Source organism: Crocodylus siamensis, chromosome 4 (assembly GCF_052110815.1).
Source record: "Crocodylus siamensis isolate JL-2025a chromosome 4, ASM5211081v1, whole genome shotgun sequence".
Taxonomy (NCBI): Eukaryota; Metazoa; Chordata; order Crocodylia; family Crocodylidae; genus Crocodylus; species Crocodylus siamensis.
This window is the reverse complement of record NC_143398.1, coordinates 8,953,885-9,530,600: the sequence shown is the minus strand read 5'-3', so window position 1 is coordinate 9,530,600 and position 576,716 is coordinate 8,953,885. Positions and strand designations below refer to the sequence as shown.

At 45.3% G+C, this 576,716-nt stretch overlaps 7 protein-coding genes across 17 annotated transcripts; 2 read left to right on the top strand and 5 right to left on the bottom strand.

The window, feature by feature from the left end:
* Positions 1 to 151,969: 151,969 nt before the first annotated feature.
* On the bottom strand, positions 151,970 to 179,628 carry GATA3 (GATA binding protein 3). Of its 7 annotated transcripts, none has more exons than XM_090041727.1 (6): positions 179,474 to 179,628; positions 172,358 to 172,722; positions 169,633 to 170,169; positions 165,492 to 165,637; positions 159,122 to 159,247; positions 151,970 to 153,225 (listed from the first exon to the last, which is right to left on the bottom strand). In XM_090041727.1, the coding sequence occupies exons 2-6, from the start codon at positions 172,596 to 172,598 to the stop codon at positions 152,941 to 152,943; spliced, it is 1,335 nt and encodes a 444-aa protein (XP_089897853.1). In that variant the 5' UTR covers positions 172,599 to 172,722; positions 179,474 to 179,628; the 3' UTR covers positions 151,970 to 152,940. The 7 variants fall into 7 exon arrangements, with proteins under 7 accessions (XP_089897853.1, XP_089897852.1, XP_089897850.1 ...); XM_090041726.1 differs by lacking the exon at positions 179,474 to 179,628 and adding an exon at positions 173,465 to 173,900; XM_090041724.1 differs by lacking the exon at positions 179,474 to 179,628 and adding an exon at positions 173,152 to 173,286 and having other exon boundaries at positions 165,492 to 165,634.
* A 30,214-nt stretch (positions 179,629 to 209,842) lies between these two features.
* Positions 209,843 to 362,632, bottom strand: TAF3 (TATA-box binding protein associated factor 3). The gene is made up of 7 exons (XM_090041707.1): positions 362,316 to 362,632; positions 348,474 to 348,716; positions 241,404 to 243,211; positions 235,085 to 235,167; positions 216,772 to 217,030; positions 212,643 to 212,749; positions 209,843 to 211,927 (listed from the first exon to the last, which is right to left on the bottom strand). Exons 1-7 carry the CDS (start codon positions 362,479 to 362,481, stop codon positions 211,813 to 211,815), a joined length of 2,781 nt encoding a protein of 926 aa, XP_089897833.1. The 5' UTR covers positions 362,482 to 362,632; the 3' UTR covers positions 209,843 to 211,812.
* An 8,917-nt stretch (positions 362,633 to 371,549) lies between these two features.
* Positions 371,550 to 382,002, bottom strand: ATP5F1C (ATP synthase F1 subunit gamma). Of its 3 annotated transcripts, XM_090041689.1 has the most exons (10): positions 381,879 to 382,002; positions 380,263 to 380,297; positions 378,394 to 378,525; positions 377,742 to 377,946; positions 377,139 to 377,282; positions 376,512 to 376,576; positions 375,150 to 375,305; positions 373,254 to 373,350; positions 372,424 to 372,458; positions 371,550 to 371,698 (listed from the first exon to the last, which is right to left on the bottom strand). In XM_090041689.1, exons 1-9 carry the CDS (start codon positions 381,986 to 381,988, stop codon positions 372,452 to 372,454), a joined length of 951 nt encoding a protein of 316 aa, XP_089897815.1. In that variant the 5' UTR covers positions 381,989 to 382,002; the 3' UTR covers positions 371,550 to 371,698; positions 372,424 to 372,451. The 3 variants fall into 3 exon arrangements, with proteins under 3 accessions (XP_089897815.1, XP_089897816.1, XP_089897817.1); XM_090041690.1 differs by lacking the exon at positions 372,424 to 372,458; XM_090041691.1 differs by lacking the exons at positions 371,550 to 371,698; positions 372,424 to 372,458 and having other exon boundaries at positions 373,250 to 373,350.
* Positions 382,003 to 382,048: 46 nt separating this feature from the next.
* On the top strand, positions 382,049 to 404,415 carry KIN (Kin17 DNA and RNA binding protein). Of its 2 annotated transcripts, XR_016441702.1 has the most exons (14): positions 382,049 to 382,210; positions 385,222 to 385,316; positions 387,370 to 387,413; positions 387,527 to 387,649; positions 388,480 to 388,661; positions 389,850 to 389,898; positions 390,220 to 390,277; positions 391,803 to 391,929; positions 392,676 to 392,726; positions 393,444 to 393,512; positions 394,369 to 394,468; positions 397,918 to 398,018; positions 401,234 to 401,388; positions 403,254 to 404,415. XR_016441702.1 is itself a non-coding variant. In XM_090041684.1 (13 exons), the coding sequence occupies exons 1-13, from the start codon at positions 382,097 to 382,099 to the stop codon at positions 401,294 to 401,296; spliced, it is 1,176 nt and encodes a 391-aa protein (XP_089897810.1). In that variant the 5' UTR covers positions 382,049 to 382,096; the 3' UTR covers positions 401,297 to 404,415. The 2 variants fall into 2 exon arrangements, 1 of the variants encoding a protein (XP_089897810.1); XM_090041684.1 differs by having other exon boundaries at positions 401,234 to 404,415.
* Positions 404,416 to 405,060: 645 nt separating this feature from the next.
* Positions 405,061 to 450,109, bottom strand: ITIH2 (inter-alpha-trypsin inhibitor heavy chain 2). The gene is made up of 21 exons (XM_090041683.1): positions 449,952 to 450,109; positions 447,702 to 447,776; positions 444,521 to 444,553; positions 443,145 to 443,317; positions 442,775 to 442,879; positions 440,441 to 440,603; positions 439,037 to 439,144; positions 437,783 to 437,911; positions 434,680 to 434,796; positions 427,510 to 427,678; positions 425,186 to 425,311; positions 423,866 to 424,047; positions 422,613 to 422,798; positions 421,622 to 421,761; positions 420,854 to 421,026; positions 419,607 to 419,735; positions 415,795 to 415,908; positions 413,612 to 413,810; positions 411,265 to 411,437; positions 407,655 to 407,766; positions 405,061 to 405,483 (listed from the first exon to the last, which is right to left on the bottom strand). Exons 1-21 carry the CDS (start codon positions 450,033 to 450,035, stop codon positions 405,336 to 405,338), a joined length of 2,838 nt encoding a protein of 945 aa, XP_089897809.1. The 5' UTR covers positions 450,036 to 450,109; the 3' UTR covers positions 405,061 to 405,335.
* Positions 450,110 to 461,851: 11,742 nt separating this feature from the next.
* On the top strand, positions 461,852 to 510,850 carry ITIH5 (inter-alpha-trypsin inhibitor heavy chain 5). Its single transcript, XM_090041673.1, has 14 exons — positions 461,852 to 462,080; positions 467,095 to 467,139; positions 471,623 to 471,786; positions 473,963 to 474,070; positions 475,487 to 475,737; positions 480,378 to 480,547; positions 483,080 to 483,196; positions 498,276 to 498,447; positions 501,026 to 501,335; positions 501,996 to 502,549; positions 502,840 to 502,896; positions 504,430 to 504,546; positions 506,316 to 506,693; positions 508,225 to 510,850. Exons 1-14 carry the CDS (start codon positions 461,961 to 461,963, stop codon positions 508,521 to 508,523), a joined length of 2,862 nt encoding a protein of 953 aa, XP_089897799.1. The 5' UTR covers positions 461,852 to 461,960; the 3' UTR covers positions 508,524 to 510,850.
* A 235-nt stretch (positions 510,851 to 511,085) lies between these two features.
* LOC149865463 (store-operated calcium entry regulator STIMATE-like) lies at positions 511,086 to 566,065 on the bottom strand. Of its 2 annotated transcripts, none has more exons than XM_090041674.1 (8): positions 565,753 to 566,065; positions 540,554 to 540,602; positions 539,392 to 539,487; positions 537,802 to 537,923; positions 526,427 to 526,539; positions 524,790 to 524,873; positions 522,938 to 523,054; positions 511,086 to 513,833 (listed from the first exon to the last, which is right to left on the bottom strand). In XM_090041674.1, the coding sequence occupies exons 1-8, from the start codon at positions 566,012 to 566,014 to the stop codon at positions 513,720 to 513,722; spliced, it is 957 nt and encodes a 318-aa protein (XP_089897800.1). In that variant the 5' UTR covers positions 566,015 to 566,065; the 3' UTR covers positions 511,086 to 513,719. The 2 variants fall into 2 exon arrangements, with proteins under 2 accessions (XP_089897800.1, XP_089897801.1); XM_090041675.1 differs by having other exon boundaries at positions 513,042 to 513,833; positions 565,831 to 566,065.
* Positions 566,066 to 576,716: the final 10,651 nt, after the last annotated feature.

Here is a 576,716-nt window from a genome sequence, read left to right as displayed (position 1 = left end):
CTCCAAGGTGTGAGAGAGCAGCAGAAGCCGAATGAGGAAAGTCACTGGCAGTCATGGGTCCCTGAGGTCTGGACGTGAAGCCATGGGTGTAAAGCTTGGGAGAGCAGCAGTTGGTCAGTGTAGGATAGTCTGGGTTGAAGCAGCGGGTTTCAGAAATATGGAAAAGAAGTGGCAGTAAAAAGCAGTCAGTACAGACAAGAGTCTGTTTTCAAGAACGTGAAAGAAAAGTAGCCATGGAAGTAAATGGTTCGGTCTTGGTCTTCCCCGTATCTGGTTCCAACCAGGACATTGGGGTGCTGAAATACTGTGAGCAAAGAAGCTCTTTTTTCAAAATCACCAGCTCAGCTGAAAATGGGACACCCTAGAAACTTCACTAGGAAACTTCACATCCTTACTGGCAAACTCAGGCAGCTCAGACATTTTGGATAAGCCTCTAGATAATTCTAAGAAGACAGTCAGACATTTTCAACTTTGTAACCCAGAAGCTGATAACCATGGAAGAAGCTAGAGAACCACTGGATGAATGATCAAGATATCTCCACCTTTGTCTGTCTTCACTTGACTATCATTTAGGAATGGGATCATTAAAACAGGAACATTTCTATGCTATACCTTGAAACGTGTTTTTATTGTCATCATTATTCTCATTAATAATTTTAGATCCTCATATGGAAGGCACCTAGATGGGCAAAGGACAATTGTTAGTTAATTAGGTGACTGACTGATTGACTAATGTGATGTGGTGGTAAAAAAAAATAATTATCCATTTCTATATGCCATAAATGTGAGCAGTGCATGAACAGCACATTCATTTGGCGTTCCCAAGGGATTTTCAGGCTACCCTATGCAAACTCATTACAAATAATAATCAGATACTAAACTGGGTGAAGAAACCAGTTAAAAAAAGTTCTGCTCCAAATGCACAACTTCCCATTGACCTCAATAGGCCTTGGATCAGACCCCTAGGGCAAGAAGAAAGAAGCCAGTTCGAATACTGGAGAATGGGCTAGATTCATAAGGACAGAAGGGATCTCAAGGGTCATCAAGCCCAACCCCTGCACAAATGCTGGACATGAAATAAAAGCTGAATGGGATGGGTTTCAGGGAGCGCTAGGCATGGCAGAAGGTAAAACGAGGGAAGAGATCGTCACTACAGACAAGGCTGATAGAAGCCTTCATGGTAAGGCCCAGCTTGAAATATGTGTCCAAGGGAAGAAAGCCTGGAAAAAGATGCAAAGAAGGGGAGATTTTGGTCACAAGTGGAGAAGAAAACCCCATAGCAAAGTGGGGGCAGAGGGTGTTGCAGGGAAGCCAGAGAAGAGAAGGTTTTAGCAGTCAAGGGCAGCGGTGATAACACATGGCCCCATTCCAGTACAGCGGGAAGTGTCTTCTGCCCTGCTCCGTTCTTCCACAACACACCAATAGGCATAAACAATTTCAATGAACATGGGATGACAAATGGGTCTAAATGAAGGAACATCCTGACTGCTTGTCAAAAGTTCAAATTAAACCCAAACTTTTTTTCTCTTGGTGTCATTCATGCATCTCTGAGCTTCCATTTCTAGTCCAGGCCAGAACCAGGAAATACCAAACAGACGACATGAAAAAGTGAACTTTGTGGTATTTTGGCCTTGCCTTAACACAGGAAGTGATGATAATCTCATAAGGTTCCCAGCATTATTTCCAGATCAAACATGTTCACACACTAAAGGCTCTCTCCTACAAGACAGGAAGGAGCAACAGGCCTGAAACTTCGCATCTATCCATGCCGCTTTACCCTTTCAAAGCAAACAAATCTCTGTTCTTCTATGGGGTCAGATGCTCTCTCTCTCTAGCCCTGATATAAATAAATCAAAGACAACTCCACCACCATCAAGAGTTACAAGTAGGTACCAAAATAGAGACTCAGGCCCAGTGACACAGTGCTTTTACATGCGTTGTCACACGACTGCAAAACAAAAGACATGTAAACTGGAATGCTATCTAAAAAGATACCTGGGTTGGGGGATTGGTAACTTCTGTATTACTGATCTTGAGTCATAGGGTTTTCTTCTGTATAACACTGGTTGAAGGTCTAAAGTTCCCTTCTAGCTCCCCCAACCCCTCCATAAATTAAATATTGCAGAAAGTTACTCAGAGGGTCTTCTTACATATCACCTTCATGTGTGTCCTCTTCACAGGATGAAGGATGGTTCTGTAATTCCTGAAGTCACCAGTAATCAGGGACAGAAGTGATTACCCTTGTGTTTCTGTCATATTGAAAGTCTAGGTCTACCTATTCATTTACCTAAACCACGTAGCTGTTAGCGGCTGTCATGTCTTACCATTTATATTAAAATCCGGCCACGTATCAGCCTGTGTTCCAAGCTTGTAACATGTTTCTGGTCTGTGTCTATTTTTTTTTTAAAATCAGTAATTAGCAATTCAGCAGGAAAGGAACAGCAGAACCAATTAACAAAGGATTCTTATGAGCCTGCAATAGCACAAGGCTGAAATAAAATAATAGTTTATACCCATTATCTGAGGATCCCCACGTGCTCTGCAGAAGTAGTTAATTCTTACAAATGTGGTAATTAAAAATCGATGAGAGACAGGGAAATTGAGGCACAGATTTTTACATTTGAGTGATTAACCGAATGGCCTGTATCTTTTGGGTCTCCCATGATGCCTTACCTACAAGACCATCTTTTCTCTTGGGTTACATTTACATTGTGCAATGCAGTGCCATGCAGAGATGTCCATACTCTCCACGGGGCTATCATAGCTAGCCAAGGTACTGGAAGCAACATAGCCATGGTATTAAAGTGCTCTTCCTGAGATAATTATCATTGCTGAAATATGTTTACTAGCCTGAGCAGAAAGACCCCCAAATGAACTTGATCTGTGTTTTATCGTATGCCTCTTCTTCTATCACTCATTTCTAAAGCGATGCATTGTCACGGCAAGTAGTGATTGTAGAGACTATGATAACTCTCCGCAAAAGCATCAGAAACATCTCCACAGACAGATCGCATTAAAACAAGCCTAACCTTCATCCCCCTACTAATGCAAGATCACATTCCCCAGTGTAGAGGTTGTCTTTTTATCAGATCACCATGTTTTTCCCTGCACAGTACACATCACATCAGTATATTTGCTCAGCACTTCCCTACAGCCTTTCTACACGATGCCAACTCAAACTCAAGGTCTTGGTCCCTATCTTCAAGACACTTAATGACCTGGCCCCAGCATTTCTGGACGATAACTGCAAGCTCCAGGACCAAGAGTATGGTTGAAAATGTACTCTCCCATGCAGGAGAACCTTCTACCGCGGGGTAACACAATGGACGGGACACAGCTCTTTCTCCAGGAATCAGTCTGAGGCTGTGAAACGAATTTCAACAGGGATTCAATACCACTGCAAATCTCGCCACCTTCTTTGTTAAGTGCAAAACGTACTTTTTTGACCCACCTTTTCTGATATAGACACCGAGAAGATAAAGGCACAACCCCCAAATGCTATGAAGATAAAACACCCTACTGAATGCACAACTCCCATCCTCCTACACGGAAGATGAAAAAGAAAGACCCACATGATAGATGTTAGTGAAATTACTCCATGGCAAGGATTATTAGATACCATGATGATAAGGGCAAGATAAAAACCTTGTCAATGTGGCAATGATCCTTTATAGAATTGTCTATGCCCATGTTTTCCTATCCGTGGGTCAGGCATGACCCCTTATCAAAGTAAAGCCACATCCTTTCCTTTTTTTTTTTCTTTTTTTTTGTTTTTTTTTAAAGCAACATACTGTGCCGCTAACACATTCAACCCTTTCAGAGTAGACAGAGGAAAGGAAGGGTATAGAGGGAAGTTTGTAAAATGGTGTTTAATGAGGGAGCATAACACTTGACTCAAAACTGAAGCATCCATTAGCACGTTACATTTTTACTGTAGCAGTGCAATGCATTTCATGCCCTTTTCCAAATCCCATTTAACACAAACCATTTATTTTTTCTACTTTTCCCACAAGTGCTTTAATGCAGAATTTGGACACCTTTCAGAAGGGTCGTGTGATGTAATGCATTGGAGAGACATAACAATATATACGGAGTTTGGAAAATCTTTTGGAACGTGAATTAAAATTACTGCTTCTTTCAAGAGGCAAAATTTCACGTCGCAACAGGAGGGGGAGATCTCTCTCTTACATGGTGTTTCTTGGGGTTTCATACAGAGCCAATGCTCACAAAAAGGGTACGTCTACATGGTACAATGCAGTACCATATAGAGATGCCTGAGCTAGTTATGAGCAAACCAGTTGGATCCTGGAGACAAGATTAGCTACATTACCATGGCACTCTGCCCAGACTAATGTACTCAAGCTTTCAACTGGCCTAATTAGCCCAAGAAGAGCACCATGTCATGTTAACATGTCCATACTCCATTAGTACCTGGGTTAGCTATGAAACAATTGTGTAGAGCAGGCTGTCCAACTGGTAGCCCACAGGCTGCATTTGACCTTCAAGCAGTTACACTGAGGTGCACAAGTCTTGTCACTTCTGCTGTTGGAGCCACTGCATTGGCACAGCTCCAGGACCCAGGGTCAACGTTATCACGGCTCATCACCATTCCCCCTTTTCGCCACTGAATTTGGGGTCTTCATTCACCACTGGTGACTCAGATCAGAGGCAGGAGGAAGGGGGAGAGGGGAAGGGAAGGATGAGTGGTGGCAGTGCCCACCCCCTGCATACTGGGCCATCAGGCCCGTGAGAAACCATGGGACACAAATCTAGACCACTGGGGCCAAATCAATTGGACAGCTGTGGTATAAATTATATGTATCAATTCACAGTACTGCCTTGTCCCAATGTAGATCAACCCTAAGAGAAAAGATGGTCTTGCGGGGAAGCCAGGGCTCTGGGACTCAGAGATCTGGCTAGACTTCTCAAACTGCCAATCAAACCTCCATGTTTCATTTCCCTGCCTGCAAAATGGGACTAAGTTTCCATTTCATTTCTTCCCTATTTAGAGACAAAGTTCCATGAAATCAGAAACTGCCCATTGTCATGCAAATAACAAAATACCAAGAGGATCTGAACGATGCCAGCAAGACCTAGGGGCATCACAAAGCTGAAAGAAAGACTTCCTTTGTAAAACCCAAAAGTTTCTATTGGGTATTTGCCCATCTGCCCTGAGGGCACGCATGATACAACAGGGTTTCTATTCTGTCATTCCTCATGTATAACATGTGTGTGAGCCTGCTGGAGATTTGGCTGACTACAGCACCAGCCCAGCCTGTTGCAATATTGTTACAAATAATTTACACAATGCATATTGACCTTTTTTCTCACTTTGCTAATTGTTCCCAGACCAACCCTGATTTTAACCATTGTAACTCATATTTGTAAGTATTTACCAATATTTTTTCTACCTGTGAGCTTGTTTGAAAAAGATTTGCCTTTACTATTTGCTGGGTGCTCTTTGCAACCTGTGACGGTCACTTATGTCGTGTGATGCAGTTTCCAATCTAGAGCTAGGTCAACAACTCTTATTTAAATAACATGCCACACGGCAAATAAAACCAAATGCATTTCCTGGATATGTTTTCCAGTGAGTAGCCAGTTAGGATTTGCAAACATCTGCAATACCCTGGGACATACCTGCAAATGTCCTTCTTATCCATGGCAGACAAGGTTCTTTGAGTGAATCTGATATCTTTTATTAGACCTGGGGTTGGTCCATGAGTGTCCCACTTATAGATCAAGTTACATATTACACCTAGACTATACTAATAGCACCTTAAATGTGACCATCAACAAATTAAAGCTTGTTAAATCATGTGAAGTGCCCTCTGAGCATCTCAGAGTTACTCCACTTCAGGTGAGGGTTAGTTCTGGGCTGTTATCTAGCTCAAGTGTAGGTAACGTCAGTCTGGTCCACGAAGGCAAAATGAGCAATTTGCAGTCCTCCAACATCCCGGGATGCACATTTCCAACCCTCCCTTTCCCCAAAGGTAGGGATAGAGCCCAGGCTCCTAGCCACAGCCCTGCTTACCAGCCGTCTAATGGCAAGTCAGAGTTGTGCAGGCAAAAAATAGTATTAACCTTAACTTGCGACTGAGCCCAGCACATTCAAACTTTAATGCTCTAGTCTGGTCTAAGTATAATATGTAACTTCACCCTATGCAACAGGCCGCTTGCAGGGTAAAACATTGCTCAGCATGAATGAAGATATCAGAATCTGGCCAAATGTAGCACCATGAATAACAAAGGGGTAAACCTACCAGGATCTTTTGCAAAACTGTTCGTGAACCTCTTTCGTGCCCTTCTCTCATGTTTAAGGATATAAAGACATCGGGATTTGATCTGCTGTAAATGAATGTGTTATCATTGTCCAGCTATGCAGAAAAGGAAGATGTCATATTGATAGAAACATTGGGAAAACAATTACATTGGCTTTCCTAGAAAGAAAAGAATTGGAACTTCAAGAGGGAAAAAAAAATGAATAAACCATGTGTGTATCAGAAACTGATACACTTGGCTGTAGAAGGACAAATATTTTAATAATTAGAACAGTTTTCAAGCACCTTGTGTTTTCTTTGACAGCTTAATGCTATGATCATAATTACACAGGTGTAGAAGGCAAATGAATGGCTGGGACTGAACGAAATAATCCTCATACTATACTGTAAAGCCCCAAAAAGAGGGTGAGAATCAGCTTTCATCAGACTGTCTGATAGCCTTTAAATTATGAAAGCCATCCAACTCAAGAAATAAAGACCACTATCTACCATTTGTTTGCTTAGACTTGTATAGCTGATACTAGCCCTGTATAAGACACTGCAGAGTCTAACCCTCAAGAAGTAGAAGAACTGGTCAAGATGAGCCATACCTAAGGCCGGTACTACCTCTAGAGAGAGTAGATGTTGGGTTAAGCAGAGGAGAATAGCAGCCCTTTCTATCCATCTGTTTTTCTAACTTCATCTAACCTCATTCACGGTTATTTATTCTTTGACCCAAGTCACATATTGCTGTTTTTCCTCCCTCAATGGATGGCTGTGAATAGGTTGGGGTGCAAATCAACATATGCTCACCAATACATGCACTGGGGAAATGCAAACAGGTGTATTAAAACATTTCCACACCCATGACATGAGCAGAATTCAGTTTGGGCTGACGAGCACCATCCTTCCATCAACCCTTAGCAGACTAAGCAAGGGTATATGAGTCCAAATCCAGGCATGCCCTTCCTTGCAGAACCACAGAATTATCAGAGAAACATAAAAAAATAGGGCTCGAAGGGCCCTCAAGCAGCCCAACCCCCTGCTCAAGGCAGGATCATTGCTTTCTAAACCATCCCAGCCAGATGTCTGTCGAACCTGCTCTTAGAAAGCTCCAACTTCCGAAACTTGCATACCCTCTCCATATAACCTGCTCCCATGCTTAACCGTCCTCACAGTCAGAAAGTTCTTCCTAACCTTCAACCTCAGTTTCCTTTATTGCAATTTCAGTGGGGTGCTTCTTGTCCTGTTTCCCATGCGCACGTAGGACAAGTGATCGCCCTCCTCTTTGCAACACCCCTTTTTCTGTTAGAGGACCATTATCAAATTCCCCCTCAACATTCTCGTCTCCAAACGAAATGATCCCAGTTCTTCCAAGCTCTCCTTACTTGTCATGCTTTCTAGATCTCTGTTCATTTTTTTGGTTGCTTTCCAATTTGTCCTCATCTTTCTGGAAGTGCTGTGTCCAAATCTGAACACAGTACTCTAGGGGAGGCCTCGCCTACTGAAGAGTGGAAGTCATGCCCTGTGACTAGCCTGCAATGGTCCTGTTAGCACACCCCTGAATACTATTAGCTTTTATTTAACAATAAGAATGGACTCCCGTTTGGCTTGCGATCCTTTTCTGTAGGAGTGAAATATCCTAATCCACAGCCTTCTGCTTTCAAAGCAAGTGTTGCAAACCTGAGCACAAATACAGATATGTACTGCCCTCCCCACCAGAACCAGAGGTCCTTGCTAATGGGGTGGAGGAAAAATAAAAAAAGGCTCTTAAGGAGGTTGAATTTAAAACATACAGGCTGTTCTCCTCTCTCTTTGAAGAGATGGTGTGGGATAATTTGAAGTCTCCATCTTACACAAACATTGCAAAAATTTCCTGCTAGTAACTATAAAAGGACGGGCTAGCTAAGTAAACAGTCCTCCTCAAAGTTGTGTCTAAGCAGGAAGGTCCTTTCTTCTTCACTGATAGTTCCATTGATGCCTGCAATTGTTCTGATCACTGTTTGTATTAATAATGACACTGATTATACCAAAAAATGAAAACAGGAACTTCCTGAAAAAAATTATTCAGCATCTCCAGCGGGTGAGGGGATGTTGCTGGGACAGAATGGAGGGGGTGGGGGTGGAAGCTGACATAGGAAACAATAGGCCAGCCCATCAGCTGACACAAAACATCGAAGCATAATGGTGGCTCCACCACCATTGGCTCCACCGAAGTATAATCAAATTTTGCTGATTGACATTTCATGAGGAGCTGGCCTTGTAATGGCGCTTAGTTCATAGCGCTCCAGTTGCTTTACAGGCTATTCATCAAGCCTTGCACCACCCCCCGGTGTCAATTTGGCCCGTGAATAAATAGAAGGACTGAAGTTTGGGGAGCTTAAATAATGACACCGTGTTCACACAATGAGTTAGCCCAGAATAGGAACCATTTGTTATGTAAGTACGAGGCAGCGTTTCCTCCGAGACACTGACTTTGCTACTGAGCCGTTCAGAGCTCTTTCCCTTCAAATGTCACAGTTTCTCTTTACTTTCCACACCCTTGCCCTGGAGGCCTTGTGTCACCACCCTGAAGAAAAGTGCGCAGATCCCTCAGTCTTCTCCAACAGCAGCTTAATCAACCCCAGAGCAATCCACGCAGACCCCCAAAACTTTGCCCAGAGCCAGATTCACTGACTGCAGCACTCCCACCCTCTATTACACTGAGAAGCTGGGCAGCCCATCTGAGGTAGTCAGGCTACAACACTACCAAATCAGCCAACTGACTTCTTTTCCTTTCCAAAAAAAAAATTCAACTGCTACTGGTTAGTGACATCCTACTTGTTCTCAAGCCAGTTCCCATTCAGACATATTTCTCATTCAAAAATATATGGTCATGCACAGCTGGGGGGAATGCATGCATGCGCGCACACACACACACCCCCCCCAACAGAGTGAATTTTTACAAATCTATACACATTATCATGTATTATAAACTATCAGACCAAGTACATGTTATATGGACACACATACACACAGAGGATTATATTTTCTCCGAGTCCCATTTCCTGGAGCCCTCAGCTCCAGAGCTATACAACGTTAAGGTCAATTCAGAGACACTTCCAAGATGCTGCAATAGGGGATATTGCTCATGACCTAATAAGCTGCACTTTTTTTTCTCTGTTAGTGTTAAACAAACGGTACAAAGTTGGGAGGCATTCACAAAATAGAGAAGCATCAAAATACCATAATGGGATGACATTTAAAGAAGAAAATGTGAAGCCATAAAGTTAGGCGCTAATAACCAGGATTTCTGCTATAAGCTGGGAGAGACCTCTTCCAATATAAGACAGTAGAGCATGGTACTGGATCACCACACCATAAAAAAGGCACATGCAAATCTAAGATGCATCCGGTAAGGTATTTCCACAGGACTGTTAATGCTGCTATCCAAGACCTGGGTAAGGCTTCACGTGAAAGGATGTTTTCTTTAAGTTCCTTAATCCTGCTGGTTTTATTTGACTTCATATAAAATATTTAAATAGATACTGAGCCAGAGAATTGCTTCATACCAGGGACCCCAGTCCTTACTCCAATGTGTATTTAAGCACTATACAGAGAGCTGAACAGGAGATATTGAGAACAAACCTAGAAGAAAACCCTACTGAAAAGCTGCTTTTCTGGGAGTTGGGAAATGTAGGCCTAAATAACCCAGGTCAAGGACAGAGCTGAGCCTCAGTTACCCAAGTCCTGGGCAAGTATCCTACTTCTAGCTCCAAAGCCGGGGACTTCTGCTCCTATTTTGCTTTCCATGAGTGGTGTCTATGCCTAACCCTTCATTTCCACTTCTTTGCTTTTGGTGCCTGGAACAGAGGGAAGGCAAAGAGCTATTTAAACTAAAGGACAGTGTTGGCCCATGAACGAATGGTCATAAATTGAAGTTTATGCTGAAAATTAGAAAGTTTCTAACTGCAAGGAGAGTGAGGTTCTGGAACAACCTTCCAGGAGGGGTAGTGAGGGTGAAAGGGCTAATTCATGTTAAGGTGAAGCTTGATGAGTTTGCATGTAATCATCTGCCACTGCTGCCCATGTTAGCAGGGGTCTGGATGTGATAACTCGGATGCTCCCTTCTAGTCCTATGGCCAGTATGTTGACTGGAGGAGCCCTGGCAGTAGAAGCACTATCACACAGATTAAATGCAAAACCAGGATCATGGCCACCTGAGGTCATAAGGGAGTCTGGTTTGGTTTCATACCTTCTTGGTTTTCTTCTAAACATCTGCCATGCTCAGCTCCAGAACTGGCTGCATTTCAGCACCGGTCATTTATATTTACCATTTATATAAATGAAGAAAAAAAAAATCCATTGCTTAAAAGCTTCTTAAATGATTTGAAATGTTTCCACCCAGAGCTGGCTGCATCTCAGCACTGAGCAGAATCACACATACAGCTTGTAAACTTCCACTGTTTACACTTGTAAAGAGATCCAAGATGTCTCTGGGTAAAAGGAACTATAAAAATGGGAGATAATTTTCTTTTGTGCCCTCAGAGTTAATTAATGGTATTGCATTTATGATGCGAGATTAGCATTAAGATGGCCTACGCTCTACCCCTGGCTATGCGAGCGACTTCTAATGTATGACTTCAAGCACTTTGCCCTCTTTTTCTATATCTCAGCACTCCATCTTTTTTTTCCCTCTTTAGCTTGTAAACTATTTGAAACTGGAACTCTCTTACTATACATTTGCATAGCACCTGGCATAGTGTGGGCCTACAATAGCGTTTGGAGGCCTTTACCCATTACCGTAATATACCTAATAACCGGGCGCGAAAAGCAAGCGCTGTACTAAGCAACCCCAACATGATTTGACACCGTTTATACAAAAAGGGCAGCGACATGTGTCCCAAGCATATGTACGATGAGCTTCCCTTCCATGCATCCCGCAGCAAGATCATGAGTCGGCTGGCCAACCTTAAACACTGTAGGTCCCAGCTGATAGCTCTGTTATGCTGTTTAATAAACAAGCCAGGGTAAGACCATGGAACTCAAGAGCAGAGCCAAAAAAACCCTTGTGCTTCTCTTTCTCCTAACTGGGATTTGCTCCCAGGCGGAGTACAAGCCATCTCAGCCCGTTAAGTGGCTTGCTGGTGCTGTTTGGTCCCAAATGACATCACCATTTGGCTTTCTGAACATACCTCTTTGGCTCAAACCCTTCTGGCTTCTTTCCATGTAAACAGGGCCTGATTAATGTTGCAGAAGAAGGGCTGTGAATCACATATTCCATTCTCTTATGGGAAGTTAGAATGTCAATTTTTCCTAGGTTTGAGTGCAGAGAATTGGGATATTTAATGCAGAATCCCTAGCAACGACACAGAAACTGCAGCCGGAGCCCACAGCTGCAGGCTTCCCTACATACTTTCTTTAACAGCAACTGATGAATCACTCGGTAAAAAGACATGCACTTAAAAAAATGAAACTGCATTCACCGATCCTGTCTGTTATTACTCAGGCACAGACACATTACAAGGACATTCTTTGATAAGGACAGACACCTCCCCCCTCCCTCGCATGCACACACACAAATCGACTCTGTGCCATTTGCAGGCTGAATGAAAATGTTCTGTACAGCACAGATGTTCAACTTATCCATCCTGGGTGGCAGTGTTTTACTGCCCACAGTGCCCATTGCTACTGACATTTCCAGTTGGTCGCCAAGTTGAATCACTGACTGATCTTTAGTCCCGTAAAGGCAACAAGGTTGAAAAGAAGCCCCTTCTTGCAGTTTGCAATGGCCAGCTCTTAAGTGACAATCTGCTCAGCCTTTTGATAGGAAAATCCACAATTTGCAAGAGTCTTTGAAACTAAGAATTCGCGACTAGGATGAACCGGGGCACTAGGAGAACTGACTGTCCCAGAAAAGACTCATTAAAATAGATGCCATGCAACAGGTAGTTTTCTTAAAAAGAGCTCACTTGAGTGTGAATGTTAGTGACAAGTGGCAACCAACACTTTTGACACATTCTGGTTCCTGCTAATGGTATGACTAACTGTGCAACTTCCAAACCAGAAACCCAGCAAGCGGTTAACAGAAATACTGAAATAGTGGTGTGGTTGTTTGCAGAAAAGCAAGACTCATCCTTAAAAGTAGTCCTTACCTGGTTGGGGTGACCAGGTACACATCATGCTGCCTAAATAGGCTACTACCTATGAAAACTCATGCCCCTTTAAACCAGTTAGTGTACCTCACCGCCTATATGTGCAATTGGTGCAATTTTACAAACTATCCAAACTTTAAGATCAAAAGGCCCCCTTAATTCAATGGCCTCATGCTCCTAAATCACTCTGGCACTTAAGAAACCCTCGCCAGAAGTGAAAATTTCACAAGCTGAATTTTTTTTCACATAAATTCCAAATATTTACAACAAATGGATACATCTAGCTACACACATCTGAATCTATTGCAAAAATAGGCAAAGTTATACTGTCTTATTATATTTTAACTTGGATAATTGGGGCAAGTTCCAGTGTTATTATGAAGGTCTCCGTGGGTGATTAATGCAATTAATGTGAAGCAATAAACTCTGGCACTTATTGCACTGGAGTTCATTGCTCCTAGACACGACATTTGAATGTGTGCCTGGGACCACAGGGCATTGAGCTACAGAGCAGCCCCAGCTGACAGGAGGTCCAGGGGTCAGCCTGCCAGCCCAGGGCTGCTCCCCCCAAGCTCAGGGTGCTGCGGACAGGCTGGCTGGGGTAGGAGAGTGCGCCAGTGTGGGACTAGTCGGCAGGCAGCCCCTCCACTGAAGCACCCTCATGCCCGAGTCAGCCAGCCAGTGTCTACACATGCACTACTGCAGAGTAAAAAACTCCACCATCAGATAGTATTTACTGCAAAGTAAAAAACTCCACCATCAGATAGTATTTACAAGTCCTACCCTGCTGTGGAGTTATTTAGTTTACTTCAGCCTAGTAGGAGTGCACATATAGGCCGCAATATTTACTGCAGAGCTAATTAGTCTACTCCACAGTAAATGTCTTGCATAGATGCGCCCACTATCTAGTTGCAATACAAGTGCTCAAGAAGGTTGTCCATCCCAGGTGTCAACACCTTTATTTTATATGTTAAGAGCTTGCTTCCACAAATACTTACTTTCACATGGGATTGAGGGCACACATGTCATCCCAATGAAGCCAAATGTCACTGCTAGTGTGAATTTCAAGCAGTCCCCTGTGAATTTGCAGGGCCGGGACTTACCTGATTCATGTAAGGAATAAAGGGGCCTCTCCATGTTCCATGACTCCATAAAATAACTGAAATCCAGGAACTGACTTTTGGAAATTTCCCAGTGCTCCAAGTCATTGAGTAATTTCAACTTGGTTGTGATATTTGCACTTCCCAGCAACCTAGGAGATGCCTGATGATTCTTCTGTGCTGTGCGGGTGACTGGCCCAACTCCAAGCCATGACTGAAAACTGAGGAAGTTAGGAAGGGCATAACTTTTACCCCTCATTATAAACCATATTAATTTCAGATTAAAGGTTGCACATGTATTAGGGCTTCGGAAACATCAGGGAAGATCTTTATATGATGTGCCCGTGTCACACAAGGGTAGTGTGCGAGGAACCCTTTGCAACAAGGGCAAACCAGCTGTGATGAAAGTTGATGCAGTCATTCAATGGACGAAGGCAGGAGCTATTTGGCTGTTTCAAGGCAACACAGCGCACAGAAGATCAGGAGGTAAAACTGCAGATATCCCAAATGAAGTTACATCATAGCTGCCAGTTTTTAATGCTTGAGGGGTTTGTTCTGAAAAGGTTTGAGCAACTGGTAAATGCTTGGCCTCTTAATCCAGGTTAAATAATACATTTATATTAATTAATTTGTGTAATTAGTATTTGCGTAACAGTATTGGCTTAAAGGCCTCAACCAAGATGGTGGGCCCATTGTTCCAGTGACAAAAGATGGGCCCTACCCCTAAGCATTTATAGTCTAGATAGGCAGAAAGACAAAGAGCAGGAGGAAACTTGACTCACAGCAAAGTCAAGGGACTTGCCCAAGATCATTTAGTGGGTCGGTGATGGAGCTGGGAATAGAAAGTAGATCCCTTAAAGCAGCAGCTCCCAATCTGTGGTACGGACACCACCAGCGGTGCGCAGACAACCTGTCAGCGGTACACGTTAACAGATTTATTACAATGACTTTGTATGGCAAAAAATGGCTGGTGGTACTTAAGGTTGAACTGAAAAATTTGCTGGGGGAACTTAAGGTTGTATCATTTTAAACTGGCAGTGCGCCATCTGTCAGAGTTTGGGAGCTGCTGCCTTAAGGACTAGCCAGTGCTTCATCCACTAGACCACCTTGCCTCCCACAGAATAAACCATATTACTTTATTGATTATGTATTATTGATTATGAGGAGAATAAGGAGTGAAATGGAATAAGTGATCATCCTTGGAGATGGGCCTCAGTTGGCATCCTATACATTCAAATCCCTCTGCATACAGCAATGGTTGGCTCAGATCTGCCCATACCAGCTTGTAAGGAAATGAGACAGCTGTGAGAATTACCCTCCAGCAAAATGAAAGCCCGTAACCTAAGTTTCAATGGATTCCTTTACTTACAAGGCTCACGAGCACTTTGCTCATTCTGGGATCTGTTGTTACGTTAGGGAAGTGCTATTGCTATCATCTTACACATGGAGAATGAAGGCACAGAGAGACAAGGGAAATCAAGAGGCACCCAGGTAGATTTGAAACCTGACTTCCCCAAGGTCATGCAGAAAAATCTGTGGCAGAGCTGGGCACCGCTATTCTAAGCCCCAAATCTAGTGCTTTAACCATAAGGCCTCCTATTTAACATTAAGTGAAAGCATTCACCAACACGTGAACCTGTCCTCCAGAGTGATGGGTGCATTGCACCCTTACATCTGTGTTGGCACAGCTTTAGAAGGCTCCCATTTTTTAGGAATTAAGCGCCTAAATCCCTTAAAGGATCTGGGACCACGTGAATCGCCCAAGTCCACAGGGAAGGTCTGCAGTGGAGCATGGATCAAAGGCAAGTTTCCAGAGTACCATGCCAATGTCCTAACCCACATTTCCTGCACCAAGTCTTTGAGACACGTCCATTGTAAAGTCTCTCTGCACTTCACAAAGCCATGAGTTTTTCCTGGTAAGGCAAGCAAATGCAACAATCGCTATGTTCTCACCCGTAGCTTCAGGCATTAGAACCTGTTTTGCTGGGTAAAGGAATGTGGAAATGGACACCTGGGATTCTCCCTTAAGTTTTACTTATACTGGAGGCTTTTCCTGATTCCAGCTGTTGGTGGCCAGAGACCAGGGCAAGTCTGGAAGGTAGACAGCGTAAATGGACATAAGCTGCTATTTGCAGCTTATATCCGGCTAACGCTGGATTCAAGCCACCCAACTGTTAATTACAGTGTTGCTCTTCCACAACCAGGGGTTTGGAAAGTCCTCCGCATTTGCAGGTCACCCAGTACCCCAGAGGTGACCATTGAAATAGAGATGCCTCCAGGGTGCATGAAAGAATCGAGTCAACACAGGAATTGCACAAGATCTGGGAGGAAGCAGATAGCAGCGGACGAGGGTTAAGCAATGATAACCGCTCAGTGGCTCCTGAGTTCCAGCGGGTTCTCCAGCTTATCTACGCAGGCCTGGGAAAACTAGGAGTTGGTCCAGATCTGGGTTGGAGTGGTTTTTTGCCCCGTATGATTGGGTGTGTTTTTCCAGCAATCATGACTAATGTAACACATGCACCATAAACTTCTATCTTTGTTAAATAATGCACTGTAGATTTGCCTTTGGAACCGGAGCACGCTTGCCACAGTTCACCTAGGGGCAGGCACATTGTTTTCTGATGTTAGGTTCCAGTTAGGGCCCATTTAGGACAGAAAACGGACTGGGGGAAACCTGTCTGCGTGGCAGTGAGGTTCGCTTTGCTCTGCCGTCTTTTAAGCAAAATATAGTTACCTGGATTCCTTAAGACACTCAGGGCTCTGCAGGATGCTTTCAAGATGGAAAAGGCAAAAGCGTGCATGACATTATGCTCTTACTTGATTTAAGGATTCCCATAAAGGTTTTATTATCATCTACATGCATTTCTGTCGTTCCGTACAACACTTGGAGACAGACTTGTATGGAAGAGACTCCATAAAAGGAAAAGGATGATTCTGTTACCCTGTTTATGTTCTGCATGACGATTGGCTATGGTTATGTTTTATAATGGCAACTCTGTTTATTTTTTTTCTCTGCACACCCTCAGTAGTACACTTATTCAGGGAATTGGGGGCTACTCAAGCCTGTTTTCCTCTTTGCGGGCCTTGGTTTTACTGTTTGGGGTTAACTGTAAGAGCAGGTGGGTGAGATGTTGGGTCCACAGGCCCTCCCTTCCAAAACTGAAATGTGTAGGCACACATAAGTTGCTAACGCAAAGTGACTCAAAGCCCAGCACGCATTCAGAGCTGTGCTACGATCTGCGAGGAGGGTGGCCCTCCATCTTCATGCAAAAATAGTATGAAAAAGCAGGAGAGACGGCAGGAAGTTGCTATTCCTTGGATGGCTTTGTGGCTCGTCATCTTATCAAAAGAGAAGCACTTAGGAACACAAGTCCTTATGGTAGGTTCAGATGCATGCTCACTACAGCAGATAGAGCTGAAAATCCTCGAACCTACCATTGAAATAGGGCAGGGTTGAAAAGGCAACACAAAAAACTATTGTTAGAGGAGTGGCAGGAACCCCTGGCAGCAATTGCCAATGGAGCACCCGAGCCACACTTCCTGGCAGCAGAGTGGTGATAACTCCAGTGCGGGCATCTCTACCCAGCACTTGCAACTTTGCTGGTGTAAAGGGTGCTCCAGAGTCCCTGGAACAAAGCTGCAACCGCTGGCAGCAAGATGTATCAGGATGCTCCAGGGTGAGCCTCCCAACCCAGCGTGTGCCATTGTTGACCGGGGTAGGTGCCCGAATGGCAGCCCTGGATGAGTCTCCCTTCCCAACCAAGTGGGCTAGGTGGTAGCTCCCCTAGGCAGGCTTCTCGGTGACTGTGAACTGTTTGGGAGTTTCAATTAACATGCAATAGTTCAGGTCTTTAAGGTTATGTGCCTGCTCCCTCTTCCCACTTATAATGTGCCCAGTTTCCATTTAATGCTGCTTGCACGTGGGGAAGGTTGTTCATTTCAGAACACCTGTTGACAATTTATTTTCCTGGGTTTCTGGGTGGGGGCTCAAGCCAGGCTTAAAAACCTGTTAGTTGTTAAACCCCTAACTGTGAGCCTGGCCCTTGCTACCATCATCTGGTACCTGGCAGGAAGGCTATATTTTGGGGGAGCCATTTTGCTTATGTTGCAGAGATTTGTTGCTCAGGTCCCAGATAGTGATGGTGCCATCACAAAATCCAGCCGCCAGGCAGTGGTGGGATGTGGCTAGCATCCAGGACAGGCTGAAGCACTAGCCACACTGGGACATGCTCCCTGCATGTATGGAGCCCATCTCCATGGGTGCAAGGTGGCAAGGCACCGTACCTTGCAGATCCCACGCGACAGTAAAGGCATGTCTTTTACCTGGGTTCTTGCAAACACCTGCAGCGCCTCAGGGTTCAGCACCTACAGCACCAGCTTGCCATCTGAGAAGGTCACAGTCAGCAGGTCATTCAGCTCAGCTGCAGGAGCTTCTTGCCACTAGTAGGAGGTCTTAGGCCCAACCTGGGCAGAGCTACATGTGCCACATGTAGTCATGGCCAGTGGTGATGTCACTTCAATAGATAGATAGATAGATACCGATATATTGATATAGATAGAGAGAGATTTGTAGAGCGTGTCTATATATATAGACTCATATGTGTATATATCTATGTCTCTAGATATAGTTTCATAGTTTCTAGGGTCGGAAGGGACCTGAGCAGATCATCGAGTCCGACCCCCTGCCATGGCAGGAAAGAGTACTGGGGTCAAACGACCCCAGCAAGATGAGCATCTAACCTCCTCTTAAACACCCCCAGGGTAGAAGCCAGCACCACTTCTCTTGGAAGCTGGTTCCAGACCCTAGCCGCCCTGACCGTGAAGTCGCGCCTCCTGATATCTAGCCTAAACCTACCCTCTGCCAGCTTGTGACCGTTATTCCTGGTCACTCCTGGCAGTGCTCAGGGGAACAGGGACTCCCCCAATGCCTGCTGATCCCCCCTGACTAGTTTATAACAGGCCACAAGATCCCCCCTCAGCCTTCTCTTGTGGAGGCTGAACAGGTTCAGGTCCCATAGCCTCTCCTCACAGGAGAGTGCTGCCCCCTGATCATGCGAGTGGCCTCCTCTGGACCCTCTCCATGCTGTCCACATCCCTCCTGAAGTGCAGCGCCCAGAACTGGACGCAGTACTCCAGCTGCGGCCTGACCAGTGCCACATAGAGGGGGAGGATCACCTCCTTGGACCTGCTCGAGATGCATCTGTGGATGCATGACAAGGTGCGGTTGGCCTTCCTGACTGCATCCCCACACTGCCAGCCCATGTTCATCTTGGAGTCAATGATGACCCCAGATCCCTTTCCGCCTCCGTGCTGATAAGAGGGGAGTTCCCCAACCTGTAGGCATGGTGCCGGTTGTTCCTCCCGAGGTGCATCACCTTGCACTTGTCAGTGTTGAAACCCATCCTATTCTCGTCCGCCCACCCTTGTAACCCGTCTAGGTCTGATTGTAGCCTGTTGCATCCTTCCAGTGTGCCCACGTCCCCCCACATCTTAGTGTCATCAGCAAATTTGAACAGGTGCTTTTTACCCCCTCGTCCAAATCGCTGATGAAGATGTTGAACAGTGCGGGCCCGGGGACCGAGCCCTGCGGGACCCCACTGCCCACGTCCTTCCAGGTTGAGAAGGACCCATCCACACTACCACCCTCTGGGTGCGGCCCTCCAGCCAGTTGGTGACCCATTTGACTGTGTGGGTGTCTACACCACAGCCCCCCAGTTTCTTAATGAGAACGGGGTGAGAGACAGTGTCAAAAGACTTTCGGAAGTCCAGGAAGACTATATCTACTGCTAAATATATAGACACACACACTACAAAGAGATAGATAGACAGATAGATAGATAGATAGAGTCCCATGGTGTACTGTGCCCTAAAATAATAAAAGATGGCTGCCTGGTCTATAGTCACTGAATTCTAATGGAGCCTCCCTATTCAGAGCTGGTTCCTTGAAAGTACTAGGATGACTCCGAACAACTTCAATGGACTTTGGAGGATGCAGCAACATAACTTGGGCAGAGCAACTGGGACAACCAGGTGCTGACTGGGAGGTTTGGGGAGGTAGGGGGAGGCAGGAAATTGCTGTTACCAGTAGCACAACAGCAACCAGAAGTCACCACTACCCCTGTACCCCAAGTGCCTCGCTGCATCATTATACCACTGAGAGGATGCTATTGAATATGTGGAAGTATAGGCCAGGACGTAGGTTAGCAGGCAATGGGGAGGAACTCAGGTGTACTACTGGTTTTGCTTCTGACCTACTGTTTGAGTTGGGGTAGGTCACATTCCTTGTCCGCCCTCCCCAACCCACCCACCGCCCCAACTCTTCATCCACCTTGCCATTTCAGATATAAGCTCTTTTGGGACAGGGACAACCACCACCTAGAACATGGGGCCCAATCACAAAAGTTGCTACAAGGCACCATGATGCTTATAAGTAATACGATTAACCAATGTGTTTCTGGAAGTCACAATGAAAAAGTGCTGCTTTGTATGCCCCTCTATTGCCATGTACAAGTGACCACTATCTTTTAGGAATGAAGATGAGATAGAAAAGCAATACGCACAACTATGTGCCTGGCTAAATGTTTCATTTTACATCATATTGTCTCTGCTAGACTATCCAGCAGAGATGGGTCATTGCAAAAGAAATGCTCCTAGATCTCTGCAAGGAAAAAAGTATGACTGTGCAGTATTATGTAAATATTACATCATTTACTGTCAACAAACACAGTCTTATTTTCAGTCTTGACAAACCGTGATAAACCTGTTTGGAGGCGTGCAGTATCAAGGGAGGGAGAAAAACTACATGGACCTCTCATTTTGTAGCCAATTGTTGAAAGACAAAAGGCCAAATTTAGGCCTAAACTAACACTACTGGGAATTATGGGATAGCGTCAATCCAAATTGCTCTATGGATGCCAGCAGCAGAAGATGGATCCTCTACACTTATTCCAGGCCCGGAAAGATTGAACAAAAAAGAGAGGGGTCCAAATTTAGCTCTGGCGTAAACAAGCGTTGCCCCATTTATTTCTGCAGTATCACAGCTCGTGTGAGGCTCAGGTAGCTCGCTTAGTAAATCAGTCACAAGAGACTTGCAATTCTTTTTCCTAATGCCAGTTGAAGACAGAGCTGAGAGTTAGCGGACCAATTTGTGGCGGTTACAGCTCCCCGGTTCTCTTTCTGGCTGTACGCACTAGTTCACGTTAGAGCAGCCCTCAAGTAACTAATATGACTTGGGATCTCCCACTGGGGATTGCCAGAATGCCTCCCATGCCAGCTATGAGCAAGCTCCCCACATTGCTCACTCCCAAACAACCCCACTCCTATTGTTAAGGCCTGCAGGGAAGATTTATTTGACTCAGGAGAGACCCGAGCTCTGCTGGGGAAACCCAGTTAAATATTTGCAGCCAGCACTTGCGTTATGATTCAGAAGGAGCAGAAAAGAGCATCTCATAACTAAACTGCCTATAACATCACAAGCTAAACAATAGTTTTCCAGTTGCTAGTTTAAGGGTCAACTACCTTAAAGTCAAGGGTTCCCTTTTATGAAACAAACTTTAGCACCTTTGATAAGGTGCCACGTGAGTAACTTTGGCCAGCCCCTTACCAGCAAGAAATTGCTATGTGATTTTCTTTTTTTTTTTTTTTTTGGACAAACATGGTACAAATCTAGGAATGTCAACACATGCTTATCAAAAATGCCTCGTAATAAGAATCAATAAAACAATAAACAGCCAAAGTACATTATAAAAAAAAAATTACACGTACTATTCAAAAGGTACTTTCAATTTCTCGCTGAAACTGCTTTCCTGGATATGAGAGATGATAATAGAATGAGAGAGTTAATTCTTTTACTCGTCCACATAAGACTAGTTGATCGTTGCAATAAGACATGACAGGGCATGCATCACGCCAGGATCGCATGCTGACATGGTCAAGTGGTTCAAAGCACGGGAATGGGAATCAGCAGATGTGGGTACAGAAAGCAGAGGGCTGTCTTGGGCTCATCAGTGGGATAGCAGGCTTTGGTTCTGTGGATGTCATCCAACAAGGGATTGGCCTGGTGTGATGATCTGAGGATTATGCCTATGAATTCTGCTTGGGATTGCAGTCTTTCTATAGTATCTATGGCAAACTTCACACTCCCAGTTTGAATGCATCTCTTTCCCCTTCTCTGCTGGCTTTTGCATCAATACTGAGCTGAAATGCATAGGCGATAACAGAAGAAAATCTTGCACCTGCCACAGGGCCGACAATAGGGGGTTGTTAAACTTGAATGGTTGGCCATTCAAATGAAGCGCACTTGCACAGTGAAGTGGCTACCAGCCAGGGCGAACCAGCTGTTCAAAGCTGAACTCCCATTGACATTGGTAACTAAGCAAGAGGTCATCTGGCGACAGGATTTTTGATCATCTGATGAATTAGAGAGGGAGTCACCAGATAGAGGGTGCTAGAGGTTTTGGAAGGAGCAAGAAAGGGAGCTTGGGCAGGAGAGCAGAAGGATGCTCACTGCAGGGAACAGAGGCTGGCTGACTGAGAGATCAACTCCTTGTTCCAGAGGAGAGGTCACAGGTAGGAGGGCAAGAGCAGAGGAAGGATCCTGAACTCCACAGAAGTGGTCTAGGCCCAAGCAACATACAAGCATAGTGAGGAAAATGAGGTGGAGCAATGCATGTAGGGACATCTTGACTATTTCTTTTGGTAGCTTGAGTCAAGCAGGGTTGGTTTTTTGGGACCCACACAAAGCCTTTATGTCTGCCTGCTCTCCCTATCACACTTCCCTGAAGAGGTGAACCGTCACCCACTCCAAGGGCTCTCAAAGTTGCAGTGATGCAAAAGGAGTATCCGAGAGGTCAGCACCAGCTCTTCCTAAGGTCAGATGGGCTGCTAGGCTCCATTTCTGCAATGACCACATGACAAAACAGAGAAAACCTGTGCCCTGGATTGTGCCAGAAATGCTAAGGGAAAGAAACAGTGCTGGAACCTCCTTAAACCAAGCACAGATAGATCCAATGTGATAGCACCCAAATTGCTGTCTGGTCACTAAATTCATGTACTACTATAGGTACCATGCTGGGGTGGAAAATACATTCCCAGCAAACAACAGCAATTTAGGATGGGCACATGAAAAACAACACTGTCCCCAGCTGAAAGGTCAGTAGGAATGAAGGCAGATAGAAGGTACATACCCAAGATTTAAATCATAGGAAGGTTGCCAGGGTTCACATTTATATAAAATGGACCAGATTGTTATCATCTGAATGTATTGTAACTCATACACAGAAATCATAGGCTTGACCTATGCAAATTCCAGACATTTATGGATATGTTCTGCACAGATTGAAAGACCTGAGTCGTATTGACTAAAACAAAAAACAAAAAACAAAAAAACAAACAAAAACAAACAAACAAACAAACAGAGAGGATTTCACTGCTACATTTTTTGCCATTTCCAATAGAACAGCATCCTCAACATTATCCTGGAATATTGGTTCAACAGGAATATAAGCCATGTTGGCAAGGGAAAATGCGACCAGTTTTGCCAGTATAATTGCACAAGTATAACCCTCCCATGTGGACACTGTTACTCCAGAATAAAAATTCTGGAATAAACTTTAGCTCAAATCCCTGCCCAGGCAACACAAACTAAGCTGAAAACATTACTTTATCCTATACCAGTGTCCACACAGGGAGTTTGACAAAGGGGTTTATTGAGTAGCCTAAGATCACCCCCTCCATCATACAAAAAAAAAAAAGCCTTTTAAAGTGGATAGGCCTCAGGGGAGCATAAGGTCACCTGTTGAATTGGCAACTAGTATCTTCCTTGCAACACACAGCGGGTGCACTTCCCTGGCAGTCTCTCATACAACCAGCAACAGCTCTGTTTGCTGAGAATAAACTGGGATGCCTGCTAGTCACCAGTCACCTTGCTGAGAGAGATGCCTCTTGCCTGGCTAGAAAATAGCAGCATCAACAGGAAGCAGCAGGCAGCCGACCCTGGACAAACAGGTATCTGATGAATCTCCCTTCTCCCTTAAACAGATAGAATAAAATCAAACACTTCTCATGGCTGTCTCCATTGTGGGGCTTATTCTTTCTGTTTTAAGACCGAGTGCCTCACTCAGTTTTAGCGTCCCCTTCCAAAATACCTCTCCGTCTTTGCTGCCCATTGATGTGGGGCAGCTAAAGCATTTCTTCCGGCTTCCCTCCTTAGGTTAAGCCTTGTCAGCGATAAACACTGCTCTGTGCTTCTGCCACTTCCGTTGGATTAAATACTTCAAGGCTGTACTGAAATCCTGCTTCTGCACATCCCTTTCCCTCAAATGGGTAATAATAAACCTTCCCCAGCTCCCACGTCCCTGTGTGCTTTGGTTGTTCGGTGAGATTTCAAAACTTGCTACCGTTGGAATAATCTGTTCCTAACCCTGACTGCAAAAGGGAACTACGATTCCAGTGTAGCAATGCCAGGTTTGTGCTAACCATAAATGTAGGTCAGGTACTTTTATAGGTAAAACTCATGTATGCTTATATCTTTCATATATATAAGCATACATATATATCAAATAGACCTGCTATTTTATATGTATGCAAGATTAATATATGTAACATCATATGCTATCAATTATACTTACTATTGTTATCTATAATATAAATGTGTGTTATATGTTGCGTGTATCAAATGTAATAAGGTGAATTTTAATATGGCAGAGGTATGTGTACATAATATATCTGTACACACCTGTGCATTTACACTTTTAACTGTGCATGTGACTCTACACACGCACAGAGTTAACAAAAAAAAATGACTACTATTTGCACCACACAAAGTACAAAAAAGAAAGGAATTCATTCCAATTCCTCTAAAAGTCTGAACAAGTAGTTTTTATCCTCATGTTTTGCATTTCTAAAGCCCTTGGATCCAAGGACTACAAACAGCTCTACAAACATTAGTTACTTCATTGCCAAAGTAGCTCTAGCATTATTATTATAATCCATATTTTATAGAAAGGGAAACTGAGGCACAGGGCAATTAAGGACTAGAGTCTCATAACCACACCAAGCCATAGGACTTTTTGGCAGAACCCAGCTCTCCTGAACTGCTAGCCTGGGAGTTCAGCTGCAAGAACAGATTCTTTTCTTTATAAGCAAGTACAATGGACCTGATCCTGGTAACCGCTGAATTTAGCTGAGAACATCAGGCATTACTGAAAAAGTCTATGTGGTTATATATAATGCAGTGTAATGTCATGGTTACAAAGGAAAGCTTGAAAAAGTGAAGCAAGTGAATCCTAAAGGCTATGAAGTCAGAAGTCAAGGAAAAAGAGCCCCTACCTGTATTACTTTTTTTTTTTTTTTTAATTAGCATGCATTTTAAAGCAATCTCATGATTTGGGGGGTGGGATTCCAATTCCTGGTTTTTGAACAACTGAGCTTGAAAAGTAAAAAGAGCACTCACATTTCTTGTCATTTCACCATTGTGAAACTTATAAAAATGGCATCTGAAAGGGAAAATAGGGTAGATTTATACCTTATAGATAGGCTTGGCAGAATTAGATTTTTATTTCTTGATAATTTTGGCACATCGTGTCAATGTTTATTTTTAAGCGTGTTATTTCAATTATGATCAATTTAAATTTTCAGGACCGTGCAGCTTAACCACCCGCGACAACAAATGTAATGACTGTAGGACTGCCATCAGCTGAGCAGCAGAGCTGCCATCAGTCCTGGTTCCACTTGCCTGTAGCTCCCCGTTCTACTCTGTCACTTCCTCTTCCTCTGTTCCCAGTCCCCTGGGGTTCCTGGGAGTTGTAGTCCAAACTGTAGTCAGCACGGCTCTAGAGGGCTCTCATCACACACTCCATCAGCTATCATCTTTCTTGCATACCCTTTCTATAAATATTGATTATTAATGATAGAAATATTTTTGTCGGTCTGTGCGTATGAGGAGAAATCGAAGTTTATCTGCATCTACCGATTAAAAAAAAATTGAATCCTGCCACGCCTACTTTATAGTTTAATGAAATCAGAGATATATAGCAACAGACTAACATGTCTAACTACCTCTATCTGAAGGGCAAAAAGAGAGAGCAATTTTAAAACTTCTAGACGTTAGTAAAAATTATTTCATGGTTTTTGTCCTTTTTCCTCTCTCCCTTGCACCTTTCTGCCAGTCTTCTATGAGGCAGCATTTTTTTTTTAGATGCATCTCAAAGCAGATGTCCCCAGGAAAGGTAGCAATGGGAACAAACAGCACTGATCTGAGATCCACTATTGAAAAGCAGGTCTCTGAAAAGCTGAACAGATGGCCTGGAACCCCTAACACCATGGTGAGGGTGCCTGGCAGCAAAAAGAACGCCAAGAAAAAAAAAAAAAAGGAAGCTGATTGCATCGCTTGCTGCGTCTGACTCAAATCAAGTTGGTTTATACATGTAGCATTGTCTTGGTCTTTTGCTTTCTACCAATTGTGTTCCCTGAAAAGCAGGGCTGCTCTTTAAACACACAACAGAAATGCTTTCATGGCCTTATACTAATTAATCAGGGGGCTTATTATATATATTTCTTTTGTAGAAATGCACAATTTTACCTATTCAGAATGACTTCAAAGCCTCTCTTCTAAAGTGTGGTATTCACTGTGTTCTGTGTTACTGTATTTACTTTTTTAAACTACCCTGTATGTTTGTGGGCTAGTAGAGGGAGAGAAAATACCCAGTTAAGTCATTAAGGACCAAGGGTAAGATATTCACTACTTCTCCAAGCCCTGTATATGTTGTAAAAAAGGTATCTTAGAGGTGCACTGCACCCCTCATCTCAGATTCAAATCCCCTTACTCACACTCTACGAGTAGGCCTTCTTGAATCAATGGATATAGAGAGACAAACAGTTTTCCATGGGGTAAAAAGGGGTAGGGCTTTACCACACATCAGATATTGCATGTGCACACTCTTATCCTAGGGTAAGCAAAACTGCAGCTTTTTACTCTTCTTTTATTGAAGGCTAAGCCACCACCCATTATGCCCTGCAGTAAGTTATTCATATGTCTATACCCACTAAATGAAGTGCTACTAAACTAGCGTAAGGAGATTAGAATCTGGGCTGTAATCAACTCTCTCTGAGCCTAAACTCAAATACAGAAACCAAATAACCCTCCTTCCCCTCCAGCCTTAAAGCGTAGGAAATTCACATCTGGATTCAGACTGAAATACAAAGCAGATTCTATTTTCCATGCTGGCTCCTTATAAAAACCAATCTGTAAAACACTGGATTTCAAGGGTCTGCATCCAAAAGAAGTTCTTCAGGTCTATATTAAGGACAGAGCTGTATGCTATTGCAACATTTGTTTTTGTATACCAGGGGTGGCCAACATGGGGCCCACAGGGCTACCTGAGCTTGGCACCACTGTTGTCAATTGGTGCAGGGCACTGGAACAATATATTTGGCATCGTGTCTACTCCAGAGGAGCTCAGAAGGCATGTTCCCCCAGGTCTTGATCTTTCATGGTGTACAATACCCTTCCCCTTGTGGCAAAGACTTTAAGCTAGGTCCAACTCCCAGCTCAGCCACAACTTTTGCATGTGATTTTGAGCAAGTTACTCAGCCAAGTCCAACGTCTGGCCCAAGGCTAAGCAGCGTGTTGGATGAGCATAGTTAAAGCACAGTGGGGTCTGTAACCAATGGTAAAGACAGGAACAATGTGGCCAGCACCACATCTGCCTGCCTTTGAATCCCCAGCCTGGTCACTCGCTGGGGGAAGCAGCCTTCAGGACAAGTCCAGAGTGAGCCTTGAACTCACACTCATGCATCAGTAGCAAAACACCCCAACTGTGCTGCCCCTACGGCCTTTACCTAGGCCCAGGTCCTCAAAAGATATCCAAGTGTTTCCTATATACCCTTTCATGCCTCAGTTCCCCCTCTCTAATACTGAAATACCAGCACTTGCCCACTTTGCTGGGGTGTTATTTAGAGAAACATATTCTAAAACATTGTGAGGTCCTCCAAGAGTATAGAAATGGCAGTGCCACAGATGCAAAACGACTATATGCAAGAGATCCTGGATGATTTCTCATACCATGCCAGCTCATGCACTATCTACCCAAACAGGGTTAACAATGGAAATTTTGCCTTGGGATCAGGTCCTCAACATGTGAAATAAGAGTCATATAAAGCATACCTGATGTAGTGCAGGCTATGGCTCAGAAACTCTGCATGCTATTCCCAGCCCTGCTACCAGCCTGCTGCTGACCTTATGTCTCTCCCCATCTCATTTTCCTCACCTGTAAATCCCTGTGGTATAGGGTCACTACCAGATACACTTTCAGAGCAATTCTCTTTCCAAGCCTTAAACCACATCCTCAAGGCAGGGTTTAATCTCTGTCGCCAAAACAAAAACGTGCACATTTGGAGGAGGTGCGGGGGAGGTTGCCCCTTGTAGCTGTCAAGATTAATACGGTTTAAATGATGTCAAATATCGCCTGGTTGGGTAGCAATATATTTACTCAATGTGACGTTTCAATGAAACTTTCATATTTTACTGTATGAAGAAAAAAAAAACATAACTCAGAAGAAAAGACAAGAGCAATAAATCCCAGAATTGCTATCCCTAAACTGGTATTTTTAATCACAAAAGCACAAAGAACACCGAGTCTCTGATAATGAACATAAAATATGGCTGCCATTAAAAAAAAAAAGTTCACTGTCCCTTCAATTTCAATTTACTCCACTATAAATCAATGAGCTACTTAATCAAATATTCTTCCACTTTAATTGTTTTATCTTGCTTTTATGTTAAATTTCACTGAGTTACGGCTGGCACTAGTCTTCACATTATAGAAAAAATGTCAGTGGATTGGCCTTAATTAGTATAAAATTCAAACATTGGTTTGGAGCATTAGCCATATTGAAGTAAGCTCTTGCAATTTAACTGGTTCAGTGAAACCAATCCAAGTAAAAGGAGGAAAGAGGGAGAGGCAGGAAAAAGCACCAGGTTGGATTAGTAAAGTTAGCCATCCATCTATTGTCAAATTCTGGAATGAGTTCTCCTAGCCTTCAAAATAACAGTAATTTTTTAACAAGTCTTTTGAAAACTGTCACTTTGTATTATCTTGTGCAGCATTAAAACTTTATTCCTGTGTCCTTTTATATTCCCCAGACTTAAATTGGTCCACTTAAAAATGCTTGCCTGAACTAGTCCAATTTTTCCCATGAGAAAAATAGATCAGCACAATGTAGTGCACAGGTCTGCAGTTAAATGCCAGTGTTTGCAACGAAGGGCATTACCCTTGCATTGTAGGAGAAAAGAAATTGTCCCTGGTGAGTCATTAAGTTCTGTAAACAGGAGGGGTGGGAAATTTGAATTCCCTGTTATTGATTGATAAACACCTTCTTATAAAGGCCTCTTGGGACCCTTTATTCCCAGCACTGCTGATAAATCATTTCACAGTATAAATTTTAGGGAGGTTTTGATAAACCTAGGGCATCCAGCATTTCATATGAATAAATCCATCTCAGCAGCTGAATGATAAAAAAAATCCCATTCTGGAATCTGACTACTCCCAAATTCAGCAGTTTTCAGGTCCAGAGGTTTGGGCATCAGTCTTTTCCAAAAGATGCAGGCATCTGGACAATTTCAGAGCCAAATCAAAGCTAAAACTTTAGACACACTGAGCACATCTGCATGTGACATTTTAATGTACATTAGCCTAAGTTAATGCACGTTAAGGGTGCACACCTACACATGTGTGACCTTAATGCACATTTAAAAAATGGTGAATTTAGATGCAAATGCAGGTATCAGATTTAGGTGTGACTAGTTAAAGCACATTAATGTATGTGTAGACACATTAAAGTTCATTAACACTGTGTGTGTGCACTAACTTTAGTCCCAAATCAGTCCATACACAGTGTTAATGCGCTTTAATGCCTGCATATGTAGACACCTGCCTAAACCCACTTAATGCACATTAAATTTAGGTGTGCTTAAATGCACATGTAAACACACCCACTCAGAACTGCATTACAGGCATGTTCAAATCCATGGCATATATATGTAGCCTAGGATTAAAAGCCATTGGCATATTTCAGATTCAAACCCATGTATGGATTTTAAACAGTACTTTTTGGAGATTCAGGTCTAGAATTTAGTTTTAATACATACAAGTTCAATCATACACATTATATATACACATATACACACACACATATATATATATATATAAAAAAAATAAAACCCTGACCAACATTTACATGGAAGCTTTTGAATTTCAAAGATCTTTTTAATAAGCCAAGAAAAGGAAGTTGAAAATGTGCATATCTGCTTTACAGTTGTTAGCCTAATAAATGCAAATATTTCCAACAGCAAAAGGTTTTACCCTGCAGTTTTACCTGGTAACATTTCCTTGTTTGGAATTATGTAGATCAGAAATGGAGGGAGAAACACAACACCAGTTCTAAGGGTATGGAGCTGTCATCCAATTTTAGCTAAATGTTCTCAGAAGCAGAAAGATTTATAACTGTGGGGTAAATTGTAGATTTTTTTTTTCCAGGAACTGTTTACAGCTTTGCTAATCGAGCTAGAAAAACAGTATTTTGAAATATTTTAGCAAAAATCACTAATACAAAATAGTGCGACTGAACTTTAAAAACTTGGTCTTAAAAATATAGGTCACAATCCCACCCAAAAGAGTAAAGCATACAACACACACACGCACAGGTACAAATCCTATGGTTAGGGTGTGTTAGGTATATAGGGCCCTTAGCCAAGATGTTCAAAAGTAGTCAGTGATTATGGGGTGCCTGTTTTGGGGTTCCTTATTTAAGGCATCTTAAAAAGGGGCTTGCTTCAGCAGCTGAGTGTTTACCACTTGACCCTGAAGGCGGGGGATCCATCACTTATAACCACCCCATTTTATCTAATCACGGACATGTCACCTTTCATCAAAAAGCTGTAGACACAAACACTTCTTGGTGTCAAGGAGCCAAAAGAGCAGAGACCGTTTCTTTTTTGCTCTCATGTATCCCACTCTCCGTTTGAAGTAGTCCATGGAAGTCAATAAAACTGCAGTCGGCTAAGCAAGATCAGAACCAGACTGGTGAGCATACCTGATAAGGAAGCGGAGCAATGAAAATCTGTCCTGGAGCACAGCCTGTGTTTCTCTACCACGAGCCTCTCACTAGGGGTTGTACATTGGCAGGAACATTGTTACTCATCGCTCAGCTCCATAGGCAGAATTGGGAATGGGGACATTTATTGTAGCTCCCCAAAGAAACCCCACAGACAGACTGCGCTGTAAGACACACAGAAAAGCAAAACTAGCCATGGCTGACAGATTAGGTGGCTACTGAGTCATAAATAGAAAAAAAAAAGATCTTTTTTTGGGGAGGGGGGGCAGGAATCTTACACTTTATCATTTCTTTCTTCATGATCCTATCAGCATTGCTTAGATGTTAGTGCCCTGTGCCGCCACGCCACATCTGGCTACAGACATCTTGCATGGGCCTCTGTCCAGATGGCTGCTAGTAAGAGTAGTCATGCCGGGGAGGGTCATGTCTGGGTCTGAAAAGAAGCAAGGTCTGGATACCAAGACCTTCTTATCCCAAATGCCACTAACATCAACTCCCAGTGCAAATTCTGTTGGCAACACCCCATGCAGCATCAGTGAAATGCAGAATCAGGCCCTATATTCTTCTGTAGGTTACAGTAGCATTTGAAGGCCGCAAGCAAGATCAAGTCCCTATTGCTCTCAGACCTGTACACAAACATGACGAGAAACGGTCTCTTCCCTGGAGAGCGCACAGTCTAAATCGGCAGGACACAGTATTGGGTGCATCTTGTGGGTAGGGTTGCCAGTTAGAGGGATATCAGAAGTATTAAGGACTTGCCCGGGGCAGAGCTATAGCTGGGAAGAAAAGGCCTCAGCATCCAATGCTGTAGAGCAGGTGTCAAACATAGCGCTCACAGGCTGGATCCAGCCCACAAAGGCCTGCCATCTGGCCTCCCGGTGCTGCCCCTGGGTCTGAGCAGACCCACACAGGGCATGACACACCCAATCCAGCAGCCACGCCAGCCGGCCTTGGATCCGGACTGACTGCAGCACAGATCTCAGAATGGCCAAAATGGGTACTATGTGTGACAAAGTCTGGTGTGGGGCATATAGGGCAGATCCCAGACTGGCCCTGTTGTGTGTGGTGTCCAGCCTGTGTCCACACAGCACTCACTCTGGGAGCCACCCTGCACACAGTGACTGGTCCAGCTGGCCCAGGACCCACTCAACATGGGTCACATACTAGCTGGAACAGGCTCCACTTATGTTGATGTCTGGGGCACCACCAATAACTTCTCCAGTATAGTTTTATATTATTATAACCCTGCCCGCTGAGTTAGAGGTAGTTTGGTACGTCTACCCCTGCTATAATCACCTTTCCTTGGCTACGTAGACAAACTGAGATCCCATACAGACTTGTCCCCTGGCAACCAAACAGTCTCAGTCTACTGCCTTAATAACTCATTTATCCATTTTTCTCAAGCTCTGTGGCTCAGCCTGTTCAGGTTATATGTTTTGTGTCCATCTGGCAGAAGGAAAGGAGCATATAATCAGCGAAAGAGAACCAACTACATATGCTCCTGGTAAAGTTTGTTAACATCTTTTGGGAACCTTGGAGACAAATGCAAGATATGAATTATTACTATTATTCTTACCATGTCAGACAAGAGCAGTAAATAATATAAGGCCACAATTACCACATTGGTGTGCATCTAGCAAAAGAGGCATAGATCTCATTAAAAACATTATTATCCTGGTGGGCCATTATTAATATTTTTGCTAATAGAATTTCCCGATTAACAACTATATATTATAATATTTGAATAACTTTCAGAAAGATTCATTCCTCTGCTGACAATATTCTTCTTCTCCCCTCCTCTTGCCAAAATTAGGCTTTAAAGCAAGGCACTCAGCAGAAAAGAAAAACTCACCTTTCAAGTTACAGGATTTGGAAACTTTGTGTCGGTGCAGTTAAAGATGATTTAAGAAATACGAAATAATTATTTCACAAATGTATATGTTAAGACTGTAAACTGATATATCAAAACCCCAACCTGAATGTGGCAATTTGTCTTCCTTTTTTTTTTTCCCTTCCCATTCCCTGTTGTAGTATATACAGCTGCCTGCTAGATAATATAGTGATTGCAACTTTCTTAATTCACAGAGCCTTTAAGTCTAATCTCATGAGCCAGCCTAAAGGGCTTCTTCATCCATTGAAATGCCAGAATAATTGAAATTGTCTTCAGCCCACAGTCAGGCAATAATGAATATTTTACTTTGCTGATTGCATGTCAAGGTTACCTATAGCACTGCAAACAGAACTAATCCCCACGCATCTCACAGCCAAACCTTCCCAGTTTGGGCAGGCAGTAACCTTTGGCATGTGGTTCAGTATGCCTGCTTCCCCTTTTCATGAGATACTTCTAGCGAAGGGACGCCCATTAAGCTGGCATGTGTTCGAGGGTGACTGAGCTACTGAACAATGCCGCTGCTGGTTTTCTAAGACTCTCCAGAGGCAAATGAAAGTCTGGGAAAGGTTTTATTGAAAGTTTTCCCTAAAAGGAAAAAAAAATAAACAGGAAATGCACAAGCAGTCAATAAAATAGGGGGGCGAGGGCGGGCGTGAAAAATCAATGATCTATCACGAAAGAGACTTCTATCTGAGGCTGTCCTGAATAAAGTCCTCAGACTTTTGTTTCAATTACAGGAGGAGTTTGGTTTGTTTTTTTTATCTAAATGTAGTGATTGTTCAATGGCACATTCATGACACCAAGAATCATAAGGAAGCAAAAAGCTCATAAATTTGTTACCCGGCCTAGAGCCAGGGAGTGAAGGAAATGTAAAGCATTCAAAGAATCACAGCAAATTAAGGTTGGAAGTGACTCCAGATAAGCATCTGTGTGCAGGATACATTTGCCAGAGTCACTGGGTAAAAGACATGGAGAACGTAGGGAGCTGAAGCCAGAACCCAGGGTTGTCCCCCTCAGCCTCCAGGACAGGACCCTCTAACCATGGCCACAGAGTTGAGGTCCATCTAGCTTGTTTGTCTTTTGGCTTCATGAAAGGTGAAGTAGAATGAACTTCTAGGGGCGGAAGAGCTGCTTATTAGGGTGAAGTTATACCTGTTAAATTTAGTCTATACTAAATCTGGGGAAGGTTCTGTGGTGTTAAAGTTAAAGTGTGACTGCTCACAGCACGTTGTAAGATTTAATATTATTTCTTGCCTGCACTGCTCTGACTTGCCACTACAGACCTGGCGAGGAGGGGCATGGCTAGGACACAGGACACCTGGGCTCTATCCCTGCTCTGGGTCGGCGGTAGGCTGGGAGCAGCGCATCCTGATATACTGGCAGACTGTAAATTTCTCCTTTTATCTCCTCGGAGGAGACTGAAGTTGCCACCCTAGTGCAAGCGAGGTAACATAGCACAGAGTTAACCCTTGCCTGAAGTGGCATGACTTTGAGATGCTTAGAGGGCACTTAGCATGAGTTAACAAGCTTTAACATGCAGATACTCACATTTTAAATGCCCTTAGTATGGTCTAAGTGTACCATGTAATTTCATCCTTAGCTCCCACTGGATACAGGAGAACTACAGGTCTACGCAAGCAAAGTACAATGCCTCCCCAGTTCTGGTTGCTTATCTCAGAACCTGGCCAACAGCTATACATTAGACATCCAGTGGGTGAAAAAATGTAGGTCTCTGCAGATAGATGCAGTTTTCCCTGGAGATCCAATGCATAGTCCCCAAGAGAGCCTTACTGCAATTCCCTTCTTTCTTTATCCTTTCTGAAAGACACAGGCATTGGGTCTTCCACTTTTATTCCATCCTAACCCAGGTAAATTGCAAGAAATTTGAGTAGAAGCAGAGTAAGAATCACCTGGGCTGAGTAAGGAATGACATAAGTAACATAACAGCTGCTCCTAGATTGTTCCTTTAGCCCAAAAAGTTTTCTTCTCAAGCAACGAAGCTTTGAGCATTGGGTACAGCGCACCTTTGCAATACACCAGCATACATACATGCTCCAAAGCTCAGTGGAGTAGGTTCATTAGCAGCACTGCTTTGGACTGAATTACACCAGGGATGAGTCTGGCCAAAACAATTTGGCATCATTGTGTATTAAGTGCAATCCTGCAAATAACTTCCTGGCCTGAGCTGACTACAGAAACAATACTGGCTTTATGAGTGCAAAAAGAAGCAACGTATTTTAGCCCCTGATGGTGAGATCCTGCTTTGGATACAGAAGACAGATGGCACAAGCAGTGCATTGTGTTGGGGCCACACCAGAACAGGAGCTAAACAGACCTCACTACCTGTTCTGTTGAGCAAGCTCTTCTCATTGGTACATGGGGGAACTATTTTCTTATCCTCATGCCATTTTCCCAGTCCGATTTCAGAAAATGAAGACCAAACATAGCTCTACCTAAACTCCAGTGAAGCCCACAGAGGTGCTGATCTAAGCAAACTCAGACCTGTTTGCCTCGCTCTACCAAGGGCAGCTGGATCCAGTATGGCAATGCCTCACACTTGCAGAACCTTGCATAAGTCAGGCACCCAAACTCACTGTACAGATCATAGGGAGAACAGGGTTTGCACCTGCCAGCTATCCAAGACACCCCAAGGACAAAGCCAGAGCCCATACCTAGCTCGAAGCTGGTGGGAAGCGACTGCAGCCATGAGCATCTTCCTGGAAGTGAGCACCAAAACCAGGTCAGCCTTTTCTTGCCGGAACAGCCCAGTGGTTGGGGAACCAATGTAAGATTTGGAAGAAAAACCCTTCTCCAGTCTAGCTCAGACCAGGTTTTCTCCTTCTGAGATAAATGCTCCCTCTTGAGCCCAGTGGCATCTCTTTTGGGCTCTGCTGTTGAAGTAAGATGGCTGGATGGGTTGGAGAGAGAATCAAAATCAACTCCAACTAGTTAATCCAACCAACTGGGAGGCCAAGGGTCTGACCCTACTCTAGACGAGGCACATAAGGGAATTAAACCTGCACTACCTTCATGGGAGGATTTTAAGCACATAGGGTCATAAGCACCAGAGGGAGGGAAGAAGGGACCCCTACTCTCCTCCTGGTAGTGTACTTCCAGTTACTTTATACCAGGGCTTAAAATTAGGAGCTTAAAATAACCAGGTCAGGAAAACAGAGCTGTGAAAAGACTCAGGGGTCTTGATCATTACTGAATGCATTATAGTGGTACCTTGATCATTATTGAATGTGCTACAGGGCACCTTCAGAACCTAGAAAATATAATATATGCTGAGCATTGTATGCTCACATAGCAAGTCCCTCTACTACAAAGATTATCATCTAAACAGACAGGACAGAAAAAGCATGGGAGGAAAAGAGATACTCTGCCAGAGTCAGGAATACAACGTGAGACTATAGGTCTCTGTCCAGTGCACTACTCACTGCACCACTGCTTCTGGGGCATCATCTCCCTGCTTTAGCATCTGAAGAAGTAGGCCGTTGCCTATGAAAGCTTGTGCCTTTCTGAACAAGGTGAATCTAGTCTTCTGCCTGCCTGACTTCCTGTTTTAAAATCAGTGAAATGAAGGGGAGCTCATCCTGGCGGCCCTGTGTTACATTTCTTGCTTTGCAAGTTTAAGCATGTAATAGATGCATCAACACTTAAAATGAAAGGTGAAAACAAAGCAATTCAGATTCCTCCATGACACAGGCCAATAGTCTGTTAATCTGCCACAAGACAGCTTTTTAGCATGAATGAAAATATTGTTTCAAATGGTCATAAAAGCTTTAATAAGATCCCTAAACACTAACCATCAGACTAAAAATGAGCAGCTGGCCACCCAGCCTTCAGCTTTTCATCTTAATTCAACCTGGCCTGTTAGCAACTTTTTAATGGTCCTGTAATGGGAACTCAAAACCTAATCAAGGCCATGACTCACATTGCTGAACAGCAATTATTTGCAAATCAAAATGGGATTCATGCCTAACCTATATGGTAGAGATCCTGAAAGCTCCATGCAAACACCGTAGGAAGTCCTAGGTGTGCTTGACATACCTTTAAAAAACCTGGCTTATCAGCTGATGGAGATCAAGGCTACTCTAGCGGCAATATTCAGCAGCCCAGGATCTGCCCCAAAAACAATAGGAGTTAACAAGAATAAATTAATTAACAGACTGGCACTTATCTTTCCCTCAAACCCAAATGCACTTCAGCTCCTTTTATATTGCAATGCATATTATTGCATGGATCCTACGCTCCTCTGTGCAATGTATAATGGCTGTAGAGAGCTATAGGGATGCAGATGTACATATGCATATACATATACAGAGCTATAGCCTCATCTCTAGGCCAGTGTAAGTCCACTGACTTTATAGCAGTTAGGCATCTGCTTCAGCCTTTAAAAAAAGATAAGCCTCTATTTATTATTTCTGATTTAAATAATCACTAAAAGATGCTCATCCAACTCTCCAGGGCACCCTACCACACAATGTATAATACAATTAAGAATATTCACTATTGTAAAATAATACTATAATAACAAAACAATGTATATAGAAAGAACTTACTTTAATCCAGCAAGTACAGAGCTAAGGCTGGAATTAATTTATTATCCAAGTCCATTGTGGATAGGTATTACAGGGCAATACTTCAGCACTACGGGGTAGCTGACAAGCTGAAATCAGGCTTATATTTTATTTTCCATAGCTCTTCAATGTTGAACAATAAGCACACATGAAACGTTGGGGAATCTGTTGATGTACCACACACGACTTCTTCCTGAAGTGATGAAGCTGTTGTCTCATTGAATACTGCAGCGTAGGTGGAGTCAGCCATATTTTGTCAGTCTCCCAAACCAATGGATAATGGAGGGTGTTAAAACCTTTACGGCTCCCATCCAAATTAGAGCATCTGCAAACATGTTCATGGCTACGCTGTGGGCAAAGCCAGTTTTCACAAACCTCTCTGGGGTGACTGGTGGTTGGAGCATGGAAAAGCACCAAATGGGATTGGGTCTTCATAGTGGATCCTCAAAAAACACAGAGCCTGAAAGACTCAGAAAGCTTGAGCAATAGAGAAAAATACAGGAATCTGCTTTCATGACAGAGGGGTCTGGTTGGACTCCAGGAAGAAGAAAAATAGAGGAAACATAAAGAAGCCATGTTCAGGAGCAGGAGAACCTAGAGTCCTTCGATGACGCCAACTTAAGCCCAAAAGTTAGGGAAACAGGTAAAGGTGACTTCTTTTTCTGTTGATGATTTCATATTATTGTGCTACCTAAAGTAAAAAGTAATTAGCTTATAGGACCCTCCCAAAATCTTTGGGCGCTCTCAGCCATGGGGAGAGGCATTGCATCAGTTTGGTCATGGTGGCCTAAGACAGCTGGGCTGTGAGGTGCCATTTCCACTGGGGTTTAACAAAGAGAGACCCCAGAAGTTTTGCCAGAGAGACCAGGGACCAAAGCCTACTGAGGCTAACGGGAGGACATGGCTCTAGTAAGGTAGGACTTCAACACAACCCCCTGATGAATGCCGAGCTGGGAGGACATTACCAGAACAGGGATATCCCCCAGTAGACAAAATCTTTTGGGCTGTATAGGTCGGATCACAGCCTGGATATGAACTTTTCCAGTGTTTGCTGTGTAACATTTAGCCTTTATCTCCCATAGAGGGCCTGGGAGGGTCGTATTTAAATTCATATATTGTTCTAGGGGATTTTTTTCCCCCCACTGATTTTAAATGCAAAAACAAAGTAGGAATCTAAAAGCCAAATTCCACTCCCAAAGCAGCAGAAATCCAGAGGAACTCCCTGGAGCAAATGGGTTTCACGTTTTGGCTTTATCCCGCTGAGCTCAGTGGCTTTACTTGAGATTTACACTAACTGAACTGAGCACTGAATCTGGCCCCCAATCTATCACTGGAGCATGTAACAATCCTCACGACAGGCTGCAGTGACTTGCAAACTCATGCAGAGTGAATTTTTAAAATGCAAATCAGATTCCCATAAGCCACTGCCATGGGTCTTTGGGGTAGACACGTATTTAGGTGATTTATAAAGCGATCATTATTTACCCAGTAAACTGTGGCAACTCCTTCAGCAGCGGCCATGCTTGACTGACTTAATACATATTTAGAGTATGCAAAGTAAAAGTGGGCAGCCCCAGGCAAAGCCAAGACATCTCAGCATTCGATATCTTGGGGCGGTGTTTCTCCATATGCCAAATTAGACAAGATTGTGGATTAGTCACTTGCCAAATTCCTTTTCTTTTCTTCTGTGTTTTTAATCAAAGCAAGTTGACTCAAACAGGAGCTAAAAAAGCATCTCCATCCAGTCCACATCTTTGCATTAATAACTGCATATAGTTTTAAAACGAAGGCATTGATTATTAGCTGCATTTGAAAGGGAGAAATGAAGACAACTCTATTCTGTTGCTGCTTTAGTGTATCAAATTTGAGCCTGGCATAAATCTCAGAGCACACATTTTATAGCTTCTGGGGGCAAAAAGAAAAATCCCCCACTGACCCAATGTTAAATTTCAGCAACGCTCCTGGCAGTGACAGTCGCCGTATAATTGTGCCTCGGGTTTAGTGAGAGGGCTCTGAACCTCGTTTCTGTCTGATTGTTCCTAAGGTAGGGTGAATCCAGATTAAAAGCTAATTTCTTTCAGACTTTGCTTGGTTTGGAGTCTGTCTCTTATACTGGCTTTGTTGTGCAGTGAGGTAGAGTGTAATTTTCTGACTCTTTCCCACTCCTTAGTTTGAGACAATAATCCACTCTGTCTCCTCTTAATTAAAGTAAATAACCCAGGCTCACAATAGCAGTTCAGAAAGGCCTTTAGTCTCCTCATTCCCTCAATGCAAGGAGCTAATTGATTTTTAAATGATAATGGTGTTTACATTAGAAAGCCCACATCTCTCCCCTCCCCAGCTCCCTCCTTTTCTCCTCTTAAACCTTCCTTGACTCATGAATACCAGGATACTTCCATTGTGGCTGGTGGCTTCTAATGTGTACGGTGTCACTTCAAAATGCTTAACAAGCTAATGGAGTGATTTCTGATTTACATGCCTGTGCCTCACACGCCCTTGCAGACCCACACGCAGGGACCCAGGGGAATGCTCCTTTTTCTTTCCAGCTCCATTGTCTTGGGATACAGGGTTCGCAGCCACAGGCCCGATGGCAGGACTAAGGCGGGGTTGGCTGAGTGGTATTTTAGAAGGCGAATGGAAAAGGTCCTTTAAGTGGCAGCGTAAGAAAAATGAAAATACAGTGTATGGAAACGTGGAGAAGGGCCAGTGCAGGAAATGCAGGGGTAAAGTCCACACTAATATCTAAAATATCATGTGTGTTTCATATGCCCAACTAGGCAGGTTGCCATGTATATGTGTTACATGTGTCTGTTAGCTATGATATACATAAAACTTATCTTTTATATAGCTTGTGTGTGTGTGTATTAGGATGTTTTACAGTCATTTATACATGTCAGAATATCATCTCCTAAACTTAATATTTGAATCGTATGTTCTTTATATATGATTACATATATGCATTTGTACAAATATGCTATATAAGCAGCATTTGTTGGAAATACGCAGTATACGTGTGTGTGTGTTTGGCTATACGCACACACAACTACGTATATATACTGTTGTATATAGTTGTATATATGTGTATATGTATATAGTAAAAGCACCCCCTTGGAAGACAAGGACCAATCAGCACAAGCTAGTCGGAGAAAAGTTTAGGCTAGATATGCAGAAAAACTTCTTTTCCGTACCTGTAACCAAAATCTGGAACATACTCCCAGCGGAGGTGGGGCAGTCGCCATCCCTGGCAGCATTCAAGAAGAAGGTGGACAAGCACCTCGTTGAGCTCGTTTGAGCTCATTACCTCCTGCCCATGGCAGGGGACCCGACTTGATGATCTTACAGGTCCCTTCCGGTCCTTCTATTTTATGATTCAATGTCTATAGACAAATGTATATATGCATATGATGTGTATGCATATGTATAAATGTGTATCTATGCCTATAAAACAGACTAAAAAGCTATATGAAAAGGTTATGAAGGATGGAAAGTGAAGCATGCAAAATATAGGAACCTCCAGAATTATGGTTGCCCATGAAACCTTAATTCAGTCCCCATTATGACATAGTCCTGAATTATGAAATCACACTTTTTTTGCATGACCTCTGTCTTGACAGGTTGCATGGTTAGTTTCGTGATGGTCTTGCTTAGTGAGCAGCTCTTCATTACTTTGCTTTCTCCACCCTAGTGCATGGTCCCATACCATTTTTCCTGTACCTTATTCAAATCCTGCTCTGAAGACAGTATTATTAATTGCTCCATGGATTTTTCTATGGTACTCATCACTCCAGTATTATCTGAGTGCTTCACCTAGACAAATTCATTTATTTTCATAATGCCCTTGAACTGGGAGTTCAGCATTATCCTCAAGGTACATATGGGGAACTGAGGCAGAGAATGAGTGAACTAAAAAAAGTATACTAATAAGAATTTAAATGTTCAGGGTACTTAGCATTATTTACCAATTTATATCCAACTGCGTATCAGGTGCACAATGCGCTTTGACTTGTGCAGCAATACAAATCACGACCTAAGGTCTCAAGTCAGAACAGGGACCACCCGTGAAATGTAGGGTTTAAGTGATTTGCCCATCCATCATACAGGAAATCAGTGGCAGAGGCAGAGATGAAAGCCAATTCTACAGGGCAGCATCTAACTCTCTTGCTCATAAGACCTTCCCTTATCTTCCCATCACCCTCTGCCTCATTTGCTATGCACCTTTCAGCTTCCAAGACAAATGAATCAGGTGCCACAGCCCAAAGATCTCTTTCATTCTGCAACCCGCATTCAACCACAGAAAAAGTTTCCCATCCCATGCCCTAAATAAGACACTGTTTCTGTGGTGGGAGCAAAGAGGAGAATAAATGACTGCACAATTAAGGACAATCGTTAACACGTATGCATAAGGGGGCTGCACTGTGGTGACACAAGAAATATTAATTACTGTGTTTCCTTACTAGACATGGGCAGGAACTGGATTTTCTATTTTATGAGATAATCCAAGATTTTGTTTTTGTTTCCATTCTGAAATGGAGCACAAAATAATAAAACTCAAACACAACTGTTTTGATGAACCTGCAACATTTTGTTTGACATTGACCTCTTAAAAATGCTTGCATACAAATAATTTCATTTACAAAAAAATATTTGAAAAGCAAACAAATCCAATTTTTTTCCGATAAGGCCAGAACAGGATGTCTTTCCTCTAGAGAAAAGTTTTGTTGAGGGATTTTTTCCATTTTGTTTGTCTTTACTAAATGCATTTTCATGTTAAAAACACTTATTTTTAAACAATATTTTTTTATACTGTAAAAGCAAGGGTTTTCATAAAATTTCCCACTCTGCCACAGACATCGTCAGTGGCATTGGGCAGGGTTCTTAATATTTCTGTATGACAGTTTTTCAGTTTATAAAGTGCAGACCATAGGATTTCGTTTCTCTTACTACTTATTCCATCTACTTTGACAACCAGCTTGACAGGGCAGAGCAATACTGCCTCTTAGCAAATGTTTTCACAGCACCTAGTAAAAGGAAGTCCTGATTTTAATTGAGACTGATAAGATATACAATACAATACTATTACCATGACTAGTATTTATTAAGTGTTAATATTGCTTTCAGTATTGTATAGGCTGCTCATAAAAACATAGTTCTTGTCTTGAGGAGTTTTGCAATCCTAAAGACTCATAAACTGCAAAGTATGTTCACAGCATGTGTAACTGAGGAAGGTTTTTATTTGATTTTCTGTAACATGGGAGAGGTATTGTTTATTATCTGCCAAAAACAGATATGTTTTCAAGAAGGGCGGTACATTGGGCGCTAGGAAATCTTTGGGACTCTCTGCTGCCATCTCCCATAGCAGGATCCTACTCTGAGAGGGATCAAAGACAAGACGGGGGATGGAAATGAACACAAGATACAACTGATCCCCATATGGGGAATCACCTGCAATAAATGACTAGGTATATCCATCAAGGTGAGTCACGCTGTACTTACAAGCTGCTGTTATTCATAGCTGGGGTTCTCACTTTTATCTAGTATTTGTGTCTTCTCTGATGCCAGGGCAGTAGTTTGAGTGAGGATCTCTTGGTATCTCTTCCCAATCTGACGGTGATTCACTCTGGGACTTCGCCAAATCGCTATACATACCACATCAGAAAAATGAAGATGCTATTATTTATAATAGCAATTAACACATCTGAATACAATTCAGACAAACCTGCAGTACCAATAAATGTCATTCTATGTGCACAGGCTATGCACTGTATACCGGATAAGATATAGTGCACATTCACATAAAAGTAGCATGTAGGGAGAAACTATACCTACACATATGCCTACATATTTGTATATAATGATATTTAATTCCACAAATAATTTAGTTTTCATCTTGAGGGACATGAATGCTTCCTGGCTTCCTCTTCCCCCAAAGCTTTTGCTTTTACACCCAGAGAAAACTCTGAAGTAAGATAAGGAGTTAGTTCCTTACATACAATGCAGTGGCACAGCTCCGATGGAGTCACTGAAATTTCTCTGGGACTGAAGTCAGAAGAGCTATGCTGATTCACCTGGCCCCTTTCATTATGGTTTTAGCAGGAAATAAGCAAAACCAGAGTAACTGTGGCCAAGTCTAGACTAGGAAAGCAGAACATGCCGAAAAGCATTTTTGCTAATATGATTTAGTTATGACACAAACTAAATACTACTAAGGACAGGGCTTAACTCCTTTAGCTGATCATTGTCAACCATAACAATCCCTCAGGCTATGGAGAGACATTACACATAAACCGGTTTAAATGATCAGGAGCTGGCTTAAACCCATAACAGAACAGATGTTTAGTGCGCGTAAACCAGTTTGAAAATGGCTGAAACAGGTTGAATGTAGTATCAGACTTAACTGATTTGGCTCAAACTGGTTTACGCAGTGTCTGTCTGAGACTCGAGCTGAGCTCAACCAGCTACCTGGTTCCCTTAAGTGACCAACCCTGTCTACACCTTCAAACAGGAACTTTTTTCCTGAGCCCATGTGTCCCACGTTAGTTTTTAAAAGAAGAAAAACATGGACATAGCTCTAAGTCTAGAGTAGCTCACCGGCGATCCATAAGGGGTGCACGCGGGTGCACATGCACCTGAGTGTGGCGGTGCACCCCCTACGAAAAGGTGCCGCCAACACCTGCGAGCAGTCACCACTCGCCACCCCCGCCACTGACACCACCGTCGGCATCTGGGGACGGTCAGCAATCACCCTTGGCCACCTCTGACTCTGCCGGTGGTGTCTGCGGGTGGTCACCAACGCCTGGTCAGTGCTCACCACCCCCCAGTGCCGACAGCGCCGGCGGCGTCTGCAGGAGCTCCCAGCTTGCCACCACCGCCGCCACACTCCCACCACCACCGTGTCCCCCCAGCCACCGGGGGCATGTGTCGTTCATGGAGCAGCCCCTGTATAAACCCCAATGTGGGCCTTCTCTGTTATAAAGGGAACCGCTCAATTCCCTTTGCCAGCAACCCAGTGAAAGTGGAGGATGGGCAAAATATTTGTAGGGGAAGGACGAAGAGGACTAGAAAGCAGCAAAAAGTATCAGGGATGGAGCAGGGGGGTGGATCGCTGTGAGAAATAAATCCTGGCCTCTACAATTTTGAGGCAGAGGAACTAAAAAGTAATTTTCATAAACTTTTAAATGTAGCTTTAAATATTACTAAAGCTTAAGCCGTTGCTCACAAAGGCAAGTTCCCTTTGAAAGAGTTCCAAAAAACCATGAAATGCTGTCGATAAGACTGTGCCAATTTGTGAAGCTTTCCACAATCTCTGGCTCACGTTCTCCCTCTCCCCCACCCCCTTCTCTCTCTCTCGCTCTTCCCTCTCCTATTCTTTCGTTCCTTCTTTCTTTCTTCCCGCACACTGAGCTTTGTGAGTCAGTGACGACCACAACCACGACGACCCGTCTTTCTCTCCGAAGATGGGCCATCTTCTTGGCAGCACTCAGGCTAGGTGTTGCCGCCGTGTTCGATTTACTGGGTAAAAAGAACGTCAAAGGGAAAGGCGGGTAAAAGATTTTGATGGAGGTAGTGTAAACTCAACCCAAGTTTCTCCGCTTCTACTGGCAATTGTATTCAGCCTTAATTACAGGTTTGCCTGGGTCTAACACTTGTCAGTGTATTTGCATGGAAAGATTGAAAGACTGATTAGGACCTTTTTCTACCTGACAGAAACATAAAGTGAAATTCCTGGAGCTGAAGAGGGTTAAATGTTTCGTGGGCTTATTTGTAATGTTGTTTTAGTTGGGTTTGAGATTATTTAATATTATTTTTTGTCTATTATAATAAGATGGGAAGAACCGAGCTGAAATAGGGACGACCTCGCATGAGGCACTGAGCCCAGACAGGAGATTAGGAGGGTGCAGTGGAAATGGCCAGCCAGACGAAGAGTTGGGAAACAGAGGCTCAAAGGAGGGAAGTGATTTGCCCAAGGTCATACAATTAGTGAGTGGCAGAGGCAGAAATCAAATCCGGGTCTCCTGGCTAGGAAGTCATTCAGACAAACCCGCACTCCTTCAAAACCCCGCTCAAGATTCATCTCCTTTTTTTAGGTTGCCAGCACTGACTTTCTGTCTCGATGTTATTTGGATCCCTGTTCGGAGAATGCAGACCAGTTTGATTTTTTTGTAATGTTACAAACCAGTCTCAAACAAAGGGAACTAAGGAGTGAAGTGGTGATTAAAATAACATCTGAGTCAGGATCGTCTAGTAACACACCTGCCCACTCTCGCGTTACAGCTTGCTGGGTGTGGTAGATGGGAGAAGGGAGACGATGAATTCAGGAGCATTGGCTGGGACTTTTTCACAACATTTTTCCCCCCAGAAAATTCCAGTTCTGTGAACCGAGGAAAGCATCCCTTGCAAGTTTTAATTATAGGAGAAAAGTTTCAAAATGGTGCAACAAAAACGTCATTCTATTCATTCTTTTTCAAATGGACAAAATCAAATCAATGCATTCTGATTGCCTAGTTTCAACCTTTTTTTGCCCAGATTTTTCCATCATGAAAATGTTTGCATTTATTCAGGTAAGGTTCTTTGGGTAGACATGATGGCTTTTATTAGACCCACTGAGTAGTTGGGGAAAAAGTTCTTAGCGAGCTTTCGGGCACAGTCATCCTTCGTCTGCTGGTCTCTGTATTTATTCAGTGAATATGCCCTCCTCTCCAACAAAAGCCCAGGGCTGCTTACAATAAGAGAACAGAGTAACTTATAAAATGGGAGAACAAACAAGAGAACAGCACAACTTAAAAAGCAACTAGAGTATCAATGTAAAATAGATATCCCCTAAACAGTATCCCAGCCTAGCTTCGTTTGCTAAATGCCTGCCCAAATAGGAAGCTCTCATAGCACTTTCGAAAGATGTCCAGGCTTGGACTCTAGCAGGCCTCAAGAGCAAAGGAGCTCCAGACCCCAGTAACAGCTCCTGAGACTCTGACTTATTCCTAATCAACATGGTAAACAACTGAAATCTATATAGGGCACAAGATGTATAAGGAAAGGTTGGAAATTTATAAGGAAAACTGGAATTATTTAGGCCAAAGAAGAGAAGACTGAAGGGCAATTTGATAATGGTCTTCAAATACAAAAAGGGTTTTTATAAAGAGGATTGTGATACACTCTTTTCTGTGGCTGTTGGGGAAGGAGAAGGAATGACAGCCTTGAATTCAGCAGGGGAAATTTTAGATTGAATTCAGCAGGGGAAGTTTTAGATTGAATTCAGCAGGGGCAACATCCTGAGGGATGTTAAGCATTGCAATAAATTCCCAAGAGAGGCTGTAAAATCTCCATCCTTACAAGTTTTTCAGAGCAGGTTACACAAATGCTGGGGTGGGATGCTTTATGCTGCTGCTTTTGAAAGCTTGTGTGTCTTTAATTTAGTTAGTCTATAAGGGGCAAATCTACTCTACTTTCTGCCTGGAACAGTATAGACAAGAATGATCCTTCCTTGAGCTGGGGGTTGGGCTAGATGACCTGAGATCCCTCCAGCCCTACTTTTCTACGTTTCTAGCATCCCGTGAAATCTTTCTCGTTATTTTTATTTTTTGTTTCAGGACAAGAAAATAGTTTCTTCTCCTCAAACTCTACAATTCAGCCTAGAATTATAGGCCACTTCACAGCAGTGACAACTTCAAAAGTAGTCGATGCCAAGTCTCTGCAGAGCACTGCATTCCCTTTCTTCTCCACATTCGATCCTGGGACAGGCTTCATAGCCACCTTCATAGGGTGAGGATCAATCTAAGTCAGTAGGAAGAGACACGGTCCGGGCTTCCTAAGCCCTAGCAATCCTCTGTAATGCCAATGAGGTTGACCACTAAACTACCTTGCTTTAGAGCCTGAATGACATCCCAAGGTTGAACGACCTTACTTTAGAGCCTGAATGAGATCCCAGCAGTGCAGTGTTGCCAACTCTCATGATTGTGGGTGTTGCTCTTAAAGTCTACGCTTTGGGAATGTGCAGAACGTAGCTCTTCCTTTTATCTATATAACTAAATACAAATATTGACAAAAGAAAGAGCTACGGTTTTCGGCTTCCCGAAGCGTGGACTTTAAGAACGATGCCCAAAATCATGAGAGTCAGCAATAGTGGCAGTGCACATAGGGAAGGAGTCACCCAAGAGGAAGCAGCTACTGGTGCAGGAGCAGATCTGTCTTTCTCCTCCGCAACCACAAAGGTCCCTCAGGCAACATGTAGGCAAGGGGCAGGCAAAATGTAGCCCGTGGGCCTAAAAAGTCCCTAAAAAGTTTAGAAAACTAATATTGATCTTCCCCTAGCTGCCTGTCATGTGGCCCTCGATGGCTGCCCAAAACTCAGTAAGCGGCCCTCCACCCAAAATAATTGCCCACCCCTGATTTAGGGGATAGAAAGGGGCAGAACACGGGTAACAACATGCTGCCCCTTGCCCAGCGCCTTCAGTTCCAACATGCAGGCTGATTATAAGGATTGTTTCACCCAGCGTGGAAATGTGGCCACCCTTCCCACTGTTGGGGTGACAGGCACTAGGTTTTTAGCAGCCAAGAGCAACACTCCCACAGCATATTGGGCTATTACGGGAAGGATGTTCTGTGCTCTGTGCAAAGCAGCAAGGAGAATTGTGTCTGCCAGAGCAGGACAAGGGCAGGGACAAGCTGTGCTCTATTCAACAGGAAATGGAAGATCCCTTCATTTTAATCCACAGAAAAAAATCATTGTGTGCTCTCCCAGAGTTAGGTGCTGACCTTGCTACCTTCTTCATACTGAAATTTCTCCCAGCTCAGCTTAGAAATGCCATCTATCATGACCACCCCCACTGACATCAACCACCACCTGCTCAGTGAAGAGGCTTTTGTCTCTTTTACTGCTGCTTAAAAACCCCGACCTGCAGGCAGACAGGTCCTTGTGTGCATAGATCCACTGGTGTCACAGGAGCTCTGCTGGTTTACACCAGTGAGAGGTATAGGCCAAGTCTGGAGAGCTTTCTTCAAGTTACAGAAGATCCTAAACTCTGTTCTCTTCTAGAGTGCAGCAGCTTATGGGCAGTATGGGAGATACAAGTCCTGAACCTACAAGGTATATGATGGCAAAACATGTCTCCGATGTCCACCCCCACTTCCCCTTCACTATAATGGGTATTATGCGTCATCTTATAAGCACTGACCTTGCAATGGGGATGTTGAACAGCACCGTGCCTTGCTATAAGTAGAAATGTCTGAGGCTCTGATATCCAATCCACTGGGTTTCCAGACACCAAAGTGCTGTTTGAATCTCTCTACTTCCATTACATTTTCCCTGTAATAAATGCAATAAAACAAGGCGGATGACATTGTTGTGTAAGGCCAGTATACTCATACCTATCCCTCAGGTGAGGCCTAATAAGTAATATTTGCAAAGGACTTGAAAACCCTACCTTGAAATGCACCATATGAGAGCAGAGGGTATTCATTATCCCTGAGCCACCACAGCAGTAGTAAGCCTTTGCCAGGGTTGTCTTTGCTACACTCGCTGAAGGAAGTGCTGAGTTTTTATTGAATAGCTAAATGAACAATAGCCTGTCCCCAAATGCTAGCAGTTCTAAGAACTCCCTCCCCTCCCCCGCTTCAAAGAAGCATATATTGCGAGTATTTGGGATGGTATCAGCTACATTCTGCTCAACTTTGGCACGCGTGAACCTTGTATATCACTCAGACAAGGGACCAAACCAGAAGGGGAAAGGTTGACAAGTTTCAATGAACTTTATCTACTTCTCCGAAGAGAACTGGTTACCACATGCTATGCTTCTGCTTTGCTTATTTGCCTATTTTAAATAGGAAGTTTAATCGGAAAACCTTCCTAATGGCACCATCAAACCCTGGATGTCTGGACTCCAGAACTGACATCCCAAAAGTAGACAGGATGCTAGCTTCCTGTCCTTGGTCACTGCCCGTTGCTTACCTATGACAAACAGCCACTGGGACCTTGCCAGGTTCAAAATTTGGTGTGTCCACTAGAGAGGCCTTCAAACGTTACTGCCACAATGAATGAAAGGAGTATCCTTACATGCAAGGAGTGTGTCTACATGTTCAATTAATGTGACTGAATATACTCCAGCTCATTACTCTAGTTCAATTTGAGCCAGAGTAAACTCATCCCAATATCACCATCTACATGTGCATTTAAGTGCAGTAATTTACTGCAGCACAGGATAGTACCTGTCTGATGGGACAATCCTACACCAGAGTAAATTAATCTACTGCTCACTAGTTGCCGCACATCTCTAGACAGTGACACTTTACTGCATATTAAATTAGACTAATGCACAGTAAAGCACCATGTAGACACATCCAAGGTGTATGTATGATGCCCACATAGAAGAAAAGGAGGGTGAATAAGAAGGGAAGAGGAATAAGACCTACTGGGACCAAGAAGTAAGAAGGAAAGAAGAAAAGATGAGGGAGGGAGAGGAATGGAAGAAAACCAAAAGAAAGAGTCATCAAAAAGAAAAAAGGAGAGGAGACCAGTGTCCTGGCTGGACCACGAAGCAGAATACTGGCCATCACCATCCGGGTGACAGCTTCTAACAAATAAGTGATGGTTCTGGTCCAACCACCCACTTCATTTTCTTTCTTCTCCCCTCTCCCCAGTCGTCCCTTAGACGGGTGAAGAATCAAGATGCCTCATTCCAAGCATTCATTTCTGCAAGTTCAAAAAGTAAGACTCTCCTGACAGTCTGGCACCTCCACTTGTGGAACATGTTTCTTCACATGTTTCCATGAAATACAGGTTCTGAACCAGAAATTCCTTTCTGAAATGTGAAACATGCAGGCCTCGCAGGAAGGTATGCACTTAACTGCATGGCAAAAAACAGCGTGGCAGGAAAATCATTGAGCCAGAGCATCCAGAGGTCACTGGCACTTAGCAATGAACTTTCCCATAAACTTCAACAAGCAGAAGATGGAGGCTCTGAAATGCATGTGGGCATAGGTAATACATACCATACAGCACTCAGCAATGCTAAGGAATGCTTGAGTCTCAGCTGGGAGCTCCAAGTACTGCTATAAACATAATACTTTGCTGTATTATCATCCTGTATAAGGCAATCTAGTCTTAGACAGACATCTGTTATCATGGGCGACTGGTGCCTCCAGAGTCTGGGGGGGGGCACCAGATTGCCAATAGGGGCGTTCCCTAATGGCTGATCACCAAATGCCAGAAATGCACTTCCGATTTTGCGGATGGTGCTTCCAGGGGGTGCACACTGATCTCAGGGTGTGCACCCCCTACACATTGCCAATGTCTGTAATAGTTTAATTCACAGAAGTTTAGGGTTGGAAGGGACCTTGTGAATTCTACCTAAATAGATCGATCTACTGTTACTACTAGTAATACTCCGCTACCCAGTATACGATCTCTGTTATTCCATATTCCAGTTTGATTTCTGCAAATATGTCCACCAGTCAGAAGCATTTGCTCAACTGTTTTTGTAAATTGGCTTCAACCTCTTGAATCTTTGTGACCTGTTCACTTGTATTGTGTGTGTGTGTGTGTGTGTGTGTGTGCACGCGTGCATGCGCAACTGAATCAGCTGGTATTGTCTGTGTCCTCTGATTGGAAAACTGTTGATTTGTAAAAGAAGAATGATGAATAACAACACAGTGAGAAAGGAATGCAAAAAAAATGGAAAATGCTGCTGTCTATGCATACATTTGCTCATTGGGTGTGTGCGTGTGCATGTGTGTGCGCACGTGTGTTGAAGAGCCATTCCACAAATATTTGTGTTAACGATTTCTTCAGGCATGCACTGTATAATTAGCACTGTGCAGTTGAATCAAATGGCTTGGCAAAATTGTACTGAAGGCTTCTGAGGGATGATTTGCAGCATTCAACCAGATCTAGAAATAAACATCACACATCTCTCCAGATTCGTCTTCATATTATGATAATGTGTTATTAATACAAGGTTTTCTCTTAAAGGACAATTCAGTCAGACTGACATTGTCCTAATGGCAGCCCCTGGAATAAAGGAGAAAGTGGTTTGGATTAGCCAAGGTGAAATGATAAAGAATAATAGGTTATCTACAATTGTTAACCAATCCAGAGCAATAACTGCAGTTTACAGATAATGACCTTACAGCTCACTTATGGTTGTAGATGAAGGCACCCAGATTTTTTTGATCCATGAGAAGATCCATTGATCCCTTGCCAAAACTCTGAGAGAGATAATCTGATTAAAATGTAACCTGAATGGTGGCCCAATAGTTGCCACCCCTGCCCAGTATCAGGGATGGTGTGGTGAGAGTGGGGCAGGGCTTCCAGCCAGCACCAATTTACTTCCCAGCCAGCCCCTGCTCCCCACAGAGCAGCCCATGGTCCCAAGAAGGTCTAACACTGAACTGATTTAACTATTTACACTTCATTTACAAAACAAGAATAATAGGAAAAGCTACTTACAAGTGAACCGCAACGGCATGACCAGAATCACAAAACAAACCCGAATGCATTAGTTGACCATGGACTCAAGAACCACAGGTCGGGTAACTGGCAGCTGGCAGCCACTGCTGAGATGCTACCACAAGGAAGCAGGGTGCTCACTCCCAGCAGCTCCAAAGGCTTCCCAATAAGAGACAGACTGCAGCAGGTTAAGCTCTTCTGGTCTGCAGCAATCAAACCCCAACCCTCCAAAGAGGCTGAAGGGTGAGCCTTTGTGGCAACCTAAAAGGCAAGCAACAAGCAACAGAGTAGGCTCCTGCAGCAATCAGCATGACCCAAGCACAAAGCTCAGGGACTCCACCCAACGACACTCAGCTGCAGAATAAGGGACAGGACTGAGTCCCCTCTGGGGCAGTCAGTGGCAGAGGGTCAGCAGCACAGGCAGCTCCCAGGGGTGATTGTTCTAAACCCCTGCTCCAGATGACTGGTCGGGCACCCCACACGGCTCACCAGTCCCGCTCCGAGCGCCGGCCTGCGCCCCGAGCTCCCAGGGACCCTTGTCCTGGCACTCTGCTGCTCCTCAGGATCCCAGTGCCTTGCCTGCTGCCGTCCCGCTTCCCCAGGGAAGATGAGGGGTTTCCTCAGCCCACCGGCCCAGCTCCCTGCTCCAGATAAGGATGCCGCCTGCGCTCCTGGCCGCAGTGGAGTGGGGGGCCGACTGCCAGCCCTAGCCTCCGGGTTGCCCAACGCGTCCGGCGCGCTGCAATGGGGCCTTGGGGCACCGACTCTCTGCCCCAAGCCCTGGCCGTGGCTCCCTCTCTGCTGCAGGGCTGGGGGCACGGCCGACTGCCACTGCTGCCTTCTCCTAGGGCCTTCGAGGCTCTTCAGAGGGGTCTCTCTGCTCCCTCCGCTGGGTCAGCTCTCCCCAGCTCTTCTTAGGCCTCCCGCATTGTTCCCTGGAGTCACTGTCAGCAGCCCCCAAGCCAGTTCAGCTGCTGCTTTTATCCCCTTCGGCCGCCCCTCTCTGGCTTGCAAACCAGCTGACCAGGGCTCAGGGTGGCTGGCCCCCAACCCCGGCCATCCCCCTTCCATGCAAGTGAGGGGATTGAAAACCCCTTCTTTCAATCGGTTTCTCCTTTTCCACAGGGCAGGGCTCCCCTGCTCCACCCTTGGGGTCGCTCCGACTTCACCGACACTGTTTCTAGCCCACGGTAAGTATTTCAAGCCAATCTGGTGAGCCCACATTGGCAGTCTGTTACAAGAAGAAAATGGGGCCAATTACAGCTGCCCTTTGCTTCAAGGCCACCGCGAAACTCTGTCTCAGCACAGGAGCTCAGATCAAGGTGGAGCCAGTGCTGAGGTCTCCATTCTTCATGAAGTGTGTCACCATTTGCATGATGCCAATCTGAGCTACAGAAGTCGAATAGCCCTATATCCCCATTATAGCCCACAGGCTATACACTGACTACATCTGGTCGAGAATAATCAGTAGAGGTCAAAGTCTGGTTCAGAAAATCATCATTCTTTAGTAGCTGAACTTAAATATCTGCTTAAGTACTTTCCTGAATTGCCCCCCCCCCAAATTCTGAAATCCTTGCTCCTTTTCAAGTCCATCCAACCACCTCAGTGGTTTGCCTGAGTAACATCTTCTGACCCCTGTAATCAGGGGAAATCCCTGATTATTTTGGTGCAGAACAGAAGTGAATGCCAAATTTTGGCCTCTCTCTCCTCCTTGGTCTTCAGATCAGAGACAGCACAAGGCTTGGGGGAAAGGAATGTATTTGTATGCTGATGCCTCGCCGCTGCTTGCACAAGTCTTTCTACATTTGGTTACAGAGCACACACACACAAAATTGGGAAGCAGAAGAGATGAAGAAAAGCTGCGAAATGGAAAGATCAATCGTTAATCCCCAGAAAGTGCTGTTTGTGGGCAGCACGTCTAAGTTTAGAAATCAAAACCTATCCTTCATAAAATAATCGTCACTAGAACAAAAAAGCCTGTCGCATAAATTATTTCCTTTGGACCCCAAAATGCAAAATGTTGTTTTCTTCGTCTAACATATCATTTGTGTTTTCAAACTGTGTCAAAGTCCTTCATATCAACATAGTATTAGATAGAGGTTATTCCTCTCACTGTAGAGCCAGCTGCAGATGCAGTATCTACATTGGCATCACGGTTTCTACCTAGCAAATTAATTCAGAGCATGTCGGCAGAGCGTAATTTTTTCCTCCTTTCTTCTCACATATTTTCTTTGTGTTTATTTCTGATTCAGTTATCACTAAAATACACATTTTAATTGTATTGTATAAGATTCAAACTTCCCCGGCTTTGAACGTTCACATAAACATTTCACTCAACTTACCTTCACCAGTGCCTGAAATCCTTGCAGAATGTCTGACTGTGTGGCTTAAATATACGACATACAAGATATTTCCAAGCCTATACATGAGTTCCTAGCATACAGATGTATCTGTATGAGTCTAAGAAGGCATAAAGACAACAAAATGAATTACTCTAGAAGCCAGACTTTTAATGATGTGTGCCCCTTAGACATCAATCTGGTACCTCTGCATGAGTAAATAGGCACAAAGTATAATGAAAATCTGGGAGTAATTATTGGTAATACCATTGATGTCCTACCACAGGTATGCATGCCATTTTGCAAACCAAAGTTCACCCTTGTCACCAGGACACATTCTGTTAATTTCCAGGGCCTTCCTCTCCAACTCAAAGACCTTCTTTCTGCAAGACCAACTGAGTAGTTGGAAAAAAAATTCTTGGCAAGCTTTTGGGCGTAGTCACCCTTCCTTCGGCATGGGGAGTCACTGCTGTTCTGAGACTCCAAGAAATGAAAGAAGCTAAAAAGTGTGGCAGGATGTCAGTGAAAATGTAAATTGGTAGAATTAGAAAGACAAAAGGTGTGGCAGAGAGGTGAAGCAGAGCCGGGAGGGGGAGGGGGAGGAGGAAGAGAGCGGGGGCGGAGGGAAAAAAAGGCTGAAGGGAGACAGTGCAGTGATAGAGTACAAGACTATCGGGCAAGTACCTGGTGAATCAGATGTCAGGCAGGTTGTAATGGGTCATAAAACCAATGTCTATATTGAGTCCATGATTTTTTATATCCAGTAGCTTTATGACGTGAAGTTCATAGGCTCATCTGCAGAAGGTGTTTTGTAAGTTCCCTTTGAGCACTAGCTGCGCCCATAGTGGAGGAAGTGTTGATTGTTGAAACTGAAGTTGTTGTGTGACGATGAAGTACATGAGTTCAGTGATGCCTGCGGTCTGTACTCTGAGTTGTAATCTCGTTCTTGTAGATATTTGAGGCAGGGTTGTATGCCATCCTGGTGTGGGATGTTGGCTAGTGACATCCAGGGTGGCTAGGAGGGTAGTAGTGGGAAAGTGGTCTATGTTTTTAAGTTTTTGCAGAAAATCAGTTGTGTCTTGGATGAAACTTGGTCTTTGGGTGACTACCAGTTTTAAGATAGATTCAATGAAACCTTGTATTTTTTCAGTTAGGGTTCCATGGTTTGAAATGACAGGGCTGCCAGGGTTTCCTTGTTTGTGGATTTTAGGGAGACTGTAAAAAGTGTCCTGGATTGGGAACAGGAGGGATCGTGGTCTGAAGTTTTTCTTCCATTTCCAATGGAAAAGATGTGATGGTGGATCCAGACCATGCCAGGACAAGAAATGCAAAACCTGCTAAGATATCTCCATGACCCCCACTATAACTGCACCCCACCACAGAGCCATCGGCATTCACAGATCTTACAGCTGCACCTCCAGAAATGTTATATATGTCACCCAGTACACCAAATGCCCTGATGGAAAATATGTTGGAGAAACCAAACAACAACTGCACACCAGAATGAATGCACACCGAAAAACGATCAAAGACAAGAATTCCCAACTACCTGTGGGGACATACTTCTCACAGGACAATAGCTCCCGCTCCGATCTCTCATTTCTAATCTTCAAAGGGAACTTACAAAACACCTTCTGTAGACAAGCCTATGAACTTCATGTCATAAATCTACTGGATACAAAAAATCATCGACTTAATATAGATATTGGTTTTATGACCCATTACAACCTGCCTGGCATCTGACTCACCAGGTACTTGCCTGTCAGCCTCTTTTCTACCTTGCACTCTGTCACTGCACTGTCTGCCTTCAGCCTTTTTTTCCCTGCTCTCTTCCCCCTCCCCTTCCCCCCTCTGCTTCACCTCTCTGCCTCACCTTTTGTCTTTCTACCTGTTTACATTTTCGCTGACATCCTGCCACACTTTTTAGCTTCTTTCATTTCTTGGAGTTTCAGAACAGCAGAAACTCCCCATACCTGAAGACAGGTGCCCAAAAGCTTGCCAAGAATTGTTTTTACAACTACTCAGTCTAATAAAAGATATCACGTCTACCCAAACAACCTGGCCTGCCGTCATTCTGCAAAGAATAGCGCACAGGCTTAACTTCAGGATCACAAGTAGCCCTGCTGAAATCAGTGGGATGACTTCTGCTCTTAAAAGGATACAAGATGCGATTCTCACCCTGAAGGCAGGTCTGTCTATTGGTCTAATACATATACGTGTAATTGTCTATAAATATGTTGACCTCCTATAATAGTATCTAGGTGGATGACAAGGGAGATGATAGATTAGCTGGGAGAGAGGTGGAGCAGGGTTTAAGTTTTAAATGGTGTAAGGCAAATACAGAAGAGCTGGCTTAAACCAAATTTGGCTGCTCTGTTCCACCTGCCCTTGCTGCCTTCTGAGCTACCATTCACCTCCCGGGACCAAGCGTCCCACAGCCTTCCCTTGCCTGGACCTAAGAAGCACTTTTCCAATAACTCTGCTGTCAGTCATCCCTCTGCTGTTCCCCACAGCTTTGTTCAGCAGCTAGTTCCTGTGAGGGGCAGGAAAGGAGCCCCAGCACAGGGCACATGTATACAGAGGGAGGGAGCAACTTCAAAAATACCACTAGCATTCACAGTGCTTAGCCTAACACAAGTGCGTGAGTATCTGATCAGCAGGGGAAAAGACTTGATGAGATGCATTTGGTAGTCTCTGCATACTTTTTCGTGGACAGGTGTCTGCATTGTAAAGATCACCCCCAATACCACAAGCAGTGGGCTGATTCTGCATATCTATTCCAAAGCCTGAAAGCCATGCGTAGAAAATGAGTCCCCCTCCGACTCATCTGTGATGCAGATTGATAGTGTTGTATAGGAATGAGTGTGGTGCTGTATTTGTTACATTGCCACGCACCGTTTAGACCCTGACCCAATCTTCACCAAAGGCTATGCAAGTCCTTCCATTGAACAACACAGGCTTGGTGTCAGGGTTGAAGTGAATCTGGCTGATTTGCTGACAAAATCCTTGCATCTGACACCCTTTTCCTGATCTCCCTCTGCCTGTCCAGCACCTGGGTATTCAGCAATCATTCTAATTTATGTCTGAAAAGTGTTTAACCTGTTGTGGGTACTGCCACAAACAACAAAGGGTAATAATCAGCTTCGCTTTAATGATGTGATGGAAAATCCCTCACTGGTCTTGCAAGGCCCAACCGAGAACAACCTGTCTTTCTAGTCGTTAAAAGGCAGCATTTAGCTCGCAGCGAGTCAGCTGGTTCACAAGACATTTCGGGGCTTGTTGCATGCTGTTCCTTTTACTTTGGAGCTTTTAGTGAAAGACGCAACCTCTCATCCCGCCCACCCAGGAGGAAGGCTTGAAAAAGGTGCGTGCTTTCGCACACAGACACAACCCTCAGCCAACTGCACAGTCTCTCAAGTTGCAGTTACCCTCTTGTTTGCTTGGTGCTGCCACAGTGTAAGCCCATTGACATGGGGACCACACTGGGGCAAGGAAGGAAGGGACGTGGAATACATTTCCAGATGAACCACAAATTCCCTATGTGACCATGGTTAGCGCTCTTAATTTCTCTGCCCCTCCATTCCTTATCTGTAAAATGAGGATAATATAATAAATGGGAAACTACTCAGAGAATATGGCGATGAAAGGCACAGATACTTAGAGGGTCAAGGAGTTTTGGGGGTATCTTTTTTTGGACCAACTGTATAGCTGGCAGAGAAGTTACACAAGCTTTCAGGCACAGAGTGCCCTTCCTTAGGTCTAGGAAAGAAGTACCTGAAGAAGGCACTTTTGTGCCCAAGAGTTTATATAGCGTCTTTCCCTGCTAAACAGTTGAACCTATAAAAGTTATCACCAAAATCCCTTGCTTCTCATGTATTTCCTGGACTACCCTGGCTACCACACTCCAAGGCTACTATAAATACGTAAATAAGTAGACACGAGGGAAGAATGAAGTTGTAGTCAACACACGGGAGTGTGTAGGATGCAGGACTGTCCCCCAGCCCTGCCAAACTTCTAATCCTCTGAGGAAGAGCCAAAGAAAGAAGAAAGAAAGGTAAGGGGAGAAGAGAAAATAAAGGAAATATGTTGAACATACAAGAAATTGTCTTTTCAACCCAACATCTCCAAAGGTTTTTTCCATGAATGCTTGAAATTCGAAAGTCATCTTGCCGCTTATGAGTTCCATGTTGAGAACATATCAGTTGAGGTTTGACACCTCTGTGATATGCACTCATTTTAGGTCAACGTTGGTAAACCTCAGTAATTATATTAGTAATAATTGAAGGAAAGTCGCATGTGATTTCTGTCTTATTAACTATTATGTTATATGATGAAGTATATACATCTTAGCAGGGCTGCTCATCTAAACAGCTAGACAACTACATGGACAGCAGGATAAAAGCTGTTGCTCCTCCTCCTCCCTAAATAGTTTAATGGCTACTGCACTTTCCCAGGACATAGGGGACTTCAGCTGTGGAGATCTCCCCACCTTTAGCCTCAGGAGGTTTGAACTCACACCTCCTATGTCCCAACAGAGGGACAAGCTCACAAGTTATAAGCCCGCTATGGCTGTAAGCACCTTCCAACTTTCTCCTGAAGTTGGCCCGCTGGAAAGAGGCATGGGGTCAGAAGGACAGCTAGTAAAAGGGAGCCTAATTCTGTGATCCAGGGGGGAAGGGACTCAGCTGGGCATGCCAAGACCAATGAGGGATTTTCCATCACTTCATTAAAGTGAAGCTGATTATTACCCTCTGTTGTTTGTGGCAGTACCCACCACACGTTAAACATTTTGCAGACATAAATTAGAATGATTGCTGAACACGCAGGTGCTGGATGGGCAGACAGACATAGGGAAATCAGGAAAAGGGAGTCAGATGAAGGGATTTTGTCAGTGAATCAACCAGATTCACTTCAACCCTGATACCAAGCCTGGAAAAGAGGTTGGGCAATGATTTGGTCCTGCGGACCACATAGGGAGCTTTGCTGAGCTGTTGCAGGCCAGGTCAGATCCCCCACCATAGCCCTGCCCCCACGCAACAACTCACCAAACCTCCCTATGCAGTGTGGGGCTGCAGGCAGGGGGAGAGCGGTGTTTGGGAGCAGGACAGGCGGGCAAGGCTGGGATCAAGGGGCAGGGTCATGGGATGGTAACTCCACAGGTTTGAGAACCAGGCCCAGGGCACAGCCATGATCTGCTGCCTGTACATCCCTGCAACAGGCACCAGTTGCACAGGCTGGGGCGTGCAGGGAGCACATTGCAGCTCTCTCCTGGCCCCAGTCCCAGTCCAAAACTGTCGATGACCCAAGATCCCAGGGTCTCCCTGGCCCCACCTGCCTGTCTCACTGCTGCATGCTGCTCCCCACCCACCTGTGGCCCCATCCCAGCTGCCCAGCTGAGCACCCTGCCCATGCACATCCCAGCCAGTCTCCATGCAGACCCCAAGATCATGGGGTGGTGACAGCACAGGGCCAGGGCCAGGCCCAGAGCAGAGCCAGGATGTGCTCCCCACATGCTCCTGCCCACCAAACTGGAGCTTGGCTGCCAGGCAAATAGGTTGGGGCCCCAGGCAGGCAGGGAGCTGTGTCCAGGGCCAGGGCCAGGATCTTGTGTTGGTAATAGTGTAGGGCTGAACCCAAGGCAGCATCACGATCTCCCTGCATGCCCCTGCCTGTGGAAACCATGCCCGTCATAGAGGGATCAGGCTCTGCCCCGGGTCTATGCTGTCACTGTCTCAAGATAGCGGGGTGTCCCCAGCTTCACCTTCCCATCTTGTTCCCAGACTCCACTCCCCACCAGCCTACAGCCCCATCCCAACCATCCGCCTACGTGGCCTGTCCACATAGGTCCTGCCCCCGGAGGAGGTGTGGGGCAGATGCAGCAATGCCAGGTCTGAAATATGAAATGATTGTATTGGCAGCTCAAAATTATACTATTTACTGAAAAACCACTGTACACTGAAAAATATGCAAATAAGTATGCAAATAAGTCTTCTTATTTACTTTATATTGTTCACTGTAATTCCTGAGTGAGTAAGAATTGGGTCAAAGTTGAAATAGTCCTTTATTTTGAAGCAAGTAGTCATAATAAAGTGCTGAAGGAAACCCAGAGGTCAGTTAAGACTACCTGAGAATGAGTTGGGTTTTGCATATGCTGCATCTATGACCTGCCTCAAAAAGTATTGCATTTTTGAACACTTTTACTATTATTGATTGTACATCATACAAGGGTTGAAATTATCAGATGAATACAATAATTATTGTACAGCTGACAACACTGGACAGATGGACCAGGGTGCCCAGATAGTGAGGCTGGGCCTGGCACCTGCAGCCAGAAGGAGCTGCCACCACCAGGTCTGCCGGGAAATGGAGGGTGGCCACTGTGCCATCCTAGCCCTTCTGAAGTCCACGGGACATGAAAGTCTGAAAACTGAAAACCAAGGCCAGGCTGGAAACATTTTGTAAGTTAGGCAAAGAATGTAGTTTTGATAGGCTGAAACAAATTTGCCATATATAGCTATTGCATCATATTTTAAATGAAAATATTGGAGTATTCATTTTTGAAAGACATTTTCATTTCAAGATTGACCTACTTTTTATTTTTAGGGGGGATAAAGGAGGATAAAATGCCCAAAAATAAAACACTGTGTGTTATTTCTGGGTGAATGAAATAATTTGGGTTGACCCACCATGCTTTTGGCCCATCTTTTTTCTTTTTTACTCAGAAAAAAAAAAATTTACTTTTCAGATCAGCTAGATGCAAAATGCATTTTGTGTGTGTGTGTCTATGTGCACGCACACATGCATCCACATGTGTACGTGTGTTGGCAGCTACTGATCATAAAAATCCTTTCTGTGCACCACTTTACTAAGAATGGCTATGGAAATTTCATAGATTTCATAGACATCAGGGCTGCAAGAGACCTCAGGAGATCATCGGGTCCAGCCCCCTGCCCAAAGGGCAGGAAGTCAGCTGGGGTCATAGGATCCCAGCAAGATAAGCATCCAATTTGCTCTTGAAGGTGTTCAATGTAGGTGCTTGAACCACCTCCGCTGGCAGACTGTTCCAGACCTTGGGGGCTCGGACAGTAAAGAAATTCTTCCTTATGTCCAGCCTGAAACGGTCTTGCCGGAGTTTGTGACCGTTCGACCTCGTCATCCCTTGGGGCGCTCTGGTGAACAGACGTTCCCCCAGATCCTGGTGGTCACCCCTGATAAACTTATAGGTGGCCATCACATCACCCCTGAGCCTGCGCTTTTCCAGGCTAAAGAGTCCCATGGCTCTCAGCCTGTCATCATAAGATCTGTTTTCCTGACCTCTGATCATGCGCGTGGCTCTCCTCTGGACTCTCTCAAGCTTCTCCACATCCTTTTTGAATTGTGGAGCCCAGAACTGGACGCAGTACTCCAGCTGCGGCCTCACCAAGGCCGAGTACAAGGGGAGAATGACGTCCCGGGATTTGCTCGAGAAGCATCTATGGATGCACGCCAGCATTTTGGTCGCTTTACTAGCCGCAGCATCGCATTGCGGGCTCATGTTCATCTTGTGGTTAATGATGACCCCCAAGTCTCTTTCTTCTGTAGTGCTAGCCAACGTAGCACTGCCGAGCCTATAAGGATGCTGCAGGTTTTTCCTCCCAAGGTGGAGAACCTTGCATTTTTCGGTGTTAAACACCATGAGGTTCTCATCCGCCCATTTGCTGAGCTTGTCCAGGTCAGCCTGGATCACCCGCCTATCTTCTGGTGTGGATGCTTTGCGCCAAAGTTTGGTGTCATCGGCGAACTTGGCCAGTCCACTCCTAACTCCAATGTCCACATCATTAATGAAGATGTTGAACAGTATGGGTCCCAGGACAGAGCCTTGAGGGACCCCACTGGTCACAGGGCACCACGATGAGTGACTGCCATCAATCACAACCCTCTGGGTCCGACCACGGAGCCAATTTCCCAGCCAGCAAATCGTGGTGGAGCCAAGGCCACAACTGGGCAGTTTGGCCAAGAGGTGATCATGGGATACCAGATCAAAAGCTTTTTTGAAGTCAAGATATATGACATCAATCTCTTCTCCCTCGTCCAGGTGATAGGTCACCTGGTCATAGAAGGAAATAAGATTGATCAAACAAGACCTACCCGCAACAAACCCATGCTGGCTATCCCTTAGGATGTTAGCCTGGGCCAGTCCCTCAAGGATGGCCTCCTTAATAAACTTTTCTAAGATCTTCCCCAGGATAGAAGTCAGGCTAATGGGCCTGTAGTTAGCCGGATCCACTCTCCTCCCTTTCTTGAAGATCGGCACCACGTTGGCCTTCTTCCAGTCTTTGGGCACTACACCAGAGCGCCAGGAGTTTTCAAAGACCCGTGCCAGAGGCTGGGCTATGACACTCGCCAGCTCCTTGAGTACCCTGGGGTGCAGGTTGTCAGGGCCGGCTGACTTGAAGGTATCCAGCTTCTCAAGGTGTTCCTTCACGAGGTCAGCATTGATGGAGGGTAGGGGACCCCCATCACTCGGATCTCCCTGACACATAGCAGGCATGGGCATCCCATGGGACTGATGAAAGACTGATGCAAAGTACCTATTTAATAGGTTGGCTTTTTCCTGGGCGTCAGTTGTCAGTTGCCCCATCTGGTTTAGCAGGGGTCCAGCGTTGCCCTTGCTTTTCCTCCGGCTCCCCACATATCTGAAAAAGGACTTTTTGTTGTCCTCGATGCTTGAAGCTAGTTGAAGTTCAGTTGCAGCCTTGGCTTTCCTGGTTTGCTCCCTGCAGGACCGGACCAGTGCAGAATAATCCTCCTTGGAGGTGAAACCCGTCCTCCATCCTTTGGAGGCTTTCCTTTTTAGCCACAGGAGGTCCGCTAGGTCCCTAGAGAGCCAGGGGGGCTGCTGTGCCTTTTTGCTGCCTTTCCTCCGTGTTGGAATAGATTTAGCTTGTGCACTGAGGATCGCTTCCTTGAGAAGCCACCACTCTTCTTGAACTCCCATCTTCCTGGGGTCACGGTCCCTGAGGGCCTGACCGACTAGCCTCTTGAGCTTGTCAAAGTCGGCTTTTCTGAAGTCAAGGACTTCTGCGTTGCTGACTGACTTGCCAGCTTTACGGCAGATGGTGAAGGTGATCAGCTCGTGGTCGCTGTCACCCAGCTTCCCATCGATCACTAGGTCGCCAATTAGGTCGTCCCCCGTAGCCAGTACCAGGTCGAGCAGCGCTTTGCCTCTCGTTGGCCCATAGACTTCTTGAGTCAGGTAGAGGTCATCCGTGCACGAGAGAAAGCTTTGCGCCCGCTCAGATCTAGCTGAGTGATCTTCCCACGAGATGTCCGGGTAATTGAAGTCACCCATGACAACCAAGGTCCTGGAGCAAGCGGCCTCAGTCAGTTCCCGGGCGAACTCCTGGTCAAGCTCAAGACTTTGAGTGGGAGGTCTGTAGTAGACTCCCACCATTGTGTCCCCTGTGCCGTATTCCCCACGAATTTTTACCCAGAGGGTCTCTAGCTGTCCATGCCGGTCGCCAACATCAGCTGGCAGGGACATGTAGCTTTCCTTCACGTAGAGAGCTACACCCCCGCCCCTTTTGTCAACACGATCCCTCCTGTACAGGGTATAGCCCTCTATACCCGTGGTGCAGTCATGGGTGGAGTCCCACCAGGTCTCCGTTACCCCAATGACGTCATAATTCTTTGTGCTGAGCAGGAGGACGAGCTCATCCTGCTTGTTGCCCAGGCTCCTGGCATTAGTGTACAGGCAGGCAAGTGTGCCCTTAGGGGCTCTTGCCTTGCCCACAGATTGTGCCAGGGCTGGGGCAGGGGTGGGCTCCCTTAAGTGCCTTGGTCTCCTGGCTTTGCAAGGGTCACTCAGCGGGCCAGCAGTGGCAGTAGTCCCCCCATCCCCCAGCGGGCTTAGTTTAAAGCCCGGTGGAGCAGGTCAGCCAGTCTGGCTGAGAAGAGCCTCCTCCCCAGGGGAGAGAGGTGGAGGCCATCTCTTCCCAGCAGCTCACTGCCTCTCTCGCCAAAGAGCGGGCTGTGGTTGAGGAAGCCAAAGCCTTCCCGATGACACCAGCGCCGCAGTCTTTGGTTGACTGCGTGGATCCTCCTCTCCCTCCTCAGCCCATATCCCGAGACTGGGAGGATCAACGAAAACACCACCTGAGCTCCCAGACCCCTAAGCCCGGCTCCCAAATCCCTGTAGCGCCTCATGACCTGGCTGGGGGTGCTCCAAGCCGTGTCATTGGTGCCCATGTGAATAAGGAGCATGGGATAGTGGTCTGTGGGCCAGAGGAGCTTTGGGATCCTCTCCGCAATGTCTCGGATGCGGGCCCCCGGGAAGCAGCAGACTTCCTGGGCTAAGGGGTCGGAGCGGCAGATTGCCCCCTCTGTCCCCCGCAGGATGGAGTCTCTCACAACAAACACCTTTCGTTTTGTCTTGGGGAGAGCGGGGGCGGTAGCTGTGGTTGAGCCTGGGTTGCCTGCAGGAGCTGGCAACTGAGCAGGCTCTGCTGGGGCTGCAAGAGGTGCGAACCTGTTGCTAAGCTCTGGCGAGGGAGGGGCCTTGGTGCGGCGGGCCTTAGGTTGGGTTTGTAGCCAATAATCTGAGTAATTATGCCTCATTGTATTAGGCTGCAATTGCACTAGTTGAGAATCAAATGCTATGCTTTGTATTTGCTGTTTCTTTATATTTCTTAAGCAACAATGTTTTATTTCTCTCAGATTTGACCGATGCTAAAAGTGGTATGCAAGGGCTGATTGAACAGAATAAAATGCAAAAGAATTTCTACCCGTAGAGGAGAAAGAGCAAGCACGGGCAGATAATGCAGTCAGAGGTGAGTAGGTTAATAAAGTGTACCTCTGCACTGGCTCAATACTAGGAGGACCACCCTCGAGAGCATGCCCACCAGCAGTTCTCCAGCCTTATCCCAGAAACTCTGCTGAAGGTCAGGTACCGAATCTGCATCCTAGCCTAATCCTGGCTGCAGGATGCCTGGAACTCACCTGGGTGCCACAGGCCATAAGGGCAGGAAGTCTCCCAGTCACAGTCTCCTGACTTCCTTATTTCCAGCCTGTCTGCTCCCACCTCCTGCCTCTATTGCCCACAATTACAGGCAAGCATAGAAGAAGAGATAGATAGTCTACTAACTCATTCCTAGATGGGCTCCACAGTAAAAGGAAGCATTATGTGGATGGCTTTGGAGTAGACCGTGAAGTGAGATGGGACTTTGGATGGCTGAGGGTGGCCTTCATGGTTGACCCTAAGTATCAGTGTCAATGAACCCCAGAAGAGGCTCAAGAAAATAAAGACTCAAGACTATATTGAAACCAAGGCATTGCCCAGCCCAACTGGTTGCACCACTGTATCATCCTGACGCTTGGTATGATGAGAAGCATCAAAGATAAGTGCAAGGAGACTCAAAATGGTTGACTAAAATGCCCACAGGGGAAAATATAGATTATGTTATACTAAGGAGAGGGTTTTTTAATCACTTCCAATCTTTTCTATTGTTCTAATTTCGCTGTGGCTGCTCAGCACAAATAAGTATCTCACTTTTTTCTTTAAGAACTGTTCAGCCCTGGATCTTAATGGAAAATCATTCTGTGGAAACAGCCATAATGTCTTAAATATTGTGCTGCTGGCTTGTGGCAACCAATTCTGCCAACTTAATATACACTGTTTAAAAAGTATTTCATTCAACCTGTTTTAAGCTTTTTGCCTTTCTAATTGGCTAAAAGTCACCTTGTCCTTGTATTGTCAGAGAAAACCTTCATTCTGTAAACCAGGGGTTTTACAGAGCTAAACTTTAATTATGGTGGTGGACCTGCTGACTGGGCGACGCACAGTGAGAAATGTCTTTGCTATCTGTTGATGTTGGTGTCTGCTTTCTTCCTGGAGAATGAAAATGCAGAGGCCTGTCTGGTGCAGGGAGCATAAGCAGCAATATTTTGCAGGTAAAAGGGTACGTCACCCAAAAAGTTTGAAAACCATTGCTCTGTACCATTCCTAATGTCCATCATGGTCTTCCTTTCTTAAGTTCCCTCTTTACTAAACAGTTCTTACCTTTGTAAGCCTTCTTCAAATTATTTTGGAGGATTTATGGAGAATGGGTGCAGTCCCTAAGAATTAGAGAAGGTAAAATATTTTTACAAGAAGGAAAAAAGGCAGACTGAGGGAATTATAGACCAGTCAGTCTAAAGTCAGTCCCTAGAAAAACATAGAAACAAATGATTAAACAATTAATTTAATAAGCCTACAGTATAAGATGGTGATAAATACCCCAAGTTATCAGAAATAAATCATGTCAAAACAGTTTGATTTTCTTCTTTGATAGGGCAACTGGCCTAATGGATAGTGTGGATACACATTATAGATACTGGCTTTAAAGGCCTTCAACATCATTTTTGAGACTAACTAAGATAGTCTTGCCCAAACTACCATGAAGTGGTACACAAGTGACTAACAACAAACTCCTCTTTGAGAACATTTTTCTTCAACTGGGGAAGACATATCAAGCAGGATATCACAGAGGTATGTCCTGGCTCAATGTTATTCAGTATTTTCATTATAAAATATATATGTGCTTACAAATTTTACAGAGAACACCAAGCTGGGAGGCACTATAAGCACTTTAGAGGACAGAAGTAGAATCAAAATGATCTAGATACGATGGAGAAAATCAGTAAGAAGAGGTTCAATAAACAAGTGTAACACTCTGCACCTGGGAAAGAGAAATTCAATGAGCAAATACAAAATAAGAAAGGACTGACTAGGCAGCAAGAAAGGATGTGGGGATTATAGTCAAGCAGAAACTGAGTATGAATCAATAATGTGATGCTGTTTCCAAAAAAAAAAAAAAAAAGCAAATGTCACTCTGAGAAGTATGAACAGAATTGTTATCTCTAAGACAAGGGTAATTATTATTTAAGAAATAAAGTAATTATTTAATTTTCTCAACACTGGTGAGACACCAGCTGGAGCCTTGGGTCAAGTCTGGGGCATCACATTTTAAGAATAATGTAAAGAAACTGAAGACCGCCTAGAGGAGAGCAACAGGAAGATCAGAGGTTGGGAAACCTTGGTCTATGAGGAAATGTTGAAGTCAGGTCATTTAGAAAAGGAAAGACTGAGAGGAGACATGAAAACACTCTTCACAAATGCAAAAAGCTGTTATAGAAAGGATGCCGATTAATTCTTTGCAACATCTAGTGAGGGTAAAGCAAGAAACAGCTAAGTCAATTTGCAGTGAGGCAGCTTTAGGGGAGGTATTAGGGTGGGAAACTTCCTAGCGCTAAAGAGAGTTTCATCCAGAAAGACGTTGCATAGGGAGAGTGTGGAACCGCTGCCCCCTCCCCGCCTCACTGCGGTTGTAAGCGCAGGTTGGACAAACAGGTCAAGGGTGGTCTGGGTACACCTCATCTTACCGGAGGAGAAAAGGGGATGGCTTCATGACTATGTGAGGTCCCTTACAGTGCTGCGATTCTCTGGGGAATCGCCATTCTCACTCTCTGAACCCCTTGTCTTTCTCTGTCGCTTTTGAGGCCGATTGCATCCATCCAGCTGAAGACTTAACATTGCTTTATATCATGTCATCATAGCCTCTGTGTAATTTTCCATCTGATTTCTCCATGACGCCTAACATTTTGTTTTTGGAGTGGGACTGCTACTAGCAGTAGTGCACACATGTGGAGCAGGGGCTTGTTCTGGCAAAGCTTCACAGATTTTAAGGCCAAAAGGGACTGCTATGTCATGAATCCAGCCATTACCCCATGACCGTTTATGTCATGTTATGATGACACAGGCACAGGATCTCTCTCAGTTCCCCTGCGTTGAGTTCAGTGTTGGACTGAAAGCATAATTTCTGCAAAAGCATCCAGCCTTGATAGGGAGAGGGCAAAAGGCAGAGTATCCACCACGTCCCTTGGCAATCTGTCCCACAAGTCAGTCGCACTCACTGCTAAAAATCAATGCCTCATTTCTCATTCAAATTTGTCTGCCTTTAACTTCCAGTCCCCGATTCTTGTTCTGCCTTTGCTAAATCATAGAGCTCTTAGCATCCCCTCTTTTCTCCCGATGAAGATACTTCTGCACCACAATCAAGTCAGGTCTTGGAAGAAGAATAACTCCTCCAACCTCGGGCACTCGGGAGCAAAGCTGTCTGCTGCCGCGACGCGCATTTCCATTAATGTCTCGTTCTCTGCCAGGTCTTCTCAAGTTACAGTGGATGGAGACATGTTCTTTTCTCTCCATATAGTCCCTGAAAAGAAACGGTAGGAAGTCTGATTTCTAGTTGTTCCCCCCAGCATATGACTACTCTTTTACTATGCGGCGCTGTGAGGTCTCTCATTCCCATTTTCCTTGTGACAGGGTTCACAGTCTCTCCATTGAGGAGTTGTGCATTTACTGGCACAGGCTAATGTGATATGAATAAAGCCTTTATGCTTTCCCGCACCCTTGCCATGTAAGAAGCATCCCGTCGGCTCGGTGTGGTGCTCGTAATTCCCTCCTTTCTCATACTTGCTCACTAGGAGCTCTCCATGAAGTGCCAAAAAGTTAGTCAGGGTGAAACAACACCAGAAGGCAGAGTCAAATACTGCACTCAGGGACTCACAGGCCATTAAAAAATCAATGATGCAAAGAGGGAGAAAACAGACGTGTCCATAGGCCAGAGAGAAAAATGATATATTATCTACCCACCTAAGATCTGAAATGAATAGCAAAGGCAATGACCCAGAGACACAAAGGAGCTACAAAGAGGATTTGAATGCCAACACCAACAAGATTGTGTGAAGGGAAAGGAAGAAGGGTAATACTAGATGTGTGGAAGAGACAGGGAAGTCCACAGACTTTGTGAAGTAGACTGAAAGAAAGCCATTATTTAAAAAAAAAAACCCAAAAAGCCCCTCGAGCTTCTCGATACACAACTGTGCACAGAGCTCCTCCTTGCCCTTCATTCTTCTTGTCCTACATGAGACATGCCACGTGGCAAGATACAGGCATGGCCAATATATTACTTGAAGCAAAGGTTGAAGTTGGCCCCAGGGTATAAACAAGGACAGAGATGCAGGTTTGAATACAAGAGATGCGGATTTACTGCTCTGGTTGTACATATTAGCACAATATAATCAAGTGAAATTTAGATCCAGGTCTGGACCTGCAACGTTCACATCTAGGACTGTGGGTCACTATTAGATTCATTAGGACACCAAGCTGTGCACCTTGGGGCGGGTGCCTTTTTCTCTAATCATCACAAGTTATGGGCTTAATCGGGAGCCACCAGGTGAAATTATCTGGCTTGTACCAAATAAAATAGCCTACCTCATTATCCCTTCTGGCCTTGAAGTTGGTGAACACGTGAAGCATCACTGAAAAAATTCAAAGAGGGTTCAGAAAATGCTTTGAAAAAAACTGATGACCTGATGAAGAATATCTTGCAAGTGAAAGCTTGTCTGACTCTATCCCAACTACACAATTGGTTCAATAAAAGATACTGCCCTAAGAAATCCTTGCCTCTCTCATAATTTCTGGACCATCATGCCTACAACAACACTCTTACAGTAATAGAAAAGAACAGGAAGACAAACTGAGGCAGTAACCAAATGCAAAGAAAAGGTAAGAGCCAGATTCATTACTATTTTATTCTAGTTTTTTCTCCTGTAACTATATCAAGTGCAGTGGATTTATAGTGGCATCAAATTTAATAAAAGGTCTTGTCAGAATTAGGCCCACAGATGAAAACAAAAATGTCTGATTAGACAGAATGAGGATTCAGAATATATTGTATATGAAAAACACGTCACAAAATAAAAGTGTGGTGTTTCGTATCAATGGCACATTGTAAAGTCCCTTAATTGAGGCAAGTTGTGCCATTAACAAGTCACAGGCTCTGAATTGCCTATTGAAAAGGTGATCTTCTTGTGCTCTCTGAATGTGTTATACATGTTCCTGTGACACAGATCCATATCTCATTTTAATCCACCTTGAGAGTACCACAAGGAAAGCACAAGAAGGAATAGTGTTGATAGTCTCCAGCAGGACTTGCCACCCAGCCCTGTCTGTCCAGGTCACCTCACTACAATTCAGAGACTTGAAGGTGGAAGGCTGTGTCCCAGTTTTATTCCTGTGCCATTCCTGGAGTATAAAGCTGGCAGCATAACACTATGAGCTGAGGGACTGGAGTTATCAGAAACTGGATAAAAGCAGGCTGAAAACTGCCCAAGGCATGGATCTCATTCACTTAGTGTTTGCTTATTGAAAATTGGGGGGGAGGGGGAAATCTCCAGATCATCTATGCAACCTCATGGCAGCTGAGAGCAGAACAACATATTTCACACCTCTGAAGTCTCTTTGTGAGTTTTGAAGCTTAACTCAAAGTTGAGCAGTGTGGCAGCATTGCACTTAGAAGAGGCTGCAGTAATAAATGGGGAAGGGAAAGGGAAAAATCCACTAGGCATTAAAGCCATTAGGGAAGTCTTTGTGGAGCATCCCAAAAGGCTCAGCCTATGTTAAGAGGAAGTCTTGTGGGTAACCTCAGAGGTCTAGCACCCAGGGGGGCTGGGCCCAGCTTCCTGGATTACTGTGCTGCTGACTACCTGTGCTATCTTGGGTAAGACACTTATGGCTAGTTCCAATAACGGATATGGGTGCCGAAAGCAAGGAGCTGAGGTGCCCAAGTCCAAAATTGCCCAACTAGCGCTTAAGCCCACTAGGTTTGAATTCAAAGGAGTTGTGCTTCTGGGCATGCCCAGAGACAGCCCAGTCTGAGAAGTCAGCACCCATCTCCTAACTCTGACCTGGGGATGTGAATGGTTAAATGACTAATCATTTAACTGACAAACCCAGTGACAACCAGTTATGGCTTACCAGTTAGCATTTAGCACCAGGAGGGGTGCAGGCCGGCAGGGAAGCCACGCGGTACCCCAGCAGGACCTGGAAGGCAGCAGGGAAGGTGCGATGGAGGGAGGAGTGAAGGTGGGAGGACTAGTACCTATAGCTGGGCTCAGTGGACCCCAGTGCAGCCACTTGCAGCTTCTCCACCACCTGCCACGAGCAGCCCAGGCTCTGGGCAGGCCCCTGCCACCCACCGCAAAGCCCAGGCTGCTCACAGCAGGCGATGGAGAAGCTGCAAGCAGCTGCACCAGGGTCCGCAGAGCCTATTAGGTACTAGTCCTCCCTCCCCTGCCTCCTTCCCCCTACTTTGCTGTCCACAAGGAAAGCAGCTCAGCTCCCTCTCTGGGGAGCATGCAAGTCAGAGGATACTAGTGTGGGTCACAAGGGGCCCGAACCTGATAATAAAAATTGAAAAAGATGCTTAAGGTGATATAAAAGTGATGGGGAAGCAGTGTGAGGAGACAAGTCCAGCTGGACCAGAATTTCCTGCAGGTCCTGGCAGGGGCAAAGTGGAGGTAAGGGGGTGAAACAGGAGAAGACATCCTCTTTGCTTTATATATTTCCATTTATAAGATGTAAGTGGAGGTAAGGGGGCATAGGGCAGGGCCCCGTCTTCTGCTGCTAGTAGGACAGTGCAAAGAACTGCAGACTCATGCAACCAGAGAGCACAAAATGAGTATTACTCTGTACCCTAGTGGCTTCTCTGGTTCTGGTCTCTGTATTTTATCTTATAAAGAGGAAAATGTAGCCCAACCTCTATATCTCTGCATTAAAGCTCTAGAAAAACTATGAGGTATAGCCTATTCTGCTTATTTTTTCCTAGCATAAGTGGGGAACAAGACATTTTCCTTTCTTTTTCCACTCTGGGTAAACAACATGTTAACTGCTAAACTTTAACAACAACAACAAAACAAAGAAAACAGGAAACATCGACATTTACACCTTTAGAAGAGAAATCCCAGGACAAATAACTATTTCCTGCCTCACAAATTAATCTTTCTACCTTGCCTTAACAAGATTTTACTATGAACTCAGAAGCCCTTAAGGTGGAAGGACTCAGAAAAGCCCCTTCACCAAAATAGCCAAATAAATGAGGTTGTTTTAATCTCCAGGCCCAATTTCCCGTGCCATTCATCCTGCTGAACAAGAGGTATGATATACTAATTAACTGCACAAATGCCACAATAACTCGTTGGTTAATGTGCTACAAAAAGACTTACAGACAAAAAAACCCAACCAGCTACTGCATCTATAAATAGAGAAGTTATTGAGTTATGTCCCTCTTTTTACTCAAGAGAGCTGTTCCATGGTTACTTGAGTCATATCACAGTGCTGCGCTGATAAAAAACAGTGTTTGCTCTGCTTAGCTCAACTACAAGAGACTAAGGGCGCATGCACACAGTTGCAGGACCCAGTCTATGATCACACCACTTACTTTAAGCCATATGATCGTAGATCGGGTGCCTGCTTGCACACGCATCTGCCAGTGCCACTCTAGGAACAGATCTAAGTCCATCGGAGTGGAGGGGGGAAGGGCTAGCAGGGGTTTGGTGGGATTGGTGGGTTTGGTGGGATTGACCCCCATTGATGGGGGTCAATGGGAGGGGTGTCTGCCTGAGGGTGTGGGGGTCAGAGGGCTACAAAAATAGCCTGGCCAGAAGGGAGGGTTAGGAAAAGCTCAGCCCCAGGGTTGGAGCTAGTAGCTGGACTTTCCCAGCCCCAGGACTGTGCTCTGGAAATGTCCACATTTGGTTAAATCAGGCACAGGCTAACCCACTTTACATAGTGCACCTCCTTAGGTGAATTAAGTTAGGTCAAGCTGGCCATTTTTTGCCTGATCTGAACTCTAACCCTAGTTAGGTCAGTCTAAGTAACATCTGCACGTCACCCCAAGTTGAATTCTATTCTGCCTCGGCAAATAAATTCCAGTCATAGAAAATGTATTACAGCAGATGACAGCTGATGGGACCAAGCCGCTCATTGCAAAGTTGCAGGTATCCAAACTTTGAAAAACAGTTTCAATCCAGAGTTTTGGTCTGATGTTTAATTAAAAAAATGGCTGAGCTATAAAGTTCAGATCTGGTTCTAGCTGGGTGTTCAGATACTGCTGTGGATGAACACTTGATTGAGAGGGCAAGAGAGAGGGGGGGAAAAAACTTTGGGTTTTTGCTTGGTTTTAATGACCCTGTGTTTGGTTCTGGCTCATCCAGTGATGAACAAAGAATGCAGTTTCCCTTTCAGATCCTGGATGCAGTCCGCAGCATGGAAAAAGCCTGCTGAGCTGACTTGATGTGGAAGCCACTGAAGAGCAAATGTGCTGCTCTTGCTGCCTCACTCTTCATTATATCATAGAACATGAACACAATTATCTCTCTCAAACGTATAATGAAACATTTATTTAACCCTAAACCGAGTGTGAAAAGGAGCCGCCAGAAAGAAGTAGTTCAACTGGCACGTGGCAATTCTTAGGCCACTTGGATATGGAATTAATCTCAAAATTAATGCAATCTCTACATGTGAGAAGAGCAAAGTACCTGGCACCTGTGTTCTTGCATCCTGGCTGGTGAAAAAAATAAATGTTGGCTAATGAGTCAAGCTACTGGGCAACGGGACTTTTCCCATCCTAACATCCATACTTCTTTAAGTAACTAGTGCTGAAACAAGCATTGCAAACATTTTAGCTAAAGTACTATAAGCCTCAAAAGAGTTTATCGCACGCCAATATAAAAGTTCCAGCTGGACCAGAATTTCCTGCAGGTCCTGGCAGGGGCAAAGTGGAGGTAAGGGGATGAAACAGGAGAAGATGTCCCCTTTGCTTTATAAATTTCCGTTTATAAGATCAGAAAAATCCTTAGACCCCTATCAGGCAGATACTTACTTCCAACAGGATGAGAGGCACAAAAGGCACAAAAGGCATCACATTGTCTAGCTTTACCCTTCCATTATTCCATCATAGTCAGATACAGGCATATATAATATTAGCTCATTCAACTTTTTTAGGTCATGTGGGAAACTAGGATCATATCAACATGTCACTGAGCTGGAACCAGTGGCTTGAAGGTAGGGCCCCAAATTACCATGAGAATCCCCAGTCCCAATGGGAGAGCTCCGGTGAAAGGTCCAAAGACAAAGTCCCTGCACCAAAGCATGTACTGATCTTCACCAATCCAGAGAGAAGCCTGAACTAAACTCATCTTGTTCCTTGAGGTTGCTTCAAAGTGCTCACCTCACTTTCTCCAAGGATATCATTGTTCCTTCGGCAGGATGTCTTCCCCTTTGGCACCTCTCGGTCCCTTGCCAGGCTGGCTGCATTATGGAACCAGAATACAGCCCATCAACTTGGGATGGGAAAATCTGGATTCTCAGTTAGGCTCCATCTTCTTTGTGGCACAACTCAGGAAGGACCATGCAGACGGACTCTCACTCCAGGACAGCCCCAGGAAAGCTCACTGACCGAAAATGACTCTCCGCTGGGACAGCCTGTCCTTGCACCGGTGCCGATCCCTGAGACAGCTTGTGGCGGGGTGGGAAGGAGTTACAGTACAGCGTTGCTATGCAGATCCTCTTAGGGATCATGGTCCCCAAGGGCATCCATTAGCATTGCCTCAAGTTTCATCTGGGGCTAGCACAGTCCCATCATCCCGCAGGATCAAGGAGTAATAACTAAAGCAGAGCTTAGATGCAAGAGACGATCTCATACCCCCCTTCTTAAAGCGCTGACTCTCTCTCTTCCCCTCCTCCCATCATGCCAAAGACATCCACATCAAAAGACCCTCAGCCTGACGGCCCCCATTTCAAAGAGAGGGAGGGGGGAAAAAAAAACCTGGCTTGAAAAAGTTTTGACAGTTGGCATGGTAATGAGCCTACTCCGACTGTAATGACCTCATTGCTGTTCGTTTTTCCTGGCTACCAATCGATTTATGAACCACTTTTAACATTGAGAAAAGTGTTAATGAATCAAGCGTTTAAAAATAATATACACCAGGAGCTTGTAAATTATAGGCCCAGCATCCTTTGGGTGAATTCCCGTCCCACATTTCAAACACCCACCTGGTATCCGTCTGCCTCGAGATGGGTGTTCGCTCGGGATCCGAATTTATTGTCCACAAATATGTAGCTGGGGTCACACCGAGTCTTGACTCACCAGCACTGAGCACCACTGTCAGTTTTGATATAACAGAGGAGGAGGAGCGCACAGCCACTGAAAGCAGAAGAAACAACAGGCAAACCAAGGAAAGATCCATCAGTCTAGAAGGATAAAGATCAAGGTGATGTTCATCTTGCCAGCCGGCCTCCTGCTACTGTGGAAGAGCATATTACAAGGGGGTTGGATACGATGACTTTTGAGATCCCTTCCAGCACTATGACTCTACACGGCTTGATCCTGCATGGCCTGTGACCAAGTAGCTCCTTATTCATCTGGGTAGCATGACTGATTGAAAAAACATCTGCACAAGAATGACTTGCATGAAAAAAGGCATGGATTCAGGGATTCATAGATTTTCATAGATTTCATAGACATCAGGGCTGCAAGAGACCTCAGGAGATCATCGAGTCCAGCCCCCCGCCCAAAGGGCAGGAAGTCAGCTGGGGTCATAGGATCCCAGCAAGATAAGCATCCAATTTACTCTTGAAGGTGTTCAATGTAGGTGCTTGAACCACCTCCGCTGGCAGACTGTTCCAGACCTTGGGGGCTCGGACAGTAAAGAAATTCTTCCTTATGTCCAGCCTGAAACGGTCTCACAGGAGTTTGTGACCGTTCGACCTCGTCATCCCTTGGGGCGCTCTGGTGAACAAATGTTCCCCCAGATCCTGGTGGTCACCCCCGATAAACTTATAGGTGGCCACCAGATCACCCCTGAGCCTGCACTTTTCCAAGCTAAGGAGCCCCTGGCTCTCAGCCTGTCATCGTAATATCTGTTTTCCTGACCTCTGATCATGCGCGTGGCTCTCCTCTGGACTCTCTCAAGCTTCTCCACATCCTTTTTGAATTGTGGAGCCCAAAACTGGACTCAGTACTCCAGCTGCGGCCTCACCAAGGCTGAGTACAAGGGGAGAATGACGTCCCGGGATTTGCTTGAGAAGCATCTATGGATGCAAGCCAGCGTTTTGGTCGCTTTACTAGCCGCAGCATTGCATTGAAGGCTCCTGTTCATCTTCTGGTCATTGATGACCCCCAAGTCCCTAGCGCTAGCCAGCGTAGCACTGCTGAGCCTATAAGGATGCTGCAGGTTTTTCTTCCCAAGATGGAGAAGCTTGCATTTTTCAGTGTTGGACACCATCAGGTCCTCGTCCACCCATTTGCTGAGCCTGTCCAGGTCAGCCTGGATCACTCGCCTGTCTTCTGGTGTGGACACTTTGCCCCAAAGTTTGGTGTCATCGGCGAACTTGGCCAGTCCGCTTCTGACTCCAATGTCCACATCATTAATGAAGATGTTGAACAGTATGGGTCCAAGGACAGAGCCTTGGGGGATTCCACTGGTCACAGGACACCATGATGAGTGACTTCCATCTATTACTACCCTCTGGGTCTGACCATGGAGCCAATTTCCCAGACAGCAGATCATGGTGGACCCAAGACCACAAGTAAGTGGTTAGGATCTGGAACCAACTTCCAAGAGAAGTGGTGCTCACTCCTATGTTGGGGGTCTTCAGAAGGAGGCTGGATAATCACCTAGCTGGGGTCATTTGATCCCAGCATTCATTCCTGCCCATGGCAGGAGGTCAGACTTGATGATCTGCTCACTGACCCTAATAACTATGAAACTATGATTCCTGTATCTTTCCATCATACTGGCCTCAGTCATATGTATCTACTAACTTACAACCAGAGATAGTGAGACACGTACATGAAGTAGGAGCTCACTCCATAAGCAGCTTTTTGCAATGAATTGCAATGAGTAGAGGGGCAGATCTTGCAGTCTCGAGCCAGCCTTCATGACTCACATGGGTTGCCTTGAAAATCCAATAAATGCCCTTTCATCTGAATCCCCAGCATCAGGGCTTAGGATCATAGGGCAGTAAGGTTGGAAGGGACATCACAAGGTCACCTAGTCTAGTCCCCTGCTCAAAGCAGGATTATCCCTGATTAAACCAAGCTGCATTGGGTAATGAGATGTCCCCTTTGCTTCCACACTTGCATGAGGAGTTCCTTTGATTCACGCTCCTGGCTTTGGTGACCAACCTGCCCATCTTTCTTTGCCAGGGCTCTCAACCATGTCTCAGTAGCCAAATTGCAAGAGCAGGCTCCTAGCTAGCCCGTTTCTACAAGTTTTGAGATACAGAGTGGGGAAAAATGAAAGAAGACAATGAAATGAATGTGAAGGAATGGGATAGGAGGCACCAGAGAGAAGAGATGAAGATGAAAAGAGTGGGATGGGGAGAGGAAGAGGGAAAGGCCACTTCCTGGTAGTGTCTGTCGTCCTTTCAAAGCTTCCAAATGCATTTCTCTGCCAAGACAATGCCTTCCAGAAAACATCAGCAGCGCAACCTATTCATCTTCATATAGAAATCCAATAGTATCTGCAGTGTTTGCAGACTTCAGCACGACCAATTATGAGTCAGCAATGTGATGCTGCTGCAAAAGAGGCAACTGTCAGGGTGAGCCTGTATTAGCATCATGTATAGGGCAAGAGGGCAAGAGAGGTGAACTCTTCCACCCTGCTGAGACCTCAACTGCAGTGCAGGGCATTGCACTGCAAGAAAGATGGGGACCAACTGCAGAGGAGAGTGCCAAGAGTAATAAGAGGCATATAAAACATGGCCTAAATTCCAGCAGAGCAGACAAATCAGGAACAAAACGCAACAGACAGGCCACGTGAAAACAAAAAGTTTGATGGCAAAGCCCCTGCTGAGCAATGTGGCAGAGGCTCAGGCCTTAAATGCCCTAAATTAGAATTCAGAAGGGATTTTTTTTTTTTGTTAATGCATTGCCAAGCGATTTCTATACAAGTATCTGTTTCTCTATGCAAACGCTGATGGCTGGCTCCACGCTAGAGCCCTGACATTCAGGAAAGCAGGCTAGTCAAATTTACCCTACCCCAGAAACCAAGGAAAAAAGAATGGAAAGAGTTATTATTTTCAATAACAGCAACTAATCTTTTCATCGCTTGGTCCGACTACTTCCCTCCCTTCCTCCAGGCGCCAAGGCTACCCATTGAACTGGACCCTTTGTTTTCATCATAAAAATTGAGTGGCAGCTGACAGGTTGGAGGAGAAGCCCGTCTCTCACCTGAGGCACTTTGCTGTCTCTCTGCATGGCTGTAGCGGGGACCTCTCAAATTGAAGTATTCTGTGAGTCGCGGTGTCTAGGATTACCAGTGAATAAGACAGGGCATGCTGCCTTCGTGTAACACTGAGCTCTTAAAACATTAAAAGGTATCATTTAACAATTATACCTGTAATTTGCATGGTTTCAGTTGGTAGCAAGACAGGAAAATGAAACCATTTATAGGCAAAAAGACGTTAATACTGTGAAATCCAAAGGAGGCTGACTTTGGGAGGATGCATATTGCAATAGATCTTACAAAGCCAACGAGAACAACCTTCGCACCAATGCAAATGCCGAAGAACGTTTGACTGCCACAGTTGTGCTCCAAATTTGCACTGATGGATCTGAGGGCAGAACGGACCTCGTTATGCTATTAATTTCTAATCCAAACTACCTCTTAGTAAAATAAATTTGCTGAAAGGCTCACTGCAAAAACCCAGAGCACCTGTCAAGTAAACACGTCCTCCCCCCCCCGCAAAAAAAAGTTAGTTACAGTTTTAACTGAAGTCGACAAAATGTAAGTCTTTGGTTAAAATGCCAAAATATCTTCGATAACACATTTACACACCTATAAAAACAAAAGTTCACTCAGAAATTCCAATAAATGGTCCTGTGCTTGTATTAGAGCCATACAGCTGCAAAAACATAAAATAGATCTCTGATAGCTCTTTAAAGCAACAGCCTGAGAAAAATCTAGTACACAAACTTTGACTTTTTTTTCCCCCTCTAGGCTTTATTTTAAAAACACAACACAACAGATTTCTGGACTATCAAGCAAAACAAATGCTATTTTTCAGTCCGAAGACATGTAGAAAGACATGTGCAAAGATCCTTCCTCCAGTTTGTCAGGTAAGAGGCAGGAGGAAAAAAAACCAAGAAATAAAGGAAAGGAAAGGAAAAAAAGGAGGTGTGAGTTTAGACCAAGATCAGACCCTGATCAGAGGCAAATCAGCAGAGTGGTAGTCAAGTGAATGGAGTTATACATATTTATATCTGCTGAGGGATTTGTCCAAGTCTCACGCTGAGACCACAGAACGAAAGCTGAGAAGGACGAAATGCCATCGTGATATGAACACACTGAGAAAATCAAAAAGGTAAACTGAAATAATTAGGGAAACGGGCTCTCAACATTAAACAAGGTCCCGTCATACAACCGGTGAAATCCAAGTCAAATAATGGATTCCAGAGGAACTTGTTAGGAGTACAAAGATTTTCCTAACATTTATGTTCGTTTTTTACTGGACAATGTACAGTCTGAGTTTCTATTAAGCCATTATTACATTTTGCAGACGTCATTTTGACACATTTTTGAACGGGCTAAAAGCCCTTGTTTATTCAGCTTTCCCCTTGGGCACATCCAGAAGTTGTTCTCTTGTAATTCCAGTTCTACTTCAGCTTGGTACACCTCTAACAGTCCTTGTTTTGTTATTAATTCAATGACTGACTGACAGAGGTGACTGGATTTTGAAACGCTGCCACAAACGCTGCCCTGTCAATGCAGCGGTGACATGAGAGTCACGATAAGGAAAGTTCAAAGGAAACAAAAGACTTTTCACATGTAAAAATGGAACTGCTGGGACTCCCAAAGCTAACATGGCGCAAAAAAAAAAAAAGGTTGTAAAAGTACTATGAAAAGAAGAAGCCGCCTTCCTAACTCCCTAATCTGTACCTGGCCTTCTATCACCACCTAAGTCTCTGCTCTAGCACTCTTCATCACTGCAACTCTTCAGGAGTTGATTTTTGGTAACCATTGATCCGGATCATGGGGTATGCATGAGATGTCACCCGAACCTTCAATGCATATGCCGAAGCAGTTTTTGGAGGAGTGGAGGCTGCCCAGAGCTCCCACCCCCCATTCAAGCCATTGAGATAGAATCCAAAGGCCAGGCTGAATCCAGATGTTTGGTGCCTCCACAGCTGTACACATACAAATGTCCAGGAATCAAACCCAGGTCTCCTGTATGGCAGATAAGGAGTCAACCACTAAACCACAGAGGACTCCCAGTGGAGTTGGGCCCAGTACTAGGAGGAATAGGATTTTTTTTTCTTATTATTATTTATGGTAGACAAGGCCTCGCAGATGAGTCTCCAGGAAAATCCTGTCAGATCAAGGGAGGTACAGGATCCAAACCTAGACCTGAATTTCACAGCAAACCCCTCTTCCTAAAACACTGCAACCCAAAGCCCCTGAAGTTTGGGTTGCCTGAGATCCAGACCTGAGTTTGGAGGCCCTAATGGCAATATTTAAGGAAGGAATGTGTAATAGTTAGCATTACTATTTACCTGGTGTCAGCCAACATACAGTATTAATGTTCACCTGACCTCTGCCAAAATATACATTTCCTCCAGACAATACATAAGAGGAAACAGTGCATGCCCTTCAACTCATACAATTAAGCTTTTACTGTCGGCATGATCTTCTGTTACAGACAGCTTGGGGAGGAGCTGTTCAGTCAACACCCACATATCTAAAAGGTAAGACTCTACCCCCACCTCTCCTACAATACTGGTGCCTGGCTTTCATTTATATTTAGCACCCTTTGCACTTTCTTGCAGTGCAAAAAGGCCCTAAAATGGGTGCAACAATAATGAGTTCTTCCCCTCCAGTTCTAGCCAGTGGCGTAAAATAGACTTTACCAGCAGCTAAACTAGGATATTTAATGTCCTTCCATTATTACTGAGTGATACTGGTCCCCAGAAGAAGATACTAGGGGCTAAAATACACATTTATTCTTTCTGTGTCATGCCATGTAGTGTCATGAAATATTGATCACTCTGCAATCAACAGGGGAACGCAACAAAGGCAAAAGAAAGTTGACCATCATTTTTACACATAGATCCTGTTTCTTTTTGCATTTGAAGACAAGTGAACCAGGAGGCACACCCTAGAACACACCAAAATTAAGCCAGCATTATATCGATGAAAGCAAGACAATAATGAAGCCCTTTAGGAGAAAATCTTGACTGCTCTGTAGAAGTTCTGCTGTTGTCTTCATTGAGCCCTGAATTTCTGGCATTTTAAGTTTAATCTTTCTTTTCCTTAGGATGGTTTAAAAATATACATTATGGTAATGTTCATCTGTTGTTAGGTAATCGTGTAGCATTTGAGTATGGATAGGGAGAGCAGCTGCCTTCATCTATTTGGTCAGACCAGAGCAACAACCTTTGCGATTGCTAATGTAAACCATTCTTCCCAATGGGCTTTGAATGCTGTCAGCAAAGATGCTCTCCATCTTGCATTCTCTTTTTATGATCTTTCAAACCCTTGGCTGTAAATAACTTCCCAATGTACCACCCGGGCTAGTATGCTTGATTAGACATGTACTCTTCATACAAATCACTCCCCCCAGCTCTTGCATGTCAAGAACACATTTACAGAGTTCTGGGCTTGGGAAACAAAGAAAGAAATCGGACAAAGTTACAGGAAACAGCTTTTTTTCCCATTTGTTCATTTGTTTAGTCACGAGACTGAACCTAGAGAATATTTATGCATCCTGCTTTCTTCCAACAGAAAACATATATTCAAATATCTTTTCTTCCCTACATTCTGTGTCTCTATCTTAGGGGTGAGCGAGGTAGGTAGCTATCTGTGTTACGTGCCCCTCTGTGTTGCTGTCAGCCTATTTTAGGGTTACAGACTTTCAAACAAGTAAATTATCAAAGTGACTTCAACCAAGGCCACAACACTGAATTCCCTAGTGGATTTCTCTGGCCTTTCTCCCACTTGAGGGGTAAAATCTCATCTTGGGGTGTTGGTTTGCATTTTATTCATTTATTCTCCTGAAAAAGTTGATTTGCTTCAACATGATTTTGGGACAGTGCTCAGAGAGGTTTGGAAGCAGGTGTCAATGTCTGAGCATCATTTTCATGAAGGAAAGGCCTTTTAAAGGAGAAAGGCTGCATCATCTTTTAAAAACAGTAACCCTGGGTGCAGAATATATCATTACGGTTAGGCCTATCAGGAGCTCTGTAGCCCCAGGCTTCAATCTCAGTGCTAACCTAGATTTCCCAACTGGGCCGGTTATTTTGCTTCCCTGTGCCTTATACCCATTTTACAGATGGAGAAGTAATCACACATCTCTACCTTGAAAGGGTGTTCTTGGGATACATGCATCAAAAGGGGGCAATCTACTCAAGTCATAGAATGACTAGACCATTTCAATATCTTAGAGTATCACTAGTCACAATTTTTCCATCAGAACAATTGGTTGATGGAAAAGGCAGTTTTTGCACAACTGAAAATGTTCCATAGGAAGTCTTAGTTTGGACGATTTTTTTTTTTAATTTCCTCTTAGGAAATTGAAATTAATTTCAATTCTTTCTTTTTTTTTAGCTTACTGAAAATATTTCAGTTCAGTAAGACATCACTCTTTACTTTCTTATTGTAGCACACTGCTTAAATAGAACTGCAACTCCCATCCCATTCTTTCCTTTGGGTGGGGGTCTTTTTGGGTAGGGCTCCATTTACCTTAAGACAGTCCATTGAGATGCATAGGATACATATGGATGAAATGTTTTCTGGCCAGGTACCCCAAATCAGGTAGGCAAGAGGAGAATGGGGGCAACAGGCTTCCAAATGATGGGTCACACGATGCAATGCGACATAAAAGAAATGCAATTTAATGCTAAAGTGATACAAAACAAAACCTTTTAGCAAACCAAAACAAGACTTTTTGATTTCAGGAATCTTGAAACGTTGTATTTAAATCAAAAATACAAAAAACAAAATATTTCTGCATTTCCAAATGTAAATGTTGGGGTACTCCTCCTCTGTGGAATATTTGGCATACCAACTCTGTGTCCCAGTTCAGGATGAAAAACCTTGATGTGTCAGAACTGTGCATAGGACAAATAGCCCAAATTTTGCTCAGTTTTCTCTTAGGTAATGGATATCTTACATTTCAGTCATCCGAATTTTTTTTCCCCCCAGTGGCTAGACATACTCAATAGCTCCTCATGCCTAAGCAGTCATCCAATTTTTCCCACCCAAGGACAATCAACATATGAAAGGTTTGAATACTTATCACGGAACAAGCTCGGAGTCAAAAGAAGTTCATTATTAGAGTTAATCTGTTCACTCTGTCTGGTTTTCCTAACATTCAGAAATTGCCATTCATGTGATATTCCTGTGGGTTAGACCTCGGAGGATACACACACCGTCTTCAACATCCAATGACCAACAACAACATCAAAATCCTCCCATTTAATACTGAACAAATTCAGCTTGTCGCACCTTCCCAGAACTGGAATTACATGCAACTGTAACACTTCATCTAGGCAGGAAGCAGCAAAAATAATTGAAGTGTCTGCCTCAGGGTGATCCCACATGACTTTCATATAACATAAGCTACCACTCCTTAGGCCTTCTCAGGTGCGAAAACACTACTGAGCCATTTCAGTGAGGCTATATCGGTAGGGGAAGCCCCAGTTGCCATAGACTGGAAGCATATGGTACAACCTGTCCATTGGGGTAACTTCATTATAGTCGGTGGAATTATTCCAGGAGATAATCTGGTCTGAGGACCTAGGCAGGGGTGAGCAAAATGCAGCCTGGGGGCTGGATGTACCCTGCCAGGCCCTTCTATCTGGCCCACGGGGCACCTAAAAAATTTAGAAAATTAATATTGATCTGCCCCTGGCTGCCTGTCATGTGCCCCCCGATGGCTTGCCAAAACTCAGTTAAGCGGCCCTCCGCCCAAAATAATTGCCCGCCCCTAGAGTGTATTCATTGTTCTGTTACACTAGTGCACATCACTTTATATTGCACTGAAAATATTAGACCCTTTCTAAACTGTTTAAGGAGAGGTTGTCTCAGTACAGGACCCCTTTGAGGCAGGGGGCAATTTCACTCTCTGTGTACTGAGAACCCACTTCATTCCTGGAGGTGGTAGGAAGGTGACCTAGGCAATGTGTGTAAACTTTGGATCTGGAAAGCATTCAGTGGTCTCAGAATAATTACCAGTCACATACAACATGCGCCAGAATAGGATACACAGCTTGTTTTCTGAAAGGCAGAATGAAAGTGTGTGTGTGTGTGTGTGTGTGTGTATATATATATATATATATATATATATATATTTAATAAGTAGTTATGTAGTTTAGTAGTTACGTAGTGGAGGTGAGCCTGCTCATTGTTCTGCTCCCTGTGCTTTACTTTTGCTTTTTCCCAGCCATAGCTTAAGCAGCAGAAACTGATGCTACCGAATTTCTTTATATATAATACAGCTGGTTTTGGGGGGTGGGGAGAAGGCACGGGAATGCATGTTGTATGCAAGAAAATAATAGTATATGGCATGCACATGGGTGACAAGACTTCACCAAATTCCAGGCCATGAAGGATGAGTAGTTAATGCAGTCTGACCTCCTGCATATCACAGGTTACTCAGTTCCAGCCAGTAAGCCCTATATGAAGCCCAAAAACTAACTATAATAAAACATTTCAGTCCCAAGAAGACTGAACTGTGCCACAGGTTGAAAACAAGAGACACCATGGAGGGACCTATGCCAGCGATTCCTGCTGTGGAAGAAAGTTGATTGGAACTAATTGGGAGATGATAAGCCTGGATGATCCAGACAGGTGAGCCAGGCATATGCTCCAGAGGAAGACAAAAGGAAGTCTTTATCTAAGATGCAACAATGAAGTGTTTTGGAAGCAGATCTTGTACCATGTAGGAGCACAACTATCTCCATTCAGGATCCTTTCCCCCATGGTTGTGGATAAGCATTTTTTTTTAAAGGAAGACAATAAATACATAACACATCTAACAAATTCTGTATTGTGGGAAAAGTCGCTCCTGATCCCTCCATGAAACCCATTAAAGCATGAGACTATGGTAGCTATTAATGTAATGAGGAGCTTGCAATCGGAGAGCAATGCAGGGAATCTCATTCCCCCGTTCCCATGAAGGAAGGGGATAAATCACGGAGTGGGCCAAAGGGCATTTATAGATGTGCTCTGGGAGGCAGGGGATGCTTTAATTAGCATGGCTCCAAGAGCCGCAGTAATGAAAGCACTCAGAGCATCACGTGTATCAGCATCCCCTCACTGGAAAAGGGTGGTGGGGGTACTTTAATCAAAGCTCGTCCAGCAAGCTTTAGTTTAAAGTGCCCCCACCACCATTTTTCAGTGCAGGGACACTGGTGTACATGATGCTGAAGTCTGCGGGAGCATGGTAATTACTACTACCATTAATTGAGTCTGCTCCAATGCACTGTAATTACAGTGTGTTGGAGCAACCTCCCTGCATGTGTATAGGAGCCCATTATGGCCATCCACCTGATTCTGCACACACCGGCCACAGAATTGCTCCCAGAAACTGAACCAAATTATATCTTTAGAAAGGTACTTAATTTCAAAGACAGCTGGTAAGGCTGTGTCCATCACCTCCCCTAGCAGACTCTTCCCATGCTCAAGTACCTTACACCTTTAAAAAAAAGATCTTATTTTGATGTTAAGTTTAGCAAACTTCATCTTCCCAGCAATGGATCTTGCTTTTTTCAACAAAATTCATAGGATCCTGCCCTCCAATCTCTTTTCTACATGTAAGTATCTAGATTAGCGATCAAAGTAAAAAAAAAAAAAAATTAACATCCATGGTTCAAAAAGTTCCTCAGCTATTTGACTCCTGGGTATAAACTTCACAGGCCTGTTGATTTGAAAATGCTGTTTTCAGTAAATGCTGCATCTAAAGATCCTTTGCTGGAAAGCTTTCTATTCCACGTCCTGAATCTCATGGGATGGCTGCATACTACTGCTTCCTTCCAAATACAGAATAGGACAGTCTATTGAACGGTTCTGCCTTTTCTTTACCACTGCTTACTAATTTATCATCTGCATCCAATGATGAAAATAAACCTGATTTAGGGTTTTCCGCTCGTTGTTCCTAATAGACTTGAAAATTATTTCATATTATGTTTAACCCTATTGACCGTGGAGGCCATACTGAACGCTTGGTTAAACTAACGTTCAGGGACTCAAGCATGGTTCGAGGCAACTTAGGCATCAAATACGTGGACCGGGAACTGACCCATTGTGTCTATGGGGCACAGGTTCATTTTAATCATAAGGGAAGATTTGGTTTGCTTGGGTGCAGTGCAAGAGAGGACAACCCCTGGCCACCTAATAAACTGTCACTGCAGGCCTTCACTGCGCACCCTGCTCCACTCTTTACCATGCAGTCGCACTGCCGTGAAGGGTGAACTGCCTGAGAAACTGCCCTCCTCATCCCACATGCTTCTGCACAGCTTCTGGTCAAGCAAGCAGCCGCTGATTTGCTTTCTGCTGCTTCCTGTGTGCCTAAGGGACTCTTCGAAGCAGCGAACACAGGAACCCTAAACAGTTTTATGGCAGAGGAGTCTTTCTCCTGCATTTGTTTTATAGTTCCTGGATGACCTCCTTCCCTCTCAGCTACCGCACACCCAGCGTGAACAGAGCCTCCTGTATCTCTTTCGGCTCATGTGTCTGCAACAGTCAAGCTACTGCTGTGCCTTCGGAGAGCTCAGAAAGCTGACGGGCCTCCGCTCTACTGGCCTGCACAGGGCAACAGCGCCGCGTTGACCTTTCCCCAGCTAATCTCCGTGATTTACAAACAGGTCCGTTCTCGGCTATGCCGTTTCCTAATTCTCACTCCTCAGTCGCTCTGCACTCAGACAATTCCCCTGGAAGTCGATGAGACTTTTTGCTGGAGTAAAGCATACAGGCCGTGATTGATAGTTTGTTAATTGCTGTGGGACTCTTTGGAAGAAAAGCCAAGGACAGACCAGGTGGAGATTGCTAACAGGGTGAGCATCCTCATCCACCATGAGGACTTCATAAGAAGGCTCCCAGGTCCCAAATGCCGGTCTTTCTCTCCAGCAACGAGTTGCGTGCGTTCTCTTCACTGCCTAAATTCCCTCAAGTAGAAATACGATTTCCAACAGTGGAGGAACTCCCCCCCCAGGCTTCTGTTGTACCAGGTTAATCAGCCATACATGCCAGCAGAATTAGAGGTGCTGGTATTTTATGTTCTGCATCTAAAGTCTGTTTCTTCGTGTGTACTTAACAAGCTTTAATTTTATAAAACATTGCGCAACAAGGTACCTTGGGGAAAAGCAATTAACTCAGATTATGTTTTCGTTTCAGTGAATACCAAATGAGAAACCAAAATGCTGATCTATATAGCCACAAAAAGTCACATCATGCCGTTGAATACTTACTGATTTCTGAATGTAGTCTTCTTGAGTCACAATCAGCCCTCTCCTCTGCCACCCATGCAATTAAGAAGTGGCTCTTACTGAACTTTCCCTGAAAAACGTGTTGGGCGATTTAACAATCCAGCTGCAGACAACCAGCCACCCCATCTGAAGTTAATGGCAAAACTAGTGAGAGCAGGAATGGGCCCACTAAGTACAGCTGGTATTGTAAGCACCTGTAAGCGCCTAATACATAGCTTGCTTAATATAGAACAGGATGGGCATTTCAAAGCAGATCCAAGGTATTTGCTTAGGGCCTTATTTACCTTTCATTAAAAGGCAATGGAAAGGCTGTCTTTGATTCTAACTGGAGGACAGATCAGGGCCCTAAGGACAAGATCATATACACCTTTTGGTCTAATTTCCCACCAAAGCAAAGAAATGCTGCTGCAGCACCTGGCCTATTCAACTCATGCAAAGGCCTTGATTCTCTCACCTTTGCTCAACACTCAGCAGGACCCTAATACATGTGCAGCCCCCAGGATCAATGGGTCTGTGTCTCTGCAGCATCCAGAAGCTTATGAAGAACTTTCTGTCTGCACAATACAAAGGCCTTTTTTGGGGGCAAAAATCAAAGTTTGTCCATGCAACACTTTCGATTTTGCCAAAATAAATTGTGAAATAATGGCTCCCTCACTGCAAAGCTCTTGTCAGCAGCGTTTCCTGCTTCCTGAAGTGGAGCAGCATTCCAGGTGTGCTACTAGAGGCTCAATGACACGTATTTCCACCTTCTCTGTCTCCCCACTTCTTTCCCGGCTGTGCTGCTGAGCATCCTTGGCCAAGTTCTCCTAGACACTATACACCTCACCTCCCTGACCTTTGGGATGCCTTTCAAGCTTTTCTTCCCAGTCTTCCCTGCAATGCAACCTGGCTACCTCTCTCACCTTCTGCCTCCTTACTTTTCAGTGACCTCCAAAAACTGGGCTGAGATGAGAGGGTTCATGACAGCAGAAGACGCAAAGAATCTGCCTGGAAGGCTTCTGTCCGTTTGTCAAGAGACAGGCAGCTTGTAAGCCAAAAAAAAAAAAATCCATCTTGGTTCAAGTTGGATCCTAGGACCAGAAAAAAAAGTGAATGTTATTTAGGAAGGGATTTCCATTCTCCAGTCACTTCTTGTAGTAAGATACTATACGATATGGAATATGAATGGCCATATTAAGTAAGATCCATATTCCATATCATAGTAAAATATGGAATATGGATGGCCAGTTATGTCTTCTGCTAAAAACACCAATATTTTCATTCTTTGAAAAATTTCATCAGAAACAGAATTAGAGTCACCTGATAAAACTGGGAGATGTTCTTTCATGACACCTGCCACACATACCTTGCTCTTATGCATTTTCAGATGTGACTGTAGTCAAGGGAGGAAAACAAGGAAGTGCATTATAATGGCACCTTATTACTCACCTGCTCCTTGGGTGTGGCTGTTGCCTTTTTATTTTTTGCCTGCTTCACTGAGTAAGATGCATTTTATTACTTTTGACTCCTTTGATCCCCTCTGAGCCAATGCGGCATGGGAAAAAAAATCAGCTGGGCTTTGTCTGGTATCGTCAAAAGAATTATTAACTAAATTTGAATTGCAGAATGCTACCACAAGTGAAATGCAAATCAGAGGGAATCCGGTTGAGCATTCAGATTCCAGCCACAAGGCCTTTTCACCACCCTTTGAAGAGCTGGCATCTTGTCCAAAGCTAAGGTTGGGCATTTAAAATGTGTGCTGTTGCACGCCTCCCTGTACTTGGAAGACCCAAAAGATCCTCACCAGAGATCTTGCTCTTCCACTCAGGGCCATACTGATCACCATCTTCGGGATCAAGAAGGAATTTTTGTCCTAGGATGACAAAAGGAGGAAGCCTTGACTAATTGGGGACTTTTGCCTTCCTCTAATGTGGGGTGCGATCCTTTTCCTAACACCTTTTGATAGTACTAATGACAGTAGTGACCTTAGGGGAGGGCAGACTGGGCGACCACCCAGGGCCCCACACTTTATAAAAATAAAAATGATACACTGAAAATGTGTATTATCAATATTGTGAAAATGAAATTGAAAATGTCTGACTTGCTTATAGGTCATCCAAATTAAGCCTCTAAGGGGTCCCAAATGACTCTCTTGCCCAGGGCCCCGACAACCCTAAGGCCACCACTGCTAATGACTTCCCTGTCATTGCAGTACCAAGGCATTGGCAGTGTTATCCTCTCCCCTATGGCAAGGGATTAACATTTATAAAATGGGCATTTATCTAAATAACAACCTTGTTAATATTCGAGACAATTAAAAATCAAATTCTTCAGGACCTAAAGTCTTAAACAGCCTCTAACAGGGACGGAGGAATCCCATGAACCGGTATAGGCTGGGGGCTGACTGGCTGGGCAGCAGCTCTGCAGAAAAGGACCTGGGGGTCACAGTGGACAATGAGCTGAATATGAGCCAGCAGTGTGCCCTTGGTGCCAAGAAGGCTAATGGCATCCTGGGCTGCATTGGTAGAAGCGTTGCCAGCAGATCAAGGGAAGTGATTCTTCTCCTCTATTCAGCACTGGTGAGGCCACATCTGGAGTCCTGTGTTCACTTTTGGGCCCCCTATTACAGAAAAAATGTGGACAAATTGGGAAAAGTCCAGCATAGGCAACAAAAATGGTGAGGGGCTGAGGAAAGACTGGGGGAACTGGGCTTATTTAGTCTAGAGAAGAGGAGACTGAGGGGGGATTTAATAGCAGCCTTCAACTACCTGAAGTGGGGTTCGAAAGAGGATGAAGTTATATTGTCCCCAGTGGTGGCAGATGACAGAACAAGGAGCAACGGGCTCAAGTTGCAGCAAGGGAAGTTTAGGTTAGATATGAGGAAAACTGTTCTTACTAAGAGGGTAATAAAGCATTGGAGCAGGTTACCCAGAGAGGTGGTGGAAGCTCCATCCTTGGACGTTTTCAAGACCCAGCTAGACAAAGCTTTGGCTGGGATGATCTAATTGGGGATGGTCCTGTTCTGAGCCGGCGGTTGGACTAGATGTGACCTCCAGAAGTCCCTTCCAACCCTCACTTTCAATGACTCTGTCCACACACACACACCCACACATACACACATGTGTATACACATACATATATATATTTAAGCACTTCTCGGAGGTGTTATTCTAATATTCATATGCCTATTTTAATTCCATATACGAGCTATATCTCATCTAAAATTAGCCTTGTCTGGCATCAAACCCCTAAATGTATTTTGTTCCATTCCATCTTTCTTGTATTTTCTTAAATGGTTCACACCTTATGACATCCATTTCCTATGCTCTTAAATCAAAAGCCATCACCTGGATCTTAAGCCAAATCCATCTGGAGTCAGTGAAAGACAGCAGGGGGAACCCGTTTCAGAGTAGACCTACACTTTAAAACAGCGTCGCCTGCTGATCTCAAGTTTGTAATGCTCTCCTTTTGCAAGGAAAGATGAAGAGTTTGTTGGGTCTTCCCACACACAGCAGCCAGCTGTAAGACTCGTTTGCCCTGAGCACCCGGTGCAGCATATCAGAATATTAATAGTCAATGAACTAGCCCAAGGAAGCTGGACCTGCTAGTTCTCGCCTGGGAGTCAAGATTCCTCGAGCCTTTAGTCACCAATGCTACCGAGTCAGTTAAGAAATACCTTCCCCACTTGCCAAGACAGTAGCAGTGCTGTTAAGCTTGTCTCTGATGGCAGTTAGTTATTATGCATCTTACACTTATCAGTCCAGGAACTAAAAGATAAAAAGCACTTTCCTGCATAAATAAACTGCAATTTGGCTTTGAAAATAAAGCCCAGCCTTCAGCAGCCAGCTGGCAAGGGTGGCATTTTTGCTTACTCAAGCAAAAGGAGTAAGACCTTTTACTCAAGCAAAAGGAGTAAGACCTTTGCTTACTCAACCAGAAGGAGTAAGACCTTTTACTCTGCTACTCACCCTGTGCTACTCTAGTCAAAGTGAGAAGGGCAGAGCTACTGATTCGCATCTCCTCCTGATGAGCAAGTGGGCAGAGATAAGGCAGAACGTGGAAAGAGCCCTAGCTCCCCACCAGCTATTTACTGGCCAGAGAGTCATGAAGAGGAGTCTACGGCCCCATGAAGAGCAGCGTGAGGGCAGTGCAACTATTCATTACAGCTAAGGAAATGATGTCTACACCAAAGCCTGCAGGCATGGCTGCAGCTTGGGCAAACTTACCTGGGACCCAATCAACATGCAGGTGGCAAGCCCACCTAGATGTTCCTTGCTATCAGAGTTACACTGCTATCGGTACCCAGACTTGAACCTTGTATCCTCCCCCACTTGGAATTTATGCCTTCCTGGTGGTCCGGACCTACACAAATCGATTGCATTCACTGGAGTTTTCCCCACTGGTTGCTATTAGAGCAGATCTGAGCTGCCTTTTCCTCTTTGGACTGCGGTGTAGGTATAACCTTACTCAGAAAGGCTAGGAATAATGATCATAAACTAATACAAGATCGCTTCAGCTTAGACATAAGGAAAAACTTCTTTACGGTTTGTGTGTCCAGAGTCTGGAACATACTTCCCCCCAGAGGTAGCACACTCACCTTCTCCGGGGATCATCAAAAGACAGCTGGATGCACACCTCGCTGGGGTCATCTGACCTCAGCAGTTTTTCCTGCCTTAGAGCAGGGGGCTTGACCCGATGATCTCGCTGAGTCCCTTCCAGCCCCTAATTTCTATGAATCTATGTTTGCAACTCCTCCATTTTTGTCTTTAACAAACTTGATCAAGAAGCTCTCCTGTCCCACACCCAAGACACTCAAAAATACAATGCCAAACCTAAAACAGACCCCTATGGACCTCCCCTGAAATGTATAATATCAATCAATTCATAGCTGCTCTTTGCTTGTGGTTCTTCACCCAGTTACATATCTCCCTACCAGTAAATCCTACTTCAACCACATTTCTCCAGTTTACTTATGAAACCATAATAGGGATTATATTGAAAGTCTTACTAAAGTCTAAGTGTATTGCATCTGCTGCATCCCCTTCATCCACCAAGCTATTTACAAAGAAGAAAATAAAGTTGATCTCGTACAATTTGTTGTTAAATCCATGTTCACTGTTTCCAATCACCCATTCTTCCTCCACCGGGTGTTCACAAATTGATTGCTTTATAAATTCACTCAAGTACCTTCCCAAGTATTGAAGATATACTGACCAGCCTATAATTTTATCTCCTTTTCAAAGAGTTAGCCCTCTCCAGTCCTCTGGGACCTCATCCAAGACTTTGCAAATATTATTGTTGGAAGTTTGGCAATTTCTTCAGCTAGTTCTTTCATACCCTTGGGGTGAATTTTGTCAGCCTCTCCCCTCCCCCCCCCCGCCACTTAAATTCACTCAGATTTGTAAAGAGGCCTTTGTCATGGTCTCTACTTTGGACCCTTTCCTCTTCTTGGTTTATAGTAAAATGTTGTTAGCTGTCTGGTTACAAGAAACTAGTCATTGAGTAGTAGCTCAGCCTTTGCATCTTCTGTTATTAGCTCTCTCCCCCACTATTGAGCAATGGAGCCAGTTTCCTTCATCTTTCTAGTCAATCAATTCTGGAACACCTTCTTGGTGTCTTAAACAGACCTTATTTTTCACCTACACTTTCCTCATTTTTGTCCCTGCACATCGTTGTGATTCTTGGTACGCTTCTGGAGCCATTCATGCTTCTTGTCTTTAGCTCCCTGTGTAATCTCATCAGTCTCCTCTGGCAGTTCTTTTCATCTTGTTGAAGTAATTTCTTATTAAGGCTCCAACACTATTTCCTTTAGTAAATGCCAACCCTTCTGGCCCCTGTTATCCTTCAAGCCATCCACTAATGGGACCTTAGCTACTATTTCCAAGTCAGTTAACATCTTCATGAAGACACGTGTCATTGGTTTGATAATTATCACCCCTTCCATCCTATCATATCATTATCATTTCCTCCCAGATTTCCTATTATCTTCACATTTGCAAACAACTCTTCCTTATAGATAAGAGTAAGACCCTTGATTAAAGGGCCCCGAGTTGTATCCTCAATTTCTGGAAACAAAAAGTTGTCCTCTGGTCATGTTAATAACCCACTGCATATTTTTACTGTATTATTCTTCCATAATGTACCAGAGAACTTAAAATCCCCACATCATACATCATTAGTTTTTAATATTGTTACCTCATTGAAGAGCACCTCATTCACCTCTTCCTGATTTGTGGACAGAAAGTAGACCTCCTGCCCTCCCATTATAACACTACATACAATTCTTTTTTCACTTTTAGCTTCACCTAGATATACTCAACAGATCTGTTTCTGTTTGGGTTTTTTTTAACTCCTCCTGGACTTAGGAACAACAATATATATTTTTGGCATATAGAAAAGTACTCATCCCCCCCCACCTTATCTTTCTGCTCATAGCACCATAATGTCCTTTCCTCTGTTCAGAGTCATTCCTAGCTGCCCATGTGGGCAGGGAAGGATGGTGGCCTCAGGGACAGATGAGTTCCAGCAATCTCTCCACCATTTTCTGTGCAGGTAGCACACCCCATGAGCATATCTAGCCCATGGGAGATATACTCATGAGTATATCTCATGAGTCCCTGGCCATCATCACTCCAATCTTCTTCCTCAGTCTGGTCGAACCACCTGTGTTGATGGCTCCTCCGTGGGTGAGTATCTGGCATGCATCGTGGACATTCCCAACACCTGCTCCTTCTGCCAGAAAAGGGAGCCCCTGGCATGTACCTGCTTCAAGTATGCCAGGCTGTAGCCCCTTCACAGTCCATTCCCCTGCAGATCACAACAGCTGATCCATCTGTCTTCGTCTATGTTTTCATGTCTCCTTGAAACCTTTCAGATAGGCAAGAAACCCTCCCTTTTGGATGACTCCTCAGCTATCCCCCAGGCAAAGCCATGGTGTGCATAAAAGGCTGCCTTTAATATGGCTGCTCATCCTAAGCCACCCCTTTGGAACGAAACCTGCATGGTTCACACCTGGTCCTTGGTTATACTCCAATCCACCACATAGGGTCCACCTGGAAGCAAACCCAATTGCAAACCCAAAGGCAGTCACACTGTCAACTAATCACACAGCAACCTAGAAATTCAGCCCCATAATTTTTAGTAAAGCCTTCTTCAGTGCAATCTTGGACCTGTGCCATTCCTCCTCTTGGAAGCTCCCAGGCAAAGTCCAGATCTGCGGCCAGTAGATTAACTTAGTTCTACTGCAGGTTAATCCATAGGAAGCCGCACTGTGGTGGTGGACTGATCGGCTACGCTCTGGGTCTGGTGCATCGGCCATAGAGGGATGAGAGAATATAGCCAAGGAAGTTCTCTTATTAGATGAACATAAGGAAACCATGTGTGGTTATTCTCATATTCAGTGTCATCATGCTTACCCAAAGGCCAGAGCAGCTCTGGTTGAGTTGCACTCTATGGGAATTTTGATTAGTCAGAGTTCTCAGAAATAGTTTCATAGTTGGTTGGGTTGGAAGAGACGTGAGCAGATCATCAAGTCTGATGCCCTGCCATGGCAGGAAAGAGTACTGGGGTCAAACGACCCCAGCAAGGTGATTGTCCAGCCTTGTCTTAAGACCCCCAGGGTAGGAGCCAGCACCACTTACCTTAGAAGTTGGTTCCAGATCCTAGCCGCCCTGACCGTGAAGTCGCGCCTCCTGATGTCTAGTCTGAATTTACCCTCTGCCAGCTTGTGACCGTTATTCCTGGTCACTCCTGGTAGCGCTCAGGGGAACAGGGACTCCCCCAATGCCTGCTGGTCTCCCCTGACTAGTTTGTAACAGGCCACAAGATCCCCCCTCAGCCTTGTCTTGTGGAGGCTGAACAGGTTCATGTCCTGTCGCCTCTCCTCGTAGGGCCTGCCCTGCTGCCCCCGTATCATGAGAGTGGCCTCCTCTGGACCGTCTCCATGCTGTCCACATCCCTCCTGAAGTGCGGTGCCCAGAACTGGACACAGTACTCCAGCTGCGGCCTGACCAGTGCCGCATAGAGGGGGAGGATCACCTCCTTGGACCCGCTTGAGATGCATCTGTGGATGCATGACCAGGTGCGGTTGGCCTTCCTGACTGCATCCCCATACTGCCGGCCCATGTTCATCTTGGCATCAATGATGACTCCAAGATCTTTTTCTGCATCTGCTCTGACAAGAAGGGAGTTCCCCAGCCTGTAGGTATGCTGCTGGTTCTTCCTCCCCAGGTGCAGCACCTTGCACTTGTCAGTGTTGAATCCCATCCTGTTCTCATCCACCCACCCCTGTAACCTGTCTAGGTCCAATTCCAGCCTATTCCTCCCTTCTAGCACGCCCACATCCCCCCACATCTTAGTGTCATCAGCAAATTTGAACAGGTGCTTTTTACCCCCTTGTCCAAGTCACTGATGAAGATGTTGAACAGCGCGGGCCCGAGGACCGAGCCCTGGGGGACCCCACTGCCCACATCCCTCCAGGTCAAACATGACCCGTCCACCACCGCTCTCTGGGTGCGGCCCTCCGGCCAGTTGGCAACACATCTGACGGTGTGGGTGTCGACACCACAGTCCCAAACACTCTGAACTGCTGTGCATAGTAGTAAGGGTCCAAGATTTATATTTTTTTTCCAAGCTCTCAGAAAAAAAAAAGTTAAACTTTGCTTTGTCATCTCAGTCAATGGAAAATTTTGACTTATCAGGAGGCGGCTGGGGACTGCACTCATCTGTTCATACATCAAGTCATCACTAAATGCAGAAACGTGCCTGACACTTGGTCCACTTGCATGATCTCCGAGCCAATGAATGCTTCCTGGGGATCAGGAAGGGACAAGCCATGACTGAAGCTGGCATTCAGGGCCTCTGTACTGTATTTTCAGCCCTCTGATGCTGATTTATTGAGTGAGCAAGGTCAAATCACATAACTTTTCTGCTGGCACCTACTCAAGGTCTAAGTAGCCTGGCTAAGGATTTTAAAGGGGTTGTTTCTCCAATCAACTGATTGAGGGGGTGTCTATACTGTCGTCACTGCTAGATGAGCAGGTGAGATAACACAGAAAAACCTACCTGCAAAGCTTCACATTGCCATGGGGACACCGCTAACAATACCTAAATTGCTCATTAAGCAAAGTCTATTGTGTCCACAGTGTCGATAAGATTTGGCCCTGGTTTCATTGCTAAAGCACTGACCCAGCTCAGCCCTCACTTGCAATCACCATACAACTCCTGTTGGCTTCTGTGGGAGCTGAGTTAAAGCACTGATGAACATTGTTGAAAACCTGTCCTTTAGAGTTTGTGAAGAACTTTGAAATCCTCAGATGAACTAGTACCAACAAAAAAGAAAGGTATTAATCATCCCTGGTGACTGCTTATAACCCTAAATGCCCCCAAAGTCCCTCGTGTCTGGCCCTTGCAGTCTTACCCCACTGGCCCTGAGTATTAAAAGACACACCCCTGCTAAGTACAGACGTGATCCTAACGTCCTTTCAGGCTGACGGCAGTGCAGAGTACCACCTGGGAGCAACCCAGAGGGGCTGCTTTCTCTTTAGGACCCCAGCTCCCTGAAGGTCCATTCATAACATCTGACAAAATGAGCTACTGCTTACAAAGCTGTATGCCTCTCCGAAAAAGTCTATAACAGAGGTGCCCAACCTTTCCTCCTTATCTGTTGGGTCCCAGGTCCGTCCATGGGCCAGATCCTATCTGAAGCCTGATCGGGTGTATGATGCCAACCCAGCTAGGGCCATTCCCATGCAGCTGCATCAGGGCCTGGCTCAATCCAGTCATGTGGAAAAGGGGCCCAGCCCCTCTGTTCGGCGCCAGCCCAGTTCGATCAAGCCTCATAAGGCTTGGAAATATAGCAGCAGGGGGACCAGTATCAGTGTTCATTGCCACTGCTCCCGTACCAACAAATTTCTGGATCCATGGGGAGACCTGCAGGCTGGATTACATGGCTCTGCAGCCTGGATCTTGCCCATAAGTCAGAATGGACCTCCCCTCCACCCCAGCACTGGTCTATAAGGTGCCTCTTGGCCTTGCCTTCTACCTGACTTCAGACTAACACAGAAAACTACCTAATTTTATTTTTAGATTGATACAGTAGGACATCACACTTAGTGTGTGTGTGTGGCCAGAACTTTACTTCTCACACAGGCAACTTTTTCTTAACAAATGGCCATTTAATGCAGTGGGGGGAAAGCCTACCACTGACATCAACAGGCATTGGATCATCAAGGACAGACAATTATTTTTAAATCTATCCTAGAGTCCATTTCATACTCAAGTGCAGGATTAACTCCCACCTGCATTTAGATGGAGGCCCTGATTCTCACTTACAATGCTTCTGGTGTGCTATAAAACAGCCTTGTTGCAAGTGTGCCCAATTTGAGGCGTCTTTACATCACAGGTGGATAGTGTAATGGAGGCCCAATACAAATAAAGAAGCAGACCCTGAAACTTCACTGTTAAACTCTATAGCCAATAGGAGAGTAATTCCTGAAAATAGTCCCAGGCAATCCAACACTGAACACAAAGGGGGAAAGAAGTGAGTAGCCAAGTTCCCCTTATATTTTTGCATCATCTCCTATGCACCATGTATATATATATGCAGTTAAGCTTGTGCTGTGACGCCGTGTGTCATACATCTATTTTGGCCTCTCAGGTGCTAAATGAAAGCAAAATGGGACTTCCCTGGCTGCCGCTGCCATTACTCTATATTAGCTCATTTATATTTTTCATGTAAGAAACAAACCAAGGGAGATGTATGCGTGCAACATGCCTGTGTCTGCTTATACCATATTTTCTCACATATAGCACACCCCCAAACTAAAATCTGCCCATTGTTTTTGAAAGGTAGAAACTCTGCCAGGGGTGAGGAAAGAAAGCATCCACAGCCAACAGGTAGGGAGCTCTGCATGTGGCACACGCCGCTTTACTTTCACTTTCTCCTAACACAGCCTTAAGCCGCAGAAACTGTGGGTACCACATTTCCTTCCTATAGTGTCCACCTCAATAGCCAGCAGCTGAATTTTGGAGGGGGAACTTGCTATATGTGAGAAAATATGGTACCTTGTTAGAGTAAACTAAGCGGTTCACTTTTGATCTCACAGACGCTGGCATAGCTCCTTTCATTTTAGGGCTTGTCTGTCTTGCTGTCCAGTGGAAATCAAGCCCAGCATCTTCTGAGGGAGTGGCAATACTTGTTTCATCATTAATTTAGAAACTAGCTTCATATTAGTATTTCATACATGCTCTTCCCTCCGCGCATATATAATTCTCCAGTGTTATTTCGGTAGCTTAACAGTGAATAGCAAAGGATTAGGAAGTGGTTTGTTTGCCTGAACAAAGTTGTTTCTCATGTGTTTGCATGACACCTGGAATAGGAGAGACCAGACCTGGTCTCTATTTCAGCAATGCCAGAGTTAAATAACATGCAGAGCTGATGTGTGGGAGGGCATAGGGTATTATAAATGCCATTTAATGTGATTCTGCATAGATGCAGAAATTCATCCCCAGACATGACATTGCAGAATGACTACAGAGTCTAATCCTGCTGCTGCTAGTGTTAATGGGAGTTTTGCCATTGTCTTCAGAAAGAGAAGCCCTGCAAAGATGTATTTGTTCATCTGTTTCCCTGGAAAGTAGCGTTTTTTGGACAAAAGTGCTTGATGTTTCTCCCACCCCCTGTTCCATACCCAGGGCAATAACAAGAACCGAGTCTTAGTTAGGCAAACTCTCGGTGACTTACCTGGGCACAAAGCTTGCAAGGGGTATTAGTGCTTAATCAGCCCCTTGGAAGAAGAAAAGAGTGCAGGTTATGCAGGGAAATGTTAATGAATAGAGAGATATAACCAAGGTCACATTTCAGAGTCCTTTAGTCCCCCAGCCCATGACCCCCAGAAAACAGGGGGCATGTCTCATTGAGGTGACCTATTATATATCTCCACTCACTGGAATCACAGTAGCCAGGTGCTTGGGCTGTCAGACAATCCCATCTTTCATTGCACCAGCTTCTGTCGCATCCCCTTCCCCCACAGCAACCTGAAAACTGACTACAAAAATGCAAGGAGGAAACGTCTGAAAGCCTTCATGCCCATGCAGCGGAGAACAGCAAGGCAAAGCCATTGTCTGGCTGCAAAGGATGGAAACTGAATGGCGGGGCGGCGGGGAGATTTGGGATCCTTCTGAAAAAGGACGGAAACGAAAGTGAAAATTGAATGCACCTTAGAGAGGGTTGTAGTCTCTCATTAATATTTAAAGAGAAGTCATCAGCAGGAAATAAACTAGGAAAAAACCAGCAGCTGCTTACTCAACATGTAACCAATTTGTACTGCAACCATGCCAAAGGGTATGTCTACACTGCATCTCCAGCTTCCCATCACCTGGTGCCCCTGTTGCCTGCCCCTATTTATGTGACTGTGCCATGGGCCAAATGAAATTTCTTGACAGGCTGGATCCAGCTCATGAATTATAGGTTGCCAACCATTGACCCAGGGAATAAATCCAAAGCACACTGAAGTTCAGGAAAGATTCCCATTGACCTCAGCAGACTTTGACTCACACTTTATGCGCCCACTTCTCCTATCCCTAATCACTTTCAGTTGTACCTTACACCCTGAACGGACTTGTCCATGCTGGTAGTCCCATAGCATTACATCTGCTTAGGACTGACTTCCTTGCTTCCTCTCCTGCATCAACACAGCCATGAAAGAAAGGTTTTACTGAAGTTTAGCGGTAATGGTGCTTTGCAAGTATAAGGGAATGATGGTACCTGTTAACTTTTGAATGCCTGGTGAGATGAGATCTATTTTTCTTATTCTCCTCTTTGGTTAAATAAAAAAAGGTCCCAGTCCAGAGCATCTGGCCAGTAGCTTGGAGAGAGACATGTTGCCTTTAGAAAGGCCAACATCCCGTCCTACCTGTCCAGCAGCTCCTGGGTTTCCTCTTCAAGACTCCTATTCAAGAGTTAGCCAGGGGTGGTCTGGATCCAAAGGCAGAAGAAACACTTGATGGAGCGGAGCTGTACATTTTTGCACAGAGTGGTTTTGACTGAACGCGCTGTCCAGCAAACCACTCAACAGACCAGACCCCAGCTCTAAAATTTGGACTCATTGCACAACTAGTGGTTCAACAGTGGCTCAACCTTAGCTGTGCATCAGAGCACCCCAGGAGAAGTGAGGAATCCCTTGCTGGTGGAAAGCCAGTTGAACCAGCTGCAAGATCCCTCCCTCATTGGCATAGGGGGATGCAGGGAAATTGCCAGAACATGCTGTACTCCAGCTATTTCCAGCCAGCCTAATAGTCCCTGAGCAGCTATTACAATTAGTGCAAGTTAGAGCAGCCCTGGGGTTAGTCTAGTTTGTGCTAGGTGGGTTGTATTTGCCCTTGGCGTCCCCCCAGGTTGGGAGGGAAGGGTAGCTTGGACGCATTTCGGCCCCAAGTGAGCCACGGAGAGATGTGGCACAGCTCTGCATGTATTTGCGTGCACCAATATGAATCAGTGTGAGTACGTGTGTGTGTGTGGGCACATGTGTGAGCTGAAGACTAACATCGTTACTCACGTAATTTCATACAGCAGCTTTTCCTTGAGTCAAAGTTTTCTTTATTTCAAATGTAGCATGGTTACAAACTCATCCCCTTGTATAATTTTTCTTTCCAAGTTAATTACAAGATGTTCTAATTCATTATAGTTAATGATTAAGGCACAAACATATAAGGAATGAACATAGCTTAGAGAACATTTGCTCTCAAAAGATATGTTTAGACTAGTTTTGCTTGTCAGGGAAAAGGTGAGAAATTAAAAAGAGAGCGAAAGATAGACTGGTGGGTGGGGGAAAGCCTGTTGGGCTGTGTGTGTCAAGAAAACAGTAATGTCCAAACAAGAGTGTATTTTCCTTTGGTTTTCAACCACCGCCACCTACCACTTCCCCGCCCAAGATTTGATTACTTTTAATGGGACTCTGCTTGTGATTTAAGTTGTTGTTCATTTGTACAGTAATTAAGTTGAATTGGTGCATCTTACAACAGAACTTATATTATGAATTCAAGCTGCAATTATGTGTGCATGAAAAAGAACGAGAGCAGGAAGATGTCTTTGCATTACATTTGGGATGGGTACTTGGGAGACCCAAGTTCAGCTTTGCCCTTGCTTTGTTATAACCTCAGTAAAGTCACTTAAGCTCTCCATAACATGGGGGTCGTCGTGGTTCCTTCTCCCCACCTGAGGGTATGTTCATGCTGTAATCAAAGATATGACTTGTAGACACACCCAAGATAGCTTTAGAGTAGCCCAGGTCAAGGTACCAGTGGTAACAGCTGGGGCTAGACACCATGTCAGACCAGCCAACTTGTATGAAAAGCACCGCAATGCTCATATTAGCATTTTCTACATATGGACAGGACTTGAATTTAAAGGAAACTGTCACATTAACACAAAAAGTAATTCTTCAGTAAAAATAACTCCTGAGGTGGTCTTCAGTTCAGAGTTAACTGGGAAAACCTGCCTACGTGTTAATCCTAACACAGGAATGGTGCCGCTCAGCTGGTAGGCTGACTGGCTAGAGACAAAAAGGACCTGGATTTGATCTCAGGTGAGGGTGGTGGGTTTCCACTCATTATCTGGCCCCAAGGCCACCCATTCTCCCATCTACTGGGTATTGGGTGCTACCTGGGAGTACAGGTGGCCAGAGGGTGGTGCAGACCATGTCGCCACCTCTTTGTGCAGAGGTTAAAGAAAGAGTGGAGGCCTGTCTCCAGTGGGTCTCAATGACCTGTAAATGGGACCCCTTTACCTTTATTGCTCCCATCTACACATGAAAAACCCTCACCCATGTGAAGTTGTATTTTCATTGCAGAATAGCTGGCTAAGTTTGGTTAGAATCTAGTTCTGCTTTGAAGTAGTCTACTAACCCAACCCCTCTGCAATGAGGACATGGGCTCAAGTGTAAATGTAGTCAGAAGCAATCAGGATTCATGGTAGAGGTGATATCTTTTATTAGACCAACTAGATTTTTGCAAAAAAAAATCTTTAATTGAAAGCTTTTGGGCACAAACATCCTCCGATGCCTGATGAAGGGTGTTTGTGCCCGAAAGCTTGCAATTAAAAAAAATGTTTTACAAAAATCTAGTTGGTCTAATAAAAGATATCCCCTCTACCATGTGTCCAGATTGCTTTTTTGCTGTAGACTAATACGACTACAACCTGGGCAATCTAGTCAGAAAATATTCACTGAAGAAAAGTGTTTTGACATGACCAAACATTTTTCTGAAATCATTAATTTGGATACAAATTCTATGGAGAAAAATATTTCAGAAATTTTTTTGTTCCCAGATTTTTTTTGTGGGTTTTTTTTTGTTCCTTTTATGCATTTCTCATGCATTTATTATTTTCTCTATGCCCAATTGTTTCATTACAGCACATACAAAAGATGTTGGACCTAGAAAAATAGGTAAGATATTTCAATCAGTACTAAGAAATTATTATCCTTAGAGATTCTGAACAGCAAAGCAAGCAAAAAAACAAAAAGGAAAGGAAAGAACCATACAAATATTATTTCATGTCACAGTAGCTTTAACTAGATGGGGCCTAGTGGAGCACCAACCCTGGGCAAAGATTTTGGGGGGAAAGGGTACAATACTTGAAGCCAGCCCCACTAGGTCATGCACTGTGCTGTCCAGGGTGCAGAACTGGCTAGCTATGCCTCTGTCACGCTATGCTGTTACACACAAATAGCAGCTATGCACTGTGACTACATTACTATATAACGTTACCACATACTATACAATTACTCCCCATAGATGCCATGACATAAAGCAATAAGTCATACGAACATGAAAAAACCATAGAATAAAATCTGAAGGGACATTTTGGCATTTAAAACAACGTTCAAACCATTCAAGACATACTTCAAAATTATGAAATAAAAAAATTTCCAATACAGAAATGGCTTGTTATTCTTTGCCATGGAAGAGTTCAAAGGTACTTGGTTTTGTTCCATTTTGACACAAAAAGGAATTTCATGCCGTTGAATTTCTGAGAACTTCTCAGCTTTGAACAGCTCTATTCAAACAGTCTTCCAATTCCTTCCTACCATCCCGTATTCCCAGAAAGATAAATTCTCCCAAACACCATTAGAAAGAATGATTGAGTATCTTGCATTACTGCAGCAGAGGGAATCCTGCAGTATGTCTCCAGGAGTCTAGTAAGACACCTGGGTTAATCCATAGCAATAACTTAAATTTGAGTATTGCTCATATTCAATAGCGATGTTGCCAGTTCATCTATATCTGAGTGACAGGAAACAGCCCAAAACATTACTGTCAAAAAATTCAAGCAACGTTTTTTTAAATATCCATGGCTCTAAATTTGAAGTGCATTTGTGTTGTGAATAATATACTCAAAAGAACATTCCAATTTTTTTTTTTTTTAAATCTCTGTTTTCATTATTCATGCGATGAACATAGCCCCTAGGACTTGTCAGCCAAGAACGGGACTCCACCGTCACGGAGTCAGACTGAAAGAATCTGAGATCTCAGGGACATCTAGTCCATCCCCCTCTACGGAGGCAAGACAAGGTATTTCTAAACCATACTAGACAGATGTTTCATCCAGCTTCTTGAAAACCTTCAGTGAAGGAGACTCCAAACTCCTCTGGGCAGACCCTTTCATTGTCCTGCTGTCCTGGCAGTTAGGAAGCTTGTCCTCGGATCTCATCCCAGTCTGCTTGGCTGAAATTTAAACCCATTGTTTCATGCCTATCCTCTGCAGTAAGGGAGAACAGCTTTTCAAATATTTGAAAACTATTAGTGACACTCCCTTTACCTCCTTTTGTACAAGCTAAACAGACTCTCTCAACCTTCCCTCATACATCCTGCAGTCTAACCCATTATCCTCTTTGACCTCTTTAACTGGGCTTGCATGGATATCTCTGGAGTAAACGGGAGCCTTAGCTTGACCTGGAGGAAGCTCATGGGTTCACGTGGCTTTGGGGAGACTTAGCACCTTGGGGCCCATGTTAAGGGCTGTAAAAAAGGTCGTCCATGATTTGATCCATAAATGAGAAGGGCTCCAAGGTGATGAGGGAGATCCATAAATGAGAAGGGCTCCAAGGTGATGAGGGAGAGAAATTTGTCAGTGGATGATTATACCATTTTGTGTCAAGAGAATATGCCAGGATCATGTGTTAACACTTATATGCCTGAGTGCAAGTTTATTCACACCGGCAGAAACATGACCATCTTCCACCCAGCACTTCCGAGGACAGCAGTAGAGAGGAATGGAAACGATTTTTTTGTAAAGTCAGGAGAGAGCCCTCAAGCACATCTTAAGGCCACGTTAAGACAGACCATCAAAATGCATTGTTTCCATTAAAAACGTTTATTCCACTCTAACATTTAATAACCTTCACTGATAGCAGCTTAATGGTTTCCCCCTCCTGAGACCTTTTCACCATTTAAGGATCCAAGTAAGTAACCACAAATGTACTATGAAAAGCTCAGAAGACTGGGAAAGGAGGGGATGAGCAACACAAAGTTCAAGCCTGCCTTATGGTCCAAAAATCAAGCTAAACCAAGCACAGTTGCTGTGGCTTAGCAAAGAACAAAAACAAGCCAAAGCAAAAATAAATTAAACATGAGTTTCAATGCTACTCCCTTTCAAAAATAGGAGTGTAAACTAAGCTTTAAATATAGGCCCTTAGGAACAAAATATCAGGTATGTAGGCACATAACTCCTACTGTTTAAGCATCTGAACTGCCACTGGTTTCTCTATACCAGTGATTCCTAACCAGGGTGCCATGGCACCCAGGGGTGCCTCAATTTAGCACGTGCCAGAGCAGACTCAATTAATGTTTGCTGTGAGTCTGCTGGAGTGTGCTAATTGGAGCGCTCCATCTGCCTCCACATCCCGTGTACTCAGCGTCCTCATGTTTCAAAATGGCAGCAGGGGCATTTTAACTACAGCTCATCGAATGAGCTGTAGTTAAAGTGCTTTAATTAAAACCCCCACCAACATTTTGAAGCACAGGCCACTGAATACCCATGATGCTAAGGGTGCTTTAATTAGAGCAGCTCTAATTAAAGCATCACCCCTCACCCCCCGCCCCAGAGCACGTGTATAGACACCCTTTAATTTTAACAGAGTTAGCTACTAAAAGCTTTCATTCCCAAACCTAATAGGATTCACTGTTTTCTAGAAGGGGAGGGCAGTGCTGGAAATTGGTTGAAGTGGGGCTGGAAGGACCTCTGAAGGTCATCTCGTCCAACCCCCCGCTCAAAGCAAGATCATCCCTATCCAAACCCTCCCCTGCAAGTCCTTGTCTAACCTATTCTGAAAACTATGCAATCCCTGCTGCTGCACAACTATAAGGCCTATTACCCAAAGTCACCCCAGCACCCTAACCTGCCACAGGTAAAGCAGGGGGACAAAGGCAATCATCCCAAATGTCTTATTCCCTCCTCTTCCCGACAGGACTGAACCCCCACTTTCCACCTCCCGGGAAATGGCATGCGAGAAAGCAGGACTGAAAAGTCGACATTCCTAGAGGAAAGAAGAGGGTGAATCGGAAGCTTTTCATAAGGGAAGCTGCATTTTTTTTAATTATTATTATTAAGGACTCCAAAAACTGGGAGGGGGAGAGGAAAATAAGGCAAAAAAGCTTGGCCAACCATCTAAATCTATATATATTAAAAATAAAACTAATCCCACTGAAGCCTGTAAACTGGTGTTGTCTCAGCAAAAACATTCTACAAAGAACTTTGAAAGTCATTTCAGCACCTCTGAAGTGCTTTGTCTTTCATTGGCTCATCCGGTATTAAGTCATCTGGCAACCAAAAAAAGCATTTAAAGTTAACTTGTATGGAGAACAAATTCCTCTGGAAAACTCTTGTCAGGCAGCGTGGTATGCCCACGTCTGTTCTCACTGATTAGACTCAGAATGGTTTTGTAATTTTTGCAGTTAAAACGCAAACTGGGGCTTCTAGCCTCCTCAGAAGCCAGATGTTTGAGTCAGTAAGGAGAGAAGAGGCTTTAGTCTGGCAAAAGAACAGTAAATCCATCACATACAAGATGAGATTTCTTCTACTGGATGTTGAAGATTAAGAGCTCCGTGCAGAGGAACTTGAAAATCAGAGGAGGCCACGAGAAGCTACCCGTGGGTTAGGACTTGGGAACTGGCGTGGACCAAGCGGTGGAAACAGTGCTGTATCCAAGCTTGGCAATGGATAAGATAGGCAAACGGGTCTCCTCTCTCTGGGGTCTCTACCTCTGGAAGTGTTGTGTCTCCAATTTACCTCTCTGGCAGCATGTCAGGTCTGCTCTGATTTCATCGCGACAGAGCGCTGCAAACCCTTCGCCGTTCGGACAAACGGCGGGTTGCCGTGATCCAACCACCTCAGTGTACACCCAGCTCTACCTGCCACGCTGCTGCTAGGTGCCAGTGGCACAGCCAGGCGGCAGCTCCTTTGCAGGCAGACTGGCAGCTGCTGCACCTTCTCATGCTGAGCCAACAATAGCTCCTTTTTAGGTCTGCCTTGTCCCGGCTGATCCCGTAGCCTTCCTGGCCACCATCTAGATTCCTCCCCACCCTTCCAAAACCCCACCATTTGTTTCATGCATCCTGGCTGGCTGCCCCAGCACTCTGTCAGTGTTTCTTCTAATGCCCCCCCGCCACTCGTCAACTCCTAAATCTCCATATCTGTCTCATTTGTGCCCTTCCCCTCTCTCTTTCCTGGCTCACTTCATTTGGTTTCTTCCCCCTCTGACCACCCTGCTAGCCCTGTTCTTCTCTTTCTAGGTGCAGGCTTGGGAAGAAAAAGCACCCAGGATCTGTGCCACACCTAGTTAACTGTGCAATCCTGCATCTCTGGGACAATTCCATCCCATCCCCTGCTGGGAATCTGATTGCACCCTAAACTATGATATTTGAATTCAGTTATCTTACCAGGCATTAGCAACAGGTGTCAGTAATGAGAATGTTACTCAGTTCCTATATTAAACTAGCAGCAGCATTTGATACAATAGCCTCCCGCTGCAGCTTTTTAATGCTTTGTGATTTAATTTCTATTTGTTCTTTTTTTTTTTTTAATTGAGAGAGAAACTAGGCTAATACAGCAAGGGAAATGGCAATGTTTGAGCGCATTGGAAATGCAGGCCACTACATGTTCTGCAAAGAAAATGAGTTCCTGCAGCTCAGGAACTTCTGCATACGTGTCAAGGCGTTCAAACTTCAGCGTGGACTAATTATCCAAAAGGATCCCAAAATATTGATAGGCCTAACTATCAGGCGATACCACTAAAATGGACATCTACAGGAAAGGCGATCAGAGTTCTCTAACTAGCTAGCTAAAGATGTTTGCCATACCCCATCGTCAGCCTCATCCTCATCCTCATCATGACACAGCACTTAGTGGACTTGAACCCCACTGGGCTGGGCACAGAACAAGATGATGGTCCCTGCCCTTGGGACATTTAAGCACACAACTAGAGAGAGCTGCTAGATACAGATAGCAAGATTAGGGAACACAAGGATACGCTGGAGTATCTGAATCCAGTGATGGAGCCTTCAAATACAAGACTTCAAATTTCTATGCAAAAACTGATACCAATGAGAATCCTCCATATTGATAGACACAGGATCCCAAATCCAGGCCAGATTCAAGCCTAGGTATTTTATAGTCTGACCTACCTGAACTCTTGTAAGAATTTCGGCTGGAAACCCATTGCAGTCTGTTCTTTCTGGAGACCACTCTGCCTGGTTGTGACACGACATGACCTCTCCTTTCCAATCCAGATGTATTTGCATTGCAGGAATCCTATCTCCCATCCATTTAAGTCGTACCGCCTGACAGGCATTTCACGATTTTGGGATCCTTTTGGATAATTAGTCCACACTGAAGTTTTAACTGCTTGACCTGAATGCAGATGAGGTTAAAACAAGTGTATAAGAAACTCATTAGCAGCAACTGATTCATGGCAGCAGAGTGGCATGTTGCCACATGAAACTTTGCCATGTTAGAGACTTTGATTTGGGGAATTCAGGATTTGCTGCCTAGGCCATGGGAGATGACACAGATTAAGCAGGGGGAACTGGTATTAAAGTGATTCTTTCAGGTCCTCTTGACCTTTCGCTCCAGGAAGGAGCAGTCGATGATCTGCTGATATTCATGCTATAGTTAGCCTGGCTTGGTCCTGGAAACTCCTATCTGTCTATCTGCAGTGCAACCAGTCAGGACAGCGTCTAGACCTCTACTGCCTAACGTGACATGGGTGATGCGCTGCTGCCACCCATGCTACATCCCAAAAGAAGAGAATCCTTGAGCAGCACTTTCAACTTCATTTTTGAAAATGAACCGATCATGTCCAACTTCACTATGGACAACCCTGCCAGCACTTCCCTTCCTGAGTCCACCAAGGGCCCTATGAAGACAGTTGGGTTTGAATCGATGTCATGTGCTGTACCTATCTTCCTCAGCAAACTGCACCTCTGTGCTGGATTTTGCTAGTATCTGTTTATCTGTCATCTGTAGTTAATGCAAGCTGCAAGCTGAAGTCAAACATGCCACGTTCAAGCGACGCCCCGTCACTGTGTAGGTGACAGCTGTCCGCTGCACTCTTACTGCTTTGGCCAATGGTGTGAACATGACTTCTGGAGCAGAGCCCCTTTGTTCCCACAGAGAGAGCCCAGGCTGCTCTCTTTCTGCATGGACTAAGGTTGGAGTTTCTGTCTCAGGGCACAGGGTCCTGCACAGAGCTTCGGGGGTGGCATCTCTCCAACATCAGTCCCCATGCCTCAGAAAACCAGTGCAGCTCCTGGGTTGCGATAGCTTCCAACTACCTCCTTATGAACAGAAAATTAGACTGGCCGGTGACTGCTCAGCTACCTCACAACATTTAACTCTAAAAGCTTCTTTTTTTTTTTTTTTCACTATTGCAGATTTTTTAGGGTATTTGCAAAAAAGCATGCATAACAGCCAGATGTCAAACTCCCCTTTGAAAAACTTCCTCCTTTCTCTTACAAGAATATTCAAACTTCTTTCTCCAGCACTCAAGCACCAAGCTGCCTTTACATCAGATTTCGTCAGCATGGGCAGGCGGCTGGAAATGGGGCTGTGTGTCATCTGATGGCCTACCTGGCAATTTTTCTGCTGCACAGTTAATTATTCTCCTTTGATTTTTTTCTGATACTTTTTGGATAAATCCGTGAGTCGCAACCATGTTTTATAACAAGATGATCAGGATGCGTTTTGGAGCATGCTGCAGTTTGCTTTGCAGGGCATAGGTTGAAGGCGTTGTTTGTTCATTGTAATGTTGCTCGGTTTGGGGTTTACTCACATGGGATGGAGAACATCGATTGGGATTCCAAAAAACCCCCCTAATGAACCTAAATCAATTAAGTACTGTTGAAAAGTTTTCAATAATGCACTAGCCTACAAGCTAAGGTCACCTCGGGTAGGTCTAAGTCACACTCTGGCATTTAATGAAAATGTTAATGATTTCTACTTTGGAATATATTTCCACTTCTAGTTTGAACAGGATGCATTTCTCCTGCAAACAACTCCACTCTATTTTTTTTCTTTGTTTCTTTCTTTCGCTTTGGACGCACCGGACCAGGCTCGCTTGGAGCTGCGTGGGGCGATCCCGAGCGTAAGACTCCCCGGCTTCCTGTCTCTTTCCTTTTTTCACTCCCACCTGTCTAAAGGTCTCTAGCCTCTGTTTATTTCGCTTTCTCTCTCTTTTCTTGCTGTTTTGCAGCTTTTTTTCCCCCTTTTCTCTCCTCTTTGTCCCATCCCCCCGTACTTCCGGTCTCTTGTCTTCGCAGCCTTCCTTCTTACTGTCTCTTTCTCGCTCTCTCTCTCTTTCTTTCTTTTCTGCTTGCTTGTAGCGGGGAGTTATTTTCCATTAGCTTGCCTTCCGCGGGGTGCTCTAAATTACCCCTTTTCCCCCCTCCCTTTTGTTTTTGTCTTTTTTTTTTTTTCCCCTCTCGCTTTTTCAAGCCCCAGCCACTTTTTTTTTTCCACCCCCTCCCCCCCTCCCATCTGGAGTTTTTGTGGCCGCTTTCCCGGACACTTATCTTTTTTAGTTACTATAAACTTTTTTTGTTGTTGCTTTGCTTAGTTAGAGTTGGGAATTAACCCAGTCCTATCAGGAATGGCTGCTCCTACAGCCAGCAGCTGGCACGAGGATGCCTCCCAGAACCTCCCCATTACCTGTGGGTTGAGGGTGCACACCCCTCCCTTCGTTGGGGTTGAGGCCTGCGTGGAGGCTCTGGCTAGTCTCTTGGGACAGCAGACCATCCGTTACGCAGGTCGTGTCAACACGGTCCCGATGATCTACCTGAGCGACCCCACCCTAGTCCATAGGGTGTGCGTAGAGGGCCTGGACATTGCGGGCGCGCGTTATTTAGTCACCCTTCTAGATACCCTAGCGGTGAGGGTGGTGATCTCCAATGTGCCCCCGCACGTGACCGATCGAGACCTGGCCAGGGTACTCGAGCCCTATGGGGTGCTTACGAGTCCCTTTCGCCGGTTGACCATAGGGAGCAAAAACCCCAAACTGAGGCATGTCCTGTCTTTTCGAAGGCAGGTGTTCATGCTCTTTAGGGAGGGCTCACGGTCTCTGCCTCAGTCCTTGAGCCTCTTGTCCAACGGGCGGAGGTATGTGATTTATTTTTCTTGTGGGGAGACCACATGCTTTCAGTGTGGGAGCTCGTCCCACCTCGCGGCTCAGTGCCCACGGCGGGGACCGGCCAAAACGTCGGCGACTACAGCGACGCCGAGGGACGGCCCACCCACTTCCGGGATGCAGGCCCCACCCAGTGAGGCCGGGAGTCTTTCCCGACCTCCTCCTGCCCCTGTCCCATCTGAGGGGGCTCAAGTCTCTGGCGTGGGAGTGTCGTCCGGCGGCGGGGCTGGGGCTAGGCCCCAGCCCTCCCCCCCATTCCACCTACGGTGCCCACTCCCACCCGTGCAGAGACGGCACCGGGGGGAGAGGTGGATGCTTCCACTTCCGCCCTGCCTGCTCTGACCTCCCCGATCGAGGCCGGGGTGGTCAGCGATTGTGGCACCGAGGCCCCATCGGACGACGGGGCTCAGACCTCCTGCAAGTTGCTCTCCACCACAGCTTTGGCTGAGGTGGCTGGCTCTGGGGAGACAGGCCAGGCACAGTCTGGCCCATCCTCTGTGAAGGATGGGTCATCTGCCACAAAGCAGAAGAAGAAGAAGGGCAACAAGGAGAAGAAAGTGAAAGGGACCCCTCAGGACGCCCCATCCCTACTGAGGCCTTCCTCAGCTGGTGCTGGGGAGGCGCCTGCTGGAGAGCCCGGCCCTGCCCCGGCTGTCACGTCAGCGACCCTGCTGACTGGGGAAGAGGGCGGTTTGGAGGTGGGGGAGACAGGGGTCATTAACGCCTCACCCGTCTCCCAGCTCTCGGAGACGGGGGGCAAGAAGACATATGCACAATGTGTCGCCTCTGGAGGTCTGACCCAGGGAGCAACAGAAGAGTCTGCTGACCTCTTGGTCACGTCCCAGGCCACTGAATTGGATGAGGAAGCTTGTGAGATGGAGATCCAGCTTTCTGCGTGTCGCAAGCGACCTCGAGAGCGAGATGACCTCTCCCCCTCAAGAAGGTGGGGCTTGCTCTTCAAGAGCCAGACCTCGACCTGGACGATCAGAGGAGGTTGATGGGCTTGGATATTGAGGGTGTGGATGCAGCGCTCCCAGCCAGTGTGCGCCCTCACCGCTCCTCTGTGGGAAATGTGCAGCCCATGTTGGCAGACCCCCCCGGGTCGGTCCTGACTATGGGGGGCTCTTGACCTTTCTAAAGCAAACGAAAGGACAAAAGAACATAGCAGCGCGCATCACCCAGTGGTGCGCGGACCCTAAAGTGTTCATCAAGGCTGCCAGGGCGGGAGCCAAGCTCATGCAGCAGGATCTGAGCACTAGGCAGATGACCTATCGTCTGGAGAAGCTCACCCACTAGGTGAGAGATGAGTGGGGCCTGGCGGGGTCTCTGGACTAGAGTAGGGCACGATAGGCCTTTTCTTTTCAACCTGTCTCTGCCTTTGCTCAGCTCTTGGGGGCTTGCTTTTTATCTACGCCTTACCTCGCTCTTCTTCTCCCAAACTCCCACCCATGGCAGCCACAACCATTGGCACTTTTAACATCAATGGCTGTCGAGACCCGGTGAAGCGAGAAGCCGTGCTGGAGCTCCTGCGCCAGAAGCGGCTGGCTGTCGCCTTCCTCCAGGAGACGCACTCCGACAGGCACAACCAGTTGGCCTGGCGCACTGCCTGGCAAGGCCAGGTGTTCTTGAGTCACGAACCTTAGTGCCGGGGTTGCGACTCTCCTATCATCACAACTGCAGCATGACACGGCGGTGGCACGAGAGGTTGTCCCCGGCCGCCTGTTGACGGTTCGCGTCACCCTAGCACAACACCATCTGCTGCTCGTCAACATCTATGCACCTTCTGATGGCCAGGAGAGGGTCACTTTCTTTGAGACCTTGGCCGGCCTTTTGCGCCAGGTCAGCGAGGACGATGACCTGGTTCTTGTAGGCGGGGACTTTAATTGTACCACCGATACCCTGCTCGACCGTACGGGGCCCGAGCCTCACCTGCCCTCAGCCCGCAAGCTGCAGTCTGTCTTGGAGACTGCAGGCCTCGTCGACGTCTGGCGAGCCCTGCACCCCGACGGGCGCCAGTACACCTGGGCCAGGATGAGTGCCGGGGGTCTCACTATGGCCCGCCTCGACCGCATTTATGTCACCAGGCACCACCTGACACTCCTACGCAGCGGCCGCATTGTTCCCTCGGGCCTGTCAGACCACAGCCTAGCTTTTTGTGAACTGAGCCTGCCAGGGAAAACCTGTGCACGAGCGCCTTATTGGTGCTTCAGCGTCAGCCTGCTTCAAGACTCTTACTTCCGGGACTGCTTTGCCAATTTTTGGCGGGGCTGGGAGGCCACAAGACCGAATTATTCCTCCTGGAAGCTGTGGTGGGATGTGGGCAAGGTACAGATTCGGGCCTTTTGCCAGCAGTACACGCAGCTGGCCACCAATGAACTGCGCCACCGTATCAGAGAGCTGGAGGAGGACGTGGTGAAGCTCGAGGCTGCCCTGCTGGCAGCCGGCAGTGATGCGGTGCTGCACGAGAGCCTCCGGTTCTGGAAGAAGTGCCTGTATGACTTGGCGGAGAGTGCGGCCCGTGGAGCGAGGATCCACTCCCACTGCCAAGAGCTGGCCGAAACGGATGCCCCGACCCGCTTCTTTTTCAACCTGGAGCGATGGCGGGCAGCGAGCAAAGTCTTAGATCACCTCAAGACCTCTGAGGGCCAGGTCATCACTGACCCAGGTGAAGTACGTGAGCATGGTGTGGCTTTCTATCGTGACCTGTTTGTGGCTGAGCCGTCCTGCCCTGATGCCACGCGGGAACTCCATGCGGGCCTGCCGCGCCTTGGTGCCCTGGAGGCTGGCGAGCTTGAGCAGGAGTTGTCTCTGGCAGAGCTGGCGGTGGCCGCCACTGGCCTCACCTCCGGCAAAGCCCCAGGCCTCGACGGGCTACCTACGGAGTTCTACAAGGCTTTCTGGCCTCTTCTCGGCCCCTGCCTCCTGCGCGTTTTCCAGGAGAGTCTTGCCGACAAGGTCTTGCCGATCAATTGCCGCCGTGCAGTGCTCACGCTGCTGCCCAAGAAAGGAGACCTTGGCTGCATTAAGAACTGGCGGCCGGTCTCCCTGCTGTGTGCGGATTACAAGATCCTGGCCAAGGCGCTGGCCACCCGCCTCCTTACTGTCATGGCCTCTGTCACTGGGCCTGAGCAGAGCTACTGCGTGCCGGGCAGAACCATCCAAGACAACCTGTTTCTGCTGCGCGACCTACTTACAGCCAGCGACCTCTTTGGCCTGGACATTGGCCTTCTCTCCCTGGACCAGGAGAAAGCCTTTGACCGGGTGGACCACACCTACCTCTTTCGGAACCTGGAGGCCTTTGGCTTTGGGCCCCTTTTCGTCGATGCCCTCCAGGTCTTGTATCGAGACACTTCCAGCCTGCTCAAGGTGAACGGTGTGCTCTGTGCCCCGTTTCCCGCGCGCAGAGGCATCCATCAGGACTGCCCCCTGTCGGGCATGCTCTATGCCCTGGCCATTGAGCCACTGTTGCATGCGCCACGGCGCCGCCTGAGCAGTGTGGCCTTGCCACCAGCCGTGGGCCCATCCCTTGCCCCTCCGCTGCGGCTCTCAGCATACGCAGACAACGTGACCGTCTTCCTTAACACCCAGGAGGACGTGGAGGCCCTGACAGCCTGCCAGTGAGCCTATGAATGCGCCTCTTCGGCCCGTATCAACTGGGCCAAGAGCAATACCCTGCTGCTTGGAGAGTGGATCGCCACGACCCCCCTGGCCTTGCCCGGGGGCCTCAGCTGGTGCCGCGAGGGCCATAAGATCCTGGGCGTGTTCCTGGGGCCACCGGCCTTCATGGCGCGCAACTGGGACGGCCTCGAGGATGGAGTGAAGGCCCGCCTACAAAGGTGGCACTGGCGCCTGCCCAGCCTCTCCTACCGTGGACGCGTCCTCATCGTGAACAACCTAGTGGCAGCGAGCCTGTGGCATCGGTGCGCCATACTCGATCCATCGGAGGACCTGCTCGAGAGACTCCAGCACCTCCTGGTTGATTTCTTCTGGGACGGGCGCCGCTGGCTCCCACGACCTGTCCTTTACCTACCTGTGACTGAGGTGGGCCAGAGTTTGGTTGACTTGGCGAGCAGGGTGGTCTCCTTCCGCCTCCAGGCCCTCCAGCGACTCCTGTACGGCGAGGAGTGCCCACCTTGGCAACACTTGGCATGCCGGTTTCTGCAGAGGGTGGGGGCCCTCGGCTTTGACCGGGAGCTCTTCCTGCTGGACCTCACGCTTTTGAACTGGGCCGTGCTTCCAGCCTTTTACCGTAGCGTGGTACGAGCCTGGCAAACCATGTTCCACCTCCAGTCCCAGGCCCGTCACCTTCAGTTCCCGCAGTTGCTGGGGGAACCCCTGGTGCACAACCCGGCCCTGAGGCGCCCCGTGCCGAGCCTGGCCTCTGCCAGTCTCACGGCCACTGTCATTCAGGCGCGTGTTCTTCATGCACCTGGGCCACCTCCTTTACCCCGCTCGGTCAGCCTGGCTCTCGCCCGAGGCCTTGAGCAGCCGGCTGGGCATGTGCTCCGTTCGCAGTGTGGGCCGTCTCCTGTGCGACATCCGGGCTGCCCTCCCATTGGAGGCGGCAGCCACCCTGGAGGACCATCTCCGGGCGGGCCAGGTCCCCTGCACTGAGGATGCCCCGAGAGAGGCTTTCCCTGCGTTACCAGTCACCCCAGCCGTGGCTGACGATCTGGCCAGCGGCCCTGGCACCCTGCTGACGCTCCCTGTGCCTCCTGACAGTGACACGGGTTGTCCTTTTGCTTCTCTGTCGCGTAGAGGTTTATACACCTGGGTGACCCACATCCGCCACACCCAAGTGTTGGCGGGCTGCCCCGACACACCGTGGCGACAGCACCTGGGGCCGCCAAGTTCCCCACCGGCCCACCCGGTGTGGCGCACATTGTATAAGCCGCCAATCGTCAAGAAGACTGGCAACCTGCAGTGGCGGTTGCTGCACAGCATCCTAGCCACTGGCACGTTTGCGTCCCACTTGGACCCAGCCACCTCGACAGCCTGCCCTTTCTGCCTGGGGGGTGTTGAGGAGACCCTTTTTCATGCTTTCCTTGACTGCCCCCGCCTGCAGCCACTCTTTGTCACCCTCAGCCTGCTGCTGCGGGCTCTGGGCAGGAGCTTTTCGGAGACCACCTACGTGTGCTCCTGCCCGTACCGGGCGGCTGAGAGGGGCCCCGTCTGCCTGGCCAACTTCGTGCTGGGTCAGGCCAAGTTGGCTGTCCTCAAGAGCCGCCAGAACTGGCTTGCTGGGACCGGCTCAGATGATGCCCTGCGGCTTTTCCGCCTCCTGGTGCAGGCGCGCCTCTCGGTGGAGTTTGAGCACGCTATGCTCTGGCGGGCGGTGCCTGCCTTTGAGGGGCGCTGGGCCCTTGAGGGCGCGCTGTGCCGGGTGGAGGACGGCCGTCTCAAATACGCGCTCTGATGTCATGACCGGTCTGGGTGACCGGGCTAGCTCGGTGTCGAACTGCGACTTCCAGCTCTGCCACGTCCTGGGCCCTCGCCAGGCTGCTTTTTTTGCTCTCTGTTGTGTGGAAGTTGAAGGTTGTGTGACGTGTATGATGGGATGGAGCAGGGTCTGAATTGTTTAGGACTGTGTGGCCGGCACGCCGACCGCGTAGCATGTGAGACACGACGGGAAATGCAGCAAAGGGGTGTGTCACGGTGTGATGTGCTGGTGGTTTGGTTGTTCCGGGGCTTCTTTTGGCCCGGGATTTGGTGTGCATGGGACGCACTTTTGCAGACGGTCTGTGGCTCGGATCTTTCGGTTCTCTGGTATTTGGTGTGCGTTGGACGCACTTTTGTGGGCAGTAAAATGGGTGCGGGTGGCTCCCGTGTGGAAAATGAACTCCCTTGCCCAATTTGGTTTCTGGATCCGAGGACCCGATCTCGTTTTTGGGTTGGTAGTAAGTTGTTTGTGCTTTCGCTTTGCAAGCGGCCACCATTGTTGTATCCCTGAACCCCTGAATAAAGTAATTAAAAAGTCAAAGTCTTTGTTTCTTTCTTTTTTCTCTGTTTCTTTCTTTATTTTTATTCTCTCAGTTTTTGTTCACACCTCTCCTGGGTAAAATTAAGACACGATTGTCTCTATCCAAAAAGGAAAGGTGAGCAGAAGGCATAGCGTTCTCCTGTGTGTTGGGAGGTTGAAGGACTGAAAAAAAGAGAGAGGTTCTGCATGGTAGCAACGAACGTATTGAGGTCTGGCATGCCTAGGAGAAGAGGCTTTAGCATGTTCTCAGGGAACACTGTTCACAGCACAGTGATCCTCAGCTGGCATAAAGTGATGCAAAATCAACAAAACTGTGTTAATTAATGAGCAACATGTGTTTCACCTAATGAGGCAGATCATCTCTGCTAGGACACATCAAGCCACAACTGATCTGCTTCATCTAGCAGTGCCTGTTGATCCCCTTAGGAACGAACAAGAAGAAATTCTGTGGGACCTCAGCCCTTGGAAGAGAAGGAGCTGGGGATAGCAGCCCATCACGGGGTGACTTCGAGCCATCACCGTGATTCAGGCAGGGAAAATGCACAGGCAATCTGAGGAGGTAGCAAGTGACCTCTCCACTTGATTGATACCATCATACAGGTCTGATCCTCCAAAGGAAGATCAAATTAGGCACAGAGAAGGGCTTGTAAGAGGATCGGGAGAGTGGAGGGCCTGCCTTGTAAGAGCTTGACTGGTGCCCTGGGCACCGCTCCTTCATTATGCTATTGAGGGAGTTAGACTGGTATGATTGGTTTCTATAAATACATCAGGAAAGTAAGTATCAGGGCGGGTGGAAAAAAGACTTATTGAGGCTCTAGGACAATGCTGGCACAAGGATGAAGGTGTATAAACTGTTCATGAATAAATTTAGGCTGGAAATGAGAACAAAGCTTCCAGCCATCAGATGAGTGAGGTCTACAGACAACATACCAGTCCAAGTAGAAGCAGCAAGAAACCTAGCTAGTTTTAAATTGGAGCTTAACCAGTTGATGAAAAGGATTATATCTTGTGGTTGTCTAGGATAACAGGGGACTGGTCTCTGACCCAGAAAGTCTCTTCCAGTCCTATGGGGAAGGGACAGAGAAAGAGAGAGAGAACGTAAACACCTCCAGGATGGACCAACCTGTCTGCCGGGCCTTGCCAAAAGCTTAATGCTGTCATTTTAGCACCTGGTACTTCCTCCTTCACACTGGATGCACTGTGCTGGTGTTTCACTTGTAACAATAAGTGAATTGAATAGCACGTTGACAGATTTGCATACCGCAGCTCCCCAGCTTCTGACTCCTTTGTTGTATTTGTATATGCCCACGCCTGGAACAACAGCCAAGCATTTAAAAAAAAAAAAAAAAAGACTTCCAAACTGGTTTGGAGAGCAAACAAGCACAGTTAAAACCAGTGTGCTCAGCACTGCCAGACAATAAGGTGGAGGATGCGGGCACGTGAAAGAGGATTTAGAAGACAAATAAAATCTTCACCTGAAATGAGAGCTTTTTCAAAGAGGGGGAAATGTGTGCTTATCATTTCCGTGGGGCTCCAAATGTGTCCCGTAGACTCAGTTTTAATGTACTAGTGTCATTTTGAGCCACGTGGCACATTCTGGATCTGTTTCATTACAGGAGTTGCTGAACTTTTCGGCTAAAACTGCTTCTAAAAATGAAGCCTTATCTATTAGAGGCTTGATCCTCAACTGGCATAAATCAGCATGAGTCCACTGAGTCTGCAGAGAAGCTCCACTGCTGCAGAACAGCTAAGGATGGAGACTGTGTGAGATCCAGGTACATCCCAACTGCTTTCCCTTTCATAGGATTAAATGAAGGTGGGTTCTTAAACCTATAGGAAGAGAGTCCTTAATTTTTATTTCTTCATATGGAGTCACGCTATGGGAAAAGTTGAGAATAACTGATGTATCCCAGTGAGTTTGCTCTCTTCTCCAGGATATGTAAACAGGAAGACTATGGCACAGAGAGGTCATATCGTGGACCAGTCATGAAGCTGAGGATTGCAGCCAGGAGTTTTTATCTCAGGCCCCTATGGTATGGTGTTTCATGCTGGACCCACTCTCTTTCTGGGTCAATTTTTGGAGCTGAGATACATTGTGCCTTTGTAATAATCAACCGATGTTGGTCAAAACCACCCAAGAATGAGGTCCAAAGTCACACTGTACTCCCCAGCCCTTTTTCAGGCCCCTGTACATGAGTTGCTCCACCATAATAGGACCCTATGGATAGCACTGGGTTTGATCAGAGCATGAGGTGGCTATGAAACCAAAGGTAGGAAAACCCCCTGAAAAATAGTTTGTCTCTGCTCATACGTTCACGGGGGTTCGCGCTTATTATGCGCATTGCAGCACTATACAAATAACCATTTCCTGGTTCAAGAACACAATGATTGCCAGCTTCATTCCTATCCTTGAGCCTTAGAAGATGCATCTACCTTGCCAAACAGTAAAAAAGTGGATGAATTATCTTCTCCATTCTTACATGCCATGCTTTATCACTTCCAGTCAGGGATTTTTTTCTTGTGAGGAGACAAAGCTTCCTTTGCTTTTGATCCACATGGAAGAACATTACATACTATTAATGCTTCTTCTAATAGTTATTTCTCTGCATTTGCTTGCTCGCTGGGTGGACCGATGCCATGTGAGCTAGCACATGATTGATCTTGTCTCCAGTGTCACTGTAGACCCCAAGCTGCTTTCTCATGCTGTATCAATGCTTGTGTCCTACTTTGATCCTAAAAGCTTGCAGAAAAGGACAATTTTCTTGTGATTTCCCAGTTGGTCTAATAAAAGGTATCATTTTGGAACCCAGAGTTCTAGTTTTTTGTATGTCGCCTGCATCCTACATAGACTCATATATTCACAGACGTTTAGGTAGGAAGGGACCTTAGCAGGTCATCGAGTCTGACCCCCTGCCCTGGGCAAGAAAGAGCACTGGGGTTGGATGAGCCCAGCCAGCCTCCTCTTGAAAACCACCAGGGTAGGAGAGAGCACCACCTCCCTTGGAAGCCCATTCCAGGTTTTGGCAAACCTTACCATGAAGCAGTTCTTCCTGATGTCTAACCTAAATCTGCTCTCTGCCAGTTCATGGCCACGTTCCTAGTTACTCTAAGGGGTGCCCTGGTAAACAGAGACTCTCCGATCCCTTGCTGCCCCCTCCCCCACTTCGATGAATTTATAGGCAGCCGCAAGATCCCCTCTCCTCCTTCTCTTGCAGAGGCTGAAGAGATCCAGGGCCCTCAATCTCTCCTTGTGGGGCTTGGCCTGCAGGCCCCTAACCATACGAGTGGCCCTCCTCTGTGGTTGTCCACATCCCTCTTGAAGTGCAGCACCCAAAACTGGATGCAGTGCTCCAACTGTGGACCGACTAATGCCGCATAGAGGGAAAGTATCACCTCCCTGTATCACCTCCATATAATTTGAGTCTCATGTCTCAAATGACAGTTTCCCCAGAACTAGAAGTGGGATTTAACCAAAACCTAGTATTTACATAAGTTGAGTGATGATGAGGGAGTTCAGGCCAGGATCAGAATTGTATTATGTCAGTCAGCTTCTACCCAGACCCCAAAGCAATGTATACGGTGACCTGCCCTGGGATCTCCATGACACTGCCTGTTTAGGAAGGTAGATATTGGCCACTTTCTTGTTTGGCCACTTCAGCATCAGCAGCATGTATGAAGCTCCGCTATGGAGTCCCTCTCTCAAAGAAGTACATCTTGAGGGCCAGCAGGTCCTTGAATTATTATGCAGCCTACTCATTTCAGGCTCAGGGGAAAAGATCCCCATAGCCCGTGACCATTATTGACTGAAGGTCATTACCTTGGAGGGTCTTAGCCATGTTGATTAAACAGCTGATACTCCAGGAAGGTATCTGCAAGGGACCAAGACCAGAGTTCTCTACTCAACCATCACTTAGTCCTTAATGAAGCAAGCACCTATTGACTTTGGGAGGAATTTTTTCCACATCAATCAAACCTCCTGAAGTCACAGGACCCTTTCATATAATTTCTTCTGTCATGCAACCCCTACCTCTATCCTGTGAGCTGACATGGAGCCAGGCAACCTGGTCCAGCAATGGCAGCATGCCACCACCCAGCCCAACCTGCAATTACCCCCAATCTCTTTGAGGAACCCCTGATGATGAATCATGGATGCAGTTTGAAAACCGCTAGCCTAAAGACTGAGCAACCTGTCTTAGTTGCACTGAACTCTCCCCATGAGTGCTCCCATTGACTTGGATTATATCTGCTTATAAATTGATCTTTATGATTATCAGTATTGAGCTCTTTACCAAGTAAAAGGAATCAATGGGATTATTCACAGAGGACAGAGCTACTCACAGGATCAAGTTGGCAGTGATTGTTTCTAAATAAGGATTCTGGGATGTGGCTTAACATGCCTACCTAGCACTAAACACACCTCATGATCCTTCACTTGTATAAACCTCTTCTTCCAGTTCTTTGTTGTCATGGGTTGTTTATTGCTGGGTTAGTTTACTTGGTTTCCAACTTCTTCAGGCTAGGAACCTGACATTTAATGAGTATGAAAAGGGCCTGCCACACCTACAGGTCTGTGTTAATGATGAGAAACAAGATGAACCAATCTATGACCAGATGCAACCCACTATAAGATAGAGAGGGTATGCATGTGAACACTGGGAGCATCCGTGCATAAAACCAAAGGATTTCTACTGTGTTTGTCTTGTGTGGGAGGCTGTCCCAAGGGTTTTCTATCTTGTGGCTATAGGAAATGTTATTGCTAATTCACCTGTGGGTTGGATTAACTTCTAATAATAAACTAATAAGGTCCCAGTGCCTCTCTTTCTGGTCTCTGGAGCTGCTTTCCTAAGAAACTGGAAAGATAAAAAAAAGAGAAAGTTGGAGAACAGAAGACGTATTGGACTGCCTTACACCTTGCAAGGCATCTGAGAGCTACTGCCATTCTGATTTGCACACACTTTACCAGAGGTACAAATGATGGGCCAAGGAGCAAGACACCATACATTTAACTTGTCTGGCTTTCTCTGCCAAAAAATATAATGACCATGCTACTAAACCAAGATTATTTGAGGCCTTCTCAGATCAGAATGAATGGTCCACTTCCCTTCTCTCTCCCAAGGAAGCAAGTGCAATGAAGCAGGAAGCAGAACAGCACTCCTCACCCTACCTGATAACTAGGTCAGGGTGTGAAACTAAATGCTGACACTTTTTCCATAACACGAGTCCTATAAAAATGTCTTTCCGCTGTCCCCACCTCCTGCCTGAGTTGGAAAATGCCCAGAAAAAAGCCCAACTAAAAACCCTCTTCTCAGTGACTCCCCTGAGAACATGTCAACCTCTCAGCGTCCCAACTGTGGCAAAAGGAGAGCCTTAAGGAGACAAAAGATAATCATAATAAAAATAAGAATGATCTGCTGGGAACAGAATTGAAATCTATTTAAACGGAAAAAAGCCAACTAATGATAAAATATTCCATATGTTCCTATGGTGGGTTGCCCTCAGCACACGGAAAAAGCTCATAACTCGGCACCATCTGATAAGGCAGAATGAGAACTACTAGTTACCAAGCAACCAAAAAAAGGACAGAATCAGCAAAAAAAATAAAAAATATACAAGCAAAGGGAGGTGAATCTGAGTTTCAGAGCATTTAATATTTGCATTCACCGAGGAGCCGATTTGAACAAGGTTTTCTCTGCACGTGTGGCACTCATGCTGTAGTCATGAGGCCATGGCAGGTCTCATGCACTCTCTAGCTGGGCAGGTTTCTAATCCCGGCCTCTTTTATTTCCTCACTTAGTCTATGGAGACAAGTGCACGAGCCACAAAAGCACCAGGTCATGTTGTCACCGCCTTCTCCCATCCCTTCCCTGTTTCACCCACTTCTTGCTCCCTGTCATGAATTCAAGCCTTGATCCTGCAATCTGATGCATGCAACTGGACTCAGATTCCCCCTCAGATATTCCCAGATCAAGGGGTCTGTACACTAGGCACAAACCAAGGAGGGTCAGATTGCAGGGCTTTGGGTATAAAGGGCAAGGACTGTTTCCTTGAACTGGGACTCTGCTTCCTAATTGGAAGCTCTGCACACTACTGCAATAGGCACCAAGAGCATACTACTAACATACTAGTAGTATAATATTTGTGATCTACTAACATAGAGACCTTTTCAGGTCTTAGGTAAACTTCCTGTTGGCCTGAACAATAACCTGCAGCCTACTCAGAAGGAGCAGCTGCATAAAAAGATGTAGTGGGCACAAAGTGGGAGTCTAATACCACCACCAAGTGCTTCTACCTCACAGCAGTTTCTCTGATTTCACTGAAGCTCCTTGTGGAAGGACCAGTCTACATTGAAAATAGGATGAAAGAATCAAAATAAGGCATTTCAGGGCTGGCCTGTTTTGGAGAGCATTGTAGGGAGATGTATGTAGATCACCATTTCCCATACATGCTTAGCATGAGCACGAGTAAAACTGCTTATTTATACCAGTCTGTAAAATGTTACCCCTGATTTGCACTAACGTAGTGCATGGATGAGTGACCAACCAACGAGCGATGCAGTAGAGAAAAAGTTGCAACATGCTTAGCCAAAACCCTAACGCCTTCCACTTCTGCTTTCACCTAGTCATCATGGGTATTGTGATAGTGCCGAGGAGCCGTAACTGGGGACCAAGACCATGCAGTGTTAAGGACTGTACAAACACAGAACAGCAGGAGTTTATGGGCTTTCCTTCAGTAGCAAAGGTTGGCACATGTGCTTTAAGCAAGGCTTCTGGGTCTTTTGTTGAAGCTGTACTACACCTAGCTGCCATTTGACTTCAGGCAAGTGACTTGTCTCTACCTCCAGTTTTGTATCAGTCCAGAAAATTGGGTTTCAACATATTTTCCTCATGGGGCTGTTGGGAGGCTAAATTAATAGATGCTTGCCAAGCATTTTGAAATGCTCACATGCATCTCACTATCCAGATATTTATACCACAGCCACCACTGTGGTATCTGAGCCTCTATAATTAAAAAGTACCATAGAACAGAAAAGTGCAAAGCTCTGTTCCTTTCTCAGCACATAACAACGTTTTGGAGGTGGGTGGCCTGAAAGTAAGAGTTACAACGGGCGTGACATGGCGGGGGCTTTTTAGCTTCTGGGGCATACATTAGAGGGGGATGACTCCTTGCATTTCATCGAATTGGAACTGGATAGAGCATCTAGATTTTCACCAAGCATTAATTACACCTTCTCTGGGCATCCAACTCTTCCCTCCAGCTCCTACTTGCTTTCCACACACAAACCTTCTGCAAGCCTACACAAGCTCCTATCATTTTTCATTATAATTTATGTGCAAAATCTGCTCTCTCACTTTCATGTTCAAAAAAAATATATATATGAAAACCAGCAGGCAAGCCAGTGAAACAGTGCTTTGCCTACAAATTGGGCTTGGGATGCCTGGAATTAGACCTCACACATTACAGATCTTGATTAAGCAAAAGTAAATCTTCTGCTTCGGCCTGCAGTGGAATTTCAGCTCGTACCAGGACAACCCAAGCCAGAACCTGGCCCTGTGTGTTCAACTCCCTGGTTGTATACACTGCTCCACTCAGATTGAAAAGGCAGAGAAAACAATCAGGAAACAGCAGCCTTGTTATTTGCTTTTGCTGTCAGTGGTGCAGCCTGGACATAGTGATAGACTCGTATGCCGGAGGAAGGCAGAATTAGATGGATCCATGGTCCCTGGGAATATGGCCATGGGGAAAGATACATTAGATCAACCAGTCCCTCACTACTAATGTAGGACTGATTAATACAGTACATTTCCTACTGCTTCACCCAGTTCAGCTAAACTACACCAAGTGGTTGAGTTTCCAAAACTTCCTACAAAGATGGGTTCACAACCCAATATGTTTTATTGTTCGAAAGCTTTTTTGTTTTTCCTGATACAGTTTAAGCGTAGCTTCAGTTTTGCCTGCTCTAGCTGAGGCTGCCCTCATCACCTCAGTAGGTAAGTGCAGTATCATCGTAATCCATGGCTTCCTCCTTTACAACTTGTACCTCCCAAATGAATCCCTGATCCTTGCTATTTACCTAGTCAAATCTCTGTAGATGGTTATTGCCTCACTCTCAGCCTTCATCTATCTCTTGGCCAAAAGCTATATATATTTAGCTTTTTTTTTTTTTAATCATGCTTAGTAAGCTATTCCCTCCAGCCCCTTCTTATAGTCCAGAAATTACGCTGCCTTCCCCAAGCCTAATCTTCATAGTTTAGTACAACCCTCAATAGGGAGTGCCAGCTTTAGCAATTTGTGCTTTAAAGGCTGCTGGTCCTTGATTCACTTCCCTCTAGGCCAACCAAGATGGTAACCGTCATGGGTGCTCTTCTCCAAATTCCCTCTAGCTGTGCACCAACCTTCAGGCAGCTGTGGGAGGCCTAGACAACTGGAGTCAACACTGCAAATTCCATGGAAGCAAGTCCCGGAAATTTAGGGCTTTCCCTCCTGATTCAAGCTCACAGGTGCCAAGCCCCGGGAGTCGGGACCACACCCTCTGTTACTGGCATACCCAAAGCAAACATTTTGGATGAACTGCGCCTTCAAAATTAGATCTGTGCAATTCCATCTATAAAATAGTTCACAGGTCTCTGCCAACTTGTAGGACTGTTTCCGACAACCTCAGCAACAACACGGAGAACATATGTGTTTTGAGGGAGTTGTCAAGAGCAGGGAGCAGTCATGTCCACATCCCCCTGGCATTCTGCATGCTGGGATCTCAAGGTGGGTCCAGCCAGGAAAGCGTGTGGTTAAGGAGCTGTATATTCAGGGGCATTTTCATGAGCTCCCACTGTCCCCTGTGTGCTCATGCAGGTGCCTTAGCCATGCTGGAGGCCTAACTGAGCCAGGAAGTGACTGAGGAAATGGTTGAACCAGCCACACACCCAGGAAACCCACTCTTAACACCCAGGTGTACAAGGCTGCATAGTGTACATAGCCAGACAGTGAGGGCTGGAAAGACCCAGCAGTAACTATGGAATCTGAGGGGGGACGCAGCGAGATGGACATTTTGATCGAATAATGAGGAGGGAGACAGAGTACAGTAGAGGGTGATCTGAACAGAATATATTCAGTTATGGAGCACCCCAGTCATACAGGAGTGATACATGTGGAGGTAAATAAGAGGCTGAAGAGAGCAAAATCAACCCTGGATCAGTATTAAGGAATCATGTAAACTACTTCAAACAGGGTTTCTAAGCTGACCAGGACCTTCTGTGATCTTAGTGAAGTACAGAGGTAAGGGCTTACACCAGAAGTCATCCAAGATGTCTCTGGTGACCAGATAAGAGGTCAGGGAGAAGCACCACAAAAGGTCCCTCTCAGGGTGTCCAACACATGGGAATATTTTGCTGCCACTACGTCATTTCAAAGGACCATATGGGACACCACTAGTATAATACACTGGCCGTGAGTCCGTCTGCTGTCACATACTTAAGAATTCAGGGATCAGCCTAGCAAATAGGACTTTTATAACCCTGAGAAGCACAATGTTGTTGCCACAAATAGAACTGTGCATTATGCGCTATGAACACGATGTGTTTGTAAGAGCCATGAAATGTTTGTGCATTGATTTGCATAAATTAATAGTCATTTACATGTGTTTATGAGTGGATGTGGGGATAAGCCCAAAGAGTACAATACATAAGACTCATTTGTATTTTTGCCCTCCTGCAAAGTCTTTAGACACCAGCACAGCCCACACCTGTAATGGGGGCTGAAATATTTATTAGTCCTCATTGTGAATCTCAAATGGTGTTTAGACAACAGGCAGCCAAGCAACTACCAATAGTTAAGCAGAATGTATAACAGAATAATACTTTATTTTATTCATGTATTTCTTCATTCATTCTTTAGATTTATATCCTGCCCTATCCAAAAGGCTCAATAGCTATATATTTTTACTGTGTAATAATGCAAATACCTGAAGGGCGATTACAAAGAAGATGGAGATAGACACTCTCTGTAACCTTAGGGGACAGGACTAGGAGTAGTGACTCCAAGATGCAGCAGAGGAAATTTAAATTGTGAAAAATAAGAATATTCTGGCTATGAGAGTGCTCAAGCACTGAAACAGGCCGCTTAGCAAAGTTGTGGGATCTCCATCCCTGGACTTTTTCAAAAGCAAGTTGAACACTTGGCTGGAATATGTTAGTTAGGGATGATCCTGTCTTGAGCAGGGGTCTGGTTAGAATCATACAATCACAGAAAATGAGGGGGGGAAGGGACCTCAGGAGGTCACATCTAGTCCAACCCCCTGCTCAAAGCAGGACCAGCCCCAACTAGATCCTCCCAGCCAAAGCTTTGTCAAGCTGGGCCTTAAAAACCTCCAAGGATGGAGATTCCACCACCTCTCTGGGTAACCCATCCCAGTGCTTCACCACCCTCCTAGTGAGAGAGTTTTTCCTAATATCCAACCTGAACTTCCCTTGCTGCAACTTGAGACCGTTGCTCCTCATTCTCTCATCTGCCACCACTGAGAACAGAGAACAGATTAAATAACCTCCCTTCCAGCCCTACTTTCCTATGAGCCTATGTGAATTTTTGGCAGAGCAGATACATTCTATCCTGTAGGAAAGTCTTTCTTTACTTGCTTCCTGACTGCTGGTCCCCCCACCCCCCGTGGGGACATTACTTGGGCTGGATGTTGGTGATTGGGTTTGGTGCTTCAGAAGTTACCAGGATCAGCCATGTGTTACAAAACACAAGACAATGCATCTGCTCTATACAGGACCCACTATCATACCCTTCATTAAAGATTTGGGCATCCTTCAGTTGCTACGTGGCTAATATCTGTCATATATGGTGACATCACGCAGCCAGACCAGAAGCAAGTGAGCCATGAGGGAGCAGCAGCAGTGCTGTACTTTCTACTGACGTAGCGTGGTGTACCATGGACTCTTTTCAAGCTGTTGGTCCAGAAACACCCCATGCCTGTCCTATTAGTATGCTTTCATCAAGAGTGACTAGTATATTATGGTTACCAGCATCATGCCACCTACCTCTGTTGTAAAAACATGGTTGAATGCATGAGAGAAAACGAGTCCTCTATTGAGACCCATCACCCGCCTTCCAATGTGGCTGTCTCCTGGCTGCGTGCTATCAAAGGTGCAATAACATGAGCTTCTCCTGGTAAAAAGCTCAAGGGGAAATGTTTAACAGAAAAGCCTTCACAGTTTTAAAGCAAGGCAAATATTATTCAACTCCCATAAAGCAGCTTCCCTTCCTTCAGAGCAAGCACCTCAAGCCTTTCATCTCAGCGTGCTCTTGGCCTATCTTATTGCAGAGATTTTTTCTGACATCAAGCACTGATTATTTTTGTTCTTGCTCTGCAATTGCTCTACATTGTTAGTTAAATAAATCACATGGGTGGAAAGAAAACAGCCAATGCATAGCAAAAGCATAATTTAGCCGGTGTCTGATCCAGGGGATGCCAGTTACTTATTCTACCCAGTAAACTTGCTCAGCTGGATTTCCTATGCGTGTGTGCTCACCCACATGCGCACATGTGTGGTCAAGTCTCTCTCTGATAGTGCGGGTAGTGATCGCGCGTGACTATCTCTTGCACAACTGACAGAGAGGGAAAGACCTTCCTTTCAGACACCCTATAAACCTGCCTCCAAGTGTTACACAATTGCCAATTGTTCAAATCATGAGCAAGACCTTATGACATTTATTGATTAAGTGCTTAATACACACACACATACACACCCCACATTCATAGCCCCATTTCTGTTCTGCATTGGTATACATTACCGGTCTTACCAGTACTCAGATCAACTTAGTGGCCAGCCAAGTTGATCATGAGTAGGAGCTGGACTCCTGCCCATCCATCTCATCAGATGAACCAATGCTCCACGATGACATGCAAAACAAGACCCAAAATCGATATGTCTCACCCCATCTTTTATAGCCTTGTCAATTCACCCAGTCCTCTGGGCTTTTGCTGTGCTATCACTGTGTTCTTCCTTGAAGGTCAATTGCCATTGTTCTCTCGCTGTTCTGGGGCAGATTCTTCTGTTTTGGTCTTTTATCTGTCTGCATTCTTCAGCCAGTCACCAGCTGATGTTTTCCTTTTCCACAGACATGCTCTCACCCTCTCTCTCACACACATACAGCATATAAAGGTCAAACACTTATGTCAAGCTACAGAGCAATACAAAATGGAGTTTCTTGAGGCAATGCAAAACTCAAGAAAATACACAAGATTAAAAGCAATAGAAAAAAAAAGTCTATGTGTATAACACTAGGACAAATGAAGTTCTAAAACTAGATGGCACCCAGAGGATGGGCTACAGGGGAATTACTCGAGCCAGAGATGGTTATGTTCTCCAGTCCCGCCCCTTTTTATTTTAAACCTGACCCCAGAAGTTACCTGGGGTATCAGAAACACAAAAGGAAGACATGATGAAGGTGATCTCCTTGTGCCCCAAGCAAAAATACTGGAGGAAAGAGACGATGAAGGTTCCTGACACAGAGCGCACCCTCCCCCATGCTTCCCAGAGCCCTGGGGTCTCTGGAGTGCCTCCTTGATACTCAGTCCTTTCTGGAGTGTGCAAGAAGGCAGGACGGCTCCACATAACCCCTTCAGCCAAGATGATGCCTTCATGGCCGAGCTGAGCCCTTCCCTTTTCATTCAGTGCTTGATTGAGTTTGAAGTCCATAGGCAAGGTCTTGATGAAGTGCACTTCTTGTTCTGCCCCATACCATTTGCTGGTTTCTCCAGCACCAGTCCAGGGCAAAACACAGTGTTCAGCTGCACACTTTAGGCCTGCTTTCTGTTTCTCCTGTTTCTATTCACTTAGCAAATTAGCACAGTCTACTCTTATGCAAATTAGAGATTCAATTTCCTTGTGTACATTGAAACTCTTCCTCTGTCTTCACCAGCTAGCATGCAGTAATATTCTTTTTCTACGGGGCTGGGTTTTCATTGTTTGCTGCAGGCTTTTGAAGTTAACACATGCATGTACAGACTGTGTGCGCAAACCGTGCTGCTGCCTTCTTATGTGCAGGCTGCTTTTAGGTGACCTGTATTTCAGATGAGGAAAAACAAGGTAGGAAACAAAGAACAAAAGAAATCTATAGGACCAAAGACCACACATTGTGACTCCCTCCGTAGCAATCTTCAGCTGAACTGGAACACAAAATGGCAGCTGCTTCAGAGATGCCTCTAAAGAGAGGCAAGGTGAGCCCTCTAGATTTAGACAGAAAACGAAGCAATATTTCCTTTCACTGACTCCCATATATACTAGAAAGAGCAGTGTTTTCATGGAGCAGTCTACAATGCCAATTAAAGCAACTCATTTAGCAACCAGAGAGCTGGAAAGGACAGAGGTCTGCAGTGGGAGAGGGGAAATAACCTTATGAGAATCTATCGTTCGGTGTTCAAGGCAGCCCTAAAGTGAAAGGCGAGTGGGCGGAGAAGTGTAGTGTGGATGGCTACCGAGAGCTCCTGAAACTCCGTAGTAAGGGACAGAACTAGGAGCTGTATTTTGTTCCACTCTTCACTGCATCCGTGTTCAGGCAGCCCTGACTAAGCTCCTAGCAGCTACTACATTCAAACTGAAACCTGGGGTGGAGGCTCTGAGGCCATTTCTCATTTGTTTGTTCTTCCAGAGATCTGGCAGTAATAGCAGTAACCGTCATTAATACCCGGCTTCTGTACGGCCCTTATTGTCGGCCACTCTTCACGTGCTCGACCCGACGGGAGCCAAGATCGTGGTCTCTACTTCAGAAGCAAACAACCTCAAAGTATGAAAAAATTAAAAGTAAGGGATTTGCCTATGGCTATTAAGCAGGCCAGGGTCAGAGCCAGAAATGACAACCAGGACTCTTCACCCATAGGCCAGTGCTTTGACCATGAGACACCACTACTTTCTGGTTTGGCGTATGGAGGAGATGACACAAGGGGACCCCTTACAGCTCACTCACAGATGTTCACTTCATTTCAACCATGCTAAATTACAGCATCACTTTTAGGCAGGTAACTTTTTGTCTAGGGATTTTTAATGATCACTTTACAAGGGGTAGCTGTACACGGTATCAGTGACTACTTTGAGGAAAACTCAATAGGTAGGTAAACGGGCCTAGAAAAGAAATTTCCAGCCAGGTCCATTCGGTACAGCATGTGCCCCCATCCTATGGCCAAAGTGGTTTTCTGCCTCTTTTTAAACAGCATAATATGTTCAACTTGTCAAACAAATGTGGTGACAGGAACTCATGAGGTCTAAAGTTAGGTCCTGCAAGGTGCTAAGCACCCTGAGATCCACCTAAAGCTGCTGGGAGTTGCCAGGGAGCTCTAAAATTGTTGCCGAAAGGTCTGGCTGGTAATGAAGTGAGCGCCCGCAGTGGAAGGCAAATGGATTGTGACCTACCGTAGCCGTATCACAACACGACTCAAGATGTATTGAAATTATAAATAAGTGGTAAGATTCTTTCTGTCAACACATTTCAATTTAAGGCTTCTAGTTTGGCAAACAGTTTCACAAGAAAGCTCCTTACAATACCCAAGACAGTGTGAACATAGCTAGCGCGTGGTCACTCTTCTGGATCAAAGAACACCCTTTCCAATTTAACCTGAGAACTACTTCTTGTAATTTGTTTAAACTTTGAGGCTCTCAGGAGACTGTCTACCCTAGATTTTCAGTGAAAGCAACTATATCTTGCTGCAGGGCTGCATTCAATCCCAGTATAAGTGCCTTTTTGTAAATCCAGCACTCCCCTCCAACATCCTTTTTAACAAAGGCAGCTTTATGCAAAACTGGGAGCTTGGGAAGAGAAACAATGCAAATAAGTGGCTGTAATGCTTCTATTAAATAATATTGCTTTATTCTCTCTCTAGCTCTGGGCCTGATTCTGAAAGTCCAGGCTAAACCTCTCTTTAATTTCATAATGTTCATGTTAGAAATGAGCTCAGACTGCAAAATTCAGCTGTAGAAAGTGGACCAGATTCCAGTGGATGGGGAGTTAGGAGAAGCCAAAATAAAATTTTTGCTCCTAATAACAAAGATCATGTGTAAAATGTGGATCCAGAACTAGATACAGGTTTCAAGCCCCACTTCCCATTCATGGATCAAACCCTATCTGTATTTCAAATGATTCTCCAAACCTCACCTCAAGTATCAAGCATTGCGGGCTCTGGAGAAGTGCATTGAAAACCCTGCCAAACCAGGCTGTCCTTGCAATACCTCGCATTCTGCTTTCTGTCCTGACTGGATACAGAAAATTCATGTGGGAGGGGTGAAAGTGAAAATATTAGTATACCTTTGTAAACCTCCAAGTAGTTTTTCAGAAGGGAAGTGAAGCTGTAGTTTGGTTCTTCTAGCATGTGCACAATTATTCCCCTTTGTATAGGCTGATCTTTAGTGTTTATGGATGATGGCATCAGAAGAGCATCATTGCCAAGAGCCAGGAGTAGAGAACAGCCACTCAAGCATCCTAAATTTTATGCCGCTCTGCCACTGACTCTCTAATTTTGTCCAAGTTGCTTGCACTCGGTCTAAGAAGTTCATCCATCTGCGGAAAATACCAACCTACATCAGAGGGACATTGTGATCCCCAACAATATGAATGAATCAATATGCTCCGAGACTTGCTGTAGATTACAATGCACAACTTTATCTATGATAGGGGATTTTTTTTTTTTTATGAAACTACCAAAAGTAATTTCAAAGAAACCACCACACAAACTAGCCAAATCAGGGATTTTGTTTTCTGTTTGATGGCTAACCCAAATAACTGAAATAGAAATTTCTATTTGGGTTCAACTAAATAGTTGTGAAATGAAAAAGAAAACTAAAGAATTTCCTTTTCCGGTCAGCCCGAAACATATTATTCAACCCAAAAGAAAATGCTTTGTTTCACACTGAAGTTTGTATTTACCACCCCCCCGCCTTTGCTTAGCCTTTTCTCTTATAATTCAGGTCAACTTTCAACAAAAAATAATGCTCTAAAACTAAAAATGAGATATTTTGGACTGTCAAACCAAAATGTTCGGCATTTCTGAAACAAAACTTTTCATTTTGAAAAGTTCTAAATGAAATGGGTTGCCTTTTTTTTTTTTTTTTTTAAATGTTCCATTGTATTTTGGGGCCAAAGCTATTTACTAAATCCAATATTAATTAGTCATTAATACCGATGTCCTAAATCTGCATATTTCAGTGTATCTACTGTCCAAAACAAAAAACAAAAAAAAAAGAAAGAAAGAAAATCACCTAGTGCTGCGCAATAGCCAGAGACTAAAAAAGAAAATCTTGGTTGTTTGAAACCAAAGGCTGGTGATTTACAGGTAAAACTGCATGACATCTAACCAGTTTTTTTAAGCCACCGAGTCTTCATTCAGATGCTTTTCCCACATGGACAGCACTGAAACTGGTGTTCTGACAAGACACAAAATGAGGTGTGATGTATTTTAAACTTCTCTCAAAATCGCCGGGTCAGACTTTTCCTGTCATTGCCAGTGAATACATGCCAGGCATGGCAGGGGCAGCTGCAGAGGTGCAGGGTTTGATGGTGGTACCTTGCTTTCTAAGTCTTCTCTCGCAAGATGAAGGGCGCACGCTGGAGATCCACCCTTAGTTCCTTTTGCAGGAAGCTTGCCAAGCAAAGCACTATGGAAATTCACTGCAGCGTTTCAAACCCCTGTGGTTTAATCACTCAGTGAGCAGAGTCCTGGAACGGGGTTCAGGCAACCTCCGTCTGATGCCACCCGTTTGGTGAGCGGCTTTGTGCCAGTCACTGAGCTGCTCTGTGAGTGACTTTCCCCACCTACGAGATGAAGTCAAGAATACTCACCTCCTTTTGTAGAGTGCTGTGAACCCCATAGGGTTACAGACCACTATTATCTTATGGGGAGCTATTTCATATGGAGGGGGGCATAACAGGCACAGAGATTAAGAACTTCGCCCACGTGTGTATTCGTACAGCCACCCTGACCACTTTCTCAGTCTATCTAGCCACCCATCTGCCTGTATAGTTTATCAACACGTCTATCTATTTATTTATGTTGCCATGGCATCTCAGCTCCTGCCTAAACTTAGCTTCCCTTATATGCAACAGGAAGAGATTGTACTGGGCTGACTTTAGCCAGCTACATCAGCATAGCACCCATCCTTCTGAGCTGTAGTATTGCTCAGGCCCAGCGCTGGAAGAACGGGGCAAAAAGAGACATTACATCCACTTCCGAACAACCAGCATTTGACTAGGTAGTGCCAGTGGGTTTTTTTGGTTTTTTGTTTTTTTTTTATTAGTATTTTCCAATCCTGATATTTCATTTTTTTAACCACCATTTATTTTCCAGACACCTGCTTGGCTGGTCCCCGCCGTGCTGTAGACAGGAAGGTAGCTTCTGATGGTGGTTTTCCTGGCAGTACTGAAAATGCATGCATGCTTGAGATCAGTTTGCTGAAAATGCCAGCTTTCTACCTATGAAGCGTGTGCAAGCGAGTGTGCTGTAGGAGGCCCAGTGAATCACTCTTGGGGCCACTTACCTGAGGCTCTCAAATTCTGCCTGCAGGAGAGGAGAAACACAGCTCTAACACTATTATCACCCTTGTCTTTCATCAGCATTAGTAGAGTCATCCAATATCGGCTTTGCTGATGAAAGCCTCCGGTCCACATTTGAAAGGGAGGTCATGCAAAGGTAATTGAGTGTCTTGGCCAAACCTGCCACAGCTGCAAGGAGGAGGAAGCTTTGCCACATAGTCAACCCTGTGCAGATGTTGGGTGCAGTGCTCCAGGCCTCTTACAGGGGTGAAATGATTGATTTACGAGGGGAGGCAAAGAAAGAGTCATTTCCATGGTCTTCATAAGGAAATTAAAGGAGAAAATTAAAGGCAAGTGTTATTACTGTTTGTATAACAACAACACCTAGGGGCCTATAATTACACCTATCATAATAAACTGAACACCTATAGGCTCCTGAAACAACCAAGCCCCCATTGTGGGAGGCCCAGCACAAACACACTGAGACAGGGCCTACACAAAAGGCATTGACAAGGGAGACAAAGGGAAGTAAAGATGACAGAGGTGAAATGAATTGCTGGCATGACCTGGGGTAGAACCCAAGTCTCTTGACATTTGTCGCCATGGGCCCATGCTGCCCCTACTCATCATAGTTTTGCATTGCCTGTTATTATTAATAACTTATTTGTATTCAAATAATACCTTAAATTCAAGTACCTCAAATCACCAGACAAACATTAATGATAGCAGCCTGACTGCAACTTGGTGGAATGATTATTAGAAGTAGACTAGATGCAAATGTTGTACTGAAATAAGGTTTTTACATGAACATGTTCCCTCATGCCAAAGTTACATAGGAACTGTATTACAGGAGATCAAGATTTTAGGGCTAGGGACAGACATTACACATAAACCAGTTTAAGTGATCAGAAACTGGTTTAACCTGTAACAGAACAGATGTTCAATGCACATAAGCTAGTTTGAAAATGACTGAAACCAGTTTGAGATAAACCTGGTTGAATGTAGCATCAGACTTAACTCATTTGGGTCAAACTGGTTTATGCAATGCCTGTCCCAGACACCTTCCTGGTTTAAATTAAACCAGACTCCCCCCAGCATCCCGGGATGCTCTCTGGGCTGAGCAGGGCATTCTGCTCCACGGCAGGGCTGGTCTCTCCCCTCTGCTCCCTGGCTGGACCTCCAGCAGAGACTGCAGGTGTCTGCCTGTTTCCCCCCTGCTCCCCACCTCCCCCGGCTAAGCAGGGGTCCCCCCCATCCCCTCTGCCTTACACAGATACCTCTCAGCATTAGCTAGCAGGCCACATGCTGTGGGAAATGGGACAAGGGACAAAGGCAGAAACAAACATGTCTCTCCATGATGTCACCCAGCCCCAGCTGTATATAGGCATGGCTTACAAACCGCATGGGCAGTTCCCTGTCCCGGGCTTCCAGGGGCCAGGAGGAGCGAGGAACAGGTAGGCCCATATTTTCTTTCTTCTCCCTGGTTGGGGTTTTGCCTCTGGGCAAGGCTCCCCCTCTTCCCAAGCCTGCACCCCTGGCACAGGCTGATAAACACTGTGTTATCAATTCCCTGCTGGACTGGTTGGGGGAGGGGGTGGGGGGGAAGTCCCTCCCTAATTAGGGGGTCCTGCCAGGGTCTGGCCATTCCCCCCTCAGCTCAGCACTATAGAAGGGAAGGGAGGGCTGCTGTAGCACCCCCAGCTTCTAGCCGGAACTACTGCAGGCATGTACCTGCATTTTTTCAGTCCAGAGGAGATGTCTGTATGGTTACAAACTGGTTTAGCCTAGCCAGGTTAGACTAACCTGAAAAGTTTGAATCAATTCAGGCTCAGGATTTTTGAATGTCTATCCCTAGCCTAGTGGTGGCTTGGATCTCTCCTGCTTCTTCCTGTAGCATGCTGTCATTCTGAGGCCTTAGGGTACTGGTTCCAGAAAGCCTTGGTTTGTTCTAGAGTGTTTATATGCGTGCGTGTCTCAAGGGAGGGGGTGTTGTAGCTGTGGTAGGTGGGAGGGCCATGAATCCTTTTGGACTTCACATCTATCATGAAATGGTCCCTTCTAGTCCTGTATCCTTATGTTGCTTAGAACTGGTTGGAAACTTGGGTTGATCTTGTCCAGCATCCTGAGCTAACAATATCTGATCTCTCAACATAAGTCAGCGTCTCATCTCTGCAATCAACTCCCAAAAAGCAGCACCAACAAAAACAAAAAATGAACAGAGAATCTATGAAAATGTGCCACAGTTTTAGACTTTCAGGTCAAAGGATCCCCATTCTGACCACCTGGTCCGACTTTCTTCATCACTGAAACTAGACCAATCTTCTCGGAAGGACATTTAAGGCCAGACTCTACGTATTAGACATCTAGGTGCACTGAGGCACCTAAGTGCTATGCTATTACACCTTTTTAGGTCCTGAAAAATCCATTAACACTTCTGCATTTGTAATGCACATCCATCTAACCCAGAAGACAGTCACAAAAGAAACAGCAAAGAGCAGAAAGAACTCCCTTCCCCACCACCACCTTTTGTATGAACTCTGTTTCAGGGATTCAAGAAGGGTGGAACAGAATCACACTTCAGCACCCAAGTTTATTTATGCACCAATTTTAATAGGTGGAATAGAATTTGGCCCTTAATCTTGCTCATGCACATATTATGAAGGAAAGTGGGGGCTGCTTCCTCAGACCAACAAGTAACCCATTCCCTGAAGCCTGGGATTTTTACCATTGTTTCTATGTGTATAGCTGCAAAGGTGGCCTCAGAGCCTAAAGCTCTTCCAATTCACTAAATAAATACCCTGTAGAGCTTAAGAGGATTCATGTGCATGTCATACAGTACGGTGAGACATAAGGAAGTAGAACAGACCAGAGCCCCCACTGACAGGATCTTCTCATAGCCCTAACAAGCTGACAGCCAGTTTAACTTTCTGCTAATGCTACTTTGGCAAGATAGCCTAGTAGTTCTGCATGCCAGAAATCCAGTGGGAAGTGGCTCAATTATTACTTGACAGTTTAATTGATAACTGTGTAGCTGGAGCCCTTTAGATTTATGGGACCAGCCAAGAAGACCAACTCTTTGCTCTGCGTGTGTGTGCTGTTTTACATGGCATTATTATTGTTGTTCATCACTCAGACTAATCAGCTACTTCCTGGGTGGCGGTCAACATGTCATGTTTCCATTCACAAGATTAAATAAAGCTTTCTTTAGACTGGCCACGTCTATATGGTTTGTCCCTTTACAGATATATATGAGTTTAATCTCAAAACTTCCCAGCCCCATTTAACAGGCACCAAGAGGTAATGGTGGGACTTTCACCATTTCTTCTGAAGGAGAGCTTCATTTCAAGGAGAACCAAGTTAGACCAAAGTTGAGTGCTTCAGAAGAGTTTTCATAAAGCTAAGGGCATAATGGTTTTTTGCAGTTCAGCGGCTGAGTAAAAAGCTTGGTGAAAAAATGGTTCAAACTAAGGAGAAAAAAAAACCAAAAAAAAGTGGTTGTATTTAAACCAATTTAATTCAATGGAAACCTCCCTAAAATATGTTTCAGGTCACCCCCAAATATTTTTTGATGGGAATGATTTATTTCATTTTCAGGTCATATTACCATTTGTAAGAGCTTTCTTCTCTCTTTTAGTTTCAATTTTGGACAATTCTTAAGTGAAGGGGGGGAAAAAAAAAGTTAAAAAATGTCAAAGCAAGATGTTTCAGACAAAATGAAGGATTTTTGTTGTGGGATTATAAAAATGAAATGCATTCATATCTTCAGTGGTTTTTCCTTCATTTTTTTCTTCAAATGAAACTGTTCACCAAATCCAGCCAAGCTTCACAAGTAGTTTTGCTCCATCTGATATACCATGCAAGTCCATCTAACGTACCATTTTTCAGTCAATTTACTTTTAAACAGAAAAAGGATTTTGCTCAGTGCTAATCCTAAGTAAAAAGAAGCCTCTTTCCAAACCAGGAGTGGCATCTTTCGGCACTTATACACTGGAGTGCCAAGGATGCTCCAACACACGGGAATCCTAGTACATCAGAGCAGACCCGATTAATCAGCAATTGCCACTATCCAGCAGCCTCCTGCAGCTACAGTATCAGCATCCCTGTACTTAAAAGTGGTGGTGAGGTAGAGGCACTCTAATTAGAGCCGATCTTGGAGCCTCTCTAAAGTGACCCACCCCACCCCTGGAACACATGTAAAAGCACCCCTTATCTGACCGTAAGTCCTGGGCCTTAATCTCAACACCATCACCACCCTGTTTGCTGTTTCATATTATTCATACAATAATAGGAGAAATAATGAGTCATTTCACTTGGTGATATCGCAAAGATGGATATGAATATGTGAAAACCCATGCATTCAGAGTTTACAGCCGCAGTTCAGAGTTTATCGGTACAATTAAATTTGAAACAATAAACTCTGGAGCAGTCTGGGAGTAGTTTAGTCTGGCTCAGACAGCATCTACACATGTATTTGGGACAGCAGCAATTTAAGCTGAGATGGCACAGTTTATGCCAGAGCCACCCCTGCCATGTTCTGGCCTGGCTCCAGGTGGTGGCCTCAGGCAGCAGAGGGGCTGGCTGGGGCACAAGGGTGCTGAAAGTGCCAAGCCCTGTAGCTAGGCACCAGGCAGGAGTCTGGCCCCTGCTGGCTGGGCTGACCAGGCACAATTTATTCCCATGGTCAACAACTACACATAAATTTAATTGCAGTTAATTACCCTGCCATAAGATAATACTGTCCCCAACAGTACTCTATTGTGACAGTGTTAATTATTTTACTGTGGCCTAATACCATTGCACATGTAGACAATGATGCTTTACTCCACAGCTAATCAGTCTATTCCACAGTAAAGCTCACGTGTAGAAGCAGCCTAGGAAAGCTAGTGGTCCTTTACCCTCAGGAACCTTTGTCTCATAAAACAGAAGATTAGTTGGCTTCAAGGGGCAGACTTTTTTTGTATGCAGTTATACTATTGGCTTGGTGTCTATGAGGTATGTTAGACTTCCTCTGAAGTAGCTATATTCCACGGGCACCAAAGTAATGGAATATTGTAACAGGGGGCCTGCTCAGGGCCAGTCTCAGTATGGCTCTCCCACCTGTTCTTGGGCTAACCGCCTGCTCTCTCACCCACCACGCCTTGATTTTAATTAACAACTAATTCATCAATTAAGCAGGATGCTGCTCATTTCCTGCCCTGCTGCTAGGGGGCACTATCTGCGACTCCATTCCTGCCCTGCACCACAGCCCAAGCCTTGCAGATGGCATCGTGATAGTCTCATATGCACCAGTCCCACACAATGGGCCCCAAAATCCTCCTATTGAACCCCAACCTAGAGTCCTCTCCTCAGACAACCTCATCCGCTTTCATACAGGCAATGTAGCTCCCTGAAGCCATTTTTCCCTCTCAGGTGTGGTCCCCCCAGGACCTTCTGCCTGGCCTGGAGGTGGGCCAGGGCCAGTAGCCGAACCCTGGCCCTCGGCTCTTGGGCGTCCCTCACGGTGAGCCCCTGGCCCTTTTGACCCTCCCGGTCCTGGCCCCAGTATGGGCCAGTCAAGGGTACTCTCTCATTCATGTTGGAGTCTCAAGCCTCTCACGGTCTCCAGGGGTCCCCCTCTGGGCCCTCCTTCCCACACGGGGAACCAGGCTACCTCATACCATGACTGGTGCCTCAGGGTCTCACAGGGGACTCTCACTCCCCCCAGGCAGCAGATTGTGGTGCTAGTGCCCCTGATGGACTGCAAACCCACCCAAAAGTGAGGGCTAGCGGTTAAGGCACCCCAACCTGCCTTTCACCAGGGTGATCACTGGCCTGGCATTTCTTGGGGGCTCCCATGCCACCGGGAGCCCCACCAAGCCACCCACTCCCAGCAGGGTCTAGTTTTAGGTCATGACCAGGACCAGGACCAGGACCAGGACCAGGACCAGGACCAGGACCAGGACCAGGACCAGGACCAGGACCAGGACCAGGACCAGGACCAGGACCAGGACCAGGACCAGGACCAGGACCAGGACCAGGACCCTCTCACCAGCTCCTCCAGCTGAAACTCAGCAACCCTCTGACCACACACAGCCAAACTGCCTTGCTTATATAGGCAGCCCTAAACCAAAAATGGCTGCCCTCATCAGGCACCTGGAGGCTGCCAGCTCCAGGGCCTTAAAGTGGCAGGCGCACACAGTGCCCTGCCACAACTATCAACCTGTATAATATTGCAATACTTATAGTCCCATTCAGGCTTATATTCAGAGGCTTCCGATGCATTATAACATCACATATTGAGAAGTTATATTGTTACTGAAGAAAAAGGCAGCCTGATTAACCCCACTGTGAGGAGGTTAAGATGAAATGAAAAGTTAAGATGACAAAAATCTTTAAAATTTGGTGCCTAAACTTAAGATCCTACGTCTATCATCAGCCATCCACAAATAAGTGCTCTAAGACAAATCAAACTGAACAAAAATGGTGACACGTGGAAGTAGCAGCTAGTCTGGAAATTTGCCCCTAAGCACCCTCAGTCAGAGATACAGGGGGGAATAGAAACCAGGAGTCTTGACTTCCAGTGACCTCCTATACTTACAAAATAATTCTCCCTCAGAGTGAATGATGGAGCATTATTAGGCATATTGTGTAGAAGTGATTTTGTTTGCTTGCTTTTTGGCACTTTTAAAAGCTTCATTCTCCCCATAAGAGGGTGCTTAGATGCTCAGATGCTACATTAGATAAATGCTGTATTAAAACGATTTGCCAATATGACTGCTGCTCTTTCCAAAGACCGGAGATGCTGAAGAGACCACGTGAAGTCTATGGGCCAAATATACAGCCAGTGAGAGTTATGATTGGGTGTGCATACTTGCCATGCACATGTTTTCACGCTTTCGCTGGTGTGCCCAGGGGACTGCCAAGCCCATTTGGTGTTATGACTGAAAGATGGGTTTAGGTCCCTTTGAAAATTTGCCCCTTGCTTACCTCCAGGCTACTCCTAAACCTGGGAGACAATAATGGGGATATCACTCCATCCCATGTATAGAAAAACCTGACCTTGACTCAAAGGAGTCCTTCGCCTTTGACCTCAATGTAATAATAATAATACCAGTTTTGGGAGTGGAATCATTGGCAAGTCGGGCTGGAAGGGACCTCACAAGGTCATGTAGTCCAGCCCCCTTCTCAAGGCAGGATCATCCCCGTCGAAACCATCCCTGTCAAGGGTCTGTCTAACCTGCTTTTGAAAACTTCCAGGGGTGGCGATTCCACAGGTTTTCTCGGTAACCTGTGCCAGTGCTTGACCACACTCATCCAGAAAGTTCCTCCTAACCTTCAACCTAAACTTCCTCTGCTGAAGCCGGAGGCCACTGAACCTAGTCCTGTCCCCTACAGAGAAAAAAGCCCTTCTCCATCCTCTCTATAATCACCTTTCAAGTCTTCGAAGAGTGTTATTAAATCCCACCTTAGTCTCCTCTTACATTGCATTAGAGAAACCCAGCCTGTGCAATTTCAAAGGAAGGCACTGGGACCAGGCTTGTCTCGCACAGAGGTGATTCTCATGTCATTCAGGCTGATAAGTGGGGGAAGGGCAGGGGCAGACAAATGAATCACCCCACAGGCCCCACCAATTCAGAAGCTCCCAAACACTCAGTAGAGCAAGCAGCCTCGGCACTACCCTGCTGGCTGCTGGAGGGCTTCTGCCATCATTGCCATGGAGAGAGGGGTGGCAGCCTGAGCAACCGCCTGTCCCCAGCAGCGCCTTCAGCAAGGGACTCTGAGGCTGAGGACAAGCCACAGCTGCAAGACACGCCAGAGCCAGAAGGGAAGGGGAAGAGGGAGCAGCTGCCCAAAGCTGCCTGTGCTGAGGTTGCAGTGGGCACAGAGCAGCTCCCACCACTGCCAGTGCTATCAGTGATGGAGGGGGGTAAGCAGGCAGTGGTGGTCAGGGCAATCATCGTTAGTCCCTTGCTGTTTCAGCGCACTTTGTTCACCCCTGCTGCAGGGACATGATGAAATGGTCATTCCTCCCACTAGCTGCCTCTCACTGCACAGGGATGCATGCCCAATGAGGAGCCAGGCAGCAAGGTGAGCAGGGTGTAGGGAGCATCCAAGTGTCACACTGTCCTCCCATTGACATTAAGGGGGTCTGCCTGTAGTTTGAGGTGATCCTATGACACCAAGGACCCAACAACCCCCACCCCCTTCACACATGCAAATGGCTCTTAGGTAGGCACTTACCTGCAGTTTGGGGCACTAATGCCCAGTTTGGGATTCAGCACAGTGACACTTGCCCTGCACTGCCCAGCTGAGCATGCTTACTAGGCTGCACTATAGAAAAATCCCCAAGCCTACAACATGAGGCCAGACAAGTCCTTGAACTTCAGTTGGGGAAGATCCATGTTTGGGGGGTGAGGGAGGGGTGTTAGCTAGAGGAGGAGGGCAGCCCTTCCACCTTTCAGCTCAATAGCCCGGTGGTTAGGGTGTTTGCTCAGGAAACAGAAGATCTGAATCCCACCCTGCACACATACCCAAAGAGGGCTTAAATCCAGGTCTTGTGTGGCCCAGCAAAGTATTGTACCAATGAGCACTTGGAGCAGATGTTGCCCAGAGCTCTCTGAAGCCAGCCCCTGGGCAGCCAAGAGAAGGACAGGAGAAAAGCAAGCACGAGGGAAAATGAGATGGATACTGCCCTGCAAGAGAAGGAGCCCTGGACTCTAGTCCTGGGTAAAAATACCATCCCAAGCTGTATGCACATGCCTAACACTGCTGCTGAGTCTTAGGTGCCTGAAAGGGAAGTAACCCTTAATGAACACAGCTTTTCAGAAACGTAAGTGTCTTGTCCTCAGTATCCCACACAAACAGCCTCTGAACTCAAATCTTCCCTCATGCTCCATGCAACCTTGGTGATGCTGGTGCATGCAAATCAGGAAAGAACTTAGCTCCTTGGAGTCATTTCCATCCTCAGCTGAAACCAGGGACAGGCACATGGCTGAGGAAAGATGCTGGCCTATTTTGCCTAGTTGGACCCGTCTAGGAAAGGCCAGGATCTGGATTCTGATCTAATAGTGGGGCAAATTAGGAGTAACTGCACTGTAGTCAATGAGGTTACCCAAGTACAAAAACAAGGTGAAAGGATGCTCAGCCCCTTCTCTTTTCACCTCTTTTTATGGCAGGAGAACGTGTGCTACGAACACTTCCAGGGGATGATCCACCAGGACTGCTGCCACGTCCCTGAGTGGTGATGGAGTGAGAATGAGATAATGTTCCTTGCTGAAGCCTCCTTATGTGAGATCCTTTTTGAAAAGCCTAATGCTATGGGGGAAATGGTGACATTTATTGATCACCAATGACAAGCCATCCACTCTGAGGGCTGAGCGGGGCTGACAGCATAGGCATTACAAAGCCAGGCGTCCATTTAGGGCCTGATTCATAGCCCATCAAATTGAACAAGCACCTTGTCATTGATATGAATGGCCTCTGGCTCTGGCTCTGGCTCTGGCTCTGGCTCTGGCTCTGGCTCTGGCTCTGGGCCTAAGCAGGTGAAGATGGGGAAGCAGGGAGTTTTCAGAAGCAGAGTCTCCAGCAAGATGAGCATAAGCAGACTTTGTGGAGTTGATTCAGATTTGTGACAAGAGCCCGTTTTTGTTGCTGCATGTACCGAGAGAAGCTGCCTCTGTTTTGCTGAATCCAGAGAGCACACGTCAGCAACTCAGCAATTGGAGCAACAGCTGGATTATCAAGGAAAATGTCTTAACAGTGAGACATTTCTGACCAGGGAACAGTCTCCATCAGTACATGGTTAGGACCCCTATTTCATAGGGGACGAGCCTCGCATTGGTCTGCCTGTCACAGGGGAAGTGGAAATAAAGTGATGTAATGCAGGGGTAATGCAACCTTTTGCTACCGTGGACCCGCCATGGGCTGCACCCCTGCACCTCCCCAACAAGCAGCAGTTGTTGCAAATGTAATAGAAAAAGACAGGCATTTGGATGCTAGGGATGCCTCCTTTGCTGATGTAGCTAGGGTGTGCTGACAGCAAAATTAATTCTCTGGATTTTACAACATGTCTCATCCTTGGGCAGTGGCAGACGAGCAAGAGGGTGGGAAGGGGCCACGGCCCACAGGCACCGGCCTCTGGGGGTGGGGGTGTGCCAGCCGGGCCCTTCTGAGTTCTCATCATGCAACATCACTTTAAGTATTGCTACGAAGGACTTGGGGTGGGGGGGTGCAAATGCAAGCATCGGCCCCCAGGCATCGGAGACCCATGGTACGTCACTGTCCTCGGGTTGTGTATTTCTCTTGGTCCATTAGTGTAACTCCTACTGGCATGATGGTACCTGTGCACTCCAATGGGAAGAGAAGACAATGACTTTTATTTAGCTCGTCAGATGTACCCACGTTCCCAATCCATGCTCAGATACAGAGTTGGTCCAGTTCAGCCATCACATGTTCATGTGTTGTATGTGGCTGCAACACTACGCAGTTGGGCAGGGTGCAATGGCATCTTCTCACTCTCTGTAATGGGACACTGATTTGCGTTCCTAATATACCAGTTCCACCTGCAGCGCAGCAGGGAAGGACGGAGCTGGTTGTATCGAAGGGCCCTGCTACACATTCAAATTAAAACTGGGTAGGAAATCAGCTATAAAGTTGTTACACATTTCTACGCACTAACTTTGTAGCTAGTTGGCTCTTTATACAACTGGACAGTCACTTTCATGGCGCAATAATTACTTTGCACATGTAGCTGGTTTAACGCCTTGCACGATTAACCAGTTAATTGTATAATATCTGAAATTTGGAGCAGGGGCCTAACAGACATGAATAAGAATAGAAACGACATATCAGGTCCTGAAGTGAGAAGTAGCAATGAAGTTCAAAAATGAGGCACAAGCCTGAGCCCAAAGTTCAGACCCAGCATATATAAAAAACTTTAAATATTTATTTAGCGTATGCAGTTTCGGCATATTATTTCAGCCATCACCAGTATGAAGAGCCTGAAGGCCACCAGGTAGCATTGAAAATAGACATGAGCCAACAAGATGGGACGTGGTTTGGCTCATCCACAGAGGCATTCGTTGTCATTGCAAAGACCCCAATAGTATCGGTGTGAGCCATAGTGACCCTTCCAATACAAAAATGGTTGAGAAACGCCCAAAAATGACATGGCCAGTTAAATGCTGGTTGACTGACTGAAGGGTCAGAGATGATGAGGTGATTGATTGGTACTTGTGCTGACCTTTCTTTGTGCCATTGTGTAAGTAAGGAAAAGCTAAAGGATTTTGAAAGTGAGGACTGCATTGGGCATCTTGGGGGAGCTGAGCTATTGGTGGGTGGAATATATCCCAGTGCACTGGCAGCATAGGATTATCATGGAGTCGGGCTAGTGAATTTACTTCAGCATTTGTGCTGTGGAGATGAGGAGGAGCAATGTTACTGAAGACTGGTACCCATGGGAGTGGAGCAGGGTGCAATGTGCCTGACACAAGATGCATTGTAGCATGTGTAGCATTGTAGTATTAAGCAACCCTTAAAAAGAAGAGGTGGCTCATATCTAGGAGAGAGTGCAGCAAGCACAGTCAAAGCTCCAGCAGTATTAATTTGTCTTTCCCAAAGAACAGTAGACCTGAAGGGCACTGTCCTCTTCTAGCCCAGGCACCTATTCCTGGGCTCACAGTAAAGCCACTGTTCATGTGCTTTGCCAGACCAAGGTCTCTCTTAACTTGCACAGCCACAGAGAAATCCCTAGGGACAGCTCTGAAGAGCTATTACCCCCTCTGCTTCCTTGCCCTCCTCTTGGTCTCCAAAAACACCCAGGCCTTGATTACTTCCACTGGCAGAGTCTGTACGCTAAGCAAGCAGCATTTCTCTACGCAGTGGGGGAGCAGGCTATGAAGCACACTGCCGAGGTCAGCAGTAAGGCGAGTGAGCGCTGTGTATTCTCAGTTCAAAGAGGTGGGTGGACAAATTTTGGAAAGTGTGACTCGGGGTAGAGATGCTGAACTCGAGTCCTGGGGTTAGCACGATAAAAATTCCAGTCAATTTTGTACTTGAAAAAGCAGCAATAAAGACAGGTGCTCATAATGGACGCTCTACCTGGCCTTTGCATCTCCTGATGCAAAAGGGCTGGTCTGCCTCACAAAGATAACAGGCATTCACTCGGTGACATCAAATGAATGGCTTTAGCATGCACAGCGGACCCAGCTCCCCAGTACAGCTTATCAAATCTCATAGATTTTTTTCACCCCTTTTCTGATGACCCTATTGAACTCCAGAGGGATAGGATTCAGCAAAAATGAAAGGGGTTTATTTTAATATTACTGTAGGCATTAGGGCTGTGCAAAATTTCACTGCATGTTTCATTTCGAAGCTGCTTCAATGCATTTCAAGCTCGAATGAAACAAAAAGCATCGAAACAGCTTCAAAAGTTTCAAAAGTTTCAAAACGTTTTGAGTTTTGAAGCAGCCCGGGGGTGGGAGGCAGGGGAGAGCCAGGGCTGCCTTCTGAGAGTCTCCGCAGCCCCGCGGGGAGCACAGGCCTGGCCGGCCGCGGAGGGTAGGCGGGGGTGCACGGTGGCAGCACGAGGCAAGGCCAGGGAGGTGGCACGGAGGAAGGAAAGGTTGGGGAGGCAGCAGGGAGAGAGGGAGGGTCATGGTGGCAGTGCACCACCTCTACCCTGCCACTGGGCCCCAACAAAAGCCAGCAGGGAGGGGAAGGGGGGACAACGGGAAGGAGACGGGGTCACAGTGGTGGCACGCTGCCACCACCCTGCCAACAGCCAGGAGGAAGGGAGGGAAGTGAGGAGAGGCGGCAGGCGGACGTGGGCTGGGCAGACCCAGAAGGGGGGTGAGGGGGGAGCGGCACCGGACCCAAAGTGGGGGAGAGGGGCAGAGGTGGGGTAATGGCCCCGGACCCGAAGCTGGGGGACGAGGGGAGCAGGGCCAGACCTGACGCGCCAGGGGTGGGGCCTCTGTCCCCCTCCATCCTCACCATCTTTCCTAATAAGCAACTTGCTAGTTATTTTATAATTATCAGAAAATCTATAAATCTACCCCAGAGTGCTTCTCAGGAAGTAGATTCATGTATCTGAGCATCCTTATAGATACATATGAGTGTGTAAATCAGAGGCGGGCAATTATTTCGGGCGGAGGGCCGCTTATTGAGTTTTGGGAAGCCATCGAGGGCCGCATGACAGGCAGCCAGGGGCAGATAACTATGCATTTTCTCAATGTTTTAGGGGCCCCGCAGGCCAGATAGAATGGCCTGGCAGGCCGCATCTGGCTCGTGGCCTGCATTTTGCCCACCCCGGTGTAAATAAATATGTATTTGTGTGTGTCAGAGTGAGAGCGAGAATGGATATGAATGTGTGGGCATGGGTGGCAGGAAAGTGCATTTATTTCCTTAGAAATCAACCTGGCATAGATTTATAGACGTCTGGATAAATTGTTAAATACGTTCAGCAGCTCTGAGGCTCAGGATGGAGTGGAGTTCTCTAGAAATAATTAAGGTGTATGTGTATGTACGGGTACATACATGTATTTAGCTATGCATATGTATGCATGCGTGTGTGAAAACGTAAAATAAATCTCAAAAAGTTGTTGCGAGGTAAATTCATGTTGGTAAAATGCAGCAAGCTCCTCAGATGAAATTGCAAAGCATAATTGTTATCGCAGACGAATTAAAATTGTCGAGTTCAGACTGGGCCAAGTTCCAAAGCCAAGCGCCACCACCGTCCTGGGGTAAGTGCACGTGGGAGATGCCTTTGGTGGTATTAAGGTAGGGTGGGACTCAAATTTGAAACTCAGTAAAATCCCTATCCCGGCTTCTCTCTAGTTTACAGACAGCCAGCCCTAACGTCCCTGTTCAGACCCAGGTCTGATCATTATTGTTTTCTCAGAATTGCTAAATATCTTTAGGAAGCAGACTCGTTAGTGATAACCTCTGCATGCCGGATGCCAATGCGTTTCACTTTTGCAAGCTACTGACATCTCTGCTCCTTAAAACGAGTTCTCGCTGGGTTTTAGCTCTGTGGTCATAGCCAGGCCTCGCACAAGGGAAAAATATTCTCATTGCAGAACTAAAAATAGTAGAGATATCACAGCAGTTCACATTTGTTCTCCCTAGCATCTACACGATTGGTAATGGATTTGTGAGCTTCCAGACTGAGTCTTCACAGGACGGACCAGAGTTGCAGAGGGGTGTAGAGAAGGGCTGAATTTAAATTGTAGGTCGGATCCTCAGCTGGTATAAGGCACTGTCCGGGTTTACACCAGCTGGTGATTTCTGGTTTAATGGAGCTAATGAGTGTAAGAAGAGGACTGTGATTCTAATATAGAAACAATCAAGCAAGTGATTGACCTATAATATTAACAGGAACACCTGGGGATAGGAAAGCCTGAAAAGGTTCTGGGATTTAGCTGAAATAAGCAATCCAGGAGTTCAGCGTCCTTCAGCGTAAAGAAAATCCTTTCCTCCCAGGAGAGGACATATACAGTACAGATACTGTCAGCCTTATGGAAAGGTTATCAGGCTCTGGGATGGTCTATAGCAACAGTCCCCAGTCTTTTTCCGCAGGGACCCCACACCCAGTCTGGCCTCCCGATCTCTCTAGAACAAGCTTTCATTCTGATTTTGTATCGTTTCCTCCTTCTCACGCAGCAGCTTAGCACTTCTGGAGTTAACCACAACTCAGAAATACAGCCAGCAAGGTGGAAACACAGAATGATCAGAAAAGTAACAGGTAAGCCGATGCTTTTGCACCACAGAAAAAAAAGATTAGATTCAAGCTTTCAGCCAAAGACCAAGAGATATTTTTATATTAGAGGAAGCAAGACATCCTGGATGCTCGATCCACCACGCAGAGAATGAATTTAAACTTAAAAGGGACGTGCATACAAGAAAGAGTGGTCCAAAGTGCATCTATGAAACCCTACTGATGGCAGTGGAATTTCACTAGAATAAAATACTACTATCCATGCATGCATTTGTATGCACGCCTAGTTTTTACGCACAGAAACACATGCATCCAGGCTTTAAATGTAGGATCACAGGCAGCGCCCCCTCTAAGCAGTGTGGCTCATGCCACGCACGCCACGTGGCTTAGAGGGAACGCTGATCACAGGCTATTTTTTTCTATAAGGCCCACATTTCTTTCAGTGCATCGGGTGGACAATGATCATTCAGGGAGCAGATATTAAGCATTGCTTCTTACTGCTCAACATGTTGTCCTCCCCCCCAAAAAAGCTTATTTACCGCACGCTGAGCGCACACACACACACACACACACATATATACTTAGACGTGTGTGTGTGCGCGCACGCGCACGTGCGTGCATGCTTGCATTTGAGTTACCAGAAGTTAAGCACTCTGAATCCCTGAGACAAATACTATCCTGGCTTCACTTCACTGACTTCAGTGAAGCAGTACAAGAATAAGCCACAAGCAGAATATGTCTCCCTCTCCCTGCGTGAAAGATTTTTGGTCAGAAGGCCCGAAACCAGCTTCCATTAAAGCAACTGGAAAGCCTCCAACTGAGTTAAGCATTAGTGAAAGAGTCTTAAATCCCCATCTGATCTAATTTACACCAGTGTCAGAGAGATCGCAATCAATATTGTATTTAGCTCCAACCCATTGATGGCTCTGAGGAGGAAAGGTTGAAGTATTATGAATTAAAAAATCTCTCAAGCTTAATATCAGCAAAGGATGATTATTTCCTTTGATTTGTCAGCCTAATTGAAAACAGCTTTATAGTTAGCAGATGATTAATTAGGAGCCAACAAGATCTCCATTTGCATCTCAGTAATTGTCCACTCCATTTTATTTCAACATCTAGGCTGGTTGTTTAAAGTAGTCAGCAAGAAAGCAGAAAGGTGATTCACAGCAGACTGTAAAATGGGTGCCATTTGTTTTGGGTTTTCTTTTGCAATTTTTTTCCCCCTACACATTTTGTCAACAAAGCAAAAAGGGAAAAATATGCAAAGTTACAAAACGGTCTGTGTATGTGTATACACCATATGCAGTCTGTCCTCATCTGTGCTAGACCTATTTTGGCTACATTCATTTGGAGACAGGGGGGCAGAGCAGATAAAACAAAGATAAAATAAGAAGCCAAAATCTTATCTGGCCCACTTTGGATTCATCTTGTAAGGTAACAGGAACCAAGGACCTGATCCCGAAGCCCCCTTACATGAGAAATCGTGATTCACATGAACAATCCCGTTGTGATAAATAGAGCCAAGTCATTATTGCCCCGTTTAATCGTGTACCCGGAAGGCAGCATGTATAACTGCACTAGCAGATCAGAAAGGTTGTATTTTGTATTCGCTTTGCCCTGGAGTAAATGATTATGTGCATTTCAGAACGGGGTGGAACGGAGCCCAGTGGGCCTAATTCTGACTTGTTTCACGGAGGTGTAAATCTTACTCGGCATTCATCCCAGCAAATGCATTGGAAGCCCAATTAAGAATGACCCGAGGGTGTGAATACTAGCTGGGAAGTTACAGGTCAGATGAATTCAGTGGTTGCAGTGCATTCATCCGCTGCGGCAAACCTCATTCACGTGCACGTTTTCTTTTGGGGGGGTTTCTGTGAACGTTATTTTGGTGTAATGCTTCCACGAAGTCCACGTGCATGCCTCTGTGTTGCCAGCCTGTATTCTCATGAGTCCCATGATGTTGGGAAGTCCTTGAAAACACCTCGCTCTTGGAACTGAGCATTCCCTCTCTAACGTCAAAAGTAAGTCTCCAGCCTCGGTGCTGGTAAGGCAAAGCCCGAAACACAAACCACAAAGACCGAAAACACCACAAAGCCAATAAAAAGAACTCAACATTTATTATCTTTTCTCGTAAAGGTTGCCGTTTTCAAATAAAGCGCGTGGTTTCAGGATGCTCAGGGCCAACCTTGCTCACGCTTGCAATGCTATCCTTTGCGTGCCGTTACAGCCCTCCTTCTGCAGGGAGATCCACCCATTTCTTGGAGGCACGGGACTCCGCGCAGGTAATGCTTGCTCCGGCCTCTGGATGTGCAGCGTCTCGAAGGTTATCGCTATACAGGGAGCTGGGCGAAAGCAGCAATTGCTAGCGCAAAACATAAGGGAAGCCTGTTACCGCACAAGATTCCTCAAAAGGTGTTGGGGCCTATAGGCCAAGGGACTTAGGCATCCAAATGTTGTCTGTGCCTTGAAAAACACCTCCGTAAATGGCTAATGTTATCATGGTTACCTTGGTTATCCTAGGAGATTAAACCTAAGCTCTCCAAAGACAGAAACATAAGCTTCTACGGTGGCATTGGCAGCAGCCGGGTCCGGGCACCAGCCCACCGAGGACCCACGCTGGGTTATACCAGCCCTCCGCTAAAAAAATCAGCCACAGGTGTAAGGTAAAAGAGATCTTCCCCTGGTGAAGATCTGTTTGCGGCCCATGTGCCCTGTCTGTCCAGGGACGTGTAACACAACTGAACAGCGCGTTACTCTAACGTGCGCGTCATTTCTTGAACAGCCACAACCGTCGCATTGGCCCGAGGCGTGAGTGGGAAGAGAGACGATATTGGCCATGCCCACAGCAGCTATTGAAAAACAATCATTGAAATGAAAAAGGGAAAGAGTTCCCCTCCCCATCCACAGCACAAAACACCTTAAGTCAACAGAATTTAATCTAGTTTATTCTCAAAAAAAGGAGGAAAAAATATGAAAACAAAACAAAAAAAAAAAAGCAGGTCTTATCACTAGCAGTAAATAAATTTGTACAACCATTCAGTCTGTATAATAGGATGAAATAAATCTACATCTTTCTTATTTTGGTGCTTTGAATTATACATACAAACAACAATTACAGGAACTTGTTCACAATGCATATAGGCCTGGAGAATGGCTATCTGAAAACCCTCGTTGGCATATCCGTATGTTAACACTGATTGCCCTGAAAACCGTTAGTACTTCCTACGTAAAAAGGCCAGCTGCTTTGAATGAATGATCTGCCTACAGTTTTATTTAGTTAGTTAGTTAGTTAATGCATCCAACATTTGGAGCCAGCCACCGACAGAAGACGAGGCTAGCAGTTTTTGTCCATTTGCTCGTTAGACCCAATTCTTCTTGGTCCGTTACTTTAAAATGTCCTCCCCGTCCTTTTTTTAACATTTTTTGTCTCTTGGAGTCCTTCATGCCCTTCTTTACAGCTACCCAGATGCAATAAAGTCTTCCTCAAATGTACAGTATTTCTTACAATATAAGTTATATGCAATGTTCAGCATTTTTTTCACAGCACTAGAAACCCTGTTCAGTAGGGAATGTGAGTCTGAATGGCTTATTCACAAATGGGATCCAGATTCAGTGGTTAAGAATACATAGACACCATAGTGAGCTCCTTTAAAAAGTGGCAAGCATCACCTTTTTTATTTTCTTTTTTTGTTTGTTTTTGTGGGTTTTTTTGTTTTTCTTTTTTTGCTTTTACGCCTTCAAATCACCCTTTTTTTCTCTTCCGTTTTGTTTTTTTTGCGGGGGAGGGGGGCGGGGGGGGGCTTCCGAATCGATAAACCGCGTGCCTGCAAAAATGCAAGTATATAAAGTAAATCTCATTTTGAGACCTTAAGCATTTAGCAGGGAAGTGTCTCTCTAGCCCATGGCAGTGACCATACTGGAAGGATGGTGAGGTCCAAAAGAGAGGCTGGATGGCGGATGCATCGGTGTCGGTGTTGTCAGCATGTGGCTAGAGTGACTGAAAGGTGAAATGTGGCTGATGGAAGACATGTGTCTCGAGAGGGCGGCGGGATTGAAGGAGCTGCTCTTGGGGAAGTCTTCAAGGTTGTCGTGGACCTTTTTGCACTTTTTGGATTTGCTAGACATTTTTCGGTTTCGGGTCTGAATTCCTTCCTTCTTCATAGTCAGGGGTCTGTTAATCTAAACAAAAACCAATTATTTTTTTTTTGCTTCCATCCCGTCTCCCCAAATTACCGCGGCAGGGACTCACCGACACAGCGCCAGCCCTTGGAAATGACTCGTGAAATTCCAAACCCGAGCGAGGCTTTTGGAGGGGACAAAACAAGCAAGCAAACAAACGGAGCTGGTAGGGTTTCATGCTTGCAAAGAGCGATTTAGTAGCTTAGAGTAACCAAAGGGTTTCAGTTACCCTGTTCCAGTACACTCGGTAATTGGAGTGCGGTTGTGAAACAAGCTGGTCCCTATCGCCGCGGAAGATTCCTTCAAGAAACTGTCTCGCCCCCAGAGGCCTCTTGATAAAGCAAAATCTTAAATCATTAAAGCTAATGGCCCAAGACATGGTGAAATTTCAATCTCATCTCCAAAGGACCTCAAAAACATTCTTGCCACTAAGACGAGCAGGGCAAATTTGGCCAAACACAGAGCAAAACAATGTGCTGCGCTCTACTCTTTCTTTTTTAAGCTCTTACTATGAATTGGCCTGGATGTGGGCTCTTCCTTGCTGGGCTGATTTTTCTGGGGCCGCTTGCACCATGTGAATTTTGCTGTTGGGAAGCAAATTGCAAATTCACTTTTGTATGGCTGCATTCGTATTGCATTTCAGGCACGAAGGTTTGCACCAGAATTCATGTATCCATTCAGGGAGAAGAAACAGTGGCAGGTTGACTTAACTCACTTGAAATAGCAATGTTATATATTGACTGAATAATGACTAAAACTCATTCCTGGTCAGAGTTCAAGCATCATGCATACATGTCAGCCAAGCGCCACAAAGGTCTTAAAGCCCAGGTTTTAAAAGCCTTTAGCTGTCTAATTCCCATAAATACCTGTACAAATCTAGACTTCAGATCTTAAATGGGATTGAAGTGACACACAGAACTTGTGCTGCGCTCTCTGCACAGTGGAAAATATCAGCCATACCAAATTTAATCCATCCACACAGCTTATCAAAAGGCCCCCGATACTAATCAATCCCTTCCTTTAATAACAAATTTGAGGAAATCACACCCCGCATGTGGGAAAGAGGCTATGTAGGCCTGATAAATCATCCACTGTGAGCTTTGCTTTCAATGGCAATACACAGTGGTGTGATTATATTGGTCCCACAGTGTCTTGAATAAATTCTTTCATTCACATGTTTCTAAATCAGTGGGGAAAATTCACACCATTGTTTCAGCCTGCAGCAAAGCTCACCTCTCTCACTTTCAAGTTATTGCTTCACCGTAGTGTATGAATCACTAAGGAATTTCTTTTCGCAATCCCCCAGTGAATAAGGTAGGGCGAATATTTTCTCCATCTCAGTGATAGGAAACCAAAGCAGCAAGAGAGTATTAAGTGACTTGGCCCAGATCAAAGAGGAAGCCAGTGGCAGAGTTAGAAAAAAGAATTTAGGTTTTGCTGTCTCAGGCCAGTATCTTTAACCACAAGATCCTCTCTCTTCTCACCTTCATTTTGGTGCATTGGAGCCTTTCACTTTCAGGTCACTGGCTCTAATGCAACCCGAAGTGGGTGTACTTGATTTTTTTAACCATCTGATGGTCTATTTTGAATGAATCAAAGATGTCCCTCCAGTTCTTAGTGAAGCAGAATTCACATAATTACTGGCAGCCTCATTAGCAAGCTAAACTGCAAAGGCTGGGAGAGATTGAGCACGGTGTAAACTGCCTGCTCAGTCTTAAGGACAATTAAGCATGAAGGGCATTCGCGTTGTGGCCTGGGTGGCTTGAACTGCTGCCCATCCGGCCCATCATCTCAGTTCTGCATCTACCACAGTCACAGGAACGCATGGCCCCGCTCCTCTCAGGACAGCAGGACTACAGCTGGCATGCACACATGCAGAAGATCACATGCGGTAGGATAGCAAGTGCCATGAACATGTGTTCTCAGCAGCACAGCAGGAGGAGATATCTGTATGACAGAAAGAATTTTTGCTTTCTGTTGACTTGAAAGTATAGATGCAGCATAATTGAAAGGTCACCATCACAATCGAATCCACGGACTTTCCTGTTTCAACTGCACATAACTATGAGGCCTGGAGGGAAGGCCTTTTCAATGACAACACTTACGAGAAGAACGATAAACACATGCTAAGTAATAAATTAAACAAGCCAAACACACATATATGAAAAGCATTAATTTCAGATGGATCCAATTAATTATGGGCAGTCCAGCAAGGAAATGTGTTCTTTATTTGATCGTATGCAAAATACGGAGGCTTCTACTCTTGGGACCCACAGCTCTGATGCAGCGGAGCTTCTGACTTTTTGCAAAATAAAAGCCCACAGTTTTACCTCTTGAAAAGAATAGCAACTGAACTGTGTGAGCCCAGTCCTTTGCCAGGCTGAGTGCCTCCTGCGAGATCCTGAACACCCACAGCTAGAATTGCAGTCAAGCAAACCTCATGTCTAGGGAGTATTGCTTGCAAGTTCAGTGCGTGAAGATCACCCCCAAATGCCTCTGACACAACAGATCGACTACACGGGATAGTCTCACATAGTCGCATAGCCTACATAGGACAGCCTGATCTTGCTCCAGCTGAAGACAAAGGATTTTTTGCCGTTGCTCCCAGTGGTGGTCTGTCATTGCTAGCAGGTTTATCCGTTAGACAGGCCACTATAATGCTCAGTTACTGGTAATCTTCAGGATTTCCTGTACCCTAGAAAGCATGTTGGGATCCTACTGAATAAGGGTCAGTCTATAAATGTGAAAAACTAGTCATCCTTAATAGTATTGCTAATGGAGCCTGGTCCTGTTGATGTCAATGGCAGCTTTGCTAGTGACTTCAACAGCAAAAGGAAAAGGCCCCCCACCCAAAGCTATTATCACTCCGCTACTAATACTCTGCTTACCATTGGGTTTGCTTTACCTGTAGGGATCTACTGATGCCTTAAAGAAAGAATGACCAGAAGGGAACATCCTTGATATCATTCCCTCTGCAACATTAAATGGGACCTATCCTGCCAAGGTGGAAATTGTATCAATGGGAGCTTTGCCTACAGGTGTGGGAACCAAAAGTCTCTAGCAAGAAAAAGCCCTGAATCTAATGTGCTGGACTGAAAAGAAAGACAAAAATGAGGGGGAGGGGGAACGAAAAGGCAATGACTGATGCAAAATGGACTTCATATATTTGATCTGTTGTATTCAGGGATTATTCATTACAGACCCTTGTCCTAAGCAATACTGAATGTTTCCTTTCCGGGGCTGGGGGGCCTTAAATTCACCTTTCTGGACATATCTATCACTTCCTTAAGCTGGACTTTATCTAACGAGATCCAGTGTTCCTGTAACAAGGCAGACTAGGTACTATGGAAATACATAGTGGCAGATATTCATCCCATGTAAACTGCTGTAGTTCCATCAACTTTGGTGGAACGACAGTGATTTACACCCCTGAGGTTTTCCTGTAAATCTATTCCCCTCCAAGGGGAAGTGTGTCTACCTGCAGTATTCAAGCCCCCTCTATACCAGTTGATCAAAGGACTCATCTGGCACCATTCACCAAGTGAGTTAGCACAACCTTATTGACCGTGCCTCCCAAACAGATAGCAAATGAGGGGGCCGCAGCTTGAAGGCAACTCAGCAAAATGTATGATGCTTGACAGAGGATGGTGGAAATCTCTCACCACACTTGACGCTACCTTTTAACTCTCTGTTCCTCCACACGTCTATACGTGCTGTCACAACACCTTTCTCTCCCTTGAATTTTCTAATCTCTCCAATCTTTGGAGCTCATCGCCGCCTTTGTAGACAAGGAGTCTAATGCTACGCGGGTGAAAGACCGACAGAAATAAACAGCATCCTGACTCTCTCTCTTATTCAAGTCTCTTTAAGTCAATCAGCAAGTGATCTTTTCAAGGGTAAAGCAATGCTTTGGTGAATTGGCTCACAGGCACCCCCCACTTTCCCAGCATGGCAGCCACTTAGTGTCATCGACGGTGGGAAAAAGAGGTTCTTATTACTTTAAAGCCTAATTCTTATACCCTTTCTTACACTGAATCATTTCATACTTCACTAGTTATCCCATTTAAGTCAATGGATTCACTTCTAACTAAGATATTACTTGACTGAAGTGATGGTGTCAGAATCTGAACTCGACTGTAGTCTCTACGAGTGGTGGTGTTATCAGCTGAAGGCGCATTTGGGCAATGTGAAAGGGGCTTCCAATCTGCTTGGCACGGGACACCTGGCATACAGCATAAACTTCACAGCTGGATCTGAGCTGCCCAAAAACTGGGATCCAGGGTTTATACTCAGACCCATCTCTATACACAACTTCCTGCTGAAAAGGTAAGAGAGGTGGATGAGCCTCAAAAAGACAGGTTGGGATACAGACCCAGATGCTCAGAAACTCTGCCAAATGTCTTGGCTACTGAACTGAAAGCTCTGCAAGGGCAAGTTCTCTTCTGAAATCCCTCATCCTCCTGGCTGCCTCTTGGACTGGAAATGTCAAAGAAAGGCCCTTTCCTATGATACGTCAGAGGTTCCCCTGTCGGGGTATAATCCCACTCCCCTTGGAAGCAACGCAGCATTTTCCTTGATGTCACTGGGACGAGAATAGGGCTGTTAACTGATCACATAGGAACCACAGAGCAGAGACAGGTGTGAAAACTGAAAGCGGTGGGGAAGTTAACCAAACCTTTTTTTTTTCAAGCAAGATGCCTGTCACAGCGTAGGCAACAACTCTGGTTCAATACACATACTACATATATATATGTGTATATATATATATATATATATATATATATATATATATAAATATATATAACCTGTTTGTTCATCCTTAAAAAAGGAGCCAGCTTGAAAGATTAAATGGAAAGGATGAAAATGAAGATCAGACCAGTAGCCTTGGCTAAACCCATGTAACCCCAGCAAGCTTTGATGGTTTTGTGTGGGTGTACATGAGGGCAAAATGTAGCCCAATATTTCTAAATGAAACATCAAGCAAACGACCACTAAAAAAAAAAAAAAAAAAAACCTGACATCAAAGCAAAGAAATTGAAAGTCTTTTCCTTCTTCTGACATTATAATTATTCTAATGCTATGTATGGAATGAAAGTAACAGTGGGAGCCTTAAGACTCCTTTATTATTCTTCAGTATAACTCTTTTCAGCTCCCTTTAGCTCTTTCCTTAGGGCACCTATCCTTGGTTCATGGGAGCTGTCTTTGCATGGAGCTATTAGATTAAATCTACCAGGCATTTCATTTCATTTCTCTTTCCCTTCCACGAACGAGGCTTTATACAATTAACATTACAGATTTTACAGGCTCCCTAGTCCACTAACTAAATCATGTTCTCTTCAGTTTAGGAATCACTTGTGTCATGTAGGGCAAAAAAATCAAGAGAGCGAGAGAAATAAATAACCATCTGGGGGCTGAAGCAGTGAGGAAAGAGGTGAAGGAACAAGCAAGATCTAAATAATGCCTGGCAGGTCTTGGGTTTTTTCCAAAGTTCTTGTTTGCTTGAGAGACTGGACTAGGCATACAAAGCATATCAGCTTGCAACCCAACATGTCGTGTTTTCCAGTGCGCAGGGTCCAATAAGAGGTGGATATAATCTCTCTCCGCTGATAAACTCCTCCTTTCTTGGCTGGCGCATGGTGAAGCTTTAACGTTACCAATGGAAGGTCCTGTTTTAGAGCACTCCAAACCAGGCCCGTTACATCAATTGTACTTTAATTTTATTTGGAGGGGATCTGGCTCCTTATCCCAGTGAGCGGCCTGACCCCAAGAGGTCTCCCCAGGAGACCAAAGGGTTATTCAGAAGCTCTCAGGATTGGGGCCCATTTAATCAGGGAGGATGTTTCAACGCGTGCAATCGCAACGCAAAGCACCATCCAAGTGATACAGTTCGACTTACATTGTGCAGCTTGTAGTAGAGCCCACAGGCGTTGCAGACGGGGTCGCCGTTGGCGTTTCTCCTCCACAGAGTAGTAGTGGTGGTCTGACAGTTTGCACAGGATGTGCCTGCTCTTCTCGCTGCAGACTAAAGCAGGGTTGGAGAGAAAAGCATTTGGATTAAAATGACGCAATCAGCCAAATCCCGAGGCAGAGAACACTGACCGCCCCAAACTGACACGCAGCAATAAATGACTCCAGAAATTAGCTTGCGAGAACAAAAGAATAATCCTGAAAATCCCCACGGTGCCTTAATGCCAAACTCTATAGGAGCTGAACCAGGTGCCCAAGGGCATCCAAAGGTAGGTGCTAAGACTCACGCAGGGCTCAAGCAAATTGGCAGCCCCTTTCAGAGGAGACAAGGATCGCTCTCAAATAATGTCATGCCATTCCCTCTTCTTCCAGACGCTCAGGGCCTGATTCTGACTTTGCATCCTAAACCAACAAGCAAAGGACTCACTGGAAAGATAAGCACTGACTTCAAGACACGTTGGGTTAGACTTTATTGGATATGCCAAGTGTGGCCTCCACTGGGAGTGCTGAAAATGGAAAGACTGGAGATTCAGACCCACTCCTGTAGCTGCAGCTACCCTGAAGCTCATGGATCTACCAATGTCAGGGCTGCACATACTATTGCCAGCCAGAGTGACAGCACCTGACATTGTGATCACATCATTTAAACCAAACTTTTAGGCACAGTCGAGTATGATTTACAGCCTTGAATTCAGAACGTGGAACTTTGCGTCAAACCACGTAGCAAAGGGCACTCGCAGAGCCTTCCTTGTTCCCTACGTGAATCTACCCAGACATCTAGCAACTTCCTGTCGTGGTGCATTCCTAGCAAGGTTCGTAATGAACAGCCACCGCTTAACCCCACTCCATCCCTCCCATTCAGAAAATATAACATCCCTAAACTTCATTATGGGTGGGGCTCTCAAATCAGACCTTTTAATGCCGCACAATTCAGTCCGCCCTTCATGAACACTAAATAGGACCTGAGCTTTGTTTCCCCACCTCTTCATTGGCTTCCACTGGGTCGCGGGTGTGCTAAAAGTTAAGCATGTGCTTAAGTAATTTGCTGATTTGCCAAGGGTAATTCTTGGCACCTTGAAGAACAGAGTCTAATTCCCTTTGTGCTCCAAACCGCCCCATGACAACCTGCTTTAGCTGTATACTGAGGCACACACCGTGTGAAAACACCACCAAGTCTTTAGACACAGTACAGCAAACCCAAACTACAAACATAAACATAAGGGGCACTGTCCGCATTAGCATTATGGTGCCTGGCTTGTGTTAGGGCCACTCACAACATTAAAAGTAATTAACTCTTGGGAAAGGGAATGGGGCTGGTTTTGTGCATCCAGATCAGGGGTTTGATTCTTTAGCCCAGAGGAAATCTGCCCCATGCCTGCATTAACCTGCTGGGAAATCTCTCTATGACCTGATGCAGAGATCTGGTGCAGTGGGAGCGTATCTGGGCTGCAGGGATTAGGTTCTAGCTATGTAGGCCCAATAGGCAAGGTGTGCGGCAATACAGGAATCATTTTAGCCTTGTTTGTGTTTTAATGGCAAAAGACATTCAAAAAGCCTGAGCTGGGATCGATCTAAGTTACACAGAACAATTTAGACCGGTAGCGAACACAACACACATTTGCCCTTTGGTGGGGGGCGGGCAAATCTTAGACCGGGCCAGGCCATTTTTAAATCAGTCTGTGTGTGCCGAACTTCTGTTCTGTCCCAGATGCAGACCAGTTTCCAGTCACTTACACCAATAAAAGTGCAATGTCTGTATCTGGCTTACGTGTGTGTCTGTAGCTGAAAACAGGGAAAAACCCCTGGGTGAAATACTGGTCCCAGGGATTTTGAAAGGCCTGATTGTGTTCATTGAATATGATCAGGATCCAATTTAGAGACCTGATCTCAAGCACTGGAAAGACTCTAAGTTACTTCAACAGGCTGTAGATTGGGCCCAGACCACACAAAAAATAATTGCAAATGTTGTATTTTCTGTCTACTTGAGGCCACCCAAAAAAAAAAAAAATGCAAGTCAAGGCAGGTGACAAAAGTCAGTCAGCCAGTGATTATGGGCAAGAGAGATATAATCTTATTGTTATATATTGTTTCACTGCTCCCAGGGGGTATTCTAGGATAGCAAGCATGCAACAACCCACTGCGCGCAGCTAACTTTTGAAACCTGGCCACCCTTCTTAGCCCATCACGCATGATTTTCCAGTGCAAAATATCCACTGCCAACACTATATTCAGATTTAAAGGATTATGGTCTGTAAATGCATGCTTGCTAGGAAGAGGGAAAATATATATGTGTGTGTGTGTGTGTGTGTGTGTGTGTATGTGTGTGTGTGTGTACTCACACCTTGATCCTAATCTTGCAGACTTAGCCCTGGAAACACTTTTGGCCCATGTGCAACACCAAGTATGTGAGTAATGTCCTTGAAATCAACAGGACCAGACATGTGCTTATAGTTAAGCATGTGCATAAGCATTTACAGGATCTAGGTCCGCAATTGGGCTGAGAGCAGCTTCTGCATATTCAGCTCTCACGGACTCCCATGGACCCTCCAGGAACAGAACAGCAACAGGAGCAAGACTTTCAATGGGAGTTTTTGTTCTGAACAGACAGGAAGGATCAGGCCTGTGGGGATTTCTAAAAACCAGTGATATTTGACTCAGCCCACACAAAAGGAAATGTCTCCTTTGGAGACATTTGGAGGGTTGGTGCAATCTGTGGCTGCCGTTCACAGTAACTCCATACACGACGCATGTAGTTGAAAGGCCAGAAAAAGAAAAGAGAGGAGGCTTGCATAAGTAGCACTTTTTAAAAACCAACGAAACAGCTAAACTGCCCCTTCAGAAGAATAAATCACTAAATTCACCATACGACCTAAAACCTTCTCCCCTCGTTGTGATTGCATGTGATTCTCAGGCCGGGTCATCTCAGAGCACATATTATCAGAAGAGGATACGATCCTTTGGTCAAGGACTGTATCTTTCATGATGCGCCTTCCTGTGCCGACAACACCATCGTTGCTCAGGAAACAATGCATAATTACACTGCTGTACAAAGCGGGGTTGAAATGAAACTGTCCTGAGGGGGCCTGGTGGGCAGTGAAACCAATCCCAGGCCCAGCCCTCCGCGGATGGGTATAGCAGGGTGCCCGGTGCCCTCTTTTAGGATCCGGGGGCTCTGGGCCTGTAGGTAGGTGCAGGAGCAGGAACTGCATGCCAGGCATGGGCCGAAGTGCTTGGATTTCAGTGGGAGCAGCCTATGTAAATTGGAGAGTGTTTCTGAATCTGGGTCCAGGAGGGGTTTTCAGAAAGCTATGTTCTAAAATTAGATTGGACATGCAAATATTGAATAAAGGCCTGCTGAGGAATTGACAGTAATCCCTCTAAAAATATCGTGCCTGGCTCTGAAACACAAAGCTTCCAACGTGCACCAGGGCAAGCAGGGACAAATAAAACTCGGGGTATTATCCGCTCCTTCTGATGTCACGATATAACTCCCCTTGGCTTCCAAGCAACTAGAAGCAGGTCCCAAATTAGTTCTAGATATTACAAGTGGAGTATGAGCTTACTATATGCCAGGGCAGCAGACCCAAATCCTCCCTGGCAGAACAAGTAATACCCTGCATTTATAGTGCTTCCCCTGCGTAATTCTCTCGAAGAGCTTTACATTCATTAAGGAATCAAGGTCCGCCACCTCCCCCCCGTGGAACGAGGTAGATCTCTTTTGGGCCTTTTGGCCTGCTGACGTAAAGGACGCCATCCAGCTCGCCTAAATGGAGCCCATGCAAAGACAGGCGTTCGCTTCAATGAGCGTTGGCCTGGGTCTGCACAGCTTGACCAAAGCCAGTCACACTCTTCCCCCTGGCTTCAGCGAGCTTTGGAGCAGACCCTGTGAAACCAGCCCAAGGTCACATGCGAAGCTTGTGGCAGAGAAGTGACAACACCCAAGATCCCCCATCTAGCCCCACCATCCTGTGTCTTAACCACACGCCCGGCCTGCTCGCTTTCTCCCTCCCTTTGAAAGTCAAGACAGATCAAGTCGAGCCATAGACTCCTTTTTTTTTTATAGGCATCTAATGACATGCAAATAAAATTCACGGCTCTGTTGACTCCTGACTTTGTGGGGCAGTTTAGCAAAACAAATGTGGTATCAAATGGAGCAGAGCACTCCCTTTTTTCACTTTCTACAGAAAAGAAAAGAGTGAAAATCGAGAAATCTGGCATTTAAATGTTACAGTCTGCCTTCAACCAGGAGGGACTTTCTGTTGGGGGGGTCGCTTCACCGTAAAGGCATAAAACAGGACATTTTCTTAAAGGAAAAGCCTCTCTCTCTCTCTCTCTCTCTCTCTCTCTATTAAGAACCCTTTTGAGGTTTGTTTTTTTTAACAAATTCATTCATTTACACGAGTGCCGGGCTGGGGCTGATTCAGATCATTCTTTCCCAGTGTCATCACACTCATTTGAAGCAAAGCACCTTACAGCTGCCCCTTCTTGCTCACCTACATTCAAGCCCTGTCATATTTGGGTTGGAGAAGAGCTGTTTATGAGTTGTTGTTTATGAGTTATCTCCAGGGCTCAGCTATCTGGCAGCGTGGTCCTAGGAAGTTAACTTTGCACATAAAAAGAGAAAAAGGGGAGGGGAGGGTGCATGTGCATTTGTGCGTGCACATGTGCATGTGCGTAAGGCAGGAGGGCGGGAGGGGGAAGGGACAGGGCAGCCCAAACTCAGAATCCAACCAGCACTTCCCTCCCTAGAAAGTCACTCCTTTCTAACGAGGGGATGAAAGATGAGACTGAATTAACTGGGATCAACCTTTTCTTTTCAAGGAAAAGGTCACCGAAACGAGCGGGGCCGTTCCGCCCTGCCTAGTGGTCGCTTGGAAAGGGCCTGAGGAGCTCGTAGAAAACACCCGCGTCCTTCTCCACAACTCCCTGTCCAAGCGAAAGCAGCTGCAGCAACCACAATGCTCCTTGCCACGAGGCCCTTCTCTGCCTGCCGAGAGCCTGCCCCCGAAAAAAAACCTCCTGACTGGGCTAAACTTCATATACATGAATAGTGCCATTCAGTGCATCAAGCGCGCTGCAATCAACGGCCTAATGCTCCGGGATGAAAGTTAAGCGTGTAGACAAAACTTTGCGGGATCAGAGCCTCGGAGGGAGCAGCGTTATTTTGTCTGCCGGCTCCGTTCGTAAACTCCTCCGGGGCTGCGATCTGCTCTTCCCCGCTCTCTCAACAGCGCCCGGCATTCCTGTCAGCATTTTTAACAATGAAGCAACCCGGTCCTTGACTCCGAACGTTCAATCACTCCCTAGACAGGGCACATATCTCTCCCCACCCCTCCCCACCATCACTTGATAGATTTTTCCCCTTGTGGTTTGCATGATTATTTGCCAGCGATACTACGAGCCATGTCCTCAGCTTTCAGACTGTTTCGCGGCTTCTAGGGAAATTCACAAACAGATCACCGGGGACCCCGTGCACGCTGCCTATGGCTGCTACAGCCACAGGGCCTGAAGCCATTATTTCTTATGGGGCTGCGTTCACCGAATCCCCCCCATCCTGTGCAGTCGCACGCATGCTTTGCACACTCGCCGTTCAAAGCTTTGCTCAGCTTTGTACGCTCGCCGTTCAGTGGGATTACTCACAGGGACCACTATGCGGGTGCCCTGCTCCTTCCGCCCTTATCTACATCAAGGCTAGGTGACTACAAGCTCCCATCGTGACAGGGCTGACAGCAATATGCGCCCACGTCATTCAGCTCCAGATGACTGTACACGGCGCAAGGCAACAGAGAGCAAGGACCAAAATACAGCTCTGGCGTCTCCCTTTGTAGGGCCGAGGCTTCGTTTCTGCCTGGTCGCCAGTGACCCGGGGAGTGAAATCAGCAGGGAAGTCGTTTCAAAGGGGAAGAAGGACCAGCTCAATCTTGGCCTTCTCCGAAAATCCTGCACCCATCCTGGGCGGGCAGGAAGATCACACATTCCCCACCCTCCCAAGAAGGGATCCCAATTTTTTTTCCATAAATAGGCTTTAAGATCGACGCATTCCCACCCCCATTTGAATGAAAACTCTTGGCTGGCTCCTTTAAGCGGCTCTTAAAATAAAGCCTGGATTTTTTTACAGGCATCGGAGAGGGGGAAGAGCATTGTTAGATAACTTAACAGGCCCAGGCAAGGGCTGGGAGGTGACACCCCCTCTGCAGGACAGCGAGGCGCCCTTCGCCTGCCTTGCCTGGATCTCCCCAGCCAGGGCCGAGGGAGGGGAGCAGAGCCTGGCACTGGACCTGCGGGCGGAGGGGACTTACCAGCCTTCTCTTGGGCTTGATCAGGGGCCGGTTCTGCCCGTTCATTTTATGGTAGAGCCCGCAGGCATTGCACAGATAGTGCCCGGTGCCATCTCTCCGCCAGAGGGGGGTTGAGGTAGCCCCGCAGTTTACGCACTCCCTGCCTTCTGGAAACAAGAGAGCACCGGGATTACTTCAGAAAAGCGGCCAGCCTCACGCAGTGCCGGTGTAGTGGGGCCCAACCCTGCCTCCTAGTACCTTGATCCTTCCCCCTAGAGCCCTGATCCTGCCTCCGAGGGCCCCGATCCTGCCTTGTAGGGCCCCCATCCTGCCTCCTAGGGACCCAGTGCGGTCTTCAAGGGACCTATCTCATCGGGGCAGACAGAATTGGGCCATCGTGTGGAGTCAGTTCCCGCACCAAGGGCAGGGGCTGATTCCTGCAGCTCCCTTCTGGGCTTTGCAATCAGCCTATCCCAACAGGGCAGAGGGGAGGGCAGGGATCATAGGCGCCAGACCCCAGTCCTGCTTTCCCCCACACTGCAGGGGATGGAAGCAATGCAGCTGCCCTGGTGAGACTGGAGGTACTGGGGCAGTCCCAGTCCAGCTCAGCCCAGCCCCCCACCGCAGCCAGGAAGGCAGCTTGCAGACCGCAGTCCCAAACCCAGGAGCAAGGGGATAACCAGGGGACAGGCTGGGAGGCACAGGGAGATTCGCCCCCTCCACTGCCGGTCCCAGGCAGGGGCACAACCTTGCACTGGACTGATGGGCAATCAAACCAACCAGCCCAGCCCAGGGGTTGCCACCACCCCCTAAACCCCCCTGGTCAAGGGGCCTGATCAGCGCGCACTGGCCAAGCAGGCCCCAGCCCCAGAGCGGGCGAGCCAGCTGGGCATCCCTCCCTCGCCCCCAGCCACCGGCCAGCGCTGAGGATACTTCCCCTCCATCCCCCCGCAGCAGCCTGGCCTGATCCCCACTGGCCCCGAGCTGGGATTTCCATACTAATGATCAGCTGGTGGCAGTGCAAAGCAGGGGCTGCCCCAGGGCGTGGAGGGGGGGAGGACCGAGATCGGGCAGGGACCCCGTGGCCAGGCAGAGGGGATCCTGATTGTGGAGCACAGGCGTGCTGGGGGGAGAGGGGGCAGGGGCTGGGAACGGAGCTAAATAAAACACATCCGGCTATACCCGCAAGCGCGCGCACACGCAAACGTGCACATACATATACATGCGCACATATACACATATACATGCGTGCACCCGTCCACACGCGGATACACCTATGCACACGTGCACTTGTACGCACCCTCACATGCGCACGCGCACATACACGCACATACACACACGCCTAAATAGACACACATCTACGCGCACACGCGGGGGTGCACGTGCCCACGCACGCGTAAACACCTATGCTGGCACGCACACACATACACAGTCATATACGCCCAGCCTGTCATATACACATGGCCGCGCATACGTGCGCGCACACACACCTCTATATCGACCCACGCGCACGGGTGTGCGTATGTACACAACGTGCATAGCCCCACAAGCGCCCACGCGTAACCTCGCAGGACCGCGGCCGCAGGGTGGGGGGCCGGGGGTTTCCTGCTCCCCGCAGCCCCGCTGCAGAGCCGGCGGGCCGGGAGCCTCCGGGGCCGGCGGGGGCCGCGGGGACAGCTCCCGGCGCTGCGGGAACAATGCGGCCGTCGCGTGCAGCCGCGCGGGGATAATGGGATCAGGCGGCGCGGGCCCCGCACCCACCCACGCGCGGTCACAAGCGCGCGCAGTGTCACACCCGCCGCGCGCACAGCCCGGGGACACGCCTGTGCACGGCCCGGCCCGCGCGCGCCGCGCTGGCCCACGCACGTGCGCGGCGCTCGTGTCCTCGCAGGCTGTCACCCGCACGCGCACCGTCACAGACACGCACTCGGGCATGGGCGCAAGCACACGGCCACACGCTCGGGCACACGCGTTGGGCAGCCCGAGGGGCCGGCGGGGCTGCGGGGCGGGCGCGGGGCCCCTCGGCCTGGCCCTGATCCGGGCCCCGCAGCCCCGCACACGCCGCCTCCCCTCCGCCCCACACGCCTCGGCACACCGCGCACACGCGTGACACGCACCGCACACGCACGCACTCGGATCGTACCCCCTCTGGCACCCGGAGGTCTTCCAGACACTGTCGCTGGCATCCATTACGGCCCTTACACACACACACACACACACACACACCCCCCATGCACACTCAGATCATACATCCTCTCACTTACATGCAGATCTTGGCCATACGCCCTCTCTTGCACACGTCACAGCCCTTACACACACACACCTCTCACACAGACACCCTCAGATCATACACCCTCTCTCTCCCTCCCTCACACACACGCACACACAACGATATACACGGTTTCTAACACACATCACACCCCTCTCCCCACGCAGGTCTCTTACACACGCACTTATACATCACACCCCTTATACACACACCTCTGATACACACCCTCACATTATACACCCTTTCTCTCTCACACACAGCTCTCTTACACACATCAGACCCCACACACACACTCAGGTCGCACCATCTCTGACATACCCACAATTACACATCAGGCCCCTTACACACACAGCCCTCCCTCTCACAGACATTCAGATCATACACACTCTCTCTCTCACACACACACACACACACCCCACACTATGTGTCACATAGAAAAAGATCTCTTCCAGGCCCTCTCTCTCTCTCACACACACACACACACACACACACACACCCCACACTATGTCACATAGAAAAACATCTCTTCCAGGCCCTCTCTCTCTCTCTCTCTCTCACACACACACACACACACACACACCACACTATGTGTCACATAGAAAAAGATCTCTTCCAGGCCCTCTCTCTCTCTCACACACACACACACACACACACACACACCCCACACTATGTCACATAGAAAAACATCTCTTCCAGGCCCTCTCTCTCTCTCTCACACACACACACACACACACACACACACCACACTATGTGTCACATAGAAAAAGATCTCTTCCAGGCCCTCTCTCTCTCTCTCACACACACACACACACACACACACACACACACCACACTGTGTCACACAGAAAAAGATCTCTTCCAGGCCCTCTCTCTCTCTCTCTCACACACACACACACACACACACACACACACACACCCCACACTATGTCACATAGAAAAAGATCTCTTCCAGGCCCTCTCTCTCTCTCTCACACACACACACACACACACACACACCACACACTATGTGTCACATAGAAAAACATCTCTTCCAGGCCCTCTCTCTCTCTCTCTCACACACACACACACACACACACACCACACACTATGTGTCACATAGAAAAACATCTCTTCCAGGCCCTCTCTCTCTCTCTCTCTCTCTCTCACACACACACACACACACACACACCACACTACGTGTCACATAGAAAAAGATCTCTTCCAGGCCCTCTCTCTCTCTCTCTCACACACACACACACACACACCCCACACTATGTCACATAGAAAAACATCTCTTCCAGGCCCTCTCTCTCTCTCACACACACACACACACACACACACACACCCCACACTATGTCACATAGAAAAAGATCTCTTCCAGGCCCTCTCTCTCTCTCTCTCTCTCACACACACACACACACACACACACCCCACACTATGTCACATAGAAAAAGATCTCTTCCAGGCCCTCTCTCTCTCTCACACACACACACACACACACACACACCCCACACTATGTGTCACATAGAAAAAGATCTCTTCCAGGCCCTCTCTCTCTCTCTCACACACACACACACACACCCCACACTATGTGTCACATAGAAAAAGATCTCTTCCAGGCCCTCTCTCTCACACACACACACACACACACACAATCTCCTCCACACACCTTCTCACACGCACGGATCTCTTCCACACACCTTGGCACGCACGCACTCAGGCGGATCGTTTGCGTGCACCCGCTCTCTCTCACGCACACGCCGGGGCCCTTGCACCCTTCGGAGCACCATGGATGCGCCTTGACACACGCGGAGAGATCCCTTCCGCACCCCCCCGCCCCGGCCCGGCCCGGCCCGGCCGCCGCTCCTCCCCCCTCCCGCACGCGGGGCTGGCCGCCGGCGCGGGCGGGCCTACCTGTGCTGGAGCGCGCCTTGGGCCGCGCCTTGCAGCCGAAGCCGGTGGGCGAGCCGCCGAGCAGGCTGCTGGGCGGGAAGAGTCCGGAGCCGTACTCGGGCACGTAGGGCGGGTAGGAGGAGATGGGGTGGTGCGCGGCCGGGGCGCCCGCCAGCGAGGCCATGCCGCCGCGCGCGTGCGACGACTCCAGCTTCATGCCGTCGGGCAGCGCCACCTGGTACTTGACGCAGTCCTTCTCGTCCGGCCGCGCCGAGCCCGTGGAGCCGGGCGTGGAGATGGCCGGGTCCGGCGACACGTCCTTGGGCGGCGTGGGCGGGAAGGTGAAGAGGTGCGGGCTGGAGTGGCCGGCCGAGAGCGCGGCCGACGAGGCGGGCGGGTAGACGGACAGCGGCCCCGGCGAGCCGTGGTGGATGGACGTCTTGGAGAAGGGGCTCAGGTTCCAGGGCGACGCGCCGTGGTGGCCGCCCAGGCTCTTGCTGCCGTCCAGCCAGGGCAGCGAGCCGTGCAGCAGCGGCGGGCGGCACACCTGGCTGCCTGCTGGCGGGGCACAAGCGCGGCAGGGTTACCGGGGCGGGGACCTGCACCCCGACCCCCGCCCCCCGCCGCGGCTCCTGGCACCGGCCCCGGCCCCCTCCCTCTGCACCGGCCCCGGCCCCCTCCCTCCTGCCCCAGCTCCCTCGCACCAGCACAGACCCCCACCTTCCTGCCCCCACCCCCTCTCTCCTGCACCAGCACAGACCCCCACCTTCCTGCCCCCACCCCCTCTCTCCTGCACCAGCACAGACCCCCACCTTCCTGCCCCCACCCCCTCTCTCCTGCCCCAGCTCCCTCGCACCAGCACAGACGCCCTCTCTCCTGCCCTAGGTCCTTTGCACCAGCACAGACCCCCATCTTCCTGCCCCAACCCCCTCCCTGCTGCCCCAGCTCCTCTGCACCAGCACCGGCCCCCTCCCTCCTGCCCCAGCTCCTTTGCACCAGCACAGACCCCCCCACCTTCCTGCCCCCACCCCCTCTCTCCTGCCCCAGCTCCTCTGCACCAGCACAGACCCCCACCTTCCTGCCCCAACCCCCTCCCTCCTGCCCCAGCTCCTCTGCACCAGCACCGGCCCCCTCCCTCCTGCCCCAGCTCCTTTGCACCAGCACAGACCCCCCACCTTCCTGCCCCCACCCCCTCTCTCCTGCCCCAGCTCCTTTGCACCAGCACAGACCCCCCCCCACCCCCTCCCTCCTGCCCCAGCTCCTCTGCACCAGCACCGGCCCCCTCCCTCCTGCACCAGCACGGACCCCCTCCCTCCTTCCCCCTGGCCCGCCCTCCCCACAGCAGCTCCCATGGCCCTGGCGCAGGCCCGGCCTGGCAGGACCGGACCCTAGGGGAGGGGATCCTTGCGCCCTTCACCGGGACCCCCTCTCCCCTCCACCCGCCCCCCCGGGGTCCGGCGCCCTGCGAAGCGGTGCTCAGCCGCAGCGAGTCACCCAGGCGCGCACACGCCGGCGCCCCCGGCCCTGGAGCTGTTCAATCCGGCCCGCTGCCCAGCCCAGCTCCGCCGGCCCTGGCTGTACGTACGATTTTATTTGGGAGTGGGATTTTAAACACGGGCTGTCCCCAGCGCCCCGAGGTGGAGGTGCCTCGCCCCGACCCACGCCCGCGGGAGAGAGCAGCAAGCGGGGCAGCCCGGGGCGGGGCCGGCCGGGGGCTCCGGGCACCGCCGGGGTCCGGCCCGGCTGAGCGCCTGCAGGAAGCGGCGGAGTCACTAATATCGGGGCTAGATCAGAGCGACCGCACTTCCACTCTCTGCAGAGAGATTTGAAAGGGAGGGGGGCGGGGGGGTGAGGGGAAAGCCCTCGGAGAAAAAGCTGCTGATCCTCGGAAATAATTGTTTGACTGAGGCTCCCGGCAGGGCAGGCCGGCGCCGGCCGCAGCCCCGCACTCAGCAAGGAGGAGGGGTCCTGCGGCAAGTCCCTGTCCCCGCCGGCTGCGCAGCCCGGACCCCCGGGGGCCCGTCACACGCGAAGTGCGCCTCCCCCGCCAAGGCCCCGACCCGGGCCTGCCGAAGAGCCCGCATGTGCGCATCTCTCTCGACATACCTATGTGCCTGTGTATATACATATACATACGTGTGTGTGTGTATATGCATACACACACACATATATACATACACACACATATATATACATACACACACACATATATACATACACACACACACATATATATATGTGTGTGTGTATATATATATATGTGTGTGTGTGTGTGTGTGCGCGCACTCCCGGCCAGCCATGGCGCGGAGGCTCCAGCTGCCCGCCTGGCACGCGTGATGAGCCGGGAGCTGGCACCCGCGTGTGGACGAGCCCGCACGTCCCCGCACCGTCCCCACTCCGGGCTGAAGCGAAGCGGCTCACACGCGCAGCCCCGCGCACACACCGACCCCGAGCTACAGCCGTGCCCTCCTGGTTGCTCTCGCCCCCGCTCTTCTCCCCTGCAAGCCCCTCTTGGAAAACAACCCTAAAAGGACTTTTTTTTTTCCCTGCCTCCCCCCCCAGCCCTCCACAAAAAAGAAAAAAAAAGAAAAAAAAAAAGAGCAACCCTAATCCGCTGGTTCCCCACTAGCCCGGGTTTTGTGCCGGCGCTGCGGGCCTCGGCGGCTCCGTGTGGCCGCTAGGCCCCGGCTCTGCAGGCCGCGGGGTGCGGGCGGAGGGGGCTCCCACCCCCGGGCCCCGCACTCACCGTGGTGGGCCGCCGGGTACCGCTGCACGGTGGCTCGCACCGAGTTGCCGTAGTAGGGGGGCACGGGGTTGCCTTGTCCATCGATGTTAAAAAGTACATCCACCTCCTCGGCCAGAGGGTACTGAGTGGGGTCCATGTAGGAGTGGCCCAGCCCGGGGTGGTGGGAGTCCGGGTGCTGCCCGTTGAGCACGGCCGGGTGGTGGTGGCTGACCCACCGCGGCTGATCCGCGGACACCTCCATCTTCGGGCGGGTGCGGGTGTCTTCCTCCTCCTCCTCCTCCTCCTCCTCCTCCCCACGGGCTGGCAGCGGGAGGGTGCGTGGGGGGGAGGGCAAGGGGGGCGGCGGGGACACACAGAGGTGGCGGCTTGGAAATAAAGCAACAAAAAAATAAAATAAATACAAATGAAAATGTAAAAAACAAAAAACCGAGGCTGCCAAAGAAAAACCGGTTCCAAAAAATAGGGGGGGAGGGGGGAGGGAGGGGAGAAAACAAGGAAAGGAAAGGGGGCGACGACACACAAGTGCCCGAGGAGCGCGGTGCCCGCGGGGTCTTCCGCCGTGCACACGCGGCCGGTCCCCGCTCACCTGCGGGGAGAGGGAGAGGGGGAGCGGGGCAGGGCAGAGAGAGCAGCTCCTCGCTCAACTTGGGCAGCACCTGACTTGGCAAAAGCCGGAGCAAAGCGGCCCCCCCGGGCAGCCGGCCTGCCCTGTCCGGAGCGGGCACACGCACACGCACACGCACACGCACGCACACACTGCCTCTTTCTCTTTCGATCTCTCCCCGGGCACTTACACACACCCACACGGACCCGAGCCGCTCTCCCGGGCGCCGCTGCCCTTTGACGCGCGTTTACTTGGCGCGGGTCGGCCCGGCTCGCTTGCACCTGAGAAGCCCCCGGGAAGGTGCCGGCTGCTCCCGCGGCCGCCCCGAGCAGGAGCGGGCTGAGGATGAGGACGAGGGCGATTGGCTTTTTTAATCATCCTCAGCCCACCGACAGGAGGGGGGGGGGGAGGAAAAGGAGGAGGTGGCGCGCGGGGGGGGGGGGAGAAGCCTTTGCAACAAAAACAAAAAAAAAGCAAAAAGTGAAAAGAAATGCAGCACAAACCTGGATGGAGAAAGAGTGTGTGACCCAGGAGAGGTGAAGTTGAAACTGCTTGATCAGCTCAGATTGTGCCTCCCTCTCTCTCTATTTTTTTTACAGGGAAGGCATTCTTTCTGAAAGGAGCAGGATGGCGCCAGCCGGCTCAGTGCTCACAGACAGCTGTGGCGAGACACAACTTAAGGAGGTTCCACTGTCATCAGCACCGCGGGGCGGGGCCTGGCGGCGCGGGAGGAGGGGACAGGAGCAAACTGCGAGCTAAACTCCCCCCACCAGCCTCCCCACCTCCTGACCGGAAAGTGTTTGAAAGAATAGTGGAAAAAACGGAGCAAGAGTTAACAGTCGGGTTTGGTTTTTAAGGAGGAGCTGGTGCCGGTGGACTTGCTCTTTAAACAGAAGTGGTGCGGCTGGGACGGGCCAGTTTCTCTTTCTGGTGCCCCCCCCCCGCCCCGCATGCCTAACCCGCTCTTGTGTCTTCTGGTTATTTTTGTCCTCTTTCTTCTCCCCAGCCCGGGGGGAGACGGGCCCGCCTGGGAGGGGGAGTAAGCCACACGAAAATGTTGTCTTGTTTCCCCCCCCCCCCCGCCCCGCCCGAGCTGGGAAGGGTCCGCGGCGCCGCACAGGACCCGCCGCGGGGGGTCTCGGCACAGGCAGCGCGCAGGACGCGGCAGCCCCAGGGCGGAGGGGGTGCGCCCGCCCCCAGCCCGGCGGCTCCGGGCCAACCCGGCCGAGCCCGGCCGCGGAGCCGCGTTTACTTTCGCATCGAAATCAACGCAGGGCTCGGGAGCGCCTAAACACGGGCCAGACCCGGGGCTGAGGCAGGAGCTCCCGTGCACCCGGGGGGGGGGGCGGCCGCAGCCCGGGGGCCTGGGCGAGGACCTGAGCGTGTTCACTTCCAGACCCGTCTAGCTAGCCACGCACCCCGCGTATACGCGTGCATCGCATCTACACGCAGCCTGGGCACACGCTGGCTAGCAGACAGACAGGCAGACAGACTCCACAGACATTCGGGCTGCACGGGACCTCGGAAGGTCATCGAGTCCAGCCCCTGTATGTGTATAAATAAACATATACTTATACTGATATATAAATAAACATATATATGTGTGTGTGTGTGTGTATATGTATGTATGTGTATGCACACCCCATCTAGGCACACACTATATGTATCGAGGTATGCGTGTGCGTATGTCTGTATGTATCTGTCCATGCACACGACGTATACACACGCACGCCATATAGACACACGCGCCGTATATCTATGTCTGTCTGTGTGGGTGTCCCCGCGCACACCATAAATACATACAGACACACGCGCTCTCTACCCGTCTAGGGACACATGCACATCATATCCGCACATGCACACAATCTATCTTCACTCCATGATACACACACACACACACACACGCACACACACATACTTGGGTGCAGGAGACCCGCCGGGCCGGGACGCGCGTGGGATGCAGCGGCGCTTTCCACCAATCAGGAAGGAGCAGGAACTGGGCGCCCGCCAAAGCCGCCGCTGATTGGCTGCCGGCGGCGCGGGCGCGGCCCGGGCCCGCGGTCCATTAAGCCAGTGCATCCCCTAGCGGCCCCGCGGCGGGAGGCACCCCCTCCCCCCCCCCCGGGCCGGGCAGCGTCCAGCGCCGGCCCGGCCCCACGCCTGTCCGCGCTGCCGGGGCGGGGGCTTGGACCGCGGGGAGCACGGGGGGTCACCACTGCCGCTGGGACCCTGACTGCCGGGACTGGCGCTAGGAAGAGCACGACGGCTGCTAGGACCTTACTAGTGTTACGAGGGTCGGGACTAGTACCACTAGGAATATTAGGAGGAGCACTATTGCTGCTGGTTGGCGCTAGTATTGGCACTCGTGCCGCTTACTAGCGCTACTAGCAGTATTAGGATGATCACTCTTGCAACTAGGGCGGTGGCTGTGCACAGTGTTGTTATTAGTGCCACTGGGAGTATTGGGATGGCACTACTACTGCTGCTGGGGTCGTGACTTTTATATATAGTATTGCTACTAGTGCCACCAGGAGTACTAGGATTGTTCACTGTTGCTACTATCAGGGTGACTGTTGGTGCGAGGGTTGTTACTAGTACCACTAGGAGTATTAGGATGAGCACTACTGCTGCTGGGATCGCGACTATTGTTACTAGTATTGTTGCTACTACCGCTTCTTGCACTACTAGCGGTGTTAGGATGGTCGCTGTTGCTACTAGGATCGGGACTATTGTATATAGTATTGCTACTAGTGCCACTAGCAACGTTAGGATTGTTCACTATTGCTTCTATAATGGCGACGGCTGTTACTAGGCTCGTGACTAGTACCACTAGGAGTATTAGGATGAGCGCCATTGCTGCTGGGATCATCACTGTTATTACTAATGCTGTTACTAGGACCACCGGGGGTATTTGGATGATCCCTGCTGCTGCTGGACGCGTTGCTATCGTTACTCGAGTTGTCACCAGGACCACTAGGAGCATTAGGATCACTGTTGCTACTCGGGTGGTGACTATTGCTACTAGTATTATTACTAGCCCTTACAAAGCGAGAGACACGGATCCCAGCTCGAGTTGGCGGCCGTGGCACTACGGACGTGGTGTGTGTGTGTGTGTGTGTGTGTGTGTGTGTGTGTGTGTGTGCGCGCGCGTGGGGGGGGTGATGGTTTCTAGAGGAGCCGAGGAAGGGGCTGAGCCCCCGGGGGGAGTTTCTCTGCCCCGGGTCGAAAATCCTGCCGACGGTAAAGCAGGAGGTCGGGGGTCGCCGGGCGTTTTAAAGGGAACTCGAGGGTGAGAGGGTCGGACCCGAGGGCGCAAAACTGGGGGGGGGTCCTCATGCCTTCCTAGGCTCCGTCTGCATCGGGTTCGTTTAAACACACACACACACGCGCGTGTGTATCAATAAGCACACGTGTGCGCGTACCCATACACACGGGTATAGGCATATCCGTGTAAATACATGCCTATGCACCCGTGTGTAAATATATGTAGGCACACGTGTGTGTGTCTGTGCCTCGATACTGGTATTTACACGCACGTCTGTGTGCATGCGCCGTTACTGATCTACGTGCAGGTGCGTCTGTGTGTGCGGGTGCAGGCGCGCGCACACGCACGTCCGCGCGTGCGGGGTGTCCCGGCCGGCCGGGTGGGCACCCCGGGGTGCCCCGCGCCCCGGGGCCGGCCTGCCGGCCGCGGCTGCCCCCGCCGCGCCTGCCCGCGGCCGGAGGGACAGGGCGAGACGGGGAGCGGGGGCTCTGCGGTGCCCCGCGCCGCGCCGACGCCGCCGCGCATCGACGCGGGGCCCGAGCCAGGGCCGCGGGCAGCCGAGCCGGGTGCCAGGCAGGCCATTAGCCGGGCAGGTGCCCCGGCCCGCGGCATCCTCCAGGCCGCGGCCGGGCAGGCCCCCGCGCCCGCCCCTCGGCCCGCGGGCCCCGCGCGGGTGCGGAGCTCCCTGGCGGGTGCGCCGGGAGGGGGAGGGGAAGGGGAAGGGGGTCCGGGCAGGCGGGCGGGGGGAAGCAGGGAGGCTCGCGGGATCCGGGGAGGGGACAGACAAGGGCGGGGAAGTTGCCCCGCACCCCGCTCACCCGCACCTGGTCCGCATTTGCCTGTCTCCTCGGGGCGGGGCCGGCCGGCAGCCCCCTCCGCAGCCCCCCGCGCCCTCCCGCCTGCAGTGGGCTGCCCGCGGATTAAGTTACCGGGCTGGGGGGGCGCAGGGGACGGGAGCAGCACAGGTAAAGCTGTACAAACAGCCCGGGGCTGCGGAGCCAGGGTTAGGCAGAGGACAAGGCCCAGGGCAGGGCTGGGGAGAGGGGCGCGGGGGGGCGGCCCGGAGCGGGCTGGGGACGCGGGCTCGGCCCCCGGCGCCGGTGCGGAGGTGGGCGGCGGGGAGGAGAGGGGCACCCCCCCCCCGCGCTGCCTCAGCAAAGCGAGTCGGGAAATGAAGAGCAGGGGAGGGGGGAGCTCCCCCCCACCCCCTCCTTTGAAGCTGAGCACAAGGGCGACTGCCCCGGGACACCGCGCGGCTGCGGGAGATCAAAACCGGCTGGGCGAGTCCCAGAGGCGCCCCGGGCTCGGGTGCCCCGCGTGGGTCAGGCCCGCGGGCGGCTGGGGCGTGCGCCGCTGTCCCGCGCGGGAGCCCCGGCGGCCCGGAGGGGTGCGCGCCTCTCCCCGCCCGCCAGGGCACGGCCGAGGGGGCGTCCCCAGGTGAGTCGGAAACACGCGGGAAGCCTGCGGCCGGGCCCCCAGGACACGGGTGGGGTCTGCCCCTTCGCTGTGCCTGAGCCATAACCCCTGGAGGTGATTTTCCTGCGAGGACTGGGGGCGCCGCAATCCTCCCCGGAGCGGTTTTCCCCCCCGCTCCTGGCCGCGGGCGCGGTTGCCGGCCGGCTCTCGGGCCTGGGATGGAGCCGCTTAGGAGCCAGCAACATCCGCCCTGCTCTCCTCGCACGGCTGCTGCATTTGAACTTGAAGGGCTCCCCCCAGCCGGGCTCCGCACACCCACGCGCAAGCCGGGAGCCCGCACACACGTGCCCCGCACACGGGCGGCCCTCCGGCCGGGGCAGAGCCGGGATCGGGCGGCTCGGCCTCCCTCCCGCAGCAGCCGGCGCGGGGCCGGGGCAATCCCTGCCTGCCTGCCGGGGGTGGCGGGGGGCCACCCCGCGCCGAGCAGGCCGCCCCGCTCTGCAGGCCGCGCCACCCGGAGCGGGCCCCGCACGGGCCGCCGCCTCCTGCTCCGAGAGACCTCGTATCTCCACGGACCGATCCGTGCACACGCGCGCACGCACACGCGAGCAGCCGCCGGTGTGCGCAGCCTGTCGAGTACGCGCACACGCGCAAAATACGGTGTACGGTTTACTGGAACACGCAGGCACACATCCACAGACAGGATCGCTGTACACCCATGACCAGAATACCACACACGCACATTATATATATCTTCAGCTGGAATATGTATGCATATACACACACACGTGTGTGTGTGTATATGTATATTTATACCTACATACAGATCTAAGGAGGGCGATTATAGATACACGCAGGATATACATGAGCGATACAGTCTACCGGAATCCACGCGCTGGCACTAGATACGTGGCTCTACACCCATGTATATGTCCGCCCATATGTACCGCCGCCGCCAGAAGCAGCGGCCTGCAGCGCGTCGGGAGCAGAGCAGGGAGAAAAGGTGGATTGGAGACACGGCGAAAAAGATAGACAGACAGACAGACAGACAGATATCTGTGTATAGAGAGGTATATCTATATCGATATAGATATATATATATATAGAGAGAGAGAGAGAGATTTGTAGAGTGTGTGTGTATGCACACATAAATATATATTTGTAGAGTGTCTCTATATATAGACTCGTATTGTGTATATATCTACATCTCCAGATACATAGACACACACTACAAAGAGACAGGCAGACAGCTAGGTCGATAGATAGACAGACGGGTATCTCTATATCGATATATTGATATAGATATATAGATTTATAGAGAGATTTGTAGAGTGTGTCTGTATGCACACACAAAAATATATTTGTAGAGTGTGTCTCTGTATATAGACTCGTCTGTGCATATATCTACGTTTCTGGATATATAGACACACCACAAAGAGGCAGATCGACAGACAGATGGGTGGGTGGGTGGGTGCACACCCGTCTGAAGGCACCTCTGCGCGCAGCGGCCTTCCCAAACGCCGGCGGGCGCCGCGTCTGTCCCCGCAGCCCGGAGGAGCCGGGGCCGGGGCCGGGGCCGGGCAGGCTGGATCCCGCCCCGCGTGCGAAGGGCTCCTTCTCTGCTCACACGTGTGCGTGCGTGTGTCTGCACAGCTCCCCTTCCCGAGTGTGCCCTGCCCCACACGCCCCCCGCGGAGCGTTTCCCGGCCGCAGGAGGAGGGCTGCCCGGCCTCCCGCCCCGGCTCCGCGCGGGGACCAGCCGCGGCGTCCCCCCGGGGTCGCGGGGAGCGTTGCACGCGGGCTCGGGGGCACGCGGGGAGCGGGCACTGACCTGGGCGGCGGCGGGGCTGGCGCTCAGGCGGCGCGGGGCGGCGGGCGCGGGGCGGGCAGGCGGGCCGCGCCGCGGGCAGGGCTCCCGCTCCGCGCCAGGAGCAAAACCCGGGCGAGCCGCATCCTCCGAAAGCCCGCCCGACTGCCTGACCTCCGCCGCCGCCGCCGCCCGGCTGTCGAGGAGATCAGAGCTCTTCCGGGTTGGAAAAGGGCAGAGAAAGAGGGAGAGAAATATGATGGGCATTTCATTACACACCCCGCCGGCGAGTCACACGGGGAGGGGAGCGCCGGGGGAGGGAGGGGGGGGGGAGGGCAGGTACGGGGCCAGGGAATCGATTAGGACGTGATGTAACCTGTGCCGGGCACAATGGTCCCTGCCGTAAGCCTCTACCGCCTCTAAAGATCTTTCTTTCTTGCCTTTTCTTTGCTTGCTTTCCACCCCCCTCCCTCATGGTCGTATAAATACTGGCAGGGCTCGTGCAGTCCTGATCACAAGCTTTCGAGGAAAAGCAGTGGCAGCGCGGGCGAGGAAGCGGGTCTTCCTCCTCCCTCGCGTTTTCCTCCCCCCTCGGCTTTCTTGTTCGTGAGTGTGTTTGGGGCTTTTCGGAGCCTTTGTGCAAAGATCTGGAGAGAAAACAGGCGCCAGGCGCAGGGAGCCGGAGAGAAACGCGCGCGCGCACACACACACACACACACACACACACGGGCTCTTGCACTCAGTGGCAACACTTCTACACCCGCACGCACACACGGGCTCTTGCACTCTTAGTAGCAACATAGCTGCACCTTCACAAACACACATGCAGGCTCTTGCACTTAGTGGCCACACAGATGTGTGTTTACACACACACACAGCGGGGCGTTTGCAGTCGTAGTGGCAACACAGATGGATTTTCACACACACCCCCAGGGGCTCTTGCACTCGCAGTGGTAACACGGATGGATTTTCACCCCCCCCAGGGGCTCTTGCACTCGCAGTGGTAACACGGATGGATTTCCTCCCCCCCAGGGGCTCTTGCACTCGCAGTGGTAGCACGGATGGATTTCACACCCACCCACGTACACGCAGGTGTACGTGCCCCACGAGCGACCACGCACACGCGCGGGGCACGGGAGAAGCGCTGGGGCGGGACCTCGTCCTCTCCTCCGCCCCCTGCTCGGGCGGGGCGAGGGGGCAGTTGTCCCCGCAGGGCAGGAGGGCCTGGGGGAAAGCCCCTTGGTGGCCGGGGCCGCGGGGCAGCTGCCGAGTGACGAGCGGAATAAGGCGCTCTGGACACGCGCGCACACGCACACGCACACGCACACTTGGCTGCCGTCCTGTTCTGGCTACTCATATTCACGCCGAGCAGGAGAGGCCGGGCAGGCACGAGCGAGCCCCGCTCCCCCGGGTCCGCGTCGGCATCGTGTGCCCCGGGGCGAGCCAGGGGCTTGTGCCTCCGTCCGGGCCGACGTGAGTTTCCAGGTGGGGTTTTCCACGGCAGGCACTCCCGCTGCCACCCCCACCCGCCACTGAGACCTGCCACGGGCCGGGGGCGGGCTCGCTGCCCGGCTTGTCCCCTGCCCGTAGCGCCACGTCCTGCTCCCGCCCGCCCCTGCCCTGCAACCGGAGCAACGGGAGTGACCAGCATAGTGGTGGTAACCGGCAGGACTGGTACCGGTAGCAGGGGTCACACGCACGCCAGGGACGCAATGCGAGCAATCGCGGTGGCACTAGTCATAGTGATGGGAGTGGGAGTAACAACGACAGTGGGGGTCGTGGCAATAGTGGTGGCGCCAGTAGTCGTAAGAACAACCCTCGTGGTGGTGGTGGTGGTGGTGGTAGGAGTCGTAATAATAAGTAATAGCAGCAGTAGCAGTAATGGTGGCGTTAATAGCGGCGGTGGTAACAATCGTGGTGTTAGTAGGAGTAATAATGCTAACACCGGTGGTGGCGGTAGTAGCAGTGTCATAATAATAAGGATGGTGTCAGTAGTAATTATAACAATTGTGGTGGTGGTAGAAATAATAAGGGTGTCCGTAGTAATAATAGTAACAATGGAGGGGAGTGGGAGTAATAATGATGGTAATGACTGCTGGGTGGTAAAAAGCAGTAATATTAATAATGGGGGTGGCAGTAATAATAATAATGGTGTCAGTAGTAGTAATAATAATGATATCACTGGTTGTGGTGGTAGCAATAATGATGGTAATAATTCAACAGGAAAAGTACAAGGAGTAATGGTGGCAGTAATAACGATGGTAATAATAATTAGCAGTGATACTAATGGAGGTGGTGGTAGTAATAATCAGGGTATCAGTAGCAATAATGCCAACAGTGGTGGTGGGTAGTAACGATGGTGAGAATCCAGCAGGAAAGGTACAAGGAGTAATGGTGGTAGCAATAACGATGGTAATAATAATTCGCAGTGACACTAATGGAGGTGGTGGTAGTAATGATCAGGGTGTCAGTAGCAATAATGCCAACAGCGGTGGTGGGTAGTAACGATGGTAATAATCCAGCGGGAAAAGTACAAGGAGCAAGGGCGGCAGTAACAACGAAGGTGATAATAATTCGCAGTGACACTAATGGAGGTGGTGGTAGTACTAATCAGGGTATCAGAGGCGGTAACAAGAGTGCCAACAGCGGTGGTGGGTAGTAACGATGGTGAGAATCCAGCAGGAAAGGTACAAGGAGTAATGGTGGTAGCAATAACGATGGTAATAATAATTCGCAGTGACACTAATGGAGGTGGTGGTAGTAATGATCAGGGTGTCAGTAGCAATAATGCCAACAGCGGTGGTGGGTAGTAACGATGGTGAGAATCCAGCGGGAACCGTGCAAGGAGCAAGGGCGGCAGTAACAACGAAGGTGATAATAATTCGCAGTGGCACTAATGGAGGTGGTGGTAGTGCTCGCGGTAGCAGCGGCGGTGACCGCAGCGCCAGCAATGGTGGCGGCGACAGTGGTGCTGGCAGCACTGGCGTGGCAGCGCGGGACCCCACCCGATGGCTGCGCGGCCGCGCTGCGGAGCGGCCCCGGCTCCTGCCCCGCACGACGCCGCGCGCGTGCCGGGGCTGCTTGCTCCGCGCCGGGCAGGGCCCTCGGGGCCGGGGCAGGGCCGCGTGTGCGGCTCCAGGCTCCGTGGGACGTCAGGGCAGCCCGAGCCCGGGCCCGGGGCAGGACCACGGGGCAGCCGCGGGCTCGTGTGCGACGGAGCCGGGCTGAACACCGATCATTTTCCTCGTCGTCCTCTCTCTTGAAACGCACTCCTCCCCTCGCCCGCGTTTTTCCTTTCTTTCCCTTTTCCTTTTTTCTTTTTTTCTGCTGACGGTGGGAGTTTGCTGGCTCCACTTCTAAAGTGACTCTGTGTAAGGTGAAAGGTAACGCGATCGCTTCCCCACTGCTATCTTGAGAAAACAAATTCAATTAAGGTAATAAATTAAAGATCGTTAAGGCTGCAGAGGGGAGGCCTCTGTCAATTAAATACCGAATAAAACCAGAGGAGCGAGGCGTGGATTGTTATTATTAGTTATTTATTCTGATCCTTTCCGAAACCGGGGGTCTAGAAAACGCCGCGATTCATTGCAGGGCGATTTCCAGCGGGAGCAGCTTGGTCTCCGCCGCGAGGGACGAGCCGCTCTCCCTATTTTTTTTTTTGAGATCAGGGAGAAATGAATTGGGAATACAATCAAAGCCATCCTGCAGGGATGGTGTGTGGCAGGATCGACCCCAGGGAAACAATTGCCCTCCGCTCCCTGCTGCCTGGTCACCCGCGGGCGCCGGCTCCGCGTGGGCTTGGCAGTATGTGGGCGCCGTGGACTTGCCCCCGCCTGGCTCTGACTCGATCCAGGATTTGTCGCGTAAAAGGGAGGGAGGAAATGTTGAGATCTGGCTGAAGCCAGCCGTGGCGGACTTCAAATACATAAAGAAAAAACGCAGAGCGGCAATTCCTGCCAAATGCGTTAAATGGAAAGGGGGGAAAGCCCCTCTAGAATAAACCTGGTCCCTTTTCCTTTGTTTAAAAATCCCCTCTGCCTTCTTGCAGTAGGGGTACACACACACACACACGCACTCGCACACGCGCACGCACACCCTGCGTATTAACCCCACACCGGGAAGTTCATTTCCAGATATGATGGTTGGCGCTTCAAAGGTTAAACAGCGCTAATGAGGTTTTAAATGGCACGCGGGGTTTATCACAAATATCTCAGCCCTTGATGTCTGCGGCTGCAGCCCGAATATACACGAAGCCCCTTGCCACCCCGAGTGCCTATTTTGCAATATTAATTGCGTGGTCCCGGTGAATCCCCATCCGCCTTTCCCGGCGGCTCACACCAACACACGCCGCGCGCACCCCGCTCGCTGGTGCACACCCCCACGGCTCCTTGTGTTACCTCGGGATAAATGCAGAAGCCACGACCATCTATTTCGGCTTCAGCTACACAAAGATTTGCGGTCGGAGGCTCCATAAATACAATCTATATGTTATTGTAGCTGACAGCCACTCCACCCTGAGGAATGGCTGCTGAGCAAACCTGAGGCTGGGGGGGGGTGGTTATATCCTATAATTCAATGTCGGTCTCCTCTCTTCTTCCCTTTTTTAAATTTCTCTTCCCCCCACCACTACAGCAATCAACCACAAAAACCCCACTGTAGGAGAAAAAAAATATTCTCAACCGATATTATAAGCATAATCATTAGAGCCTTTCTTTCCAAGCTAAATAGCTTCATCTGATATTTCCGAGGCAGCCGGTTTGGCATTGATCCTGCGCTTTGTATCTGCGTGGGGATATTCGCTTTAAAACGATTTCCATTCAATTTAGCTTTATACACAACTAGGAGCGACCTAATGACATTGTGCAGAGGGAGTTTGGGGGGTGGGGGGCGGACACAGTAAAACAAAAGTTTATTTTCCCTCCCCCACCTACCTCTGATCAAGGACTTTGAAATAAAGTCAAACCTGGAGCTGCTCAAATAGCTCCGGTTGCAAATTCATATCAATTATAGACGTGTTGCAATATATGTGTATATATATATATATATATATATGAAGCACGTGGAAGTAGGGAATTTTAATTAAATCTTACTGCGGCTGCAACAACACAGAAGTGATATTTCATTTGGAGCTCGCCTCTTGCTTGTGTTTTATAGCGTTTTCTTGCCTCTGACTTTATTTTAAAATATTAGACGAGGTGCAGAATTATAAATGACTCTTTCCTTATCTGTGCTGCTCACATATCCAGGATCAGAGGAGCTGATTAAGAAAGAAGTCAGAGGCAACGTTGGATTCATAATGATTCGGAATAATGAATCCTTATCTCTGCTTTCCAGATTATCAGCCTTTCAGCTCCCAATGTTTTGTTACACGGGATAATTTATTGCATCTAATACATCACAATGAATCTGATGGCAGAAAGCGATGGGCGATGTTGTGAAAAAGGGGCTCCTTTTTTTTTTTTATCCTGGGGGTAGTGAAACTGCTTTTTTTTTTAACAGTTTTTAATTGGGAAAATATAAGGTAGATCTGATAATAATAATAAAAAAGGGGGGAACCGGGTGTATGACGCTCTTTAATTAGTGTGTCAATTTCAGGCTGAAATTAACAAAATCGACCTGGAGCTGGGGCTTGCTTATTTTCTCAGAAGCAGCGAGATCCTAATTTTACATGATTTATTTTTTATATAAAAAGGAGATAATTAATCATAAACATTGAATAAAGCACGGAGCCGAGTTAAGATAAAATATAATTTGCATCTTTCTTTTTTTTTTTTTTTTTGCAGGAACTGCCAATAATGAAGTCTCTCTCCGCCCCATTTGCAAACACACGCGCGCACACACCAGCGTTCACACACAAATCGATTACACTTTTCTGTTATCAATCGCCTTGCTTTTTTTTTTTAAAGCATTTATCATAAATTGTGGGGGTGGGGGGGACACAGCACAGCTGGTTGCTTTGTATGCAAATGAACGAGGGATTACGTTTGTTTCTCCCTGCCACTATTCAGAGAGGGAGTCCACCTGAAATTATTTCTGCCCTCGCGCGTGTGGGTGGGTGTGCGCGTGTGGCAGGGGGGTAGGAGCTGTTAATATTTAGCTGCATTTGAATGTATTCGTTTTCCTCCTTCAGCCATTCCCACAGCTGCCTCTTTCACCTCCATGTTGACGGGGATGCATTTCAAATATGATTTTCTGCCACCTGCCACAATTAAACCGCTTTGTGCGGGGGGGGGGCGGAAATCGTAGGGCAAAAAGGCACGGGTCATGCAACAAAAAAAGAAGTGCGTCTCCATTTGATTTTACTTTGTTCTCCCTAAATAGCCACGCTCCGGCTCTTCCCCATCACTCCGGGAAGGCAGAGACAGGATATTGCTCTTCCAGACCTGACGTTGGATCATAATTTGTTCTTAATTGGTTGGACCGGATCAGAAGGGGGTGGGGGGGATGATGCCTCAAATCTACGCAGGTTCCCGGTCAGTCGAAGAGAAGGTGGTGGTTTCTGTGTGTCTGATCACTTCATATCTGTGAGAGCTTATACACCTCCTCCACTCGCCACACACACATTGCATGCACGCATATACTGTGTGTGTACTTTATGCACACTCACCCACACGGATGTTTTAGCATTTACCATCTGGGGACAGGTGTTCCCAGCTGGACTCCGTTTGCTTGAAGTTTACCTGAATGACTCCGGTCCACTCGCGTGTGCCAAGACGTGGGAAGTAACGTCTAAACATCAACCCGACATAGGATGGTGGGGTGTTTTTTTCCCCCCAGGTGAGGAAGAAGCTTCCACGCAGGGGTGAAATGGGAACTGAGTCCCTATTTCCTCCTCTCTGAAGGAGTAGGAGCTCATTTCTCTAATGGGCTAATGTGGACACAGCCCCCCACCCCCGCTTTCTCTCCAGGTTCCCAGCTAATATCCGGCTCCTAAACATATCTGGTGTTTTCCTGCCCGCATTCACATGGTAATCCGGTTCTCTAATATTTCTGTACAGTATATTCCATGCAATATTTGTCAAGGAATTTCAAGTATCAATTATAACCATAATTTCTCAGCCCCCGATGTGAAGTGTAGATGGTTTGATAGGAATGTATATCCTCCCTTAGATGAAACAGCCTGGCGGAGTTTATTGGCCCACGGCCCATGCCTAGATGAACATTCAATTTTCCAGCATTATCTCCGCACTTAAACTCGCTTTCTCCATTTCTGTGCCAAGATAAATTTGCATAATATTTGCAGTTGTAATTAGCTGATGAACATCTTCCAGCCTTCCCCTTTGTTTTCCGTGCATTTTGGTCGTCCATTGATGCCATTTTTTGATCTTTAATATTACAGCACCCCGATAGAGTATTTTTATATCTTATCTGCATTGCGTGAAAGTCTCACAAAACAAAAAAAGGAGGAAAAAAAAAGAGAAAAAGAAAGCGAGCGCAAGGAAATGGGGAGAAAACCCCGGGGGGGCGGGAAGGGGGGCTTAACTAATCATAGTTTCAAAAGGTTGTTTTAGAAACATGAATCTATAGTCACGGGACACAGGAGATAAATGTGGAGTTAGATCCATTTAAACTCATATTGTGCTTGATTAGGTAAATGCGGATATATATGCGTATACATCTATACACATATATCTATATACGTGTATCTACATCTGTGTGTATCTATATATATCTATATACAGATATACACACATATATAGTGCTTGGTCATATATCTTTATCTATCTATCTATATATATACATATATATATATTGACAGAGAGAGAGAGAGATGAGCAAACACTATTTATATGGGTGTGCATATACACACACACACACACACACACACGTTTCTGCATCCAGTGCAGGAATCGCGGGATCATGGGAGATGGAGATGGATGAAAACCAGCCCATCGCCAGGTCCCAGATACGCAGCCCTGGGCAGGGGGGGACTCTGTCCGTACAGGCACAGCCCTGGGGAGGGGGGGGGAACGGGGTGTAAGAGGGTCACCCCTGAACTCTTTCCAAGTCTCTGTAGCCCCTTGCGGGTGCCCCCAGGGGTGGGTGGCTGGCAGGGCTGGGGTAGCTCTGTGCGCCCCGAGGTCGGGCAAAGCTGAAAGTTTGGGGCAGAGCTGGGGCGTGGGGTGGGGCGTGGGATATGAAACCTGCTACGGCTCTCCCGTGGGCAGCTCACCGCCGTGGCCTCGTCTCGCGAAAGCTAGGGTGGATGGGCACCGCCTGGACCAAAGGCAGCGCAGGTCTTTCGAGGCGGGGGACAGAGCCCAGCGGGGGCTGGTGGGGGCCCCCGCACATCCTCGGCTCCAGCCCCGCACTGGGGCGGGAGGCGGCCGGGATGCGGTGACACGTGTAGATCCAGATGTGCAGGGACGCGGATCCAGCTGCCGTGCAGGCGCGGGGAGCGGTAGCCCCCGAGCAGCTGATCCCACCACCAGCCGCACGCCCCTGGCCGGGGCCGGGCCGTGCGGTGAGGGGCAGAGACCCCCCCCGAAATCCCATGCCGGGGGGGGGGGGCTGCCCGTGAATGAATGGGTGTCTGTGCGAGCCGGGCGGGGCAGGGCAGCGGCGGGGGGGCCGGGGCAGCAGAAAGACTCGGTTTTCATGCCAATCTCTGGAACAAATAGCTAACATTTAACGTTTACACCCCGCCTGGCGACGTGCTGGCGCTTCATGGACTCCTGATCCGGGCTAAAATGTCCAGAAAGCCTTTGGAGAGAGCAAGTTTCCAGCTATCAGGTTCTCCCGATCTCTCCCCGCCTTTCAGGGGGCTTCGGTTTCAGGCCGGGCTTGTCCCACGTCTGCTCCACCGCTGCGCGCCTAAACGCGCGGCAGCCGGCGGCTCGGATGGCGGCGGGGTCACGGCGGCGCGGCCCCCCCGCGCGGGGCGGCTGGGGCACGGGGATGCGTGTGCGTGTGTCCTGAGTGGCGTAATGGGGGGGGGAGACATGAAGGGGTGGAGTGTGTGTGTGCAGCCTGAGGGTGGTAGTGGGGGTGTGTGTGAGGAGAAACATGAAGGGGTGTGGTGTGTGTGTGTGTGCAACTGAGGGTGGTAGTGGGGGGGTGAGGAGAGACATGAAGGGGGGTGTGTGTGTGTGTGTGTGCAACTGAGGGTGGTAGTGGGGGGGTGAGGAGAGACATGAAGGGGTGTGGTGTGTGTGCAACCTGAGTGTGGTAGCGGGGTGTGTGTGAGCAGAAACATGAAGGGGTGTGGTGTGTGTGCAACCTGAGGGTGGTAGTGGGGGTGTGTGTGAGGAGAAACATGAAGGGGTGTGGTGTGTGTGCAACCTGAGTGTGGTAGTGGGGTGTGTGTGAGGAGAGACATGAAGGGGTGTGTGTGTGTGTGCAACCTGAGGGTGATAGTGGGTGTGTGTGTGAGGAGAAACATGAAGGGGTGTGGTGTGTGTGTGCAACCTGAGGGTGGTAGTGGGGGTGTGTGTGAGGAGAGACATGAAGGGGTGGTGTGTGTGTGTGTGTGCAACTGAGGGTGGTAGTGGGGGGTGTGTGAGGAGAGACATGAAGGGGTGTGGTGTGTGTGCAACCTGAGGGTGGTAGTGGGGGGGGTGTGAGGAGAGATATGAAGGGGTGTGTGTGTGTGTGTGTGTGCAACCTGAGTGTGGTAGTGGGGGTGTGTGTGAGGAGAGACATGAAGGGGTTTGGTTTGTGTGTGCACGTGCGCTACCTGAATGGAGGTCATGGGGAGTGTGCAAAAGGCATGAAGTAGTGTATTGGGTGTGGGAGCTGAGTGGGGGGGTGAGAGACATGAGGCAATGTGGGGGGACCTGAGTGGGCGTACTTGGTGTGTGTGACATGATGCAGTGTCGTGTGAGCGTGGGACTTGAGTGGAGGTAGCTGGTGTGTGAGAGACACGAAGCAGTGTAGTGTGGGTGTGTGAGACATGAAGGGGTGTGGTGCGTGCATGAGACACCGGAGTGGGGGTGGTTGGCGTGTATGGGAGACATGAGGGGATGTAGTGTGTGAGGGGGTATAAGGCGTACATGTGATGTGAATGAGGTAGTTGGTGCATGTGTGCGTGAGACATGAAGGGGCTACCTGATGTGTGTGTGTGTTTGGCCATGCGTGCAACATGAAGGGATGTCATGCGTGTGAGTGACATGAGATGTAGTGTGTGCGTGAGGCATGACTGTGGGTGCTCAGTGCTTGTGTATTAGACACGAGGGTTTGTAGTCTGTGTGGGTGATATGATGGGGGTAGCATTCGTATGTATTTGTGTGACACGTGAGGGGGTGTGGAGTGTGTGAAATACATGTGCTATAGTGTGTGCTTGTGATATGAGTGTTTGTAGTGGAGGGCAGGGGGGAGACATGAATGGGTGTGGGGAACATGCGAGAGATGAAGAGGTGGAGCCCTTATGTGGGTGTGTGAAGTATAAGGGAATGTAGTGCATGTGTGCACACGTGTGTGCAACATGAAGGGGTAGAGTGCATTTATGAGGAAGACATACAGGGGTGTAGAGCACGTATGAGTGGGTATAAAGTGCGTGTTTTCGTTATGATGGGGTGTGCAATACAAGTGGGTGTGAGGTGTGTGTGGTGGATGGAGACATGTGCAATGGGGATGCAGATAGTGTGCGAGTGCATGTTCCACGCATGGGTGCACATAGTGTTATATGAGGGGTGCAGTGTGTGCCCGTCGTGAGGGTAGAGGCAGCATGTGTGTCAGTTATGAGTGCATTTAAGAACTGTTTTATATCAGCAGGGGCAGAGGGTGTGTTTTAATTATGAGGGTTTTATATGAATGGGCGTGGAGCACAGACATTGTTCGGTGTGCGATAGATCTCATATTTATGTATGCGTGCACGGATTTAGCACGCGTATTTGTGTGAGGTGTGTTTGCATAGGGCTAGAGTGACAGACTATGATGCGAGCGTGTGCGTGTGGTGGATGCATGCAGGGTAGGTGTGTGAGAAGCAGGCATAGATGTAGAATATGTTGGTGTGTTGGGAGTGTGCTTGTGAGACAAGTGTCTTCAGAATGGGTGAGCGATCGGGAAAGAGGCTGTTTTTCTAAGACTGCTTGTAAGTGTGTCTGAGACAGGAGGAGGTCTAGGGCCAGGCATAGATGTCACAGACTGGAAGGGACCTCGGTAGATCATCGAGTCCAACCCCCGCCCTGGGCAGGGAAGAGCGTATGTGACCGAAGTGAGCCTGGGGGGCGGTCGTAGCGGGCACAAGAGGTGGGCATGGATAGAGAGACGCAGCCAAGAGCGATGGAAGGAGAGTGGTGGGTGTGAACAGGTGTGAAGAGAGGAGGTGAGCATAAGAGATGAGCGCAGAAGTGTGCATCCTGGATGTATGCACATGCTACTTCTTCACACATCTCTTATATACAGGATGTGAAAGCAGGATGTAAGCTGCGCCATGGAGCTGTATGGACAGGCCGAGGGTAGGGTGTAAGTTGTGTGCGCCTAGGGGACGTCTACGCCGAATTTGAGCTCTGGGTACGTGCACGGGGTGCGATTGTGCTGCAAACGTCAGGTGCAGGTTGTGTTGAATGGAGAAGATGTGTGGGGTGTAGGCTGGGGGGGGTCGTGTCCCTGGGATGGCTGCAGGCTGTGAGCTCCGTGTGTGTTTTGCATTGCTTGAATTGCTCCATACTTTGGAGATGTGAACTTTCTGATCCCCTGACATGGCAACCATGTAATTCCCCAAACTCGAAGCAGGCTTGCCTGACACGCTTTCCATCTGCTGAGAGCTGCTGCTGATTTTTATTTTTATCATAACGATCGCTGGCTTTTTCAAATGAGCTTACTCTGAGAAAGTTTTTCGTTACTGAGTTCATCAACACAGAGACCAGACTCCAGAAGCACTTCCCAGGCCAGTCTCCTCACCTTTTGTTTCGAAGAAGCACTCGCTTCTCAACATTCACCCTTCTCCTTCTGACGTTAGCAGAAAAACCCACTCACATCCCAGGTAATGCAAAGCTTATAAAGAATCTGGCAAAACCATTGCTTCAGGAAATCTGTACAATGGCTGCACATGAATGAACTGAGATAGCCTTATAAACTGCTGGAGAGCTTGCAATCTCTCCAGAGATGATGTCCTTAAAACTGTTTTTTTTAGTGCCCATGCCTAAAACAGGCTAGAAAACAGATCAAACATTTTTTTCCCCACCATGCCCATCAAGGGTACCAACATAGTGTTACCCTATTAAAATCACCCCTCATTTGCAGCTTTATTCAGAAATAACATCCTTATATTTTTCTTGCCCGAGGTGGTGCAGTGCATAAATGGCGGTATTTGCTCACTTCATATATACTTCTGTGCTCATCATGTGTTTGTGATGCAACTGGCACCACAATCAGAGCAGCTTGCCTGTTGGGTGCAGCAAAAATTGCATCAAGAAGAAAAGGTGGAAGTTGGGATTTAGGAGATTTTAAGACATGCGCACACGCTTCCAGTATTTCTTTATTCTGCCAGTCATTTTTGTTTGTTATTCCAACAACATAATCCGTAAGTATATAGGTAGGTGTCTGCCTATCAATAGTCGTCTGCGTTTCCGTATGGGCGAACATATAGGTGCATCTAAGCGTACGTGCGCTTGTATGAGGGTAGGATGTGACGTCTGTTTGTAGATGTGTGCTCACGGAACGAGCGTAGGGAATGAAGTCTGTATGTTCTGCACGTGCACATGGATATGGGATGCAGGTACAGATAGGTATAGAAGAATGTATATGCGCATCCATCTACCTGCGCGGGTGAATTTTATAGATGCATGTGTATTATTCACATAAACTCACACGCACACATACACCCACCGAGGCTGTGTTTCCGGAGAAATTCTCAAATAGAGCAGTGTAATTTCTCCGCTGATTTTGATTGACATGCTGTCCCTGGGATCATGTGTTAATCCCTTCTTCACTCAAGCCTTTTCATAACTCATTTCTCTCTGCTAGATGGAGACTCTGATGGTTACCGAGGCAACGATGATAGCACTAAGCCATTTCCCTCTCTGCAAGGAGACCATTATTCCGCATGCATAGGCCATTTGCAACAAAGGTCGCCACAAAGTCATCCACAACACAGCACACGTTTATTAAACTTTTATTCTTTCCCCCCCTCCCTTCTTCTAACAGAGAAACTAGTTGGCACGTGTACATTTTTTAGAGATCATTGTAATATAGGTAATAATAACTGTGGCAGATATTATTGTACCTAAGCTATATATCATACAAATCTAGAGCTTAGAGTTCCTGGTCCAGAAAGATCATGTTTAGATGGGTAGGTTTTGCATCAATGATTTCTATTTGTCTTTTGTTCTCCTATCAAATAGTAACTTTAATAGCTATTGCGGGGGGGAAAAAAAAAAAAGACCAACAACAAGCACCTGGGAGTAATAGGATGTGAACATTTTAATGTAAAAACCACACAGAGGTGCCAACCTTAGCTGATCCCTGTTCTTAAATACCTTCCAAAAATTAATACAGCTCTTTCTACAACTATCTTCCCCACAACATGGTTTTCTTTTAATTAAATTCTATGTAGACTTGGGATCCTTACCTACACTCTCTGGATATAAATAGCTGGGGATGATTCTTTTCTCAATATTATTAATTGCATAACAGTGTCAAAAGTCAGCTCTGGCAATAACAGAGTAGTATGTTAATACAGTCCTTGAGAGAGGCTTATAAGGGAGCTGATTTATTTTACTTTTGTCAAATAAGGTTTTTCTCATTTAAAAAATGATGTCAAACTAGTCCATTTTATTCCTGGCTTGCTGTTTGGCCCTGAAATTTAAGTCATTGCATCTCTGCAGGTTGTTTGTTAAATATACACAGGCAGAGAAACTGCTATGCTCTTACAGAGCACTTCTCATCGGTCGATCTCAAAGCACTCATAAAGGTAAGCACCGGCGGCGGCACTGCTTCTGAAGGAGAAGCAAAGGCATGGAGGTCTACCAAAAGCCGGTGGTAGAATGGAGAACGCAGCCTGGGTCTTGTGAGCCACACGATCTAGGACATTTGTCTATGCTTCCAGTGCTAATAGATGCTATAGAAAACCCGAAGTTAGAAGCACAGATGAGATGTTTCTAAGTACACGTATAATTTCACCATTTTTATTTCTTCTTTCAAAGAGAGTTACATCTCTAATCTCAAGTTCAGCAAACAGAGAGAACAAGTTGTAAACAGCGTCCCGTAGTCCATCATTTAAATGGACTTTCTTATAGAGCACAAGCTTGACTGTTTTGTACAGCTGAGTTGGGGAAGGTTTTCTCCCCACTCCGAATGCCTTTTTGGCTACACTTTTGCATCTGTTCCTTATGTACCTAGTGTCATGTCTTTACTTCTTTGTTTCTGTCTTTAAGACCTAAGAAAAATAGCCAGCCTCTACAATTGTCAAGTTGCATTCTGTAACCGCTGGCCACCAGCTTTGGGTCTTTTAGGTATCAGTGACCATAAGTCCTTAGACTCTAGATATATATCACCTCTCCCTGGCTCTGTTTTAAGATTATTATAAACTTAGACCTTCAAAGATTTTATCAATCTCATGACTTCTTTGCCCAGAACAAAGACCTCTTTACTGGCTTCAATAGCTTTTTTTATATAGTGCCATCCTTTAAATAATCCACTAAAACTTTTAGTGGCTTAGGAAAACAGCATAGCCATTCCAAAAAACTGCCTTGAAATGGGTCACCAGTTCAAAGACAGAATGCCCTTATGTCTCACGAGAAATTCAGACCCACCAGTGATGTGAAATAGGAGCAACTTGAGCCCCAAGGGGATAAAATCCCCAGTGAATTTCTAAGTTGCCAACTCTTTTATTTCTGTCTAGACAGCCACAACTCTGCTTTGGGATCTCCTCTCTCATTTTTAATTAACTGCATCTCCTTGGCCTCCCTCCTACAACTCTCTGTGGCCACTTAGGCGCGTACAAAATACTGCCGCTCAGGTTATCTGCCTGGCCCACCAAGATGACTCGCCACATGGACCAGTCCTCTGCTCGACTCCTACCATGGGCTCTCCTTATTTAACCACATCTAGCTGAGGCTTTGCATGTTCATTATTAAAACTCTGACTGCTTCTCTCCACGCTTGTAGCAGCTGCCATGCTGCCCTCATGCTCCTCAGCAATGAGAGGAATCTTATTCGTCTGGTTAGCAACCCCTTCTGCAAACACCGTCTTCTTGGGCATCTCCAGTGCATCAAACACCTTTCCAGGGCTGATCTGAAAAGTCATTACCTGCTCCTTGAAATCTCTCCTCAGGACCACAGGTGGGGTTCCTGCAGGAAAGAAAAGATCCAAGTTGTGGGCAAATGGTATTTATTTCTAATGATTACAAATGCACATATTGTTTGGCGCCAATGTTGATGAGTACACACCCCTCTCTTTATACAGCACTCAGCATCTTAGGTCCTGATACTAAGCACATGGGATAGCCTCCATGCTTAAAGTAGGCCTACATTTGTAGATGTGGCTGATCCAGGGGCCACATATGGTCTATAAGGCAGACGCTGTTACTACTATAATTATGTCCATTGAAAGTAGAATCTGGTCTGTAACATCGTATGCTGTGGGGAGCAGCTATTGGGCAGGGACAGAAATGGCTGAGCTAAGCTTATTCTGTGCCTTCCTTGAATGCAGTTAAGCCCCAGGACGTAATAATGGCAATCATCAGGGATCGTCTTGGTGTGCCAAGAAAATGCAACAATAACACTACCAAGTTATTTCAGTTACGCTCTGTTTAAGAAACTTTAACCCCCTGTTTTCCCCTCTTCTTGCTTTTTTCCCCCCACCTTTGGAATTTTTATTTCAGTAAATTACCATCTTAAAAGAGCCACTTCGGCCTTCTCCAGCCAATGTACGTTATGACTTCCAAAAACCACTGAAGCTAAAGGCTTGACTTTGAGACCATGCTTACAGCCTATTCTCTTCCAGGTGTATCCCTGAACTGCTGTTTGCCAAGAGAGGTAGTAAGTTAGCTGTGTTAGACTGAAGTCAGGCAGAAGGCAGGGTGGATATGCTTTCCAGGGGAAGGCTATCTGACAAGAGCCACTCTGAAGCCATTGCAACAGCATTCAAGCAGGCAAAATACACTTGTGCAAAATGAAGGGTCTGTTTTGCAAGGTATGCAAAAATCCACTCGAAGAAAGACAGGGTTAAGCTTTCTGATCTGCAGATAATCTGAAAATGGTTCAGAATCACTTTTCTGGTAGGGACAATTCAGGCTCCAGTTGGCCTGGAGGATGCGAGGTAATGTGGATCCACTTTGTATATGGGACCTTACAGCTCCGTCTACAGCTTGGGATAGAGTGACTCTGAGCTGCATGACTGTGGTCCATGGACCGTGGACCATGCATTGGCTTTGCACTGTAATCGGGGAAAGAGAGTGAACTGCTGTTGCCGACTGTAAACCCATTGTGGAAGGGGAAACGCCTGTCATTTTTTAAACTGTGGGGCAGTCCTGTTTAATCTGCATTGCTTTACTTGGCTGTTCAACAACAAAAAAACCTCCTAGAGACAATGGCAGTAAAGAAATGGCTGGTTATTGGAGACACTTGCAGTACCCCACAAAGCAGCTCTTCAGAACAAAACCCTGTTCCTCCTTTCCTCTCCCCTTTGTGCTCAGTCCGTTCTTCTCGTAGGGTTACGCTCCGAGGGGGAAGTGGGCTCAACTGTCTGCAGTGGACTCAGGGAGATACTACATGGGAAAACTTTGGCTGCAAGTAGATTGTATAACCTAAACCAGTTATTAACCAGGGAACCACCGCACCCTGGGGTACTGGGAGATCTTTTTAAGGGTGCTACCCAATATTAGCGCTGTGTTAGGTATGCAAACAATTCCACGTGATTCACAAGATAAACTGGATTTGATCTGAAATCTCTCGAGAGCATCAAAATACTCTGACCTGTTGTGGTCCTTCTGACTTCTTTGCAACAGAAGAATCACTCTATTATTTTTCCATAGTCAAAAAACAAATGGAAGCTAAGAGCTGGCATTTTCTGAGGGATATCTGGAGTCTGGCAAGAAGCATCTCAAACCTAAAAAGATTGAGAATTGTTGGCTTAGGGCAAAGTAGCTTGGAGACACAAAGAGAGCTGGAAGTAGTCTGAAAAGCGGGGTGGGAAGTAAGGGAAATGAAGGACAAATGTAAATTGCCTCTGGTAAATGTAAGGGAGGTGACTGTGCTTTATGAAAATATTGAGGCAGCAAGTCTTTGGTTGTATGAGTGCCACTGAAGGAAATACTGGCAGCAAAATGCTGGCCATATGGAAGTAAATGCCCATTGACCCTAGCGGGGCCAGCATTTATTTTGGGTACCTACTTCACTCTTTTGGCACGGCAGCAGATAAGTAGCGATGTGATGGGTCACCCTATACATTAGGCAGTGGCATAACCTATCACCTTAAAATTGGCATTATAATATGTCCATGCCACCCTCTGTATGGCCCAGGCCTCAAGCTGCTGCCGCCCCCTTTCACTTCACACTCACTGGGGCTGCTATTTCAAACCCTAGCAAAATTCCTGAGCTGGAACTTGCATTAAAGTGAATTTAACCTTAATTATATTATGATTAAATCAGGGTCTTGCAGCTCCCATGCGCACAAGGAGCAGAGGCCCAGAAAATGCGCTGTGATATTCATTTGTGAAATAACCCAGAGATGTTGCTGGGACTTTTGAGAGAATATATGGCAGGTATCTCCAAACCCCTTGCACTAATTGATGGGCTCTCTATATATCATCCTAGATAAAGAGCTCTTGTGCAGTAAATGCTGATGTTTAGAACATCCTGATAGTGTTTTGTTAACAAGAAGATAACGGAAGAGCAAGATACGTTTGTTTAGCTGCCTATAGATAAACCCAATAGCGTCTTTGTTAAGTTTTCATGACTGATGGCAAGCACTAAACACGATAAATAATACCCCAGATCCTGATTGGATGCTACTGTAATACAAATTATAAATAATGGTGCTGGACCAGAAAGCTGACCTTTCAATACTGGGGATGTCGGGTTGAGAGCTTTTGATTCCTTGTATGGAGGGACAGGGATTTTTATTTCTATCATAACCTCACATTTCTGAATCTCTATTGTTCTTATCAAGATTTAATAAATGCATTGCAATTAAAAAGACTGTGAATGTAGCATACTGACCCGTACAAAAACTATAAAGATTTTTAACTAATGAATCGTCACTGTGGAGATGTTGATTGGAAAATAAAAAGCCGTCTGGCTTTTAGAAGTTGCTCGCTACACAAAAAGCAGGGGAAGCAATGCAAGTTTGAAAGTAGAGCATGTGTGTCTTCCAACGCACAGAAGCAAGAGAAAAAGATCTCTTACTTCCCTGCAGGGAAACAAGTCTGAACATTTACAGCTTCTCCCCCTTCCCCAAGGGAAAAAGCTGAGTCAATGAATAGCTAATCTCCCTTCTCCGATTTTCTTTAGAGAAGGTGTTGCTGCCTTCTCAAACAACAATTTGCTAATTGGCAAGGCCTGTTGTATCAGCCCTGTTACAAAATAAAGAGCAATTATTTAAAGGGGATGGGGCAAATTCTTCCCTGACTCATTTCCAGTGTCATATGGGGAGGGGGAAGAGGGTGTTGCTTTTATTGCCCTCACCTGTTTGATCTTCACACATTTGACCACCACCATCAGTCTATAAGGGGGAAAAAAACACAGCTGCTTTCTGAATGGATGGGAACTACAAGTAGGGAAATAAAGAGAGCACATCACAAGCAACCAGCAGGGGGAGCAAGCCCAGAAAAGACTATTTGAAGTCCCCTAAAGTTGCAAACAGAACAAGCTCTGGAAGCTAGGCCACAAAACAACAGCACTTCTTTCAGCTGTTGAAAGGGATTCTATTTATGACCGTATCTTTAATGTAATCTTTTAAAAGAATTTGATTATTTGGGCTGTTTTTTAAATCCTTTTTCATCTATCAGAAGGACAGAGGAGGAAGTTTGACTCCACCGCCGCATTTACACTCCCCCTCGAGACCAGCCGGAATCGGGACCCATATTAAAAGCTCTGCTGACCCAGAGGTTAGCGAATTCCCAAGCTGAGAATAACGCAAGGTTTGAATTCATGCAAAATAATGAATGGAGCAAGATTTAACAAAGGACGAAATAGCCATCGGCTCATGTCCCTTTGATCAAGGGGGTCATTTTTTTTTTAAGATGATAAAAATAAGCGGCTACATCAAGTCCATTTCGTTGGTCTGTCTGCACAAGAACTGGATGTCTGAGTTGACTTCACGTTCCTGCTGTTGAGTAACTGGGAGAAAGCAGCTTTAAAGTTCAGATTTCCACATTCCACGCAAGAAAGGCCTCACCAAGATGAAACAGTTCCTTGGGGTTTTTAAAGACGCTTTCTATTTTTAACTCTTACAGACGAATGAAAGGCCAGGTCTCTGAGTGGAGAGCTAAAGATCAGAAAATGCCAGCAAAGACGAGCAGACCCCAGTGGTCAGAGCTGTTTGTTAGACACAGGGACTGGCACTGCACCTCGTACCCCCTCGAGATGCTGAAGGAAAGATGAAGCCCGTTGGGTCTCATCTGACAATTGCAACAATCCTCTTTCACTCCTCTTCATGCTTAACTTTAGAATTTAACATAATGCAGCCTGCCAATGCCTCCAGCCAGTTGGGCAAAACTCATCCAACACGTTATACTGATAAAGTTCTTAACAGTCATACAGCACCTTTCATCCGGGGGGATACCAGTGCACTTTACATACTGAGTGAATGTGTATGCACGCTTCCATCCAAAAGCAAAACAGGAACGCTAGGGCTGCAACTCTCACAAGTGGAGTTGGTTGAGAAATCTTAGTCAAAAGAAGCAGAGAGAGAAAAAAATAATAATATAAAAAGACCAGTCACCTTTTAAAATGTCAAACGTTTCAAACCTACTTTTCTAATCAACAGTTCATTATGAGAACATAATGGTAACATGATCTTTGCAAGTGGATGGGGGAAAGCTGTAGTCACCTGGAAACTGCAGGTTGCATGAACTGGAAGCACCCGGCTTAGATCTAGGAGTCCTTCACTGAGAGCAATCCCAGACCCTTAAACCAATGGCCTTTCTGTCACTTAGACTACTCTTGCTCTCCCCACTCATCTAGCTGTCGAAGGCTGTAGGCCAGATCCGACTTAAGCAGCCTACATCCATTCTGGCCCAACTTGTAAAAACTCTGCAGAAAACCTTACCCCATTTCTGAAAGTCCAGGGAAGTTCAAAATCATCCTCCTCTTTGCTGCTATTCACATTTGACAAAGGCTCCCCCATCTATCTCATTCCCTCCACGTGGCCTTTAAACAGGGAGGAAAAGTGCATGCACGCAATTTTAATATTTAAGAAAATGTTATTTAACATTGTAATATACTATGGTGTAAGCACTCGATACAATTATCACCTTTAAACCATGATAGCTGGCACCTTGGCCAACCTTAAAGGGTGGTGAGGCTTTGCTGAGATGCTCTAAGACTGTGGTTCTCAACCTTTTTTGTACCAAGACCCATTTGTAAACATCAGTGGTCAGTCCTGATCCAGTAAATAGTTTAACTAGAAAACAGACCCCTGGCTCTGCCAGTGCCCCTCACTCCCGACCCACTGCCTTCTGCTCCCAGCCCCAGTATGTGGAGAAGGGGGTGGGTGTGGGGGGCATGGGGAGCCCCAAGCAGCCCCTTGCAGGCTGTAATTCTGCCAGCCTGCAAGGGAAAAACCACGGTTTCCCACATCTTTCTCCTCCAGAGGGGAATCCTTTTTTAAAGCGTGTTGATCCATTTTAAAAGTTTTTGTGACCCTCTCATATATTCTTGTGATCCACTGGTTGAGAAAAGCTGTTCTAAGATGATGGCACTGGCATAACCTGTGCTTTAAAAGCAAGAGCTCAGTGGAGCACAGACACTTTTTAACCAGTCAGTCTCAGAACGTCTCACCGAGCTCCACGCACCTTCATCCTCAAACGTTTAACTAAAATGCACAATAAGGGCAGGGCAAGCCACATCCCATTGAAATCCACACACCGCCTACAAGGACCCTGTGGGTAGATTTTGGGAACCACTAGCTTAAGAAAGAGCACAGGGCCCTCATGGGGAAGCAGCAGCTGCAAAAACATCTCATATCCCTCTTCATACAATTCTGTGCATGACGTGCCTGATGTGGAGGTCTCCACTTGTGGACTTGCAATGATCTGACATCCAGCCAGTCCACTGCTGAACAATCAGTCATGAAGTGAGTGTCAGACCAAGGGCGACAGTGCACATAACTCCAACTCCTGGACCCGCCTGAGAAAACTATAAACATACATGGGGAAAAAAGGTGACTTACTCTTTTTCTAATGGGGATTATTTCTTTGCTCCTCCCGAGATCTGCCAAACAGGCCACGTGTCGGTTATGGGTTATAGAAGCACAACAATACTGACGGCATGTGTGTGGGGCAATTATTTCCAGACACGCAGGACACAAAAATAACAAGCGGGTTGGCAGTTAATATCTGGGCAAAGGTTAAACAGAAAATATCTGAAAAAGATGTAATAACAAAAGTCAGACCTCAAAATCAAACCGTACCTTGTACCAGCACAAGCTCTGAAACATAAGTTACATCCATTCAAAATGTTCCCAGGACAAAAAAAAGGTTAAACTGGAATAACAGCAGAGAGGAAATACCAGTAATTAAAGAGTAAACAAAACAGCACAAGTACACTGCAATTATCCTATACACAGTTACAAAATTCAGGGAAATCAGAGGTAAGGTGAGACTTCAAAGACAGCTAAACAAGTCAGGGAGGGAAACGTAAAGTGAAGGCAACCAACCAGAGTTAACTCTGTGATATTAGTGATATTATCATGGGGAGAAAATTAATAGCCAAGTGCTTCTTGTTAAACACTTTTAACTGAAGTGCCTGGATCATGTGGCTATTGCAAGGCAGGGCTTCTAGCAGTGGTCTGGTAGCAACTAATTGGGGAACTTTCACCACCAGCTGAAGTCATTAGACTGAAGTCTTGTCTACACGCAAAGCTGCACCGGATTAGTTAGTGCCTCTATGAGGGCACTTTGCTTGGCGTAAGAATAGTTATCCTCAGCTAAGTTTAAACCTGTTCCTAATCAGTTTAAGGTAAATTATAATAATCTTCAGTTTAGCAAATCAGTGTTCACACAGACAGGGTTTCCACCTATGTCATTAAATCAGTTTGAATGGCATCTCACGCTGGTCCAACCCCATACAGAGACAAGGCCTTAACAGACCAGGAAGTCTAAGTGATGGCATCCTGCTATGTTGTGCTGGCTTGCCTCAGTCCAGGAAGGGATTACTGAAGCTTGTATTGATGAAGTAGAGGCCTCATGTCTGGGCAACGCACTGTTACACAAGCAAGGAGCATCCCCTGAAATTCAGTTCACACAAACACAGGTAAGGTAACCAAGGTTTAGGCAGGTGAACACACTTTTTTTATGAGAATAAGCATCATAATTAAAGCTCGGGTTAGTTGTTAATAGGCATATGATACACAAAAACCCACAAAAACAGAACAGAGGTTTTTGAACAGTAGCATTTAGGGACTGGTTTGGGATGCGATTGAATTACTACATCAAGGCCCCCTGCCTTGACCTATGGCTTTTCCACAACTAGAACCATCTGGTTAGTGGAGAGAAGGCCCTGGGAGCCAGGAGCTTTGTACTGTGCTCTCAGCTTTGCCACCAAGGCACAGGGACCTGGGTGAAGTCACTTTATGATCATGCTTTAAGCTGGACAAAACAAATCAACCCTTGTTCAGAGCAATCAAGCAATTCTAACAGATTCCCATGCTCTTTACAAGGTCGACTGATGGGAACTACTACAGCTTTAGTTCCTTAAGCCATTAAAACTAATGCTCATGCTGAGGACTATACAGCAGCTGTTATTGCCCCTAACCAGCAGTTAACTTTTTTGAGCAAATAGATAGCAAGCCTAAGTTTATGAATGGGATAATATGACGTGGCTGCCTATGATAACAGAGGACTGGATTTAATGATTCAGGAGATCCCTTTCCATCCTACGCTACTATAAAGATAAAAGACTTAATGCATTCCCTTGACTCGTTGAGTATGTGGGTGTGGAAAGTAGCACGATCCCACAAAAATAAATGTTCTTTCCCCCCACCCCCGAAATACATTGTACAGTTCTCCCTAGAATTGCATCAGATCCCCACCCTCCCGGACACCAGAAACACCTAGGGTGTATGATGGAAGTGGTGTTGCACAACATGGAAACCTGCATGTACCAGACTAATAAAAGTAAGAGACTGCAAGTAGCACAAGAATAAGCTTTTGATACAGATAAGGACACCTCAAAGCAGAGAAAAACAGCCAAGTTATTTAGTCATCCTAGAAAATTAAAATAGCTCGGGGGAGGAAACATTAAGGGCACACTCAACTCAGAAACAGCTTGTGTAACACTTGTAGCCAAATGTGGATTTATGCCAGAAGTCCAACCTCTAGTACTTTGTAAGTGTGTAACTCTGTGACCAACATACGTGATCCTGAAGTAACAGTGGAAGCAAAGAAATAATGCAGTCACCCAGCCATTTAAGCATGACTCACGGAAAGGCAGACTGGTTTGTCAAATCACTGCCAAATGAAATTAAAAGCTGGATATGCCTCCCAAGAACTGTAGCCCACTGCAGATGAATGCCTGGGGACCCCTTTAAAAAAAAAACAACAAAAAACCAAACAAACAAAATTGTGAACCATCATCTTGCCAAGATGGGCTCTTAAGTGTGGGAAAAATGTTGGCAGGATGATTAACTCATTAAGGCAAGGTTCTCATCACCTTGGGAAGGAACTTCAGATGAGCCTATAGCACTACCTTCTCCTTGTGAAACTGAGTGTAGGATGAAGCAGGCACTAGAACTTGAAGCTCACTTGATCTACAAGCTGAAGCCAATGCCACCGGAAGAATTAAAAACTTTTCCATGTAAGAAAACTGATCTGGCTGGTATTGAATGACTCACAAAGTGCTGACTAAGCTCAAGTAGACCACAGTGATATTCTATGATGCAAGGAGCTTCTTAACACACATCCAGAAACAACTCTTTGTGAGCCCGACAACTCTTAGCAGAAAGGGCTTTGCTTGGAACATGCTCCCCAAAAAGTTAAAATGCACCCCCCCCACTCAGGGATTTAGAGCCAAGCTTTAAAGTCAAGGAATTATGAGTGGTCAGTCCTTTGGGAAACAATCAAGTCCTAAGTCTGTAACCTAAATTGAGATAGTTGAAGGAGCCAGTTAAGCAGACTTGACATGGGCAAGTAAAATAATACGAATCGTGCCCCGAGACCACAACACCACCATCCATTTCCCTTGATAAATGCCTTCCAATAGCCAGGTAATCTCAATGAGTCAATGAGCCTTTATTTTACAGGGTCAGAGCTGCACTGAGGAAAAATAAAGCCCCCACAGACTCAGGGCCTTAGGGGTAAAGATGCAACTATGTATAATCAGAGATGCTCAGGTGATGGGATCGGGCACCACCATGTACAGGAGAAATAAGGTTTGGCTCTTCCCAAATTGGGCTGTTAGGCTCACGCTCTCTCCTGGGCCAGGGTAGAGGTCAGGCCTCTTGGCATGACATGGATGCAGAGGAAAAGTCACTACAGCAGCCTAGGCAGAGGTTTTTTTGTGCAGAATGGAACTATACATTCTGAAGAGGGAAAACACATCTAAGCTGTACCCGAGAATTACTTGCCTTGGTAATCTCCGATCCATTGCGACCCATAAAGGAATGGCTAGAAATCGGCTAAAAGCCTGTCAGTGATTGCACTCACCCCATTCCTGCCAAGTAAATAGTGATCAGGAGCATCTTTACTTGGCTGTGTCCAGTTACTTGAAGAGAAAGAAACACCTGGTCTGAGAATACCAGACACCTGTAGTTCATCTCAATTAGGACAGCAAGTTTCTGAAAGTGTATATGGTATATATCCAGGGCTGCTGTCATCTTTACAACATGAGTGGAGTCCTGGAACTTGAACAAAAGGTACTTTCTATTGAATTTGTTTTTGTAGCATGGTTGTATCTAAAACTTCCTACAGAAGGCCCCATCACATTGGGTGCTCTATAAACATTAAGCTGGTACAAGACCCCTTGTTAAAGGATGAGATCCATTTTGCACTTAAATATGAATTTGCACCTGTTCCAAAGAGGTTTTGCTCAAAATAAGGAAGCAACTCACAGAGACAGCACATGAGCACAAAGAGGTTTGGCCTCCTCATTGGTTTGAATTGCTCAGTAATTTCACTGTAGGCATTACGGCCAGAGATGGGCCTTCAGGAGAGATTTGCAAAGTGACTTGAAGAGTGTTTCTCTGAGACCCAAGCCCCAGGGAAGCAGTTGCCTGAGAGGGACAAGTGGACACAGCAGATTGCAGTAGCTGCTTGAGTGAAAGGGCCAGGTCATAGCGTGGCCACTTAAGAGAGCCCAGATGTTTTCTCTGTGGGTTTCTCCTTACTAGGCTGGATGCGATTCAAGTTAAGCTTAGATGAACTTGGAAGAACTTTCTACACAGTAATTGTCCACTAAGCCAGATGAATTTACCATAAGGGCTGCTTCAGCTGGCTGAGAAAACTGATGAGGATAAGATGGCAAGGCAAGGTCTCAGATGCTGAGGGTCTCACATGAGCAGGCTTTCCAAAGATTCACATTCTGTTGATGAAATCACAGATGAGATGGGCAGGCCATGTCACCAGGATGTCAGATGAGCGATTGGCCTGATCAGCCACTCGCATGCTCACAGAACCCAAACTGGCCAGTGATGTCATGGTTATCTTCAAACTGGAAGGATGAACAACGTCATAAGATACAGCTCGAGAGCTTATGTGGATTTAGTTAGGATCACCAAATCTGGTTTCATTGTACGATAGATATGCACAATGTGGACATCAGGCAAGACAAGCAGCATAGCATGCTTGTTCTCAAAGCCTTTTAGGTGGCTGTGCAACAAAAGGACCCATTCTAGTAAACCCAGTGCACCCAACCCTTACCGTGCCCCAGCTTCCTAATTAGTTGAAGTAGACTGGAGCTGAAGCAGGCCATCGTAATAGTAGATGCCAACTGCTTTTGGGCTGACTTGGCATTGATCATCACAGAGCAGTCAGGGAAACATAACACTCTTACTATAGTACCCAGCAGCTCAGGAAGTGATCTCAGAGACCCCATTGCTGACTGAGGCACAGAAGGCAGCCCTTCTCTGAGAGACATATTTTGATCAACTCACACTAGGAACAGAGGACAAGCTGCTTCTCAGACAGGCCTGAAAAAAGCAGCTGAAGAATCACCTATGAGGCAAGCTTAGCCCAAACTGCCTCATTCCACACAAAGCGTATTAGAAACAGAAAGAGGGATAGCTATAAATCCGGAGGGGATACCTCTGGAAAGTGGCTGGAAGAGGTCCGGGAGGAATTTGAAAAGCCAAAGGATCTCAAGAGGGTTCAGCAGCTCTAAATCCATGTGCACAGAAGCCACTGGTCAGGTGGTTCTGAAGTAGGAGAGTTCCTGACACAATGAGGTTGCAGGCCCTAAGAGGGATGGAGATCTGTACCTGCTTTTATTTAACTCACGGTAGGGGTTGGCATTAAACTAATTAGACTAATCTGATTAAACTAATCTGATCCCCACACCCTGAAGGAGTTATAATCATAGGAGACAAGTGATAGATTAGGAGGAAAAAGTATGATCCCCCATTCTAGAGATGGGGAAACTGAGGCACAGAGCAAGGATGTGCCCAAAGTCATCAGCAAGTCTGTGCTAGAGCCCAGATTCCCCGAGCGCTCAGGCCTATCAACCCACCCCTGAAGATTGCTGGTAATCACTGCTATCAGAAGACCCTCTAGCAGTTAACATATTGCACCCTAGCTGGGGCTCGTCTGAAAATGCTGTGTAATCCCTTACTATGCTTCTGTTTTCTTACCTGCCCCTATATCTGGGGAATACTCTCTCAGGGCAGTCTTGCTGCGCTATTTTGTTCTCATAGATAAGTGGGAAAGAACTGCAACTTCTAAAAGTTTAATAAAAAACAAACAGTGACTGGTCCTGTGTTCATGGATGGATAATCCTGGTGTGTGCACAGCCACAGGAATAACTTTAATTCTCTTATTAGCAGAGCAACAGCAGTTAACAGTTATGCAAAGGCCTCTTGCATACAATTAGCTACCAGCAGGGCTGGAGTCTTCAAATTATAACACCAGTGTGCTGCCATTGCACTTTTCATTACAAACACCATAAATGACCCACTTAAAGAGCTTTGGTGATCTAAAATGTTAGTAAAACTGTGCTACCATAGACGGGCAATGTAGTTTATGTTTTATTTCATAAAGCAAAATCCCATTCTTCTAAGGTTTTATTCAATCTCAAGTTTAAATACCAAAATGTACTTTTTCCACTATTTGTATTGCTTGGGGTGTTTTTGCAGGTTTTCATTTTTGGCAATAAAATACTGGTAGGCTGGCTAATTTCAATTTCAATTCCCTCCCAAGACAACACAACCGTTCAGCAAATGCCTAGGTTAACAACATAGCAGGGAACTATTTCTTCCTTAGAACCAGCTTTCCACATGAATTCTTAGAAGTATCATGGCAGGATTTCTGCCTGCCTTAAATTTTACCAGTGCTTAAGTTTTCATCAAACTTGTATGTTGGATAAAACTTGACCTGATGGTATCCTATTAAATTTCAAGCAATAGTTCACTCTTATTACCCCTGAATGCACTCATTATTTGTACAAGGAACAAACACTGACACAAACCCCACAGTCTCCTGGTATCCGCTGAACGCTTGTGTTTACAAATCAGCCGTCAGAACTGTGTTAAAAGCAAAGGTACACGATGATCGTTGAATGGAAAAAGACAGCCCTGGAAAAAAAATCATAGGTCACAAGTATTATCAGGTAAAACAACCAACCACAAATCAACCCCACCATTACCAAATAAGAGAGTTCCCAAAAAAGCAAAACAAACATCAAGGGGTTTTAAAGTGATTGCAAAAGAATAAAAATAAAAATAACTTTTCAGTCCAAAAAGCCAAATCTTCAGCTGACAAAGCTCTGCGGACTCAAGTGGACGAACTACAACAATTGATGCCATATGAGGATCTGATCCAAAGCTGGAGTCCTGAAACAGGTTTACAATCACAGCCGCACCTTGGGCTGTCCCAAGTGCAAAAGGCCAAATAACCTGTCATATTTCATATTTAACGTAAATGCCTTTGCTGTCATCAGTCAGGTACAAGCTGTTGGGCCATCTTAAATCTCCCATTACAGTGCCCTCTCCCATACTGCACACATGGATTAATAGTAGCTTTATATTTTTTAGGTTACAGCTGATCCAAGATTCCCGAAAAAGAAAGAGAGAGTTTCCTAAATAGAATGACTGACACGATTGTGATGAGAGACTTTATTCAGAACATTATCTAATTCATTCTACAGGCAAGGAAACTCATCTACTTGGAGACTTAAACTTCTAAAGAAAACTGCTATGATCTAAAGAGATTGGCCATAAAACTATTTGTATTGAAAACTTAGCCTGCGTGCCTTTAGTGAACTTCATTCATTAACATTCTTTCTGGCAAGGTTTCCATATCTCAGTGTTCATTTTATACTTTAATTTGGTTAGTAGGTCTTTGTTTAATCGTCCTATTGAAAGGAGAACAAAGAAGGTTTAGGTGATACAGTGAAGTAATGCACTACATTTTATCTCTGGAAAGCCCAGACAAAGTCAGAAGACTCTGATACCCTCTGATTTTTTTTTCTTCCAGGACATTTGGAATCACAAATCAGTTGAGGAGCATAATGATCCTCACTGTACTTAACTGCAGACATCTTCAGAAGAGAAACACCTTGTCAACCATAGAAATTATGCTCTGAGTGCTACATACAGTTCTGAAGGCAGATTAAGGAAAAGAGCATTTTCCATTACACCTGGGAGCAAGCCATTGCTCATCTCCATAAATCCCCTCCAATAAGAATCGCTAGTTAAGGCATTCTCTTCGCATGGCCTTCTGTTTAAGATCTTGCTTTTAAGGGCAGAGAGTTTTCCGGGTGCACAGAATATTATAACCGGTCATGATTTTGGTTAATTACTACCCCAGACTGCAACTGGGAAGCCAATTGTCTTGGATTATCCACTAGTTCTTCAGACATAGCTTACTTTTCTAAGGGATACACTATGCACATGAAATATGTCTGTGTGATCTCATTAAGCTAGGTATCCAAAAGAGTTGGCTTTTAAAGAACAATGGGGCAGACCCTCACCTTATGTAAGCTGACCTGACTCGAACTGCTGTCAGGGGACCTATGTCAATTCATGCCAGATACGAATCAGGCCCGAGACTGCGAGCGAGAGTCAATGGGCTTTTCCCACTGCCTTGCTTTTAAAAGGTTTTCCTCAATGTTTTCTCTTAATACTCCCTGTGGTGGCTTAAACCCATTACTTGCTCTGTCTCGCTGATTAACAAAACAACAGGTTTCCCTGTCTTGGTTTTTCACCTCCACGTAGACAGCTGTCTTCCTCTCAGTCATTAAAAGCGATCTCTTTTTCCTTGCAGGTCTTTACTTCCCCAAAACCTCTAGCTAGTTTTGTTGCTGTGCTCTGACCTAATGAGACAAGATGTAGCTTGTCCTCTGGAGGTCAGGAACAAAAAATCATTCTTTCTGACAAAGCTTTCCCCCATGACATCACTCCCACAACTCCACCAAAATACCGCCTAATAATTCCTTTTCTTCGCATATGACGAAAAAAAAAAAAAAAAAAATCAAGCAACAATATACAGCCAAAAAATCCCCCCCAAACATATATATCATTAAACATACAAATAATCTAAAAAACCCCTATAACCCTACCCAAGCAAAGTCCACAACCCAGAAAGGAACAAGAGCTATATATGCTATAGAGTTCATCTGGGACCTTGCTATTGCCAATGCCATATACACTGAAGGATCACGGAAATGCCATGATGGGTGGTATTGCAAACCCCACCACAGGCAATTTCACAATGGTCACTCAGCAGCAGTCAGATGTTAAGTATTTTTTGGACCTCAATTCTTCTCAGTATTAACACCATTGATGTCTGATATATCCAGTGCAAGTGAAAGGAGAATCAGATTCTTCATGTCTACTGACCAAGGCTCGATTCAAATGCATGACCTCAAGGTGAAAGGCTCCATCTCCCATTACTAATCCCATGAGCCACACAAGCCTCCTGAAAATGATTCTTTGGTTTTATTACCACACAGATCATTTCTAAAATCATAAACTGGGTTTAGGAAAGCAATCTTGACATAACAATGGACAAATACATACTAATGTTTCTGAAACGCAGCCGAAATGGGAACTTAGGTACTTCCATTGGTACCTTGAATAATTTAATTGTTTGAGCATGGGAAATTCTAATTTACTGAACATCGAGGGAAACTGATAAACAACTTACCAAAAGCCAGTTCTTTATTTTGCAACCAAATCAAAAAGGATCAAAGATGATATTCTGTGGCTATTACATAGGCAAAACCAGAAAGGATTTAAAAACATCCAGAAATCCAAAGCTAAAAATTAAAACCAAGAACTTTCTTGACTAATGTGTTGACTGGTAATTAGTAAGGATAGAATATGAATGAGGTGGTATTCAACAAACAAGGTAACAGTGCACTTTTAATAAACCAATTTCATCTGCATCTCCACTGCTTTGCAATTTAACAGTCATATCAGCAAAACCTCATTTCCCTAACTAGACATGATGTTTTTAAAACATGACTAACTCATTCTCATTAATATCAATTTAGATGGCATTTAAAAAAATAATTCTTAATATCTGTGCAACAAGTTAAAGTTTTGTATGCTAAACCGCCAGATGCTTATCAATGTACAATCCAAGAGAGAAGCACTTCAAAATTATTTGTACATTATATTTGATTCACCTCTTAGACACATTGCACTAAAATAGCTAATACTGTCACCGTTCTGTCATATTTGGGAGTTTTCCTTCTTTGTTTAAAATTGGGGGGTACAACATACATTTCATAGCATACTTTATTTGTCATTACAAGGTAATACTCAAAATAGTATTATATGCTCTAAAGCCTTTACAGAGTGCTACGTGCCCATTCTTGAAACACGAGTGCAATCATTCAGACAACACACAACTGCTTCAAAATAAAATCAGCAGCATCTCCGCTACAAATTAAAACTTGATTGCTACCATTAAAACTACTGTTAGAGCCCATGGCCTTCAGGCCCAATTCGGAAAGGTACTTAAGCAAGTGTGTAATGAAGCAAAAGAACTGTCCCACGGAAGGCAACAGGATTACTCACTTCTTAAAAGTTACACGGATGCTTAAGAACCTCCTGAATTAAGGCCTTAAGTATGATCTCAGTTGATTTCAATCTTTGTACCACTGGGGAAGCTCCTCCTGGGATGACTATCACAGTCCATTGCAGCTACAGGAGTAAACATAAAACATACGGGATTTTATTAACTGCCAGGATTACACACCTGCAAATTAAAAAAGAAAAAGAAAGGCACCAAACTTGGAACCCTACAAAATAATAATAATAATAATCATAAAAAGTACTTTATAAATATCAGGTATTTACACGACTGAAAATCTTTTAATGTGAGGTGTTTTTCCGCCTTGATGAAATGTACAAGCAATGTAAAGGTACATGGACAAAGACTAAAAAACAAAAACAAAGTATAAAATATATTACAGGTCCACCAAAAACAATTCACACGGAGGAAAAAAATTGACACAATAGAAACTTTCTTTTAAAAAATAGAAGATATTTCACAAAAGCTCGAACATGTTTATTTTATGTTAGTACTAAAAATCAAGGAAAAAAGCTTCATATATTCTTATCACAAAAATATTTACCAGCCACTTTTTTTTTCCCATGTTATGATTATCTGGTTATGCAGGAAGAGAGTTGAAAACTGTTTTCAGACTACAGAAATCATTCCAGAAGGTCTCTTTAGTTTACAGTTTGCTGCCATTTACACGGTGATCTCTCCTAACACCCCACTCAGGCTCAGGAGAGAATAAAAACAAATCAAAAAGGAGAGAGCAGATATCTGTATTTACAACATGGATCACTGCTGCTTCCAATCCTCAAGAGCTGTGTGGGTAACTATTTACCCTTTGTCTCACTCTGTGCAAGTTCCCTTCGGCAGGTGAAAGTCAGCGTCAGAATGGACTAAGATCTAACCCACGGGGGCCCACACGGCTTCAAAAAAAACCTCAACAGTCTTGGATGGACAGTGTATTTTTGTTCCTGATTCACTTGAGTCATAATCCATAAAACCTGATGACGGATGATGAGACAGAAGCACACTGAATCCCTCTACAAAGGAGTCAGGGCAGAAGTGCTGAAGTGACCGTATGACTTAAATCCATGCAACGTCTTCAATGTGCTCTGTGCTTCCGCTTCTTGTGTTTTTTATCTTTCTTTTTGTTGGCACATTTAGAACAGAACCACTGCGTTTCTTCTGGGGGTTCAGTCGTAATTCCAACACAAGGCCTGCGAATTTGACAAAAAAGCACACGGTTTCAGTGAGCCAAGGCTACTTTTATTTTACATCCCTATAAGGCACATTTCTTTAGTTGGGAGACCGAATCTGACTAATACTTTCAGTCCAAATCCACTACTATAACAACAGCTAGACATTCAAAGTCTCTTGTTTTGAAACAGAAAATATATTAGAAGCTACTTCGATAACAATGGTATATCAATACAATGAGATGTCTCCACTTTGGGGTGTAACAGGTCAGATTCAAGATAACACGTTTGTAGTAAAGCTTATTGTTTTTGCAGGCGTTTTACCAGACAGCTATATGAAATGATTCGCTTCTTTACAAGAGCACAGTCTTCCAGAATAGTAATGCTCCCATAACGTGACACATTCTCGCTGCATTCCTCGTGCTCATAATCATATGGTTCTTTCAATATCATCAGACACGCACAAATTCCCAAACAATCTCAAAGCAACGTACTAGTTTTCTCACACATTTCCCAGTATATTTCCACTAACAAAAAATCCCCAAGCAGGTGTTAACTTAAAATTTACTTTCGCAAACTTCCAAAGTAACACAGGGAGAAGTAAAATTGTCCAAATGACCAGTGGGAACAAAGGGGAGCTGTTCAGACACTCTGCTTTTTTGTAACTAATATGGGTTTTTTTAGGACAGCAGCGATCTTGGAAAGAATGATACAAAAGGAGAAGTGAGCAACTTACCAGTGATACCAATCATCACAATCATCACAGCCTATCATTGGACTGCCATCATCTGGTTTGTTACAGCCAGGACAGATCCAGATCTGGTTACCCCATTCATCTCGGATCTGGTGTAAAGAAGAAAGAAAATGTTGATTGCTTTCGGCAACCACTGGACAGCAAAGCTGATTTCTCCTTAAAGTTAGGTTTCCTGTTTACCTGCCAGAGCTATTCACTGCACACACTATTCCTGGATAGGGGCATATAAGAATACCCTAATTGCAAGCGCTTACCATTACCATTCAAATTGATTTGCTGTGCTGGACTTCAAACATTTTTATGCACTGTTCTATAAACAAGTAAAGCGAGTTAAACCACCTGATCCACAAGAATATTCATTCCCACATAACAATCACCATGATTTAACAACACAGGCCACTAGTTCTGGTATCGTCCCCATCAGAAGGACTTTTTATTCTTTAAATTCTATACTGGTTGGTGACAGAACAAGCAACAGCAGCCTCCTGCATAAGACAGCAGCCTCGTGTATGTAATACATACAGTGAAATGTGTATGCATTGCCTTATTACTTATTAGCCAAACCCTTCCATTCAAGTAGCTGATAAGATCAAGGATATAAAAAGTTGTTACTGAGTAACTTTCCATTCCCTTCATGACATTTATGTCACAGGACAATTTACTAAAGTGTAAATGAAATGAGAGAGGCAGATCATTTACAGTATTAAGCAAATGTTTACTAACTCATCATACTCAATGCCTTATGATGGCCTTCTATTATTAATTGCAGCTCAAGCCACACTCAAATTCGTAAAATTTCAAGACTCTTATCTAACAAGCCGTTTGTATATTTTGGTAAAATATAAAAATGCACAACATTCCATTCTGTGAAGTACAGTTTATATGGGCAAATACATAAACAGCCGTCCAAAGATTTACACTGATTTTATCACTTATAAACAAGGATTGGCAGGATGACTAAGTCTTTAGAGTAAGATTGGATGCGTTTGTTTTCAGCACTTGCTAGAACACATTGTCACGGCTCATGTAGGAGAATCACTTTTTCTTGTTATGCAGAAAGCTTAGAAAAATTACATTTAGAGTAAAAAAAAAGACAATACATACTATTATGGGGGGACCTAACTACACACTGGACTATAAATCTCATACCATCTTCCAGGGAAGTCAGTAAAAATGCTCAAGGGTTGCAGCCAATCTATCATTCATGACTGACTCCTTTTAAAGTCTTGGGCTTTTTGTCATTCAAAACTAGATGACACAAGGCACAAGAAAATATGAAGCACTGGGCCTGCACTGACAGGGAAATGGACTGGCCAGTGTAACACAATTTGGTTTTAATAATCATTTTATCGACACATCTAATCTCACTTTTGCAAAGTCATTTCCTCTTGGTGCAAAACACCATTTGGTCCCAGCGTAAAGTGACTACCTGGACTTCAGGATGCCAGGCTCACACAAAGGCATCTCTCTGAAGTAATCAAAGTAGAAAAGAGCAACACGCCGTGCCACTCTGCTGCAAACAAACAGCAGTACAGCTGTAGGAGTGCCAATTACAGCCAATTATAACCTCCTCGAGCAGCCTGGCTGTTAAAACGCCAAGCAAAACCTGCAGAACGCTTCCAAGATGGGCACTGTTTCTTTGCAGGTGTTCAACTTGGGACATTCCCTGTTTTCATACGAGGGGCTGGTAGCGTCACCTAGTTAAGGCAGCCTGACTTTCTCTTTACAAGCCCCTGGTTTTAAATGCTAAGGACTCTTTCAAACTTTAACTGTTCAGGGCAAAATGTTCCATTCTGCTTCAGTTAGATTTTTATTTACTTATTCATTTGGTGTAGAAGTTTTAAGGTAACAATTGGCCCTTTTTGGGAGATGGCTGACTGAGAGGTCCAGACAGGGTGGGGGCAAAGGAGTAAGGTCTTGGCTCTGGATGCCCACTGAAGACGCTAAAAAGAAATATTTAGGAACTACCTATTCACCAAATGAGGCAAAATTCCTGCACAAAAAAACTGTAAGACCACTGTAAATTAAAGACTGTACACTAATCCTGGCATTTCCTACCTCAACAGCACTTGGCTTTGCAAGCTTATAGTTCGTGATTTTAATTTGTTGCACATAAATCTTTTAGGCATGATAATGAGAGCAAGAGTTACTAACCTCCCATCTTATGATATCGTCACAGAATATCTTTCCTTAGCTGGAGGAAAAATGATGCTTTTGTGGTTAAGACACTGGGTTAGGGTTAATGGTGGATGGACTCTTGTCCTGGCCTTGACACAAACTTCCTGTGTGATTTTGGGTGAGTCATGTCATTGCTTTGTGCCCCAATTACCCAGTTGTGCAAAAGTAGTGATATGATAATGCTTTCATTTTTCCTTCCTTTGTTTTGTCTTGTCCATTTAGATGATAAATTATTTGTCCCTTGCTATGTGTATGGTCAGGATTTATACAAGAGGCCTTGATCTCAGTTAAGGTCTCTGCTAATTTGAAAAAGGAAAAAAATGGATCAGCTATTAGCAATGGCCTCCACTCCCCCCATACGGTAGCAAGACTTTGCATAAAGAAATACTGAGCTGAGAACACAACCAGTTTTCCCCTCTGTAATTAAACTAATGCTATCTGAAAACTGTTTGCTTTTAATGCTTATTGCGAAAATGAGATGTAGTACCAGCCCTCTGCAAGCAGTTTTCTCCTACAGTAAATTTCCTGGGGCACTGCAGTAATACAAGTAAAGTGATGATATATTTATTTTTGTGATAAAAATGGCAATATCATAGCTGGTATCTTCAACCCAAAAAGCTTTACTAAAACTGGTATGCAAATTGAACATGGGGATCCCTTCACCCGGCACTGTAATCAACTCCGGAGTGAAATGTAGCAGCTGGTTTAATAGGGCCTGGGAACATGATACAACAGTTTAAGGCAGGCAGTGAAGAATACAGTTTCCATTAGAAACCACATGGTAAATTTACAGGAGGCATCATTATAAAACAGCAGCATTAACTGCAACTTTTGGTCGATTTCTCATTTTGAGTGTAGGAAATACTATAATAAAAGCAAGCACCAGGATACTATAAATGGTGAAATGTTTAAAGTGGCACCCACGAAAGATACAGGTGTAAGACACAATTATTCACGTTGGAATACAGCCAAACGAGGGTAAGGATTCTACTGGTTTCTGCAGAGAGTCACATCGTGAGCTTTAAATAGGGTGACCATATGTCCCAGTTTTGCTAGGACACTCCTGGGTTTCATAGGCCATCCTGACATCCTGGTCAGTTAGCTAAAATTGAAGCAGAAGTCCCAGATTGGTGCCACCCTACCCACTCCAGCTTCTCCTGAGCAGTGGCTGGAGGCTGAGGGGCAGGCTGGGCTGAGCACCGCTCCTCCTGCCTGGGACAGAGATCAGCCAGGCAGGGTGGGCCAGAGAACAGGTCCAGAGATCACGTACCTGTGTGGGGCAGGCCAGGATGGCTGCTCATTGCCAGAGGCATTGTGCCCTGCTGCTGTGGCTGCTGCTAAGGCCCAGGCTGCTCATGGCAGCTCTGGGTGGCTGCCAGTGGCAGGGAGAGGCATCATGTGGCCACACAGCCTGGGTTAGTGGAGCTTGGGGGTGCTGCACAATGGCCACTCCCAGCTGAGTCCAGCCTCTGCGTGGGGGATGGAGCCTGTTTGCAGATCTCCATGCTGTCTGCTCCACCCCACCATCAGGGTTACTGGGAGCTGTGGGGTTAGAGGTGTAAAGTGTGGCACTCTTCATCCTGGATCCCCTTACCCCGTCCCGGATTTCCTTCAAATAATATGGTCACCCTATCTCTAAAGATCAGACATGCTAACATCTTTAGCTTTTACATCTTTTCTAGAGGAAAACATTTCCAGCAACACAAGAATCTTAGCCCCAAGCTAAACAGTTGGTGCCATACTCCCTCAGAGGAAGGAGTGCACTGTTCCTGCATTATACATAGCTCTGTATTGAACATCCAAGTATTAGCCCCACTTGAGTCAGGATGGGATCACAGAAAACGGTGAAAAGGTTAATTTACAACATGCAGCCAATGCAGTCAACATCTCACCAAAATTATGACACGTGCGGAGATTGGTGTTACACACTTACCACGTAAGTACTGACAGTCTCCGTTACCACACTTCGAACTGGTGCTTTGGAGCCTCCTGCGGCCGAGACGGCAGGAGAAGGGGGTGGTATCAGAGCTGGCTGGACAGCAGGTGGTGGCGGTGGAGGAGGAGCTGGAGCAGGAGGAGGGGTCACATGGACAGGAGCTGGTACCGGAGATGGTGCAGGTGGAGGTGTTTTAGGACGATTCACGGGAGTAGAGGGTTTAGCCTCCGGAGCTGACACCACTTTGCTGATGACTCTGACAGTCAAAAAAATAAAAGAATTAATATACAACAGCTGTAAAAAGGCATTGACTAAACATGAGAGGCCAATTCATTTTGCCCTTCAAGATAGTTCTGTCACAGCACTAGGACAGTTTTAAGATCCTGACTTGCTACCAAGTTGCAATAAACCGCCATTACGGAGCGAACTCCACTGCATGTCTCAACTAGACTTGCTCTGTAGCCACTTTCTCTATGGCTTCAATAAACCACATTCATTTCCCTAGTTTTATCATGTTAATAGCCAAGTCTGTGGGAATTATTGCAAAGGAAAGTTTACCAGTTGGGAACAACAATTTCCAAGTTCAAAATGAGAGGTGCCCTGATCCTCCTAAGAATCTAAGTTAGTGGTTCTACACGTTCGCTAGTTCGGTACTTCTTTTCTAGGATGGTTGTGGAATTAGTGGTGGATTCTATCATGAAAAATAAATGACATATGCTACATATTCAGCCACTGAAATACTACTTTAGTACTTGAAGCAGACAGTGTAAAGCTCCAACAAATACACATTGAAGAACAGTCTCGCACAGGCAGAAGAAAACAGTAGATGACCTGATATTTAAGCCATGTACAGGCATTCAGTTTGTCCTGGAAAAGTCTCTGTTCTCCCTGTAGAAACCACGACATACAGATGTTTAGGATTTTTCTCCCTTGCAGCAAAAATGGCTGCTCTAGGAGAAAAATAACCTGAAACAACCAGGGCTAAATCATTCTCAGGAGAGTTACTTCTGGGAGAACGAATGTCTGTACATGTTCCCTATAGCACGGTCCTTCACTCTCTCAGGGTACTTTGCTTTCTGCCACCCACTGCCTCCCCCAGGAAAACAGCACGTTGCTCGCTGGACGCTACCACTCCAGCCAAGCAGGGAGCATAATACGTCCCCTTCACAATCTACAAATTGAGCTACAGGAAGACACAGACTAACCCTGATCAGTTTTGTCAGCTAATCAGGGCTGCCCTGTGCACTGTTACCATTTGTCTCCAGGTAGACTGAGGAAGCCTGCAGAGCAGGTTAAGATGTGTGCCCAAAGGCTCCCTGGCTATGTTGCACCAGCACTACCAGCTCTCTACTCTTCAGGGGCTCAGTATTCAAATATCTGTTCAGGCGTCTCTGGGTAAGTTTTTCTACTGGAAGAACAAATCTGGGAGAATTCTCCCAGATCACCTGAATGTGTGTATGCAGCTTTATTAGGTAATACTGTATACATATCATGCTATAAGCAAGGCAGTGAATTTAACAAAGAGGAGGAATAAGGTCTTTGCTATAAAAATCTTACAATTTAGTTCAGAAGCAGAGTGTTGAGATAATGAAAAGATACTAGTGTACCTAAAGTAAGAACAGAAGGATGCTTGTTTTCAGATAGATGCATCTTCTTATATAGTTCCTTTAGCTAAAATGATTTTGCAAGGCTAAGGTGGGAATGTGGATCAATGGCTGACATGCTGGAAAGGTGTGGGTTCTGAGGACAGATTTAAATAGGAGTAAATACTCCAGATACTGCAGCAGCATGGGAAGAGAGACAAAGGAAGCAGAATTTGAGCAAGGAATTGGATGAAGTCAAGGGAAAAGGGATGAAATCTTGGCTCCACTGAAGTTAAGGGGAATTATGCCTCTAACTGCAGGTAAAGCTGTTGTGGTTTACTTTCCACTTGCCACTGTTCAAGAGCATGTCCATGAGCAGCAACCTCGGAGCAGCCGACGCATGGCAGAGCCATGTTCCTCTTTACCTTAGATAGTGGCCTCAAGGACAGACAGAGCTGAACAGAATCTCCAGCTCAGCCAAGGGAGCTTTTCCCATGCTGATTTCCATATTAGTAAAAAGAAATTATGATAGATCACTACTATGCCTGATTATTAGCACAAATGGAGATAAAAGGGGAGATAATGAGAAAACCTTTTTCAAGGAAATAAGTTGTTAAAAGAATATTTACTATCATACACTTAACCATTTTCATTAAAAGGGGATAAAGCATTCTTTAATGTCACAAATGATTCCTGTTGACAAGAATGCCCTAAGAGTACACTGCAGCTATTCTCTCGCAATAGTCAACATACAGTGTGGTGAGGCAAAATCTGCATCCAGCATGGAATCTAAACTGAATTGCAAGAAAGATTTGAAACAATAAAACATTTAATGCTAAGCTGATATATTAACCTTAAAAAATAGAGAGAGCTTCTAACTGTGAAAGTCTATTTGCACTACTATAACAAGTTATAGAAAAAAATCACAATAAAAAATATAATTCCGGTAACCAAATCTGTTACCGTCTCCACCTGCTGTAGAATAAAGATGAGAGACAGAAAAGAACAACCAAATTGGAGGAACACAAGAAAACTAGCAACAGAGAAAGCCTGAAAGGATGTGGGATTGATTTCCAGAGTCAGTAACACTGTTTACAACTTCAACCTCATGACTCTGCATTTCTGCTATAAAAAACCTGACAATAATAAAAATGAGATGAGGGACAGAGGGCAAATCAACACAGAGGGCAAATTATTTGGCACAGAAAAAAAATTTCTTTGGATAGTTCAAAGAACATCCTTGCTCTTTCCTTTCCCTCTTTTTGTTTATATATTTTTATGATTAAACTACAAGTCTTCAGGCCACCATCTCTTAAGCATAGCCTAAGAAAATGTGCTAGCCACCATGATTTTAAACACAACCTTTTGTCTATTGCAAGTGAAGTCTAACATCTGCTTACACAAAGGCATTAGCTGGTTATGGTGAATGGTATCTAAAACTGTGCTAGCTTTTAATGCATTTTTCTAGCATAGATAAAGACAGGTCCTGTTCCTTAATGGGGTCTTAGATGCCACTATAATAAAACTGATGAAAATGCTTCAGCAACTCCAGATGCACAGGCAGGTCAAAACAAACTCTTACTATGTTCACTGATTACTAGTAGCTGTAGTAGTAACAACCAGCAGTCAATTTATTGCCACTCAAAGAAGGGAACTTAAAGGTGTTAAACAATTGCCTACCTTCAGATATAATTCCTACCATCATTCTTACACTGGACTGTGGGTGTGACTGGAACAAGCACCCAGTACAAGGTTGGTTTGTTTATCTCGCCTTTGACACAGTTATCATGTAGGAAAGATCAGCATTTGGAACACCCTTGGACCTACCACTCCATAAAACTAATGATATTCTGTGGCAGAAAAGAAAGGAATTGCTCAGGCTTATATCACTTGAGAGATGATGGGGTAACCTCAGAGAGGATGGATCCCTTGGTCTCCTATCTGAAGACACGGGCTTACGTAGGTGGGGAGAAACTGAAGTAAAACAGCTGCCCTGTGACTAATAATTAATGCTACTTCAGACTTGTATAGAACAAGAACCACAAGCACTTTATAAATCAGAGCAACAATTGTCAGCCCCATTTTACAGGTGATGAAATTGAAGTGGAGAGGCCTAAGATCATGTTGTAATACAGAGGCAGACACCAAAACCAAACCCCTGCCCCCATAACCAGTTCCTTGCTTAGATGCGCCATCACCCATGAGGCTAAAGGAATTTAGAAGCAGGTAATAATTTACTTTAATATGTTTACTATCTATTTTCAAAATGTGCAAATGCAAGACATGGCATGGCATTTGCACAAAAAAGTTGGAGGCTAGATTAAATTATTCTTAGAGGCAACCAGAGAAAACCCGAGATCAGGCAGTGAACGAAACACGTTCAGAACCTTGAGATCAGAGTTACGTTTCTCCGTGGGCTGCTTGCCTACCAACATGTCATCACGATTATTTTCTATATTAAAAAGATAAAAATCAAATATTAACATTTTTATGAAAATGGCTGTTTCAGAATGAAAGGGTGTGAGAAAACCCTTGGACTAGATGTGGTAATGAGAGCCTCCATTCACTGTACAAAGTAACAACTATAACCACTCCCTTCCCAAAGAAACTGGAATTATTGCATAGGCTTTGTAGTACAGCTGTTATTTTCCCCTTCAACTTTTAAGTATCCTTTGAACTTTTTTTTACGGCAAGATGAAATACATCTCATACAAAATGTCTTAATGTATTTATAAAAAAATACATGCATTTATAACTAATATCCTAAAGTATGTAAAGATATAGTGGAATCCTTTTATAAAGGAGGATTTGGTCAATTCCACTTTGATCATTACTTTGGACTGATCAGTCCATTCAGATCCACAAAAAAGACCTCCCCAAACACGGGCACAGAAGAAAGTTCTCTCGCAAGCACAGAGCAACCCACAATTTTTAGTGCCAAGGCAGACAACCTTGCAAGCAAGGCAAAATCCTGGGAAGGCAGGATTTTTAGTACCAAGACAGATCAGCCAGGTTATAACGGGCTCTAACTGGCACAAACTATGACCCACTGGCTCTGGAGCAGGGGGAGACTCAAAAGGTATTTCATTTATTTCCTACCGTAGGAAGTAGCTGGTCTGATATCACCATGATTCTTACATTGCCTACTTAGTATAAGCAGAGGGAAAAGACAAGCGTGCCACAAGCCTTCAGAAAAGTATGATCTGAATCACTAAGTTGAATGTTTATTACTAGAGGTGATGCCACAAAATGATTATACTGAGTTATCTTAGGCTAGGCAGGAGTCAGTCTAAATGAACCTCATTTTATTGAGGGTAAGGTTCCAAATGAATTCTTCCTCAAAAGCCGGCTAAATTTACTTCCCACTCTCATGAGTGCCGTAGGCATGTAGGAGCCCAGGGCGTTTTTACACGGGGGGGCGCTTTAATTAAGAGCGGGTCCGAGAGCGCCTGGAGTGTCTCGTGTATCAGAGAATCCATGCTTCAAAATGACAGCAAGGGTGCTTTATCTAAAGCTCAGCGAACAAGCTTTAGTTAAAGCCCCCCCCCCATACACACACTTCTGAAGTACAGGGAGGCTGGCTGGAGCGCAATAATTACCACACTCCAGCAAACTCTATTAATTGAGCCTGCTCCGATGGGCTATAATTCCAGCGCGTTGGAGCAGCCTCCAGGCTCATGTACAGGCACCCCTAAAGTGCAGTTAGAGAGGAAAAGTTATGCCACTTTAATTATTGCAGTATAACCAAACCATTCGTTGCACTGATAATTTTTTTTTTTACAAGTAAGGGAGGAAAATAAACTGTACTGGTAACTATTTTGATATAAAAGCACCAAACCTCTAACTGAAACGGTTACACTGAGAAAACATCAAGTAGGCTGAAGATAAAGTTAAGAATTTCAAAAATGCCAACAGGAATTAGGAACTGAAATGCCACCGACTTTCTATAATATTTTAGGAGCCAAAGTCTTAAGGCCTAATATTAAGGTCCCAGGAGATGTGATTTTTGTAGCAGCAAAAAGCTTGTAGTGCTACAAAAGGTAAATTGTTACTGGTGGGCACACGTACGCAGCCCACTGGTTGCTTGGCTGGAGGGTGACAAAGCTGCCACAAGGGCAGCTCCAGCCAGGGGTGACAGGGGGCTGCTCTACAGCTCCCCCAGCCCTCAGGGAAGTCTGCCAGACAGGCTCACTGACCAGCTTGTGGGGGTTTTAAAGTTCCCAGCTCCCAAGTAGCGCCCAAGCTGGCTGGAGCTGGTCTCTGGATCCCCACAAGCCCTTTAAAGTTCCTGTGTTTTAATGGGCTGCTTGTGTGCGAGCACCAAGAACCCTTTCAAGTTCCTGAGTTGCAGACAGCCCTGTTGTCCTTGCAGTCAGGTGGCAAAGGTGACAGGGCACCCTGTGAGCCTCCTGTGGCAGCAGGGGCAGAGATTTGAGGACTTGAAGGGTCTGGCAGGCTTGCACTGCTGGGCACCAAGAGTGAGGGGGCTGCCTGAGAATCCCCTGCAGCAACCAGAGGTGATGGTGGGGAGGAAGGAGAGGGGCCTGCGGCTCCTGATCAGCCCCTGCCACCACCGCTTGCACAGAGACAAGAGTGAGAAGGCTCCCAGCAAACTATGGCAAGGTTAGAAACTCAGGCTAGACATCAGGAGGCGCTACTTCACAGTCAGGGCGGCTAGGATCTGGAACCAACTTCCAAGGGAAGTGGTGCTCACTCCTATCCTGGCGGTCTTCAAAAGGAGGCTAAATAGACACCTTGCCAGGGTTGTTTGACCCCAGTACTCTTTCCTGCCATGGCAGGGGGTCGGACTTGATGATCTGCTCAGGTCCCTTCCGACCCTACCTACTACGAAACTAGGGGATGATCAGGGAGTGCAGACTGCTCCCCCCCCCCCATTAGCCCCTGCTGCTGCCTGCAGAGAGCCCCTCACCCCTGCTGCCCAGACAGGACTGCCCCGGACTCCTCTGTTCTCTGTCCTCTCCTCACAGGGGCTGGGGCTGTTCCTCTGCTGCCTGTCTGCTGCAGCTCTGTCCCCAGTGCCGATCACTATCTGCAAGCTACCCAGGGTGGCAAGAGCCTGCTGGGTGGTTTCTACCAGCGATGTACCCAGGTCCGAAGTTGCGGCAATGGGGACAGTGGTGCCTGGAAGTCAGCCACGCAGGGTTTCCTGATAGCTCCCCACTGGGCAAGCTGGCAGGGAGCCACCTGCCTCCCCTCTCTCTCTTCCTCTTGGAGGGAGGGAAAGACAGCTGAGCACTATGGGACAGTGAGGGTCTCTAGACATGACCACACATTATGTTTATTCTGGAAAGACAAAGAAGTTGCTGTCTGAAACAGCCAACTCTTTGCTGTAGGTTTTGTGGCAGGTGAGCCATTTTTCTAGCAAGATAAATAGCATGAAAGTGTGGCCAGCTGCTCTGCAGTGTTAAAACAGCTGATACCGCAGGACAAATATAACATCTGTAGAGACTCCAGGGGGACTTCAGCTTCTAGATGCCTAAGTTCTGACATTCTGAAAATATTACTATGTGACACCACACAGTATTGGCCAACTCAACTCAGGCTTCCCAAGCACCAATGAAGACCAGCTGATATGTTTTCCAAGATGACCATTTCCCACTATCCACGCAATGTCAGAAAGCACAAAACTCCAGTGGAAGTTGATAGGAACTCTGATGGCAAATGGACTGTGGACCTTGGCCCTGAAAACCAGACGTCTCACTTCGATATGGCAAATGACCTAAAACTTGATTTTCTTTCCCACTAAAAAAATGTACAGAAAAGTCAACAGATAGTGAAATGCTGCCTGTACTTATGCAACAGAAACAGCAAAACTTGTGCATAAGGGAAAATAAACTTTAAAATTGTGTATTCTGAAAGCACAACAGCTCCATATTTTTCCTACTACAACGTAAAAGAAAGCCTGAGCACATCATGCTTAGAGACTGACTTTTGCACTCCTATATGCAAACGGGCTTGTTATTCTTTAGAAGAACTGCAATCACCCGACATGTTTCAGAAAAGCAGAAAACTATGTTAGAAGATAATATACCCAAGACAACTAGACCAGTCTGTCTGCACGCGCACATGCATGTACACAGATGTCTGAAGTACAGTCCTCGCTTTAAGAAACAGGCTGCAAAATATATTCCATAAGCATGGATACAAAATCCTTTGTCACAATATTTACCTTTCTCTGTTCTCTCATAAATGTCCTTTCAACGGTACGGACTTACGAGCATGCACACACACAAGGTTCAGCTCCCAGATCTGCACCTTTTCTGTGGCTAATCTCTCCAAATACTACTTCAACCATCCCTGCACTGCCCACTCTCAACACTGCTTCTCAACAGTGAGCCCAACTCTCCCTGACATCTTACCATGGGTAGTTCAGGACCAGCCAAATCTATACGGGGACGAGAGAGAGTTGCATCTTTTGCTATGACTTTCTTTCCTTGTCCTTCTTTCTCCGTAATCCTCACCACCACCACCCATGTCCCTATTGCTTGGAAATGACCCATTCTCCAGCATTTTATGCTAGAACCAGCATTTGGATAGTGCCTTATGCATTTCCCAAGGAAGATGCAAAAGTAAACTGGGGCAGCTCTAGAAAGGTCTCCACCTGAATAATACACACTGTTTTCCCTTTGTTGCTGGCACTTGCCCAGTGCAAAACTGAACCCTGAACCAGGGTCTCCTGGCCCAAGAACATACCAGATGAATCACTCATCTAACAGCTATACTTTGATCATAAGCTCATCAGAGTTGGGACCCACCTTTTTGTTGTGTCAGCACAATGACTAGTGTACTGGGACCCTGGGACCTGACACTGCCCTCCCAAGAATCAAAATAATACACTGAATATTTGGCTATTTATTTTTCATTTCCCGGTTTTTTTTAAAGTGACAGGTTTTGATCAAGAGATGCATTTAAAGAAGCCAGAAAGAAGTCAGCTTCCTTCTGTAGGTCTGAAGAGACTATTTTTAATGAGTAAGCATCTGCTCTCAAGCCTGTTGCATACATTTGTTCCAGTTGTTCTACAAAGGGTGGTTGCTCATCCCCATTTCCATATGCACCCCGCTGAAGCAGGTATGTGTCTAAACCTGCCTGGAGTGTGCTTCTCCTGTTAACTGAGATGTACTAGATACATAATTTTTTACTCTTGTACAACAAACAGGAAAATCAAATCATCTCTCAATCAGCTGTTACGTCTTCTGACTCAGACCTTTGTGGATTTGTTGTTGGAGCAATCCACCAAGTGTGGGAGCAAATGAAAATAATTTTGCCTCAGCCTTCCACCTGCCAAGAGCCAAGTGAATAATTAAATAGGGTGGCTTCTATAATTAGAGAAGAGGCCAATTCCAAGCCTGAGGTTTGAAATAACTCTCAGGCACAAGGGAGTGTTCTAGATTCGATGTGGAAGCACAGGGGACCTGTCATTTTTTTCCTAAACTTATTTTGGTCATGGAACTCCTACTGCCTTCATGAACAAAGACAATGGCACCCAAAGGTACATCATACCCTTCTGAAGCCCCAAGAGCAACTGAAAGGCTGCGGCCAAATATATGATCTTTCTCCTGACTGTTCTCTTCAGCCTATGAATCATGCCCAAGACAATGTCTTCAGTAAAGATCATATGATGCTGTAAATACAGAGACATCCTCCAGCTCTTTTTTTAGAATTTACTTTAGGCATTTAAGAAAAGATAAAAAAATATATATGATGAGCTAGCAAAGCCCTAAAGTTTCACTGGGATTCTTAAATCCTACGGTATCCCTCTGTGTGCTTGGACAGAAGAAACGAGATCGTTTTTCACTTCTCTCTTTGCTTTGGTGGTCTACCAACTATATCAAAAATTGATTTAACTGGTATTAAGTTTTCTGTTCTGTAGAAAAAGTTGATGGATTGACGAAGTGTGAGCTCTATTATTACACTGTTAACACTTAGCCTTTCACTGCTAAGTGCTACATTGTAAAATAATTGGGATACCCATTAGTACTGTAATAAACATAGACATTCACTGCCAAGACTCCATTGTTTAATTTTCCCAAACAGTGGTTTACCCTTCTACATTTTTCTCCCTGAAGTATCACTTTTTCCCTCCTATTTAATTCCACAATAAGTTCTCCTCCAGAGCTTTCTGTTGAATAAGCAATGTCTCGCAGGGTAACCAACACCGCCCACAGCTGTGTCCCACAATAGCCCCATGCTGCTTGCATTACATCTTTTGGAGGATTTGGTCACGGTGCCTTAACTGCTACAAACACTGCCCTTATTCATAAAAACGTGCAGAAGGAGGGGCTTCCAGCAGGATTCCTTTACCTGTTTCCCCACCACAAAACAGTGAAATAAATGGAATGGGTCATGAGCTGCCTGGCCTGTAATGCAAACCTACGGCTTGACAAGTCAATAAAGAGCCAATCCTTCTCTCCTCAAACCATACAGAGAGAGCCAAGGTTAGGGGCAAACAATATGGATATGCCTACATGAGGAGTTTAATGATCCCCATTATTCAGCTTCTATGGGCAAGCTCTATGAAGCCAGTAATCTAAATTATTGAAGTTTGAATAACTTGTGACCAAATAACTCAAAGTTCAAAAGTTTCTTCACAATGGGCTTTCTCATTTATCCTTGAGAGAGCAGCACTCCTCCTGTGAAAAGCCTACACATTTCCAGCAAGGAAGGTATCATATAAAAGTAGTAAGGATTTTATATAAAACTCGAAATTCCAGTTGTTTTATTTCAATTACTTAGTCTAGTTCTCCACAGACATTTTCCAGCTCCCATCACCACGTGGTTTGAACCTCTCATAGAAGTAATGTGCTATTTTAAAATGACTTGTGCTACTTCAGCATCCACAGACCCCAAAGAGCTAAGAATTATACAAAGAAAGTCTATGTTCCAATTAAAATGAGCAAAAATGTTTTCAGAGCCTTATTTCTACCTCTCCTTTAGGTTCTCTTCTCTCTCTTTTTGTGTAGTTTTCCCTAGACCTTCAGGCTTTGACAGAGTTACTGGTAGGCCAATCTCTTCTATAAAATCAGCCAATTTACACTTAGGAGTCTTTTTTTGGCACCCACTTAGAAATCTTGGTCTTTATTAACCTTGGCACCAGCCTGTATAGAGCATTAATAGGGCATCTCCTGGAGTAACTAGGAAAAATGGCCACAAACTGGCGGAGAGCAGATACAGGTTAGACATCAGGAAAAACTTCTTTATGGTAATGGGCTTCCAGGGGAGGTGGTGCTCTCCCCTACCCTGGGGGTCTTCAAGAGGAGACTGGACAAGCACCTGGCTGGGGTTGTCTGACCCCAAGGCAGGGGGTCAGACTTGATGACCTACTGAGGTCCCTTCTGACCCTAACATCTACTAATCTATGACAAATGATGAAGCCTTACAGAAATACAAAACCTGCAAGATATGACAAAAAGTAATTCTGGTGGCATACTGATCACCATTACCTGTGTGTTCGCAAAAAAGTATGAATTGTTGTTAGAAAAACCAAAAACAAAGAAGAAAATAAAACACCTTATTGCTGAAAACATGACATTTCCTCACTGTTCAGACATGCTTCAGGAAGCCAGGCCTAGTTTCCAAAGGCTGTTTCTTGCATTTCCCCGCCAGGTTATCTGACTGCTGGAGATTTCTAGGCAGCTACCATTTGTGCCTGATTATAGAAACATAGGCGGGTGAGCTTATTATGGTGAAAGCTAACAGACTGACAATCATGGGAAGAAAATGCAAAATGGCAGGGCAGGCTTCCCACTCTCAGGTCCATCAGCGTGTGTCTGAGTCCCCAGGGCTACACACAGCAATAGCATCTAGTAGAGAGAAGACAGATCAGTTCCACTTGTCATTCCTTCCTTGGTTTCTACTGAGATTCCCTGCATGGAGTGCCATTCACTGTTAGTTGCTTTGGCATTTTTTTTGCATTATGGACAAATTCTGTAATACAGGCAGTGCTCGGACTTACGACACGATCGGTTCCTGAAAACCGTGTCTTAAGTCGAAACGTTGCAACTCGGAACCGATTTTCTCATAAGAAACAATGTTATAAATGGGGGATTCATTCCAGAACCAAGACCCAATATCCTGTTTTCACCAAAAATACCCCAGAATTTTGTACTCGATCAATTATAGATGAGTAACATAGCTACATTAATGTATTTATATTGTAAATAGCAATCATATTGATTTGGAAGGACTTCTTTGAGGTGATTTTGCTGGACTTTTTGAAAGGCTCTTGGTTGGACTTTTTGAAGGGCTCTTGGCTGAAGTCTTCTCAGGAGTCTCGGCTACAGGTTTTTCTGGAGTCTTGTCTGCTTTCTTAAAGAAAGCATCCAAGGAAGTTTGGAGATATGTTCTCCAGGGAGACGAGCGACATAGCGCTGGTGTGGTGTTTCATCAGATCAAGCATTGTAAAGTTGAAATCGATGTCATAAAGTTGAAACAGGACGTCAATTTATAAATGCTGTAAGTGCGAAACATTGTAACTCGAGACACTGTAAGTCGAGAACAGCCTGTATGAGGAAATTTTGTAATATGGACTTTTTTCACTACACTGAATACATTTCAGCCAGGTCACAGAGCAGCACTTTGGAATGAAGTGAAGTTAATGAACATTAGGAACAAAAATCTAGTCTATCCATTATTCCTTTAGGGCTTTATTTGAATAATAAACTCAGATAGTAATTATATATCTATATTCTGAGTGAAGATAGCTATACTTCTGTCCACTTAAAATTCCAAGATAGATGTGGATGGGGCACATCAGATTACAGGCCAACTTGCTGCTAAAACTATCCTCCTCCACTCAGCTCCAAGGTCCCCTACTGAAAGCAGAGTGAGGATACAATGCAGAAAGCCAAAAGTTAGATGCCTGGCATTTTAAGATATAGATTAAAGACAATTTTACCAAAAAAGAATGTGCCCTGCTTCCAAGTCATGGAAGCCCTGAAAAAAAAAAAATCAATTATATGTTGCTTTTGTAGCCTTGCATTAAAGACAGAAGTTATGGGGCTTAAAAAAATTTGGCTTTAAAGTTGTAACAAATGTATCATAAATAAAAGAAATAAAAGCAAACATTGAAGTGTATGTCATTTGTATCAGGGACCAGAATGCCAATTTTCAGCAGCTAAGCATTTTGAAAAATCATTATGTGTGACATACAGGCTTGCCTAGGGAAAAAAAAATTATCCAGTTGAATAGTAAACAAAAAGCCATCTCAAGATAATTTAACAAAATAGCTAAATTATTTGTTCATCACTTGGAGGAGATTTAAATTCTGAGAGTCCACACCAGCCTTTTCCCCCTAGATAACAGATCTTAAGGGCCTTCCTGTTCTGACTCAGTTAGCAATCTTGTGCCTCGATAAGACTGCAGGGGAAAAAACGCCCCCAAAAACCCTTTCTAACGTATCATTCAAATCATATCTAAAAAGGTGGTCATAAATATTTTAAAACCCAAGCAAACTAATAAGAGCTGGGCCCATTAAGGATAAGATCTTTTACAACAAATTAAATAAAACAATTTATTGAAGCCTGGACTTGAGATAAACTAGATTTACTAGCTGACCTTTTATTCATTTAAAGAACAAAATTAGCTCTAATTGCATTAGAATGGAATCCAGTAAATTTCTTCTAATGTGGCATCCATGCAAGTATTGCTGTAATTGTTTACAACTAAGATGGAAATGCTCTGATTATAATCTACTTTCCACTTGTTTTACTGTGCAGTTAAAGCACTTGCAAAAACCTAAAGTGTAACTGGTTTTTTCTACATTTTTCTACTTATCCTTCAGTAACAAGCTATGCTTTCATGTCGATTTTTCTGACATTATACCCCGTACATTTGTAAGGAATTATGAAGAGCCACATTCTTAGGATTGATAGTGTGCTTATGTAGCGCCAACCTAAAAGGAGGCATTGCTTTCTGACTTGGACCAGGAGATATTAGCATTTTTAGGAATTATGAAGAATTAAAAATCTCCATCACAATTGACACGGGCCTCCACCTTGGCCGTCAGTCTCAGCAGAAAGGCTGAGAGCTGAATAGGTAGAGAGAATGAGCTGCCCCCTCGCTGCTCAGGTGGTCTGTCTAAAGTCAGGGCTGAGGCACATGAGAGGATGCCTGTGCTGTCGTCAGCCTGCTGTACTTACTTTGTGGATAGGGTTTCCATTTCAAGTGCCACCTATCTTGGCATCTCTAAGAAGAATATGAAGCAGCTCTTTATGGCTCTGCCTGTCTCTGAAACTAACCCCGGAACACGGTGTTTTAGGTTAAACTCCTCCAAAAGCACAGTGTTAACCTGAAAGTATGTCCTACCTAGGTAAACTGCAGCAATCAAGGGACTCAGCAGCTAAATAATTCAATACCCCGTCTACAGTTCACTCCTCAGTTCCCTTTCTCAACTTCAAATAACTCACTTCCACCACACACAGCCTACTTATCTGCAGCCTCAAGCAACCCCAGAAGCAACTTTGACTTCAGCCACAAATGCATCAGTGCAGATCTTAACACTGTAATTTCCATATTAAAATGACTACCCAATTAAGAAGCGGAACTATCAACACAGATGAAGCATTCACCAAACTTCTCCTAACTGCAACCCACCCTAGCACAATGTTGCTCTTTGTGCCTGCCTTCGAGGCTGGACTACAAAGAGATTGAAGATCCTGCTCTAGCATTGGAGCTAACAGAGCCGAGTGTTTTAGCTCAGGCAGTAGATGCTTGCAGTGTTTGTTCCAGATGTGGCGAGTTCAATGCCCACTTCTGGTGATCTGCCATGGACATTTTGTTCCATAAACACTTCAGAGAAAAATTTAGTTCGCCGCTGCCATTTGCAATCTGGCTTTGCCTCCGTTGCACATACTTCTACCAAGCCACACACAGACCTATACTCAGGCAGGCAATGAGAGTCGCACCAACCTCCTAAGAATTAGCACAGCACAAGAACGTGCAACTAGCAGTCTGAGCTAGGACTGAGTGTTAGCTTCACAGGTTGAAAGCAGATTTATATTGGAGAAGCTCCTAGAGTAGTGGTTTCTTCTCAATCTTTTTTTAGACTCAAGGTGCCCCTCCAGGACTTTTCAAAATTTAGCAGCATTCTATTAAAAATAATATATGATGCATATCATAATAGAAACATTCTAATCCTATCATTAATTAAATATGGTAGCAATCAATTCAAGCATTCTAATTATATTATATTCACCCCAATGCCAGCACTGCTGCAGCCAGGTGGATCTCAGCCGCATGCCTCCTGCAGAGCCAGACTGAGAAACAGATGTGGTAGAAGTGTGTACTCTTGTCCAGCCTTTCCTGGTCTGGCCCTGCATGGTATATCCTGGATACACAGGTGTGCAGGGCACACAGACCTGTCCCACGCACCTGTTTTCAGGAGGCATGTCAGAGTTGAACTGAGAAGTGGCTGCAGCTGAAAAGCGTGCCTGCTTGCATTACAGCAAGCACTCTGTTTCTGCTGAAGTTCTTCCCAGTTTGCCTCCAATGTGCCTCAAGAAAAAGGGGCGTGAGGGGCAATTTCACCCCACAGTGGTGGTAGGTCAATGTTGTAGCAGGTTCTTGCAGCACTTTTGATGAGAATCCCTGTTCCAGAGGCTTCAATCAAAGGCACTACTGCACTGAGGTCTGGATGAACACCTACCAAGAGAGATCTCTGCCTCCCAGAATTATATGGCTCTGCGGAAGACTGAGAGCAGAGGCAGAAAAGAGAAGGGGATGTAGCTTTAAAAATCATCTGAATGCTTGTTTGGTCGGTTGTGGTGGAACATGCGGTCTGCACCAGCTTTCCCTGATAACCATCTGTCAGGCAAGGCCCCTCTTGGTCTGCTATCTGGCACCATGTAAACCAATACAGCCTGCTCCATAGCTGGATTGTCAACAACTAAACTGGTGCCCCCACCTGGGCTTGCCTGGGTGAGGAGGATGTGCGGACACCCAGCAGGACCAAAAACCTGTCAAAGGGTGGATGAGCTCCCTGCAAGCCAATGGCCATCCATGCCTGGAGAGGCAATGGGTGCCACCAGGTTATCCTGCCTGAAGAATCACCAGTGATGCAAAGCAACTCAGCTAACCTCATCAGAGTGGAGAAGGATTGTTACAGCACCTAAGGTGCCTCAATGGTTGCAGTGGCCTTGGGACTGGCCTCCCCCATTACTACCTCCAAGCATAGGGATTTCCCAGGTTTTTAAATAAATGTGCATCAGTTATGATGGAGAAAGATACTAACTAATATAGCTATAAATGCTGTTCCTTATACAGCCCAAGGTCTTATGATACTCTCCCACGGTACCCTTCCCACAAGCCCACCACGGATCCCTATGCTGAGCCCTGCGCTCACATTCTCTGATTTTTCCATTCTCCTTTCCACAACAGGTGCTCCCTACATCCTCACTCTTTACCATGTTCAGCTTCAAAATACTTACATAATGCAGCATTTAAAGGCTTGGTATGGTGGGGAATAGGATGGAATAATGGAGCATTAGGAATGCTGCATTGGGGCATGAGTTCTGTGCAATCTCATGCTCTTCCCCAGCTAGAGGAAGAGTAGACCAGGTATGGTGACAGCGATGGAAACACTGGGGCTGCCTAAACATGGACTAATAGAACTGCACTGCTTCTGCACTATATCTGGGGACCTATGTGGGTTATACTGTGGTGCTGGGATGGAAGAAATTTGAGCCTGTGATGTATATGGAGATCAAATTGAAACATGTTGATGTGTCTGACCCATATGGGTATGTGAACTGGAAAATGTGGTGGACAACAGTTAACAAATGTCTGAAGTCTCCATTCAAAATGCATGTGGCCTAGGGTAGGTCAGAAAGAGGACAAGCATGGTGGGCACTGTTGATACCTGAAGATGGATTTAGGAGCTTAGTTGTAGGCTCTCACTTGACCTACATGCTCACTATACACAACACTTCTAAAATCTGTTAACAGAGCTGTTTAAAAGTATTCTCCAGTCATCTGCAAGGAAAGTGTGCTACTGAGCTTTAAAAGGACATTCTAACCAGCTGCCTTTGGCCAAGTCAGACATGAGAAAGGTATAGAATATATTTTAGAAAATATAAAGCCTAATGTAGAACAATATGATGCAGGTGAACTGCAGATCACACTCAAATACTGTAAAGGGGAAAATGCAGAGAAGAAGTACTGAAAGCACTGTGGGGCAAGGGAGGGAAGAAATGACTATTACCTTTGGGTCCTGTGGGAACTGAAAAGACAACAGACAACATTTTCCATAGCAATTTCATAATAATGTAGCTCCCACCTACCATAACTCTCCACACTGGAAGTGAAACTAATTCTTTTCTTAGGCTAAACAAAAGTATTTCCAAACTGGTCCCGGCCTCTGCCAGATTTAACAGTCTTCCAATCTGGAACATGCCTTAGCCTAAGCTACACTCCCAAACAAAATGAGTGTTTCAAGAGTTGTACAAATCTTCCAAGATGGATCAACCTTTGTCTAAACCAGGCATCCAGACAAACAGTTCCAGGTTGCCTGTATTTTTCAAAACCTCTGTCTAACCTAAGCGTCCACACTACACTTACTCTTCAAAAACCCAGGAAAAACTCTACAACTCTTTTGTCCCAAAAGCTGATATCCAGCCCATCAGAGACTACTCTCAGAACACTCTCATGGCATCAAAATGCCATTACATAAACTGATGACAGGTAAGATGAAACCTTGAATATAGCAACAGATATTCTATCTCAAATACGATGTCTCTGAAAAGTTTAAAAAATAGATAAAAGAGAGGAAGAAAGACTACATATGACATTAATAACAATTGTTAATAGTACAACAGGAGAGATTAAAAAGATTAGACTATTTAGGTTAGAAAGGACATAAGGAAGCAACATGTCAGCAGTACATAATACAATGAATGCCAGAGGAAAGGCTGGCTGAGAGCTAATATTTACCATAGAGACATAGTTAATCATACCGTCTCTTAACGAAAGGCACGAGCACTCACTCTTTGCAATTAAAGCAGCACATCTTGAGAACCTGACTAAAGGAAAACACTTTTACCTACAATGCATAACCAAGCTGTGGAACTCAATGCTATGTCTTTGTCTTCTTCCTCTTCTCTGTGTTGCACCTATCATTTTGTTCCTATTTAGACGGTACGCTCTTTGGGACAGGGGCTGTTATATATGTGTCTAGCACCCACAGCAATGTAATTAACTGGGTGTTATTATACATACAATAATTCGTGATCTAATTAGCAAACCAAGATTTAAAAAGATTCATGAAGATACTGAATCACCAATAGTTACACTAAAATAAAAATGTATACAGGGGATCAGGACATAAAGTAACTGCTAACTGCAGAATTGAGAAGCTTCTTGGAGTAAGGTTTGCCTCTTAAGGAGGTTTTCACTAGCTACTGCTGGAAACCACATTGTTATCTGGCTAGTCCAGCATTTTGAGACCATATTCTGGGAAGACTTTTGGTGGGGTTAATGGAGAAATATAGAAAGTCTTCCCTGTAGCCCCACTCCAAGGTTCAAAAACCCAAGCTGTGAGAGCTCTCTTTTGACAAGCGTTTGGATCAACACTTTGTTAGCCCTGTGAGGAGATTTCACAGATCTCAGTCTTTATTAAAAGCAGTCCCTCAATGAAAATGAGATTTGCCAGAAGTGGTAAGAGATGAATCCCTGATAAACTTGTACCTTCTTCAGATGGATTTCTTTGTACTTACATTTTGTCTTGGCCAGCACCCACTCTCAGTGTCAGTCTGGGAATAACTGGTGATGAAGCTGGAACAACTGGTTCCACCTTTATCTGTTCAAGGGAACACATTGAACAATTAGAGGCACTGCTTCTCTAAACGGATGTTCAACATTTCTTTATTAGCTGTGAAGAAACAGATAGCCAAAAAGACTATTCATTTAATCAAATTTAGATTCTTACCCTCTTCCAGTGCTACTAACTGTAGCATGAAAGGACACACGGTTTGCTGAGAGATCTCTGCAACATCTAGGCACCACTATGATTGGAAAGTCAACTTATATTTTTACTGCGCTGGTAAATGTTCATACACTGTGCTAATATAAATCTTACAAATCTGATATTCTTGTAGAGATGTGAAAGATTAAGTCAGCCTCAACACAAGACTAACATGTCAGCTGTAAAAAATATATATATTCCTATTAAGCTCAATACACTTTTGAGGGAAATAGTCTCACAGACTTTTATTAGAAGCCCAACTCTAGTTGTTTTTTTTGTGTGTTCTTCACTTTGTTTAAAGTACTCCACAGTCCAACGGGGGGAACTGGCTCCGAGATCGGACCCAGAGACGGGCAGTTGAAGGAATTGAATCAACATGGCACTTGGTGACTAGTGGTGTCCCCCAAGGCTCCATTCTCAGACCTGTACTCTTTAACGTCTTCATAAACCATCTGGACACTGGTGGCAGAAGCGGAATGGCCAAGTTTGTTGACAACACCAAACTTTGGGGAAGAGTATCCACACTTAAGGACACGTTGGTGATCCAGGCCAACCTTGACAGGCTTGCAAGGTGGGCAGATGAAAACCTGATGGCATTCAATATGGAGAAATGCAAGGTGCTCCACCTCAGGGGAAAAAAAACTGCGTCACACTTACAGGCTCGGCAATGCTACACTTGCTAGCACCACGACTGAAAGAGACTTGGGGGTCATGATGGACCCCAAGATGAACATGAGCCACCAATGTGATACTGAAGCTGGCTAAGTGAACAAAATTCTGGCTTGCATCTACTGATGCATCTCAAGCAAGACCCAGGATGTCATCCTCCTGCTGTACTCGGCTTTGGTGAGGCTGCAGCTGGAGTACTGCATCCAATTCTGGGCTCCACAATTCAGGAAGGACATGGAGAAGCTGAAAGAGTCCAGAGGAGTGCCATGCATATGATCAGAGGGCAAGAGAGCAGGTCTTATGAAGAGAGGCTGCAAGCTATGGGACTCTTCAACCTGAAGATGCACAGGCTCAGGGGTGACTTGATGGCAGCCTATAAGTACATAAGGGGTATATATCAAGATCTGAAGGTACACCTGTTCACCAGAGCACCCCAGGGGATGATAAGGTCCAATTGTCACAAACTGAAAGACCGTTTAAGCTGGACATAAGGAAAAACTTCTTTACTACCCAAGCCCCACAAGGCCTAGAAACTCCCCCCAAAGGTGGTGCAAGTACTTGCTCTGGACACTTGTAAGAAACATTTGGACGCTTATCTTGCTGGGATCCTTTGACCCTAGCTGATTTCCTGCCCCTTGGGCAGGGGTTTGGATTCGATGGTCTTATGAAGTCCCTTCCAGCCCTAATGTCTATGAAATCAAGCAGTTATTTCTCATATTCAGAAAGCAAATTGTAACCCCCCTAAAGAACCAACCTGGACACAGAGAATGAAAAACCTAAGCAGTTCTCCTAAAATCACTTATGCAAGTGCTGAACAAGATACTGATGTCTGCAAAGTCTAGTGCATGCCTCGGCGTTTGTGATCTTGGGACCACAACAAGTAAGTTCTGTATTACTGTATTACAAACAGGACTGAGGCTACAAAGGGCCTGAAATGACATCTGCTCTGTGTCCTCACTCTTATTTCAGCCAGTAAGTGCTGCTGGCTCTTGGCACTTAATTCCATTTTTCTGGGTGAAGATGGAACAAGGCCTACTTTAGCTTGCTCAGCACTCCCCAAGATAGAAAAATATCTTGTGATCTTTCCTTGAAAAAAAATTTCATGTTAAGCACTTATTTAAGTCTCTCCCTACTCAACAAACCACTTGAGGACAAGCTTAAGCACTTGCTGAATGAGCACCTTTAAACTAAATGACACAAAGGCTTGTTTTTACACAAAATTATCTTGACTGCTGGGTTTTGCAATGTGTGCCCACGCTTTGCTTGATGGAAGAGGCAGCTTTTTAAGGATGCCTGTTGAAAAGAACAGGGCACACAAATAATCCACACAAGAAAGAAGCTGGCGATACATGCATAGGAAGACAGCAAGGCCAGAGGACAGGACTCAGCTGGGCAACTAGGTTGGGCTACTTGGTGTACCAGTTATATATTCTTATGCAGAGCTCCAGGCTGGTGAAAGGTGGGCTGTATATATGTCGCATTTTCCACACAAAGGAACTGAAATCTGACTATCCATCGTATTTTTACACAGTTCATTGTGCTGTGCAACAAAATCATCTGTGGATTAGTTTCAGCTTCTCTCTCTCTCTCAGACTTTCTTCACCTTTGTTTATACAGCACAACCTTCCTTTCTGTCATTCCTCATGCTGTGCAGCAGTTTTCTTCCCTCCGGCTCCTGCTGTCTGGAATAATTTTGCTATTTCTCTGCCTCGCACATGCCTCTTAAACCTGCTCTCCAGTCACTTTGTTAAAAGCAAACACGGTCCCCACTAGACAGGGAACCAGACTAGATCTGGGACTCTTGGGTTCTGCTCCCAGGCCAGGCATGGATCTGCTGTGACCTTGTAAAAGTCACTTCACCTTTTAATGCACATTTTCTCTCCTATCAATTGTCTTGTGTTTACACTGTGAACTCTTAAGGCTGGGGCAGCATCAGACCAGTGGGAATCACAATCTCAACTGGGATATCTCTGCAGTACTGTAACCCACTACAAGCCAAATTATGGCTTGGTTCATGTGGCAGCATAAGGATGCATAAAGTGTACCCCTAGCACCACAGGAAGCTATGTGAGAAGAAAAGCAGGCTTCAAAGACCTCCTCATTTCTTCCCATAGCCAGTGGGATGGAGGGCTCCCTCTCTACAACATATGTCTGTGTCATCATGTAGGTTTTATACCCTGAGCAGCTTACTTCTCACTGAGCAGTGGGGAAACTGCTACAATCTCCCTCTGGGGCTGTGCCAGGGGTCAGAGGAATGGCCTGGGATAGTCCATAGGCTGGATGAATGGTGTGGGGCTGGGTTTGCAGGCTGGATCAGGCCCACAGACTGCTCTGTGCATGTCAGATGTGGCCCTCACATTGGTACTGGCCAGGGCAGGCATCATGTGCAGTGCAGGTCCTAGACTGGTCATAGCGGGTACCACGTGCAGTGTGGTTCCCAGACAGGCCGGGGTGGGCATTGTATGTGGCACAGGTCCGTGCTCTGTGCATGCATGTGTGAGTCAACTCGAGACCCAGGGAGAACATTGGGAATCGGATGACGGGGCTCTAAGAGCTGCATCTCTGACTCCACTGCTTTAATTCATTAACCATGCAGTCTTTATGCTACTGTTTTCTGTCATTTGTGCAGTCCACTGTCTGCTACCCTGCGTTTATCTGTCAAGCAATGCAGCATACAGCTATAACGCAAGCGTTTAGAACAAGCTATGCTGAGGTCCGAACCTGATGCTGATTTTACAAGCATCAGTTCTAACAAAACAGCGTGCTCTAAATTAGCAATGTTCCTGTCCCACCTTCCTTAGAGGTAACACCATTTTTAAATGTACAACTCATCATGACTATGTTATTTAACAAACTGGACACTTGAAATGCAATCAAGTTTCAAGTGCGGAGAGACTGTGAACCACAACCCATCTCTTCTGGCGTCCTCGTTCCTCTGAAAGGGACGTGTCATGGAATGTTAAGTGTCCAAGCAGTAACTTGATCATTTGCACTTACAGCACAACTGCTGCCTAAGTCAGTCATTGTGTGATCTAAAAGCTAAATTAAGGAAACATGTACTTTGAGGGGTTAAAATGAAAGAGCAGCATTCTGGAGTAATACTGGGAATTGGGGCCAGCAGAAGAGCATTTACAGTGGATTACTAAGCTTCCCAAATCACCAAAGAGGTAAAGTCCAGCAATATAAGACTCCTTTGTAGCTAACTAAAAATACATTGTCAGTGGATTTGTCCAGTTTTATGTATAAGCAATACTTCTTTCACCTGAACTAATACTAGTAGTCATATAAGCCCCTTATTGCCATGTGCTGCATTTTTTTTGCTAATCTTCAAGGATTTAGCTTCTTTGCCACATACCTCAGGGCACCAACTGATAAAGCTCTAACTCTCCATTTTTCCAGGACACCAGCAGTGCGGCCTTGCAAAAAATGAAAATCGCTCAAGAGATTTAAAGGGGAAATTTATTTTTAAAATCCTGACTTGCAGCAAAGAGGTGGATTTAAAAAAAGCTTATCTATCAAGAATCAGTTTAAATTTTAATTCTATCTGGGGACTCTTTCATGCATTCTAGCTTTAAAGTTTATCTTTTGACAGGGACTTTTTGCCAAGGTAATGGGCAGCTTTGTCAATTTAATCTGTCCAAGTTTTTATTACTGTTGAACTCCTTTTCCTAATATATATATATCTAATAGCCTGTATATAGTATCTGTAACAGTTTACATTTCTTTGTGTATATTATGTTGTGTATATATTATATTGCTATAAATGAAATTGGAGCAGAGATAAGCAGATTATATACAACAAAAATACTTGTGCAATAGAGATCACGTGATATGTGAAAAATAATTAGCATCTTGTATCCATGTATGTGATTTCTCTGAAATGTCAGTATTGCTGAGGAGCTGTGCAAACAAAATAAGGCCCTGCTGAACAGTACATTCTTTGCAGTGTTCCAATACTTAGACAGGAAGAGTTAAATTAATAGAGACAGATGGAACAGTACCCCTGACAACCTTCACATTATCCATAGACCATGTGAGATGTTAATTTTCAGAGTGTCTGGACTGCAAATGGCAAGCTAGGTATGTCAATGTAAGAAAGATTATACCAGTCTTTGAAACCAACAATACTTGTTACTCAAATACTAGAAAGCAGACAGTAGGGTCTAATCCTCTGCAGTGGTACGGAGAAGAGTTCCAAGCTGAGGCATTCATACTGATTGTGTATGTGACTCAATGCTGAGCACAGAGAGGGCCTGGGTAAGTTGATTGGAACTGGTGCTTCTAATATTAAAACTATAATAGGAGACGCTGTGAAGGTCACGTGGTTTTCCATCTCTTCTGTTTTCCATCAAGATGCTGTATATTGTAAGAAGGGATGAAAGAGTAACCCAAGAACGGTGCTCTTTGTATAGGATCTGCAGCAGGAGAAACAGTTTCTAATGTGATTTAAAGGCTGGTCAAATGGAACTAAGCAGCATTGTTTCATACGTTAAATATCTGATATAGTCCCAAGATGAGGTGATTTACATCAGCTGGCAAGATCAATAGCAAGTGGTTCTGAATAGCCAAAGTCAATGTGGATGATCAGGCCTTTTGTACGTGTAGGCTCCTAGTGTCTCAAGTCAAAATGAGGGGCCAGTTTTGAACATTCGTGTTCTGAAAAAATGTTACTTTGATCCATAGGAAAACAAACTTGCGGTCTTGCTAATAAAGGAACTTAAGCTCTTACTGCACGATTAAGAGGATCAGTAGGATGGACCCTGAGGCTTCTTTAGAAATTTGTTTTTTTGCATTAAAGAGAATAGGCAGAGCTTGGAAGGGCAAGTAATGGGCAAAGCCATAATTCAAGCCAAGTCTGCTCATCATGTCTTCTCTTGCATTTACCTCTTTTCTAGTAGGCACTACAATTCCACCAACTCCAACAGGGTAAACATTTAGAAACTCAACTGAGAGTGCACATGAAAGATAGTGGAACTGGCCCTGCAAATGGATGGATCTCTACAGAACCTGTGTGCAAGATGCAAGCATCTTTCAAAAGCGGTATCAGTGTGCCTACGTCTTGACCTAGAAGACCCACCTTTCTAGTGAAGTGAGTGGATACAAACTAGAATCCTACTCCAGGTAAAATGGAAACAGAGAACAGATAATCCCCACACTTTGGTTTTGCAAATCTAAACAAATAGTATTTTTAAGACGACCTTGCTCTGACCATGACAGAAGTGGAACACATCCAGACACTTCCAACATACATCCTTAGCTTTGGGGGCCCTGATAGCCATCTGCATTTCTCCACGGAACTGTACAGACACCTAGATTTTTATACAAAACTGATGACAAAGTGTAGGAATGTGTGGGAACTGTGGACATACATGTAGCAGAAGATGACATCTAAAAAAGCTTACTTTTTCATGTTTGTGTTTTTCTTTCTCTTTTTCTTTCTTTTCTCTCTCCTTCCTCTCTTTTTCCTTCTCTTTCTTTTCTTTTTCTTTGTCCTTCTCCCTCTCTTTCTTTTTCTTCTTCTCTTTTTTGTCTTTCTTCTTCTCTTTAGGCTTCTCTTTTTCCTCGAACAGTTTTTCAGGGAGCATTGGGGACAAGGAGGGCAACATGGTTGGAAGTCTCATGGCAGCAGGGGTGCTGAACAAGGGCAAAGCCACTTCTTTGGGAGGTAATGCAAGAGGTACTGAGGGAGCCTTTATCTTATCTTCCTTACCTTTATCTTTAAGCTTCTCTTTGTCTTTCTTATCTTTGTCTTTTTTGCCTTTTTCTTTATCTTTCTTCTTATCTTTATGCTTCTCTCTCTCTTTTTTGGTGTTGCCATCTTTCAACTTCATTTTCGTGTCAGCTTCCTCAAAGTCCTTTAATTTGAACTTATAGGGATCGAGATCATCATCTCTGAGCAGCTCCTTCCACGGAAACTTTGCTTCCTTGTTCCCTTCTTTGTCTTTATCCTTCTCCTTGTTTTTATCCTTATCTTTGTTTTTCTCTTTATTTTTCTCTTTGTCTTTCTGCTTTTCTTTTTTCTTTAGTTTTGTCCTTAGCTCTTTTTTCAGTTTCTTTTTCACTTCTACTGATGAAGCCAGTTTGGTTTTCTCCTCATAGACTTTGAGAAGAGGTTCTGGTGTTGGTGGCGAAGCAGAAGGAGAGGAGAAATAAGGGAAGCTGGTAGGTGGGTTAGACGGTGTCCCCATGTTTGCCTTTCGAATGACCTCATCAATTGAGTCATCCATTGTCCATGAAATGTCTGAACTTGAAGTGCCTCCTGAGAGAGGCAGTGGAGTTGCTCCTATTTTATTTAAATTGTTGGCAGAAACAGAAGCTTTAGGGGCTGTGGTCTCTGAAATAGAAAGTCTTTTAGGACTGGTAAACATTTCTCCCTCTGATTCTGAACCAGAGGAAAACTCAAATGGATCAGGTTCACGTTCTGCACATGCACGGGCAATAACTGCATCAATTGAATCATCAATGGTCTTGTCCATCACTGGTACTTTCTTCATCTGATTTTCACTGTTTGGTTTCCCAGGCTCAGGTGGTGTTTGTCCTTGTTTTACTTGGATGTTCTCTTTCCCCATCTTTTCACTTAATGCAGCAAGGGGGGTTCTGCTTGGTGTTTCAGGTTTGACTGCTACTGGAGAAATGTGAGCAGGAACCTTTGGACTTTTAGGACTTTTGGGGCTCTTGGCACGACCTGGTGACTTTTTCTCTTTGGATCCAGGTTTTGGTGAACGTAGGGGACTTCCGGCAATGACTGGTGATGGAGTAGCTTTAGGCGATTTTGTTTTCTGTCCTGGAGAACCAGTTTTGACCTTTGCCTTGGGCACAAATGGTTTTGTTTCTAATGTTTTGGGGGTAAGCATTTGTGATTTTGCAATGGGAGCCAACATTGGTGGTTCTGGTGATGGAGGGGCTAAGTCTGTACTGTCCTGAACATGAACTGGAGACAGCATTGGTGGCACTTTTTGAGTGTTTATTGAACTAAGAGGTTCACGTGGCTCCAAAACTCCATCCAGAGCATCCGCTTTAGTGAGAGCTAGTTTTGGTCGTTTCACAGCAGGCATTTCCTCAGTATCGGGACTTTCCAATGGTCTCTTGCCCATGAAATTTTCATCATTAACAGCCTCATCTTCTTCCATATCTCCTTCTTCTTCCAGGGGAACCTGCATGGCTTCTGCTGATGTACCTCCATCAGTGGGGACCTGTTCCTCTTCCTCCTCTGCAACAAGAAAATTTTTAAAAAAATGTTAGTGAGGGGGACCTTAAAAATGTGTTTATACAGGAACAAATAAACTACAGTAAATTAATAATTATGAAGGCAACTGTGTTCAGACCCATTTTGGCCTGATAGAGTTACTTATCATTAGATGGCTTCTTACAGCCCTACATCAAGTGAGTGAAGAGTCTACATTCACGTAGACAGCTGTCTGCAATGCAAAAGCCATCATCACAACTGACACTAACTGGAAACCTTGCTGGCAGCCTCAAACCAGCAATCAAATGGGCTTGAAGCAAGCACCTCTCATTCCTAGAGGCAGACCTCCCAGAACATGTTTGAGTCTCACTGGCAAGACAAAGAAGAGTTTCTGCCTTTGCTTCATCTGTTCTACCAGATCCCTTAAATATAAAAATACCACTTCACCCACAAGTGAAATAATCCCCAGATGCTTTCTGTACCATCAGAACTTGCAATTGCAAATCCCTTCAACCATTACCGTTACCTACTGCAGTTTAGATATCAATACATCTGTGAGACTGACTTCAAAAATACAAGGAATATTGATAAGGTTTGCCCTTAGAATAAAATAAACTTCAAAGTTCACAGCAATTAAAAATACTGGATTTAAGTTACGCACACATCTTAGGTGCATGACCCCATTTTCACTGTAGGTTGACCAACAGGAGTAATCCATAGATTTCTTTGGTGCCTTTACATAAACAATCTGCATTTTTGTTCACTGCCAATACAACGCTAATTTTGAGAAATCTATTGTCCATCTTAACATACCAAGTCTGCTTTTCTGGAGCAGTCAAATGGTTAAAGCCAACACAGGCACTGGCACCCGGTGGGGTAGGACTCCGGCCAGTGCTGCACATGCAGGGGGTGCAGCCACGCTTTTTGCTACCGCCACCCCTTTGCGCGCGGGCTCTGCACTGTTCTCCATGCTTCCGCCCCGCTACAGCTCCGCCTCCATTGCCCCTACCCCAGCGCCTCCCCCGTGTTTCCTTACCTGCTGCCTGGGGAAAGCTGGACGCCCAGGAAGCCAGGCAGGTTCCCATGGGGGTAGGGGGCGGCCGCATGCCCCCACCTGCCCAAAAGCTGCATGCTTGGGAGGGTGGAGGGGGGCCCTTCTGCCCATGAGGGTGGGAGCGGGTGCAACAGGGTATGTTGGGGGGGGTGTGTATGCTGAAGGGCTGGGTGGGGCACAATTTGTTGGTGGGCACAGCAGGCTGAACTGAAGTGCCTGGCGGGCCAGATCCGGCCCATGGGCCGCATTTTGCCCACCCCTGAAACAGGGTAACGATTTCCGTCACGTAAGCTTTGGCTTATGTGAAAGTACAATTTGCATGTAATCCACAGGGAACAGAATAAGGAGCAGTCTCAGCTCCTCACATGCTTCTACTTAGTTACTACAAAGAAAGATCTTTTTTTCTTTATTCTGCCTTTCAAAACCAAGGGTTTTCAAAACTTCTTCACTAGGGTTGTTTGGGTTGCACATATTTGTAAAGGTTTTTAAGGCTCTTGCATAGAAGACACTACAAATTGCTTATTACAGTGAAGCAGTAAAAAAAACCACTTTTTTAATAAGCAGGTGATTTTTAAGAAAACACATAGAAAAACTAACACAAAATGCTGAAACTCTTTCAAGTCTTTTAAAATTAGCGATTTTACTAACTACCGCTTTTGGTAGAGTTTATTTTCAGGTTTTCAGTGCCGATGTTTCTCAACTGCAATGTGTCAATGCCCTGATTTAGGAGAGTTCAATCGAGAGCCCTGGGCTGTCGCTCAAATCTTGCCAGCATCACAAATTAAGTAAAATGAGCTACCAACTCCCGCTTTTGCCAGGGCCCAGAGGATTTACAGCAGCCAGCCCGGAGTATAGACTTTGCCTGAGGATAAAGCCTTTGCCTCCCATGAAAAACAGAAAGTGTCGAGGAGCTGGATTTGGCCTGGATGGGCAGTCACATTTTATATTTTAAATACCAAAGTTAAGCGTAAAACTGAGAAATCACTGTTGGCCAAGGCTGCGCCTGCTAGAAATAAGATCTGCCCAATGTTTATCCTTCAGGATCCTCAAGTCAGCTTCAAGCTCTGTCTGATCTGTTATATGAATAGGTTTATCCTTAGTTTCCAAATTAGCACGCGCCTGAGAAGGAATAAATATCAGAGTTATACAGCACTGATGCTGCTTCAGCACATGATTTGGGATGCTCTCTCTATTTTCTCCCAACCCCACTAAACACTTTTACCCCTGAGGAGTTTATGTTCATTTAGCAAAAGACAGACAGACAGGGAGAAAAAAATATGATCTCATTCAACAGAAAACCTGGACTTTAAAGTCAGAACTACGTACTTTGTCAGGTTACAAAACTGAAAACATGGCCAAATCCAAAGCCTCAGAGTAAGACAGGGAATATTGTTGTTTTCATTTTAGGAGTGTCAATAAAAAACAATTTTATATACGAATTTACAGAGTTGTAGAGGTACACGCAGCATTAAACAAGATGAAAAATTGCTGTAGCTAAATTACTCAAAACCCTTTAAAAAAAACTAAAAAAAAGTATATACACTTTAAAAAATAAACATTCACTAGCCAGTGTTTTACTCAGTGTCTCAGTTAGAGAGCTATGCTAATACAATGTTCCCCACTAGCATGAATTATCATGTAATGTTTTGGGGTTTTTTTTAAGGAAAATTTTGTGCGTCTCAGATCAAATTAGCCAAGTCAGGGCCAAATCCATTTGAACTATCCAAGAACCATATGTGGCCTTGCTACCAGCATGTATCCTCCACTCCAGCCTGGGGCTTCAGATACTTCCAAATCCTTTGGCAGGCATCCTACACGCAGGCCCAAGCCCAAGCCCAGAGACTTGGGGTTTGGACGCCCCCGAGTTTCACTGCCTTCATCTGAATGGCAGCACAAGCAAGGTAGGGAGGAATCTCCATAAAATCGGCGTGTAGCCAAGATCCTCCCACTGGAAGCTGGCCAGTGGGAAGCTAACTATGAGGCTCGCATAGGAAGTCTTCTGCCAGCAGACAAGGGTGCACCTTCCACTACACAGTGCCATTTTAATTGCATTATCTTGGGCAGGGTATTTCCCCAGCCAGGTAAGTATTACACTTTCGTAACTTTTCAACCTAAGGTGCTTCCATCCATAAAACATTGTGGGTCATAGGCTGTGGCACTGACAACCAATCCATGGTAAGGGCTCTGAATAAAAAAGTTTGGGGAAGCCAGAAAAATTTTTCTTCAGTGAAACAGTGGTTGCCCGTTCTTCTAAGACACAGGAGGGTCCACACAGCCAAAGAGGTTTCAAAGGTCTTGCTTGAAAAATCTTAGGAAGGACAAGGGTTATTTAAGTCCAGCTTGCAGAGATGAGACTAAACCTCTAGGTCCCTTGGGTCACAGATTCATGCATATTCCCATGAGGACAATTTAGTCCAAATGCAGAAGCATCAGCTTTCCTTTTGGAAGAATCTGGATGATCTGAAATGTGGGGAAAAGCTGTCTAGGTCAGGTCTGAACAATTCAAAGGCTATTAAGGAAGATCTTGAGCACGTTACTACTGTCACGCATGGAGTGCTCTTCATGCATGCTCACAAGGCAGTCTAGCATCATACGGTCAAGTGAAATCCAAATTTCATTTGACTGGGCCACTGAGTGGTCCTAAATGATTTGAGTCCTACCACACAGGAAATCTCAAAGCAGAGTTATTATAGTGGTGGCCCTGGTAATAAATATTTGGCAAAATAAATGCATGGCAAGATACTCTAATAAAAGAAGATGAATGCCCCAAACATCTCATTCAAGGACTAGCAGATCATTTTCTTCCCCCATGGGGGAAGAGGGGGCAGAGACCACGCGCAGGAAAATGTTTCCTTCCAAACGATAATTTGCCTACGTTATGACCATTTGAAAACACAGCGACAAAAGCTGCAGTGGAATTGTTTTTTAGCATTTGCTCCATCAGTTGGCCTCCCTACGCTACCCTACATGCAATACTTGCTACAGTGGATTGCTTTTAACTGTCTTCACTGTGATCTCTCCTATTTCCAGCCACCTTATGAAAGGCACCGCTCCTGAGTTAGCATCTACAGGTCAAATGGATATCACCTCAGCCATCTGGCCTAATAACTCTCTCCTGTAATGAAAGGAGACTCAGGCTGTTTGGGAGGTTTTTCAAGATAACGGATATTTTTGTAAGAGAAGCCAGTGCTGGATCAATATTAATGCTCACATCATTAAGGTTATACTCAGTAATTGTTTATTACAACAGCAGTTCACCTCTGGAGAACCTGGCCTGAAATGAGGCTTAGGTTATAGGGGAGACGAGTTCAGCTTTGTCAGCTTAGCCCTGAATGCGAATCTGTCCAACACCCAAATCAAACACACAATCTGACAGCTGTTAGTTCACTTCTCATGAGAAGTCCACTCTTAGGGGATGACAGGTCTGACTGCAGTGTATTAGAAGAGCTATGGGAACAGGCTGCACACAGCTGCACACAGCCTGACCCTACCTAATGAGGCAAGTTTTTCACTTGCATGAAAGGATGATCCTCTTGTCTAAGGCACAGGCATGGGAGAGCAGGGATCCAGGTCTATCCCAGCTCTGCTGCACACCCCCATTATGGGATTGCGGGCAAGCCCCTATACACAGTCCCAGTACCCCATCTTTATGATAAGTATGATTTTACTTCTTTCACAAGGGCATTATAAGGCTTAATTTAATACACGTAAAAGGCTTTGAGAGCCCAGGGAGAAGGCACTGAAATTCTGTGGATAAGCAGTAAGACTATGTCAATGTTTTTTTTAAACATGGGGATGATGTTAAGCTGAACAATTTCAGTTGACAAAAGATTAGAGCTGATGCGTCCGATTTAACCGAAACAGTTCAGGAGATGCAAAGCAACTTCCTTTGTGCACTGGGTTCTTGTACAGAAATACGGACTCTTGAGGCCATTGAATACATGGCTTTTTAATTTGGCTGCGGCTCAACAGCAGGACAGAAGCACTCAACACTTCTATGATGAATTTCCAAGTTCATGGTGATCTTGGGACTATATGTCCTGAAAAATGATGCAAAGGCCTGCCCTGTCAGCTTTCTAGGCTGCCTGGCACAGTAGGTTGCAAATTTTATTCTTCACGCAGAAGGTGAGATGAAAGGACTACAGGTAACTGTAGAAAAGGTAGACAGGTTTGTGCTCCAAACTGAAGAAAATGGCATCAAGTTATATTGTTCCTTTAGGCAGGAAACTGGATGACACATATATAAGTTACTATAATCTTGGTCACCACCAAACAGGCCAGTTGGGATAGAGCATGAGCTTCCGCAGCTTGAAGGACAGTCTGGTGAACATGGCACTGGACAGGAACACAGGGACTTCTGTTCAGCTCCTGGCTCAGCCACAAACTAACTGTGTGACCTTGGGCAAGTCATTTCATCTACCCCTTTTCTCAGTTACCATCTGAAAAATGAGGCCAATAGCTCATTACATCACAGGAGAACAGTGAAGAGAAAAATCCATTAATGAACATGAAATATTGAGGTGGTAACAGCCATATCACAGGAATAGGCTGAAGCCCCTTAGCTGCAAGTACAGCAGAGTCACACCTCTGAACTGGATGCAAAGGTGGACACATAATGCACACAGAAGAGAATGGATATATGGTTTTGGTGTGAATATTTGCAACTTTTATGACCAAGTAGGGGAATAGGGGGGAACAATGATCCAATACTACTACTGACACACGGACTGCATGAAGTCCAGGCAGTTGCAGGTCTCACAGACTAATATCGCTCCTGTGTTTGAAAGTAATATTTTGTCTTCCTGTTTGGCACTACCTCAGTATGTCAGATACACCATATCAGCTAAGACATCATCCATTAAGAGAAAATATTAAGTGTGCAAAAGGGAGCAGGTAATTTCTGCAGGCTCTGTAACTGCTTCCCCCCCCCCACCTTTGTAAATACATCAACTCTTAACCTGCAACACTGGACTAGCACAATTTACCCTCTTTATTTTTTAAAGCAGGGGTTTTCATCCTTTTTTCATTTGCAGACACCTAAATTTTTTTGCATGGAGGTATGGACCCCTTTAGAAATTTAGAACAGAGGTGCAGATCTCTTTGAATTGTAAGTGTGGGTATTCATGTACTTTCGATTGATCATGGTCATCTTTCACAGACCCCTTAGGCAGACTGCGGCCCCCTCAAGGGTCTGTGGACCACAGGATGAAAACCACTGTTCTAAAGGAATATAAAGGTGCCAAATAAAGGCCTATCAGTAGATATCACATTTCTTTTATATGCAGTTCAGCTCACTCTGGGGCTCTCTGCCCCTTTGTACTGCAGGCTGGGGAGCTAAGTGCTGAGGCTGAAAATGTCATGGTTTGGCAATAAGGCTTGCTGGGCTCTTTTCTGTCGCTGCCTTTAAGGGACCAGCTGGCTGTGTGCAGAGAGAGAGATCAAGGTGGAAGGCATGTGCAGCTCTGCCCAGGGTTACATATTAGTCAGTAAGGAAGAAGGTGCTATTGCTAATCACTAAGTAAATTTAGTATTCCTGAAAGGAGGCAGTGCAGACACCAAAACTTCCTTGCTGCATCTATTTCCTAATCATTTCCCTTTCACCAGAGGGGATACACATTCCTCAGGATAATGTCCAGAGCAAGTTCAGCATTTTACATCCAAGCCCATTTGTGAGCTGTCCAAGCACACACGCCCAAATGTGTACACACACACATGCACACACTTTAAAAATAAAAGATGAAACACTTTTTCATGCTATGAAACAAGAACAGCTGAAATATTTTCCTTCAAAATTTAACTCCTCTATCCACCCTCCCATACCTACCACCTGAGATAAGGAACGAGATTAATACAAAGGATAATATTGGGGAAGTTTTAAGCTATTAAAAACAAGGATTTAGAATGAACCATAGTCCCATGATATTACAAGTTGAAGCCTTGGACTGTTGTTGAAAGTGGACAGTTGCTTTCTTGTGGCATGGTAGCTTTTATCCTCTTAACTTGTAACAACAGTGGCACTTCCCAAAACAACCAGAAAACATGCCTGTACTCAATATATAAACCTGAGAAAAGAGGAGCAAAATTCAGTCCTAAAGGCAGATTAATTTAACGCAGACACACCCCCCGTTTCTGACAGTGCAAGATGCATTTAAAATGTCAGGTTTACTCCTAGGATTTTTGCCCAGTTGAGTTTGCCTCAGAAATGCCAAGAGACTAGAGCTGGAGCCCAAAGCAGGTACAGAACTGGCAGGCTTCTCTTAGATTTGCTATCCATGACTCCCCAAGCTCGCTGCTCAAACTGCCAGTAACTCCATTCCAGCTCTGAGATCCTTTGTCCACTGGGCTGAAACAAGTCCAGACTTGCAGGGGTGACTGGTGATTCTGGGTATGGCAATTAGGCACTTTTAAAAGGGCATGCTTTTCAGGGATGAGGTGCTCAGCACTTTCTGAAAATCAGGCCCAAGTTTAAAGGTGTTTAAAGTTAAGCACCCAGAGTTGAGGCATCCAAAATCCCTGGTTAAATCTGGAAATCTCAGCCCACGTTTAGCAGGTTCTACCTTTCAGCAGCTACAACTAATCTGGGCTGATTGTGAAGCTGCTCAGAAGAGCTGACAAGAGTCCATATTTCTTTATCAGTCTCTTCTACCAGGAGTTTTCAAACTGTCAAAGCACTGTCTAGGTGGTCTAAGGAGCTTGTGTCACAGCAGAGAAACGTTTATCAGTCTGGAAACGCTGGTGCTAGCTGTAGCCCAATCCAGGGTTTACAAATTTCTAGACTGAGTCAGCTTAGGAAAAAAAAGGCACACCTCTACAACCCGGCATAATCGCTCCATGTTGTATGTCAGGTGCTACTCTGGTATAAAGTTAACCACTGTTAAATTTATGGACACCAATCCAGAAGAAGCAACCACGCAGTAAACCAGAAACAAAGTACAACATCCAAGAGCTGTGGGCAATGGGAACTCCCAGCTCTAAGGGTATTGTACTGTGTTTTGTTTTGTTCATGACCACTAGTGGCCTATTTATACTGTTTTTTAGGGTAGGAACTGTTGGTCAGAGTGTACTACCTAGAATTTTCAAATGACACACCCAATTTCCTGTAAAAGACTGAAAAACAAGGTATGGTAGATTGTTATCAGCAAAGTTCACAATCTCTGACCTTGTAAACTATAAATCTTGTATTTGTGTAATACATGGTAGACAAACATAGGATTCCATGCAAACCAGTAGAAAAGTCCCAAAAAGAATCTGTTTTCACCTTGCCTTCTTAATATTGGCCTAATAATTATATATAATTAGCAATGCAAATAATTTTAGATTAACAGGCCCACATCCGTTATGAAAAAGGTGATGGATTGGGAGGAAAAGGAGTTGTGAAGGAAAATCTAACTTAAGAAGCAATCCACAGCGTCAAAAAGCTTGAAAACCAGCTCTGCATAGGAAACATCAGACTGTACTAGGCTCTGCATTTTTTTTTTTCTTTCTGTCTGCTTGGCGTCACTCCAGATTATTTCTGATAGAGAGTCTCTGGCCTGAGATATCTAAGGTACGATGTAATGTGAAAGTCATCTTATGCAGAGGAAATTACTAAAATATACAGGGTAGGAGCCAAAAGTCTCAGTGACAAATTACAAATAGGAACAGCTTTTGCTCGCTTTTTTAGGATAACTTCTATTCTTTACAATATTGTCTTACCTATACTTTAACAGAAATTAGACACCGGAAAAAACCCGGCACAGATGGTACACATTTTCTCTTTAAAAGAGCACACTTGACTTTTAAAAATGAAATTATTAGCAAATACAAGGTAATTAGGCAATGACAATTCATACAGTACAACCAATCAATAACAGAGTGTATTAGCAGGACTGACAGAAGTGTGAAGCTGATGTGTTATAAATGGCTATATACTGACCTGTAAAAATGCAGTGTTTCCCTAACATTGTGCACAATAAAAAAACTAAAATGCTATATAAGCAAGCCAACCTGAAATGACACCTAGTATTATAAATGGCCTAATCTATATGTTAATACTGTTGTATCACATAACTGCAGCAAGACTAAGATAACAATATGACTTTGGGGTTTCTATGGCTACATCCTGGGCTAACGTGCCTGAAAGGCCTTGCTGCTGACACCACACAAGCTTTCTGAGCGCTTCTCTTTGGTTATTTATGATATGATTTATGATAACGACAACATCTCCTATTTTCTCCTCTCGTCAGATACAATAAATTGCCATCGTTAATCACCGTTCTTGGTTCAGCTATGATTACAATAGTATAATAGGGCCTAGCTATGGTAATACTGTGTATTAAGGTGGGTTTTTTCTCCCCCTTTAGAGAAATATGCAAGAGTAGATCTCTGCAGACAATGTCAATATCTGGAGTATTTTAATAATCTGCCTTTAAGTATTTCTGGAAGAGAATTCTATGCCATCTCAGATTCTGTTTTGTTCCTCTTGCGAAGATCAAAATTGTGATCTAAAGACTTGAAATCCACATAAATATTATCTGTATCTTACAATTTGCAAATGTAGTATCAAGGCTTTGTATGCATTTTTTTTGACAAAGGGAAAGCAGATGGTCAGCCTTTCCACTTTTTACCTTGTTGTAATCTTATTGGCCAAGCTTTTCAAATGAGCAGCAAGTATCACAAATCTTATTAAAAACAAACACACTGAAGCTATGTAAATATCTTAAAAGAATTTTATACCTAAATTCCCATATGCAGATCTGCTGCATTATAGAGGAAAATGCAATACTGGGAGGTTTAGCCTGACTCAGGATACACTTAGATATGTAATACTTTGTATATCAACTACTTTTACCAGCATCGAAGTGGCTATCTGTACCACCACAGCCTGCCCAAGTCTTGGCTAAATGATTCATCCCTGGCATTGCTGAATTTCAGTCACAAATGAGTTCTGAACCTACTTGTAGGCATTCAGGTGTTCAAAATGTAGAAGAGACGAATGATTATTGTTATTTAATAATTTATTTTGTGATACAGCCAATAAGGTGCAATCAGAAGGCACAATTGCCTGGCCTGGATATATCCCTCATCTGTCTTTAGCAATTATATCTTTTCTTATGGTTAGGTTGTAAGTGTCTTTGAGCAGTGTCATCTTTTTTCTCCTGTGCTTGTAAAGTGCCAGGCATAATAGGGTCCTGGTTTAGAAGGGAGACTCCTCTGTACCACAATAATGAACATACATACACAGCACAATCCCTGCCCTGACAATCTATGAAGACAGAAGCTAGAAGAGATAGGAACAACCTAATGCTCAGTAATTAATAGTGTTACTCTATTTCTTTTATTTTTAGCATGATAAACAGCTAAATAACAGTCAGCTATGTCCCATCTGTCCTTCAACACAGCTAGCTTTAACCAATTTCTAACAAGTGATGTAATAAGTGCAGGTCATGACGACGGATCTGAAGTGAGTGAGCGCAGTGAAATTATTGATGATCAGCTCAGGAAAGGTGCTCAACATATGAGAAGGGGCTTGAAATCTTTTGCCTCGCTTTCCTCCATTATTAGGAGATAACTTAAAAGTTCAGAAGACAGGCTTACAGGACACTACAATAGGTGTGGTTTCAGAATGAAGATCTACAAAAAGGAAACTGGGAAGCACACTTCTACCAGATGTTCCTACAAACTGGTATGAAGGAAAAGTTATTTGACCTGCATAACAGAGTTACTCTACACTCACTGAAGTAAACTGAGGGTACTTTAATAGTAATCAATTGATACATGTGGCTTACAATTACATAACACAGCTTTGGGAACACTGCATCAGCAGAACGTATTCTCCCTTTAATTAGAGAACATGGGCTCAATTCAACGTATACACCACCTATCCTTCTTACCTTGAGGGATGATAAATACACTGCTGCTGTGCAACAATTGGTTTTGTTCTGACCTAGACCTTAAGGTATCAAAAAAACCAGAACATGTCAACACTTCCCTAAGGTTTGGGAAGATCCCTAGGACCTTCAAAGAAGTTTTACCCAAGTTTAACCCCTCTCAATACAGTTAATCATCTGTTTCTACTGATTGCTACATTCACTTGCTATGATATATTTAGAACAAAAAACTGTTTAGAGCAGTGGTTCTCAATCTCCTTCCGATTTGAAATCTCTGGGTTTATCTTGTGCAAACAACTACATATGATTCACCCCCAAAACTGTTAATATTGCATGACACTCTTAAAAGCATCTCATGCACCCTGGATGAGAATCACTGGATAAAGATAAGGGAATCTTTGCTTTTTTTTAAAAAAAGTTTTCCCATTTTGAGGGGGACAATGGAAAAAAACAGTAAAGCCCATGTACCCAGAGACATTCCCATTAACTTGGCATTTCCATAACACATGCAGAAATCAAACAGAATCATAGAAAACGAGAGTTGGAAGAGACCTCCGAAGGTCATCTAGTCCAACCCCCTGCTCAAAGCAGGACCATCTCCAACTAGATCATCGATGAAGATTTCAGAACCACTCTGGGTAGCCTGTTCCAGTTCCTACTGAGAAGGTTTTTCCTAATATCCAACCTAAACTTCCCTTGCTACAAAGTGAGCCCATCACTCCTTGTTCTGTCATATGCCACCACTGAGAACAGTCCCGCTCCATCCTCTTTGCAACCCCTCTGCAGGTAGTTGAAAGCTGCTATTAATTCCCCTCTCAGTCTTCTCTTCTCTTCTAAATAAGCCCAGTTCCCTCAGCCTCTCCTCACAAGTCATGTGTCCCAGCTCCCTAACCATTTTCATTGCCTTCCACTGGACTGTTTCCAATTTGTCCACGTCCTTTCTGTCTTGTAGGGCACAAAACTGGAGGCAGTACTCCAGATGTGGCCTCATCAGTGCCAAATAGAGGGAAAGAATCACTTCCCTTGATCTGCTGGCAATGCTCCTGCAAATGCAGCCCAGTATGCCATTAGCCTTTTTTGCAAAGGTACACTGTTAGCTCATATTCAGCTTATTGTCCACTGTAACCCCCAGGTCCTTTTCTGCAGAGCTGCTGCCCAGCCAGTTGGTCCCTGGCCTGCACCAGTGCATGGGATTGTTCTGTCCTAAGTGCAGGACTTTGTACTTCTACTTACTGAACTTGATGAGATTTCTTTTGGTCCAATCCTTCAATTTGTTGAGGTGTCTTTGAATCCTAGCCCTAATCTCCAGCTTACCTATCACTCCTCCCAGTTTGATATCATCTGCAAACTTGCTGAGGGCGCACTCCATCTCATCTTTCAGATTGGTGATGAAGACACTGAACAAAACAGGCCCTAGGACCAACCTTGCGGCAGTCCATTTGATACCAGCTGCCACCTAGACATTGAGACATTACCCTTTGATTGCGACAACCCAGCTGGTTTTCAATTCACCTTACAGTCCATTCATCCAACCCACACTTCCTTAGCTTGCTTGTGGGAATGTTGGGGGATGTGTCATGTAACTATCATGTATCATTGCCTAACATGTACATAAAGTGGTGTTGTCCAAACAGCTCACACAAGCATGTTATAAAAACTAAAAATCCAGGCAGTGAGGTTACTTTTTATAAGAAAACAGAAGACTTTGACTCTGTATGGTAATTTTCAAAAATTGCTGCCTTTGTAAAACTTTAATTTCATTCTCTCTTCTAAAGGAAACATGGTACCTTTCCCTTTCATATTACCCAGGTTCCTGTTGTTGGTAAACTGGGTCCCCAGCGCCCCCCCCCCCCTTTTTTTTTTTTAAAGATATCAACAGTTGATCAAAAACACTTGGGATCTTTGGTGTCATCCAGCTTAGTGTCCTTAACAGGCCAACTGCTGACGTACAATTCCAGTTTGCGACTATGATTCAAGAGCATCCACACTCTCTGTGATTATGTACAGAAGCTCCAAACCATAGAAGACCCTCTGAAGTAGAAGTTACGTGCCCCTGCTATGAATAAGAAAAACCCTCATTCAACTGGGATGAATGCTGAGATGCAATATAAACCTTGGAACAAAAGTAATCTTCTTGATCTAGCACAGAAAGAAATAACTCATGAGAGGGCTTTAATAGGCCTGACAGGCATTAAAATTAAATTTGCTGAGAGGGGCTCATCCCCCACCCCCCAAACAGACCATTTGAAACAGAATGCAAGAGAATATGCAGCAGGAAGTGTTCACCAGAGGAAAAAAGGGGCTTATTTTGGAGGTTTTTCTTAAAAGCTATAAATCCAGTGAACACTTTCTTTGTCTTTAACTTGTCCCTCTGCCTTATTCCATTATGAAGACCTTCTCTCCCCCCGCCTCCTGTCTGTATAACCCTTCCCCACAAAGTGCCTGTAGGAAAAGAGGAAACTAATCAGGCAGCATGATCACCTATATATCTACACAGCAGCACTTCTCAGGCGGCACTCAACAGCCATTTGAAACTAGATAGGCTACCCGTACTCTAAGGCAGTTGCAAAATGCTGCTGTCAGCACCACTGGAAAAGTGCTGCAAGAGCATGGGTGATCATGCTGAGTAATAATTTTGTGGGCAGTTTCTCACTTGAGTGAGTAGCAGCATTCAGGAGGGCCTGGGAAAATTTAAACCACATCCAATTTAAAACCTATGCGTTTTACACTGACCTTATAATTTTTCAGGGACAGCTACTAAAAATCTACTGCTTCTCTTTCCAGGACCTCATGGATCACAGCAACATCTTCAAATAAATCTCACTGCCAACAGCTCCAGGCAATTGCTGCCATCTGTTAGACGCACTTGGAAATGTTGTGCTGTTTTGGGGACAACTGAACAGCCTTTGCAAACCCCACATCCTATACGTGGATACAATTCTTATTCTGCTGCAGTTGCTGTGAGACGTTTTTCAGGTGTAACAATAGAGCCAACCTTCGAACAGCACAGAAATCAGAGAAATAGAGACGATGGAAAATAGATTCAAAGGGCAGTAACAGCTGTGTGAAGTTAGCAGGGTTGAGAATGCAGAAGACTGCTGAATAAAAGTGGGGTAACAAAGTAATAAGGCAGGTGTTGTCACCAAGCTTATACAAAACTTCTTGTAGGCAATGTGGTATGGGGTTGCACTGTACGCTCAACTCATTCTTAAGCACATAGCAGTAAATATTCACTTAGCCAGCCCTCTTCATTTCGATGCAGTGCCTGCCCCCAGTGCTCTCAATGACCTTGACAAAATTCTGAAAAAAAAAAAAAAAGTCTCAGGACCTGGGGCTCTAAAGCTATTTTAGAATTAGCTTTGAATAATTGTCCCACAATATGAGTTTCTTGATTAATTGCTTCAGATAAGGTCTCCTTTTCCTTGCTGGCCTCCAGTGGCTCCCCCTACTTCCCATAATCACTTTTGTCTCGTTCTTCTGTACACTGGGAACTGCTCAGAGAAAAATCAGAGATACACCAATTCCATTACTTGAGGATTAGCCAAGAGATAACCCTATGTATTCCATTACTGACCATTATTTGAGTAATTATTCAATCAAGTTTAGTCCATTTGAAAGATGCACTAATTGTTTTCAGAGGCTTGCTCCAGCTGTGTATCTAAGTCAAGTTGCATGTATCTTAATAGCACATTATAGTAGGTTACAAAGGAAAAATAAGAACAAGCTTACACTGAATTGGTTTTTTAAAACAAACTAACTAACTAACTAATTAGGCCAAAGAGTATCTGACCTAACCAGAAGGCTGGGATCTATTCTGACCAAATTTTGACCACACTGGGTGTATAATTTATACAGAAAATTGGCAAAATGTGGCCTCCCCATCTAAATTATACAATACTGGTACTCAGCTGCCAAGATCCTTGGCAGAGTGTTAGGATACAGAATACCTGGTGTGCAAAAAGCAGGAAGACAAGGAGAGGGGGAAAAAAATCCAGCAAATCCCAACAATTGGTAGGTTTGTTGGTAACAAGAAACCTGCACGCATTTGTGAACACAAACTTAGCCTGTTGGGTGGCCCAACTTAAAGCAGTGTTAACATCTTCTTCTTTTCTTAAACAGAGAAAAGCAAGCCAAGGAAAATATGTAAACAAATGTAGTAAATTATTTACCTTCACTAAGTCATGTCACAAAAAAAAGATTTTTTTTCAACCCCCCCCTTCATGTGAAGGGGTTTCAGATCTCTAGATGACCTTCCCTACCCTGCAGTCCTGGTGATGCACAGCATTAGGTGTGTACATCTGTGCACTGTACATGGGAGTGAGTTCCCACTTTGATTGAAATTGGTGACACTTGGGGGAAAGTCCATTAACAGGTACAGAACTGGGTATTCCTGCTACCCAGAATTTCTGGCCCCATTTAATCCGTAAGAATTTTCTTAGTATGTTAATGAGAGTTAAACCAGAAATGCTCTTGCATCCAGGTAGGAATTTAACCCAGCACAATTCATTTGGTCTGTCTCCATTATTTCTTCTCTTACTTTCTAAATTCCATTTGCTGTCTCCGTGCAAAAGTAACAGCCTTATAAATAAAAGAAAAATCTGTTAATGCTACATCAGATCTCAGGTGATGCCCTGGATCAGCAGCTTTTGAGGCATTATTTTTGCATGATGATCACTGCAGTGCAGAAGGAAATAGCCAAAAGACTTGTCTGGTATCCAGATGAGGAGCTTGAATGTTTTCACACAGTTCTGAGAACCAGTTATCAGTGTTGCTGTTTGAACCATGTTAAACTGTTTTCTAAATAAGCTGAACTTTTTGCTAATGCAGATAAAGCTTTCCTATTGGATTCCATAAATTCAGACTTTTGCTTCTTTGTTTGTATACTTCGTGAATGTTCGGGGGGCGCGGGGACTTATCTGTGGGAGTGAGCAGGAACTACTGGTATTCTCGAGATTTGGTTATGAAGAGTACTCAGCCGTAGCAAGGGAGCTCCTTCCAAGTTAGGATTAAAGCCATTGGTAGGGAAGCTCACGTTTTAATGGATAAATTGCTGCAGAGTATGCTCCGCCAAACTCTTTTGCTGCCTTACAATTTGTGATGAACAGGACTCAAAATTCGGTGGGGAGGGGATTATCCTCCTGCTGTGGCATGTAATTTTTAAGAACACCCACCCTATTAATCTAGTTACATGCCAAACAGTAAGCAGCGGTTTGACCCAAATCCTATTAGCAACAACAATCTGTCATTACCTCCTCTCCCCCAAAATGAATTGTGTTCTGGGATATTTCACAGGGAAATAAAGCAGAGAAGGGAACTTGTATTAAAAATCACTTCCACGAGTCAGACTGCAAATTTTGGGGGCAGCCTGTACCTTATGTTTGTAAAGTCCTATATGCACCAATGACCCACGAGTAACCTATAAACTCAAATATTAGATTTTCTTTTCCATTTTGTTTTTGCCTCATTCGCTGTCTCCATTTTTTCTCACTATATATTTACTTACTTCTTTTGTTTAGATTCCTCTCTCTTTCTCCTTTTGAAAAGATTTATAAGCTAGTGTCGGGGTCCTGTCTTTTTCTTGTCCCTCATTCTCAGGTTTCTCCACCACTAGCAATTAGTAAGAAGAAAAAAAATGCAAAAAACCCAAGAACAAATTTTCCATGTCATGGCGCTTCTGGGCAATATTTCATAAGCCACTCAATTAAAAGAAGGGAGCACAGGCAAAGAAGACAACTTAAGCATGGGGTATAAATCAAACAGGAAAGTCGTGATGCACCAGATGGTAATAAGAATACAGGAAGGAAGAGAAAACGAAGAGAAGTGTTGGTAAATAAGGTGAATAGAAACAGGGAGAGGCAGCAAACGAGGAAGCAAGGGAAGAGATGGAGCCCAAAAGCCCAGGACTGGAGCCCTGATATATTCAATGCACAAAGAGCGAACTCAACGAGGCAGGTGGCCTTACCTCAATGAACCAATGTCCTGAGTGAGGCGGTTGTTTAGCGCACCCTAGCTTAAAGTAAATCAAATCTTTCTCATGCTGTCAAACACTCTAAAATCTCCACCAACCCCCAACTGCTTTTCATTGCTATAATCCATAATATTTCCCCATCTGGGTACTGTTTCCTTCTTAAAGGGGTAAGCACTTTTTCCGCTGTCCTCTTTCATCAATTCTGACAGCTGCCAAATGGCACACCGGCCATGAAAGATGCCATGGATCTCATTCAGATCGCACCCTAGGTGTTTCCATCATCTGTGGATAATTTTTGGAGATCAGTAGCAGCTGACCTCCAATGCATCTCTGCACCTGCTACAAGTTCATTCCATTTAATATTTCGCATTTTCTTGGGTCACTTGACTCAGAAGGCATTCAGATCTCTACCCGTATTCCTGGTGGATTTCCAGCTTTCACACCCATATCTTGAGCTGGAAATCACATTTGGATGGAAGATTCATTGTTTAGTCTCCAAGGCATCAATGATCAAATCATGTTTAAATCTGTAAACGCTGCCTTGCCAATTAATGATATAATTTCCTTCCGATATCTCCAGCAGCTTTCAAATTACTGCCTAAGTATTTAAATTGAGCCAGCTCTTGCATTCACTTGCCTTCTAACACAATGCTGGAGTTTGGAGTTGACATCAAATAGCACCTTAATGCAACAGTAGACTGGAGCTAATAGGACTGGCTATGGTAAAAGGTACGGTTATAAAGGGGCTGGAACATATCTAGGTACTGAAGCAGCCCTCTTTCTGCTGAAGAAAGTAACTGTGCTTTACTGTAGAGAAAGGCAAAACTCAGGGCAGAGTGGCACCTTAGATACTAACTGGTTCAGTGAGGCATCAACTTTCATAGGGGACACCTACTTTGGGATTTTTTCTCTTCTAGTTATAGCTCTGACAGGAGTCGTCTTTCCTTTCAGTGGCATTACTGCATGCAATTTGTACACTGAGCATAATTTATCACAATCCACCTTAAATTTATTATCCAACTTCATGGCTTTCTTCCCCCTTCTGCCATAAAGTTCTCTAATGAAGGGAAGGGGGAAGTCCCTCCTAAACAGTCTCATGGCTGACAATTTTCAGGTCTGAGTTGGAGGCTTAAGGGAAAGGAGATTTAGCAGGGGAAAGAACTGAGTGCAATGGCCAGACTTTTCTCTCTCCTAAACTGTGTGGTGGAAGACGAGCCACCACCTCTCCCCAAGGAAATGATAAAGACCCATTAACAAGAAGCTTGGGTGCACAAACATTTAAATTGGATCTGGTTTAAGTGCTTAATAAGGGTCCAGGAAGCTACAGATTCTCAGTTTTTGAGTTGCAGGAATTAAAACTACTTGGACATAGTAGGTATACACCCAGAATCTCCTAAACCAGAGACTTGAGCTCTTTAGGATTCATTATGATCTCCCCAAAACTAGTAACAAAAGCAAAAGGTGCCAAAAGCAGAATGAGGCATTTTAACAGAATAACTGACTGTTTCCTCTTCTCTTCTACTGCAGTCTTTAAAAATTTCCATCATACCCTTATGATCACAGGACAAACGCCTTAAAAACTGGCTACTTATACTTTCCGATGAAAGTCTCGGATTTCCTCAATTACCATCTACACAGAAGGCTGCTTTTACAATCCATCTGCCTCAAAGGGCAAATAATATCAAACCATAAAATTTGTGAGCCAGAACAAGGGCACTTCTTTAATCCGGTACGTAGGAAAGGTGCTGTTGGGGCATGTCATCTGTGACCACTGAGAATTTTTTCAAGTTTTAGTTACAGAGAGAAGCAAGAAGAATTGGGAGGAGGGAAGAGTTGGGGAAAAAATATTTGGTGGTTTTGAAAAACTGAGCCATCTATAATTTAGGGCGATTACAGAGGATGGATACAGGCCTTTTCTCCGTAGGGTAGGGCTAAGACCAGGAGCAATGGCCTCAAGCTGCAGCAGAGGAAATTTATATTGGAGATAAGGAGGAACTTTCTGACTATGAGAATGGTCAAACACTGGAACAGATTACCTAGAGAAAATGTGAAATCTCTGTCCTTGGAAATTTTCAAAAGCAGGTTAGACAAACACCAGTCTGGAACAGTTTAGTCAGGAATGGTCCTGTCTTGAGCACGGGGGCTGGACTAGATGGCTTCATGGAGGTCCCTTCCAGCTCCACTATGCTATGATCTGTTGATATTTGCAAATCTGCAGCCCTAAAATTCCATACTAGCCACAGAATGTCACTCTTGGTGTATATTTTAGTTCATGGTTAGGAAACACATATCACTCCCTGTTCAATTTTCCTGAATTATTAAACAAAAAAGTTGCTCATTAAAAAACTGTATGAATGTTGAACAATTACACACATTTTTCCAATGCAACAGTTCACGATAACTTCATCAGGCTAAAAAAAGGACATTCATTTTCATCTTGAAATAAGCAGACAAGGTTCTTTGAGTAAATCTGATATTTTTTATTAGATCAACTCGAACAGTTCGAAAAATTCTTCTTTGCAAGCTTTCGGGTACAAATACCCTTTGTCCTTTATACCCGAAAGCTTGCAAAGAAGAATTTTTCCAACTATTCAAGTCGATCTAATAAGAGATATCCGATTTACCCAAAGAACCTTGTCTGCTTATGTTCTTAGACCAACACCTGCACACCTTGAAATAACACACTCTCCAAGCCATTTTTCAGGGTATCTACTGCCAAGTAGTACAAGACAAAGGTGTAAATAGCACAGCCTGGATAAATCTCCTGCATAACTCTCACCACTATCACACACAGTTCTACAGTGAATTCATGTTTTATATTTTTTATAAGTCAAATCATTGTTTCTGTTTTGCAGAAGGAAAACGTGAGGTTCAGGGAGGGTACATGAATTGCATCTGGTCACATAATGAATCAGTGGCAGAGCTGGAAATTAATTCCGACTCCCTGACTCAGCCCCCAGCACTACTATTGACTGCATTACAAATTCATCTTCTGCCTCAGATCTGGGGTGCTTATAAGGTTATAATCAAATGTTCTTTATGTAGGGACTGCTGTGGGCAGAGAAAAAACTCCATATCCCACTTCTATGATTTCAGGAGATGCCTCAAAAAGCCAGCTTCTGGTGGCTGAATGCTCACTCAGACTGTCACTTTACATCTCTCTAGAAGCAGCACATGCTTTTTCTGCCCATGAGGAGGCTGTAAGTAGCTTTTTTTGTGCAGAGTGCTTTCATTCCTTGAGATTGTTCCTTTTTGAACAATGACTTAGTCCTTGGGCTATGAATGACTTGAAAATGAGCACCACTTTGCTGGAGCAGCTTGGCTGAAGCACGAGTAGTAGAGAAAAGGTCTTCCTGAATTTTGCAAATCTTTTGCTATAAATTTTAAAACTTGTAACACTCCTATTTTTTTGCCATATCTTTCCCTTTTTTCCCCACCCCCTACTGAGGATTAGGACAGAGAGGGAAGAATTATCTCTGGAGAACTATAAAAGATAGAATTGATTTTTGGTAAGAACTCTGTGGAACTTCTTAATACTCCCTTATCTTTGTGGATGGCACTGAGCAAATGCCTATCTTTGAAACTCTCCCCACCAATGTTATCTTGATCAGAAAAGTAGCTTTGAGGGATGGCAAATAATATAAGTTCCTCATTGGTTCAAATGGAGTTGTGTCGAAGCTTGTAATACAGAGTTTAGGTTCCATACTGCCTATTTCCATAGCTCAGGTGGACTCAACAGGTTTGCTGCTGTGAGAAACTACCACGAGGCTGAGATAAATTTTTCCCATGCAGCGCGATGAAATTTAATCAATGCAACTTACACTTCAAAGCACTGAATCGAACCCTATGAAATGCCATCTTACAAGACATCCGAAGTACACAAGATCTTAGCTGTTAATGTTTTTGTTAAAACGTGAGTTTCTGAAATATATCCAAATCCTGAAATAAAAATCCAGCATACTGAATGATTTTGTGAAGAACGAGGACTGTATTACTACTACGTATTCAGAATAGATCTTTTGAACAGCTGAGTGCCAAGCTCAAACAGCCCATTCTCCGAGCAAGAGAAGTCCCTAGTTTAAAAGGTCCTGCTTATATGACAGACTCATTGAAACGTGTATCGACCTCTGAAAACCATCTTCTTGCCAGTGTGGGGTTATGTGTATGAATAACACCTTCATCTCTATTTTCAGGATTACCTTGGCAACAGAGGGAACACATACATTGCAGTTCCTCAATAAAGAATCCATTGCTGCTGCCGGGCTGTCTCTCTTGAGTACGAGAAGAACTTTTTGGTCATCTGCCGAGGCAAATAATTCTATTCTTCGGGCTTCCAGGACTTCTGCTATCTGATGGAATACTTAAACCGAGACTTCATTCCCCCTGGTGGATTGACTAACAGCTTAGCCAGTCCACTTTGGTGTTCAATGAGCTCTTGTGTTCTGTTACAGAAGAAATGTGATTTTCTATCCAGCTACAAAATGATACTTTTTTCCTGCAGCAGAGATTTGTACCCCAACTCTCACCAGCTTTAAATAGAACACAGTAATATTTTCACATCACCAGTATGCTACTTCCTGGGCAGGCACAGGCTTATGGACTTTTTGCTTTATAAAAATAATATCTAATGTTGGATAGAGGAGACTACCTCCTTAGCTGGGGAAAAACAAAACTACGAACGCATTACACCTGTATAAAAGCCTTCTCTTCCATAGCTTTTGCTATCTGGAATAGAACTTGTATCTTCCTCTCATCAATGTTTTTCTGAACTCAAGATAGATTGGCCTGGCTCTGCCACTAAACACCTCTGAGATCCTTGACAAGTCACATCTTGTATACCTCAGTCTCACTAGTTGTCAACTGGGACTATGATTCTTTTCTTCCTTTGTAAAGTGCTTTGAGAACTATGGGTGAAAACTATCAGCTGTTATTATTATTACACTTAACTGTCTACACCAAAGAAACCATACAAAACGAAGTAGGAATTATTAACTAAAACTCCCGTTTTAGAATGTTAGAACATTCCACAAGCTTTTCGTTCCATAAGCTAAAAAATTATCAAAAGGAAACAGCGCTGTAAAAAAAGGTAAGAAAAGGCAAGAAACAACTCCCTCCTAAACCCTCTGGAGGTTCCGGACCTAGGACGATGTAGTAGATAAAATATTAAAAGGGACTACAACTTCAACTCAAGTTCTTCTTCCAGATCTTGAATATTTGTTTTGATTATAGCACTTTGCAGGTCCAAAAGTGACAAGTGAACATTGGCTGTTGACATGGTCTTTCATGAAAAGCCCAGCTACAGTGGTATAGGTCTTAAGTAGCGTCACTGAAATGAGTGCAGCTAAAATCTGTGGAAGAGCAGATTTAGATTCTAAGTGTCAAAATACATTTAAAGTAAAATGAATAAAAAGTGGGAGAAAGAGAATGCTCAGAATTGATTTTTCTAACGAGGCATTTACAGGCACTCAACACATGATCTCCACTTAAAACATAAAATAGTCATTGTGCTGATTTGTTACAGTACGACTTGCTAAAGTATTTGATTCCACATTATCTGAAACTAGGTAGTTATCCGAAGTCTCATCTTCTTAATGGAATGGAATGTACAAAAGCAGAGCATTCAGTTTAACACACGGTATATTATCTATACAAATTGGTACTCATTCAACAGACAAACTTAAAAACCAAATTACGGTAGGCGACCAATTTGATACTCTCTTGCAGCAAACACTACTTACAAGCTGATAACTTATAGGGCTTTTAATTACTTTTTCTTTTGGGTGTTGCAGACTATCAGGCCATGCGTATATTTGTGCTAAACCCAAATTAGAAAGCACCTGTCTAAACAGTGCTCTTTTGAGCTAGTTGATAACGTGGTCGGGATGTCACAAACCATTTTACAAAAACACTTGCCCCATGCCCCCAGGTCTAAGCACTAAGCGTTGTAAAACGATTTCTTAGCACAACAGCCAGGAAAGCCATGTGAAAAACCTGCTAAAATGTCAAAACACAGCTCCTGAGGTAGGAGTTTCAACCCTAGGGCCTCAGAACAAATGTTTTAGGAGGTGGTCTAGTACTCATGACAGAGGCCTGGCAGCCAGTGTTGCTGTATTTTATTCCCCAGTCTGCCACAAACACTTTTTGATTACTTTAAAGCTCTGCCTCAGTTTCCCCATCTCTAAAAACTGAAAAATGACCTACTTATGTAATAGGGGCAGAGTGACACTAACATCTGGAAAACAGGCGTTTGTATGCAGTCTTTGGATTTGACTGAATATCCCTACTTTACAGACGTTTTCACTGTTTGAATCAATTCATTATTTTCAATTTCATATTAATTTTGAAATAACATTTGCTTTTAAAATAAATATTTTTCTGTAGGCCTGTGTTGTCAATGTACAGGTGGGATTTTCAAACCTACCTAAGTAATTTAAAAGCACAAGTTTCATAAACTTTCAATAGAAATGATTTTCTGAAAGCATTTGGGTATGTTTGAGAACCCCACCCTAACTTCATTGATGTCTTAAATATAACCGCTGGAAGTTTCAACTGTGATATCCTTATAAAGTGGTCAAATCCAACAATATTTCAATTGGTTGTATTCAAAATATAAGCCAGAACTTGGCTGCATAGTATGATACACGCTATTAACAACGTGACACATGGTGGAGTTTAAAAATTCAAGCCCCTGGTACAGTGACAGACATCTGATAATAACAGAGTGTTTGTTACTCAGAAGCTGCTCCTAACAAGTGGGGTTTCATGCTGAAAGAGCAGGCTGAGTAGGCATGTAGCTTTTCAACTGCACTCCTTACTGTATATTTTATATTAAGGCCAGCAATTTAAGTTTTGAGGGCACGAACATTATTTTGAAACTGAAGTCCTCCCCAAACTCAAGGCCAAGCTAAAAAAGAACATATGAAATTATTAAAAGGTCTTCATTATTACTCAGGCTGGAACGCATGCAGTAGCTAAAATTCAGGATGCCTAAGTATTTTAATTACAACCCCTGTATTCAGAAGCTTGTAGCTTTCCTCTCTCATCCCGACATATATCAGGTCAGAGCTGTCAGAGGGCATTTTTTTGAGATATTCTTATTTGAGCAGCAGTGAGCTAAGTAATACCCCAACAAGTTTTGAAAACCTTTACAATTCTATTCCCAGGATGAGTAGAGATAGAAAGATGCAATCTGGGCAAGCAATAGTACTGACTAAGAAGTGCTTCAAGGACTTTGTGGGAAAAAACAGAGTATGGGTTGGCTGAATTTGCATGAGATACAGTACTAAATAAATATCTGTAAAGAAGTGAAAGTGGTATCTTGGTGACAGCCAAAGGAGGGCCTGGATAGGGAGATACCAACCACAGGATACTGCCTTGTATTGAACATACATATTGCTAACATAGCTGTGTACACAGAAGTGCATACAAAGTTTGGTAGTTAGACAAGATAGCGTCTCATAGGTCCATGCCTCATTCATTGTCCACTACAAGCAAACAATGAATGAAGCAGGACTCTACTGAAGCAGTCATTCAGGACACCTAAGCTCATGTGGCTAAACTTTCCATCTGGACAAAGTTTTCTGTAACACCAAGACCTGCCCGGCACACAAAGCTCTCAGTGATGAAATGTACACATTGAGTAACGTACAGGGGGTATAGCCGGATTATGGAATATCTTTTTCTTTTCCATCTGGATAAAGTTTGCCACAAAACTGAAACCTTCGGCCCAGTACATAAAGCTTTCAGTGATGCAAGGCACACAAGACAGTATTCTGTGGGCACGGAGCCAGATTATGGAATATCTTTTTCCTTTCAAGTAACCTACGAAATTCCGTCAATGCATTAAGAAAATTTTATGGATGCATGACTATACACTAGAGAGATAGGAAATGCCAGAGTGAAGGTGGTATATGCTTTCCCCTAGTGGGTGTGTGTGTTACAGTATAGTACACGATTTCACAGTGTCATGCACAATACGGTTTTTGTCTGCAACTTGGTTAAATGTGCAGTGAATTAAGAAAGGGAGCTCATGCCTAATTTACTGTGCATTTTGTATCTAGATATTTCATAGATTCTGTCTGGCTTATATACTACTGTAACTACAGGATCTTACAAGTCAGTTCATGTTAAAAGAAAAACGTCTGGTATACCAGTATGTCAATCTCCTGCCCATTTCAAATCTAAACAACTTCTACTGCAACACCTACAAAACTATCTAAGTACATGACTAATAATGCCATAAGTAGTTTAGATATCAAGCCAAAATAAAGCTCTATAGTATCAAGATGAAGCAAATCACTACCTGATCACTTTACGTTGTGCCTTAATCCACCTTCCTGTTTTCAGGGGACTAATAAACACCAAATATTATTAATATGCTTTTCTTGAGACATAAATGTGATCATGTAATTAAAAATAATCATAATGCAAAGAAACATTTTAAGATTACACATCCAACCTTACCTCTGGCATTTCCTGACTTCTGGGTTCCTATCAAGTGTTATTGCCCAGTCTCTTAACATGGGTTAATGTTGCAATTAAATAGTTGCTTTGAATGCATACAGAAGCATCTAGATGCCCAAACTAATATTGGTTAAGAAGCACAGCTTGAGATAGTCCCTGCCTAGAAGAGTTTACAAGCCAAGTCATCAAAACATAGATAGAGGGTAGGAGAAAGGACATGTTATTCTCATGACATAGACAGATAATTGAGTCAGAATTAAGTGACTTGCCTAAGGTTATGAAGGAAACCTGACTCAGATCTTTTAAATCCCAATCTGCTACTTTACACACCAACTCACTCTTCATGTTTCATATAAAGCACAAATTGACAAAGCAATCACTCCTATTAATTAATGCTATTAATACCGAATCATTAATAGATCTGTTAAAAATTCAGGGCTAAGGTCAGTCAAAATAAACTGCCTTTAGAGCTGCAGACAGTAATTATTACTGCAAAGGAAAGAGGCTAGCACTAAGATACCATCCTTCTTTCGCTTTCACTAAGATACTATCTTTATACTCCTCTGTCCACTGCCATACCATATTGCCTACCTCTAGTCTGCTGGTAGTAACCCTAGCTCTTATGATTCTGCATGTCAATTGAATGACTGTCAAAAGGATTCAACAAAGTTGTATGGGTACTTCTGTGATGTGCTGGGAATTGTGTCTCTGCACAACATCTAAAAAAAATTATACGCAGTGCACATATGCTTGTATTGAATCTATTCTACTTTTAAGTGGCTGCAAACCAAATTCCAGTAGACAATTCTTCCTAGTGCAGAGAAATCCAAATTCTTTGTCCATAACCTGTTTTAATGAAGGATCTCTAAGTGTTTTACCCTCTTGCATTAGTTAAGCTTCAATAACACTACGTGCTAGATATTACACTCATTTTACAGATAAGCAAATTGAGGTAAACAGATTAAATGACTTGCTAAGGTTAACCAGCAGATTAGCTGCAGATCTGCCAACACACCTCAGCAAGTCTTGGCAAACCTCCTTCTCCAATCACACGGCCACACCAACAGACACAGGAAATACTCCCTAAAAACTTGCACAATATTCATATAGCATTCACATTCACCACAAAGTAAACAGACACAGACTTCATTTTGTGGTTGCATGGGCTTGAGTTGGGACGGGTCAAAGGGATGACCATCCACCCCCAAGTTAAACATTGAACATTCAACCAAATGCACTACTCTTGGACCACTGGGGAAGAACCTACTTTCTGAAATCTGATGTTGATAGATCATCACCCCTGGACAAGGTGTTTCTCACTAGGTCAAGGGGTCTAATGGAGAGCCAGCTGCCATGGTTAAAACCAGCATCTTCCACACTGCTGAAGCTGCTAGGGCAATGATTCTCAACCTTTTTAGACTTGGGGCACTTTTCAGCAGATTCAAGACACCCTTCGGTAAACTTGAGGCACTCCTTGGAAAATATCAGCTCTTAATTTTCACTCCTTTTTTTTTTTGATTATGGAAAAATAATGGAGAAATTCTTCGTTGCAAAGAACTCAGAAAGACCACAATGAGCCAGGATGTTTTTAACACTATGGATTCCTATTGGATAACTCTAGAGTTGTCTTGTGAATTATGTTTGCATGTCTAATAGTGCCAACATTGTATGCTACAGACCCCAGGTTAAGAACCACTGTGCTAGAGTTACTGTTCACCTCTTAATAATATTTTGGATCATTCCTGTATCATTCTGAAGATGGAGTTTGGAAAGGAACCTCCCCCCCCCCCCCCCGCAAAAAAAACCCAATGCCTACTGATTTTTCCTTTGTCTCCATCTACAGGACGGGAAGGTCAGTGCTCTCAGTTTGGACTAACATGCTACTAAGAATACATGTTAATTGAATTGAAGCCCAACTTTCCTCCAGTGCTATACGGGATGCATACTCACTGATCAGATGGATTTCTCCCTTACATGTTTATTCAGGGAAGTTTCACTGTATATACACAGGATCTGGATAGGTTCATGTGTCACATCTTAATTGATGGCCCAAGTTTTTCCTTAAGGTGGTTTTTATGTACCTTTTAACTTTTTATTTAAAAGCATGAAGAACAATTAAGGGGTCAATTCCTCAAATAGATGCCAGGTTGGACAAGAGCACTTGGCTATTTAAAGGGGTCACCATGGAGACGGCAACTTGCATTTCCAGCATTAAAAAATGAAAAGAGGTGGTGCGTGTGGGGGAGACAGTTGAGAAAGTTGCAGGCAGTTTTCATATCAAGCTTCTAAATGACCTGCATACTTGACTTCCGTGTTTGTTATTGTTTGATAGGCAGAAAATCTGACTCAACAAGCAAAGCTCATAGGGATTCAAGGCACTGAAGAAAAACACATGAAATGCATGCCCAGCTGCACCACAGTAACCCTTTGCAAAATACTGGCCACGCCTACACGAGATGCCACCACACAGTGGTTACTGCATGTTTATTTAGTACTTGTATAAGAAAATATGAAATAAATGTGCAGTAATGGGAGTAACTGAGCAGTAGCACCAGTGAATGCCTTTTTTGTGATGCTACTGTGCAATCGCCTAATACTACTGCGCTGTAGTGTCGTGTCACAGTTTTAGCCATGCAACGCTACTGTGCAATCAGTGTCTTGTGTAGCCGTGGCCATTGAAATGCAGAAGAAAAGGCTGTGGTGGTCCCAAAACCAAGGAGCATGTGAAGCCTATGCTTTGCTTCCCCTCGTTTGCAAACCATATACCAAAAATGGGGAACCACCATCCTATCTAAAAGTTATTTAAAAAGGGCTATTGCAAAGATCCCATGACTTGCCTCCCCTATTAAGGTTGGCCACCCTCCCCCTCCCCCCACCTCGCAATGGTTTTATCTTGTTTCTCTCCTCCTGTTCCCTGCAGCCTGGCGCCAGGCTCCGAACAGTGAACAAAACACGCGTCCTAACAGTTGATATTTTCAGACACGTCCCCATTGATGGCACACAGCTATGAATGCTTTCTCCTTTTAGTGTATGGAATGAAAAGTGGTCGGGTGGCATTATTTTTTTTTTTTTTTTTTTTTACCAAGTTACATCCTCAAGTCTGTCATCAGCTATAGAAGCAGCCTTTATACAGCAGTTGTACTGTCCCACTTCCTGGCTTCTGTCAAGCCTAACAAAAACCAAGTACTAAACACATTTTATGCCTTGGAGTATCAAATGTTCTTCTCTATCAGTCGAAATGGAACTCTGTTCATTTTCATTATTGCTTCATATGAAAATGTTAGGTCTATTCATATTCCATATTCAAGATGTTTAACCTGGGTTCACTGTATGAAAAGTCAATCATGTGTGCATAAATTCAATATATTTTCACCATTTATTCCAACACAATGAATATCTCACAGACAGCAATGTTTGTATACTGATTCAAAAATATTATCTTTTTCTTTTGCCTAATTTATTTCATGTGTATTTGAGGTGAAGTCAGGTAGATACGAGTTAAATAAGTTTTATCATCATTCATAGTCTATTATGTTTAGCACAAGAAAGAAATCCAGGCATAAGAGAAGGGGAGGGGAGGAACCATCCTTAAAGTCGTGCCATCAAGGAGGGGTAAGGAGTGGGAATACTTTGCTGATAAACAGGAAATATTTTATTCCTAAAGTTAACATTCTTAAGTAAGAAAACAAACACTTCAAACCAAATTTGTGGGTTTTAAAACAAACTGTGGAAAACACTAAGGAAACTAAAATAGTAACCATCTTTCAAGCTGGTAAAACTGGGCAATTGTCAACATAAGGCATTCAATGAGCCATGACAAAGAAAGTATGTATCAGCCGATTTTAACACCTATTAAAAAATACCTGCCATGGGAAAGTAAGTGCACTGAGAAACTGCAGGTAAAGTACTGTGTAGTGACACAAACCCACAACTTTATTATTTATATCCCAATACCTTTGATAGTCCAACTAGGGTCCTGTTGCCCTATGAAGTCTACAGACCTTAAAACAGACAGTCCCTTGCTTCAGAGATCTCTCAGTCCAAGAAAACTATAACATGCAACAGAGGGATAAAAAGAGAACTAGGAGTCAGTGGGCAAGTCACAGTAAAGATGATAAATTATACAAGCCTGGAGTCTCAGGGAAAGAAAAAAAAGCAAAGAAATTCATAGTTTTTTCTGATGTTCTAAGCATGCATAACTGGCTTTTTATTTCTGTTCACAGTAATGTGATTTCTCTCCAGGGCAGGTACTAGAGTTGGTAATGAAATATAAATTATTAATAGTTCAAGGAGAGAGTGTGTCAGTCTTCAGCTGAAATGTCTTTTGTTTTTGTGGGTTTGTTTAATAAATTAAATGGAGATCTAAATGGAGTTACCGTTCATCAGGATCCTGTGTTGGGACGTAAACACTGGAGACTAGAAAGTTTTTAACGGATTACTTTAAAGTTGTTTTGTGGACCAGACAAATAGTTTGGATAACTGGATTTTCTAAGTTCATTTTTAAAAATTTACTTGGTTAGGAACATAAAATAAATGCATGCAGTGGAATTATCCAGGTCTTAACATAAACACAGTTTTGGTACACATATTCATATAAAAAATACATCTTGTAATGATCATAAAATCATTATGACAGAGCTTATAAAGGCTTTTCACATATAAACATATTTTTTGTGAGAACAAAATTAAGATTTTACAGTTACTGTAATACAACCCAGAGCATGTGTTGCTGTGTAATAAACACATGCCTTAGTGATTGATGTCTGTCTGACTTCAAGACCTCCTGGCTAACAGTGTATGGACTATAGGCATGTTATTGTACTGTAACAAATACTGTGCACACGGGGGGGGGGGGGGAACAGGGGGGTGATGTGAGGATCAATTAATGATTGAAAAGTGCTCCGAGGCTGAAATGTGCTAAGTAAGTGCTAAGTATTATGCCCTGTTTAATCATGTCATTTCAATGGCTGCTCATGTGTACTGAATGTGTGATAAGCAGTTAGGAAACTTGCCTTAAAAAAAGGGAGCATATATTGAAGAGGGTAAACAATAGTTTAAAAAAAAACCAGTACTGAGTAGAGGCTAACCCCAAAACACCAAAAATACTTATACAATATACATTAACTGCTTGATAAATTTTAGCTCTTAAATCACATTCGTGCTTTATAGAATATTCCTATAACAGCATCCCAAATGGAGGCTATTTACTCTTAACTAGCTAAAAAGACCGACAAATATTTGAAATGTAGTCCTAAATTGGTGCCTTGAAGCTTTCATTTCAGGTCGGAGCCTTCAGTGTAGTGTCTATATTTTTGAAACATGGTGCTGTAAAGTAAGGCTCAACATGCTTTAATTTAGACGCTTCTACCAAGGCTGAGACAACCTCAAGTAAAGCGGCATGAATATCATAGGATCATATTGTTTATCTTTGCTGGGGGAGATAAGAGTTTATAGTGGACCTAAACCAAGCAAAAAAACCCTCTACTTCAAAGTAAAACTAATTATGTATTTTACTAATTACATTTTTTAAAGATACACAAGGTATTACCGACGAACCCTACAGAACTGAAAACAAAGCTACGTCTAAGGCTGCTCCGGCCTGGAAAAGAGCTCCTGAGAATTATCCAGGGATTCCAACTTCCCTCAAACACAGCGCCACTAATATTCTCCAGATTTGTTGGCCTGGCTTCGAACCATCTCAAGAAAATGTTTACATTAAAGTTGGGTTCAGCTAGAAGGTCAGCTAACTTTAAGGCTTTAGAAATCAGCAGCAGTCTCGTCTCCCCAAAAGGGTGGGGGATGGGGAATTAAAAAAAAAAAAAAAAAGACAAAAATCATTAAGTGTCTACATCAATGAAAACAAACGTATTTCACTGTTTCAGTTACTGTGGGGGAGGGGGGACAGAGGGAGAAGGGGTGGTTTTTGGGGGGTTTTTTAGTTAATGCCCTCACTAAAACTAGCAGCTTCACATCCCCAAAGTTTCATCTCTGCTTCAAAGCCCCTTTTAGGCTCAGCCGCAACATCCCACATTTTAAAACCATAATGAAAAGAATAGGTGCTGTCTCACACAATTAGCTGTGATTTTTATCAGGTTTTTGACTTTGAAACTGCATACGTATAACAAGCAAACAAGATAAGGAATTTATATTGTACATATTCAGACTTTATTCTTTAAAAATTGCTTTGGTGAGCACCAAGTAGATGGCAGATTATTTTCCATTTCATTATGGAGCACACAAGAATCAATACAATCTGGTTTTATTTGGGTCAGACTCCTCCGACTACATCTTATTTACATCTTGCAACTGATAAATGATAGCAATAAAAGTGTGGTATTCCACAGGAAGAAACTAAGATTACAGTTCATCTAATTGTTTAAACTAACTAAAGTCATCTGGAAAAGAAACCATATTTTCCATTCTGAATGAAATATTTTAAGGGATTACTCTTATATAACTGTGTTGCAAAGACATGACAATAGTAAATTCAGCAAAGAAGGGCACAGTAAACAAAATCAAGCTGTTTCTTTCGGATAACTGTATTATACCTGAATATTCAGCCAGAGATAAATACAACAGATAATCTGAAAGTTTACATTTATTGTTAAAAAGGGGGGGGGGGGCAACACACCTTATCAAAAGCAGTACACTATTGCTCTGTTCTTTCGAAATACTTTAAAATAGCCTCATTGCAGTCTGTTGTGGGTCCAAAGGGGAGAAGAATTCACATTTACGGTTTTAAATAAAGCCAAAATGTACACTGCTGCGGAGGATCAAGTAAATGCAACTGTTAGCTAATATCAAATACAATACCTAAAATATTGTTTTTTAACAAAATACATTAACAACTAAGAGATAGCTTATGCATACAGCCCAGAATGTAAAAATTGTCATGGCAATGACTTAACCTTAATGCTGGCCAGCTGATTTTTAAAGTTGATACATTTTTTTACATTATTGTAAAAGATGATTAATACCAACATCAGAGGAGAAAATGGCACCTTCATCATTCTGATTCTTGTAAATTTCATTATTTTTAATTCAGAGATGTATTTGGTAGCTGTGTTTGTTTCATTTATTTTTAATTTACACTCTTAATAGATGTGGTTGTATTTTATCAGAGGGGAAAAAGTATGCCTGTTTATACCTATATATAACTGTAAACGCCATGTTTAAATCAAGAATAAACTACAGAAAGGTAAAAATAGAACTGTGTAACAAAATAGTTTGAAGTAGTTAATCTCTCTCAGTTTCCACCAAATGAATGGCATAAGGGACTTCTAATGTTGGAGACATGCAAATTTGAACTTGAAAAGCACCATTTTGAAAGGTCTAAATCTTTTAAGAAACCCGTTTTCCTGCTAAGTGAATGCACTGCACTGAAATGATTTCCAAAGCTTTCACTCATTTTGACACAAAGGATACAGGAGACTGTTTAGACTCCTAATAAGACAGGAGCCTTTAAAGCCATGCAATACTACTAAACTGTGGATGGCGGCAGTTAAGAAAACAATTCCTTTGAGAGGAAAATAACCAGCATGTGCCCTCATGTAGGAATCACATACCAGAGGAAAAGAACTTTTTTTTGGTTGTGCACGAAGTGACTGTAAGATGCTTATTGTGCATTAAAGAGTTGAGTTTATCTCATGCTGCCGTGATCCATTTGTAACTAGAAGATGGGTATTTATTTCAGCAGCCCAAACTGACTGCCACCTGCCGTTTAATGCCCACATTTAAAAAAAAAAATCTTTACTTGGCATCTGAAAGTGTCTGAATCATTTGGTATTCGCTGGCACGCGATACTGTAGCCGCACATTAGTATCTGATCCTCTAAAAGTTCTACAGGAAGATTTTTTAAATTTTAATGTTGTGTTAGAAATGCTTTAATTTAGTTCAAAATCATTTTTTCCCCATGTTAACAGGAAAAACAGGACACCTTTTAAAAGTACCCCTTGTAAACGTATATCAACTTGCAGGAAGCTAAAATTCTACAATCTATACCATGCCCTTAATAAGCATGGAAGAATACAGCATGATAATTAACACATCACTACAACATTTTCCCATTTCAACAAATTTACTGCTGGAAACAATTCCATGTAACCCAATATAATTGCATTAAAAATTATGTAACTTATTTCATTAAAGCAGAATTGACTGCTCTCCCAAGAATACAGATCCAACAATGACCCTCTGTGTTAACTTTAAAAGGTGTTCAAAAACCAATGAACATACAATGAAGGCTCTAAACCAGAAACTAATTAGTTCACATACAAAATATTAAATCTGTTTCACAAATTATGTAAATCATAGAAAAATGAGGTTTAATACCAATGGCAAACTTTATAGTGCCAAAATGGAATGAGCTGTATGTATACCTGCCTTCAAATTAGCTAAAGCAATTATACTGTAAAATCATTAGCCCAAGATATAGTTTAAAGTCTATATTTAATGACTTAATGCCACATGTATTTTCTAACCACAGAAAAAGCATTACATATATTTACATTTCCCTCTAAATTTAGAGGAGGTTATGCTGCATTAAACCAAGCAAGTAATGTAACATGGTCAAAAAAAAGGGGGGGGGGGCAGGGAGAGGAGGAGACCAAAAATGTTTACTGCACAAAATACGCCCATAACCAAACTATTATTTTCCATGACAGCTTCGTTTCCCCATAAAAAACAAGAAGTTATTACACTTTTTGTGTGTTTGCTCTAACAGCCAAAGTCAAGAATTTGTTTAAATAAACCACTCTGCTGCACAAGGGAACAGAATACAATTTCACGTGATCCAGGTGATACTTAAAAATACTTGTTATCTGGCCCAATGGCTCTGGTGGCCCAAAACCCTACTTCTTCGAACCCAGGGTAGGAGGGGGTGACTGGGACTAACTGTACAAGCACCTTTGTTCTGTGAGGACTGATACCGACTCCAGCACCACGGGAGATGGCTTGGTTGGTCTAAGCTTCAGGTCTGCGATACGGATACAGCTCGGTATGACTAGGTCAGCCCTAGTGGGAGTTGAACCTGCTCTTTGTCCTTCTCAAATAGACATACTGAGCTTCACAGAGAGTTACTGTAAGGATGGGGGGCTGGCTTTAGGATAAGACATTAAAAAAAATGAGGTCTTAGCTGTTCTGCCTGGATATTACAGATCCAACTGAAATGTTAATCAGGCAGTTAAGGGGCTTTGTGCTTCAGTCCTAAGGAAAGTTAAAGAAAGTGCTGTGCAGCGGGTACCTGTTGCCTTTCCACCCAGAAGTGACTGTGCTGTTCAACTGAGTGGTACCATGCACGTATAATCTGTAAAGTAATTTGCACTTCTTTCAGGAGCAAAAGCAAAAGAAATTGCATATGTGTTTTATCCATGAAACAGAACAGACATAAGGTCAGGGTATTAAAGGTTTTCCAAGCATGAATTTCAGTGACTACATTGAGTGGTGAAATTAGGAATCAAAATGCATGTGACACATATTTAAAAATATTTTTAAAAATATATCACTTAATTAAAAAATTACTTTTTAAAAAAAAATTCTTTAACCTGGAAAGCCAACTTCCAATTTAAAAGCCTCTGATACAGACGGCAATTTTAATATATACATTTTTAAACAAGTTGACCGCAGAAGCCTTTCTACACATCATCAGGATTTTGCAGCTAATATTTCACAAAGCACAGGAGCAGGAAAACAGTGTTATGCTGCATCCCCACTGGAAGGTCCCTTAACTATTGATAAAAAGAATCTGACTTCTGGCATAGAAAAGGGATGGGGGAAGGGAAAGAGCACACTTAAGTAAAGCACAGGGAAAGGCGAAAACCTTTATCCAGAAGATTGATTTAAATAGAAATATAAATAAATGTAATATTTTAAGTTGTTCGGGTGCTTTGAATGTTAGGAAAAGTCTTGGAAGGGAAGGATCAGCAAGCGGGGTTAAGTGGCCAAAGGCATATGAAATACACAATTTATTACTGGGATATACCATGACATGGAATATATGGACAGGGATATGCACCACATTTACTACCTATTATTTTAAACAGTATTGTTCAGATGTTAATCTCTCAAATTGATTACTACAGTGACAACAGTCATACCCGGAGAAGAATTTAGGGTAGAAAACAAAGTGGAAACAGTTCGGACCTAAACGTAAAAAGCCGGAGGACTTTCAGAGCCAGATCTGGGCTGACCTTTGGGAATATCCAAGACTGACAACCCAGACTCCTGAGAAAGGGCTGTGCTGGAAGGATCAACAACTGAAAGGTCTAATACATTTATTTGCTGGGGGCTGAGAGGGGAGAATTCCCCTAGTATAATTTTTCAGGAGAATTATAGACCGTAGGGGATCTCAAAACACTTTTACAGCAACAGTACTGTCAGATGGAGATTGTCTTCTGGACCACCTACCATCTCATTTCTGACTGTACAGACATCTCCCTTCCTCTAAACAATCAAGTGCCACTCTCGTGGCAATTACAGCAAAAGATAACAGGTAAACATTTCATTTGGTTTTTTGCTATTTTAAGTGCATGTTACAGTAGAAGGCAAAATAGCTACCTGTGCACAGACCATAGCGGAGGACAACTGATGTACACACAACACATGATAAAAACAAAATACCAGGCAAGCCATTTTGCCTGGCACTTTAAAACACAGGGAGTAAGTTGTTTGGATGTACACAGCATATTTAACTTAACAGAATCATTCAAAATTAGATCAGCCATCAAAACAGGTACAACAAAGCCAATTCTCTGACAATATTTTATCTGGGTCTTTTTTGACTTATTGCTTGAATCTGCACGTGCCAAATGCCACAGTACTTGCTAACTGCTTAATCTGTTTCCTTTGAAACTCATCATCAAATACTCATTTCTATAGAGTTAACGGCAGGGTCTTTGTAATGTGTTTTCTTTTTAAAATGTAAATCCAGCGTCCTGGGAAGGCAACGATTTTTTTTTAAACTATGAAGTCCGATTCAATTTTTTAGTTTGAAACAAGCAGTGTTGAGGAAAACTCAAAAGCAAAAGATACCACTGATTTGAAAAATTCCTCTAAAAGCCAGATTTTTTTTTTACTGAAACCTCAGGCACGTTATTAAATACTTTCCAAAAGAATAAACAAACATTTTCCCTCTATATCCCTTGTTTAAGCTGCCTAATATTTTCTTCATTTTTATCTTGAGAAATTCCTATTTTTGAGCCCCCCCAAGCTAACAGCCTGGAAAAGATCCTAAAACTAACAGCCAACAAAACTTCATTTAACTTGCATTTCAGTTTCAATTACTATCTGCAAAACACTCTCTGAGGCTAAAATGCATCTTGATCAATTATATCCAAGCTGTTTTAAGTTGAAAAAGTTTGGTTTCTGTCTATACTAATGGAGCCACTGATAAATAAGGAGAAATGCAATGCAACAGTGGCCAAACTTAAACTATGGAAGAGAACTGTTTTGTTTTAATTTCTAAATGAAGAAAATCTGAGAGGAAACAAACAAAAAATGGAGGAAATCTATCCTCGAATAAAGATCAGTTTACCAGCAGGACTGCTAATTTTACTTTGCTATGCCAAAGGCCTGGGGAAAGTGAAGTTCCACTGAAACACCAGTAACGCTTGAGCTACTTAAACAAAAACAATATTAATTTCTGGTTGATATCTGTCTTCAATTTTTCTAATTCTAGGCTGCAGCACATGTCAGCACGCACCAGAAAGTTTTGCACTAGACAAAGAAGTATAACGTAAGCCAGAGCAGGAACCAAGTTCCAGAGTGTTTGTCAATTTGTGTCACAAAACTGACGAGACTATTACTAAATAAGAAACTTTAAAAATGTTTCGGTGAGCTAGGGCTGCAACAGCAATAAAATGCGAGTGCAAAAAAAAAACAAAACACAAAGAGGCAAATGGAGCATGCTCTCTCACTGGTCATGCATATATTTTTCTAGTTATACGGAGAAAAGAAGGTGTGATGGGAGTGGGGGAAACCAAAACGCAGCTCTTTAAAACAGCTTTTTCCTGTCCTAAAACTGTATAGAAGGCAATGCTGCCCTGTGCCACTGGCGACAGAGCACAACGTCTTAATGTCAGCATAGTCGGGAACCTCTGAGGCTAACACTGCTGGATCCGGAGTCTGCCATGGACCTCTACACACTGGTTCATTCAACACAAGGCTGGGACCGTTGTTGCCCACAGACCTTATCCCAGAAATGAAGGGGGAAACACAATCCCATGCCTACATATCAACACACGTTCATGGTTCTGCTTATTTTCCTCCCCTCTATATGCACTTTATCATGCACAATATGCAGACAGGCTCAGGGAACTTACATGTTCAAGGAGTCATGCTACTGCAAGTTTAAAGACAAAACCAGGTAGGAACCTAACACAAAGATCCAGATAATACAAATCACTTTTAAGACATGATTATTTTGACAGAATCCTTTTAAAATTCACATTCATTTTCCAAGTGAAGAAGTTCTGGCAAACTGGAATCAACAAGCTATATTGAAGGTATACAAGTAACAGAGTACTTGTGTGTTCTTAAAATAAACATTTCTTCTCCTTGCATGGAAACGTCATCTTTTTCAATTTACATCTTTAAAAACAAAAGCCTCTGGAAAAGTATACAGAAAAACCTGAAGAACCCTATACACGTTTGCACAACTTAAGTAAGATATACAAAGGAAATGAACCTGCAATGCTATTGCTGTAATGCAAACATTCACTGTCTACTATCCCAATTTAATTGAGTATGGCTTTCTTTAGTCCCAGACTTTTCTCTTAAAGATAGTAACATCAAACAGAAAACATTACGTTATCTAGAAAATAAAATTATTTAATATCCAAAGCCATAAACTGATGTTATGTACTAGTATATTAGCATAAAACAAACTGGGGAGAAGGAAGGTGTGTGCATGTGTGCAATATCTAACAACAGATATTGTGTGCATATTTACAGGTGTGTGTTTAAACATGAGCCTGAACCAAATTCCCTAGAAAACGGCCTTGAACTTCATGGCATCTGGAATCTAGACCTACATTTAAGGGCCAGAGCCCATCTCCGTAGTCAATCTAAAAAACATAACTAGCAAAACAACGGAGTCAAGCAGTAACAGTGTCAGGAAATAGCTTTCTGAGCCACAATTATTTATACCTCATATATAAATATTATATGTATATTAAAAGAGACTATACACACACACACACACACACACATACGTATTTATATATGTAGATATATAGATATAGATAATGATATAAATATATAACAATAAAAAGGAGACTATTGCCATCCATTGTACTCTGTATGGGCAACCTCTGCCTGATTTATTCTAACATGCTCCTTTCACTATAAGCATAGTTCTGGCATTGATGTCAAAAGACCTGCATGTGCAGAGAAACCAGAATATAAGAATCTGGATCCACCCTGTCATTACAGCACAGAATTTTCCTTGGAGGAATTTTATGTGCTACTTAGCCAAGTTACAATAGCTACAAAAACAAGCTTAATTTCCTGTCTTTTATGTGTTTAAATTTTCAACCACAACATTATATTAATATTGATTTTTGCATTGGATTTCCTTGGGTCTAAGACAGGGACCAAACTGCAAATGATCACCCAATTTAAACATACACAATTTATTTGAACATGCAATGTGAGATTCAAATAAAGGCACTGAATGGGTCTGAATGTTCTCACATGTATACGAGATCACACACTGAAATAAACACAGCTGGATTTCATTTCAATGTGTTGAGCTCTCTAGACAGACACGCCATCATGCCTGTGGGCAAGGATGTGGAGTTTTACACCTTGGTACATGTTTGGCAAAGAGGGAAGCATGTGCAGTATGCGGAGTGGTAAATGCATCTTTCAGACTTCTTGACAATTCTCTTGAAGTCTGAAATTGGCAATTTTCATAGGCAGGAAAGACCAGTTTTATCAGGCTTTCTAAGAGAGAGTTGCTTTGGCATTGAATACCCTCCCAGCAGTATATTTTTGTTTAAGGAAAGTTAAAAGCTCCAAAAATCTTCAAGTCAGAGGGTTTCCCCTGCTGTTCTTGTGATGTGTGCTTAGACACAATGGATTGAGAAGAGGGCTGCTGTGGCAACACTAATTCCTTCACATTAATAAAATAATCTGATTGCAAAAGTTCTTGGGTCTAACTTGTCATATTTGATATCATGACAGGAAAATAAATTTATATCAATCAGTATAGCTTTTCTGTTGTCCAGATACCATGAAAAGCTCCAAAGTACAAGGATGACATCATTGCAATGTTGTGACATGTCTGTCCACATATTTTTACTATGCTCATCAGTATAGTAATTGGACAATAACTAAATACACTTTTCACCAAAACTCCTTTGCCATCTACCACCCTTATAGGTATGACTTCCCTGGTTTTGGTTGAACCTGCTCTCACAGATGGCTGTCAAAATTAAACGTACATGAATACTTACTCAATTTAAGATACCCTGATTCAACATAATCTAATCATCTGAGAGGCATCGTGGTTTAGAAGATTAGGCAGGCAGCTAGGAGTCATGGAATCTCCACTTCCAATGCTAGCTCTGTTACTGATTTGCTCTGCAGCTCTTTTTGTTTCACCACCTGAAAATTGGCCTTTGCTAGCACAGAGGTCTCTTTAGACCATGAATATTTGTCAAGCACTCCAAAGACATCAAGCACTATACAAGTGAAGCGACAACTCTGCATTACTCCAAGTCAATTTTGACATGGCAGGGAACACTGGGGAGTTTGGAAAGACAAGTGCGCTGTGGGGCAAACTTCAAGTGTTGCACGGTGCTGGTGATCAGAGGCCTACACAATTTGAAATAGTTTAAATATTAAGAGGAATTTTGTTACTGTTCACCAAAAAAGATAGATAACATGGTTATTCTGGCCATGTCACGAGAATGAAGGTTTAATTTAATTTCTAAGAGTGGTCAGTCAGTCTCCATTAAAATTATTTTATTAGAAAACCAGACAATGAGCTAAATGCTTCATTTCCCCACCCTGCAGAAGTGTCTGCTTTTCTTGAAAAACTCTTGACTTCTCAGGTAAAAGCAAAACACCTCAAAAAGCAATGCATTTTGATTTCAAACAACCACATCTATTATCCCATGGGCTTTGTTGCCTAGGTGCCTCCAGATCCCACCACTCTTTGGGAGCTGGGCTCCCAAGTAAAACTATATGTCCTATTTTTCACCATGGCAGCTGGGAGAAAGCTTCGGGGGCAGGGGGGAGGAGGAAGGGGGACCATGGTATACTTGAAGCATGTAGCCCAGCCCAGAGCAAATAAACCCTACTGCACCCAAATTTCTCCTTCAAGGTACTGCAGGAACATTTCGAAATGGAGCTTTTGGTTTTTAGTGAAAAAAAAAACTTTTGATTTTTTGGCCATAAATTTCATATTTCCCACAGATAACATTTTCTGACCAACTCTATCCTCTTTACGGTCTTCACTTGGAGTAAGAACGCAGATACGGACAGCAGAGCTCGCCTGCTCTCACTTGGTGATAATTGCTTCTTCAGAATTTTACCTTCTTCTAACATTGAGCTGCTCCTCTTCCCCACACAAGAAAATAGGGAGATGGTACAGAGACAAAAAGATTTAAAGAAAATCTCATGCAAGGTTGGACATTTAGGATTACCTTTTCTTGCAGATGACTAGAAAGGTTACTGACACATTTTATATATTTAGGGACCCGCTTTGCAGTTTTGCGGAAAGCGTGAAATCTGGGATTGCCTGTGAAATCCCTAAAATCAATAACAAAAAAAAAAACCAATTAAAAAAAAAAAAAAAAAGTCCTTGCTGCTGGGAGGGGAAGGTGCTGCCTGGCAAGGTGGCATGAAGAGCAGTAGACAAGATGAGGGCTGCCCTTGCTGAGGCCTCTCCGCCAATCAGCACTGAGGGGTGGGAGGACAAAGAACAGCCAGCAATGACGATGGCGGCCACCCCTTGTTCCTCATCCTCCTGGGGCCCCTCTGCCGATCAGTGCAGAGTTGATTTGCAGGCATTTTCAGGCAGCCCCACCCCTCAGCACTAATTGGCAGGGGACCCAGCAGGGGGAGGAGGAGAGACAAGAGGGCAGCCGCCATCTTGATAGCTGGTTGCCCTTAATGCCGCTGCGCCCCTCATCCCTCCTCCCCTCCCGGGCGCCTCTGCCAATCAGCGCCAAAGAGGAGGGCTGCAGGAAGGGCAGCCAGCAGGCCTATGAGAAGCTTCGGGTGCTGATTCAATTCGGCAGATTCAGTTCAATTCGGCAGCTGAATCTCTTAATCTGAATCTAATCAGGAGACCCTTTAATCTCTCTGAATCGAATCAGAACGCTCTGAATCAATTTGAAGCGATTCAACAATTTGGACGTAGACACAGTGCACAGGGCAGCCCTCTGCTCAGTGTCTGGTTCCTCCTGGGTCTGGGGGGTGTCCACCGCCAAACATACAGGGGCCCCCATGCTCCATCCACCCCACCATGCCTGGTTCACGAGCTGTGCCTGGTACCTCGAGGTACGTAGAAAAAATATTTAAAGCTGCGTCCATGTCCGAATCTCTGATTCTCTTAATCAGAATTAAACCTTCAGATCCGGCCGAACGGAATTGAGCCCATGATCCGAATCAATGAATCAAATCACTGTTACCCGAACTGGGCCAAATGCGAATTGAATACAGTCTGCTTTGCACACCCCTAGCAGCCAGTGATCAAGATGGCCGCTGCCTCCTCGTCCCTTCTCCCTTTGCTGGGTCCTCTCTGCCAATCAGTGACAAGGGGCAGGGCTGCTACAAGATGTCTGCAAAATTGGCTCTGTGCGCCACGAGCAGGCAGCAGAAAACCCTTAGTCTCGGTGCACTCTAGGTAGGACCCAATTATTTTATGTATAGATTTTAGAACTAGTCAGAACATAGTTCTCTTTCTAAAAAAAGTAAGCTTTTCTTCAAAAAAAACTGAGGTATTTACTATGTACAAAAAGAATTCAAGGTTTTCTTCACAGAGCAGAGTCCTATGAAAAAATATTTATTTAACTGAAAAATCTAGTTTTCCAATAAAAAAGTTTCCATGGAATTTTTTCCACCAACCCTAATACTATATAGTGATGCAACTCTGTTCACTACTTGATCACCCTACTTTGTGTTTGTACCATCATTACTAACACAAGGGGGCTCAGATTTCAGTTGGGGCCTCCAGGTATTACTGTAATATAAATATTAATGAAGACCACGAAAAAAACCAACTCAGGACTCTTTACTCCTTGGTACTCTTTGGAACTGCCATTTGAGTTTTCTTACCTTTCAAAAAACTCACTTGTAATATACAATTTTAAATCAAAGTGCCAAGTTGTTTGGTATACCAGCTTGTACGACTCAGAAACTTATGTCCTGGTAACATTAAGTAACATCAACTTGCATTTCATGGGGTGTTTAAAACTGTATAAAGAAATAGCTTCTCTTTCACAATCCAACCAAAAATATTTAATATATTTCTTCACACTATGCAAAATAAGCCCAGGAACGTAATTTATCTAATGCGCCAGTATCACAGAAACTGAACTCTTTGCAGCAAAGTTTATTGGTATTGAAATACTCTGTATTTTATTTTCATCATCTTGCTGGAAAAAAAAAATACAAATCACGAGATTCAAAATCTGGTGCTAACAAAGCATAGTTAGAACCAGACTATACTTTCCAGTGTATGTTCCCCCATGTGGGAGGGAGCTGAACTGTCACATAGGCAGCATGTCAGTAGAAGCCTCCATGCCCCACCGATAATAGAGACTTGCAAAGAAAAACAGCTCCAATTCAAGAGTGTCCTGGCTGCAATACTGCCTGTTCTCTCCTCTCCCAACCCTTTTTTTCTGGCTGCCTGAATCTATTTGGCTGTTCCCACTGTGTCTAGGCAATTCAAGGAATATGCAGGCACAGACCAGAAAATAATCCTGTTAGAAGCAGCATTAACTTCTACCTGGATGTTCAGGCTTGTAAGAAAGCGGTATACCGCAGAGAGGACCTCCTCCCTGGACCAACCTTTCCTGACCTTCAGAACAAAATGAGCCCCTTCGCAGTGTGGTGATGAAAGGGTTGTGGGGACTGGAGGAAGGCGCAGTTTACTGTTGTGCACTCTGCTCTTTCCATCTTCTTCAGCTTTTTCACCTTTGTACCCCTGTGTCTGAGTGCAGGGGAGCAGAAGAACCCAAACCCAAGGGTAGGTCACCACTTCAAAGAACATCCATAAAACAAACCATTAGCAAACACAGCTCTAATACATTTCAAGCTGAGAAAATAATTAGTTTGTGCTACAACTGTTACAAAGAATTGGGAGAATAACAAGCCAAATATAGCTCCACGCACCATGCAGTTCAAATGAGCTTCACTATTGATGGGCCTTAATTTTGCATCATTTCAATGGCAGGCAAGGCAAAAGTTGCATGGTTGTTAGGAAAACCTATACGCTTGAATATGTCCTTACACTGTTAGGTGGTTCTCAAATGAATTTCAGTCATTTATTAGAGTAAGGAACTTAGTCTTATTATTATAGGATCCTTTAAATATCTGACAATAGCAAGTGGAAGCAAAATAACCAGGCCTGGAAAGTCATAGGTTATTGATATATGCTGATAAGCTTAGCTGGTAAGCTCTTTTGCAACAGGTTTCATGTCTACCCCCCAACCTCCCCTTAGCACTTCAACCGTAAGTAAGCATAATGGAGTTGGAGCTCCATTTTAACACAACTAGCAAAGTGAGGCCTGAACCTGTCTGTGGCCTCTAGGCATTACAGCATTGTCATCATTTTGCAGAAATGAAGCAAAATAACTGTAAAGGTTTCAACTGTCTTAAGAGTTTATTGTTCACTGCTTGAGAGGCCAAAGGCTCTTAAAATAACACATGATATAGGAAAAGCAATGCAACACTTTGATCTGGATGAAGACAGCTGGCTCTCTCCGGCTACTGTTTATCATGGCTGATCTCATTCAGACTACGGTCTCATTCAGAAAAAGAGAAAATCATCTATTCCTGACAGTTTTTGTTAATTAACAGAAATGCAAAAAAAAAAAAGGTCTCTTTCAGGAAGCTCCCAAAAGCACGGCTTGCGTGTCCAGGGGTCCCCAACTGAGCAACCACATTTCTGAGACGACTTCAAAAAACCTTTAGAGGGAATTTCTGTTCAAGCCAGTACTCTTTCCTGCCATGGCAGGGGTCGGACTTGATGATCTGCTCAGGTCCCTTCCGACCCTACCAACTATGAAAGTTTAACCAACACTTTTGGCTCTCCTGCTAGTGAGTCAATTCTTTCTCTTCCTTTTGAGACCCTTTAGTACAGGGGCGGGCAATTATTTCGGGCGGAGGGCCGCTTACTGAGTTTTGACAAGCCATTGAGGGCCTCATGACAGAAAGCCAGGGGCAAATAAATATTAATTTTCTAAATTTTTAGGGGCTCTGCGGGCTGGAAAGAATGGCCTAGCAAGCCGCACCTGGCTCATGGGCTGCATTTTGTCCACCCCTGCTTTAGCAGTTAGGGATCAGAGATTTGTCAGTAGCTTAATTTTAAAATGCGAGATGGATTCAAATTTGAAAACTTAGTCTAAGCACAGACAGTCAAAAAACCTGAAGCTGAATTGATTCAGCCTTCACAGGTTAGTTTAAGTTGTGTAGCTTGAACTGATAAGCAAGTGAACAGGTATTCACTTTTGATTCCAGCAATGCAGCCACATGCCTGTAGTAGCCCAAGCCAGAGGGTGCTAGAACATGCTTCTCTGCTAGAGCAGATACCTTGAATCTGAAAAGGATCTGGGATAGAAGTTTAATAAACCGATTTAACCTAAATCAGTTTAGTCTGCTACTACATCCATCCAAGTTGATTTTAAACTAGTTTCCGCCATTTTGAAAGCAATTTATGAGCAATGAACTTCTGTCACGTTACAGATTTGAACCAGTTTCCAATCAATGATACTGTTTTATGTGTAATTTCTGTCCCGAGCCTTAAATTCTCTGGAGAGCTCAGATCTGGTTCATACTTGGTAGCTCAGACCCTACCTATGCAAGATGAAAGACAGTTGGGTTAGAAAACAGTCTGCAAAGCTGACCTTTGTATCTAAGCTTGAGAGGGTGCAGAGGACAGCCATGACCATGAACAGAGGTGAGGAAAACAGACCTTATGATGAGAGGCTGAGAGGCATGGGACTCTTCAGCCTGGAAATGTCCAGGCTCAGGGGTGATCTGGTAGCCATCTATAAGTTTATCAGGGGTGCTCACCAGGATCTGGGAGAACATCTGTTCACCAGAGCACCCCAAAGGATGACAAGGTCAAACAGTCACAAACTCCTCCATGACCGTTTCAGGCTGGACATAAGGAAGAACTTCTTTACTGTCCGAGCCCCCAAGGTTTGGAATAGACTGCTGCCGGAGGTGGTTCAAGCACCTACTTTGAACACCTTCAAGAGACACTTGGATGTTTATCTTGCTGGGATCCTATGATCCTTGCTGACTTCCTGCTCCTGGGGCAGGGGGCTAGACTCGATCTTCCAAGGTCCCTTCCAGCCCTAATGTCTATGAAATCTAAGCAAGGTTAGCAGGTTTATGAATGCAGTGCACCTTCAAGAGCTAAACTAGAGATGGTATTATTAAAGAGTTGCAAAAGAAACAGCATTGTATCTGGTAAGTGGAAAAACAGCAAGTCTTGTGCTTGGACCGAGCTGCTTTGGCTGTCAGCGCAGGGAGTTGACAACAAGCCTCTGCTGAGCTTCCTGCTATTTGAAGCAGTGCTGGTATTAATTCCAGAAGAAGTTATCCCAAAAGACTGAGATTAGGGGCACTACACAATAATAAAAAGGAAAGGGGGAGGGAGAGAAGCATGAAATTAGGGTAAAGGAGGGGAAGAGAAAAAACAAAAACCAGACATCCTGAGCAGGTGACATGTCAACTGAAGGGGCTTCAGAGGAAAATGATCACCACCCTTCCCCAGAAGCACCTTTAATCATCCTCGACGCAATTTCACTAAAGCAAATTCTATTTAATTTTATTGTGCCTGACCAAGCAATGCAATTCCTACTAGCTGGACACTTTCTAGCCTTCATCAAGCGTTTGCAATAGCACTCATTCCCTTGAATTTATCAGTGCATTTATCACAGCATTTCCAAAAGCGCCAGCTCCATGAGGCAGAACCTCATACTCAATACTTTATTTGTATTCAGCAGATCAACCTTTGCATTCTGTACTGTTACTCTGATAATTTCCCCTGTTTCCAAGAGAACTCCTACTGCCTTGCAACGTAATCACCTCCTCATTTAAGGAAAAAGAGCACTTTACTACGCATAAGTTCGGATCACTTGCATATTTATAAAGATTTTTTTTTTTATAACCAAGTCCTGCCACTCTTGCAGTAGAGCCCAAACACACAATTTATGTGCACTATTTTCTTACTGCTTCTGTAATATGCCAACTCAGATGATTAGCTACTGGTTTAAACTCACACAACTCCTTTTAGCCAGTGTCTCTTTGGGGGAAAATACCAGACACAAGAACAAAATCATCCTGTGGGAAGCATTCTAAAAATCACATATTACAGGCAGGGAAGAACCAGGATATTTTGCTGTACTAAAATGTTTAGTGCTGTCCTGAAACATGCACTAGTTGATTAAAAAAAAAAAAAAAAAAAAAATCAAGACAATCTAGATTTCTCTTTCCCCTTCTCCAATTTTTTTCTGGGGGTGATCATTTAGAAATAAAATAAGAACAGATTTGTGTCTGAAAAGATTATAAGTCGTATGGAACTAAAGCACATTTCTATAAATCATACTGACAAAATTCTCCAGAGAGCATAGTTAATAGTCTTTGCCAGGTAACTCTCTTCTATAAAATGACCATTACTATCAAATAAATTTGGAAGATTGACATCAGTATTTCAAAAGCAGTATTTGGAGTATGGCCCTTTATCCCCAAAATAACATAATAACAACAGAGACTGGGGAAAGTGTGCTCTGAACATATATTTATATTTAAAAAGGCAAATTCAAAAGTGAAGACATAAGCTTATCTTCAGATTGGACTCAAACCTAGTCAAAGTGCTCCATATTTTCAGCCCATGTCATGGGAATCAGAAACTTCATATCCTAGCAGTATCAGCATGAACTACCAGTTACAACCAATTCAGTCTGAGGCTGCAAAAACAGCTAAGTTATATTCTCAACAAGACGTCATTCAGCCTGCAAAAGACCTGTCCCAAAGCAAACTACATCTCACATGCACAAGTAAAATATAACTAGCTCCACACTTAAAGATCATGAGAAAAATGTTGATGACCAGCCATAACTGACCGTCTAAACATAGTTGCAATGCAATACTGTGTTCCACTCCAGCCCCGTTTCAAAGGAAAGTCGTTCTCAATGGTTGACTGGTCAAACACAACATTAAGCAGCAAGCACTAAAAAGTTAATTGAATGTTTGCCAGGAGACGTATGACCCATTTTTATACTGGATAATTAATTTCTTTGTTTTTATAAGAATTTTAAAGAGTGACCAACATGCACCCTGAGGGTAATTATCTTCATTCAAGGGAGACTTCTGACTTTTTGTGACACAGGACCTGCTTGTATTTGGAAACATTCCAAGAACTCTCACGCAGGCACTAGTTTTTATGTTCATTTACTGCTATACCTATTTTAACTCAAACGGCCAATACCTAAATAATAAATACGTTATACTTTTGCAGAAAGAATAACTACTTTAACCCAAAAATCTCACAAAGCTTGACAGTGAATCTGTCCCAAATCTCTGTCCTGCTGCTAAATTTATTCCTGCTTCACACACAGGAACACTGTGGGCAAAGATGAAGGGCCCAGGACAGTGGCACCCTGGGGTGCCTTGAGATACTTTTAAGGGTGTCACACAATATTAAGTGTACAAACACCTATAATACAATTTGCAAGATGGACCCAAGATTTCAAATAGGAATCCAGTATCAAAAGTATTCTGCCCTGTTGGGGCCTTCTTGAGTTGTTTGAAAAATTGCTCTATTATTTTTCTATAGTAAAAAAAAGACAAACAAAAGACAAGTGGAAGCAAAGATCTGATACTTTCCAAGGGGTGCTGGGAGTCTAAAAAGGATGAGAACCAAGAGCACAGGAAATCTACAGCAGGCTGAGAAGATGCGTCTCCTTACTTCTGGTTTTCTGCTCTAAAAATTAAGGCCTCTCCCACTGTGATTCTTCAAACCCAATTCCTGAAAATAATGCAGCTTTGCTATTGACAGGATTAGTCACTCATTACGATAAATTACATTATAATAGGAGGTTTTTTTAGACATTTTATATTTTTCTCAGATTGCTATCAATTCCCAACAATTTTAAGCATTTTAAGTATCTTAAAACTGTCAAAACTATCTGTTCCATATTCTGCATCAGAAGGAGATAAAAATTCAGTATTGGAACAGCAAAGCACTAAGTAGCTGTAGACTTCTGGTCTGCAATACTGGTATTTCAAAACAGAAAACTTAAACAAGCTACCATCCCTATGGGTTTTTTTTCCCCCTTTTGGATAGTAATGAATTCAGTAGTAAGGAAAAAAAAAACAGAATTTTTTATTAAGCAAGTGTCTGCAGATTCATGTAATTTAACAATTTATAGCATGTGCAAAAGAAAATATTTATAGTAAAACATCAGTACTAAACCTCTCTGCCAGCTCTCCCTGGGATGATCTTACAAATAAGAATAATTTAAATACTTTTAACAGCCACAGAAACATATTAGCTATGTACACAGCATTAACTTCCAGAATCTTAGCTGTTAATCATCATCCCTAACAATCAAATTGATTCCCAGCAGCAATACTCAACCCTTCAATAAAAGAGATTAAAGATTTAAATAATTTTAAACTTAGCTACAATCCAAACTTGCTGTAAAAACAGAGAACATAACATTTTCCCTGTTAGAAAATGTGAACAGCGGAACCCTAAAATAAGGCATTTGACTTAAAAATCTAGCCAATGCTAGACTTTGGAAATAAAAGGTAAAGGCAAGAATTTTACCATAACCACCTATCCTGCATTTTGGCTGGTTCCATCAAGCCTACACATAGCTTCAGTCCCAATGAACTGCATGAGGTTTTCTCTGAATGCGCTAGCCCAATGGCAGTTCTTCTGGTCCCTGTACTAGTACCCGAACACGTCCAAGGCAGACTAGGCTCTTTGGGTAAATGTGATATCAAGCATGGGGCACAGGGGCAGCTGCCGTGGCTACTGTGGGAGCAGAAGTGGTAGCAAGCGGAGGTGTACTGATATATTGGTCCATATCGGATCAGCACTAGAAGGAAAACTGAAGTTATTGACAATTTACTTTTTTTGGCCAGTGTAGCCAATGATGTCAGCAATAAATGCCACATGCATGTGCATAGCCAGGCAGCACGGAGAGCAGCATCTTGCCATTAAGTTGGTGGGTGGGGGGAGTGAAGGGGCAGACTGAGGCCCCCACAGTGAGGGAAGAAGTGAAGCTGGGGCAGGAGCAGGGCCAGGCGCTGCCCAACTGGGGTAGGGTGTGGGATGGAGCTGCAGGTGGCTTGTCTGGGAACACTGGGGGGGGAGGAGGAAGGGAGGGATGGGCAGTTCCCCCCACTGTGTGCACTATCAGGAGAGGCATGGGGGGGGCGCATATCCCCCCTCACAGATTTGTGCATGGGGCAAGGGCAGGCTGCCCACTGCAGGCTTGGGGCTGTGCCGGTCTATTCCCGGGGGGGGGGGTACACTGGGTCAGGGCAGCTTTTGGGGTTGGAGGCGGCAACACTGGGAAGAGGGGCTATGGGGTGGACTACACAATCACCCCAAAATTCCCCATAACCCCCCCCCTCCCAGTGCCCCAAGTGCAGTCCCCGCCCAGCCCCCCTGCTGGGAAGAGGCCAGCACAACCTGTGACCCCGAGCCTGTAGCAGGCAGTCTGCCCTCGCACTGTTCACAAATCCAGGGGACACATGACTCCCCCAGGGATGTGCACAGTGGTGGGGAGCTATCCACCCCCTCTATGCCCCCCAGACGAGCCTCCCACAGTTCTGTCCCACACCCTACCCTGGCTGGGCAGCCCCTGCCCCTGTCCCACTCCCTCCCTTACCATAGTGGCCTCAATCCGCACCCCCACCGACTTACTGGCCAGAAACTGCTGGGTAAGTTGCCAGGCTGCACATTGGCTATTGGATCAGTATCAGCCAATATGACTGGTTAATAATTGGCCGTCAGTATCAGCCAAAAAAATCTTTATCGGTGCACACCTAGCAGCAAGGGGTCCGGGGGCAGCAGTGATGGGACCAGGACTTGGGTCCACCAAATGCACTGAGTTTAGGAAAGCAGTCTGGGATGTGGCAGCAATGAAAAAAGTAGAGGCCAAGGGGTCCTGAACTCTGCGACAGGCCATGCCTCACCACAGCTTCCAGTGACCTACCAGTAGCCCAGCAGGCCAAATAGAGCAGCTTCACAGACCATGTTTCATACCCTTACACAAGATTAAATGAAGCTCACTGATATAGCAAAAGCCAGCTACTATACCTTAATCTTCAACTCAAGTCAACTGTCCAACAGGGAAAGGGAAAATGTGCTATTTGCTGGGACATCCAAACAAAACACATACCTGGTAAATTATCCAATAAGAAAACCATCACCATGCTAAACTTTAAGCTACTATCAACTCTCTGATTTTGAAACCACCTCTGTCAGCAAAAGAACCTATTTCTTGTTATAAAGGCACCACAAGCGCTGTGTAAAATAAACCTTAACCATATTAAAGCAAAAATTGCTTTTTAAGTCTATTAACAAACACACTATTGTAGGTATGCTAGGTATGTAAATATGATTTTAAAAACCACCTGTTTAACCTCCTCTAATTATACTGGTATAAAATGGTAACACATACTTAGTCCCAGCTGGAGGGTGCAGGGCACCTGCCCCATCTTGCCCCACCACAGGAGGGGGGGCAGCAGCCATCAGCCTGGAGGGGGAACCAGGAGCTGCATGCAGACCCCCTCGGAAATAGCCGCTGCTGGGAGCTGCTCTCCAGAGCCTTTGATGGGGAGAAGGCAGTGGCAAGCCCCACCAGATAGCACAGCACATGTGAAGATGTGGGCAGCAGCAAAGAGGCTTTCCCATCCCACTGCAGCTGCCAGTGTACTGGGAGGAAGGGAAGGAACAGACTAGTTGTGGGTATTAGCCCTCCCCCCTTCCCTGCCTCTTCTGGTTCCTGCTGGGGCATCATCCAGCTCCCCCCACTCTTCCCCCTCCAAAGATATCCTTGAGTTCCTGAGCCCACACTTGTCAGTACTCCCCCAGTGTGTCACAACTTTTTGCCTCCTATCACATAGACCTTTCTTCCTGCAGTGACTCCAATTCTGTCCCAGTACATTGTGGGAGATTTTGTTTGTCCTTCTGGAAACAAAGGGCGTTTATACATGTGGTCTGGGAGGCATGTGTGGGGGGAGGAGGGGACACTTCAATTAGCACAGCTCCAAGAAAAATGGCAGCAGGGGCTTAGAACTAAAGCTGGAATGAGCTTCAGTTTAAAGTGCCCCACCACCATTTTTCAGCATGAAGACGCTGATACACGTGATGCTGGTGGCTGCTGGAGTGTGTTAATTTCCATGCTCCAGTGAACTTGATTAATCGAGCCTGCTCCCACACGCTGGAATTCCAGTGCACCGGAGCGGGCTCCCTGCATGTGTATAGGAACCCACGGGGGCACTGTGAAAAAGCACTGGCAGGATATCTGCACAAGGGGTTTAGTGTGGCAATGCACTGCAGAGTCTCCTCCGGAATGGATTCCTCACCCCAGCAGGCCACCTCGCCCAGGCTGAATGCACAGCCAAACTTCTGTCAGAAGTTTCCATGCGGTAAGTCTTTGTGCATGGTTAAACTGGGGCATCTGCACCATGGTTCACTTGTACAAATGCAAGTATTCTCACAGCAAAACTACCTGTGTGCCTGCATTCTCACCATCTTTGCACTTGCCCATATTTGTCTGGTGTCATACCGCAGGGATTTCTTTAAGCAGAGACCCTATAGGAGTCTTCCCCAGTGAATTATGGACAAATGTGTCTATCCTTCAGGGAAAACTGGGAGAAGATAGGAGAACTATAAATATACAACTGATTTTGCCTAGGGCCTAACTGAAAAGCAAGCAGATTTCAGCTCGAGTGAAAACAGCACCTGAGCTCTAACCTATGTCTCCGGGACTAAGTACAGACAGTCAAAAAGCCTGAGGCTGAGTTGATTCAGTCTTTGCAGGTTAGTTTAAGCTGTAAAGATTGAATCAATAAGCAAATGAACAGACATTCACTTTTCATTCATGAAGTGCAGCCACATGCCTGCAGTGGATTTAGCAAGAAGCTGGGTGGGGGGAGGGGGGGGGCACTAGAGCGTACCTCTCTAGCATGTAGCCAGCATGGGCTGTGCTTTCACTTCCTATTCCTGCTGCCCCTGAGGTGTCTACGGTTTGCAATCTAGACTCACAGCATCAGGACTCTACAGGGTTGCTCATTACTTCCTCCTCCTGCTTCCAGATGTCTCTGGGATTTGGAGTCCACAGCTGCAGCCAGCACTAAGTGAGCAGGGTAGGTCCCAGACCCCAGCCATTGAACCAGCCAGTGAGGCCAGTGTGCCAGCCCTCACTGCTCCAGCTCTCTGGAGCAGACAGCACAGCCCAGCCCAGGGCTGCAAAATGCTGGAATCCTGGGGGACTCCAATTTAACTTAAGCCAGGAAAGGGTCCGGGACAGAAGTTTCATAAAATCAGTTTGACCTAAATCAGTTAAGTCTGATACTACAGTCAACCAGGTTTATCTTAAACCAGTTTCAGCCATTTTGAAACTGGTTTATGTGCACTGAACTTCTATTCTGTTACAGGTTTACATCTGTATCACTTAAATGAGTTTGTGTGAAACTTTTGTCCCTAGCCCACCTGAATAAATGAGCCTAGATTCATAGACATTAGGGCTGGAAGGGACCTCGGAAGATCATCAAGTCCAGCCCCCTGCCCAAAGGGCAGGAAGTCAGCAGGCGTCATAGGATCCCGGCAACATAGACATCCAAATATCTCCTGAAGCTGTTCAAAGTAGGTGCTTGAACCACCTCTGGTGGCAGTCTATTCCAAACCTTGGGGGCTCGGACAGTAAAGAAGTTCTTCCTTATGTCCAGCCTGAAATGGTCATGGAGGATTTTGTGACTGTTCGATCTCGTCATCCCTTGGGGTGCTCTGGTGAACAGACATTCCCCCAGATCCTGGTGAGCACCCCTGATAAACTTATAGATGGCCACCAGATCACCCCTGAGCCTATCCTTTTTCCAGGCTGAAGAGTCCCATGACTCTCAGCCTCATATTGTAAGGTCTGTTTTCCTGACCTTTGATCATGCGCGTGGCTCTCCTTTGGACGATAATGCCTATCCCCAAAAAAGGTCTCCTTTAGAGCCTCCAAATTCAGGTGAGTAGTTTCTGTAGATTGTAAGAGGGTTGGGCTAAAACTCCCTAAAGGCTAGGTTCAAATGGGAAGACATACCCATACTGTGAAGAAAAACAGTCTTGGGGACAACATTAAGGGGCTTGCCTAGATGACAAAACTTCTGCCAACATAACGCATGTCAAAAGAGAGTAGTGAATCTGGCTATAGTGCATCCCTACACAATTTCTGGTGGGTGCACAAGAGTGGTAGCAGCAGGGCACACAACGTTCCCCAAGAGACACCAGCTGTTAAGAGGGGCTGAGTCTGTCAACAGAAGCACGGGCATGTCTTCACGTGCTCTCTGGTGGCTTCCCTCCGCTAGTAGAAAGCAGGGACTCAGCGACCCCCAAGGAGCTGTGACTGGGCCTGCGCTCAGTTTTGCCAAGAGAATCTCAACTCTGCCAGCAGAATCATGAATCGTAGACCAGACCCAAGGAAGAATGAGGGCTACCTGCAGTGAAGACATAACCTGAACAGCCCTTGCACCTAGTCAGGGATGGGGGAAATGGAGGAAGGAGGAGGTAATAAGCTAGCTCAGGATGGATGTTCATTTGAGAACCCAGTTTCTTTTTCCCAATGCATGCCATGGGCCCAGCAACAGAAATCCTCAGTCTTTGCCTTTTCCCAGATTTACCTCCATCGACAAGGTGGAAGAAATCAGAGAGAGGAAACTGCAACTGTCTCCTGTGGAAGTGATGAGATTTATATATAGACGTATAGAGACATGTCATCTCTCTTTAGATGCAGACAGCAAGTGGGGCAAGTTCTTGAAAAGGGCACAGGACATCATACCCGAAATTCCTCAGCTATAAAAATTGCTCAAAGTGGGTCAACTAAAGAGCAGGAACAGCCTCCAATTTACGTCCTGAGAGTCCATTTAAGTTCACTGTTGTACGTTACTGTGCGTTTGTACATTCTGCTCCAAAATAAAACAGACACGGGTTTGTTGCAGGTAGGTCTTGCTTGACCAATCTCATTTCCTTCTACAACGAGGTGACCTATCACCTGGACAACGGAGAAAAGATTGATGTCATATATCTTGACTTCAAAAAAGCCTTCAATCTGGTATCCCATGATCACCGCTTGGCCAAACTGGCCAACTGTGGCCTTGGGTCCACCATGATCCGCTGGCTGGGAAATTGGCTCTGTGGTCAGACCCAGAGGGTAGTAATTGATGGAAGTCACTCACCATGGCGTCCTGTGACCAGTGGGGTCCCCCAAGGCTCTGTCCTTGGACCCATACTGTTCAACATCTTCATTAATGATGTGGACATTGGACTCAGAAGCGGACTGGCCAAGTTTGCTGATGACACCAAACTTTGGGGCAAAGCATCCACACCAGAAGACAGGCAGGTGATCCAGGCTGACCTGGACAGGCTCAGCAAATGGGTGGATGAGAACCTGATGGTGTTTAACACTGAAAAATGCAAGGTTCTCCACCTTGGGAGGAAAAACCTGCAGCATCCTTATAGGCTCAGCAGTGCTACGCTGCCTAGCACTAGGGAAGAAAGAGACTTGGGGGTCACGATTGACCACAAGATGAACATGAGCCTGCAATGCAATGCTGCAGCTAGTAAAGCGACCAAAATGCTGCCTTGCATCCATAGATGCTTCTCAAGCAAATCCCAGGACGTCTTTCTCCCCTTGTACTCAGCCTTGGTGAGGCCGCAGCTGGAGTACTGTGTCCAGTTTTGGGTTCCACAATTCAAAAAGGATGTGGAGAAGCTTGAGAGAGTCCAGAGAAGAGCCACACACATGATCAGAGGTCAGGAAAGCAGACCTTACGATGAAAGGCTGAGAGCCATGGGGATCTTTAGCCTGGAAAAGTGCAGGCTCAGGGGTGATCTGATGGCCACCTACAAGTTTATCAGGGGTGACTACCAGGACCTGGGGGAATGTTTGTTCACCTCAGCGCCCCAAGGGATGATGAGGTCAAATGGTCATAAACTACTGCAAGACTGTTTCAGGCTGGACATAAGGCAGAATTTCTTTACTGTCCGAGCCCCCAAGGTCTGGAACAGCCTGCCAGCGGAGGTGGTTCAAGCACCTACAATGACTACCTTCAAGAGCAAATTGGATGCTTATCTTGCTGGGATCCTATGACCCCAGCTGACTTCCTGCCCTTTGGGCGGGGGGCTGCACTCGATGATCTTCCAAGGTCCCTTCCAGCCCTAATGTCTATGAAATCTATTGATCAACTATAAATTACTTTGCTGGAAAAAGCTGTTGTGGCCGTGGCCTACACAAACACTGAAATACCATGTAATATTGCTGTAGTTGAAGTTAATATTCCATTTCTACTGGCAATTTTCCACTAACAACAAAGCCAAGTCCAGTAGATGCAACATTTCGAAATGCATGTAAACTGTTTAGATGAATTCTTTCTATTGACAATCTCAGGGGAATGGAGAGAAAATGATTTGTTTTACCCTCAGAGCTCAAAGCTCTCTTGGGAGGTAATTCAATTGAAATTTCACATTCAGTCTAGCCAGGCAGTGATAAACAGCTGCTTAAATTAGCTGCATTACGCCATAATCAAATATCTTAAGAGGGTGAAACAAAAAAAAAAGTTTCCAACAAACAACCGGGGGAAGAAGCTTCCCGATATTTTTAGAAGGAATGTTGTATAGACCTCTTTCAACCATCTACTGCAGCTAACACTCCTGCAGATACAGAAGCATCTGTCAACAAGGAAGGGGGAGAAAGAATATACACGTGTCTGAGCACACTCTTGGGCACTTCACTAAGACCTTAGTGTCAACTTGAACTGCAGCAAGTTTCCAAAAAAATGAATTAAAAAAAATGCAATTCCTGGTCCAGAGCTGTTTGCCAATTTTGCTTCTACAAACCTGTTTTCTTAAAACTGTTTTCCTGCTCCTGATGCTCCTGTGTGATATGCCCATATCCACAGCAAGCAAGGCAGTACAATGGACAGTACCAGAGGTAGCCCAGCTCAGGGCTGTCCAACTGGAGGCCCAGGTGGTCTCTACATCACGCGTGAAGGGTTAGCGTGAGGCCCATAGGCTCCCATCCAGCTGGCTGGCACTCTGCCCACTGCTCTTGTGATGGTGACAGCCAGGGTCTGTGAGGTCCCTCTTCCCGTCTCTGATTCTGGCTCCTAGCGAGCACTTGACAAAGAAGAAAGGAAGCTGCCTGTGCAAGAGGTACGTCTAGGTGTATGTGTGTGCGTGCGGGTGTCTTAGGGATGTTGTACCCATAGTGCGTGTGGGGGGGGGAACTGGGCTATCCGTTCTGTAGGGTAGGCTGCTCATGCAGCATGTGTGGCCAAGAGGGGGGCTGTGCACATGGCCAGGAAGTCCTGGGCTGCCTGCATGGTGGTGAGAGTTTAGGAGGGTGGTCTCCAAGTTTGCAGCTCACACCGCACATGGCTCCAGGCTTCTCATAAATTGGACAGCCCTTGTCTAGCTGAAACGCAAGAGTTTAACAGGCCTGATGGAACATCAGGTATCCAAACAGGCCTGCATGGATTCCTCGACAGCACTGCTCGATCAATTCTTAGCATCAGTTGCTCTGCTGCTTTCTTTGCAAGCTGGCAGGTAGCCTTCCTACTTCTCTTCTCACTCCTTCCCTCCCACCTGAATCTCAGCCAGTAGGAGTGGGAAGACAGCAGAAGCAGGAGCAATGCAAGGTGAGGAGAAAGCATTTACTGCAACACCATCTATCCATTGAGCTTAGCCCACCCTACCACTCCACAGAGCCATATGTGAAAAGACCTCCTATTTATTTCCAGGGAGTATAAAGCAATGGAGATGCAGTATACCACACTCTCAATCAAACTTGTTACCACATGAGAAGCTGAGAGGGCAACTGGTAATTGGGTCTTGCAATATTTTATGTATTCTTTCAATCAAAATCATTGGTTTAAGAGACTGTACAAAAATCTACGCAATCTAGAAAAACTGAAAAACTATATCCACGCAAAAAAGGAAAAGTGAGAAGAGAAATGTGTTCACTAATATCTCCTATTTCTGGCAATCTCACCCGCTCCTTTTAATGATCATCTGCCAGCTCTTCAGACAAAGCATTTTTGTCTGTTGTTAAGCAGACTGCCACTTTCACTCGCTGTTAAATATTCTCCCAGCCCACTGGACCTGTTACACGAGTCGTAAAGCAAGTGACTTTGGCAGTGGGGATCTGCTCAGACAATGTCAAAGGAGAGCATATTCCTTACAGTTACAAGAGAACTGGGCTCACCTGAGGAGTACCTGGATGGTATTCTACTGTATATAAACAGGTTGTGCTAGCTGATTTAATGATGACTGCTGGCTTTAAAAATCAATTAATATAATTAATATATTAAAATATTTTGAAGTCTGGTCCAGTTTCAATGATCTTGAACGTAATTTCATTTTAAATGGCTAACTGGTGGAGGATGTTTAAGGCACAGAAACGGAAGCTCTTCATTTTTTATGACGCTTTTATTTCTTTCCATTGCTTCATTTTACAGATTACCAGAAAAGGAGGAAAAGTATCTATTGTAGAACAAATTTACATATGTGAACCACTGCATTTAAGAGGGACTTGCAAGGTTCCTACCCCACTTCTGTGGTAGAAGGCTGTTTATTCTTCCTTCTCTGTTCCAATATAACTTTTCCATGATCCATGTTACAGAAAAAGCATACCTAATACCCAGTAAAGAACACATGAGTCTGTCTCCCATGGTACAGATATTGCAGAAGTATTTAAACTACCTTTTGAATGGAGTGTGCATTAAGTGGATAGGCACTTAACATAATAGTGGCATAGTTTTTCCAAAAAAAAAATCTATGTAGTAAATAATTTCTTATATCAGCTTCTTTTATATGAAAAGATTCTATCTCAAAAAGCATAGACTGTAAAAGAGGATGGACTATGAGGGAGTCTTTTTATTTGTTCCTTCATGTCCAGCAACCTATATACAAGAAGATGATGCTAAGCAGTATTGGATAAAATGAACATTGTTTCCAAACAATATAAATGCATTGATAAAAAATATGGTTTTGTAGCATGAGAAAAAATGAGGATAGTAATTCTGGGTGGTACTTGAAAAAAGTACTAAACATCCCAGTCTCTAAACTAGAGTCCTTTAAGATGTCTCAAGGCAGGAAGTAGCCACATTTGGAAACACAGGGCTTGGATGTAATTCTGTGAAAACACTGTGAAAGACAAAATCTTTTGTCATTATCTTAGTCAATTAAACAAGACTAGTAAGAAAACTTCCAGATTCTCATAGTTAACTCTGAACTTAATTCTATGATAAATATAAATGATGTATTATGTATATAATAAGTAGCATCAGGAGGTAGATGTGGCCCACCTAAAAATATCTGCCTTCAAATCATAGTGTTTTCAATGTACACTAAAGCTTTCCAAGACCACAGCTTGGACCAGGCTCTTACACTGTAATGATAGGAGAGCACAGCCGCTTCTTGACTACAGGACAGCTTTTTCTTCCATTTCAAGTTGAATGTATAAGCATGCAGCTTTGAAACCAGGGAGATCCAGTTAGAACAAAGTTTCTCTTAGAACCAGCAACATGCGAATCACGGCAGCGTAGAAAGTGCCAGTTCACAGGAAAAGCTTGACAGACATAGTGACAGACCTAACGCTATAGTTCAAGTTCATTTGACCCTTAGGTTACCACCACACTGCAGGCTACGGCTGTCACATCTTTTTTTTGAAATCCAATGCATGAAAGATAAAACAAGATACCTCCATTTCAACGTCATTTACTTATAAGGCTGAGGATATGCAATAACTACAATAGAGCAAATACTAATCAAGACAAGGCCTTGAATTGCCCCCCTCCTCCCAGGGCCTACCTGCACTTTAAAGAACTGAAGAAAAATGGTTATAAATGTATAGCGTCCAAGTTTCTCATCTTCTGGAGAAAGAGCTTTAAAAAAATAATAGCTTTTTAGTCCAAATATGCCCAAGGGAGGATATTTTTAAACAGCTCCAGGAATTCAAATGCACTCTTACAATCATATTTTGACAAAAGGAGTAATTTTTAATTGATTCTTCAGCTACATGTAACAATTCTAACTCCTGCCTCCTTCCCCGCCCCCCTACTCCAAGACACAGCATTTTTGCACAGGTGACTAGCCACTTGTGGTCTTTGAAATTAGAAATGCAGGAAGACAAAATCTTCTCCCAAAGAAGTCAGTGGAAGCTCTGTCATTAAGCTTACTGAATCCAAGATTTGACCATAAAAATAACTACTGGGAACAATTTAAGAACACTGAAATAAGACGTCCAAAAGTCAAGTGTCCTATAAAAAGGCTCATCAGACGCTTTCAAATGATCTTTTGGGTTTTCTGTTTTAGAAAAATTCAACTTTTGTGATTAAAAAAGCATAGCTGGATGTAACAGAGAAATAACTAAGTTTGGTAGGAGCAGAACTTACTGAACACAGATGTCACAAGAGCATTTAGTCAATGCAGGTGAAGAGCTTAGAAATAATAATAATGATGATAATATCAGCAGAAACAATGCTGCTTGAAAGTTTATGAGCAATAGAATTGTCCACAGTTATATTAAAAGATTTTCCAAGGAGGCATATAAACTTCACTTCTGAGAGGACTATTTTATCAGTACCCTGGAGGGTCCCTTGCACCATCCTCTGATATACCTGGAATTGACCCCAGCTAGAGATAATGAAATGGGCAAAATCTTTTATCGGGATACAGACCTGATATGGCTACCTCTGTATTCCTGTATTCTTAAAAGAAGCAAATGATCTTTGTAGCTCTGACAGACTGTAACTTCAATTTCCACTGCTGCGATGTGGCTCAGTATAGGAGAATGAACTATTTGGGATTTTAGGACCACCACTTATATTCTCAAAACCACACTTAAGCCCTTTGTGAGCCTTCCCATCTTTTACTTTCCCTGCCTACTTTTACCTATACTTTCCAATGTATAGTCTTTATCTAAACTGTAAGCTCTTTGGAGCACAGAGCATCTATATTTGCACAGAACTCTAAAGATATTATTACTGATACAGGTTTGGGGGGGAAATCAATAATTCATTTTCATATTAACTAGATTCTTAAATCATTTAAAAATGTCTAGCACATATTCCCACCATAGGTTACCTTTAGAGCAAGATCTCAAAGCTATAAGAAGTTCTGTTTATTTGGGACATTGACTTAGGAAAGAAAATGGGGACTTTTTTTTAGTAGAAATTGGGCGACAGAAGGTAGGTAAGAGTTAAAGCAACATACACAGAAAGTATCCTTGGAAGCACTATATGCAAAAGGGTCTGCCTGATGAAAGTGTTAACAATGTCCATGGACATGTTAAATATAAAAAAGCTTCAAATGAAGGCTTTGTAAAGCTAGAAGTTCCTCTTTATGAAAAGAAAACCATATTTTTAAAACATGCATATTTTGACAGCTTCTTGATTTGGCAATACTTACTGTTTCTTCAGGCAATTGGTTCTTTAAAGGAAAGGAAAAAATCTAAATCACCCAGAAATGAAAAAAAAATACAATTGTTTTATATATTTTTTTTTTAACAATTCTGCTTGGTATTTTCCTAGCCAACTGCCTTTTCCCAGCCTTTGTACTGTAACCTCTTAAGTAAGAGCATTTAAGATTAGTTAGACAAAAGTTGACTTAGAATCGCACAGCTTAACTCTCAGTCTCCCGTATACCTACTGAAGTATGAAAGTGAAAACTTCATTCAAAAGTTTCTCTCTCCCCATCAGGCTAGGATTTTTTGTTTCTGGAGCAGAGGTGGTATTTATTTTATGAAGTTAGTTTATCAGGAGTTGTTCTAACCACTTTAGCAGGACCTAGGTGTTTGTTATATCGCCTGGCACTTTTGACTAATCAAGTAAACACATTTAAAAAAAAAAAAAAATCTACTTTCTTTCTCTTACTGAAAGCTGCAACGACACTATGACGCATTCGCAGTACAGGATAAAAATCAACCATAAAGGAAAGGAAAACTGCAATGCAATTTTTATATACACGTACACACGTTACACACACGCGCGCGCGCACACTGCCCTTGATGCAGAGCATGACAAAATACCTCCACTGTCTGATCATGAGCTCAGGAGGAAAAAGAAGGTCAGAAGGTGAGATTTCAAGAGAGGATGAGGCTCAGTGGGGTGGAGAAAGGCAGATCGGTCCCCTTTGGCTGGGGCAGCCTAAGCGAGATGCTGTAGTATCACAGGAAGGGGAAGGAGAAGAGGCCAGAGGTCATATCTTGAAGTCCTTCTGCACGCAAAACTGACACTGAAGGGGGTGAGGTTAGTGTGCACACAATTAAATGCAAGATCAGACTCTAAGCCTTGAATGGGAGTTCAGGCCAGAATTTTAAAAGGTATTTCAGTCCCTATGTCCCATTACTTTCAAATATAGACCTGAGGGGCTATACAGTCAAACACAGAGGGAGACATGGAGACCAATTCTGAACTAGAATCAGATATGCCAGCAAAGGTGAGAAAGGATGGGAAGGTAAAGCAAGAGAATGGTCTGGCTATTGCCTTCTGAACCCCCCGCCCCCCAAGCATCATTTCAAGTGGCGCTGGGGCAGGTTTACAGCATGATTAAGGCCAGGTGAATTCTGACAAGGTTCAGGGTAGGGAGAAAGAAATCTAGACAGTGTCTCAATTTGCACTCTCATTAAGATGCAAACTGCATAAAAGAGCACAAACTTATCTTGATGCACTGGCACTTACACACACAAACCCAGTTCAGGGAGCAAGAGAAGTCCAAAAGCAGGCAGTTTCTATCAGAAGAAAGGTTCAGCTTTGTGTACAACCATGTGGTTGAACTACTGTAACTATAAGAATAACTCTCAGTTAAGTGGGCAATGTGTCTGGTTCTGGCCTGCTAAGTCCAAAAAAAAAAAAAGTTGGCTCCAAAAATTCCTGGCATTTCGAAATACCTTCATATGAAACATAGTTTGCAACTTGGATCAAAGCACAAAAAACTTTTGTCCACCCAAAGCTCTCCTGTCTGAACCAGAAACAGTGGAAGGAAGCCTGAAATGAGAGCCCCACCTGCACTGTGCAACCTGAACCTAAAGTCTCCTTTTCTAGTGGAAAATAAAGTTTATTTTAATAAGGTAGGCCCGCGACATGCCCTTTCAGGAGATCAGTACTGTAACAATGACAGTGTTACTTAGCAACCTCTGCCTCCTTTCTCTGCCTCATCTCTCGACTAGAATTTGTCTCCTGTTCTTCAGGCGGCAGCAGCAGCACACACGCAAATCTACAAGCACGATGCAGGATTAGTTATCTAGATGCAAGTTTTTTTTTTAATTTTAACCATTAGCAGCAATTATGAGGCATCTCCTTTGAAAGGCCATAATTAGGGATGATAGACAAACAGTGGATGTGGCAGGAAAAGATAGTACTGGTTCTTTGATAGTACAAAGCAAACAACCAAGGCAGAGCGATAGTGCTAGTTTTGCTCCTTTTGGAGTTCATCAGTTGCAAGCGATTGAATTCTGCCTTATGACTGATAAATGCATATTTTGATTTGTTTCCCCTTGAAAGCCAAGTACTCTTTTATTGGCAGGCTGATTAAAATGGAATTAAAATGTTCTCCAAGGGAAGAGGTGAAAACTTGTCACCTTTTCTGTAATGCTCTATTTTCCCCCCCTCCCTTAGTAGATAAGGGTTTTTCTGAGTCACAGACACCGGATACTTTGGGGTAAATTAACCAAACTAGTAGCATTTTAAAAGAACGATTGTTCTGTTTTTAAAGCTCTCGTTTTCTGAATATTGGATTAGGGCTGTGTTGCAAAAGATAACTTTTGCAAACCGCCTGGTTTTTTTTTCCCTTCCTTTTTAATTTCACATTAGGTTTTGACTCTGTCCCAGCAAGCCCCACAATGATCCCTTGCTCTACAGAGGCTTTCCTTACTGGAGCGATCTTTGCCACTGCAGAGTTCAGCTACGTCATCCAACAGAGAGCCAGCAACTCAGGGCCCCAAGCTGAATTGTAACTAAGCTTGAAAGAAATACAAATATTTAAAGACAGTCCAGAGAACCAATAAAAAGCATTTAAAAAATGAAATATTTACATGAAATAAATGAATGTGGCCCTCATAAATCTGCTGTACCCGATGTTTATGTTTTCCTCAATTTAAAATTTTAAATAACAAAACAAAGTACAAAGCCCTGGAGAGAAAAATAGTAGAAAGTAATATAATTATGAGAGCAACATCAGCTAGTGCGAGTGATATTGTTATTCTCCATCAAGGATGCAATAACTTTGATGAATAATCCCCTTAATGAACCACCAAGATGGGGTTCTGCCTCCCTAATTAAATTAAATTAAACGTGTCAGGTATCAAACCTCAGTGGTAAAGATGAACAGAAGCTACACAGTCATCTTCTAACACAGTATTAAGAACACTGATTTCAAATTTCTATGAATTATTAAATGTAAATATCAATATCGATATATATAGCTATATTCCATGCACTCATAAAATCATAGGAAGAAAAAATCTCTAGGCAGAAAAAACCCCTGTAGGGTATGACTTAAACATGCAAAATAAGCAAGGTGGGACTAAAAGTTGAAACTTTCTCCCTAATATATTCTCTATCGTGTACTGGTATATGCTGTATGATTTGAAGATCAACCACTTAAGACACAGATAAAGCATGATGAGGTAAGGAGAGCTATTCAGTTTTATCTATACAAATGATCTTTACTGGGTATAAGTCTGATCTTCTATATTACTGTAATAGGTTTTTTGGTGGGTAATTTTCTTACTATCCATCTGATGCAACAGAAAAATACAAAGCCTGAAGGAAAATAACCCCCATAATTTGCATTTTTAAATGCTCCTAAATAAAATACATATTTAAACAGATGCATCATAATTGAATGAGCCGTTAAGTTACATAAGTATTTAGAGAGCTTATGAAACACTTATTGATTTAATTGCATAAATATGTACCTAGGGAAATTTACAGCACACGTGAAACTAGCCTTAGCGGCTCTACAAAAGCCAAACCAAAGAAAATTATGCTGTCAATGTAAACAGAAGTTAAATTCTAAAAATTGCCACCTTGAGTTTAAAGAAAACCCAAAATTTGAAACAGCAGAGGTACTCAGATACTCTGGAGGTGGGCAGCATGAAAGCCTATAATCAACTATTAGATAATAAAAAAGCAAGCACTTATCTTTGAAATTCTTCCCTAGAATTTGTTGAGATTTTGTGCTTTGTTGGGTTTTTTTTGATAAAAGGTTCTAACTCAGTTTAAATAATAAACTTGCATAATTTTTATTTTTTTAATTAAGCAGGTTTGTAAAGATAAGCAGCACAGTAACCATTATAAACAAATATTTGAAGTACTCACACACTTTATGACAGAATCTTACAAGCTTTAAAAATTCATTAGGGTCTTGGCAATAAATATTGTCAATGTATTTTACTGTAACTGTATTGATCCTAATGCACTTGACTTATCTATAGAGATAAAACTTATCTTGACCTTGTCGAATACAAACAGTCTGGACTAAAAACCTGCGATAGCCTCTCATGGGGAAAACATACAGAGATAACAGCTACAGAGATGATACAGGAACAGTACATCAGTATTAATGTTTCAAATAAAATGAGAATTTACTTTAAAATTAGCCTAGTGAACGGAGAGAGGCAACCATGAATAAATGGAGGCTCAATGAAAGAAAGCCTTGAAAAACAGGCTTGCAAATTTAACTACAGACTTAAACTGGCCCCTTAAAAAAATCTACAAAACCAAACCTTTTTTAACATGCTGAAGAGTTATATCATGGAGAAGGTGTAATTTTATTTTGGAGGTTGTTGCTTCTTTCTGTACAAGTGAAAACCAATTAGCTTTGCCTGGGACAGTTCACGCAACTCAAAAACAACTTTTACCTTTGCTACTTAAACTTTAGGTCTGCAAATGTAATTCTCCTCAAATCTTGTACCAGCACAAAGTGGCATTAGGGATTGCATAGATGAGCCTGCATGCAGATGGGTAATCTATGGAGAAAGCCTGAGAGATGCAAAGCATCCTTAACTCCCAGTCTCTCTATAAAGTGCAGGGTTTTTAGAATCTTGCTGGATTAGGCACTATTTCAGATTTTTCACTAGATGCCCTAAACGGTAAGAGACTTCCCACATGCGTTCAAAGTCCTGTGTTGCTAGTCCCCTTTAAAACCCTCCCCAGTTATTCAACTTACTGCAAGAATTAACGTTTTAAAACCATCAGAAGAACATTCATGCCCATCTCTTATTCTAAATACACCCCAAACCATATACCAGCTTCTGGCAAAGAAAATAAATAAATCTTTGAGGGCAGAGGGGATATACAGGAGAATCCTGTTCTTTTAAGGCTGCATAGATCAAATTCTCTGGGGCATTCACAGCACTCAACTATTTTATAAAAAAAAGAAATAAGATACTTGAAACATAATTAGAACATATTCCCATAATTAATCCTGTATGTAGTCACCAATTAGACAGTCAACTGTAGTAGAAACACAATTAACAGACTTCTGTGCTCCAAGTATCTTTACTCTGAAACAAATAAGAATATCTCAAAGGTAATAGACACACTTTTAAGTCAGAAGGTTTGGGGGGGGCGGGGAGAGGGGGGAAATCTTATACCTATGGTGTGTTGTGTTCGATCTTCATTTATTAGGAAATTAGGATGATTACAGGTACTTGGACAAATGACCTATTTCTAGGTCATAATGATTATGCTGCATCTGCCATTAATGAAGAATTATAATTATGCTTAATCAATGTGTAATTAATATTTCAAAATGCTAAACAGCGACAGTGTTGTATAACTTCCTGCATATATGCAAAGGAAACAAATAAGTAAAAAAAGAGTCAGCCTAGTAAAATCAATAGGTTTCTACACAGTTAAATATTATTGATGTCTGTATATATGTATATAAACATACACACACACATATATTTAACAGCCAGCAAGTACTGATCCAACAACAATATTCCTTGCATTTGAATACAAAGGTAAACTTATTATGGTGCATTAACTGTGATTTCTTGTGCTTTGAGCAGGAATTTTAAAGGTTTCCTATTTACTCAGGGCAAGTAAATGAAACTGAATACGCTGTTTTATATTTCCACCTTTAAGTATTTTTTTTAGCTTTGAGAGATAGCAATAAAACTTTATCCATGTTGATAGGCAAGAGTATTTTGCACTGACTGAAAGCAAACAGAGACAAAAATAATACTATTCACAGCATCGGCACAAAGAATAAGGCTCTATTGCTAATTATACAGGGAACTGAATTTAATTACATAGAGAACATTAAACACTTTACAAAATAAAAATCAAGAAAAACTAGGGACAAGATATTTCAGTGCCTTTAGTGCTACAACAGTGCCCTCTACTGACCAATTAAAGTACTGCTTGGCTTTTATAGATGAAATGACAGAACCAAGCATATATATTTTGGCATCTTTACTGCTCAAAATTAGGCACCATCATAATAATAAATTAAACCAAGATCTCCTAGATGAATAAGACACATTTTTAAATGAGATTTTAACTAGCCTTTTAAAATATGTTCGCAGTTCAAAAGAAATGTAAATAATAGAGACTTTGAACATTCAGTTTTCACCCAGAGGATTCATCTGGTAGGGATATTCCTGAAAAGCAAATCTTAATTAGGCTCCTTATACTAGAGCACTAAATTTGTTAAGTTTGGACTTAAAATGTCTGTTAAAGAAACAACTAGATGAGATCATGTCAAAAACAAACACTTAAAATCCAAAGGAAAATGCAATTACAAATTCAGTATGTTCTGTGCATCAAGAGAAAAAAAATCACAAGCTGCCATGCAGTAAAATTACTCCTGACAAGTAAATTTGTCTACGCTACAGTGACTGAGATTTTCCAAATGTTAATTCATTCGAGAATTTTTGAGGAAGCGGACTTCGCAACATCAAAAAAATGCCAAGAAAAATGTGGAATAAAAAGTCTTTGACACTATCTTTACTAATATGTTTACTGCCATCTGCAACCATGCATTTAACAGGACTGTATCACAGTACACCTCAGGTTCATGCTCCCAACCCATTTTAGTGCTATTATTCTACTTGTGAAAAATCTTCAGTTAAGGGAACATTATTTAGCAGATATGAAAGTTGAGTCTTTTTAAAGAACTAACTTTGGGAGCACAAAAGATTTCTCCCACTTATACTCTCCCTTTTAACTTGGAAGACCAATAGGAACAAAGACATATACCCCCCAGCTTTCAACTGAATTCAATGACATAAAGCTTTAACAACTTAAACTGATGCAAACTGATTATCAGGGTCCAATAAATGCTTTGCATTGAATTTTCTTAGAAGTCACAAATTATTCAACAGTTACATGACAGCTGCCAAGGACTGACTTCTAAGGTCTGGGAAAAATATGGCCATGGGCCCCTAGGTTTTAAGTATCCTACAGATAATTTCATAGCTGCAGACTGCAATAATGTCCATGCTATTGCTGATGGCAGAAGCAAGCCCTCAGCTGAGCCAACTTCTCTACTCAACTGACAGTTATCTCTGGATACAAGGCTTAGCAACATGAGAGGCTACACAGCCTAGATCAGCATTTTGCAGTCTTTCTAGGCTAACCCCCTACTAAAAGTCAAAAAACATTCATGGTCCTCCTTATTTTTACTTTAAAAAGGTAAGAGTATCATTTATAACTCATCAATAACTGTTAGTTCATTTCAAGAGTCTGAGAAAAAAAATAGTTGCCTTTGAAGGTAAGCTTTGCAGCCTTTTGGGGGGTGGCAACCCACTGGCTGACATGTGCTTGTCTAAATGGTGAGGCATGAGAGCAAGAGATGAAAACCCAGCTCCAAAAGAGACTCTTCCCTCTGTGACCTTGGTCAACTCCCACGACCATATCTTCAAATGTGGGAGCCAAAATCAGGCACTTAACTCATAAGATGCCAGGTTCAGATTAATTTCAATAACAGCCACAAGGTCCAACCCACCCCTAAATCACAAGCCTTTTCATTCAGGTGCCTAACTATGGTTTTAAGTGCCTGATATTTTGTACCTATGTTTAACTATATTGGCCTTTCCTTCTCTGGTCCTCAGTTTCCAGGTCTGCAAAGCTGTGATACTACTTCCAGTCTGTCCACTGAAAAACCAGGAAGCAAGCTTGTATGAATGCATAGAACAAAAGTACACGTATCTGAAGGGGACTGGCTGAGTAATATTTAAATGGTCTACCTAGTTAGAGAGATTCTCTATGTCACGTATTAAGCAGTCCACCAAGAACTACCTTTTTACTGCAGCATATTTTGCACAAATGATGTCCATGTGAGCTGCACCCCAGGGAACATGTACTCAACCAGCTATTTAACGGCATACCCACCACTACTGTGTCTAGGTGCTAAACTAAAAGCAGCCATGGAGGAATAGCAAATATCCCAATCCAACAAAAAACTAACAACAAATACAATATCAAGGATTAATAATGTGTAACATATTAACAAATTGGCAGCTGCAAACCCCCAACTAGGTCATCCCAGACAATGCTTTGTCTAGCCAGGGCTTAAAAATCTCCAAGAATGGAGATTCTACCACCTCTCTGAATAACTTGTTCCAGTGTATCCTCGTAGTGAAAGAGATTTTCCTAATATCTAACCTAAACTTTCTTGGTGCAACTTGAGACTGTTGCTCCTTGTTCTCACATCTGCCACCACTGAGAACAGTCTCGCTCCATCCTCTTTGGAACCACCCTTCAGGTAGTTAAAGGCTGCTATTAAATCCCCCTCAGTCAGCACAGTTTCCTCAGCCTCTTCTCATACATCATGTGTCCCATCCCCCTAACCATTTTTATTGCCCTCCTCTGGACTCTTTCCAATTTGTCTACATCCTTCCTGTAGTGGGGACACCAAAACTGGCCAGAGTACTCTAGATTCGGCCTCATCAGTGCTGAATAGAGGGGAATAACCACTTTCATTGATTTGCTGGCAATGCTTCTACTAGTGTAGCCCAGTTTATGCTGTTAGCCTTCTTCACAACTGTTCTTCACCAAGGGCACACTGTTGGCTCATATTCAGCTTATTGTTCATTGTAACCCCCAGGTGTTTTTCTGCAGAGCTGCTGCTTATCCAGTCAGTCCCCATCCTGTACTGGTATATGTGATTATCCTGTCCTAAGTGCAGGACTTTGCACTTGTCCTTTTTGAACTTCGTGAGATTTCTTTTGGGCCAGTCCTCCAATTTGTCAATTTCTCTCTGAATCCTAGCTCTGTCCTCCAGTGTATCTACTACTCCCCCCAGTTTGGTGTCATCTGCAAACTCACTGACGGTGCAATCCATCCCATCATTGATGAGGATATTGAATAAAACTGGGCTCAGGATTGACCCCGGGGCATTCTGCTTGATACTGGGCGCAAACAGAGGCCTTTAATTTACTACACTTTGAGCCTGATGAACTAGCCAGGTTTCCATCCACCTTAAGTCCATTTATCCAATCCTCATCTCCTTAGCTTACATATGATAATGTTTTCAGAGACTCTTATCAAAAACCTTGCTAAAGTCAAGATATATTACATCCACTGGTTGCCCCACATCCACAGAGCCAGTCTTCTCATCACAGAAGGCAATCGCATTGGTTAGACGTGACTTGCCCTTGGTGAATCCACACTGACTGTTCCTAATCATCTTTTTCACCTCCAAATGCTTAGAAATGGATTCCTTGAGGACCTGCTCCATGGTTTTTGCATTTTTCCAGGGACTGAGGTGAGGCTGACCAGTCTATAGTTCCCTGGATCCTCCTCCTTCCATTCCTTAAAGATGGGCACTATATACAGCCAACTCTTCTGGACACCTCTCCCACCCGGACTGGTCTCCCCAGAGATCCAACTGAAGAGTTCCCTTAGCCAAAGTCTCCTTTTCTGAAGTCCAGGGTCTGCCCTCTACTGCTCTCCTTCCTTCCTTTCCTCATGATCCTGAACTCAATAATCTCGTGATTGCTGCTGCCTAGATTGTCATCCACTTCTACATTCTCCACCCATTCTTCCCTGCTTGTGAGCAGCAGGTCAAGAAGAGCATGAGATCAAGAGGCCCTAGTTGGCCTCTTCAGCACTTGCACCCGGAAGTTATCCTCAACACCCTCCGAAAACTTCCTGGACTGCCTGTGCACTGCTGTATTGCCCTTCCAGCAGGTGTCAGAGTGATTGAAGTCTCCCATGAGAACCAGGGCCTGTGACTGGGAAACTTCTGCACTATCTGTTTGAAAAAAACCTCATCCTCCACTCCCTCCTGATCTTGTGGTCTATACTCAACCTGGTCACTTTCCATTTCTTTCATAGATTTTTCATAGACATTAGGGCTGGAAGGGACCTCGGGAGATCATCATTTCTTTCCTTCCTTCTTAAGTGAACAAAAATATGACTTTTCAGCCAAAAGGATTCTCTTCTGAAAAAAACCGGGGGGAAAAAGAATCTGTGTTTGGATGGATGCAGCAACCTTAAATGAAACATTTAGAGAAGTAGTGCACAACCCCTTTTGGTATACGTCTGTATACATATATTCTAATATAATAAAAGCCTTTGTTTGTCTGTAACACTTTGCCCAACTGTGCATGTGCCCACTGGCTGCGTGGGCTGGACAGGCAGGGGTGGGGCCAGCCTGACTCCAAACAGGAGCCCCTCCACCAGCACTGCTTCCTTCTGCAAAAACCAAACCAAAACAAAAAAAAACTTGCCGCGAGCCTTTACAAGTGGCAGGCCAGCTGAGCCCCTCTGCCAACCCTGCCTCCTCCTCCAGCCTTCAGTGCAGCTGCTCCCCCTGCCCTACCTCCAGAGGCTCTTTTTACCAGTGTCCCTGCTCTTTTTAAGCCCTCTGATCACGGTCTGGTTTTTTCAAATCTGCCCAAATATTCAAAATTTCCTCTAGCTCTAGAGGTGGGCAGGAGAGAGCAATGGCGGGCAGCGGGGAGCACACACAGACCTGTCTGCAGCCATGCAGTGCTTCTTGCTGCCTCCCTCAGAGCAGCAGGAGCACACACAGACCATCGCCTCCCTCTGTCCCTCCCCCTGTCCCTCCCCTGGAGCACAGCAAAATCCTGGACATGTGGTCAGGGCTGGGGGAACGGGGAGGGGAGGGTTGCCTGTTCTCCAGTGGGGAAAGGGGCTGAGGGGGGAGGAACAGCGGGGAACTCCATGGCTTGGCAGCACCGCTGCCTGTGCTCCGAGGGGCTGGGCAGCCAGTAGCCACTGCTCAGGAAGAGAGAGGGAGCCATGGCCAGGCTGCCTGCGGAGCACTACAGCCACAAGCACCTTCCCTCAGCCCACGCTGGGGCTGGGCACACTCCACTGCCACTTGCACGAATCGGAGCCACCATGCTCCGGCCCCGTCAGAACGGGGACAGCTGGGCCCCCCTGGCAGGGCTGGCGAGGCAGGGGGCTCTGGGTCGAGGAGGCCATGTGCCACTTGTACACTAATTTCATATTGGTCATGTACAGGCATCATCAGCTTGAAGCGATTTCACTTTCTCATTATGTAGCTTGTCCATCAGGGAAGGCCCTTTACCATAAAAGAAAAATTGCTATACTGAGGTTCAGACAAAATACACATTGGCAATGTTCTTGAGCAATTCCTCCCTGATATTCATGATCTTCATACCATTCGGTTATAAACTACTGCAAGACCGTTTCAGGCTGGACATAAGAAAGAATTTCTTTACTGTCCAAGCCCCCAAGGTCTGGAGCAGCCTGCCACTGGAGGTGGTTCAAGCGCCTACATCGAACACCTTCAAGAGAAAACTGGATGCTTATCTTGCTGGGATCCTATGACCCCAGTTGACTTCCTGCCCTTCAGGTGGGGGACTGGACTCGATGATCTTCTGAGGTCCCTTCCAGCCCTAATGTCTATGAAATCTATGAAGGGTGTGGGGGCAGAGGACTGTGGGTCAGGAGTGAGGGCCACCAGCAGGGACAGGGTTGGGGACTGCTCATGGCAGACAGACTGTTTTTCTCAGTGTCCATGTGTGTGCGGATGTGCATCTGTGTTCATGGCAGGAGACTGCATTTGTGTCTGTGTGTCCACGTGCAGAGTGAGTGACTACAGTGCGCATCTGTCTGCATGTGTGGGTGCATGCGCCTGTGTGCGTTAGTGTGTGCACATGCATCAGTGTGTGCGTCTGTTCATGGCAGACAGAGCGTGTTTGTATCTGTGTATCCATGTGCAGAGTGAGTGAGTAGAGTGTGTGCCCATTGGCATGCATATGTGTGTGCATGCATGTGCGAGTGCATCTGTGTTCATGGCAGAGAGAGTATGTTTGTCTCGGTGTGTCCACATGCAGAGAGTGAGTGAGAGTAGTGTGCACGTCCCTTATTGTGTGCATGTTTGGCCATAGCAGGATCGGGGGGGCGGCAGAGAGCAGGAGGAAGAGGCAGCATGTGCCCCCTACCCTCCCCCAGCACCAGAAGAGGAAGGGACCCTGCCCCCACACCCCAACACACAGTCCAGTTCCCCTGGGGGAGAGGGAGGAGCCCTACAATCTTGTGTTTGCCCAGGGCCCCAGTACACATTAATCTGCCTCTGGGTGCCAGGCCAGAAATGGACTAGCGGGGAGGAGGCGGGGGAAGGCCACAGACCCAGGCATGGAGTGGCAGGAGGGGGAGGGGTTGCCACAGGGCTGGATGCAGAGCAGCAAGGTGTGTGTGGGGGGTGCGCTGGGCTGAATGCAGAGTGTGTGTGTGAGGGGCGGGGGGAGGGCTGTGCACAGCCAGATGGGGAACAACAGCAGCACCATATAGTGGGTGGCAGCAGTGGCCACTGTGTGCAAGCTTTTCCCCTCTACCCCCATTTCTGGGAGGCAGTGGTGGCATGGGGTGGTGGGTGGTGGTGCTCCATCCCTCTCTCCCATCATTCTTGACCAGCAATTGGCTAGTATTTTAGTAAAAGTGCTAAAAAGGGGAACTAAGGATACCCAAAGAGTATTTCTTTAAGGAATCAAGTAGACTTTTTTTTACAAAATCACTGACTTCCTTAGTTTTTCTCTCAGAAAATGCTTCTATCTAGATATCTAAAAAGTAACCTAATGGTAAAACCAGCTGATTGTTGGAGTCATCTGTTGAAGAATTCATAGAAGCACCTTTAGTGAACATTTGAAAGGAGTGTAGATAAAATCTCAGGAGAGCAATGCACAAGGAGGTTGCACATGAGCTTCTGAGATCCGTTAGTCTCTAACATGCATGATTCTATGAAGATCTTGCATTAAATGATCCTATATATACATACACACACACACACACACACACACACACACACACACACACAGAGGCAAATATTCAAAGACATTTTCCAATGCTGTTTCTGTTTCACATCCACCTAATGCTCTTATTTCTGTCCTGCTTCTCTGTGGAAAATCAATACGGATCATTATGAAAAATAATGTCAGGGATGAGTTGGCAAGTGCCAGCTTCTCTGTTATGGGAAAATCATAACTCCCACCCCTTAGCAGATAAGAATATAAGAAATGCTATACTGGATCAGACCACAGGTCTGTCTAGTTCAGTATCTTGCCTCTATCAGTGGAAGAGAGTGGATGCTAAAGGGAAAGAGTATCTTTAATTTACTCAAAATAAAACCAAATCTACCACTAACTTCACAGTATTGTGACATGCAAATACATTGATAATGCTTATGACATGTGCACAAAAATTCAGAGATCCACATTAACTTCCAAGCTGAAGCTACACCATGGTCATGTTAGAGCTGAAGGTCTTCAAAGGGATTCTACCCCATCATGGTCAAGGTAACATGAAGACTAGAGGTCTTGCATTGGTTGCTGGGTGCCCAGATGGCTATTTTCAGCCACTGGAAAACACCTTCGATGAAGATGGGTATTGAGGAAGAAAGAAAAAATTCAGAAAGCATATTAAGTAGGCATCACAAGCCACTGGAATTTCCCTCAAGATTCAGTTTATTTTCTATATTACTGAAAAGGACTGAAGCTCCCAGGACTCTCGCACTTGACAACTGAAATGCCAACAGGAAATGATGCTGGCAGAATCATTTGGCATCAGGAGTCATGGGCTGCAGTCATTAGCTAGTGTTAACTGCTCTTCCAAGCCTGTAGGATAGCAAAGCCTTTCCAAGTAGTAGAACAGAGTGTCAGGATCAATATAAATAAACGTGAAAAAGCGTATGGAGAGTAGGATGCATTCCCTGAAACTGAAGGTCATTAGCCAAAAAGCTTTCTCCCAGTTTTTTGCAGGTTAATTTGGCATAGTATATTTGAAGTAAAACAATAAGAATGGCTTAGAAAAAAAATGAACACAACCTGCATTCATTGCAAATCTCTAAGAAATAATCTTGGGAAGACCAAGCACAAATTTTGGAAATATAAACTACAAAGGGCATTATATCTGGGGATCTTAGGGTTTTATGTTGACTCTTCAGAGCTTCACACACACAGTTTCTGACTATGGGATTTTCCATTTGCTTAATAACACCTTCACATTTTTGTAACAAAAGCTTTCTAATAACAGGAACAAATCTAATATTTTTTTTAGTAACAGAGTATCAACATACTGCTTTTTATTTCACATTTACTGTACTGTATATTCTGGTAACGTGAATGTTGTTAACACTAAGATTATAAACAATATGGCTGTATTTAAAGGTGCACATGTTAGACAGACACAGAAAATCAAAGAATCAGAAAAAGGAGGGCTGGAGGGGTCTTCCAGAGCTCATATAATCCAACCCTCTGCCTGAGGCAGGATCCAAAACATGTCAAGCAAACCCTTGCCCAACCTACTAGCAAAACCATACATGTAACCCTGTCGCACAACCACAAAGCACAGCACTCAACCTGCCACAGGTAAAGCAGGGGGACAACAGTGGGTCAACGTCCTGCTGCTGCAAGGGTTGTTAAAATATGCTCGAGAGAGCCAAGAAGAGGGTCACATCCCCTGCTTCAGAGGAAGGCAAAATCCCCCCACAGTCCATACCAGGGGGTAAAATTCCTCCCTAACCTCACATGTGGCAATCAGTCTAACACTGAGCACAAGGGCAAGACCCTCTAAGCCAGGAACCTCTGGGTATTAGTTCCAGCAGGAGCATTGGCACAGCCCAGTCAAAATCCCCAGTCTTGAGTGAAGCCCACGCCCACACTCAGTGCTTATGAGGAAAGCAAAAAGAAAACCCTGATACATATAGCAACAGGAGGAAGAAAAAAAAAAATCTTTCCCAGCTCCACGTGGCAGCCAGCAATGCCCAGTAGTTAAGCAGCACTTTTCACCTCTCATGCCGGGCACCTAACGCTCCTATTGATGCAGCCCAAAACTGCTTTTTCCATTTGCATCACACTGTACCCTCATATTGAGTCAATGATTCAACAAAACTCCTAGATCCTTTTCAGGATGCTGCCATCCAGTCAGGTGTCACCCATCTTAGATTTATGTTTTTAATTATTCCTTCCACGGTGTAGCATCTTGCATTTGTCAGCACTGAACTTCATTTTGTTGGTTCTAGCCCAGCTTTCCAAAATGTCCAGGTCCTTCTGAATTATACCCGTCATCCAGCCTATCTGCAGTACTTCCCAATATCGTGCGATCTGCAAATCTGCCCAAACAACTCTCAATTTCAGCATCCAAATAATTAACACACACACTGAAATGAAGAGCACTGGCCCAGGAAAGACCCTTGTGGGACTCAGCATGAAACCACGTACCTTTCCAATATGGTTCCATTTATAATTACTCTTTGCATGCAGTTATTGAGCCACTTGTCTATAGTAGCTTTGTCTAGCCAACATTTCTGTAGTTTTTGAGATCACCTGTGACTTTTCTCAAAAGCCTTGCTGAAATCCAGACATACTGTCTTCACAGTATTCCCTTCATCAACAAACTGGGTATCTTATCAAAGAATGAGATCAAACTTGTTAGGCACGATTTATTCACAATAAATCTATGCTGGCTGCTCATGATCTGACTTGCTTTCTCCAGATGCTTGCAAATGGGCTTTCTTAGAATATGCTCAGGTAACTTCCTAGGTATCAAGGTGAGGTAAGAGGTCTATAGTTTCCTGGGTCCTCTCTTTTTTCTTCTCTTTTTTTTTTTTTTTTTTTTAAGAGAAGCACAGTTTTGGCCCTTTTCCAGTGTTCTGGTGTCTTGTCCGTCTACCATGACTTTGTAAATATTGCCAAGGGCCCTAAGACCTCCTTAGCCTGTTCCTTCAGTATCCTGGGAAGAAGTTCAGCAAGCTGTGCTAAATCTAAATTCATTTAGATCCATCAAAAAACAGGTCTCTTTTGCTATCTTATGCCTCAGCTTGTCCTTTTCTTTATCCAAATTATCCTTGTTAGCCGTCTGGTTGCAATCTAATTATTTTGTGAATATGGAGGCAAAGTAGCTGTTGAGCAGCTCTGCCTTCTTTGCATTTTCTATTAAGAGTTCCTCCTGGCTATTTAATAATGGGCCCATGGCCTCTTTTCTGGGCAGCATACTTACAGAACCTCTTCTTGTTGTCCTTAACCTGCCTCACCAGGTGAAGTTAATTTTTTACCTTTTCCTTCCTGGTTTTGTCTCTGCAAGTCCTTTATATTTCCTGGTATCTTCATTGGTGACCTCTGCCAATTTTATTGCCTGCATGCTTTCCTTTTGTATTTGAGGCATCCCTCAGTTCCTTCTACAACCACACTGGTCTTTTCCCATTCTTCTTGTGCTTCTATCATGTCAGAACAGTTTCTCTTTGGCATAAGTGGTACTAAAAATATTATTTGGGGGGGCTTGGTGGGTGCAGAGCATGCCTCCCTGACCCCACCTCTCCTTCTCACAACCGTTCCAGGGCTGGCGCACACTGGTGTTGTGTGTACACCGATGGAGGAGCACGTGGCGGGGGCACTGGGTGTGATGCTGAGGCAGTGGTGCTGGAGCCACTGTTGCCAGGCCAGTTTTTGGGGTGGGGACTAAGCCCCATTAGCCCTGGCCTTCCACCACCTATGTCCTTTGGGCTTCCAAAACTGTGCCCTTTAGAAGCTTCTATCTTTCTTGGGCACCTTTATCCTTCAGTCTGCCTTCCCATGGTACCACGCCAACCATCTCCTTAACGGAAATCTGCTTTTTGGAAATCCAGTCTTAATTCTGTTGACTTCACACTTCCCAGGGTCATGATCTTAAATTCTATCATATCATGATCACTTCCTCCCAAGTTTAGCATCACCTTCACATCCTCCACCAGTTCTTTCCTACTGGTCAGCAAAAGATTCAAGGTAGATGATCCACTAGTTATAGCCTGAACTTTCTGGAACAGAAAATTGTCTTCTACACACATTAGGAACTTGCTCAACATTGTGTGTTCGGCCATATAAGTCTCCCTTCTGTACCATCTCATAACTTTCAGATAATCCTGTCACCTCCTTGAAGACTGCCTGATCCAACTCTTCTTCATTTGGTAGTCTATAATAAATCCTGACCTTTATATTGGTGCTGTATGTTCACCCAAATGAATTCTGACCTCCTACCATTTTTTTTCCTAAACAGGAAACAAGCATATACATTTTTGACATACAAGGAAACATTACCACCTTTTCTCCCAATCCTGTGCTTCCAAAACAGAGTGTAGCTCTCAGTGTTGACACTCCAATCAAAAGAGTCATCTCACTAAGCTTCTTTGATACCAAGCAGATCATAGTTCCTTTCACATGCTGTCACTTCCAGCTCATCTCATTTGTTCCCCAGACTCCTCACATTTATATACCTACATCAGACTTATTTTGCATTCTGACCTATTCAGTACCCTTCTGCATCCCTTATTGCCATCCCACAGCTCTGGTTCCTTCTGGAATGGAGCTGCTTCTTCTGGTCCTTTCCCCTCTGGATTGTTTGCTCTGTTGCAGGAGGGTTTTGTTCACCACCCCCCACAGAACTTAGTTTAAAGCCTTTCTTACTAGATTGGCCAGAAGACTGACAAATATGTTCTTTCCCGTTATGGCCAGATGGATCCCATCTGTTGATAGCAGCCCTCTTCCTCTTCCGAATATCCACCCACTGTCAAAGAACCCAAAGCCTTCACATCAGCACCACCATCTCAGCCATGCATTACTCTCCCATGATACAGTGGTCCCTGCTAGGGGCCTTACCTTCCACAAAGAAGATTGATAAGAACACCACTTGTGCATCAAGCTATGTAATCCTCTTACTAAGAGCCTCATAATCTTCTCTGATCTGCTTCTTGTCATTGCTGGCAGTAACATTGATGCCCACATGGACAAGCAGGAAAGGGTAGTAGTCTGGGGGATGGATGAGCTCTGGTAATCTATCTGTGATACCCTGTCCAGGAAGACACCGCATCTCCCAGGACTCCAAATCTAGAAAACAAATTGGTGCTTCTGTCCTCCGCAGAAGGGAGGGAGTCACCAACCACCATCGTTCTCCTCTACCTTTCTGGTGTACTTAAGAGTGCACATCTGCTGTTCCAATGTAACTGCATGCTCCTGCAGTAGCTGAATGAAGCTGAAGTAAGAACAATGGTGAAATACAGGTACATTGCTCTGATATAACTGTTACTTTGATTCACACCTTTATTCTTGCTGGTTGGGGAAATTCTCAGTTTATCCTGCAATCTATGGTAAGAGTCACTAAATATTCAAGCTGTCTCAATATGAGAAGTCACTAATGGATACTATTCAAGAGGTCTAGAAGCAAGTACCAAGAACAGATCATCAAAAGAATCAGAGAGATCCCTAATATCTATCATGCTAAGTAACCTCAATCCCACATAAAATCATGGAATATAAGGAGAAAAACTTCAGCATACAGAGGATAAGTGATACAAAGAAGTGAGTTAGATAAAATAATTTATGTCAGACAAGCAATCAAGTTTCTTGAAAGCATTACAAAGATAGTAGGTGAATGGAAATGTAAGAGATGTATTAATAAAATACAACATTTGATAGCGTCACAAAATCTTATTTGCAAACATAACTCAAAATCACCTTGGATAAAAGATCACGGGCTTTGGAGAAGGGCTGCAAATAAAAATGTAATGAGACTGCAGGGATCAGAGGCAGGCCTGCCCTTAACATTAGTAATGTTCCAGAAGAAGGGGTTCCCAAACTTGTGTTCACGAAGGGCTAGTGAATAGGTAGGACATCACACTAGAGGTTACAAAATAAAATGATTCTGCAATACAATACCTTCATGTTCAGTAAGTGCAATATGATATGCCTAACACTGTAACTCCATATAAAAAGAGTCCTGCATCATTGCTTACTTAATTCAAGCTTGAGTGGGATGTTTGCAGATACTTTTTCTTGCCAATAATTTGAAGTAACCAGGCTTCAATCTTTTTGTGAGTTCTACTTTGGGAACCCCTATTCTGGAAGAAATGATGGCACAGTGAAATTTGAGCCACATGAACATAATAGGAATAAAGGACCTAGACCAGGGGTTGTCAACAGCGGGTACACTGGAAGGGCCTAGGGAGTATGCGTGGGTGGGCTGGGACAGAGCACTGCCACCCACCACCCCATGCCGCAGTCTCCCAGGAGCAAAGCTGGAGGGGAAGGGGGGGCAAAGGGAGTGGTGGCCCTCTGCGAGCTGCACCCGCACCACCTGGTTGGCCAGATGTGGAGTGGGAAGCTTACATGCGGAGCAGGCTGCCGCCACCCATTAACCCGTGCTGCTGTCACACCACATCCAGCCACCCCCCTGGGTCTGGCTGTGTGCTACCCCTTCCCCCCCACATCCAGCCACTGGGGGTACACTTATTTAAAAAGGTTGAAAACCCCTGACCTAGACATATAAAAAAGTGTGCAAAAATAAAGTATAAAATTTAGAAAAATAGAAGCTTATACCCTCATGGGGTAGGAGGGGACCATCCAACGATTCAAAGGAATCTCATTTAAGAATCGTTACATGAAAAACTTAACCAAGGTGGTAGACAACAATCACAACAAGTTTGCAGTATGAAAAAGAAAAAAAAAAGAGGGCAATTTTTGATTGCATCTATCAGCAAGGAGAAAGATCATTCTTCACAGGCATGATTACAAGACCACACACTGAACAGTGCATTTAGTTTCATATAGGAGATCTCAGCCCTAGAAAATGCAAACAAATTGGAAACAGTTCAGAAAAGAGCAAGAGAAATTACCAGGATGCTAGACCGATTGATTTATGAGGAAAGATTAGAATTGCTAAATGCACGGGTATAGCTAAGTGATGACATATAAGAGTTGGGATTAGGGGAAGAGAGTGTAAAGGGAGAGTTTTCAAAAGCTCCAAGTAGCAGATCCAAGAAAGTACTTAGGCATATAAACCCAAGAGAGTGATCCACAAAAGCTCATCTAACTGCTTATATGCCCAAGAATCTGTAGGCACGTAAATTTGCACCGGTGAAGTTACTTGGGAACCTGACATTCAGCTACTGCACATGTCCAGAGCTGCTGCTAGCTTAGCTGAGCCAAGCATCTTGGCATACAAGTTTTCTGAGGTGCCTGATGCTCTGAGCACAGCTAATGCAAACTGACAGCCCTGCATTCAGCAGCAGTTACAGTTACTTTCATTTAAAAAAAAGTAGCAGGGGAAGTGGCAATTCTCACCTTTCAGAAGCTTATTAAACCTAATGGCCAGAGCACTCACCCAGGAAGTAGAAGGCCTGATGCTCCTAGGTGCTACTCTGCTTGAAGAAGTTCAAGTTTCTCACCTCTCAAGTGAGTGTCCCAACCACCAGGCTAAGGACAGGCTAGAAAGGGGCACTGTTCAGCTCCTGTCACGAAGCTGTAGTGCTGTGCAGAAAAGCATGCAAGATCAATGGGTCCAGAGAGAGTAAGCAACAGGAAGCATGACTAAGGTCCACAATAAGGGCACTCCCAGGGCAGGGAAAGCTGTGGTTCTGCCTGCTCCAGAGACTGCTTACACATTTTGCAGTAAAGGGGCATTTGGACAAAGTGAACATAGTGTGTGGGGAGCAAGGAGAAGAACCTAGAGCTCCTTCCCAGAGTAGTAACTCATTAGGCCACAGAGTTATGCTCTCTCTTGCTTGGTCCAATTAATATTGCATTCCTTTCTACAGAGCAGTCCAGCTTCAACAGCAGGGATAGAGTGTATTCTCCCTGTCTGGCCTATCTTCTAGGCTAGTGGCTGCGGTATTTTACAGAGAAGTTTGAATCATCTCAGGCAAAGGTGGCCTTAGAATCCATTTTCACAATTCCCAAGCGAGTGAGATTATTACACAGACACCACCGCTCTTCTTCCTCCAGCTGTACTGTAAAAGAAATAAGTGAGCCAGTCATCTGCAGCAAAAGGCATGACTTAAGATGCCTAAATCCGGGAAGGGGTTCTGCGTGTGTGCACATGCACGCACGCATGCACACACACATGCACATCCCCGCCTAATCCCCGTAGAATTGCAGGCAGGAGTCTCAATCTGGGAAAAGTCAGGATTACAGACACACTCCTCTCTTTGGTGTTTTCCAATGGCTGGCTTAGCTGTCTCCTTCCTTGGCATGCTTGTAATAGCAGATTCCATTCCTAGGTATCCAACTCTCCCTGTGGACTGCATAAGGAGTTTAGGTTATCTTGGATTTATGAATAACCCGGATGGAGTTTAGTGCCTAGACACTGGGCAAGCAAGCCCTTTGTACATCTTAGTTTAAAGGATCAAGGTCAGTGGTTCCCAAACTGTGATATGGGTACCACCAGTGGTACGCAGACACCCTGACGGTGATTACACATTAAGAGATTTATTATAATTACTTTATATGACAAAAGCTTGCTGGTGGTACTTAAGGTAAACTGAAAAATATTCTGGGGGTACTTAAGGTTGTATTGTTTTAAATTGGTGGTGCGCAATCTGTCAGAGTTTGGGAACCGCTGATCTAGGGGATAACAACCCATTAAAAGTCAACAGGATTTAGGTTCCCAAGTCACTTTTGACAATTGGTCTTGGTTTCCCAAGTCACGAAGCTGCTTTGAAAAAAATTACTTTAAGTCTACAAACTCTGGACAGTGTCCATTCCAAGCAGGAACTTGACATTTCTTTAGTGTGGTTCAAGGGATAGGCACTAGGGGTAATTACATGAAAAGCTGAGTTAAACATTAGAAAAAAAGCTTCTGGGAAAATCTGGTAGGTGAAGTTTCTCCAGCAGAAACCTCCTTTACTCAGAAGGATTGCCAAAGTACTTAATAATGGCCTGGCAAAAGCAACCTTATGCAGATGGGATGACAAACTACGTGACTGAATTGCTCTGTTGCATCAAATTTCTAGGTAAATGGAATTTTCCATCACAGAAATAGCTACAGTTAACTTGTGCAGTGCTTCCCGATCAGGGAAGCAGAAATACACACACACCATTACCTTTGCATTAAGTGACACACATTTTAAGAGACAATGGAGATGATGTTGATAACCTACATTGTCTCTCCAAATTGTTTAACTATAGCAATTTGGTAGTGATGCTACCTAAAAGAATAAGATACTAATTCCACTTTAAATCTCTATCTTCGAATGTTTATAACGTTCTCAGGAAAAAAAAAAGTAGCACAGCTCACCTTTTGGAGCTAAGATTTCTGGCGATTGGCATCTGCCCAGAAATGCAATTTGTGAGAGGAACAGCATAAAAATCTAGGCTCTTGTGTTAACTGAGCCTAGTATTTTCCCCAGCATTTTTCCAAATGTTTTAATTACATTTTACTGAATCCAACTCTTAAAACATCAACAACGAACATGCCAAATTTGCAAACGTGAACTTGTGCTTCTGCAGCATTTGAAAAAAATCCTCTTCGCAAATAATAAAAGCTGTAGTTGGTTGAAGACTGCCTGCTCAACATTCATAAGAAGTAACCTCCCTTGGCCTAACGCTTGCACTGATGTGTGGCTGAATACATTGTATTTGAGAAAAGGAGGGTTACAGACTTGGTAATTTTTCAGCTCTTGGGATTTTACTACTTAATGTATAGAAGCCTTAACATTCTTTCACTGCTGAATAATGACCCTTAAGTTGTTCAACTTGCCTACAGTTGCAGTAGTTTATAAAACCATTAAAGCCCAACGGTACAAAAACAGATGTGGAAGTGCAATGTGAGAGGCCTAAGACTCAGTAAATTGCAACAGAGAGTAGCTTGATGTTTGAGAGACCATGGTTGTGTCAATATGAATACATCCAATCTCATCTGGTCTCAGAATTTAGACAGAGGAAAAGTATGTACAGGCAGTCCTCAACTTACAATGTTTCGAGTTGCAATGTTTTGCACTTACAACATTTATAAATTGACGCCATTTCAACTTTATGACGTCAGTTTCGACTTTACAATGCTTGATCTGATGGGACGCTGCGCCAGCAAACATGTTTGCTGCGTCGCTTGTCTCCCTGTAGAACAACCGTCCAAACTCCCTTGGACACTTTCTTTAAGAAAGCAGACAAGACTCCAGAAAAACCTGCAGCCAAGACTCCTGAGAAGACTCCAGCCAAGAGCCCTTCAAAACATCCAGCAAAGTCACCTCAAAGAAGTCCTTCCAAATCAATATGATTGCTATTTACAGTATAAATGCATTAATATAGCTATATTATTCATCTACAATTGATAAAATACAAAATTCTGGGGTATTTTTAGTGAAAATAGGGTATCGGGCCTTGGTTCAGGAACCAAATCCCCATTTATAACACTGTTTCTTATGAGAAAATTGGTTCTGAGTTACAACGTTTCGACTTACGACACAATTGGTTCCTCAAAACCATGTCTTAAGTCTGAGGCCTGCCTGGTACCTACTTGCTTGGGGCATCTAAAAAACACAAGCATTTGGAACACAAATTTTCTGTGGAATTAAGAGTTGTTTCAAACGCTGACAATCTTAGCACAAGGCAGCCCTACTGCTTTTTGATATAGATGTCTTAGCATACACCTAAGCTGCACAATCCAGCAAGAGGCAAGGCAAATTAACACAGACAAAATACCACCCCAGTGCAGCTTTACTTCTTCTAACTCCCAAATTAGCCTCGGTATCTCTATACAGTGCTGCACTATGCAATGTGCCTCTGCTCTAGCTCAGCATTTCTCAACCTGGGGGCCAACAGAATATATGAAAGCATGGAGAACAGCTCCCTGTGGGTAAGGCTAAGGGATTGGGGGGGGGGGGGGGGGAATAAACAAGATGTCAGGAGGCAGTGGGGTATAGGTGACACTGCCCACCACCCCACCTCCTCGTGGGGGTGGAGCCAGGGGCCTGCACGAGTGGCCAGTGGCAGAAGGCGAGGGCAGCGCAGCCTCCCCCCCCCGCCTGTTTGTTACTCCTAGCACTGCTGGCAGTGGCAGCAGCAGTCTCACCACCCTGTTCTACTCTCCCATGCTGAATCCCACTTACTGGACCACAGAGGCAGCTCCTGCCTGTGCCGATCCAGCCAGGCTGCAGCCCTGTGCCCGCTGTAGGTGGACAAAACAGGGGGCATGGGGGTGTGTGCCCTTGTCTTTGCCCCATAGTTCCCCTCCCCACACACTGAGGGGGCTGGGGCCTGGTGGTGGTGAGCAGGGGGTAGGGAGTGAGGGGCACCAGCAGGGATGCGGGGGCATTAGCAGGGCCAGGGGGCTGTTTTCTATTTCAACTACTAACTGGGACGGGACTGGCCATTGATGTTTACAAATGGGTCCTGGTACAAAAAAGGTTGAAAACCACTGCTCTAGTTAGTGCTGAACTGGTTCCAGCACTCGGTTGAACAACAGAATAATTAATTCCATTATCATTAATATGTCCTCATGATACAGAACTCTCTGGGGAAGAGGAGCTGGACATCAGTTCATAACGGTGAGAGTAGTATTATATACCAAGTTGTGCCCTTATTTTCAGAGAATCACCAAAGCTTCCTATTTCTTAACAGAAGTTACTGCCACCAATTGTTAACAGCTTATAAATCTCTAAGAGGACATCCGTGATTGCAACTATCCAGACAGTTTTAATTTTCTCAGCATATAGTATTTACTGAGAGTCCCCACTATTTTCTTCAGAACCTCTCCCACCCGCCCCGCCAATTCTAAAATACACTGTTGGAGAGAGAGTGGTTTCTCATCTTTAGAAATATGCCCTGATTGTTCTTCAACCAAAAGATGAATTTCTGTGCTGTGAAAAACTCTTTCACTTTATTGTATTAAAATACTTAAATAAGCACATTTTTATTAAGTACATTTTACTTTAAAATAAACAAACAAATGCAATTAACATTAATGAGATTGAGAGACTAGAATTAAGATGAAAAAAAGTTTCTGACAGTAACTTTACTACACCTTCAACTCTCCTTATGAAATATGAACTTTCATTTCTACCCAGGAGAACTTTTATAATCTTTTCTCTTATGCCTGTAGAAGGGTGTTTGTGCCTGAAAGCTTGCAATTAAAGATTTTTTTTTTTTGCAAAAATCTAGTTGGTCTAATAAAAGATATCACCTCTACCACAAGTTGCGATTCCTTTCCCAGTAGCTCCTAGCTTATGCATGCATATTTCATTGTCAAATGACATACAGCAGTACAAAATGCTCCTTGGATCCAAGACTACAGAGAAAACACAGTTCTTTTCTATTACCTTGCTTGATTTAGTTATATAGCTACATAACAGTCAAAATGAGTTTCTATTATAAATGAGGCCAACTTCATTTCTTGAATTTCACAGAAATAAAATGTTCACCTGGCATTAACTAAGCAGAGGTATTAGATTGTAGAGACAGTTAACACAAAGATTTTGAAGATTAGTTAACCCTTGAACTGGAAAACACTGAAAATGACTAAAATATCCTGCATGAGCAATGCATTTATATTTACAACCCCCCGCATTAAAATGACAGTGTGTGGTAAGACCGTGGTTGGGATTCTTCAACCAGAAGTACTAAGCTGAGTCTTGCTCTAGGTTCATGCTATAGCCTAGTGGGGGCAAACCTTTTTGGCAGGCATGCTACAAATTACCCCCGCATCCTCCTTAAGTACCACTCTAATCCCCTTCCTCTACCCAATCTGGAGCTCTGCTTTCTGCTCCCTGTCCTGGGCTTGCTGCCACATCTGCTGCTCTGCTTTCTTTACTAGGCTGCTTGACCCCTTCCCAATCTGCTGCATGCCACACACAGTGGCCATCTGTGCCACTTGTGGCCTGTGTCACAGGTTAGCCAGCCCTGCTATAACCCATCCTCAGCTGTAAATGGTACATGGTCCTTCAGGCGGCATAAGTCAAAAGCAGCCAAAGGCCTCAACTATATCATTCCCTTGTGTGTGGATGAATACAGAAACTGGCCCAATGAACTGCAATGATCTGGGATAGAAACTGATCCTCTAATCCACTTAAATGAAAGGATATTAAAGTGGATCAGATTCTGGATTCTCAGTTTGTACCTCATATCTCTCAGGCACTGGATACCAGATATAATATCCTTTCATTTAAGTGGATCAGAGGATCAGTTTCTGTCCCAGATCATTGCAGTTCATTGGACCAGTTTCTATATTCATCCACACACAAGGGAATGATATAGTTGAGGCCTTTGGCAGCTTTTGACTTATGCCACCTGAAGAACCATGTACCATTTACAACTGGGATCAACTGGGGATGGGTTGTAGCAGGGTTGGCCAACCTGTGACATGCCACAAGTAGCACAGACGGCCACTGTGTGTGACATACAGAAGATTGAGAGCTACAAACTGAGATTTGTAATCCACTGGAAATAATGAAAAATCTGCCAATCAAAACTAGCACCACCTCCCCTCCCCCACCAAAAAAAAAAGTCACTGAAATATCCAACACAGAAGAAGAGGCAAGAACTCATTCAATGCCTTACTCCATATGTTGTAACCTACAATTTCTGTTCATTCTTCTTCTTGCCCTCTCTTTAAAAAAGATTATTTGCTATCTGGAAAGACAGAACTGGTACCAGTTGACACAGTTTTTCTCAGGAGTCCATAATTTTGAAGTTCTTCTTGAACTAAGCCTATTTTAACAGCTTATTATCCAATGAAGTTGTTATCTTCAGTTACTGCCGCTCCTGCATCAAAATTCAGCATAGGCTCAAATACAAAATCCACCCTTATTAGGTTCTCTGATTGAGGGATATAAAATGGGACAAAGGTGGACTGTCAAGAGCTGGCTGATTTTATAGCACTATCTACTTTGTTCTGAAGTGCTAAATTGCACTGGACATCTAAAGACACCATAATACTTCTCTAAGTAACAGTTGCTGTAGCTGCTAAAGGGTATTAGGTGATTGTGTAAAGGTAGGACAGCTGGTTCACATGACTGCAAACAGGAGGGAAGGTAGTTCACACGAGGAAAATGAGAACCTCTGAGTTAAGATACTTACACTGATTTTTTTCTGTCCTTACATAACCTCTAAAACAGAGACAGCAGATAACGTTTCATAAAAGTCTCAGAGATTTCTGAATATTAAGTTAGGCAAAATGACTAGTCAGCCAAATTTAAGAAGATTCTCCCTACCCTTTACACCCCTGACTAAATTATTTATACACTTGATGGCTAACTGGTGTTTGAAGTGGTTCAGACACATCTATAACAATAAATCTGAGACAGTATTAGTGGAACTGGATAGTCAGAGACTACAAGGAGTCTGCCTAAATATTCCTAACCATAAAAATAGCATCAGATAGTTTGTTAGGGATCTTTAATGGCACCACACAGATAAAATGGGTTTTACATCACTAGTATATTTTTCAATAAGAAAGGGATCCATAGCGTTTTTCTGTGAGCTGTTCCCTGTACTCTTCATGTGCTTTAGACAAAATTGAAGGTAATAATAGCTTGATGGAAAAAATATCACAACCAGAAACAAATCTACTAAGAAAAATCAGACCGTATGAGTAACCTCTTCTATTCTTTAACAATGTGAAGTGAAGAAAAAAAGTGTTCATTTACTGTAGCAAGGATGCCAAGAATCTGAAGGCTGAAAAACATATTGATAAGAATGAGGTACAGTTACTTCTAGGCAGATTGCCCTGACCAGTTCTTTCACAGCGGAGTGGCAGAACACAGAAATCTTCCAACTGTTGCTGTCTTTGCTCTGAGCTGTCTTCCAGAGCCACACAGTTCCCCAGATTAACGTATACAGACAGAGTAACTAGAAAAATTTCAGGCAGCATCTTTGGCCTTGGTACATGCATCTTGCATACTGTGCTTCTCGGGGAAAAAATAATGATTTATGTATATTATATTTTTATATAAAAAGTTGTTCAGTTCTCCTCAAGCTGGAACAATTTTTCCATTTAGATAACGTTAATAGCTACTGCATAATACAGGTGCAGTATATCACTGCATTGTGAAGCTAGTACAAATGGTAACAGTTTTCCTGAATCTACTGATAAAAGTTACTCTGTTTTACTCCAATTACTCCAATGGGATGGTGTCAGTTATTTAACCCCAATATGTAACCTTCTGATCTCACATGCTCCTCTCCTGGCATCACTATCCAAGCTTTCCCACCAGCCTCCCAGATCACATCCCCCTTTCACATGCCAGAAGATCTATCAGTATGTACCTTGATATTTGTATCACATTCATCACTATGTAATTCAACACACCTCTTGTATGAATACACTGCTAAAAATACTGTATGGGAATAGGAGTCAACACTATGCCAGAAAACAACTGCTACATGCATGCTTGGTAAAGGAAGAAAGCTGTGGTTAAGGTGGCAGCATCATCATTTACACTGTTTATTTGCACTTTGCTTTTGAAATATATTAACAATGTCTGTATATCACACACAGTTTTCTTGCTTCCAAATAGGTGACTTGCTTCTAGCTCAGGGGTGGGCAATTTTTTGGGCCCAAGGGCCACATAGGGAGTTTTGACAAGCTGTCATGCACCGGAAGGCAGCAGGAACAGAAGCAGGAGCCCACATGCTGGGGCAGGAGCAGCCTGGCTGAAGCTGCTCATATGAAGCAGCAAAGGACAGCATGGCAGGGGCAGCTACAGGCCAGATCCAGTCATCTGCAGGGCCAGATTCAGCCCACAGGCCATATTTTGCCCATCCCAGCTTTAGCTAGATTCTGCCTTTCTGTTCCTCCAGCCAAGAGGATAGGCAAATGGAATCTTACATTTATACAGTAGCTTTCATCCCAAATGCTTTACCCTGCATAGAGGAGAAAGGTTAAGCAGGGACATGCATACATTTCCATTTTGAAATGAAAACACATCTGTTGTCCATATGCAGCAAGAGAAATTTGACCTAAATGAAAATTCACTTCAGTTGCTACTGAGGTACAATCACCTTATGGGAGGCTGCCATGCACTGCAACTGTACAGAGTTTAGTAGTAGTATGCAACCACTGATCCTCTGGATCATGGTGTACATGTAAGAGGTCTAGTCAGATGCCTGATTAATCTGTTTGTGGTGGACAAGTTCAATGTTAGAGCAACACACCTTGTTACAAGTTTCACAGATCTGTGTGTTATCCAAGTTGGAATCCAAATTTCCAGCACACTGCTTTCTTCTCTCTCTCTCTCCACTTCCATCCTCTGGACCAAAACCACTTCGTGTTGACCTGCACCCCGTGCCATACGTCCCTCCAGATCAAATGGGATTCTGCGTAATCTTCTCGGCTTTCTACATTGTTGTTGAACTACCATACTTTGTATAATTTTTTTACACACAGCGTGGCACTGCTATAGAGAGCAACCCTGCTCCCTAGAGTTGTCTCAAATCTCACTATACAATGTATGAATGTATATGCACTTGAAAACAGCAATGGGCCATTCAGTTTAAAAGAACTTGGTTAACTAAACCGTACCAGCTAAATTCTAGTTAACATGCTGTTCCTGAAAAAGCAACCCATGGAATTGTTAATTGCCAGAAGTGGCAAGGACTTCATTTTTCACCTCATTTCAAACATACCAGTCTCACCAGCACAGATACCCTCTCACAGAGCAGAGTACAAGCTACTATAATCACCACTATTTCCTGAAGCATGGAGGTTTTTCCTGGGATGTCTTCTATCCAAGAACTGCAACAACCTGACTTGGCTTAGTCTGTGATCTAACAACATTACAGCCCAAGGTGGCATGGTTACAGAGTGCAGGGGCATATAGATTAGGTCTGCAAACTGCAGGTTAAACTGACAAAATACTGCAATGTTAAAGTTTATTTGCACTGATAAGCAGCAGTTTAATAGAGTAGGAAGGTTTATGCCAAACTTCTACTTAAGTTCTCTACACTCTACTTTGATTGAAGCACTTTATCTCTGACATAGCGATGCCGTGCCAGTTTTTAGGCTCACAGGGCTGCTAGCATGGTGCTCTTTTCTCAGCTGTGATATAGACAAAGCATGTAGTTCCTTCTCTGACACGCTCAAGCATCATTAACTAAGGGCCATGCTACATGGCGATTGGGAGGTCCCAGATGATTGGAAAAGGGCAAACATAGCACCCATTTTTAAAGAACGGGACAAAGGAGGATCCAGAGAACTAAAGACCAGTCAGCCTCACCTCAGTCCCTGGAAAAAATCATGAAGCAGATCCTTAAAGAATCCATCTCAAAGCACTTGGAGAAGAAGGTGATTAGGAGCAGTCATCCTGGATTCACCAAGGGCAAGTCATGCCTGATCAACCTGATTGTTTTCTATGACAAGGTGACTGGCTCTGTGGATGTGCTATACTTTGATTTTAGTACACCTTTTGATACAGTCTCCTACAACATTCTTGCAGGCAAGCTAAGGATGTACAGACTGGATGAATGGACTACAAGATGGATAGAAAACTGGCTGCAGCATCAGGCTCAGAGGGCAGTAATCAATCTATACGTGTTATTAGCATGCAGGAATAAACTCAATGCCTATCGTACCAAAGTTTATTGTTCCCAGGTGCCGCATTTACATGTGCACCCAGGACCACAGCACATTGAGGCAGGTTAGAGCAGCCCCAGCTGGTAGAGCGCCTGGGGAAGAGAAGAGTTTGGGGGGGTAAAGGGGGAAGCCTGCCAGTTCAGGGCTGCTACAACCTGGTTCAACATGCTGCAAAGGGGCTGGCTGGTTGGGGCATGACGGTGCTCCAATGCAGGACTAGCCAGGAGCCTATGCACTTAAGCACCCTCAAGCCCCAACCACCTTTGCCAGCATCTACACAAGGTACTACAAAGTAAAAAAAAAAAAACAAAAAAAAACTCAGCGCAGGATAGTACTTGTATTTACAAGTACTACCCTGCTACAGAGTTGATTAATTTCCTGAGACCTAAGAAGGCCATGTGTGTAGATGTGAGATGGTGAGTAGGCAGCTAATTAGTCTACTCCACAGTGACTGTGTCTGATGAATCCACTGGGAATTAAATGCCTATATCCCATAGGCATACTACAGTATTTATTTATGTTTAGATTTGTGTATTTTTTGCATTTCAAATACTGATTTGTGACATTCTATCATAAATATATCATATCTATCATAACATAAGAAAGATTGGATGGACAACAATTTTACAAAGATCTGAAACCATTTACCACTAGCATTTTAAATATGCTAAATTCTAAGTAGAAGTAAAATTACTGCTCATGATTTTTTTAAAATCAACTCTCAAATCTGTAAAGTGTCTCAAATACCAGAAACAAAGCTAGAATGCTCAACTCTAGTCAGAAGTATCACATTCAAGAGTACTGTAGCTTTAAAATATTTGAAACAGAAATAAAGCCTCTTTAATGAATGCTTTAAAGTTTCTCATGCAAAACCAAGTGTAGCCTTGTTTCATATTTAATTTGCAATAGGATACCCAGCAGCTTAGCTATGAGAGCTTTTTTGGCTGGTGACTAAATGCCTGCTGAGATGGGCTCCATACATAGGTAACACTCTATTGGAGACCAAATCGTCAGAGCTGCATCTCACTCTCCTTTAAAGTTAATCTGAACACAGTGGACTCAAGAGGAAATGAAAAGTGAGTTTCTCTCCCTTCCTTTGGCATTGGGACTTCCTGAGTTTTGCTGATTGGTCAAGAGCTATTATTTCCTCCATGCTATTCCCAATTGTGTCTGTCAGACACAATTAGCGTTGTACATACAAGGAAAAAGTGCTAATGTTTAAATATGCCAGAAGCAAGGGTTACATCTGAAAAAGGATTTGCGGATTTTTGTTTTGTTTTGTTTTTTGTACATATTTTAAGAAAGAAGTGTTTGAACTATAGAACATTTATGCACGCTCCTCCAAGCACTTAAAACTGCAGAAGGCAAAGTTCAATTGCCACCACGAAAGTCCGCAAAATTCATTCAAGATAGGAAGAACTACAATTGTTCATTCTGAATGGGAAAAATAGATCATTTGGCACTTGGATTAAGTATTACCTCTCAGATACAAGGCAGCAGTATCATCCCCCTGCCCTCAAATACAAATGCTTTGTAACTTTTGAAGAAAAACACCTTTCATCTGGATGTTTGAACCTAGTGGAAAGCACATTACTCACTACTGAAGTCTTTCCATTCCAGAAGAGAGGATACAACTGCCACTTGCCAGCAATGCATTTAAGGAACAAGGGAAGAAGACCCAAGTTCATCAACTGAATGGAAGTATGCAGAATATAATAAATTATTTGTCCATTATGATGCATCTATTATAATTCCCACATAAGCAGCCCATCAACCCATTAAAAAAAGTGATCAAATCTGGATTTTCTGTTCTCGCAAAGAATAATACCTCTGACATTATGCCATCATCTAAACCCATGTGAGATGTCAGTTTGATGCTGACTCAGAGGAAGTTATGACCTATTGTATAACTACCTACAGGCAATGGGGTTCTTGGTTTTGAACCAGGTACCACCCATCCACAACTCAAACTTAGATCTGATATTTGTTCCTCTTAAATCATGCAGCAGCCTCCCATTACAAAATTCTGTTCAGAAGAAACCAGTTAAGATAGCCTATACTCAGATATCAGAAAAGTTTAAAGGTGCATTAATGATAACAATTACAAAACCTAAAAAATCCAGGAAAAAAAATAGCGATTTACAGACGAACTTAAGTTATGCAAGCCTTAATCATCTAAAATCTTCTGTTAGCTAAAATAGGGTCAGGTGTTCCACTGCTTACTAATTTAAATGTTCCCAGCCAAACTAATTCTGCAATATTCTTCTCAGACTATAATGGATTATTAAAATGGTACTGCCCATGCAGTAAATTTGTTAACCTTTACAAAGGATTTACCCAACTCACGAAGAGACTCTTTAGAGGAGTGATGGTGAAAACATGAAGACTTTCCTGAGACTACAGTTGAACCCAGATTGTTCCTGCTCAGCTGGTTTGCAACCTGCAGATCTCAGCATGCTGTCATTAAAGACAAGACACTCAGCTGCTTGCTTTGGCTTTTATTTCAAAGAGCATCACTGTATAACCCCGGTTATTCTGTAAGCCTTCATCTTTAGATGGGAAAGGAAGGGGGAGACAGGAAAGGACCTAACTCTGAAAATTATCTGGGTTCTACTATACTTAAAGAGGGGGCACTGAAGCTAGCGCCAAACTGGGAAGTCCTTAGTGCTTTTGCCAGCATTTGATCTGTGCGTGACAAAGGGCAAATAGGTCAGATTGGTTTCTTTAGATCATTTTAAAGCACTGGGTTCTAATCCTCATTGCTCTTCTCCTGTTTGCTCGTGGGGGCTTGGAGCAAGACACCGTTTTACCTCTTTAGCCTTGAGTACAATGGAAAGAAACTGGGCCCATAATTTACCACTGCCTAGCTGCTACACTCAAGTTTAGACTATGTGGTGGTATGGAAATTTAAACATCTGAAGTCTGACCTTACTTCAGTGACTCACTCAGGCTTATCTACATTTGAAGACTAGGGTGTGAATTTAAGGCCCCACAGCTCTTCATGAGGAACTCCATTATAGGGGCAAATTCTTTCTAGAATAAGGGCACCTTCTCCCTGTTTAGCTCTTAAACCACTTTGAAGGACCAGTCTGGAAAAAGTGTTGACACATGAAATAGCTTTCAGGATTAATTCAGACACAGCTATTCTGGAATATTTATTCTTCAGTGGGTCCAAGTTTACAAACCCTTAGACTACACACGACAAAGAAGTGCAGACCTGTTTTCCTACTTTATAGAAAAAGCCACATGTTACCACAGCTGTACTATATAGGTAAGCATATCTTTTATTTTAAGTGTGGACCTGTTTTCCTACCTTACATCAAAAACCTCATGTTACTACAGCCACAGCTATAGTGAGTGTGTGTGTATAATGTGTAAAATGTGTGCGTGTTTATACAATATGCACGTGTGTGTGTGTATGTGCATGTGTACACACTATATATGTATACATATATTATGGGGGCCAGAGGAAACACTTCAAGGACATTCTCAAGGTGGACATAAAGTGTGGCACTGACACCACAAATTGAGGGAAACTAACCCAGGACAGGTCTACAAGGCAACGCCTTGCGAGAGAAGTTGCATCTTACTTTGAAGAAAACAGTCTTGCTGTGAAGGCTGAAAAACGACAGAAACAGAAGGAAAGGAAAAAAGACCAAGAAATCTGTGATCCAGCCCTCCCTTGAACCACCACCTGTGGTTTCTGCCATAGAGTCTATGGCTCTAAGACTGGCCTTCTCAGCCATCAGTGGACTCATTTATAACTCTTTACTTGATCCACAGGAGTGATCATCCTCGACCATGAGGAATCGGCGCCACCACTGCCGACACATATACCGTACTATTATATACATGCATGTAGTGTGTGTGTACAAAAGTTAGTACACTATATATCATCTATATTAGTACAGTATATGTACATGTCTATATTACACACACAAGATACAGCCATGGCTGAGGTTTTTTTAATGTAAGATAGAAAAAAAAAGGCCCACACTTCTCAAAATCAAGTGTATTTATATGGTATTACTTCTGTCCTGGGGTGGAGAGTTATCTGCCTATCAGCATGAAAAAATTAAGCTAGTATACTGGCAAAAACACGGGAAATTCTCTCATAAATAGATCTCTATCGTACAGGTATGTGAAGTAGTCATTAAAATGAACACTATAACAATGCTGAAGTTTCTTGACCAAGTAGTAAGGGTAAAATCTGAAAAAAATTTGTTTGGAGACAAATCTCAACACAAGTGAGAACTACAGCAGACTTCAGGTACGTTTCTCCCAATAGCTCTAAATCCACAGGTCAGCAGCAATGTCTGACCATTTTATCCATTAAATACATTTTCATAGCATTTTTAAGAGGTGCTAGGGGACAGCAGAATGAAAACAGGGAGCGTTTGCAGAGAAGGAAAAAAGGAAAACTCCAGCATGTGGTAATGCCACTGAAAAATAATGAAGTTATAAGGTCAGGAGTTGAAATAGGTTACTTGTGCCTTTCTTTTAACCTGTTTTAAACAGCGGCCAGACTTTCCACTCTCGATTACCAGATTTACCAAAAACACTCTGCAGCGAGAAAAAAAAAGCTCCTGAATAGTCTGAGAACAGTAACACACTACCACCAGGCAATAACCTAATTTAAAACTCATGCTTTCCAAAGTACAAAGGTGCCTGATGCTCCAAATGAAATAAAATCCTCAAGTATAGGAGAACTACAGAGGGCAAGAAGTGATGAGGACTGAATACAGTCAGACATTGTCAAAAAAACGAAAAACTGATATAATGTGACAAGCCATGGCAAGTGACAAGAGTCTTACTGAAAAAAATCACTAGGAAATTAAAACCCTGACAGCTGTCTGTGATAAAGTATCCAAAACAACAGGAACCTTTTATCATAAAGTCCTGTTTTCACCTTCAAAGAATTTCATTATAACCAAAATTGCAATTTGCCTGTCACTATCCTAAACTTTCATTCCAATTCAATGTAAATAATTCACAGTAGAAGGCTAGCATGACTTCTGAACCATTTTTACAGTATGCAGTCTTATTTTTTTATACCTCAGAATTGTGAGAACAAGTTGTAAGCTATTTAAACCGGTCTAGAAAAAGTTAAATTCTTCCAAGAATTATCATTTACTGTATATTAAAACTTTAAAGGTACTGTATTAATGTAAAAAAATATATATCTCCCTATTATTAAAAGTAAGAAAAGACAACTAGAACTGAAAAATTATGCAAAATCATTTCCTGCATTTGACAATCAATATGGGGTTTTTTTGTATATTCAGTTTCATGATTTATTTTGTAGAGTCAGTATTTACTTCTTTTTGCATGTAATGGCTTTCACACATCAGACGATTAAAAAAAGAAACCCCACAAGCTAACAGAAAGTTTTAGAGGGAAGTATGAAACTGCGAATCATTTAAGCTCATTTTAGATGGTTTAGGAGCGAGTATCCCTATCATAAATATTTTATAATATTTCAATTCAATTTTATCTCCTGTCCTGAATTTTTGTGTTTGCTTTTTGTTGTTGTTGTTGTTTTTTTTGGGGGGGGGGGAGGGGGCGGTTTTCTGAGGGAAAGGATATTCAAGAGTCTTCTACAAAAATCACAAACACCCAGGATTTTTTCAGTCCTACTTATGCAAGTCTGCACATCTTTACATATGCAGCTCAGTTTGACTCTCCAACAACCTTCATCCCCTCAGAAGCAGAGAGAAGTTTTTCCAAGACACAAATAGCACTTAAATTCCACTTTCAACCAGTGGGAGTTAGATGTCTAGGTGTGATATGTGCCTTTTAAAATGCCCTTTCCCCATGCTACGTAGAGACCAAATTGTATGCTTGGGTTTGTACTATGGATACAGTTTTCCTACTGTGCCCATTACACTGAAATTTTGTTTGTGAGGCAAACAAACTTATGATCTCCATGTGAAAGTTTATAGTATCAGACAATTTAGACTTTTCGGGGGGGGGGGGTGTAAAGTTGTAACAGGGCACAGCTGGGGAAAAGGGAAGCAGAGCCCTGTTCATACCCATCCCCATTACTAGCAGCATGTTCAAGATTCACCCAGACAGCGGTTCCTTCCAAAAGCCAAGCAGGGACCATCTTCCATTTCTGGCCGTGCCAGAGAGACTGGGTGTACCAGGTGCCAGTGGCAGGGACCATCACTGAGGCCATCAGATTCCTCCGCAGGGCCGGAAAGCCACACCAGCCCTGATGCTGAGCAGCTGGCCAGCTATTTAGGGGCCAGTTACTGCCTCAGCAGGGACAACAAACCCCAGCTATGTGATGGAGATGGATCCTGATTGGAAGAAAGAGCCATCAGGAGACCATAAGCAGCTTTCAGGACTGAGGCAGACAGCAAAAAAAGTGGAGTGTCGGGCAGGCAAGGAGCAGCCAAGCTGCTCACCATTTTTTGTGCTCTTCTCAAATGGACTAACAGGCATTCCTGGGGCAAAGCCCAGCACCTTCAGCTAAGAGGCTGGGCATGGATAAGACTTTGTGTATTGATGTTAAAGGACTATAGATCCCTTCCGAGGGTCTGAGACTGAAGAGTGGATACCAAATGGAGGTCTGAGTCAGGAGTGCAGAGGCCAGAGGAGCCTGAAATGGGAGCTCCTAAGGCCCCATAACTAATCTAAAGTGCTTTAATCGGAGTTGAGACTGGCAGTGTTTGTTCCACTCCCCTTCGTGAATTGGGACGTCTCCGAGGCTGAACAACTCCTCCCATAGTTTTCCATCAAAGTCATAGCAGAAGAGATTAAGTGGGGACAGAAGCACCCTAATCTGGAGGCAGGGATGCAGTAGAGCCGCCCCCATTTACATCATGGTTAGCCATGTCACTGAGACAGACTTAGTTACTCTGGGAAGACAGCAATGACTCGGTGACAAAAGTATTTCCTGATAAATTCTTCCTTGCGCTATTTCCAAAGAAAATCATGTTTTGTATAAAGACATTGCTTTTCAAGACAAAGTAAATATATGCAGATAGCTTCATAATTAAAACTATTAACACACTTTATGTAGCGGAGTTATTTTTATGCCTGTCAAGGGTAAGATTTAAACTACATACATTTTCTGTACACTTTTTCCATTTCCATCTCACATTCCCCTTTCCTTTGAAACCTGCATCTCCTATTGGCTCTTTCCCAATGGTTTTCCTCTTTCTGCTTCTCAAGCTTGGCTGCTTTTCTCATTTTGTCTGTTTCTTCCATTGCTCCTTCCTTGCTAGATTGATGCACACACGGAGACTGAGTCGCACAAACGCAATCAGTGTCTGACATTTAGCACAGTGCATACACTACTATAGGAACTCAATGCAAAGCTTGCAAGACTCAGCAACCAGGCATGGTTAGCCAGGAGCAAAGTGTTCCAAGACGATCCCCTAGCAAGGGTTTAACTCTTCAAATTGTCTGACTACACAGTACCAGCATGCTGATGTGTGGTGAGGTTTACACAGCCGAGGAGACTGGAATAGCTCCGCTGAAAAGCTTGCTGCTATTTTTTAACCTGCCAGGACTGTTTACAGAGGGTGCCATAATGAAGAAGGTTTAGGTTATAACATTAAATGGAGGGAAAAGTTAGAAAGGCTAAAAACAGTCAAAACAATGACAAAGAAATCTACATTATCAAATGACTAAGTCAATATCCAGATAGGCTCTTCTAGACATTTTTAAACCCTATCATAAGCAATTTAAAAATTCACAGGCTTTGTTTAACCCTTGAGGAAACCAGGGATTGAAATTACATTAGTTTGAGATCCAAGGCTGGTTTTGTTCAGTTCTGGATCACAGCCAAAAAAAGCACTGCTAAACTAAGGGACCAGTGACAGTTTTAAAGTCTGATACATCAAGCCACTGGAGCTAGACACTAATACTTTATACCACTGTGAGGCTTACTGCTTTATACAATTACATTTCTAGCACTAGTAGGCCCAAGATATCAGACCCAAAGATCATGTTATTTTGATTACCATCTTGCTTTCCCCCATTCCCACTTCAATTCCAATGAGATTTTTAGCAGCTAACATCTTACAAGCAACTAGAGATAGTTTAAGAAGTTTCATAATTTGACAGCTGGGATTCAGTGCTTTCAGGTGTTATAAGCACTGCTTTTTGGTGGTTATTAGGTTCTAATATGATATCAGTATTAAAGTAGGAGAAAAGCAAGACTGTAATCAGACTGACAATCTTATGATCTCATCTGCCAGGGAAATAAATGCTTTGACTGAAGCCAAAAATAAATCAGGATCTGTGAAACTGTTTCAAGAACTGCTCTTGGATCACTGATTAGAAACAGGAAGCCAGTCCTTGAACATACTCTATCAAAGCTGAAAGACCCCCAAACTTAAACTCTCTCCTCCACCCAACACATTTTTTTTTTTTTGTCAGATAGGGGTTGAGGGGCTGAAGGCAGAAGACAGACACACCAAAAAACTAACAGCTGAAACTGTCTCTTCTCTAGGGGAGCTATGAAGAAGCTTAGAGACAGCAACTCTGTCCAAGGGGCAGAACTTCCCGTGTCTTCCTTTTGTGGACTTGTGGAGCAACCAGGAGCAATCAAGTCCTCAGAAAGCAACAAACAGGCTTGGTGATAACAAAATTATCTACTCAGTAAACAAATAGCAAGGAATCTGGATGCACACCTCGCTGGGGTATTTGACCCCAGCAGTCTTTCCTGCCCAGGGCAGGGGCGCTTAACCCGATGATCTCACAAGGTCCCTTCCAGCCCTAAACTTCTGTGAATCCTGTAACACCAGAGACAGTGAAAATAGCAGAACATTAACAAAAGTAATACTACACAAACAAGAGTAACAGTTCCTTCTCTCTAACCCCAACTCAAGACGGAGCAAATTAATTTAGCCACGAGCTCAGGTTACAGAGGCAGATGAGAACAACTTGGGGCAAGGTTTTAGTTGTTTTTTTATTTTATTTTAGGAGCACTATATAGTTCCTTTTAGATGTTGGTCCAGGTCTCAAACACTACTGCAACACAAATAGCAATTATTGCTAGCTGTGGAAAAATTATGTTGACTTAAGTGGCCTAATTTCAACTCTTGATGTTCTTTGGCTTCAAACAAAACACCAACTTCACAGAATGCGTTGATATTATAAAAATGTCGTTCTTCTGCACTACAGCATGACCATCATGTTTTGCAATCAATTTGTCTTCTCAAAAAAAAAAAATGTTTTATAAGTTTACCATGACATTTCAGTGACAACAGCACTAAGACTGCTAAGAAAGAAACAAAAAAAGGGAGTAATTAAAAATAGGCAGAGAAGTGAACATCATGATACAATGACAAAATAATCCCCTCAATTTTCTTTGTAAACATACCACTAAAAGCCCAACGTTTACCATGGTAATACTAAATCAGACTGTATTATGGGAATGAGTTTATATGCAGATCTATACAATCGATACACTTGGCATATACGCCAAGTCTTCTAGTCATAGTAAATGACTAAACTGTCACACTCCATATTTTACACACAATCACATTCTGCTAACCATTTTCAGTATTTGAGTAGAAGAATTTAGCCCCCCAAAATTAAACTCAACATTAAATGGCAGAGACTGGTCTGCCTTTTTTGCATCTGCTCAGAATATTACTGAGGCAGCACAAGTACCAGCGTTTCTTGCAGGCTATCATACATGAATGGAACACACTCAAAATTGTCTTTATAATCCAGCCAGGACTTTCTAGTAATTAAATAATTGGACAAGCTATCTAAACAGACTGCACACCCCACATGAAACATCAGGTTATAGAAAATAAGTGGCACTAATGTTATTTGCAGACACAGAGAACATCATGGTGGGCAACTGTAACTTTAGTCTTAAGAAGGTGGTTAGCAACACCTACTGGTCATGATGAATACTGAACACAGTTACCAATACAATTTTTTTCTAAAAATCTAAACCTTTTATTACAGCTGAAATGCCTAGTTCAATTACTTAGTCATTACTGGCGCTGCTGATGCTTGAATGACATCTACAGAAAAATAATAAGAATTAGAGCTTCATAACATGTGTGAAGTGATGTGGACACATTCTGAACTATAACAAATGTCAGCCTAGGATGAAGTCTTACACTTTTACAAGTCGCCTTCTACATCATGCAATTCTTAAATTAACACTTTGGATATACTTTCCTCTCTGACAGGATAGGGAGTTGGACCAAACACTATTTACTAATAAAGCAGTGCTGAGCTGTGATGCCTGATCCTTTCAGTCCATTTCATCTGTCTAAAAATTAATGAGATGAAAATCATCTTTTGTAAACATGGTTCATTAGTTTTAGATGCTTATACTCAACTCAAACTTCCAGATTTCTTTATCAAGAAGATGCCCTGAATTACATTTAAGTATGGTACAACAACTATAATACCTGTATCCACTAACTGCATTCAACTTCTTAAATTTTTATCAAGGCCTTATTGGAAAAAAAGGCTTTGTAATCCTCGATATACTAGTCTTCTTCATTAGAAGTTTTCCTGGTTCTTATCCAACTGGGGAAATGATATCTTCTTGCTCCATGTGTTAAAAGGATTCCTACATTATTTATAAGGACTGCTATAATGTAACTCCTGGATCCAACTTGCAAGAGAGTTGCACATAAAAATGACCAACAAAACTTGCGTAACTGCCACCATTTCAGTATGTGGTCCAGCTCTGGACTTCACTTCAGAACCAAATTGGCATTCTAATAGAGCTCTCCTTTTTTCCTACCTACAGATTACTGGTTCTCAAACATATTAGAATCAAGGCACCCCTTGGAAAATGTCAGCTCTTTTCATTCATTTTTGGAGCGCAGAACAATAATGGAGCAATTCTTCTGTTGCACTGAATTCAGAAAGACCACAGAAGATCAGAGTGCTTTTGACCCAATGGATTCTTATTTGCAGTCTCTGGGTTTACAGATGCTGCAGATTAGGTACCTCAAAATACGAATCCCCATATTACTACCCACTTTCGAAAGACCTGATTTAAGTACTGACGCTTCCCATAAAAAATGGTCCAGCTACATATGGTCCTTTTGTCTGGCACTTTCTGAAGTAGTTAACAAGCCTCCCAAAGAGATATTTTTACCATATTTACCCAACTGAACACAAGACAATGCTGGAAGTCATATGACCCAAAATAATTAGATTCTAAACGTGGGACATGTATACATTTATTATAATATTCCATGTATAGACTCTAATTATGATGTCTTCTTAAATCTGTCTTCCTCACCACACTACTGAAGGTGTGGGGAAAAAGGTGATGGGAGGGCAGTAATAGAACAGGAGATGGGAGACAGACAGTACAGAAGGCAGTAGGGGGCATGTGGTAGGGTGGACAGGAGGCCATAATGAGGCAAGCAGTGGGGGGGGGGACAGGAAGTAGGTGGCAGCTCATATGGAGGTAGTAGGGCAGACAGTGGCAAGCAACTTTCCCCCTCTGCCTCCTCTGCCCCCAAGCACCGCCCCCCCACTGTTCTTGCCCCTGCCTCCCCCAGCCTCAGGCTACCCCACTTCCCCCTCCCCCTCTTCTCCATTCCACACTGCTTCTGCATCCCATCTCCCCCACCAGCATCTCCTCAAGAACTGCCCATCCACCCTCCCACCCCTTGCCTTTGCTCCTTGCTGGTAGGCTCCAATACTGCTGCAGCCTAGGGGCACAGCCCCAGCCCTGCCCTGAAGCAGTTGCTACAGGGCTGGACTGGAGTACATGCTCTGTGCTCTAGGCTGCAGTGAGAACAGAGCCTGCCAGTACAGAGCAAGGGTTAAGGAGGAGTATAGCAAAGAGGGAGAAAGAGAAAAATGGTGCAGAGGGAGACTGGGGACTACAGGGAAGGAGTAGTAGGGCACACAGAGGTAGCAGGGAGGAATGTGGCAGCTGTGGCTACAGCTCCAACCCTAACCCCGGGTTGGGGCAGAAGGCACAGTAGCTGCCAGCCCCCCCACTGCCTTGTGCTTGAGTGAAAAGGTGAGGGGCTCCCCGTCCCTCCTACGTTAAATGGGGTGGGAAATCACGTCTTCTAATTGAGTAAATAGAGTGATTCCTTGTCAACGTAAAGAAGCCTTTCAGCTCTGAATGGTATTTGAGCCACTATTTAAACTTTACTTTCAGTTGCTTTAACATGAGATTATTAAAATATCTGACAGACTAATGGTACATATCCATCTCTGCAGTCTAGGCAACAAAATAAAATGAGAAAACTGCGTGCCCAGGGCAGCTGAGGTCAACAGTGCAATTCCTTAGCATGTTTCTGGGAATATTACATTTATTCTAAACAGTGATTAGCAATGGTTAACGAGTCGGGCCTGAAACAACTCAGCTCAGGTCCAAGGTGGATTGGAATTTCCGATCTGGCTCCTGCTGGCACCACCACCACTTCTCTCTGCTGTCTGGCCAAGGTGTGGGCAAAGCACCCGCACTACCAAAATGCCACCAAAGCCTCCTAGGTCTGAAAACCAGATCAGGCCCACAGGCCATAGGATGCCACCCCCTGCTCTAAATAGTGCTTAATATATGGAAAAGACTATTTCTCATATTTTCTGATTCCAGATAACTACCCCGTCTTTCATCTTACTCAGTTTGCATGGTATATTATAGCTCAATCCATAGACCTGTATACAAACAGCAAGAAATATACTGTAAACCCAAATAAAAGTCAACAACAGAACAACAACCCAGTACATCATTTGTGGCAATACCCAAACAGGATTTATTTTAAGTTGACACTTAAGGGAAAGCAGTTTGTGTTCCTCTTCATACCGTGGAGATTTTTTCCCATATTGCAACATTTAGTCTCTCAGGAGTTATAGACCAAGTACTTGAACAGAACGGTACGCATGACATAATATGATATGCATTCTGTCCTCACACAATCAGCTTCAGAAGAAATAAACACCTCATTACAATTCTGTCCGTCAACTGTACTCTACAGTCTTCAGGACAGTGACTTTGTTCGGTTTGGGATATTTGTACCTAACCTATAGCATTACATAAGCTTGCAGGGAGACAATAAATATATGCAACTGTCAATATCAAAAGGGACAGTCAACTTATGTTGCACATGATTTAACCGCCTCGTATTAGCTAGCACTCTTTTATCTGAAACGGAGAAGGAAAAAAATGCCTCATACTGCCTTCCCACTATTATTATAATATGATAATTAACACTCATGATTACTGTAGCTGGAGAAGAAACAATGTTTGGCAGAATTACGTATCACTGATTTCACAGACCTCTGTCCCTCATGCCCATGGAGGCCTGCACTGCACTGCCAGCTTTGCAGTGGACTTCCCCTGTTCCCTTAGAAAAGCTACATGAAAGCTTTCTGCTTTATCTGTGAAATGGGGATATTATGCCCTACCTACCTTAAGTACTGAGAGGCATAACACATTTATTTAATTATTCAGGGTTTCTAGAAAGCTGTACAAACACAAGCATTTTAACACTGTTTACTCTCTAAAACAAAGTAAAATAAGAGTCGAAATGAGTTCTATCATTTTGGCCACAACACTGTGCCTTATTTTTTTTAATGATGATTTAAAAGAATATTTGTATTTCACTGTTTGTGCAGTGCCCTTCCAGGTGTCTCATCAAGTGACTATGGGCAGCACAACTTGGATAACTTAACGTACAGAAGAAATATGTGAATGCTCAAAACCAAACTCCCTCTCTCCTCCCAAAGCAAAAAAACCAGTTAATAACGCACCTTCTTGAGATGAGACAATGGGTGGCATGTAATCAGGAATGTACTCTTTCCTTTCTTCTGCATCTTTACTTCCAGGCTGGGGAAACTGTAGGACATTGTTCTTGCTGACAGGAAATGAAGGGATTTGATGTGCAAATGTGACAGGTTCGATATTGTGTATATAATCTTCAAGCTCATGCAGGTTAACTCCCATGAGTTGGAAAGCATCACCTACATCGTCCAAAACTGGATCTGTGCGGCCATCTGCAACAAAAGGGAATTTGGGTAAGACTCTAATCTAAAGAATGCATTTTGTAACAAACGATACAAGCACCCTCAGTACACAGGAAGTTTCCCTTCTCTCTAAAGTAGCAGGACAAATATTAAGAATTAGTTTTAAAATATGTACTTTGATTTATTAATCTAGCTGCAGTTTGTATGTGGCTAAACAGAACATCTGGCTAAAGATAAATATGAACTTTTAGGAGAGACTGCACTTTTTTATAGTGCCTTTAATTCAGATAGAACCTATCATGCTTTATAAACTAAAATCTACATTATTCACTTCACCCATAAGACAGAAGCAGCACTTAGATCAAATGCGGCAATATTACAAAACCAATGAGAGGTCAGCAGTATCCCAATCAAACTACAAGGTGGAAATTTCAGTTAAAATGCCGTATTTCCTTATGATGCAGTTTGGACATGACGCCAAAGCAACGGACTTTGCTTGTGAAAGGTGTCATGACGTTTCACTGGCCAGGCAGTCAGGACCTTGGGTTAATAACACATCCCAATAACAAAAGCAACATGCGTCCAACAACCAAGCCAAAACCTACTACCTTGTGACTCACCAGCACCACCTCCAGTACCTATTCCACAGCTCTCCCTTCAGTGTACTAGTCTGGTGTCCCCTGGTTCATTTTTTAAATTAAGGCATGAAGATTACAAGAATCAAACTTTTTGAACAAGTTCTAAAATACATAGTGGCTCTCTTTCATCATCATCCTCTTAACACTGATTGATAAATACATCAATAAGAACATTGCCATCTTTAGGTCCCTCACAGCCCATATTCTGTCTCCAACAGTAGCATATACTACTAGATGCTTCTGTGGAAGGAGTAAGACACTCTTACAGTACAAAGGTAAGCAAGAATCTGCTCCCTGCCCCACCTTAGGTCTCATCACAACCTAATAGTTAAAATGTACTTCAAACCCTGGTGCATGTGGTTAATCTCCTTTTCAACATGTACTGGCATTTATTATTATAGTACTAAATAGTCATATCACCCACATAACTGTCCATAAATTACCATCTGTGCAATTCACCTCTTAACAATGAATTGACAGGTACTTACTTAACTGAAGAAGTATGGTTATGCTAGCTCATTCAGGTTAACCCTGTTACCGGGAACACATTGCTTACATCATCCCAAATAGGATCTAGATGGCCAGCTATGACAAAAAGGAATTTTAGTATGAACTGAGTCTGAAGAACTTCAAGGGATACTCAGAGTCAAGTGAGAGATTTGGTAATCAGAAGATTGCTTTTGTCTTTTAACTGTTTAGTTTTACTCCTGCTTTATTTCAGATAAAGCCTATGTAGTCAAGAGGGACTGGGCTTGATTTTGTCCCAGGTCTCTCAATAGAACAGTGAGTTACTCCCACACCTATTCTGTTTTCAATTACAACTTTGCAAGAAAGAAAAGCAATACAACCTGAACACTCCGCAGTCCCAGGAAATGAATGACACGCAAGAGAATCATTCAGAACAAAAGAATGATCTTGTGGTTAAGGCCGGGACTCTGACAGAAGGTGCTCAGTTCCTAGCTCTGCTATAGCTCCCCTTGTCTGACCTTTGGTAGATCACTTAGCCCGTTTCAATTCTGTCCATCTCTAAAATGGAGAAACTAGCTCCTCCCTCTCATCTTTTGCCTGACTTGCTTATCTAAGAATATAGGCACCTTAGGCTAAGGACTGTACCTACTTTGAGTTTGCATAATGCTTAGAATAAGGGAATGTTATTCTCCACCAGGCCCTATATGTGCTACTGTAAACACAAGTAGACACTAACTTAGTCTTGAGATCCCAGGCAAGTTGACTTCAATGACAGTAAAAATTACATATTTTACTTGTGTACCCCAACCAAAAAAGTAACAAATCATTGACAATAAACAGGAAACCTGGAGCAGTTAGTGAAAGTGGTACTCCAAACTAAAAAAGAATTGATTTCAAGTACAAAAAGGCCAGTACAAGTTGGAGCTCACTGAATCAGATTTTTGACCCCTTACCAACTAATGAATGAAGTGGAAGAGAAGCAGTTCTAATTAGAACTTAGGGATTAAAAAAAATAGCAAAAATTGCTTCTTCCCAAGACTGTGCCCCTGGTATTGCAAGGCACTTCTGAAATCAATGGGACTATAGTAGCATGATTAAATATAAATGTCTTGTAAGCCATTATGTTCTTCAACATGTTGCACTTAATCAAGGCAAACACCTAGATTACTTGGCCACAGTGTCCTTAGGGCAGTGCTTCCCAACCTTTTCCTCAATATGAAGCCATTTATGATCCCATTTCCTCAGCACGGCTCCTCACTCCCAAGTTGCAGGCTCCTACCCCCCAGGTGCCCCTCACTTCTGACCCACAGCTCCATGGCTCTACCAGTGCCCCTCACTCCCAATCTGTAGCCCCCCACTCTCCCCATGTGCCCCAGGGCCAGGGGCTGCAGCCCCCTGCCCCTCTACCCCAGCAGCACCTGAGTCCTGACTGCTGCCCGCAGGAAGCAGCAGCTACTGAGGCTGAGGCATGGAGCCTGGCTTCCCACCAGTCTCCTCCCTTGTGGGCGGCACAGCCAGTATGCAGCCCGTGAGGAGGGGGCAGGCTGCAGGCTGCCTACTGTGGGCTTGTGGCTCCATGTCCTGCTGCCCTTTCACCGAGCCTGTGCAACCCAGCAGGAAAGACCTGGCACGGGGAAGAGTGCTGCGTCGCACTGCAATCCCACCTGGGGTCATGACAAACAGTTTGAGAACCACTGCATGGGCGGAGCGGGGAGGAGGGAGCCACAAAAAGAAGCAAAGGAAAAAAAAAACTTTTCAGCTTCCAGAAACAAAAACATATGAGCATGACTGGAAAAACGTTAACATCAGGAAGGACATCTTCCCAAAAGCAGTTATGGAAGTCATCTGCCAGGAAAAGTAACAGAGAAGCAACGAGCACAAATGCACGTAAGGAAGTGTCATATATCCCATATTTACCTGAATCCAAGATGACTCTGAATTTAAGATGACTCTCCACTAATTAATTCTATACATGGACAATTTATGAATTTGTAGTAATTTTCCATGTATAGCATTTAATTAAACTTGTCCATCTCCCCCAAGAGCACAGAAACCAGTGGCAGGGGGCCAAGTGGTAGAGAAGTCATGCAGTTTGACCCCTGCCCCTCACACACACCTTGCTCCCTGCCCCCCACTACCACTTGCCCTCTCCTGACTGCCCCCTAGCTACCTGCCCCTCCAGCACCTAGCCTGCTCCCAGGGCCTACCTCTCCACCTGGCCCCCCATGCTGCCTGTCCCCAACACAGGTTCTGCTTTCCCACCCCTCCGCCACCTTTCCCCCTGCCTACCCCTCCAAGAAGCTCCAGCCCGGACTCTAGGGCCCAGCCAGAGTTGCTACAGCCATATCAGCTAATACTTGGCCAGGCTGGGGCTAAAATAAACACAGGCCCCATGCTGGAGCCAGAGAGAAGGTAAGCAGCAGCAGGAGGTGTGGGAGGAGGCGGAGGCAGAGGCAGCAGCAGGGAGCAAACACAGGGGCAGAGGTGGCAGGAGGGCAGCTGCAGCTTAGCCCTTGACCCCAGATCAGGGCTGAGCCAGACCTGCAGGAATCCCCTGCTGCTTTGTACTCAAATGCAAGATGATAGGTAGGCACTTGCACCCCATGTTAAACTGGGGATAAAGCCTCATCTTGTATTTGAGTACACATGGTATATTTATCCAACATTCGAAAAGGGTCTATGTAAAGATACTACATACTCCATTACATGAAGGTTTGCTTCCAAAGAGGCAACAATAATTCATAAGGCTGCCAAAAAGTAGGTTAGCCCAAATATAAAATAATCTTGGGACTTGTGGAAGTATAATACAAGTATATTTATCATAGGAAAATAAGGCTGGAAGAGATCTCACAAGTTCATATAATCTAGCCCCTTTCTCAGGGCAAGATTATCATTCACCTTGACTTAAGGGAAGATGTCGTCAGGAAAGAGAAATAACTTATACAGTACATAAAAATAGTTTTCCAGCTTATTTATATTAGGACTTGAATTATACAATAAAAATGAATCCTCTCAACTTAAAGAGGTGTAAAGTATATTTTTTGGTGCCATATGAATCAATTGCTTCTCCTGACCAATTCTTCAGACTTTACAGTCATATTTAAACATTCTCTTTGTTAATGTTTCTCTTTCTTCTGTGGTGCTCAAGACCCACTATAGCAATACGGGAAACTAACCACTCTAAGAAAACAGTGAATCAGACTACATGAGTTGCTAAATTATATTTAAAATAAATATAATGAAAAAATAGATTTCTTTTTTAATTTTTAAGTTGTATTCTTAAGTGTTAAAGATCGTTTGTGAGTAAAAATTCAAAGTTGATGGTTTAACCAGCTATACCAATCTCTTAACTTCCTTTGAGGCTGGTATTATCTTTACTTTGCAAATGTGGAAACTAAAACATAGGTGAGGGGATGCATCAAATGCCACTAAATGGCAGAATAAAGCACAGAAAAAAAGTATAACGGGAGGTCCTGACTGCCAGCCCCAAGACAATTTCCCCAGAACTCACTGTCTGTACCTTCAGGGCTTGAAAAAATAGCTCACCAGGAAAAGTTACCTTTACTGCCAATTTCAGCCAAATTTCAGCTTCCTTTAAAAAAGTAAAGTTTTAATTTTGGGAGCTATATTGCTTTTATAGACTAATTAATTATTAACGTACGCAGATCCACAGGGTAGCTCGCATGCAACTCCAAAGCCTCTGCTCCTACCACTACCACTGACAAAGAGAAATAAAGTATCACGATACTGGCAAGACTCACTGACACAACAGCTAATTGGAAAGCTGTGGGAGAACTGGTGTAATTATGTCAAATTCCACCAATCAAAGCCTGAGGAACAGAAAAGCATCTGAGGACAGGTCTACCTGAGGAAAAATGACTGGGACCATAATAGCAGTATAACTATATGCAAGTGGAAAGATTATGCAGAAATATGGTATCCACATGGAGAGTTGTACCATTTTTGTTCTACTGATCAGCTTCCCCTGTAGACAAACCTTAAGCATTTAGAGGGAAGAATCATCAAAATACAGAGTGAGGAAGAGCTGAAGTAACAGATACTGTCTTCCTTTTTAAGTACACGGTTAGACATAATGTAGAGAGAACAATCTAATAAAATTCAGCTAATTATATTATCATGAAGAAGCAAATGAATCACCATAACCTGCCCATACATAACCTGCCAAATTTTATAGTTTCTAGTCCAAATCCTAGAGGTGTTCAATTTCTTCAAAGAGACAGCTGACAGACAAAAGAAGATAGACAGAAAACAGTGTTTGCAAAACTACCTATTTTCCCTAATGACTGAACTGTTTTTCCTGAAATTTCCAAAAAATTCAGCCTGAAGCAATATGCACATACAAAAAAAAAGTCTACTAGAATTGGGCTATCACCTTTACTCATGACTTACAACAGTGAGAATAACTGTTCAAAAAGAAGAACATACAGGAAGGCTACAAATTGCACACAAAAAAAAAACAAAACACACCAAGGGAAAAAAAGCTTTTTCCATGTAGCTGCTGAAATAGACATGGAGGGAATTTTTTTCTAGCAGTTACAGCATGAAATTAGAAGTAATGCCGTATTGGTTTCCAGCTTTACCGGACTCAGGGGCTGGATCCAGATGTGCAAGCATGTGTGGTTTGTGGTGCCACAAACCTCTTTGGGGGGCATGCATGTTGCACATTAAATGGTATGGGGCGCTGCTACAGTGCAGGGGCAAAATTTGTTACCATGATTTCCCAGTAACAAATAAAAGCCCTGGGGAAAAAAAGCAGCACAAAGCATGCTTAACAGTCCTGTGCCAGGACAAACACAGAGATGAGGGAGCCCAGAGCTGCCTCCTCCCCCATTGCAACATGCTGCAGAGCCGCCACGCTGAGGCACCTGTACCGCTCCAGCCAGCTGCTCCCCGGTTGATTGGGGTGCAGTGTGGCTTGAGATGGGGAAGCAGGGACTGGAGGGAGCTGCCTGCTCCCCCATCTCAAGCCACACTACACCTCAGCCAGCGGGGGCACAAGGTGCCTCAGCATAGGGGCTCCACGTGCTCAGAGTAGTTCCCCACTGCCTGCTCCCCCATCTTGAGGCAAGCTGCACCCCAGCCAGGCAGGGAGCGGCTCCCCCATGTCCACATGCCACCCCTGGGGGGCTGGGGCACAGGGTCCCTCAGCATGGGGGATGCCTGCCAGCTACCTCCACACTGACACACCCTGTGCCCCAGCCAGGTCCCCCCTGCAGCACATGGAGCAGCGGGTCAGTGTGTCCTGCTGCAAACCACACGAGCAGGGGTGTGCACTGCAGCATAAAGTAGCTGCACAAATTTGTGCTGCTGCAAATGCATGCCCCTGCTCATGTGGATGCTGCGAGTATGTCTAAGCAAATCACTTCTCCAAGCTCATAGTGAAGCACTGCTACCCATGCCAAAGAAGAAAAGTGACATTCTTCTCTCTGCTGTTCATATATACTGCCTCAAAACCCATGTGCCATGAAAACAGCTACATTACCAATACAAAAGGACTTATCTAAGATAAAGGAGTGTGCAGCAATGTAACATGTTAATGTAATTACATCATTGCAACCATCCCAAACACGAACTAGCATCACCATCCCAAACACATACTAGCAATGTATGTGAAATCCAGCTTTAAAGATGCCACCACAACAAATCCAGAAAGCAATACACCTATAGCTATCACCATTACAATTCAGGATGTAACAATGATAAATACATATAAGCCTCCAAATGCCATATGGATTCCAAGCACCAGTACTTTTTAATGCATATATAAGTGATCTTCCTGTCACCACTAGCCGGAAATTTGGCTATGCCGATGACCTGGTGGTTACTATTCACAGAAGTCCAGACAGATCTTTGCAAAGACCTCAAGCTACTTGAAGACTTTTTCACATGTTGCACGCTCCACCCAAATCTGAGGAAAACTGTCATCATGTCATTTCATCTAAACAATGCCCATGCTGACCAGAAATTTGCCATCACTTTCTGTGTAGAATAGATGAAGCATGAAAAGTTCTCAGAATACCTTGGTGTAATCCTTGATCACACCCACACCTTTTGTGACATCTATGGAACATTGTTAAAAAACCTGAAAGCACGAGTTAATCCTGTGCAGAAATTGGCCAGAACGACATAGGGAGCAAACGCAACCACGCTCTGAATGGCCACCCCAGCACTTGTTTTTCTGCAGCAGAATATTGCTTCCCGGTCTGCAACAAAAGGTGCACGCAAAGATTGTTGATACACAGTTAAATGCAGCTATGTGCATTATATCAGGAATACTTCCAGCCCTGGGAAACATTGCTCCCCCGCAGCTCTGCTGAGATGCCACATGCATGAGGGAATACCTTAAGGCCATCAGTAATGCAAACCTCCCAATCAACGAGGACATCACTACACCACCACAAGACAGGCTCAAATCTAGAAAATCCTTTTGGAAATACACCAAGAAGCTCTATGATGACAACAAGAGCACCGAAGAACAAGACAGGGAAGCCTGAGCAAATACCAACCTGCCGCAGATATACACTGTCAGCAACCCTACAATCCCTCAGCCAGGATTTGACCTACCAAGAAAGATCTGGTCCTCCCTGAATTGTATCCAGACACTTCATGGAAAATGTGGACACCTAACTACATAAATGGAGAATCAATGAGAGTCCAGGTTGCAAATGTGGTGTGATTTTTCAGATGGTGCAACACATTGTGAATGACTGCCCAATTAGATTATTTAATGGTGATCTAAAAATCAATCCATGCAGCTACCCCTGAACCAGTTGAATAGTTATCAGATTTAGACGTTAACCTATGAATGTTGTAATCCTAAAATGTCATATGAAAGAGGAAAAAGTGCAAGCATCTAATGTCTAGGTCAAAACGAGGCTTGCACTAGTGCATCTTACATGACTAGCTTTTTAGAGTAAGTTGCATTAGTTTGGTGCATTTACACTGTGGGTGTGTATCAGTGTAATTACATCTCGGACAAAAAAAATCCCTCTCTACAACACAGGACACAGTTGCATGATAGTTCAATACTAGTTTTCACTGTACCACCTACATTTTGGTAATGTGACCAGAAGTCTGCTTCACTTCAGGGTGACCCTATATACACCAAATAGAAAGCAGAACAATCTTTAATTGCTGGCAAACAAAAAGAAATTAGACAACTTTAAAATAAAACATGAGAGGTAACAGGATACATAAAGAAAAGGTACAGCAACACCAGAGCAGTCTTTTCTAGTCAAGTTTTAACCTTGGTGAGTGTCACAGCCATAGATGTAGGGTTGGAAGGGACCTTGTAGATCTTCTAGCCCGACCCCCTGCCCTGGGCAAGAAAGAAAACTGGGCTCAAATGATCCCAGCCAGGTAAACATTGAGCCTCCCACTAAAGACCCCCAGGGTAGGAGCCATCACCACTTTCCTTGGTGGAAACAGCACTCACTTCAACACTGAAGAACTTTAGTATTTCTTACTTCTAGTAACAAATAAGTGCTTAGACTGCACCTCCCATACATTTATAATCTGAATAGTCAACTTCTTATTAGAAGTGGACCAATACATCAATCCATATCATATCAGCACCAATAAAAGGAAAATGGATGTCATCAGCAATCAGCTGTTTTTGGCTGATGTGGCCAATAATGTTGCCGATAAATGCCACATGCATGCGCAGCCACAGCATGCATGCGGCCAGCCCAGAAGTTTGGAGAGCAGCGTCTGGCTGGTAAGTCTGTTGTGGGGGAAGGAAAGGAAAGAGGGATGGAAGGAAAGGAAAGAGGGATGGAAAGGAAGGGATTGAAGCCCCTGTGGTGACGGAGGGAGTGGGGCTGGGCGCAGGACAGAGCCGCGAGTGGCTCATCCAGGGGGCGCAAGGATGGGCGACTCCTGCTGTTCCACTCACCCCTAGGGGAGCCATGGGGAGAATATGCCCCCCTGAATCTGTGCGTGGGGTAAAAATGGTACCAGTCTCTTTCCAGCAGGGTGGCTGGGCCATGGCTGTGCTTGGGGCAGGTGGCGGCAGTGCTGGGGGGGGCTATAGGGTGCCCCCCTCCCAGGGCCATCGCCACCTGCCCCAAGCACAGCCCCAGCCGAGCCCTGCCGGGAAGAACCCAGTGCTGCCCCCAATGCATATGTCTGGGAGGCCCATGCCTCCCATGGTTCACCTGGGGGGGCGTGCAGAAGAAGCCACTCTCCCCCCATACAGCCCCCAGATGAGCTGTTCATAGCTCTGTCCCACACCCAGCCACAGCCCTAGCCCCACTCTGTCCCTTACTGCAGGGGCCTCGACCTGCCACCCCACCTCCTTTCCCCACAACAGACTTACCAGCCAGATGCTGCTCTCCAAGCTTCCAGGCTGCATATTGGCAATCAGATCAGTATCAGCTGATATAGCTCATTAATAATCGGCCATCGGTACGGGTCCCAAAAAATCTTTAATCGGTTCACCCCTACTTCTCATGTAAAAGCGAAGTCTTAAGAACATAAAAAAAATTTAAAAGATCACTTTAAATCAAGATAATGAACTCAGTTTAATCTAATATTCTGACTCTATTCTTCAGAGGAAGACAAAAAGTCTAGGTGACATCTTTATATATACTACCGAACACATAATGACAGACAGTCAGCAGACACATTGGAGTAGGTGGTTAACAAAACATTATTCCGTGCTCTATTTTAGAGCAAATAATCACGGTCCTCTTTGTTTATAAAATTCTCCATGAACTTACTTTAGTTTGCACTCCAGATTCTGGGTCACTTTCACACTGAAATAATCCACTCTAGTAATAAGAAACTCTAGCAATGAAAATTAACACACTCCAAAGTTTTTAACAATGGAACAGAAAAAGGAAAGCTGATTCCACTGTGCAAGTTGTCTCACTGAACAAAAATGACACTGCCCAAGACCAATTCACTTAAATTGAAACCTTACTAAATTTACAAATATCTAAAGCAAATTACTCTTTCCATCAGGAAACACCAATGGGCAGGACAACATTTAAGCAATGCGCACAGCAAATGAGGCAGGACGATGTAAATACTCTTATCTCAATCACAGTACACATTTTAGAACAAAATATTGAACATATACCAAGCTGTATTCTTGTGGATCTCCTAAATACCCAGTTCTGTCCTGCAGACCTTGCAAACTGTGTGGGAAAGGAAGATTTACTGGCATCTAAACCAAAGACTCTTCTCTACCTTTTTTCTTTACAGCACTCAGGAAACTGAAACATCTAGTGCTTCTGGGACACTAAGCTCTCAAAAGACAGTTAATATCTGAGTTAAGGTTCATTAGGTTCAAAACTAATCTTTCATTATTCAATCCAATGTTATTTCTCAAACACAATGCAAAATCATGCAGGCTAGAAATCTCAAGATGGCATGTTTAAATCAGTCATTTATATATACTTCACTAATTTGAGTATCATGAGAGTCCACAATGTGCATTTTAAACTCCATTTTTTGTATGTAACAAATTCTCCTAACACATTCTGAAACATTTTCATGATATGGACCACATCTTTGGAGAGCCACAAGGAAGCTGCTACTTGACTAATTTCCCCTTCTATTGACAGCTATTGCACTCATAGAAGAGTAACACCAGTTGAGCAAGCATCAAGCAAGAGTCCTAAGTATAGCTCTCTTTTGTTCCGAAATGCAGTGATTGAGATAACAGTACTCGCAATGACCTGCCTCATTTGTTCAGCATCTCTTTTCATGTGATATAACAGTGAAGCAGAAGATCTAACACAGATGTAAAAGCCATCAATTTCTTTTCTAAGTGAAAGAATGTGGACCTTGATGATGTCGCTATAAAACAGAATAAACTGTTCCCAGGAAAGCCACCCCAATGACTCGATTAAATCTATTCTGTTTATATGTGCACAGAGTCCTCTACCTCGGCTACCAACGCCACTATTGAACTCATCACTGAACATGAAGCTTAGTAGTTTCCAGCTAACACATCACCAGTCATGACTCTACCAATTGGAAATCAGTTAATATTACTGATTCTATGTAAAAGCCATGATAGAATCCACCTTTCTCGCAGACGGGTGCTGGTTTTATATAGTAAAAAGCAGTAACAAATTATTTTTGGCAGTGCAAAGCAAGCAAGTCAAAAAGCACCTAGATCTATTGAGTAATAAACAGCCTTTTTTACAGCACTTCTAAAAACATCATCACAATGTGAGGCACATAATACAACAAATATTGTACCACATGTACAACATACGGCTTCTTACAGGAAAGCAATGCTTATGTTGCTATTCTGTAACGTCTACAACTCCTTCCCTCCAGCCACAAAGAAGTTATGGCTATTTCCCAGCTTTTAGTAAATCCTCAGGCAGCCAAATAGCAGATACTATAGCATCCTCTACTCATCCTGCCACTCCATACATACCACACCTCTGGGTCTCAAGAATCTCCTGGGAGCTGTGGCAACATAATACCAGTTTTCAAGTTTAGGTTGTTTCAAACCCTTAGACCTTGGGCAGGATTCAGTGGTATCTCTGTCACAGTTAAGAAGGTACAGCTCTCCCTCTCCAAATTCATATAAATAATACCAACCATAACAGCTCTGACGCACTCTGCTGGTATCCAAGCCCCTCTTAACTCATAACCTAGTTCTCTCTAGTCTCCTAGGGAGATAGATATTTATACAGAATTAATTTTGGATCTAGATGTGGAACTCTCCACTTTGGCAGCTGCACTGGTAAAAGTCCCCCTGTACCAGCTGCATAAATGGTTTATTACTATAAAATGAACAAACTCTCTCCAGTGGTGGTGCAATCACCTACCCTGGAAATCTTCAAGAGGAGACTGGATGGCCACCTTGCTGGGGTCACTTGACCCCAGCTGTCTTTCCTCCCTGGTGCAGAGGGGCTGGATCTTGCAAAGTCCAATGATCTTGCAAGGTCCCTTCCAGCCCTTTACAATCTATGAATCTATGTCAATAGTATTGCCCACCCCCAGTACAGACTTACACTGTCTTATATCAGTTCTGGTCAGTCCCAGCAGGCAGTCAAAAACACATGGATCCCAGGCTCCCCAGTTATCAAAATCAGATTCAACAAGTTCACAGAAGCAGTGAAACCTATAATCCCCACAGTCCACAGTTCAGTAACACTTGTCACAGTAGGTAATCAGCCCTGTAATCCCAACCAACCCCGGTCTCACAATAGCAGTCATATATTAAGCAAATCATGTTACTCCTAGTTGTGTCAGGTACCAAGCACCCACAAATCTACTGGTTAGCAGCAGAAAACTCTGGCCCACAGAGCCTGCAGTGGTATCTCTAGACCGTCTTCCTCCATACGTTAGGCTTGCACTGTAACAACGTCACCTGCTCCCAACCACCCTGCACTTACAGTTTGCTATAACAGAGACGGCTTTGACATCACTCCCAAGACCCACTGAGTTCAAAGCAGCAGTGACAGCCAAGCTACTTTCATTCCCACAGCTACCTCAGGCCCCACAGGGACAGCAGTGGTGGTACCACCCTTGCCAGGCCTCTTCCTTTTCCCCAGTACCTTTCTTAGGGATCCCAAGCCAACAGCTCCCCCTGAACTCTCAGAGCTCATGAATGCTGCTACGATGCTCGTGATCCCGAGCTGCTGGCTATGCTGACAGCTACACTCACACCCACTCCCCACAAGCCTGACAGTGACACCGGCAGCCCCAGCTCCCCAGGCTGGTCTCTTCACCCCGCTCTCAGAGGGGGTAACAGTGCTAGCAACCCCTGGCCCCAAGCTTCCCTCGCCTCCCTCTCCAGCACTCATCTGGTAACAACAGTGACAGCCGCAGTTGCTTCATCCCCCCTCACTCGCAGAAGCAGCTTCACTGATTCCCACTCTCAGTTGCTGCAGGCAGCCCTGGACACCCTCCCAAGACACCCTCCCTCCAGTCATGGACCCAGCAGCAAACAGTCCCCAGGTCTCCCCCAGCCTTTTGCTGTCACAGCCCTGCCAGGGCAACAGCAACCCTCATGGCCCCCCTGCCCAGGACACCCACTCCCCTCCAGCCTGGCTGCAGCACGAGGAGCCCCATTCCCCCACTGCCCTCCCCAGCTCCCAACCTGGCCCCCATCATCCCAGCAGCACACAGGCGAGTCGCACAGGCAGCCCTGACCCCGCAGGTCCTCACACATCCCCGGCTCTCACAGGGGCAGCGCCAGCACCAGCCACCCCCAGTCACAGGGGGCACCTCCTCTCAGGGGCAGTCCCCCCACCCCCACAGGGACACCTCTAGCACCAGGGCCCTCACCGCACGGGGCAGTCCCCCCCCCCCCCAACACAGGGGCAGCCTCAACCACAGCCCCTCCCCCCACAGGGGCAGCATAAGCCCCTCCCACAGATGCTGCCTCAACACAGGGGCGCAGCCTCCCCGCCCCCAACACAGAGGCACCCCCACAAACACAGGGACATGCTCAACCCCAGCCCCCCCATACAGGGGGCACCCCCCACCCCATGGCCGCCTTCCCGCGGGCCGGTGCGTGCCGGGCACTCACAGAGCTCGCAGTAGCGGTGGCAGCCGCGGCCCAGGCGCTGCAGGTATCGCTGCAGCACGTCGGTGAGCAGGTCGCAGGCCGAGAGCTGCACCGAGTCCCAGCCCAGCGCCTGGCAGATCTGCGCCACCGACACGCGCAGCAGCCACCGCGAGTAGCTCTCGCACATCCCGGCGGGGCGGGGCTCAGCGCGGCCCGGGCGCGGCGCGGCCCGCCATGGCCATGACCCGGCGCGGCCGCCCCTCGCCTCACGCCCGGGCGCCGCGGGCCGCCAGCGCCGCCATCTTGGGGTCGCGCCTCCCGCCAGCCCGCGCAGCCGAGCGCCGAGCGCGCGCCTCCGCGGCGCATCAGTGGCTCCGGCATCGACTGCGCGGCCTGGCGAGGAGCCACGTGCGGCCCGGCGCCGTGCGGCCCGGCGCCCTGCTCCCCGCTGCCCGCGGCTGAGTCCGCTCGGGAGCCCAAGGACTTGAAACATGGGTCATTTTAGGCACGTTAGCCTGCCTGACCTGACTACTGTTTTTTTCAGCTGTAATAAAAGACAGCAGATTTGGGAGGAGGGGGTAGGGTTTTTAAATGTATTTAATACTGCATGTTGCAAGCCAAATTAGCTCAAACTCCAAATTCGAGAGTCGGTCCACAACCATACGTGGCCCAACTACCAGCAAGCATGCAAAGAACCGTGTCTGCCGACATCCTTATGGGCTACAACCCCTCCTCCAGCCTTACCATTTACACTCCCCTCCTCCACCTTTTGTCTTCCTAATTTCCAGCCATCAGGTAGAGACGATATTATAATTACTGGTTCACAGACTGTCTCTGTTTTGCTTGGGAGATCTCACTTGCCGCAGTCTCCCCTGCTTACCTTTGGTAACAGGGGTGTTGGTCTAAGGACATCAGCAGACCAGCTTAAAGTATTGTAGTTGTTATACACTGTTATATGTATATTGTATATATGTATGTATAATGGTGTGGATGTTTATGTAACACACTGAGGGGCAGGGGGCACAGACAGGATGGGGGGCAGCAGGTCAGGAGTGAGGGCACTAGGTCAGGATTGGCCACTGATGTTAACAAAGAGGTCCTGATACAAAAAATTGAGAACCACTGATCCAGAAGAACCAGAGAAGGTGCAGAGAAGGGCAACAAGGACAAGGAGTGCTATTGAGGGGCTCCTACGTGAGGAGAGACCAGAGAGGCCAGGTCTGCTCAGTTTAGAAGAGAGACACTTGGGGGGGCACGAGAAGGATTTACAAAATGGTCAATGGGAAAAAGGAAGTCAATAGGGATTTCTTATGGGCTTTCTGTCACAGGACAAGAAGGGGGTCACAAAATGAAACTAGTAGGTAGCAAGTTTAAAAGGAACAAAAGGTGTAGGAGCCAAAGGGCAGTGTAGGGCACAAGTGACCCTGGCCTTAGTCAAGGTCATTTATGTGCCAGTGAAGGGCACGTAAGTGACCCTGGCCTCAGTTAAGTCACTTACGTTGGCTGAACTTTTGAACTGTGACCCATGTGCTTAAGTTGTGCCCATGCTCATCTGGAGCTGTGTATATGATGGGAAATACCCCGAGATAAAAATCGCCTGCACCTCAGAGAGATGGCCTGGTGCTGGGTGCACCTGTGCATGTCGTGGCAGGGATTTGAGAGCCATGTGCCTGGATGCAGGATCAGCCGTGCGAGTGATTGAGGGGTGACAATATGTAAGTGATATAAAAGGGGCTGATTTGAGGATAGGTTGGTCCCTGCCTGAGTGAATGAGGGTGAAAGGAACAGATTGGAGGAGAGGTCTAGCCCTGCTTGGGTGCGTGAGTATGCGAGCTGCAGTTGTGTTCGGTTGCATGTAGGCTACTGCAATTCGGAGTGAGCCTGCAGTGGGGCAGGTGACTGGTGGCTGAGTGAGGGCAGGTGTACTGCCAACACTTTGGGCTTTGTGTGTGTAAAAGATGGTGAGAGCTAGGATGGCTCATACCCCTCTCTTTAGGTGTGGGTGGAGCTGAGCACCGCAGTAAGGGCATGTGAATTGCTGTTGTAGCGTGAGCAAGCCACTGATGAAAGTTTGTATTGCTCTTAGCACCTTCTAGCCTGGGCACTGTCTTGTCACTTAGCATTTGCCTTGTTGGATTGGGATTCATCATTAATTAGTATTGTCACTGCTGTGTATATTTTGACTTCATTGTTCCATAATATAGTTGTTTATAACCCCTCCATTTGTATTGTTTGTTTGTTTGTTATTAGCTAATTAATCTGCAGAGTGCCAGGTACAGCCAGGCGGTAGGTGAGAGCAGGCTGCCCACCACCTTCATTAATATCCCTGTAGACTGATAAATTGAAAGCCAACTAGGGCTTTGTTAACTGGTGCTTAACAGTTGGTGCCCCTGGGTAGGCAGCATCTCATTTGAATAATTTGCAAAATTAATTGGTCTGATTTTTATTTTGGTTATTTCAGACCCAAGAATGGGTCTTTTGTGTTTGATGGGTGTCATATTTGATTAATTAATGTTGCTGTGTATGGTTAAGGTGTTACCAATGTACTGACATACTCATCTGTGTTTTGTCTTAGGCAGATCCAAAGAGGGGTCTGGGTCAGTGGGTGATTGGCCGGTGAGTCACTGATATTTTTGTTTTGAACCTGAAGAGGGGTATGGACACCCCAGAGGTCCAGGAAAAGCTTGTATACAAGATCCTGGGAAAAACCTCAGTTATCCTGCTGGGACAAAAGATGGTTAAAAACCACATACGGTCTCGATTTGGAGGAGTTTGGAAAATTCAAAGATTTTGAAAAGGGAAAGACAGAACCCTTTGGAAACACTGAAGGCACCATTTAACCTTTGGAGGAAAGGAAAACCAGTGACTTGTGAGTAGATTCAGGTAGAGGATGAATCTATAGCTGGAATTATTGTTGAGGCAGCTGCTGAGATCACTGTTGCCAGAAAAAAGAGAAGGGCACCCTGTCCCCCTAAAGAGGGAGAGAAGGTGGTTGTGACAAATAGGTATGTGTGTGACTGTAGTATAATCCATCACAAGTTGAATCCACAGGGTCAGCTGAGCCGGACGTTGCAGCAGCAGCAGCTGATGAAGCATCACTCCTGTGGTGTTGTAGGACCAAGACAGAAATGGCTTTGTTTGTGCTTGGAGATTTGAATTGGTCTCGGAGATGGCAGTGACTCTGTGGTCAACCATCCTGCTTGAGGAAACGGAGGCAGAATCAGCCTCAGAAGCAGCAGTGACTCCATCGTTGATGATCCTGGTTTGGGAACTGGAGGCGGAAACGGCCTCAGAGATGCCAATTGTACTTCTTCATTGTGGGGGTCTGATGCCGAGTTGAGATCGGAGGTGGAATCGGCCTAAGGGGCATCCGAGGGAGCCTGTACTAGCTCAAATTCAGAACAGGAATCGGCCTCATCAAGTGCAGTGTCATTGATAGCGGGAGGTTGGGAGCAAATCGGCTCCAGGGAAATCTTCCCAGCGAGGGCCAAGGACTCTACGCTGATCGGTTCCAGGGAACTCCTACCAGCAAGGGTCAAGGACTCTATCCTGATTTGCCTGCTCCAACTCATGAAATTTGTAGTTGTGATTTGTGGGATGAAGACTGGGGAAAGTAGCATGGGTTTATAATAGGGCCAGGAATCCTTGGAACGCTGATCTGAGAGTACAGAAAGCCCATGCCAGTGACTTCTGTGGGATTTCAGTCTTCGTAACAGTTCCAGCTGTTGTTTGTGGTATTGTTATGTAGTGATATAGATGTATGTATATTGTTAAGGTTAAAGTATGTTATAACTGTGTAGACAGAACAACTACAATATATGTATATTGTATATATGTAGGTCTAATGGTGTGGATGTTTTATGCAACATTTTAGCAAAAGTAGACCCCTGCACAAGTGTGAAGATGCAGGAGTGGTTATCAGTGTTTATTACGTTGTTGATTTTAGTAGGGCTAGTTTCTTTGCTTAAGTTTGGAACAATCCAGTGCAACACTGCCCAGTGCATTACTGGCACTGCCAAACCAGGCAGCATATGCAACAGGAGACTGTGTCTATAGGTACTGTGACTTGGTTGTGTGAATCACATAAGACTCTGTGATGCTGTCAAGGAGGGAACTGTAGAAAACAAATTTGCAGCATTCCCTGCCAGGGGTCAGAAAAGTTCCAGACTTGGTGAACTTTTAATCCTTATTGGAAGGTGACCCAGTTTTAAGAAAAAAAGCTTGCATAGCATGGTCTCCGCAAGTGCAGAAAGCCTCTAAGGTGATTTGAGTGATTTTAAAAATGATACATTTCAGGGATAGGTAGAGTGCACAGAGAGGTCCTGTGCACCTGTGTTCGGTGCCTCATATGATTAACAGCTACCTGTCCACTGTAGGACTATAAAAGCAGGCAGCGTGAGACAACCTGCCTCTTTGCGTGTCTCCCATCATCCTGTTCATCTCTTGTGTTTCCATGTCTACTACCCCTCATGTGCGACTGGAGGAGCAGTCAAAGAGAGAGCGAAGGAGTTTGTGTATGGATGGCGTGACTGCCAGTACAGGAGTCCCTGGACTAGAGGAGTAGTCCAGTGAGCCAAGGGGCTGGAGTGGCAAAGGCAGCCAATATCCGCTGTCTAGTATCAGTGCGTCTTGGGTGAGGGCCCTGCAGACCAATGTTTCTTGTGCCACAGCATACGAGTGCTGAGTGAGCCTCAGATTGATCTCTGGCACCCTCTATGATCTCTATGTAGAATTTCTTCATTAATTGCCTTGCTTTTATATACATATAAACAATAAGCAACAAGAACAATAATATATGTACATGCATGTGTGTATTGTTGTTTTTGTTGCTTATTGTTGTTAATAGTATTGATCTGCTGCTGTTATAGTTCATTGTCAAAGTATATAATTGGTTGACTTTCCCCCCCTGCGTTGTTGTGTTATTTGTCACTACTTAGTTAGTATTGTGATAGGTGGGGCACCAGGCTGTAGGCCAATGCCTAGTTAAGGCTGCTGTCCACCACCTTCCTCTGGTGATTTCGGGATGATTAGATATCCTCTAAGCAGTTGGCTTGATTGCTCTGTTAATTGCTCATTTAACAAAGGAAGCTTTATTTCACATGTCATTAAAGAGTGGAATTCATGCCACCAGATGTGGTGGAAGCTGTTAGTTTTTTCTAGTCCCTTTTTGGATAATTCCTGGAGGAAAGGGGCATCAGTAGCTACTGGGACCAGAATTGCTATTTACAAAGATGGGAGAATTCAGAGGTTCAATGGAATCAAGCCCCTTCTAACAAAAATGGTTTAAAATGCTGACTGCAGAAACAGAGATCCATTTATAGCTAGTGGTGATCAGAATAGCAGTTGGAAACCAAAATCCAAAATACATTTCCAAAAAGTCAAAGGCTTTGATGCCAAATTGCAGTGGGTTTCATGCACCTCTTTCCTGGTGCATAGGAGAGGAGGCTGTGTATCCTGGGAGCTGAAACCCAGGGAAATCTGGCCCATTGAGGATGGAGCTACAACTCACAGGAAGCAACGTTTCAGCTTAAAAATAGTTCTGGAGGCAGGAGGGGCAGAGACTTCAATATTGTGTGGAAAGCTGGTGATTTGGGAGAAAACAAACCAAAAAGCAAAGCCTATTTGTGTTTAAAATCCTTTTTCCCCTGTCCAAAAGACAGATCCAGTCACCAACTTTTAATCAGTCTTGATTGAAGACCCATAGCCTGCAAGCAGTAGGGTCCTAGTGGGAAGAGGGACCATCCCCAAGCTTTGTTCAGACCTCACTCATGTGAAACAAAGTCTCTGGTCTTGGCTGTGGTTAGTTACAGGAGCATTAGATTTATGAAGTGGTAGGTTCAGGAGGACTCTTGACCCTGAAGTTTCACCAAATTTCAGGTATCTGTCAACTGTTACTAGACCTCCCCTGATAAAAAGTGTTGTGATTTGTTTTTATTAAGGCTGTCACACAGATGAGTAGTTCAAGAATGTGACATTTAGAATAGAAAGCAACATCAAGCTGAAAACATGCATGCCATAAAACCTTCGGAAACCTATTTTAAAGTTGCAGAGTTGTTGGTTTTTAGGGGGGGCGGGGGGAAGTTGCTTTTGGTTTTTTGCCACAAACAGTACAAATGATGGTTAAAGGCTGAAGTAGAGGATGAGAACATTTAGCATGAGGAGACTTGACACGGAGATGGTTGAGGCTGTATACATATTTTTGTAAGTGAAAGGAGCCCCTTTTCTTTTTTTAAAACTTTACTGGACACAGAAGTAGAAATCGGTGTAAGAGAGAAACAAAGAGAGAGATCAGTGCTTTTCTTCGCCGAGTTCATAGTTCTGATCCCTGGTTTCAATGTCAAGAAAGCGACAGTCTGATTCTCTTGGTAAGCCTGCCCACTAGGAAGGAAACACCACATTCCCTGGGCTTCTTGTTGAATCTGGAAAGGGTAATGTAGGCAAAACCCCTTTTCTGGCTTTCCTTTCTAAGCTTTCTTCGTAAGAGTTCCCCTCTTGTGTTCAGAGGGAAGGGTTTACAGTGAGAGACAAAGGACTCTTGATTCCTGAGGTAATGATCTGCAACACTCCTGTTATGTCTTGCCTTTTTTCATCCTCTTCCAAGAGATTTTACAGTTAGAAAGTCCCACTTCTGTGCCCTCCCCCCCACCTCACAGCCACAGATCGTTGCTGACGAATATACACACTGAACATGCATTTAAAACTGCTCTCTGAACCTGTCCAAGGAACAACCATTACTTTCTAGATAACTCCTTTCTTAAATTCCTTCAGGTTCAAAACCCTGGGAATGATACACATGGTAAATCATCTATAGCAGTGAGGCCCAACCTTTTTGCTCCCAACTGAATGAGCAGTGCCAAGCTGTCTTCAGTCTAGATCTCATCCGTGCACCCAATCAGCTGTGGGGGCTTGGAAATTCAGCAGCACAGTAGCAGTGTTAATAGCCACCTCTCTTCCAGCGCCAAATTTCTAGACCCACGAGGAACCCCGCAAGCTGGATGACACAGCTACAGATTTATCCCATGGGCCAAGGGTTAAGTAGCCCTGATCTATAGGAAAAGAAAACACTTCGACAAAGTTTAGCAGGTTTAAAATGCCTCTATTTCCTCAACACCTAAAAGTCAGTCTATTCCCCCATCAACGGCTCTTATTTTGAGTTGGTACTGATGCTATAATTCTCATGGCACTTGCTCCAACACAACTGCTTCTAAACAAGTACTGCTCTGATTCAAAATTAATGGTGTGGGGCTAGGTTGTGGGCCAGATTGGGTCCTGGGGACAACCTCTATTCCCATTCCCAGAGACATGATTTGTGCTTTCAATATTACTTGAGCTATATAGTCAATCATCCATGAGGAAACCCTGGCTCCCCTCATCTGCTCATGACAAACTTTGCATACTGATCTTTCCATTGTACTCCAAGAATGATTTGCTCTAAGGGTTTGATTTTAGCAGGACAGAGTTATAGGAAAGTCTAATGAACCAATTCCAGTTTGAATCAACTCCAACTGAATTTTAAAAAAAAGATCATGGCCACTAGACATCAGTCCTAATTGTGTGGTTACCATAATAGCAGACTCAGCATTATCAACTATTATCAACAAAGCTCTATTTTGTAGGTGCTTCCAAGACATAACATTAACTTATTGATCACTTGGTTTCTGAGTAAGACTACTTTCAGAACAGTGCAAAACTTTTCATGGTACCAGCTTTAATATCTTAAACACCCTGTATTAATGTTTCTGGACTCAGTGGCCCAGCATTTCCCATCCAGTCCCATGTTATTAAACTACTGTATTATGAGCAGTGTTAAAAATGAGCAGTCTTCCCAAGTTAACAAAGCAAGACAAGTGCTATAGTGGAATGATTTTCCACTTGGAGTTGAAATAGCTCCCCACCAAAAAAAAGAAGAAAAAGCCTGCACTGGATAAACTTGTAATTTTACTAAGAATAAGTGGGGGAGGGAAGAGATAGAAATCAAATTTTACAGAGGGGGAAAAATTAGAATGGCAGTTACTAAGTAGCCAGGCAGTTTAAGATAATGAAAGCAAATCACTTAAATTACAAATTCCAGTATGAAAGAATACAAAAATTATCCTCTCAACTCTATTTTAGAATATCTTATAGGGATAGTAGCAGTATGGTACACAAACAAGTACAGGAAAAATGCAATTCAACGCTTTATATATCAGGGCTGTCAAAAATACAGCCGAGGCGCTAAATCTGGTCTGCAAAGCCCTATTATCTGGCCTACGGTGCTGCTTGCAGGCCTCAGACAAGCATGCCACATACAGCATGCACTTTCCCCAACCCTGCCTGAAGTACACAAAACCCATCTGCTACTGGCTGCACATGGGACGGGGGCTGGAACCAGCACGTGCACTGCAAGCACAAGGGCAGCCTAGCATGGGTACTGTATGTAGCACCTACACCAAACTGGCCATGTCTGATGGAGCTGGGGGCCAGACTGGGCACATAAATCAGCCAGATGCACCAGATCCAGTATACAGGGCTTGCCTCACACAGGTGCCACATGTAGCCTGTGTCCTGGACCAGATCTGTGCCATGCAAGGCTGGTTGTGGTGGGCACTGCACATAGTGCCAATCTGGGGCAAGCACTATACATGATGCGCAAGGCCAGTTCTGCAAACATGCTGGAAGTGGCACCTGTGCCAGACCAACCCTTCACAATGGATCCAGGGCTGGTCTGAACTGGGCCCACATACCAACCCCTAGTGCTGGGTCTAGCATCTGGTACAGGTGCCACAAGCAGCATGCACCCCAGATCAGCTCCATGTACTAAATGCAGAGCTGCAGCTGGCGTGTGCTGCATGCAGTGTGTAGAGTGAAGGCAGTGTACACACTGCAAGCAGAGTGTGTGGTCATTTCAGGGTATACACTACATGTGGGGTCTGTACCAGACTGGCCCTGTGCACTGGATCCATAAAGTGGCTGGTCTTTGGGCTTGATTCAGCCTGCAGATTGGCCCTCCACCCCTCATCCAGCCTGCAAGGCCAGATGACTTTTTGTATGGGCAGCTGAACATGTAGATATATAAAACATGACATCTTTCTTTGAAAATAAGATGCTGGATACTCTGAGGATACCAATTTGTTTTCTGAAAAACATTTTTTCAGCTCCTATAAAGAAAAGCCCCCCTTATACACTATGCATGTTACACAGACGTAAAAAAACCAACATTTTCAAAGAGTACTTCACCCTAGTGATGCAGATATTAACACAGTAAAAATCAGAATATTTGTTTCATGTAGGATGTTTATTGTAAGACAATTTACAAATATTTTGGAGCTTTACCACTAATTCTTCACAGAATGATGGACCACACTTGTCGATACAGCTATAAACGGGTTAAACCAGCCACCTAGAGGTGTTCCTCTCTTCTTTATCTAAAATACAAGTAATATTCGATTCACAAAGAGAGTAAAAAGTTATCTTAAAACTAGATCACATATTCAGTTATTTCCATTTGATCTTTATTCATGTTGTCTATTAGGTATGGAGCAGCCTTCTAAAACCTACTTCTTATATGATCATTTTCAATATCAGTCTGAGGATATTTCTGCATTTTAACTACTACACACAGTTCAGGGCATTGTCTTGTCTGTATATGTCTGAAGTGTTGCTTATTCTTAGCACATTATGACATTTAAAACCAAGAACAATTCAAAGTATTGTGGCTCAAGACTGCTGTATTTAAAACACAAATAGAATGCCAGTATTTGAGTCTGTGTTCACTAAATCAAGTATGGGTTATTTTAAAACTTCTCCTTTTCCCTCACAGCTGTCTAGATCAGGAACCAGTATATAAGCCTGTTATATATGTAGCCATTTAGAGCAATGTTAAAGAAGTTTATAAATAATTTTCTATGTTCACTGTTCAGAAAAGATTACCACCTACATATGCAGAGACTCCAATTAGAGATGGACCCATGCCAGTCACTGGGAGAAAACACTGGGAGAAAGGGCTATTTGAAATCTACATCTCAGTGGTATGGTCTTCGACACACTTGTTTTTAACATATTAAGCTATTTAACTTCTTCAGGATTATCCGTGTTTTATCACTTAAAAAATAAAAGAGGAAAAAAGCCAGTTTTTGCTTCATCACTTTACCTCTTGATTTGTCTGAGCCTCTTTCCGATTATGCCCTGGTTATGATATTGCAGAGAAAACAGAACAAGCAGGTTAGGAAGCAGCTCAGCAGGCAAATGCAAAGCTCATTAGCACTACATGTGCTCCGAATTATAGCATGTTTTCCAGCCATTTTTGTTCACGCTGTTATTACTTACTTCTTAAATTACTTACAACTTAATTATAAATTAAATTCCATGCAGGTTAACCAATTATGCAGGTATAAAAAAGTGGCTGTGCTCATCATGCATAGCTTTCCACATTTCAACACAGTGGCAACTACTGTTACTTCTCAGTGAAAATGTTTGTTTCCTTAAGACACATTTGCATTTAACAAACTTCAAATTTCAGCCCAGAAAAGTTATCCCTTGCCTTCTAAACTATACAGTAGATTGAGCTATTTGGAAGAAAGGTCTACCTACAGTATGCCTCCTGCCCCCACCCCCATTACCCAAACAATAATCAACACTACACTGCAGGGAGATTTTGGGCTGTTCAAGTAAAGAGAATTAAAAGAGAAATTAAAAGACACAAACAGTTTTACCCACAGGACCAGGAAGGGAGGGCAGTAGAGGGGAATATCTTGTCTACTCAAAGATGGTAAGGAAAAAATCAGGCAAGTAGGCTGCATTTCACAGCTACAGAACTTGCTCCATCAAACAACCAGCTGTTAAAGCAGAGCAGTGGAACGTTTCAGTGTGTTGTTAAAAATGCACACTATTAGTCTTAGAAGAATTGCTCTCAAACAGAAGATGCAAACATGAAAAGGACCTAGGTGAAAGCCCTCGTTTCACATTTATACAGGTACTTACAGAGCAGCAGCACCAGATATGATCTCAATAAGCTCCTTGGTGATGACAGCTTGACGTGTACGGTTGAATGTCAAGGTCAATTTGTCAATCATCTCAGCTATGAAAAAAATGTTAAATTGCAAATTTAGATGTAGAATCTATAAAAGTAAAAAAAATATATAAGCTGCATCTCCAATATGTTTGAGTAGAACATCATACAATTTCATAGATTCACCGGGAGGCTTATCATTAATTACCAAGGAAGGAGAACAAACAAACAGGGCACTGCACCCTGGAAATATTTTTTATTCATTTGTTTTGTTAGCTGCAATTCAGCTTTTAATATACCTCACTGAATACAGTGCAATATGATTGGTTAAAACAATCTGAATAGTTCATAATGTCAAGTCCCATAATTTGTTATCCAGTTGCTTGCAAAGAGCAGTGATATAATATGGTTTTGTTAATCATTAGCTCCATTGCTGTTCTGTCTAACGAAAACCTGAACTTGAAGAATAGGTTTTCAAGAACAAGTCACTCAGCATGGGGGTTGGACTAGATCAGCTTTTCCCACCTTGTGGGTCATGACCCAAAAAAGTGGATTGCAAAAATATCTGAAAGGGTCATGAACAAACTTTAAAAATGGATCAAACTTAAAAATGGATTCTCCTTTTAAAGGAGAAAAACATGGGAAACTGTGGTTTTCCCTTTGCAGGCCGTCAGAGTTCCAGCCTGCAAGGGCCCCTCCATTGCCCACAGACACCCCCCTGCTCCACACACTGCACGGCTGGGAGAGGAGGGCAGCAGGTCAAGACTGGCCAATGTTTACAAATGGGTCCTGGTACAAAAAAAGTTGAGAACCACTGGACTGGACCTCTCCAGGTCCCTTCCAGCCTGAGTTCTCTAGGATGCGGCCACTCAACAGTCACAGCTCTGGCCCCATGATGCTGGAGAAGCTGCCTCCACTGCTGCTGCCACATGGCTGGACCAGGACTGGAGCTTCCATGTGCTCTGTGCCATGGCAGGGAATGGAACCAGAGTCACACTTGACAGTAAGCAGGGTTGAAGGGGAGGGCAGAGGCTGCAGGGGAGAGGTGGAGGGAGAAGGGCAGGTAGCAAGGGAGACAGGTGGTAAAAGGGCAGGGGGCAAGAAGGCTATTCCTCCCCCTTCCCTCCCCATCTCCGTGTGCTGTTTTCCCACTGTAGCAGTGGCGGGGGACGGACAAATTTAAAGATGACCCTCCAACAATCAGATTCTGTACATGGAAAATTATGACAAATGTACACATTTGTCATAGACTGAAATTAAGATGACCCCCCCATTAATTAGATTCTAAGTCATCTTGAATTCAGGTAAATACAGTGATATTGATGATAATGCAAAAAGTAAACAGTTTGGACAATACCCAAATTCTATTTCTCAGCCACCAACTTCCTATTTGACCTTGGCTAAGGTACTTGATCCTGGTTTCATTTCCCACACCTGAAAATTGGTACAATAACAACTGCTATTGGTTTATGCAGATCTCTGAAACAATCAGATCTCAGATGTCAAAAAAGTGCATACTATTCATAGTCGTTACAGGACCAGCTTAAAGTTTTAAAAACTGTTATAAAGGAATCATACATTGTATTTCCACTCAAAGTTTCTCACTTCACCAAGAGAACTGTATACTGGACACAGAGTCACTTAACAGTAATCCCTCTTCCTAACCACAAAGTAAAGATGACATGTTTAGGAAGTACTTGGGTGAAGAGGCAGTGAATATGAAACATGACCTGAAGAGTAGCAGCAGAAACTAGAAACTGGAGCTGCTCTGCCTGCTAGCAAAAACACTATGAAATAAAGGATAAATGCATACAACAGAGATCTGCTTATACATCATGCTGAGAGTAAAGCCCATAATGTATCCTTACAAGCATTTTTGCTAGCATTGTCCATAGCAGTCATTCTGGCACTCTGCTCACTGGTGGTGGATTCTTTCAGGGAGTAGAAAAGGATGTTTGCTAATGCATACTCCTGGTAGTTTCTTAGCACATCGGCATCAATATCATCATAGATACTAATGTTTTCTGTAAAAACGGGGGGAGAGAGAGAGACTTGAAATTTAACAAATGCAGTCACATCCAATGTCAGTTGCTTTTAATTTAGCAGTAACTTGCAATACTTTCTGGGCACCCCATCCTGTACAGACTTAAATGACTTTCTGAATCATCGCAGATAGACTATTTTATTTGTGCACTCATGGTGCAATCAAAGCACTGAGCATTACGTTGTTTTAAAAGATGAATCTCAATTTGGATTTTAGGCCAAAAAATGTTACACTGTATATCCTGAGTTACTGAAGGCATGAATATGTGGGCTCAAACTAACAGACCTAATTTATTGCATAGTTCCCTTACTATTCTCAGAGAATCATTTTTTGAACCAAGATGTGATAATAGTTCACCTATCTATCATTTATGAAGCATTTACTTCTTCAGACATCTTTCTTGCCTCGGATAATACAATTTATATTCTTTAAAGTGCTCCTGCACTTGTACTGTTTTGGTTTAAATATAAATATAACCATGTCAACTCATCCACTTCTTGGCTCAGCTGATTTCTATTACCGCATCCCAAGTTTTCCATTACTGTGCTTCATATGTAAACATGTAAATTTATACCTACTTCTCTCAACAGTCTTTCTTTTGGTCTTTTAACAAGAGCCTGCTCATCTAGCCAAGACAAATGCAACCCTGCAATACTTATTATCAGTTTGGCAAGCGAACATAATTACTATACTAATAAAGATGAAATGCCAAGTGCTAGCCTACATCAATAAAGAGTAATCACTTAATAGGAGTCTCTCTGCTTCCTCTAACATGAATAATAAATATCACCTTAAAAGAAGTAAGCTTTTTTTAGTTTACAAACTAGAGGAAAAAGTAGGAGACAATGTCAACCTTCATATTAAAGTTTATATATTTTCAACTATTTCCCATTGGAGGCGTGCTAAGAAATGGTAGAAAACTTCTTTTTTCGCATAAAAACAAAAATCTAGTCACAGAACCTGAAACCAAAACTACTCCTAATATGATACTGCTAAAGGTAAACTGACAACCCAGTCCTATTCCATCTTCCCATTACCAGAACCAGCTATATGACGCAGTTTTGCTAAATAATAATAGCATGAGTGTTCAGGTTAACTGATTAACATCAGGAAAGATACACCGTTATAATAAAAAAAAATTCTGAATATACTGAATCAGACAGATAGTTTTCAATTTACTACTTACCAGAACCAGCAACTGTATCAAGAGAAAAGAAAGGTTTTTCATCCGTCCTGTAGGAGATGACAGACCTATGAAACAAAATAAATTATTCGTAATGATTTTTTCTAAAGAGCTCCTAACTGTGTTTCTTTCTTAAACGTTGAAGGTAAAACACCTTTCATCTTCCAAAACCTGATATCAGAGTTCTGTGATGCTCCTGAATACACTGACATGACAAACACCAAAAAAGCTATAAGAAGGTCATTGTCTTTAGGAAGCAGTGATAAAAGTGAAAAAACAGAACCCCAAATTTAGCACTTAACAGATGCATAAAACAGGAACTCAAAGAGTATCAACAATTTGCATATCGTTAAGATTTCAACTGATTATATATAAAAAAAAAAGTCATTAGTTTTCAGGTCATTTCATCAAACTAACACTATCCCATTTCCATTACTGGAAGTCAAACTAGCTTCTAGCAGAGCGATACCTAATGAGGAACACTTAGGTAACGCAGCCACACTGATTCCAAGTTTCAAATTAGCTCCACGCAACAGTGCACTGGGCCACATAGACATGTTCAAAATCTTTCACCCCACAATACATTCATTCTTTTAAAGAAAAACTGACACTGTTCTTCTAGCACCTTACCGGAACCGATTGTAGATAATGGATCCTTCATCAAATTCATACCCAGAGTTTAGCAACTCTAAAGCAATCACTGAAGCATCTCCAAAGCTGGGAGGCTTCCTCCCCACTTCTTTGAATGTCACTAAGAAGTGCTGACTGTGTGTCCTAAAATAAAAATAATCTCATGTTAAATGTAAGCCAACCTCCTATTATGAAACTGTCTAGGGCCCTGACCTAGGAAAACAGTGAAGTGTGCAACTGGCTTCAAGAACATGAGTGGTCCTTTTCAATTTCAAAACAATTCACATGCTTAAGCACTTTCTTGCATTTGGGCCTGAGCAACAGGGAATTTACTAATTTAAAATGTTCACTGAGATAAATTAATAAGATAGTTATTTTACAACAGTGCTAGTTTAAGGAGCATTCATATTCTTACTTCAACATACTTCAGTGCAATGTAACAGAGCACACAAGTCAGCAAAACAACTGTAGTGTAACTGCAGAAAATTTAATTTATTTGTTACCATTTTGTAATAAACTGGCCTCTGCATTCTAAATCATCTATCTGAAAATATCTCCAAGTTTCTACCACGAGAAATGCAAAAAAACCAACTTAAAGATTACCTTTGAAGCAGGCCTCTTAGCTTGTCACCCACTCCAACCACCATGACCTCTTTCCCTTTGTCTGAAAGGGCAGTAATCTCACTTTTAATGGTTTTAGCAACAGAGGTGTGAATAGCACCACAGAGACCACGATCAGATGACACACCAACAATAAGGTGCTTCTTCTTGTCTTCAGACGCCTTAATTTCTGCTTTTTCATAGAGAGCTAGAGAAAGAGTAGGAAAAGTTACAATCAAAGGTATAAGAGACCAGAAAACTGAAAGATATTTTGGCACTGACAAAATATATTAGTCTCTATTCTAAACAGAACTATTTCTAAATGAACCCACATTCCACTTTGGTCTGCAAGTGTGCCTTTAGTTAGCCTATTATTGTTACAGTTGACCTGTAAGATTGGCACAGCTAACAGAAAAGCTGAAGGTGCATTATGTTTACACATACAGCAGGGCTTGGTGCACAGATAATTTCACTGTTTTATGTATGGACAATTGCATTATTTTCATATGCTGCTCCCAAGGTGACTATCTACCCTCTCCAAAGCTCTGTAATTGGGTATTTGCCAATAACAGCAGTTTCAGAGCTGAAACTGAAGGGCCACCAAACTTATGCAACCAAAGAAAGGGGCAACAAAAATATCATTACTCTCTCTTACCCAGGGCTCCTACTCCATACACTCTAGCAGGCTTCAGCTCTCTCTCAGCTCTTGCATATTTTGCTGCAGCAACCATTTTCATGGACTTTGTAATTTTCTGAATGTTCCTGATGGACTTCAAACGTCTGGTAACTGCAAGCATGCAGAAGTTAAAATTGGGCTCAAGTTCTTAACAAAAACTTAAGAAGTCCCTATGCAAAACTTCTTCACCTTGCCACAGTAAAGAATGATTATGTAAGAAAAAAAGAAAACAGGATTACTTTTACAGTTATATTTAAATTAGCAAAATATTAAGAGGGTATAAACACCTCTTCATAGTTTAATATTCCTCAAATACTCTATAGTACAGCTACTCCTCACTTAATGTCGTAGTTACATTCTTGAAGAATGAGATGGAGCGAAATGATGTTAAGCGAATCCAATTACATCACAGCAGTTACCTAACTAGCAGGCAGTGGTCAAACAACGTTATAACTGAACATTATGCAACTTTAAACAAGTATTTTCTCTAATAGATTAGCAACGTAATAACAAAACAACATTAACCGAGACAACGTTAAGTAAGGAGTACCTGTACATTTACGTCAAGCATGGACATTCACAAGAAGGGGGAATTTCTCACATCCCAGGAACAGGAACCAAAGTAACAGAACTTTAAGCTGAAGTTCCACATTAATAGAGGCATTATTTTTCGCCTGCAAGTCCCTAACAAATTTAATAAATGCACTCCCCTGGTCATCATACATGTCCTCAGCATCAGAGGACAAAGGAAACGAATCTCAGTATTTCTGACCTGGTAACTTGCCTTTAAATTTGCTCGCAAATTTAGATTTTGACAAAGCAAGTGTTTATAAAAAAAAAGCTTAAGATTTGGAAAAGTGTTGCTAAGAGTTTTAAACAGAAAGAAATCAGGACAAACTTAAAATATAAAAACCAACTACTTTTACTGTAGCATTTGCAGTATGGATTGCTACAACGTAACTCATTTTCTGGTTCCCATATTGGGGTATCTGATAGAATAGAAATGAGCAATGAAACCAACACATCTGTTCTCACTCTCTGGGAGTAATCACTCAGGAACAATACAAGAAGCTTGTATTTAACAACTCAGTCTATAACTAACATCACTTTAGTCCCTCAGACCCAGAACATCAACCTTGCAAGAGATTTTATTTGAAGAAACATCCAAAGATTACAAGGAATATTGATCCAGTAGAATCATCTTGGTTGAAGCTATTTTTCCCTTGATTTACTAAATTCCCCACTTATTCTAATGGCTGGGGTAATTAATCCCTTAGTCCCATTATAACAGTACTTGGCATTTCCAAAATAAATACAGAAAGTAAATGCTTAAAAAGTGATCAAATAAGATATGCTGGCTTTGAAAACAGGGTTACGGTAGTTATTCCATTTTCCACTCAAAATCCTTGGTTTTTATAAATATATGTGAAAGACGAAATTAATAATTTAAAAAAAAAATACAGAAGAAATTAGTTAGCCAGTCACAAGGAAGTCCCTGTATTTCAGCTGCATGCTCTTATTCTGACCTTTCTATTCCTCCAACCAGGTGATGTTACTAATAGAGCTTTGCAGGGTAAGTACCATCCATAATACACATAAGCAAAGGGCTGGTGAGATCTTCTTAGAATGTCATTTTTAAAAAGTTTATCACCAGAGCCAGTCTCTTGAAAGATACTTAAAAAAAAAATAAGGATTTGAGAGTTTTGAAGTTAAAATTAAGTAGACAGGGTGATTCACAATGATTTACCAAAGAGAAAACAAGTTGCTTGAATTTAATACTGCATTTTAACATATTCTAATCCTTGTACACATTCCCACCCATATTACAGGCAAGCCTGAAGTACTTACTGTCCTTTAGAGTCGCCATATTCCTGACTTGGCCCCTGAGAATTAATAGAAACCAATGTTAATTACTCCTCTAACAGGCTAACATACTTTTCTATTTTCCAATTAGGTAGAATTGGACATTTATATCCCAAATTCCTATTTCTTAAAAAAAACCAACATTCTGCCTAGTACATCAATTCATGTTTTGTATCTTATTTACATGGTCCTTTTCCTCCCTCTTTCCTTCCTTATTTGTTTCCTTCCAATCTGTTTTAAAATTCTTGCTGAATAACGAACATTATATTTAGCACTGTCTTGAAGAAATGAGTGGCGCACACACTGTCAATAGGGGTTTATAGGAAAATAATCTCACAGGAAGGCGCACATGCCTATCATTTCAAGATGACAAAGAACTTCGATAATAACCACTGAATAAAATTCACTAACATCGGGCAAGATGTTTGCACATCTGCTCTCAACACAGGCAGGTCAACTTTCTTTTTATTGCCCTGCAGTGCTGGTATAACCTCCATCCTATTAATTCATCCTTTTTTCAGTTGTCTGCCACCATAAACTGTCCCTTTGCTCTCATGCTTCACCTACCAGACTTGCAATTTAATTTTAAAGGACTACCCTCCCTGGACAGGTCCAACAGCATGCAAACAGAATTGGGTACAAAACCCCTTTCCCAGGCTATGGCTCCAGCAGAGTTCTGCAAAATGCTTCTTTCATGGGATCACAGTAAAGCCGTCAAAGAAGAGAAGAGAGGAAGGAAAAGGAGAGAAGTCCTAGCCTACGGCTTACTCTCTCCCCCCTGCAGAAAGACCTGCAACCTTGGGAACAGGCCTTGGGCTCTTAAGTCACCTCAAGACCCACCAACGAGATGTGGCAGAAATCCTTGAATTGCTGACAGTGAGGAAAGTCGGGCTGGAAGGGACCTTGCGTGCTGAAGGCGGGATCATCCCTGAGGAAACCATCCCAGCCATATGTGTCCAACCTGCTCTTGGAAACGTCCAGGAAGGAGATGCCACAGATCCTCCAAGTGCCCATCCCAACACCTGGCCCCCCTCAGACGCAGACCGCACCTCCTCAGCTCCGGGTTCACTCCCTTCTGCTGCAGCCCAGGCCCTCCTCACTCCCAGCCCCATCCCCAGCAGCTACAGGGAGAAGCCCATCTTCAACTGCTCCACCATCACCCACTGGTGGTGTCGATGCCCCCTCAGTCCTCTCTTCCCCAACTCCTTCAGCTTCCCCAGCCTGGTGCAGGCTCAACAGAGGGGCCCTACAGCTGCTGCCCCAAGGTGCCCCCCACCCACACCTCAAATGGTACTTCCTCCACCTCCAATGATAATTCCCACCCCCATGGTACCTCCACCCACATCCCCCGCCCCTGCCTCAAGTGGCACCTCCCCCTTCCTCCACCTCCAATGATAATTCCCCTGCCACCCCCCAGGGAACCCCCTCCCCACTTCCCCCATCTTGTTATGGTACCTGTCCACATACCACTTTGCACCCCCACTTCCGATGGTCCCTCCCACACTCCTTCCCCCGCTTCCAATAGTACCTCCCCCCCACACCCCGCCTCCTCAGATGGTACCTCCCCCCACCGCCCTGGTACGCGCCCCGCTCCCCCGCACCATTGCGGCCGGTACAGCAGCACCGCGGCCCCCCGGGCGAACATGGCGACGCTGCTGCGGGGTGCTGCAGCGGCCACCCGGCTGAAGGTCAGAGTCCCCGCCCCGCGCATGCGCTGCGCGTGCGAGGAAGTGCTTCCGGGGGCGCGAGGAGGTGCTTCCGGCGCCGCCGCCTTCCGCTTCCGGCGGAGCCGTGAGGGCGCTGGGCAACCGGTGGCACCATGGGCAAGTCGGATTTCCTCAGCCCTAAGGCCATCGCCAACCGCATCAAGTCCAAGGGGCTTCAGAAGTTGCGCTGGTACTGCCAGATGTGCCAGAAGCAGTGTCGCGACGAGGTGAGCGCGGCCGGGCCTGGTCTCGTTTCCTAAAAATATGCAAATGAGCATGCGAATTCTCCCTGGTTTCATTCACTTCCACTGTAAGTCGCCAGTGCAGGGAGAAAGGGATCCTTCAAGCTGAAGCGTTTATTTTGAGGCAACCGTGGTAGGAAAGGGCTGAAGGGAGCCTCTCGCAGGTTGTATTTGGGTCCTCTAAAGTCGGTTAAGACTCCCTGAGAGTGACTTGGGTCTTGCATAGGCTGCAGCGATGAGCTGCCTCAGAATTGATTGTATATTTGAACACTTTTCTTTTTTTACTATTATTGATTGTGCATCGTATAGGGGTTGAAACGATCATAAATACAACATATCATACACCTGACAACATTGTTGCTGTGTGATCCTCCGTTTTAGTGTGTGGAGGGGGAGCCCACCTGCTCTGCAGCTAAGCTGGGCTGGGAAAGCACAGCAGCATTTCATTCACGTTCGTTTCTGCCCTGATTTGTTCTCCAGTCTCTTTTCTTTGGTATCGCGTGCTTCCCACTCTCAACGTGGGATGATTTGGATGCTTTCCCGCTGGATCAGAAAAGGGGGGTGATTTAGGCTGGAGAAGAAAAGGCTGAGAGGGGATTTAATAGGAACCTTCAGCTCCCTGCAAGGGGGGTTACAAAGAGGATGGAGCTGGACTGTTCTCAGTGTGGGGAGGTGACAGAACAAGGAGCAATGGGCTCAAGTTGCAGCAAAGGAGGTTTTAAGTTGGATATTAGGAAGAACTTTCTCACTAGAAAGGTAGTAAAGCATTGGAACAGGTTACCCGGAGAGGTGGTAGACTCTTCATCCTTAGAGGCTTAACATCCATCTAGACAAAACTTTGGCTGGGATGATCTGGTTGGGGATAGTCCTGGTTTGAGCAGGGGAGAATGGACTAGATGTGACCTCCTGAAGTCCTTTCCACCCCTCAGCATCCTCTATCTGCCTCCCCTAAGGTGCTTTTAGGTTGGGTGCGTTGTTCAGCACCTTGTTCTCAAACCCTGAGGGTCCCAGTCATGCGGCTAATTAATAAAACTACTCGGGTGAGTAAAATAACCAGTGTACTATTATGACTGCACAATCTTGCCCAAGTTGAATTGCTGTTCTCCAAGTGGGATGTCTAGACTTTTCTGTCAGATGTGGTGGGTTTAAGACAGTGGTTCTCAACAATTTTTTGTACCAGAACCCATTTGTAAACATTGATAGCCAGTCTTGTCCCAGGGTCCCTCATTTCCGACCCTCTGTCTCCTGCCCTCAAACCCTCTGTGTGTGGGCTGGAGGGGGCACCAAGCAGCCCCTTGCAGGCTGGAGCACTGCCAGCCTGCAAGGGAAAATCCATGGTTGCCCATCCTTTTCTCCTTTAAAGGAGAATACATTTTTCAAATGTGTTGATCTGTTTTTAAAGTTTTTTTATGACCCTTTCATATATTCTTGTGACCCACTTTTGGATCAGAACCCACAGGTTGAGAAAAGCTGGTTTAAGAGATCTTTGTGTATAGGCAGCTGCAGGTTATTTTTGTTATTTTAGTCCTTTATTTAGTTAAGACTTTTTTTTCTTCTTAGTGGGGTGGATGTGTGTTGCTAAGGATAGGGAGCCCTTGAAGACAGGTGGATCAGATTGTTCCTGTAATGATTCACATTGCTTGGTTGAGTTATATGTCAACCTTATCAGTACGAGGAGTGTTTAACCAGATTCAGGCACGGTATTCTGCCGAAAAGTAGATCAGCTCTAAAGCTGTTGATCTCAGCACATCAGCATCAGCTCCCCAAGAAGTCCCAGTAAGTTGCTGGAGCAAACTTTTGCAGGTTCTTAACTTACTTGCTGTCATAGTTAAGTTTTTTTTTTTTTATAGGATGGCGTTCTATCTAGGATGATTCCTAAATATTTAGGAGTACTGTTATAATGTAGGAGCTGATCTCTGAAAACAATAATGGATTGATAATTAGCCTATTTATTGTTCAAGTCAAATGTAGACACTGCTGTTTTCAGGGCTTGGGTGCAGATGCTATTGTTTAAAGTAGGTATCTAAAGTATTCGGATCAGATGTGAGTACTGCTCTGGAGAAATAAGATTGTTGTGTAACCAGGACTATGATATCAGCGTATAGGAATCTAGACATCTCGCTTGGAGAACAGCAGTTCAGCTTGAGGAAGACGCAACATCCAAGATGCCTGGATACAAGAGTGGCTCACCCCTTAATACAGAAACTATTACAAATTCCACCATTAGACAAGCTGGCTTTGATCTCCCCAGACATCTTTTTGTCTTCGCTAAACCGAATCAGGGCAGGACATGGTAGATGCGGATTTCTATTACATAGATGGGGCTGGATTAGCTCACTGAACTGAGACCATGGTGTCCCTTTTCAAGCTTTGAACCACATCACCTCTGAATGCCCTCTTGTTACATTTAATGAGACTTTATTGGATTTGCACAATGCTACACCCGAGGCAACTGGCTGGCTGCAAAATTTATATATAAAATTGTGAATATGTTTTTCCTTGTTTTGTGATCATTGTATCATCATACTTTAAAACCCCCCCAAAACTGCACAATCAGAACCCATGGGATTGATACGAAGCTGATGTGAACCTGCTGAGTGTATGTAGCTGGGAAGTCTATGAGAACTGTAAGGTCAAACCCTTATATGAACATCAGGATATAGTGCCAATAAACACATGCAGATGAAGTGCCAAATAGATAAATGCTGGCTATGCTAGGATGGAGTTCTGGGCATGAAAGGCTATAAGGGAAGAGACGGAACTGGCACATGTGAGTGGGGAACACAGAGTGGGATAGTGGCAAAGCAAAGGGAATCTACTTGGTCTTTAGCCCTATGTGCTGTGAAACATTAGTGTTACTTGTACCAGGGGTCAGTTTTACTTAAAAACCTTTCCTTGTAGTTTGTTGCTCTTTAAAATGTCAACTCCATAGAGTCAAGGGACACAACACACTCATTTTCTTTCTTTCTTTTTCGTTTGTTTGGGTTTTTTTGCAGAATGGCTTCAAATGTCACTGTATGTCTGAATCCCACCAGAGGCAGCTACTGCTGGCTTCTGAAAACCCTCAGCAGTTTATGGACTATTTTTCAGAGTAAGTTTTCCCCATATCCCCCCTTAAGCTGTGATCCTGCAGGTGAACCCCTGTGCAGCAGACGTACACCAGTATATTGGTGCCATATTAAATTGGCATCAATAAAAGGAAATTTAACATTATCAGCGTTCAGCTTTTTTTTGACTGGTGTAGCTAATAATGTTCCAATAAATATAATATGCCTTCTGACTGGGGCCCCCAGACACCACATGCATACATGTAGCTGCATGCACGCATGCGCCTAGGAATGCAGCTGGGCAGCATGGAGAGCACTGCCCTGTAGGTAAGTTGCGGGGGGCACGGGTGAGAAAAGGAGCGTGGGGAGGCAGATCAAGGTCATCATGGTGAGTTAACGAGAGGGGTTGGGGCTGTGGCAGTGTGGTGAAATGGGACCCCGGGGCAGGGAGTGGGACAGAGCCGTGGGTGGCTTGTCCAGGGGATTGGTGTCCCAGTCCTTAAAAATGGCGGTGAGGGTTCTTAAGGTAAAGCTTGTTGAATGAGTTTTAGTTCAAGCGCCACTGCCACCATTTTTAAGCTCTGGTATGCTTTTAGGACCAGAGCTGAGCAGGGTGAGTGTGGATGCAGGCTGCTCACTGTAGGCTTGGGGCTCTCAGCCCTGCTGCCTTTGCCCTGGGAGTCACGTGCTAGCTGCATGCCCCCTGCCCACCTAGCACCAGGAGGCATAACTTGCTGCTTCCAGATGGGCAGGGGATGCGGCATGGCTGTTACGCAGCTCCTGGGGCAGAGGCAGCAGGGCGGAGAGTCCCGCCCTTGCCCCACTCGGCTCTGCTCTGGTTAAAAGTGTCCTGTCACTTAAAAATGGTGGTGGCAGCACTTGAACTAAAACTCATTCAATGAGCTTTAGTTCAAGCGACCCCACCACCATTTTTAAGTGCCAGGACACTGATCCCCTGCACGAGCCATCTGCGGCTCCATCCCATCCCAGCCCCAGGGTCCCATTCACCACCCTGCCCCTACCTCTGCCTCCCTCACTGAGGGTGGTCTCAATCTGCACCACCCATGCCCCTTCCCCTCTACAGACTTACCTGCAGGGAACTGATGTCTACATTGCCCAGCTGCATTCCTGTAAATCGGTTATAGGATCAGTGCTGGCCGATATGCCTGGTGAATAATTGGCTATTGGTACTGGCTAAGAAAATCTTTATCAGTGCACCCCTACTGTGCAGTCTTCTTATATTGCAGTGGATTTCCTTAGAAGATCCCGAGTGTTAATGAATGGTGATATTTTGTTGTACTGCACTCAGTGGCTAACTTTTTAAACAGGTGTTTGGAAAATTAAGTGGTAAGTTTCATCAGAACTTAGTGGGGCTTTTGAAAATTTCATTCTCTGTTTAAGCATCTTACATCAAGTGGCACTACTTTATTCAAAGGTCTATCCAGAGCATAGGGTAGCCTATCAGTCTAGCCTGGCTAAGGCATACCAATTTCTGTTAGCTGTCCACACACAAGGGAGCGATGGGTCCAGCCACTGATCATGTCCAGCCACTTTTAGCTCCTTGATTTGAATGACCAGGTACCCACTGGCAGCAAAGCTGACTTGGCGCAATGTCTAGCATGAATCCAGAAAGGCTCAAATTCATGTCTCTAGATCTCTGGTGAGATGTTGTTACCACGCTACAACCCTTTTCATTACCTTGTAAGCCAATCAGAATGTGTCACCCACCCATCAGAATGTATTAATGCTGCAGGTTATAGTAACATTAGTAACTCCTTGAAGGTAGTAGTAAGGGAATAGCTGCATTTCTATCTGGTTGGGTGCTCATTTATCAAAGGTGAAATGTGTGAGCATGTGTGCGCACGTGCATGCATGTGTGTTCATGTGGTGTATGTGTGCATGTGCACATTCGCTTGCTTTTTAAGACCTACAAATATAGGAATGCCAGTGGAACAGGAAATGATTATCTGAATATGATGACATTAATTTTAATTGAATACTTTTTTTATATTGTGAATAATTTCCACTGTCACTTAAAAATAGAAATGCTATATAACTACAAGTATATTTAAAGAGCTTATTTTCTTTATTCCATAGGGAATTTCGAAATGATTTCTTGGAACTACTCAGGAGGAGATTTGGTAAATACATGGCCTGGGATTTCTTTCTCTCTTTCCCCTTAATACCTTAATAACAAATTAAAATCAGTTTTTCCTCAGTGGCTGACCTGTATTTAATGAATTTTTTTTTTTAGGAACAAAGAGAGTCCACAATAATATTGTGTACAATGAATATATCAGCCATCGAGAGCATATCCACATGAATGCCACACAGTGGGAAACGCTGACTGATTTTACTAAATGGTTAGGGAGAGAAGGTAATTATAATATGCATATGATACATTTCAAAATCAGTGGTAACCAAGTCTGCAATGAACCTTATCCTGTTTTATCCGTCCGTTAACTCGTATTCACCAGAATTACTACTAACCTGTGATGAGTTATCAGCTATTGTCATTGGAAACAACAATAGAAACTAGCACAGAAATGTTTCCCAAATACAGAATCTTTCTGCAAAGTGTGGTGGCAGAACAATTGGGAAGTCAGTCTTAATTCTTTGGACCAATGAAAGGCTAAACTTTTAATAGTTACAGTAATTAACTTTCTGTTGAGTGCAAGATGCAGAGAATTTTGGTAGTGTAGTGTCATAAAAGGTTTTTATAAGCATTTATTTATAGTGACCTCTGTGGATTCACTTGTGAGTGACATAGTCACTGTCAACGCATTCCAATAACATTAGCAGTAATAATGATGATTCAATTTAGTAACCTTTTATGTCATATAAATAAGGATATGCTATATATAATTTATATGTATCTATTTTACTTTTATTGCTAGTTAAAAAGGAAATGCTTTCTTCATTAAATAAAGGAAGCTGAAGTACTTACCTTGCTATGCTAGCTTCACTGTCCTATTTCCAAATAAATCAGATTAGCTGAAGTTTGTTTTTATGAGAGTTTAAAATCAGTTTTCCCAAAATAGTACTGGAGGGGGAAGTACTACAGTTGTCCGTTCATTAATATACAAAACATGGTCAGTGAAAAATGTCTTTGCATATTACTTCTTCTATGAATATCATGTTTTAAATAAACATTGTTTTTTTTCTGGTTTGGCTTTGACGGGAACTTTTAATACGTGCACTTTTAAGGTCTTTGCAAAGTGGATGAGACTCCCAAAGGCTGGTACATTCAGTACATTGACAGGGACCCAGAGACTATCCGCAGACAGCTAGAACAAGAGAAGAAAAAGAAGCAAGACCTTGATGATGAAGAAAAAACGGCTAAATTCATTGAAGAGCAGGTTAGAAGAGGTTTAGAGGGGAAAGATCAGGTGAGAAAATACAGTGTATATCAAACTTCAGGGCAAAAAAGTGCTTTTTAAGTATATAATATATATGTAGATATAGAACCACTCCACCTGAATCTTGCATTGGAATGCAATTTGCGCTTACTAGGCTCTGATTGATCAGCGTTTGCCTGCAAGCAGATGTTGCCTTTGTGCCATCATAAAAAAATTTATGACAGCACAAAGTCCAAGCAAATAGATGTTCTTGCCCCTTTTCATGCTATAAATACCCCAAATTGTGGCCATGACAAGAGATGGTAAATGTTTGTGTCACTTTTTTGCGTTGGAGACCAGTTTGCTTTATGGTGGCAGAGGGTGCATAGCCCAGAGCTCTCCAACTGCCCAGGCAGGTGCTCCCATGGCTTCAGGGATCTGATCCTGCACATCTTGGAAATTTCATGGTGGCAGGTTCTGCATATGCGGAGCAGGGAGCCCCTATGGGAGTTCCCTTTCACAACCCTCTGCTCTTGCCCATAGGTACCTTGGAATAATCCAGCAGAGAATTCCTCAGACATGCATTTTACCTCGTGGTTGTTGGCATTGCTCCAGGACTCATTAACCCATTGATGTCTGGGATTTAAACTTTTAGCTTTCAATTCCACTTCCTCATAAGTAAGTCCAGAGAAGAGCCACACGCATGTTCAGAGGTCAGGAAAACGGACCTTATGATGAGAGGCTGAGAGCTATGGGACTCTTCAGCCTGGAAAAGCACAGGCTAAGGGATGATCTGTCCAAGCTCCAAAGGTCTGGAATAGCCTGCCACCAAAGGTGGTTCAAGCACCTAGTTTGAATGCCTTCAAGAGAAATTTCTTGCTGGGATCCTATGATTCCTGCTGACTTCTTGCCCCTGGGGCAGGGCACTGGACTCGGTGATCATCCAAGGTCCGTTCCAGCCCTGTCTATGAAATCTGTGAAGTTTTAAACAATTTTAAACTAAGGTTGGAGCTGGTCTGTTTCAAATTATATCCATATATAGACAATGAGAGAATGCTGCAAAAAGCATTAACAAGGTAATGTCTTCTATCCATAATTGTCTTTATGGACCAGGTCAGCCTGGTATTGTATGCCCATTACAGTAAACTGTAAAATCAAGCTAATTAATGATTGCCAGCAACGATGTGCAGTGCCAGTGGTTTATCTGACCCCTGCAATTGTTGTGTTTTATGTTGGCAGGAAAGGCCTGTCTATACTGAACTAAACAGAGACAATGATGAAGAAAAAGGTAACTAGATTTTTAAACATATAAATGTTTGTAACTTAAAAAGGGCATTTGTGGGGTCCAGTGGATATATTAGAAGAGTGAAGTTTGAGAATTACTTGGTGTTTTGTAAACTACTCTGACTTTATTGAGAAGTGCTATAGAAATGCAATGTGTTCTTTTACTAAGAAAAGTAATTTATTTGAATAGATGAGGCAAAGCATTTAAATTGTGAATCTGTCTAAATCTGTAGCCCTGTTCATTTGGGATTATTTATATTGTCACATCTTTAAATGGACATGTGTTTAAAGGGTAGAAATGAGTAACATCTCTCTTATTTTGTAGTTGCATTTAATTTAAACAAAGGTGCAAGTACTTCGGTAGCAGCATCTTCCAAAACAAGGTGAGAAAAGATGCTAAGGCCATCCCTTATTATATATTACATATATAATTTATGGTTTACCTGTGTTCGGTAGTTGCCATATGGAGGGGACAGTTTTTGTCCTGGCAGTTTTATAGTCTTACGCCTGCTCCTGCTATGAAGTAGAGCAGATTAGAAAATGCAATGTTTCTTTCTGGCCTTCAAGTCTTTGACCTGGCTTAAATTAAAAGTAGGCTCCTAAACTCATTAAGGCTTTATATGGATGTCTGGGAATTAGAAACCAGTTGCAGGATCAGCTCCAAAGAAACACTTCTTATAAGGTGAGGAGAGGGATATGGTATATGATCAAAATTTTTTTTAAAGCATATCAGCAATATGCAGCTGTCTGCCTATTGTTTATTGAGTTAGTTAATTTTGGCTTGTACAATGTGTTTTCATCACTGTCTTCAGTTGCTTCTGATACATTTTTGCTGCTCAGCATTCTGGAGGGTGAAACTAAACCAGTTTTTTTCAAACTTTGCTGAATTTAATCATAATTGCTTACCTGCAAGCAATACAGGAGAAAAGAATTGATAGTACAAGCAACAGTAAGTTTCTGCACTTGTAAAACCATTTGGCTGATGATAAATCCTCTTTCACAGGACAATATTGTAATTAAACATATTACAAGTAAAATGAAAGCTTTCCTATCATCACAAGATAAACTTTTAGATAAGAGCTGTGACGGGACGTATGCCAGACAGAAAATGAGACAACAAACTGGTAGACAAAGATTAAACACTGTAAGGCATACTTATAAATTATTTGTAAATACAGGGTGTTAAAGAACTCAGCATACAGAGTTCCCTGAACAGAATTTCTTACTCCACCTGTTAAGAAATACAGTTCTGTGAGCATTTGTGGTACTCAGTGGAATTAAGCTAAATCTTTGAGGATATGGTAGGTCTGCATTTCTCATGATGTGTAAAAGAAGTCAATGTTAATAGGGAATTTCAGGCCTAGAGCAAACACTGATGGATTCATATCTAGTTGTGAATCCTACAGATATGGCATCTTCATTGCTTTGCCTGTCCTCTAGAGGCATCGGCTTTTTCCAAGGAAACAAAAACATATGTTCCAATGCACCCTGAGGGGTTCTATTAGTTAATTGTACTACAGGTTTGTTTCCTACCAGCTGTATCTCTGCAGTGTCAGAAAAATTACCCTATGCTATGGCTGGAAGTAACAGTTGGTTGAAGGGATCCATCAAAGTCTTCAAGCCAGTAAATTAGCATGGTCAGTAGACTAATTTTGGTGCTGCCTATAATCAGACTATAAAAGAAAGCATGTGTTCCAAAGAGGTTATGATCTAATACCATAATCCTGCAAATTGATCCGCTCCTGTTTGTGTTGGAGTCCACATAGGTTTGGGGGTTGGGGTGTCTAAAAAATCAGTAGCACTTGTTTGCACAATTTATTTAATCAGCTACATCTCTGTAGCAGTGTCAGTTTTGAGACTGATTATGAAAACACTATCTCATCGTTAGTCACACCCCTCTTCCGGCAGTGTCCTTGGGCCCAGTGCACTGAAGATGGTGGGAGGAACCGGATCGGTTAAACGGAAAGAAACTGGTCAAAGCTCCGGTCAATCAAAGGAGAAAAAGAAGAAATCTGCGCTGGATGAGATCATGGAGGTATAGTAGAGCTCATATATAACCTTGCATGCCTTTTTAATGACAAGTTGTGTCATTTAATGCACTCTCCCTTGGGCTAACTTTAACGAGGATTGGAGGGTCCAGCTCACGCTTGAGTGGTGATAGCAGCTTGCTCTGTTTCATACCAGTGCCTCATAAGCTGCACTGCTACCCGCTACAGCAGGGTAGACAATATTTTTTGGCCAGAGTGCTGAAAAAAACACAATATCTACCTTGGAAGGTGCCGGGGTGCTGACATGCTGGAGCCCGGAGCAGCTGTTTGCAGCCTCCCAGCTGCAGCCGGCCCTAGGAACCCAGTCTGCTTGCAGCGGGGCTTGCAGCCTCCCAGCCGCCTGCTGGGAGCAGCCTGGCTCTGTGGCTGACAGCAGCTGCTTAGAGCCCGGGCTGGTGGTTGTGTGCCAAGCAAAATGGCCTTGTGTGCCATGCTCGGCACACATGCTGGGGGTTGCTGACCCCTGTGCTACAGAGTCCTTATTCTACCAGAAAAGAAAATGAGTCTAAACCTTTGGCTGGACTAAATATAACAGAAACACCCTTATTTTAACTCATATTTCTGGACTTCCTCAGATTGTTACATAAAAATAAAATATTTTCACTAACCCACTTTAGCTTGTTTGGGTTTTTTTTTACCAGAATATATAGAATTTGTTTGGGAAGGGGAACATTGCTTTCATATGAAAATAGTGACATGGTGACTGACACTTTTTTTTCTTCTTCTTCCATAGTTTGAAGAAGAAAAGAAAAAAACGGCCCGGACAGACTACTGGTTGCAGCCTGTAAGTACCTAAACCATTACAAGTCTATCAAGGAAAATTCTGCCCTTTGAGTATATGCATAGAGCTCTTGATTTGCAGTGTCTAGATCCAAAGGCTGAATTTGAAACAAATGCTCTTTCATTTTTCAGAAAGAAAAATTGTCATACAAGACTTGCTCCCGGATTTTGTAAACTGATTTAATTTCCCTAGTTTTACAGTTTTTACTATTCTATGGCATGATGCTTCAGATATTTACCCTCTTTTTTGTTGTGGTGGGTTACTCTGTGGTTAAAGGATGAGTACTATTCAAGTTTCTTTGGATGCACTTGTAATTTATTCTAGCAAAGTTTGACCCTCTTCCACACTAGCTACTGGGCTACATAAAGGTTTAGGAATCCGCTAGCAGAATTGGTTCTTGAAATGTAAGTAGAAGGCGCATGCAGTTAAATCCAGAGCTTCAAGATGTAGTGCGATGTCTGTGGTTGCTGTTTGATGTACCAAAATCAAATTGAAATATGCTTTTAAAACAAAAATGTTTCAGTTGAAGCAAATAACATGCTGTAGCACTAGCATAAACAGCAAGTCTTAGCATCTTTGCTTTCTGATGCTACATAACAGAAAATTGCAGTCTGTATGGGTGGGACAACTTAAGCTAAAAAATAGTTGAAGAGGGACACTAAACCGTGTGTACTGTACGTAGCCTTTTCTTCTCTCTCTCTTTCCCCACTCTTCATCCAGGAGATTGTTGTAAAAATTGTAACAAAAAAGCTAGGTGAGAAGTATCACAAAAAGAAGGCAGTTGTTAAGGTGAGTACAGATCATTTAATTTGGGAAAAGTTTGAATACAGTAATGGGAGGTGGGTGTGTTTCCACAACAACCAAAAAAATACGTCTCAGGGTTTTGTTCAGATATTGGAGTTGCTAGAAGTTGAATTTCAACGGTCAGAATACAGGTTTTCCCATAACTTTGTAGTTTGTGTTAATGTGTTCCTGGATCCTTCACTCTTTTATTTGGTCCTCCTTATTAAAGTTTATTCTTGGATCTGTTTTATTTTGAGGATCTGATCACATGGCTGACTTTTTCCTTAAACCATAAAGTCATCTGGTTTCTGGGGGGTACCTAAGGATTTCAACTCTGCCCTGACAAGAAAAAATCCCAAATTATCTTTGAACACGTATCCTGTGTGTTCAGAAGCTTTTCAGCTGGCCAAGCCTGCCTCTGCTGTTCTGACACAGCCTTTTATGGCTACTATCAGAGACAAAAAACTTTATTAGACCAGACAGCTGATCTGGTCAAACATGACAAAACTGATGCTTTAAAGTGTTTCAAGTGGGAATGCAGAATGACTAAGCAACTGAGCATCATTTAAAAAATGAGGGTTCCCAACTTCTTTTGAAAATCAGGTCCTTTTTAAACATCTCAGTTTGGACGCCTGAAATCTCTAGTTATTTCTAGCTCAGCAGTAAAGTTATGTTCCTGGATATCTGCTCATTTTTAAATTAAACCTTCAGAAAAATTCAAAGCACAATTATTTCTAAGCTATTTGCTTAGAATCCTCTTCTCTGTGTGTCACTTTATTATTCTCTTTAAAAAAATAGTTGTATGTGGTATCCTCTCTTCCCCATCACCACTCTTCCTAATATATTTGATTTTCCATGACAGGAAGTAATCGACAAATACACAGCAGTGGTAAAGATGATTGATTCTGGAGACAAGCTGAAACTTGACCAGACGCATCTAGAGACAGTAATCCCGGCACCAGGTAAATTCATTTCAAAACCAGCCATCAAATCATTATCTGTGCTTTCATTCTTTAAGCTGTAATTCCTAAGCCTTCACTTGAAGATTCTGGCAAGAAGCCTCTTTTTGCTACATCTCTGAATAAGCACATTTCTTATCCACGTTGAGTTCTGATATTCTGGCAATTCTCCAACTATCTTGTGGCCTCTCTTGGTGGAAATTTTGTGGGTTTTTTCTTTTTGGATTTTTCACAGTCCTCTCCTAAAGGAATGATGCTCTTCTAAGAAGGATGTATAAGTATTTTTTTGGATCCATTGGCGATAGCAGAGATGGCTTGCCAAAAACTTTCCTGATTGCCTTGCATCATTCTTAGACTGCCTGTTCCCTCCAAAATTATGCTTAGTATAGACATGTAGAATTGGCCAAGTTTGCAGACATCTTGGTAGTATTTTTGTAGATGTTCATCTATAATGCAGTAACTTTGAAAACCACAGCTACTCAGTTCCAACAATGCAGGGAGTGTTCTCACTTAGGGGTGGGCACAGTATGGCCTGCAAGCTGTATTTGGTCCATCAATTGATTCTATCTGGCCTGCTGGCCACCACCAGAAGGGATGTGTCCTGTGCCACTGTGCTGTGCTGCAGTCGGGCCCAGGCCAGGCCATGCAGCACACCTATTCCTCTGCTCCCCTCCTCCCCCCCGCATCCTTCCCCTCCTGGCTTCCTGTTGGTACTGCAGCTGCACAGTCCTGGCACTGCAGCCAACAGCGGCCTGGCCCATGTGGGATAGGGCCCAATGCAGTGTGCCAAGTGGCAATCCTGCCCACCCACCTCAATGAGTCACTGCCACCATGCCAGGAAAGTCAGAGATGTTAAGAGTTTGACCTCCTGTATGATGCAGAGGTAGTAGGCAACTATTAGTCCTGGATCATGGTTATATGGGTGAGAGGTCATCAGCAGGGATCCTGGTTTTCTCTAGTTTAAAAAAAAATCCCCAATTTCTGGTTAATGAAAACCCCAAATCCACATTTTTCCATGATTAAAATGAAACACCAGGATCCCTGGACTTTTGGCATGTATGCCTAGGCAGAAGTATGGAGGAGTGGAGGCTGGCCAAAACTTCCATCTCCCCTTTAGACTTTTGAGACATCAGTGCCTCTAGTTATATGTGCATCCAGGAATTGAACTCATATCTCCTGCATGATGAACAAGAATGCTACCACTGAGTCACAACAGCAGGTGACAGAGAACAGAAATAATAAAAAACAGGAAAAGAGAGCTGGAACGGGGTAGCCTGTCCCTTCAAGAGGAAACAGCCCTGCTAAGAGAGCCCAGCTTCAGGGCATTTGGATAATGAGGGAATGTCTATTGTCCGCTCTGAGGTGCATGTGCAGTTATTGCCAGCATGGAGCTGATGCTGGAGCTGTGGAGCCCAGCGCAGCTGTTTGCAGCCTGCCCACTGCTTGCTGCAGCTGTCCAGAGCCCAGGCTGGCTCTGTACTGGCAGCAGGGGAGAGACTGGGGTTGCGCTGCCTCAGGCCCACCCCGCTGCCCACTCTAAGGCGCAGGTGCATGTGCCAGAACAGAGCTGATGCCATAGGCTGGTACAGCTGTTTGCAGCCTGCTTGCTGCAGCGGTCCAGAGCGCAGGCTGGGCTCCGGAGCCCAGTCATCAGCTCTGTGTCAGCAGCAGGGAAGAGGCCAGGGTTGTGCTGCCTCAGGGCCCCCCCCCCCCCCCCATTTGCTCTGAGGCATGTGTGTGGCTGTTTGCAACCTCCTGGCTGCAGCCAGCCCTAGCTCTGTGTACCTGCTGCCAACTATGGAGCCCGCGCTGCTTGCAGCTGAGCCAGCCTGATTCCTACCTACTCCAAGCCCAGCACTGGTTCAGCCCCCCCCCACCCCCCCCGGGATGAAGCTGGCACTGCCCCTTGCCAGGAATGCCACACCTTTGCGGGCTTAGCTGTGCGGGGTGGATAGTTGGGCTGATGGGAAGGCTCTGGGCTGGGGCCTTGGCCGGCCATGCTGCAGCCCGGGGGCTGGCTCCCCAGGGAAGTACAGGGGCTCCAGCAGGCCCAGGGCGTTATTAGGTCAGACTTTGTCCACTGGTCCCAGCAGCCCGGCTCTGTGCACCCATGTTTGGGTATGTTTGTCTGCCTCTGGTTGTGTGTGTGCATGTGTCTGTTCTGGTTCTGGGGGGTGGGGGTGTGTGTGTGTGTGTGTGTGTGTGTGTGTGTGTGTGTACGTGCCTGGTTCTCTCTCTCTCTCCCCTCTTCTTAATTTCTTTCCCTCTTTCTCTCTCTCTCCTCATTCTCTTACTTCTCTTTTTTTCTCTCACTGCAACATGCTTAACAAAAAAAGTACACAACAACAAGGGCAACATTTATGATTATTAAATATATTAATATGCAGTGCATCCTGCCTTGTATGGTACCCCCTTCCCAATTTTGTTTTTATGGCATGCCGGCACCTTCTAAGGTAGACTTTGTGGGTTTTTTTGGCACTCCAGCCAAAAAACGTTGTCTATCCCTGGCTTAGAACAAGGCAGAAGGGTTTGGTTTTGTTTGGTTTTTTGCTTGTTTTCTTAAAGCAAAGCCCTTGAGCAGCATTTGGGAAGATTGGCTAAGGAGCTCCTCAGGGAACAAAACCTGCCTGCAGAAACTATTGGGCTAGACAACTGGCTTGCAGGGGCATACTCTGATCCCCTTGGCTTTGAGAAAAGGAGTGTGGAGAGAAGAGGGGCACAGCATCTAGAATGAGGCCCTTATGGAGAGTGAGAGGACATGGGGACACAGAGCCCATGGCTTAGGAAGAGAATGGAGACCCTTCTGTAAAGGGAAGGGGGTGTAGGCAACACATACAACCCCTGGCAGGAAGAGGAAGAAGATCTGTGTTGTGGGTAGGTGGGAGGGAGGAAATGAGCTGACACAGCTTCTGGCCTGGGCTGAATGGGAGATTACAGAGAACCCTCTGGTAGATTGGAAGGGGGAAGATGCATAGAGAAGGAAAATGGGAGACCAGGATCCTTGGTTGGAGAAGGGAAGGTGGCACATAATGTGGGAGGGGCATGGTACAGCAACAGAAAAGGGAACCCTGGCAAGGGGAAGATACACACAGCCCTGGGTTGAGGAAAGTTGTGGGAGCTGTTGCAGAAGGTTGCTGAAGTAGAAGAGTATAAGGTACATGGGGAGCAGAGTGCAGGGGCGCAGTGATCCAGGGGATGTTAGTAGCTTCTGTAGATGGGGTTCACTGCACATGTCCATCTGTTAGTATTAAACTAAAGAGCATCATGATACTTACAAGCCCTGGGGGAAAACTGAGCATTATCTCAGAACAGCCTGCTAATGAACGCTGATCTGCAGTTCTGATATGGACTTTGCAAAGCATCTCTGTCCTGTGCTGTCTGAACAGAAGGACAAGTCAAAAGATGCTGAGAGTTCCTTGGGACAAAGATTTTTTCCTATTTTGCTATTTTAGGAAAGAAAGTTTTGGTGTTAAATGGAGGTTACAGAGGAAACGAAGGCATCTTGGAATCTATAAACGAGAAGAGCTTCTCTGCTACAATAACAATTGACTCTGTAAGTACGGTTTCACACAATGGCACATCTCCTATGTAGGATTTTTCATCTGTGACTCACAAGCCCTTTAGAAAGGAAATCAAGATCATTATCCTTCTTCTGCTGATGGGAAATCAGCAGAAGGGACTACAGGCACACAGTGCCTGTAGTCCTTCAACAGGCTTGTCAGACTAGGAGCAAGGTTTTCTAAGTCCCTATCTATTGCATTGACCATGTTACCTTTAAAGGACAACCAGATACTGAATATGCACATTTCATTTCATAGATATGCTTGTAAACTGTTTAGTGACTTCAACTTAAACGTAGCGTTGGCAGGAATTCATCAATTCAAGGATGATCTCTCTACCACAGCTCACTGATGGGTCTTGAGGTGAGGTAAGAGTCCAATCCTTGAGCCATAGACTCATCTGCAGAAATTGCAGGTCTTTCCTTAAATGCCTCCTGTCTTTAATCCTTTAACCCTTGGGTTTAGCAATACACGTAAAAGAATGAATTTTCTTACAGTATTTACCAAATAGGACGTGGCTTGCTGTTTAATGGATATAGTTTCCTTGTTCATGCTACTTAATAGTTAAAAACTATATTTGCATTTTTGTTACAAAGCACATTTCTCACAGAAAATATTCTCTGAGTTGCACTTGAGCGTAAGATGCTGTTTTTTCCCTCTGGAGTTATTAATGCCAATGAGAGTTTTGTCATTGAAATACTAGCCCCCACTATAATCACCTACTGAATGATGGTGCCCGGGGGTGGTGAGTTTTTATGCAAGTTAGAGGGGTTCTAGAGCTTTTTACAAGTTAGAGTTTTATGCAGTGTAGGGATTCCCAACATTTGTTATAAAAAATAAGTACTTAACATTAGGCTTCTAAATCTATACGTGTACCAGTGTGTCTGACGGTGTTACAGGGCTTCTTGCAGCATGTGGGAAGGTCAGTAGTTTCTCATGTTCCTTTCACAAAGAATGTTTCAAAAAAGCTGCTTGCAGTTGTCCTGCAATCCAATCAAAAGCACACGGAAACTTCTTGAGGGGGAAAAAGTCTTCCGGGGAAATGTTAAGACCTTACCACATACTTTGCCTCAGAGCTCACACAACAGTAGAGGACCATACCCTTGGGCCTGTGTGTATATATAGCAAAGGCATTGCTTTCTGAGGAATTCCCTTTGCACATTGCAGAGTAGGGCTGTGCGAAACTTCTGCAGCCATTTCATTTTGGAGGTGTTTCGACCTGTTTCAAGGCCTGAAACACTGACTCTGAAACTAAACGGAAGGCTCCAAAACATCTCCGAAACAAAACAAAAGCATCTGAAACGTTTTGGAAAATTTTAGGGTTTTGGAGCCAGGCTTGCAGGGAAACAGAAACTAAGAGGGAGGGGGGGGAAAGGACTGCTCTGATACTGACATCTGTAGCTGGCCAGTGTCTGTGATCTGTCCCTGGGGTCCCTTCCAATCTCTGTGGTCTGAGGGAGGGATGGCAGCTTGCTGTCATCCCATGTGCAGATCTGCTGGGAGGAGTCCAGCACAACCCCTCAACCCTCCTGGGGGATGTGGGTCCCCAAATCTGTGCGCAGGATGACAGCATGCTGCTCCTGCTGGCTGGGACCTAAGTCTGCTTGGCACAGCCCATGCTGAGCACTGGAAAGAACCCAGTGCTGGTGCTACCCCCAGCCAGCAGCGGCAGACTGCTGTCATCCTGCGCAAAGATCCAGGGGCCTGTGCCTCTCAGGATGAGTCTGGCACAACCCCGCAGCCTTCCCAGGGGCGCAGGCCCCCAGATCTACACATGGGATGACAGCAGGCTGCTGCTGCTGGCTGGGGCCAGCGGCAGCGCCAGTCTTCCTGGTACTTGGCACAGGCTGTGCCAGGCACCACTCCCAGCTGGCAGCAGCAGTCTGCTATTATCCCATGCACAAATCTGGGGGCCTACACCCCCTGGGAGTCTGACACAGCCCCGCAGCCCTCCTGGGGGGCATGGCCCCCGGATCTGTGTGTCAGATGACAGCATGCTGCCGCTGCCAGCAAGTGATACAAGTTTTGTTTGAACAGTTTGAGGTGCAGTTTCCCAGGAACCCCTTCACCAGCTCCTTGAAACTTGGCAGGCTTCATGCCCTCAGAAGGGGCTACCATCCCTGCAATGTACATCTAAATCAGGCAAGAGATAACAAAGTTGTAGGCGTTTTGGTGATTCCCCATTTCAGCCTGTGGCCGAATCACCAAAACAGCATCAAAACTCCGAAACAGGTTTGGCCAAATCGAAATGGAACAGTCATCCAAAACACTGAAACAAATCACTGTCCCTCTGTAATGGCCAAATCTGAAGCCAAATCGAAACATAGCCGTTTCATACAGCCCTGTTTCGGAGCATCTGCAAAGGAATTCCTCATCACTGTCTATGTAGCTGTTCTCCTCTAACAATGTGGGAATTGCAGACCCAGGGTCTAGTCCTGTATCCCATGTTTCAGCACCAGATGCCTCAGGGCAGGTGTCAGCAACCTGTGGCCAGCGGACTAGATCTGGCCCATGAAGGTCTGATTCAGTGCCAGGAGAGGAGGGGTGCTATTTTAAAGAACAGTTTAAAGGGGCTGCATTACAGCAGTGCTCTGCACCCCTGCAGCCAATCTTACTGTTTTCCCTTGGTGTTTGCCAGGGTTTTTGACAGCAACTGGTAGAGGAGGGGAACAAGTCACTGGCAGCAAGCAAGTCATGTGTGCCTGGCCAGCTGCTTTAAAAAGGTTTCCCAAGGGGAATGTGTGAAAAGCCATGTAGTGAGCAGATACAGCTTCATCTTTTCCCATGGAAAACCTTGTTTTTATTTCAAATAGAGGTGGAAGTACAAGATTTTACATCCCTTCCAAAATCTGTTAGCATAAACAATTGAAATTCATTGTTCTCCATATAAATGTCTCCTTGAATCTTGCCACCCTGTCCTGTGCTCATTTAATTACATGCAGTCTTCTCCAAAATCTGACCTTGCTCATATATGCCTTGTCCCATCTTTGATGGATTAAGGTTGAACATTAGTTAAAAATCAATAAGAGTTAGTCCAGCGTTGTGTACAAATGCCAGTTTGCTGCTAGGCAGATTTTTCATTTCCAGTGCCATTCACGTAACATTTTTTTTAAATGCCTCTAAAAGCAGATGACTTGGGTTCACATATAATTTTAAATCACCTCAGGTTTATCTTTTCTCTTATTTCTTGTGATTTGTTCATCTGCAGGGGCCTTTAAAAGGACGCCGCGTTGACAGTATCCAGTATGAAGACATTTCCAAACTTGCCTGAGACTTGAGTTAAGGCACCATGGATTTCCGGAAACATCAAACCGATGTTCTCCATACAAATGCAAGACTCTACTATGTCAGGGTTTTTAATTAGTATGTGTATTTGTATATTTCTATAATATAGATGCATATAGAGAGAGGATTTACCACAAACAAACTGGGTGTATATAAAGACTGCTGTAAATCTATTACCTAAGTATTTGTGGAAATTTTGTTTCAGATGATTGTGTATGAAAGTTGAATTATATTGTAACCATTTGAGTTCCTTTTGTAAGATGCTGCTGATATCTGTAGGCTGGAACTTTTTTCTTGGTGAACATGTTAAACATTCGAGAAAATATTTCAACCTTAAAAGGGCCCCTTAATTCAGGTGCTACTTGTGTGATAATTGTCAGAGTTTGTCTAAGGTACTTTTGGACCAACTACCGAAACTGAATTCTTCCTTCAGGAATAAGTGAAGGGATTGAAAGACTAGCAGAAACGTAACAGTGCTGCAACACAATAGGTTTCAGGGTTGCAATAATGTACCTAAGAGTGGTATTAAAATTGTGACCCACCAGTTTTTAGTGCTATCACTCTAAGGTTACAGTGAAATTCTCTTAATATTTTGATAAGCTTCCCTTGGTCCTGTCAGAGTTCCTGTAAATACCAGTGGGTGACTTGCCTGCATGGACTCCAAAATGGAGCCCTTTACTGGCACGAGTTATAGTACGAGCACATCTGTGAGGCCAGCTGGGTGCACAATCTCCTCAGTGACGTGATACAAGCTGATCTCAGTGCTTTGTCTTTTGTGCTTGTTATTGCCGTTTCTCAGCTCTACTGCAAGTCACTTTTACTTGTAATCTGTTTTCAAGTATGTCACATTTTGTGACATGATTTTGTACAATGTTTATTTTTAAAGCAATTTTTAGAATAAAAGCAGCTCTTTCTCAGCATGTATCCCCTTCTAATCAGGAGGATTGCTCGGTTGGCTTGCTGCTGTCTGGGAGCACCAGCAGAGAGGGGGGCAGGTGAATGTCTTGCCTTATTTGTTCAGATAACTAAAAGTGACAGACTGTTGTCAGAAGAGGACAGAGCATTACGTTATGGCTGGATGTGTCTCTAATTAGATCTTCTGTCTTCTTGGAACATGACAGAAATGGTTTTCCTCCAACTAAGTTTGACTACAGAGGACAAATCGCTTGTTTATGGCCACTTGATTTTTAAAAAATATATAATCAAGTCACTACTGATCCACGCTCTTTTATTAGTGTTTTTGTAGCACTTGAACTAAGCTAGGATTCCCTTTTGGTGGTCACTGTACAAATGTGTAGAAATACATGGCCCAGAGCTGGAGAAGCTTTAAATGTAACTGAAGGGTAGATATGAGGGTGACAAGCATTAGGTTCACATAATGGGGGGATGTTGATTGTAACAGTAGTGCAGTCATTAGATGGTTTGGGGGCCACTGTATCTCGGTGGTTCTGAATCGTGTAAATAGTTGGGAAAGGAGAGGGGAGATCTGTATTGACTTAAGCTAGAAGGGCACTGTTGAAGCGGGAGAGGTCATTTATTTGGGTGAGAGAAGATGGGGAGAAAGAACGAGGTGTTGTGTGGATATGAATGCATTTGGCAATAGTGTGGGAAATGTATTGTGTGGGGCAGGAGAGAAGGGAGCTGATAGGGATTGGCAGGGGCTGGTGATCCCCAGAGCATCTTTCACCAGACTGGAGAGCAAGAAGGAAGGGGCTGTAGTTCCTTATGCTTGTCTTTTGCTGGAGCGGTGGCTAGGAGGTCTTCCCTCTGAAAATGTCTGTTTTTGGTGGAAAAGCTAGGAGGCTTGTTGTCCAATGGAGGCTGCTGAACATGGGCTAAGAGTCCCCAATGTTTCAGTCTCAGTAGCAATAAAGCCTGACCTTCTGCTAACTCAGAGCAGTTCCCTGGGGCTGGGCTGACTTGACTTGTTTCTTTCTTAACAGGCACATCTTCCCTAGCAACCTAATGGCTGGATAGTGAAAGAAACAGTGACGATGGGTTGAGATATAGCTATGCCTTGGTCTGAAAGTTCCTGATGTTAGCAAAAGAGATGAGCTCCGTTGGTGTGCACATTTTTCTGCCTGAGGTGCCTTTTTTCCCCACTTGAATTACCAGTCTCGCAGGGACCCCTGCAGGTGAAATAATAGATTGCACATGTTTCTGACACCTACTGTGTTTAATGTTCTTGTGTAACATTTTGTTGCTGATAAAATTGCTTCTTTTAACTCCAGGAGTAACTGAGATGCAAAGCCAAGCAGTGACACAGTGACTTAAGGAAAACCTTGCCTCGGAATTTGTTTTAAGAAATTTATCAGCATGATGTTAAATGACACTTCACACTCACTCAAAGCAGTTCCTCCCAGTATGGGTGAAAGAAAACAAGTAGCAATATCTCAGTTTTCTAGATAAAGGACAGAAAGAAGAGTTACTTCCTCAGAAAAAGAGCCAGGAATCAACTCAAGACAGTCTGGCTAGGATTTGTAAAAGGCCCTACAGTTGAGCCCTAAATATATGTGGCCCAGTTTTTTTTAAAAGCAATGATATTTGCACTGAGGTCAGGGGAAGCTCTTGGATATGCAGCATTTTGTAGACAAGATCGTCTATTAGGTGATTACATATAGATTTAGGAGCCTAATGTTAAGTACTTATTTTTTTATCAAACATATTGGGAACTCTCTACGTTCATTCTTCCAGTCCCATTGCTTCACTGATCAGGTTTGAGATTTTGCTCCCACATATTGTTAATGTACCTATTTTAAAGGATGTTCAAAGCTGGTTTTAGGATTTGTGACTATTACAGCATCTATGCTCATTGCAGTATGGCACTTTCCCCTCTTGTTGGACACTGCTCTTTTGATGTTTGTTTTCTAGAAGGCTGTCCAGTATATAACATCTGCAACAGAACCATTAGCCATTTTTATATTGTGTAAAATTACCCATTTAAAAAAAAAAAGCTGTCCATGAGTTTGTGTGGATTTTAGGTTTGTTGGTGTAGGTTGTATATTTTATTTGCATTTGAACATAGAAGAGATAGCAATGCAAATTTTTAATTTGTAAAGTGCATTTGTTTCCATGTTGAAGTAAAAGTATATAAGTTACAGTTCATTTACATGTGATCTAAATCTTGGGCTTATGAGCATGGACTATGTTGGTCCATGCTATCTAAGTCTTGTTTGTTAAACAAGATACAAGGCAATGGGTTTAAACGGCAGCCAAACAGTTTTAGATTAATTGTCAGGAAAAAAAAACTAACAGTAAGAACAGTAAGACAGTGGAACATGTTACCCAGAGAAGTTGTAAAACCTCTATCACAGATGGTTTCATGAAGAAGCTGGATGGGCATCTGTCTGGGATAGCCTAGAGGTAGTGCATCCTGCATCCGTACAGGGGGTTGATTGGATTAGATGGCCTTTGAGGTCCCTTCTCACCTTCTGATTTCTGACAAAGTGAAGCTTCCTCTATTGATGGGATTATTCCATAATGTGAGCACTACTGTTTTCCTCCTACCTACCCAGATGTATTGTCCATGCATAAGCTACATGAAACTTTATAGAATACTTTCATTAATGTATTCAAAATACTTAGAAGATAAAAGCAATGGATTAAGTGCTAAATACTGTCATTTATTTGCTAAGAAAGCAAATACATCTACAGCATTCTTGCAAGTCTCCTTAAATATCCCTCTGTTGAAATATTTAATTGAGTTTGGCATTAACCCAAATCAGATACTGCATGTAGAAGATACAATACTATAATCCAACAAGTAGTTTTATTACAGTTTTTGATTTTTTTTAAATGTACTACTTATTAAGAAATGTATTTATAAAGGAAAGCAATTTTGTGTTTTACAGTGACGGTCTCCTGCTCTTCCACTCTGAAACACTACTTGAATCAATGGCCGCTTTAGTCAAATACCTCTTACCCAGTGGCCTGGGTTGTTAGGCCAACAAGAATGAGTTGTCTTGAGCATGGAAAGGAAACAAAACAATTTTTCTTCTTTATAAACTGGTTTAGCATTTGGCCTTTCAGGGATTCTTCAGAAAGCTGTACAGGTGGGGGACGAGATAATCTGTGTAATGCCCATCAATGAAACCCTTTCCACTGTTGTGCACAAACCAGCATTGCACATCCGTTCCAAATACTTGGTCAGTCCTGTAGTCTTTCTGCAACCCTCTGCAACAAAGGAAGCAGCAACATAGGTGAGGTGCTATGCTACTACAGGTTAAAGAAAGAATGCATTAGTGAGACCTGATTCTCGGTGGTGCTGACTGCCATTAGCAGGTGCCTGTATGCAGCTTGGCCCCTCTATTTTTGTGATGATAAGATTCCTACCTTGATAAGCAACATAATGGAAACTAAGCTGCAAGGCATTGTGATTTGGTAAGTCCCTAATCGTTATTTCACAGAAATCACAAAAGCGGGCAATGTCTGTGAAATCCACAAACAAAAAGAAAACTTCCTGAAAATAAAATGCTGGCTTTCCAGAGGGGGCCAGCAGCCTTACAGTGCTGTGACCTGGCTACACAGCCCATGGGGGGGGCTGCTTTAAAAAATGGAAGCCCAAGATGGCTGCTGCCCCTCCCCTTGCCACTGATTGGTTGAGAGGGATGCCTGTGTTGTGGCCCTGCCCCTCTCCACCAATTGGTGGTGAGGGGTGGGCTGTATGAGACAGCCCTTGGAGCCAATTAGCAGTGAGGGGTGGGGCCCTGAGCTAGAGGTGTGGAGGGGCCCCACCTTGATCAGCCCATGAAAATGGCAACTGTCCCCCACCCCTGGTGAAATCAGCCAGCTGCCACCTCAAGTTAGGTAGACACCTAATAATGATTACAGCTTTGTGACTGCTCCTGTCTCTGGCAGGCACATGGGAAATCATTTGAGATTGAACACGTTTCTCTCAATTGCAAACCGTGTAAAGTTCCACTAATCTGGGAAAGCCTGCTGATGTCTTGCACCTAAGGGGATGTAAGGTGTTTGATAGACAAGCTCTGAAATGCAGATACATCATTGTCTGTGCAGGCCACCCCTCTTCGAAAAAATGTGCATTATGAAAAAAGTTCAAACGGAAAGCCTCAGGAGAGGAAGTGTAACATCCTTGACAAAATTCAGAGCTACGATTTGTCTTAGGACAAGCTGTACAGAGATGGGGCAGCGTCAATCTACTTCCAGCACAGACACTAATGGCACTCCAGTTCCATTTGTTCTCTTGTTCAGGCCTCTGGTTAGCTTAGTGTCCTGGCCTCCCTAATTGCAAAGCAGGTTTCAGGGGGGTCATACTGCCAAAAGTTCCCTCCCTGCCATCCTCATCCTGCTAACTTCCTGAGAGCAGCGTTACTTCCTGTGCTAATTTTGATGGCCATATCCACTGCCAAGGAGCAACTGCTGTTTGGCTCCAGCCCACCTCTCCTTCCTGCCAAAGCTATGGATTCACAGCATTGCCATGGACTCCCATGATGTGGGGTAGACAATGCAGTTGACATGAATCACCTAAGACTTCGGGAGAAATGAACACTGGATCTCTGTGATTATAACTAAGGCCAGAATCTGACTTTCACAGGGTGATCCACAAACACGAAAGAACCCAGTTTGACTTTCAGTCCCATTCTGGATATGCTCTGCGGACAAGCACAAGAAGTTTGTTTGCAGTTTTGAATAAAGGAAGTCTCTAGAACCACTGAGAGAGAAACCCAAAGTCATTTTTTAAGAAGTGACTTCCATTTGTTGGGTTTTTGTTTTTTTTAATATTGTGATCGACTTGTAGGGACCTACCAAATTTGCAATTTTGTGAATTCCATGAAATCCAGCATTGCCCATGAACACTGGGCAATGACCGTGAAATCCACAGAGGGAAAAAAAAATGTAGAGGAAAGAAAATGCTGGCTGCTCGGAGTGAGTCAGCAGCCCTTGATGCACTGCAGAAGCCCAGTGGGGCAGGAAAGGGGGCGGGAGGGCTGCCCATTCGAAGGGCTGTGGGCAAGATGGCTACTGCCCCTGCTCCTCACCCTTGATTGGCTGTGAGAGCTGCCTGTCATGTGGCCCTGCCCCTCTCCACCAATTGGTGGTGAGAGATGGGGCTGCACGACAGCCCTTGCAGGTAATGGGCGGTGAGGAGCAGGGCCACATGACAGGCAGCTCCTTGGCAAGGGTTGGGGCCATTGGGGCCCCTCAGCCAAGCAGGTGGGAGGGAGGGGCCACCACGCTTGGCTGGCTGGGTCCATGTTCTGCCTGTGGTATCGGAGGGCATCCTCTGCGAATGTGGTAGATCCTGATTGATTGGATTCAACTACAAATTTTAGGGTCTGCTTTTTTCTTGTCAAACTTGCCTTCTCTTTGCTCAGAAATCCTACCTGGTGACTGTAAGTTTGTGTCCTTTGAATTCCATGGTGGCTTTTGGTTTCTCTGGATCCTGACCAGGTCCCTCGTTGAAGATAGACACTTCTGGTTCAGGCATGAACTGGCCTGATCAAAGAGAAGGTCAACACTGCTTTGGTCATCATATTTTAACCTGCTGTGTAGCACATTTTAAAAATAAACCAAAAGGAGCAAATTGCTTCTGTGTGGATCAAAGGGTTCCATCAGAGATTTCCTACATTGAGGCTGGAAGGGACCTCGCGAGATCATCGAGTCTAGCCTGCCATAGGCAGGAAGTCTGCTAGGGTCAAATGATCCCAGAAAGATGCATTAGGACCTTCCATGCTGTGGGCATAACAGGATTCTACTTTAGAGACAGCCAGCTTTCGTGAAGCAGAGTGAAGCTGTGACATGCGGAGAAGCAAACTGCATGCTAATTAGTTCTGTTCGTTTGTAGAACTTTCCTTGGGAACTACGATGGGAAGGGGGTGGGAGGACAGGCTTAAAGGTGACTTGCAAAGGCAAGAAAACCAATGCGTTTTGGGATGGCTCTCATCACCAGAGGACTGAATTGGTTGTCATGTAAATTAGATCTCTATTCTACTTCCCAGCCAAGTCCAAGACAGAGAGCCTAAGATGAGTTCTGCGACATGCGCTCGGGACACAGTGCATATAGGGCCTGCTAGGGAGGTGGTATGGAGATGGCCCAGCAGTTTCTGTTTCATCTTCTCTGAAAGATGAGGCTCTGTTTAGAAGGAACAAGACACTGGCTCTGTTAAGGAAGCTTCCCCCACCCCAAGCAGGTGGCCTGAGAGTGGTCAGACCTTAGATTAGCCTGTCCTTGTCCATATGCTCTTTCCACAGCTGAACCTCTTTGACCCCAAATGGTTTCCCCCTCATCCTACATATTTTGTCCTAGTCCAGGAGTTGCATAGGCCCATAGGAGCACAAAACTGGGGCTAGGCCTGTCTTGATGGCCAAGTCTAATGACTGACTTGGTCACTTCTGGATCCCTTGAGGTCCCTTCCAACCCAGGACTGGGAAAGTAGCAGGAGTATATGATCACTGTTGAGATAACATATATCACAGCACTTTTTTTCATTAAACAAGACCTTGAAGACCTTGGTTTTGTCTTGCATGACTGTTCAAGTCCCTGTTGTGGACTGGAGACGCTCTCTAAGGGGCTGGGCTTCACATTTGGGAAGTCAGATACCAAAGGCTAGGTGCTGAATGCAGTTGTAAGGGCCTAACACATGGCAGTTCAGATCTGCTGCTAGTGTAAATTGGCATCTCTCTATTGACTTATTATGAGCATGCTATCATGATTTGTACCAGTGGAGAAGCTGGCTGGGTGTATGCATATAGATTATGTAAAATCCCTCTGAAGCCAAAAGATAAACTTATTCTGGAAAGTCAACAATACTATCAGAACCAGATGTTGCACCTCATCCCCATCTTTTGAGAGCTTTCTTCTTTCCATAGTATTTACACTGTTACCTCTCAGCTCCATGTTCTTGGGGAACCCTGACACAGGACGCAGCCTGTCTGACTCACAAAGAATCGCCCCCCTTCCCCTCCTCTACCTAAATAGAAACTGATTAAGATGCAGTGTGAGACACACCTAAAACCCTCCAGATAAGAGTGACAAGAGTGAAACGGCTGCCCTAGGTCTCATTTGCATCCGAGATGGAACCAGATGACCATTCATTTACATGAGAGATGGAGAACAGAAAGCCAGAAGCAGAGACTGCAGTGAATTCTGGGATCAGAGGAGCAGGAGAGCACTGCATGATGGGGAATCTGTGCTTTAAATGCTAATCAACCCACACACCCAGCTCAGCATTTATCAGACCAGTTCTAATCTGGATTTACAAAGGACTTTTCCTCCTCCCCTCCCCCCTCTAAGCAGAAGTAACTTTACTAGGCATCTCAGGCCGTACATTCCCCGGTCCCACTATGGGAGGCCTATTTAAACTTAATTGGCTAAAACTCGGTTGCCGGGTTAGGGAACACAGAGGCAAGACTGAGTCCGAGGGGGTATGGGCAGCATTTGAACAACGGTAAAGGGTTCATCACAGCGTCCAGCCCGTTGGAGCCCTGACCACAAGTGTTGTCATACTTTTCCCGGGACGACTGGTGGAAGTCCTCTCCACAACAGGTTATGAACACTCCAAAAATTGCCTTCAGTCTGTTAAAAGACTATAGGAAGATCTGGAAAAGTCATGCTAAGCTGAGGCTTGTTCATAAGTAAAAATCCAAACCCCTGAAGCTCCAAGCTATCTATTGTTTCTGAAGACACCAGGAGATATCCCATCCGTATATCTGCTACCCATAGGAATGTCAACCTGGCTCCTAAGTAGGTGTTTCCTGAGTATCAATCGGTTTCCTGAGATGTTCCCACCAGATAACCCCTTGTCAATAGAGAAGACAATTTGATTTACATTATTGAAAATGCTTGAAAGCAGCTGAACTGAGGGTATAAAAATCTGTAAAAGAAGCAGCAGCGTGTGTGCTGACACCACCCACTTTCTTCTGGAGAGGCTGAAGGAGGCAGCTCGTCCCCCTTCAAGGATCGTGCCGAGAACTTTAACCTGTCAGCTTTGCAACCCGAGTGCCTTGGACTGGGGAGATCCCAGGTCTCTCTCTTTTCTCTTTACTCTCTAAGCATAGATTTCTGAACCTGAACTGTATTTGTTAATCTTGAGCTAAGTTTCCCCAAATACTTAGTGAAACCAGGGTAATACTTGTGATTGTTTGTGTTTGTTTTCCTTTGCATGTCTATTACTACTAGTATCATTATACATTTCATCTACTTAGCAATAAATAACTTTTAGTCAATCTGGTGGTAACTGGGTATATTTTACTTTCTTTACATCTCCTTCCCCAGTTGCTCTCCAGCAATGCTTCTTTTACCCAAGCTAGAGATCCCTGTGTAGCCCAAAAATACTGTGGGGTCTGCTCATCAAGAGGCTAAAAGCTTGGGACATGCTGAGTTTGAAACACATAAGGGGATCAGCTTGTACAGGCTGATTGACCCAGTTTGGCTCAGACGTGCCCTAATGAACTGAATGCTGGCCCATGAGGGTGTCATCTGGACACCCAGCCAGATTCAGAGGTTTTCTGTTTAACTGTGTGCTTGTGTCTGGCTGCAGTTATTGTTGCTCTGATGAACTGATTCTTGGCATATGAGGGTGTCAGCCTGATGCTGATCAACCCCGCCAGGTCAGGCGTGTCACGTTAATCCGTGTGTGTGTGTGTGTGTGTGTGTGTGTGTGTGTGTGTGTGTGTGTGTGTGTGTGTGTGTGTGTGTGTGTGTGTGTGTGTGTGACTGATTTGGGGACTGGAGGAACCCAGCCCCACTGAACTGAGTCCTGCAAGATAGCTCCACTGGGGGTGAGGGCTTGCAGAAGGGAGAGATAGAGCTCCGTATAGAAACACAAGTAACACAAGCAGCACATTAATAGAATTACCCAGACCCTAGAAACGTATCCCTAATAAATGAGCACACCCCAAAGTAATGGGCAAATCTGGTAACAACACACAGGATTGTGGCCAAAAACCAAAAGAAGTGGATTTTCCCCCCATCGCCCCAAAACCAGGGCTTACCTATCAGCCCATGTGCTTTGGAAGAATACAGGTTTGAAGGGGGAATGTAGATTCCCAAAAAGTCAACATTGACAGGGTGATTCTTCCACACACGGTGAAGTACAACCATGAAGGACATTTCCTCATCCACTGTGATAGTCACATTGTGTTCCTTCTTCACGGACACCAGCAACCTAGCAGAAGCGTAAACACCAAGTGAAATCAGTGCACCTCATTTTGCAGAGATACTCCGCTAGTTCTGCATGCAACAGTACCCAACCAGCCCTGTATTTTAATGGGCAATTAAAGATCTTTTGTTACCCAGAAAAAGGTGTGCAGGACCATTTCTATTCCTACTTCTATTCTGGACCAAATAACATGGATAGTAACACCCAAAGCTCATTCATCTTCACTTCAATCTCCCTGAACAATCTATCGCTGACTCAAAGTAGCTGTTTCTAGGCAACAAAACTGTAAGAAATGAACTTGAATGCAGAACAAGAAATCCCTCCCGGACTGGACTGTGTTAAGTGTGGGCTAAGCAGGGACTACAGATTCGTATTCCATTACCATTCTCGTACCTGATAAGTTTTGGTGAACCTTTTGCCTTGCAGCAGCTAAGGCAAAACCAGCTGTGGAGGAGCAAGAGAATTTCCCTCCCTTTGCTGAAGCTGCCTGCGACTCAGAGGCTGAGGCAAGCAGCAATGCGGTTTGGGAGGGGAAGAATTCCCCTCAGCTCCCTGGGGCTGCCCTGGGCTGGGGGGACCTGGACTGAACCCCCCAAGGTGGGGGCTCCCCACTGCCCACATGCTGGGCTGCATGGGCCTGGCCTGGAGGTCTCCTCCCTCTCTCCTGTGGCAGCTGCTGAGGCAATCAGCAGCTGGGAAGGGGGAGGAGGGAGGGCTGCCAGGGTCTGAAAAGCCCCCATGTGCTGTGTAAACCCTGGCTACAGAGGCCTAGGAGTCTGTTCCCCTGCCCCCTGTCTCTATGGGCTGATAGACACAGGCAGAAGCAGGCTAAGGAGCAGAGGGGTGAGGTAGTACCTGCTCCACTGGAGCAGGCAGCATAGTTCAGATGCAAAGCATCCTGGGATGCTGGGGGACTGTGAGTTTACTTGAACCAGGATGGGGTGTGGGACAGAAGCTCCATAAACTGGGTTGACCTAAATCAGTTAAGTCTGATACTACATCCAACCAGGTTTATCTTAAACCAGTTCTGAAAACGGTTTATGTGCACTGAACTTCTGTTCTGTTACAGGTTTAAACCAGCTTCTGATCACTTAAACCAGTTTATACGTAACTTCTGTCCCTACCCTATGGGTTTATTACTTATTTTCCTCTCCTAGCACTGTTCTTTCTCCTTCACCTCCTTCCTTTTCTTTCTTCCCTATCTCGTATTCAAGTCACTCTCTATTTGATAGACCACCTTGTGGATGTCCTTTTACAGCATCTGATGAAGAGAGCTCTGGCTCACAAAAGCTTTTGCTATATATCTGCCTTACTAAGTTTATAAGGTGCAAATCTACCCTGCCTTCTGCTTCACTTCAGACTCACATAGCTACCTGCCTCTCATTTCTATTTTAAACTTTGAAAACTGAATCAAGGAACTCCAAATCATGAAGAAGCTCAATGGGAGAACCCATAAGAATTTGTGAGTTCCTACTTCAGGGGCGGGCAATTATTTCAGGTGGAGGGCTGCTTACTGAGTTTTGGCAAGCCATCGAGGGCCACATGATAGGCAGCCGGGGCAGATAAGTATTAATTTTCTAATTTTTTTAGGGGCCCAGTGGGCCAGATAGAATGGCCTGGCGGGCCGCATCCAGCCTCCGGGCTGCATTTTGCCCACCCCTATCCCACATGCTAATACATGCTGCTTTGTTATGGTAGCATAAGGTCAAAGGAGCCTAGTGCCTTTTATTATCCATAGTGATAAACGTTTCATATGCATGTCATTGCTGAGATGACAGTGGATCACGCTGACTGGTACCATCTCATTTTACCACCTGTTTTATCTTATACTTGGGTTGCAAGCTCTTTTGGACAGAAACTACGGTACCTAACAGTTCTTTTATTGGGGCACCTGCAGTGTCTCCTGCAGTGCAAATAATAGGCTATAATAGTATGAACATCTAAAGACCATAGCAGTGAGTATGTGTGGAAGGCCTTTTCACACTAACAGCTACTCAGAGGATGGCCTGCTGTCTACCAAAAGGACCTTGTGCCTTTCATTTCAAGGATGGAGTAGGAAGCTAACCAGGCTGGATCTCCTTAGGAGTGTAAAAAGCCAATCTTGCCCTCTGATCCCCAGAGATGGACACTTTCTAAATGCATTTCTGCCATTTCTACCCAAGGGAAACTCCCCCTTTTACCTTTTCCGAATGATGCTTCCAGTGTCAGCCCAGGACAGCCCAGTGCTGTAAGATCCGTCTTTCAGGGTTATCAGCTCTGTGCTGACTTCTACTTTCAAGCCTTTGCTTTTGAAATAAAAGCCGATTTTGCCAAAATAGGTGTTCAGTTTCTCATTCTCTTGCTTCTTGGCCCCGATGAGCTGCCCATTGACTGCAACTCCTAAGAAGAAGCAGCAGTGGATACTGTCAACAAGTGTGATGTGCACTTAAGTCACAGAAGTCCAAAAGCTCTTTGAACTGAAGTGCTTTCAGTAGAGCGGGTTGATTCTCACTGCCTTGTTTTGGGACCTAGCTGGTAATCTAATTTCCTGCTTGGCACCAAAGATTTCTTTGGGTTTTGTTTTCCCTCTCTCTCTCTTCCCCTTTCCCCTCCCAACTTTTCCCTTTGTGCAGATCTGAAAGTGCAAATGAAATAACCCCAGTTCCCCAGCAGCAGTTCTCAGGTAGAATGGATGCAATTCTCCTCGTGCATCTGCAGAAGTCTGTCTCGCAGCTCCACATGGATAAAAGATATTAGACTTTATTCATTCTATTGTCATTTTTCTTATTCATTCATTCTTATTCATAAAATGCATTCGACTTTAATCATTCTATTGCTTGTGTCCCTATCACAACACACATGCTGATCACGGCCTAGCAGGTCTGGTCTGACACTCTTGGCCATCCTAAAAAGGGAAAAGATGCAAGTCTTCTCTGATTCACATTCCTTCCAAATGTCTTATCTCACACACTGCTCAGGCCACAGCCAACCTACTCCGAACATCTGGGGCCCCCTCTGACAGAAAGCTACTAATGCATCACCTGTTCAAACTCACTAGCAGCTCACATTGGGCAGAGTAGCAATAACTGCGAGCTGAGCAGCCGGGTGAAGTCAAATACATGCGACAAACTTACGATTCTTTACTAAATGTTTAAAGCTGACAATTGTGTAAAGCGGGAGCGTTCACCCCCTCCCTGGCCCACAGGCCAGATCTGCCCACGGAGCCATGTCATCCAACTCACAGAGCTCCCCACAGGTCTGAAAACTGGCTGGTAGGAAACTGGTTGCTGCCGTCCTGCTGACAAATTTCCATACCTATTGGGAGCCCCATGGGCCATATTGCATGGCCTCGTGCAATACATTGGATGAGCAGGGTGAGCTGGGGCTCAATCTTGGTATTTAGGGCTGGTGGGGGGGCAGTGTAGGCCTGTTTGCAATGTGTGGGGCCCCATTCCAGTATGCAGGGTTGAGGGGGGCAGCAAGGGGCCAATCCTGACAGGTGAGGCCAGTATGCAGAGCCAGACAAAGGTGCCATGTAACCAGGCGGGGGCAGTGCAGGCCCAATCCCAGTATGTGGAGTCTAATCCTGGCACACAGGCCTGGGCAGGGGTGTTACGGGGCCTGATCCCCATGTGCAGGGATGAGCGGGGGCAGGTCTGGCCCAACCCCAGCATGCAGGGCCTGATTCAGGTGCACAGGGCCCTCTCCAGCTTGTGGACTGGCCCCACACCAATCATCTGGCCCATGGGGCCAAATGTTTGAGCACCTCTATGTAGAGTACATAAACTTCCAATCCAGTTTGCAGGGAACAGATTCTGTGCTCTTAGGACCAGACCGTATTCCAGCTTTTGGGTGTTTAAGTGGACTTAGGTGCCTAAATGCAATTCTATTTCACCCTGCTAGAGACGCTGAATATCCACGAATTCATCTATTCTTGTAACATACTGTCAACTGGCCCTTCAGAGTGAGTCACAAAAAGGGGCAAGGTGGAGGAAGGCTCACCTGTCTTTCGCGTTAGTTGTTTTTCATGGACTCGAGCAGTGTAGAACAGAATCACATTTAGGTGCCTCAGTTCACTTATGTGCCCAAACGTTGGACTAGAATCTGGCCCTTGGTGTTCATATGGTTGGAGCCAAGCCCAGCCACCCTGCTCTGCAAGGTGTGCGTGTGCTTTAAGGCTAACTTCATTGATGCCAGTGAAAATCATTGGGAGTAGCTGCGCTGATATCAGTGGAGTAAAACTTGGGTACGTAGGAGAATATGGTAATTGGTTTGATGAGAACTGACAGCGCTCAGTAAAGCAAGAAGCAACTCACTGCAACCTGCAAACATTCCTTCCCCGGACAAAACTCCTTAAGCATAAACCTAGGTATAAACTTCTTACCAGTATCAGCATCTGAAACCAAGTTCAGAATCTTTCCAGGCTCAGCGTTGATGTTGAAGCAGATGTTCTTTTGGCTCTTTGGCAGGTTGATGATGAAATGTGGGTCATTATCAACTAAGACGCACAAATAATTGGGAATTAAACCAAAGTACCATGAGCAGTAGTCCGATACTTGCATGGAAGTGACCCGCTTTTCCCCAGTACCACTGTACAGGTTTTCACTACACCCAGCTTAATACCCATGTACACAGATAGGCATAGCCACTTCTGCTGAATGATTCTGAAGTGCTTCATAGTATTAATTACTCCTCACAACATTCAATAGGAAGCAGCAAGTTGTCTCCCCATCGGGCAGGCTCCTGCAGGCCATGTACCTCCTGATTGGGAGTGCAGCCACCTGCGGGCTGCTCCGCTGCCTGTCCACACTCCTTTAGTGACAAGCTCAGCCTTTGCCACGCTCCTCTTTAGAGTTTATCGTGGCCAAAATGACACCAAAATCCACGCACGTTTCTTCTTCGAGAAAAGGTGAGGTGTTCCCAGTTCAGGGGAAGCTGGCTGATTGCAGTAAGGCCCAAAGCTAACTGATCAGCTGCTGGTCGGAAAAACACCACGCTCCAGTTTATGAAGGTAAGAGTCAGAACTATATTTCTTTAAGACTGAAGATCTGCAGGTAATAGTATGGATGGGGTTGACCCAAAAGCCCAGCTTGAAGCCCTCCTCAGGCATAGCAGAGTTCTGCTCTGTATACAAATTGTAGCATCTGAGTCAGGTTTTAAGGGCTAGATGCAAGAAAGGCCTATAGCTGGGCTTAGAAAGAGTTTAGAAGCTCAAATCTGAAAATTGAGATCCAAAATCCCCTACGCAACTACCACCTCACCCTGGAGGTGCCTGTCCTCCCTAGGTACCTCCCTACTTGGCTTGACAGATTCCCCAAGTGCCCCAAGTTCTGCTCCTGTGCTCGTCTAGGTCACTCAGCACCTATCTCCTACCCAAGTCGGGATTACATTCAGGAGCAAGGTGTTCCCTTGCCTGAGCCCTCTGAAAAGCCTGGCCCGGCAGGTATTTCCAGAGCATTTCTCATCCACACACAGGATCAAGCCCCTTACAAATAGTGGGTGTCATTTCCTTTTCATGGTCTGGTCAACATGGCAAAGTTTTGCTGACATGCCTGCATTGGTAGGGGTTTGGTCTTTTCACACCTCACAGCCAGCCTAGCTAGGCCAGCAACATCCCTGGTCTTGGTGCATCTAGGCTGACAGAAGAGGATTTCTGCTAGCTTCCCTTCTGTCACTCAAAGGTAGTTCAGCAAAGTCAGATGAGGAACCCCCTAATGCAGCCACATGCTATCTGTCCATTAGGGGCTCTGCTCCCATATATGTGTTAGCAGCTGCATTAACACAGATCAGGGGTTCTCAATCTTTTTAGACACAAGGACCTCCTTGATAGACTCAAGGGTCCTTTCGGAAAATGTCAGCTCCTAGCTTTCACTTGTTTTTTTGACTAGGGAAAAATAATAGAGCAATTCTTCTGCTGCCAAAAACTCAGAAAGATCACAAGAGGACAGAATGGTTTTAACACTGAGGATTTCTGTTTGAAATCTTTGCATTTATTTTGTGAAAGGTGTTTTGCATACCTAACAGTGCTAACCCTGCTCGGTCTCCATGGCATCCTTGATCTCCCGGCACCCCGGCGTGCCAGGGGACCCCAGTTCAGAATGGCTGACATAGACAAATCTTAAAACAAGAAGAGAGGGGGAACTGCTGCTACCTACTTGGTGTGTTATGGCCTAATGGTTAGAGCACTTGCCATGGGGAAGTGGAAGACCTCAGTGAAATTCCTTCCTCAACCCACAGGAGCTCCAGCTATGGCAAGGCTCTGGCTATGGCATACCCTTCTAGGGAGACTGCCAAGAAGCGAGTGCATAACTACAGTTTAGTGGTTCAGGCTTCCACACAACGGAGCTGGGATGCCTGGGCTCTGGTATCTGCTCTAGGGACCAGTATCATAATGCTAAGAGGAGGAGACCAAGGCACTCACCCTGGGTGTTTGACTTATATGGGGTACAAAAATAGCAGCTGCTGCTACTGTTATCCCTGCTGCCTTGTCACTGTTGGTAGCCTGGCGGTGGCCATTACCCCACACATCACTGCCACTCAGGGAACAGAACTGCCTCTGGCAGGGGCTTCTGTATTGTATATCCAACAGTCATCGTTTAAAACACAGAAACAGTGCTGGAGGGTAGGATTAGAAACTACGTGTCCCACCTCATCCCTTGATTATGCTCCTTAACCACTAGGCAAGGCACATGCTCCTTCCTGTATTGCTTCTCCCTCTGGCCCCATGAGTCCTGAATTCTTTTCTGCCCAGGAATATAACTTCAGCAGGCAGGACAGATGGTGTCTCCCTCACCTCAACTTTGCTTACAGCTTGGTGATCGAGAGGCTCTTCCAGGGGTGGCAAGCATGGGTGAGAGCACTAAAAGGCCTCCTCCAAACACACGTTAAAATAAAAGAGTGAGCCCTGCTCATTTCTGTAAGCACTGAGTTGTAGGATCTGCCTTTGGAAGAGTATTCAGGGCTTGGTCCCCAAGTGGACAGGGGTGCGTGCCTGCTTACAGCCCCGACTATGCTTTGGAGAAGTTCAGGGGTTCAAACCACTCATATGCTCAGCTTTTCCCATCAAACAGTGCTGAACAGCTCCTTGAGGCGGGGTTTCTGGGTTGCCATTTTAAGTGCCAGATTCCTATGGATTTAACTGTAAATCCCATGCTTTTACTCTAACTCCTGGCCTGATCCTTCACTGCTAATGCCATGGAAGGTTTACCACTGACTTCAGTAAGAAGAGGATACAAACAAGCTGGGAGTTTAACTTCCTTCTGTTCCCTTCCCTTAGAGCAAGCTGAATGATATCCAAGTCTAAAATTAACCCTTGATCTGTCCTGTGAATGCCAAAAAAGGGCCGGCAGTTACTGTTGAATATACATTCCCATATAGCCAGCCCTATTCCTGCTTCATTATTAAGCTCTCGCAGACAATGGCTTTCCCAGCTGGTTTCTGTAAGTTAGACATTAACTTATGGCAGAGACCCAAGTGTTAACAAGACCCAGCAGCTTGCAGTGAGTCCAGCGATTCTTATCTACCACAGGACATTCATGCTGTCATTTACAATGGAAATAATGTCTCATTAGCTTTGCAACCATAGATAGGACAAAAGAAAGCTCACTGGACAGATCCTGCCTGTAGCGGATGGCAGAGACCTATTAGATTTTCTAACCTATCTTCAGAGTGGTTCCTTTTATTTTCTAGGGCCTTGTCCATTCAAGTTTTGAATTGTTCAAGCAACGCTGACTCCTTCAAAAATCATCTACCTGGGTTTGTCCTGGATGTTGTATGTTTAGGGGTAACTTTGGAGTATACATAATGATTGCCTGTGCGGATCACCAATAGCGGTTGAATCTGAGTCCTTCAGCACTGGCCTATGCCACCCTGGCTAAAGGTGTAGCTCCTTGAGCTGGCAGTAGTAGTTAACTTATTTAGGTGAACAGCCACAAAAAGAAGGAGCAACATGTGTTTGAGAACCTATACAATGCAGTCCATTCAACAAGGAAAAATGGGGCAGCTGACACAGATCTCTGCCACAGTTAGCACAAAACACATTGAGGCCTTCAATTCAAATACATTGGTGTTATCTGTGTCCATCTGGACACGCTGAAGCCGTCAGTAATCCGCTTCCCTCCCCCACCAGCCGTTTGTAAAAGAATTCAAGGAGCCACGGTAAGTAAAGTGAGACACTATACGTTTGTCATTGTTTACCTGTGTGTATGGGTTGCATTGCAAACGTAGGAGCTTTTTGTGCAGATGCTGGACTTGGTGCCACAGATGTGGGATTTGCCCAGGATGGGATGGTTTTGTCAGGGACTTTTGGGGTTATCCCCAGGGTACCTGTTTGGTGGAGAAGTTATATCTGAAGTCATTATTCATACTGACCAGTGTTGGGTTCAATCTCAGACAGAACAGCAGATTCTGGTCCCATTCACACTGGGGTAAACCTGGGATATGTCTATTTGCAGCAAAAGAGTGACAGATTTGCATAGCCCTAAGTGATGGGAGAATGTGGCCCACTGACCATTTCATTGTGTGCACTTGAAAACTTGACATGTATTTCCTGTGAATATACCCCAGTTCAGCAAAGCCTTTAAGGCTTAAGAATTACCCTATAATTAAATTGAGATTTAAGTTGAGTGCTTTGCTGAATCGGTTCCTCGGTTTGGGACACACAAGAATAAAGCCATAGGTAAATGATATACTCACAGCACCTGGAAACATAGCCTCTGTGATGCTTGCTTGAGAAAGAGGAAGCAGTGTAGCTGCCTCCATGCAGCCTTCTGGGCCAAATAGTTAGCACTGCTGTGACTGGGCCAATCCTATTCCCTATGTTCATTAGCCTGCCACGAAGACACTGCTGCACTGTTCCTGCTTTAGGAGGTATTTTATGTGGAGCAGCAGTGTGATGGAGAACACTACTGTGGGACTGGCAACCTTATCACACCTAATGCGGGCCTACTTCTGTTGCCTAAGGACTACTCAGATGGATAAGGGCCTTATACTTTATGGAGGGCCTTATACTTGACATTGTAGTCTAATTCATATAACACAAGTCAGACCTTTTTCCATCGTTATTCAAGCAAAACTCCCTCTAGCGCAGCTTTCTGGGAACACGGTTTTGTTATGGAATGGACTGAAACCTGTGCAAGGACGCCATAGATTTCCTCTGTATTAATCCTAATGGAGATTACTGAAAAACTCTCGCCTCCAAAATCTAGTCTCACAAGAACACAGCAATTAAAAGGACACAATTAGCTGGCCCACCAAAAAAAACCAGAATGAAATTATCATTAGTAAAGCATCCAGGGGAATGTCGAGAACCTGTATTTCTTGTGGGGCTCAGTAGTAGCTCCATGACTATCCTAGAGCACCTTGTTAATCTCCACGAGTGACAACGAACAAGTCATTTCTGCTGCTCATAGCCAAAAGGAGACCTAGATAAACTAGACACCAACCTGGGCAGCAGCCTTTTTTGGCATCTCGAGGTTGATCTGCCAGCATTCGTTCGTCCCCGTTGGGATTTTCTATCACCATGGCTGTGAAGGGGGTCACAATGTGATGGCTGAGAGACATCTGTAAGATTGATTTGGTGATGTTCCTTTTCAGAGCAGCAGTGGGGGCCAGGTTTCTGTGTTGAAAACCAAAGAAACGTTGTGATCCACCATTACATCTGATGCTGAAATGAGCGCTGTGATCTGGGTTATTGCTAAATGGTGATATTGCTATATGATTAGGACACAGGGAATGGTCACAAGAAAGAATGAGGGCCTGAGGAAAACTCCTCTTGACTCGAATGACCAGCATCATAAAGGCTGGTCCCATTTCTATTGGTTTCAATTGAAGCTTTCCTTTGCCTTCGATGGATGGCCATGGATCAACCTCTGCAAGGACAAAAGGTCAAATTCTGAGGTTCACCCTTAGCTTTCACTCAACCTTTGCTCAGGAAAGTGTCCCATTCACATCACATACAGCCCCTTAACTGAATCTGCATGCTCCCAGAAGCCACAGCTTATTTCCCAGCACCAGCTGCTACAAGAGGGGAGTGGAGGGAAGACCTGAGGTACAAAGGTGGCACTTACACTTTCTTTATTTATATTTTTAATGCGAAAAATCAAAGGCCTGGTTTTGCAAGGTGGATTAACACTGACACCTCAGTGATCTGTCGGGCCTTGCCATGTTGAATAGGTCCCTCTTAAGGGCTGCTTATTTGGCATAATTCTCACCTCTCAGCTAGAAGCTGGTTGACAGTCAAGTAGGCCCACAGCTTCTCAGTGAATTTGGGGTCTGCGTATCTATCTTTGGTCATGAAATCATCCAGTTCCTCGACATCCGCCAGGGTTTCCATGACTAGCTGTGCATTCGACTAAGCAAGAAAGATGCCATTATCAGAGTGCGAGCTAGAGGAGTGGAGCAGTTGTGTCTCCCCACTAAAAACCCGTCCCCTTGTCCCTGGCTATGTTTCACACAGGAGGGGTGACTGCGCCCAAAAGCTTGCTAAGAACTTTTTTTCCAACTACTCAGTTGGTCTCATAAAAGATATCACATCTACTCAATGAACCTTGCCTTCCATGTGGGAAGACTTTTAAAATCCATGCTGTCCTTATCCACATTACACTTCCCCCATATTTACTAACAGGGTAGTGCTTGTCAGGATGGGTGAGGGGTGTCTGTCTTTACCAAAAAGACCTTTGGAGGCAGAGATAAGAACAGTGTGTGGAGCTCTTGCTGCAGCTCAAGGTGGAAGAGTTGTACCACCGCTCCCAGAGGCAGGGAGAGAAGCAAGGAGCCCTCCCTGCATACCTCAGATGGAGAAGGACTCTTTGGATCTAGTGGGGTGGAGCTAGTCTAACCAGTGCCTCTTAGGTCCTCAGAGTGGGGGCTTTGGCAAGGAACAGCTCCATTGCCCCTGAACAAGCTATAGTGGAGCAGTCCATGGTGAAGAGGCTGAAGTATAGGATTTGGCTTACAATAAAAGATGGTTATAACATAAAATATCACTACCAAGAGATTCCACGGTAGGGCACAGCAAGCTGCATTTGAAGCTGCTGCCATGCTGTTGGCCAAAACCCACCCAGAGCCTGTGGTTCTCTACTTCATCAGGCAAAATACTGTATGGATCATAAACTGTTACCACTTCCAGAGAAAGACCCATATGCATGTGAATGAACCAGACCGAGCTGCTAGAATGAGTGCTGTGTAGAGTCCCTGACTCACGGCAGTGGCTGTGACAATACTCTCCAGGTGCTGCAAGTTTTGAGTGTCGACCTTCCCCGACACCACAATTTCTGACCCTCCAAAGTAGTTATGGAAGCTGTTCTGGGTGATGTCTGACACCGATTCCTGAGGATAGTTGAACTCGATATTTCTGAGGAGCGGGGTGGAGACTTGGCTGTAGAATTGCTGTGAGTGGAAAGGACACAAGTGTAAGCTAGCTACATCGGACACAACCCTCACTGAGATGCTATTGCCATTGGAAAAAAAACATGCAACCAGAACCTGGGACCCAAACAAGCATGTCCATGCATTTATTCCTACAGGAATAGCAAATCCTCTTTTGCTGAGGCCTGAGACTGTCTCTGGAGGGAGATCCAAGTCCCAGTGAAGTCAGGGCAAGGATTCAAGCCAGAGTCAGAACTAGAGTCATTTAGTTCCTTACAGGGCTCAGAGACAGGAAGAGGCCTAAGTGTGGGCCTTCATGGGCCCAATTCTAACCACGTGTGTTGAAGTGAGTGGACAGAAGTAGAGTAAGGACTTTCTGGCCATCATTATTTATAGTGTATAGACACAGGCCCAGATGCCAGCTCTTTCTGCTTGATGAACTTTGGATGAGGATATAGCCTTCCTGACTATAACCCTTCCCTCTATAGTAATCTAATGTGCAAGCCAGCCTGAACTCAGATCTAGATCCAGCCTAACTTTGTGGCTGGGATTGTGTTATGGAATAAAAATCGAAGCTCTTGGATTATTAGAGGCAACTATTACTTCACAGCACCCCTAAGATTAGATTCCATTATCTGTGGGTGTAAATACATGAGATGCTTTGAGGCGCATTACCTAAATTTAAGGTACATTAGGGTGCACGTCTACATGTGTGTGCCTTTAATGCACTTTAAAAATGGTGATTTGGGGCTAATTGTACCTACATTTGATACCTGCAAATGATTAGTTAAAGTGCATTAATGCATGTATAAACACATTTAAGCATATTAACTCTGTGTGAGGACTGATTTGGGATTAACTTTAGTCCCAAGTCACTCCACACACAAAGCGTTAATACGCTTTAATGCCTGCACATGTAGGTGCCTGTCTAAACCCACTTAATGTGTATTAAACTAATGTGCATTAAATTTAGGAATGCTTAAACGCATGCCCTGTGACACCAGTGCAAACCTGAAGTAATTCCAGATGCACAGATAAGAGCAAAAGCTGGCCCACCATAGGGAGAGGGTGGTAGGAAAGCAATGCACCTGCATTTGGGAAGAGGTCTCCTGATTTCCAAAAATCCTCTGGGCTGTGCCACGGTTTTCCTGAGCAAGTCTCTGCAGGAAATCATAGTCTACATCAAATCCAATCCCAAGGCAGTGCAAAGAGAAGTCATCCTGCATGTTCTGTTTCACATTCTTCTGGATTGTAGTCAACTTCAGCTCACCTTTAGGAGAGAGAGTGACAGTCAGTAGTCTCCTTCAAACTAACCAAAAATGATTCCTAGGGATCCTTATCTGAGACCTAATCCCATGTATCTTGCATAGCTATGACTCTCATTAACTTTTGGTCTTCTGTTGTAACTCATTTAGAAGGAATGGGGCTGTTCCTGGTTCTGAGAACTATCATTTCAAACTTGATGTAGAATAAGGAAGAAAAACACTATAATAGTTTACACTTCAGGCCAGACTCATATAATCTGATCCACATATTAGGTGTCTAAATGGACTTAGGTATCTAAACATGACTCTTCCACCCATCCACTATCCACTAATTCATCTAATTTTGCATCTTGCCATCACTTTAGCCTTTCCTTGAGTCACAAAAAGCAGGAGGAGGGTGCATCTATTAATTGCCCAAGTCTATTTATGCAACTAGGTAGAATAGAATCTGGACTTTTATTTCTCACAGTTAAGATGCACCTTTGCAACTAGGAGGGCTAGAAACACAATTTTTTTACTGGCATCTTTAGCTGTGGAGCAGCTTTCTGAAATCATGGGTGGCTCTTGAGGCAATTTCCACAGTCAGCAACCTGATCCAAACTGCACTTATATTAATTTGATTTCTTCTTTATTCTCCACATTTGGATGCCATTTCTGGGACCAAGCTGCTTCTTGGAGACTAGACATTGTTGTGTGGGCTGAGGTCATTGGGGAATAGAGGACTGCTTCATGCTGTGTGTAATTACCACTGTTCCAGGTCTGTTGCCTATGTGTAATTAAAGCAAGTTACAGTTTCATAGATTTCATAGATTTCATAGACATTAGGGCTGGAAGGGACCTCGGGAGATCATCAAGTCCAGCCCCCTGCCCAAAGGGCAGGAAGTCAGCTGGGGTCATAGGATCCCAGCAAGATAAGCATCTAATTTACTCTTGAAAAATATACTCAGTTAAAATATACCAGAAACTTACCTGATTTCTCCTCCACTGGGAAACTAATGTGCAACGACTTAGAATTTTGCTACCAGTTGAGAGAGGATTAAAACTGGTAGAAGAAGATTTTCTTAATTCATTCATAGCATGTGCCTGTGGTGCCTGTATGTCTTGGATGACTTCCACTGAAGTCACCTAGTGTAAGAGCCTTACCTACAGTGGGGTCTCCATCGGACACAAAGACGATCATAGAGACCGAGTTGGGGTCCAGCATTCCTAAGTTTTTGGCTTCATTTAGAATGAATGTTGCTCGAAGAAGAGCTTCATTGATGTTTGTACCTGTTAAAGAGGCAATGAAAAGCATGGCTGCTATTCACAGAATCACAGAAAAAAGTAGGTCTGGAGCAAACCTTCAGAAGTCATCTAGTCCAGTCGTCTGCTCAAGGCAGGATCACATCTATCCCATACAAGTCCTTGTCTAACCCATTCCTAAAACTGCATAATCAATGCTGCTACAAGGCATATTTCCCAAAGACACAAAAACATCCTCACCTGCCACAAGTAAAGCAAGGGGATGAGGGCTCCCAGCATCCCACTGCTGTAAGGGTTGTTAAAATGCACCCAACGTAGTCACTCAATTCATTGTCCCTTCTTTTAAATAAAGGTTAATACTGAAAAAGTAACGTTATTAGCCCCTGTGGACAAAGACTTCTGGGAAGCACTGAGCACCGAAAAGAGCTGCCATTTAGACCCATAAAGTGAAATAGGATTCTGTCCCAAGGGTCAAAGATCTCTGACTTCTCTTAGTGATGTTCTTCAATGGTTAATCCCTCTATTGATAAAGACATGTGCCTGAATTCTAGTCTGAATCTGTCTGGCTTAAATTGCCAGCCATTTGTTCTCATTATGCATTTTTTCCATCCCATTAAGAGCTCTTTAATAGCCAGTATTTTCTTCTGGGGAAGGTACCATGTATCCCATAAGCAAATCCCCCGCCTTTTTTTTTACCTTCCTTTGGCTGAGCTAAGCAGATCAAGCTCTTTCAGCCTTACACCTACATTTCATTTGGTTCCTGTAGCAAGGCACTAGGGTGCCCCTGCTCCTTTATGAGGGCAAACAACAAGAAAGGCAGCTTGCAGGTGCCCAGAGGGGCTAATTGGAGAGTCACCTGGAGCTATATAAGCCCAAAGCCTCAGCTGGGTAGGCAGTCTTACACTGGTAATCATGAAGGGAGGAGCTCCTGGCAGCAGAGTAGCAGGACTCCTGAACTAATAGTAGAGCTGATTAAGAAACTCTGCAGACTAGGAAAGCAAGGAAAAGGTACTTGGGGCAGAAAGGGGCTGTTATCTATAGGAAGGTGGCCTTGGTTAAGCTCAGAGAGAGTTTGGGTGCCTGCTAGAAGATGCAGGTGCTTTTTATTTAGTTGCCCCTGGGTTTAGCCTTGAGGTCTGCTGGGGGCAGGCTCAAAGCCTATTTAGAGAATGGGTAACCCTGGATCCCAGAGGTGTAGAGAGAGAGTGGGGTCCAACAGTGGGTTCAGGATCCTAGGGAGAGGCTGAGACATGGACCAGAGGGTCCCTGGGCCCAGAGAGGGGGCTGAGCATGGGACCAGGGGGTCCCTGGGCCCGAAAAGGGGGCTGAGCATGGGACCAGGGTGCCCAGAGCTGATGGGGGCCAAATTGTGGGAAATCAACATCATAAGTGGTAACACCCATGAGGTATGGGGTGTGGTGTAGGGGTGGACAGAGCCCTGCATTGTGCTCTTAAGGCTACAGGTGCCTCGAGCGGGGCAGACAGGAAGGGAGGTCCTGTGAAGTGACAGCTGAGACCAGGAAGGTCCGGGAGGGACCTGTTAGTGACTTGCAAAGATTAAGTTTCACTCTAAGGCTGTTGAGCAGCCCCCCTTACATAATCCTCAATAAGATCAAGGCATGGGGGGTGAGCAATCTAGGGAGGTCCACTTTATAGCCCAAGCTGGGCAGGAGCTGCATGACTATCAGGGGCGTCACAGCTGCCCCGGTGCTTGAACCTGGCACGGTTCCCCATTGACTTCAATGACTCTTCCGTGCACTGTCTCCAATCTTGAAACCTCCTTTTAACAATGTGACACAAGACTGGGATGCAGAGCTCCAATAAGAGTCTCACCACTACTCTAAACAGAGGCAAAATCAATTTCTAGTTCTTGAGCATCAGCCACAAAAGCATCCATCTTATGCTTGTAGCCTGTACCACCCACACTGCTTCTGCACCACTGGTATACATCCACCAATGACAGTGGAGTTAGTCTTACCAGGATGGAGAAAATGAGTCACTACCATGACATAGTACAGTAGAGACCAAACTTTCTGGCAAGCATGACACAAATTGGGCCTGTATCCTCCATGAGTACCACTCCAATTCCTTTCCGCTGCCTGATCTGCTGCTCTGCTTTCTGCCCCCAGCCCTATCTACCTGTCCCCTTATTTGCTGCCTTCCCCTTTTCCCTCTCATACTGTGTGAATGGGAAACCAGGGCACCCTGTTACCAAACACGCTTACCCCCATTAGGATGGATTCCCTGGATGTAGTTCTTGGCCTCGTCAATCTGTGATGGAGTGGCTTCAACTAAACCATCCCTCCAGCATCGGACATTGTGGTTGAAATCAAGGAGAGAAAACTGATCTGAAGGCTGTAGCTGACCCAGAATGGCCTTCATTGCTTCAACGGTCTGAGAAAGGAGTTCACAGTCACAGGCATTGTTACGGGTTTCTGTTCTTCAAAGCATCCTATAAGAATTAGCTATTTGATATTTAAAGATGTGAGTGGTGGGCAGAGACTGGAAGCTTTTATCCATCTCTCTCTCTCTCCCCCTAGTTTCTTTGCTCTTTGGAAAATGTAGCTTCCTTCTGAAGAAGCTGGCAAAATCAAAGTGGGTCTTTCCTATCCTGGGTTAATGCCAGTCACCAGAGAGAGAGAGAGAGAGAGAGAGAGCGAGAGAGAGAGAGAGAGAGAGAGAGAGAGTAGCAATGAGTGAAGACAGCATGGCCCAGGGGAGAACAACACATGGGGATAGGTAGGTACGATGGTTAGGAGAGCCATGGCAGGAAAGAGTACTGGGGTCAAACGACCCCAGCAAAGTGTTCATTGAGACTTGTCTTAAAGACCCCCAGGGTAGGAGCCTGCACCACTTCTCTTGGAAGTTGGTTCCAGATCCTAGCTGCCCTGACCGTGAAGTTGCGCCTCCTGATGTCTAGTCTGAATCTCCCCTCTGCCAGCTTGTGACCGTTATTTCTAGTCACTCCTGGTAGTGCTCGGGGGAACAGGGACTCCCCCAATGCCTGCTGGTCCCCCCTGACTAGTTTGTAACAGGCCAATAGATCCCCCTCAGCCTTCTCTTGTGGAGCCTGAACAGGTTCAGGTCCCGTAGCCTCTCCTTGTAGGGCCGACCCTGCTGCCCCCGATCATGCAAGTGGCCTCCTCTGGCCCCTCTCCATGTTGTCCACATCCCTCCTGAAGTGCGGTGCCCAGACCTGGATGCAGTACTCCAGCTGTGGCCTGACCAGTGCCGCATAGAGGGGGAGGATCACCTCCCTGGACCTGCTTGAGATGCATCTGCGGATGCACGACAAGGTGCGGTTGGCCTTCCTGACTGCATCCCCACACTGCGGGCCCATGTTCATCTTGGCATCAGTGATGACTCCAAGATCCTTTTCTACCTCTGCACTGATGAGGAGGCAGTCCCCCAGCCTGTAGGTATGGTGCTGGTTCTTCCTCCCCAGGTGCAGCACCTTGCACTTGTCAGTGTTGAATCCCATCCTGTTCTCATCCACCCACCCCTGTAACCTGTCTAGATCCAATTGCAGCCTATTCCTCCCTTCTAGTGTGCCCACATCCCCCCAAATCTTAGTGTCATCAGCAGATTTGAACAGGGGGTTTTTACCCCCTCATCCAAGTCACTGATGAAGATGTTGAACAGTGTGGGCCCGAGGACCGAGCCCTGGGGGACCCCACTGCCCACATCCCTCCAGGTCAAACATGACCCGTCCACCACCACTCTCTGGGTGCAGCCCTCCGGCCAGTTGACGACACATCTGACTGTGTGGGTGTCGACACCACAGTCCCCCAGTTTTTTAACACAGTGTTGAAGGCCTTCTGAAAGTCCAGAAAGGCGATGTCCACTGGTCCCCCTGCATCTAAGGATTTGGTGACCTGGTCGTAGAAGGCCACCAGGTTGGTCTGACAGGACCTGCCTCTAATGAACCCGTGTTGGTTGCACCTAAGCATGATCTCCCCTGCTGGCCCCTTGTGGACATGTGCCAGAATAATTCTCTCAAAAAGCTTGCCCAGGATTGAGGTAAGACTAACTGGCCTATCGTTCCCCGGGTCCTCCTTCCAACCCTTTTTGAAGATGGGAACCATACTGGTCCTCTTCCAGTCCTCTGGCACCACACCAAAGCACCATGAGTGCTCATACAGCCGTGCCAGGGGTCCCTCAATGACCTCAGCTAATTCCCTCAGCACTCGGGGGTGGGGATCATCCGGACCAGCTGATTTAAATCCATGCAGTCCCTCCAGACGTTCCCTGACTAGATCCTCCCTGACCCTTGGCCTATGTGTGCCTCCCCTGAGGCCTGAGGGGGGCCCAGTGGCAGGGCTGATCTGGTCCCTGCTCAGGAAAATGGAGGCAAAGAAGTCATTAAATAGGTTAGCTTTGTCATCTGGTATGACGACCAGATTTTCTAGCCCCATGTTACCCAGTACCTTCTTTTTGCCCCCTATGTATTTAAAAATGGACTTCTTGTTGTCCTTTATCCGGGAAGCTAGTCCCAGTCCCATCTCCATCATCATTTGCTGCATAAGCCACCTCAGTTTCTGCTTCAAAGTCACAGAAATGGAGGGATATAAAGACTACTCTCTGAAGCACATTCAGATAAACCTGTACTGCTCCTGAGGTGTTAATCCCACCTGTTCTTAAAATATCCAGTGATGGGGATTCTTTAACCTCCTGGAATAACCATAAAAGACATCAGATTCACCCAAAGAGCCTTGTCTGCCTATGTCCTTAGACCAACACGGCTACAACTTACACCCCTGGAATAACCAAACACTACACAAACGCTCAGAGTTTGGGAAACAAGCAGGAGGAACTTACCCTTCTGCTAGCTGACACCAACCCAGACATAGTGGGGCTCACAGAAATGTGGTGGGACCCAACGCATGACTGAGCGGTGAATATCAAGGGCTATAGGTTGTACAGGAGGGACAGGACAGGGAGGAAAGGGGGTGTGTGATGCTCTACATTAAGGAGGAATACATATCCTCATCAAGTAGCACAGGGTCAGAGGAGGGGCACACGGACGTGCTCTGGGTTACAATACAAGGCAGTCAAGGGGAAAGAGACTTAATGGTGGGGGTTTACTACAGACCTCCCAACCACGGGGAAGATATAGACTAGAAATTCTCATGTCAGCTCATGGAGGTAGTTAGATCAAAGGACGTGGTCATCATGGGGGACCTGAACTTTCCAGACATCTGCTGGGAAGAGCAGGCAGCCAGGTCTGACTGCTAATGTAGGCGCCTAGCCAAAATGCAGGACCTCCATCTAACCCAGGAGGTGCACAGCCCCACCAGGGGAGACGCCTTGTTGGACCTGGTGCTGGCCACGGGAGATGACCTGGTGAGGGCGCTGCGGGTGCTCAACCACCTGGGCGACAGCGATCATCGCCTGCTGGGATTCACCATCCAGTGCAAGGTGGCAAAGGCCTGCAGCAAGGCAGCAGCCCTGGATTTCAGGAGGGCAGACTTCAATGAGCTAAGGAGAACAGTCGGGGAGGCACTGAGGTCCCGGAGGGGAGGGGAGCCGGGTGTCCAAGGAGAGTGGTCGCTCCTTAAGGAGACGATCCTCCAAGCCCAAAGGGAGGTAATCCCAACATGGATCAAAGGGAACAGGAGGGCACAAAAGCCCCCATGGCTCACCCAAAGCATTGGGGAATGTCTCCTAGCTAAAAGAGAGGCGCACCCCCAATGGCAGGGAGGGGCCATCCCCAGGGAGGACTACACTGAGGTTGCTCGGGGATGCACGGGGGCGGTCAGGAAAGCCAAGGTGGAGATGGGACTGGGATTAACTTCCCGGATAAAGGACAACAAGAAGTCCATTTTTAAATATATAGGGAGCAAAAAGAAGGTACCAGGTAACGTGGGGCCCTTGCAGGACACGCTAGGAAATTTGGTCGTCACACCAGATGACAAAGCTAACCTATTTAATGACTTCTTTGCCTCCATTTCCCTGAGCAGGGACCAGATCAGCCCCACCACTGGGCCCCCTCAGGCCCCAGGGGAGGCGCACCCAAGCCAAGGATCCTCCTAGGGAGGATCTAGTCAGGGAACATCTGGAGGGACTGCATGTATTTAAATCCCGAGTGCTGAGGGAATTAGCAGAGGTCATTGCAGGACCCCTGGCACGGCTGTATGAGCACTCGTGATGTTCTGATGTGGTGCCAGAGGACTGGAAGAGGGCCAACATGCTTCCCATCTTTAAAAAGGGTTGGAAGGAGGACCTGGGGAACTATAGGCCAGTTAGTCTTACCTTGATCCTGGGGAAGCTTTTTGAGAGAGTTATCAAACTGGCTAGTTGCGGCCTTGGCTCCACCACCATCCGCTGTCTGGGAAATTGGCTCCGTGGTCGGACCCAGAGGGTTGTAATTGATGGCAGTCACTCATCGTGGTGCCCTGTAACCAGTGGGGTCCCTCAAGGCTCTGTCCTTGGACCCATATTGTTCAACATCTTCATTAATGATGTGGACATTGGAGTCAGGAGTGGACTGGCCAAGTTTGCCGATGACACCAAACTTTGGGGCAAAGCATCAAAGCCAGAAGATAAGCGGGTGATCCAGGCTGACCTGGACAAGCTCAGCAAATGGGCAGATGAGAACCTGATGGTGTTTAACACCGAAAAATGTAAGGTTCTCCACCTTGGGAGGAAAAACCTGCAGCATCCTTATAGGCTCAGCAGTGCTACGTTGGATAGCACTACAGAAGAAAGAGACTTGGGGGTCATCATTGACCACAAGATGAACATGAGCCTGCAACGCGATGCTGCGGCTAGTAAAGCGACCAAAACGCTGGCTTGCATCCATAGATGCTTCTTGAGCAAATCCCGGGACGTCATTCTCCCCTTGTACTCAGCCTTGGTGAGGCCGCAGCTGGAGTACTGCATCCAGTTTTGGGCTCCACAATTCAAAAAGGATGTGGAGAAGCTCGAGAGAGTCCAGAGGAGAGCCACGCGCATGATCAGAGGTCAGGAAAACAGATATTACGATGACAGGCTGAGAGCCATGGGACTCTTCAGCATGGAAAAGCGCAGGCTCAGGGGTGATCTGATGGCCACCTATCAGTTTATCAGGGGTGACCACCAGGATCTGGGGGAACGTTTGTTCACCAGAGCGCCCCAAGGGATGACGAGGTCGAACGGTCACAAACTCCTGCGAGACTGTTTCAGGCTGGACATAAGGAAGAATTTCTTTACTGTCCGAGCCCCCAAGGTCTGGAACAGTCTGCCAGCGGAGGTGGTTCAAGCACCTACATTGAACACCTTCAAGAGTAAATTGGATGCTTATCTTGCTGGGATCCTATGACCCCAGCTGACTTCTTGCCCTTTGGGCAGGGGGCTGGACTCGATGATCTCCCGAGGTCCCTTCCAGCCCTGATGTCTATGAAATCTATGAAATCTTGGCACATGTCCACGAGGGGCCGGTGGGGGAGATCATGTTTAAGGGCAACCAACATGGGTTCATTAGAGGCAGGTCCTGTCAGACCAACCTGGTGGCCTTCTACGACCAGGTCACCAAATCCTTTAGACGTAGGAGTAGCAGTGGACATAGCCTTTCTGGACTTTCGGAAGGCCTTCGACACCGTCTCTCACCCTGTTCTCATTAAGAAGCTGGGGGGCTGTGGTGTCGACACCCACACAGTCAGATGTGTTGTCAACTGGCCGGAGGGCCGCACCCAGAGAGCGGTGGTGGACAGGTCATGTTTGACCTGGAGGGACGTGGGCAGTGGGGTCCCCCAGGGCTCGGTCCTCGGGCCTGCACTGTTCAACATCTTCATCAGTGACTTGGATGAGGGGTAAAAAACCCCTGTTCAAATCTGCTGATGACACTAAGATGTGGGGGGATGTGGGCACACTAGAAGGGAGGAATAGGCTGCAATCAGACCTAAACAGGTTACAGGGGTGGGTGGATGAGAACAGGATGGGATTCAGCACTGACAAGTGCAAGGTGCTGCACCTGGGGAGGAAGAACCAGCACCATACCTACAGGCTGGGGGACTCCCTCCTCATCAGTGCAGATGCAGAAAAGGATCTTGGGGTCATCATTGATGCCAATACGAACATGGGCCCGCAGTGTGGGGATGCAGTCAGGAAGGCCAACCGCACCTTGTCGTGCATCTGCAGATGCATCTCAAGCAGGTCCAGGGAGGTGATCCTCCCCCTCTATGCGGCACTGGTCAGGCCGCAGCTGGAGTACTGCGTCCAGGTCTGGGCACCGCACTTCAGGAGGGATGTCAACAACATGGAGAGGATCCAGAGGAGGTCACCCACACGATCGGGGGCAGCAGGGCAGGCCCTACGAGGAGAGGCGATGGGACCTGAACCCGTTCAGCCTCCACAAGAGAAGGCTGAGGGGGATCTCGTGGCCTGTTACAAACTAGTCGGGGGACCAGCAGGCACTGGGGGAGTCACTGTTCCCCCGAGCACCGCCAGGAGTGACCAGGAATAACGGTCACAAGCTGGCAGAGGGTAGATTCAGACTAGACATCAGGAGGCGCGACTTCACAGTCAGGGTGGCTAGGATCTGGAACCAACTTCCAAGTGAAGTGGTGCAGGCTCCTACCTTGGGGATCTTTAAGACAAGGCTGGATGAACACCTTGCTGGGGTCGTTTGACCCCAGTACTCTTTCCTGCCACGGCAGGGGTTGGAATCGATGATCTGCTCAGGTCCCTTCTGACCCTAGAAACTGTGAAACTATGAAAACATAAGTGTTTTTAGAGTTAGAAAGGTGTTTCCCATATCTAACCCAAACGTCTTTTTTGCTAAACCAATTGCTTCAAGAACAACCATTGCTCAGTAGTTTTTCACTGTCCTCTTTATAAAAATTTTTTGACATATTTAGAGATTCATCACGTGCTCCCAAGTCCTCTTTTCTAGACTTAACTAATCCACTGCTCTCATTTTCCCCCTTCTAGTTACATTTTCTAAACCCCCATATTCTAGTTAGTGTTCTCTGGACTCTCTCCAACTTGTTTTCATCTTTCATGAAATCTGGTGCCCACAAACTCGATGCACAGTCCAGCAGAGACCCCACCAGTGCCCAGTGGTATCGTATCTGTAGGAATGAGGTGGATGTCTTTGCCCAGTGCTTTGATATCTCTGCTTGAAAAGTATTGCTCAAGAGCTAAGTGCTATTCAAATGACAACATCCGTGTTGTAAAACATTTAAACAAGGTTATTAAATACGGTGGGTCAAATTCTGAAGTCCTTTACTCAGGAAAACACTGGAGCAGGACTTTGATTGAATATTTAAAGATCTGACCTAGTCACTTTTAGTGATGATCTATCCTTGATTTCTAAAGCTGGAAAGAGCAGGCTGTACCAGTCAGAAAAGCAATACCTAGGTATAGCAAGGGGCCATAAAGGCAAGTCCTTTTGGCTGTAGAAATCAAACACTTACTTGTTTCATTTTCAGGCCCCACATTGAGCCACTGACGTCAATAACAAATAAGATGTTTTTGGGCAGAGGATCCAGATTTTCAGGAGCAAAGAAGTGAATAAAATAGCCATTAAAAACCTGCAAAATAAAAATTCCAGTAACTTGAGATCTTGTAAAGATTCTGTGTCGCAAGACAATTAACGAAATGAAAGATTTTATTCTTCTTCCCCGGACAAATTCTTCTTTCAGTTCGTTAATCAATGCTTTATATTCTGCAAATATTTGTACTCAAGGTAAGTGTATAATTGTGAATCAAAGTCAAAGAATGCTTTCTTCCTTCACGAGTCTTGAATTGCAACATTCCAGCCATGAGAATTTATAGCGAGACTAGCAAAGTGGCTCGACTGATATTCAAAATAGGGAATTAGTTAGCATAAGTAAATTATTTGTTTGCTGAATTTGAGATACCTTGGCTAAAAGAAAGATAAGGGTTGGTGAAAACCTGTTAAGCCACTTTAGGAACAGCATTGAAATTCCTACTACTCGGTGGAAACCAGGCAGCATTTAAATATTGGGTGCCTTTGAGAGGTAGTTTTTAGGGCAGATCTCTTCCGTGAGCTAACAGCTTTGTAATACACCTGATTTTTAAGTGCAGAATTTGTTTTTTATTAATGGACTGAGCTTGGCTATTTGGAGTTCTGAATATTATCAGTACTGAACTGCAACTTAATATATTTTGATCATAAACCAAGAAGTTACACAGGTCCATGTCAGAGACATCTTTTTAGATTGCATTCACAATTATTGTGAATTATTGTGAGCACCACTGGTCAGGGCACAGACAGTAGTGACAATTTTCACCCGATCTGGCCACAGAAAGCAGCCTATAGTCATGACTAAACACAAGCGCACAGCTGCAGACCACTTAAAAAATGGCCGATTGGGCAATGATCTGACCCTGCATTCAGATTCAGATGAAGACATTTCAAAGTATAGCATCTTCTGTAACTTGTGTCTGCCAGCTTCTGAGCTGGTTTCAGAATGGGAGGGGGGAAAGGGAGTGGAGGCAGTTCAGTCTGGGTTTTTTTCAGCCCCTGCTGAAGGGTGGGTGAGTATACTGGAGCCCCCCTAAGGTGTGGGGGCTCCAATTCACCCACCCCACCCTCCAGCGCCAGCTGGGGCCCCCCTAGAATGAGCTCCCCCCTGCTCCCTTCCCCCCTTCCCATTCGGAAAACAGGGACAGGCTGCGGGAGGGGAGGGGCCACGGCTAGGGGAAACCGGTTGTGGCTAGCAGCAAGATCCCCCTCCTTGCTAGAACCATCAATGAACTTCTGTTTGGTCCGGGAGACCGTTGTAACTCAGCGCTTGCTGCAAAGCCTTCTCAGTTATAGCACGGAGCTGCACTTCTGTCTGCGCTGTCCATTTCCGCCAGAAAGAACAGAATTCAGTTCACTCCCCGTTTGGGGACAGCTCTGCATTGGCATGTAAGAGCAGGGTTTGCACGAGCTTACCCATCCATAACGATTCAACCAAAGTGGGTATCAGCACAAAGCTGATGCAGTACCACTTTGCCATATTTTGATGCATCCATACAATGTTCTACTACTCTTTTGTCTGACTGAGGACCTCTGAATGGTGCTGGAGAAAGCACTACGAGGTGAAAAATGATGGGTTTCAGACAAGGTAAGAAGTCGGTCCTGTCCTTGTTACCATTTTCGTTAGGACTTCTGGTCAAATCAGAATTTAGATAACTCTGGGTGTGTCTACACGAGACGCTTTACTGCACAATAGACTAATCTACTGCTCAATAAAGTGTCACTATATAACCGTCTGCAAGAGCTACTGCACAGTAGATTAGTTTATTGTGCGGTTTCCTATTACCTGTAAACACAGGTAGTAGGTTTACCATGCAGTAGCTGCTGCACGATAGTGCATGGTTACATAGCTGACCAGGAGCAAATTGCTCCCAGGCAGCAGGGCATGGAAGAACTCTCTCCTTCCCTGGGCAGCCGCCTGCTGCCAGGGCTGCCTCCGATCACAGAGCAGGAGCAGCAACAATGTCCCCTTGCCCCTGCAGCAGGCAGCTCGGGCTCCCAGCTCCAAGATTGGAGCCAGGGCCCGGGACAATCTCCCCGTCCTTTGGGAGCTGTCCCAATCAGAGCCAGCTCCAGCAACAGACAGCTCCCGGGGGGAGGGCAATGTCACAGCCCCAGGTCTGATCTTGGAGCCAGGGGCCAGGAGCTGCCTGCTGTGAGGACAGCAGACATTGTCCCTACCCAGAGCTCCATGATCAGAGTTCAGCAGCAGGCAGCTGCCTGGGGTAGGGGTGGGATTGGGGCAGCTACCCCAGATGCAGGATAGCTTCCCCCACCCAACCTGAACCTAGGCCTGACCCCAGTGCCCTCTGCCAGCCTGGGGCTGGCACCCAGGGGGGCCTGGATCTCCCCCATGTGGCCATATAGTAGCAAAGCAGGACAAGAGTATCCATGCCCTGAACTGCTCCTGTCTGGAGCAAATTTTCTTCTAGCAGGTGCACGTGTAGACAAGAACTTAGGGAAAGCTTACTAGCCACATCTATATGAGATGCTACTGCACAGTAACTTGGGTTACTGTGCATTTGTTTAGTACTTGTTTTATACACTTGTTTATAGTACTTGTGTATAAGCAAGTATTAAACAAATGCACAGTAACCCAAGTTACTGCGCAGTATTGCCAGTGAATGCCTTTTTGTGACACTCCTGTGCAGTAGCCAAATACTACTGTGCAGTAGCACTGCATTACAGTTTTTGCCACAAGACACTACTGCGCAGTAATGTTGGGCTACTGTTCACTCAGCATCTCATGTAAACATGGCCACTGTGCAGTATTTTACTGTGCAGTAAGCTTTCTGAGCATTAACTGCACATGTAGGCATACCCTCTTTTCTGTTTGCCTACAATCCCCCTTGCCCTTTCATTGTCCTTTAGTTCTCATCTGTTGGGCATGTTCTGCCAGTGCTTAGCTCCACCCTAGTGGAAAGCAGAAAGTACCAGAGAGCGGTCCTAGGATCTTCTCCTCTGCCATGGCGAGTCTTAGGTTTCTGTTGCTGGTCAAACAGCTGCAGATATGAACAGAATAAACTTACTTCCAGTTCCCCAGCCGCCTTTTCTCTATTCACATCATACTGCACCACAAAATTCCCATCTACTGCCGTGGAGGAGCACGTGGGGCATTTTCGCTGTTGGTCCAGTGTTGGTTTGAAGGAGATGTGGGCCTTGAAATGAGAAATGAAAAATGTGACTTCACTGCAAAAACATACTTTGGATGACCATGGGATCATTTAAAGAGAGGCTAGATACAGGTTTCCCTCGATTTATGCAGCACATGCATTCCCGGAGACTGGTGCATAAACTGAATTCACATAAAGCAAACTCACTTTATAATGTAAAAAATAGGGACACGTTCCCATGGCATTGAGGCAGGGAGGGAGTGAGCCTGGGATTAGGGAAAGGGTGCGGCACAGCCCATCGGCAGCTCCCAAGGCTGCAGCAGGCAGCAAAGTGATGGGAAATTGGAGTGGGTGCGGGGCACAGGGTGTGGGACAGGGGGGCACGGGATGGGGGGTGCGGCTTTTGCTGCTACATGCCCCCCGGGAGCGCTGCAGGCTGGAGGGCTGCACTGGGCTCATCTTGTCTAGCTGCACCCATGGTATTGGTTTTCTTTTCCTGGCTGCATTCATTAAAAAAGAAAATAAGGGCTATCATACAGTCAATAATAAATTTTCAATATTTGTGTTTGTGCATGCCAGTATTAAGATGGTAAGCTCTTAGGAACAAGTGCCACCTCTGCCCTGTGTTTGCACAACATCTAACATTGGCCCATTATTGGAACAACCAAATCATTAGCAGTAATAATACAACTATAATTACTACTAAGCCTGTACTCCTGTTCTTTTGGATAGAAGTTGATATGAACAGAAAAGAGTTAAAATGATTGAATCCAACTGTGGACTGAATTTCACCAACATATTTGCATGTACATTTGCACATTATTCAGTGTTTGCTAAATCTGGAGTCTTTTGCTGAATATGCAGATAATTCAGTTCTTAACTGTATTTTTGGCTGCACCTGACCCTCATGAAATGAGGAACCATAATAACATTGCCTCTTGGACTTCATAGAGTGTCTGAAACTTCCTCCTTTTCAGGGCCCAAGCCCTATTTAAAGGTAGAGTGGTAGCATCAATGGTCTGCATTTTGCAAGGCAGATCTCCCCTTTAACCATCCTTTCTTTGTGGTGAGCATGAAATTGTTTTTTCATGGTCCCAGCAAATACTGAGAGAATCATATACCCCGTGCGAGAAAATGTTCCCGGAGATCAACTCCTGCTTTGAGCATTACCTTTTTCTCTCCCTTTGACAAGGTAGTGAGTCCATCAAAGTGATCTCCCAGCGTGTTAGGAGTATGCACATACCGAAGTCCTTGAGGCTCGATAATCCGGACATCTACCTAAAGGCAAGAGGGAAGGACAGTGAGAGTGGAGCTGAATTATACCCCCACCCCTGGCTCATGAACCCCCTCCACTGATTGTGTTCAAGGCAGATCCTGACCCATATGAATGTTGCCTTAGGAATGGACCCAGTCTTACCACAGGCAGGGTTCAAGCCGTGATTAAAACAGACCAAGACAACACAGTTTTAGTAAATACTGCTCCTCCTTACCCTCTCCCCCACCTCTAACTAGGAAGTTGAATGGGAGGCCTTATCCTACTTTTACTGGAGGAGAAAAAATTGGTCCACTTCTGTCCTTCCTTCTACATACCCTTCCTCACATTAGCCTCTGGATCCAAGCTACCAGCAGAGACCCTGGGTCACTGCCCCTTGTCCCACTGTCAGGGAGAAGACTCATTGGGAAGCTCATGGTGTCAAGCATTTAGTGGGGAGAATGAGCTGCTTTTCCCACCTCTGAAGTGTGTGCCGAGACTAGGACAGAAATTGTTTCCCCTTCTTGTCCCAAGATTGGGCTTAAGCCCTTTCTGATTTTCCTACTGGGTAAGAAATCAGGCAAGGAGTCTGGAGACTGGATTCAGGAGCAATTTAGGTCTTCAGTCAAAAGGATCTCATACACTGCAGTTCAAGGCCTGAGTCAAAACCCAGTGACCTTAGGGGAAAGATGTACACCTTGCTGGGGTCGTTTGACCCCCGTACTCTTTCCTGCCATGGCAGGGGGTAGGACTAGATGATCTGCTTAGGTCCCTTCCGACTCTAGAAACTATGAAACTATGAAAGATTTATAGTGCAAAATATTAGTTGTGCCTGCAGGACACTTCTCTCTGTAGTTGGGGGTAGCATTCAAAATAAAGGGGAACTCCTGTTTGCCTTCCTCATATAAGACATCCCTATTTGCTTGCATGATTCATATAAGCAAGGAGCTATGAGCTGTGTATAACTGTTCAGTAGTGCACATTGTAGGAACTGTGAGCAGGGATCCTGGTTTTCCCTGCTTTAAAAAAATCCCCACATTTCAGTTAAAAAACAGTAACCCCAAATCCACATTTTCTGTGATTTAAATGAAGCATCACTACTACATAGATATATATAAGGTGGTGTTTCATTTTAATCATGGAAAATGTGGATTTGGGGTTACTTCGGGGTTTTTTAACTGACAATTGGGGATTTTTTAAAACCAGAGAAAATCAGGATCCCTGGTCATGAGTGCTCATCTTTTCTGAGAAATTCAAACAACTGCCAGCTACTTGCCATGCTCTGAGTAGCAAACACACAACCCTTTAACCATCTGCTGTACCTCAAGGTGCTTTGCCAGTCGCCCAGGCCTCAGAGAGATAGTGTGCTCATAAGACGACAATCTCCTCCGAATCATTTCTTGATAATGAATTTGAAACTGGACCTTTGTTCCTCCTGGCACGTTCACTTCCGTTCTGAAGTTTTCCATATCAAGGGCATTGCTCCTGAAAGGTTTTCAGAACATAAAATGGTATCACTGTGCAGCAAGCCCCTACATACAAGAAACTCATGATGACCAGTGCAACTTAAAATGCTTGCTTTCTACTAAAAGCCCAGCTCAGCTGACTCCAAGGTGGCTTAAAATATATATCTACTGCAGGAGCTGGCCTATATTAACTTAGTAACGCTGTCAAATTGACAGTGGAAAAATGAGTTAAGTGTACTTTTTGCTGATGGGGGTGGAGCATATATGCCCAGTCCGGTTCTCCACCAGGCATATGGGGTATTACCTGGCTGTGATCACAGCACCAAGGCGCTGCAGCATCCTGGCTGAGAGCTACTGCTCCAGAGGAACATGAATATAAGAACATAAAGGGCACATCTACCAAGACATTTACCGTGGAGTTGCTTAACTAGCTCCACCATAAACATCTCAGCACCTACATGTGCAGCTCTCTTAGGCCACAGGAAACGAATAAACTCTGCAGCAGGCTAGTACTTATATTTACAAGTACTAGCCTGCTGCAGAGATTTTTTACTCTGCAGCAACACACGTGTAGATGTCGAGGTGGCTGGGTGAGGCACAAGGGTGCTACAGTGTGGGGCCTGCCCGCCAGCTAGCTCTGCACTGAAGGACCCTTGTGTCCCAGCCAGTTCCTCCACAGCACATTGAGCTGGGCAAGAGCAGACCTGGGCTAGCAGGCTAAGCCCTGGGGTCCCCTGCCAGTCAGAGATGCCATGACCTGGCTCAACATGCTGCGGTCCCAGGCACATGCGTAGATGCAACACTTGGCAACAATAATTCTGGCCCAAACTGTGCCGGAGTTTATTGCGTCACATATAGATGTTCCCAAGGAGGGCCAAACTGTTTTAGATTAACAGTCCATTTAGCTAAGTAGCCTTTCCCCAGGAAAGGCAAGTGCTTTAGAAGGACTATATATGAACAGGGTATGTCTAGAGTGATTTGAGTGATCTGGCCATGGCTTTGTTGGTATCATTGGTTTTGTGTTGCAAAACCAGGGACACAAACAGCAAAGCTGATTAGAGTCAGAATTCTTTTTTTCCACCAGACTATACAACTTTCTGAAATTGTCTTTTTTATTTCAATACAGAAAGAATATACATGTATGGGTGTGCGTATTGTGTATATATGTGTGGCAGTGTATATATACACATACACATATATGTGTATGTATACACACTTAATTTCCCATAGAGTGTAATTTAAAAAAAAAAAAATTCAGGCCAATCAAAAAAACCCACTTTTCTGATTTTGACTGTAATGTGTCATGTAATATAAAAATAAATGCAGAAACAACTCGTTTCAAAACCAACAAACCAAAAAACATTCCAAATGTTCCTCTTCCCGGAGGGGTGTTTCAGCTTTCTCAAAATGCTTTGCTTCAATTGTTTTTCCTAAACAAAACATCATCTCAACTGACATGCTCCCAATGAGTTTTCAAGCATCTCTTTTTTTGCTGTGTTTTGAGTCAAGACTCACAGAGAGAGATCTGAAGTTTGCAATGAGCCCAGCCTACACCCTGTATCATCCAATAATCAAAACCTGGAACTGAATTCCTCCCATCCAAAACTCCATGCCATTTCAAACCCACCCCAGGCTTGAGATTTGGGTAGCGCAGTGTCAGCCCCTATCTTGCATTTGCAGGCGGCCACTTTCTCTGCCTTGAAAAGGAAAAACAAGTTGATGGTCCTGTTGTCCAGAAACCTGAACCAAACCTCCTGCAACCTAGTTGTGATGCTGCCACTGAACTTGAGCAATCTCTCAAGCCAGCACAAGTGCTGTGCACCACTTATCTCCCAGGTAAACTCTTCAAATAGGACCTAAATGGTGCAGGGACATCATGCTGGCCAGCTGCACAGTGATGAATTTCCCCCCATATTTGTAACGTACAAGCTGCTCATAATAAACTTCTATACAACTATGTAATGCATAGCCTGCACTCCAGCGAAGCACTTCAGCACAGTGTTCAGCAGGCTGTTCATGGGCTTAAAATTAAGCATGTGTCTAAGTGATTTCCCAGAGTAGGGCCATTACACGTGTATTATGTTAGTGTCATACACTGCTGTCAGGAAAGGGAATAATCTCTCAATCAGGGAAGAATAAAGTGAGATTTTAACCAAATGAAAGGCTAATAAAGAGGAGAAAGCTTTTCACCTCACTATTCCAGCAGCTTTGCCTTTGGCTCTGGCTTGAGCATACAGTTTCCTGGCTTCAGATTTTTCTTTAATGGAGCTGGTAAATGTTATTCCATTGACATCCCTGAGGAAAAGAAGCACAGGTAGATCCTAATGGAGACCATTGTGAAAGGGAAGAGGGGCTTCCTTTAGTTTAATGAAAAATGAAGTCAAATGAAACCTACTTATGATCCGGTGGAATTTTTTGCATTAAATAAGAGAGACGAAAGGTTAACCTATAAATAGCATTTAACATAAGATAAAGATTTAGGGATGTTTTTCCTCCCACCATGTTTTTATTCATTCGTTGACACCCCCCCGGTACAACGGCCACGACTGCTGCTACTTACATAGTAAAGTTGTCAATAAAGGCTCCTTTGGGGATCTGCACTTCAAACACCAGGTGCTGGGGATGCTTAGCATTATTCACCACTTTGCTCTGGATCATTGTGCTGGCCAGACGCGATGTGATTGTGGACTGGACTTTGTAGCTGTAAATACCTATCTTGTCACTGTCGTCCGTCTGCCATGGAACAAAGCATTTTCCAAAGTTGGGACGTCTGTTCATAGAATAACTTAGGCACCAAATCCATCCCCTGCTGACCGTAGTGCTTGTATTCAGCCACATTTCCTCACAAAAAGGCACCCAGATAGGACAGAAAAGTCTTGCGCATCTCAGGTATCTGAGACAAGTTTGTCTGACAAAGGATTAATGCAAGACACTAGACCAGGAGTGGGCAAAATGTGGCCCGGGGGCTGGATGTGGCTTGCCAGGCTATTCTATCTGGCCCGTGGGGCCCCTAAAAATTTTTGTAAATTAATATTTATCTGCCCTGGGCTGCCTGTCATGTGGCCCTCGATGGCTTGCCAAAACTCAGTAAGTGGCCCTCTGCCCAAAATAGTTGCCCACCCCTGCATCCAGACTGATGCAGGTGAAGAAGTTTCAAGACAGTGGTTAGAGCCAAGTAACCTACAGCTTGTTGCTTCCTAAAAGAGTTTCTTGGCCTAGGAGGAAGACCACCATGTTTTTTGGTGGTTAGTAAAGTTCCCACCTCCTTTCCTATATGGTTTTGTCTTTGCCAACACATGCATGGGCACTATTTTCATTTCTGAGCAATAGTGAACTGTATCTTAATTCTGTTACTCAACACACACAAATAAGCCTGGTCGAAAGGTAACAGAATATCTTGGCAGCCTTCTGCATGAGTATTATTGATTGCTCGAGAATCACTCCTTTAATGAAAGCCGCTACCGTTCAAGCATAGGCAGCAAGCCTTTTATTTATTTCATTAACACATCCTGTAAGAGAGGATGAGGATTGACAAGCCTTTTGCTTTTGAAGATGAACCTGAAACAAGAGCGGGTGGAGGCATGGCACAGACTGGATTGAACCTGGCCGTGGTTGAGATGTAGGACTGGAAATAGGAGAGCAGCCTGGTTGGATCTGATGGTTATAAAACATATGCCTTTGAAGGAGAAGAGGGGCACATTGCTATTATTATTATTGCTTATTCCTTCATCAGTACAATCTAGACAACCAAGGTAGGTGGTATGAATCACTGTGGAAGAGCATTGTGTAAGCACTCAACTGTTCAAAGACAGCAGGTGAATACCCGATCAGTGATACAACCAAAGAGCAGAACAAACAGCGGGATTGATTTCCAGGGAATGATTAACTGGAAAATCATGCTGTCCTTTTATTTTTTTCACAGAAGTGAAAACTCACCGACTCTCCAGAGTGCTCGTCCGACGCGCTTCTCTGACAAAGAAAAAAAAGAAATGGCGGGTGAGACTTCAGCACGCCTGAAAATTCAGACCGTAATAAAGATCAATTAACCACTGAAAAATGAGTCCGTTGCCCATTGCATAGATACACTTTCACAAAATGCTCAGAATCAAGTCACGTCGCTTCGTTTGAATTTTCAGGGTCCCATTTGACTTCTTTCTTATATTTAAATGTGGTATTTTCAAAAGCTCCCTTGTGATTTAGGAGCGTGAGACCAGTCAGACATGGTTGAAAGTCTGCCTCTGGGATTTAGGTGTTTTCAAAACCAAAACTTGGGCTGAAGACAATGTTTCCATTGGAATGATTTCTGACGGAAAATTGAGCATTTGGCAAAACGTTACATTTCTTTTGCCCATTTGCTTGTTTTGTGAGAGGCATCTGCTTCCCCAGGAAAACTCTGAATTATTTCACCACACTTTCTAGCTAAAAAGTGACATATTCTCCCCCAAAAAAGCTTTTTTGGGGAGAAAAACACAAATCTTGGGGTTTTCTGGCAAATATATTTATTTTCACGTTTCTAAGAAAATTTGAAACTCGGTGGAACATTTCAACCAAAATGATATATATTTTTTATTTTGCATGATTTTTATCAACATTTTCCACTTACAAACTTGAAATAATGGTCACTAACAAGCTAATTTTTTTACTGCCACACGAAAATAGCAGGAATTGGCATTTCAGTCAAGAAGCAGTGACCTCTGGTGGCTAATCTAATCATAGCTCTTAACTTTCCCAAATATAAACCACAAATATATGACAGAGACTCAAGATGAGGGAGAAGGCAGAAAATATAGAAGAATCTCAAAATGGTTTGGGTTTTTTGTGACGTTTGATACAGGTTCAAGTTATTCAATTTGTGCTGAGTTAACTGGTGCTTGAGTAGCCAGAGGAATCTATGCAACAGATATAAATCTGGGTAGCATAGATGATGTTCCGCTTATTCAGATATTTTAAAGGATTACAGGTAGAGGAAACTTACTTTCTGACTGTGAATAAATATGACCTAAGTTTTTATTGGGGAATGCTGCAGGTAGCTAGAGATGGCCTCCAGCTGAAACTTCCTGATCCGGATTTCAGATGTCTCTAAGCTTGGTGGTGGGTAGATCTGAAGTTTTGGATTTATGCCATTGATAAAGTAGAGACCACGTTCAAAATGTGGCTCTTCATTTGTATTTTGAACCTCTTCGGACGCTGGATTCAAGTGTTGCTCTTCACTAGAGCCATGTTTTGTTTTTCATCTCTTCCACGGTGGTGCTGTGACATCATGAACCAAACTCAACAAACTTTGGTCATGTGGCTCAAATCCCAATCCCTTCCAGTTATGGTTGTATGAGGCAACAGCTGGCCAACAAAGCTGTACAAAGGCAACAACCACTACCAAGTTCCCATCGGCTGTAGTAAGGGTATGGAGGGCAAGGTGGATTTAAGTTGGGGGCTGGACTCGATGATCCTCCGGGGTCCCTTCCAGCCTGAATGTCTATGAACGTCTATGAAAAGCTCCTAGGTCAAACAAAAAACTCATAGCCAAGATTTCTTAAAGTGATTACTGAGACTGAGACCCTGAATTTCTGGCTGTTTACCTTAACAGACCTTAAGAGGGAACCTCATTCATAGATAGCTCTGAGTACCAGCTCTCTGAAACACAGACCTCTTTTAATTGTCTTTAAGCTGGATACCCAAGAAATGGAGACGTGAAAATCAGTAGTCATTCTGGAAAACTTTGGCTTTATGGTACCTCACAAGACATCAAAGATCAGTAGCCAGTAACCCGGATTTGCCACTCCTGCAATAAAGAATCTGACTATAAACGAATGTCACTTTGCAAGCATGCTTTCTTGTTTATCACTCACTTGGACAGCTGGGTAAGTGGAGATACCAGTGAACTGTGACCAATTTGGAGTGTGACAAACATTGTTAGAAAGCTTTTTGTGGCATTTGCCTGGGTTTCAATGGAGATCACAGTTCCTGACACGTTACAAAGGATGCCAATCCTGCATTTTCAAAACCTTTGTTTTCCGCTGCCTTAATTTGCGAGATGCAGAGAAGTGAGGAGCTGTGAATGGAGATGCAACTGTGTGGCCTACTGGTGTCGTCCTTGCACACTGGTTATCTACTGGCCACCTCAGCTCATCTGTTAACCCACGGGTTAAAGAGAACAGTCATTCTGATTGCAGATGAATAACATATACTGGTACAAGACCCTTGCATGACTATATTCATGCTATTGGTTATATTACTATAACTGTATTGGGAAAAAATTACCCCAATCTACCGTTATGCTGACACAGGGTCTAGACCAGCCCTAAGTCATATAGGCTCTAAATTTGCAAATATGCATTGACCTGATTTTCCTTTGCACTAAAGTCCCTTTTTGTCACTCTGACAGTGGAAAAGGAACTTAAAAGTGTGAGCAAATTATATTTATACCCAATATAAAGCTTTCTTTTGCAGTCTGATCATCATAAAAGAGCCTCCGGGAAAATGATAATCAAGCCCATGTAAGTTAACTTTCCACACCACAGGTGATTCAATTTTACTCAGAGACATTTTTGCATGCATGCATGATGTTAACCATGGCTGTAAGTGCTTACAAGATCAAAGCCACATTTTTGATTTCCAAAGAGAAAAGGTTAATTAAACATATTTTGAAATTAAAGAACTTTTTTTTTTAAATTACCTTTTTGTCAATCACAAGAAACATTTCACTTAAATATCCCAGAGAAAACACTTTAAAATTGGTCTGTTTTAATACATGACAGATTAAAACGATCTGCACAATACGTACAACAGTTTAACAAACTTTGACCAGCTCTACCGAGCTAATTGCTCTACCAACTCTACCAGCACCAGCTTATTTCATAGGTAAAACCAAGCTTTACCTAAGGTACAGATGAACCAGGGGCCTTACAGTAGGACTGGTAGGCTCCTTATTCCATCACTAGTGACTTCCCCATTGACAGTTTGACCTCAAGTCTGTGACCAGATCACACAGGCAGACTCTGCTGAAGTCAACGGCACTTTCCTCATGCATGAGGCTAACCACACGCGTGTCATTACTGTTACTTGTAGTGTACTGTCACCTTCCCTCCTTAGGCTTCATAAGATGTTATGGTTATTGTACCTGGTACCTGCCACTTCCTGGCATCAGCTTTGAAACGAATCCATCAACCTCCAGGTTAAGTAAATTCTCCAGATCCTGCAGGAGACAAAAGGAGACTCAGGGAAATGGTTTTAATAGTCACATTAGGGGAGATCTCAAGATCAGAGATTTCTATTTCAGAAGTAGTAATGCATTAAAGATAACAGAATGGATGCGATGCAGAAGAGCATAATTGAGCCACTTCTTTAGCTTTCATGTTGGACTGAGAAGGGACTTCTTGGGTCATCACGTCCCATCCTCTGCTATCACATGTCATATCACCCCATTCACAAACACATTGAACCAAATCCTAAAATTATTAGGATAATAATCCTCCCTTTAGAAGGCTCTTCCTCCCTTTAGAAGGCTCTTCCAGAATCAAATGCTTTTTAAGTTTAGTCATGACAGATTTACTGTATTTTCTCATATACAATATGCTTTGGAATATAGAAAGCACCTTGTTCTTGAAAGGAAGAATGAATTTTAAAAAGATCTTTCCTATTAGTAAGCAATTGAGTTTCAGCACCTAGGGTACTGGGACCTCTCATTGTTCTGGTCCCTGCAGATCACTAAAGATTTTACTTTTGGTTTCAGCTGGTAAGTGGCAGAACCTGCTATTGCTGTATTTCTCACATGTTATGTGCATTTCAATTTCCAACAGCTGGTTTTTAGGAAAAAGGTATGTGCTGTATGTGAGAAAATATACGTATTTGTACCTGGATCAAGATAGTCCTTTAGTTTAAATAGCTTGCCTCCTTTCTTGACCTTACTTCCCTGATTTATTCAAAGGGAACAATTAGATCTCCTTTCAGTCATCATTTTGATGTAATCTCATGGGGCGTGCCTACACATGCTTTTACGTTTACCTAAACTTAATGCATAGTTGCCTAATATGCATCAAGGCAATTTAGGTGCACGACTACATGCACATTTATGTGATGTGCAGACCAATTTGGGACTAAGGTTAGTCCCAAGTCAATTGACATACACAGCGTTAATGCACCTTAGCACATCTACATGTGGATTAAGGCGCTTTAGCTATTTGGACCTAAATCAGATACCTACTTTTTTGCAGGTATTGAATTTAGGCGTTAATAGCCTAAAATCACCATTTTAAAGAAGAATTAAGGGCACGCATGTGTAGACACACCCCCTTAATGTGCCTGCAAATGGCTAATGTGCCTTAAATCGGCATGTGTAGATGCGCCCACTTTTTACTGTATTACTCTAGTTTTATCCTACGGTGAACTTACTCCTAGATACAAGTGGGGAACTGGGAACGTGATTCACTGCCCTCTGAAGAAATTGTCTCTCAAAGAGCCACATCCTTCCACACGACTGAGACTCTTTCTCCTACCAACTCTATCCAGCGCCTTATTTAGTTTAATACCTTATTTAGTTCAAGATTTTACTTAAATTGATCACTCTTTGGTGTGCAGGCCAAGGTTCAGACCACTTATTTTGTCTCAGACACTGCAAAATTGAGAGAATCTCTTTGAGTCATTAAAGGCCTCGTACCAAGAAACAAAGAGAAAGTTTCTCCTTCTAACTCGTTATTAGGATTATTATTTGAGAAGGAAGTTAGGGCTCATTGAAATTCACCCCGTCTGCTAATTGCCAATGTTTGAAATATGCACAATAAATAGAGTTTGGATCAGAACTGTCACAAGCAGATGGTATTCTGAGATGAAGGCAAAACAAGGTTATATCTTTATGGGATAATGGAGTTCTTTATAGAGATATCCAAGCTAGCTAGCTTGGGTACCTGAAGCAATAAAGCCATGTTACACCTGGACTAACACACTGTGCTTCCCTGGGTACCAATCTCACTTAAGTACCTCTACACAGTGCTGCATTATGCTGAGTAGACGTGCCAATGATCCCTCTCCTCAAGGAACTGCGCTCTGTGGTGCCCCATCTCTACTAGGAGATCTGTACTGAGCCCACGCACACCCTCACTGGGGCTGGATTGGGGCTGAGTAATCCAGAGTCATGCCAATATCTGCCCCTAGTTTAATAAAACCATAGCAAAGAGCAGCACTAAGAAAGCAGACAAGGTAGTACGTGAAACACAACAAGGCTTAATTGTAGCAGAGGGTAAAAGAAACTTAAAGGAGAATGCAGAGTAGGCAAAACCATTAAGAGAAGTCATCGATAGACCCGGCGGTGGGCTCGCTGAAGGCAACAGGGGCGTGAGTGTCAGAAGAAGGGGCCCTCTGTTTAAATACTTACATCTGGGATCCCCTCGATGACGAGATCAAAGCTGTGCATTTCAGAAATCAAGAATAAAAGCAGGAAGCAAAACAAAGGCTTCATTTTCTCTCTCCTTGCCTCCTGAGAGCAGCTGGCATAGGCACTAGATAGAGGAGCTCTCCTACACTGAGCCAAGTTCTAGGAAATGATGGGAGGTTATGTAGTATTTTGAACAAAATTTTGAAACGCTGACTTTGTTTAGGCCCTGGGTAAATATTTGCCCTGTGATGCAAGGCACAGCATTGGGGGCAGGGGTGATGGTTGGGCAAATACCGTGTCTTCACTCTGTCATGCCCCTGATAGCAGCTTGGCATTGGATAGGCTGAGTTCTTGCCTTTGTAGATTCCCCTGGTGTTTAACTAATTCTCTGTCAGGCGCCGGCCAGACCTTGAAGAATTAAAAATATGAGAGATCAAAGAGAAAACGTACTCCAGATAAATCTGTCGGATGGCAAATAAGGCAATAACCAGTTTTGAAAGAGACGAATGCAACAGTACCTGAAGGATCTCCAAACCACTATCCACCAGTGGGTAGGCAGTATGAGATGTGGGTTTGCATTACATGAATACCCCTTTACTTCACTCTGGCAGTGTAGAAGACCATGAGAGACAGTGGGTGAAAGTCAGGGTTTCAAAGGGCACCTAAAGATGTAGATAGGGGCCTGGTCAAGTTTTCAAAAGCACCTAACTCCCTTTGGAACTGATGGGATTTAGATGCCTAAGCACTACTGAAAACCTCTTATGTGCCTTTCTGTATCTTTAGGCTCCTAAAATCTGGCCCTTAGGATATGATGTCTGATGTCTGATGTAGGCACATGAAGAAATAACTGTGAAGGAAAAGAGGTGTGGCTTTGCTGCAGGTGAGCTGCAAGATGTAACAAGCAGCTTTTGTACCCTGGGCAGCACTGTGCTGCCAGTCTTGTGCCCCCTCTCAGTTGGTGTCTGGGTGCGGGGCCCTGCTTGCCCATCCCTGGGGATGCTACCGGTGAGCTGCGCTGCAGTTAATTGCTCATGTGCACTCTTACCCTGCGGTGTATGAAAGCTTATCCAGAGCAACCTACCCACCAATGAAAAAGGGCTGAGGTAACACGGCTGAGCTTGTGTTTATTGTGGAATAACATCATGCATATAGGTGGTGACATCAGAGCAGTGATGCATAGTAAACCCCTTCCCCTTTTCACTTGTCTGTGCACCCATGCCATTCCCCCAAGGCATCAGGCAGCATGGGGACAGGTTCAGAGGCATCTGGAGTGAGTTATAGCTGCAGTAGGGTATAACCTCACTCTTTAAAAGGGAAATGCACCCTAGTGCAGAGCACGTCTAGCTGAGGAACAAGTGCAAAGTGTGTACTGGGCCCAAGAGACATTGTGGATCACATCTGCTGTCGAGGCCTGTGCTGACATTACTGGGTATGAGTGCAGCATGCCCATGGCCCTGAAAAGCTTGTATGGAACAGCGCACAGATGTACTTTGCATGTAACATGCAGGAAAGGTGCTGAGCTAAGAATACATATGTATGTGCTAATATAATGCAAATACTGCAAATGTGTGTAGCTTTTACTTTCTCCCTTTCCCATCATTTCAGGATAATTCTCTGCTGAAGCAGCAGGCAGAAGTTTTATCCTCCCAAGACTAAAAAAGAAAGACATCTCAGAATTAAATTTGAGCCACGCTAAGGAAAATCTTGGGGCATTTTTACATGTGCTGTGGGACACGATGCCGGGCACTTGAAGTAGCGAGCCATGTGAATTAAAAGCAACTGCGTGTCATGTGTATCAGCATCCCTGTGCTGAAAAAATGGCAGTGGGCGCTTTGAACTGAAGCTCATTGAATGTGTTTTATTTCAAAGTGCACCTGTCAACATTTTTTCAGCGCGGGGACACACGGGGACACTGATAGACATGATGCAGAAGGCCACCGGAGTGCATCAGTTTTTGTGCTCCAGCAGACTTTATTAATCAAGTCTGCTCTGATGCACTGGATTTCCAGCGCATCCAAGCAGGCTCCCCACATGTCTGTAGGAGCTGAGGATAAAATATACTAGTAAGTGTCTAGTACAGCAAAGGAGAAATAACAATTTTGGGGACTTGGCCTGGGGTTTGCCAATGGTCCCGCTGGGACCAAAGCCAGAGGTTCCTGACTAGAGGGTCTTGTCCCTGCGCTCAGCTTCAGACCAATCACCGTGTTTGGGGTCAGGAAGGAGTTTTACCCCATGATCAGACTGGTGTGGACTGTGGGGGGTTTGCCTCCCTCTGTGGCAGGGGGCATGGCCCGCTACTTGGGATCTCTTGAGGATCAATTGGCAACATTTCACAGAAGCAGGACATGGGCTGCTGTGGTTCTCCCCAGCTTTACCTGTGGCAGGTTAAGGTGTTAGGTCTGTGTTGTGTCAAGACTGACAAAAGTTTTATGTACAGTTTAGACTATGGGTTATACAGGATGATTTGGATAGGGATGACCCTACCTCAGGCTGGGGGTTGGACTAGATGACCTCTGGAGATCCCTTCCAGCCCTACTATTCTATGATTCTATGTGCGAGAATATTTATTATACACACAAAATAACTTAGTTTTTATTTAAATAATTTCTTAACCCAAACTATTAGGCATTACACCCATCAGGGATTTACAAAGATTTCTCCACTTTATTGCTGTTGCCTGTATCTCAATGACAGGTTTTAGCAGAACATGCATGTGTGGTGTACACACACACGTCACTCCAATCTTCTACTTTAATCAAATCTCACTAATTGATGGTTTATCAGTCACAGGGCCTTAAAACATGTGTGTGTCCACCTGCGTACCCCAGAGCTGAAGGAGAAGAGCCTCTCCATTCTCCTGCGAGCCCAGTGGCTGTTCATGGAGGACTACCATCCCAGGAGGAGCCATCCAGGTGTAGACAAGACGTGCATCTTTTCTGTGATGGGTGCTGTCTGCCGGCAGAAGGCTTGCAATATTGACAGACCCCGAAATCAGAAAGGCAGAGGAGGTAGGGCAGTGTGAGTGACCAAGTACTCCTGTCACTCTGAGCAGCTGACCAGTCAGTCTGTGTAACTCGAGTGGTGTTTCCACATGGGCTGCAATGTTCAAGCTTTGTGAAGCAGCTTGAATGCACTAATTTGGGGTAACCCATGCCATGAAACAGGTCCCAAGTAGACAACACTCTTTTGCACAATAGTCCTTCAGACGTCAGTTTAATCATCTGCAAACTACTGCATGGTCTACACATTGCTTTTGGATTACTGTAGCTATTTTAAAAGGGAGGGGGGGAGCTGATTTTGTTTATGGTATATCTGTTATACCAGTACAACTCCTAGCGTGGAGAGTTACACTGCTACCATTGCTCAGTTATACTGAGATACACTGGTTTATATAGATTATACTGGTTATACCAGGTTATGTGCTGGTTAGAGAGCCTTGCCTCCGCTCTCAGGGTCAGTCCTATTACCATATTTGGGGTTAGAAAGGAATTTTACCCCATGGAGATTGGCATGGTTTTGCCTTCCTCCGTAGCAGGGGGCTTGGCCCTCTTGCTGGGATCTCTGGAGCGTATTTTAATAACCCTCACAGCAGCAGACTGCTGGTTGATGTTGCCTTCTGCTTTACCTGTGGTAGGTGAGAGTGTTATGTCTTGTGGCTGTATGGAGGTTGATGGCATAGTTTGTCTAATAAACTAGACAATGGCTTTGTATAGGATGTTTTGGATAGGGGTCGTTCTGTACCTGGAGGGGGGTTGGATTAGATAACCTCCAGAGGCCCCTTCCAGTCCTCCTTTTCTATGTTTCTATGTCAAATCATATCTTTTTATACCTAATGTACACAGGTACTGTACCTCACACTAGTGCATCTTATTGCCTGTTCAGTATGGGGAAAAGGCTATGTCAAGAAAAGCATGCTTATACTGGTATAATTGCACCCCACTATACTAGCAGACCTAAGCAGTACAACTTTTGGGTGTGCAAAGGACCACCGTCTTGCAAGCAGAGCAGTAAGACTCTGTACAAACACAGGCCCCTCTCTGCAGAGGTCAGCACTGAACAGTGCCCAGGACCAGAGCCTCAAAGACTTTTCTTTAAACAGTGACTTCGTGTCTAGTGTCATTCTCCTTTGGATGCATATGGCTTTTCCCTCCAGACCAATGTGTGATCAAATTAGGAGCTGTTTGAAAGTATAAGCTCACTGAAATCGTTGTCACCACTAGATGGCACAAACATACTTGCAGAAGAGACCTGAACCCTTTTGGAAGGCAGTTCAGGCAAAATAGAGCAGGGATGCTGCTATAGACCCTCAGACAGACAACATTTTGAGCACTACCAACTGTGTTGAATGGGCTTAGGATAATTTTCCAGCATGAGAAAAAAAGTTCCCTCTTCCTCTGAAGTCATGTACTATTCCTGCTTACATCAGTGTGAGCCTCCAGTGCACCTATGTAGACAGAACCTGTCTATGTCTATTTGAAATGTGTTTTTTTGCCTTGTAGTTGGCTTGAAATCTTCAAACTAGCTTTAAAAAAATAGGCGCTTACAGATAGTTGGAAGTTAGCTCTGCATAATTACAAGGCAACATATGATGAAATGTTTAGGTCCTTTTGTATTTATCTCACGAGGCTTTAAAAGGATACAGAAAACAAGATGTGCCCATGCAAAGCAGTCACATAATTTCCAGAAGCCCAAACTGGTGCTGAACAGCATGTAGAAATGGAAACCAGGTTCTTTTACATAAACTTTGGGAAATTCTGCAAATCACCCTCACTTATAACAGTCTTCTTCACAGGGATGCTTAACTTTATGCTTCGAGGACACAAAGAGTTAAGTGCTATTCCTTTAGACAGGGTCTCAGAATAAACACAGACCATCATCTTGTAGACCATCATCTTCCAGACCATACTCATGCACAATCTTTAAACAAAAAAAATAAAACAACAAATCAAGCACTGCATTTCAGTAGAAGGACCTTGCATTTTTATACAAGGCCTTACAGCTTCTGGTACCACGCATCAGATTTAAGAGCTAGTCAGGAATTTTCATAGGAATGGTTTTCCAGTGGCAAATGTTCAATTCACATTTTCCCTGGGAAAATGTCAATTGTGCCAAAAACTGTTGACCTTTCATTGGAAGAATCACAATAAAACTGGTCCCTGGCTGACACCTGGAAGACTGAAGATGAAATTCATATTGAAATAGAGGATACATCTGTCCACTTCTCTAGCAATCCCCAGAGCATCACAAAGAAGCAAATCCTGCCTACTCACTTCCACACTGCAGGTACCCCACCTGGGAATGAGATGATAAAAATATCCTAGGGGCACTCGCTGTCATCACCCTAGAGATCTCTGTCTCCAGCAGAAAGTGGCAGCAGAAGGGCATCCCCCAAGGGACGCTTCTTAGCTAGGGACAGAAGTTAAGCATACACCGGTTTAAGTGAACAGAAACTGGTTTAAACCTGTAATAGAACAGAAGGTCAGTGCACATAACCCAGTTTCAAAATGGCAGAAACTGGTTTAAGATAAACCTGGTTGAATGTAGTATCAGACTTAACTGATTTGGGTCAAGCCTGGTTTATGAAACTTCTGTCCTAGACCCCTTCCTGGTTCAAGTTAAATCAGAGTCCCCCAGCATCCCAGCATGCTTTGCAGTCCTGGACTGGGCTGTCTGCTCCAGCAGAGAAGGGACTATCCCCCCCACCAAGGCAAACCCTGGCTGGAGTCTGAGGCCAAGGAGAGGGTTTAATCTTCCTTTCCCCCATATACAGAGCTGCCCTGCCCTGCTAAAAACTTACTGCTGGCTGCAACTGTGGACTAGAAATCCCAGAGACTCCTGGAAGCAGGAGGAGGAAGTGATGAGCAACCCTGCAAAGTCCTGCCGCTGTGAGTCTGGACTGCAAATCCCAGAGATCTTGGTGGTAGCAGAAAAAGGAAGCAAGCACACAGCCCGTGCTGGCTACCTGCCAGAAAGCCATGCTCTAGCGCCCCCCAGCTTCTTGCCTGAGCCACTGCAGGTACGTGGCTGCGTTTCCTGAATCAAAAGTGAAAGTCTGTCCAGTTGTTTCTCAATTTAATATCTGCATCTTAGACTAACCTGCAGAGATGGAATTGAGTTTCTGTACTTTGCCCTTGGAGCAGCAGTGTAGATATACCCTTAGTGACCCTGTACTCATCCTTCCCTTTAGTCTGGCATGTGGCTCAAGCTAAGGAGGAGATGGAAGGCATGTAGTGGAAGTGGTAGAGATGCAGTCATTACCCGACAAACTGGAAAGCTCTTGTCAGTCTCACCTTCTGCCTTCCAGATGGCAGGAGGAAACCCGCCATTTAAATTTTCTTAATGGAATATCAACATTTCACTTTGCAGCTGCAGAAAGAAAGTACAAATGATATCAGCCTTCTGGACAGGCTGCCAGCAGGCTGCAAAATGTCTCTTCAGCGCTCTGAATTTTCCTAGAGGTCTCTTCCTGGGGAAGAATTCCACCTTTTCCCCATTCAATTTGAGATTACTATGTATTTTAAAATATTTTTAGCAGGGAGTGGGGAGGCACTCATCTTCTGGTCAACTCTAATCAGAGGTTACCTAAGAAATGTGATTGTTACTTACACAAGTAAATTCCTAAAATGGCCCCTACTACCAAGGCTGTCCCTTGGGGTGGGGGTGGGGGGCTAGCAAACCAGGTGACTGCCCTAGGCCCTGTGCTTTTGGGGGGGCTCATGGACAGTGCCATACAGGCCCCACCACAGCCTCCACATGCCACTGGCTCCATGCTTCAGCCGCTTGCCACTCCCTGGCCCCACACGGGCTGATATGCCCCAGGCCCCGCACAGTCCTAGGGATGGCTTCGCCTGCCACTATAGCATCTGAGCCTCTTGCAGCGATACCTTTGTGTTATGGATTATTGCCATTCCCATGGAACAAATGAAGCGTAGATTAGAAGATTCATGCAAAGTCATACAGAAAGTCTAGCAGTCATGCTCAACCTTTCAGCCCCGTGAGCCAGATGAGTGGTCAGTGCCTAGAGGGATCCTTGCACTGCCCAGATCAGGCCTTGCACCCCTGGATCCCACCCCCTGGTGCTCCCAGATCCTATCCTGTGCTGCCTGGATCCTGCCCCGCACCTCTTGGGTTGGGCCCTGCACACACTGATCCCTCCCCACACTGCCCAGATTGGGCTCCATGCCACCCAGATCAGGCTCTGCACCCCCCAGCCCCACATGCCTGCTTTAGTGCATAGGGCCACAGTATCTGGCCCACATGGCTCCCCACTGATTCAGAAATTTTTGGCGATAGGAGAACGGCAATTAATGCTGCCATCACTCCCCCATTGCCAAATTGCTGGGCCTGTGAAGAGCCCTGCGGGCTGGACAACATGGCCCTATGGGCTAGATCTGGCCCCCAAGCTGGGAGTTGAGCACCCCTGGTCTATACCAAAGCCTGGTTTAAACACAGACTACCTCCGTCCTAGACAAGGGTCTTATCTACTGTATTAGAAAGCTCTTCCCCATACATATACATGTGACTGTGCACGTGTGTGTAAGCAGTATACATATATGGACATAGCTCTTTGCACGTGGAGCTCCCATTGATTACAATGAACGGGAGGCTGCATGAGATTTAAAGACTGTCGTGCACTTTCTGGTTCTTTTGGCTGAAAGGTGCTACATAAGAAATCCACGGCCTGATTTAGCACCAACTTCCACGCACCCAACCGGTCAGTTAACCAGCATAATGAAAAACGAAGGCGGGCAATTCTGCCTACACAGTTGCATAGCAGAGTAAATCCATAGATATACACGGCTAGTTCCACTGAAATAAGAGGATCAGTCCCGGGTGAAAAGCGTATAGACTGTAGAGGCTAAATTGTCAGGTCATGCCTTTGCAGAACATATCTGTTCATACTGGCCGCAGACATGCCAGGCAATTTAATGTAAACGAGCACCCACCCAAAACACACCTGCCAATTTTTGCCAAGGGTACGTAGCTTAACTCAGCAGCCAGCATGTCTAATGAGAACAGGCAGACCTGAATAATTGCTTATCTCCATCTTTAATGACATCCCGAGACCAGTGCCAAGCACGTTAGCACCTAGAAAGAGGAGAACACATGAAAGGAGAGAGGGTGGGGGTTGGAAACGTGTGCAGCAGGGCTCTCGGGCTAATGTTCTCGCATCAAACCCTGCTGGCACTTGAACAATGTTCAAAACAGATATCAATCATATTTTGTTAAGTTGTGTGGCCTCATATTCTTCAGCTGAGAGCCTGGATACAGTGGGCTGTATTCTAATCCCATTATAAATCCTGGCATCGTTTTCAACTGTCTGCAGTTACCAATAACATACCCACTGCCAGCCCTCATCTATGCCTTATTTTCTACCACCTCACGCTGCCTACAGATCAAGAGTGATCCTAATAAAGTGAATGAAGTGTCTTTGTTTCCCCTATTTTTCACCCTTTGGGAGGGGATCCCTATAAGCATCCATAAACTACTTTTTTCTGCCTTCTTTCAACCCTTTCCTTAAAACTCTCCATTGCTATGACGCCTACAAAAAAAAAAATCACAGTGGTTAAGCCTCCGGCATGCCAAGCTCATGGCCTGTCATACTCACAGTGCTCCCTTGGTTCCTTGTGTTGCCCCATCTGTCCATCTGCCTGCATGCTCTATTGTCTTTCATCTTAGGCTGTAAGCTCTTTGGGGTAAGGAACCTCTTTTGAAGAAGTGTTTGAATGGCATGAGCTCATTGGGATCCTGCTGATGTGTCTGGGGCTCCCAAGTGCTATCACTCTGCACATCAATAATAATGATGAGGATGGCAAAGTACAGGGGTGTGAAACCAGGGTTTGTGGAGTTAGTTCTCCTTTACACTGATGTGGCTGTATAATCAGATGTATGTTTATACCTTCTTTTTGGCTTCCTCCTTGTAGGCACTGTCCTTACACCCCAGATAGCCCTGCATGGTTTGTGCTGGGATGGAGGAAGACAGATGGTATTCCCTCCATCCTGGATCCACTCCACAAAGGACTTATTAGAAAGGGCCAGAGAGAGTCATCTAAGAGACAAGGCTTAGGACTGGGACTCGGCAGATGTGGCTAATTCTCACTCGGCCACAGATTCCCTGTTTGACCCTGGGCAAGTACCTGAATCATACTCGTGTCTCAGTTTTCCTGTATAAAGGGGATAACACAGTGATGTGAGGCTACAAGCTCTCATGGTTGTGAGGCATTAGGATGGATGAAGGTCAGATAAGTCCAGAGGCAGGAAAACAGGTGCAATCAGGGGGGTTTGGAAACTGCATTGGCAATTCACAGCTTCCCATGCAAATAGCCGTGACTCCTGCTCTATTCTCTGAAGTGTTGTCTGAAGGTACCAAATGACCACAGTCTGCAAATTCAGTGGGTCTTTTTCACTGTCTAGAGAAAAATCAGGCTACTTTATCCTATATACAGTATATGTAAACCCATTTCCCTCATTCCATGGACGCAAAGGTAGACAACAGTTCAAAATGCTTGCAAATCCTCCCTTAAAGTGAAGGATTAAAATACTGAATGAGTCAGAGTCACTTAGGGTGTCTGCATTGCGGTGGTACTCAGTCTTGCTCAGTCCCCAGCATGCCTGACTGGTGTCTCCTGAATATAGGGGGGCACCCGCAGAAGCCACCCACCCTGTCGGGGGGGGCACCAGCCCTACTGGCACCATCAGTTTCGGCCGTCGGGGGGCACGTGCACCCCTGCGCACCCCCTACCGTCGGCTATGGTCCCCAGTTACCTGCTTCCATACTCCTCACATCACACTGGAAATGAAGCTGTAATGGTGGTGTCTGGGCTGCTTGCCCCGGAGCGAGTCAGAAACCCAGGTCTTGAGGGCACCCCCCATGGTGTCCTCAAGGGCTCACTCCCAAAGGGAACATGTGTGGAGTGAGGTTTGGTCAGTGGAGCTTATTTCAGCAGCAGGACTGTGCTTCCTACCGCCACAGCGTAGACATAGGAAAGCTGGATTCAATTCTCTTCTCTGCCACAAGTCATGAGGCCTTGGGCATGTCACTTAACCTCTCTGGACTGCGGTGTAGGGGAAGAATGCTTTCTTTCCCCTGCTCCTCGCCTGCTTCCACTGTAAATAGCTTTGGGTTGCACAGCCTGTCTCTTACTGCGTACAGCACCGAGCACACCGGGCTGGGCCCTTTGCTGGGACCTCTGGGTGCTACTGTGCAAAATGCCAAAACTGTGCTCACCCCAGGCAACGTTTTCATCTTATTTTAGACTAATAAACAGCAAGGCTGAAGCCTGTTCAATGCATTTGGAGAGAAATGCCCTGTCCGTGCCAGCTGGCACAGGGAACATTTCAGACAGCTGAGAGGTGTGTCAGTTCACAGCTCTCCCTCCTGCAGGGCTCAGCTCTGCCAGGGCCGAGATCAGCTTGGTTTTCCAAGTGACATAAGATTTGGGAAAGGGATGGGATGGGACTGGGAGGGGCTCTTTGCCACCAGCAGAGCAGGAAGGAGGGAAGCAGGGCTCTCGTTGCTGAGGCAAGGTTTGGGATTAGCTGTTTCAGGGAGGAAGCAGGGCCTTGGCAGGGTCTGGTGCAGTTCCCAGGGTTGGGGAACTGCTGGGAGGTGAGGAAGCTGAGGGGCTAGATCAGGGATGGGCAATTATTTTGGGCAGAGAGCCGCTTACTGAGTTTCAGCAAGTCATCGAGGGCTGCATGACAGGCAGCCCAGGGCAGATTAATATTATTTTTCTAAATTTTTTAGGGGCCCCATGGGCCAGATAGAACAGCCTGGCGGGCTGCATCCAGTCCCCGGGCTGCATTTAGCCCACCCCTGGGCTAGATTCAGCGTATATCTACAAAGCCCATCATTGCAGGCCTAATTTTTAGGCAGTTTGCTGCCTCTTGGCACTCACAGCACTGCATTTGGCCCCCACGTTTCCCTACCCAACATACTTAAACACCAAGGAAGGGGTCCTTAGAGGCCAGCATGTGAAGCAGGGACTGTCCAGGCTGGCCAGGATAAATGCTGAGGTGAAGGCATGTGTGAGGCATGTGCCAGTAGCACCTCCAGTAACCCAGTGACCTTGCCCCAATAAAGGTTTAACGGCGTCCACAGGCAGGACCGAGAGATAGACCAGGCCCTCCCTCCCAGAAACACCCCCCACCCCATGTCTGAAGGTGGGAACAGTCACCCCAGAAGTGGGAGAGCTGGGTTCAGAGCTTCTCAAACAGATGTGGGTTTTAAACCCTGGTCTCTTTCTTCCTGATCGGGCACTTTAATAGTTTAGCAGAAAGGGGCCCTCGCCGTGCTATGTGCGGGGAGGTGTGAACCAGCCCACGGGATCCCACCCTGCAAGGGAGATTAACTTAGCCCCCAGAGCTTACCAATGGAAACTCGGTGTAAGCAGGTCTAGCAAGGAAGGGAAGGAGGTTTGCAAAAGCCAGCAGCACCTAAAGGAGCATTTAAAGTGCCTGAGTGCCCTCTATACAGCTTGGTGTTTAGTGCAAGTTCAGAGACAGGTGCATTACTGCGGCCCCTGGATGGGGGCTGCGTGCTGCCCGCCTGTGGCAGATGTCCTGCCACCCCAGATAGCTTCTGGTGGTGGTGGAAGAAACCTGTGAACCGGGTGGTTGCGGGAGGCAGAGGAACTCTGAATGGCTCAAGACGCAGCTTGCAGCAGCACGAGAGGACAGCGCCGAGCTGCTAGGGCCTGACCTGGGCTCAGGTTCAGAAAAACTCAGCAGCATGGGCTCGTTCTGGGGTGTCAGACCTGGCCTCCAGGAGCTGCTTTTGCTCCGTGGTGAAATGTTAGCAAGGAAAGCCCAGTCCTGGCCCAGAGTCTGAAAAGGGGCTGGTCCAGAGATGGGGAGGAGGCGAGGGAGGGAGGGTGCAGGCTGAGAGCTCCTGTCAGCTTCTCCTGCAGTCTCTCTCCATCCCAGCCAGCTGCAGGCAACAGCCACGGCACCAAGAGGGGCTTTTCTTCCACTTGCAGGGGGAAGGACCCCCTTGCTGCCCCTCAAGCCATGTTTTTCTTGCTGTGGCTTTGCTGCAGCTGCCCAGTCTCCTTTGGGCAGCCTGACTCCGAGATCCTAGCTAGGTATCTGGAAGAGAAGCTGATGCTGGATTATAACTACATTGACCGTGTAAGTTTTAAACAGTAATGATATTTTTTCTTTCTTCTGGCTTGTATCTGTGTTAGTTAGATTGGCCGGGGGGAGGAAGGGGCTAGTTTACAGTAACTCTCCTGGGAGCTTTTTGCTTTGGTGAATGCCAAGTGCTAACAGGTGACAGCAACTCCCAGCACCTTCTTCAGGAGGGGTGAAGGTGACACCTATTTGCAGGTGAATGAAGGCAGTAATAAGGATTTTTGTGTTTCCCATTCTTGCAACGAATAAACACAGATGATCTCGGTGTCAAAACCCTTCCCTTGGGAGTTCCCCTAATTTGCCTTCCCTCCTTTCTAGCTTGTGCTTTCTGTTTTATTATTGATCTCTACACTCAGATTGCAGTGATTGTAAGGTGGAGCGCTCTGGTTTTCCTGGTCTATCTGGAAAGCCTCACAAGCTTTATATAGCTTCACAGGTGACCCATAATGTAACCCAGCTGTGTTAATTAAAGTTCAGCTGTTGGTCATATACTGCCCCATGTGTATATAGTGTTGCACAGAGCAATAAGAAGCACAGAATATTTCTGCTGATTTTCTTTCCCTTTAATATCGCTCAATGAGATATTACTTCCCATAATATTGTGCGTGAGTGCCTTTTCCACCAACTGCACTTAAATCCCTGGGCAAGTCACCTTTTGCAAGTTTTCAAATGGGTGTCTTCTAAAGCTCTAGATATCCCTCAAGAGACAGGACCATGTTAGATACTTTTATTAGTCCAATAGCTACATCAGCTGGCACTATCTAATCTCCCATGCTCTGTGGCACCAGACCAGTTCAGTCCCTTGATGGGTGAGTTCGAGGGGCAATTTGCTGTGGGCAAAGCAACATGTATTCAGTAGCTGGCAGTCTGAGCCAGTGAAGTCCCAATGCCCTATCATGATGGTAGAGGGCACCATGCTAGAGGTGGCATCCTCTGCCCTTGAATGCCAGATCCACCAAGGGTCCCAGCCTGCTGTGTTAACTACAAAACCCATGGCACAGTTTTGCAAGAGTGAGGGAGTTAACTGCTGTCTCCTGGCTGTATTCCAGTTTTTTTGAGTAATTTTGACTACTTAAAATTTGGATACAGTATTTTTCTCCCTGTCCTAAGCTCTGGTGCAGATGCTTGATGTTAAGTAGTTGCTTCTCACACTCGTGCTAGATGCGATGATCGTAGGGCACTGCTTGCTGTGCAGTTTGTAAAGTGCTTTGTAGTTCTCAGAGCCCCAAAATGCTGAATACTTGCACAACATGGTGGCTCTACTGTTTCACAGCATGGCTTAGACTTATCTTCTTTTTTAAGGCACCTTTTGTTGTCTAGGACTGGCAAGAGCATGGTTGCAAATAAGAGGAAGGATAAGCCAGTGGTTTAATCCTATGTTGGGACTTAGGAGATATATTCAATTCCTTGCTTACCCACAGACTTCCTGTGTGACCTCAGTTAAGTCACTTAATTTCTTTGGCCTTAAGTACCCCATAAATAGCACTTTCCTCCCTCCCAAGTAAGTGCCAGTATGTTGAAGTCTGAGTTCCTGCAGAAGAAGGGGCTAGAAAGCAAGGAAAGCCTTGCCTCTGAAAGTGCAATTGGTTTATGAAATACTGAGAAGCCACCAACAGGTCTTAGCATGGCACAGCCCCTATCATGCTACAGCCAGTAAATGATGATACAAATATTTGATATCACTGAAGTGGGGGAAGCAATTCCCTGATGCAGAGTCATTGTATCAGACCTGCAACGGGAGCAGAGAATAAGATGGTAGGGCTGGAAGGGACCTCAAGACTTATCTGGTCCAGGCCCCCAACGATGTTTCCTTGGGTCCACCATGCTTCCCTCTGTCCTCCCCATCAATAAATAAATCTGCAAAGCTCTAATTTGACAAACTTTTAAGCCTCTGCATAGCAGAGGTAAATAGGCCCTCTGAGGCTCCTCCTCTGTATAAGGTGAAGCACATGCATAGCTCTCTGCAGGGTCATGGCCCGTGTCTTTAAAATGGATTTTATCCATGGGTGCTGATTGCAAGATTAATCTTTAAAACAACTATTTCTCTCAAAAGAAGGGGGAAAGGGACAGAGTCCTCATGACGAATGTTAATCATCTCCAAGTTTCAGCTCTGTTTTCAGTCCTAGGGAAGAAATAGGCTTTTAGTGCCTTTTAAGTACAAGGAAGGTAATCATGTCTCATGCCTTAGGGGGGTCAGTACGATACCCCAACCCCAGTTTCCAGCATGGTATTCTCTGTGAACCTGTGAACCGGCTCCCTCCCCACTCCTGCTTGAAGGCAGAATACAGGGACCCGCCGCTTCCATCTAGCAGAACAAATCTGATCGTTCGATGTCCCTGGGCCAGTCACTGTTGTAAGAAAGAATAGTTATCAGGTTTCCACATTGCTGCTTTGTTCCCCAATGCATGAACACGAGTGATGGAGCTACAGGAGGTGACTATGACATAGGACGCAGGATGCTACGGGAAAGGAGTAAGGGGCTCTAGAGGTAAGCAACCAGCAGCCGCCTTTCTGAGACACGTCACAGGTTTTGGAGGACTGCCTGAAATAAACCTTTCATCCACAATGGGAAAGTTGATCCTGGATTGGTGCCAGGCACAGTCCTGCCACATCTGCTGCGAGGACATAGCATGGTGCTTCCTACCACTGCGGGAGTGGACTAGACTTGCTTCTGGGTCAGGCGATCGCCACAGGCTGCTTTCTGACCCAGAAGCAGCACTGCCGTGATTACGGGTGCTATACCCAGGCCAGCTGTCCCCAGCTCTGCTTCTCGTCAGCAATGCTAAAAGGCAGAACTAATTAGCTCGGGCACAGTGCTATGCAGCCACAGCTCTGTTGTAGTCCACCGTGCCAAAAGAGGTTGGCTACAATGACTAGAACGGGAGGTGGGGTGCGTAACTTCTGGTGGTTGAGCTCTCTCTATAGACAGATCTATGGGACATCCAAGACAGAGTTCAGGGCTTTGTTCCTTGGAAGTCATTTGCTTCTCCTTATAGCGATAGTAGCGGAGCAAACAGTCAGGTCTGCTCCTGCCCCCAGAGCACATGCTAGTCATTGTTCAACCACTGTCCAAGATGATTTTTTTTTTCTCTGCACTGTTTTTGGCAATGCTAATTTAGTATCACAGAGGGCAGTTAGGGAAGAGTCCATTCTTATGCTAGGAGCCATGCACCATTTCGGTCTCTCCGAGGGGCGAAGCAGGATGCATTTGCTTTGTGTGGGTGTTCTGCCGTGGGGTGAATTGCCCCCAGGAATGGTATGTCGCACATCTATGAAATCATGGGAGTTTGGGCTGTGACTGAAGGCTTTATTTATCTATGGGAGAGGTACAGCATGCCTGGCAGCAGTACAAACTGCCCCAGCTGTGACCTGGAGAGACAACCTCTTGGCTGGTAGTTCAGTCTCCATAGTCCCTTCAGTTCTGGGCTCCTCTGCTAAGACTGAAAACAAGGCTATTGGTTATTGTCAGTTGTACCAGCAATCATTTTTTCTGAGAAAGAAGCTGTTTACTGGGAGCTGGAGGGGAACACCAAAAGCTTTCTGTGTGTGCCGCTCCAAAGCTATTAGATGACAGCATCTTTGAATTGCTACCAGAATGGGTTGCATTTGAACCAGCTCTTCAGAAAGGGAATCTTTTTTGTCTGATTTCCATTAAGAATGTAGGAATTGCTTTGTTGGATGAAATCAGCGGCCCACCAGGTTCAAAATCCCATCTCTGACCGTGACCAAAGCCACATGCCTTGATGGGGGCGGGGGGCTAGAAATCCGGCAGCAGGAAATGATGGGATCACTTACCAAAATTTTCTAACACTTTTACGTAGATTGGTTCTGAAGCACGAGGATTTATGTCACCTCAGAACTTGTCTCTGGTTTTTTGTTTTTTGTTTTTAAATCCTCAATCTCAGTGACCCATTTTTCTTGTAAGACAGTTTTACAAGATGTTGATCAAAGCAATAGCAGAGCAAATACTGCACGTGCTAGAACTGGAAATGGTTTAATTTCTTTGCAAGCCTTGGTGTAAACAGACATAAAATCATCTCTTTGGCAAGAAAATCTGTTATTTCTGTGGAAACTAACAAGAACAACTTGAGTAGGAATGTCATTGCATTCCTCCAGTATCTGGAATATCACCAATATTTTACTGAATAAGTTGATTTCTTTGCATTAATCATTTCCTGGTATGCATGAATTTTTGGGGGTGATTTGAAGTCGTCAAGGGAAAGCAGTTTAATTATTATCATCCTGGCCTCACTAAGAGAGATGTACGTTTTATGGCTTGTTCTTGGCTGCAGATTTCAGATGCAACACCAAACTCAGAGGGGCTATTACTACTGGTGATGGTGTTGTAACTAATGGGTGCTCTGTTTAATCCATCAATCTCCTAGCTGATTTTTAAACAGTTTCATTCCTTGGTCCCCCATGAGTTAAAGCTAGAGCTTCTCAGAATATTTTGTTACTTAGCTTTTGCTTGTAGGCAGAGTCTTGCGGGGCAGATCTTCAGGAGTCATCGGTCAGACTTCAAACTGATGCCACTATGGCAGTTTACCCCAGCTAACTGCTTTGAGACTCAGTTTTTCCTGCAATGAAATGGGCATAAGACTACTTCCGTGGTTCTTGGCTGTGAAACAGTTTGAGATCCCGAGGTGAATGGTGCCATAGGGTAAAGCCCTCATTCAAGATGAAAGTTGAGAGCACTCAGGTCCCTGCCTTGGCTTGTCCAGACCTAGCACACCCAGCATTTGACACCCTGCACTCAAACGCTCAGCCCACACAGCACTGAGCCGGCAAAAGCCAAATTCCATTCCACAGCTTTGATCTGCAGCTCTGTTAATAGATGTGTACTTTTAAGTTTAAATTTAACAAAGGGATCACTTAACCCCGACCGTACAACATCCATCACTAACCCAAGCCTGGATGGACTCCGCGGCGTAGTTAAACAAACGACAAATCTTCCTTTCAGGAACTTAAAACGGCACGGGCTGAGTTACAATGTTCCCTTAACCCTTTGCAGGTGGCACGCAGAGTCCCAAGACAAGGCAGGTTACTGCAGAGGCTGGTATGTATCCTACACCATATTTATTTTTCTACATGGGAGCGAACACTTCGAGTGTGTGGCTTTGGGTGCATGTGTGTGGCCCTGAATAAACTTGGTGGTGGTGGTGGATGATCCCGAGCGGAGAGCTGTCTATTTATCCACACAGCAGGCCCCACTTGAACAGTAGTACTGAAGTTCCCCCCCGCGCTGCCCATCTTCTCCAGCCCTGATGTGCAGCAGCCATCTCCAGCAGGATCAACCTCCAGCATTCAGAAACCACGAAGCTGGCTTAAACATAATAGCATTAAAAAGAAAATAAATGGAGGGCTCCTTTTTGTTTTCCTTCTGATTGCTGAACCTCCAAGGTCGTGGTTTAGAGCTTCCCTCTACTAGATAGGTACATTTTTTGGAAAAAAAAAAGGAATGCCGACATTTTCCTGAACTCTCTCACTTCCAGGAACTGAGCCTTTAAAGAAATACACCCCCCCAAAAAGTGAAACCTTTCATTACATTAACGAGAATTAACAACTGTGCATTTCTGAGGATGAACCGCGACTTAGCCTGTGCGTTTTTGGGCTTTGGCTTCTTTGCAGAGATACTTTATTAGGTTATCGATCCCTGCCACGAGCCGCACCTTTTTTGTTGTGCATGCTTGCCCCTAAGAACTGGAGGGACTCATTTCACATACTGTTGCTCACTCAACAGTCGGCAAATGGTAACCACTTTCGGTCTGTTATGATCAGAGATGCATCAGCCACCTGAAAGTCAGTGGCTCTCTCTCTCCTATGACCAGTTCCCAGATGAGGCTGTTTCACTTATTACTTTTAATAAGAATCTGACACCAGGTCAAATTCTTTTGATCAAACCAACGGATGAGAGGGAAGAAACAGGAGTAGATTGACTTTATCTTCTGCTCTCTTCATACTTTTGCAGTAGGTGATATAAGCAGGCACGAAATAATCTGTCTGGCAAGAAAATGTAATATCTCGGGACAGCACAATAACAGGACACCGTGAAAACACATCGCTCTGACCTACCTAATAGCATTGCGCTAAACTGCTGCCTCTGAGTGAACTTTTGTCGATTATTAAAGAAATGTTTTTTCTTCCTGTCTCTTCTCATCTTCCTAAGGGGTTTTACCAACAATGAGTGGAGAAAACAAAATAGGCAGCCTACACAGCTGTAGGTCAAGGCTTCATGCAATGAGACATTTTTGCAAAAGCTCCAGGGAATGCACAAGATTTGCAGACTGGAACATAGGCTAAAAGCCAACTCACAATGTAGCAACCTGTTTTGAAACCATCTGTCCACCAACTGCTTCCACGTTTAATGCAGAAAGCCTGGCACCTTTCATGACTGGGTTGATGAGTCAGCATCCTTTCCCCTGTCCTGGCATGAATCCTCCCCTGGATAAGGGCATCATCTCTGCCATTTGATGGATGAAATCAGAGGAGATGAATGGCCTTTGTAGCGATTTGAGACATGTAGCTGTTTCAAAACCCATGAGTCTATATGTAGTCGACCTTGCTGCATTTCAAGCAAGAGCTGTGGACAACTCCCTGGCATTTATAATATTTGGAGGAATTTGTTCTTTCAGATGAATCCAGATGAAACTCACTGGCTTCGACAGAGTTTTTCAGATGAGTCATTGGGTTGAACCTAAAACTGAAAGTGAAAGTCAGGAATGGGTGCAAATCCAAGAGGTTTGAAACTAAAGAGGCTGCCACACTGGGCACGTCTACATGTGCATTAGTGCGCCTTTCCTAATGTGCATTAAATTTAGTACCTCCAATATGAGGTACTAAATTATGTGCATTAGACTGTGCTACTGCACAGCAGCACATTTCCATGCTTTCTTGGTGATGCTTAATGCGCAGTAGACTACTGTGTGCATTAGCATAATGTCACCATTTTTCACGTGGTGCTTGAATCCACAGTAAAGTGTAGACATGCCCATTGTGTGTAAAACTACTTTTAATGCTTCAGCCATTTATCCTTTACTTTCAGAGGATTTTATAGCAAATCACAAGCAAGTCTCTTGCAGGAGTAACTCAGATAATTAGCAACATTTTGAAATAAGCCTGAACCAAAACTCCAGATCAGAGCTTTTTCCACCTTCTAATTAGAGGTAATGAGAGCCTGTTTATTTTGGGGGAGTTCACTTAGCTGTAACTACTTAAAAACACTTAGAAATTCCTGGAGGGAATTGGAATTTGCCTTGGGCTGATATTAAATACAATTTCCAGTGGCATGCCATAAGTCTGTAATTAGGACATCTAGATTTTAACAGCCATGTCAGTTAGGTCTGTGGTGTTCAATCAGATCAAAACATAGGATCTGAGTCCATCCTCTGTCTTATCTGGGACTGTCACTTACTCTTGGCACATCTACGTGAGATATTTACTGCGGAGTAGACTAGCGCCGCAGTTAATGTCTCAGGGCGTGTGTAGATGAAACAAGGACCCTAAATTGAAGTGGTGGGTTCCTTCTGTGACAGCAGAAGCTCCCCCCACCGGTGGCACCTGCCCACAGGCACCGGGCTCGGGCAGTCCTGGGTGGCACCGCAGTTGCAGAGGGAAGCACCATGCGGCTCAGGCAGGCAGGCAGGCTCCAGGGGAGAAAAAAGCAAAGATCAAGCTCACTGTTTTTCTTGGGCAGAGCCTGCTTTCCCAGGCTGCTGCCAGGCTGCCTGCAGGGCCATGGAGCTGCATGAAGCCCAGTGCTTCACTCCATGGCTGTAGGGGCAGCAAGCTAAAACTCCTCAAAGGAGTTTTAGTTTGCTGCGACCCAAGTCATTTAAGGCGCACTATGGCGGCTGGAATTAATGCACAATATACCACCGAGGCGTGCAAACACCGACACCATTAAAGCGGTGCAAAAGCATTCAGCCCACTTTAAAGTGGCGTGCACACACGCCCCTCATTTCATCTACATGCGGCCTAGTGTCTACACATGCAGGGCTATTAGGTTGGAGTAAACTAATAAACTCCATAGAAGGGTAGTACTTGTAAATACAAGTACTATCTTGCTGCACACGTGTAGATGCTGCCCCAGCTGGCTCGGGCACGGGGGGGCTTCAGTGTGGGGGCTGCCTGCCAGCTAGTCCCAGACTGAAGCGCCCTTGTGCCCCAAGCCAGTCCCTCTGCAGCATGCTGAGCCAGGTCGGAGGAGCCCTGGACTGACAGGCTGACTCCCAGGGCTCCCTGCCAGCTGGGGCTGCTCCGACACAGCTCAGCAAGCTGCAGTCCTGGGCACATGTTCAAGCCGCAGCCGGGCGCAATAAACTTACACCAGAGCTTATTGCTTTGAAGTAACTGCACATGTAGATGTGCTATCTGAGGACCATTTTCTTGATTCCAGCGGGACAGTTACCAGAGAAGATACAGTTCATTATAAGACAGATAGAAACAGGACCTACATTTGCTGAGCTACTGAGAGTTACGTGTTTATTTTGGCTTATTAGTGACCTATTTAACCCTTTAGCAGCTTTCCTCTTTTTAAAGATCTGTCTTTAACCCATTAAGCCAATGTGCCAGAGAAATTTTACTTGTGGCTGTGTTAGAGTAGCTAATTTCATGTAGTCTATCCTACACCAGACTTCTTCCAAGGACATATTAGCCATTAAAAGAGTTAGTTACGCAGTTGTCAGCTTCTGTAGTTTCAAAGCTCATGGGTTTGCACCCCGCTTGAATTATATTTTGAATTCCAGGTTCATTCTAGGACTTGTGTACAAAAGCATATTCTTCAGAGATGTAAATTGGCCTTCAAGTCTCCATGGCTCCGGCATGGGTCACTGGCTTTGGTCCCCGCTGGAAGATGGCCAGAGCACTCTAAAAAGGACATGTTGCTCACTGAGCCTCAGCTGCACGCACGTGTTTTCCACTAAGCCTGGGCGATCCAGCTTTGGAGACTTATGAACAGAACCTCAGTAGGTATAAATCATCCTGACTGTAGTGAAGCAAGCAGAGCTATCCAGACCTACACCTGCTGAGGAGTTGATCCTTCAATTGTAATGACTATAATCGGTATCCTGTGGAGACCCTGCGTTCACTTTTGCATAAAGGTTGTACATTGTAAAAGGAAAATCTTTTTTTCCTTGGGCTCCCCTCCCATTTAGCCATAAAGAGAGAGGGTAATCGCATCCCTCGCAACACCACTCATAATCCCAGACTGAGAACCTAAGCTAATATGGGTCCAGACTTTACAAACCCTTTTTGTACCATGCATTTCAGCAAATTCAGTATTCAGTCTTCGTGGACTATGTCCCATTGATGGAAAATACCATCCTGCCTGGCTGATGTTCAAGGAGCATCATTTTGTGACACTCCTGTTCGCAGGGGGCACAAAATAGTTGTCATGCTCTTCAGCCTGTGGGCTTTTATGAGGTTTCTTTGTTTGCACGTCATATTCAAACCTTGGGGTCGGCAGAGAACTGCTCAAGGAAGGGGTTGTTTGGCTTCTTCATGTTAATGTTTCTAACAGACAAACTGTCCAATTTCTACAGGAGACTAGGCCCCGGATGGCCGAATTCATGGTGAAATCCACAATCATTTCTCGCTACGCCTTCACCGCTGTTTCCTGTACCATGGTGAACAGCGGATCCGAGGCCAAGGAAGGCCTGTTTGAGATGCAGATCCCCGCTGCTGCCTTTGTCTCCAATTTTACCATGTAGGTTATGCTGACAGCTGGAGGGGAAAAGGCTTTCCCAGTCAGCAAACATGTTTGCGACTTCAAAGATACTGTCTCATTCTGCAAAAAGATGAGACCCTTTCAAAGATTTTTTTGGTGAAAACAAGAACAATCCCACAGCCCAGTAGTTAGGTTGCTCATTCAGGTGATATGTTCTTCTCTAAATGAGGCAGAGCAGAGACTTGAACTTCAGTCTCTTGCAGCCCATGCAAGTATCCTGACCATGAGGCTGCTGATTATCCCAGAACAGGGCATTGCCTAGGACCATAGGACTGGAAGGGGCCTCGTGGGCCACTGGATCCAGTCCTGGGAATTCACAGGCATTTGTTGACCCCAGGACTGCCCAAAATTGCTGCTTCCAGTCTCCATGAACTAAGCTTTGATTTAAAAAATTGGGGCATTTTCCAATGCAAAATGGTTTCTCGGAAAACTCCTGAAGGGTTTTAATTGTGCACCATCTCACCTGATGTGCTGTGTGGTAGGTGTGAGTAGCGACAGCAAGGGGAGCAATGACATTTTCTGAGGTTCACTCCAAGGATACACCGGAGATGTAACTTTGAAATGTTTTAGGCTGCTTGAAAACTCTACGTGCTTTGGGTTTTCTGGTGCCAACGCCTAGAAATATGGTGGCAAGGTTGCTCTGAGTAAAGCTGCCAGTAGGGAATGGTAATTCTATTTCGTGGGGATTATGATATTTCAAACGGAGTGCTTTTTGATATATTTTGCATTTGGACTAACACCTCCCAACTGCAAAATACCCAGAAAAGGGAATGGGGCTGAAACCAGTTGAAGCCCTGGAGTTTTGCACTATGCCACAGGTACACGGGTGTCAATCCAAACCATGCCCGGGCTCCATTGACCCTCTCTGAAAATATTTTCAAGGCATCAACAAAGCAGTTTGGTTGAAAATTTTACAGACTGCTCTTGTTCCTGGTGATATAAAACTGGGGTCATCTCATGTCCTTCAGCAGAAACCTCTCTTGGTTGAGTAATAGAGCTAGTAGGACCACGTCCTTGGAGCTATGACCACTAAATATAGGGAGGGAGGAGTTGGCAGAGCAAACGGGGAACTCTGTGGAAGCAAATAATGCAAAGAACTTGGATTCTATAACCAAGAGGAGCCTGGTCCAAAACTCACTGAAGTAAATGGAGAATCTCACATTGACTGGAGTGGTCTTGTTAAGTTAGAAGGAAAGCCAGTCATGACATGGGAATTTATAAAGGGTCTGGTAAATTTAATATCTCAGCATTAGGACATGGCAAGACTTGGCTCAGTGCCTTGAGAAAAGTGCCTTATAAACAAACCAGGTCAAAAATGGCCCCAAATGGTGATGAACAACCCCCCACCCCCATGTTAAAAAGTATAAACAGCTAGACCTTGATGGAGACTCCAAACAGCTAGACCTTGTTGGAGACTCAAAAATGGCTCCAGATAAAATCTGGGTTATATCTGTTGGGTGATGCCTGATCCTGATGAAGCTTGGGATGGAAAGCCAGGACTTCACTCTCCTTCCGCTTCCTTGAAGAGGCAGCCAGGCATCAGTCATGAATTTAGTAGCAGGGACATCGGAGGGAGGATGTTTGTGCCCGGAGCACGTCCAATGGTTAAGAATTCGGCTTTTTGGGGGGAGACACCGGGCTGAAATTGCCACACAAAAGAGTCATTCTGCTGGCTGTTTTCTCTCTACGTTATTGTAGAATATCCCATAATATTCCCCAGTTGGTGCTCACTGTCCAGTGTCTCGTTCCCAGAAAGATGTATTTGGTCAGACAGAGGTCTGCATTCAGTAACCAGGGTTTATGTGGTGCAATATGTTGGACCAATAAGCCCCCCTGCATAGTTGCCCTTGTACATAGCTTTGCTCTTTACTTTGCATATTTTCACCTTTCTTTATTCCCTTTGGAATGAGCTACTTACCTAGTGCAGCTGGGGTCTGGTAGTTGAGAAGTGTTATGAATAATCCCGGAGTAATTGTAACCTTGGAGCCAGATAGGAAAGCTGTGGTTCAGCGTCTGAGTCGATGTTTCTGTCGCTTGTTCGCCTTTATTGGGGTTGTCCGGTTGGCCTCATTCCATGCCCAAGCAAAGTCACTGCGTGCCTGAATTTGTCTCCGTGACTGTGGATCTGTAAGGCTGATATCTCCGATCTCTCCAGGATTGCTGGGGACAGGACGTACCATGGAGAAGTCACAGGGAAAGAAAAAAAACACAAAGATGAAGGCAAAGAGAAGGACAATAAGCCTTCTAGTCCCAGAGACAAGGGGTAAGTCTCCGTCCATTTAGTTTGGGCAACTAAACTAAATGTCTTCCTCTTTACCTTTTTGAGGCTTTAGCTTTAGTTCTTAAATACTAGTTTCCTTGCAAGGGGCTCTGGATGATTAAGCCTGCCAATATCCTGGTGGGGGGCGATATATATTATCACTTCCCGAGAGAGACTGGGAAACTCAGATGCACAAAGATTAAGTAACTTGACCATGGCTGTAAAATGACTCACTGACAGCCAGGAAAAAACTCAAGAGGCCTGGTGAGTGATCCGTTGTTCATAGACAGAACAGTCCATGACACACAGGGGGGAAAGGCATCTTCAGTCTCCTTCATATGTGCGCTCATGTATATGCGCACTCATGTGCACTCATATGTATACTCATGATTACGCTTTCTCAGCTACGTCACAAATATGCTGCCTTCTAGCTTCCTGGGTGGTCAGATGTGCCCCTGATGTCTCTATAAGAGATGCATAATATAAGTCTGCAGTGCAGAAATTTCTATTGTCCATCCACTTCAGCATCTCGCATAACCAGAAGACGATGCCCCCGAGGAAGACTACCCAACCCAATAACAGGCCTGCAATTCCATATAGCGTGCAGTGAAAATTTTCCTCCTGACCCTGCCTGCTAAGTGGCTTAAGCCTTGAAGTTTACGGGTTGATGATGACTCTTATAATATTTATCTGAGTTCAGGTAACTTTAGATAGTGAGTCCCAGATCCTGTTTTTTTAATACTTGCTAAGTGTTATACATGAATAGTGCTCTGTTTTCATGTAAACGCTATGTAGCTTTCCCAATAATTTACTCTCATCCTGTTGTGAGGCCTCTTATTTTCTCCTTTTAAATGATAGGCTAGATATACGTCAGTCTCTGTCTGGACAATTTATGGCCCCTACTGCCAGAGTATATAAGTGCCTCACTTCACCCCTTATGTATACTTATATATATATATATGTACCTAAGCACCTCACACATCACCCCTTAGGAAATAGGGTAGTGTCATCTCCCTGTTTTATGGATAGGGAACTGAGGCACAGAGGAAATAAGACCCAGATCCACACAGCTGTGTAGGAGCCTAAATATGTTTGTAGACCTGGCCCTAAGTGACTTAACCAAGGTTGCATAAGAGATATGGAAGAGCAGTGAACTCAGCCTGGGTTTCAGGAGTCCCAAGCAAGTACCTAACTTACCATACCATCCTTCCTCTTTGTTTCCTCTATAATTCATGTTCCTTTTTAATGAATTTGTCATGTCACCTGTTCCATCTTAATAATCTCAGTCCTTTTAAACTCCTCTTCTTATGGAAGCTCCCTGCTTACACATGGTGCTTTACATGGTCATTTATGAGGGGATGCTAGCTGCGGACATAAAGGACCTGACTTCAATGAAGCCCCTTTGAACTTTCCTTGCAGGGAGAATGGATTTGAGATGTTCAGGGCATCTGGCACCATTCCCCGCAAGACCCAGGCTGTCTTCCTGCTGCATTATGAAGAGCTCTTGCAAAGGCATCTGGGGAAGTACGAGTACACAGTCAGCATCCGGCCCCAACAGCTTGTGGGGAGGTTACGAGTGGAGGTGAACATCCTTGAGAGCTCGGGCATCATTTCTCTGGAGGTGCCTCCGCTTCGAAACAGTCGGCAGAGAGGCAATGGGAAAGTCATAGGTGAATCGAGATAATACGGCCTACCCCTGTCCTTCTGGCTGTGATTGCATCGCTTCTCATGACAAAGGGTGGGTGGGTTGTGGTTACTAGGAGATTTCCAGCCATACCTCTGACTGCTTAGTAGTCCATTCTCAGTCATTAATCAATGCCCACTCTCAGGAAACCCAGATTCTGTCCTTAATCAGCAGTCAAATATTGCATTAGGCAGTACTGTTTGGATGAGACCTAAATCTGAGGTCTGGACCAATGGATGGCATTAAAGACTGTGGGGCACTTCTCATAGGGTCGCAGGTAGGAACAGCCCTGGTGGCCTGGCAATGTGGGCAAATTATCCCCTCTGAACCATTATTCTGTAGTATTGTTATCACACTCCCCTCAGTGGTGACTGCATTTAAGTGATGTCAGCTCTGTGCACTGTCTGCATTTAGGTCTTTTCTCTTCTTGCCACTGGCAAGCTTGTCCCAACTTTGACAAGGCAGTTAAGTCATAGATTTCTCTCTATGGACTGATTCCTTGATGGGGTGGAGAGGCTTGCATGCACCAGTGACCCTAAGAACAACACCATTGGGAGTCTTGTACTCCTGGTAGGGCCATAAAGTCAAAGGTGAGATATCAGATGAAGAGTAACACAACAGAAGGACCTCAGTGGTGGAGCAGGCAGATGCAGGAGGCATACTTCTCAATGGCTGTGAAGGTGGATGAAGGCTGCAGTACAGGAGTAACTTTGGTTGTCTTGGATCCCTTTGCCACTGGACACTAAGGTCCACGTGATTGTTTATGCTCAATGGCCTCCTCACAAAAAAAAAGTCACGTGCAGGCTTCTCCCACTGGTGCATTTGACCCGTAGGAGCGATCATCCTCTATCATGAGGGATCACCGCCGCCATTGCAGTAATAGATTAGTAATGACCAAGAAGGATTTGCAGGGTCCAGGTCCATATGAGCTCTAGCAGTTGGGAGTTCAGCCTTCCCAACTCATGGCTTTTGTTGCTTGAAGCTAAAATGTGTGTATGTATTAGAGGGCACGTGGGCCGATAAAGAAAACTTTGAATCCTTTTGAAATTAAGACCTGATCCACAGCCAACTTTGAGCTTTGAAGCAGGCCTTTAATGCCGATGTTCAGCATCTGAGAAGCTGTTTCTCTGGCTCCACATCTCCTGGGAACTGTTTACTTTAAGTAAATTGTTTTCCCATCCATACGTGCCAAGGCAGGGAGGAAATCCTGCATTTTAGAACATGGGAAATTCCAGGAGGAAAATCCACACTTTGCCAAAACAGTAGACAGCAGGTGTGGTACAAGGATCTAATGTTGTATCCTAAACTGCCCTTGTCGGTGGTTTCATGACACAGAAGTTATTGTTTCTGTGCAAATTGGCAGCATGGAGCACAGGATGCCTAAAAACTATTGTACGTTAGCAAAAAAACCAGGCTAGTGGTTAAGGAGGACATGGCCTTGAATTGGGATGGGTGTTTGCAAGGCCAGATTTTTAGCCAGCGTAAATTGATGTAGTTCCAGTGATGTCGGTGGAACGGAGTTGATTTACTCACAGATCTGGCCCAAGACTCTCAATTTGAAGTCAATGGATATACAGTAAAACAAAGGGCCCAGTCCTTTTCCTACTGAGGACTGGCCCTGAATGCTACAGCTATTTTATGAGTCTGATTCAAAAACCCTCAAGTTAAGACTTGAGAGGTTGTGGGCTTTGGGTCAAGCCATCTGTGTACATACACACACACACTTGTGCCAGCATTTGCTGTCTTTTATGTAGGATTTAATTTTAAATGTTATCTTCCCCTGGGATTCAGCATAGGTGGGAGGAGGAAGAATATCAGGTTTTATCACAGATTACGTGCATAAATGCTTCTATGCTTTCCTTCAATGCACGTGGCCCTGATCAAAGCCAGACCTGGGGTAAGGAAGGAGAAACACCACTGGTCTGTTTTAGCATGGACATTTCTGCATTTAAATGATTTCTGCATTAAGTGTTTCTTTCTCACTGGTAACCTGTGAGCACTGCTCATTCACTATATGGCAAAGAAAGAATCATGGGCAGTATTAACAGAAATGGCCTAGACAGCCAGATATGCTTTGGCTGCTAAGTCTATCACCTGGTCAGGCATCAGTCCTGCTGCATGTCTCTGGTGTGCCTAAGTCAGGGGTGGGTTGGATGCAGCCTGCCAGGCCAGTCTATCTGGCCTGTGGGGCCCCTAAAAAATTTAGAAAATTAATATTTATCTGCCCCTGGTGGCCCTTGATGGCTTGCCAAAACTCCGTAAGTGGCTCTCCGCCCAAAATAATTGCGCACCCCTGGCCTAAGTGCATGGACATGTGAACAGTTTACTGTGGCCTAAAACAGATTTGCTTTGCTACCCATCCGCTGCTCTCTGGCAACTGCCCATATACATGCTCTCACTCCCATGGGAGATGAGCACTAAGCTGCAATAGTTTATTTCTCAATAAAAGAGGGCCAACATACTGCAGTTTTGTTTGCGCTTGCTATGGGATAAGAGTGTGCATGAGGCATAGTAAAATCCCACCCCTTTCATCCCATGATAAGTTGCTTGTCCAGATGCCCCCCATCACACATGGTGAGTAGCGTTCGGTACGATTCAGGACAGATGAGTAGAAAGGATTTCTGTCTCGCCGTGGAGTGTGCATTGTCTTGCCATTTCCAACTGTGGCAAAAAAAAGTCTGCTTGTGTCCACACAGTATGTAAAGCAGCGAACAGATGAGACTTAAAGACATGTAGAGAACAGCGTGTTTTCTGTTCAGGCTGAAAAACGGCAGTGCTCTCACATTCCTGAAATTGCACAAAACTGTGGCTATGGTAGCAGAAATGGTGACTGTATTTCTGGCTTTGGGTGAATATCAGGATCTGTGTCACAAAGGTGAGACTGGATTGCACGCTTCCGGCCGTGCTGCTACAGGCTCTGGATTAGGTTTGCTGAAGAGAGAGAAGCAATTTGGGGAAGGCAGTCTGGATGGGTCCCTTTGTCACCTGGATACAGCGTAGAGACAAGGTGCTGGCAGGGCTCTCTGGCACGTTTCCTTTATAAGCAGCTCTCGGGCTGACAAAGCAGCCAGGCGTTTGTTTTTTTCCAAAAGGAAGCTGCTAGGTAAATGAGTTTTGGCAAATGATCTTGTGGACAGGTGGCTGGTCCTTTTCTGCCCCTGCAATGCAAACAAAACAGTGCAGAGGAAGTGGCAGCCAGAAATCCCTTCCCTTTTAGATGACCTGAAAGCGCAGTCATTTCCGGATGACGTCCGAGCCCAGAATTCCCCGTGCCTTTCTCAGTGAGGTCCTTTCCCTTTCCTGCTCAGCATCCAACTCCCTTTTCTCTCTATGGAGCATGTGCATGATAACGTTTGCTATTTGTGGGCAGCAGTCTGGCAGAGCAGCCCCTTAGCCAGGGTATTTCTGTCCTGTGTTACAGTGCTCAGAACAGCACTGGGGGTGCACTCCCTAGAGACGTCGGTCTTAGCGCTCGGATGGACCCTGCGTTCGAGCTCTTCTTCTGGACCGTCTCAGACATTGAGAGAATCTGAATTTGATATTAGCTCGATCCTTTTTGCCAGGGCCTTTCACTTCATCAGGCTAAGTGAAGACAACTATATATGACCACATTTTCATAGGTTGGCTTTGCAGGCCTGACTTAGCACCTGCATTTGGATTCGGAGGTCCAATTTGTGCGTTGCCTTTGTCAGTAGTTCATTGTGGGCACAAACTAGGTGGCAAGCACTTGGATCAAATGGGCTCTTCATTCAGCCATCATCTTAAATGCAATCCTGCACACTTTCCCTCTAGGTCACCTGTTCAAAGCGAGCCCCTGGTGTATGGGAAGCTAAAGTGGCCGCTGCCTAGGATGGATGTGTTGGGGACAAAGAGGGGCTTCAGTTCTTAGCGTGATCTAGAGCCTTTTACTAACATTGGGTAGTGAGGCCTGAGGACCCCCAAAATCTGGGGAAGTTCAAGACCCCATCTGAACTTAGCCAATCTCCATTTACATAACAAGATCCTAGATTTCATCGATTTTTCTCAGCTATCCTGAGTATATCCTGAGTATATCGGAAGCATAAAAGCTTCAGTGAAATGCAGCCGCTTTTGTGTGGGACAGAGGGAAGCGATCAACTGGTCCACTCAGGGTCAAGACAGGGGACACCGTCTCTTAGAAAAAGTGGGGAGAGGTCTTTAACAACCCCGCAGGGAAGACCCCAATCTTCAGGTTAAAGGGCACCTCCAAAACTAATAGCAAGGTTACGGAGTTCAGCCAGGCTTTTGCAGCCCTTATAAAGTTTTAGTGTCCCTGAGAGTTGTGTAGGAAAAGGTCGTTCTTATTATTATGTCACAGTGCCTCCATGCCATCTCATAGTGCTCTATGTCAGGGGTGGGCAAAATGCAGCCCGGGGGCTGGATGCAGCCTGCCAGGCCATTCTATCCAGCCCGCAGGGCCCTAAAAAAATTAGAAAATTAATATTTATCTGCCCCTGGCTGCCTATCATGTGGCTTGCCAAAACTCAGTAAGTGGCCCTCCGCCCAAAATAACTGCCTGCCCCTGCTCTTAAGTGCTGTACTGCAATGTGGGGAATGTGTAAGAAATAAATAGAAATGTTGTAATGTTTTTGCTTGCCTTCCCTCCAGAGGACAGCTCTCCACCTCCTTCTACCGTTGTGGGACAGACAAAAACTTTAGCTAAAGTGACCTTCACACCTAATGTCGTACAACAAGCCAAGATTGCCCGGAATGGCATTTTGGGGGATTTTATCATTAGATATGATGTCAACAGGGAGCTGAGTGTCGGGGACGTTCAGGTACAGTATGCATACCTGGTCTTTATTACACTACTGGCTATGCCAGAGGCAACCCATATTTCTTAGAAAATTTGCCCCCAGTAAGGGCCACTGTTGCATGAAGAAGTGAAAAGCCACCCCTACTATAAGATAGCCTCTTGCAGCCAATGTCACGCAACCAACCTCCACCCCAAAAAACGTCAATCAACCCCCAAAGCACAAGAGTTGCTTAGACATTTCCAGATTGTATTTCTATAATATAATTTGGATTCTTTGGGTTTTTTTGCCTGCTGGTTTCTAACTTTTAGTGCCTGTTTGCTTCAGAGTTTCAAGGTTTCCTCAATGCCAATCAGAGCTCAAAACCTGCTCTTGAAAAATAAATGAAAACTGAGATGCTGATGTGATCTGCTCCCCTACAGCAAGGGTAATCAGAGTATATCTACTGCGTCTCCAGCCAGGCTAGGGAATGTTGCCATGAAAACATACCTTGTCCCCTACTGCTGCTCTGCACCTGCCAAAGCCAAGTGATGTCCTTACCATGTGAGCAGCATTGGGCACGTTTCAAATAACAGCATTTTTGTTCACTCTTTGGAGCATGAAAAGCAGGAGCAAGTGGCTGAGGTGCGTTTTCACGGTGGTGCTACTTAGCATGGTCAAAGGCAAGCATGGACATACCTTTAATATTGCAAGGCTTAGTGATTCAGTTATTAGAACCGGGAATATTGCCACCCATTAATCAGAATAACGTGCATGGAGGCATCTACTCCTTAAATGAAAAATACCACTTTATAGTGAGATACAAGTCACAATTGCATGTTACATGCTGGGTGTTCCAGTCTGTTATGACCACACCTCTATATTCAAGATGAGGGCAGTCATTATACAACTTTGCAGACTTCTTGTTGGCTGCTCTGGTGATAGAATGTGTTTTTCATGCACCAGCGCTATGAAGAAATGACACAAAGGACCTCTCGTGGCTCCATAAAAGCTATTGTTGCATTAAAAATAGTTTCCTATGGGGAACTAGCTAAATCCTACTTAAAAATAGTTAGGACTCAGATCCCACACATGCACCTTGTCTTTTAACGATTTGCAGAAGAGGCGGCAATGGAGAAATTATAGGTATGAAAATAGTAGGAGCAGCCACTCTTCCCATGCACTCAGCAGTTTTGAACAAAAGTTTGATTGAAGCCATTAGAAAATGACAGATTTTGCCTCTTACTGAACAATGGGTAACTTGCCTCGGTAACTCTATAAACAGGCAAACAAAGAGCAAAAAGCCGCCTTTTTAGCTGCACCGGCCTGTCCTACCGGCTGCAATTCATCCCTGCTTGAAGACACACTTGAATCCTGATCATTTCAATGGGACTCAGGGGGCCACAAGACCTATGCACAATTCCTCTGCCAAAGGAGCAACTTCCCACTTCATTGTGGTCACACACATAAGTGTGCGTGATTTTAAAAGAAATGCTTTTGTGCTGTTTAGCATGATGCAGACTCCCGGCTGTGCTTCCTCCTCTGCTTGAAATTCATGCCCAAGGCTTCCTCCTTCTCCTTTCTGGCTCCCCAAGTCTCTGGCCTGTAGAGATGAGCATGTGTAGGCTGCTGCCACTGCTCATCTTCTCACCAGTGAAACGTGATAACACCTGCCCCCGCTTCAGTCATTACCGTTCATTCAGGACCCCATTTGAAGGTTTGCATCTTCATCGCCTAACCAAGGGGGCCAAACTCACCTTGTGGCCTGGATTCAGACTGTGGGGCTCCTTGAAAGCTGGCTCCACACCAGGGCGTGAGGAAACTGGTGTAGCAGCGGTGTGGATCCAGACTGGGACATGAGGTGGCAGCTCCAGCCCCTGCCAACTGCCCTGTGCCAGCAATGGGACCAAGGCAGAGACCAGGGGCTGGCAGCTAGCAGCCAGGGAGGTAGGGCCACGGTAATGGTGAACCGTGAAGCGGCTGGAGTGCAACTGGGACGGTCGATCCTCCCTGCTGCGGATCACCGTTCGGAGGTGGGCTCTTCCCCTGGGCCATGCTGGCAGTCCAGTGGGCCTGATGGAGCAACCCCAAGGGCTGAATCCAGGCTGCGGGCGGTCTGCACTAAAACAACTGTGACTTTGTCCCTTGTAGAAATGGACTCTCCCTGGACCGTTCCCTGCTTCCTCTCAGCCTGCTTCCCCTTTCTGCATCCCCGGAGACATCTGGATCAGCAGTTCTCCCACCACAGCACTGACTTCCAAGCCTCACTCCCCGAGACTATTTCCAATCTCACTCGAATACGTCCCCTTCCCATTTACCCAGGGCCGCTTATTACTTTCCTCCCTTTCCTGTTGTTCTTTGTGTCTCTACATGGACTTGTCTAGTACTGGGTCCGGTCGTTTCGAATATGGCTTGCATGAAAGAGACTGTCCCAGAATTAAGAGCCGATCCTTTTCCAGTGACGGTCCATGGCGCCATGTCTGTTGACTTCACCAAGAGCATTACTTACCAGTGCAGCATGGTGACGCTGAGCATAGTAGGTAGTATTGTGTTCCTGACTCTCGGGTTCTTCCCCAGATTTTGAATGGGTATTTCGTGCATTTCTTTGCCCCCTGGGATCTCCCGCCACTGCCGAAGAACGTCGTGTTTGTACTTGACAGCAGCGCATCCATGGTGGGAACAAAGCTCCGGCAGGTAAGAGACATGCAGCAATACGTGACATTGGATGCTTTATTTGGGGGCTAAGATGATTAGCACTTGGTCTTAGAGCGGCCAACACCGGCCCTAGTGGCGAACGAGGCTTAAGACCCCCTGTCAGCTCCTGGACATCAGCAGTTGTTCTAAAAGATGAACCAATATTGACAGTGGCTTAATCAGTGCTCAGCACGTTGGCTCTGGTTTTTATTTGTCTCCATGCAGTGTGGGCTCAGCAAAGCTAATTGCCGACGAGTGTGGTCAGAAACAGGTCCGTTCCCTAAAGTGGAGAAGGTTTGAGGAGACCTGGCAGGGGGGAATTGGGCTGTGCGACGAACTGATCTCTAGACCCAGGAATCATTTGGATTTCAGTGTTGCTGGTCAAAAACTTTTCAGCAATGCTCTTTTTTTGACATAAAGTCTAAAAATACTTCATTTGGGGTTTTTGATGGAGAACTCGGTGGGGGGGGAGAGTGTATTTTCAGGTTTCAACAACCAAAAGCATCTGTGTTTTCTTCCTCTCCCCCCTTTTCACTTTTTTCTTTTGTCATTCCCATCCTTTCTCAATGCATGGTGAGGGGAGAGGAGGGAGCCCCCAAATTAGACACGTGTGGCTTTTTAAATTTCACTTACGGAAATACGCATTTGTCAAAAAAGAAAAATGTCATGAAAAATGCTGAAACCTTAAAAAAGGGTTTACTTTTATTTTTCTCCCTTCTGCTCCCCCAAAATGCTCACTGTTGCCCAACCAGCCCAAGTTTCCCCCTTGTTTCCATGGCTAAGCTTTACTTCTTCGGTAGTGTGAGCCTTACCTAGCAGCAGCACTCTCGGTGAGGCAGGATGCATAGAAACATAGGGCTGAGGAGGGCTCGCTGGACCACTGGTTACGGTCGCACAGCTCGCCCGTGATGCTGGATTGCCTTCTCCCAGCCTCACCGAGTCCCAGTGACTAGTGAAGTGCTCAGCGATGAAAGAGCCCTCGCCTGCTCCTGTGGAGATGGGGACGGGACTTTGCAGACTTTCTCCAGAGCCTACGCTTTGCTCAGGCTCAATAGCTCTTCTCTCCCACAGCCCCAACCTCAGCGTCTATGTGAGCTGAAAAATTCTAGTTTAATTAGGATGGGAGGATTTGAGTGGCTTTAAGAGCCAGTCTCCAAGGTTAATCCCAGGCTGTAATGTTTTAAATAATGGGACAGAAAGAAACACTAATGCCCCATAATCTCTGACCTCATCAGGATGAGAATAAAACTCTTTAGTGGCAAAAGGTTAATCCTTCTATTGAGACAACACTCGAGCAGGTCACACTAGTTCTTAGCACTGAGTGTTAATCCCCTGGGCTCAATATTACATTGCTGGTTGCTCGCTTTATGCTTGGCAGGCAGGAGTGGATGAATTTTTGGCTTCACCCTTTCATTGAAGAGACAACAGAGACATTTTTTTTTCAATCAAACAACCCAGCAGCAGAATTTGGGGGGTCACTTAGCAATATTGCTTTCCCCAACAGACTGGTGCAAATGCCTTTACATCTTTATTTAAGTGACAGCAGGTTGTTATAGTAAGTGTCTGTGTGCTTAGTGATTGCATGGCTGCCACACAGGGCACCAAAGAAGGCAATTTGTTGTCTTAAAAGTCCTGCTTGATTTTTAGCTCACAACAAAGGTGGATAATAGTTGCATAGTTTCATGAATGCTAGGATCGGAAGGGACCTGAACAGATCATCAAGTCCAACCCCCTGCCCTGGGCAGGAATGAGTGCTGGCATCATAATGCCAGATGTCTGTCCAACTTCTTCTTGAAGACCCCCAAGGTAGGGGAGTGCACCACATCCCTTGGGAGCCCATAACAGAGGCTGCAGCTTCCAAATGAAGATACGATTTCATAGACTTCATAGATTTCATAGACATTTGGTCTGGAAGGGACCTCGGAAGATCATCGAGTCCAGCCCCCGCCCAAAGGGCAGGAAGTCAGCTGGGGTCATAGCATCCCAGAAGCTGGGGTCATAGGATCCCAGAATTATAATGATTATTCAAAGCAAAAGACTGCTTAGGAGTGGGAGGGGCAGAGGTGGGTGGTAGTGGTGCAGGTCAGGGTTTTTACGAATGAGAAAGAGAGACGCCCATACGACAATCTCTGTGCAGAAGTTTTCTGAAACCCTTGGCATTATAAGGACTGAAATCTTGGCCTATTCTCAAATGTGTCGCAGAACTCCCATTGACTTCAATGGAGCCTGGATTTCACGGGTCTTACAGGTGATCTCATGCCTATGGTCCTGTTGCCTCTCTTTCTCCTGCGCCTTTCCTTTTCTGAAGTTCCAAGTTTTGGGTTCCTCCTACCCAGCCTGTTTTTTTTTTTCCAAGGACAGGGTTGAGGAGGACACACACATGCCATGCCCACCTAAGCCTACAGGTAGGCTCCAGATCCGGGAAGTTGGCCAGGGAGGCTGCTCTGAGCTGGCCCCTTTGCAGCTGCTCTCAGGCCTTCCAAAAGCAAAGGGCTTATGGATGCTGTGGATATGTGGTCAATGTTGAACTTCTGGGTCTGGAGTGTGCCTGCGAACTTAGGTGGTTGGGAAGTGCTCAGCCCCTTCTCCTCCAGGACCTGACGCTGCAGTCTTTGAAGGGACTGGCTACAAATCCAGTACGAGTATGTCCATACCGTGTCCCTGGGTGCAGGGAGGGATACTCTTGCCATGGCCCATCTTCAAGAATGCCAGGGAAACGATGTAGACAGGCCCTTGGTGGCACCACCTTGTCCACATAGGAGACAGACCCTTTCTTGCATTATTAAAAGGGATGATGGGAGGGTGGCTAAGTTGTGTTGCTTCCAGAAGTATGAATACCAGCCTTGGTTTGGACTCCTGTTGAAGGTTACGCACCAGCCCACCCAGCTGGAAGTGAGTACCTGATTATTTGAGCTAGGGATGAAGGGTGTCACGTTGTCCTACACCCTTTTGTGTAAACGGCCACAGAAACTGGCATGCTTGAGCCGAGTTGGAGTGTTAGGCTTGGGAGAGCTTCGACCTTAATTAATTTATTAGTCCACAAGGAGGCATGTTTTTTTTTCTATTGTGGTTTTAATAGCAACTAAATTTGGGTCCTTGCATAATAATATCACAATTATTAGTGATGCTAGGCCACATTTCCCCAGCTGAGGGGTCAGCCCCAGCTGTGTCTCACAAATTCCTGTACAGGGAATGGCAGACAGGGAATTGGAAAGAAACTGGTTCATGTATTTGAGTCCTAGCAGGCAGCTATTATTACTGTGCTAGTGAGGAACGTGCTGTTTGCTTCCCGGAGATCTTGTTCCTCCATCTGCAAGGTGAAAAGAGAGAACGTCCCCAGTGAAATAACTGCATTAAATATGAGCCAGAAGCAAATGGAGAACATGCATTTCTTACTAAGATTTGTGAAGGACAAAGGCGTGTTGTGCTGACTCTGATCCTATTTATTATGCCCACTATGGTGGCAATGGAAGCTCAGGTCAAGAACGCCCTACAGCATGAACTATTCAGTGGCATATCCTGGGCTACGATAATGTGTCCTGTAATGTTTCTGACTCTAACATCTCTACTACACCAACCTGTGGGTATTGGTTGTGGTCAAGAAAGCAGAACATAAAGCCCTGTTCACACCTGTTATTACTAAACCAGAGCATCTCATTATAAAACCATTCTTCTCTGAGCTTTGTGCAGCAGTTAAAAGTTGCAAGGAACTCTGCCTGTGCTCTCTGGCAAGATGTAAATGAATGGTTTGCCCAAGATTTCAGCTTTTGTTACATGACTATTGTTGGTTTCCACCTACACAAAAAGTTTTCAAACTGAGGTATGCATACTCCCAGGGGTAAATGGTGCTCTGCCAAGGGGGACATGCTTAAATTTTAATAATGGCAGTGGAGCTGCTGATTGGTCAAGGCCCAGTGAGTAATGGTGTTACTGCACGTTGATCTCAGTAAACATGAAGAAACGTGGAAGGGGTACAAGCGGCAGTATTTTGCGGGTAAAGGGATATGTGGCCAAAACAGTTTGAAAATCAGTGATGTACGAACGGATTCTTGACTGTGTTGTAACGAGGTTACAAGCCACTGGTTTAGATCTGGATCACCTGGTCCTGTTACAGTCAGAGCGTGGGCATGGCCGGTGACTAGCGCACCTGCTGGATTAAGATGGGTTTTGTATATGAAGGCCAGTAACAGGGTCATTCTGGATCTGCTTCCTTTACAAAGTATGTTTCTCTGCAGCAAAAAGATTTGAACCTGACTTTTTCTGCATGATGAAAACCATTTCTCCCCCCAGCCAGACCGTCATCACTTCACACTAGGACAGGTGGGGCTCTTATATGAAGATACTAGGTTATGTACACACTTAAGTGTGAAAGTTTGTCAGTATTTTGCAAGTATCTATGCCTACTCTCATAGCTTTGAGCAATAAAATCTTCTCAGGTAAGGATCAATGGGATTAGGAATGAATTCCTAATCTATATGGTAATTTGGGGTCAAATCCCACAGAGTTAAGAGATCAACTAAAATTCCCGCTATCTTGTACCTACCAGTTTTTCCTGAGTAAGGACTTCTGGTTTGGGCCGTATAAATACACTCATTCCAGGTGCTGCATAGGCATTACATGAAAGTACTCCAACAAATTTGTTCGTTATGCCCCTGTCTGCAGCAGGAGATGCTGGAATTCACCATCTCAGGCAAAATTAGAGCCAGCAATCTGACAAGATTGTGAAAGGCCAGGATAATCCATGGCAGATGGGTTTAGTCTACTTAGGGCTTAAATTCAGCTTGATTGACTAAACTTTTAAGGAAGCTGCTTTAACTGTGAATGAGATAGTGGTTTAAAGGGACTGGGATCATGATAAGTTTGTTTAACATTTCATTGTGTCCCTGTTGGACAGATTTACTTTTATCATTGTTTTGAGTCCTAAAAAGATCTGAGTACCCAGTATATACATTTCCCTATGTATACATGTCTCTCTTGATTTCTAAGTGATTTCTGTAGGGGAATATTGATGGTACGGATCCTCTACGCAAACAGCCTATGATGATGACCACCACTAAGCCTGACACTTTCCCAACCCCAAATGCCCAAAATAAATGATCTCTCATGCTAGTTGGCCTGTTGACTAATTTGAAAAGCAATTTCTGTCCAGGAGAATTACCTTAAACTGGCAGGCAACCTCTAAAAAAACGTACTAACTGCAGCTTTCAGTGGTTTCCAAAGCTACCGTGCACGTGGTGGCCTTCAGATTCTCTGTTTAAATTTGGGCTTTATCAGATCCGTTCGTGCAACCATCTGGATGCGAATGTAGGATCAGTTCACAAACTACGCCCAGCAAAGAATATGTCACTGCAGATGCTTCATACCCCTCCCTACCCATCCCATCAAACAGTCGCATTGCTTCAAACATCCCATTAGATGAAATTACAGGCGATTCGTAGGAAGCATAAGAATCACTATACTGGATAAGAGGTCTGTCTAGTCAGGTGTCCTATTTCTGACAGTAGCCCGCACCGCCTGCTTTAGGCTGGCACTTCACATGATGCAGACATGGGTTAATGTGTCCTCCACAAACCCTGTAGTTGACACGTTGGGTCCCACAAGGGATGGAAGCAAATTTCTATTTGCTTGAAGCCCCCTGAAGTTCAACTCTCAGGATGTTTGGCAGAAATATTCCAGCTGATTTGAGGTGTTAGGAGAGGTGCTGCCTCTCCTACAAAGTCCAGATCATGGAGGGCTTTGATCAGAATGAACTCTTTGAACTGGAAAGCAGAGGTGGTGCAGATTTTGAAGCTGAAGACCTACTGGACTCTGACTGAAAGTCCAGTGAAGTCCAGTGAAGTCTTTCCCCTTGACTTAGTGGGTTTCAAAACTGCTCTTTAGTTGGTACATCATGACATGGCATTAGCACGTAACATGCTTAAGTGACAACGACTTCTGTGCAAACTGTCTACTCCTGCGCCTGCGTCTGTGCCACTCTTATTGAAGACATGTTCAAGGCTTCTCGGCTCTGATGCCCTGTGAACCATAGAGGAATCATTCATTCCCCACCCACATGCAGCCACCTCTGGGGTGGAAGGTGGCGTGATCTAGCCACTACTGCACTACAAGCAGCCTGAGTTGTATTCTCTGCTCTGCCACAGGCCCGTTGGGTGAGTTTGGTCATGTCCCTTCACCTCTCTAGCCCTCGGTTTGCCCTTCTGTAAAGGTTGCTAATGCTGTTGCCCAGCTGTGTCAAGCACTTTGAGATCTATGGATGAAAAAGGCTATCTGCAAGTTATGTAAATAGTTTGTATTGGACTTAGTTTGGCAATGAACATGTTTTCAAGTGCAACCCTAGGGACCTGGGCAAGAGAAAAGAAGAGGAAGCTGAGTTTTAAGGCTGGTTACATGGAGATGTCCTGTCCCCTATGACCACAGAGAATAGTCTAAGGAACAATGGTCTAAAAACGGCAACAAGGTCAGATATTAGGAACTCACTATGTGGGTAGAACAAACTACCCAAAAACATAGGGAAGGCTTGGAAGTTTTTAAGAAGAGGTTATGTAGATCAGCGGTTCTCCATTTTTTACGTTCCTGCCACCCATCCGTAACTCCTGTGAACTGAGCATCACCCCATCTCAATAATCGATTCAGTTACTGCAACACGTAACTCCTGGCGCAGGGGTGAGGGGGAGCAGGAGGAAGGAGCGCTTCCTCAGAGATCACTGGGGCAGGGAGGAGCCTGCCCATGGCTCCCCATGCAGGGAAGAGAGGCCAGGAGCATGCACTTAGCTCACACAAGTCAGACGGAGCAGCCTGTGCTGACTTCCTTGCATAAGGGCTGGGCAGGGAAGAGCGCTACAGCACCCAGCACCCTCAAAAGGATCATGTAATACCCCTGAGTGCTAAGGCAGCCTGCTGCGAACCACTAACACGGACTGGAACGCCTTATTCAGGGATGACCTGCCTTGAGCAGGGGGTTGGATGAGATGTGACCTCCCGAGGGCCCTTCCAGCCCTGCTTCTGTATGCATGTATGAATATTTATAGCCAGGGAGCACTTCAAATGCTGGGGCAGACAATGGTAGGTAGAAGACATGGAGCTGTTTTAGTTTGTTCTGAGTCAAGAGAAAAAGCAAGTGTGCTGGAATAACTGAAAAAAGTCACTGTTTTCTGAGGCTGCCTTTGGCTTTTCATTCACATCCGCCTAAAACACTGCTTCTCTGTGGCTGGCACCAAGATGCCATATGCCATTTCAACAACACATTCATAAACATCTGTGCGACATCACTGCTATTTGGCGCATTGACAAGCTCTTCAGTGAAAGCCACCCGTGGTCCGTGGGGCGGAGAGGGAGATCAGAGACTCCAAGAGCTGCTGCCCTAATGTGTCCAGTTCTGGTGTCTGCACTTCAAGGAGGATGAGGAAATCCTGGCAAGAGCATAAAGGAGGTCACAAAAACAATCCAGGAACAGGGGGAGAAAAAGCCTTTTAATGCGCGGTAAAGAAGCTGAGGAGGTTGAGAAGTGACTTGATTGCCCTATGAAGGAAAGTGGAGAAAAGATAGCTGGAGTGACCTTCAGTGTTATAGTCAAAGGCAGACAAGAGCCAGCAGCTGAAAGGTGAAATTAGATGAATTTAACTTTGTAATAAGTTGCCATTTCCTAGCAGTGAGGGTGATTAAACACAAGGCATTTTTCCTACATGGAGAAAGTAGACTTGCTGTCACTTGGAGTATCTAAGAGAAGATTAGATGGTGTTCAAAAGGCAGGCTTTTATCTGGTTTCATCTATTCTGTGGCTTCCATCTACAGTAGCGGGGGCCAACTTTTATGGCAGATGTGCCACAAATTAGGCCTGCATCCTCCATGGGTGCATTGACACATGCAATTAATTTGAAGCAATAAACTCTGGAGCAGTTTGAGCCAGAGTAAAGTGCTCCGAGGTGCAGTAACTACATGTGCAACCAGAACAGCAGCAGTTTGACCTGGGGCAGGCCTGAGCTGGCAGGGGACACTGGGGATCATCCCCATGGCAGATGGTGGCAGTGGAGGGGCTGGCTGGGGCATGAGGGTGCTGCAAGTGCAGAGCCATGTGGCTAGGTAGTAGGCAGGAGTCTGGCCTCAGACTGGGCTAACTGGGTGCACTTTACACCTGCAGTCAGCATCTACATGTGCATTTAATCTCAGTAAATTACCCCGGTGTAAGATAGTTCTGTCTGCAACAGTACTATTTTACTGTAGCATAAATCAGTTTACTGCGGCCCAATACTGTTGTGCATGTAGACGATGCTGTATTCTGCAGCTAATTAATCTACTCTGCAGTTCAGCACATGCACAGATACAGCCCCTGAGTGCTACTCTGATCCCTTCCTGTGCTCAACCTGCTCCTTCGCTTTCTGTTCCTTGCCCTAAATGCTGCTGTGCTGCCTGTCCCCTCCTCAGTCTGTCACGTGCCCCATGCAGAGTGGCACGCAGGTTGGCCACCACTGATCTGCAGGATTATAGTGGGCCATTCTTGCCTTAGGAGCCTATGAATTTACAGGTCTACCCATGTGCAGTCCGTTTTATAGTCCTTCCTCTGTGGGGGCAGTGTTTCCAGTGGTTAAAGCACAGGACTAGGTTTGACCTGGGTTCTGTTTATGGCTCTGACATGATCACGTAGGTGACCTTGGTCATGTCTCTTACCTTTTCTGTACTTCTGTTTCCCCTCTTGCTGTTTGTCTCGTCTGTTTAGATTAGTGGCTCTCAACCTTGTTGGACTCGAGACACCCCCTAATAGCCTCAAGGCATCCCCTGCCAGACTCAAAGCCCCTCTCAGACAATGCCAACTCTTACTTTCCATTCATTTTTGCCTGTGGAAAAATAAAAGCACATTTGTATCAGTTGCAAAAAACTCAGAAAGCCCACAACCAAGAAGAATGGTTTTTTGAACACTATGGATTCCTATTTGAAATCTCGGGGTTTAACTAGTGAATTGTGTTTGCACGCCAACAGTCCTAACATTGTGTGGCTTCTCGTGGCACCCTTGAAAGGATCTCAAGGCAGCCCAGGGTGCTACGACACCCTGATTGAGAATCACTGGTTTAGCTCAGAAGCTCATTGCGGCCCAGATTGCCTCAGGTATAGTGCCAACACAAGGAAGACCTGATCTCAAGAGATGTTGCCCTAATCCAGATAAAAATGATTGTTGCTACCTTCTCACGGACCCCCATGGACCATTACAGTCATCTATAGTCATTACTTGGTTTGGGCAGTAGCCACAGTCTTGGCTAACCCCTGGGGAAATGAGATGGAGAATACCACAGCTAAAAGCATGAGCTGCTGTTCTTTGGCTCCAGCTCCCAGGGTTTTTTCGCGGGATCAGTGATGCACTAATGTTCCTGGCAGCTGGGCACGAAGGGGGCGTGATAGTTGGTGCTGAACGGTGGGTTACACGAACAAACAGGGTGTTCTCCAAACTTGCCCAGAACTGGAGCGACCACCGGGCCGACGGACATTCAGCAAAACATCACGAGAAAAAAAAAAAGCTGCTTCCTCCCCACATCGTGTGAAAAGGAACGTAGGATAATTGATGTAAAAAGCATAACGGCCCGGGCCTCCGCTAGAAGAGCGACTAATCGCCGTTGAAATCACCGTCGACCGCATCTGCTGCAGTGCTGGAACCCCCTCAACGCTGTCCGAGCAGCTGATCTGTAATTTGGGGCCAAGGAGCAAGTGCTCGGGATAGTTTTCAAGTGGTGGGACAGGGGAGAGAGAGACATGAGGCAGTGCATGGAGGGCAGAGGGTAGATGTGCAATCGCTTCTGTTAACTTTGAGGCTCTGGCTGTTGTGAAAGTATTTCCTATTTCTTGTGGACATGGGGGAGACAGTTATTACCCAATTCATTTCCCTGTCCTCAGTGTTGCCCTCAGCCCCGTGCTTCTTGCACTTTACTCAGGTGGGTTATAGCTGTGGATGGCCCAGTGGTCAGAGCTGATCGCTTACCTCTCTGGCCTCTGCTCTTCCACAGACGCCCCAAAACCATGTTACATAAAACCATGTTGTCAGAGATATGGTCGCGCCTACTTCCCATTGATCTTAGCCTGTAGGTCTTGGCTCTCCATTTGAAAAAAGGGGGCTAATAATACTTCTCTGCATCGCTGGAGTGTGTGAGAATGAAGACGGCAGAAACACGAGGTATAGAAGCACCTTTGGCAGACAGGCAAGGCAGAATTGTTTCCTCCCATTACCTTAACACAGGTAAGTTGAGATTTTTTTTCCTGATATTCAGCCAAGATTTTCCCTTTCTTAATGTCCTCCTCTGGCTTCCAGTTGTGTCCCCCATGTAAACTCGCTGCTCTTTGGCAGAAATGTATGGGCAGTTACTAGGTCTCCAGAGGATGAAGTACAGAATAGCTAGGATGTCTTGCTGCTGTCCCGGAGATGTAAGTTCAAGCCCTGCGCTGGGCTTGTGAAGCCTGCCTTGGGTGAGGCGGCTGTATCAAGGGCATGCCCCTGCAGTATAATTTTAGGGTGTCACAAGGGTATTGAGGAATGAGCTCAGCGAGGCTGAATCCTGGGAGAATTTCCTCTGCCTCTGGGACTCGTTGCCAAGAAGGGCTTGAAATGTTTACATAGGGCATTGCAGTGACGCAGACGCTGGTCTGATGTCAGTGCAAGTCTCTGGAAAGGCTTCCAGGACCTCTAATGGGCTCAGTGTCAGGCATATGCATATCAGGAGGGGTTAACCAAGGCAGCAGCGAGGGCATGGAAAGCGTAAGCGTGTGGGATTGGAAAGTGCATCGTAATGAAGCAATTGATGCTCTGCTACCACTTAATAGGGGCTTCACTGTCTGGCAGTGCTAGGGAAGCCTAACAGCCCAGCATTGTCTCCTCTGAACTGCTTGACTTTCATTTCATGCCTGACATCCTCGCTTTACCCTTGGCCCGTTCCATACAACAACTGCGAGATTGTGGTGCAAATGTCACTGGGGTGACGCTCCCGTTTCAGGAAGGTCCCCACCTGGCCTGATGCCGTCACCTCGGCGGCTGGGAATGCCCGTGTCAGCGTCTTGCATGAGACGTTTTCTCTCTGATTCTTTGGCTTCTTCCTGGCTCCTCCGGGCTTTCCTGCGTCACCGGCAGGAGAAGAAGGGACAGGCGGCATGGGCACCGTGTGCTGCATCGACCACTGCCTGCAAAGCACCCGCCCTTGCGTGCTGGCTTGGGAAGGAGGGGTAGTCGCTGGGGGTTCGACAGTGGGACAGCGTGGCTTGTACTCCAGAAAAAAAGATGAGATTGGACCATTGGGAGTCCTGAGTTCATTCCCTATCTCTCCCGGTGGCTCTCGGTGTGAGCACTTAAGCTGTTAGTTCATTGCATTGTGCCTCAGTTTACCCCCTGGACCTCAATTTGATGGAGATGCTGCACCTCACTGATTCCTGATTTCAAAGCGTTTAGAGAGCCTTGACTGAAAGGTAATATATGATGCAGTGGCATTGCTGGGTGTGCCACGGGCTCCCGCCAGTGCTGGCCTGCAGAAAGGAGCCTGGAGAGTGGGCTGTGTGTTCGTGCAGCTTGTGTCAGGCCCCCAGTGGGCATCTGCTCCACATCCCAGCTGCAGAGCCCCGCTCTTCAGTCCGGCAAGGAGAGACGGATGCCTTCAGCTCTGGTCGGGCCCTGCGGAGTCAGCCAAGTCGGCAGCTGTCACAGCCGCCCGCTGCTTTTGACTCACCGGGGCTGCAGCCGCAGAATTGAATCTGTTGCACGTCCCCGGGCGCCGGCCTGCTCATTTTCTCCGGTGCTAGCCTGGGAACAAGGACACCTCCGACCTGCCAGCTTAGCCTCTTTTCAAGCCCATTTCTCTGCGGTGAGACTGACACGTCACTCCTCCCCGCGGAGCGAGGAAAAGCGCTTTCTGCCGATTTCTGGCTTTTTGTGACTTCCTTCTCCCGCAGGTTCCCCGTCGTCTCCACCTGGTGCATCCGGGCACGTCTCCAGGCAGCTTCGCTCCCAGCTTGTGAGCACCTGGCACGACGGCCCTGCGTCTGTAGAGATGCTAATGGCAGCGTAAATCCCAGGGCAACTCCACTGGCATTTTACGCAGCCCTTTAAGCTAGCAGTCTGGAAAATGCCAACCCTCCAAGAGTTAACTTCCCGACTAAGCCGTGAGAAAGCTTTCTGCAGCAAGTTGCAGTGGCATGACTCATTCAGGGTCCTGGCAGCGTCTGAAGTGCTGGGACACCAATAGGTGTAGAGGAAATCTGGAATCTCCTGGCAGCAGCTATGACTATCTGGACAAAAGATAGATCCTAGCCGTGGCCTTACATGGCCAGAATCAAGAAACCGGCCCGTCGGCTCTAAGCAAAGCACCTGCCAGGCACTCTGCTCCGAGCCAGCCCCATGCACGCTCCCTCCTCGCTCTCGTCGTTGGTCAGTGCAGAGGCTGTTTCCAAAGCAGCCCGTTCGGCACGCTCTGCTCGGGGCAGCGTGTTTCAGGTGCCAGGGGACATCAGCCGTGCAGTCGCGCTGACGAGCTTCCTTTCTTTCGATGCCCTGCCTCATACCCAGCCCTTTGCAGAGGAAGCCTGGGCCCTTGCAAAAACGGGCAGAGCGAGTCTTCACCAGGGCACCCCAAGGGAAGACAAGGTCTAATAGTCACAAACTGCGGGAAGACTGTTTTAGACTGGACATTAGGAAAAACTTCATTATAGTCTGAATCTCCAGAGTCTGGACTAGACTCCCCCCCCCCAGAAGTGGAGCAAGCACCTGTCTTAGATACCTTCAAGACACGTTTGGGTGCTTATCTTGCTGGGGTGATGTGACCCCAGTTGACTTCCTGCCCCTTGGAGGTGAGGTCCTTTCCAGCCCTAATGTCTATGAAATCATGGCCGTCCCATCACTAGTGTAACTAGGCCGGGGCAAGGGGTGTACCCGCTCCCCTCCCTGCCAGGTGCCCTTGCTGGAGTCTGCTGCTGTGGGGGAAGCCCTGATCTGGCCCTGCCCAGGTAAAGAAGCCAGGCAGGGCAGTGCCATGCCAATCAATGTGTCTTGGGAGGGGCAAGTGGAGCAAACAGACTGGCACTTCCCTCCTGCCCCTTACCCCCACCCCAGCCTTTGCAGTGGCAGAAGGAAACCCTCCACTGCCTCCATCAGTCCAGAGGAGCTGGGCAGTGCAGGCCATACCAGTGTATTTGGAGGGGAGGTTAGTGGGGTAAGCGGAAAGGTGCTCCTGCCTCTACTGTGATCAGCATACCCTTGCCACCTCCCTGCTGCCCCGGGCACTCAATGAACTCCCGACGCTGCTGTCTCCAATGGGCCGTGTGGGGCGAGGAGTCCTGGTTGCACTGCACACTGTGCTGGTCACAGGGACACAAGCATGTCTCTGCAGAGAGGTGCTTCCCCCTTGCAACCGCCACGATTAAGCAGCTTTGTCTCAAAGATGATGCAAACAGAGGAGAAGCAGGGAAATTCATGCCAACCTGGTCCTGTCATGGGCAGGTCCTTTTCCTGTATGGCAAAGCACCTTTGACTCCCACGGGGAGTCGAAGGTCCTCAGCGCTGTGTAGGGTTGGGCCCTGAGCACGTGTATAAGCTAAGGTCAAACCTAGGGAGGAATAAATACATTCGGTCCAGACTGGGCCTCACCCCCCTAACTTTTTGCTCATTGTGGGACCCACCTAAACCCATACACAGACATGCACATGGGTGTGCGTGCACGTGCGTATCACACAAAAAGATTGCTTGAAAAAGAATTGCTAAGTTTGCACTCAAAAGTTCGGAAAAGTCAGGAATAAGTGCCTCTGACATCCTTCACTCTTGTACTAAGTGCCAGACTTCCCCTTTCGACCAGGCGCCTAAGAAACAGGAAATGTCTGCTGCAGGAAAAAGATGGCCTCAAGGGTTTGGAAAGTCCTCAAACGCTTGGAGCTTTTCCGTTCTAAAGCCTCGGGCTTGACCCACTGTTGGACTCCCTGCTAGGAGAGACGGGACCACCCTCTATCACAGCCGCAGATTAGTGTTCTCCTCTCTGAACCATTCGTGGAAAGCTGTTATGCAGAAATGTTGCATTGGCTTAAATCTTAAATCGTGGCCAGATTGGACACAGAGGGAGAAATCAGAATAACATTTGGCAAGTGTTTACAAATTGGACAACAATCACTAGGAAGGAACTCAACATACTTGAGGCCTGATTCAAAGTCCATTGCAGTCACTGGAAATGATCCCGCTGGACAACTCCCACCTCACCAGCTGGAGGGATGATGAGCGATCCTGCTGCAATGGGTCAAGTTGTTTGCAATTACTGTACATCATTGGCTTCAATGCGGATATAGCACTCAAATTTGGTGGGGCTTTTCAATCTCTCTCCCAGTTTTCTTTGCATAGAAACCCTCAGCATAGAGCTATTTCCATGAGTGGTGATTACCTAGCTGTCAATCTTTGTGATAGACACCTACACGTATTCTCCCATGCTGTCCCCTAAACTGTTCGCTGTAAGTGTCTGTGCAAATCCATTACATTATCCTCCTCTTAATCTATCTTTAAAATCCACCTACAGATATCAGTGCCTACAAGGGCCTTGGTAATGACTAGGCAGTGGGGGCCAGACTCTATTCAATCTATTCAGCAGGTAAGTGGAACTGTACACCTAAGTGCAACGCTACGGCACCCTGAGTCCCTGAAAGCCAGTTAATGCAAAAGGTGGCTAGATCCTCCTCCATGTGGCTTTTTTTGTGACCCAGTCTCAAGAGCCAGGCAATGGTGTGTTACAAAAGTAGAGGCATTAATGGATCTTCAGAGACTTGAAGAAGGTGGAAGAGAATCACACTTAGGTGCCCAAATTTATTTAAATGCCCGGTCGGTTTTTATGATGTTCTCCTATTCCACCACTCACCGTGCTTCCTGTGCGCTCCCGTGTTAGTGAGTTTATCCAAATATTGTCTCTTATCCTACTCTTCTTTTGCAGAAGCTGCAAAAGGCAAGAGCTGCCTTTTGTGCAGTGCTAAACACAACAGAGCTTCCCCTCAAGGCACTAAAGCAATATAATCACCATCCAAAACAGCCGGGCTTACAGTCATTAAAGCAGTAACATTTGGACTTGTTCTTCGTGTTTTCTTCCAGACCAAAGATGCCCTCTTCACCATCCTTCAGGACCTTCGGCCTGAGGACAACTTCAACATTATTGGGTTTTCCAACCGAATTAAGGTCTGGGAGCAGGACCGTCTGGTGTCGGTCACTCCAAATAATATAAGAGATGCCAAGAAGTACATTCATAGAATGTCACCTAGCGGAGGTAAGAGATGGAGGTATAAATGGGCTTGTTTTCTTTTATGCAGTTAATGACACCTTTCAGAAGAAAGATCTCACCAGTTTGCCCAGTGTAGTTTTCAAAGCATAGATAACATTGGCCTCGGCCTGTTGCCACTGAAGTTCCCGACGTCCCAGGGAGCAGATTTAGCCAACGTTGAATGTATTGGAAAGTGCCACTCTGCTCTCATAAGCTTCCCAACTAATCACTCCCAAAGTTTGCTCATATGGTGTTGGCTCTTGGCTCCAGCTGCTTGATAGCATTTAGAGACAGTTAAATACATATAAATACATATACTCTTGTCATTTATCCTCACAATTGCAGTGCCTGCTGCTGGGGGAATTGCTCCTGTGACTGGGATGGAAGGGGAGGTGGCGAGCGCCATGACCTCTCCAGCAAGTTGTAGTGCACAATTTTGGGAACCCCGACAATCCAATAGTCTTCTTGGGTAACCAAACTCCCCATGAAACACTCAGATCCCCGGCCAAGCCTGCTGTACAAATCCCACCCCAAATTCTTATGAAGACTTTTGAGATTTGAGTTAGCTAAAGGTTTGCAAGTGTTTTCTGTGCTTCTCCTCCCCTTAAACAATGTCCGTTCATTCTTATTGAGGGTTGGAAAACGAGCAAACAGGATGATGAGCTGCGCTGTTTGCATTGTGAACAAGAGTGTAGGAAGAGGGCGAGAGACCCACCCTGCTAAACAGTTACTAAAGGTGGGACTAGGACCAATTGAACAAAGCCATAAGAACACCACTCAACCTGCCAGCTGAGCTGCTGTTGAATAGGCTTAATTAATAACAAGCCAAAAAGAGAGGAAATGATTAACTGCACGTTGAACTCCGGAGTTCAGCAAAGCCCAGTGTACTGCTTGCCCCGTTCTGGGAGGGCACTGCTTTGTTTGGCTTCTTGGGTGGAAGCAGATATTGGTGGGGGGTGAGAGGTGGGGGCAATTCCTCCTTGGGACGTGGGTGTGAGGAGGTGCACCCATCCACTCGCACACTAAAGCAGACAAGTCTTTGCCTGAAAAACAATTTGGGAGGGGGAGGATTGGCTTCGGGGTTCAGTTGCACCTTTGCTAGATTGCTGCTTGAAAGGACAGTATCAAAGCTACAAGGGTTGCTTTTTCACTGCTTTTAGGAATGTGTATGAACATCTGAGTGTGGCATTTGAATGCCAGAGATTTGCCAGTGTTTGGCTCTCGCGACACGATTTGACCTGTTATAAGGAGGTTCTGGGTTTAGAGTCCCAACTCCTAATTTGCAAAAAAGAGATTGAGGAATTTGGTTTTCAGGCCATATTCTAATATCTTTTCCCTGTCTTTTCCACCCCCCTTTATCTCTTTTTTTTTAAGTTCATACATGTTGTACATGATCGTAGACATATCCGCTGAAACAGAGACAAGCCTCCTGTTACAGCACACTCCCCTGCGGGACGCTCACCCGGCTGCTATGCCTGGGTCCCGATACACCAGACCCATCCACTTAAGTTTCCTGACACTGAATGAGCTCCAGTGCGCTCTTCTTTTCTCTTGGCTTTTGTGGCGCACAAATTTACTGTGTGACCTTTCACAGAAATGGGACCTCAGGTATAGCTGTCCGACATCTCCAAGATCAATGCTCCTTTGCTCCCATTCACCTCTGCTGTTTAAGCACACGCTTTTCCAGAGCTCCAACCTAGAGGACATCTGGGGTTCCCATTGACTTCTCCAAGGACTTGTGATAGTTGAAGTACGTAGCGCAAAGGCTACAAAACCCGTCGCTTTTTACTTCAGCTACCACAAGAGATATACAAAGCCAAGTAATACAGCTTAACCACCTGTATGCTCATTTTCCTTATCGTTCTTGAGTATTATGAAGACCCAGTTCAGAATTCTTCACGGAGTCCCAAGTGACCATTTGTTGCGTCATGAGAATATGCCATTTATGGGGCCAGAACCCCTTTATTGGGTCAAACCCCAACCCGAGAACTGCCATTGACTGGGTCAGACCATGGGTCCATTTGTCTGTATCCCGTGTCACACGGTGGCAGAGGGTGGATGCTGAAAGGGAGAGGGGACAGGGGTTTTTCCACACTGTTCCTCTCTCACTTGCAACCTCCATCATTGAGTTTTTTCCTTTTACTTCTACAACTATGTCCTTCTTCCTCGTTTCCTCCCACCCCCACAGTTTAAAAGGATTAGGAAAGGATTCCACCCTGAATTTTTTTAAGGCAAATGCTACCATTGGGCTTTTTTGTTCTCCTGTTTGCAGATTTTTGCCTCTCACTTATCTTCTTCCCTTCCAAACTGCATAAATCCTGTTCTCCCAGGTCGCACGTCCTTAGCATAGCCATTGTCCAGGGAAAGCCTGGTCATTGAGGCTAATGGCATCTTTAACTTTTTTCTCCAGTGACCCAACCATTTCATAAAATGAACCTGAAGTCATTGCCCGATTCCCCAAATCTGCCAGGAGGGGCTGTAACAGCTGAACCTACTTACAGACACAGTCCCCCTGTTTCTCTGAGTAGCCATGTGCAGTGCATTTAGATAGGAGAATAAGCTAATGTCTCTGGTGCATCCCCAGGTACTGATATTAATGGTGCTCTCCAGACGGGTTCGAAGTTGCTGAATGATTACATCGCTCAGAACGACATCGATGCCAGAAGCGTCTCCCTGATCATCTTCCTGACGGATGGGAGGCCCACAGTGGGGGAGACCCAGTCCTCCAAGATCCTCAGCAACACCAAGGAAGCCATCCGCAACAAGTTCTGCCTCTTCACCATCGGCATCGGCAATGACGTTGACTACAAGCTGCTGGAGAGGATGGCGCTGGAGAACTGCGGCATGATGCGGCGCATCCAGGAAGATGAGGATGCCGCTGCCCAGCTGAAAGGGTTGGTTCTGGGGGCATCGCCTCTTTCAGGCCTGGTTTGGGGAAGAAGAAACCTTGATAGATCCAGAGTTGAGACCAGCTGCAGATGTTGCATTTGGGATTGGGGCCTTTTCTTATAATGAAAGGTTAAGCAAAATGAGGGGCCAGCCCAGTACTCAAATAGCTCCAAACTGTGGGACTCCTGGTTTGGCTGTGGGTGAGAAGAGCCATCCGGGTAAGACGCAGGGGTCTGGGTGCAGATGACGGGCCCCGTGGGCACCCTTAGTCCTTCTCACAAGGTACATCACACCACAGTGCAACCTCAGTGCCCTTCAGAAGAATGCTTTTGTTTAAATGATTTGTATTGAGACATTGCATCTCTCTAGCTGCGGGGCTGGAGAAATGGGAGTCTCAGGCAGAAGTGCAGAAAGAAGGATGCGCGACCCATTTTGTTTACCACGTTAAGGCGCCCAGGCCTGACAAGCGTCTGCTTATTGTGGAAAACATGGGATATTTTGTTCAGACCCACATATTTTCAATCTGGAAAATCTCCCTGTTAAAACGATCTTTGGGGGAGGTCCCATTTCAAGCGCAAGGACAGCACATGTGTAAAAATGGGCAGGTTTCTATGCAAGTACCTTGCTGAGAGCACTAATTTCTGGGCAATGTGACTTTGTTTCAGGTTCTATGATGAAGTCGGGACGCCTCTTCTCTCCAATATTCGAGTTGATTACCCCAAGGACAGCGTGGAGCAGGTCACCCAGAGCTTCTTCCCCAACTACTTCAATGGGTCCGAAATCGTCGTTGCTGGCAAAGTCATCAACCACACCTCGGACCTCTTCCACGTGGAGGTGACGGCCAGCAACAGCAACAAGTACATCCTCCTGAAGACTGATGTGAACATAGACGTCCCGAGTAGGAACGACATCAGGGGCATCCCTGGCCTGGATAATGGGAAAGGGGATCAGAATTACATTGAAAGGGCCTGGAGCTACCTCACCATCAAGGAGCTGCTGACCTCCTGGCTGAAGAGCGATGACAGCGCAGAGAAGGAGCGTTTGATGGAGAGGGCCAAGTCGTTGGCTCTGACCTACAACTTTGTCACCCCTTTCACTCGCTTGAAGATGAAGGAGTTTGAGCTTCAGTCGGAAGGACCGGAGCAGGATTATGCCCATCCTCCTACAGAGGGCACTGGGGAAAGAGTGCAGGGTTTGCAAGGACACAAGGCCCTGCCAGGTACAAAAAAAAAATCATGCTGACAGCATTGGAGGGGAACGTGCTTTAAAAATAGACACTTCCGCAGAATTGATTGCATGAATAGAGGAAGCCTTAAAGAAGAAAGTGTGTGTGTGTTGGGGGGGGGGGTGGCTTTTCATGGCACTAAGCTTGCTACTGATGTGCCATTTGACCTTGGGCATGTCACATGCCGTTTGACCTTGGGCGATTTCTCTGACCAGTGTTTTGGGAACGGTGCTGTAATGTCTGCTGTTTCTAACACATGACTCTGGCTGCGTTCTCTTCCCCAGCTCTCAGCGCGCCCAAGCAACAAGAAAAACAAAGAATCAGGATCTCCAAAACTTCAGGTGAGTGTCTGTTTCCCCATCCCATCTACTTTTGCAACTGGAGATAAAAAATAGCTGAGGTACAGAGGCCTCCATTGTGCATCCCTGTGGCATGTACCCTCCTGTAGCAAATCAGCTAGGATTCAATTTATCCCATTAAAACAGGGTCACTTTGAAGGAAGAGAAAGGGGAGAGAGGACAGGGACGTACTCAGAGCTAGAGAGAGGGCCAGCAATGAAGCAAGGCAGAGTGCTATCTTACGTGAACATTTTTATAGTCATGATATATAAGAACTGTGCTTCGGGCCACGGGTCCGTCTAACCCAATATGCATAGTGGTAAAGAGTGGATGCTAAAGGGAAGTGTATTTATATATGACTTATCCAGGCTGATCTGGCCCCTGCTCTTCTCCCCACAATAGTTTAACGAAAGCCAGTTTGTTTTAGAAGCCATAAGAAATGTGTCTCGATTTTAGAGTTGGTTGCAATAAAGTGATTTTCCAAGCAATTCTGCTGACATTTCAGAAACGCCTCCCCATAACCCTCCCCCTCTGCATTTATGTTGTTTTCTAAGTTTTTGCATCTTTTTATTTTCATCCCACTCTACTCAGCATCCCTTTACTACTTACCAACTGGTTCAAGCCAAGACTGGATTTGAGTTCAACAAGGTACCGAGGAAAATTAGACCTGGCTCAGACATTTATGGCTCAGGCCAATCTCCAAATGTCCCTTGTCTGCTGAATGGTCCCAGATGAGTCAGCCACTGAGCTGAAAATCTACTTGAAGCATCAAATTAATGCAGAGGGACAGAAAGGCTTTATAGTCTTGGTTATTGTTCTCTGTGCCAAATATTGAAGCTAAACATTGGGCTGGTGGAAATTTTTTCATTTGGGTTGCTTATGGATGGAAAACTGGGTTTTCAACTAAACACTTGTTTTTTCAAAAAGCACCTGCTTTCTCCATAAAAAGAGGCAAAACGGGAATGCTCAGTTTTCATCTGAAAACCAAAAGAAGTCTATTCTGCCTTTGTCCGTTGGTGCTGCCTTGGTCCCTCCTCACAGTCAAATCCACGTGCTAAATAATTGCAGGTCCCTACTTCCCACTAGGATGTCCAGCCAAACCTTTCCTCCATATGCTGTAGCACTCACTGTTCATTGCCTTCTCAGTCGGAGGGGATTTCAGTGCACGGTGGGAGATGTAGTCCAGCTATGGAGTCCAGCCTGCACATAAAATGAGAACAGGAGGCACGCAAACTACAGCTCCCTTGAGGAGGATCATTTCAGGGTCGAAGTACTTGGATTCCCATTTGAAATGTTTCATTTTTCACTTTTGTTTTTCACCCCAAACTCAATGTTTTTGGTGGAAACAAGAAAAACATACTTTCTACGCCAACCCCTTAAAATATAACGTGACGTGTACATGCGCCCTAAGATATCAATAGACTAGGGAGACAGTGGTCCTGGTGCTCTTTGCAAAGCGTTTTGTGAAATTCCCTACTTGAATTCTTCTGTTTGCAGCTTTCCCTCACACCTCTTCTCCCTTTTGTGTCTTCTCAGCGGACGGGGACCCTCACTTTGTCATCGATTTCCCCTACAGCAAGCTAGCGGTCTGCTTCAATATCGATGGGCAACCTGGGGACATTCTCCGACTGGTGTCTGACCACAAAGAGTCTGGTAAGATAATAGGGAATCCCGCTGCCGCTACCCTGCTGGTGCCCTGAGGAAAGCTTGGCAGCAGTCCTGTAGGTAGGTTGTTTAGCAATGAGATGCCTGATGAGCTGGACTTAAAATGAGCCTGCAAAGGAAGGAGGCTTTACTGCCCTTTTGCAGATGGCGTGTGTCATGTGTGTGCAGTCCCAGCGGCTGCTTGTGGAACCCAAGGGTCCTAAATATTGTCTCCGAATGTTGCCCAGTTGAAGGTTTCCTGCGAAGGAAACCACAGTGGCAACTACTTCATGCCTGATGGAGGATGCAGCAGATTGCAGCTACCCCATGTATTTAATACAGAAGTGAGGGCCAGGGAAACAGAGTCCCCACATCCAGCTTGATCTGAATTTGAAGGATGGCCAGTCGAACCATGTATAGTGTGTAGGCTGCACTTGACTGCTCCTCAAGCCATTAAACAAACAGCCATTTCATTTTCAGCTTGCGAACATGTGAAACTTTGTATGAGCCAGCACCCCTGCCCACTAGAGATTATGCGAGGGATTTGTCCTTCCTTTGCACCCTCAGTGGATTGCGCTGATTCAGCTTCTGCAGCCCACTGGTTGCAACCCTCCCTGCAATTGAAAGAGCCCTTGAGATCCAAAGGATCAGAGTCTGCTCCACTTATTAGCATTCAAGTGCACACTATTTACTTAGCTTTCAGCAGAGTCCCCCCCAAGCTGCAATGAAAAAAACCACCAAAACATCGAGCAATTTATTTTAATGAAGGATCAGTAATAATTGCACTCAAACAGCTTTGCTTCCAACTAGGAATGCCTCAAGGAAGGTGAAAACCAAAATGATTAGGCATCTGCTTTGGAGAGATCAGGATGGGCGCCGCCTGCCCCAGGTTCTCATCTGATCTGGGATTCGGAAGTGGGGCGGTTTGTAAGAGGATTATTACTAAGCAGGAAAGCTGCGGAGCAAGAATTCAAAAAATATAGAAAAGTCTGGGGGTGGGGAAACCCCCCCGAGAGAGTTGGAGAGCTGTTCTGTGTTATGCTGGTAGCAGTGGTCCCAGCTCCATCCCTGTCTGCCTTCCCCCGTTATTTAATATAAAATCAACTTCCTGGCAATGAGCCCACTACCTTCCCCCAGACTGTGTTTTGCTGCTGTTTGCCTGCTCTTGCGGATCAAATTGAGTGAATTGGAAGGAAAACACAGTTCCCTTTGTTACAGGAAATGGCCTGTTTGGAGAAAGGACCCGAGTTGCCACTGCGATGATGGGATAGGGAGTTTTCCACTCTGTGACGAGGGCTTGGAGGGAGCCCAGGGTAGTCATGATCCTCTGTTGTTATCATCGGGTGGTTGGTAGGAAATGAGTTCTGGTTTTGAAGCCAGTTTTGAATTGAAAGGCAGCCAGGGTGACCAGAACTGATGCTCTTGCTGGCAAACTCTAGGCCAAGAACGGTCTTAATGAGCTCTGCGCAGAGGCAGTATCGCTCTCCAAGCCAGCCTCTCCGGTGCAAACACTGAGGCTCAGTGGAAGGAGAGTGGTTTCTGAAACCCATCAGTGAGCGTATTGGAGGTGCCCTAGGGCGTAGATGGGGAAAGCATGCAAATCTCTGACCACCTCCATGACTTTAGCGCCGGTGATCTAAGTCCGAACAAAGTAGCCCCATGAGAGGTGGTTTTGAGGCCACTCAGAAATGAGGTTCCTGTGACATATAAAGCAGGGCAGCAGCCCAGAGTTATTCATATGCTCTGGTTTCAGACTGATGGTTCTGGTTTCCTTAAAGGTGTAACCGTGAACGGGCAATTAATTGGAGCCCCGGCTCCTCCCAGCGGCCACAAGAAACAACGGACTTACTTTAGCACCATCACTATCCTCAGCAATAAGCCAGAGAGATCCTACCTAGAGATTACACCCACCAAAGTCATTCTGGATGATGGGGAAAGACTCATCCTGCCATGTGACCGGAGCGCCGTTGTGGGGAGCAGCGGCCTGGAAGTGTCCGTCGCGGCCAATTCCAACGTCACGGTGATGATAGGAGGCACCATCAGCTTCATCATCCTGATTCATCAGTACAAGAATCCTGCCCCTTATCAAAGGGACCACCTGGGATTCTACATTTCTAACAGCAAAGGGCTCTCCACCCGCTCCCACGGGCTGCTAGGTGGGTGACATGCTCTCTCTGGCTCCGTCCTTTGTTGGCAAATGCATTATTTGTATGGGGGAAATGGCTATTTCAAAGGGGGCTGAGGGAAAGATGCAGGATCTGGCAGCTTGAGGGGTTCAGCTGAGAGGTGGCACTCCCTCTTAGGCCCAGTGAACTCCAACTCCTACTCCTCCGGGGGCTAGACCCAAAAAGGACCATAGCGATCACAGGGTTGAGGATTTCAATGCACGTGGCCTTCACAAGTGGAATTTAGGACCCAGGGCTTATCTCTCTGTCCCATGTGTGGGGAGAAATAGCAATTAGGACTCATGGTAGAGTTGGTATTTTTTATTAGACCAACTAGATTTTTGCAAAAGTATAAAATTAAAAAAAAATGTATTTTAATATTTTTTTGCAAACAACCAGTTGGTCTAATAAAAGCTATCACCTCTACTGTGAGTCCTGATTGCTTTTGCCTCTAGACCAGCAGTTCCTAATTGGTGGTACGGGTACCATCAGTGGTACTCGGACAACCTATCAGTGGCCCGCGTTAACAGAGTTATTATAATTACTGTACATGCCAAAAATTTGCTGGTGGTACTTAAAGTTGAACTGAAACTTTGCTGGTGGTACTTGGGGTTGTATCATTTTAAATTGGTGGTGTGCGATCTGTCAGACTTTGGGAACTGCTGGTCTAGATCAATGTGGCTACAAGCTGGATACCTGGGGAGAAATAGCCCTTAAATCCCAACCACCTTTAAGGCACAGGCATTGAATTCAGGGCCATGGGGAGTGCCACCAGCCACCAGTGCACTGTGAGTGGTAGCTGATCTACTCGGTGTGCTCGGAGAGCAGGTGCCACCGTGGGCCCCTCGGGGAAGGAATAGGCAGAGGAAAACCCCTAGCTTCTGCATCCCAGGCAGGCTTAGGGCTGAACCGCTCAGCCCTGGGAAGGTGACAAAATGCTGCTGGATGTGCACGATCAGCACAACTTGGAAACCGAGGCACCTCTGGGATCAGACAGCAGCTCACCAGAGGCAATCAGGTTTGCAACTTTGAATTTAGGGAGCATTTAAAATCCCACTTCAGGCATCTAAGACCCTTTTTTGGGGCTCTGATATGAAGGTGCCTACTCCAGATCATACCTGCAGGCTTTTCCAGGGCAGGAAATGGAGACCCAGGGCTCCCAGGTTGCAGGGAGCATCCTCGGCGCTCTCTCTCTGACAGCCACGTGCATTGCCTTTCCAGAGGCTTTGCCCACAGGTGGGAATCTGAGGTTTACTAGTTCTAGCAGCTCGGGGAGTTTTCCTTTGGCTCAAGTGGCAGAGGCCTGTGCGTTTGGAAATAAAGCAGCATTGTGGTCCCTGTTGTCTCATCCCCCAGCCCCGCTGCCAGGTTTGTGAGTTTTGCAAGAGAAAAGGAGAATGTAGATCCTTCCTAGCGTCATACTGGTGTTTAAAAAAAATAGAATAAAGGTGGACACTATTGAAAAGAAAAAATCAGGCACCAAGCAGCCACTTCAGTAAGTAAATTGAACCTTTCCTTGCAGGTCAATTCTTGTACCATGAGGTTAAACTTGTCCAGGACCCTCCAGGCAGAAGTGCTCAGCTGCTCAGTCAGAACCAAACAGAAGAGCCTAAGCCAGGCCCTGGGAATATGCTGATGGTGAAAGGTCGCCTGGTTCCTGTCGTGCAGAAGCAGAGGAAGATCTACAACGGTCAGCAGGAAGTTGACTGTTGGTTTGCCAAGAACAATGCAGACAAGCTGATTGATGGGGTCTATAAGGATTATCTCGCTTCTCATCCTTTCGATACAGGAACTGGCGTTGGGATGAGTCGCCAACCGTAAGGGCGGATCGCACCGATTGCACCAGCGCGTGTAGCATCGTTTGCCCTGCAAGAGCCTCTCGCGCTGGGTGGGGTTTTTTTTTCTTGGTGCTCAAGCTTTTCCCTTTGGAAATCTGCTGCCTCTCTTCTGTGCTGGAAGAACGTGGTTTGAGTCCTGGGAACATGGGGTGAGGCTTTGCACGGAAGGAGGCCAGCACTTTCCTGGTGGGCAGGGCTGGAGGGGGAAGAAGGGAGCGGGTATTGTTGAGTTCAACAGTGCAGAGAGAAGCTGGGGTAGAGATATATAAACCCCCCCTGCGGTGCTGTGCAATATCCACCAGCGGATGGCTCATCGCACACAGCTAGGCACAACTTGTAGAGGACCGTGCTTGAGGTGGGATAAGACAAAGTGATCTCATTGACTGTGGAAATGATCTGGAGGACCACTCGAGTCAGCCGTTGATGCTTTTGGGTAAGGGGCAGGAGCATGTGTTGGAAGAAACCCAGGGGCAGCAAAGGGTTAACAAGCCAAGCAGCTGCATTGCGGCCTTGCTTTCTTGGCCATCACTACTGGGTTTGGGTTTGTTGGGAAGGATGAAATTCTATCCCGGGGGAGCTCAAGCAGAGCACACCCTTGCGTGGCTTATCGCTGTCAGACCGCAGCCGTGCTCCGGACGGTAACTCCATCCAAACCAATGACGGTGACGGCGTAAGCCCCATCTCTCGTAGCACCTTGGCTAAGCAGTCCTTCAGCTTTGGTTTTAAAGCCATGTTCTTTCCTTCCTCCAAAAAGCTCCTGCATGGGCATCCAACACACAGCTCATCTGCTTCATTACAGTACTGGGCACCACCTCTATTTAATGGAAAAGTTTTAAGCTCTCTGGACAATAGGAATCCAATGACCAGAGCGTGTGTCCTCACTCCTGTATTTACAGAGACTTCTCTAGCAACCGTTACAGTCAGCACTCCTTGGGAAAGAAAGCAGCTCAAAGGGTGGAGGGGCGAACCATGATCTTCATTTCTAATCCCCAAATGCCTATCCTTCAAACACTCCTCACCTCCTCTTCTGCACAGACGAGGCAGTTTGGAAGGCAAGGTTATGAATCAGGCCAGACACCCCCGCTGCAGGTGCCTGAAAGCACAGGGAGCCAGTCCAAAGGACTAGCTTGAGATCTATTTTAAAATATGAAGCATCATTTAATAAAGCTGCACATCAGCCACCAGGGAGATCTTTTACTAGTAAAATGCTGCCAGAGATGAGTCCAGCAATTAGAGACATATTTGTGCAGGAGGCCAAAGCTGAGCTAATGGATTCTCTCTTTCTGGGGCTCAAAAAGGGAAGGGAGCATGCATGGAAGCATCTTTTAAAACAGCCAAATAGTTGTCATCTGGAAAGAGAGCACTGAAGAACAGCTTTGAGATTTAGCAACACAGGCGCACTCGTTGCTGGTCTTTTTGCTCACCATGTATTTTGTAGGAAAAGTCACCACATTCTGGCATCTACAGCATCCTTCGGCTGCAAGATCTACCATTGATCCTGTGCTGTGCAGGTGCATTTAAGCTTTGCATTTTGGTGAATTTTCATACTCGTTACAGGAAAACAGGCCTGGCTCTGATTAAAAATTTCCTAAGATCAAGCTCAGCCAGGGTACCTCAAGTGCCAAGAGTTTGCGCCAAAGTTAGTGCTTTGCAACAAAAGCAGAATTCACAGCCTTAGGCACAGAAACAATCTTCTCCAGGGAGCTGGTTGCAACCCAGGCAGACTTTTGAGTGCTGCCTCCCACCCTAATCCTCAAGCCAGGATTGCCACATAAGCTACCATAAATCTGACACTTGTGACCAGTATCTATTTTGGGGAAAAAACAAAACAAAACCCTGCTGTTTGACTGGTGGGAGGCCTGGGCATGGGCTAAGGTAGGGACCTCCTGCAAGTTGACCCAACAACATAAGCTGAGAGTCCTGCAGCAGGTACACGGAGGGAGCATATTGAAGGGAACAGGAAACTGTGCTGGTTAAATTGGTTTCTGCCCTGAAAAGGTGGCAGGAATACATAGGCTGCTTTACATCCACTTGGAGTTGGTTGTCTGGGTACTGATGAAGCTGCCGAAAGAACACCCCCAAGGGACTCGGGCACTTTTGCCATGTTCCCACTCCCCACCCTGGTTCAACTCCTTAGGGAGAAAGCTTGGTCTTCCAACACTGCCAGCCTGTAGGAAACACACGGTCCATTGAGGGCAGCATTTTTATGGTAGCTGTAGATTTTTTTTTTTATTCTGGGTTACAATGCGCTCCTCTATACACACAAGTTCCCAGGCACAGAAAGGGACTTGTATTCTCAGTGAAATACAGCTTCACTCCATGCAGCAGCCATGAGGGCACCTTGGTGCTCTGGGTAACATGGGTCCACTTATCCATTTTCATAATAAATATTTTACAGTGAACACAGAGGTAAAGTTTTTATTTGGTGTAGAAGCAGCACAAGTCTGGCTGCAGGCCTGTTTCACACGACTTAGGCAGGAGACAGAATAGATTAAGGTCTAGGTCATGTGGCAGACCAGCTGCACACCCCCTCCTCCCCAGACAGACCCATAGATCACCAATAATGAACACTAAGCCAGAGGGATCCTGGTGGAAATGTGCTTAGAAAAAACCAAATGCCATCCTCTAGCAGCATCTTTAAGTGCAGAGTCTAGTCCACAGGTATATAAAACACATCCTGCAAAACACCATCTTCTCTTCCTCAAGGGGACATTCATTCTCTAGTCTACACAGTCTTGCATTTCATTCACTACAAGATCCGAGCCGGCTGCCTCAGTGGATTGAACACTAAGATGGGTCGTAAGTTGTTCTGCCTGGTGAAGGATGTGCAGGGGAGTATTTTTTTTTTGTGCAGGGGTGGAGTGGGAGAAAATGAGTTAAATAAAAGAGCTCTAGGTGTTTAAGCATTAGTGGACAAGGCTGTGTAGCAACTCTAGATTTCTCTGAAGGAGAATAAAGGCTCTTATAACAGGACTTGGGTAAAAACTACTATGCCCTTTAAGGGGAGGTATTTTCTTATTAAGCTTTAAAAGCTTCTAAAGGGAGGTACAAACTTGACACCACAGGATGGTGAGTAGCTTGTGCCCTATCCCAAGTCCTTATTCTTCAGGAGGTTTCCCTGTATTATGTAGCTAGAGGGAGCCCTGAGCAGCTCTCCATCCTCTATTTTTTCCTTCTTTTAAAAAAAAGTGGGAGAAATCCCAAGGGGGTGTTGCTGACCATGGCAGTGACACTTGAAATGAGATTAAGCACTGGTATGCAGCACATCTACATTTTCCTGCAAGTATTTGCACACCGTGGGCAAAGTCAAGGGAAAGGAGTACATGCAAGCATCCAGTATGCCTATAGGGTGTTTTTCTAAAGAATAAAGTGCATCGAGGGGTCCAACTTCTGCTGCTCCATAAAATTCTCAACTAGCAGCATAAAAATGCATCTTGCAAGAAGTCTTGCTGCAGGTCGCTCTTGCAGCCCAAAAAAATTTAGCTTCCACTCAACTTGTGCACTGTCATACAATGTACAAGTTGTATAGGGGAAACAGCTTGATGCACTTCATTGCGTGTCATATAAAATAGTAATACACCATGCCAGGCTGCTGGGACATGGTTTGGTTTTTCTCCAGGATGAGCTCTTCCAAACTGCTATTTTGACCACCCAGATTAAGATGAACCCAAACCCCTGCAACATCTAGACCTCACAGTTTTGGCACAACTCTGGTCTGAACACAGTTTTTGACTCAGCCGTGTGCACCTTTGTGGAAGGGATCACATACTGCAATTGGCACCTTTAGTCTCCGATGTTTGTAAACCACGACATTTTGAACCGCACATGGTCCTGACTTTTCATGACTTGGCCTTAAAAGGTTCATTTAAAAAGAGGGAGGGGTAGCAAGTTTGGGCTTGCACTTCAAAATCCTCAGTAGAGACACCTTAAGACCTCCAGTAAGTCATATGGAGCTGTCTGGTATCCAGCAAAAAAATCATTAGGCACTGGTAAGAGCACAGCATTTTAGGAGGATCAAGGAGGGTACTCCAACCCCCCCCAAAAACAACCACACCCCAATCTCCCATTGACTCCAGAGTCTTCCTTAGGAGTGCTGGTATTTTAGTTGAAAAACCAGGCCCCAAACACCCCTCAGTAGAGCAAGCAGCAGCTTGTTCCCCCTCAGCCTCTCCCCTGGTGTGCAGTGCAGCATTTACTCAAAGCCACATCTGCTGTTGCGTTTCTGTTCAAGGCGGCACATCAAGGGAGCGCACTTGAAGCTGAAGGTAGCAAAGCCTGGGAAGATCCTTCAGGTCCTCGCTGGAAGTCCCTTCTGGTCTCAGCGAGACACAAAAAGCCCTCTCTCCTGAACAGATGAGCAGGTTTTTAAGGTATCACTCTCCCCCTCGCACCCCCTCCAAAACACATCACTTGCTCCAGGGACTTCTGATTTTTCTGAATAAAAAAGCCGAGAGCCAAGACCAACCTCACAATGACTCCAGTTCAGCCATGACACTGTGGGACAAGCTGCAAGTCAGTGGAAGACGGGGATTAAGAAAATGGACCTAGTTTACTGATGTCAGGCCCTCAAAGCGCAGTTAAGTACAAGAATGCTCCAACCATAAAGCAATTTCAAAAATCAGGCTTTTATTACCATCCGTATAAAACAGTAAAAAGAAAAACCAAACAGACACCCATGTCATTCACTGGTCAAAATCAGCCTTATCCCCAAAAAGGACATTTAAATACATTTTTGCAGAGTCAAGTCATGTCAACTATCTGTGCATATAAAAAGTGGCCCAGTAGAGCTAATACAAGATAAAGACATCTTCTTATAAAAAGATTGAGCTTTCCTTTATGCCTCAGTCCTGACAAACTATAAACCAGCTGGCCAGCCAGAGAAATGCAAACTATTAATTCTACCCTTGCTGTGCTTGGGAGACAAATACACGTGCCGGCACTGTGTATATGCAGTGCCAGCCACCATGCCAGGCAGCAAGGCGGCAGAATGTACAAATACATCATTGGGGAAAAAAAAGTAACTTCTCAAAGGGTCCATCGGGGTAGTGTTAGTGTATGGTCTCCATTCACGGGTACAAGAGACTATCATGCCTACCCAGCCCTCCGGCAGGAGTTCAACAACAGCTTTCACTATTTTCTTCATTGGCACTTTCTCCATTTCACTCTATTTTCAGCTGGTTTAAATGACCACCTGGTAGCCTGCCTGCCTCACTTTCGGCTTGGTCCCCTGGAGTCTTGAGATGTCCCGGTCGCTTTCAGGATGGTCAAAATCCAAGTCTGCGGAAAGCAACACCTGCAGAGACGAGAATGAACAGAGAGGCTGTTGACCAAGGACTCGTGCTTCATGGCTACACAGCTGGTTTATAGCTGGAGATGCATCACACCAAATGCCTTTTAAACTGGGCATACCATAGGCAGCATCTCCTAAAAGACAGCTCACTGGAGGATAAAAAGATTCAGTGACCAGAGCCACCCTCACTTTGAGCCTTGTATCACTTGATCTTGGGGCAAAGCCTGAGTTTAATCCCTGCTCAGTGCATTCTTTCCAGCTAGAGCTGGGCATCCATCCGGTCTATGAAGTGCAGTGCCATGCCATGCAGAGATAGTCAAGCCGGTTCAAATACAGGAAGCAAAATAGCCACGGTTAGTACAGCACTCCAGACTGGTTAGCTTTGCCAGATCACCTGGCCTGCACTGATGCAGCTCTCCTTTGTTCAGATCTAGCTTGGATACCTCTGCATAGCACTTGGTTGGCCATCCGTAGACACCCTCTTAGCTCCTGCAAGGGGTAGTTGCAATCCAGTGGCATTTGCAGCTTAAAAGTGGAAGGAGTTAAAGCTAAAAGGCAGACTGGATCAGTTCAACAGAAGCAGTGTGTCAGCTAGACAGCTTACATAATCAGTCACCAACCACCCACTGAGAGCCAGAAACAAGAAGAACAAGCACCACTTACTAAAGACGAAAACCACTTCTTACCCAGCTTTACCGAAAGCCTCCCATTTCTGCATTGGCCACATCTTACCCTGCTTAGCTTTAGATAGCAAACAAGAGACTCCAGCCCCTGTGTTTGATACGTATTGCCATATTTTCTTGCCCCCAAAATTGGGTGCATACATTAAGCAGGGAAGCTGATTTTCATCCTAACACAGACACCATGTGCTTGGACTCCAGCTCCACAGTGCAGTAGCCATGGCCTCAGTATTCAGACAGCCGAGGGAATGAATAGACTTAATGGTGCATTGTTCTTCATTCCAGATGCGTTAACAACGGTCTACCCTTCTAACCGTCTTGCTGTTCCACTAACCAAACTTGACTCTCTTTTAGCTGTATGCTATCAGCTCCTGATCCATCTCCTATTTCACAGCTTTAGAGACTCTTTAGCTCTTTTGGAAAGATCAGAGATCCACTCATGGAGACCAGTCTTTAGCAGCAGCGAAGGTTTCAGAGAGGACAAGTCATCTGAAGGCTAGGTTTTACACCCGCTCTATGCCACCATAACTCCACTAAGGAAGAAGTCTTTTTTTTTTTTTGAAAGGCTAAATGAAGAAAAAGGTGCATGTTATATTCAGAGGTATATTGCATATGAAATGATGGTACTTCATCGTAAGGAGTTCTGACATGATGCATCGACTTCTGACATGCTTTCTTCCAAGTACCCAAGCCAAAGGAGGCCTTGCCTACATTGCTGTGTTTTGAGACACTGTTAAACATGCTGCCTGACAGTTGAGGAATAAGGCTTCTTCCTAGTCCTGGACATCAGCTATGATGGGGGGAGGCAGGGAAGGAGGGTGTGGGTCTCGTCTGTAGATATTCGAGTGCACACACATGGCAAATGTAAGGCGTGTTCTTTTGCAACCATACAGGCTGCACTTCAGGGCCAACAACCATGGCAACAGGAAGACTAAACAGGAAAAAACACAAAAAACTGCAATGAATCACTATCTTTCAAGTGATAGAGGGGCTGGAGGGAGAGGGCTCCCTTGCACAGCCAGGCCCCCCCCCGATTGCTTTTGCAAACTAAAGCATAGCTGTGTGTCCCATAAACATTATCTGGGATAGCAGTGGGAAGTAATGGTAAAAAAACCCCATTATGCACTGGAAAGTATGGAAAAAGAGTGTTTTATAATACAGCATTTCAGTGGGGACAAGTCTCCCTTGCTGTGTTGCAAAGCAGAGTGGAGCATGGCTGGGGGCTAGGGAACTTGAAAGCAAATGACTGGTTAGGTCAGGTGTCATGTCACAAAAAGCTGTCCCCTTCCAGAAGGGAAAGCATCAATTTGCACACAGCTAGAGAGGTATGTTGGAGGCCAGCCCCAAGACTCTCCAGGCATCCTTCTTTACTGGTTGGGATGCTAGTTCAGAGGGTCCTCACCATCCCAGCCTGGTTTTGGGAACTGCACTGCTATAATTGCAGCATCTTGACATCTACCTCACAGAGTTGCTGGCCTGCTCCTGGAGGGCTCAAGCTAGCCTGGGCTTGAAGTCCCCAACCATCCACTCTGCAGCAACGTTTCAGACAGACACCTGTGCAGAGTCATTCCCTTTGGCAGACTCCTGGAAAGGCAACTTTCTCCCACCACTGAAAATCTTGGAGCATCACGGTGCCAAGAGCCATGGGACAGGTCCCCAAACACACATGGTACATGTAAAGAGCTGCATTATCTCCCCTACTGAAGGAGATTTAAGAGGAGGATGTATAGTACAGATTCACAGAAGTTTAGGGCTGGAAGGGACCTTGTCATCCATCAGGAATGGTCTAGGACAGGAGGTGTCCATCACAAACAGGATGAACTGATCAGGTGCAGCAGAAGACTTACCATAATGGACCTAGAGCACAAGGCAACAACACCGCCCCAGTACTCCCCCAGGCCCTTCGATTTCCATCAGCAGGCTGGATCCCAATCCAAGAACCATGCCTTTAATAGATCACCATCTCACAAGAATGGAGAATATCAAGGTGTAATATGGGCCATAAATAATCAGAATATAGCTGAGAGGTTAGACCACGATGCAAATGAAAACAGCTACCTTAGATTTTGTTCTCTAGTCTGTCAGCCCAGTTAGCCCTTTTTTTTTTTTTGTATCAAGTAAAGTTAGCAGCTCATTCATTCTCCTTCTCCATCCCAGTTGGGTCTGAAATACCCTTGTGAAGTTCATTAGGACCCTGACTCTGTGTTATTAATAGAAACCTGGCATAAGTCAGCACGTGGAAAGCTATGGGAGGGGTGATGAGACTGGTTCAGATGCACAAGCCAGAAGAGTTGTGGTAGCCACATGGTCCATTAGACTTATGGCGTGATCCCTCATCAGCCCCAACATTAACCAATGAAACAACACCCAGAGGCATATTCAAGGGTCATTTGAGGAAAAAAAAAAAGAAGAAAGGACTTCCTGCACAGACAGTTTGAAAGGAGTGCAAAAGCAAGGTCAGATGGGTATGTACTTTCAGCTTAGTTCTTTAGTCTGCCACATGCCCCTGGGTACAGCCACCAACACAGCAAGATCAAATGAACATTAAAAAGGGCTTTTTAAAAAAAAAAAAAAAAATTCAACTCGTTTTCATTGAAAAAAAGAGAGAACAATGGTGCCATTGATATAGTTTACGGTTTACTGGCACTTGCATAGGAGGCGGCAGAGAGATTTTAGCTGAGGGCAGAACACAGGAATCCTTCATTCAAGGATGAATGTCCCTCAAGTCTTCTGCAATTCAACGTATGCAAGGCACCAGCACGCAGCACAGCGTGTTCAGATGGGGGGGAAGGAACTTCACAAGGGACTGAAGGAAAGAGCCTGCTGGAAGCCCTTCCCAGCTGGAAGCTTTGAGTTTAAAAGACAAAACAGCACAGAAGGAAAATTCAGTTCATACCAGAGGACAAGTGTCACTCCTGGAAGTGTTCCAGGCTATAAATGCAACCCTTGCTCTTCTCCACAGCCCCACACACCATTTCTATACTCAGCAGTAGGGAAGAGGACCTGGACAGGCACAGGGTGGCTTACAGACCCCCTGGACAGCAGGACTTGGGGTCTTCCAGCAAGTCACTGCTCCCACTTCAGTAGCAGGATTGCTGGTTGGGGCTTTGCAAGCAGTCATGTTAGCCCTTTAGATGGTTTAGGTGCTTTCACTCCAGCCGTAAAGAGACTGGGCTACAGTATCTTTCGCAGGTTAAGAGCAGCAGCTCCATTTTATATATACACAAGCCCCTTCTGAGCTCAAATGCAACAGGAATGAAACCCTTCATTGTGGAGACGGAGAGAGGGGTGAAATTCAAGTAAGCCACGTAATGGGGGGTTGTTGGCGCCTTCTCTAAGACGGCCCTGATGAATGCTGATAAACTCACAGGCACTTTGTACTTGGCAGAGCTGGCCTGCGATACTCAGCATCCCCCACCCCCTCCTCAATTAGCTACCAGAAGCCAGGGTAGGAATTATCTTGGTCAAACAAGCAGCACACATGCACCACTGACTATCCATAGGGGGAGAAACCCCAACCGAATCCTAGCTCCAAAAATCTGGATACAAGATACACACTAGCCACTGCAACTATGGGCCTTGGACACATGAAATTAGCCATCTGGGTTTTTTTTTTTTTAAAAGTTAAGGAAACTGCTTGCAATGCTGCAGTTCTAAAATAATCACCAGACATGAGGCTGTGAAGAAGTTTAATGGAGAACAAAGCCAAGTACAGGCAGTCAAAAAGCCCGAGGCTGAACTGATTCAGTCTTTGCAGGTTAGTCCAAGCTGCGCACACTGAACCAATAAGCAAGTGAACAGACATTCACATTTTATTCCAGAAATGCAGCTGCAGGCTTGCAGCGGCTCAGGCCAGAAGCCGGGGGTGCTAGAGCACGCCTCCCTGCTCATCTGGAGCAGACGGCTTGGACCAAGGCTACTTTGCCCAACATGTGAGGGCGGGTTTGTGGGGAAGGGGCAAAGCAGCCTGGGAGGCAGGGCGACCGAGTTAACTTGGATCTGGAGGGGAGTATCTGGAACCGAAATCCAATAAACTGAATTAACCTAAACCAGTTAAGTCTGATACTACATCCATCTAGGTTTACATCTTAAACTGGGTTTGGACATTTTGGGAGCAGTCTGTGCACTGAACTTCTGTTGGAGTTGGGTTCCAGATTTAAACTGGTTTCCAATCACTTACACCAGTTTGTGTGCAATTCCTGTCCCTAGAGACTGAAGTCCGAGGTCTTGAAGATCATGACATCTATATTAAATTTGCTCATTTGGGCAAGAATACTGGTGCAGCAAGTTGGCCAGAAGATGCAGCTTGTGCAATTTTGTGCTGTATTTGAAGGAGCAAGGTCAAAATGAAGGCAGCAGGCCTGGTAGAGCTCTAGTAAGACAATACCCGAGATGCCAAGTTAAAGCTACCTTCTAGCTAGCTGCAACACCAGAGAGTAGAGCAGGTTACAAGTCAAGCCAACAGAAGTTATTTGGAGGTTAGAGGCCAGCTTAGTCTTTCCTTTGAGTTGGAGCTAATGTTTCTGAACAATGTGTGAAAAGGGAGGGGGGAAGAAGGAGATGGGGAGGGGGGTGGAGTCAAATACTTGAAACCTATAAAAACTGTAGTTAAGATGAGAAGTTGGAAAGGAAGCAACTGTAAAGCCTTCCCTACAGCAAGATTTATTCCACTGTGACCATTTCAAAAAGAGGAAAAAAATTCACCATGGAAGCCATTACTTGGTTATTGGAAAATGCATTGCAAGGAGAAACCCCGCAATAGCTGGGATATGCGTAGGGACCTGCTTGACTCATGGCAAGACAGCTGGTTTCACAGCTTTGTCCCAGCACAAAGAGCCCATTCTGCAGGCATTTTGCAGTGACCTTGCTACTCTGCATTGCTGGGTTGAGAGGCCCTGTTTCTCGGTGCCAACTGGCAGAGAGGGACAAGGGGCTAGTTGCTATCCTGACTGCCTTCCTTGGTACCCCCTCCTGATGCAGCTCACCTGGGAGGGAAAGGCACCCAGCTGGCAGGACAAGACCCACCCAGGAAGGGGAAGAAATAAAAAGCTTTTAAAAAAAGTATTTAAAGTTTTCTTCCCCCACACCCACCCTGCAGATTTTGCAGGAAGCACCAGGTTTTATAGTTTCCACAAAACTGCGATTTCCTAGATATGGACTGCCTCAAGAAGAGTTTCTTTACTACCAGTATCATGGTTGGTTTCCAGATGCGACTGGCAGACCGGCAGTGTTGGAGAACAGCAGCCCTCCACCCTGGAACCACTATAGCACCATCATACCTCTGTTTTTGGCTACTCTTAGGTGAGGGACTCTTATCTGCTACAAAAATAAAAAGGGATCAGCTGTGCCACAAGCTGGAGGTTTACAATCAGATCTTTCTAGCCTGAGACCTAGAAAAAAAAAAGAGGTCAGGCCTCAACTCCAGAGAAGTTACAAAAATTAAAACAACTTTACTCATTTAAAATAAGGCTTTCAACTTGCAAGAGCAGGAAAAGTAGTGTTTGGGTGTCCATCCACCACGACAAGTATGGACTGATTTAAATCCCCTAAGAGAGCCTTCCAAAGCCAACCCTACCATCTAGAAAGGAAAGAAAATGTGAACAGCAGCAGTCACAGGCAAGAGATCAGAAGTATGCTACGATCTGAACAAAATATTTGTCTGGTTGGTTCAAGATGATTAATTCGTTTTGGCTTTTTTTTTTTTTTTTTTTTTTAAATATAGGCCTGTCCATACAGATCTTTTAAAAAGATTAGCACAAGAGTCACGCTTTGAACTAAGGAGCTGAAGTAAAACAAGGACCCAGATCAAGCCTGCTTGGCTTTAGCTCCTGTGAAGGGATGGGTTCCCCACCCAGTTGTGTTCTTGGGGAGCAACTCAGCAGCTTTCATCCAAGGAGGTATGCAAGCCAGGTGTGCGCCATTCCTTTGCCTGATGAGTTTAAAACCTTTTGCTGCCCCTTTTCCATACAAGAAGAAAAATTCTCAATACAGCAATTCTCAGCCAGGCTGCCAAGACACCCTGGGATGCCACCAGGTTTTTAAAAAAGGTGCTGGGAGGAGTGAGGGGATACGCAGTAAAAGCCAGGCTCAGGCTTGTCCCTGCCTAAACGGTCCCAAACCCCTACTGCCAAGCCCCTGCATAAGGAGGTACGCACTGTAATACAGAGTAGTATTTTGAAAATCAGGTGCCACTCAATTCCCAAGTTCTGGGAGGGGGCACCTTGAATCCAAAACGGTTGAGAAGCACTGCTTTCTTATGCCACATACCCTTTGAAAACTGAGCTTATCCAATACACACAGCAGCACATTTCCAAGCTACAATTCTTGCCTACACTGCACCAACACTTGCCAGCTCATCGTATGCTTTTATGTCCAAGCCATTATCAGATTTAGTCTCAACGTTAAATGCCACAAGTGCAAGTAAATTTAGTGGGTCTAACAGACAAAAGAGTGCACTCCTTGCACAGGTCCACCACAGGAATTTAAAATTTAACAGAAGCCAATTTTAGGTGCCAGCTTCACTCTTTTTACAAGTTTTCACTGATCTTATCAAAGCATGGCAGGAAGTTAGAGGTTGTATGAGCAGCACTTATGAAGCGGGGCTGCAGGTCAGGAGGAAGGAAAGGATTAGATGCAACAGCTAGGCTCATGGCCTTGACCAAAAATCCAGTCAGAGGTATGGATGCTATACCTGTCCAGTGAACTTTTGTATAAGCAAATAATGGGAACAAACCAATTGGTCACTGATTATGTTTTCCCTTTGGACTGAAGAGCTTGCAAGTGTCAGACTAAAATGTGTACAAGGGGCAACTGAGAAGGGATTCCCACTCTCAAGCCCAGACACCTACATTTTTGCAACACTAGCATGGCTCATAACTTCTCCCAAGGTATAAGGAAGCGATGTTGCACAGCTATGGGGAGGGGCTGGAGCTCCGTCACAGGGATACAGCACATTGCCCAGATAAGGCTGTTCTTTGGATTTAGGACTGAAGGAGCATTTGTCACAGGCATATCTGCACAGCATTTCATAGCTTCTAGGTTTGGAAGGGACCTCCTGATGTCTAGTCTGAATCTCCCCTCTGCCAGCTTGTGACCGTTATTCCTGGTCACTCCTGGCGGTGCTCGGGGGAACAGGGACTCCCCCAATGCCTGCTGATCCCCACCCCCGACTAGCTTGTAACAGGCCACTAGATTCCCCCTCCTCCTTCTCTTGTGGAGGCTGAACAGGTTAAGGTCCTATCACCTCTCCTCGTAGGGCCTGCCCTGTTGTCCCCAATCATGCGAGTGGCCTCCTCTGGACCCTCTCCATGCTGTCCACATCCCTCCTGAAGTGCGGCACCCAGAACTGGACGCAGTACTCCAGCTGCGGCCTGACCAGTGCCGCATAGAGGGGGAGGATCACCTCCCTGGACCTGCTCGAGATTCATCTGTGGATGCAGGACAAGGTGCGGTTGGGCTTCCTGACTGCATCCCCGCACTGCCGGCCCATGCTCATCTTGGAGTCAATGGTGACTCCAAGATCCTTTTCTGCCACTGCACTGACGAGAAGGGAGATCCCCAGCCTGTAGGTATGGTGCCGGTTGTTCCTCCCCAGGTGCATCACTTTGCACTTGTCAGTGTTGAATCCCATCCTGTTCTCATCCACCCACCCCTGTAACCTGTCTAGGTCTGATTGCAGCCTATTCCTCCCTTGTAGCGTGCCCACATCCCCCCACATCTTAGTATCATCAGCAGATTTGAACAGGGTGCTTTTTACTCCCCATCCAAGTCGCTGATGAAGATGTTGAACAGTGCGGGCCCGAGCACCGAGCCCTGCGGGACCCCACTGCCCACATCCCTCTGGGTCAAACATGACCCGTCCACCACCGCTCTCTGGGTGCGGCCCTCCCACCAGTTGGCGACATCTGACAGTGTGGGTGTCGACACCACAGCCCCCCAGTTTCTTAAATGAGAACGGGGTGAGAGACAGTGTCGAAGGCCTTCTGAAAGTCCAGGAAGACGATGTCCACCGCTACCCCTGCATCTAATGATTTGGTGACCTAATAGTAGAAGGCCACCAGGTTGGTCTGACAGGACCTGCCACTGATGAACCCGTGTTGGTTGCCCCTAAGCACGATCTCCCCCACTGCCCCTCGTGGACATGCACCAGGATAACTCTCTCAAAAAGCTTCCCCTGGATCGAGGTAAGACTAACTGGCCTATAGTTTCCAAGGTCTTCCTTCCTCCCCTTTTTAAAGATGGGAACCACACTGGCCCTCTTCCAGTCCTCTGGCACCACACCAGAGCATCACGAGGGCTCGTACAGCCGTGCCAGGGGTCCCGCAATGACCTCAGCCAATTCCCTCAGTACTTTAGGGGGGAGACAGTCCGGACCAGCTGATCTGATCTTTGCTGTGAAGAGAAAAGAACAGCGTCCTTTGCTTTTACCTGGGATTCTTCAGTCATCACAGTCCGAGGGGTTTCTATAGACCTGCTGAGGGCAAGGCTGTCCTTCTGCTTGTGTTTCCTCATGATCAAACTGTCTACAACCCAAAACATAAGGGCCTTGAAGAAAAAAAGGAGGAAAAAAAAAGTTATTTCTAAGAAGGGCAGCCTTATATAGTGCAAGGAGACTAACCTGGCATGACCAAAGGGGTGGCTCCACAGTCTCTGGGATGAATTACCACCTACATAAGACACTAATTCGCTTGCTAGGATGCAAGCAATTTTGAGTGGAACAAGCACAAAGTTTGAGGAAAACTATGCATCCCAAGTTAAAGTGGACAGAAAGCTTTTCAACTCCCAGCAGGCTGCGCACAGGACCTCCACCATGACAGCACGTCAAACCACACCGCAGTAAGACTTTCCATTTCACCAACCGGAGCATTTCTGGTCCCACCCACTTATGTCTCAAATCCTTGTTTGGATCACGGAAGCCTATTTCCAAGTGATATTTTCTAGATTAGCAGCCGTTTTGGTAGGCAAAAAAATAGTTTAGAAAATATCACATGGGAATATCAGCCCTTTGGGGGAAGAAAAAAGAACACATGGCTGGACTTCAAGGAGGTCCCATTTAAAAAATAATCCTTTTTAGCAAGAGGACTGACATCATACAGGATGATCCTAAATTATCCTATTTACATGCATGCTTCTTGTCTTCCATTAATCCTTTCTACACTACCTCCACCCAAGTAATTTTACAAAGTAAATGGGAGCTTCAGGGTCTGAGCTGCAGCAATTTCTTCCCAGTTTTGACATTAGGCAGCTTCTCAACTTAACCATATTTTCCATTTCCAATCTCTCCACAAACCAAGGATCTGAAAACAGCACCCAGCATCTCCCTGTGGCCAGATTTCATAGCACTACACTTTTTCCATTGATACAATGACAGTGTAGATCTACTTTGAATCTAATGTGCTCATCCTGCAGCGTTGGCTTGGAGGGTGGCAGGGTGCTGAAGTGGAGGAAGGGTCTGTAACTTGTATTTAGTTTGGAGACAGACGTGCAAACTACCGTCCCATGGGGGGAAAAAAAAAAAGAAGTCTTCACCCAGCAAAATCAGAGTTCAAGATCAGTAGCAACTAACACTTTGAATGCCTGGGACCTACTGATCTGCTGCAAAGGAAATCCAAATGCTTCACAATGAAGTGAAATTCCCCCCCACCACCGCAGCAAGACAATCGTTGTCAAGTGGCCTCTTGAGATGGTGACAATCTATTAAGCAACTGACTTGAGAACAAAACTTGCCCTCAAGTTCCCCCAAACAACTCAAGGCTCTTTGTTTAGATAATGTGAAGGTGAGGACAGCAATCACTGGCCTCATTTTACAACCCAAGTCGACTCTTCCAGGTAGGGAATCTGTTTTCAGTCTGTGCAATTACAGTACAACTTATACGAAGTGAGCTGCCAGCCTCTATAGAGCTCCTACAAAGTATGAGGTGTGGGGTTTAGTTACTAAGTCAAGTTCTTCCAGTTAAATGATGCTGGAAAGTAAGTCAGATAAAAGTGTTGGCAGCACAGCAGTCGCTATGTATGTGAAGCAGTTTGGTAGGCAGCAGATATTTTAGCTTAATTGACTGGCTGCCCCAGGAGAGGTGGGTACTAACCCTAGCCTGAACTGGCCTATTGTGACACTGGTCACATCGCCTTTGCTTCCTCCCATCTTTTGTCTGATCTTTCCAACCTGACCTTTGTGGGTAAAAACTGCCCTCTTATTACACAGGCAGCAATATCCGTTCAGGACGCTGAAGCATAAGTGATGCAGACAGTGTTTTCAGGAAGGTCCTCTGGCTCCACTTACGTTAACTATAAAAGGCACAATGAGCATCACCAGGACAAGTTCCAGCTGAGGGTCTGGGATGTAATCCAGCAAAAGCTCCTGAAGCTGCAACGGAAACAAAAAAGTTAAACAGGTTATTAAACCGTTATTTCTGCTAGGGGATATTAGCTGTGAGCTATAACAGAGACTTCGGCAGCCTTCGTCTTGCTTCTCTACATGGGCCAGAGTAACAAGCTACAACACTCCCTCCAGATACTTCCTGACAACCCGAATGCTCAGCAGATGTTTATTCATTCACGAAGCATAAAAAGCTGTGCACGAAGCATTAAAACAGACTGTAAAGTAGCTGGTGGGATTTCCCTTGGCTTCTTTTCCTGGTTGCAAAAGAACAACCACCGCCTTGCACGAGGTGTGCTGAAAGGATTCCAGAAACACGCAGCCTGATCCAGACTTATATATGAGTGTAGAGGAAGCTAAACAATAAGTCAATGCAAAGTCTAGCTTGGTATCCCTGGGCGAAGCATTCCTTACTGTGCGTCAGCAGGCAGGTACCAACTGGAACACAGCAGAGACATGCCATAACTCAACAGCAACAGCCGTCTCCCCAGCCAGTTCATATTCATTTCCAGGTTACCAGGAATCGACTGTATACAGACTCAGTGTCCGAGTAACTGGATAAATTCCACAGCTACTGTTACATAGGTCAAATTTGACATTGCGGTCTCTTCTATAAAAGGAAGCTGGTTGCAGTACTGATCCTTGAGAAAAATGCCCCAAGTCACTTGTTTTCTGTAGCCACATGCAGCTGGTAAGCTGCACTCTTTCAGCAGGCGCAGAATTAATTTTTTTTTTGTACCAGTAACAATTAGTGGTGGGAACAGATTAGGACACTGAATGGTAGTGGTTACCCAAAGCCTGCAATCTTACTTTAGAGCAATGATTGACAACAAGCAGAAGTAAATAGCACATTAATGGAAGTGTTAAGTGCCAGCATAGGCCAATTCAGACCACGTGACCTGCCATCTCCGTTATGCCTTGCAGCTCACATTGGAGCGGACTATGCTGCCATTTGTAATCCAGAGCCCACTTTAGACATGGGTGGGCTACATCTTCCTTCACCCCATCTCTACTTATGGAAAAAGCGGGGTAGAGAAGGACCAGATGGCCAGAACCTGCCATCGTAGGATTGCTTACTCGTAGAGAAAACTGGCTTCGAGGTCCGCCTGCCCAGACGACTACTGAACACTGCAAAAAAGAAAGTTAGGAAGCAAGCACCCAGAAATCACAGCACAGTCTCCAGAGTCAGCTGGACCCAGATGCATGGTCAGCATCCTATGGTGTCCCTTCAGCTGTGCCTAGGCTGACATCTGCACTGTGACCTTGGGAAGAAGAGCTGGGAGACCACTTCAAGTCCTAGTGTTTTAGACTGGTGCCATAAAGACAAGCTCTTGGCTTTGGAGAGGCCGAACAGTTCTACTTAAGGGTCTTTAAAATCAGTTCACTTCTGGTATTATTTTTCAGCCAATAAATGCTCCCCCAAATGCAGGTTCCTGCTCATGCATCTCAGAAGGTCCCCTGTGAGGTATGACTTCAAGCACTGAGGGTGTATAATGCAGTGGCGTAACTCCCTTAGGTACAAAAAACAGCTGAGAACTTGCCTTTGTCCAACCAGGGATGAGCAGGACAAGGCTGATCACAGTCTTCTCAAAGACCATTATCAGCAAGTAGAGGATGCACTGGCCGATCCAAGCAGCAGCTTGTGGAGGATCACCTGAAAACAAAGTACGTACAGAAAGGGTTCTGCTTGGTTAGTGGAAATACCAACTAGAATCAAGCTTTCAATAGACCCCCCCTCCCCAGCTTTACCTGTTAAGCTGCTTTGTTTAAAGTTTCATAGACAGACATTGTGCAAATATAGTAAATTGCTCTGCCTGTTCGGTAGCAGGGCAACCATGGTTTCAGAGCCATTTTTCAGCCAGGTGAAAGTCACATTTTATATGATGCTACAGACAAAGCCTTGGCTGCGATGATCTAGTTGGAGATGGTCCAGTTTTGAGCAGGGGGTTGAACTAGATGAACTTCTGAGGCCCCTTCCAACCCAAAATTTTCTACAATTTAGCTCAAAGTCACCATAGAGTGGGTACATTTAGATCGCATTTCCCCATAGTCTGCTTATGAGAAACTGCCACATGGGATGATATAAAAGAAGCAAGAGCCCATCTCCTGCTTCCCCATTACCCACAAGGCCAGTCATGCTTCAGAAAGTGAGATTCAATGGATTTGTGTAGAACAGTATCAAACCAAGGTTGGCCATTTCTCAGGCTTATTATCTTTTACATGCATGTCAATACACAGATTTCATAGCCATTAGGGCTGGAAGGGACCTCGGAAGATCAAAATCCAGCCCCCCGCCCAAGGGGCAGGAAGTCACCTGGGGTCATAGTATCCCAGCAAGATAAAGCATCCAATTTGTTTTTGAAGGTGTTCAATGTAGGTGCTTGAACCACCTCCGATGGCAGACTGTTCCAGCCCTTGGGGGCTCACACAGTGAAGAAATTCTTCCTTATGTCCAGCCTGAAGCGGTCTTGCAGGAGTTTGTGACTGCTCAGCCTCATCATCCCTTGGGGAGCTCTGGTGAACCATCGACCCCCCAGGTCTTGGTGGTCACCCCTGATAAGCTTGTAGGTGGCCACCAGATCATCCCAGAGCCTGCACTTTTCCAAGCTAAAGAGTCCCATGGCTCTCAGCCTGTCATCATAAAGTCGGTTTTCCTGACCTCTGATCATGCGCGTGGCTCTCCTCTGGACTCTCTCAAGCTTTTCCACATCCTTTCCCCCCCGCCCACAGCACTCCAGCTGCGGACTCACCAAGGCAGAGTGCAAGGGGAGAAGGACTTTCTGGGGTTTGCTCGAGAAGCATCTATGGATGTAAGGCAGCGTTTTGGTTGCTTCACTACCCACAGCATTGCATTGCAGGCTCATGTTCATCTTGTGGTCAGTCATGACCCCAAGTCTCTTTCTTTCATAGTGCTAACCAGCGTAGCACTGCCGAGCCTATAGGGATGCTGCAGGTTTTTCTTCCCAAGGCAGAGAGCCTTGCATTTTTCAGTGTTAAACACCATCAGGTTCTCATCCTCCCATTTGCTGATCCTGTCCAGATCAGCCTGGAATAACCCGCCTGTTTTCTGGTGTGGATGCTTTGCCCCAAAGTTTGGTGTCATCGGTGAACTTGGCCAGTCTGCTTCTGACTCCAGTGTCCACATCATTAATGAAGATGTTGAACAGTATGGGTCCAAGGACAGAGCCTTGGGGGACCCCACTGGTCACAGGACACCATGATGAGTGACTGCCATCTATTACTGCCCTCTGGGTCTGACCATGGAGCCAATTTCCCAACCAGCAGATCATGGTGGACTCAAGGTCACAACTGGCCATCTTCACCAAGAGGTGATCATAGGATACCAGATCAAAGGCTTTTTTGAAGTCAAAATATATGACAATCTCTTCTCCCTTGTCCAGGTGACAGGTCACCAGGTCATAGAAGGAAAAGATACTGGTCAAGCAAGGCCTACCCACAACAAACCCAAGCTGGCTATCCCTCAGGATATTGGTGTTGGCCAGTCCATTAAGGATGGCCTCTTTAAATATAACTTTTCTAAGATCTTCCCCAGGATAGAAGTCAGGCTGATGGGCCTATAGTTAGCCGGATCCACTTTCCTCCCCTTCTTGAAGATAGGCACCACACTGGCCTTCTTCCAGTCTTTGGGCACCACACCACAGCGCCAGGAGTTTTCAAACATCAGTGCCAGAGGCTGGGCTATGATGCTCGCCAGCTCCTTGGGAGTACCCTAGGGTGCAGGTAGTCAGGGCAGCTGGTATCCAACATCAGCTTGCAGGGACATGTAGCTTTCCTTAACATAGAGCTACTCCACTCCCCACCCTTTTATCTACACGATTCCTCCTGTATGGGGTATAGCCATCTATACCAAGGGCCAGTCATGGGTGGAGTCCCACCAGGTCTCTGTTACCCCTATGACATAATTATACAGACTCTGAATACGTATTTAATATATCCATGATCATAATTCCTTGCATTTTCAGACCGTTTTGAAGTACTGCCCCTCTCCTGCAAGTTGAATTATATGCCAAGTACAGCAGAAAACAGCAAGCAAAGACTATTGCACCCAAATTAGACTTCCAGGGAAATTTTAGGTGCCAGCCGGGTCCTGACCCATGTCCAGCATCACTGCCAGGTTCTCTGATGGAGTTCTTGACCCTTAAGATTGCCTGCTGAGAGGCTATCGCTTTTATTATGCGACTGAACCCATCTACTGACATAACTCCCCTCTTACACAGTGCAGATGTAAGAGATCTATTGCTGATGGGAACAGAGTCAGGATTATGACACTCAGCCTTAGACTGAGACAGGGTCTCAATCAACCTCAGTCTGAGTAATGAAATCAGGAAAAAAAGAAGATAAAAAATAATTAACGGTAGCTAAATATGAAACGATACCAGTACTTATGTAGTGATAACTAAAAGCGTATTTATTGTTAGCAACTATAATGGAGCCATATCAGTTGCACGCAGTAGCTCCTCTTCCAGGCTCCCTGGGATCTTGGGTTTGCAGAACTGGGTTGCAGTTTCTGGCGACAGGCTTTTGAGACGCAAGTGACATTTCCTTTTGCTACAAGTCCAATATAGTCTTTAGTTGCATCCGCTTCCAGTGTGGACAAGAAATTTGTAACAGCAACTGAGCAAGATCAGGCCTAGCTCCAGCAGCAACTCACATTCAGAAGGTCTCTACCTTTCTGTATCATAACTCTGGTTGATTAAGAAGTCCTTGCACCTCTGTCCCTCTAGACAGATTCTCACATTGTTGTACACTGAGCATGCAACCAGGATAAAAATTGGGCACTAAAAGAAGAAAGCACTTTGCCACTCCTAATGCTGCATACGAAGAAACCCATCAAGCAAAACCTCCCAGGGGCACGAACAAAAAAGGGTCAGTATTGAAGTTCTGGATCTTCAAATCCAAAGGAAATATGCCTGTGATCATTAGGGGCTGGGCCTTCCCCAGGCTTCTGGATCAGCAAGCAGAAGTTGAGCTCTAGCACTGCAACTTAAAAAAAGGCTAGAAAAAAATCCTGTAGCACCAATTGTTTTCAACCTGGCTCTCCTTTGTACAATACAAGGCGGGTACAATCTGAGGTTAGGATAGAGACTTGGGAGTTCAGGCACACATCCTTAAGAGCCTGAAGTATTAAACACAATTTTTTTTTTTTTTTTTTTTTTTTTAATTCTATGATTTTGGGAAAAGCCAGGAACCAGATGCAGGTGGAAGGCAGTCAAGAAACGCTGAAAGAACGATTTACAGGAACAGTAAGAGCAAAAAAGGAGTAAAGCAGAAGGACGGCCTGGGTATAGGGGAGGTGAGAAGGAAGGGAGGGAGGGAACCAAGCCACTGAGGCTAGACGCGAGCTGCGCAGCTTCTGGAGACTGGGCTCTTACCCTGCACCCACACTAGCACAGAGCTGCATGATGGGGTGGAAGGGCAAAGGTTGTTTGCAGGGGAGAAAGTGCTGGGAGAGCAAGTGGTTTCCATCACCCGGAAGAAGAGCACCACCACCCTGATGGACTTGTCAAACCAAGAGGTGGACTTCTCTCCATGTACCAACATCTGATCCCCTCCCATACACATTCTCGGTTGTTAAAAGCCCAGTAGGCAAGGATACGGCACTGGCAGCACCCCGGTTGTCCTTCCTTTCTCCTACAAGTGGCCTATGGAGGTGTTGGTGATCTGCGGCATTGTGCAAGGCCATTTGATGCAGGGGTTTCCTGGAAGCCATGGACCCGCATTGCTTGCTAATGCAGGGACTGTCCTCAGTAGCCCCTTCCAATCCCTCATTCCTGGTGCCATTCTAGTCCTAACCCCAATGAGAGAAAACAAAGCCATTGCATTTCCTTTTTGGGCTCGAGTTCTGACTTCCCTTTGGGTCACTGCACGCTCAGCTGGTGCGCTCCGACCCCTGTAGAGAGGCCGGTCTCCAAAACCACAGCATCTTCTGCACATCCCCAGGTGCTCCACTGTTAGGCTCCCCAGTGGAAGCTGCAGCAGCTGAATGTTTCCAGATGCAACCCAAGTCCATCCAAAGAGAAGAGATGAGACTTCAGCCTACATGACCGTGGTTAAATAAGAGATCTGCTGTCTTGGGCCCACTAAGGCTCTGCAAAGTCTGCAGAACACCTCCAGCTGTTATCACACCAACAGCAATGGTGCTTGGGCTTTGTATGGTGCATGCCCAATAGCTTTATCAAGTCTAAATAGTTCATCTTTACCACCACAGATGGAGTAGCACAGCTGAAGGAGGAAAGGATCTCAGACTTGAAAGCTACAATTGAATGCCAGCCTTTTTCCTCCTCCCTTACATTTAGTTTGTGAGAGATCAGGCTAGTTGTTTTTTTCTGGGTTATAAATAGGCTTTGCAAAATAAGAAAAATGTTAATTTTCCAGTCAGCAGGCCGTTCTCTCCCTAGGCAAGAATAAAAGATCAAAACAGATTTCAGCAGCACAGTTAAACGGGGTCTATGAATCTGGGGTGAAGGAAGCGCGAGAAACTGCTTCTGTAGCAGCGCAGACAAGCCTGTGCTGAGCAAGTTGGGTTGGTATAGGTTTGTCTGCAAGCAAGGTTGTGAAAACGGACGGGCACCGAGGAGTATCTCTCTACTTTCAATAGACGAAAGGCAAGCACTTGGGTCACTTGAGACATGTTGCTTAAGCACTAGCAGACAACAGCTTCCTGACTGCCCCTGGATGTGGGAACGTTTGTTATAGAAATGTTGTCTAATAGTATCACAGAGCCAAAATGCATCCTACACAGGTCCACAGTTAAACCCAAGAGCTGGCATGGAGCATGCTTTCCTACAACTCAGTTAGACAGGCCAAGTTCAGTAGGTCACTAAACAGTGTTTAAAAAAACAGAAACCAAAAAACCCCAACCAGCTTGCTTCTGTATATCCAGCCAGGGATTTAATGGAAGCATCCTATTTGATTTGTGAAAAAACACATGCTGGATCTACAGGCTTATATCCCCAATGTGTTTAATAAGGACTCTGTCCTTCATCCTTCCAGGAGAAAGGGGGGGAAGGGAGGGGTTTAAAAACAAATATTTTCAAGTGAAGCTGACAAGCAATGCATTAGGCTATACTTTGATCACTACATTTTGGTTGTTCCCTTTCCCTAATCCTTTGCCTGCATGTTTCTCACTGCAGGCAACGCTCTGGATTTGTATCCAAACCTACCTAGAGGTGCGCCAAACATTTAACTACTTGCAAACTCTGGGCAAAAAAAAAAAAAAAAAAAGTGCAGAACACTTGGGCAATTGTAGTGGGTGGCCAGCTTAAATTAGTCCCTGATCCCAGTAACAGTCTCTCTCTGGGCCCAAAAAAAATCACAGGCTGCAATGCCCCCAGTTCCTCCGCTTCCCAGGGCTCAGCCGAAAGCAAGTAACAATCCAAATGAACGTGCCCTTAGCCTGGTCCCAGCAACACGAGCTTCAAACCCCCAGAGCTGATCTGCACCACCGGCTTCAGTTGCAAAGATCAAACAATCCAAAATTAGCACACCCAGGATGGGTCATCTCTCCCCCTGCCGTCTTCCTCTGAGGCAGACACCTCCCTGCTCATCCAACCATTTCCCCACCTCTAGCTCCCCCCATTGACTTCTTCCTGTGCTTTTATTCCCAGTTGGCCATAATGAGGGGAAGCACTAGCTAACTGCCTGCCAGCTGAAGCCCCTTATGCAGGTGGCCCATTGCTGGCTGGCTAATTGATCCAGGCTGCAGCCTGGCACAGCAATGCTCCCTTCAGCATTTGCCCACTTTCCTCAAGGAGTTTCAAAACATCAAAAAACTTTAACCAGATTTATCTCCAAGTGTCCCAAGTCACATTTTTAGGGCTTAAAAAGGAGCCCACCTTTAGGGTATAAATCTCAACAGGGTTCCTGCCTTTACTAAAGGAACTACAGGAGTAGAGACTTGGGTGCCTCCCACCCCTTTCTCCATTAGGATTGCATTTAGCCATAAAAGTCACAGAAAATGAGGGCTGGCAGGGACCTCAGGAGGTCACATCCAGTCCAACCCGCTGCTCAAAGCAAGACCAGCCCCAACTATATCATCCCAGCCAAGACTTTGTAAAGTTGGGTCTTAAGAACCTCCCTGTAAAGACCTGGTATTTCCCCAAAGAGCTGAGGAGCAAAGAAAGGCAGAGCATGCAGGTCAACCAAAAGAACTGTTCAAGCCAGACAAAAAGAGCATTTAAATCATTTCTTTAGCGAACCAATTGGCATTTCTCCCTTCTTTGGAAGAGTGTGACATATTGCAGCTGGGCTCGATATTAAAAGCACAGCTTCCACCTCCACAGTTGAACAGAGATACAGGGAAGCATTCACTTCTATTGAATAAGTGTTAATTAACTTTGCAGATTAAAATGGCATGTCATCCATCACTTGCCCTCTCATGCCATCCAGAAGGCTGGTTTAAGTATACGTTTCTCAGCACAAGAGAAGTTTAGGGGTGTTTTAAAACTGAACGCTTCCAGTTTTGAAGCCATGCTGTGCCAAGATTTCCAGGCAAGTCATGAACACCCACTCAAATCCCAATGCCCATTTAAGTCAAGTTCTCTCACTAAGGGATGGGCATGATATGGCAACATTTGGCAGAGAAAGGGATGTGCCCAAGATCTCACACTGGCAGGGTCAAAGGGAAGGCAAAGACGTCCTAGTGTTGCTACTGTTAGCCGGCCATGAACATTGGAATTTATAGTTTCATAGTTTCTAGGGTCGGAAGGGACCTGAGCAGATCATCTAGTCCGACCCCCTGCCATGGCAGGAAAGACTACTGGGGTCAAACGACCCCAGCAAGATGTTCATCTAACCTCCTCTTAAACACCCCCAGGGTAGGAGCCTGCACCACTTCTCTTGGAAGCTGGATCCAGATCCTAGCCGCCCTGACCGTGAAGTAGCGCCTCCTGATATCTAACCTAAACCTACCCTCTGCCAGCTTGTGACCATTATTCCTGGTCACTACTGGCAGTGCACAGGGGAATAGTGACTCCCCCAATGCCTGCTGGTCCCCCCGACTAGTTTGTAACAGGCCACAAGATCCCCCCTCAGCCTTCTCTTTTGGAGGCTGAACAGGTTCAGGTCCCGTAGCCTCTCCTCATAGGGCCTGCCCTGCTGTCCCCTGATCATATGAGTGGCCCTCCTCTGGACCCTCTCCATGCTGTCCACATCCCTCTTGAAGCGCGGCGCCCAGAACTGGACGCAGTACTCCAGCTGCGGCCTGACCAGTGCCGCATAGAGGGGAAGGATCACCTCCCTGGACCTGCTCGAGATGCATCTGTGGATGCATGACAAGGTGCGGTTGGCCTTCCTGACCGCATCCCCACACTGCCGGCCCATGTTCATCTTGGAGTCAGTGATGACCCCAGATCCCTTTCCGCCTCCGTGCTGACAAGAGGGGAGTTTCCCAACCTGTAGGTACGGTGCTGGTTTTTCCTCCCGAGGTGCATCACCTTGCACTTGTCTGTGTTGAATCCCATCCTCTTCTCATCCGCCCACCCTTGTAACTTGTCTAGGTCTGATTGTAGCCTGTTGCATCCTTCCAATGTTCCCACATCCCCCCACATCTTAGTGTTACCAGCAAATTTGAACAGGGTGCTTTTTACCCCCTCGTCCAAGTCACTGATGAAGATGTTGAACAGTGCGGCCCCGAGGACCGAGCCCTGCGGGACCCCACTGCCCACATCCCTCCACGTTGAGAAGGACCCATCCACTACCACTCTCTGGGTGCTGCCCTCCAGCCAGCTGGCAACCCATTCAACTGTGTGGGTGTCTACACCACAGCCCCCCAGTTTCTTGATGAGAACGGGGTGAGAGACAGTGTCAAAAGCCTTCCAGAAGTCTAGGAAGATTATATCCACTGCTACCCCCGCGTCTAACGAGCCGATCGTAAAAGGCCACCAGGTTGGTCTGACAGGATCTTCCACTGATGAACCCGTGCTGGTTGCCCCTAAGCATGCAGTCCCCTGCTGGCCCCTCCTGGATGTGTGCCAGCATAATGTTCTTGAACAGCTTGCCTAGGATTGAGGTGAGACTAACCGGCCTATAGTTTCCCGGGTCCTCTTTCCTGCCTTTTTTGAAGATAGGGACCACGCTGCCCTTCTTCCAGTCCTCCGGTACCTCACCAGAGCACCATGAGTGCTCATAAAGCCGTGCCAGGGGACTTGCAATGACCTCGGCCAGTTCCTTTAGAACTCTAGGGTGGAGATCATCCGGGCCGGCTGACTTGAATGTGTCCAACCCCTCCAGAAGCTCCCTAACTAAATCCTCACTAACCCGTGGCCCAGGTGTGCCTCCCCCGGGGCCCAAGGGGGGCCCAGCAGGGAGATGGCTGTTCTGGTCCCTACTTAGGAAGAGTGAGGCAAAGAAATCGTTAAACATGTTAGCTTTGCCGTCTGGTGTGACCACCAAGTTACCCATGTCATCCTGCAAGGGCCCCACATTACCCGGGACCTTCTTTTTACCCCCTACGTATTTAAAAAAAAAAAAAAAAAAAAAGAGACTTCTTATTGTCCTTAATCTGGGAAGCTAGTCCCAGTTCCATCTCTGCCTTGGCCTTCCTAACTGCCCCCTTACATCCCTGAGCAACTGCAGAATAGCCCTCCCTGGTGATGACCCCTTCTTTCCACTGGGTATAAGCCTCCTATAGTAATTCTGGTCACTTTGGGGCAGAGAGTTTGTAATAGATGGATTTATTCTCTACTAATCAAACTGCCATGCCAGCCTCCAGGGCTTCACCTGAAGATTACAAATGGAAATGCCCCAAACAGAAGCCTGCATAGAGCTTCAGTCATGGGAGAAGGTGTAAAACAACAAAGTACTCGTGTATAAAAAGATACTGCTATTCTGCTTCTTTGTCACATCCATCTAACTCATGGTAAAGCACGGGCACTTCTTCCATTTGCATGCAATATGCACCCTCCTCCAGCTCAATCCTAGAGCCATCCAGGGTCACTTCTCCCCACCCAAGAACTGTAGCCACTTTCTTTCTGGTCCTCCAACCTCCTGCTTGCCTCGCTTGAAACCAAGTCTCAGAAGCGGTCATTGCTTCATTAAGATGTTTCTTTACTACATCAGGAAGGAAGTTAAAACTTCCTTTTCCTCAAGGCTCTTCCCTCTTCAGACAAACTGTTAGAAAGGGGGAATGCTGTACCTTCTTCCATGCTACTGGGACATACAACTGGATCAAGTTCTCTGCCTGAGCACATCCACAGTACTGGCCCCCTCCATCACCCATTCAAAAATCGCCCATGGACTTCCTTGTCCACAAGGCTTTCTATAGTTAAGGCACGACTATGGGATAGTCTCCAACAGTGGTTTCCATAATAAATGTGGGAGTTAAGCTGTGCGGAGTTGTACTGATGCAGTAACAAGCCAATATCAATAGAAGGACTCTAGTTTTAACAGATCTTGAAATGTAGAAGCCTTCACATATATACAGTGAAGCCTTTCCCAGTTGCCCCATCTTATTTCTTAGGTTTCGCTATGAAAACCATTTCTACATTGCATCCATCCTACACATGCCAATGCCACTAATCAGTTAACCTTTTCTCCCATGCCTGAAGAAGGGTGCTTGTGCCTGAAAGCTTGCAATTAAATAAATTTGTGGAAAAAAAAGAGAGAGGTCTAATAAAAGATTTAAAAAAATAAATAAATAAATAGCCTCTGCCACAAGTTGCGATTCCTTTGGTCTCTAGACCAATATGGCTACAACCTGAACGTGGATACCCGACTAGCCAGTTACCCACTTAAAAGCTCCAGCACAAATCAGGAGACTGACTTGGCTTCTGCGAGTCATTTCTCCCCATTTTAAACTTCTAGAAGGTCGCTTTGAAAATAGGCAAACAAGGCCTATGTCCTTAGACCAACACAGCTACAACGAACCACCCTGAAGCTGTGAAAATAGGCACCGAACCAGAAATGCTATCTTTTGAACCAATGAACTCTTTATATCGAGTTCACTTTGGGTCAAGCCTCAGCTACTTTGAATGAAAAACAAAACAAAAACAAACAAAAAAACCAAACAATACTCTTTTCCCCTTGCTAAATTCTAGTAAATCTATTAGCCTCCACAGTAAATATGTACAGTGGGAAATGGAGAATGTCACTTTTCCAGCAGGACTGGCTATGAACCACAGAGCCAGGGAGGTTTGTGACTGTTTAGACTAAAAATAAAACAAAAAACAAAAACAACCAAACACAGGAAGACAAATACTCCCCCAACTGGTAGTACTGTATTTGTTTAAACTTTATCTTTTTACAAGGAGAAGTGCTACCCTCTAGTGGGGCTGTACGAGAAGAGGAAAACCAGGTTCCCAGTTCCAAAGCAGAGGATAGACAAAAAAGGATAGCAGTTAAGTTAGACCTTTATCAGAAAGCACAAAGTGAAGTTATTTGGCAAGTTAAAAGTCTGCCAAACTTGAATACCTTCCAGTGGCAATCTCATTCTTGTACTCGATTCTACTTATATGCCATCCAACATAGATAAGGCAAGTGATTTAGTATCGAGTTGCTCATCCTGGCCTGAAACATTTCAGCCCAGCTACCGAGTCAGGCTGAATTAGCTGATCTTCAGAAAGGGCTGCAAAGCTTAGCTTACATATTCACTTGGAGAGGCGGGGCTGGCTAGTGGGCTGGTGAGGGAGTTTTACTTGCGAGGAGTTGGGAAGAGTTTGCGGATGCAGAACTATTTGCAACCCAAGTGATTTCAAAAGCCTTTTAGTGCTGTGGATTAATGGTCACTTTTTCTGAGAAGTTACCCATCTGCTACAGAAACTCTCGAACTCACTTAATCCAAGTTCGATTAGCCTGCACCTTCCATTATGAACTGGGAGCATAAGCTCATCTTGTGTTTTGATTTGAAAAAAATCCAACACATTGGGAGCAGAGGGAAGAACAGTCGTCTTCCACTTACCATACTCTCCAAAGATGAGGTAGTTATACTGTTGACGCTCCACAAACCAGGACACAACCTTCACCCCAAGCCAGATCAGCAGCATCCCCAGGGTGGCATCAAGGATGAAGTTTATTAAATAGCTAAAAAGAAAAAAAAGAGAGGGCACCTTGTAATGCTTCACAATGCATGTTCAGCTGAGCTTTTGCTTCCACTTTACCACAAATTTAGTTGTGGTATCCTTAAAGCCCCTGCTGAAATAAGAGTCTTAACTAGCAAGTCTCCTTCACCTCACTCCGTAGACTCACTCCACTGAACTAGCTTGGTTAAGTCTTGCTGGTTTATGTAGCCCACAGCACATACAAGCAAGTGATGGGTCTGCTATGGAGTCCAGACCACCTAACGCGTATGACCGAGTTAACCATCAATTGAAAGCGACCTTTGACATGGCTCCAAAGCCAAATTCACTCCCCAAAAGCGGAGAGATCTCTGCCACTTTCACCCCTCCCCCTCAGAGATGAGCAATTTTGAGGGATGTTATTTTATACAAAATTATACCGTGAGCTTGTGTTTCTGAAGGGTTGAGACCCACCTCCCACCAGAAAGATAGATGATGCTCTGTGACGCTGAAAAACCTTGTTCAGTATTAAAATATGGGAACTATGTAGGTGAAAAAGAAATACAGCTGAGCTTTGTTTATTTTAAAAGGAAGCTGCATGGACTTTGTGTTGAAGCCTATAAAAAAAAGGAACAGGTTACATATGGATCCAACCATTTAAAAAAAAGAGCTGCAGTAGTGACTTCAAAATGTACTAAATTAAAGCCAGCAAAGCTGTAAATGAAATGTACAATTGAAAAAAAGGCGGGGGGGTTTAAGGAAGAGCAGCAGGAAGTTTGAATTTGTGAATTACTTTGAGGAGTTACTGGGTTTGTTTTGGGGTGTTTTTTTTTTTAAACTAACCAAAAGTCCTTCGCCAGCACTGTAAACCTAAAAGGTAGTGCTAGGAGAGGCAGAATCCTCCCCCCACTCCATATAGTAAGAGGTGCTCCCAAAACTTTAATGACTATGAGATTTTAATAGAAAAAGGCATTTTAGATTGGTTTCCTTTGAAAGGACAGGCAAATCTGAACAGAGCTGGATTTCAGAAGTCAGACAGGCAAGAGAAGTGCATGTGTGGGTGTAAATACACAAAAATCGCCATTCTGTTCAGCAATGCTATCACTAGTCCTTCTGCTGTTTGCAGACCTTCAGGTGTTTTTCAAGTATCTGCCTTCTAAACTGGGGACCTGCGAAGGAAAGCAGCATTATGCAGCAAGTCTATGACAGAGTCAACAGGAGCTGCAAACTCAAGGTACTTGGGAAGCAATGCTCTGTCCAAACTGCACAGGTGCAGACACCACTTAACGTGCGGTCTTACACTTCCAATACTACCGAGGTAAAACCTAGCTCTAGCAGCTAGAGTGTAGCACTATTATTTCACATTGAACATCATAAGATCATCCAAGTCCGTGTCCATTTCCACCATGCATACGCCATGCCTTCTATTGCTGCGAATGATGTAGTTTTCTCCTGTCACAAAGGCATGCATGCATGCCCGCAGCTATACTTACAGAGAGCAGGGGTCTTCTTCAGTAAGATCAGATAGGAAAACATTGGCAAAATGGATGAAGAGGGCACCTATAGCTTGCTTGGAGGTATCGTAAAACCTGATGCAGTGAGACAAAAAGCTGTTCAGTAGCAGCATTAGAGAAAATATAAGCCCAGGAGATCCCAGAATAAAAAAAACAAACCTGCAAGAGCAAAGTGGCACAGTGCCTGTCGGGGCAGCATGCACCACCCAAAACTGGAGCCTGGCTGGCAGGAGCCACACTGCAGCTGCCAGCCAGGCCCTGAGCAGCAGGATGGCCATTGCTGCAGCCCCAGGAGGCCCCCAAGTAATACCCCACCCAGGGTATCCTGCCACATGCCAGAGGGCACATGGCACAGGCACTATCTGGGGACAAGGTGTGCCACTGCTTCTTGCCCTCAGGTTAAGAAATGTCCACGCTTGTGTGGACGTGGCTTTATGGGCTGCCAATTTGCTGGAGGTAAACCAGAGCTCTTTAGTGCAGTTCTGGAGCCTACTTAGAAACAGGGAGCCATGAAGGGGATGTTCAGCCTCTGTGAGCTGTTCAGCCATCAGCCTCCTAGCAGAGGATGTCAGCAAAAAGGAGGGAGACAGCAGGACAGGATTTATAAATCAACCGTGATAATACTTGTGGCATTTTTCCAGGGGGAACAGAGCCAAGCTGCCAGCTCTGTACCAGTGACAAGATGGGTCTTGGCAGACTGGGGGTAGGGGATTTTGACCGGCATTTAAAAAACGGCAACTTTCTAAGCCTCCTGGTGTCCCCATATTAGTCCCACCTATACGTCCCATTCCTGAACTAGTTTGCTTCATTACAACAGGAACCGTTTTAGAAGCCGCACATGGCTGTCTAGTATTAATAACCAAACTGTTTACTAATAATATTATTAGAGGGACTTCTCAACTAGCATACCACATGGGGCCACCACTCTTATCCTGGCTGCTACACAGCATGGCAGGTTTATCGGTTGCATCCTGGAAACTTTTACAGGGAAAGGCAGCATCACTCCATTAACCATGTGCTTAGTATTTAGAAACAGGTTCTAGAGGCCCGCTACCATGAACAGAACAAGATGATGATCTCAAAAACCATCTCAATTCAGAGCTTTGACCAAAAAAAAAAAAAAAAAAAGTTAATGTCTCACCATATCATCCAGGGACGCCTCTCTTCTTTGGGTTCCCTAAAGCGTTTTACTGCAAGAGAACAGAGGCCAGAATTAGGAGAGGGGCCGAGCACCTACTAGAATAAGCAGCAAGATTAGGAGGCAGCAGAATTAACAAGAGGACTTTGACATTTCTCCAAAATTTGCTTTCTCTGTTCTTTTCAGTCCCAAAACTCACCTCCTGGCCTCTCCTCGAATGGTTCATCAGAAAATATTAAGATGTGTGGGCTAGTCGATGAGGAAGCCAGTGCTGGACTGCTACACTCATCTGTCACATTGCCATTTGACCTGAAAATTCCCATTAGCACCTGGGCTTGCATTGTGTGCATAACCCAGGTTTGAGAAGATAAGCACCTGGCTCCCAAACTAAGCCCCACAGAGATCCAGAAGCTAGGCAAAGTGCATGGATGTTGTAGAAAGGCAATCAGGACTCATAGTAGAGAGGACATCTTTTATTAGGTCAACAAGATTTTTGCAAAATGATGTGACGTTCTAGACAAGCTGCCAGCATCTCTCTCTCTCATATGCAAAGGCTAAGACCCCCTTTCAAAGAAGTCTGCAAATTTTGTCTAATGGGGAGGACAGGACACACACACACACACAGTCTGCTTTAGACCGCCCCCCCATTGCATGCAACTTTCCTGAGCAGATCTTACTTGTTGCCGATTAGACTTATTAATAGTCCATTGACTATTGCAGAAGTGGTCTTGTACTCCTGTTGTTTTGGAGACATTATATTTACATATAGGTCTCCAAATGATGCAATGACTACAACTCTATTATTAAGCCTATTCAGCAATAGGCAAGACCTGCTCAGAAAAAAAAGGCAGCTGGGACTGGTATTAGAGGAGGGGTCCGAAGCATAGTAGAAGCAGAAAATGAGGAGGCTTAGCACTAGCTAATGCAAGAACGGGCAAAGATCACTCAAGTCAGCCTGCCAGGTCCTGCAAAGATCTTGTGTTCATTTCATTAACCTGACCCTACAGATTACCTCCATCCAAGGAAGCCAAAGCATGCTGTGTTACTTACTCCCATCAATCCCCAAGGGAAAAATCTCTAACCTACTTCAGAAACTAAACCAAAGAGTTTCAGTGGCTCACCAAGGGTCATTCAAGAAAGCAGAGATCAAGGTCCTGGGGGGTCTAGTAATACTCCCTCCCTCATGGATAAGCAAAGCCTCAGTTATTCAGATGCCTGGAAAGAAAGTTAGAGTAGGCATAGGGGAGCAGCACTGAGCAACCACACAAGTTCAGATCTGAGCAGACACAGGCACCTTAGACCTTTTGATTCATTGTGTAAATTGAAAATTGACCATCCCAAGGGAGAGGAAAAAAAAAAAACTCACAAAAGCAGTTAAGGCAAATCTTGAAATGTAGAAGTTGTTGCAGTTAAAAGTCATCTGAAGCCATGGTCACTCGTGTCCAAATGCAAAAGGCACACGTGCGTTCCAAAAAGTCCCTTGCAGTACAAGACAGACTAGGATTTTCAGCTGCCTACAGGCAGTGTCTTGTATTAGATTTACACACTAGTGTGCCCCAAAGTAGAGCATTTTCTCACAAGAACCACTGAAGGCAGCCACTCGGTGCTTTCCCTGATCATGAAGTAATGAAAAAGTCCCTGAATTTTAAGACAGCGGAAAAGGAGGAAGAATTGTAGTTGTTGCATCATTTTAAAAATGACCATAGGGTTTTGGTTAGTTTGATTTTTTGTTTTGTTTTTTTTTTGGGGGGGGGGGGGTAGTGTCTGCTTGGTGCCCATCTTTTCACAGGTAATAGGAGAAGGCAGGGCTGTCCAACTGCATGGGTTAGCACATGGCCTATGGACTCCCACCTGGCTGTCTCCATGCCCATTGCTCTTGCAGCTTCTGGGGGCAGGGCAGGGCAGCCCAGGCCAGCGGGAGAGGGCTGGGCTGGTTGTGCTGCTGCACAAGGCAGGGAGCCGGGCTGCAGATACTGCATGCTCAGCAGAGGAGGTGGCCAGGCTGCCCGTTGTGTGTGCTGTACATGGGCTGCTTAGGTAATATGCATAGCAAGTGGCACCTGGGTGGCCTGTGTGGAAGGGGAGGTGGTGAGCTGAGCTGCACATGATAGGGGGGCACTCATGGGGCAGCCCCCAGGGGCCCAGAAGTTGGACAACCCAGGGATAAAGCAAATATGGTCTGGAAGAGTGGCTCTGTTTGTATTGTACACGGCTTCTATAAAGGTCATTTCAGAAAAAAGTGATGCTGAATGGTCCCCATGAATTTTTTTTTTTGCAACAACCATATTCTGCATTACACAATTTTTAGCACCAACATACTAGGAGCCAGATACAGGTCTCAAAAAATTTAAAATTCCTAGTAATCAGTCAGTCACAAAGCCAGTACTAGAGCAAGGGGTAATAAAAAGTAACCCGAGACAACCACAGATCGATGGAGCAGGCTTAAAAAGTGTTTCCAATTTGGAGTGGACTTGAGTCTTATTTAAAGCCCATTATTTTTCTGAACTATAAAAAGGAATATTAAAAAGTTTTTTAAAAATTGCAGTCTTTCCTCTAGTTTGCAGTTGCTCCTGGGCCTGGGGAAGTTTAGGAGAAAGACCGATCGAGAGTGCCATCTAGCGGGAAGCTGTGATCCTAGCATTAAGCGTGCATCATAATGCATTATAGCAAAATACAGAAGAATGAGCAAGTGTGATGTATAATCCCATTACAAAAAGATGTCCCTGGGGTATATGGTGTAAACTAATAGCCTAGTACATCTATAAGGATTTGGCATGCTGGGTGAAGTTACAAGGCACATTCATTTGTTAGTATTAGCAAGACCAAGTAGTCACTAAGCTGAGGACAGAGGATTTTGAAGGCCTTTTCAGGGAGCTTCTCAGCACCCCTTTCAGCCACCGCATTTCAGTTTTGTAATCTACTTCCCCCCCCAAAAAAAAAAACTCTCTCTCTCTCCAAGAGACGTGTGCCAAGACCGCTGTTGGTCAGAGGTGGATAAGATGATAGGCCCAGGGAGCCCCACCAATTCGGCAGCTCCCACCATTGCAGGTTTCCTGCAGGCATGGCTCAGTCTAATAGGTTGTGCCGGCAGACTTGTGCCATCCTTGCCATGGAAAAAGAGGGGTGCCATCCCACAGCAATAGCCTTGGGCCCCTACCTCAGAGTCCCTCCCTGGGGAAGCAAAGGCCGTGCAAGACAAGCCCTACCTTCAACGGGTGCCACAGCCAGATGGAAAGAGGCAGCGGGCCAAGGTGGTCCTACCCTTCCCCTTAGCTACCAAAGCTTGGCATGCAACGAATACAGAAGTTTGCACCACTGGCAATGCTACTGGTGCAGGGAGGAGAGCGCGGGGCTGCGGGCAAGCCCTGCAAGAAGAGACGATGGAAGTACCCTTGTAGTGGGCTCTCAAGCTCATACCTGTAAGATTTCTTTCTTTGTAGAGATTTAGTCATTTGAAATGAAATAAAAATGCTGTGTACTCATGTTTGCCCCTCTTCCATTTGGTTACATAGTTAAATTGAAGCAATTTGCTATCCTGGCTGGTGGTCGGGGCAATAGTCGCCGGGTCCCATGATTTCTAAAACCTTCCCTGCCTGTCACGCCAGCTTGTATGGGCCCACTGTTTCCTGGCACCTCACCATCTGGGTATTCACTTGTTGACCCTGGTCTTCAATTTTTAAAAGACATGCAAAAACCATGTTTTTATTATAGCTACACTGCTCTTGGCAGTCCTGCGTTTATCGACATCTGGGCTCCCAGGTGCTACCACAATGCTGTGGGGCAGCTGCAGAGGGGCACGGAGAGAGCAATCCTGGAGTATTTCAGTTCTGCTTTCCCAGGTCCCGCGAACCCGAGATTCTCCCAAGCACCCTACAAACACCGAAACAGCTCCAACTCCCCACCAAGGGGAGGGGGACAAAGCAATTTTCTTCACCCGTCTGTAAAACAGAGTGCAAGTTATGCAGAGCCAAACAAGGCTGTGAACAGAAGCACTGGTGTGCTAATACAAGTCGCAAAACAAGTAATTAGTGACTGGTTACTCCTTGCCTGAGCTTAGCTCTGAATTACTGACCCATCCTTCGCCTCTGTACCTTTCCTTAGCAGAGAGCGGGTGCCAATATGAACACAAGGAGTGTAATGCTGATCACACCAGCCATCCCCCCCAAAGAGAAAAAAAAAAAAAGCCAGCACTAAACCTATTACAAGGTTTCTGAGAGTAGTCGTCAACATTAGCCTAAACCCCATCACTATGCTGCTGGCTTATGACAAGAAGCCAAAGGCTCTTCTCCCAGCCCCAGTCTTGTAGCCTGGGGGTCACACTTCAAAAACACACACACCCCCACAACAGTCATACAACCAACTCACTGTGTTCAGGAGTTTGGTAAAAAGTTTCTAGCCCTGGTAGAGATTGAAACTGGGTGTCCACAGGTTTAATATCAAGACAAAAGGTTTTAAAAGAGCTTAATGGAGTTAAAACAGTTATAATCTGACTGTGGAGGTAGAAAGCCTGCTATAGTATAGCATGCCAGAAAAAGAGACAGAGGTCTCTCTATGAATTTGTAAGCCAAGCCCCATTTTTATGGTCCTCTACTTCTCCAGGTCCATGGTTGAACAATATGGAGCAAACCTACTGTGGGCAACAATTCCCATCAACCTGAAGAGATGTGCATCTAGGAATTGCAGAAGTATTTGCTGTAGCCATGAGCAGCGTTAGTGGGTTGTATTAGCAACACTTCCCACGAGCCCTGGCCTAGCTCTGCTGGCTGCTCTGGACATTTGACCAGTTCAGAGAGAAACAACGCAACTACCCCTTGTGCATACACAAGCTGCAGCTATAGACTTTCTGCAAGAATCGGTGGCAGACTTCTTTTCCAGCAGTATGCCCTGGAGATCAATGGGTTTAGTTTGGACGAAGGGTAGGAAGCTCCAAGGCAGAGCGTATTCTGCACATTGCGCTTCAGTGCCAGCACATGCAGATGCCAGCGTCAAGCACTTGCTGACGGTAACCAAGTTACGGCAAAGACTGGCTGCTGCCTGGTTTACATGTGCAGACCACAGAATTTAGCTACCTGCTTGATAAGACAGAGAGCACCTGCCTTTTGCAAAAAGGGTTACTTTTCTGGCCGACTTAACACGCAGCCTCAGAGAAAACAATTGCTATGTATTTCAGAGGAATTATTCACAGAAGGGTTACATTTTTTACCCTGCTAAACTCTACCACTGGACGCCACATAGATCCCGAGACCAACAACGAGACTTCAAAACCAGAAAAGGAAGTCAAGTCTGCTCCTTTTCAAGCCTGCACAACAAGGAGAGGTCCCCAATTTCACCCTAATCAGCCCTTCCTATTCCATTGGCTTGGGCACCAACCATCTGTGTCCTGATCATGACCCAGTTAACGTCTTTCCTGACCAGCATCTATAGGTTTTCTTCCAGCCCGAGAAGATTGCTGCAGTACTGACATGTCGAGTTTCTGCTCCGGGTCCAACAGCTCCCAGAGGCTCGATAGAGAAGGCTCCTCACTTGCTCATGAGCCGAACAGCTGCAACTCCTCTTTTGCAATGCAGATTTTGCAGAGGCATTGCTGCAGCTGTCGCACTCATGTTACAGACTACAAGCGAGAGTCAGAGGCAGTTAGCCAAAGTTACCCGAATGTTTCAGTTCCTAGCATGATAATACTTTTGTTTTTATGAGAGCCCATCATGCACCTGCCTTGGCTGCCTGCTAAATATTAGGTCAATTAGGAGTCATCTGCAAAGCCCAAGGCCAGTTACCTGCAGGGCTGCATCCTTCACTCCTTTCAAATCAGTGCGACACACTGGGCAACAGAAGCCCATGCGTCAGCTCACAGAAGTGCATCATGACACCCCCCCCCCAATACCAGCTAGGTTTACACCCACTTGGCTTGTAGGCTAGACCAGTATGGGCCAGCATGCCACAAATTGGTCAGGGGAAGAGGACTGGAGTAGCACGTGGAAGACAAAGGGCCAATCTGCTGCTCTGCTTTCTGCTCCCAGCCCTCGTCCAATCAGCTACTTTGCTTTCTGCTCCCTGCCCTATATGCACAAAAACCTCCCTGTGCCATAGCTTGGCCACCCCTGGGTTGGACAATAAATAGAGATGGAAGTAGTATGTAGAAAGGAGCATCTCTGCTTACTACCTGGCTCTTTAAAAAAAAAAAAAATAAATAAATAAATAAATAATCCAACCATCTTTATGCTGCTAAATTCTGCTCGGCTTCTATAATCTAAAGCCAACTTCAAAAGATACCAGGATGCTAGATTTAAAAAAAAAAAAACAAAAAAACAAAAAAACTCTAGGGTTTAAAATCTACTGGGATCTTCTCTCTCCACGAGAATTCAAGTTACTCGTTTTGAACCGATTTGTAAACCGTAAGGTTCATCATTATTCTAGGTCTCGGGGATGGGGAGCCCTGCCCCGAAGAGCCTACTGGATTAGACATGCAAGAAAGAGGGACTGAAAGCCTCATTACCAAGCAAGAGACATCTCATAGCCCTGGGCCTAGTCTAGCTCCGAAGGATCCCAGCAAATCAAACCTTCACCTCCTCTTGGGTTTCGTGGCAACTGCCCTTTATTGCACACATACTACCCTTGAGCAGACATAACCTTCTGCACAAAGAGATTAATTTCCAAGGGCTATGTGCACCTCGTCTCCACATGGGGAACAAGAGAAAGACGTACGAGCTGACAAGACCATTCAGCGGGTGAAAGGTACTTAAAACTGCAAGAGAGCCTGTTCAGGTTACAGCGCAGAGAAATTTATCAAGCCGTAGGGGAGTAGCTGTTGAGCAGCACTGGTGGACCAATGAGCCATCTTCGCTCCTTGACCATTAACCTGGCAGCAGGAGCTCCGGCGATGATTTTCATTGTTGGCCTAATGGAAAGCGACACGGTGTGCATCCTGAGCTGCTCCGGCTAGGAGTACAGTAATTCAGCGCGATAAGATGACAAATAAGAGGTAAGAAGTTAATGGAGTGCTGCCTTGTTGAGCAAGGCTTGTCATGCCTCATTAGATTTAAGAGAGTTATCTGAGACTGTGTAATTATCAGAGACCGTAAAACTGTTGTATTAAAAAGATAAAAGCTAGTATTATAGAGAAATAATTAACTGCTTAATAGGGCATTTACTGTGCAGCGTTGTGGCAGGCTGTCCAAGATTTCAACTAAAAAGCCAGCCAAGATTACCAGGGCTTAAACAGGCAGTGGAATAGTTCAGTAGCTTTGACCCAAGAGGTTAGGGGCAATGCAAAATCCACATTAAAGTGACTGGGTTTTTCGGAGAATGAAAGCTACAGGGAGCTGATAAATTCTTCAAAAAAGGGTTTTTTGTTTTGCTTTGGGAGTACAGCTCCTGCAGGAGACTTCCAGTGGCTATAAACAAAAGTAGAGTAGAGGGGCCTTGAATACACTAAGTAGGGTGGCCATCAGAGGGCAGTCCAGTTTTCTGCTACTCTGTCCTTTAGCGATACAAAACCTGATGTCTTTATGTCCCCTATTTTTCTCTTCAAGGGACAAATAGAGGATATAAAAGGCATCCAGTTTTGTATCAATAAAGGACAACCAGACTGTCCTCTACGATGGCCACCCTAAATGCCAAGTAGAGTTGTCACATACACCCTACAAGTATTGGGGTCAACAGACCTGGACAGAAGCAGCCTTGAAAATAAGACACGAGAGGAAGTACAAGCAGAAGGGGGCAACAGAAGAGGCCTTCTCATTTTTCCTGAGAAAGTAAGGCAACAGGCTAATTGCCACAGATGCACAGAGCCCGGGAAACGAGCAAGAACTGGAAGTCCTTGCACAGTCCCAAAACTGCAATGTAACTGGAGTAAGATAGCTCACATGACTGGAGCACCATCACAGATGGATGTAAATGGTTCATGAACAACAGCAGGCAGGAGTTGTGTTTTAATGCAAGAGCTGTATGATTGCTCAGATCTCCAGTATGAAAACTGGAGATGGACCTGCTGAAAGTCTCTGAGTTCAGGTCAGAGGGGAGAGCAACAAGGGTGATGTTGTGGTGGGGATCTGCTATAGACCACCAGACCAGGAGGACAAGGCTTTCTTGAAACAGCTACCAGAAACTTCAAGGTCTCAGGACCTGGTTCTCATGGCGGTGGGGGACTTCAAAAATCACCCTGACATCTGCTGGGAGGGCAATACAGCAACGCACAGGCAGTCCAGGAAGCTTTTGGAGGGTGCTGGGGACAAACTTTGTGGTACAAACGCTGGGGTGGCCAACTAGGGGCCATGCTCTTCTTGACCCGATGATCAAACAGGGAAGAATAAGTTGGTGGGGAATGTAGTATAGTGGATGGCAACGTGGGCAGAAGTGACCACAAGAAGTCAAGTTCAGGATCCTGAGAGAAAGGAAGGAGAGCAGCCAAGTAAGATTTCATAGACATTTGGGCTGGAAGGGACCATCAAGTCCACCCCCCTGCCCAAAGGGCAGGAAGTCAGCTGGGGTCATAGTATCCCAGCAAGATAAGCATCCAATTTGCTCCTGAAGGTGTTCAATGTAGGCGCCTGAACCACCTCTGCCGGCAGGCTGTTCCAGCCCTTGGGGGCTTGGACAGTAAAGAAATTCTTCCTTATGTCCAGCCTGAAGCGGTCTTGCAGGAGTTTGTGACTGTTCGACCCCGTCATCCCTTGGGTTGCTCTGGTGAACAAATGTTCCCCCAGATCCTGGTGGTCACCCCCGATAAAGTTATAGGTGGCCATCAGATCACCCCTGAGCCTGCGCTTTTCCAGGCTAAAGAGCCCCATGGCTCTCTGCCTCTCGTCGTAAGGTCTGTTTTCCTGACCTCTGATCATGCGCATGGCTCTTCTCTGGACTCTCGAGCTTCTCCACATCCTTTTTGAATTGTGGAGCCCAAAACTGGACGCAGGACTCCAGCTGCGGCCTCACCAAGGCAAAGGCCAAGGGGAGAATGACGTCCCGGGATTTGCTCGAGAAGCATCTATGGATGCACGCCAGCGTTTCAACTCCCAGTTCCCTGGACGTTTGTCCAAACTTCCACTTCTTGTAAGCGTCCTCTTTTCTGTGTTAGCTCATTGAAGCATTCCCCGCTAAGCCAAGCTGGTCTTCTGTCATACACCTAGGGCAGAACAATCCCATGCACCCCTCCACAGACTGAGGACCGACAGGCTAAACAGCAGCTTTTCAGAAAAGGACCTGGGCGCTACAGTAGACGAACTGAAGGAGGCAACAGTGTACGTGCCCTTGCTGGGAAGAAGGCTAACAGCATACTGGGCTACATTAGTAGGAGCATTGCCAGCAGATCAAAGGAGGCAATTATTCCCTTCTACTTGGCATTGGTAAAGGCCCATTTGGAGTACCGTGTCCAGCTTTTGCCCCCAACTCCCCAATTACAGAAAGGATGTGGGGAACTCAGAGGGAGTCTAGCAAAGGGCAACAAGAATGGTTACGGTGCTGGGGCACATGGCTTATGAGGCCAGGCTGAGGGAACTGGGGTTATTTAGTCTGGAGAAGAGAAGACAGGGGATTTAATAACCATCTCCTTCAAGTAGTTGAAGGCTGCTACAAAGAAGATGCAGTTAGAGACTCTTCTCAGTGCTGGCAGGCGACTGAACAAGTTGCAGCAAGAGAAGTTTAGGCGAGATATCAGTAAAAAAGAAAAAATGTCTCATAAGACTGAAACAAGCCATTTTTTCAGGACACATTAATCACCTTAACTCAGAAAGAAGCTGTTTGTTCAGCAGGCGATATTGGAACCCGATGGGCAAAGACTCAACAAGAGACTAGTTCAACGAGCTTATTTCATCTCGGCCAGTCCTTTATTTTGGAAGCCTTAACGACATGGAGATGAGGGAACGATTGGTTTCCTTTGCAGTGCTAGGAAGCCTGCTAGCAGCTCTACAAGACAAAGAAAAACAGGAAGGTGATTGCATCAGAGTGCTTACAACCAAGTTAAGCACATGGCTAGCAAAGCTGACCACAATACAACATTACATTAAAAAAGTCGCTCCGTGAAGCTTCATTAAACAGGGACACCAGGTGAACAGATTTCCATAGCTTTTGAGCAAAGAACTCAATGCTTTACCTTGGACAAGCAGAGGCTCATGCTTTTTCAATTCAAAAGACCCAAGTTCAATCCTGAATGGCTGTTTCAGGATCACTGTATGTATGCACCGCTTAGTGGCCATTTCAACATCAGATTAGTTTCTAACAGGTAATGTAATACAGGCATTAAAGTCTTGTGTTATTGAATATTAGCACTTTTTATTCTTTAGTAGTGGGACTGTCAAAAGAAGGACCTTTAGAAAACTCTTGCTTGCACGTGCCAAACTGGGCCATCTGGCTCAAACATCTGGATTTTTTAACTTCCTAGCAAATCCTTTGAGCTGGTCTGTAGACCTCAGGCTTGAAAAAAAACCCAAAAAAACCCCCAAACAAAAAATGAAAAACAAACAAACAAACCAACCAACCAACAACAAAAAAAAACACACACAACCAACCTCAGTCCTCCTTCCCCCCCCAAACCGAACCACAACCTCCCTCCTCCCCCTCATCTTAAGCTAACTTTGTAGACAGCACTGCTAAAAACTTGATTAGCCCGTCTCAGTCTTTGCTGTTTAAACCCAGCCTTCAGATACTGCAAACCAGGTTGGCAAAGGTGAGGCCAACCAGAGATCCGAATCCTAACTTCATGGCTCAAACTTGTCTATGCTCTATTTTTCAAGAAGCACCGTTTGTGGGTTAAAACACAAATGTTAGTCTTCTGGCTCGAGCAGAGACCACCAGCATGTTTATACAGTACCAGCTCCATTGGACAAGACAAGACATACACAGGGATCCTTTGTGTGGAAAAATGTGGATTTCCCCCTTGAAAGTGGGAAACTACAGGTTTCCCCTTTTGCAAACGGTCTCTGCAGGCTGGAGCTCTGCCAGCCTGCAAGGAGCCGTTTGCAAGGGCAGGAAACATTAAGCCTTGTCCCGTGGGGGGGTGGGGGGGACAGGGTAGAGCCTGGGAATTTGAGACCAGCCAGGGCTGGCTCAGACCCACTTTGCCTCCTGCAGCCTTTGGCAGAAAGTATTGGCATCAGTACCTGCCCCCTCCGGCAGGGTTGCGGTGGGAATAGGGGGCTGCAGGTCAGAAGTGAGAGACGGTGGCATCAAAGCAGTGGAGGGCAGGGACAGCTGCAGCTCAACCCACATCCTGGCAAGCTAACGGGGCTTTGATGATCCATGATAAAGCCAAAAATCAAACACCAAAATAGACAGGCATTTAGCATTCATTTGGAAGCCTACCAGTACCTCAGTCTAAAGTGCTTCAAAATTGAACAAAATGTTTTACTGATAGATTTACAACTGATATTATCCACCTATCTTAGTGGTGTTTTGTTTTAAAAAAATCACAAAAAATGTGGATTTGGGGTTTTGGTTTTTGTTTTTTAAATAAAATCAGAGAAAGCCAGGATCCAGTCATAAGGATGCCTGCTGACTGGCTCCCAAAACAAGACCTATACTCCCAACTAACCAATGGTTACCAGGCCAAAAGAGATCCAAGGCCTTGCATAACACAACACTGGCATCAATACCCAGGTCACTACTCAAGCACTGAATCAATCATACACCACAGTGCCTTGTTGCCCCCAGTGGCATAGATCAGCTAAAGTAAACTCATCCCACGATGGGGGTGGAGAGATCACACATGCACCCCCTTGCCCCTCAAACTTTGCTGCATCTGCAGGTGAATGTGTGATCTCCAGCTGGTCTCCCCAGGCAGCTACAGACTCACTGATTTCCCCATTTCCTGGAAGACTGCCATCCTCATATCCAGGGACTGCTGATCATGAACCCACCAAAAATAAAAAAAAAATAATACACATGCACATATATATTTTCCAAGGGGAATTTATATAAGTGGTAGACGTACCAAAAGGAAAAGAAGAGAGGAGGGACCATTTAAATCTGTAGCCAGCCAGATGCTGGAACAGTGTTAAGAGTGACCACAGAAGAGACTAGTTTCCTTTCACTTGAACAAGAGCCTTCCCAGCTGCAAACTTAGCAAACTCATTAGGAACAAGGTACCAATATCCTCTCTCTCTCTCTCTCTAGATTAACCTGGTAAGATCTACTCAGCATCCAAGGCAGGGTGGAGAGGAGCACTGCCATCCACCGGCAGGACCTATGACTCTCTCAGGCTAGGAAGAGGGGTCACATTTGTCCCTGGATAAACCTTTTGCCCGTGCTTGTCCTGCAACAAAAGTATCCTAGGATTGGCACACAATGCCCTTCTAATCAGGGTTTAGCAAGTGGCTGAAGGTAGGGCTGCTTGTCTGCTACTGATTTAATAATGCAGTCCTGGGTTAACCATACAGACACTTGGCAATATCCCAGGATAAACTGTTACCATTTCTTATCTAGGATTTTTTAATCTTTTTTTTGTTGCTGTTTTTTTTTTTTTTGCATTTATCCCAGGACAAGAGACATGCTTGCACTTTGACCTGGGAACAAGCGTGTACCCTGGGCTAAATATGACCTCTGTTTGCAACCAAAGACTTGCTTTTGTTAGAAGTCCTATATGAACAGCTTCATTGTTAGTGAACAACAGTCTGTTCTGCATTTGGATTCTCTTGTACTCAAGACAGTACACTGGGTACCTAGAATAAACTAGTGCCACACCTAAGCAAAAGGGAAGGAAATGGAGCAAGATCTGAACAAGGAGCACTGGGCTCCAAAGAGGGAAGGGGCACAAAGGAAAGCAAGCTACACCCCAGCCTTTCCGGTTTAACTGAAGACAATAAGCATTGTGTGTACTTTGAAAATTTCAGACACTGTTGGGTGAAGAGAGGCAAGTCTCTGAACAAGGCCCTTTGTCAGAAGTAGTTTCCTGGAGATTGGTTCTACGGGACCAAAATAGACACTGAATTAGAAAAGTTACATGCAAAACAGACACAGCTCTGTGCGTACTTTGTGTATATAAACTTTACACACACACAAAAATAATTTTACTGACTTGGATTAGCTATTGTATCTATTTTGCAGGTTCACCAGTACACTCCACATGCTGCCAATTGGCAGAGAAGCTCCACCGCATGCATGTATACATGTTAACATTGGACATGATGCACATTGGGTAACTGCAAGCAAACAAGAAAAGAAAACCCCATAACCCACATGGTTTAGGGTTTCTATCCTTGCAAAAATATACAATTGCAATTACCCCAATGTGTATTGTGTCAAATGTACACACACGTGTGAACATTTGACACAAAAAAATAATTGCAATTACCCCAATGTGTATTGTAAGACGGACAGGACACCCCCCCCCAAATATTTGACCAAGTCACATTTTTTTCCACCTCCCTGCTGATCAGGAGCAAGTGGTGGGGCGTGGTGGTGGGGGGGAACCTGCAAGATTAAGGGGGCTGTTATGCAGCCCACTTCCACCATGAACTTGATAGGTCCCTAAAGATAATAATATTTGATACAATACACACTGGAGCCCCAAGACAAATATTCTTAAAAGCTCTACCTGATATCTGATCATACAAGGCAAACATATTCCTTTCCCAGGTATATTAAAAAAAAGCAATAAAAGTTGCTAGGCGATACCGGAAATTATGCAAATAAACATCATACACATGCATGGTTTACTTGTTGAGGACTGGACAGGTACCAAAAGGTCAATGAAACCAATCATTTTGGAGGTGTGATAAGTCTGTAATGTCACACTCAATACTGGGTGTCACCCATAAATTTAATGCCAGCTCACCTTGTTGTTGAATCCATAACACCAAGCTGCCAGCTTTCTGTATGTCATTTAGTATCTTGCTACTGTATGATGGGTTAGTTTGGGTTTTTTGGTTTGTTTTTTGTGGGGTTTTTTTTTTTAAATACTTATTAAAACTTAATTTTAATAAATTAGATAAAATTTTAATGCTTGCCTAACCAGCAGCAACACACTGCCAGTTTAACCCTTTGCAGAAAGCTATAGCATGACCCAACAGTAAGTGTTTATTCACATTAGCCTGCTGTGTACTACGCAAGATGAGACTAGTTCCCAGCCTCTCCCACAGCTTGGAGGTAGATTTAGAAAAATATGCTAGGTAATGGATGAAGACTACAATAAGACCACGTTCACTTAACTTTTCATGCCCCTACTCCATACCCTCCAGTCTCATTCACCTGGGGAAGTCCCAGTATTGGTCATGTTGAGGCAGCACCACACAGATGCTGCGGTGGGATGCAGACTCTTCTATTCCTAGCCGTGCTGCTGGGTGACCTGCTGCAACCCGCTTTGCTTCTCCATCTTAGCTTCCCCACCTGCAAAATCCTATTAACCTATTTCCTTCGTAAAGGAGTTTGAAATCCACTCGCAAACAAGGCTGTACCACAGTGAAGGATTATTGTAGCACCCTCCAGTGCTCAGAAAACATGCAAGGAAGGTGTTCAAAGCAGCCATGTAGATGGGCTCCTACTGTAGAGAAGAGATTAGCTACACTGAAGTCAAGCAGATCCTCACCATATGCCACCTCTGGCACTGCAGGCAGAGTAAAGCCTCTATGCCATCTGATCTGCATTTTACTCCCTCTTGAAATGGGGTCACCCCATTTACACTAGTGATTTGAAAAAAGGGGCCAGCCACTATTTTAGCTGCCCGTGACAAGTGAACCTGGGCCAAATCCAGCCTAGTTCAGGAGGGATTTAAGAACCTGATGTGGTTTAAAGTCAGATGGATCCTCTGCCCAAGGCAATAAGGTATTCACACATCAATGCTGGAAAGCTACCTTGCTGGGCTCACCTGACCCCCAGCTAGCTTTCCTGCTTGGGGCAGGGGGCTGAACCCGATGATCTTCCGAGGTCCCTTCCAGCCCCCCAAAAACCTATGAATCTCTCATTAGCCAGCTGGGCTATTAAACTGTATAAAGGAAAAGGGCATCTTCTTCCCTTCCAGAGCACAGTTTATGAAGCCAGCTGCATTAGAGGAAGCTGAGGCTATTTATATATAGCTGGAGACTACACTGCATGCCTATCGCCAAACACAGGTTTTTCCCCCAGACAGGATTCATCTTCCAGGCCCCAGAGAGGAAGCAGTCAACAGGCAGGATACACAGGCCAGCGTGCTGGGGTTCACATTATTGCTAGTCTGAACATGCAGTGACCCAGACAGCGTGGTCCGAGAAACAATGGGAGAGAAGACAGAACAGCTGTCTGAAGCGGCCGAGGAGCGCGGCACTCTCAAGATCAAGCATGCCCGAGCGAGCAAGGCTCGTGGCGTACATCTGCTGTCAGTCTAACAGATCGGGCCAGTTACAAAGACCATTGTCACCGATGGTGCCTATATTTAAGTGAGCTAGAATAGTGTAGCTCAGAAAAAGTACGAGTTAAAGTAATATTTGTATCTAACAGGTACTCAAGAAGTATTACGGCCCAAGTTCCTTGTTTGCAAATTATGTTGTACCCTTTACACATTCCCCTTGTACTAGTTTAGGATGGGAGACTAATGTACTTCAGACTGGCTCAACTGATATTCAAAACAGGGGTTTTGTCTTGGTGATTGATTAGCAAAAAAGTAAAACTAGTTGTTTGCCAAGTTTGAGATACTGCGGTTAGAACAGGAGGACAAGGGTTTGAGCAAAACCAGATATATTTGCTTAGGAAAGGGCCAGACATTTGTTCATTGAAAGCAGGTGACATATCTCCGCGCATCTCTTTCTGTGCATTCGAACTGCTCCAAAAAGACAAACCCCTCCAAAAAACCCTGATGCAACTTTGAATATTGAAAATTGCTCCCTGAAGGGGAACTATGGCTTCTTTACCCATTACTAAAGACTGAGCTCTTAACCAGATTTATTTGCATCAACTACAGGCCCAGAAAATGCTCCCATGCAAGTGGCACAAAGCATTTACCTGTACAGAAAAGGCTCTATCAGAGTGCGACATTATGCCAGCATTTTAGTTATAGAAAGCAGGATAGTTAATCTAGAATGTGCAAGTCCAAGTCAAAGAGGAATAGCTTGACCCGACATGAGCCCAAGATAATACTGGGAGGCAGTATGGCCTTGTAGCAAGGGCAGCGATCCTGGCTCTATTTCTGGCTCTGCCCCACTGGGTAGCCTCAAAGCAAGTCATTCCACTCAAGCACCTTGCTTTTCCCCCTGTAAGATGGGGGGATCAGTGTCATCAACCACCATTAACCACCACACATGAACTAAAGCAGCTGCAAGTAATGTCCAATTCAAGTCTCATTTTCACACTAATCAGCAAGTAATGCAAGTCTATGATAAGGGTCTTTCTCTCTCCTGATTTAAAAGAAAAAAAAAAAAAAAAAGTTCTGCCTGCACTCCTCAAGAGTCATCCCAGCCTGACAAACTACCCTAGTCTATATTAAGTTTGTGGAGTAGTTCTTACTACCATCCCAAGTGTCCAAAAATACACTCGGTCCTCTTCCAGACCCTCCCACAAGAGGCCAGGGATCAAGTGGGCCATCAACACAGAACTGTTTTGTCCCTGAAGCTCAAGGCTCAAGTGGCAGCTTGCAAAAAGCTGGAGCCAGATCACATCAGTCTGCAAATCAGTCAGAAGGCAGGGTAGATGTGCACCTTTTACAGACCCAGTAATACAGACAGCACAAGTATTCAAAATGCACTTAACTCATACAAAGTGCTCTCTCCATCTTACTTAGTTTAAGAGGTGCACATCTAGTTTCTCAGAAGGTGATTTAGAACTACCACCTAGGATATTTATCAGATAACATGCAGTTTTAGACTGCTAGCCATCCTCACCCCACTGGGCCCATGCCCATAGCAGCCAACTTCATGTGATCATTATGAAGTTCACACCTTCAGCATCCAGCAGCTCGGAAAGCAATATTTGCTTTCCGTTAGTTTCCATCCATAGGTTAGGACAAGGCAAGCGACTTCCTACTGCTGCACCAAATCTCACCCAGACCAGACCTGAACCCAGGCCTCCTAAACTCGTCATACAATCAGAAGAGATCTCGAGAGACCATTTAGTCCAAGATTAAGTCCTGAGGTTAAGCAGGGGCAACCCCAAAGCTTCAAAAATATTTAATATTACACCACAGGGGTGTTTGCCTTCTAAGTCAACACTGTGTGCCCTTGGGTCAGATTTTCTCACTTTCCTCCTTACCAGAAGAGCTAGGAGGATTCACAAAAGGCAGAGATTCTCCTACACATCTCAGAAATTCAGATGCTGGGGCTTTTGAAGTCACAAGTTTCCTAATAAAATGGCAGGAGATGGTAACACTGGGTGAAGACTGCTGAAGATCTTTTTTCCTCCCGCTGGAAGGCTCATTAAGCCAGACAACACACCGATACAACAGCGGTGCAGAGGACGCAACTTCTCAATGCTTTTTCATCAGCGCTCCTCCTGCGTACTACCCATATCCCTTTTCCAATCTTTCAAAGCCTGTCTCCCCCCCTCCCCCCATTACAATTTTGCATTCCAGCTGCTGAAAGTATGGGTGCATAGACTAATTCCCATGAAGTAAAGAGGAAGGAGGCAGGGCAGGACCCATACACCACCTTGTTCAGAGAGGCATGAGCTTTTGTAAGCTAAAGTTTCAGATGCTAAGGAGGTAAGAGGACATGAAATCAACTGGCAACAAGCAGCTAAAGTGCACCAGCTTAGCCCTCAATGAAAGAAGGCTGATGGGACATGTGCTAAACCTACCATGGGGTAGCTTTTACCTACCATGGATCAAAGCAGGCACACAATGCAGTTACTCCAGAGCAGCTCACAGTAAATCCCTACTCCTTTTTACCCAGTGCCAACTACTTAGTGCATCAAAATCCCAAGGGAGCTTTAGCCAGTGGGGTTTTACAACCCAAGATTTTGGAAAAATTAGCTGACGTGACCAAAATCCGCCCCGTTCAGAAAAGAACTAAAATTGAGGCAAGGTAAGTTAGTGACCCAGCTGGGTTGGTCAAATCTTGCATACAAAAAACCCCTACACTTTTCCCCACCACCACCAGAAGAAGTTGCTGGACATGGTTCTTATTGCATTTCTTGTATGTAATGCACACTTCAGTTTCTGCTGGTTATAGCAGAAGTGAAAGCAAAGTGTGCATGCAACGCACAGAGCAATGAGCAGACTCCGCTCCCTACTCTGTTTCTTACTTCAAGGAAAAAAGTTTTTTCTTCTTTTCTTTTTTTTTGGAAAAAGAGGTGCCTATTATATTTCAGGAGATACAGTATGCAAGAAAATACAGTAGGTTAAAGTTGCCTGTCAAAAATCTCATAGCAGGAAGCCAGGCAGGAGAGGGCGGGAAAGTACCAAGCAGATGTTGTGCAGTTACAGCAAGAGCATCCTTAAGATTTAGGACGATAAGCAATTTTTAAATCATGTTCCTCATTTTGCTTCTATGCGCAGACATGACTGTTCCCAAAAAACTGTTAAAGTCAACAACTTGCAGTTCTGGTCTTGGGCATCAGCAACCTCAGGTAGTTTTGGTGCTAGCTAAATATTGCTTAGGTTTCTCAGAAGCTTCCTGCTGAATTTAGAAGCCCACCTGCTTTACATTTAAAGTTTGTAGGCTAGTACTCAAAAGATGTCAGCACAAATTTAAAGACCTAAATGAAAAAAAGAAAAGCAGACAGCTCCGTACGTGTAAACTTAACCTGCACCTAAGCTATTCAGCAAGGTCCTGCCTCAACAGCTGTACAAACGGTACTGTGCATGGGACAAAGTACTAGCATTTAACTTTAGTGACTGAAAAATCCATGTTCAGACTTGCATGACAAAGGAAGAAGAAAGTTCCTGTTTTATACCCCCAGGTCAAGAAATCTGCATCTTAAAGAACCTGTGGAATAGGTCTGCTTTCCTTGTGTATTCCCATACCACGCACGATTACTAGTGAGCAGTTATTAATTAAGCAACATCTATCACATGTTCTTATCCCCTCTCCAGAAAGAGAAACAAGTAGGTTAAGAGGCAAGGTATTTTAACCCAAAAGTATGATGCTAAGTATTTCCAGTACAGCAGGCAAAAGCCAAATAAATCTCAGCCCTGGGTCTAGAGCAGCGGTTCTCAACCAGGGTGATTGAGTACTCTGGGGTGCTGCCAGATCCTTTGAAGGGTGTTACAAAAGGTGTGAGAAGAGTTGCAAGGAGATGGGGACAAGCCTGAGCCTGGCTTTTCTGCTCATCTGGATGATCCCCCTCACCCCCTGACTGCCTAGCCTCTGTGCAAAGAGATCAGCACTGTAATATATAAATTAGCTTTTTGAAATTGGGTGCCACTTGGTTCACAAGAGTTACGGAGGTACACCTCAAGTCCCTAGGTGCTTCAAATAGCCGTACCACCAGTATCAAACCTGAAGTCTGTGTTTCCACCAGACAGCTGAGAATTGGATTCTTGTGAACCAGTCTTACAACTAAAGCAATTCCTTTTCCTATGGCAGCCTCGTTCAAAGCAGCTGAGATCTGCTCACCTCAGAAGTTCTGGTGTTTCCACGTACTTCCTAGCAAACAGCTAACTGCATCTTGCTGGGGGAGACAGGTATCGCAAGTGCAACTCTGCTTGCATGCATGCAGGATTCGTTGCAAGAGGTAGGTCGGTGTCCATGCACCAAGCCAGCCGGCTGGCCATACAATGGCAGATGAGGTTTGTGGTATTCCTATTCTGCACAGATTTCTACCACCATGAGAGAAGTTGCTTCCAATTCATCCTGTGGCAGACACCAAGGCCAAGTACTGACCGTCAAAAAGCCTGAATCGATTCAGTAGCTGCAGGTTGGTCTACACTGATGAGCAAGTGAGCAGACATTCACTTTTGATTCCAGAAGTGCAGCCACATGCTCACAGGGGCCCAGGCAGAAGCCAGGGGCAAAGCGGGGTGGGGGGGATGCTAGGGCCTTCTCCCTGCCCACCTGGAACAACAACTTGGGCCAAAGTTAGCCCACTTACCCTGCAACTCTTTAGGGGAGATTCAAAGCACCCTGGGATGCTGGGGGGACTGTAAGGTGATTTGAATCTGGATAGGATGTGACATAGAAGATCAATAAACCAATTTAACCTAAATCAGTTAAGTCTGAAGCTACATCCATCCAAGTCTACCTTAAACCCATGCTGTTGCATTAGATTTGAACCCGTTTCCCCATCACTTACACTGGCTGGTGCACAATTTCTGTCCCTAGCCCAAGTATGGAAAATGGCAGCCCAAATGCTTCAAGTCTGACAATGTTATTAGCGACTAAAACCAGTCTCCTAAAGGAGGAAGTATTAAGTAAAATTAAGCATCACCACCAGCCCTGCTTAGGATCACCATCTTGCCACCTGCTGTAGCACTAGCCTCTGAAGCTTGTCCTTAAGTTCTTGCATATACAGAAGTCAGCCTCAGGCAGTAGCAGTGATGTGTTGAAGGGGGTGCTGGTATGACCCCTTGTTAACACCACCCCAGAGGGCACCAAGCCCTTTTCAAAAGCCAGGCTTAGAATAGGGATGGAGGGAGGGGGAGGGGGAAAGGAAAAAAAAAACAACAACACAAAAAACAAAAAACTACACAAACAATTCAGGTCTCCACCAGGATGCACAGAGAACCCTCCAGAAGTCCCCAATTTATTATTTCAAGTTAAGGCTAGGGGCAAGGAGGGGGCAGGAAGTAGACTGCATATTTGAAACTCAAGCCATAGACACAATGGCTATTCTGGTCAAAGCCCAAAGAAGTCCTGCATGGAAAAATCACTTGCAAAAAAGCTGCATTTCCCTCTTCACTGCAGCTGCTCCCAGAACTCCCCTCCTGATTATTTGGCCTCTACAATCAAAACAACTGTGAAATGCTGTTTCTTTTCACCTTTATGAAAAATCAAAGACAAAAATACGTTTAAAGCTTCCTCAGATGCTATTATGGCATTAGCCATTAGCATTTGCAAATCTATATCACAAAGTAGCCCTCAAAGTTGGAGTTGCTGCTATGCTCCCCCACCACCTTTTCAATGCTGCCCAAATGTGTACATCTGCCTTCAACAACTTTGTTTGGCCATGGTTTAAAGTTTTGTATTCCAGCTGCCTTAAGCGACACCCTACCTATGGATGACAGTAATGCTCAGGCAACCTCAAGCCCATGGGATGGCATCTTTCCAGTTCTGACTGGGAGAAGAATTCACATGAAACCAGCGTTGTCACCCAAATGGAAATGAGTTGCCCCTTACTGCCACTCTGGCTGCAGATTTGCCTCCGTAAAAGCTCCCAAAATAAGCAGCTTAGGATTTCAAGCACATTTGCCCTAGGTCCCCATTTGGCAATTTGCTCTACAGCTTTAGTCCTAGTCCATGTTACAAAGATCTGCCCACAGACCTTCCCCGCAGCTCTTCCAATGCAACCGACCCATCTGGCAAAAGGGGTTACTGTTACTCCATCTCTGCTGAGCAGTGGCAGGCAAGTAAAGGCTTCAGATACCATAGGAATCTGAGCAGGACAGGTTTACATTTCAGCTGCTCACATCTCGTTTCAGAGATCACCCCTTCCCTTTGGTTTGGAGTGACCCCTCACTGGTCTGGCTCATCTTGTCCTACTTTATCCAAAGATACCTTTGTTTTCATAGCTTTTGCACAGAGCTCTGTAAAGCCCATTCTTCTAGCACAGCAGACTCCGCTGCTCTCACAGCACCCAAGTCACTAATACACTTCAGGATCACCAGACAGTCAACCTTGGTACTGAAGGAACTAGAAACTAGCCTGTGCTTCAGCGGGTGGGCCTGGTGCCCAAGATGAAAAGATCATAGAAATCAAGGGCTGGAAGGGATCTCAAAAGATCAAGTCCAACTCCCCCCGCCCCTGCTTTGGGCAGGAATACTGCCGAGATCAAATGATCCTTCTTTCCCATGTTGTTTCCTCTTGCAATGACTTGTAGACCAAGTACAGATGGACAAAAACCCTAAAGGCTGAATCGATTCAATCTTTACAGGTTAGTCCGAGCTGCATAGATTGAACCGATAAGTGAACAGACATTCACTTTTGATTCTGCAAAAGCAGCCACATGCCTGCAGTGGCCCAGGCCAGAAGCCAGGGAGCGCTAGAGCACACCTCCCTGCTCCACAGAAGCAGACAGCTTGGGCTAAAGCTAGTCTGCTCACCCATGGGAGGGGGAGTGCAAAGCATCCTGGGATGCTGGGGGACTAAGTTAACATGAATCTGGAGCAGATCTGGTACAGAAGTTCAATAACTGATTTACCCTAGATCAGTTAAGTCTGATACCACATCCATCCAGGTTTATCTTAAACCGGTTCAGGCCATTTTGAAAGCGGTTAAATGTGCAGTGAATTTCTGTTGCATTATACATTTAAACCCATTTCCAATCACTTATAAATCGGTTAGCGTGCAACTTCTGTTGCTAGCCATAGTGAAACCACCTTAAAACCATCAGTTCAGCCTCTCCTCTTGAGAGGAACAGATCCAAGATTATCCCACTTAAAATAAGCATGTTCAGATTGGATTCACCGCTTCTAGTCGACTCACAACCTTGTTACCCAGTTACCAGCACTGATCTCAGTGCAAGACAACAAATAATTTTAAATGGTAAAATATTAGAAGATTGTGTTAACAGAACAAGCCTCCGCCTAAAACTCAAGTCACCCACCCTATGCCACCCACAGCTGCTCCACATCCCTTTACCACCCCAACCTCCATAAAGGATAAATATTTTCCTCCCATACTTCCTCCTATTGCACTGGGTATGGTACCAATGTAATCGCAGGTGTATTATGATCCCTTTGTAACCCTTAGCCCAACACAACAGGCGAAATGGGGTGGCAGGGCTAGGGGGAGGGAGATGGATACAGAGGTGATATAGGACTTGCCCAAGAAAAACACTGGCACAGCCAAAAATAGAGCCTAGGTATTCAGGTCAAGCCTCACTGCTCTGACCCACACTATACCCCCTCTGGCTCATTTAGCTCCTTATACCACAACCCTTCCTAGTAGTCCTGCAACTCAAATTGGAAAGGGATTTAAACCCACTAACTTCTCTCCGTTACTAAGCTGCTGGCCCAGTGTTTCTAGCCATAAACTTCCATACCTCAATTTGCATTTCATTTTTTCTTTGTATAAAAACAACTAACTCTGTATTTAAAGGCTCCAGGCACTTAAGTCATCTAGCCTTGGAATAGTATCAATTATGTCACATAATGTAGAATATACAATTCTAAATTAAAAATAGCATTGTATTTGTTGCCAGGCCAATCTGTTGGCTTTATTTTCCCACTCCTCTCTCCCATAAACCCATGATGAATTACCTTTTAATCATTACCCTTCCCACTTCATTAACATTTTATAAATGACTGAGTAATTGCTCACAGTAGCACAGACCATCTTCATTAACAGATTACAGCCATGACTTTGTTTGCCTTGATTACAGTCAAATTAGGATTTGAAGCAACAATCTTAACAAGCAAAGGGCAACTTCAACCCACCCTGCTGTAGATTTAATATGCATTCACCAAGGCGCTACCGTAGTCTTGTCAGCTAGGTATTTAAATTGAGCATTTGGGGCGAGTCATTCAAGAACAGCTCAAATCCACCCTGCAACATTGGCAATAAATCCCCGAGCTGTAGCTATTGCCAACCTGTGCCACATCTCCTTAGAAGAAGCAGAATTTTTTTTGTTGCCTTTTGCTCCACTGGATCTAGGGTTATAGCTGGCTTCAAATCTACTGTGCTTTCAAGTGGCCAGCTCCTGGGCACAGCTCCTGGTAGGCAAGAGTCAAGTACTACCAGGTATTCCTGCCATGATCACGTAACAACTTGCATCTATCTAATAGGAGTGCTTCCCACTACTAGAACAGGTACGAGCTCTGCTTACCTTGCTACTGAAGGGGCAGAGCAGCCGAGAGCCGAGCTCCTGTGCCCCCAAACATCCCCACGCTCACCCTTTCAGGCTTTTGTCAATCATGCACGGAGCCTGCACACACTTATCTACTTGGAAAGCAAGCTGCAGGGTTTCTGAATTCCCGGGGCTGCTGCAAAACCCAACACGAAACCAGTGGGGAGAGACAGCCAGAAGACACACGGAGCTATTTCACCTCCCTGTTAAACCCAAGTGAAAGACGATCCCATCCCCTGAACATGGAAGTGTCCCAGCTGAAGTGCTCACTACAATAAAAGACAGTCGGGGGGGGGGGGGGGGGGGGGAAAAAAAAAAAAAAAGTTGCAGGTGTCATCCAGTGCATCCAATTCATTCTTGCAGTTAAACTGTGCTTTAAAACTTTTGGAAGCAGTACAGACAACGTGGTCAAATCACTGATCTCTGGAGTGGCAGTTCCCAACTTTTTTTTGTGCCAGGACCCATTTGCAGACATCCACGGCCAGTCCTGACCCGCTGCCCCCCAGTGTGTGGGGCAGGGGGAGGCCCCAAGCAAGCTGACACTCCACTAACCTGCAAGGAAAAAGCTAGTTTCGCCATGTTTTTCCTCTTTTAAAGGAGAATTCATTATGAAAATTTGTTCATGATCCTTTCACATCATCTTGCAACCCACTTCTGCATCTAGGGAGGTGTTAAAGTTCACTTTTAGCACTTTACCACACACAGCCCCCACAAAAATGCTGCTTTGGGGAAGCCGCACAGAATCCCCATTTAAAAAACACACTTGCACCGTCTGCAGCGCACACGCAGCTGCCCACAACGCTCAAGAACAGTTGGATTTTCCTCCAGGACAAAGCCTTTTATTCTGGGATCCGAGGGACCTACCAGCCCATTGTCCTGCCCCCTCCCCCAAGTATCCGTAGCTAAAAACAAGAGAGGTTTACCCTGTGATTTTACAGACCCACTTAAAAGTACCAGAGTCCAAAGTTAACACCCCAACCCGGGACAAATCGAGGCCAATTTGAGGGAACATCATTCAAAACTGCCTGGGTACATGTAAATGCCTGCCCCTGCCCGCTTCAAGGCACATTAAAGCCCAAAATAATCCACCACAGGACGAAGCACTCAGCTGTTTCTAACAGCACACCTTTTGAACCTTTAACCCTCACCCCCCCCCCGATCCCCGCTTTGCATTTTATTTGCCCCGATGGGCCCTTAGTGCCACCCTTATTAAAGTGGGGCCGGGAGGCTCCCAGCTCCGCCTGGCGAGCAGCAGCCACAGCCCGCAGCGACGCGCGGCCGCAGAGGGGGACGCCGCTGCGTGCCCCGCAACCCCTGCGGGGCGAGGGAGCTCTGCCCTGCCCGCACGCGGGCGGCAGCTCCCTGCACACCTCCTACCGGGGGCCACTGCCGGGGCACTTCGTTCCTCCCCAGAACGGGGCGCACCGCGCCGGCCGGCCGGCACTCACACATCAGCGTGCTGAAGGCCACGAGCGCCAGCAGCCCCTGCACCAGCACGCCCAGCCGGTCCATCAGCGCCCCGTTGTCGCAGCCGTGCGGCTTCAGCTCGGCCTGGCTCAGGTTGCCCGCGAGCCGCTCCGTCACGAAGACCAGCAGCGAGCGCGTGGAGCCCGGCGGCGGGGACGCGGCCATCGCGCCTGCGCCCGCACCCGGCCCGCGGCCGCCGCGCCCCGCGCTCAAGTAGCGGCCCCGGGCGGGCGGGCGGGGCGGGGCAGGGGCGGGGCCCTCCGCCCCGCCCCGCCCCGCCCCGCCCCGGGAGCGCGGGGAATGTCCGCCTGCTGGCGCCGTCCACGCTCCTGAACGGGACTGTCACTGTCCTGAGTGTCTGTCTGTAGCGGTGTGCCTCGTCTCGAGTATCTAGATCTTTGTATCTGCGTCTTGGGTCTCTAGACTTATCTCTAAATCTTGGGTGTCTATATCTTTGCATCTCTATCTTGGGTATCTGTGTCTATAGCTTTGCATCTATGGGTACTATATAGCTTTACATCTATATCTTAGGTATCTATGTCTATAGCTATAGCTTTGCATCTGTATCTTGGGTATCTATATCTATATCATTGCAACTATATCTTGGGTATCTGTGTCTATAGCTTTGCATCTATATCGTGGGTATCTATATCTATATCATTGCATCTATATCTTGGGTATCTGTGTCTATAGCTTTGCATCTATATTTGGGTACTATATATATGTCTATAGCTTTGCATCTATATCGTGGGTATCTATATCTATATCATTGCATCTATATCTTGGGTATCTGTGTCTATATCATTGCATCTATATCTTGGGTACTATATATCTTTACATCTATATCTTGGGTATCTATGTCTATAGCTATAGCTTTGCATCTGTATCTTGGGTATCTATATCTATATCATTGCAACTATATCTTGGGTATCTGTGTCTATAGCTTTGCATCTATATCGTGGGTATCTATATCTATATCATTGCAACTATATCTTGGGTATCTGTGTCTATAGCTTTGCGTCTATATCGTGGGTATCTATATCTATATCATTGCATCTATATCTTGGGTATCTGTGTCTATAGCTTTGCATCTATGGGTACTATATATCTTTACATCTATATCTTAGGTATCTATGTCTATAGCTATAGCTTTGCATCTGTATCTTGGGTATCTATATCTATATCATTGCAACTATATCTTGGGTATCTGTGTCTATAGCTTTGCATCTATATCGTGGGTATCTATGTCTATATCATTGCAACTATATCTTGGGTATCTGTGTCTATAGCTTTGCATCTATATCGTGGGTATCTATATCTATATCATTGCATCTATATCTTGGGTATCTGTGTCTATAGCTTTGCATCTATATTTGGGTACTATATATATGTCTATAGCTTTGCATCTATATCGTGGGTATCTATATCTATATCATTGCATCTATATCTTGGGTATCTGTGTCTATATCATTGCATCTATATCTTGGGTACTATATATCTTTACATCTATATCTTGGGTATCTATGTCTATAGCTATAGCTTTGCATCTGTATCTTGGGTATCTATATTTATGTCTATAGCTTTGCATCTATATCTTGGGTATCTATATCGTTGCATCTATATGTTGGGTATCTATGTCTATAGCTTTGCATCTATATTTGGGTACTATATATCTTTACATCTATATCTTGGGTATCTATGTTTATAGCTATAGCTTTGCTTCTGTATCTTGGGTATCTATATTTATGTCTATAGCTTTGCGTCTATATCTTGGGTATCTATATCGTTGCATCTATATGTTGGGTATCTATATAGCTATAGCTTTGCATCTATATATCTTTGTATCTATATCTATATCTTTGTATCTGTACCTTGAGTATCTATATCTCTATGATTGCATTTATATCTTGAGTCTCGAAAGAAAAACTTTGCTCTTTCATTCATACATATACATACATACATATATATATATAGGATATAGATACAATACAGTTCAGGAATGCAAAAATCTTGTATATATTATATATATATATAAAAGCAAATTTTTTTATATTTGAAACAAGATATAGATAAAAATATATAGATACAGCTACAATGGTATAGCTATAGATACTCAAGATATAGATACAATACAGTTCAGGAATGTGAAAAACTCTTATATATATGAAAGAAAGAGCAAAGTTTTTCATGTTCCCGAAGCACAGACCTTAAGAACACCACCCAGGATCCCGAGGGCTGGCAATACTGTGGCAACTGATCTGGTGGCAATGAGTTTCTCAGCTGGGGGCCCCAAAACTGAAATGACAGGGATTCCCCCTTCCAGCTGGACCAAGCTCCAGGGGGTTTGCCTCACTCAGCTGCATAGACCTGAGTCGGGGCGGCTGGGAGTCCTCCCCAGTAGCGACTTTAGGGGAGGGCAAACCAGGCAACTGCCTGGGGCCCCACACTTTAGGGGCCCCAAAATTTTGCAACAGTTTTTTTTTTGGGGGGGGGGGAGTTATTAAAAAAGTTAGTTCTTCCTTCAACTTATGAATAAGTTTCATGGATAGGGCAAAGTAGAATTAAAATTGAGAATGTCTGCCTTGTTTATAGGGCATCCAAATTAAGCCTCTAAGGGGCCCCAAATGACTCTCTTGCCCAGGGCCCCGACAGCCCTAAGGCCACCACTTCCCTCCTTGTGGTAACTGAGCCTGCAGCTTCATTTTCCTTCAGCAAAGGCCACAGGCATGTGCCACCATGCAGCAGACTGGCTTTCTCTTTAGAATCAGTGCAGACTGCCACCAGGATGGGACCCCCGCTTCATCCAATTGCCCTGTATCGCCAGCTGTTTGACCCAAGTCCAGTTTATGCAGTACCAAAGGCCTTAGACCTGGCAGTGAGGGTCATGTGGGCAATGCCAGGCTTTAAAAAAGGCTCCCAGATCATTAGAGGATTTCTAAGAATTATTATTATTCACAGAAGTTTAGGGCTGGAAGGGACCTCGTGAGATCCAGCCCCCCTGCTCTAGGGAGGAAAGACTGTCAAATAACCCCAGCAAAGTGTGCATCCAGTCTCCTTTTGAAGATCTCCAGGGTAGTTGCCTGCACCACCCCACCAAAACAATTTCTACATAGGTCATGGCAGTCAGCCAGGCTCAAAAAGTTAAAATACAACCCATCTCAACTGCAAGAGCAAATTATGTTTTATCATGTGCCAGCACATCCCCTGTCATCGAGCGGTCGGTAGTGTAGCATAGGGAGAACCCAAATTTAAGGTGAAGGGCTTGGTCCCTTTTTTTTTTTTAATCCTTTTGATCCTCGGTGAGAAGAACAGCGTCCTTCACAGAGATCAGAGCTAGAAGAAATGCTCCTGATCCCTGCTAGGCAGGCATCTGACTTTGTAATTTGCTCATAAACTAGCCTAGAAACTAGCACTTACACAAAAAACATCCAGTTTTTATTTCCTGCCATAGGAAAAGAAAAGGCCTACTCACCGATTGACTTGTATCCAGTGATTTAAATCACTGGCTTTCATCTTGATTTAATTATGATTCAGAAGCCTTGCTTTAAATTATTGTTTTGAATCTGCTTTTCGCATTTGTGTTTTTAGCTATCCTTCTAAAGAAAGCTTCGTTTTCAAGAGTTGGCATACCTATTGCAGCCTGTTGATTTTGCAGCCACATTCAGTCTTTATACCAAATGTTATACTTTTTTTTCTCTTGTTTTGCTAATTAAGAGGAGGCACAACAACTGAACGTATCTATTTAAGCAATTGGATGACAACATCAAGTTATGCTGATGCTCAAGTTTTACATTTTTATTGTGTTAGCGAGTGGTGAATGAAGCATTATTTACTAGCTATTTTTTTACTCAGAAATTGAGTTAAGCTGTATTTGCGACTCGAATAAAACACACAAAGCATTTCGACTTGTTCTTTATTCATTAAATACAAATACTTTAAATGTGTTAACTTGGTAAGAGGCAAAGGCAGCTTATTAAAGCATATTTTAATATGTAAAACATCAGTTATAGTTAGTGAAATGACAGATTGTTTCTTGGTTACTGTGGACTGGGTTTTCAAGTGCCCACAACAGGTCCTTATTGTGATGTTCAAAACTGGCTGAGCAGATTCAGTGCCTTCTCATTGAAATCAGTCGGAGATTAAATGAATCCAATCTGTATGCAGTAGTGTAAAAGTGTAGTTGTAGCCATGATGGTCTAGAAACTATGCTAGAGACCTGACAAAGAATGCTTTGCCTTTGAAAAAATAATAAAAGCTTATTATTGCTTATTAGAGATTTTAATAGAATATGAAATGCATTTTTTTGGGCAAAAATCTTGTTGGTCTAATAACAGGTATCATCTTTACTACAAGTCCTGGTGGCCTTGACAAACATAATTTCAAATATTGTTTTAAACAAATTTGTGTTTCGAAAGAAAAACTACAAGCAGCAATTGAAATAAAGTAGCCCTTAAAAAGGCATTGATTTTTATGCTCCCTTCTTTCCTCTAGAAAGTTTTGCCGGTAGAAATTCTGCCAGATTTCTCTTGATGTAGCAGTTTGGTAGAGGGCGTTCACATTGGTTTGCCTTCGCTTGCGCACGGTTTCCGCGCAGCAGTTAGCTGCATCAGCAAGAGATCGCTTGACCCTGTGGATAGGGATTCCCATGTCCCTCACGGTGTTGTCTGGTGCTCGACATTTTGGGAAACATTTAGCTGTGTGTTGCAGGGCAGCCCCTGGGTATGGTAAAGCACTGTCGCTGCTCTCGTGGAATGATGGGAGTTTGGGACCCAAGTCCCACAAATCCATCTGCTCCATCCCATAATTTGTGTTTCTCTCTATGCCATTTTGCAAGCTTATGACCCAAACCATAACAACTCCATGCAACACCACCCTTCTGTGGTCTAGTGTAGCTGCAAACAACAGCTGGACATACAGTGGTGATACTGAAGATGAGTGTATGATGGAGAATGAAACGGAGAGGCGCTCCAGGTAATCCCTGAGATACTACATATAATAGAAAGTCATGTTGGGGCTCGTACAATGAGCGCTGAGTGGAGTGGCTGGACCAAAGTGGAAATTTGGGATGATCTGCAGTATCTCCAGGTTTTGGATGTGGAAGGCTACGTTCCTGCAGCTGTATGCCAGGCTCACCGTAGCCCTGCGGCACCAGATGAAAGCTGCTTTGGCCACGGGGAATTGGCTATAATTGCATGGAAACTTGCAGCCCTGACCTGTTCTTGGTCCTTAAGCAACCAGGTGGGTATGGGATAGTTGGCAGCAGAGACGATCCTTCAATTCGAGGATGATCTCTACCAAAGTTCATTGAAGGGTTTTGAGCTGATTTAAGAGTCCAGTCCTTGAGTCTGCAGAACTGGCAGGTCTTTTCACAGAGGAAAGTAGACTTCTTTTCTTTCCTCTGCCCTCTCTTCTCTGCTCCGAGGGGAGGACACCTTACTTTGATGCAGGCTGCCACTTGGTTGAAATCGCAACGCTATTGGAGTCAGCCGCCAGCTCCCCCCAGCTCTTAATGTCAGCATCTGTTTTCTTAATGTGTTCCTTCAGTGTGTCCTTGTAGCATTTTCTCTGGCTGCCACAAGATCTCAGCTGGAAGTAGAGCATTTGTTTTGGGAATTGAGAGTCAGGCACCCACACACAATGTCCGGTCCAGCAAAGTTGATGCTTGAAGATCACCAACTTAGTGCTGGTAACATTGGTTTCAGGAAGGATGGCAGCATTTGTGTAACAATCTTCCTATTTGATGAAGAGGATTTTCTGGGGGCATTGTTGGTGACACCTTTCCAGGCTCTTGAGATGACAGCTGTAGGTCAAGGAAGTGCTCAGCTACCTCCCGGATCTTTCCTTCCATTGGTAATTTAAGGAGGGGAGGTCACATTCATGGCCTCGAGCAGGTTGATACAGCACTTTAGTTGAGAGAGAGGCTCAAAATTTGGTAGGCTTCTGTGAAGAGATCCAGCACGGTCCAGAGGTTTTCCTTAGTGCGTGCAAGGATGGCGCATGTCAGAGTATTGGTGTGTGTCAAAGTATTGAAGATCAAGGATGGATGTTTTGAATACTTTGGTCTGCAAGGAAAAATGTCCCAAACTGAAGAGATCTCCATCAGGTCCATACTCAATGTCAATTCTGAAAGGGAGGCTATTCCTTTTGCTACTATGGTTTAGGTACATCAAGTTTCTAAAGCCAAGGACATACAAGGGGACAATGTGGCTAGCACCACATCCAGCTGCCACTGACTCCCCATTGCAAGGGACCAGGCACCCATGCATACTGGGTTAACTTGCCTCTGATTGCATGAACTTTTCTGAAAATATTACTTCTTGATGGCTATAGAAGCACTGGTAAAACATCATGCATGAAGGACTGATCATTCACAGGTGCTGGTTAGAAAAGGCCTGTGATACTTGTAAGAAAACTGGGAAGTTTCTGACAAGTAGAAAGCAGAGATATTTTTTCCTGGACAAAAGTAATGGCATTAGGACTATACTGCTATAGGTACATTGACAGAGGCCCCTACTGGAGATATGTTTTATACTGTGAAAAAGAGCTCGTGGTTAAATCACTTCCTCAAATAATGTAAGCTATTCCGGCATAAGACTTGTTTGCAGTTATACACGGTGTGTACACAGGCACGGTGGGAAGGAGGTTACCAGCAGTTAGAGGTGTGGGGGTTTTTCAGACTCCTAACCAACACTGATATACCAGCGAGACTTTATGTTGTATGTTTGGTGTTGGTCTTTCTGTCTCTCTCCTCCAACTCACGCTTTTGCTGCATTTGGATCTCATGTTGCAGGAACGCGCTTCGGATCATGTCGGTAACATATCTTTCCTTTTATTTCTTTTTCAATCAAGATGCCTGGCAGTTGTAAAGGGCATGCAATTGAATAATACTTCTGTCAAGGTACTGATAAATAGACAGAGCCACTTCTAGCCACGGGTCAACACTACAACGTCTTACTTTTTCCTGCCTTGACCTATACAAAAGTTTGTAAACCAATTCGCAGCTGGCAAGGTACATATAAGGCAACATGAAAAGCTTTTGTGATCACATGAAGAGAGAAAGACCAAGGCAAGTGCAGGGCCATTACTTAATGGAAATGAAAAGAATAGAAAACGCTGCAGAGAAAGCTGAAGTATCCAACGTCTTCTTTACTTTAGTTTTCACCAAGCCAGGACTGGATAGCTAATGAAATTCATTTAAACAATAAATAGGAGCAGGGCCGAACAAAGGAAGACAGGGTTAAAGAAGAGTTAGGTAAGTGTGGTGTGGCTGCTACTTTAAGAGATAGCTTCCAGGTGGTATGGGGGCTGACTGGAGGCTCACTTGATGGGAAGAGGGCCAGGCTGGGGCCTGAGCAGGTCAGGCAGGAGTTCTCTGCAGCAGGGCTCCTGAAAAGCTCAAGATGGTAGGGGAAGCCAAGCTACCCTGCAGGTCTGGGACCCAGAGACTATTTGCCGGGGCAGAGAAAAAAGGGTTTATGCAGGCAAGGGGCCTTTGTTTTATGTTGGTATTATTGTTCGAGTTACAAGCCTTGAGCACTGCTGGAGACCTACAGAGCCCACTAGCCCAGAAAAGGGGTTGAGCACAGGAACAAAGTCCCCAGCCCACAGGCAGGGCTGAGCGGGGTTACAGAGAGTCCCCCCCCAGCCCAGACAAGGAGCTGAGCAAGAGAACAGGGTTCCCAGGCCAGAGACGAGGCTGAGCCCAGGAACAGAGCTCCAGACTAGGCAGGGGCTGGAGCAGAGGACCTGCCAGCCAAGGAGGGTTGGGGTGAAGGATTAGAGGGTCTACAGTCCCCAAGAGGCACTGCATGAGGGGTCAGGGGTCTGAGGTCCTGGAGGAGGAGGGCAGAGAGACCCAGGAGGGGTTAAAAGAAAGAAACATTGGGAGTGCTAATACCCACAAGGCTTGGGACGTGGTGTAGGGGAGGAATGGAGCCATGCAATTTGCCCTTAAGGCTATAGGTGCGCTGCAGGGGCACAGCCAAGCAAAGAGGGTCTATTCAGCATAAGGGCTGGGTCCAGGAGGGACCCACTGAGGAGCTGGTTGGACTCAGGCTTACTCTAAGGCCCATGGGTAGCCTCCCTTACTTAATCTCAATAACAGCAAGCAGGCAAGCGATTAAGGGAGGGCTATATTAGAGACAGAGCCAGGCAGGAGCCACACAGCCCCCAGGGGGTATGGCAGCCACCCCTCTGGCTTGAGCCTGCCACTATAAGTTAGATGTGTTTATGTTGGCGAGACCTGATGAATTTACCCTAGAGTACCTAAGGAACCAGCCAAAGCAATCTCAAAACTATTAGCAATTATCTTTGAGAAGTTGCAGAAGATGGGGAAGGTCCCAGAAGGCTGGAGAAGGTCAAACATAGTACTTATCTTTGAAAAGGGAGAAAAGGAGGATTTGAGGAATTATAGACCAGTGAGCCTAGCTTCAATACCCAGAAAGAGACTAGCCCAAATTATTAAACAATTTATTCTTACCCAGAGAATAATAAGGTGATAAAAAGCAGCCAGCCTGGATTTATAAAGAACAAATTGTGTCAAGCCAATCTAATTTCCTTCACTGATGGGATAATTAGGTGCTGGAGAAAGGCTAAGCAATAGATATGCTGTACTTTGAGTTTAGTAAGGCTTTTGACAAGGGTAGCCCACATGCAACACACATGCCACAAGTGGCATGGGCGGCCTCTCTGTGTAGCACGTGGCAAGTCAGGGTGGGAGAAGGCGGCACAGTGGCAGAAAGGGCAGGAAGCAGAAAGCAGAGCAGCAGATCAGGCAAGGAGCCCAGTACAGGAAGCAGAAAGCAAAGCAACAGATCAGGTACTGCAAAGAAATTGGAATGGCACTCAGGGAGGACACGGGGCATCATTTGTGGCACGCCTGGCCCTTACTGCCTTTTGACATTGTCTTACATTATATTTTCATAAGCAAACTGGGGAAATTTGATATAGATGAAATCCCCATAAGCAGCAGGCACTGCTAAAGAAATACTTGAAGGGGAAACATTGGGTTTCTTTGCACAGGTTTAACCTCTGAATCTGTAGGGAGTGCAACTTTGGTGTTTCAGTGCAGACCATAGACCAGGAGTTCCCAACCTTTTTCTGTTGAGGACTGGCAAACTGCAGACCAGAAGTGACCATGGACCAGCAAACTGCGGACCAGCATACTGCGGGCAGGCAGTCAACCATTTTTACACTAGTATAAAAAAGGGTTGGCTGCCAGTCCGCAGTATGCTGGTCACTTCCAGTCTGTGGTTTGCTAGTCAGCGGTTTGCCAGTCCGTGGTCACATTTGGTCCACAGCAGCCAACCCTCCTGCGGACCGGCAACCAACCCTTTGCAGCCCGGTACCAGGTCAAGGCCTGGGGGTTGGGAACCCCTGCCTAAGACCACGTCTGTGGCTGTCACTGTCTTAGATTCATAGATGTAGGGTCGGAAGGGACCTTGCAGATCTTCTAGTCCAATCCCCTGCCCTGGGAAGGAGAGAAAACTGGGCTCAAATGACCCCAGCTAGGTAATCATCAAGCCTCCTCTTAAAGACCCCCAGGGTAGGAGCCATCACCACTCCCCTTGGAAGTTGGCTCCAGCTCCTAGCTGCGCTGACTGTGAAGTAGCGGCTCCTGATGTCTAGTCTGAACCTCCACTCCAGCAACTTATGGCCATTATTCCTTGTTACTCTGGGAGGTGCTCGGGGGAACAAGGTCTCTCCCATTCCCTGCTGGTCCCCCCTAGTAACTTTATAGATGGCCACCAGATCCCCTCTCAGCCTTCTCCTCTGGAGGCTGAACAGGTTCAGGTCCCGTAGCCTCTCCTTGTAGGGCCTGCCCTGCTGCCCCCAACCATGCGAGTGGCCTCCTCCGGCCCCTCTCCATGCCGTCCATGTCCCTCCTGAAGTGCGGCGCCCAGAACTGGACGCAATACTCCTGCTGCGGCCTGACCAGTGCCGCATAGAGGGGGAGGATCACCTCCTTGGATCTGCTCAAGATGCATCTGTGGATGCATGACAAGGTGCAGTTGGCCCTACTGACTGTGTCCTCACATTGGTGGCCCATGTTCATCTTGGAATTGATAATGACTCCAAGATCCCTTTCTGCCACCATGCTTTCGACAAGGGAGTTCCCCAGCCTGTAGGTATGCTGCTGGTATTTAATCCCATCCTATTCTCATTTACCCACCCCTGTAACCTGTCCAGGTCCAGCTGTATCCTGTCCCTCCCTTCTAGCGTGCCCGCCTCACCCCAAATCTTGGTATCGTCAGCGAATTTGAAGAAGGTGCTTTTCACCCCCTTGTCCAAGTTGCTAATAAAGAAATTGAACAGTGCGGGCCCGAGGACCGAGCCCTGGGGGACTCCACGGCTCACATCCCTCCAGGTCGAATATGACCCGTCTACCACCACTCTCTGGATGCGGCCCCTCAGCCAATTAGTGACCCATCTGAATGTGTAGGCATCAATGCAATTGTTATTGAGCTTTTTAATGAGGATGGGGTGGGAGACAGTGTCAAAGGCCTTCCTGAAGTCCAGAAAGACTATGTCTACCACCACACCTGCATCCAATGATGTTGTGACCTGATCGTAGAAGGCAATCAGGTTGGTCTGACAGGACCTGCCCCTAATGAACCCGTGTTTGTTGCCCCTGAGCATCATCCCCGCTGCTGGCCCTTCACAGATGTGCTCCTGGATAATCTTCTCAAAGAGCTTCCCCGGGATCAAAGTAAGACTAACAGGCCTATAGTTGCCTGGGTCCTTCCTCCTCTCTTTTTTGAAGATGGGAACCACAGTGGCCCTCTTCCAGTTGTCCGGCACCTGGCCAGAGCATCATGAATGCTCGTAAAGCCATGCCAGGGGCCCTGTGATAACCCCTGCCAATTCC

Bases quoted from the DNA above. Each gene is read 5' to 3' on its own strand.
- GATA3 (XM_090041727.1), bottom strand. From the start codon at position 172,598: ATGGAGGTGTCCGCGGATCAGCCGCGGTGGGTCAGCCACCACCACCCG. The intron at 170,170-172,357 runs GTGAGTGCGGGG...GTGCCCCGCCAG, and splicing joins GTACCCGGCGGCCCACCACG to CAGGCAGCCAGGTGTGCCGC. The intron at 153,226-159,121 runs GTAAGTCGAACT...GTTTTTGTTTAG, and splicing joins TCTACTACAAGCTGCACAAT to ATTAACAGACCCCTGACTAT.
- TAF3 (XM_090041707.1), bottom strand. From the start codon at position 362,481: ATGTGCGAGAGCTACTCGCGGTGGCTGCTGCGCGTGTCGGTGGCGCAG. The intron at 243,212-348,473 runs GTGCGTTATTAA...TTCTTGTTGCAG, and splicing joins CATTGTCTCATCTCAAGAAG to AGGAGGAAGAGGAACAGGTC. The intron at 211,928-212,642 runs GTAAGTTGCTCA...TCAAATTCGCAG, and splicing joins TGTGATGATTGGTATCACTG to GCCTTGTGTTGGAATTACGA.
- ATP5F1C (XM_090041689.1), bottom strand. From the start codon at position 381,988: ATGCGCGGGGCGGGGACTCTGACCTTCAGCCGGGTGGCCGCTGCAGCA. The intron at 378,526-380,262 runs GTAAGTACTTCA...GCATGCTTGCAG, and splicing joins TATGGCGACTCTAAAGGACA to TTACCAGACGTTTGAAGTCC. The intron at 377,283-377,741 runs GTAATCTTTAAG...TTTTTATTTTAG, and splicing joins CTAAGAGGCCTGCTTCAAAG to GACACACAGTCAGCACTTCT.
- KIN (XM_090041684.1), top strand. From the start codon at position 382,097: ATGGGCAAGTCGGATTTCCTCAGCCCTAAGGCCATCGCCAACCGCATC. The intron at 388,662-389,849 runs GTGAGAAAATAC...TTATGTTGGCAG, and splicing joins GTTTAGAGGGGAAAGATCAG to GAAAGGCCTGTCTATACTGA. The intron at 394,469-397,917 runs GTAAATTCATTT...TTGCTATTTTAG, and splicing joins GACAGTAATCCCGGCACCAG to GAAAGAAAGTTTTGGTGTTA.
- ITIH2 (XM_090041683.1), bottom strand. From the start codon at position 450,035: ATGAAGCCTTTGTTTTGCTTCCTGCTTTTATTCTTGATTTCTGAAATG. The intron at 439,145-440,440 runs GTACAGCAGATG...TCTTGCCTTTAG, and splicing joins GACTGGCAAAGCACCTTGAG to GTAGATGTCCGGATTATCGA. The intron at 427,679-434,679 runs GTAAGTGTTTGA...CTCCTTTCTCAG, and splicing joins GGGGCCTGAAAATGAAACAA to ACCGTTGAAGCAATGAAGGC.
- ITIH5 (XM_090041673.1), top strand. From the start codon at position 461,961: ATGTTTTTCTTGCTGTGGCTTTGCTGCAGCTGCCCAGTCTCCTTTGGG. The intron at 475,738-480,377 runs GTGAATCGAGAT...CCTTCCCTCCAG, and splicing joins AGGCAATGGGAAAGTCATAG to AGGACAGCTCTCCACCTCCT. The intron at 480,548-483,079 runs GTACAGTATGCA...GTTCTTCCCCAG, and splicing joins TGAGTGTCGGGGACGTTCAG to ATTTTGAATGGGTATTTCGT.
- LOC149865463 (XM_090041674.1), bottom strand. From the start codon at position 566,014: ATGGCCGCGTCCCCGCCGCCGGGCTCCACGCGCTCGCTGCTGGTCTTC. The intron at 524,874-526,426 runs GCAAGTTCTCAG...TTTCCGTTGCAG, and splicing joins TCATCCCTGGTTGGACAAAG to CTTCAGGAGCTTTTGCTGGA. The intron at 523,055-524,789 runs GTAAGTGGAGCC...TTTTTCTTCAAG, and splicing joins TTGTGCCTTTTATAGTTAAC to GCCCTTATGTTTTGGGTTGT.